Source organism: Plectropomus leopardus, chromosome 15 (assembly GCF_008729295.1).
Source record: "Plectropomus leopardus isolate mb chromosome 15, YSFRI_Pleo_2.0, whole genome shotgun sequence".
Lineage (NCBI taxonomy): Eukaryota > Metazoa > Chordata > Actinopteri > Perciformes > Serranidae > Plectropomus > Plectropomus leopardus.
Genome location: NC_056477.1, coordinates 31,239,975 through 31,815,058, shown reverse-complemented (window position 1 = coordinate 31,815,058; position 575,084 = coordinate 31,239,975). Strand labels below are relative to the sequence as shown.

Sequence of the window (575,084 nt, the reverse complement as noted above, 5' to 3'; positions counted from 1 at the left end):
GAGTGTGACATGTTGGGACCCGAGCACTGACACAAGACACAGACAAGAATTACGGTGAATCAATAGTGCAATTTATTTACAGTGATGTTTGAACAGGGTGGGGGAAGGTGCGTAAAGTCGGACCGTCCTTCGATGGTGACGTGAGGGGGAATGCTCCTTGCGATCTCCACGTGAAATAAACAAACCAATTCAGCTAAGGTGAGGATTCCTTCTGTGAGGACTTGAGTGCTTGGATGAGTGTGGGAAGCGAGGCAGGCAGGGAACACCATGATGGCTGGAGCAGAAAGCATGAGCTGTGACTACTCTGAGACAAGGGGGAAAACACAAGGGAGTAAGCTGCACAGGCAAAAAAATGGAACACTTGGATACAACAAAATACTGAGAGGCCGTGAGGAACATCTACCACTTGGCAGGAGAAGTACTCTGGCGATGAGTAGGTCTGAAGCCACAGCTTACACGGAAGACATGGTTTGGAAAAGTGATCGTCAATGATCATCAAAATGGTGCTATTACCTCTCCAGGGGGGTAGACCAGTCACAAAGTTGACAGCGATGTGCGACCATGGGTGTCCTGATACTGGGAGTGGTTGGAGGAGACCGGTAGGGGGATGATTGGAAGATTTCCCGAGGGAGTAGGTTGCGCATGCTGAGATGAACCCTCTGGTGTCTTGGGCCATGATTGGCCACCAGAAATGTCATTGGAGGTGAGTCAAAATCCTAGAAACCCCTGGATGACAAGCAAAATGGGAATCGTTCCCCCACTGGAGCACCTGGGAACGGACTGAGTCAGGGACAAAGAGACAGTTAGGAGCCCCCCCACCTGCAGCTGGTTATGTTAGTTGTGCATTTCTCACCACAGACTCAGTGGATAACTCAGCAACTGCCAACACACAGGAGGCGGGGACGATGGTGTCAGGTGTGGCTTCTCTCTCACTGTCAGTCTGGAAGCTCCGGGATAGTGCGTCGGGCTTGACATTCTTGCTTCCAGGTCGGTAGGGAAGGGTGAAGTTGAACCGCCCAAAGAATAAGGCCCACCAGCCCTGGTGAGAATTCAACTTCTTAGCGGTTTGGATGTAGGCCAGGCTCTTATGGTCAGTCCAGACATTGAAGGGTTTCTCTACTCCCTCCAACGAGTGTCCCGATGCCTCCAAAGCCAGCTTGACTGCCAACAGCTCCCAGTTACCGAATTCCTTTCTGCAGGGGACAATTTACAAGAAAAATATGCAGGATCTCTGAGACAGGACTGCCCCAACACCGATATCTGAAGCATCTACCTTGACGATGAACTGGCGAGTTGGGTCAGGCTGGATGAGGATGGGAGCAGAGGAGAACCGCTTCTTGAGTTCTTTTAACGCTGAATCAGCCTCGGTTGTCCAAACAAAAAGGAGCAGAGAGAGAGGTGAGACGAGTAGGAGGAGCTACAGCCATGCTGTAATTTCTGACAAACCTATAGAAATTAGCAAATACTACAAAACGTAGCTGTTTCCAGGAGGTGGGGACCTCCCAATCCATAACTGCCTGTACCTTAGCTGGATCCGTCTTCACCTGCCCGCTTTCCACAATGTAGCCGAGGAAGGAGACGGAAGAGGTGTGAAATTCACACCTTTTAGCCTGTAACCTCTGCAGCACCTGTCTGACATGTACCACATGTTCCGAAAGGTTACGGGAGAAGATCAGAATATTGCCGAGGTACACGAAGACCGACCTGTTTAAGAAGTCCTGGAGGACGTTGCTTACCAGTGCCTGGAAGATTGCCGGGGCGTTGGTGAACCCAAAGGGCATGACCAAGTACTCAAAATGTCCCAGCAGTGTGTTGAAAGCAGTCTTCCACTCATCCCCTTCCTTTATCCGGAAAAGATGGTAGGTGTTCCTAAAGCCCAGTTTGGAGAAGATGGTGGCAGCATGCAGAGTTTCAGAGGCAGAGCTGATGAGGGAGTGGATACTTGTTTTTGATAGTTATGGCATTCAATCCATGAAAATCATTACAGGGTCTGAGAGTCTTGTCTTTTTTCTCAATGAAGAAAAAACCTCCCCCTAGTGGTGAAGAAGAGGGGCGAATAATGCCTGAACTGAGTGATTCATTTATGTACTTTTCCATTGACTCACGTTCCGGTGCAGATAGGTTGTATAATCTACTGGTAGGCAGAGGAGCTCCTGGCAGCAGGTCAATGGAGCAGTCGTAAGGTCGGTGGGGTGGTAGTAAGAGGGCTTGTTGCTTGCTGAAGATGTCGGTTATCCACTTGAATGGCTAATGTTATCAGCTCAACTAGTGACCCAGTCTCTCCACACCCCACCAGACCATCCTTAACCGATTTCTTGAGCCCTCGAAAAAACTATGCACTGTAGTGCTTTGCCCTCCCACCCTACTTTGGCAGCCAAGGTACGGAACATGATGGAAAACACTGCCACACTATTAGCGCCCTGGCTAATGCTAAGGAGTTTATGGCTGGAGTCTTTACCACTAATGGGATGGTCAAAAACAGATTTCATGTCAGCTGAAAATTGCGACAAGGTGGCGTGAGTGGTTACAGAGTTGTTCCAAAAAGCTGTTCCCCAAGCTCTGGCTCTACCAGTTAACAACCCCAAAACATTAGCAATTTTCAACCGGTCACTAGCATAGGTTAGTGGTTGTAGCTCAAAAACCAAAGAACATTGTAACAAAATGGAGCTACACTCACTCATGTTATCGCTAAATCTTTTGGGGGCTGGAACAAATGGTTCTTAAGGAAGAGGAGAGAGAGCAGACTGGGTCGGAACCATCATTGCCATCGGAGGGGCAGTCGGTGTGGCCAGGGGCTGGTTCCCCACGCTGGAACGCTGGGCGGTGAGTTCATGCAGAGAATTTAATGAAGCGCTTGAGCACCTTGTCCCAGGAGCACACCCTGACTAGAAACAAAGTGTCTCAAAGCGTTAATCTGGGCATTAGTGTCTGTGTCAGCTGGGTCCGAGTTGGCCAGAGTATTCTGTGATGTGAAAATAATGGTGAATCAATAGTGGAATTTATTTACAGTGATGTTTGAGCAGGATGGGGGAAGGTGAGTGAAGTTGGACCGTCCTTCGATGGTGACGTGAAGGGGTATGCTCCGTGTGATCTCCACGTAAAAAAAAACGAACCAGTTCAACCAAGGTGAGGATACCTTCCGTGAGGGAAGAGTGTGAATGTGAGTGTGGGAAGCAAAGAGGCAGGCAGGCACACAGACGAGTGAACACCACGACGGCTGGAGCAGGAAGCAAGGAGCTGCGGTGACTCTGAGACAAGGGGGGAAACACAAGGGAGTAAGCCGCACAGGCAAAAAACCGGAACACTTGGAGACAACAAAATACTGAGAGGCCGTGAGGAACATCTACCACTTGGCAGTAGTAATACTCTGGCAATGAGTAGGTCTGAAGCCACAGCTTAAATACACCACCAGCTCATCAGGAGATTGCCTGCACCTGGCCCAGCCTATGGGAGAAAAAACCACGCCCACACTCACACACACACACACACACACACACACACACACACACACACACACACACACGTTAGGGCACAGAAGGGTATGCAGACAGGGAGAAACACACAAAAGGAGCAGGGGGAGGGGGGCTGCACAGCAGCCGATCACGACAAGTCATGCTGTATTTTTTCAAATTACAGAAAATAAAATAGTCATTGAGGGGCTCCATCAAGACCTTTCATAATGTATGGAATCCCTTTCCTCATCATATTCAAGAGGATATCAAGTTGCTTGCTGTTTTGTAATTTGGAAAAGTCAGTCTTCTATACTGGGTAGTTTTGGCTGGGACAAATACTGACAGTGAGCCTAAAATATTCTTTGCTAGAACAGCTACAAACAAAGTTGTTGCTGTGGAGGGAGAAAGGTGACTGAATCCTTCTGAACTGATGTGAACCATCATCTCTCTGCTCTGAATGGGAGCTGCTGATTAAAGGTTTATGTTGGCAGCATGAATGCTGCATTACATCATGATGTATCTGTGTAGTGTGTTGAGATAAGCAGGTCATAAAAGTTAAACCTAGTGGAATATGTACCTCTAATCAGGCTCAGGCTCTATTCGGTGGAGAATAACCAGCTGGACTCACCTCAGACAACCTCTTATGGAAAGCCCTTCGAGCATTTATTGCATATCCTTGATATCAGACTTTAGTTTCCTTAACTAGTTCGGTCTTTGTCAGCACTAGTTGGACATTTGGTCACACCAGTTATGCACTTTCATACTAGTTACACAAAAACTCTAACTAGTCACTCTTTTTCAGCAACGTGAAGGATAAAATAGTAAATAGAAGTTAACTGGTGAAAGGCTCTTGTAGCCTCACTAGTTAACTAGTGAGGCTCAAATGTTTTTTTCTAATTAACTAGTGATGCCCCAAATATCCAGTAGTAACACTGGCAAGACATTTTGATTTAACTAGTACAACTAGTGAGATCCAAAATGTTCACTAGTTGTACAAAAAACTAATGAGGAGGTGGGTAAAAAGTGTGCATCTAGAATTCCATTTGGCTTAACTGTTCAAATACACCAATCAGGATTCAGATTTTGTTATTTTCCCACCCTCTTCATTTGTATGTTTTCCACTGGTTAACATGTTGTCCTGAGGAATTGCAGCAAGTTTATAAGACACTGCATATTATGTGTTACATATTAACTAGTGAATGCAAAAAATGCAGACTACTTAACTAGTTACAGTGTATTTTGACCTTCCTAGTTAACTAGTGAGGCTCTAAAAGTTTACTAGTTAACTAGTAAGAGCCAAGATAGCCACTAGTTACACTAGTTGGGCTCATTTTGATGTCACTAGTTCACTAATGAAACACGTTCTGTTACTAGTAAACTAGCTGGGTCCAGAGTTAGCCACTAACCAACTAGTGAAACTAGTATTATTGTAATATGACATGCATCTGTTTCTATTATTCTGTGCCCCCCCCCCCTCCCCCCTCTCTTTCTCTTTCCTTTTTTGCCATGATTGTATTTCACTTGCTATTTACGACATCTATTGCTCGTCTGTCCGTCCTGGAAGAGGGATCCCTCACTATCCTCTACCGCTCTTCCTGAGGTTTCTTCCTCTTTTTTTTCCCCGTTACAGGGGTTCTTTTTGGGGAGTTTTTCCTTGGGTGATGTGAGGGTCTAAGGGCAGAGGGATGTCGTACACTGTAAAGCCCTCTGAGGCAAACCATGTTTTGTGATAATGGGCTATATAAATAAAACTGACTTGACTTGACTTGACTTGAAACTGATAATCATCTCACTAGTTAACTAGACAAAGGGATTTTGTCTCACTAGTCAGACTCAGTACTGAACCTATACAGACTTTGACTGAACATGTTTGACAAAGTTGCTTACTAGCGGTCATGTGCACACAACTAGTTAACTAGTAAAATGATAAATCTCGACTAGTTAACATGTTTGGCAGTTACAAAACTTCACTAGTTAACTAGTTGTGTGCACATGTAAACTAGTAAGCAGTTTTGTCAAACTAGTATGATGTAAATGTCAACTGGTATGTCAAAAACATCAACTAGTGTGACAAAAAGCCCTACATGTTAGACAAATGTTGTACTAGTTGTGCACAGTTGCTCACTAGTGGCTCACTAGGCTCAACTAGTTAAAGGAAAACCCCAACATGTCAAATAAAAAATGTCAAACATGTTCAGTCAAAGTTTGTACAAGTTCAGTACTGAGCCTGACCAGAGAGACAAAAAAGCCTTCCACTAGTTAACTAGTGACTGACTCTGGTCCCAACTAGTTTACTAATAAGAGAACATGTTTTTCACTTGTGAACTAGTGAGGTCAAAATGAATCCAACTAGTGTAACTAATGGGTGTCTTGGCTCTTACTAGTTAACCAGTAAACATTTTGAGCCTCACTAGTAAACTAGTAAAAATATCCCAACTAGTGTAACTAGTGGATATTTCATGCCTTACTAGTTAACTAGTGACTCATTTTTAACCTGACAAGTTAACCTCAAAGGTCAGAAAGACCAAAACTAGTGTAACTACGACATTTTACCCTTACTAGTTAACATTTAAACTGCAACATGTGACCATTAATGTCTCAAATGTGACTCTACATCAACATGTTCACTAGTGGACTACATGCAAATGAAGCAGGCTTGACAAATTTTTGATTGGTCAATATTCAAATTGCAAGGTGTGAAGCTTTAACCCATAAGAACCTGGAGCGTGACCAATGGGTGGCAGCAGACGTCGCATAACAACACATAAGGTTAATGGCTAGGGGTTCCTGGTGACATGAGCTGGACTTCACCAGAAGATTCCAAAGAAAGTGGTTTTAATGAGGTAATGAATCGCATCTGGAATGCTCTTGATGTTGCAAGACGGGAACTGGCAGCGCAGATGAATTAAAACAACTTACTGAGAGCCACAAGAAACACATTTTATATTTTATATTTATGTACTTAGTATCTACTTTTGATAATTCAGTTTGAAAATTTTAATCTAAATGTTGAATAATCTGAGTTTAGAAGTCATCCTTTCAATTTACACCTCAGTAAAAAACCACTGGATGTAAATAGAAGGTCTAACTCTTGTCAGCAGGACTCAAGTTTGGGTGTGGCACAGTGGCTGAATGCTGGGACCCCAGAGGTGAATACCTGTATTATGCAAAAGGTTTGGGATATTGGGATGCCTGTATGCAAATCTAACTTGCGTAATTTGATTTTTAGGACTCCTATCAATGACTTTCTCATTTATGACTCTGAGGAGTATAGGGAAGGGGACAACATCATTGCAGTTCCTTTTGACAGTGACAGTCCTCCATCAGTAAGTGTTATCTTTTTAAAACAGACTTTTCACTCAAAGTGAAAAAAAAAGGTTGATATTGATACTTTTTCAAGAAATTTCCAAGATCAGCAGTCCCACAAAGGGACCCACCGTTTTTGCCGTTTTGCCATTTTTATTTCTGATGTACTTCATTCTTTTAATAAATATTAGGCAGAAGTGGATCTTGCCACAATTTTGAGGACTTTTCATGAGGATCACCTTTCTGGCAACCTGGTATCCACCATTTGTATCAGGAGGAGTAAACTTCTGGAGAGTGCCATTAAAGCACTCTCCAAATTGATTTTCTGTTGGACCCATTCACCACACACAGAGTTTGTAGGACAAGATGCAGATGACATGGGGGGACCACAGTGTGAGTTTTTCAGGTCTGAATGCCTGTAGTAATTGCAAATATTTTTTATAAAAAATGTGGACCTATATTCTGGTGAATTGCACAGTAAAACAAATTGTTGCATCTCTCTTTCCTTTTGATTTTTTTTTCTAGACTCTTGATGATAGAGGTAAAGACCTCTCTTGGCATTTTCGAGGGAAAGGCTGGCCAGGTCTTTCTTAGTTATGACCAAGCAGCTTTCGACCAGCGAAAATATTTCAGAGGTTGCAACCTTATTGCTTAGTCAATTGCACGTGGTGGTCCATGTATCAAAGCCCTGGATCCTTGTCTCTTCCACCTGAGGTGTGGCCAGGAGCCACCACTGAGCAGTTCGACTGGCATGTACTGTACAGAGGTTGATGGTATTACCAGGACAAAAATATTAATGTTAATTTTATAAAATTACAAGGATAGAGTAGCTCCCACCTAAGTATCAATTGGGCATTTTTTTTTCTTGTTTGACAAATTACAGACAGATGTAATTAAATCTTGCAATGGTGTGAGTATATGCTTTCTCTTCTCTTTCTGTCCTGGTCATGACTGCTGAAAACAGCAAGCCATTTTAAACACATTTTATGATGTTAGAGTGATTACATACAGTAATATGAATTTTGGTCCAGTTATTGGTTCTTTATCAAAATAAACTAAATGAATATCAGTGATTCAGAACTTTAACACACTAATATACAATGCACGTTGTATCTCTGTTGGATTATAGAATAGTCAGGATGAAACACCAGTTCACAGAGGGAATTAATGCATTTGGGAAGCTGTGAGACCTGGCCAAGAAAAACTGGATTGCCTTCTTGCCTTTCGACATGCAGGAACCTCTGTCAAAGGCAGCCTTCAAAGCCATCCTCACCTAAATTACAGCAACACAGGCACCAACAATCGCAAGGCAAAGGAGGACACCATTTACAGCTGGGAAATGGCTCTGAACATCATTGAAGGTATCTTTATTAAGCATGAATTATGAAATCTTATGCCCTACACAAACAACATGGATCACTTAAAATTTACAGTACTTTAAAAGACCGCAAAGACCATTTAAGAACAATGCAAATTCCACTTAGAGAGAACAAAGAGCACTTGATTTTTGATTTGATTTGATTTAATCAAATGTAAACATCTGGTCATCTAAGGGTCATCTCCAAAGACAATGTTGAGAGCTGTTGACTCCTGCTCACTATTGGCTAGCATGCCCTCCATCCAAATTTGCGTTGGAGTACGGTTGTTTGTCATTCTAATTCTATGGTTGTTCCAGCCATTTGTAGTGCCATTTTGTGAATGTTATCTTCGGGGCTAAATATTTTTTCATCTTCAAACATATAAGAAACAAAGCATGTAAAAGTAGTGCACAACCTTCTGGAAAACATCTCTTCAAAGGTGTTCGATACGTTGGTTGTGCACAGAGTGGCCTGTAATGTGCCTTACATGTCCTTGTTCTTGCAGAAGGTTCATTAAAAGAGCAACCAGAGTGTTTTCCCCACTGTGGTCTGATCTGACTCTGGAGGGTATCTCATACAGACAAGTGTCTTGGACAAAATATTTCAACACTGTCAGAGCTGTGTTGTCTATGCTGCAGATGAGGTATGTTATTCACCTGGAGTTCCCATCAATACCAGCATGTGTCACAAACCCTCACCTGTAAACCATTAAAAAAATAGTGTTTACTTCATTAGAGAGGAAATCATTAAATACTATATTACATTTGCATCAAAAGTTTCAGAATATAAATATTTGGGATAAAATGATTAAAAAGGTGATAAGATGGAGGAGGATCATAAAAGGCAGAGCCAGGGTGGACTTGGGAGTGCCATATTATGGAAAAGACTTGACTACTGTTTTTTTGTCCTCATATTAGTGCTTTTTTGTGTGTTTGTTTGTTTGTTTCTCTTTGATGTAAAGGCCTATTGGTATATATTCTATTTCTGTGCAGACTGTAAAGCACCTAGAGTCAGCTCTGGAGTTAATGAAGCTGGCTATACAAACAAAACTGACTTTGACACAAAATGAAATTGAGTCTGCATTATCCATACAATATGGCTCTCTAATGCTGTCACGGCCCCTGATGTTGGTTAGTGGCAGTGCTCTCTCTCTTTGTTTTTTTTTTTTTCTCTCTTCCTCTTTCTCGTTTTCCGCAGGTAGGCGTGAGTTGGGTGCAGAGGGTGGAGGAGCCAACAGCTGCAGCCACTTGCAATCAGCGTTCGCGCCACACGGGTGATTGTCTGCCAGCTGCATCTGATCTGGACCTGCATTTAAGCCAGGCTCAGTCGACTCAGCGGCGTCGGACTGTTCGCTATTCCTAGTCAGTTGTCGTTCACAGTTTACGTCTGATCCATGCTTTCACCGCTGTTGCTAACCGCTTGTCTCTCTGCCTGCAGTTTTGGACAAATCTCCGATCACCGTGTGCTCCTCCGACTACCTCAGTGTCATCTTCACCTCATCGGTCTCCCTCCTTCCGTCTAAACCGCCTGGAATCACACTTCGGACCCTCTGCCCTCCCCTGTTGGACTCTCGCCTTCTGCACCCTCTATCCCCGCCTGCCTGCCTTCCCCATCCTCTCTCCTTGTTACCCAGATAAGTGGATAGCATAGCCGTTAGCTTTAGTGCTTCGCTCGTTTTTTTTTACCGGTTAGCGTTTAGTATATTTCTTGTCTTAGTCATAGTATTTTACTACATCTCGCACCCGTATGGTGTCTCCTTTTGTTATCTCCGCCCGTTGTAGTATTTGCACCCGTATGGTGTCTCCTTTTGTTATCTCCGCCTGTCGTAATATTTGCACCCGTATGGTGTCTCTTTTGGTTATCTCCACGTGTTATAGTATTTGCACCCGTATGGTGTCTCCCTTTGTTATAATAGTTATCACCACTGATCACTGAATTCTGCACCCGTGTGGTGTCTCTTTTAGTTGCCTGTCCAAGTAGTAATCATCTCGTTATTCAGTGTGTGTTTACAGAGTTTGTTAGCACTGAGTTTGGTGTCTCCCTTAGTTCCTTTAGTTGTTTATCTGTTCCAGTTTGGTTTGCTTTCCTTACTCGGTGTTACCTTGCTCGGGTTAGCATTTAGTTTTCTGTTCTGATTCTTTCTGGTAATTGTAAATAAAATCTTTTATTGTGAGTTTTGTGTGCTGAGTCTTGTTGTCCCGCAACTGAGTCTCTGAGCCGCCTGTAACAAATGCACCCACCAGTACAGAGAAATACAAGAGCTGACCCCTGATTAGCGAATGAGATGCAAATGGCCATCGATGTGCCACAAACTATGGCATTTAGTATATTCTTCTAGCCACAGTCTGGCTTCATCTCTGGGCTGCAGTAGTTGGGTCAATGCGGTTGAGGGTTTCTCGAACTCTTCTTCTTTGTACTACAATCCCATCAGCATGCAGGTATGCCCTCATCATCTGAAATAGGTTCATAATTCAGCATTATAAAGAAAGTACACTTAGGGACTATGTTGCAGTACGCTTACTTCTGAGCCTGATCTTAATTGATTGTGCAGTCTCCACTATGTGTGTGGGTATACGCACATGTATGTATACATACATACTCCATGTGTTCTTACTAGATGGCTAGATTTTTATGTTTATAGTTGCAGCAGTATAATAATTTGACCCACAATTGTCTTTTAATGAACAAGCAGCCATTTTCTTTTAAACTTTTGAATGAGAAGAATGAAATAACTAAAAGACCATGTATGTGTTGTTTCAGGGAAATTATTTACTGTTATTACTGCAAAAAAAGCTTCAAATACAAAACAAAACAAAAATACAAACATAGAATACATGTATAAGTGGGCAGTCATTGTGTTCTGTACTTAAAAGTCTAAATCTACAGAGCACAAAATTAAAGAAAGGTAAACTACTGGTATTCGGTTGTAACAAAAGATTTTTGACATGATCATTTACTGAAGGTAATTCACAGCAGGTTGTCAGACAAACCCAGGTGTAGTTAAAAGATAAAAGACAAAAAACTAGCCATTAAAAAGAATTATAACTTACTTGGATGCAAACAATGTGCAACATTAAAACGAGATGGTGCAGCACTGGGAGCTGTGGGCGCTGTGATGACAGACCTGGGATCTGTCAGACTTTGTATCAAATTTTGAATAGCCTCGGCGCTAATTTGGTCATCAACTCTTCTTAAATTAGCAATGGAGATATATAACGCACGTACTTCCCTTCCACCTGCAGACCCTTGACGATAAGCTCTCTGTATTGCTGTGCATCTTCCTCTGATACGCCTCAGGACGCTGTCCACCATGTTTGTTTTTGGAAATTGAATGGGCAGGAAAATACCAAATTCGTGAATCCTGACTGGTTGGATTTTTTTATTTTTAAAATGGACAGCCAATAGGAAACCATCGAATGCTTTTCTCCTCACCTTCATTAGCAATCAATGAAACTGATGCTACTAGTGCTACTAGTGCCACCAGTGCTACTAGTTCTACTGGTGCCACTAGTGCCACTAATACTACTGGTGATGTTTAAACGAAATTTCCTCACTAGTTCACTAGTTGAAGTCTATTTTGGCTACACTAGTAAACTAGTGAAACATCACTAGTCACACTAGTAGTGCTAGAAGTACTAGTGGCACTGGTGGCACTCGTAGTACTCGTGGTACTAGTAGTACTAGTAGAACTAGGAGAACTAGTGGACTGCGTGCAAATAAAGCAGAGAGATTAAGGTTTTTGATTGGTCAGTGTTCAAACTGGGTGTTGCAAAAACAAAAAAGCACCTGCTTTGAAATCGTGATTGGCTTTAGTAATTAGTCATATTACTATGACTAAACATTACGTTTGATTGAATATTGATTAATTAGGCTACTTTTTTAATAATTCTGGCTATAAAGAATTGTCAAAATAAAAAATAAAAGAAGGAAGGGACATCAAGAGAGAAAAAAAGATGTATCTTTTGTTAGATATTGAAAAACTTTCTCAGGATCTCGTTTTGCAAGTTATAGGTCAATATAGTTCCGGGTCATTTTGTCACTATGGAAACAATAACAATGGAGTGCACTCATCCATGGGAGAGTTTTATTCACTTTTATTTTAAAATTGGCTTCAAGTAAAGATATAAAGATATTTAATATGTGATGCCTAAAACTGATTGTTTGCTACAAACAGATCATCGTCCTCAGTAGTGCACGCAGCCTGTTAAGGCTGTATCGATCACATATGTTCATCTACAGCTTTTTTTTTCTCTCCATGTCCCTTCTGGGGCTCCCTAGACTGCAGTTGCTTCACCTTCCTTATTTGTTGTGATTTTGTAAATGGATGATTTCCTAAGACATATCAAATACCATTCTGCATGTTTATAGACTGTGTAATATCTCCCTCTTTACTATTCAAAAATACATTTTGCTGCTTGACAGCAAAATGATTGTGTCTGTCTTATGATTTGTTATTTAGCCGATAGGTTTGTCTAAAGAAGTAGGATTTGGGCAGATTCTGCAAATTCCTTTCAAGTAATCATACACAGCATGATAGAAAGAGAATTAGGAAAAATAAATAACATAAGTACGTATCACTTTAGGTACACCTTAATAAAAGTAATACAACAGGCATATATTCTCAATATTTTGTTAACTCTAATTGTTGTGTTATGGGATGAACAAATATTAAGAAGACTTCTTAATATAATCCAGTACAATACCACCACAAATTACAGCGCCCTATACAAATCAGCATCTCTTTAAAACAGATTCAACAAAAACTGAAAATTAAAATCCTCATGAACTGAGGATTTATTGCAGGACTGTTGCATTCCTTTTATTTAGTATAATACTTAAAGTGGCAAGTGAGCTGTACTATTATCCTTTACGTTCATGTAAATAATAAATAAAGCATCACCTGAAATCTATTTGCTCCTGTTTTTTAAGAGAAATGTGCACAGTTTGCAGAAAAATATACCACACACGTATACACATTTAACCAACAACTTCAGTGTGTTCTTTTTTGTGGCATCACTAATGATCTGTTTGTATTAGACTGATGAAATTGATAAAAATGAAACTGACCAAATTTATTGCTCCAGTACAGACCTACTTTTATCATGATATACTTTAGAAACAGTCAAAGGGGCTGCTTCAGTGACTTCAAAAGAAGCACATGGTGGGATGATGCAGCATGTAGTTATGTTTAGACAACATAGGCACATGGCAACCACCACCAGAATGTCAAAAAATAAATAAAAATAAAAATAAAGATGGTTATGATTAAGGGAAGAAGGCACATGGTAAGGTATAGACAAAACATCCAAACATCCAGATAGTAAGTGAATGTCAAGTGTCACAACTTAATATGATGAAATGCAGCTCCACAATACTGTCACTTCTACACAACACAGGCGAGCAGGATTATGGGATTCTTTATTGTGCAGTGCACTCCTGTAAACACAGGATTGATGAGGGCAATTAGCACTGGTCTTGGGATAACAGTCGCAGTGCATTCCTCAGCACAAATACATCAACTTGGTGATACGAAAAATAACAACAGAAACAATTGTAATCTGGTATCATACAATGTATATTTTTTGTTTATTGCAGTAATTGGGGCTATATATTCACCTTTGTATTACACAGTACTTCAATATGCCTTTGCATTGCGCTGGCAAAAAATCAAAAAACCAAAAAACTTATCAATTTTTGATATAGGAGAGGACTGAAGGAAACAGTCACCATTTAGCACAAGGTGAGCTTAAAACGGCGCACATACAAACAGATCATGTGGCTAATTAACATGATGCTACTGTCAACTATGACCTAGCCAAAACCTAGCTAGTGCTAGCCTAGCACGTCTGCTCAATAATGATGACAAGACAGCTCATACTAAAGACACCATAAAAACATAAATGTATAAAACATTACCTGTAAACAAGGTATGACAGTGGAATGATGAGGGGGATCAACATTAGTCTTGGGATCACAGTCTGGATAACACATGGAACACATATGAATAATAAAGCTAGAACAAATAGTGATTTGTTTAATCTCAGAACAAATCATCTTCAAATGAATTAGATCACAAACTGAGCTCAAGACAATCAGCTAAAATTGTTATGAGTGCATTTCACAGAAAAATACAAAGTATTAACATTTAGAGCCTAACAAAATCCCCCACCAGCCCACATACTGTACTGCTGCGCCAGTGGATGATGCTGTTGCACCACCAAAAACTGAGCTTATTCTTCTCTGTTACATAAACACAGCCCCCCGCATGTCTGCATGAAAGTCCAAGGTTTGTTGGACCCATCCACTGCCCCTCCTGCCCACCCTATAGGTGCCCTTGCACTCTTTATATTATGTTGCTACCAGCAATGTTTCAACCTGTTGCCCTTCTATCAAGTGTGTACTACTAAGTAGAGCAAGTGTGTACCACTACGTTTGTATTACCAAGTGTGTACCGCTAAGTGTGTACTATAGAGCTGTGCTTCCATCAAAGGCCTTTGGTATAGTGCTTTTGGAACCAAAAGTAACACCTACAAACATGTACCTAGACCCAAGATCTGTATAGCGTTTCCACCGCAAACAGTGCTCTTACTTGAGGGTGGGGTTGTTGTCTCTCACTGCTTCCTCCAGCAGCATTCGCTGTATTTCCTTGTTTAGCGGTGATACAGAGTGAAGTCTGCACCTCATCTACCATCTCAGCAAGTTCTCAACCCAATTTGTCACATGGTACCACTCAGTAACCTTCAGCATCTACTCATGACATTTTTCAGGTATACTTCTGTGTAAGCTGTGTATGCTCCGGGACGCCATTACTGTGAAGTCAACAAATGCACATGGTGGGTTGAAACAGCATGGTCCTTATGTTTACACAACAGCATGGACTGTTAGGATGGTTGAGATTCAACACCAAAGTCACAGGCGATTAGGTTTAGGCAAAAATATTTCTTTGTCTACAGCTACTGCTAGAGGCTGCAAACATCCTTTCATTTTATAGATATATTTATACGCATCTATTTATTTATAGCGGTTAACTATAACAGTGGTTAAAGCACACACAGCTCAGCCCTGAGCACAGACTGATGATTCTCTAGTGACCAATCAACAGACTGCAGTCTTTCTAGCTCCACCTGTAGTATTGGATCTGTGTGCTAGGTACCCCAACAGAGGGATGACCAAAAATGGAAATGGTTCCAGAAATGCTAAAGGTACTCTCCACAACCTTTCACAATGGAAATGCAAAAAACAAATGTGTACCGAAGTGAACTGTACCAACCTGCTAGTGGAAGTTTGTACTACCAAGTGTGTACTACTACTTTTTGACGAATATCTGACATTTTATACACCAAAGTGCAATCTAAATGGTCTTATTTTGTCCAACCAACAGTCCACAACCTGAATACTTTCATCTGACTGTCATAGAGGACTTAAGAAACCAGAAAATATTCACATTTAAGAAACTGGGACTGGGGAGTTTCAGCATGTTTATCTTGTAGTCTCTAGTTGCCAGTTATTTCTGGATTTGTGTATTTCTGTCTTTGGTTGTTGCTTTGGTCTCAGTGTTCAGACTTTTCCTGCTCCTGCCTATTACCAGCACACCTGCCCTTCATTACCATGTTAGCCTCCCCATAATAGATTGGTCTTATAGATTCTTAAATTCCACTGTGGTGAGCATGACTGATAAGCTTAATATCACTTCAAAATCAGCATCACATTTCTGGTGCAAAACAGAAGAGGTCAGTGTTTCAGTGTGGCCAATGCTGGACAGAACTTATAGCTGATTGATAGTTTCAGCATGTGCTCAGGGTCTGCACGGCCCTACGCATATATAGGCTTGATGCTCGTCCATTAACCCCTCAAAAGTAAAATAAAAGTTTACAGTCTGTTTTTAATGGTGGCTTCCTCAAGACACAATTTGATTCATCCTTACAAAGTCAGGGTGAACTACCCGTAATAAATCAAGGGTTTGCTGTTCTGCTGCAGCTTCACCATGAAATAATTGAATGGCCTGTCAACTCTAGATGGTCCGCCTCATGCAGTGGCTTGTCTGATTGTATTAATAAAATAAAAAGATTGGTTTTCTTTTGGTCTCCAGCCACCTTTGAAAGCCTTTTAAAAGGCTAATAGTAAATTTCTTGTCTTGTGTCTGTGTAATTGTTGTCAGACCGAGAGATGTCCCTTGGACTGTCAGCCACATCTGCAGAGGTTGATGACGACAGCTTGGTGGGCCAGAATCACTATGTAATGACTCCATGTGCTGTGAAGCCTTGTAATTACAGTGTGGCTCAGTGTAGCCAGCTGGCTTTGGGATTCTCTGAACTGAAAAACACACTTTTAAAAAAAGGAACCTCAAAAAGAAAGTTACATATGCAGTCATTGGATTCTTTCAAATTAAAAGTGACTATTCCTTCTGTTGTCACAGCTGTTATAGATATTGGAAATGTAAAGTGTCTTGAGAATGAGTTTACCACCTGTTTTCATGCAAATCTGCGTAGTTAGATGCTTCAACTCACTGCATTCATTTGATCTTCATACTGTCACTGTCAGGGCTTCTCTAAACTAGGTATTAAAATACAACACTGTATAAAAATATGTACTTCTTGGGATTGATATACATAAAGTTTCTGTGTGTATTTCAGATGTGTTGAAAAAGAAATGACAAAAGGGCAAAAAAACTGAATTTCCTAAAAGGATTGTATACCTGAGTATTTCTTTCAGCACTGAAAAGACACTTTCCTCCCCCTTTATTCTATAGTGATTCTTGTTTTCTCTATGTTGAGGATGTGTATTGTTATTTTGTGTTAATAAAGTATTTTTCTCTGTTCACCTATTAAACTTTTTCAGACTGTGATGAAGACTGCTGTTGGTCACTTTTGGTGTTATATTTTGGTTGATAATGTGGTACGTATTGATTTATGGATGGACAAAGAGTGATGAAGAGATTTTATATGAATGCACAATTGGGGATTTCTTTTAAAATAAGAATAATAAGAATCCACAGCCATGCCTGCAGCTGTATGAGGCTCTAAATAGACACAGTGGTATTTTGGGCTAAATGCTCACACGATCTTAGTTAGTCTTATCTTAGTCTTAGCTTACATGCTCAAAATTAAAATGTCACTTGATGTTAAGCAGGTAATATATTCCCTGGCTACCATCTTAATTTAGCATATTAGCATGCTTAACATTTGCTTACTACACCAAGGCAGGCCAGCACCTTGAGAGTGTGTGTGAATAGCTGAATGAAGGCAAAAGGTATAGTGCTCTGTCCTTTGAAGGAGAAAAACATTATAGAAATTCAGTCCATTCAGCTTTAAATGAGCAGGAAACACACATTATAGTTGAGGCCTAATGGGAATGGAGATTTGCATGTATCCGGTCATCAGAGTTCTGGGAGACAAGAAATGTCTGAGTCAAATTTCATGGCAATTGATAGCTGAGCATTTTGATCTAAAAAACAAACAAACAAATGAAGCAAACAAACACACACACACACACACACACACACACACACACACACACACAGCCCTTTTACATTCTGAAAAAGTCAGGGGATCTACTGTCTAACATCCCTTGAAGGAAGAGGTGATGGTTTTTTCTAATCCTTGAAAACCTCTTGGGTCTGCATAAAGTTGGTTAGGTACAACCTTAAAAAGCACGATTCTCTATATGAGCCTTCAAAAAATTAAAGGCTGGCATAATATATGCATGAATTACCTGAGAAATAGTCAAAAAGGTAACTTTTCTGATTCTGTTTGCATTGTTGCAGTGGCTGCTAATCCAACACGTTCTCACTCCAAACTCATCACTTGGGGCCGGTTGCACCAACAAGGCTTACACCTGGTCTTAAGTTAAGTTGGTCTTAACTTGGCATTCAAAGACCGACCTGACAGTTACGTCGGTTGCACCAACAGGCCTTCTCCTCGTTAAGACCGGTCGTAAATCGTATGCCTGGTCAGCAGGAGACTTAAAATCGGATTCTAGGCTGTCACTATGGCAAGAACAGAACTGTTAATGATGGTTCGCCTCATCTACGGACTTTTACCAAAGCAATCCATGGGGACATATGCAGCGACGAGGAACTGATTGAGAGGTTTCAATTCTGTAGGAGAGACCCTTTTGAACTTAGTGAAGAGCTGTCACCAGACCTGCAGTTTGTGCCGGACCGCAACACAGCACTGTCACCAACACTGCAGCTTCTGATGGCACTTCGTTTTTATGCAAACGGTGCTTTTCAAAACAATGTTGGAAATATGATCTGCATGCATAAGTCAACCGCCTGTCGGGCCATCTGCAGGGTGTCATTGGCACTGAGCCGTCGCCTTCCACAGTATGTTCCCATAATGCATGATCCCACGATGCATGTATCCTGCAGGAGAGTGTCCTGTACCAGGACTTCGAGGCTGGAAGGGTGAATGGCCTGTTTTTCTGAAATAGTGGCTACCCCCTGAAACATTGGCTGATGACACCGATAATCACTCTGAGGACTGATCAAGAACAGCGGTATAACACCTTCCACTCCACCACTTGGTCAGTTGTTGAGCGATATATTGGAGTCCTCAAGCACAGGTGAGCTATTATATTACAAAAAAACACAAACTTGCATAGAAAATGTCTTATTTATTTTGTGCCTTAAAAAAGCTGTCTGCAAATTGAATAGCTGAGGAAATGTTTAAACATGATGCCTGTAGGATAAAGCTCTTTGAGTTGAAAAATAAAGGTCATTCAATGACATTAAAATAAAGATTACGAATGAAGTAACCATTAAGTCCTAAAATTAGTGTTTATTTTGGCAAGCTCTGCCTCGGACAGAGGTCAATCTGCCAGCATCAGGGACAGCGTCAGGGGCCATGTCCTTTAACCTGGGTAGTGGGTCTGCCTGTTTTTATGCGCATTTTCGATTTGCACATAACATCTTAACTCATTGAGTGCCATTGACGTATAAATATGTCATTTAAAAGCCAAAACCTGAGTGCCATTGACATATATATACGTCAAAGTGTGTTTTCAGCGGCTGACACAAGGGGGCGCTCTCACGCTCCCTGTGTGTAATTTTGGGGCTGCTGGGATTCGTAGTTGTAGTACAAAAGATGGTAGATCAAAGCAGGAAGGGGAGTAGCCGGGATCAGAGAGCAGAGTGATCTGTACGGAGGTGATTCGAAACTAGAGCAACGAAGCTACATCAATTCAATATCGGCATAAAATGCCCCCCAAACAACGGAAAGGGTCAAGTGGCCAGTTTCTGGAAGAGACTCTCATGAATCTCGCCCGCCCCCCCCCCCCCCGCCCCTCGCGCCTCCCCACGGTACGCAAGAGAGGGTTCTATTTTGTGGGTTTTCCCTCTCTGAACTGGGGCCATGATTTTTTGCATTGTGCTGTACTTTGCACATTTATTTTACAATAAAATAACATTTGTAGTACAGTTTTCAGATGTCTTTTATGTCATTGAAGGCAAAATTATAACATTCAAATCACTGTTTTGCTTGACAGACCCCCTTTCACAAAAATGCATTTTTCTCAGCTTTCTAGAAAAAAAGTGATCTTTTTGATGAAACTAGCCTCTATTCAACTTCAGATAAATCAAGATTGGGAAAAGGTGCAAACATAGTTTTTCCATGACGAAAAAGAGAGTTTCTTCTTTCATTTGAGCTATTCGGTGTTTTCTTTGTCTTTGTACAAAATATTCTGTGGGTCTTGAAAGATGGCTCAGAATGGCCAGAAAAGCTGGCACATGCCACTTTCCATTATATAATAGAGCTGGCACTCAATGAGTCAATAAAGTCTTTTAAGTATTTCAAGTATTAAATGGAAGTTATTCAATAAATATAATTCATAGGGGATGTTAGATTTCTGCCAGACTGCACCATTAAAGCTTACAGGTGTGGCTACAGGTGTGTGTGTAATATCGGACAGCAAAAACTTGTTCACTATGTTTTCTAGGTTTCACTACCTTCACAGGGAGATGCAGATGCACCCGGAAAGAGCTGACGAATAGAGGACAGATCAGGTTTTATGGAGCTAGATGCTAGCACCAGTGCTAGCAAGTCAAAAATATATGTAATGTTACCAAAGTCATTGCAAACAACCAGTGATGGGAATAACGCCGTTCCTTGTTTCAGTAACAAGTAATCTTAAGTAGTAGACATTTCATGATCTGAAGGCCTGTATAACTCAATGTGCATTCTGTTGGCGGATAGAGGACAAATCAGGTTTTAGGGGCTTGCTGCGAATGAATGGAATTCTAATTCATTCTCAGTAAAGTGGCCCCCTTGATAACCAAGACGCACTCCAAACTGAGACGAGCCATTACTGCAAAGGAGAGACTGGTAAACCCTCTTGGCAACAGGTTTGTTATTTATTTTTAAATTAATTCTATTCAATTTGTATAGCGCTTTTAACAGAGGTCTTTCACAGAATTGATTCACAGAATCAAAAGTAATAAAGCTTTATTTTCTACAGAAAAGGAATGTCTGGACATTGCAGAAGAGTTTCTTCGGAAATGGCAGTTTCCCCACTGCCTAGGTGCTATTGACTATACAGCCACCAGCACATAGTGGAAGCACCTTTCGGAACTACAAAGGACGCTTCTCTGTGTTGCTGTTGGCTATAGTCGATGCCAAGTACCAATTCAAGTACACCAGCATGGGAGCGCAGAGCAGAGCATCTGATGCAGGAGTATTCGCAGAATCTGATTTCAAACAACACTTGACAAGAATCTCCTCAGTATTCCTGCAGCAAAATTGCTCCCAGGCTCTGACATAGAAGTCCTATTATGTTTACAGGGGATGATGCATATCCTTTGTGCTCCAATATATTCTTTTCACCAGATGACAGACACCAGAAACATCAAACCCTTCAGCAACCATTTTTGCTTGCTTGTTAATGGTATTTCCCCACTTCAACTGGGTTTGGACTTCAGAAGCTTTGAATACTGGGTTCTCAACATAGTGGTTCTCGTCTTTACTTCTTCCACTGCAATTATTGAGCAAGAAATACTGTATATATATACATATATATATATAAATACTATGTATATCTTATTGCGATTTTGTCTCTTATTCACACACACATGCACATATATAAATATACAGTAAGATTACAGTGTATGTGTGCGTGTGCGCGAATAAATGAGAAAATATTTATGTAATTTCACTGTAATTTTCTCTATTATTCTCTCTCTTTCTCTCTCTTTCACACACACACACACACACACACACACACACACACACACAAAGTAACTGAAATTAAAACGCCAAGCAATTTGATCTTTTCCAACCACTGGCATGTACAGTTGCAATTAAAAGTATTCACCTCCCAATGAAAATTAGGGTTATTGTCAAAATTTACAGACATTTAGATACTTCATAACCAGCTTGAGATGCCAAACATATATACTCCAAACTGTGACAAGTGTAAGCACTGAACAGGATGGATTTTTTAACGAACCGTTATAACAATTAATGTTAAAATAGTCATGATGATGCTAGGTAGCTGTTAGTGATTACTCACCGGGTACATACATTGCAGTAGCAATTTTGGACCAACTCTTGTCTTTGTCCATCCTGTTGTGGTAGGTTTTGGACGAAACGTTATATAATCATTCGTGCTGTTGCCACAAATCAACCAGTTGGTCTTCCATTTCAGAGGTCCAAGAGACACTAGTCCTCACCAGCGCCATGTTTTTTGTTCGTTTTCACTTCCTCTTACGTCAGTCAGCTGACTCAACCCGTGTCTTGATTGGCTTTGTTCCAGAACACATGACATTACACACTACAGAGCATCCCACACACTACAGTATTTTTAGTCACAAATATTAAACATGTTCATTATCTACAATCTCTAATTCTGAGGCCTTCCAAGTGGACCCGACCGTTCGAAATCACTCTTAACACACCCTACACCTCAGGAAAATCAGACACGATGTCGTTTGCAAACATCAGACAATCGGGCCTTTGCTGGCTGTGATTGTAAGGGGGAGATCAGGACAAAAATCAGCCCAATTATTCTGTAGTGTGTACCCGCCTTTAGCTAAAACAGACTTAGGAGTTAAGACCAGTCTTAGTTAAGCCCTGTTGGTGCAAACAACAGGGCGGCCAGCACCTTCCATGTCTACATATAACTTTTCAGGTTTCTTTCTGCGTCAGCAATTTGCGCTTTAGGATTTTGTTACAATGATGTCAACAAATACACATTGTGGGATGGCATCATGGTGAAGTGACACAGCCTGTTACTGTTTTGTCAAAAAGTGCACATGTGGTGGGATTAGGCAGCATAGTCCTTATGTTTACACAACAGCACGGACTGTCATGATGGTGAGGATCAGGCAACAAAGTCACGGATGGTTTGGTTTAGACAAAAGAGGCTCATAGTTAGGTGTAGAAAAACACACACACACGCACACGCACAAACATATCCATACAGGAAAGGAACTCAGGACTTCCGCATTAATCACTTGTTTGTAGGACCCATCCACCTCCCTACCCCTCCTGCCTTATAAGTGCACTTGGGCCCCTTATATTACGTGGTTACTTCCACCATTGTTTGTTTGTTTGTTTATTTAGATTAATTAGCTTCAGCATAGCAAAAGCTATTCTTCCTGGAGTCTATGTGATGCATCTGCATGAGGGGCCAAGCTTCTGAATTTCTGGCATTCTCTTTCCAGCTTTGGGGTCCATTCACCTTCGAACCATCTTCCATCGTAAAAAACCCCAAAACTGGCAGACGGAGCCGCCTCAGTGAACAGGTTGATGTCCTGAGGATGAGTCAGGTGGCCATCATAAAAGAAGGAGATCCTGTTCCAATCGCCAAGGAGATAGAACCAGAAGCAGTGCTCGGCATGGCTTGGCGTGTCAAGAGAGATGGAGGTCAAGAGCGACAGAAGAAGCAATGGACAACAGGTAAGAAAGAAAGGCCCGCTGCAAGGGAATGATGAGGAGAGAAAAATTGAGGTGGCCCAGGAGGGAAAGGAGCTGACGCTTAGTGCAACACGGGGCAAGGAGAAAATTCAAGATCAATTTGAGATATGCGGTTAAGCATCTCAGCTGGAAGCAAGGCTTAAAACAGTGTTGAAGGCAGACGATGCCTGCCGCAATGTAAAGTGATCAGAAAAGAGATCAGAACCCTGGAAAGGAACCACGCAGTGCACAGGATGAGAGGGAGAAGTCGGTGGCATCCTGGTGCCAACAGCCCCGGCCGAGATGGGTTGGGAGGCAAAGGCAAGAGCCCCAGTCAAGGCTGGCTGTCGCAAGTGTTGTAGATGAACATTAGGGGGCACTGACATCCCAGTGCCGGATGCCCCAGCGAGAGTGAACTGTCGAGGATGCTGCGGAATACAACTGGGGGCAACGGCAGCCTGGCACCAGATGCCCAAGCGAGAGTGAAGTGGTGTGGTTGGCGAACATGTACAGACAGGGGCAATGGCATCTCGATGCCAGATGCCCCAGCAAAAGCGAACTGCTGCAGACGTCAAGGTTGAGCAGTAGAGGGCACTGGCAGCTCAGTGCCAGATGCCCCAAAGGGATGGAGCTGCTGCGGATTGCATGGAAGAGCAGGAAGTGGCGCCGGCATCCCAGTGCCAGGCGGTCCAACATAAGCAGGCTGCTCAAATTGAGGAGGGAGGGTGCAGGCAACCCGGTGCCGAGAATCCCTGGTGAGGTGAGCTGATGGGAGTGGGAGGGTGTTGCGATGCTTCAGGCAAACCCGACTGCCACGGCCAGCAGGACCGAGTTGAAGCAGCTGGCAAACTGGCCCTTTACTTGCCCAAGGCAGCACATCCCTGCTTCCCAATCAGCACAGTTCGCTGGTCATGCAGAGGTGGTTGAAGGTGAACTGGCCCTTTAACAGAGGTGCTGACGTCATGGCACATGACAGGAGCCACCGCGATGACATCACCCAGAAGAGCGCCGACTTTGACAGAGTGGCAATGGCACTCCGATGTCAGAATGTCAAAAAGTTTAGCTTTGTCATCAGTTCAGTGAAACGGTATTCCCCAATCCCTCAATGCCCTGTGAAGGGTGGCTACTGTCCAGTTCGCGTCGTCAAAGGTAGCCGGCAATCAGGAGACCTCGCTGGAGCGAGGTGACGCTGCGACCGACAGTGAGCTGCCGAGCTGGCGGAGTCGGGACAACGGTGGGAGGTCGTCACCATTCTCTGTGGCGATGGAGTGGGAGAACCGCAGCGGCACAGGGCTGCACGGGGGTGACCCCGTCCTCTTCTTTCCACTGGATGCGATGGAGAAGTTGTTGGCGTTGGACCCTGAGGACGCCTGCACGGCCAGATGGAGACGGTGAGGGTGATCATCCCAGCATTGTCCGAGCAGGTCACCATCCAACGGGGAGAAAGAGATGGAATCCATAACACAGAACGGGTGAGTAAGCGAATCACAGTCGACAGAGAGAGGACAGCTCTGTGGTGTGTTGGTACGTGCTCATGCAGAATATGAGAACGAAAGGGGAAGAGCGGGTTAGGAGGATAATTAAGCCGGAAGAGGCATGGTTAATAGATAGCTTCATATCAATCTGTTTTTTATTTCAAACCAACAGAGACATTCGTGTAATTTAAAAATCTTTGCTCTTAACCCACAACACAGCACCACGTGTGCTTCTTTATTCTGAAGCAGTTGAGGTTTTTCATTATTACCTAAGAGAGTTGGACCAAACTACTGAACAATAGTCTAAATGAGATAAAACCAAAGCTTGAATTACTTGTTTGACTGTTTCTTGCATCAGATATTTTGTACATTTTGTAATAACAGATAAAATGTTTCCCATTTTAGTCACCACTCTCTGTATGTGTTTGTCCCATGACAATTTACTTACAATAACTCCCAGTAGTTTGACCTCTTCTACCTGATTCATTACCACATTATTTATCTTGGGATTCAGCTTTGGTTTTGAACATAAAGAGTAGTTTGTTCCTATTACAATGTTGTTTCAGATACATACAAGTTCATCCAATCTACAGCTAACTTCAGCTCCTGATCTAGATTTTATATACATCACTAAATGCTGCTCCCGCTGAATATATTGTGGAATCATCAGCATACATTGAAATTTGTGCTTTTGTCAACACTAAAGGAAGATAGTGTGAAATAGTGTACAGGAGAGGCCCAAGACAACCTCCTTGAGGCAATCCAAGTTTAACATCCTTCACCTCTGAATAGCTCCCATTAAAATACACCATTGCTTTCTTTCACTTAAAGAACTTTTCATCCATAATAATGCAGGCTGAAAAAAACCATAACATTCTAATTTTTTCAACATCAACTCATGATTAATTATGACAAAAGCAGCTGAAAAATCAAGCATAACTACTCCTATAATTTCCTTTTATCCATTTCCATTAACTAGTTAGTTAGTAGCAGCAACACTAGCAGTTCTGGGCAGAAGCTCAGCAGCAGATACCAGAGGCTGCAGTTACCACCTGTACAAGAAGAGAAAAGCATGATGTGCAGAAATGTCCATGAGGATGGGTGTAAGATATTTTCTTTATTAGAATGACAATTACAACCAAAAACATGATTTAATCAGCTCAAAATATTTAGATTTAAAAAACTCAAAGTACTATTTATTATGTGAAAAAGTCAGGAGTGTTAGAAAATGTTTTCTAAGCAGACTATGACTACTCTTCACGTTGTTGTTCTTCTCATGTAATGGATGATGCTGTCACCCCTGGGTGGTGGGTGAAGCTGTTTTCCTGCGTCAAATGCACAGTTTATGTGATCTGTCTTGAGCTTGTAAAAATTAGGGGAATGTTCCGAGGTCAGAGTAATCTTCACAGCCCACAGTCCACTTGGCAAAATATCACTAATCACCTGAGGAGCCCTGTGCTGTTAAAGTGGACACGTGTCTACATCAGGCTCTTTGTCCATTAAGAACCTTGAGAATGAAGGGGAGGGGTTACAGATCATTTATCTTTGATTGGACCACCATGAACACTTCACAATAAATTATCCACAACTTTTGTTTTTGGAACAGTTTCCCTACTGTTTGCCCACAAATAAGTTTCATTTAGTCACACATGGTAGGTTAAGTAGAATTGGAAGGCATTTTAGCTTCAAGTAAGAAATCCAAATTTTCAAATCCAAAATGATTTTTTTTGAAAAGGAATAAATATAACAAAATAAACTAAATAGAAACCAAAGCTTCAATTCAACTTTATTTATAACGCCCAAAATCATGAAGCACAATTTGCCTCAGGCAGCAAAACGATTAATTCTTTTTGTTGACATTTTACAGAAAAGGAAAAACTCAAGAAACTCAAGTTTTTAATGGGAAAAACCCCAAAACTCCATATATGAGGAACATGAACATAGAAAAAATCTCATGAAGAGTTATTGAGGAGGGATCCCTCTCTCATGATGGAGAGACTGGCAATAGATGTTGTGTTAACAGAACAGATCAACATAGAAAAATAACAGTTATGCATTCGACAAAATGATGCATAAAGGAGGAGAGAGAGATAGAGAGAGACAGAGAGAGAGAGAGAGAAAGAGAGGGAGGAAAAAAGAGTTGCACAGCAACAACAATATTAAAATAATAACTATAACAATAGTAATAGAAATATTACTAATAAAAAGGGTATAAACAGGGTTTCCCTAAGAAGGACCACCCATACCAATGCTGGGAGGCATCAAACCTCCATCACCTACCCCAGGCAGTATGGGCTACAAACTCTCAGGTGTCTGTGCCTAAAGTTTTTGCTTTTTTTAAGCCCTGGCAGTGAGTGCCACTTCTAAAACTAGAAGGCAGATTGTGGCAAAGAACTCCTCTTTTCCAACTTGTCAGTGTAATCATGTAGTGCTGCTGAACACAGCCTCAGGCCTCACTCCTCCTCCATCCACTCCACTGCTCAGGCCTGATTATCGAAGGCCCTCGCTGGCTGAACTCTGTCTCTTGGCTCCTCTCTCTTTGCTGTGGACGGTGGTTTGATACAACAGGTATGTGATTAAACTTCACATGAGCAATCAGCTGTTTAACGTTGCACACTCAGCTGCCTGCCTTTTAATCTGATGCCTGCCTACACTGAAAAAAGTGATTTTTTGGCCCTGTAATTATTACTTCAATTATGTATATAATTCTACAAAAAAAATATCATTTCAGTGCTTTTACTTTAAAATGGCAGCTTTCATGTCCTGTGTTACTTGGTGATTGTTTGTAACAATGTATCCTCAATTTTGCATATAAATTGTACCATTTATTAGTTGATATGTGCAAGTAAGATGTACTTGGCTGATATCAGTGAACCTGGCAACCTTCTTTGCACTCGGAGTGTGACATCAGAGGCCCGTTCCACAGTGTGTGTTGTTGGGCAGTTCTGCCCGCAGATATAAACAAGGATAACTGGGTCACCACATTGGGATTTTCAGCAACATGGACCCATGGAGGTAAGTCTTAAGCTTAACAAACTGTGTACATTCCGTTCTCTACGTTCCTTATTTGAGTAAGTCCGTGCTCCAGCACTGAAAACAGTGGTGCTAGCGAATTTTTTTTTTTTTTTTTTCCGCTAGCTAACAAGTTAGCTCAAGTGTCGTCCTTTTTGCCTGGAGAGGTCCCATAGAGGAGGCCATGGTTTTATCAGAGCTGAATATGTTGCTGGGTGGAACGATTGGCTTGCACACATATAATAAGTGTTTCACAGATTTAAACGAATATAGTTGTCCTGCCTGGTATGACCCACCCCACCCCCTCCCTCGCTGGTCAAATCAATAGTCGTCTTACATTCAATGTCAATGACATTTTTCAAGATATGAAAATAGTAGTTGGGTTAAGTTATGATTTGATATTTGTGCACAGAAGAATTACCACATAAATATGTTTAAAATGTTGGATAGTTGCTCTAGAGGACGAGGCCGGTTAGGCACGTGTGTTGAAGTAATCCCTGGGGGCAGTTTCAGGAGCTATGAGCCAAGTTTTTTTTCTGAAGTGAAAGGAGCATATGTCCTAGAATGCTGCACACCACTGCAATGAGGTTTATTTATTTTTTTACGTATTTATTTATTTATTTATTTATTTATTTTATTATTATTATTATTATTATTATTATTATTATTATTATTATTATTATTATTATTATTATTATTATTATTTTCGGTTAGGGGCTCAGGGACTATCTACATTTTGCAATACCAAAAACAGAATCTAAAGTATTCACAAACTACCTCTTATACATTGTAGAATCAGAAAAAATGTGCAGAAAGATGTTGCACATCTGTTGACTTCACTGTTTCCCCCTGTTTTGTTTAATTTTTTTTTTTTCAATAACTTTGTTGTAAGGAACTGAAGTGTAACAATAATGTCATGTCATATATCAGTAGTCTCCTGCTGGTTAGACTCCCAACTAGCAGAAGTCTACAAGTATGTGACATACCTTTTCTGTTTTTTTTCTGCAATTAAATTATTAGAAAATGGAATGTATGAAATATTGTAGCAGATTTTAAAGTTTCAATATGCATTCTAAGGCATGAGTTAATCAAAATTACTCTAAAAAGCACATAGATAACACTTTTTTCCCCTTTACAGAACCTAGAAGGACATTTGCTCATCCCTCTGCAACTTTGAGTCCACAGCTGATAGAAGGTAAGATCAAATTGGTAATGAATAGGAACACAGAACACAGGTTTAGTTTTAATATATTGAATTTGTATGTTTCAGGTGCCATGAGATGGGTGTGTAAGATTTGTAGATTTGAATCAGAGAAGAGGGGAGCATTGTTGAAACACTACAGACTAAAGCATGGACATGGCGGTCGAAGCCAGTCAGTTCCTTGTCTCCACACTGATTGTCCCTGCTCATTTAAAACATTCAATGCCCTTCGGACCCATTTGTCTCGGCAGCATGCACAGATGGCCACACAAAGTGGACCTCTTTTATTTTCTTGTCTACTGTGCTCCTCTGGTTTTTTTTTTGATTCAGAGAAGCAGTATTTTGAGCATCTTGGCAGCCATTTGAGAAAGTTTGAACTCGTAGCATGTGTCTTCAAAAACTGCAACTTCAGCACAAACATTAATTCAGCATTCGCTACCCATAGACACAGAAAGCACCATTCACACTCCCCTGATGATTTTAAAGCGGAAGACTTAAAACAACCCTCTGAACCCGTTTCAGCTCAGGATGAGACCTATGTGGAAGAAGGCTCAGAGCTTTTGGGTGGGGAACCACAGGAGTTGACCCAAGATATAAAAAAGAGGTTTGGTCATCTCTTTTTGAAGTTGGAGAGTACTTTCAATGTTCCAAACAAATGCATTGATGAAATAGTAGATGAACTTCAGTTTATATCCGCATGTGCGTCTGGTCCACTCTTAAAAGACGTGGTTGTATCCACTTTGAGAAACCATAAGTGTGATCTGGATCCAGCTGTTGTTTCAGATTTGGTAAAAAATCTGTATGAGTCACACCCTATAAGTACTACCTTGGGGACGGATGGGCCTTTCACAACACAGTACAAGAGGAGAGAATTCTTGAAAAAAAACATTTCTCAGTTGTCGAACCCGAAGAACACATACTTGACAAAAAGGAGGGCAAAACCTTCCAATATATTCCAATATTGCCCTCCTTGTTGCAGGTCCTAAGCAAGACTTTTCAAGAAAAGACATTTGAATGTGGAAAAAATTCTGAAAATAAGTACTAGACATTTCGTGATGGATCTCACTACCAGAAAAAATGATTTTTTTTCTGTGAAAGAGGACAGAGTCAGTCTAATACTCTACATCGATGACTTTGAGGTATGCAATCCTCTCAGGACGTCAGGAAAAAAACAAAGCCACCGCTGTATATTGGGTGTTGGGAAACATTCCAGTGCACTTGCGGTCCACATTGTTATCTATCTATCTGGCAATTCTGTGTAAGGCTGAAGACACCAAGCAGTTTGGATTCCACAGAGTTTTAGAGCCACTCTTAGCAGATATTCAAAGCTTGGAGGAAGATGGTCTCTTTATTCCAGAGTTAGGCAAAGCCATTAAAGGAACTGTGGTCAGTGTGGTGGCAGATAATTTGGGGGCCCACTCTGTGGCAGGATTTGTCGAGAGCTTCACAGGATCTTACGTCTGCCGGTTTTGTGTTGGGGAGCGAGCAACGTTTCAGTCCAGTGAAGTGAGATCCAGGTCTTTTCAACAAAGAACTAAAGATCAACATGCACTGCATGTACAGACAGCTGTGTCTACTCCAAGTCACACACCTTGCTATAGTGTGAAAACACAGTGTGCATTGTCAGAAAAACTTAAACATTTTCATGTGACATCTGGTTACCCTCCAGATGTTTTACATGACACTCTGGAGGGCATTGTTCCTGTGGAACTGGCTTTGTCATTTGATATCCTGATCAAGAAAAAATACTTTTCTCTCATAAAACTCAATAATGCCATTCGTGATTTCCCATATAAGTGGAGTGATAAAACCAATCTCATTCCTGCTAACTTTAGCACTCGAAAATCAGTGGGCAGAAATGCACATGAAAATTGGTGCTTATTGCGACTGCTGCCTCTGATAATAGGTTTAAAAGTACCTGAACATGAGCCTGTATGGCAGATGTTAATGACATTGAAAGACATTGTGGACCTTGTCATGTCTCCAGTCCACACAGAAGAAAGCATCTGCTATCTTGACAGTATGATTGCAGAACACCGAAGCAGATTCCTTGATGTTTTTCCCCAAGAGACACTCAAACCCAAGTACCATTTCCTGGAACACTATCCTCAGCTCATTCTGGAATTTGGCCCTGTTGCCGCCCTTTGGACAATGAGATTTGAGGACAAAACACAGCTTTTTTAAGAGAATCGTCAGGCACACTGGTTGTTTCAGGAATATCTTGCTCTCCCTTGCAAATAAGCACCAGCTCATGGTTGCGTACCATCAATCACATGGTGTCAAACCATCACTTGCAGTCACAAAAACTACAGAGGTCTCTTTAGATGTACTTAAGGATGATCTAAAAGACCTGGTGAAATGCAGATTCCCATCTGTTACAGCTGTGCATGTTGCGAATAATGTGTTCTTTTTAGGCACCAACTATGCAGTGGGAATGTTATTGTGTTGTGGCTCCACTGCAGGATTGCCTGATTTTTCTGAAGTGTTGCAGGTAATGGTGATTTGTGACAAACTGACTTTTTTGTGAGACAACAAAACACATGGTACAACGAACACCTCAGGAGTTACGAGCTGGAGAACACAGCCAGTGTGCAGTTACTTGAGCAAAGAGAGCTTAAAGATTTTTATCCCTTGGCTGCATATACTCTTGCTGGAAGACGGCTGACAACTTTGAAGCACCACATTTGCCTCTCCTTTTAAGTAAGACATGAGTAGAGAATGGTCTTGTACCAATTAATGTCTCTGTGTCTTTTTTTCTCAGTTTTTTGAAGCACCTTCTTCCTGTTGAGATGGCAACCCCAGTGAAGCTGCGGATCATCTTTGGTGAGGATGACATCCGCAAACTAGTTCTGCCTTCAGGCATCCCGGGCACAATTCAGGACCTCACTGATGTTATTCAAGAGACATTTTGCATTACAGGATCATTCACTGTAATGTATCAGGACAAAGATTTTGATGTTTTTTGATTTTGATTTTTGATTTTTTATTTTTCACTTGACCTCAATTGAGGAAGTACAAGATAAGGCTACCCTCAAACTTGTAATGACTGAACCAGTAGTCTTAACTCTCAATCCTGTGGACTCGTCAGACATAGAATCCCTAGTACCAGTCTTCTGATGCAAGCTCTTGCCACTCATCTGGATCTCAGGACACAATCCTGCTTTCCCACCAAGATGAAAGTGGAACATCTTACAAGTCTAAGCCATGGCCAACTAAGTTTGAAATACCACCTTTTTCTTATGACGTAGACCTTGTACTGGAAGCTGGAAACCAGGCTTATGAAAAGTAGGGCACACTGTTGATCAACCCGAGAGTAACAAGTAGCATACTTGACAAGCTATCAGAGAAAATATTTTGCTTCACAGCATACCCAACTGGTGTCCAGATTTTAGCTGTAGCTGAAGCCTTGGTAGAAAAGTACCGTGCCTCAAAGAGCCAGGGTCTTTTAATGGCTTATATGGCTGGCAACAGAGGATCAAGTATAAAATGGGCAATTACCGGGCAAAGTTAAGAGGTCGCCAGCTAGCTATTCCAGAACTGGAGGTTAACACACTGATGAGACGATGCTCCAATGAAGAGGGTTCATCTAAAGGCATCAAAAGGCCGAAAAAAGCTGAAGTCAACTACCTGCCACTACTGCCATTAGGGGTCTGCAGATACACCCTCCTCAACAATCCAGGCATTTTTAACTGTTAAATGTCATTCAACCTCCCTTTCACAAACTGTATCTGAAATCTAGTTTCAGCCACTGATTTCTAATTGTGGCTATATGTGTTTTCACAGGATGTGAGCCAAGAAGCAGTGAAAGAGGACTGCAGTCCAACACATCATGAAGATTATTGTCATCCATCCGAACGTGGCACAGGAAAATCAAGATCCCAGCTATGTGTCGGTAATCATAGAGGGCAAAGAAGTTCTGGAGGACTGCAGAAGTGTGGTAAATGCTTGCCTGCTGCCCATGGGTGTCATCTATTCAGTCAATTTAAGTTACCCACTGAAACTGAAATACACATTTGAAGTATTTCAGAAACTGTTTCTTGAGCTTGACATCCTCAAAATGTCTTCAAAAGTCCAGGCTCTCCACAAGAAACTCTTAACATGAATGTTTGCAGTGCTGCAGTGTTTTGAATCCTTGTGCTTATGTCCCACAAAGGAAAGGTTTTTTGTTTTTTTTCCGCATTTCCTGTCAGGGATCACAGCGATCCACTACCAAATAGTGTTGATAGACACTTGATACATGTGCTGTTCTCTGTTCTGATATTTAAAAGCAAACATGACCTTACATGGACTCTTTAAATCGTCAACATGTTTATGTTTGCTGTTATGATAATGCAGTCAAGTTACCCACTGAAACTGAAATACACACTTCAAGTGTTTCAGAAACTGTTTCTTGAGCTTGACATCCTTAAAATGTCTTCAAAAGTCCAGGCTCTCCACAAGAAACTCTTAGCATGAGTGTTTGCAGTGTTGCAGTGTTTTGAATCCTTGTGCTTATGTCCCACAAAGGAATGGTTTTTTTTGGGTTTTTTTCCGCATTTCCTGTCAGTGATCACAGCGATCCACTACCAAACGGTGTTGATAGACACTTGATACATGTGCTGTTCTCTGTTCTGAGATTTAAAAGCAAGCAAGACCTTACATGGACTCTTTAAATCGTCAACATGTTTATGTTGCGGTTATTATCATAACCGCAACATAAACATGTTGACGATTTAAAGCCATGCTTAGCCATGCTGTCAATTTAAGGTACCCACTGAAACTGAAATACGCAGTTGAAGTGTTCAGAAACTGTTTCTTGAGCTTCAGATCCTCAAAATGTCTTCAAAAGTCCAGGCTGTCCACAAGAAACTCTTAGCATGAGTGGTTGCAGTGTTTTGAATCCTTGTGCTTATGTCCCACAAAGGAAATGTGAATTTTTTGTTTTTATTCGCCTTTCCTGTCAGTGATCACAGCGATCCACTAACAGTGTTGATAGACAGTTTATACATCTCTGTTCTGAGATTTAAAAGCAATACATTACATGGACTCTTTAAATCATCAACATGTTTATGTCTGGGTTATGATAATGTTATGTAGATATTTTAAATATCTATGCAAATTCAAGTGGTAAATAAAGAGTGCATTTTGAAATATTGGAAAATGTTTGTTTACTCTGTTTCACAGAAATAGCAACAAATGTTTATTGTGGTAATGTCAAGTAGTAAATTATATTTAAATCAAGTAAATATTACTTAATCATTTCTTAGAATAAAACAAAGAAAAGTTTAGTTAAATAAGACTAAGAAACACCAAGAATATTTAACTGGATTTTGCAATTAGATGCAATGGTAATTGAGTAAAATTTACTATCAATAGGTGAGTACTTCTTGTGGACATTGCTTGTGAGATTTACTTGAGTATTTTTTGTAATAAAAAAAAAAGTGTTACTAGGAAGTAAATGCTACTTAAAATTAAACATTACAAGGACTTTCTGTGTGGAAAATGTTGCCTAGCTTTTTTTAAGTCACTCCAAATTTTTTTCAGTGTACCCCACTTATTCTGTATTTATGACTCATAGCAGAGGTGGTGAGCAGGGTCCCAACACAAACATGGTACCACATGGTTAGCCCTGTTAGTTTTGGTTTCCTTGTTTTAGGTCCCTCGCAATTTTATAACAATGTTTGCTCCGTGTTTTACTATTTGTTTTGTTCAGCCTCATCATGTTTTTGTTTTGCATTGTACTTTTTGCTGTTATTATTCAGAAAACTGGGTTGCTTATTCGATTAATTCTTTTTGTATTAGTTATTTTTCTGTCAGTGAAGCGACATGTCATCGCTCACTTTATGCATGTGAGTAAGAGCACTGGGACATGAGTGTAGATTGCACTATTTCTGCTGTGAGAATTTATTTGTGTGTGTGTGTGTGTGTGTGTGTGTGTGCATCCTGGCTATGTAGGTGGTAGCACCCCTGTGGACTCCTCAGTGTAGTCTGCCTCTTCTTATGAGGCCTCGGCTCACTCTCCTTAGTTTTGTTTATTTATTCAGTTTGTGACTTTAGATTTTGTATTCAGACCATTTCAGATACACTGTAATAAAGCAACATGTTAATTCCCCTTATATGTATTTGTTTTGTCTGTTGTATTTTTCCCTTTTTCTCCTCAGCAGTTTCAGTCCCTGCTCATTTATGTTCATTAATTGAATAAATATATTTGGTTTTTTTTTGCAATCATGTCTCTGTCTGCATTTTAGTTATGAGTTTGTGTGCCCTGCTACTAATTTCCTACACCATTTAAGCTCAATGAGGCAGTTTTTCGCGTGGTTTAATACCCCTAGGTGGTGTTTTGGTCCTCTTCCCTTTCTTTCCTTTTTTGCCCTCGCCACACTGGGATGCAGCTCCGTCATCACTTTCTTGACACTTTTTCATTGGTTGCAAACATTTTCACCCTTTAACACTGATCTCACTGAGAGACCCAGAGCTCTGGATCTGTGTTAAACCAAATGAAAACTTCAATTCACAGTTAACAGAAATGATTTTTAAAATTATAAATCTCTAAGGCAACTGTTTGACACGTCTATGCAGAACTCTTCAATCAGCAGTCAGTCCTCATCTATAAAAGATGTAACTCTGTGTTGCTGTTTGTAAGCACAGATCAAAGAGAAAAAGGCAAGTAGGCAGAGGAGTCAATTATTCAGTTTATAAAGTCTACAAATAAGACAAGTTCAAAACCAACAGGGTTATGTCAGGCTGAAACGAATAGCAAGGAAAAATGTGATAGTTAGCAATACTGTTGGTATTTCTGGGTTTGCATAAAAATTCTTTATTGGTTGTTTAATGGTTACAATTACAGCACAAAGTTGCATTAAAGTGAATGTTTTAATTTGTCTAGTCTGTGTGCTTCCTGTTAGTCTCGTGTATGTGTCACCAAAAGCTGATGTGCTCGGAAAAAACAGTAAACAAGGGGAGAATTTTAAAAAAGCTTTCTTAGATTGAGTGTATATCTGAGTGGATTAATATTTTGAAGCAAATAGTAAAAAAAAATTAGCTGCATCCCTGAACGCTGTTTTCTTTGTTCTGATGTAGTGTGCACTGAGCAGTGCTGCCAACTCCTTAGTAAAGAAAGTAGCTATTGGCTGTCCTAAAAGTAGCTAGAAGCTAGAAGTGGCTAGATGACATCATCAACTAATTTGCATAATTATTAGTTTGCACATAATGGACGTTATATGGTGGAAAAAGGATTAATGTCGTCAGAGAGAGACAAAAAAGTGAGTAAAAAATAGCCTAAATATGTTTAGACCTACAAATTAACTTTTTTTAGTTGATCCTTGTTTTATTTTATGTCACAAATTCATAAAAACAGTTGATAATGAAAAAAGAACCAGAAACACAAAGCAGAACTGAATGGACAGCTGCTTTGAATTTCACAGTTGAAATATTTCACTTTTAAATATAACTTCACGACTTAAATACTTTTTCTAGACCCACATTCTCTATAAACCAGTATTGTAAAATGTTAGAATTTCAAATTTGATCAAAATACAGCGTTTTGGGGGGTAGAATTGCTTACTGTACGCGCAACCCTCCTTTATCCGGGCTTGGGACCAGCAAAGTGACACTCTGGCGGAGCTCGGCTGCCTTTGACTCAAAAAGGTAACCGAGGTACAGTGTGGGACTGATGTATCCATCTACTGGCCCTTTGAGTACATCAGCATTTGCCACTGGATTCAGCACCCTGCTGCTCACAGACTTGACCAAGCTAATCAAGCTATCAAGTAGCTTGAGTGGGTCTGTCTGTTCCCCCTCAAAAGGCTCCATGGCCAACTGTACCTCACTCAGCACTGACTTCAGGCATGGGACATTTTGAGGTTCACTGTACATGGAGTACAAAACCTCAGCCATATAACAGTGCTCACTGGATTTGGTGATGCTGAAATGCAACTTCAGCTATTCCCACAGGTTTAAAATGTGTTAAACCGCCGATTCAATGGGAAGCCAACGCGTGGCACACACCTTCGTTATCTGTAAGGGTTTCTCCCCACAGTTGATGGTCATATGGCCTTGTAGGCCTCCCTGTGCTTTGGAGACCAGTTGGAAAACCAGTTGTAAGTCTCCCTTACCAAGTGTTTCACACTACGGGGAAGGGTGTCATTGGAAGCATGATTTAAGGCAAGCTACAGAGAGTGACAGAAACAATGGATGAGAACAAGAACTTTGAGGCCACACTCCTCCTTCAGCATTTTTTGTACCCCATTGTTAATCCCTATCATTACTGAGGCATTCTCAGTTACTATGCTCAGGAGTTTCTCTTTTTTGGGACAACATTTCTCGAGAAATGCTGAAACAGCACAAGCTATAGATCTGACATCTCCTGCCTCCAACTTGACAAGCCCCAGAAACGTTGACAAAATTGTTTGCTTGGTGTCACTAAAGTACCTTATTACAGCACCAAAGTACTTAGACACACTTACATCTGTGGACTTGTCGAAGAGGAGGCTGAAACGCTGGTCACCAACATCCATGACCGACTTTTTCAGAAAGTACGGTGCCAGAACACCATTAATCATTTCAGTGTACTTTGTCCTGTGCATTCAGAAATGGGTAGCAGCAGTGGAGTCTGAAAAGGCAGTTTTACATGCTTCCCCATTATGATCACATGTCAACATGGAACAGTGTTCAGCAATAGCCAATGCCATGGTGACCTCAGTTTTTTTGGCAGAATTAGTTTTTTTGTTTAGAAAAGACAATTGCTCTGGGTGGCATTGTTATAAGGCTTTGCCTTTTGAGTGTGCTTTTGAGTTAACGTGTGTTTCTTTGTGTCACTCATCTTGGCGTAGAAATCAGCCTTACAATACAAGCAGTATGCCCGCGAATCATCATAATTTGAGTTTCCAAGGGGGTCTGGAAAGTCTCCAGATCTAGCGACAAAGTCGCTAACACGGACACTAAGTGCTTAGGAGTGGTTTTATGTCGACTGTTGTGTGTATGATCTGCAAACAGTTTGATTTTTAGCACAAACAGTTTTGAGGTGACTGAATTTGCCAGAAGAGTCAGAGGCTTTTTGTTAATGTAACTTGTTTTGGGTTTACAGTTATGAGGAAAGGGTGGTTTTAGAAATGTGTCTTACAAATTCTGAAAAACTTTTTAAAAGTCACACACAGTAGAAGGCCTACAGCCTTTGTTTTTTATTTTCACATGCTGCTAGCAGCCAACTTATGATTAAAACTGGAGGATACCTTTTCATTTCCATCTGTGAATACTGGCAGGCTAACAGAGCAGGTTTCCCACAGCTCAGCAGACTGCGTTTGAATGAGATGAGTACTGAAATGGCACCAAAAGGGCATCAGTCATTCTCTTTTTCACTAATTTGCCTTTAATAGGCTTCAGTAAAACCAAATGAGATAAACAATTCAAGGACTCACAGAACACAAGGCACCTACCAGAAACATTGTGTTTTTCATATTTTCATCCGTGACCACAATATCAAGCAGTTGTGGTTTTTAAATATCAAAATTACAACCTCCTTCCCCTGCCACTGTCATTATACAGTAGAGCAGTCACAGGCTACACTTGTTCAAAGAGGCACAGAGGTCTGCATGGACTCTAATGAGGCTCTGCTGATGTTCAGGCTCTACACTACATCACTGTGCTTGTTCTTCATCTCATCGGCCTCCTCATTTTATACTCTGTTTCGTCTTCCTTCCTTCCTTTCTTTCTTTCTTTCTTTCTTTCTTTCTTTCTAACAACTAATGGATGCATTGCCTTGAAATGATGGATTTCTATGAATCTGCTATGGCCCTGTCTGTGAGGTAAAAATAAAAACAAAACAAAAAAAACGTAGAACAAATAGTAAAGCTGAGCCGCACTGATCAAATATAAAGCAGGATTCCTTTAGAGTGGCATATTTCTCACCTTAAATGTTTTCAGAAACATGTTCTAGTTCATGGTTTAAACTGTAACCCAGGATTTCCACAATTTGCCTGTGTGTTGCGATACGGCTCCGCTGCGGTTTTGCTCTGTGCTCCCTCATCTGCCAACTCCCACCGGTTGCAGTTTGAGTCTGGCACGGTGCAGCACTGCCAGATCAGCTAGAGTGGTGAGACCAAGGGGTTCCCGCTGTAATTACAGAATCACGTGCATTATATTATAATTTATAATATAATTTAAAAAAAAAAAAAACAGTGTCTGTCCCCCGACCACTTCATTTGTTTAATACTAAAATCATAAAAATTAACTCATCTCCTGTCATACAGCATCATAACAGGAGAATTAAATGCGGACTCTTGAACGTTAGATCCTTATCAACCAAGGCTCATTTAGTCACTGATTTAATATCGGATAACCATATTGATTTATTAGGTCTCAGTGAGGCATAAGCTTTGTCCTGAAGAGTACGTTAGCCTGAATGAATCCACTCCTCCTGGTCATATAAATAGTCACGTTGCGCGGGACACTGGCCGAGGAGGGGGAGTCGCTGCTATTTTTGATTCAAGCTTAGCAATTCACACTAAGGCCAAGTTAAACTATAATTCATTTGAAAGCCTTTTTCTTAGTCTTTCTCACCCATCCTGGAAAACTTTACAGCCAATTCTATTTGTCATAGTGTACCGCGCCCCCGGCCCATACTCTGAATTTCTATCTGAGTTCTCTGAGCTTATATCAAGTTTAGTGCTCAAATCAGACAAAATTATTATCGTAGGGGATTTTAACATTCACATGGATGTTAATAGTGACAGCCTTAGTTCTGCTTTCTCCACACTTTTGGATTCAATAGGCTTCAGTCAGTGTGTACATAAACCCACCCACCGCTACAATCACACCCTCGATTTAGTCCTTGCATACGGCATTGATATTGCAGATTTATTAGTCTTTCCTGAGATTCCTGCTCTGTCAGACCATTATTTGATAACTTTTAATTTTTTATTACTTGACTACAAGCCTCTCAGTAAGAGCTACTCTTCTAGATGTCTATCTGATTCAGCAGTGGCTAAATTTAAGAAACTAATTCCCTCTGCTTTGACATCATTACCATGTCTTACAACTCCTGAGCACACTACTACTAACTTAAGTCATTCCCAAATTGACTGTCTCATCGATAATGCTACTGGCTCACTGCGATCAGCTCTCGACACTGTTGCACCCTTCAAGAAGAAAATAATGAAACAAAAAAAATTAGCCCCATGGTTTAACCTCCAGATTCGCAAATTGAAACAAACATCGCGAAAATTTGAAAGACATTGGCGTTCGACCAAACTGGAAGAGTCCCGTTTAGTCTGGCTGGACAGTCTTAAAGTCTATAAGAAGGCCCTCCGCCATGCCAGGGCAAACTATTATTCATCACTAATTGAGGAAAACAAAAACAATCCCAGGTTTCTTTTCAACACTGTAGCCAGGTTGACTCAGAGTCACAGCTCTATAGAGCCCTGTATTCCTTCGGCCCTAAGCAGTGACGACTTTATGAATTTCTTTAATAATAAAATCATAACTATTCGAGATAAAATCCATCACCTCTTACCCTCAACTGACCTGACCCCCGAACTCAGATAGCCTGATTATGGCAGCAAGGCCCGAAATTTATCTAGACCATTTCTCCCCCATTGACCTTCATCAACTCTATACTTTGGTTTCTGCATCTAAGCCATCAACATGCCTGCTAGACCCCATCCCAACTAAGCTCCTTAAGGAAGTTTTACCTTTATTAGACAACTTTTTATTAGATATAATCAACGCGTCTTTATTGACAGGTTATGTACCCCAGTCTTTTAAAGTAGCTGTCATTAAACCTCTTCTAAAGAAGCCCACTCTCGATCCTGAGATTTTAGCTAACTATAGACCGATATCTAATCTCCCCTTTATTTCTAAAATCCTTGAGAGAGTGGTTGCTCATCAGCTCTGTGACTTTCTCCGAGACAACAGTTTATTCGAGGACTTTCAGTCAGGCTTTAGAGTTCATCATAGCACAGAGACGGCACTAGTAAAAATTAATAACGACTTATTTATCGCTTCTGACACAGGTCTGGTCTCTGTTTTAATCCTATTAGATCTCAGTGCTGCATTTGACACCATTGACCATCAAATCTTACTGCACAGACTTGAAACCTCAATTGGCCTTAAAGGAACGTCACTAGCCTGGTTTAAGTCATACTTATCAGATCGTTCCCAATTTGTTCACATCAATGATCAACCCTCCGCACATACAAAGGTCTGCTTTGGAGTGCCACAAGGTTCGGTGCTTGGACCAATCCTTTTCACTTTATATATGCTTCCTCTAGGCAACATAAATAGAAAACATTCCTTAAATTTCCATTGTTATGCTGATGATACGCAATTATATCTATCTATGAAACCAGATGAAAACTGATCAGCTATCTAGACTTCAAACATGTCTTAAGGATGTAAAAGCCTGGATGAGCCGTAATTTCCTGATGTTGAATTCAGACAGACAAAACTGAAGTTATTGTTTCTTGGCCCAAAACACCTCAGAAGCTCCTTTTCCAACAATTTAATTTCTCTAGATGGCATTACCTTGGCCTCTAGCACAACTGTAAGGAACCTCGGAGTTTTATTTGACCAGGATTTATCCTTTGCCTCCCATATAAAACAAACTTCAAGGACGGGCTTTCTTTCACTTGCGTAACATCGCAAAAATTAGACATATCCTATCCCAAACAGATGCTGAAAAATTAGTACATGCATTTGTCACCTCTAGGCTGGATTACTGTAATTCCCTATTATTTGGTTGCCCCCAACAAATCTCTTAGGTCTCTCAACTGGACTGGTGCAGAACGCTGCTGCTCGTGTTTTAACGGGAAGCAAGAAAAGGGATCATATTTCTCCTGTTTTAGCTTCTCTGCACTGGCTCCCTGTGAAATCCAGGATTGAATTTAAAATCCTCCTCCTTACTTACAAAGCTCTAAATGGTCAGGCTCCATCCTATCTGTCACAGCTCATAGTTCCTTACCAACCCTCAAGATCACTGCGCTCTGAAAACGCAGGGTTACTTGTGGTTCCCAAAATTTCCAAAAGTAGGTTAGGAACCAGAGCCTTCAGCTACCATGCTCCTCTCCTATGGAACATCTTCCATTTTCGGTCAGGGAGGCAGACACCGTTTCAACTTTTAAGGGTAGACTTAAGACCTTCCTCTTTGATAAAGCTTATAATTAGGGCTGGCTCAGGCTGCCTGGACCAGCCCATAGTTAGGCTGACATAGGTTTAACCTGCCGGGGGACTTCCTCTGATACGCTGAGCTCCTTTCCTTCTTCTCTCAATGCCGCCATCAGAAATCATGCATGTCTGTTTACTGCATTGCCATGTGCAAGCTTAGCTTAGCTCTGTGATAGCCATGTGGTACTCTCACTACCTGGGGCTCGCGATTACAGAGCCTGGGTCTGTTGAACTGCACTACGCTAATCCTGTTGCCTCTCGGGAGCGTTCCTGCTCCCTTGTTTCCTAGTTTCCCTGGATCCTGGCCGTAACCTTGACTGTGCCTGACCGTGGTGATAGCTGTGCTGATGCTGCGACCCTGCCTTTGGTTGTGCTCGTGCTGTGGCTGTACTGATTCTGTGCCCCCCGCTCGCCCTGATCGTGGTCTGGTCCTGGTTGCGCCGATGCTGTGATCTTGCCTTTGGACAACTCCCTTTCACATATGCATGAGACTGTTATCATCTCTATCAACATCATCATAGAGAGCAATTACTAATTTCACACCTACCATTATTGTAATATGCATGCATCTGTTTTCTGTTTTATTATTCTGTGCCCCCCCCCCCCCCCCCCCCCCCCCCCCCCCCTCTCTTTCTCTTTCCTTTTTTGCCATGATTGTATTTCATTTGCTATTTACGACATCTATTGCTCGTCTGTCCGTCCTGGAAGAGGGATCCCTCACTATCCTCTACCGCTCTTCCTGAGGTTTTTCTTCCTTTTCTTTTTTTTTCCCCGTTACAGGGGTTCTTTTTGGGGAGTTTTTCCTTGGGTGATGTGAGGGTGTAAGGGCAGAGGGATGTCGTACACTGTAAAGCCCTCTGAGGCAAACCTTGTTTTGTGATAATGGGCTATATAAATAAAACTGACTTGATTATATCAGTACAGAAGAAGAAATAATAACTACATTCACTCCCATAACTTCCACTAAGTTGTTCCACGCCATTTCCTTTCTATGGTTGTCCTTATGAAAAGGATGTGTGGTGTCATCAATAATTTTGTGGATTTTCACCTCCATAATTAGCTTCTCTTCTTCCGCGTTGTCACTAGTGACCTCTGAAAGCCTCTGACCTGTTGACTCCAGACTAGATCTGCTCATTAAGGCATTTTGTTGATGTAGTTGAAATACAATGTAATACAATGTAAATACAATCAGACATAAACACAGTGTTTTATTCTGAAAAATTAATGGATGTTTTAATTTTGTGTTGCTGTCTGACTTCCTGTCTGCTCTGTGTTTATTTCTGCTGAAGTGATGCGAAGTGCTGGAGTCGGGCAAAAATAGGAGCCTTGCGTATCTGATCCGTAAGCGTCTGTCTCTGCTGGAGCTGAGACGGAGTTGATCCGCAGCGCAGCCAGTGGAAGTTAACACATAGACTAGAGGTAATGTATAAGCTCCATCTGCTGTGACAGAGCGGAGCTGGACCGCACACAGATCTGGTGGAAATTAGGGGTTATACAAAATCATTACTTGCTATTATTTTACATGTACAAGTTTGCATAACATCACCCACCAGTAGGTGCGTTTTGTCTGGTGTAGCACAATGCATTCTGGTAGTTGAAAGTTTTCTACCCCTTGAGCAAAAGTCATCCTTGACTCTGTTTTCTCTGGTCATGTAGCACCAATTTCGAAAATATTTCCATAGCTCCACTGCAGAGATGTCCTATGTTAAAAGACCATCTTTCCAGAAGTGAAATGGACTACTTCTTTCATGTGTGTGTTTCAAGTGTTTTGGCTGCCTAACCAAAACATAAAGTCACTTCTCTTCTCTTCCCTTCTCTTCTGGACCAAGAAATGATCATCTCTTTGAGTTCAGATTACACAAACATGATATGATGTGTTAATTAGTGAGCTTTAGACATGTTGGTTTATTGTTAAGTTGACCTTTGGACAGAGTCAGGACAAATGTTTACCCCTGCTCTGGGTCTTTATGCTAAGCTAGGCTAACCCGACAGCTCTACACCTCAAACACATTAATATCTGTGTTCTCATGTCACACTCTGAAAGGAAGCAAATAATTACATTTCCAAAAAATATTAAATTATTCCTTTATTTTTGGGATTAATGGTTCCAGATAAAATGTAATGTAATGTAAAATAATCTTCCCTTCACAAGTGAATTGTTGGACTGGAGTCCTGCCGCCATGTTTCTACTTGCAGCTATAATTCCGTCTTGCTTTTTTTTGTTATACTCAGCCATATTCTCTAAAAGGTTAAAAACAGAGCCTAACACACTTAACTGTCTCCAACAGTGCAGTGAGGCTGATCCCTCCAACATACTGGCCTAAGTGCTCCGAGTGCTCACCCCAGGCCTCTGGTGGTTATGTGGTTTTCTCACTCTTCTATAATTAGTTGCTCGCTCCACCCTTCATGTTGTTTTCCTTTCGCATATTAAAGTATTGCTGACATCCTCTTCAAATAAATTATAGGCTCTCATATGCAGTTCTGGTCAGGTCATTTAGCTTCTCTGTGAACTGGACACTTGCTGCTTTCAGCTCCACATCCTGCAGATTGAGACATCTGCCAGACCAGAGCTGCACTCACACAAGCTCTCCATCTGCTCAGGATGCCCTCTGCAACAAGACAACTGTGGAAAAAGTGAGCTTCCATAGAATTTTACTATTTCTTTTGTAATTTCATTTTTCTTTTTCTAAATACCATCCTCAATAAGAGGTATAATCCGGCAATCAAAAGAATGACAGATTCTGCTGCTCAATTTAACTGCAGGTTGACTGCATCATCAGTGTTTATCTCTATGCATGCCATCCCATCTCAGTAGCCAAGTCATACATTTAAACTTGGTAATCAAATCTCAAGACTGGATTAGCTGACAGTTCTGCAGGAGAACAGTATAACGAAGTGGAACATTTCTCAAATTTTTTATGTGCCTGAAGAGCTCCTATGCACCTGTGTCGAGCTACCTCCGCTCAACACATCCCACGGATAGAGGATAAGACATCTTTCAATAAAAACAGCTGAGAGAAGCCCGTCCACTTCTGCACACCTGTGGCACTGAGCTATATCAGACACAATATAGAAAATCCACACATTTCAAGAAATATGGTGAAACATTTCCAGCCACAATGTGGTTCTGTTATATATATATATATATATATATATATATATAATAGTTGGCAAGTTGGCAAACTGCTGCTAGCAGCATGTGAAAATAAAAAAACAAAGGCAGTAGGCCTTCTACTGTGTGTGACTTTCAAAAAGTTTTTCAGAATTTCTAAGACACATTTCTAAAAATCCTCCATCCTTTCCTCATAACTGTAAACACAAAACAAGTTGTATATATATAACTAAAAAATAAAAAAGCTCTCTAATCTCAGAAGACTGGAATAACGGGATGCACCTCCATCCATTACTTTCAAAGCCAAACTGTCAAGCGATATACACAAACTACAACAAACACATGGCCTTCTAACTAAGCACTACCACATGCATAGCAAAATAAACCAAGTACTTATTAGATTCCTTTGGTGTCATTCTGACCCAAGCCACCCCTCCCCCTCCCTCTCCCACCATGTTGTTGTGCCATATGCACTTTGAGGCTGGGATGGTTGTTAGAGATGACAAATTAGAACCAGCTAGGATGAGGTATTACCATATAATGTGGGGAGCTGTTAAAGGCACATATGGCACAAAGATCTCTTTAATAAAGAAACAAAAACAAGCTGAGACGGGCACAGATAGAATTGGCACTGACTAATCACTGGAGCTACTGTTGGAACACTGTTACAAAAAGTAACGCACCAACATTTCTACATATCCCATGCCATAATGAGCAAGTAATTCAAGCATATCCATATATTTTGGAAGGCCACAATCATGACAATATAATAATCAAAGAAGCAGTGCAGAGCAGTCTGGTTAGGATTCAAGGTAGCTTGGTGGATTTGTAACAAAACACTTTCTTCAGGAGGCCAGTGTTCACAACCCTGTGAGCTCTGACTGAGGTACATCCTCACTTTGTTTTGCTTCCTAAACCTAATCTCCTAGCTTTACTCTAATTACATAACTTCAGAGTAAGGACAGATCGTCATTCTTCGAAGCTGTTGAGGTTGTGAAGCAGTGCGAGTATCTTGGCAGCGTTCTGGATGACAGCTGACCTTGAGTTTCAGGTGGACACTGTATGCAGAAAAGCTCATTAGTGCATGTATTTCTACTGCAAGCTCTGATGTTTTAATGTTAACGGTTTTATTGAATCAGTTCTCACCTTGTCTCTTATCTGCTGGTAAAGGGTACTCTTAAAGCATAGAAATAGGTCCGCTGGGGATTGTAGAGGTTTGCAGCAAGATCGCAGGCACAACCTTAAATGATGTGACTGATGTGTACCGGATCAGAATCCTGAGGAAGGCCCAGTCAATCCAGGCTGATCCCAGTCACTCTGTGTCCAGAGAGGTCTGAGTGCATCCAGCAGGCTACAGATATAAAATGCCAGCTTGTAGGACAAATAGGCCACTCATTTGTCCCAAACGCATTGGCTATTTAAATAATCTCACATGACTATTTCATCTTTTATTTTTTTAAAAAAAACTAAACCAGTGTGATTTAAAAAAAAAAAAAAAAAAGGTATTGTATATTGTATGTTCATTCATTCATTCATTTTCAATAAGCGCTTGTCCTTGCAAGAGTCGCGGGGGTGCTGGAGCCACTCCCAGCTGTCATCGGGCGGAAGGCAGGGTACACCCTGGACAGATCGCCAGAATATCGCAGTGTATATTGTATGTATTTTTGTATTTGTTTGTATATGTATATAAAATTGCCTGTCAGGGTAATTAAAAATATCCTGATCCTGATCTTGATTCATGGGGCATTTATCATTAGTATATCATTCGAACTTTCATTTGTGGATTTTGAAGGCTAAAGTGGAGTTGTACATCCCCCACATACACTTGTGTCATGCACTGTAAACCATATACTACACTACTACTACTACTACAAAAAATTGAGACATGACAGTGGCATTGATCTTCTCACCTACAACCACAACCCTTATTCTGGAAAAGTTAGGACACTGTGTAACACGCAATGTCACAGATGTGAATTCATCCATGATGCCATAGGCACTAATATCTCCCATACCTTCACAGATGCTGGTTTTGAAGTTTGAGCTGGTAACAGTCTGGACGGTCCCTCACTTCCTTTGTCCGGAGGACAAGACGTCCATGATTTCCAACAATTAGAAAGGTGGACTCATCAAACCACAGCACACTTTTCGACTTTGTGTGGGTCCATCTCGGGTGAGCTCGGGTCCAAAGAAGTTCGTGGTGTTTCTGGATGTTGTTGATATATGGTTTTCACTTTGCATAATAGTCATAACATTTGTAGTTGCAACAACAAACTGTATTGCTTGCTCATGAATGACTGAGCCTTTTGAGGATGCCCTTTTCAGACCCAGTCATGATACCATAACCTGTTTCATTTAACCTGTTTACATGTGCAAGGTGTGTGGTGGGTTTTTTTTTTTTAACCAGAATGAGTGTATCTTTACAAAAAACAATAAAGATGATCGGTCTGAACATTAAACACCTTGTCTCTCAACAGAATCTAAGTCAAAAAGGCTTTGCAGATCATTGCATTCTGTTTTTCTGCCCCAACATCTTGGGAATTGAGGTTACAAATCTTTGCAAGAAAGCAAACAAGGGTATTTCAAAATGTTTGAATAATAGATTTAACCATAACTGCAATCCTTCTCCGATCTTAACCATACTGTACTTAACGTGCACTTTTTGTGGAAGGGAAAAGAGATATTGTCCTTTGTGTTTTTTATGTAGCAGTATCAGCCAGTATCTTCATTTATATGGTCTCATTTGTTCTAGATGTTGTTTGAAGATGTCTGACACAAACCTGCAAAGGAAAATTAAACAAAAACAACCCAACCCACCTATCATATTACCACCATTAACTGCTGAAGACACTTCTGGACTCCTGCAAAGCAGGAATTGGATTTCTAAATAATCCACGGCGGCACAGTCTGATTAGGCTAACCACAATAGCGCGTGAGCTCATTGGATGGAGGTTTATTTTTGGAGATGTGATGAAAAGTGCTGCTTCAGCACCAGGTCCTGCTGACCAGGGTTTTGGAACCACTTTTGTTTGGTCATGCCTGCTGGCTGCAGACTACATGCTCAGACCTTGGTCCACAGACTGATTTAGAAGCTGGGGTTTGGCCTGCTTCAAAGTTGGGCCTGAACCATCACAACTAAGATGATCCAGCTCCAACCACACACACTCTGTGGATGGTCAAGGTGCCAGGCCCTGAAACAGCCTGAGGTCACTGCATGGGATTGCAAGTCATTTCTTTATTGAGCAAGTATTCTTGAAGACACCCTATGTTTTTTGTATAGTGATCCCACAATATTGCATGCCAGATTTTTCTTCAAGTAAGGCAGGTTAGATTTTAACCAGTAAAACTTTAACGTTCTACTGAAAATTAAAAAAAAGTAAGATGGTCAGACGCTCACTTACAAAACAAAAACAAAATTGGTTTCTAAGTTGGTGAGCTTGTTTATAGGTTTGATTGACAGCTGAGCTACCAGATATATCAAGATACAAAAACTGCCTCTAACTGTGGCTTGCAGCCAAGAACAGAGATTTGTCAGTCAGCAGCTGCATTTAAGAATAATGACCAGCATCAGGATCATACAAATGGTAAAATGGTAAATGGACTGCACTTGCAAAGTGCTTTTCTTGTCCTCCGACCACTCAAAGCACTTTAACACTACATTTCACATTCATACATGCACACACACTCACATTCATACATTGGTGGCTGAGGCTACCATACAAGGTGCAACCTGCTATTCAGTAACCATTCACATGCACTTTCTCTCCGATGATGCAGCATTTGGGGTTCAGTATCTTGTCCAAGGGTACTTTAACATGTTGACTGGAATACATAACCATGTTAGCAGCTATTTGAGGCTTGGGTACAGTTGTGTTTTAACCTAAATGCTAAAAATATCATGCTCACAATGACATGGCCAACATGTGGAAATTCTGAGGGTCAGAGCCTCTGGAAGGGAGTATGGGTCGGCGGCAGAATTTGACAACTTCTGAATGAGAACAGGCTGGCCTCACGCCTCTTTCTTACTGGACACAAACAAGCAAAAATAAGATTGTTTCAGGTTTTTCTTTCCAAATGAAGAGTTTTTCACACGCTTGCTCCACCTCCAACCTCAACATTTTATTGCAACAATAACGTGTTCCTTTGGATTTTTAGGCTGCCTGAATGTTATTATTGTTCATGGTAAAACTGGATATTTTTTGTGCTTCATCTGCCCTCGTGCTTCATCTTCGTCTGTGATTAAACCCCTGCTCACTTTATGCTAGGCTGAGGTATCAGCTGCCTAACAACTCCAAGCCTCTATTGCCTTCAATTCCTGTGTTTCTGCTGGTCAAAAAGCCAGAGTATTCACAGCCCAGAACCATGATCAAAACCAATCTGGACCCTGGATTACACCCTGTGTCATTCTTCTGACCCTGACGTCTTGTCTGATCCTGCGTCAAGGGTTCTAAGCGGATGTCCCCTCTGTTCGTGCATCTGGGGTCCTGGTCGACATACTGTCTGTAACTGTGTTGTGGGTCCAAGCCAACATCATGACAGTTCCAGAATCGAGGTAACTGGCTGACATCTTGTCTTTTCCTGAGTTTGGGAGTTTGAGCCAACATCCCATCTGTTCCTGCATCTGGGCTCTCACCCATCATCCCATCTTATCTTACGTCGGGCATCCTGGCTTTCTGTTCTAGAATCAGGGTTCTTGGTTGATGTCTTGTCTGTTCCTGAGTTTGGGGGTCCCAGCCAATCATACCTGTGCCCAAGATAACAAAACCAACCTGCCTGGATGACTACCTCCCAGTGGCACTCACCTCTGTAGTGATGAAGTGCTTTGAACAGCTGGTCAAGGATTACATCTGGCCCTCACTAACCAGCACACTGGACCCTCTACAGTTTGCCTACCACCCTCAGTGATCAATGGTAGACACCATAACACGCATCCTATCTCTCCGTGACAAGAAAGGAGCTATGGGAAATTGAAAAATTGAAAAACAAAATGTCCATGTGAATGTGAAAACCAAGTATTTTTACATAGATAGAAACAAAAAATAAATTACTAAAAGCAAAAAAATTATCAGCATAATCACAAAACAGCCATAGTGTAGGCTTATTAAATTAAATAGCCACAAACTAACAAATAGCATTGTTCCAGCAATGGAACAAGGAAACTTTTAAAGTTTGTTGTTGTTGTTGTTTCCTTGAAATGGAATACTGGTATGATGTCATCGTTATGACAATCAGACATTCCAACCAAAACTTAATAACAGCCAGAAAAACCCAAGATTCACTTTCATTAGACAATTTTTCTGGAAAAGAAACTTCAGAGACTTTAGCATCCGAACCTCGAAGATCTGTTGTCATCGACTTCAAGGATTTTCTCATGGAAGACGCTAGACGTAAACATAATTTTTGCACTCATTGTAACCCCATTATAGCAGGGAAGTGGTCTAAGTTCAAAACAAGACATTTCAGTAAAGCTATGACTAAAATTTAATTCATTCTTCATCTGACTTTTGATGTTAGACTGCTGGTTGCCCCCAGAGCTTGACAGAACGCTTTCCAGACTTGCGACGTGAACTGGGGACCCCGATCTGAAACTATATCTGCGGGTCTGCCATGGATGCGGAAGACATGGTTCATCAGAAGATCGGCCATCCCCGCCGCCGAGGGCAGCTTCGACAAGGCCACAAAATGGACAGCCTTGGAAAAACAATCCACTATCGTCAAAATGACAGTATTACCTCTCGAGGGGGGCAGACCAGTCACAAAGTCGACAGCGATGTATGACCACGGGCGTCCAGGTATAGGGAGTGGTTGAAGAAGACCAGCAGGAGGGCGGTTGGCAGATTTTCCACGAGAGCAGGTGGTGCATGCAGAGACAAATTCCCTAGTGTCCCTGGTCATGGTCGGCCACCAGAAATGTTGCTGGAGGAGAGTCAAAGTCCTAGAGATTCCAGGATGACAAGCAAAGTGGGAATCGTGCCCCCACTGGAGCACCTGGGTACGGACTGTAAATTGTGCGTTTTTCACTACTGTCTCAACGGGGAACTCTGCAATGGCCAATACACAGGAGGCAGGAATGATGATGTCAGGTGTGGCTTCCCTCTCACTGTCCGTCTGGAAGCTCCAGGATAGAGCGTTGGGCTTGATATTCTTGCTTCCAGGTCGGTAGTCAAGGGTGAAGTTGAACTGCCCAAAGAATAAGGCCCACCGAGCCTGGCGAGAGTACAGCCTTAGTGGTTTGGATGTAGGCTATGTTCTTATGGTCGGTCCAGACCATGAAGGGTCTCTTTGCTCCCTCCAACCAGTGTCTCCACTCCTCCAGAGCCAGCTTGACTGCCAACAGCTCCCAATTCCGACAACATAATTCCTCTCTGCGGGGGACAATTTTCAAGAAAAATATGCACAAGGGTGTAATTTTTCATCACCTGAGGATCTCTGAGAAAGAACAGCCCCAACATCGGTATCCGAGGCATCCACCTCGACGACGAACTGGCGAGTTGGGTATGGCTGGATGAGGACGGGAGCAGAATAGAAACGCCTCTTGAGTTCTTTAAATGCTGAATCCACCTCGGTCGTCCAAACAAAAGGAGCTGAGAGAGAGGTGAGACAAGTGAGAGGAGCCACAACCATGCTGTAATTTCTAACAAACCTCCTGCAGAAATTTGCAAACCCCAGAAAACGTAGCTGTTTCCAGGATGTGGGGACCTCCTATTCCACTTTCCACTATGTAGCCCAGGAATGAGACAGATGATGTGTAAAATTTCTCAGCCCTTTCTCTCACTTCTCAGCCTTGACAAACAGCTTATTTTCACGTAACCTCTGCAACACTGTCTGACATGCACCACATGTTCCGAGAGGTTAAGGGAAAAGATCAGGATATCATCAAGGCGCACGAAGACTGACCTGTTAAAGAAGTCACAGAGGACGTCAGTCACCAGAGCCTGAAAAACTGCCAGAGCGTTGGTGAGCCCAAAGGGCATGACCAAATACTCAAAATGTCCCAAAGCAGTGTTGAAGGCTGTCTTCCACTCATCCCCCTCCTTCATCCAAACAAGATGGTAGGCGTTCCTGAGGTCCAGTTTGGAAAAGACGGTGGCTCCATGCAGAGGTTTGAATGCATAACTGATAAGAGGAAGCAGATACTTGTTTTTGATAGTTATGGCATTTAATCCTCGGAAATCAATACAAGGTCTGAGTGTCTTATCTTTTTTCTCTACAAAGAAAAATCCGGCCCCGAGCGGAGAGGACGAGGGGCGAATAATGCCAGAACTGAGTGATTCATTTATGTATTTTTTCATTGAATCACGTTCCGGTGCAGATAGGTTGTACAACCTACTAGTAGGTAGAGGTGCTCCTGGCAGCAGGTCAATGGAACAATTATATGGTCAGTGGGGTGGTAGAGAGAGAGCTTGTTGTTTACTGAAAACGTCCGCCAGGTCGTGATATTCAGGTGGAACAAATGACAGACCAGGTGGTTCGGGTGAAGTAGAGCTGGGACTGGTTTCATACATAGGCTGGGTTGACTGCAGACAATTGGCATGACAAAATGAGCTCCAACTAATGATTTTTCCCTCTGCCCAATCAACTACTGGATTATGAATTTAGAGGTCCGGGAAAACCGAGAATGATGGGGGCAGGAGCAGAGGGCAGAACAGTAGAAAAGTTCAATCTTTTTCTGTGGGTACCTGCTGGTTGGGTTTGGTGAGTTACATGAGCCAACACCTCTCCATTGATGGCAACCACTTCCAAGAGGGCAGACAAAACCTCACAGTTAAACTGGCCATGCCATACAAGTTCCCATTCATGCTGTTAAGTTCATTGTTGCTGGAGTGATTCTGCATGCAGAGCATATCACGCCAGTAGAAGTTGGCTGCGTTGTGTTGATGTCAGTATTATAATTGGTAACTCCTGTTAGCTTATGTGGATGCAGATTGTGGAGCGGCATGCTTGCCATGTGCTTTTTATGCTAATGAGCTGCCGTCACAGCACACATACCTTGCAAAAGTTTACAGCAGCCACACTGCAGCCAAAACTACTCATATAAAGTTAATTTTATGTGCTTGCCTTTACCTGCTGCTAATACTGTTCTGTGTTTGTTGCGTTTGTAAATATAAGGGAATATGGATTTATGTAAAGTTCTGCCTTGCTAACTGTTAATTGCTGTTAATCAGAGGCTGACATGACTTCTGGCATTTTCAGAATAAAAGACTCTTAATGTTAAGTAGTAGGTGGAGGCAATGTGTATATAATGAGACAGGAAGTCATATTCTAACATAAGCAGCAACTTTCTCTAGTGGCATCAGTCTCAGACTCTTGTGTGATTAGAGTTATGTGATTTTACTGTTAAGAGAGAAATACCAGTATAAAGCCTTTGATAGATACTGCTTTCAGGTCTCTTTGGTCCTATAGTGTAACATTACATCTCTAGTTAAGTCACATCACTTCCAATCAATCCAATCAATCCAATCACTGGTCTGTATACATTGATTGTCCAATAAAGTTTTGAGTGCAATTGAATTGCCAGCCAACACTGAAATGAACGATCCCCATCCCTGGTAAAAATTGTATACGAATACATAACAATTCTCAGCTTGGACATCACAGATGTGGAGCAAGAGCCTGTTGAGGCGTCTTGGGATAGTGAGAGCAGTAGATCATTGCCTTCTTGAAATGAAGCAAGAAAGTGGCAAGCAGCAGAGTAGCCGCACCCTGCAACCACAGCACCACTCTCCACTGCCTGCTGTGCCAGCTGCCTTCTGACTGTGCCAGGGGAGCTGGGGCAAATCCCTGACTGTGGGAGATAAATGAAACCAGGCAAAGCCCCTCATCTCCTCTGACTTTTTAAATATGCTGCTCAGTAGTCCAGTAGAGATGACAGGGATGCCTCTCTGTGGAGTCAGATCTGTTCCTCGTTTTCGTCTGGACAGGCTCAGCTGTGGTGGAAGATGTTGAACGCCAGTTGTTACAGCATGCTGTAGTTTACTATAGAAAGAAGCTTTTCATTCTGAGACACACACACACACACACACACACACACACACACTCACACACAAACTGAAGCTGGAGTAAATTTAAAAAAAAAAATTTTCTTAACTTCGTATCCAAATAATTTTATAAAGTGATATAAACCAGTTTAAGATATAAGAGAGAGGGGAGGGTGGCTAGATAATGTACACTGTGGTTGCAGCATCATAAAGTAACCAACAAGTAAAACCCAGAGGCCCTGGAGTCAGATCCATGGCCTGAACATCCAGCAGAATATTTATAGATATTTAGCAGGAGAGTTTGACTTTACCAAAGACACCTGGAATCGATTTTCAGCGCAGTTCCTGAGCTTTCTCGTTTGGATATTAATCCAGGATTTGGGTTTTTACTGAACAACAGAAGACTTATTGCACTGAGACAAAACTTGACCCATACAATTTTACAGTTTTGATGGGCTGTTAATGTTTATGGAGAGTCCATAAAATGTGCATAAGAGCAATAGGATTAGATAGGATCTACATTTGATACTGATTCAGGACTCCTCTCTGTCTTAATATATATAGTCCTCATTATGTATATATCTAATGTGCATCTTTTCAGCTTGAAACAGGAAGTGCTTTGGAAACTCACACCTTGCACAGGTTGGCTGTGTCTCACAAGGATATTTTCACCCATGGATAAATTAGACTGTCCAGTTAGCTAACCTGTATGTCCAGGGATTGTGCATGTATTTTAATATGTTTGAATTTTAATAAACAAAAATAAAATAAATACCTGAAGAAAATGCAGTATTTAATAATATGAATCTAAAAAGTAAGATGGGCTGTCAGATAAATGTAACGCAAAGTCAGATATATGTGTAAAAAAAAAAAGGTCTTTGTAGCAGAGTAGAAGTCTAAACTACCATACAAAGTAATTACCCAAAAATTATATTTAAACACAGTACTTGAGTACATGTTACCTTCCAGCACTAAATAAACAAATACACTCAACAGTTTTTCTGTTTCCACTGAAAACTAAGACTAATTACTAAGAACCACTCAACATGTTCTCATCCCAACTCGTCACATGGTGCCACTCTGTCAGTTATCTCCCACATCTATGTACACATGACATTTTAGGTATCCTTCTGTGTCAGCCGTTTATGCTCTGGGATGCCTTTGCTGTTGATGTCAACAAATGCACATGGTGGAATGAGGCAGCACGTCGTTATGTTTACACAACAGCACATGAAAACCAGCACAGACTGCCACAATGGTTAGGATTCGGCAAAAAGTCACAGATGTTTAGGTTTAGGCAAAAGAGGAACATGGTAAGGTGTAGAAAAAAACAAAACACAAACATCCACAGGGGAAGCAAACTCTGGACTCCCAAACGAACATTTGTGAGACTCATCCATGTCCCAACTCTTCCACCCTATATGCGTGCTTGCGCTCCTTATATTATGCGGTTACCAGCGCTTTATTACCTGACGTTGTTCAGCATTTCATGAGCATGCCGCTGTTTTGTCATCTGATGCCATCCAACTGCATTCCAATTGGACGCAGAAGGTGGCTGTTGGTGTCATATAATGTGATTTATGGCCTTATACTGCTACCTGTTGTTAAAGGGTAGACATTACATGAGATAGCTAGTCACCAGAGGACGTATTTGTGTAATGGGAGTGATCAAACTGGCCACAACTGCACTGAGACCTGAGCCAGACTCTGTTTAGTTCCTTGTATACCTAAGTATAAGTTGAAGAAATACAAAGGAAGACACAACAAAGTAACAACGAGGATAAACAGCATCTACGTGTGTGTTTTGGACTCAGCTGGAAGAGTCTGCCTGTTTTTCCCTCTGCTGTGACTTTTGGAAGCTAACAAGTTAGCCAACTAGCTTCAGGAGGACAACATGCACATGTCGGTGTAAACGAAGGACTCATGAGTACAATTAAGCTAACTTGAGCTGCTACTAGTAAGCTATCAAAGCTAAAATGAAGGGGATAATCAGCAGCATTGGCCCGTATGATGAAAATACAAAGCAGTGGAGCTCCTACACAGAACGTTTGGATTATTTTGTCTAAGCTAACAGCACTGAAGGGGAGAAGATCGTGTCGACATTTTTGAGCATGATGTGACCTAAGACATTCAACTTGTTACATTGCCTCGTTCAGCCGGGAAAAACCTGGGACCAAAAGCTACACCAGCATTGTTGCTACATTAGCAGTCCACTTCTCACCCAAGCCCTCGGTTATTGCTGAACATTTTCACTTCCAGAGGAGAAAACAAGAAGAAGGGGAGTCTGTAACAAGGTTTGTTGTTGCACTTAAAAAGTTAGCAGAGCATTGTGGATTCAACGATGTGTTACCTGAATTGCAAAAAATGTGGAAAAAAGGGGCACATTGAATGAGCATGCAAAAGTAAAGGAACTGACAAGAACACAAAACAATACAACACAAAGCCAAAGCAAAAGTTCAAAAAGAGACATTCTGTACATAATGAACTTCTGGTGGCCTGGACATGAGGGACAGATTGAAGAGACAGCAAGAAAGTGTCCCTCATGCCTTTATTTCCCTTTGAAGAGACAATGTTTCTGGTAGCAGTAGATGCTCATAGTAAGTGGCCAGAGGTATCCATAGTGAGATCTAGTACAGCAGAGAAAATCATTGAGAATCCCGGTGAAATGTTCAGTCGACTTGGCTTTCCTGAACAACTCTTGAGTGATGACAGACCCCAGTTTGTCTCACAAGAATTTGAGAGATTCCTTGAGATCAATGGAGTACAATACATTTGTGCTGCTCCATAGCACCCATCTACTTATGGTGCAGCGGAGATATTTGTTCAGAGTATGAAAGGAGAAAGGAGAAGAAGGTCCTCAGGGACAAGGCTCCCTGCACCAGCAGCTGAACAGATTTCTGCTGTCCTACAGAAATGTTCCATACTCAATTACAAAGGTTGCTCCTGCAAAACTTCGTATTCAGAGACAGCTTCACACCAACCTCTACCATTTGAAACCACCCAAGACCAAAGATATTGTCCTATGGAGACAGCAGGCTCAATTTGAGAAGGCCAGGAAAAGAACCAAAAGACAGGATTTTCCACGCAGGTGAGCCTGTACTGGCACACAACTATAGCAACGGGCCAAAATGGGTTCCTGCTACAGTAATAGCACAGACTGGCCCAGTTTCATACGCAGGTAAGATACATTGTTTGGAGGAGACATGCAGATCAGCTACTTTCTGGAGCTACCTGTGGAAACCTCACCAGGTTGTGCTGAGCTATTAAAGCAAGTCAGTTCACACTCACCCAGGATCGGCTGCTTGCCACAGAACTTGTTTCTGCTTCTTCAACTCTTCAAGAGACTGAACTGTCACCACCACCAACAATGATGTCTGTTCCTGCTACACCTAGTGTGGCTCTGCTGGGTGTCAGAGCTGTCCGCCAATACCCTCAGAGACAACGGCAGCCGCCCAAATGCCTGAATTTGTAGGTATGATTTACCCTATAGAACAGGGCAGAATAATCCCTGGAGTAATGTCAGTGTCTGAGTAATCTACCCCATTCCCTAAAAACATTGAAAAAAGAACGCCCAAAAAACAATGATTGAATGAAGGCCTTTTATGTTGTGACATGTTGCATTGGTGTTACAAGGACTGAAAAGTTGTTTATTATTGAAAAAAACGAACTTGGAGATGAACCCAAATGCATGACACAAGAGACCAAAGTAACAAATAAAGGATTTATTAAGGACAAAGACAACCAAAACAGACTCTCGCAGAGGGAAAGCAAAAAACTAAAAATCACTCAAATGAGGCAGCAAAATCTAACGAAGTGACAAATAAAATACTTGACCTGACTATGGAGCAGGAGTGAGCAAAAATCAAAACATGACTAGACAAGATATTAAGAGCTTGGAAATGGTGCTGGTTCTCTGACTCAAAGGACATGACGAACTGGCACAGGACAAAGGGAGACTGGCAGGAACCCAAGAATGTCCCTCCCAGTCCACCAAAAACTGCCTGCCCTGGACCCTGTTGTGCACAGCCAGAAGCTGCCGCACAGAGTAAACAGGACCCCCATCAATCACCCAGGGGGGTGGAGGGGGCGCGGCAGTGGAAACCAAGGGACTCTCCTTGATTGGTTTCACCCAGCTGACATGAAAGGTGGGATGGACTCTCAGGGTCCAAGGCAGATGCAGATGAACAGAGGAGGGACCGATGACCTTGGATACAGGAAAAGGACCCACAAACCATGGAACCAATTTCCGGGAGAGTACATGGAGAGAGCCGTCGAGAGCCAGACCTTCTGGCCTGGCTGGTACGCCGGAGCAGGTCGGCGCCTCCGTTCAGCAACCCTCTTCATGCGATCTTTGCTTCACAGGAGGACCTTGCGGGCGGCTGCCCAGATGTGGCGGCATCGCCGGACCATGGGAGTAAGTGGATGGGACTGTGGCCTCCTTCTCCGTCTCTGAGAAAACCGGGGGCTGGTAACCGAAGACACACTGGAATGGTGACATGCCCATGGCCAATGTGGGAAGCGAGTTATGGGTGTATTCCACCCACACCAGATTCTCGCTCCAGCAGGCTGGACGCTGGGACACCAAACACCGAAGGCAGGTCTCAAGCTCTTGGTTGAGATGCTCAGTCTGGCCATTCGATTCTGGGTGGTACCCAGAGGTGAGACTGACAGTGGCGCCGTTGAGCTTGCAGAACTCCTTCCAGAACTGGGAAATTAACTGGGGCCCCTGGTCAGAAACAATATCCTCAGGAAACCCATGGATACGAAACACTTGAGTCATCATAACACCCGCCGTTTCTTTGGCGGATGGCAATTTAGGCAAAGCAATGAAATGTGCCATCTTAGAGAATCTGTCCACCACTGTGAGAACAGTGGTGTTACCTGCAGAGACCTGGAGCCCCTTGACGAAGTCCAGTAAAATCTCGGCCAGGACGAGTAGGAACGGGAAGCGGCTGCAACAGTCCCATCTGAGCTCTGGAGGAGGTCTTGTTGCGGGCTCAGATGGAGCATGCTTCCACATATTCCCGAGCCTCCCGCTCCATGGCGGGCCACCAAAACCTTTGGGAAATGGCTTGCACCATTCTCTTGACCCCCATATGGCAGGTGAGCAGCGAGGTGTGAGCCCAATGGATCACCTGTGGATGCATAGCAACAGAAACAAACAAGCGATTTTCTGGGCATCCACTAGGTGTTGGGTTCTCACCATTGGCTCGCTTCACCTCGGATTCTATTTACCAAGTCACTGCGCCTACCACATGATGCAGTGGTAGGTTCAGGTTTCTTGGCAGTCGGCTCGGAGTCAAACGGATGTGACAAGGCACCGGGCTTAGTGTTCTGAGACCCCGGCCTGTAAGAGAGGACAAAATTAAAACAAATTAAAAAACAGCGTCCACCTGGCCTGATGTGAGTTTAGTCTTTTAGCCCCACGAATATATTCCAGATTTTTATGATCCGTCCACACAATGAATGAATGCTAAGCACCCTACAGCCAATGTCTCCATTCCTCCAGAGCTACCTTGACTGCCAACAACTCACGGTTACCCCATCCACCTCCACCACGAACTGCTGGGCAAGATTTGGAACTGTGAGGATGGGTGCCGTCGTGAAGCATTCCTTGAAGTGCTGGAAAGCGTTCTCAGATAAACCGCCTGTAGAAGTTAGCAAATCTTAAGAATTGCTGGACCCTCTTGTGGCTATCAGGTGTGGGCCACTGAGCCACAGTGCTAACTTTAGCCAGGTCCATTTGAATCTTTCCAGGGGCTATGACGAAGCCCAGAAAAGATACGGTGTCGGCATGAAACACGCTCTTTTCAGCTTTAATATACAGATGATTCTCCAGCAGCCGCTGGAGAACCTGGTGAAAGTGGCACACATAGAAGTCTGGATCAGGGGAAAATATCAGAATATCATCTAGGTACACGTAAACAAAACGGTTCAAAAAGTCTCTGAGTACACCATTAATCATAGCTTGGAAAACAGCAGAAGCGTTAGTTAACCCAAAAGGCATAACAAGATATTCATAGTGGCCACTAGGAGTGTTGAAACCCGTCTTTCATTCGTCCCCCTCTCCGATGTGAACCAAGTCATAAGCATTCCTTAAGTCCAGTTTGGTGAAAATCTTCGCCTGTTGCAGTTGATCAAAAGCTGAGAATATGAGTGGTAGGGGGTAACAGTTTTTAATGGTAATGTCGTTTAGAGGTGAGTAGTAAATGCATGGCCTGAGGGACCCATCTTTCTTCCCACAAAGAAAAAACCTGCCCGTGTGAGAGATGAGGAAGGGCGGATAAGTCCAGCTTTCAGGGAGGAGTCAATATAGTCCGTTATAGCCTGCTTCTCAGGGCCTGAGATAGAATATAGCCTACCCTTGGGTATGGGGCCCCCTGGAATTAAGTCTATGGGGCAATCGTAAGGCCTGTGGGGGGGAAGAGACATGGCCTTATGCTTGCAAAAAACGTCACCGAGATCATGGTAGCAGCTAGGTACAGAAGTCAAGTCAGGGGTTTTGGACTCTGTGTCGGAAGTGGCAGACACAGTGTTACAAGCAATTTTCGTACTCGTCTCTTGGTTTGTCACTAAACACTGGTTTTCGTATTCTTCTGTCCAGCTCAAAAACCTCCCATTTCCCCAGTCAATGTGAGGATTATGTTCCCTTAACCATGGATAACCCAGAATGACGGGATGCAGGGAGGAACGATACAAGTAAAAACACATAGATTCACAATGATTATCAATCAACACTTCAATAGGTTCAGTCTTGTGAATCACTTTAAATATGAATCCCCCATTGATAACACCTGCATCTAAAGGCTTAGTTAACAGTTCTGTCTTCACATTGAGTTTTTCGGCCAATTCCCAGTCTATGAAGTTTTAACCAGCTCCTGAATCAATGAGTACCCCGAGTGGAATAACAGTGTCATGATGCTTTACCTTGATCTTGGTTAGTGATCGGGGAGGAAAATCCGCAGAGGAGAGATGACTCATCAGTACCCTCCCATTTGCTGGCGAATCTGCCCTTTTACTGGACATGCGGCAAGGAGATGTCCATGTTGTCCACAGTTAAAACATCTCCTTTCCTGCAAGCGCTGATGGCACTCCTTTGGGTCCACCTTGGCTCGTCCCAACTCCATGGGCTCCCCCTCTTCCTCCGGAAAAACCTTCTTCCGAAGAGCCTGTGACGGAACATGCAAGGAACTTGACCAGCTGGGTGCGGAAACCACAGAGTGGCTCCTGTGGCGATCATACTTGGAACTGCCGTTGGGGTCCAGTCTCGTTTCCGTTCCTGTAAATGGCTATCAGTTCTCATAGCAAGAGCTATCAGAGAGTGTAGATCAGTTGGCAGGTCAAGTGGCACTAACAAATCTTGAAGTTTATCTGATAATCCTTTAAGGAAATCATCATACAGGGCTGTGGCATTCCAACAGCTATCCATAGCTAGGGTGCAGAACCGGATGGCATAATCACAAACAGAGTCCATACCATTCTTGATGATGCTCAGCTCTCATGCCTTTTCCTGATCTGAGGAGAATGGGTCAAATGCCCTCCTCAGAGCGTTGATGAAGTCTTTGAGTCACTGGCAGATCGCCGAACCACGGGACCACTCCGTGGTTGCCCATGCCCTCGCACTCCCAGTGAGATGGGAAATCGTGAATGCCACTTTCGATCGTTCAGTGGGAAAAGCTGCTGGTAGATGTTCATAATGCATTTCACAGTCAACAATAAACGCTCTGCATTCCCCAGACTCACCAGAGAATTTTTCCAGTGGAGTGAGGTGAGGAGCTGGAACATGGGAACCCAGAACCGGCTGTGTTCCTACAGCCGTCGGAGGAGGCGATGCTTCCATACGAAGTGCGCGGGGGGGGGGTCCTTCGTGAGCTGTGTGAGGACTTGTTGGACCTGAGCCGATAGCAGGTTCACTTGGCTGATCATAGCGGCTTGGAAATCCTCCTGACATTTTGCCATCTCCTTGACTCCGTGACTCAGAGAGGACATCTGATCCTCCTGTTGATTGAGGTGGGTGCCTTGAGAGTGAATGGCAGCCTTCATATTCTCTGAGTCAGCTGGGTTCATGCTGGCCAGTTTGTACTAAAAAAAACGAACTTGGAGATGAACCCAAATGCACGACACAAGAGACCAAAGTAACAAACAAAGGATTTATTAAGGAAAAAGGCAACCAAATCAGACTCTCGCAGAGGGAAGGCAAAAAACTAAAAATCACTCAAACGAGGCAGCAAAAATTGACAAAACATAAATCACTCAATCGAGGCAAAACCACTAGAAAAGAAAACAAAGATCTAACAAAGTGACAAACAAAATACTTGACCTGACTATGGAGCAGGAGAGAGCAAAAATCAAAACGTGACTAGACAAGATATTAAGATATTAAGGGAAACACGTGGAGACAATTAGGGGCGGGGCCAACAATCACACTAGCGGGGAAACACACAAAGGGAGGAAGTAAGTCACCTGAAACGAGAGGAGAGTTAGAATATCAAAATAAAACAGGAAATCACGAGATAACATAAGGACAAGACAAAAAGCAAATCAATATAATTTCCTAGACATGACAATTATGGCATGGTTATATGCTTAAGATATGTTTTATGATTATATGTTACTTTCACGGAAATTTCACAGTTTTGGTTGCAGTTATACAGTAACGTGCAATTCATTTTCTACTGGTGGGACTTGGTTGTGTTTATATGCAGTGCTGTTCACTTTATTATAACTGGCATTCCTAATTTTTATAGGTGCGGCTTGTTTATTACGTAGGGAGGAGTATGTCATATATTGTGATTTATGGCCTTATGCTGCCATCTGTTGTTAAGGGGTAGACATCACACGTGATAGTCACCAGAGGACACACTTGTGTAACGGGAATGATTAAACCAGCACGACTGCACTGAGACCTGAACCCGTCTCTGTCTAGTTCCTTGTGTACTGGGGTATAAGTTGAAGAAATACATAGAAAGAGACAACAACAGTTGGTGTCACACTTAAAAGCACTGGTCGAAAGGCATTATTTGACAAATTCAGAGTGAGAACAGGCCTATGTTTAACATCACAATTCATAATAAATCTGGAAAGAAGTTAAACAACACTTTATGAGGTACACGTTTATATTTCTCAATGATTGTGACATATACTTTAAATGTAAGATTCCAGAGGCCATAAAAATAAGATACCCTACTACAGAGGACTGGGAAAAGCCCCAAAAGTCCCTGAACCCAGGAAATGCCCCTGTTCACATCAAATCTTAATTAACAGATAGGATCTAGTTTATTATCATTTTTCCTCTCTGAGCCCAGCAGATTCTTTCAGCCCTTCTCTGCCAGTAAATATTTAAGCTATTAAAACACAAAGTGGTCTGAATGCTGGCCTGCGACCTACTGTCAGCTGAGAAAACATGAAAGAGCCTGTGTTAGCATTGCAACTGAAGAGCCACTCAGCTGTGTCCAGAAACAGTTTGGCCTGGCAGGGTTCATCGAAATACCAGCCTAATGCTCCCTGTTCCGCCTCCCCCTCACTTTTACCATCTGCAGCGTCACTTCACATCCCACACTTCCTCCATCACCTCTCAACTGCACTGAACTTCCAGGTTCAAGCATGCGAATAAAGCCATGACAACCCAGCACTGAGAGCAGGGAGCAGAGTCAATCTGCATGCTTCTCTGAGCTTCCTCCAGACCAGTTATCCAGACATAATGGGAGTTGTACATAAAAATCTTATAAAAATTAAAACCGTTTCTGTAAAAGTAAAACAAAGCAGGCAATTAAACCTGAATTTAAATGCCAGTTCCACACATATGAGCTGTCAGATCGTTATTCGCCATTTCCATGCAGAACTTTCCAGCACTTACTCTTGGATTTATTCCTTGTTTCCGACTTTGCCTGTCTCCAACTCACCTGCTTTCCTGCCTGCCCAGAAACTCCTCAGCCTTCTGTCCCCGGCCACAAGCTCTGCGTCTCTGTTGAAGATAGAAGGTAGATTTATTAGTCATTTTTTAAACAAAGTGTAAAAAAACATTTAAAAAACGAAATTTCATTTGTCCTTAATCCTGCTATATCTTTGGAGTTGAAAGATGAGGTGATTAAAATCATTGGCTGCAATAAAAAAAATCCATCTGGTTACTTTGTAATTTTATTCCTGCAGTGTATTTTTTTTTTTTGCATCAAAGTCTTGTTTCCCTATGGCTCCCAACAAGGTCCAGCCATCCAGTGCAATAACTTGATCCGGGATGTTAGGGGTTAACCATTTTTCTGTGAAGATGTGACCATGTGATAAGTAGGGATGATAACATGTCCCTGGTGTCTTTTTGCACATTCTCCTCGGCACTGAGGTATGTTTCCCCAACGCCTCTGTAATGTGAGTTTGTCGGTTCATCTGCTGCTGCTCACCTGAGCTGTGTGATTCACTATGTGTCCTTACCTAAAAAGCTCTGAATGGACGTGCTCCGCCTTTCTGTTACAGCTCATAGTTCCCTGTCAACCCTCAAGAGCACTGCGCTTTGAAAACACAGAGTTACTTGTAGTTCCCAAAGTCTCCAAATGTAGGATGGGAGCCATAGCTTTCAGTTACCACGCTTCTCTTTTATGGAACCATCTTCCAGTTTCAATCAGGGAGGTGGACACCGTCTCCACTTTTAAGGGTAGACTAAAGACCTTCCTCTTTGATAATGCCTATAATTAGGGCTGGCTCAGGTTGCCTGGACCAGCCCCTATGGCTTACATAGGTTTAGTCTGCCGGGGGACTTTCTATGATACACTGAGCTCCTTTTTCTTTGTCTTGCTGCCTCTATCTGCAAACGCTCTTGTCTTTTTACTGCATTACACTAACACCGTTGCCTCCCTGAAGCATCCATGCTCCCGTGTTTCGTAGTTTTGGCTGTACCCCCTGGCTCGCCTGGATTGTGGTCTTGGTTGTGCTGTTGCTGTGGTCCTGTCTAAGGCTGCGCCTGTGTCATGGGCCTTGGGTGCGCAGATGCCATGATCCTGCTTGGGGCAACCTTCTGCTGCCATTATTATTCATCATGCACCACTATTAATATACGCATGGGCCACTTATCAACACCCACAATATTTGCACATAACATCACATGCTATCATAGAGTGCATTTAGTAATTTTAAGTCTATCACTATGATATGCCATTGTTGCCATTATTGCTGTGCATCTCTCCCCCTCTCGCTTTCTCTGTCTCTTTCTCTTTCTTTTTTGTTATTGCACGTCTGTCCATCCTGGAAGAAGGATCCCTCTTCAATTGCTCTTCCTGAGGTTTCTACCATTTTTTCCCCCCATTACAGGGTTTTTTTGGGGGAGTTTTTCCTTAGACAATGTGTGAGGGTCTAAGGGCAGAGGGATATCATATGCTGTAAAGCCCTGTGAGGCAAACTGTATTTTATGATTATGGGCTTTATAAATAAAACTGAATTGAATGTGGCAGCATACACAATCTTAGTATGTGTGTCACCAAGATTACTTACCCTAATTGCTGGCTCCTCCACTACTCACCTGGCCTGACCTTCCTTCTGCCTGCTCCTCTATGCTCTGTTCATTCCTCCTGTGTGCTTGCCAGGTGTTGGATCCGCTGTCTGCTCATTGACATTTCCTGCGTGCACTTTCACAGTACCGCAGTAGAGTACTGTCTGGTGTTTGTTTGTCTCCTGTGGACACTGTAAGCTCATCTGCCTTTTGCTTCAGAATAGCTCACCTTCCTTTGTCTTAGAGACCCATAGCTGGAGAGTTGACCTTCTCTGTTGTCTCATTTACCTGCTCTTCTGGGTTAGTAGGGTCTACCAAGGCCACATGGTTCGAGAGGTGGACGCAGACCCAGAGTGATTAAAGAAGACCCTGATGAAACGGCTAAATTGGACTTGAGCATCTTGCCTAGTATGGGGAAACAGGGCCACCCCATGAATCCAGACCTAGAAGGCTGCTAGCTGTTGAGTGTCTGGTTGCAGAACCTTGGTCCATGGGACCTTGTCAGGTCAGCCTGGAGTTACATGGAGCCAGCACCCTGCTAGCCCACCACCTAGAAGGATAGTCCTCAGGGTCGGATGCATGTGTGGTGGGCGGCAAGCAGGGGTGTAGACCCAGACGAACTGACCCCTGGCATTGCAGAATGGCTGTAGGAACACAAATTACCTCTTTGGTGGAGAGGAAGGAGCTGATGCCAGAGGTGGAGCCTTACCAATTAGTTTGGGTTGGGCTTGCCTCTCCACACAGCATTGGTTGCATATTTAAAAATTGATGCCAAGCGAAGCTGCATTCACAAGATGCACTTGTAACTGTAATGCACCTATAACAGCATCTTTCAGAGTCTTCCAAGCTCGTTCCACCATTCTGGATTAGTTTCTAAACTGCAAATTCTCATTGCTGTAAACGTATATATATTGCCATACTCTGGCAATGCAAAAAGAAAATACTGAAAAAAAAAAAAAATAATAATAAAAGAGGATAGAATAGATCGAATAGAATATTTTCACAAGATTTTATATATATGTATATATATGTGTGTAAAATAGTCTACATATAATAATAATTGATTTTCTAATGTTAAATGGCCTTGTGGTGTCATTTCAGCACATGTCTGAGAACTAAGCTGCTATTAGCTACTGTGCTTTGGAACGATCTGCCTGAGGACATACAGCCAACATAATGAGTTTTATCTTCAAATCCACACGTGTTAACCCTTTTTTTTTTTTTTAAAAGAATTACTCCTTGTGTAATGACTGGGGGGTCTTTATTTTTCCCATGTTATTCTTTTCTTTTATCATTTCTCCACACACTGTCTGTGCTCTCCCTCCGAGTTTCATTACCAGATGCTACTTAAGTCATGAATGCAGTCGCACAAAAACCTGCTGTGTCTGTTATCTGTCAGCTCAGGTGATGGAATGAAAATGAAAATTCTTGAAATCTAAACTCAACAGGTTTGCGATCACACAAGCATTTAGGATTGTCATGTAAGAGATAATAAGAATTTGATGACTTAAGCTGACTGTTAAGTCCAGGAAATCTAAGGATTTCATCATTTGTGCACACCACCGCACATTAATGGCCACTATTTGACTGTCTGCTGCCATACTTGTTGCTGTCTCATTAATGTGACCATGTAAGAAGTAAAAGTTTTAATGAACATGTTCTGTCACTATTGAGCGATCTTATAAAGATTAGGAGGACTGAAAACACGAGGCCCAGCACAGCTGTATCTCTGTGTTAATAAAGCTAGTGTGGGAACAGTTTCTCTATAAAGTCCTGGTGCCAGCAGTGACCCCCAATTAAAGGCTTAGCTGGTGTTTCTCTGGCATAAATCACAAGCTTAACCCCAGGGAGCATTGGGTCCTGCCCACCTCAGCTGTCTGTGTTTATATTTAGTGCTGCAGGCACAAAAATGGAGCTGTGGTGTAGGTTTACTGTGAAACCTAACCTGACTGGCTGTTTTATCGTTTGGCCCATATTATTGCCGCTCATATCCCTGTGCAGGTGTGTCCTCCATCAGAGACTGCCTTCCTCTGGGTTCCTAACACGAAGGCTACCATGAGCTCTGAACCCAAAAATGGCTGTTCATTTCTTAATCTCCATCTGTCAGCTCATCATTCTGGTCACACACCAGTGTCACTGGCCTGTTAGTGCCTACCAGGTTTCTGCCTGCTAAGAGAAAGGACATTAGCCAAGCTCAACTGGTGCTTCTTTACACCAGATCGGAAACACTTCTGACATCAAGTCTTTTTCTGCTGTCAGACTGAAATCAAAGCAGTGATGTTAAAACTACAAAATGTGAAATAAACAGATGTAGAAACAAAATCTGAATTTAAAAAATGTATTTCACATAATAATGAATATAATTTGTATATTGTTAAAGTAAATGTTAATTGAGTTAATGCACAATTAACTTTAAATTTATGTTGTGGTTCATTTATGTTTTTCAAAATTATTAGGGGTGCACAGAGAAGTACAGTATGAGAGTGCCTAAATGTGAACAACGTCTGGTGTTAGGTGGCTGTATATTTATTGTGGAATCTGAGTACTTCTACAACCCTTTCTTTAAATATTATATTATCAACTGATGAGTCATCACTTGGCTTGGTATAAGCACATTTTTTATTAGAAAAGAGAATGATAATAATAATAATAATATTTCAAGCTGCAAGAAGTGATGAACGGGCCCTCGCACCCCACATGCAGGTCAAAGCTACTGAGTGATGCAATCATCCATTTCAGTGAAACTTGGAAAAAGTATGTAGAGACTTTGAACCCTTGAGGGAGATATTTCACATGGTGACACAGTAGGTGGCTCAGTGAGTATCATATTAAAGGACATGTTAATGGCTGCAGCCTGACCACAACTGTGAAATCTGGGGCCAATTGCTTGATGTAAAGTGAAGTTACAACAACTTCCTTTTTGGTGGCCAACACTGGGTCTCCATGGCAACAGCGTTCATGGAAAACCTATACTTCAGAGGGAGGCATTATTAAGGTCTTAAAGGTTTAGACACCAGATTCAAAGTCAATCGTATACAATCTGTAGGAGCATTCCATCAAAGAAGAAAGCGTGTAATTTCCATGACATTTCATGTTGCCAGTAGGGGGCGCTAAAAGTAATGGTAATGGTTGTCATGTAGATGTGTTCAGGGCAAGACAGTCATCAAACATGTGAAGTTTGGTGAAGATTGAACCATGTCCCTCAGAGTTATAAACTACTTCCTGGTTAATGGTGAGTCATGGATATGATTGGCCCAGTAACAACTACACGATTTGATGAAAATTCACAAATGTAATAACTTTTGATGTCCCAGGCCTTCTGAGAGGATTTTTAAATTGTGAAGTCAATTGGATGAAATCTGTACGAGAAGATCGAAACATTGCAAGCCCTGAAAATGGCCAAAAATATGCCAAAATTGCACATTCAATTCAAAATGGCTGACTTCCTGTTGGGTTTAGGGTAAGAGGTTTTTTTGTAGGTCTTGGGCTGTTGCACATGCCTCCCAAGTTTTGTAGCTCTAGGTGAAACGTACTGCAGGGGCTGCTTTGTTGAAATCTGTAGGGGGCGCTACAGAGCCATTTTGGCACATCAGTGCAAAAAAATCATATCAAATATCACATTTTAGGACTTCTGATGTGTGTGCTAAGTTTGGTGAGTTTTGGTGCATGGCTTGCCTCACAAAAAGTGCTTACAGTTTTATGGCGAATAATGCGTAGCTTTGGCAACAGTGTTTGATGAAAACTCAAAAGTATAATTTCTGTGCATCATGAAGGTCTTTAAAGTATTATAATTGGATATGAGGTCAATTAAGTTAACCTGCTACAGGGGAAAAATCAAAGAAATACTTTACTTCCTGCTACCAATAGTTGGCGCTATGAGTAAGATTCAAAATTGCACTCTAGATGTCTTCAGGCCTGGACTCTTATCAAATCTGTGAAATTTTGAAAAGTTCTGACCATCTGGGGCGATGTTACAAGAGTTTTTGATGTCGAAACATCGAAATTGTCCATCCAACTTCGGTAACGCCTTTCAAAAAAAAACTCTCAATATTCATTTTCAAGCATCATCAATGTCCTAAAGATTTTTTGAGACCATTTTGAGATCAATCGAGTCAACCTGCTTGGAGCTGGACATCTTACTGTAAAACTTTGCTTTTCCTGTGCCAAAAGTTGGCGCTCTCATTATTGCTTAAAATTGTCATATAGATGTGTTACAGACGGGACTTCTATCAAACATGTGAAGTTTGGGTCATATTGGACCATTTATAGAAGAGTTACATAACACTTCCTGTTTACTTCCTGGTTCATGGCAGAACATGCAAATTAGATGCTTCATACAGATCACACGGTTTGATGAAAACTCATGATCTGAATAACTTTTGCTGTCAAAGCTCTTACGAAGGTAGCCATAACATTTGAAGTCAATCTGATGAAAGCTCTAGGACAAGTTCTCAAGATTACGACCTCTGAAAATGGCCAAAAATACACCAAAATTACAACTTCAAATCAAATGGCTGACTTCCTGTTGGTTTTACGGTATGGCCCCAAGAGACTTTTTTGTAGGTACTGGAGTGTTGCACAGGTGTCAAAAGTTTTACAGCTATAGGTAAAACATGTTGCAGGGGCTGCTTTGTTGAAAATCAGTAGGGGGCGCAACTGATACATTTCCTCCCACCCATGCACGAGACCATTAAAATATAAAATTTTTTCACCAGACCTGATAAGTCTGCAAAGTTTCATGACTTTTTGAATATGCTGAAGCCCTCAAAAAGGCAATTCATTTGAGAGAAAAAATAATAATAATAATAACAATAATAATAATTAAATCTGAAAGCGATGATGGGCCCTTGCACTTCCACGCACGTCGGGTCTACAAGCTTGACGCTGACTGATGTGACCGTGTCTCTCTGAGAAAAAGTGCAACACTGCGCGCAACAGTGAATTAGTACTTCCTTCATGTAGTGCTAAGGCTGGAGATGACCTAAGTCACTTTAACAGGTGTGTGTGTGTGTGCGTGTTGCGTGTGTGTGCATTGTGATCTGCCACTTACAATGTTGTTGTGGGCTAACTCACAGCAACAAACATTGGAAAAAAATGACAGTATATTTCTCCTATTTCCTGATAATCTATGTAAGTACCTAAATGTGTCTTTCGTTGTTTGCTGGAAGAAAAGGCCATTGTTTTTAACATAACAGTATGTATTTCAATGTTGCCTACTGTAAAAACATTCTGACTGACTGCACCACTGTCCACTTTTCTGCAACACTGTTCCTTGAATACTGAGAGTAGTTTTACAATGGAGTAAGAGCAAACTCTGACTCTGTCTTTCTATGACTCTCTCTCTCCCTCTCTCTCTCTCTCTCTATCTATCTCTGTGTGTGTATGTGTGTGTGAGGTAGAGTCAAAGCTGTAGCTGAAAGACCTGCTGAAGAAAAAGGGAAGCAACCAGCATGTGTGATTGTTGGTTTAGGGCATGCTCCAAGAGGCTTTTTTGTAGGTCTTGGTCTTGTACACATATTTCCCAAATTTCATTTTTTTTGTAGTTGTGAAATTTTTGTAGGGGGCGCTGGAGAGCTTTTTTGGTACATCAATTTAAAAAAATCATATCAGATATCACATTTTATTTTCTGATGGATCTAAAAAAATTCGGTGATTATTCGTGCATGCCTTGCCCCTCAAAAAGTGCTGTCTATTTTAAGGCGAATAGTGTGTTACCATGACAACAGCATGTGGTAAAATCACAAAAATATTTTTTTGTGATTTTTTTGTGGTGTATCATTAAAGTCTTTGCAGTATAATGACTAAATATGAGGTCGCTGGGGTTAACCTGCTCTAGGGGAAATGACTATGACTGTAATTCAAAATTCCACTGCAGGTGTCTTCAGGCCTGGACTCTCATCAAATGTGTGACATTTTGTTAAGATCTGACCATCTGGGGTCAAGTTATGACAGTTTTTGATGTCATGTCGAAACATCGAAATTCGCCGTGGCATCGCGCGAACGCCATTTGACAAAAACTCACAATATTCATTTTCAAGCATCACCAACATCTTAATGATTTTTTTACATAGTTTTGAGATCAATCAAGTCAACCTGCTAGGAGCTGGACCTCTTATTGTAAAGCTTTGTCTTTCCTGCGCCAAAGGTGGCGCTCTAACAATTGCATAAAAGTGTCAGGGCGGGACTCTCATCAAACGTGAAGTTTGATGCAGATTGGATCTTGTACAACTGAGTTAAAAACTACTTTATGTATCATAGCAAAACATGTAACTTCTCGGCCTCATTCCTTCAGTTTCAAGAGGGTCCTGGCACCGTTCGATACTCGGGCCCTAATAATAATTCCTTCAGTTTCAGGGGGTCCTCGTGCTGTTCAGTGCTTGGGCCCTAATAATAATAATACTACTAATAATAATTCCCTCAGTTTCAAGAAGGTCCTCGCACCATTCGTTGATCGGGCCCTAATAATAATATTTTTGCTTTGTTAACCAGGTTGGTTGATGGGGTTGTGCCATTCGCCAATATAGCAGATGCCTTTGCCAAGGTCAAGACAACATTTGTCCTTTTTTTCCCACTGATGTAGGCTATTCAGTTATTATTAGTTTTAGTACTAGTCGTAGCAGCAGCATCAAATTCATATTGAATTTTATTTGCTGTGTCACAGTTTCATGTTGGCATCTCCCGCATATAACAGACAACTGTCTGAATGTGTGTGTGTGTGTGTGTGTGTGTGTGTGTGTGTGTGTGTGCATGTTTGAGCAGCCCAATCTTATTCTGAAATCGCAATATAGTGCCGCTCTGTCACTGTTTTTGGTGTAAGACCACAACACCAAAAGGTACCTTTCATATGCGCATGGAACACTGCTGGATGCAGCGAGACAGACCCGGTCACAGTGTTATTGTACGCCAGCAGCTGCTGTGTCTCTTGTTATGCACATGGATGGCGTTACTTTAGAACATAGTGGGATGGAACTTGTTGTGTGCAAATGAAGCGCGGAAGGATGGTCAGGTTAAAACATTGCCGGTTACAACATAATGGAAGGACCACAAGTGCATCTTTAGGGCGGGCAGGAAGGATGGTGGACTGGTCCAATAAACCCAACCTTTCATGTGAGAGTCTAGTGTTGACTTCTTATTTGACTGTGATGTATTTTTTTCTACACCTTACAATGTGCCTTCTTCCCCTAATCCTAACCGGTCGTGCCGTGTGATTGTTGACGTTGTGGTGTCCCACCATGTGCATTGGTTAATATCACAGCATCCCAGAATATAAAGAGCATGCAAAAAGATACCTAAAATGTAACATTTCGACATGAAAGTCCACTGACAAAGTTGAAAAATGTGATGCCTTGGATAAGAAAGTTTCGGTTTGAGAGGGAGAGAGGGACAGAGAAGAGAAGGTGAAGATAATTTGGACTGTTGCATGCAATTTTTTTTTTTTAGAGGAGAGATCGACATAGCACGTCAGTACAGATCAGCCCAGCTTGCTTTCCATGGTTATAATAAAACTAAAAGCCTTTTGTAGCAATCCACAGCTGAGTACAGGTTTTTTATTTTGTTTTATTTTTAACTTAAAGGTCCGATATGTAGTGTTTAAGGGCATCTATTTACAGAAATTGTATATAATATATGACCCGCCAACCAGCAACAAGTCAGACCGGTTAATTAGTGATTTTCGATTTTTTGCAGAATATGCAAGTTGAAATCACAAAGAAGCCATTCCATGCTGTAAATAACTGTATTAGGGGCCTTAAAACCATAAACTTTGTATTTGAATTTGGGTTGTTTTAGAGGAAAAGCCGGTTCCTAGTTGGGGGTGTGGTTATACCGCATTAAATTAGCATACTGGCTTTCTTTGGCTTTATTTGACTTTATTCACGTGCTTGTTCTTTTTATCGGCTACACGTTAAAGAGGAACCACATGGTTACTTAAGCAGCTGCTCCTGCATTTAAAGTAGGCTAGTAACTGTTACTACTACTTTTGAAAGCCGTGTGTGTTTTCATCATTGAATGAAGATGGAGCAGAAAAAATGCATTGCAGAAGAACCAAATCACAAATCTTTGGCCTTACTTCTTCAAGATGCCAGATGCTTATGGTCATGCCAATGCCGATCTCACTTATTATTCTTAACCCGAGCTGAAAACTGAAATGAATGAAACTGAAGAAATCAATGAGAGTGACTGCATTACACTGGAGAACATCCCTAATCTACAGTTGACCTTAGCCGAAGATGAGGATGACGAAGTCCCTCGGCCTCACAGCAGAGGAGCTGGAGCGTAAGATATCAGAAACTATATCTATTATAACATTCAAAGACAATAAAGAAATAGAAATGGAGAAGATCTGTAACTTTGACTGCAAATGCTACGGAAGAAGAAAGGAGAATTCCCTCCTCGAGACAAATTCATGTAGCCGAAAACATTCTCCAGAGTTTATGTAGAACATATGGATGGATTCTTTAGCGGCGGAAAGAGAGTGGCAGGACAGAATAATTTAACACCTTGAGGCGAACAGGCGTACAGTAGTTACTTCTGAGATGACTACATCCACCAAGAAGCCTGCAACGACAAGAAAGCACCCTCAAACTTGTTACCTGATCGGAGGCAATGAAGTCTCCAGGAATATTTTTCAGTTTGTTATGGGGTGAGTTTTCATTGACGTCCAAGTTATCTATGTTACTTTAGTGTTCATTCCAAGTCACATACAGGGATTACAAACTGTTTTTCATGCAACAAGCTTTTAATAATCCACTGTGAGTTTCATTAATGTCCAAGTTATCTAGCTAACTAGCTAGCTCAGTATTGCCGTTTTAAACATACCAACCTGATAATGTGCTTGAGTGATGTGTGAATAACACACCCATGGATGAATAACATCTTTGGGTGCAAGAATAACACATCCTGTGATGCCAATGATTTAGCAACTACCTGAGGGCAGTTTGGATGCATACATCCACAGTCAGGTGACAAGATGCCTGTTAACATGAACCATGATCTGAAAGGCAATTTTCTTTGTTTGCCTTTTTCAGAATTGGCAAAGACACTCTGACATAACACTTTGATGAGAAAATGTGCCAAGACCCCAGTTAGGGAAGAAGGGCTCACTACTACAATAGTTTCTGTCCTGTGGGCTAACAGATGTCACTGATAGCTAAACCGGTAGGGGGTTGGATTTATGTAAATGTGATGCTAATGAGCAGCCACTGTTAGATGGCTCCCCAGGTAGGTGAGAATCTTTCAGAAACTTTGAGGCTGGATTTCTCACAAAACTAGTTTGAGGAATGCCTACATTTAAATGGCCACATCTTATCCCACAATATTTTCAGATTTCCATGTGTTAGACATCGTTGGCAGCAAGTACACTTTCTGAATCTGTAAAAAACTCAAATTGCCCCGGGAAGACTTGTTCCAGGTTTTTCCATGGCTGGACACATATATAACATATATATAACTATGTTTTCATTAGTTCGTTATCACACCATGTTGTTGTTCTACAGTGGTCCAGAATAGACAAATCAAGCACTGACTCTTGAATTGGCCATTACCATTTTTCGTGTTTTTACATCAACATCCGTAGTTTTCCCACATGCTTGGCATGCAGAGGAAGTTTCAGCTCTGCAACCTCAAAACTGCCACCAAATCCTACACACAGGACCTTTACTGACCCCTGTGCATAAATATCGTAATGATTTGGAGAACTTATGTATTTAGTTTTTCCTATGATGCCCCAATGGTGCCTAATGTAGTTTTGCTTCATCTTACAGTTTCCCCAATGCATACACACAGAAAATTTAACTATCCAGACAATATTGAAAACTTTATGCTCATGGACCAACAGCAAGACTCCAGACTGGTGACCTCAAAACACAGATTCAGTGTTTTCACTCAAATAGAAAAGAATTAAATAAAAAGAGTGTTACTTTTGACCACATGGACTTCAGTGTAACACAGCTGTGGGAGGTTAGTAGAATATGTCTGAACATCCTTCTTTAAATCTTCCTCTATCTGCAGATTAGCTGTCCATACCCAACTGCTGAGCCCAAACTGGATACATGACAGCGTGGGCTGCTGTGACCCACATTGTGTCTGAACAGGCGTGGAGTGCTTGTCCATGCAGGATGGTCACTCTCACTGCAAGCCAAACATAATTTGGTTATCAGCTATTGTCTGTGGGATCAGTTAACCCACAGTGTGTTCAGCCTCTGAATGTCTGGATCTATCAAAGAGTCGGTACTTGAATTATTGCACTGAAAAAATTTAACATGTCCCATTAACCTCAGAGGATTTACCTCCAGTCAGCAGCGGTGGCCTCTGACTGTGGTTCACTCATCTTGATTAAGATCACCTCCAACTTATTTTATCGCTCACACCTCATCCTGTTAGACGATTTATACAACTTGCTTATTTATCAATCTTAATTTTCTTTGTTGAGAAAGGATTTGGAGGAACTGCTAAAGTGGACTGAGCAGCTCAGTGTTTCACAACTTCTTGGTACTTTGATTTACTGAGAAAATATTTTGATACTTCTTGGTCATTTTCAGCTGTAATTTTGTGGTGGTAAAAGGTCTGTGATTGATATCATTTATCCAGTAATTTGCGTCATATCCGCTGTTTTCTGTGTGCTCTCTTTCATGAACCTAAAGCTTGCATTTGTATGTCATTTCTCTTGCAAATGGAAACATGTCATTTTGGGAAAAAAAGAAAAAAAAACGCAGATTTGTAATGCTCGCATGAGGTGGTATTTCAGGCGATTCGAAAATGCCATATTTTGCAAAACTGAAATAGAAACACTTTTTCACTTTTGTAGGTCACATGATGCTATGGCTATGTGCTTAGGAACTTGCTTCCTCGGGCATGATGCAGCAGGCTCTACAAGAGGTGTTATCGCATCATATAATGCAAAAAACACTGCATGTATGAGCAGCCTGTGATGGCAACCTTGAAAAACTGTAGCGTGTTTCACACTTGTGGTGTTCACACTGGTAGCATTGCTCTGCAGGGCTGCCTGCTGCTATGAGTTCTGTATTTACGCATTTATAAGCACAAATTCTTCTCTTTATGAAGTCGTGCAGCTCCTGCATTGTCATCAACACCCTCCTGCAAATGTTTCACAATAACATGCCTTGGGTCAACAACTGATGGGATTCTGTTGACAGAGACGTTGTCAGAGGACTTTTTAAATTGAAACTGTAAACAGTAAGGTTTGAGTTAAAGATTTATTTGTATTTCCTCATCTCTTTTCAACTTCCTGCTTCGCTGCAGTGCAGATGGTCTTCTTGCTTGCTCTCTGCTTAGCTTTTATTTTTCCTATTTTTTTTCCTTTTTGTCACAAACTCCAACACATTCAAGGAGGTTCCCTACAACGATTAAATCATTTGGAGGATAGTCTTTGACATTTTTGTATCGGGATTATCTACTTTTGTTTCGAAGAAACTATGTGTATTGACACAGAGCCATGGCAAGGGATGGCTCTGTGTCAATACACATAGTTTCTTCTGCAGTCTGAACAGACCCTGTGAGACAAGAATGTGTTGAATCCTGTAAAATTAACAATAGGCACATCATGCCAGAACTGCTGGAAATATCTCCAGGAAATCGCTGTGCTACAGACGAGGATTTTTACACATGAAGCAGAAAGACTTCATGCGACACTCCCAATAACATCCAATGGTAAGACAGCTAAGTCTACCTCAAATATTTTAAACCTGGATGACACAGTGTCTTTCATGAAACTTGCTAGAATGGGACCTGAACAGACTGATGCTGCCTGGCATACACTTGGCGCTAAGCCAAAACAGAACAGAATCAGAAAAAACAAATGCTGGTATCACAGGAAGAATTACAGCATCGCCAGGCATACAGCTAAGAAACAAATATCAACCACTGTCTGAACTAACTGTGAATGAGTCTGAGAGCGATTTTATGAATAGGAAGCAGGGAATTAAAAATGATCAGATTCACGAGAGGAAATGTGAAATTCGCTGTGGCATACAGAAGAAGATGCACAAGGCACTCAAGGACAAAGGATCTGTGCCAGAGGTAAGGGCGAGAGATATCCTGCTTGTGGGAGACGGTGCTATCAGTGCTGTAAACAATGAGAGGAGTCAGTCACATGCAGCTATCCAAGTGCTGAGGTCAGTGACATAACTGGACTTCTCTCCCAGGAGTTGTCAAACCACCCTGGAATCAAACAGGTCACTGTGCATGTGGGAGCCGTGACACCAGGAGAGGAGAATCTGAAATTTTAAAAAAGGATTTCTTAGAACTTTTTAACAGACTTGACAAGCTGAAAGCTCAGTCATTCATCAGTGGGCCTCTCCCAGCGATTGACAGAAGGATCAATAAGTTCACCTTCTTGCTTTGAATACTTCACTTTTTAGTGCCTGTGAGTCTCAAGGAAGAAACTTTATTGATAATTTCAACCTGTTTTAGGAACGGGTGGAGCTCTTCAATCGAATGGGTCCCCCACCTGAATGGACGTGGACTGATGCGACTGAAAGACAATCTCCTGCACTGTCTAAGGAACCAAAACTATACCGAGCCTCCTCTCGGTCAGACAAATTCTCCCCTGCAGAGGGAGAGCCGGTCCCAGGATGACAACACTGACACTGCTCCACCTGCCTTCCTTCATCGCCACCCCCACCTCAACCCCAGCCCCGGATCCCCCCACCTGTATCCTCACTCTCCTCTGATTCCCTAACATCCTTTCCCTCCCCTGTCTCACCTCTCAGGTTCACAAGCCAGATGGAGGACTCAGTAAAGTCTGGGATTAAAATGATCCCACTCACCCCCAGTATGGCCAGATCTCAGGCACTACCATCACCCATACAACACCCACAAACACCCGCCCATTTTACCTGCCCCCAAAAGCCCCCCAGGTGTCCTGCTTCTCCCCCCCCAACCCCCCATAGTCAGCCACCTCGGCCACTTTGGCCATCTTGGCCTGCACCTAGACTACTGGTTTCTAAGGCCGTAGGCAGCACAGGGTCATCTGCTATCACTGTGTGCAGCCACTAGGACACACTGAGCATTTACTGTTCCAGAACTGTACCTCATTATCTGTCCTTTAGCAATCTGAGGCCCGGGGAGAGAATAAACATCCCGAGTACAATCGCTCCAGTCTCAAGGCAAAGAATAGATTAGAGGGTGACAGTAAGATCCTCCAATCCTAAAAATCTGATTCAAATTCCCTGTCAACAGAGTATCTCAGGCCCTGCTCCAACAAACTTGAAACTTGCTGTACTTAATATCAGATCCTTGGGTAATAAATCACTTTTAATCAATGATTTTATAACCTCTTATAAGCTTGATTTTATATTTTTAACTGAGATTTGGTTGGAAAACAAAAATGGAAATGTTGTTCTTATTGAATCCACCCCAGCAAATTTTATATTTGAGTTTGAAGCATGACAGAACAAAAAAGGAGGTGGTGTGCCCTTTTCAGGGACAGATTTCTTTGTAAGAAACTGTCATTTGGTGAGTTTTTATCTTTTGAATATATGTCATTTAAAATGGAAGTGAAATTCTCTCCATGTATCTTATATACAGTGATTTACAGGCCACCAAAATACTCTCCAAATTTTCTTGATAAATTTACTGAGATGCTTTCAATTATTTGCACAGAATTTGATGGTGTAGTCATCATGGGTGATTTTAATATACACGTGGATAATGTCTGTGAGAAAAATGCCACACAACTTTCTGCAATACTTGAAACATTTGATTTTTGTCAACATGTGAGAGAGCCGACCCACAATAGAGGACACACTCTAGCTCTAGTCATCACTAAAGGTGTTAATATTTCAAATGTCACTGTGCTGGATGTTGCTCTGTCAGACCACTTCTGTGTATTTTTTGATCTGTCAGTAATTAAAACTGTCCACGGATAAACATGTAACGGGTGCTGTGTGGACCCAGATGCAGTACACCGGTAAACTGGAGTAGTTGGTAATGACGTTTATTAATCCCAGCACAAATCAAACACGCCGCAAGGAGAAGCAGTTCAGCACAAAGTTCGTTCTTCGGGTCGGAACCCCAAACAAAGTCTATGGAGGGCGAACGATGCGAAGAGACGAAGCTTACTGCACTCGGCGTGGGTGAGGAGGAAACCCCGTAGTCCGACGGCTTGACAGCACGTGTGGAGGTACTGTCGAGGAGATGGCGGAAGAGTGGTCGGGGACAGGCGGAGGTTTCGAAGCCAGAGGAGCAGTCCGAGAATGCAGCGGTACCAGTGGGGATTAAACAGCAGAATCGTCGGAGCCAGGCGGAGAAGTCTTTACCAGCAGAGCAGATCAGGAACGCTGAATCAGAACACGTGGTCTGGGACAGAAGGCAGGTAGGTTTTCCGGGGATCAGGCGAAGAGAGCAGGTCGGGGACAGGCAGGGTTGGCTTTGGAAGATCAGGCAGGATAACGCTGGAAAGTCTGGCATAACGCTGAAGAACAATCTGGCGATGAGTGTGTGTGTGGAGGAGGCTTATATCCTGGGTTGATTACTGATGAGCTGCAGCTGTGAGGTGAGAGAGCAGAGCAGGCAGAGTAGGTGGGTGTGGCCAGCAGGTAGAGTGAGCAGAGGGAGAGTGAGTGGAAAAATACTGGAGGGAGGAGAAGGTTGAAAAAAGATACTTCAGGGAGAATACCAGAACACTTTTCATGGAGTGCATCAAATTTAAAACTGACACAATTTCAAACCATGTTGATGATCTCTTGAACTCCTGCACTGCTGAAATTGCTAATGTAATTGATGCCATTGCTCCTGTTAAGGTGAAATTAATAAGTAAAAGGCAAAAGGTACTGTGAAGAAACACTCCCTCTGTAACAGTCCAGAAAAGGGATTGCCGGAAAGCAGAACGTCAAAGAAAGTCCAAAGCTTCACGTTCATTTTGAAATCTATAAAGAAAACGTACGCATTCATAATTTGACCTTGAGAAGTGCAAGGTAGTCATCTTTCTCAGAGATCATCAACAGAAACAGTAAGAATTCACGTGTGTTATTTGCTACCATGGACAGATTAACTAACCCTCCTGTTCCAATATCTCCAGAACTAGTTTCCGCCAGCAAATGTAACGAGTTTGTAGTTTTTTTTTAATAGCAAGGTTCAAGGCATCAGACTTGCAATTAACTCTTCAATGCCAAAGAATAATGTGCCATCACAGCAGACTTCCCAAGATAACTTACTAAGTATGGAAAAATGTAAGGCCATCAATGACAAATCACTGGAAGAAATTATCTCCAGTCCTCCACCTGCTGCCTTGATGTTTTACCCACTAGCTTCTTTAAAACTGTTCTGAGCAGTCTGGTAAAACAACTCACTCTTATAGTTAATCTGTCTCTCCAATCTGGCACTTTTCCAAATGCTTTGAAAACTGCAGTCATCAAGCCTCTCCTAAAAAAGAGCAGCCTGGATGCCACTGTACTGAACAAATATTGGGCGATTGCAAACTTACCATTTTTCAGTAAAGTTATTGAAAAAGTTGTCCATCAGCAATTTAGCAGCTTTTTAAAACTAAACAATTGCTATGATAACTTTCAGTCAGGTTTTCGGTCCCATCACAGCACTGAGACTGAACTCATAAAGGTAATAAATAGACATCTGTCTGAACACCGATTCCAGCAAAGTCTCCATTTTAGTGCTCCTGGATCTAAGTGCTGCCTTTGATCCTGGACCACACAATTTTATTAGAAAGACCAGAAAACTGGGTCGGACTCTCTGGCACTGTCCTTAAATGGTTCAAGTCATATCTTCATGACAGGAAGTAATTTGTCTCATTAGGAAACTGTAGGTCAGAGAAGATGACTATGACATGTGGGGTCCCACAGGGGTCCATTTTGGGATCCCTCTTGTTTAATCTCTATATGCTTCCATTAGGCCAGATTATGCAAAATAACAAAGTAGCCTACCACAATTATGCAGATGACACACAGATACATACATATCACTTTCACCAGGTGATTATGAACGTGTAGAACGTCTGTGTCACTGTACTGAGCAAATCAATGATTGGATGCATCAAAATTTTCTCCAACTCAATAGAGATAAGACCGACATCATTGCCTTTGGGCCACGGAAAGAAAGACAGAGTGTCCACTCTCACCTTGAATTCCTCTTTCTCATAACTCAGAGTTTAGCAAAAAAAACTCGGGGTTATCCTGGACTCTGATTTCCACAGTCACATCAAATCAGTAACTTCATCTGCCTACTTTCATTTAAAAAACATTGCCAGAGTAAGAGGAATAATGTCACAGCAAGATCTAGAAAAGGTCACCCATGCCTTTATTTCCAGTAGGTTAGATTACTGCAACAGTCTGTTTGTAGGGCTTATAAAACAAGCTTCTTCAACAACTTCAGCTTATTCAGAATGCTGCTGCGAGAGTCCTGACAAAAACTATGAAATATGACCACATTACTCCAGTCCTGAAATCCTTATACTGACTACTGTCACTCAGAAAACTGACTTTAAAGTCTCACTGCTTGTCTACAAATCAATCTGTGGCTCAGCGCCAAATATATCTCTGACATGCTTGTGACTTATGAACCCTCAAGGACCCTCAGAACATCAGGGGCCGGCCTACTGAGCATCCCAAAAGTCAGAACTAAACATGGTAAAGCAGCATTTTGTTATTATGCAGCACAAACCTGGACTAACCTCCCAGATGAGGTTTGACAAGCCCAGACTCAAAACATTCCTTTTTCACACTGCCTACTCCACCTGCTGACTACCAACTTATTTTTGAATTTGATTTTAAATCATTTTAAATTATCTTTTTATCTTTGCGCCTCTTGTCTGCACTTTTTTAAAATTCATTTAGTAATTGATTTCAACTTGTTTATCTTATCTCTTTCTCTTTTATTGTAAATCTGTATCTTTTATTATGTTTATATATTTTATTACTCTGTAAAGCACTTTGAATTGCCCTGTGTATGAAATGTGCTATACAAATAAAGCTGCCTTACCTTGCCTAAAGATAAAGACAATAAAACTGTGATAAAAGTCAATATAATTATCATCATTATCATTAGCACCAGTTAGCATCAGGATATAAGGAACTGTAATATCTTTTGATTTACTGAAACTTGGCTAAATCCTGGACAGCACCGTTCAACCCGGAGGATGTTTTTCCTTCTGGCGACAGAAGCAGAGGACTCTGGGAGAGAGAAGGGGAGGAGTGTGCTTTAAGGTGGAAATGTGAAACGGAATGACCAAAATGCAGAACCCATAGGCTACTGACAACAAGTTAGTTAATATTATAGATTTTTTGTTGTTGTTTATTTGCATTCATATGCAGATATTTGTTTGTAGAGATTAGCTTTAATGATTGGCACAGAAGAGAAAGTCTTGGCCCCCATATTGGCTGCCTGTATCTGACCAGCCAGAAATACTGGCCCTTGCCCCCGGAGGTGACCTGCCGCTGTCAGATGGAAATCTTCAGATTGAAGCTAATGGGCTCTGAGATTGATTGCCAACAGATGTGGTTCCTATGGGAGTCCCTGGAAGGGGAGTAAAATGTGTGTGTGTGTGTACTCAAACACTTTGCATTTTGGGGTCTTGGTGAGGAGGTGGAGTGTGTCCATCTGAAGAATGGCCATCTACCAAAATTCAGTTTTATACACTGATTGTTGTCTTGCCCATTTCTGATAACTGGAACACCACAGGAGTACAGTTTGTACTGCAGTAGTTTTTGTTATAATTATTAGTAACTTACAGTGCATTGTAATTTTTTCTTCAGATTGGGCAAACACAATTGACAAAAACTGGACTAAATTTGCATTAAAGGGATACTTTGCTGATTTTCAATCAGCTTAAAACTAACCACAGCCTAGATTCTTTCCTAAGATGTTTTCAGAAACATATTTTAATGCCCTGTTTAGCAAGATTTTGCGAACAGGAAGTGGGCGCCATACTGATTCCTGCAGATCAAAATATCAGTAACAGATCGAACAGAGAAAACAAGCAGTGCTGATAAAATAAAAACCAACATTATTTCACTGGCTTGCATTTCTCACCTCAGATGTTTTCAGAAACTTGTTTTAGCTCATTGTTTAACTTTAATTTGAGATCATTTGTTTCCAGTTGGCCTCCATTGTGTCACACGGAGAACTTTGCATTACATCACCCACCAGCCGCAGTATGGTAAAGTGCATTTAAGTAGTTTTTCCTTTTCTCTGTTTTCTCTGCTCATGTAGCACAAACTTCAAAAGTATTTGTGTCTTTATTCTGCAGAGACGGAGCAGTTTAATGTGATGACCCTCATTATATTGGTGAAATACTTCTTAAACATAATATTTTGGGCATTTACATAAAATAAAATACATTGAATTACTTGAGTTATCTGATTTCTTTTCAAACATCTACCTTATAACCCATCACTGTTTGCCTACTTCTGCATTTTCTACATGTCTCAGGACAGCTTTTTGGGATCATTTCCTCATTTTTCAGACCCTTCTGCAACCCCAGGATAAACACATAAACTTTTAACAGAATGTTGAATGAGGTCGTACTTTGTTGAATTAAACAAAGGTCTGTGCCGACTAATTGCATCCATGCTGGAGTGCAGCAGACGCTCTGAAAGCCTCTCATTACAGCTGAGCAGTTACTCTGTTGACTCAGGTGCTGTTCCTCTTATTAATGACCATTGCAGGAGTTTGTGGGTGGCAATTTTGGCCGAGGCGGGTCGATTCATATGTCTACTTGAGTGACAACTTAAGTGCATTTGGACAAATGTGGCTCTTTTAAAGTTAGGAGCCAAACTGAATACAAATCAAGCGATGAATACTGTCCGATACAAAGACTTCATTATTGTCTTTCCCCACTCTCTTTCAGTCACCTTGTAAATTGAATAGTAATAGCACCCTGATTAGTGTAAATGGGTTGTTTTAGTGAGAACATTTCTCTGCTGACCTCTTCCCTGCAGCACTTAGGAAGTCCTGGGACACAGAGCATCTCCGCTGCTAGGATAAGTACACAGGGAATCATTTCTTCCACTCTCATTCCTCTAGGCACGTCACAGCATGACCAGCTGCCTCTGTGCTGTGCTGTGCTGTGGCAGCTCTTAGGAGGGGTGACATTTGATGGCCACCGCCTGATGAGCCAGTAAATGATGTTAGTAGCCTCATTAGTTTGTGGATCTCCAAGAAAATATAGTACAGTGGACCACTGGTGGACTCAGCCAAAGCAAACAATGTTAAAATAACATGTACATAATTCAGTGTAGCAGAGAAGCATTTAGCTGGCCACTGATAAAATGTGTTTTGTTATTTAACAATAACAATCAAGCATGCCAGAGAGCTCGGCATGCACGGAAAATTTAAAGTAAAATTCTGGAACTATTGTACACATCACACCACATCCAATTTTTTGGAGGTGCTCATGTCTTTGTTTGGAAAAAGAGAGAAGGATTTTTGATCTTCTATTTCAAAAGTTTATTTCCAGGAGGTATGAATGAAGGCTTCTCAATCAATGAGTTTTTATAGTGGTTCCCTTTGAAGTGACTGAATTCATCATTTAACAATACGTTTCTTAACACTTTCTTGAATTCACATCTTTCAATTTTGAGTGTAAGGTTTTGTTCTGTTTTTTATGGATGTGCTTATTTGATTTTGTTTAATGTTTTTTTTTTTTTTTTTCATTTTTTCATTGAAATGTTCTTTTTATTAAAGTGTTATCAAAGGAAGTGAAATCAAAAGGGTTTTGACTGTGTGTTAAGCCAAATGGACACATTTTAGGCTTGGGCCTTCTCTGTGCAGGCTGAGTGCCACCCTTTAATGTGTACTCCTCCAGTTTGTGGAGAAAAAAAAGTACATCCTTTACCTTTGTTTTTAAGCTGCATGTCAATTGAAATATTTTTCTCAGACTGTGAAGTAAGCTGCTCAGGAAAGACATGAAGTGCGATTACTTTGTGTGTACAGCCCAGGGACAGCAGGCAAATGCATCTCAATGCAATATACATTTCTATCTATTTCTATGGTTGCACAATTATGTGAAATAATTAGTCTGACCTTAATACACAAAATACACAAAATAACTCTTTACTGCACTATATTGGGAGATTTGTGTTTGTATATTTGTGCTATTTCTGATATGTGCCATACACCCTTCCAAATTCACTTAGCTATGTGATGAATGCAGGCCCTTTACACATAATTGTTTAGTGTGTGGGACCAGAGTGTGGAGGAGGGGTCATGGTATGGGGTGCTGTCTGTAAAAATTGAATAACAGTTTTTTAACTTATATATTTTCGATATTCATTTTATTCACATTTAGCAATTTTTTTCACACAAAAGAGACGTATGTGATTAAAAATGTGTTCATATTTGAAAGAAATTTTAATTGATATCTAAATGTTAAATCTAAATCTATATGTTTAATTTATATGTAAATATTAAATCTAAATCTAAATATTTAATTTATATCTAAATGTTTAATCTAAATCTAAATGTTTATTTTACATCTAAATGTTAAATCTAAACCTAAATCTTTTTATATATATATGTGTAAACACTACATCTAAACCTAAATGTTTACTTCATATATAAATGTTAAATCTAAGTCTTAATGTTTGTTTTACATCTAAATTTTAAATCTAAACCTAAATGTTAGATGTTAAATCTAAATCTAAATGTGTCGCTGTTTGTGAAGCTAAATTTTTAGAAAATATGCAAATTATGTCAGTTTTCAACGCCTGTTCAATCTCCCCTAAGCAACCATTCTTTCGGTCCCTCTAACTCAGGGGTATCAAACTCAAATACACAGTGGGCCAAAATTTTAAAAATTGTTCCAAGTCGAGGGCCAGGCTGGTTCAATGTTTATTGAAAACTGATTAAAACGACCTTATTGCACATACTGAACCTGGAACTAACACAGCCTATAAGTTATTATCTATAAAACAACATGAATCATTAAATAAATGTAAAATCAGTTGCATTCATTTCTTAGGGCTTAAACTGCAGCTTTCCCTCATAATTTCAAATGAAAATATTTCTAACAGCCAAAAAATAATTTCCTTCAAAGAAAAACAAAACATGCCCAGTGGTAGCAAGAAAAGAGTGCAAAAAGTAAACATATATTAAACCTGAGTTTGCTGCTCTCTGATGCAGACTAATTTAAGCCAGATACTTGAACCTGAAACTAACACAGCTTATAAGACCGTTTTCATCTATAAACAACAACATTAAACATTAAACACAAAACAATCAGTTGCATTCATTTCTTATGGCTCTTTATGCAGCTTTTCCAGAGTAACTTAAAGTGAAAACATTTTCACAGCATGGAAAATGGCTCAAGTTTTCTTGCAGCATCTGCGTCTCCCACAGGCGCAGCTTGGTTTCAAAGCCCTCACTGCAGCATACAGGTCTGTAGTCACATGGTCCCGCCCCTGAAGCTACAGGTTGAGCACATTAAGATGGCTAGTGATGTCACACAGAAACGCCAACTCACACAGCAGCTTTTTATCCCGGAGCTCTGTTGTGTCTTTCCCTTTGCTTTCCATGAACTGACAGATCTCCTCATGCAACTCGAAACATTTTTTCAGCACTTTTTCTTGGCTTAGCCATCGCACCTCCGGGTGACAGGGCAAGTCACAATATTCTGATATTCTTAACTCCTCCAGAAAAGACTTGAACTGGAGGTTATTTAAAACTTTAGCTCTTATGAAGTTTACTACTCGTGTTATGGTGCTCATTACATGTTCCATTTTCAAGGCTTTGCCACACAACGATTTCTGGTATATGATGCAGTGACAGGCTGTCAGTGCAGTCCGTTTCCCTCCCGCATCTTCTCCCGGATCCTGCCAACCCTCTTTTGACCACACATCGTGGGTGCTCCATCTATGGTCAGTCCCACAAGTTTATCCCAAGGCAACCCTATTTCATTTACACGTCTGGATACCTCCTGAAAGAGAACGTTTCCAGTAGTTGTGCCATGCATTGATCGTAATCCCAAAAGTTCCTCTGTTACGCAGAGACTTGAGTCCACTCCAAAGATGAAAATTGACAGCTGGGCAATATCAGAAGTGTCGCTGCTCTCATCCACAGCGAGGGAGTATGCTAGGAAATCGTTTCCCTTTCCCACCAGTTGTCATTGCTGATCATGTAAGTCAGCTTGCTAGCAAGATCGTGTAAGTCAGCTAGCAAGCTGACTTACACGATCAGCAATGGTGTTTCTGCTCAGGCTCACATTTGAAAATGCTTGCCTTTTATACGGGCACACGACGTCACAAACTTTCATCATGCAGTTTTTGACAAATTCTCCCTAAGTAAAGGGCCAGGCTGATTTTGTGACCTCTGCTGCCACAATAGGACTAACCTTTACAGCAGCCTCGCTTTGTGATTTGGCTTTTCTGAACAGCCTGCTGTGACAACAGACTTCTCTTTTCAACTCTTCTGTCTTCTAAAGCCTTTGTTTCATGTCCAGATCCTTGTACCTGTCATGGTGTTTCATTTCATAGTGCCTTCTTATGGTATAATCTTTCATTACAGCAACACTGTCTCTGCACATAAGACAAACAGCTTTGCCCTTCATCTCCGCGAACATATACTCTGCCTCCCAACTGCCTTCAAAACTCCTGTTTTCAAAGTCCACCTTCCATTTAGCCATTTTTCAGGGAGAGGGGTAGCTGAAAGTTGACAACAGGTAACTAGCTCCATCAGGCTGCTGATGAACAAGTGGGGCAGGGACTCTCACCTGCGGGCCTTTGATTAACGTGTCAAGGCTCTAACAGTGCATTGTGGGACTTGTAGTACTAGTGGTGTGTGCAATATAACGGCAGGCCAGCTCTAATAATAATTAGATATTATCATGTGGGCCAAAGATAATTCCATCGCGTGCCAAAACCGGCCCACAGGCCATGAGTTTGACATATGCTCTAACTTGTGTCCAAGAGGGGGTGCCAGTCCGAGGGTAGTTCAAGGGGTGTGGAAATTGACACAGTTTGCATATTTTCTAAATATTTAGTTTTACAAACAGCGACACATTTAGATTTAGATTTAACATCTAACATTTAGGTTTAAATTTAACATTTATATGTAAAATAAACATTAAGATTTAGATTTAACACTTATATATAAAGTAAACATAGAGATTAGATAAGATTAGATTAGATTTATTATTTAAATATAAAATTGATTTAGGTTTAGATTTAACATTTAGATATAAAATAAAGATTTTGATTTAGATTAAAAATGTACATGTAACATATAACATTTACATTTCGATATAATATTTGATATTTAGATTTAGATTTAACATTTAGATATATATGTATATATGCATATATATGTAAAACATACATGGACATATTCACTATATACATATGTAGTTAAGATATTTTTTTCATATATTCGATTTTTTGTATGATTACAACCATCTCTAATTACTTGCCATGTAAACAAATAAATGAAATAAAGTAAAATGAAAAAGAAAACAAAAGGACAACAAAACAAAAGTGATGAAAAAAAAGTTTGATAAAAGCCTATTGAGTGCAGTTCAGACACTGCGATCCTCCTCAGTGTACATGATGACAAACACCAGCAGAGAAGGATGCAGCCTTAGAGAAACGCCTAACATAGTGTCCTTGAACTGACCATGAAAATTAATCATCTTATTGTCCTCAAACAGAGGAGCAGTTGCCGCCTTTTGTGATCACAAAAAGCATCACGTCTCCAAATTGTCACAATATCAGTAGCAGACTAATGCAGATAACTTAGTGCCAGAAAAGAATCCATGAAAAACTATGTGACGCACGGAAAGACAATCAAATCCATGCTTTTACAAAAGCAGTGTACAAACATTGAATTTCCTCAGTGCTTGTGTTGATAATAGGGATATCCTGCTGGTGTAGATAAAATGAGCACCTTTCACTTGAGGTCAGATAGTTTTCTATTTAAGTTCACTATCAGCCACCCAGAGTTTGGGTCAGCAGCTCAAAGAAATGTAATTTCCTTTCAAACTGAAAATACCTATTTATACCTATTGAGTGCTTATCCTTTTCTAGAGCACAAGTTTCTTGTGTTTTAGTTGATCTCAGGAGGGCTGTATGAGACTTTACACAAGGCTATTTACACAGTAATGTAAAAGTGATAGTATTTCAACATATGATGAATTTATTCCAAATGATGCCATTTGGCATAATGAATACTTTTAGGTTACTTTTGATACTTTAAGGAGATTTTGTTCTCTACTTGAAGTTTGGGAAATTCTCAATGCAAGACTTAAATCTTTTATTGTGGTAGAGCTACTTGTCATGATTCTGCTTTGGTTTTGGTTGTGTTGTATCTTTTATTATGTGTTTTCTTGCTCCCTCCCCTTTCTGTTCTGTTTCTCCTGCAGGGCCTGTGTGTGGCAGGAGGTGTGGCTGGCTCCTTTAGCAGTAACAGACTCAGCTCATCAGCCTGCCTATATGAGCCTGGTCTTCACTCAACTACTCTTCCAGATCATTCTATATAACTCAGTAGTGTTGTCTGTGCCCTCAGTGTTTCTTTGGTGATTTTTTTTTTTTTTTTTTGGGGGGGGGTTATTTTTTAGAATGCAGCGGGATGCCATCAGATGAGAACGTGTTTGAACAGTAAAGGTGGCAGTGTTATGATACACTGACGGATGGCCAGAGGGCAACCAGATATAACTGGTTTTGTATTCATGAAACACTAAAAGACAGCATCAGGTAATAATGCTGCTTGTAACCACATAATATAAAGAGTGTGAGTGTGTTTATAAGGCAGGTGGGTGGGGAGGTGGATGGGTCTCACAAATAACTGACTTTCATGTGGTTGTCTAGACTTTGCTTCCCATGAGGATATGTGTGGGGGCTTTTTTCTACAGCTTACCATGTGCCTCTTCTGTCTAAACCTAACCATCCATGACTTTTTTGCCCAATCCCAACCATCGTAACAGTACATGTAGGGACCATGGTGCTTCACCCCACCATGTGTGCATTTGTTGACATCACTGTTGACAGGTCACTGACAGAGTCGCACCATGTGACGAGTTGGGATATAGAATGTGTTGGACCACATTGGGACCATGTTACACCAACACACAGTCATCCCAGTTAGCTTTGTCAAATAGTATTCTTGCCTGTCTGCGGACTCTAACCAGGAGTCATATAGGGGTGTAGCAGACACATTCAGTATCTCCAAATACACAGTGTCAGCATATCTCCAACAGGTTTGTTCTGTGGTCAACACATCTGTCCCATCACATTTCACAGGATAAGCACTTCTCACACCACAGGTACAGTTTCAAACAGCCAGCTTTACAAATACAGTCTGTGCAGTGGCTGGATGTCACATTCCAGTCATCAAACCACACTGCAACAACCCTAAAGCCTATTACAACCAAAAACTATTCAATTGCGTCATCCTCACCAGCTTCTGTGACAGTCAGCCATGCTTCTGCCATGTAAGTGTAGGTCACCCTGGAAGATGGCACGACTCCAGAGCATTTAGAAACAAAGAAGTTGGACGGCTGCTAGGAGCAGATCCCCATGCCCCGGTTCCACAGGGAATGCGCATCATTGGTTACTCAGCTTACCCTCTCATGAGACATCTACAGGGAGGAAGCCCTGTATGTATAATAAACACTGAGACAGAGGTACTTTAACAGGAAACTGAATGCAGCTTGTGTGGCCATCGAGCATATATTTGGAATCCTGAAGTCCAGCTTTGGGAGGCTCAAGTGCCTGCACATGAAAACAGAGTGCATCAGTGCAACTGTGATAGCATGCTGCATCCTCCACAACATGTTTGGATTCAGGTGACCAACCCTATTGAGATGAGCAGAGTTGTCTCCATCGACACAAAGAGGAACAGCCCAGCAACCAGGACGCAGTTCATTACAAAGAAAGGATTTGTGCTCACATTTAAGGACAGGATACACCATCGTACTCAAACCGTTTTCATTACAGGTTTTTGTAAGCTGGTGTGCGGTATGCTACGGGGTGATGTGAGACATCTCAAATTAAATGGCAAGTTTAACATGGAAATCAAATACCACATATTGTAGTGTTCTAAGGAAGTTCAAAATCCTCCAGTTGGAGTCATTTCACACTTGTGAGTTTGAGCCAAACAAACATAGTTCCCTTTGTGGAGTGTCAGTGAACAAACATTTAATTTTCTGTTTCTCGACAACATATCAAAAGGACAGACATGAATATCATTTAACAATTTTATTTTGTGTTGCTTTCTTTTAGTAAACTTCAATCATTTGTTGTTGCTGCTTTCCCATCTCCTTTAATCAAGTCAGTATTTGACTCATGCATGTCGTCATGTTCTTCTCAAAGGTGCATCTTTCTTTTTCATTCAACCTCTTCCACCTTGACAGTTCTAGCCTGACCAGGGACTTCAGAGCAGTTGTCCTCTGCTCAGGATGGCACTGGGATGTTTCTTGAAAAGATGGGTTACTCTTCCTCTGGCTCTATTTCTTTCCAGATTTTGGGGTGGCAATTGATGGGCCAGGCTGCTGATAGTGTTGCTGTTGAGGAGTGGAAGACTGAGTGATGATGGGATGGGATGATGAGGTTTGACAAGAGAAGATTGGTGGGGTGATAATGGTGCCCGACCCAGGAGTGTCCAAATATTTCATCCATTAGCTGAGAATGAAGAAAATATCAAAATCAAGATCAAAAAGTGATTTTCCCTCTCGTTTCCATTCTTCACTGTTGCAACTATGAGGCACTGATGGAGTCCCAAAAACTGTGTGTGGCAAAATACTGAACAGGAAAAAAATGGAAACTTGATACACTTCATGGTAAATGGAATGGACTATACTTGTATAGCACTTTTCTAGTCTTTTTGACCACTCAAAGCGCTTTAACACTACATGTCACATTCACCCATTCACACACACATTCACACACTGGTGGACGAGGCTACCATACAAGGTGCCACCTGCTACTCAATAATCATTCACACACACTCACACTCCGATGACGCAGCGTCAGGAGCAATTTGGGGTTCAGTATCTTGCCCAAGGATACTTCGACATGTTGTCCAGAGGAGCTGGGGATCAAACCGCTGACCTTCTGATTAGAAGACGACCCACCTCTGAGCCACAGCTGCCCCACTTCAGAAAGTCCCATTAACATTTAAGATGTAGCACCACTTACCGGGTAGTATTCCCAGGTGATTTTTCCCTCTCCTGCAGCCCTAGATCTGTTCTTTGTCCTTTTGTTATTTGTTTTGTTATTGTTATTTTGTGATATGGGAAGTTGTATCTGTCTGCAGTGAAGGCTTGTTCTGTTTTTTTTTGTTTTTTTTGTAGAAGGTTATTTTTTCCGATTTTAAAGGTCAGCTGGTAAGTCCTGGCCAGCTCAAGCAGCACTAACATTGTCTTGTGAAATCTATGAAGCAATTGCTGTTGTTAAAATAAGAGTTTTATAATCCTTAGATTACAAACCATGAGTCAGTGTTCCTGTCTGGAATTAATGGCATTCTGGCTGTGAGGATGTAACTGAGACTTAGCTGTCTGAAGAGGTAGACTGCAGTAAAATATTTGTTGAAGGAGTGGGACACCGGGTGAATGTAGCTGCTGGGTTTGAATGTGACTGGGGGCAGTGGGGATGACACTGGCTGGGGAGTGTGGAATGTTGGAGGCTGGGTGACACCACTGCTTGATTGTGTTGCGAATTTGAGGGAAACCCCAGTGCATGATACAGAGTTTGTGATGGAAAGGAAATTTTTTTTAACAAGGAATGGATGATGATGGGGGGCCTGGGGTCTGAGGAGGGAGCAGAGGAGGTAAAGGTGAAGCGGGTGTGGGCAGATGATGAGGAAGCATGAGGACTGAAGCTGACAGGCAGGTAGGTGGTCAAGGAAAATACAGCTTAGTCACAAGCGAACACCATACATGTTGACATTTTATTTTATCGAGTTCGCATGTGTGGCACCTGTGTCTTCTTGTGTCAGAAGCTCTGTCTTAAATCGACTCTTTATTTAGTTTGAAGTCATTTTAAAAGTTATAACTTGCTGGTGGCTGGCTGTTTTAACAATGACTTTTTATGGACTGAGGATTTTAGCCATTTGACATCTGGATTTTAAGTTATCACTGGGATGGCCTGACCACAACAATATGCCAAGGAAATGAGCTTCACCAGCTCAAACCTACCTGCACCTGTTCATTGCAGTGGGCCCAGTTTTGGGCCCGAATCAGTAAGTTTCATCCATAAGAAGCTTCGCCTGGAATAAAACTGTCTCTCCAAGTCATTTTTACCATCAGTGACACAGTTTTCTGCTGAGTCTTGTCTCTCTCCTTTAATTCAGGCTCAGGCTCAGCGATCTCTTCTTCCTCCCGCATCACTTGATCAAATCATCTAGAGCTGCTGCCGTCAAAACTCTATATTATATCTCCGTCTTTTTAGTGAGCTGCAATTTTTTGCAGCATTTTTTTAAAACTCCTCTGCTTACTGGTCCTGGTTCAGAAAAAGGATTCAACGCCCTCCAGCTACATAGACATGGCAGCCTTGGAGTCCAAGAGGCTGCTGACTATCCACTCCGTAATTTCAGATACCTTGCTGTGGGAACCTGTGTGCCTTTAACCCTCCTCCTACTTGACCCCTAACCCTCGCAAATCTTGGACAGAGGTTGTAGTCCGGGGAGGGAAAAGCAAGGGAAGACTGTCTGGTTCTCCCCCTCCACTCCTCCTCAGTAATAACTACGTGGCGCTGCAGTCTCCAAACAATCCAGGTGTAGCTGGTGTGGCCTCGGGTTCTGTCTGCGCCCCCACTGATCCCGCTAGCTTACCCACTGAGCCTGCACATCATGCCTCAGACGCAGCGGTCGCTGCCACTGCCCCCTCTCCTCCTGTCGCCGCAGCTGCTGCTACACTCTCCTTAACAGCTGATGCTACCTCCGCCTTTTCTCCATCCGCTGCTGCTGTCTCTTCTCCATCTCCTGCTCCTGATGCTGTCTCTTCTCCACCCGCTGCTGCTGCTGTCGACCAGACGGCTGTTCAGTCCTCCGTAGGACATCAGAGCAAACAACGGGAAAGGTCCACCTCCCACTGCAGTAGGCTGCTGTTGGAAGCGGTTAACAACGCTCCTGCAGATTCCCGTGCCCGCAGCCTGCACAGGAACAGTCCCCCTCACCACAGCTCTCACCTGCCCAGACGACCCCTCCCCAGCTGGCAGGTCTGCCATATGAAATCATGCAAATGCCTACTCGAGAGTCAGGCGTCAGGTACAAGAAAACTGGGTATAACTGTCCATCTCCAAGCCTACTCAGACTTCTTCCACTTCTTTCAGTTCTCCCTTTTTTTCCCCTACTAAACTGTCTACCATTACTTCCGAAATAAAAAACTCTACCAGTACTCTTGACCCCATCCATACAAATATGTCTCCCAGCCATCTCTCCATTCATAACCAAAATTATTAACTCCTCCCTCAGCTCTGGTTCAGTTTCCCACTTGCTTAAACAGGCAGCAATCACCCCCCTTTCTGTCAAAAATTCTGGAACGTGTTGTCGCCGCAAAAATCAAATCTCACCTCAACCGTAACACCCTGTTTGAACCATTCAAATCTGGTTTCCATTCCCTTCACAGTACAGAAACAGCCCTTCTTAAAGTTACCAATGACCTTCTCCCCTCCTCAGACTCTGGCCACCTCAATATCCTCATCCCCCTCAACCTCACTGCTGCCTTCCATACCATAAACCATACCAAATCCTTCCTCACTGACAGACAACAGTTCATCCACATCAAAAGCTGCACCTCCTCCATAGCTCCTCTGACTCAAGGTGTCCCCCAAGGCTCACTGCTTGCCCCCCTCCTGTTTATCATATATTTGCTTCCCCTCAGTAACATCATCTGTCAACATGGCTTCCAGTTCCACTGCTACACTGACGACATCCAACTTTACATCTCTACCAACTGAATTACAATAAATCTGAAATAATAATCATTGGCCCCAAATCACTCACAAATTCTGTGCAAAATTTCACCCTCCAATTCGACGACTCTGCCCTATGACCTTCCCATCATATCAGCAACCTTGGTATCACTTTTGACAGTCACCTTACCTTTGAACAAAATGTCACCCAGCTCACAAAAACCGCCTTCTTTCACCTAAAAAACATAGCCCGCATACGTCTATTACTCTGCTTTTGCCTTTCTCTGCTGCTGAAATCCTCAGCCACACCTTTATCATGTCCAGACTCGACTACTGCAATTGCATCCTTTATGGTACATCCTCAAAAGTCCTCAAAAAACTGCACATTCCCTACCACATCCAATTCAAAATTCTCCTCTTCTTGCGCAAAGCCCTATCTCACTGACCTCCTTCACTGTCACACCCCTTTCCTGCACTCGCCATTCCTCCATCTCAAACCTCTTCAGACAGAGCCTTTTCCATTGCTGCCCCCTCACTCTGGAACTTACTCCCCCCACATATTTAGGACTGCACCAACACATCCATATTTAAATCCCTCCTAGAAACTTACCTTTTTAAACAAGCTTTTAATGTGTGATTGTTCAGGTGTTTGTTTGTTATCATTTTGCTTTCTGTTTATTCTGCGTGTGCTGATGTAATTTTGTTTAAATTGGTTTTTACTTCTGTACAGCGTCTCTGAGTTCCTTTTAAAAGCGCTTTATAAACAAAATGTATTATTATTATTATTATTATTATTATTATAAAACTCACGATGAAACAGATAAGAGGAGTATACTAGGCTGTGAAGTACATCTACCTCTGTAGGTTGAACAATAGTCTGGCGATGTGTGGTTGGAGAGCCAGGGTAGAAATACTGCACTTTGATGAGCAAATGAGAGGCAGGTTCGCTTGATGAGCAGATGGCAGACAGATGAGTGTGATGAGCAGGGCTGGGAATCAGAGAGACCAGGGAGGGTGGCCATGCCCACATTAGCACACAGAAAAAATTAGAAGGGGGGAGACAGGCAGACACAAACACAGAAGAAAACACAAGGAAAAACACAAGTTACAGCAGTATGATAACAGATTGTGGGTTTATTGCAGAAGGATTCAAAATACAATGAATTATCCATGTGCATTTAAATATTTATGTTTGGCCTGCATGTCAGAGACATGCTGGAGTTATCAGATCTCATTTAATAACTGCAATCTAAATTTACAAAAGGTATTAAGGTATCATACTTTTCTTTTTATTCACCAGTCTTTCAACAGTTTCTCCGCATTGATGGCACCTTCATTGTCTTTGAGGGTAACTATAACCTCATCCATTGTTGCTGGTCAAAACCATGTTCTGCTGGTGTCGTATATACCCAATCACATGACAAGAAACAATTTCACAGCTGCTTGAAATGGAGCAGGTGTGGAAACCAGTTGACAACATATTTTGTCACATCGGTTACTGCTCTGCATCTTTAAATTATCTTGCTGATGAATCAGGAATGTATTTATTATGCTCAATTTTCCAATATATGCTAACACATTTATCAGAACTGAACTCTGACTCAATGCAAATAATTATGAAAATCAGCAGTTACTTTTACATGTAATGTTACCAGAGATTAATAGCAAATGCTGCACATCAATTCTACTGTGTTAATCTGAACAGCCATATGTGATATTTAATATTCAATGTCACAATTTTCACATGTAGAAAAACAAACGACACACATTAATTGATGATACCTTTAAAGTTCAATATTTTCAGGTTATACAAAGTGGAATTTTACAAAACTACATATCTAATTTGCACCGTGGTCACAAGTTTCTTTATGATAACTTTTTAAATTTTCAGCAATGCCACTGTTAGAATTTAGGAAAGGTGAAGAGAAAGATTTGTCAGACTGTCATCCTTGAAAGTCATATTTATTGAATAGGAATAGCCATTGATGAAAAAGCACTGTCACATAAAAATAAATACAATTGAATTATCTGTTTAATTTTTTTTTTCTCTGCTTTACAACCTGTGGAATTACCGGACTAAACATATTCTACTCCTCTGGCTGACAATCATGTCATCACTGTGACGCTGATAATAATTAAGGAGAGGAAGGAAATGGGAAATGGGCAGCCAGGGGAGGGCGTGGCTCTGAGTGGCTGAGGTTTGTCCATGCAGAGGGAGAGCAAGTGGCTGGTGGTGGCTAAGAGCAAGGTTGGTCCTTGGCAAGGGAGAGCGAGTGGCTGACTAAGAGCGAGGTTGGTCCGTGGTGAGAGAGAGCGGTTGGCTGGTGGTGGCTGAGAGCGAAGTTGGTCCGTGGCAAGGGAGAGCGGATGGCTGATGTGGCTAAGAGCAAGGTTTATCCATGAAGAGGGCAAGCGTGAGGCTGGTGGTTGCTGAGTGCGAAGCAGTCCTCGAGAAAGGGAGCTAGAGGTGGCTGAGTCCGAAGGCGAGGAGCTGGGCAGCAAGGCACTGGAGCAAGGCGAGGAGAAGCACTGGAGGAAGAAAAGAGACAACATGCGTGAGCACAAAAAATCAAAAAAGTCACTAGAAGCAGGAGCAGCAAAAAGTACTGAGAGAGAGACAGCTGATCTACAACTGTAATGGTAAAAAACAATCTGGCACCCGAGAAGAGTGCAGTAGGCGTCTATATACTACACGGAGAGGTGATTGGTAATCAGGCGCAGGTGAGGAAGTGTGTGGAGAGCTCCAGTGCCCGGAGGCCACGCCCAGCCCCTGCATCACAGGTAGAGAAACAGAACAACCCACCCAGCACACAAAAAACCACACCACGAGCCCCCAAAAAAGTACCAGGCATCACAGTACCCCCCCTTCAACTGACGCCTGAGGGAGTGCAAAAGAGGGACTCATCCAAAATGAGCCCTTGTGCAACCCACAAGCTCTCCTCCGGGCTGTAACCCACCCAGTCCACGAGATATTGAAACCCCCGACCACGAGGACAGACATCCAAAATGTGGGAGACTGCGAAGGCCGGATGCCCATCAACGAGCTGGGGGGGTGGAGGGGGAACCGCTGGAGGGCTAAGGTCGCTGGAGGACACAGGCTTAAGCAAGTAGACATGAAACACAGGGTGAATGTTCATAGAGGGCAGCAGCCTCAGTTTGACAGAAGCGGGATTAACAGTCTTCATAATCGCAAAAGGACCCACGTGTCATGGCGAAAGCTTATGTTATTACGTCTGTAGAGGGAGGTCACGGGACGAAAGCCACACCTGTTGTCTCGAGTGGTAACCGGGGGCCGGGGAACAATGGAGGCCCACCAAACATTTGTTCTTGTTAGCCGAGCGTTGGAGGGCCACCCGAACTGTCTTCCACATGCTCCTAACCCGCCACAGATGATCAGCCACCGCTAGGACCACCACTGCCTCTTCCTGGTCAGGGAATAAAGGGGGTTGATAGCTGAGACAAGCCATTAAAGGTGACATACCTGTGACCGAGCAGGAAAGAAAGTTGTGGGCGTATTCTATCCAGGAGAGGAAAGAACTCCATGAAACAGGGTGGTGAGCAGCTTTCAGGTCCTGATTAGCCTGCTCCGTCTGGCCGTTGGTCTGGGGGTTATATCCCGATGAGAGGCTGGCTGCTGCACCCACTGATTTACAGAAAGCTTTCCATACCTGGGAGGAGAACTGAGGACCCCAATCTGACACTATATCTATGGGCAGTCCATGGAGCTTGAAAACATGTTCCACAAGCAATTTAGCAGTGTCTAGAGCTGATGGCAGTTTTTACAAAGGCACTGGACTGACTTAGAGAAACAGTCAACAACTGTCAATATCACTGTGTCACTATCAGAAGGGGGCAGGCTGGTGACGAAGTCCACCGCAATGTGAGACCAGGGGCGACTGGGGATGGGTTGGGGGTGCAGCAAGCCAGCAGGAGCCACAAACTCTCTTATGTCCTTCTCCATGCTCGGCCACCAGAAACGCTGACGCAGGAAGAGGAGGGTCCACTTCCTCCCGTGGTGGCAGGTGAGTCTGGATGAATGTCCCCATTGAAGAACCTGAGAGTGAACATCATCTGGAACAAACAGACAGTAAGGAGAACCCCCACCCGAATCAGGTTGATTATCTTCTTGATTAGCTTGTCTCACCAGCGCTTCATTCTCCCAGGAGGCGGAGCCAACAACACAGGCGGACGGAAGGATAGGAACCGACTCACTCGAGTCAAGGGTAGGGGAGTAGAGGGAGTAGAGAGGGAGTCCGGTTTGGTGTTTTGAGAACCAGGGTGATAGGAGAGAGTAAAACTGAATCTACTGAGAAATAGGGACCAACAAGCTTGACGAGGGTTAAGGCGTTTGGCTGAGCGGAGATAAGCAAAATTTTTGTGATCAGTCCAAATGATAGAGGGGATTTCAGTACCTTCTAGCCAGTGTCTCCATTCTTGGAGTGCCAGGACCACCGCCAACGGTTCCCTGTTTCCAGTGTCATAGTTCCACTCTGCTGGGGACAAATGATGAGAGTAATAAGTGCATGGGGGACGTTTCTGCGTACCTGGGTCACGTTGGGAGAGAACAGCTCCAACGCCAGTGTCCGATGCGCCCACCTCGACCATGAACTGCAAAGAAGGATTAGGAGGGATCAACATGAGAGCACTGGTGAACAGGGACTTCAGGAGGATGAATGCGTGGTCAGCATCCTTATCCCACTGAAATGGGATCTTAGTGGAAGTGAGGCGGGTGAGAGGAGCAGCTACTTTACTGTAGTCTCAAATGAATCTGCAGTAAAAGAGAAGAGGGGGTGGACCAAGCTGTAACTGCCTGAATCTTGGCAGGATCAGGTTGGAGTTGACCCTTGGCGATGATGTATCCCAGGAAACTCACAGAGGGAGAGTGGAACTCACATTTTTCCGGCTTTACGAACAGTTTGTTTTCCAATAGCCTCTGTAGCACCAGCCTCACGTGTTGTCTGTGCTCTTCTCAGAAACGAGAAAAAATCAAAATGTCATCCAAACAGACAAAAACAAACCAACCCAACATATCCCTCAGGACGCCGTTAATGAGGGCCTGAAACACAGCTGGAGCGTTGGTGAGACCAAATGGCATGACCAGATATTCGAGGTGGCCGAGGGGAATCTTGAATGCGGTCTTACATTCGTCTCCTTCCTTGATGTGGATGAGGTGATATGCGTTGCAGAGATCAAATTTACTGAAAATCTGGGCATGTCAAAGGGGCTCAAACGAAGGATCGATAAGGGGCAAGGGATACTTATTTTTAACAGAGATGTCATTCGGACCACGAGGGCTGAGGGTGGAGTCTTTCTTTTTAAGAAAAAAGAAACCTGTGCCTGTGTGTGTGTGTGTGTGTGTGTGTGTGTGTGGGGGGGGGGGGGGGGGGGGGGGGGGAGTGAATGGGTGAAGCAAGGGCGAGAGGAGACACTGTGAGTAACGATGGAGACTCCAACCAGCAATGTTGGACGTTTTCCAATCGATCTGGGGATTGTGAATCTTAAACCAGGGTAATCCTAAAACCAGAGGGGTTAGAAGGGCAGGAATGATGAACAACTGGATGGTTTCATGGTGGTTACCTGAGAGGTTGAGGGACAGGAGAACGGTGCGGTGAGTTACTGTGGCGATTAATCTTCCATCAAGAGCAGTAACTAGCAGGTTTCCAGGGCAAAACCAGCTTTCTCCACTAGGGACAGATCAATGACATTGTCATCAGTACCAGAATCAGTGAGTACCTGGGTTTGCAGGGAGCAATTCTCACACTGGACGACAGCAGACAGGGAGATCCAATCTATGTGATGTTAAATACTAAGCCTAATGCTAATGAACAGTAGAGTACTTATGATCTGTTATATGAATTTGACCATTAAACGTCCCCATCAGGAACAACCCGTATTCTTTACACAGAATAAACTTTTAAATCAAACACTTTCTCATCCCAACTCATCACGTCATCACTTTGTCAGTGGACTTCTGGTCTATGTCAGGCTCATAGGGAGTAGATCCACATGCATGACTCTAAGGTGGTTCAGGTAAGGGATCATCAAGGTCTTTATTCACAAGGAAAAAAAGTAAAGGTAAAGGACAAAAGCTCACTAGGACGTAAGGCTGCTGGTGTGGCAATTAGACACAGGGGCACACATCAGGGGCAGGGCAGGTAATCACAAAAGAGGGAAACTTGACAGGATATGGGGATCTGAAAAGATAAGAGAAAAAGATAACCAAAATAAAAGTAAAGAAATTTCCCATCATGCCTTGGGTCTTGCAGTTGATGGAGAGCAACTGAAACTGCTCACTCTAAAAGTGTATCTGCCTCAATCTCTGGAGATTATTGCCGTCCATCTTTGCATGATGTTAGAGGAAGTCCGGATGAAGTTGCACACAAATCTAACTGGCATGCATTGAGCTGCGATTAGCGGTGATCGAGTCTGAGCAGGTCTAGCTCTTCTCAAACGAGTGTCTGTGCAGCAGCCTCAGACTTTATGACACTATGACATCACAAGTCTGAGACAAGTCTTCCTTCTCTGGATTCTGGCTTTTAGAGAGAGTAGCTCACGTTCACTAATAATGGTTGAACTTTCATTGATTGATTGAACTAGGCCATAGAAATAACATATTTAAATTCTTGTTTGGTTTCCATACATTTATCAATTATAAAGAAGCCCATATCCTTTTCAAAGGTTATATTTTGAGCTTTGACATAAACGTTAAGTTAAAAGCTCAAATAAATATTTTAGGTGACTTGTTAATGGGTGGAAAACCGCACATAAGAATGATCATTGAATCAGTTCACATAGGACAGAGGTTTGTGGTGATGATATCTCACTGTATTATTTTAAAGGTTAACTCCCACTCAAGTTGCATGTATCAGTTTGGAGCACATGGGGAAAGCATTAGCCCTTAATGCACTGTCTAATGACTCTATAGGCCTGTGTTTCTACTTTGGTAATTCTCTTGTGTTCAAGTTCAAGTCTTCTCTGCTTCCTGAGTAATCATCTGTGGCTTTCCAGCATCAAAGCACTGTAGGCATGCCCCTGTCCCGCAAAAAACCTGTACGATTTGGAACATGGTCACCTCTGACCTTGGCATCGGTTGACATGACAACAACAGGCTATTACAAGTCTTTTGCATGCAATTACAGTTAAGAGGCTGAATCAGGAAGAATACACAAAGCGACAGAGTGAAACTGAATTTTACAGTGTGTTATGTTCAATTCTTACAGACTTGATACTTCGTTGATTTTCAACCAGCTTTGTATCAAAACAATGTGTGGAGTATGAGTATATTAACTCTGGTAAACCCCAATAAAGGCAAAAAGCCCCCAAAATAATCTTAAAACAACAAAAGTCTGAAGAAGTAGAGGAGGAGAAGAACATGGGAGGAGTCATGGCTGGCCAACAAGGCCAACAAGGCACGCCAGTTTTGCAATAAGAGCTCTACGTATTAGCATCTACTAGCATTTAGCATTTAGCAGTGTCTTGTTGATCAGTGCATCATTTCATGCTGCATTTCTATAGGTTGGTTAGTAGATGTTGGTCATGATAGTGGTGACATTGTGACAGTGGTCATGCCAAATTTCTTACACTTTTAGAATTTGATCCCTGGCTGTCTTTGATTGCACGACCGTGAGAACGGCCATCACTGAACCTCTCTCACTGTGCAACGTAGGACCACAATTTTAGAGCCACGACCAAAGATATCCCCATGTTTCCATCCTGACAGTTTGTCGTACAGCCTAAAATCATACAGTGTGTACTGGGTTTTAGTTTTTAATAGCTTTGTGGAAAAGTTCGATGTCTCTCTTTTAATTCTTCTAGCTATTTGAAGTTGGATACATTGTTTTTTTTTTTGTTTTGCTGGGTTTTTTTTCCTGCTGGAAATTCCAAGGCAAAGACTTACACTGCTGACATGACTGGAGAGGTTGAAACCTCAGATGTCTCCCCAGTGTCTCTGTCTTGGTTTGTCTTCAGAGGGTGAGAGCTGTGAAAGAGCTCCAGGATTTTGCTGTCAAATGGGGAATCTGCCCTGTGTGCCCATGGAGAGGCTCTCCAGCCTGGGCATTTTGGTGCTGCCTCCATAAAGAAACAGGTTGTCTGATTTTTTTTTTCTTTTAAAGGTATCGTGTAATGTGTAACGACCTCAAATCTGTATTGCATATGGCATATTTTATTCCTATATTTTAACTTTTGCATTACACTTTATGTTTATATCTTGGGTTCTCATTTTGTAGCATCATGATAGATAGAGTTTGTGGTAAAGTTTAATTACCTAGAAGAGTGAACGTTTTAAGAATCAGCTGATTGGAGGAAGCAGTGGGAGTGAGGAAGCATAAAAGTGAATGGAGGAAGCATAAAATAAAGTGTTCCTGATTTAACATATGCTGAGCTTCATTTTAGCTTTTCAGTTCATGTTAAAATCACATCCACTATTACAAAACTCTTTGGCTGAGTCCACTCTGCTTTCACCCCACAAATCAACTGCACCCGATTTCACTTGGAAACAGACTGTGACCGACTCTTTCCAGGCAGTTTTGGTCTGGTGGTAGTTTGCAGCAGAGTTTGACTGACAGCTTTCACAGCAGCTCTGCAAACAAGCACAGGCAACACGGTGCCTTTGAGCCACACAACACAGTTTCTGCAAACTGTGTACTTTATTGTTCTTGTCATAATATTTGTGGCTTTGAGAATGTCACAGGAGGACCAGAGTCTTCCTGCAGTAGAAATCAACTTTTACACATGTTCAGAGATTAAATCCAAGAAGAAATTGATTTAAACTAATCTGCTTCTAGAAAAATAGGTTTTATCAATTTAACTTTAATTTAAAGGATGCTCATCATGCTTAAATCTATCACTTTAAATGGATTGTCATATGTATATCATTTTACATGATAACGTTTGAAACTCGTGAAATCACTAGTACCTGAAATGTACCTGAAATTTTGTTCATTTTTGATTTTGATTGTTTTGACCCCCCCTAATTTGTCTTTTATCTGTTGGGGTAAAAAAAATAATAATAATGGGAGAGGTGTGTTCCCATAAGCAAGCAATGCTTCTCTGTGCTTGTTTTAAAAGCTTTAATCTTTTAATCTGTCTGGCACCTAGAGACTATCCAGGGAAAGAATGAATAATTTCTTATTGTTGACAATCAAGGGGGTTGTAAAAGCTCAAAACAGAGGACACAATCTGGATCTGACTCTTCAAAATAATTTCACATCCTCTGCTGTACAGTGCTTTGTAATCACTGTTAGATTAACAGCGATTCTTAAGTGGTGTGTCATGATTCTTGTTAGCTGAAGAATTTAATGAGCTGCTAAACTCATGTCCAGCCAAAGCTTCCAATAACAGTCTCTCAATACTTTTTGACTCACTGGTGCAGCTAAGGACAGTGTTGGACGCTGTCACTGTGTGGGCAAAGGAGGATGGGGGATGTCATTACATAAAGTAGTTGCAGGTCTTCACCCCTCAGATATAACTAAGTGGAAATATCTGAGCAGTTGACCCTGGCCTTCTACTTTCTTCAGGCCTTCTTAACCATAACAAATTGCTTCCTGGTCATGGTCGCAGTTCACATGATCATCACTGACACGGAGGCTGCAGTACAGCCATCAGTCATGGCCAAAATCAGATATGCATGCATTTTCTGCTTTTTAACTGAGACCTCAAGAGAGTAAAAGGATAGCATTTGAAAGGGAGAGCAGTGACTGCTTCAGACTGAAGCAACGCACACAGGAAGAGTTGGAGTGCCTCAGCCCGAGAATTAGCTGTTCATTGTGACGCAGTATGTCGGTGCTTTCTGATTGAAGCAGTCACAGATGACTTAATGCCTGGTTTTCCACCGCACGTGACTTTTAACTATTTTTACCTAGTCAACTCATCGTTCAACTCCAAAGATGTAACAGGATCAAGGACAAATGTAATTTCATTTTTAAATGACTGATAAATCTACCTTATTTTCTGGGTTATATTTCTCCCTTTTCACACATTTTACAACAACCTTATTTTCCAACAGAGTGTCATATTAAATAGAGTTAGTGCTGCAACTAATACTCATTTTCATTCTTTAAGTAGATCTTTATTTTAAATTTCAATTGCATTTCCAAGAGGATGATTAATCATCAGTTCTATAAAGTGTCAGAAATTCTGCATTATGAGACTAAGAAAACCAAATTAAAAACTCATAGAAATTCAGTGTTAAATGTGTCTGATATGATGAAAATGTCAAGCATATAACTTAAAGGGATATTTCACAGATTTTCAACCAGCTTTGTTTCAATACATGTGGTTAGTATGTGTCAATGAATTGTGGTAAACTTTTCTCCATCTAACCAGTGCCTAGATATCCCTCCTTCCATGGTGAAACATCAGCAAATGACATAATTGTTCTGCATTTGGCGATGTTTCATTGGATCTTGGGGCAGTTGCTCAAATTACAGGCTGTACTTCTGCACTGTCATATTGCCTACAAACGGCCACTTACCCTGCAGTCACCAACATAGACTCAAAAAGACTTAATTGCCCTTATTTCCCTCTCTCAAACTTTGTTGGAGGTCTGATCAAATTGTAAAACTAAGTAGTGCTGATCAAATATAAATCAAGATTATGTTACTGCAGTGCCTGTTTGTCACCTATAATGTTTTCAGAAACATATTTTAATGCCCTGTTTGGCAAGAGTTTTTGAAAATGACGTGGTTGCCATACTGCTTCCTGCACAGTGTAAACATCAGCCAAAAAACAAGGTATGAAGTACAAGGTACATTTATTAGTTTATTTTTTAAATAAAGTTTAAAAATTGGAATTCAGATTTATCCTTGGTCTTGCTACATGTTTTGGAGTTGAAGGAGGACTTCAGGAGTCTCACAGCCTGGATGAAGCTGCTCCGTAGTCTGATGGTACAGCAGTGGATACTTTGGAGACTTCGGAAACGGAGGTCAAACATCAAAAGTATACGTCATATGACCAAAACTCTTGCTGACCACCAGCTTTTTTCAGTAACACTTCTAAGTACCTCTGGTAGCCTGGTGACTGTCTAGGGACACTGAAGCTCCCTGACACAGGAAGTGCCGTTTTCCTGAAAGTAAATCATTAAATTATTCTTTGGAAAAGCCCATCCCCAGCTGACTACCACCCATGCTATTTTGATTCTGGCAGACAAATGTACTTCCTGTCCCCTTCAAAGTAATGTGGCCTTATGAGCAGGCCTATCAGTCAGTCTGACCCCCCCCCCCCCCTTCATCATCTGGCAGCTATCGAAAAAATTACAAGACCAAATGCTGCAAGTGCTTTGCTGCAGTGTGTGTGTGTGTCTGTGAGTGTGTCCGTGAGTGTCCGTGTGTGTCCGTGTGTGTGTGTGTCCACTATCCCAGAGTACCACAGAAGAAAATCTGAAGTGCAGGAACAGGAAGCTGGATTTAAAGGGGTCATAGAGACTTGTACCCTCAAGGGTTTAAATGCAACCCTACAGAGGAGGAAGGATGGGGGGGTTGGGAAAGAAAAAGCCTTCATTTATCCAACGGCCCTGTCTTTCATCCACCTTCCCCACAAGCTCTGCCTCTACACTCCTCTATGTCATCCAGGAGCACTTCTGAGAGCATGACTAAGGAAGACCTCTGTCTCTGGCTGGCTGTTTGGATGCTTAATACGCTCAATTTGAAACAAGACGCAACAAAGAGTGTTTTGGGGTATTTGCCACTCAGAGAGCATGTGGTTCAAATTAGTGCTGAGCCATTAAAGACAGAAAGAGGCTGAAAGTGACGTCAACAACCCGTTTACCTTCATGCCTCCTGGAACTCACAGATAAACATCATGACAGACGTGAGATGCAAGATTAATAGGAGAGCTTTGGACTTTTTTAGTCAAGAACTGAGCATTTTGATCAGACCATGGTGACTTATTCAGGGGACATTTACAAGTGTTCAGTCTCATACATTTCTTTCTTTCCTTGGCTTTGCCATTTTGGACTAAAAAAAACCACTGATAAAGCAAAAATGTTCTTGGGGACATTGAACATATTTAAAAATAAACAAACAAAAGAAGAAAACAATAAAAGCACAGACAGGACAGGTTAAAGGGAAATATATCTCCTTAAATGTCTCCACCGTTTTTTGACCTTCATACTGCATAGTTTTTTGTTGTTGTTGTTGTTGTTGTTTTTTAATTGAGTGTGTCCTCGTTTTGTTTTTCCTGTGTGCATGAACAAAATCACAAATGCAAGCATGCACATAATAATGGTTTTACATTAGGAGAGGATGATATGTCCTTAGAATAAAATAACTATACTTTATTGCTAATTTCAAGAACATACAGCTGCAACAACATAAGTAGTTGTATATGTCAACATACTGTAAATATGCCATCAAATATTCAGTAAATCTGACCAAAATGTGTCTGTGGTTTCTTTACAATATATAAATAGTACAACAAAATGAAATTAGCATCAAATTACACATCAGAACAGTTGCAAAATACCAAAGATATACCCTATTGATATATAGTAAGTGAGTAGGCGATTTCCCTGCTTGGAAAAACACTAAATGACTAAGTTGACTGAGCCTGGGAGGTGCCATGGAGAGAAAATGAATAAATAAATGGAAGCTATGTTTAAGTAAACTGAGCGTTTGAAATGCTATTGCGTGGCCTCAAGATTGATTAATTCATTCTCTTATTTTGGCTAATTCGTTGAGATATAATTCATTTCCTTGTTTTGGTTAATTTGTGGCCTTAGATTAAATAGGTTAATTAAATAATTTCATTCCAGCTGCCACCTAAGGTACTTGTCTTTGATTGATTTCCAGATACCTTGGTAATATGCTGACTTGATGGATGCTATCATCTTAAATTTCGCAAAAGCTACACTGTTACTGATTTGAGCATGCACACACACACATGCATGCGCACACACATCACACACACACGGTATCTAAATTAAATCTGTTCAGAATCTGTCTTTTTGACACAAATCAGAAAACAGACGTTTGCAAAATACAACACAGTGTAGTGGGGAAGTTTAGGTCTGAATAAAGTGCCTCATAAACAGAAACACATGCAGAAAGACTGAGCGCACCATAACTTGCGGTGGTGAAACAGGAATATGTAGTAGTACCAAAATATGTAGTAGTCATCATCTTAGGACCAAGTTGGTGTCTGAACAGGGGACAGACAGTGGTGGTGACTGACATTACCACCCGTAGCTCCTGTAATTGCAACACTTTCAAATGCTCCAAATGATGTCATTTCATGCGTATGGCTCATATTCTTAAACTTAAGCAATCATTAGGTTGTCTTTTACTATAACACAATTTTTCAACACAACCTACATAATCTATCTGTCCCAGTATTTGTCCCCTCCACTTTTATGTCCCCGGACTTCTGCTACAGTGTGGACTGGTATGGGTAGGCAAATGGTGGTGGGACAATCTTTGCCCTCACTCATCACCTAGGATCTTTTTCCTCAACATAAATTTGATTTTGACAGCTTTATGCATTGTGGGATTCAACACAGAGATCTACTTCCTTCAGCAGAGATAATATAAACCATACCTTCCGCCCACTACCTTTACCTCCACCCCCCACACAGACACACACAATCCCTGAATCCATCTCCAGGAGTAGGATGAAACTGATCCCTGTGGACACACTGCACAGTTACAGAATAGTAACAGGATACAGCCAAAGACATAACTCAATATAAACAAAGTATTACTAAAGACTGGAGGGGTCATGTAAGGGTCTGCCTCAGACCCGCAGCAGGAACCTCAGCATCCCATTGGTTGGCGGGTAGGTCAGTAAAAGCTTGTGTTGTGCATTATGAATTTAGAGGAAATGTCAAAATTATGCACAATCCATCAAGAATACCTCCATCTGAAGGAAAGGTGTGGCCATACAAAAACAAGCTTATACACAATATAAATGCATGCATGCACAGCTACAGCCAGTACTGCAATGAACAATGGGTGAAGAATGTGAAGTGACTGTGCGTAGATTTGATTTAAGCAGTAAATTAATTTTAATTGGCTAAAAAAACAAAACAAAAAACCCCAAAACAATATGGGCCAACACAGGAAATAAAGTGCTTCAAAGTTGTTTTTTTTAACTACAGCTACCCTTCAAAGTTTTTTTTTTTTTTTTTTTTTTTTTATGGCATCACCACCACACAGACACACGTCTTACCAACTGGTCACATACTGCCGTTTTGTCAGTGGAGTTCCATGTTTACATATTAGGCTCTTGGTATCCTCCTGTGTCTGCTGGCCATGTACCAGGATGAAGCTACTGACACTGGGATGTGAACAAAAGCCCATGGTGGGATTACGCTTAAAAAAAATGGTTATGTTTGATATTTTTAAATTATTTATTTTATACACTTTAAATAGACACACATGCACAAACAGGAGCTCTACATGCAATAAATGGAGAGGATGTCAGAGTGAGGGGGCTGCACATGGACAGTGCCCAGGAGGTTAACTGGCACCTCTCCAGCTACCAGTCCACGCTTCATAGATGGTCCTGACGGGGACTTGAACTGGCAACAAAAGCACATGGCAACCAATGCAAGGACTTCAACAAAAGCACATGTTTAGGATCAGGCATCAAGGGCACAGTTGGTTAGGTTTAGGTAATGAAGCACATGGTTAGAAAAAAAACACATTCAGATAGGAAGCAATTACTGGACTCCCGCATGATTGTCCAGGGCCCCTCCTGCCTGCCTTATAGAGACTTTTGTGCTCCTTATATAACCTTGTTACTGACAGCAACACCTTCCAGATGCATATCATGTGGATGCAACAGGTTCTGTCCAGCTGCATTCTCTATTTGGCATTTGTATAACAATAAAAGCATCTGGTGGCTCTGCTCCCTCTCTTCATCCAGCACTTTCAGTTTTGATTCTCCCCTCTGGTCTGACTGGCCACTAAGCGTTTGCCATTGGTGGGGATCCTCTCGTGGACTGCAGCATTCAATCCAAGACCCACCGATTTTCCCGATGTTGATAAGTGCTTCCCAACTGGCGCAGAGCGCTGCTGCAGGTGTACTAACGGGAACCAAGAAAAGGGATCATAGTTCTCCTGTTTTAGCTTCCTTGCACTGACTCCCTGTAAACTTTTAATTTTTTAATTTACCTACAAAGCTCTGACTGGTCAGGCTCTGTCCTATCTGTTGAAGCTTATAGTTCCCTATCCACCCCCAAGAGCACTGCGCTATGAAAATGCAGGGTTACTTCTGGTTCCCAAAGTCTCCAAATGTAGGATGGGGCCAGAGCCTTCAGTTACCACATTCCTCTTTTATGGAACCATCTTCCAGGTGCGATCAGGGAGGCAGATGCCATCTCCAATTTAAGGATAGACTTAAGACCTTCCTCTCATTAGGGCTGGCTCAGGTTGCCTGGATCAGCCCCTAGTTAGGCTGACATAGGTTTAAGCCATGTCCACACGGAGACAGAACCGATCTATTTTTTTCGTTTAAAAAAAGTTTTTCATAAACACGGAATCGTCTCAAGAAATGTGTGTCCACACCAAACCACTTAAAACGCTGGAGTATATATGCCAGGCCTGTAAGTGGCGCTGTAATGCTGCCACAGATATACACCAAAATACCAACAATGCACAAGCAAATTTGAGCGTCCATATGATATACCCTACGTTAAACTCCCATATACCACAATGAAATTTGGTCGTGTAAGAAGAAGAAGAAGAAGAGAGAGTGGCAAAATGGAAGGAGCTTTTGTTTATACATTTAAGTTATGATAAAGTATCGACATTAGAAGTGAAGCTTTTTTTTTTCTTTTTTAAACTGTTGGAATTTGGCAACATTTTTAACTATTTGCCTTTTGATGAAATATACCGTCTGTCAATTAGCATCTGTTAGCTAACACTGACGTTAAAATTGGAGAAGCTGCACAGTCCTAACTCCAGTGCAATCATATTAATTCAATTATTGACGTTTCAGCATATAATGCCTTCAGGATAAGAAAACGATATTATAAACGTTCACACTGGAGTGAACGTGTGTGTGTGTGTGTGTGTGTGTGTGTGTATTCTCCATTGTTTGAATTTCTAATGTACACTGTGAGTAGATACGTTTCTTATATCTTATATAGGTTATATAAGAGGTATATAGGTAGCGTTTTGTTTGTTTTTTCCTAATTGGCGTTGATATAAAATTACTACTCATCTCTCACTTTTTCCAAGGGACTGACGAGGATGTGCAGATTTTAATTCAGCTGCCCATCAAGCACAACGCCATTTTTCTCCAGCAGAAGGAATGCGGCGCTGCATGGATGGGAGCAAGAGCTACATATAATATCTTTGAGTGAAACCTTTTGTTCCTTTGTGAATTTGATACTTCTTTTCAAATAAGGCTAGTCTTAAACACAGAAAACCAGTGTTAGTCCATCACAATCTGTAAATCATCACAAGAGATAGGGAAATTTATGAGCCTATTATTAATAAACAATTTGTTATATAAAGAAATGTAGTAGTGACATGTATAATATTACAGCAATTTAGACAATTCATCTGTCTAATGCAAATGAGGTAATATTTGCTTGTATTACCCAGGGTTGGAATTATAGAAATGGGCCTGGAGGGAACCATTACCCCAGACAGGGCAGCTAAAAAGTGGGAAAATCTAAAAAACCTACAATGTATGATTTGTGTCAGCTCTTTTCACTATGCTTGTACTACACAAATCATACATTGTAGGTTTTTAGTCCTGTAGTGAGCATAAATAAGCTACATCACTCCAATATTTGAAAAGTCCATGCCTCTGTCATTATAAGGAACTCAAGAAACCCCCCACAGGCCAGGGGACAGAGTCAGGGGAAGACACTGCGGAGTCCTGGAAATGGTACCCCCTCATGGATGAGGCACTTGGGGGGAGGCCATCTATTCGGCCTCCTGTCCTTGGTGCCTCAGCCTGGAGGGACAATTCTGGGATAGCTTCAGTGTCTTCCCCTGATGCCCAAGGAGCATCCCCTGAGTCTGCTGCAGGGCAGGACAGCAGCACAGAGGAGACAGCGCCAGGGCCAGCCAAGAGGCAGAGGACAGATCTTGTCCTGGCGTTTCTTAAGGCTGAGACTGTGAGGGCAGAGGAGAGGGCAAGGAGAGATGAGGAGCAAGAGGAGAGGCTGCTGTCTCTTCTTGAAAAAATTGCAGATGAAATGTAAAAATATGAATAAAATTTAGCAGAGAGTAGGTCAGAGGTTTATGTGTACATAACAAACAAAAAAACATCAAGGTGAGTCTTATGGCCTTCCTTGATGATTCAGTTTTTGGCTTAAGGATTTCTTCAAACCAAACCATACTTTTATATGCATCTTTAATTTAAACACCATCCCCACTATGACAGTCAATAACAACAAGAATAATAGAATAAAATACAATAGATTTTTTTCTTTGATAGTATTAGTTTCTAGCACTTAAAGCAGATCATCATACTGGATATATTTGATGTGCAGTGGATATTAAAAAGTCCACACACTCCACAACAATGCCAGGTTTCTGAGTTTAGAATTTAACTCCACCTTGTGACCCTTTTTAAAAAATTGATTTGCACAAAAAGGTCACATTAAAGGTGGAAAAAATTCTGAAAATTCTGCATTTCTGAAATAGTAACAAGAAGATGTAATAAAATGTCAGGGAAAAGAAAAAATAAAAACAGACACAAAAAGACAAACGCAGGTAAACCAAAAAAAAAAAATAGATTAAGTGAATAGATATAAGTAATAATAATAATAGTAATAATAATGATGATAGTAGTAATCATAGTCAGAAATAAATAAATAGGTAAGTAAAATTTAACCAAAGAAATGAAAAGAAGAAGAAAAAGTGAAAAAAGTGAAGTAAATGAGTGACATTAAAAGATGTATATGCATGTACACATAAATAAGTATAAAAGAATAAGTAAATAAATAAAATAAAAAATAATAATGATAGCAATAATAATAATAATAATAATAAATATAAGAAGAAAAAGAAAAAAAAAAAATACTCAAGAGGTCTATATGAGCTATATGCAAAATGCAACAGAGACAGAAGGATACAATGTTTAACAATAAACCCGACCACCCACCCACCCACACCCACCCCCCACCCTAACCTGAGTCAGTTCCATCTGTCTGAACCATTGGGCTCCAACTTAATGTGATGGCTCCGAGAAAAAAAAGAAAAAGATGAATGAAATAAAATAAGTTTAACTAAGCACTAATTTATACTAGTTTCCCTGGAGTGTGTCAGGAACGGCTCCCAGATTTCTGAGAAAGTGTCCAAGTTGTTGTTTATCTTGTATATGAGACGCTCATAAGAAGCTGTTTCTGCCAGAGTGTTAAACCATTCTTGATAAGTTGGAGGTTCATTATCTTTCCAATGTCTCAGTATTACCCTTTTAGCGGTAGTAATGGCAACTTCTAGCCACTTCAAATGTTTGACCCTAACTTCTTTGATATTTTTAGTGACATTCAGGAGACACAAGCTTGGATTAATGGTTATCGAAGTTCCCAGGCTGTTGCTGATTTTCTCCATAATCTTTTGCCAAAAGGCGGTCAGCGAGGAGCAGCTAAAAAACATGTGCACTATGTCGCCTAGACTGGAGTTATATCTCCAGCAAGCCCCTGATGGTATCAGGGCCATCGCTTTTAACTTTGCTGGGGTACAATAGATCCTATTGAAGATTTTATATTGAGTCAGTTTCGATCTGGCGTCTCTCATAGGGAGGAGCATTTTCTCTACTAGTGTGTCCCAGTCATTATCGTTAAAGGCAGTCCCTAGATCTCTTTCCCACGTTGCTTTTAATCCTCCGGTGTTTAAACTGTACTTGCCTATCAGGTATGTGTACATTAAGCTTGCCGTGCGTGGCAGGACACTGTGTTTTGCTAACTGTTCATCTATATCTGAGTGTAAGGCGGGTTTTGACTCACATTTGTTGATTTTGAATAAGCAGTCTCTGAGTTGGAAGTATCTCCACCAATCGTTCCTCTGTAAATTAAATTGTTCCCTCAGAGTCACAAAAGACTTTAAGGTGTTTCCTTCATAGAGGCATCCGATGCTGGTAACACCCCCGTTGTGCCAATCTTTCCAGTAAAACGGCTTCCCTTCTATCCTCAATAGAGGGTTGTTCCAGGGGGATTCAGATTTACTTAGGAAGGCAGAGGATTTCTCTCTTTTGTGTACTTTATGCCATATGGTTTTGGTATGTAGCATAATCGGGTTGTCTGTCTGCCAACACTGGCTCAGGTAATTGGCTGCATTAAACAGTTTATTCAACTCCTCCTCTATCCGAACCCACAGCGGTCTGTTGTTACTTTCCAGCCTGAGTGAGCATATTTGAGTCATTAGAAATGGCTCTTGATAGAATTGCATGTTGGGGAGCTTAAGGCCCCCCTTACGCGCTGTGGCCTGTAATCTACCAAGTCTCATTCTAGCTCTTTTCCCTGCCCATATAAATTCTGAGAACATCTTATCAATAGACTTAAAAATTTCTGAAGGTATGTTCAGAGGAAGCATGGATAAAGGGTAGATTAGCTTGGGAGCGACCACCATTTTTATAACTTGGACACGGCCCCACAAGGAGATTAAAAGTTTATCCCAGCCCGTAAAGAGGAGCTGAATCTTCTGTAACAAAGGTTCAAAATTATCCTTTATCATATTGGCCAGTCCAGGATTAAGTGTAATGCCCAAATATTTCATATTTTTGTGGATCCATTGAAATCTCCATTCCCGAAAATCTTTTTTTTGACAGTGTTTAGATAGAGGCATTACCTCTGATTTACTCCAGTTTACTTTGTATCCCGATATTTCTGAGAATTTATTGACAGTATCGAGTAGCGGGGGGACAGATTCTTGGGGATGTGATATTAGGACTAATATGTCATCAGCAAAAATTAGGAGTTTGTGCTCCTGATATCCCAATCTCACTCCTTTTATGGCCTCATGACTTCTAGTTGTCTCCACCAGTGGTTCGAGGGCTATGATAAATAGTCGCGGGGAGGGGGGCAGCCCTGTTTAGTCCCCCTGCTGACCTGAAAAAGGCCTGATCTCAGTACATTAGTAGTCACCATTGACTTAGGATGTTTATATATGAGTTTGATAATGTTCCAGAACCAGGTACCGAAGCCAAATGTTTTAAGGGTGTAATTCAAATAGTCCCAGCCGACTCGGTCAAACGCCTTTTCGGCGTCGAGGGACAAGGCCGCGACCAAGACTGGAAGATTTTTGGCCTTCCACATTATATGTAGAAGGCGTCTAAGGTTATCAGATGATCTGCGACTTTTTACGAATCCTACTTGGTCTGGGTTGATGATGGGTTTTATAATGCAGTTGACTCTTGTCGCTAGTAATTTTGTGAGCAATTTTCCGTCACAGCACAAAAGTGAAATGGGGCGGTAACTCCCACATTCCTGTGGGTCTTTCCCCTTTTTCAGAATTACTGAAATGACCGCCTCAGTCATTGAAGGTGGGAGTTCATTCCCCTCAATGGCAGCTGTAAAGGTCTTGAGTAGTTCAGGGGCGAGTTGTTCAGTGAAAGTTTTATAGAATTCACAGGGAATTCCATCAATACCGGGGGATTTGCCGTTTGGTAATGTCTTAATTATATCCTGTATTTCCTTGATTTTTATTGGTCGGTCTAGCCAATGCATGTCCTCTTCAGAAATAGTAGGTAAATTTAGATGCTCAAAAAAAGCTTTTGTTTTGTCCATATCTAGTTCTTCATCTGAGGAGTACAATTCTTCGTAGAAATTTTTAAAGGTTAGGTTGATCTCCCTCTAGGAGGTGACAAGTCTGCCCTTTTTTGTCTTTGACCCCTGCAATCTGGCGAGAGGCTTCTCTGGCCTTTAGCTGGCTAGCCAAGAGTTTCCCAGCTTTATCCCCTGACTTGTACCATTTTTGCTTAAGTCTGAAGAGAGAATGTTAAGCCTTTTTAGAAAATATTTTATTGAGCTCGTATTTAGCTCTGACTAGATCTGATAGGCATGAGTCAGTGGGTTTAGTCCAAAATTGTTTCTCCAATCGTTGGATTTTTTCCTCATATCTCAGGATATTTTCCTGATCAAGCTTCTTTGAGATGCTAGATTTCTGAATCAGAACCCCCCTCATATAAGCTTTGAAGGCATCCCAAACATAAATTTGTTTAGTACTGTCTTTATTAATCTTGAAAAACATATTGATATGATTTTTTAAGTCCTCACATGTCAATTTGTCCTGTAAGATGCTAGTGTTCATTCGCCATGTTTTAGTTCTTTCAGTTTTGCTTCCCATTGTGACCACAATGTCCACAGGGGCGTGATCAGAGATGGCTATTGCTCCTACGCTACAGGCCCCTGTGTTTGTGATTAAAGAATGTGAGATTAGGAGCCATTTTGTCTACAAAGGGAGTTGATTGCATTCACGGTTTTGGAGGATCTAGACGATCCGGGTTTGGATTTATCTAAGAAAGCATCAAGAGGTTGGTTAAAATCGCCTCCTAGTATGACTGGGAAATCTCCGAAATCCAGAAGAATTTTTTTGATGTTGAGAAAGAAGTCTGGGTCATCTTTATTTGGGGCATAAATATTCCCTAATATCACCATTTGACCAGAGAGATTAACCAGGAGCACAAGAGTGCGTCCCTTGCTGTCTCTGAATTCTCTGTCCACCCTTACATCTAAACTTTTGGAAAATAGTATAGACCCCCCCCCCCCCCCTTTTCAAACCTGAACCATTCACACCTGAACCACCAATGACCCTCACCTACAATGACCCTCTGTCTGACAAAGTATTGAAAGGTAAATTTTACACCTGCCACACATGCACAAATTGAAGATGATATAAAAGAAAGATAAACAAATAAAATAAGAAATAAGTTTATGTACAAATTCAGTTTTTTTCTTTTTACAGGTAATCATGGACCTCCAGAGCTGGCACTTGACCTTCAGGAGCAGAGACAGCTGCTGCCATGTTCTCCCTGATTTGCTCCCCACTCTCTTGATCCTGGTGGTGATCAGGACTCTTGGACAAACCCTGGGTAGCCGGTGAAAATATCAATGTACATTCCCTGGTGGTCACATAATGCCTAAAGCTGGATTAATGGAAACAGTTTGTGGTTTATGTAACACTGGGCATCTACAGAGGGGGTTTTCACGCGGATTTGGTAGCCATCGATACTTCCCACTACCTTTGAGAACGCTGGGGAGCCAGCAAGCCGAGCAAATCCGTTGCCTACATCCTCCAGATCAGTGACATTTGGGAAACGAATAATTTGATTTTTGATTTTGAGCAGCTTCCTGGATAATCTGTGGACCATGTCATGGACTGTGGAATGTGGGATGTCAAAGCTCCGTGACATAACACGGTATGAGGTGGCACTGGCAATCCAAAAAACAAACACCAGCACCTCAAGATAGTGGCCCTATCCATAGTCCTGCTGGCTATGGGGTGATTCCCATCAAGTGCCATCAAGGGAGGCCCTGTTCAGACGGTAGGTTCAGGTCAGCCTCTTCGTATAAGGACTGGCATGGTGACATTAAGGTGGCTGTAGGTTTGGGGCTCCAGCTAAAATAAACATGATTTTAGGCTGGTAATTGTTCTAAATTTCATAAGTGAAGCATGGTATAATTTCAATCAGGAATACTCTTAGCACTGCCCCATCACAGTTTACTTCACACTTTCCTCTCTATTAACCCTCTGGAATCACTATGGTCATTGTTGTCCAAATCGGTCATTTTTCACATTTGTTTTTGCAATCATTTTGTTGAAAAATTTAAAATCCCAACAATGTTTAATTATTTGATAGTTTTGATTAGGACTAAAGTTGATTAAAAGATTTAAGCCAAACAATTTGGGAAAAACATTTATATATAGTATTTTTATGAAAAGTTTTGGAAGTTGACATTTTTGTCCTTAATGGCCTTAAGTGGATGTAAATTAAAGTGATGCCAGAGGGTTACAATCCTATCAGAGCAAGTCAAAAGTGAAGAGTATATACACATGATTTTTTGTCACTCTTCAACTAACAACAGTGTTTTTGTAGGCATCTCCAGCCATCATGTTTCCTGACTCCGTCCTCATCAGTATTATCATTGAGCCTTTGCCATACTGAAAGATCTTTTTTTTATCAAAAAAAATCACTGAATTTCATGCTAGTCTCTCCTGATTAAAATGTTTAGATTTATAAATGTTAGCGTCCATATTCAAGAGTATATAAATTAGGGCTGCAAAAACATTTTTTCAGTCAATTGATTTGACATTGAAAGCCACTGGCCTTCAATATATAACTTATGTTACCCTTTCATGTAAAATTCTATACACAAGATAACATAAGTATTATATCTATTACTATTATATTTCAAGTAAAGTTAGTTGTTGAATTTAGCTACCATGTTACGTAAGGTTGGTTGGTTTATTTACCATTTGACGGCGTTGGCGATTCAACAAAAAACGTCTCAGATGCCTACGGCAAGCTTGCCTTCACCTCTGTCTGTTTCTGAGAAGCAGCAGTTGTGCTAACAGCAGCCAAACAATAACAGGTACCATTTTCTAAACTCAAGGAAAAAAGTTGTTAGCCAGTAGCTCCCAAGCTAACTAGTCATTTTCTGTTACTTAGTGCTCGCAAGTAACCGTAGGTTGCTCACAAGCTAAATAGACCGAGGGCTATAGCAACTGTCATCACACTTCCACATCATCGGAATTTCAACAGTTTATTTGGGAATTAACAGAAAACCTAACATGCAGCATGGATATAATTGTCCTCCTCTGTGCTTGATTGTTTATGTGAACTGGGTGCACCTGCTGTGTCACACAAATATCCGGCGCATCCGCTGATGCAATGACATTCAGTGTGGTGTCTGAAATGTCGTTGGGTTATTCCCTATATAGCTATTTAACACACACTACATAGTGAATAGCGAGTGAGTGAATGAGGGGGTGGTTTTGAACACAGCTTAAGACTCAATTCAATCCCTGTTCATCCCAATGCACTCAACCTCCTTGTATCCAACAAGTTTTCACTCCAGACTCGTCACATGGTGCCACTCTGTCAGGACCCACGTCTATCTATGACATTATCGGTATCCTTCTGAGTCAGCTGTTTACACGTGGTTACAGTGATTTCAACAAATGCACATGGTGGGATGAAGCAGCACGTTCCCTATGTTCACTGTAATACTTTGATGTAAATTTACAGTGAAACCTAACAGTATTTTACTGTAATGTTGTCATACAGTATAATACTGTTAAATGCAATGTAACCTGGGAGAAAAAAATGCATTTTTTGCTGAATTTCAACTTTGGAGTACATTTGCCAGCCAGTCGCTGTTTCTACTGAGGCACAGCCACAGCCTCCACAGCCTTTTATCAACGAAGTCTGACAGAGCAACCTTCATTGAGTCAGGTAAGAAGCATGACCTTATAAGTTTCAAAAAAGTAAATATCTGTGAAGCTTTTTCATGATGAATTGTCTGCCATTTACAACAGTGTTGTACCAAAGCTCTTGAAACACCTCATATTATCTATGTTCTAACCTTAGCTAACATTACCCAACATTAGCTAACATTAGCTAAGATTAGGCTGATACATTAGGTTGGGGTTGTCAACAAGTTGGGTTTCTTTGCCACATAATGTATTCCATGTAAAAGAAAAGCAATTGCCCTCCAGCATATGCCGAACAAGAAAGCCCCAGGACCCAATGGTTTTCCGGCAGAATTCTACAAAGAATTCCGGCCAATGCTCGCACCAATTTTCAACAGAATTCTTGCCGAAATTAAGGAAACTTCCATACTCCCTCCTAACATGAACCGTGCAAAAATTAGCCTCCTCCTTAAACCAGATAAAGACCCATTACTCCCAACTATCGTCCAATATCACATATAAATGCAGATTTAAAAATCATTTGCAAAGCACTGGCTAGAAGAATTGAAAAAATAACACCTCACATAATACATCCTGACCAAACGGGGTTTATCAAGGGCAGACACTCTACAAATAACACACGCAGACTAATCATTTGATAGACTACTGTAATACTCAGAATAAGGAAGCCATAATAGTCTCATTAGATGCTGAAAAGGCTTTTGACCAGGTGAATTGGAAATTTCTCTTTGCTGCAATACAAAAATTTGGGTTCGGAGACAACTTTCTATTCTGGATCAAAATATTATACAGTTCACCCAGTGCTTGTGTCAGAACAAATGACCAAACTTCTCCAAGCTTCAATCTCCAAAGAGGCACCAGGCAGGGTTGCCCACTGTCTCCATCCCTTTTTGCCATATTTATCGAACCACTCGCAGCTGCAATTCGGCAAAATAATAATATCAAAGGGATTCGAACAGCAAATGTGAACCATAAGATAAGCCTTTATGCTGATAATATACTACTTTTCCTTCAAAATGCACAAGCTTCTCTCTCTGAGACAACAGCACTTATAGACAAATTTTCCTCTATTTCAGACTACTCTATTAATTGGAACAAATCAACAGTCCTACCTATAAACTCTAACTTCAAGAGTGGGTCAACTGGCCCACTACAATTGGGAAACATTAGATACTTAGGTATCAACATTTCCGCCAGGCTGTCTGACCTGACACGGCTAAATCACATTCCCCTACTTAAAACAATAGAGGATGATCTCACTCGGTGGAGGAATCTGCCCATATCGCTTATGGGAACAGTTAAAATGATGGTCCTGCCAAAAATAAATTATACCTTCTCAATGGTTCCATCTCAACCCCCCTTCACTTGGTTCAAATCATTAGACTCGAGCATTTCCAAATTTCTATGGAAAACTAAACCACCACGTATAAGTTTAAAAACTCTTCAAAAGGCGAAAGACCACGGTGGTTTGGAGCTACCAGATTTTTATAATGACTACCTTGCCAATAGACTACAATATATCTTAAAATGGATTACAAAAAGTCCACTAGATCAAGCATGGTTAGATATTGAACAGACATTTTGTAAAGAAACCCAAATCGCTGACCTGCCATTTATCAGTCCCATTATCAAAGGACATAGCTGCTTTAAGAGCATTAATATTAGCACTTCTCTGACAGCCTGGTGGGAATTTCTTAAAATAAATAGGTCTTCACCCATGCCATGCAGACATACGCCCATCTGGAACAATCCTGATATCCTGCTAAATAAAAAAAAAATATTTTTCATACCATGTTACGATAAAGGGATAAGACATCTGGAGCATATCCTCCAAGGCAGTAACTTCATTGATTGAACTTAGAGTTGCCACCAATAATAACAGATTTTCTAAAGCTCTCACCTCCAAAATTACTTTCCAAAATTAATTTATTATTATCGAAAACAGATCTAACAGTCTCTCTTCCAATCTCCAAATGGGAGAAAGATTTATCCATCAACACAGACCCAAATTTTTGGATGCAAATTTGTTCAAATACCCATATCTGGACCCCAATAATTAACTTTATTACATAGTGTCGCTGGGGGTCAGGGCTTCGCCGCCCTGACTTCTGGGCTGGTGGCGGTGGATTCCGGTTGCCGCAGGTACCCAGTGGCGGTGTCGGGGGGTGCGGGGCCTCTGCCTCCTCGGTGTGGGGGGGTGCTCTGGGGGGTTGGGGTTTGGTGGCCCCTGGGCCCTGCCTGGGCTGCCTCACTGGTGCGGGTGGGTCTGGGGCTTTGGGGCCTGGTGGCCTGGGGCCCGTGCTGTCCCCCGGTGGGGGGGCCGTGCGCATGCGGGGGGGTCCGTGCCTGCCCGGGCCCGGCCCTGGGGGGCGGGTCGGTGCCTGCTGTGGCGCCTCGGGACAGGCGTGCCCCCGGGTGCTCCGAGGGATGGGGGTGGGGGTGGGGGGGCATGTTGGGTGTCTGGGGGTGGTGGTGGGCCCCCTGCTTGGTCGGGCTGGCCGCCCAGGCGTGGGTGGGTCTATGATGCCTCTGGCTGGGGGCTTGCCGTGCACGGGGGGTCGGTGTCCTCCTGGCCTGCTCCCGCATGGGTGGTGGGCCTCCGTCTCGGGTCCTCTGGTGGCTCCCTTGGGTGTTCGGGTGCAGCCCCTGGGCCAGTAGGCCTGACTCCCTGTTGGCCAGGTGGGGACAGTGATGGGGGTAAGTTTCAGGGCCAGTCAGGAAGCTGGCCACATGGGGACAGCCCCCACTTTACCTCCTTGTCGACCCCCTATCCCATTACATCACACCTCATAAGACACTAGGGCCTTGAGGGGCGGGACCAGTGGGGCCAGTGGGTGGGGGGTGGGGCTGCATTATGGCGGCCTGGCCCTCCTCCCTGCTCTGGTCATTGCACCGCCCCTTAATTTTAATTGCACAGGAGACACTGAGGGCATGGGGGGGCGGGTGGGGCATTTTGGGAGACTCCGCCGTCTGCCAGCGGTGGGGCGCCCCATGCCCTGGCCATTCCCCCCAATTTTAAATTGCACCGTAGTCACTCACACATCTCATAACAACTATCTAAATACACACACCTTCACATGCATACACCCTGCATCCATGTCGGATGGGGGGTCGGCGGGGGCGGGGTGGGGGTCTCCCATTGTCTCTATCCTTGGCCCTGCAGGGCTGGACGGGGGGTCTGTGGTCTGGGGGAGTGGCGTCAGTTCTGCTGCGGGGGTGTCGCCGGTGGCTCTGGGTTGGTGGTCGGCCTCTCTGTGCGGGACTGGGCTGGGTGGTTGCTTGGGCCCTGCTGCTGTGTGGTGGTTGCCCTGCCGGGGGTTTGGGTAGCTCTGGGATGGTCTGGACTCTGTCTGCGCCTGTGGAGGGTTTGGCTTCTGGCTGGGCTGGGGGATTGCTCTCCCCGGTCTCCCTGGGGTTTCGCCCCTGGCTGGGGGGTGGGTGGGGGTGGGGGGCCGCTGTGGGGTATATGGGTTGGCCCGGGGGCGGTGGGCTGGGTCGTCATGGCGGGCCGTGGCCCGCCCCGTTGGTGCCGAGGGTTGGGGGGGCTCTGGCCTCTCTGGTGCGTGGCGGGCTCCCCGCCGGGGGTCAGGGCGGGTCTCGGGTTGGTGGGGCCCTGTGGCTATGGGCTCAGATCGTGCCGGGGTTGGTGGCCTTGGGTTGGGCCGAGGGGCCTCCTGTCCCTTGTCCCTCTGTGGGCTTCCCCCGGCCGGGGGGGTGTTGCCTCTGTGTTCCCTTGCTTGTTCCCCCTTGGGTGGGGCGCGTGGCTGTCTTTGGGGCACGTGGTGTTGGGTCTGTCGTGTTCTGGGGGGCTGTTGAGTGCTCTGGTGGCTTGGGTCTTGGCCTGCTTGCCCCTGGGAGTTTGGGGGGTGTTGTTACGGTCCCCCCTGTCAACTACAAACCACATCCAATGACAAACCCTCACACACACACACACACACACACACACAGCACACAACTGTTATACAATCACACACGTACAACAGTTACAAATATGGATGTTATCAATGTCAAGGTTATGTAAGTATTTATGCAGTCTGTTTTTTTTTGGGGGGGGGGGGGGGGGGGGGGGGGGGGGGGGGGGGGGGGGGGGGGGGGGGGGGGGGGGGGGGGGGGGGGGGGGGGAGGGGGGGGGGGTGGGGTTCTTTCGTTTGTTTATTTTTTTTATTTATTATTTACTTTATTCTATTTTATTTTATTTTTTTTTTTCTCTAATTACTTACTTATTTTTTTTTTTTTCTTTTCTCTTTTTTTACTCATTTCCTGCCTGCTTCCACCGTTAATACTGTTGTAAATATTTGCAGCTGTCATTATTGTAGTTAGCATTGTTGTCATCGTTTTCATTGTCGTTGTTGTTGTTGTTATTGTTGCTGTTGTTTTTGTTGTCTCTTGTGTCTTCCCCTCCCCTCTGTGTCCCCCAACCTCTCTCTTTTCTCTCTCCCTATCCACTCTAACGTTGTGCTGTCCGGTAGCCTTGCCAATAAATCTCAGTATGGACTGCAACAGGAAGAAGTATGTCAGACTCCTCCTTTGCAGAGCAAATCTGTTATGGCACCTCAAGGCATCCAGACCTCTCATACTGCATGCCTAAGCTGCCGAACAGGACAGGTTAAAAAAAAAAAAAGAAGAGCAATTGCAATTAATTTTCCTTTTTTTGTTGAATTATCCCTGCTGACGAAAACAACTCCAGCTGGTTGACCATCTTTTTTGGACCGGCTTAAGGTATGTTTTCACATCATCATTTATGATGGTTTAGCTGGTCTAGCAGCTTGTGATGGTCACTCTAGTTAGTTTATCCATTGAACTTCCTGTAAAATTTCAACAAAACCATGTCCTTGAATATGGAGAAATAATCGTGTCATGAGGAGGAATTATGAAAAGCAAAGGGCATAAATCAGTTAAGTTTTCTGTTATGTGTTATCCATCAAGATAAATGTGCACAGCTTGATAGGCTGGTTACACCAGCATGACCAGCTAAACAGGCTGGTTACACCAGCATGTTAAACCATCGAAGACCAGCAAGAACTGGGTAACCACCATCAAAGACCAGCTAAAACCAGTTTATGCTGGTACTGGCTTTACTTGGTTAAATGGTTATGGTTATTTTATTTTTTTTCAGGTCCAATGAAGCAGATAAACCAGCCATGAATGATGAGCATAGAAAAACAGGTGCCGTGTGAAGGAATGTCCTTTGTGCCTGGGCTTGCTGGGCTCCTCTTGACATGCCACATTCATAGATTGTCATCTAAAAGAATATTGTTTTATCTACTTTGTTTTTCAGAGCTTGCATTGACATCAGTACCGAGAGAGGCACAAAAGCAAGCCATGAGATGGCGCCAAGCAAGAAGAGTGGGAAGATGGTCAAAAAGAAAGGCATCATCAGTGAATCCACACATCATCACACTCATCAAGACACTCTGACTTCATGTGGGGACTTTGTCTAATCTTTTACACACGCAACCACACACACGCACTAGTAACCGAGCCGCTCATTCACTCATGCATCCAATTACTCACTCACTCACTGAGACACTCAATGACCAAGACTCCAGTGTCTTTTTTTATTTAAACTCTGTTTTGTTCACTTTACTGTAACATACTCGTGCAAATTAGTATGCTGCTGTTCTGCAGCAGGTTAATTTTAAATAGTTTTAGTCTGTTCCATTCTTATGTTGTTACCATTCATACAATGAACTAGCAAGTGTTATATGCACTGTCAATTAATAAAAAAACAAACAAAAACAAGGTGAAGAAAAATAAAGAGGCAGGGAGTTAAGGTTTGCAGGGTTTAGTTTTTCTTGTGTTGCACTGGTGACGTTTTTTTTTTTACTTTAATAAATATTCGAAAAACAAACTACTATGTTGAATTATGTCTCATTATTATTAATAATTATTGTTATTATTATGAGTAGTAGTAGTAGTAGTAGTAGTAATACAGGATACATACTGTAGAATTTTACATATTGTCAATATACACTACTTTACTACCAAAACTGTGACCAGTAATTTACTGTAAATTTAAATTTACAGGGTAAAGTTTTACACAGGGTAGACTGTCATGATGGTTGGAATTAGGCAACAAAGGCATATATGGTTAGGTATATGCAAAAGAGGCATAAGGTGAGGTGTAGAAAAAATATACACAAACACACGAACTCTGAACTCCTGCAGTTGTTCAACACTGCAGGAGCACGCAACAGGGTTTTGTCTGGCCGCATTGTCATGTGACGCTGCCCGTGCCCGTTGCATGTGGGCATACCTGGTACGTTCTGCTCAGCTATACCATGGGCTCTGTTTGACTGTGTTATCATGTGATGCCTTTTTGCATCACACTTGACACCCACACCCAACATTATGCTAAAAGCGGCGCTATGTGACAAATTCGTAATGAGAGCGGGCTGTTTCCTCCTTCTCCTTGACCCCCACCCCCATCATGCCATCATAGATGATCCCGGCAAACCTTAGGTCTTCTTCATTCCCCAACAAACAACCCCTTTTCTTCGTTTCCCTCAACCCTCATCATCCCATCAAACTCAACCATCTCCCCATTATCCCTAATGCTCCAGTCATCTTAAATAGAACTACTTTTATACTGTTGTAATCACATGGTTTTATTAGTCAGTGGGTATTAGGCTTTATTTTACCTGATGGTTGCATACAGCTGTGCTTTTCATCATTGTCCTCATTTGGCCATGATTTAACATAATTCTTTTGAGAGAAATGTTCACAGCAAAAACAAAGTTGTCTCAGTCTTGTGGGTGGTCTAAATTTGTTGGAATGACCCACGGCAGAAAACTATAAGCAATGTACCATCTTCTAAAATCTTCAGTAACTTTTCTTTCATTCTGATCCCACAACAACACTTTCAGACCTGAACAGCTGACCTGCAGCGTAATACAGTGCATGGCACAGTCAGACTTTTGCGTAAGACAACAAAAGTACTACAGTTCAGAAAATGTAGTGCCAAAGGAATGGGCATGGGAATGTCTGACAACAAGGTAAAGTAGTGAAAATACTTTCAATATTGCTCCCATTTAGACTGATATCGACTTTTTAAGGTAGTTTTTTTTTTTTAAATGGCTAATGTAGCTGCCAACCCCCATCCACAGCAGTAGACTACATAGCTTTGTACTTGGTACTCCTGACTGGTCTTCAAACATGGAACATGCCAACTGCCATCTACTGTAGGTTATACAGTGACTTGTAGATAAGTACCTTATACAGTCCCAGTCCAAAAAATTCAAAACAATACCTCTAAGGGTCTGGAAGTTGGCAAAAGGATATGCTGTTGACAGCTCTGCTGATGTCAAGCAGACACTTCTAACTTCAAAACACAAAAACACAGATCCCTGATTAGTGCGGTTTAACAGACAAGTCAGCAGCACAATGTTGCTGTGCCTTGACCTTCTGTTGAGTTATTGGTGTGAACTCACGCATCATGGCTGTTGCTTGGGTGACACCAGTAGAGGGCTGCTACTTAACGTTTTTTCTAGAATGGAGCTATGACCCTCACAACACCACAGACCTTTGACCTTCCTTGACCTCTGCTCACTAACACAAATGGCTTGACACACAGTCAGAAGTCAAAGTATTGTCATCTGTTTTTTAGATTTACCTCAGGATATACTCAGGAAGTAGGAAATACATAATCCTCTCCATGATCACATTTCACTACCTGGACCAGCACATTCTGGTTACTCTGCCTTGTCTATTACTTGTTTTCATTCATTGTGCAGTCAGTGGGTGCTACACTCCAAGCATGGATTTTCACTGCCAATCATTCTGAAGGGCAGCAGGGAGAAGTGGTATAGGAAGAAAAAGTGAGCAGGAAGAGTCACGTGGCTGAGCAGTGACAACAAACACTACACAAAATTGAGGTTCAGTATAAAAATCAGGAGAAATGGGGCACTTGATACAGTTAAATGGAGGAGGGTGGTCGGCTGAAAAAGGTGAGTTGGCAGGGGTTCTTCTACTGTCATGTTCTTTTGACCTCATAGAGCTTGAGAATAGGTCATTAATATGTATAAGCAGGGGAGAGATGCCCCTAGACCACTGAAGGGTTTCTGGTGTCATAACAGTCACTTTTTTTAGTTTGCCAGTCTACATTATAAAATATAAAATATATCTGTTATTTTTTTGACTATTGATCCTCATGCAGCCAATGTTAGTGGACTGCTGGCAGAATGTGAGTTTAGCTGCTGCTGTCTCACAGAGAACACTGTGTTTAATTGGGACCAGCTCTGCTAGAATAAGCAAGAGGCACCCACTCAGTGTCTTAGAGGTAAACACCAGCCCTCATGCCGTGTTGTTATGATGGGGATAAGCAATGGAGCGCTGCAACAGCACACTGACACAAAAAAAAAACAGACTTTGTAGTAAAAGCGAACAGTTCAGTCATTCACAGTGGACTTAGAGCGAGACCTCAGACAAAGCTTTTGTAAGGCTCACACAATAAAATGTGTTTTCACTGTAGAACTTTTGATGTTTTTCACAATATGTAAAATAAAATCTATGATTGTTTGGATTATCTACAACATATTGCCTGACAGTAAGTTCAAGGATTCAAGTGTATTCGGACAAACTAAACCAGGTTGTTTAGGTCTATTAACTGTCTTACTGTATATTGTTTGTTAATATTAACAATTTGTATGTGGAATATTTTATTTTATGGGGGAAAAAAATTAAGTCTTTTTTTTCAAGCTAAACTCCAGAGGAGTTCACTTTGCTCATTTGGAGTTTATTTGAGCACAAGAATAGGTGAAATGCCAAAATGAAATGTGTGCAACTTTGGACTTAACAAGCAAAGGAACCACACAGCTTCCTAAAAATCGTTATGGTTACTCAAATGTCTTCCAAACTTTTTATTCTCACTCTGTCCTTCATCTCTTGCTGTTGCTAACCGGGTGGTTTGTCTTCAAGGCTATACTGTGCTGTATTTTAAAATATTCACATTTCATATGTTTCAGAGCATTTTATATGAATTTTATGAGAAAGTTAAATAGCTTTTCTTTATCCCATACTGTACTGTTATTTTGAGATTGATCATCCAAATAAGGTATAGATGTCAAATTTAAAAGGACTTAAAGAGATAAACAGAGATCTTGTAATGTAACATATCATCTGAGAATGGCAATACAAAGATGACATAAATGCACAAAACAAGTATCTTATATGGAGAGTAATCCATATAATTAATATAATCTCCTGAATATGAGATCTTAATTTCTTTATCATCCAAATGGCAACGGCTTACCAAGAAAAAGGAAAATAAGAAGCCGAGCTGTACCGTCTCTGTCATGCTTGCAGCCTTTGTGGTCTTAAATAGAAGGGCAGACCAGAGGAAGGTACATGTGGCCCTTAGGGGAGAAGCACTCTGGGTGACCCGGACCTGGAGGCCAGCCTCAGATGAGGCAGACAGCTGTCTTGGATCTCCTGACTATCATCCCTCCACAGTGGAGGGCTAAAAATTACAGGGCTTTCACTCTGGTTCCTCACCCTGCCTCACTGAACACTAGAGGTCATTCTGTGGATGACTAGCTATCTTAAAGAAATGCAGGTTTTTGTATTTTATTTTTTCAGTGCATGTAAAATATTTACATTAGCTATGCATGGAGCAAACCTCCCTCTGCTGTGGGACCAGTGGGGGGAAGTCTTGACCATACACAGGAAGTAATGCATGAGGTGTCAGGATGAAAAGGATTAGGATCGTGGTGTAAAGTATTTTCTGTTTTGGCTTGTCGTGGTTGCACCGTAGGATGGTACTCCAGTCATAGGAAAGTGTGCCAAGTCATTAGTTAGCCAAAAAAAAGCCAATAAAATAAAGCATCAGAAAAAGATTTGTAGGGTTTTCGGTAAAGAGACACTAAATGACATTTACTAAATGGGATGAAGTGCCACTAAAGGTGCTGGTTTATGACCTGGCAGCATCTGTGTAGAATGGATGATGGTGGGGCACAACTTTGGCTCTTCTGATCCCACTCACAATCCGTTACATACACACTATACACCTCCTTCAACTGTGCAGTGCAACTCAGTCCCTAGGCTGCTGCTTTATTTGTCCTTTTGTGCTGCTTTTAAGCTACTGTAAACTGTGGTGTGTTCATTTATGACATCCCGGATGGTTCTGGTAATTCATGGTCTCTGGTTATGGAATGATTTAACTGTAGTTTTGGGTGCAGATGCTTATGTTGTGTTACAGATATACAGACTGAAAAATTCATTGATGTCATTGGTAAAGTCCACAGTGGTGTCTAGGACTGTGCTCCAGCATGTATCATGTATTGCAGGCTATAGGGCAGCCTTGACAGCCTGACCATATCCTGACCTCTACTGTCACTGGGGGTATTGTACTGGGGCACTGTAGTTTGATTACATATTTTGACCTCAGCAAGATGGCTGCATAGTTGCCGTTCCTGTATGCGGGCAGCAACTTCATTCTGCTGCCACCAGTGAGCATTATCTAGCAGCTAGCAGTGATCCAGCACTTCTTCTGTGGAGTAGCGTGAGCAGGACAGCATTTTAATAACAAACCCTTCCTGATATCCCAACACGTTCTTATCCCAACTCGTACATAGTGCCATTCTGTCAGTGACCTTCTGTGTCTACTTATGACATTTCAGGTATCCTCCTGCATTAGCTATGATGTCAACAAATGCACATGGTGGGATGAAGCCTTACAGTCCTTTTGTTTGCACAGCAGCACATGGCAACCAATGCAGACTGTCATGATGGATAGGATTAGGCAGATTGTAATGAGCATAACACTGGTTAAATAAAACTTGAATTATATTGTAGTAGTTAGAGCTTGTCAACGGATGTTTGGCTTTTTGTGGATTCTCCATTCACCATAGAGCCATGTGAGAAAAACACAAATTTAAGTTCACACATAGTAAAGTAATTTTTATACAAATAAGAAGAAACTACTGAATGGATTACCTTAGTGGTATCGCTATCACTTCTGACCTTTCTTCTTATGTCAACAGGTTAAATGTGTGGTCTTCTATTTTTGAAAAGATATTTTTAAGGGCTTTTGTGCCTTTATGGGATAGGACAGAGCATAAAAGGGGATGAGAGAGGGGACAACATGCAGCAAAGGGCCAAGGTCGAACTCAAACCCACAGCCTCTGCAGCAAGAACATAACCTCTGTACATGGGGTGCCTGCTCAACCAGCTGAGCTACCGGGTGCCCCTACATGTGCGATCTTGTGTTAAAAATGTGAAAATCCTTTGGATGGATTGCCATTAAATTTGGTACAGAGATTCCTTTTTACCTCTGGTTAAAATAAAACAACCTCAGTGATCAGAATTTGTAACTTGACTAAATATGCATCAGCCTCAGTTGTATTCTCTGCTCAATGCCATTAGAAATTGGGGGCATTGTAACACACCAACAAAGGTTTGTGAACAAAGTTACACCATTCATGTGATGGTGATTATTAATACTGATAAAAAAAAAAAAACACAAGCCATCACATACAGTGAATGAATTTGTCAGCACATGTAGGGACTGTGTAGAGTCATCAAACAACAACAAAAGTGTGAACTGAAGTGACACAGCATCTCAACAAACTGCTCTATCTCTGAGACTTGGAGGAAAGTGGGTGGGAAAAATTCCCACAGTGTGAAAGCAGGTGGTGGTCGTGAGAGTCTGTGAGATTTACAGTAGCCGGCTTGGCCTGCCCCAACTCTCCTGCTGATGTGTGTTATTACAAGGTGATTTATCAGGCTTCAACTTGCAAACGTTGATGGCTTTAGCAGTGAGACCCCACTCCCTGTCACATCGAGCCAGGATATCACACACACACGCACACACACACACACACACGCACGCACGCACACACGCACACACGCACGCACGCGCGCGCACACACACACACACACACACACACACACACACACACACACAAACACACACAGTTTTGCCTTTGCAGAGTAAGAAAAGTGAAAGAAAAAGTTAGCTAGTGTAAATCCAAAACTCTCTGCAGCAGCCTTAAATTACTGGGCAGTAATATGTTAGAACACGGGACTGGAGGCAGATTCAGTGTGAATCTGCCATATGTGTTCTTTGCATAGTGCAATCAGAGTAATGGAATTGTAGAAGAAATTAGTTTTGAATGTAAACCACAAAATCAAGACATTTTAATGTACTCACGAGTGACTTCAGAAAATTTCATTAGTCCACAAAATGACGCTCTAGAGTAACCTATTAAACACTCACACTGGTTACTAACTAATGACCTGTGAGTTCATATTTCTCATCAGGAGGACAGGTAATTGAAGTATAGATAATTGTTTAATACAGATATACAACAAGTAGTGCTGTCCAAACGGTCTTATTTGTCAGCAAGACCTTTAGAAAGTGCTCAAATCAGCAGAACAGCACACCGTCCTCATCACTATGAATATTACTCCATCATTTTTTGACTACATTTGCAGAAATTCTACAATTGTGATAACATTGATCAAATAGGAGACAAGGAACTTGCCAGAGCTGTATAAATGAATAGAACTTATGCAATTTAAATTGGCTCAATGCTTAAATAGATTAAGTTCAACTGATATTATGTAAATTAAAGGCAGACTCACATAAAATTATATTTGCATTTTTGGAACATATAAAAATGAACTAAACTAAAAACTAAAAACTACTCAGTCCAGATCTAGGCTTGATGGGGGAAAAATTATATTAAAAGAAGTGATTGTGAACGCAGTAAAAAAGTTGTTTTCAAATATGGACTGATTATTTTGTTGGATAACACCATGCTGTGAATTTTGGAAGATTACATTTACCTTTTTTCATTAACTTTGACTTGTGGACTTTGCCTTGCTCTTGAAAAAAGTCAAAAGAAAAAAACTGAATATTCTCTGAGGTTATAAAGTCATTATTGAAAGGAAAAAACTAACTGATATTAAAATAAAAATGTACTTATTAATTCCTTGTCTATTGTGGTTGATGTGTGTCTGGTTTCACAGCAGGGACAAGCTTCAAGTCACTCTCTGTGTCACTCAGCCGTTCATTAAAAAATGAAGACACAGACCATACTCTCTTGCATCCCACATGTATCAGTACTGCTGGTTACACTGTCTACAGGGACAATTTAAAGCCGAGTAATGTGAAGATTCACAGAGAAAATCAAGAAACACTTGTCCTGAAACTGGACATTCAACACAAACACCCTTTTCCAAAGGGGGCTCAGAGTCCAGCCCATGGTGTGTTGCAGCCATGTGATTGATGATTCCCAGGCCTTGGGCAATATTATGTTTGAGCAGAGCCCAGACCTGAGGGGGGCCCACCCACTCTGAAGAGCAATATGCTCACTGTTCCTAGTGAAGCATCCTTGAGAACAGAAAATATACATGGAGGAAACAAGGGACAGAGATGTAGCTTTGTGACTGGAGTGGAACCATCTCCACAAAAACACAATATATTTGAGCATGCATTTAGAATTTAAACAAATACCTCCCTGAACTGAGTTTTTAGGTATTTGATTGTGTGTTCAATTTCATTGACAAAAATTTAAACTAATAAGACTAAAACAAATTTGCCAATACACTTGCAAGTTGCACTGTGACAGGCACGTCCAACTGCTGAGGTTTATTTAAAGAACTTTTTAATCAACCTTAAATCCTTTTGGCTAAAACACAAATGTTCAGAAGGTGACACATTTATTTTTCAAGAAACCACAGAGACATCCACATTCTTGCCTATAAGGTGACATGATGCAAAATCATCTCTTTAATGGCTTTTTTAACATAAATATATGTCACTGGTGTGTCGAAATATTTCGGAAGTATAGGACAGAACCAGTGAGTGGCACGGTGGTGTCGCACTGTTGCCTCACAGCAAGAGGGTTCCCAGTTCAATCCCAGGTCGGAAAGGGGTTTGGTCCTTGGGCGGGGGCCCTTCTCCCTGTGTCTGTGTGGGTTCTCTCCTGGGTGTCTGGCTTCCTCCAACATTCCAAATACATGCAGCTCAGGTTGATTGGTGACTCTACATTACCCTTAGGTGTGACTGTGAGCGTGTATGGTTGTCTGTCTATATGTGTCAGCCCTGCCATAGTCTGGCAACCTGTCCAGAATGTACCCCGCCTTCCGCCCCATGACAGCAGGGATTGGCTCCAGCCCCCCCGCGACCCTTGGGAGGACAAGCGGTTACGGACAATGAATGAATGAATGAGGACAGAACCCTAAAATTTAATCATGACATCCAGTGTGATGTACTTCACAACTAAGATGTGTCCACATTAGTACCTTAAACATACTCTGTAAGTTTCATTTGAGCTAACCACTGAAGGCGCTTCAAATGCTTAAATTGGGCGTGGCAACAAATCAGACTATAGCTCAGAATTTGTCTGTTCACTGCACCAACCACATGTATAGAATTACAGTGAAATCTCTCGCCAGTTCTAAACAGGTGCACTGGCCTTGCACAAAATTTGATAAATCACTGACAGTTTGTCTAAACATCACCAAGCACAGTGGATATTTTTAATTAATCTGTTGATACATGTCACCAAAATGTCTCTGCAGTTTACCAACAGGGTGCAGCAGTGTTGCCAGTGTGGCCGGGCAGAGATTTGAATGTAACTGAATGAGCCATAAATCATAAAACTTCTTGAGTATTCATAATGCAGGTGCTGTAAACAGTCAGAGTTCTTGATCCTTTGCAGTTTTTAACTTTTCTCAGTCCATGCAGGGTCCAACCAGCTGTTGATACTCATGAACCATGAGTAACTACAATACATATTCAGGAAATCTGCCCTATAATAAAGGAAATAGAACACACCCAGTGCCCCACTGTTAGCAGAGCTAAAAACACAAGTCTCGTTCTTTTATAATAATCTCTTTTCAGTGCCTGATATTGTAGAAGTCATTGTCGTTCCTGCTTCAGACAAATAAGCAACAAATAATATCTTGTCACCCTGTCCATCTCTTTGTAAAAATACGTTCTGCTTTGGAATACTACAGATTGTATTATTGAAATTAATTTATGTGAATCCCCTCATAAGCATGCAATGATATGTGTAACATATAGCTTGCATTGCTTTTATTCCCTGTCCTCTGCAGGTTAACACACACACCATCTGCTCAAACATCCCTGCTCTGTCTCTGACTGCCTGTGAAGTGATTAAGGGACATCTGCCAAACTACTTCTAATACAAAGTTTCTCTTTTACCAACAAGCCTAGTCAACCCCTAACCACTGGCCAAGTTTAACTTGTAAACCCTTATTAGCCAGGTTTCAAAAACATACCTGAATTGTTTAAAGTCATTTGTCGTAAAACAATTAATTACCTCCCAGCGTACATAACCTTGTAAATAAATCTTGAAAGGTTTTGGGCATTGAAGGTTTTTTTTGTCAGATATCTCAGAGGTTGAAACTTCCATATTTCCTCTGGGGTTTTTTGTACATCAGAGGATAATTAATAACATCAAGTTATTTTGCAGTACTGAAGTAATGTTTCAGTTTCAGTTTCACTTAAGTTTATTTAGGAAGGGATGGTGTAAATTAAAGAATACACATGGAATAAAAATGCCAGAATTAGCCAGCAGGCTGTTTTTCATTGTGTTTAACGATGTAATGTTAAAAAAAGATGGAGAGTTGTTGTAAAAATGGCATAAAAAGTATTTTGATTTTCCAGTGATCTGATGACAGTTTTAAATCTGGAAGTATTTTATCTGCTGATGGGCCTGTTCAAACATAAATCAAAAGTCACATTAATAATTTATCATGAAAAGTGTAGAGGAACTCTTCTTGTGCTTTGTTTCAGAGAGCAATCAACAAGTAAAAAAAACAAAACAATGAAATATATAACAGTATGATTCAGTGAAATGACACAATGAACAATGTGAGTTTCAGAGGAAGTGAGATAATATAACGGGTGCACATATCATATAAGTATTGTGTGGCAAGTGGCTCAAAGAACTGGAACCCTATTGTTTTTATGTGAATTTATGTTTGTATTATTCAAACATGTATTCGCAAATGGTTGGTACATTTTAGACCCATGAAATTTTAACCAATCATTGGAAGTAGTGTGTAAATGAAATACTTCTCCAATGTCAAACCCTTCACAATATACATTTGACCAACTTAAATTTGGCACAGAAGTCCAGCTCAATGTGCTCATCAAACAGAGGCTCAGTAACCATTAATGACCACTTGGACCAAATAGTAAAAAGGAAAGCCACTTTGAATTGTTGGAAAAACACATTTTTGAGACCTCCTAAATCGAACGCCTAATTTGTACTAATAATAGTAACAGTAATATTGATATTGCGGTTCAATATTGGACAAAGCTTATCAAAAGTTATCAAAAGATTGTTTAGATCTGATTGCATTTTGAAGATATTGACCATTGAACTTTTAACGGGGCGTGTCTCAGAACATACATCCTAACTGCACAACAATTTAGCTTATTATTTAAAAATGTATAGAATGTGTCCACATTAGTACCTTAAACAAACCATACAAAAAATGTATCATGCATTATCACCTTTTTACCACACACTCATTCCACTGCTGTTTCAGTCATACTGCTTTGTGGACTGGTGCAATGAGTGAAGCTCTTACCGCCCCAGAGGCCGTGTCCCCCATGGATTTAACAGTGACTTGAGCTTCAACATTAATCTGGTGACACTTCTTCCTCCCAGACTAGACCGGGCAGCTGTCCTGCCGTGGTACAGCTTCCCTGGGATGTACACTGTGATTATGAACATATGACGGAGAAGTTAAAGGATTTGCTGGTTTTGTCTCTGTTGGTCCTTTGCACCAATAAAAAAATGGAAAGGAGCGTAAGAATAAAGTAAATGTCACAGAACCAAACAATGTGGAAGTGCCAAGTGCTCAAGTCAGCTCGCAATGTACAGCAATACTTTCTGCACCCACAAGCTGCAAACAAATCTGGCAGGAAAACAGCGGAAATGTATGATAAAGTTGAAATTCAAAATGAGAACATGATCTGATGATGATAATATGCTTTTCAAGCTTCCATATGTTTGTCAGTTGTGCCTAAACAGAGAGACACACACGGACACATACACACACATTTACAGACACACATGTACTTGGGATTAGAACAGAGCAGAGGAGCAGAGGAGCATAGTCGCTTGTCGGTGAAATGCACTGGTGGGAAATGTCAATGAATGCTGACGGGCAGGTGCACAACATTTAACAAATCAGGCTGCTTCAACATCCACTGTGAAGACGCAGTTAAGCCCATTAAAATATAGGCTAACTGCATTTCCACTTTGAAGTCATTTTATTCCATAAGCAAGAAATACTTCTGGTTTGTGGTTAAATTTTCAGTGAAAGTGATTTTGTCTGCAGTTAATGCTGCAAACAAAACAAGTGCTGTATGAGAGCAACTTGCTTAGATGACCTAAAAGAAGTGTTATAATTCCCATAAGGGTTCAAGGTGACTTCTGCAGCTGTGAAGGAAACATGTTCTGCACTCATTTCCTTCAGTCAGAACGGAAATGTTACATCCTGAGTTCATGGAGATATAATGTCTTCCTATTATCTCATGTTATTTTCCTTTATGGCCATCCACACATGATAGATTCATAGGTGGTCGAGACAATGAAATGAGAAGCAGAATTCATATGTGATGTGGAACAGAAATGATCCCATGTCTTTGATTCACAAAGGTCCTCTGATTGCCTTTCCTCACTTGATTAATGAGTGTCTTCTGTATCTGATCTTACTGTACACATCATGGACAACATAAATATTACATGCATATGATTATTAATAGGTTAAAGTTTTAATATACCAGTGAAATACAGTAGACATGAGTACGCACTGTGACGTATTTCCCAATGAAATAGAATATTTGAGTGATGTGCACTTATAAGAGGGATTTAAATTAAATCCTGTACATTTGAATCGACTGCTAAAACAGAAAGAAAGAGAGAAAAAGGGATTTCATGTAGAAATACCATACTCATGAAATGCGCTGGACAGCATCACATGAGAATGCAGCCAGACAGAATCAAATTAAACAGCATCAAGTCTGAACGCAGCTGGCAACTTCATAATATAAGGAGCCCGAAGGTACCTATAGGGCGGATTGGAGGGGTGCAACAAACCCTAGACTTTCATGCCGGAGTCTGGTGTGCGCTTCCCATCTAAATTTGATGTTTTGTACTACACCTTCCCCTAATCCAAACCATCTGTGTCAGCATATTTGTTTGTTGATATCCAGATGCTGGTTGCCATGTGCTTGTGTTGTCGACACATACCACATGCCACATCGGCCCACTATGTGCTTGTGTTGACATTAGGTAGCAGCATCCCAGAATGTAAATAGAAGACAGACAGGGATACCTAGAGTATTATAAATAGATGCGGGAGTCCACTGCAAAGCAGTAACATGTCAGTTGGGATAAGAACGTGGTGTTCCTGTCATGGTTCCTGCATCCATGTTCCCACTGGTAAAGAACTGCACCACTGCAAAAAACAAAAAACCTTGGCAAAAATAAACACACAAACAAACAAAACACACCACAGAAAACAAAACAATCTGCAATCATCATGGCAGGCACTGACATCACCAAAATGTCTAGAACATGCATATGTGCATAATATCTAGCCAGACAAAAAGGTATCCTGAATTAACATGATTGCAGGAGTGCAGTTAGACTGTGGCTGTGCTTACCTTGCCAGTTAACGAAAACTATAAATTACTCACTTATAACTTAAAAAAAAAAAAAAACTACAGTACCTCAAATTTTCAAATTGTGACCAAAGGCGTTTATCTACTTCAGAGGCAACAAGCTTTATCTGAAGCAGGCTGATATAAGAGGGCTCTCTGTCTGATTCATTCTTTTTTTCATATTTTGAAATGAAGCTTCCTTCTTTTCTAACCCGTTTTGTTACAGAAATATGCATTTCAAAATAAAAGCTCTGTAGCATTGTTAAATGTGCAGATTGTGTTTTGTGAAAATTCATTGACTTGCATGGTTCTCTAACAATACTTTAAATGTAATAACTGTAATCTTGTGGTGCTTTTGGCTGGGACATTACTGGGTTGTTTAAAATTGTATGATCATATTGTTGAATGTATTCAATTACTTTCAGTACACTTTAAAAACAAAAATTACTGGGACCACTACAGAAATTTGCAGATGAACATTTCAAGAATTGAAATTGAATTGACAAGAGACACAACTGAACGTAAAAATGTGGCCACAATTAAGTACTTTGACCATTCAAAGTCCAGCCATACCAGTTTACCACCCAGTCTTGTTGTCTTACACCTAGTTAGTACCAAGAAGTCACTTCATCTTCCTATGACACTTACAGGAAACCAATCGTGGACACGTAGCCCATACAATCTAAAAATTTCCCAACAAACAGAAGACACCGGTTCACCATAGAGTTCCTGATAAAAAAAAAAAAAAAATTAAAAAGTATGTATGAAAGCACATTAACCCAGCTGAACAAGTGAGTGGACAGCATCTGGAAGTGGACATTTTAAACCTGCTTTTCTCATCTCTTGATCTGAGAAGTTATTCACACCCTCTTCAAGGACTTGTTATCAATGCGCAGTATGTCAGACATGTAGAGTCTTCAGAGCGCTAGGGGTGGAGCTTCAACACTGTCTGCTATTAGTGGCCTATATCCTTCAGGAGAGGACGAGTCAGTGTACCTGATCTCCTGGGCTCACTTTACAACTAGTACTCCAGCAAAATGTCCCTACAGGCTCTGTATTTGGAGCTTGGGTCTAGTTTGTCCCTCTGTGCTTCCCTTATTGACCTAACTGCCACAGTGGCTTCTTTTATGCTGGATGCCATAGATTACAGTCTGACAGTCTCTACATGGCTGTACAGTCTGTACAGAGTTGTCACATTCTAACTCCAGCATCAGCATTGTTATAGATTCCTGGTCAACAGTATGTCAAATAATCCAAGTCCCCCTCCAGAGAAAAACCTTCACAAAATCTAAAAAGACTAGCAACTTGACTTAACACAAATGACTCAGTTTCACTTGGACCAAAAGCTTTTGACTTGAAATTACTTGATTCCTAAGTGTCTACATTTATTTGCCTTTCATAGTGCCATTAAGCACGAGAGCAAATTTAATTAATATACTTACTTATTTATATATTACTTACATGTTCAGCTCTAACACTGTCAAAAAATGGGTGGTAGGAAAGATAGACCTGATTAATCGTCTTTTCTGGTTCCAAGCTACCGTTATTATGTTGGCCAATATCGGTCAGCCTCTACAATATCACCAGTACAGTGAATGTTTAAAACCTGCCTGTTCACAACAGTCTGATTGCTTGGCCTGTGGTGTTGCAGCTTGCAGCTTTCTTGAGACCCACTCATCCAAAAAATGTGACACTTGACACCGTGTTTCCTTGAGTCCTGAGTAGGGATGTCATGCTTCTATAATCTCTAACTCAATACAGTTGCCCAGATAAATAAAATGAAAGACAGTCAATACCATTTCTGAAAGGCTACAAGAGGAAAAATGACAAAAAAATTTAGAAGCATAGATTTTTTTTAATTAAGAGAACAACAATACAGACAATAACATCAATGACAACAATTGTTTCAAGTTGTTTGAGGTAGTGTAAAAACAACAACAACAAATGCCTTGCATATGTACTCCACTACAGCCCTTTTTATTTTCTGTGCTTGTTGTCACTCGGCACCATATTTTGGTTGCTGATCAAAAAGAGTTTGTAGGGTAGGTCATAAAGCCCCCCATTTCTGTGACTGAAGGTAGTTCTTATCACCCTGATGTTTGTTGAAGTGTTTGTTTTAATGTGAGGTTTGGTTTTAATGAGTTATCAAATATACAAAGAGGGCAAGATGGCAACACCCATATCTTGGATGTTTTAGCCTCACTTAAACATAGCGGGGATAAGTGTGTGGGGGGGTGTTGTTCATCTTTATATACAGTCTATGGTCCTGAGCAACACCCACGGGCCCCAAAGAGCTTAGAGTTACTTTGATGTTTAGAAATGAAAAATATTGAGCAGCATGTCATCTACTCAACTCGGCAAAGCCTTGCACTCTGCTGGGAACAAAAGCGTTCCTTTTTAAAGTTACAATGCTGATGCTTGAATGTATATTATTGAACAGGTGAAATATACATGAGGGCCATGTAAACTTTCCTTCCTCAATTTGAGTTGACATTTAATCCAGGGGTGTATTCCATCAAAGTCGCTTATGAAAGTGAGATTTACAGGTTAAAGTGAGACTCAGATTAGCGCCATCCCTTATTTAAGGCGAAAGTCCTTCCACTAACGAGGTTCAGCCGCATCTAATCAAGGCTAATCCAAGCAAGACCTGCAAAGTCTCGTTTTCAGCTAAGGCCCTGGGAGTATGAAAAGCCCAATTTAATGGATGATCGAGAAGACAATCAAATGAGTAAGAAAGAGGGAAAAGTCAAAGCGCTGCTGTTTTCAGTGGCCGAACAGATGCTCCTAATGGAGCTCTATGAGTACAAAGATATTATCACCAAAAAAGGAAAACACTGCTGCAATTAATAAGGCCAGCAAGGTGGTATGGCAGAAAATCGTGGACAGACTAAATGCATAAGTGATGCGAGTGTTGCAACAGTTTCATGTTACATGTGTATTTCCCTTCATAATATTATAGGAGGAAGAAGATAGATTTATTGGTCATTTTTTAAACAAAGTTTAAAAAAGTTTAAACAAGTTTAAACAAAGTTTAAAAAAGGAAATTAGATAAGTCCTTGATCATTCATTTCCTGCAGTGCATTTTTTGCATTAGCATCAAAGTCTTGTGTCCTTATGGCCCCCACCAATGTCTGCCCATCCAGTGCAATAGCTTGATCGGGATGTTAGGGGCCAAAAATGTCTCCATGAAGATGTACGCAGAGCAGTCCCCGATCCTCCACCGCTGAACGAGGCCTAGGTGCATCTCATCCACTTTATTCTCCTGCAACCAGACACGGCGTATGCCATTTGAGAGGATCCTCTAGTTATTCTATAGACTGGCACTCGGGTTGACCCCCCGTACAGTACAGACAATGAATGGACAGTGAATTACCGTGCCCTTCCATAAAGCACATTAAGGTATCTGTATATTTTGTTGTTGCACGAATAATCTTAGGTCAGTGTATGAACCCCACTGACCAAGTAACCCCTGACTTTACCATTCATCCTTCCATGTCACATCTTAACAGAAGCAGCCAATTGCGAACCTGGCAACAAGTCAAGATAAAATATAAAAATATCTTTCACAGTGGTAAATGGCCTTCAGTAACATTTAAATGCTACTCTCACAATAACTCAGAAGAAAATAAATATGTGCATTTGTAGCCACAAAAAAGGCCTAGGCCACAGCTACAGGTGGGGGGCCTCCACCTGAGGAGCTCACCACCGCAGAGGAGCTGGCACTGAGCCTCAATCAAGGACAACCCCAGGTTGAAGGGATAGAGGGGGGGACATCAACAGAAAGTATCCCTCCTCGGACTCTAGGGGAAGCAATGAGCAGATAGGAAGTGTCTCAGGATAGCTCACATAGATTTCGATTTAAAACTTCATTTATAACAAAGTGAGGACACTTTTATTTCAGTATTTATAAAACCTGACGTCTGAAGTGTTTCGGAAAGTATAGCACTTAGAGAATCAAGAATGCCAAACTCAAAAAAGGGAATTAAACCGAAAAGCAATGTTGCTGAGGGAGAGGTCGCCGAGGTGAACCCATGTGACCTGAACGAGAATGTCGTGTTAGCAGCAATAGCATCCTTATGCTCCGAGTTGCACACAATAAAAACTGACATTTGTGAGAAGATAGACGAAAGGATTGCAGACATGCCAGTTACATTGAGGGCCGAAATTGCCGCCCTAAAAACTGAAGCTGATGCTAGCATCACAACGCTAAAAGCCCAGGCTGAGCTACAGGCTGAGACGCTGCACGAACTGGAGCAGTCAGAATCACACACAGCGGACATCGTAGCGAAGCTGGAGTTGTGGGTGAAACGTCTGACCAGGCAAGTTGACCGACTTAATGGGAAATGCCTGAACTTGGAGGGACGCTCAAAGAGGCAGAATCTCAGGATTACAAGCCTGAAAGAGGGGGCAGAGCATGGACAGATCACCAGGGAATTTGCAGCGAATCTTCTTAAAGAAGTTCTGGAGTTGGAGGAAAGCCTGTTATTGATCAGGCCCCCAGAGCACTGAGGAAACGTCCAGGAGATAATGAACGTCCAAGGCACCTGATCCTAAAGATTCACCATGGCCATGTTTTTGACGAATCTTCTGCAAGATTACCAGCAAGAGAGAACTATCTTTTCAAGGGCAGCAGCTTCAGATATTTAGAGATCTCCCCCAAGAAGTTGCTAGAGCCCAAGCAGCTTTCACCCCAGCCAGGAGACTGCTTCGGGATAAGCCCGGAGTCAGGTTTGGGATCATATATCCAGCTAAGCTACGGGTGACACACAATGGCACAAAACTACTGTTTACCAATCCGAAGGAAGCCCTTGCTTATGCTGAACGTAATTTTGGACAGGAGTAGACAGCAGAACGGTAAAGTAGCAATACTTAATGTCCAGTTGATAATCCAAATAAAGGTCACAGATAATGCCATGCCAGCTGGACTGCTGTATTAATCTTCAGTGTTGTTACTGGCGTGTTCACGTCATACGATAAGTATACGGCATTTCAGCGGACTACGCTCAGTATACTTGTCAATGTTGTTGTTTCAAGCTCCAACATTTTCCACTTGAAATATTTAAGTGTTTGGATTTTCTTGATGCTGTTATAGAAAATATGCGCTTGGACTATATGTCCTGTTTTGTAGTTAACTCCTTAATTATTGCTAGAGAGCTACGAGTTGTTCTTTAAAATAACCACACTCAGAGTCTTAGGGATTAGATAAAGAGGTGACTTAAGTTAAATAGTCTTAGCTGTATACATTTTTATTTATTTATTTTCTGGTATTTCCTGGTGGATGGAAAACTACTTATGGTAAGTAAGTACTCTGGTAATGCTAAGTACCATAATATTATTATTTCTGACCACTGCCCAGTCACATTTTCTTCCAGACTATGTGACACACCTCGGCAACAGGGTAGTTGGAGTTTTAACCCACAACTCCTTACTGATTCCGTGTTTTGTGAATACATCAAAACGCATGTTAATATATTTCTCGAGACAAACAGCAAACCAGACACTGCCCCCTCTTTGTTGTGGGAGACGCTAAAGGCCTACTTGAGAGGATGCATTATTTCATTTCAAGCCTCAAATGGTAAAAATAGAAAAGAGGAACAATTAAAATTGGAAGATAAAATACAAAAGCTTGATGCAGAAATTGCACAATACCCTTCTAAAGATAAATTTAATCAGATTTTAACACTCAAATACCAACTTAATAAAATACTCTCAGAAAGAACTAGTAAAGTCTTTATGTTTACAAAACAGAAACATTTCAAGTTTGGTGACGAACCGCATAAGCTGCTTGCTAGACAATTACGCAAACTAGAGAATGAGCGTTCAATTCATAGGATTATATCAGATATTGGAGAACTCCAAATTTCACACAAAGATATAAGCAAACAGTTTCAACAGTTTTATGAGAGGTTATACACATCTCAAATGCAGGCAACAGCAGGAGATATGCAAGCTTTCCTGGATGAGGGTCAGCTCCCGACTTTAAACCAAACTAAGCGTGACTATTTAGGAGCTGAGATTACATGTGAAGAAATTACAGAATTCATAAAAAAAGATGGATTTGGCAATGAATTTTATAAAAAAATTAGTGACCTATTGGTTCCCCATTTAAATAAAATGTTTGGGCAGGCATTTGATAATGGAGAGCTTCCCCACACCCTCAATGAGGCAATTATTACTTTGATTCCCAAAACAGGAAAAGATCTGGAGTAGGTGGGCTCCTACAGACCTATATCTTTGTTAAACACGGATCAAAAAATTCTTACAAAAACTTTAGCCAAAAGGCTGAGCTTCTTGATAGAAAGACTGGTACACCTTGACCAGACCAGGTTTATTCCCAAAGATACTCATACTTTAATTTGCAATTTTTATTTAATGTTATGTATTCCTCACAGCATTTCAAAGAGGACCTTTTGATACTATCTTTAGATGCCGAAAAGGCATTTGACCAGGTTGAATGGCCCTACTTATTTGCAGTCCTCAATAAATTTGGAAGTGGTGATAGGTTTATTTCATGGATTAAACTATTATATAATAACCCCTGTGCCAAAATATTGACCAATCATACACTCTCTTTTAATTTCAAGTTGTGCCGGGGAACTAGGCAGGGCTGTACTTTAAGCCCTTTGCTGTTCGCGCTGGTGCTAGAGCCCCTTGCAGAGAGAATCCGATCACACCCAGGAATTTATGGATATAATACAAAGTACACTACTAGCAAAATAGCTCTTTATGCGGATTATAATCTCCTCTTCATATCTCAGCCTCAAACTTCAATACCACCAAACCTGTCCTTGATCAATCAGTTTGGATCCTTTGCAGTTTACAGGGTCAACTGGAGCGAGCTCATGCCAATTCGTATTATAGATCATGAATGACTCCATCAACTTCTCTTTAGGATAGCCAGACAAAAGTTTAAGCACCTGGGAATAAGGGAGGCACGGACATGCCAACAGCAGGTGTCCCATGATGAGGAGGACCCCAGCCGATATTGATGTTGAATGGATGGTCTGGAAGCTGATGGTGGAAATCCCGGATGAGCTGGGGGTCCAGGATGTGGCGAGCAGGAACCCAGGACCTCTCCTCCGGACCTTAGCCCTCACAATCGACTAGGTACTGGAGGCCTCTGCCATGGCGGGAGTGAATGATGCGGCACACAGCATAGGTAACCCTTCCATCTATAAAGCGAGGAGGTGGCGGTGGAGACGCAGCAGGCACCAGAGGCCTCTCCTGAACCGACTTGACCCTGGAGACATGGAAGGTTGGGTGCACCCTCATGGACTGGGGAAGCTTGAGGCGGACCGCCACCAGACTGATGACCTTCTCAATGGCAAAGGGTCCGATGAATCTTAGGGCGTCGCTCCAAGCTCTGGAATACCAAGCTCTGGAATACCAGGTGGGCCAGAAGGTTTGGCTCTCCACCCGTGACCTTCCTCTGTGCGTCCTCTAGAACTTGGAGCGACGTCGATTGGCTGCCGTGGAGTACTTGTCCGCCGCCTTCAGGAGGGAGGTCCTGGCTTCGGCCCAGGTTTGGTGGCAGTGGTGGATGAAAGTCTGGACTGAGGGGCAGGAAGCTTCCCCTTCCAGGGCTGGGAAGAGGGTTGACTGGTACCCATAGTCGCACTGGAAGGGAGACAGGCCGGTAGCAGAGCTGGTCAGGGTGTTGTGGGCGTTTTCCTCCTACAACAGTTGTTGGGTACAGGAGAACGGGTTCTGGCATACCATGCATTGGAGTGCTGTCTCCATCTCTTGGTTCATCCTCTCGGTCTGGCCAACTTCACAGCCAGCAGCTCCCTGTTGCCAATGTCATAATTTCTCTCGGCCGGGGAGAGACAGTGAGAGAAGAAGGCACATGGATGAAGCCTCTGGTCACTGGTGGCTCGCTGGGACAGGACAGCCCCCACTCCCACGACAGAGGTGTTCACTTCCGAGATGAACTGTCGCTCAGGATCAGGGACTTGAACTAGGGGCAGAGGTGAAGTGGTCCTTGAGGGATTGGAAGGCCACTTCAGCGGACTTGGACCATCGGAAGGGGGTCTAACAGACTAAAAGATTAACTATGCTGGGCCTGCTGCACCGGTATCTCTCCCACAGATACTCATCAGGGAATGTGAGTGGATTGGTCCTGTCTCTGAAGACCCTTCTTCAGGCCACCTTCTCCACAGGGTCTTCAACAAACAAGAGGTTGGAAAGTCCAACATGAATTTTGTGAAACAGTGGGGAGAAATCCTTAACAAATTTGTGTTAAGGATCCTTAACAAACAATTTCCTAACCACCTATGTTTTTACTGGTCCTACTCACAGCCATAAGATATGCACTGCATCTAACAACCATATTGTTACATCCTCTCAGATATTTGACAATCTTAACCCAAGCAGTTGTGGGAAGGAGATTAATTTTTCCTTCCCAAATAACAGCACTGTAGCAAGCCAATCCTTTACTTTATTCCCAATCTGCAGTTTAAAGGTAGCTAATGCTTTACACAGTATTGGTATACAGAAATCAACAGGTGATGGCAAACTGGATCCATTTGCTCTGAAATTTGCTCAGATTTGCTCATTTAATTTCTGATTACAGTATATAGCTTATATTGTCATTTTTATCATTACCTCAAGTATCATTCCCTTAGCCTGAAAAACTGCTTATGTTTTTCCCTCTCCATGAGGGTGGTAGTAAATCCGTTTTGAACAATTACCATCCAATGTCAAAATTAACTTGTCTTGCAAAAATACACAGAGCACATTGAAATCTGTCCTGCTGAATATTATAAATACCTTGTATTTTAATTGATAAGAAAATTAATTTTAAATTCCACGTTGACATGCTTCAATCAAAGTTGAAGGCAAAATTAGACTTTCTTTTTAGGAACAAATCCTGGCTCTCCATTATACACCAGAAAAACAACCATTGATGCTGTTTTTTCTCTCCATTTGGTCTTTGGTGACGTTATTTATGGGCGGGCATCCAGTTCTCTCACTCTCCAACTGTTAAATGCAGTTTATCATTCAGCCTTAAGATTCTTTACTGGTGATACCTATGGGACGTACTACTGTCTTCTTTATCAAAAAAAATTAGCCTGCTTGTTCTTTCTGTGAGGAGGGACCAGCATTTATTCTTCTTTATTTACAAACTGTTCTGCAAAAGCTCCCCTCCTATCTTTCAACCATGCTGTCATGGACTGTTGGTGGCCTTTGTACCCGTGCACAGTTGTTTCTCACCCTGCAGTTGCCAAAAAATCACACTGAACTAGGAAAACAGCCTTTTCCGACTATGCCCCACATAAATACACTTCATCAAATTTTTTAGCTGTCCTCATTGATTCCAAGGTTTAATTTGTGATCTCACTGATTGTGACTGTCATTGTTTTTAGATTTGTTTTTTGGGGTTTATATATATATATATATATATATTTATATATATATATATATATATATATTGTGATAGCCTTGTATTGTTCTGCTTCAATAATTGTTTTTTTTTTTCATTTGTTTTTATTGCCTTAAATTGATAGGGCAGAGTGAGCGTGAAAGGGGAAGAGAAAGGGGGTGAGCAAAGGGGGCTGAGGCTGGACCCGAACCCACGGCTGCTGCGGCGAGGACACAGCAACAAGTGTTTTCCAAGGCTTTAAATAAAATAAATGAATGAATGAATGAAATATGTTTTGTAGAATTATACAGCAAGAAGAAGGTAGAAGGTAGATTTATTAGTTATTTCTTAAACAAAGTTTGAAAGTTGAAGTTGAAAAACCATTAATTTAACTATTCAAGCCTGTACTCAACTTTAAGTGCAACTATTGGACAGTCCGAGCTGCTCCTGACCTCTGTGGGGCCCTAAGCAATATTCTGGTAAGGGGCCCTCCCACATGACCTGTGAACCATGCAAACCATTTGCTACTGCCACACACAATATGTGACACTCCACTGCTCCCACTGCAATCCTCCTTTACCTCCATTCAAACAATTTGCTCCATCTGTTGGTCTAAGAATAAGTACACCTATACAGAACACAACAAGGTAAATAGGTAAGGTAATTTTTTTTTCTATAGAAACTTGGAAAGTTTAGTATTTTTGAACTTAGACTGCCTTTCCCCTATTTTTGTGTCTAAGTAACTAATGGAGACAATTATTTTTTAAAAACTGTCCGGTATTAAAAGACTTGCTGCTTCTCTGGCCGCAACAGCAAAAACAACTTTAATGTAATCCCTATTAATGCCTCAGTTTATGTCCATTTAAAGTGCTTGTTTTGGCAACTGTCAGGCACAGGTTGTTACTGGAAAACACAGAAAGGACTGTGCACCCTTAGGTTTTCTGTTTATTATGACCAAGTCTCACTCAGGGAGTCTTGTTCTGAAATCTCACGAGTGACTTGTTGCAGCAAAATAACAATGGTTGTACTGGAGTACAGAAAGCCTTACTTAGTGCTGTCAAAAAGTTTTCAGTATCATGAATGAATATTGTTTGTTTTAAGTCTGTTGCTTGTCTGTTGCTTGTCTCTTGTAATTTGTTTTCAGTTTTTAATGTAGTGTTTTTAGTTTGTTGAAACTCATTATGGTGCTGTATAAGCCAGGACTCCCTTGCAGAAGAGATTTTAATTCTTTGTTTTTTTAAAGATTATTTTGGGGGGATTTTTCCCATTATTGATAGGGCAGCTGTAGAATGACAGGAAATGTGGGAAAGAGAGGGGAAAGACACACAGCAAAGGGCCACAGGCTGGCATTGAACCTGGGCTGCTGCAAAGGCCTTGGCATATGGGGTGCACACTCTAGCAGGTGAGCTAAAGGCCTTTTCTAAGAGATTTCAATTCTTAATGAAATAAATAAAACATATGGTGCTCCTAACCATTGCACTGGCAGATGATCTGAAGTTGGTCTCCGAGCACTGCACATGGCCACACACAGCTCCGAGGCTGGGTTAAATGCAGAATTTTGCTGTACAATGTACATGTGACAATTAATAATTCTTCCTCTTTTTCTATGGGAATATTCCTAGTAAAAGTAAAGGTACACTTAAATAAATAATTAATAAATGACCAAAGTAAGAGAGCATACTGTTACTTTTCCATGGCTGAACATTTTCTTTCGATTAAGTAAGTAAGACACACATTTATTTGACTGGATCCATCCCTGCCCATGGAATACTTCATACACCGCTCTGAAACAATGGCCAATATTATGCAAGGTTATTTGAAGAAATCTAAAAAAAATAAAATTTGCAAGATGTCCAACAATGTTTAAATTAGCTCTCACAGAAGACAGAAAGTCACTGAGACTGGAGGCCAAGAAGATCCCGCTGTACAGGCAAGTCAGCCTGCCTCTTAGCTCAGTCCTGACTCAATGTCTCCAGTGAAGAGGAAGCCATTTCTTGGCTTCTGACTTTCATCCCCCTCTTTAGTCAGAAGTGCCACAACACCGCTCATATTTCATTTTAAAAAGAGGAGTGAGTCTTTCAACAAGAAAACATCCCTTGAAAAGTCAGCACAACATAATTACAGTGTCGAGGTACAGCAGAGTGGGTTGGAGATCGGAAGCGGATCACTTTTGTGGTTGAGATGTTTGGGACTCTTGGCAGTCAAGGAAGGCAGCATAAAAAATAAAGCTTGCAGAAATGAGGAGAAGACAGGATACAACTTCTTATTTTATCTATTTTGGGTCAACTTCAACTCCTGGGTGACACAATAAGGTTTAGTGCACAGTTTAATTAGGGTGCTGGATTGATGGCAGAAGCTGTCAGATTAGCATGATGACAAAAAACCTGAAGTTAGCCTGCAAAAGAACTTAATTCTGTTCTGCAGTTCTCTTAAAATAGTGGCACAAAATAGTCATCTGCAAGCGTACATGTACAACCCCTTTAACATCTGTGACTGCTGAGTTGTTTTCTCAGTAGCATAAAGGGTTCTAAAGCCCATGTGTCTGGTGGAGTCATTTCAGAATGATGAACACATCAAATGAGGCTAATAACGTTAAAAGTGATCCAGATTGTCAAAGTCAAAGTGGCAATTACAAGAGTGCAGTTAAACCCATTAGGATATATATATATATATATATATATATTTTTTTTTTTTTTTTTTTTTTGCATTAAGACCTTTTTTTTGAACAAAATTTACGGCACCTGTTGTAGAAAATGACAAGTCTTTAAATATTAAAGCTTCTGTATGGGACACTGAGCATTAATATGGTTATTATTATGTTAGTTATTATGAGTATTATTGTGCGTAATGGAAACCAGGTCAGCTTCACTGCACCCTGGCTGAGGATGTGTTGATACACTCTAACGGTTTATATTCCAATAGGTAATGTTAGGCTCAGATCCCAGTAGCTGTCAAACACCAGATACCTGCTGAGAGGGACTGAATCTATGACCTGAGGAATGTCAATAGCTTTACCATGAAGGAGTCTAGCCAGACTGCATGCATGCTGAGGGCTACTGAGGCACACTCAGGGCACTAGATGCTCCTTGTGATGCTACTCTGTCTGGGAAGGGCGTAGGTAATGTACGTCTTCAGAAGAGCTAAACATTCCTTAGCTCAACAATTTCAAACATACAGGACTTGAAGATCTTTGTTTTAGAGATATGAAGGTAATGGAATAGGTGTACAGGAAACCACTTTGATCTTAGACAACACAAAGCAGAGCTAAAAACAGTTCAACTCTGATCACAGCAAAGGCAGAAATGATATAAAATTTGAGGAAAAGGTGCACATTTTGCATGAGAAGCACACTTTTTTAGACAGATCTAGGGTGTTAGCTTACATGTTTAGTTGTCTCCTAGCTAGCTATATAAAATAAGTGAAGCTGCTAGCCTAGCTGCATCAGACACTTACAAATTGCAAACAGTCTCCAAATAGTCTGACAAACAACTTGATCAGACAATCTAAACTATTTCATTGGTAGGTATGTATACCTATAGTAAGAATAGCTGGTCAAAGCTGAAGTTTCTTCCCTGGAGTTTTGTTTAAAACCTGATCATTTGACCTCTTGTGTTTCTTGCCCAGTTGGAGATTTTTTTGTGATGTCAAATCTCAGCTCACTTAAACTTTGAAAATACAACACAGGTTGCAGGACACCATAGTTTTTAACAGTTCAAAACTTTCCACCAACACCAAGATCTTGATGCCCATGAGCCCAGATGCATCTGCCTCACAATAAAGTTATTCCTAATATTACTTTTGACCCATGCTAGTAAGTCAAAGTCTTGAAGACCTTTTTGCATACGACATAATATAAGGTAAAATAAATTTAAAACTTCTGTAACTTCTATCTGAAACAGGGAGCAATGACAGTGAAATCACTGAATGAAATGTTAATTGACCTGATGATTTTCAAATACTTTGACACCTAAGGCAAACAAGAACTCACAGTTAAAATTCTCCTGCTGTAAAGATTAACAGTACAATACTTTATTACAGCATTTCAGTGTTTGACTTTTCCAAGTTGATGAGCAATCTAATCTGATTATTGAGTGAAAATAACTAAGTCACTAATTTACAAAGAAATTAGGAAATTAGGTTTCATCTTGTTAAAAAAATCAAAAGATCAATTTCTGATTTCTGTTTTTTGCATTGAAGTGTTACGATATTATTACGTGACACTTACGTGACACTTACAAGGTACTTTTGAGGAAGATGTTGAAAGTAATCCCTTAAGTGTTTTATAAGTAGCTGGTACCTACGGAAGAGTACTTTACAGGAAAGATGTAGGAAGTTAGCCGCTAAGTATTTTGTAATTACTGACTACCTACAGGGTAATTTAGAGGAAAGATGCCTAAAGTTATCTCCTAAGTTTTTCTGTAAGTACAGGGTACTGTCCGCCCGTGAAGAGGGATCCCTCCTCAGTCACTTTTCCCGAGGTTTCTACCATTTTTTCCTCCGTTACAGGTTTTTTTGGGGGGGGGGTTTTCCTTAGACGATGTAAGGGTCTGAAGGCAGAGAGATCAAGCATGCTGTAAAGCCCTCTGAGGCAAACTGTGTTTTGTGATAATGGGCTTTATGAATGAAATTGAAAAATGAATCACGGTAGTGGTATCCCAGAACATAAACAGCAGACTCGCAAGATTACATAACTCCTAATATGCTGACACAGAAGTCCACGGACCAATCGGCAACAGCTGGGATAAGAATGTATTGATAAAGCTCAGCATGCTTTTTTTCCAATTAGAATTCTCACCCTGCTTTTCATAGCATAGCTATGTTTGATCCACCTTCATATTTGACATTGACATTGTTAGATTACTGTATTTTGTTACTTACACAAGCTGAGAAAAGTTAAGTTTGTTTTCACTCCAGCCTGCTCCTTGTGCGTTGCTGCAGAATTGGATGACTGAGGGGTCCATTCCATGTCCACCAGTTGAATGCCTGTATAATTTGTATGTTCAATAAAGAGGAAAAAAACCTTGGTGTGTTGTTTTGTTCAAACAATATACCCTATGATGCCAAAGACAAGTAATAAAAACTAGAGAAAAAACTAAAATGTATAATAAGTCCTAATAATTATCAGTATAACAGACAATTGCATTATTAGCAGGATCCTATTTTTGTAAATCATTTAGATCTATAAACCTGTACCATACCCTGTAGGTATTCAGTAGTAAGAAAATATTTAGAGGATAAGTTAATTTATTTTCCTCTAAAGTACTTAGAGGATAACCTCAAACATCTTTCCCCTACAGTTCCCTGTACTTACAAAAAACTTGGAGATAACTTCAGACATCTTTCCTCTAAATTACCTTAGGTGGCCAGTATTTACTAAATACTTAGCGGGTAACTTGTTACATCTTTCCTGTGAAGTACCCTTCTATAGTACCCCGTAGGAACCAGGTACTTACAAAACACTTAAGGGATAACTTTTAGGATCTTTCCTCAAAAGTACCTTGTAAGTGTCACGTAAGTGTCATATAATTACATCATAAGTGCCAAGTAATTACAAAGTAAGTCGCGTACTGTATTTTAAAGTGCTACTGAAAAAAACTAAAAAAAATGATGAAAAGCAGGGTGAGAATTCTAATAGGAAAAAAAGCATGCTGGGCTTTATCAATACGTTCTCATCCCAGCTGTTGTCAATTTCATTCATAAAGCCCATTTTCACAAAACACCATTTGCCTCAGAGGGCTTTACAGCATATTTGATCTCCGCCTTTAGACCCTTACATCGTCTAAGGAAAAACTCCCCCCAAAAAAAACCTGAAATGGGGGAAAAAAAATGGTAGAAACCTCAGGAAGAGCGATTGAGGACGGATCCCTCTTCACGGACGGACAGACTTGCAATGGATGTCAACAAAAAAGATTGTTGTCTCCCTTGTTGATGACAAACTCAACTCAACTCAACTCAACTCAACTGAACCCTCTGCAGTTTGCCTATCAGGCTGGCAGAGGAGTGGAGGATGCAAAATTTTTCATTTATTTCATTTTTTATTTCATCAGCTTTTATCTTTTATCGGGTCCTTTAACTCTTCTTTTAATTTTAGCTTCTAATTTATTTTTTTTATTTTCTCTGCCCTGATCCTGCTCATTATTACTATCATTACTGTTATTTGTACTATTAATAATTATTGTTATCATTGTAACTTTTATTATTATTGTTACTGTATTTTTCTAATATGTCCCTGCCTCGAACCTCTACTTAATTCTGCCCTCACTTTTGTCTGCACTTTCTCGGCATTATTGCATTACTTAAATTGTTTTAATTTCTGGGGCTTACAGCCTTGGCTTTGCCTTGTTTGTCAAAGCACTTTGTAAACTGTGTTTTTAAAGGTGCTATATAAATAAAGTTATTATTATTATTATTATTATTATTATTTGCTGACTTTTCTTTAACTTTAAACAAAATGCAACCTCACATTTTTATCAGTCATCTTGTTTTTTATTTCAACTAGCCAGATCAGCTTTATTGTTGCTTCTTTTTTGACAGGCAGAACCCAACAGTTTTTTGTCAATGGAATGATGTCTACCACCTTGGCTTCAAATACAGGCTCACCCCAGGAATGCGTTCTTTTCCCCTTGCTTTTCATTTTGTATACAGACAGCTGCAGGTCTTCTAAAGAGGACAGCTTCCTGGTAAAATTTCCAGTGATACTGCACTTCTGTCACTCCTGAAGAGCTCAGAGACAGACCATGGTTGTGCTCTTCCTGTTTTTTTGACTGGTGTGATGCTAATTTCCTTGACTTGAATGTGTCAAAAACTAAGGAACTTATCATTGATTGATTTTAGGAAAAATAATGATAAGCTCAAAGCTAGCAGTATACATAGTAAAGATGTTGAGATTGTTGACACTTATAAGTACCGGTGACCCTGTTTGTTTCCCAACTTAAGGGTGACGCAACAGGAACAGTCTGAACAGTATCGTTAAAGTCTGCTCCAGGATTATAGGAGTCCAGCAGAGAGACCTTGGCTCCCTCTAGGAGAAATATGTAGCCAAGAAAGCAAAAGGAATTCTAAGTAAACCTGATCATGTTTTATCAAGTCAATTAACTTTAATGCCCTCAGGCCGGCGCTACAAAGCAGCTCTTACAAAAACAGACCAGTACTCCAAGCCCTATATTCCTTCTGCTATCAGGCTGCTAAATGTTGACAGTAATCTTTTTAAATGACTGTTTTATTCTCTACTTGCATAACTGGTTTTTGATTGGGCCTCTCTCTTCACATGGCTGTCAAGTCCAAACATACATTCTATGAATTTTTTACTTTTTTTTTTTATTATTATTTATTCTGCCCTGTTCTCGCATGGGTCAGTATGCTGCCGGTGTGTATCTTATCCATGTGCTGATTTCTCTTATGTATTGCTACTGCATGAGTGTTGCATGTTGTTGTCTGTCGGTTGCGTATGGTCTAGGTAGATTGTGAAACTGATTTGCCCTGATAAATAAAGTTGTTTGAAGCTGAAGTTGAAGTTGAAGTTGAACACAAACATTCCATTCCATTCCATTCCATTCCGTTCCGTTCAATTCATTTCAGTTCAGTTCAATTCAATTCAATTCAATTCAATTCAATTCAATTCAATTCAATTCAATTCAGCTTTCTTTTTTAAGCTCATCATCACAAATCACAATTCGCCTCAGAGGGCTTTATAGCATACGACATCCCTCTCTCCTTAGAGCCTCACATCGACTCCCCCCAGAATAACCCTGTAACAGGATGAATTAGAAGAAGCTGAGTTAATGTTACTCAGTAAAAGGCCATGAGTGTTTGCAGATGAAAAGAGTCAGAGAAGGAGAGCGGAGATTAGTGTATCACAAATAGTCCCCTGGCAGACTAGACCTTTATCAGCCTAACTAGGGGCTGGTCCAAGGCAAGCTTTATCAAAGAGGAAAGTCTTAAGTCTACTCTTAAATGTGGAGATGGTGTCTGCCTCCTGGACGGTTCTGGCTCCCATCCTACTTTTTGGAGACTTTTGAAGACATAGAGCTGTCCAAATGTGATCTGATCACCCAAGACACATGTTTATACCAGGTCTGACAGGGTCATTGTCACACTGTCAATAAAACTGTGACCTCTTGACCGAAGGTACATTCCAGCCCAGATTAGCACAAAGGGTCTTCAGTTTGGGAAGGAAGTGCTGATGGAGCAGAGGACAGGTGTCTTTGGTGACAACATTCAGCTGTATCCATAAATCAAGAGGTACTAAGGCCCCTAGCAACCACAAGTGAGGCAGAGGGACTGTTTTTAGAGCAACACCAAAGGGTGAACGTCTCTAATGCCGTGGTTTAAGCGTATGGATTACAACACATGTGTCATGCCACATTATGCAAACCGCAATACCTGTACTTCATCGCAGCTGTGGAGAGAGTGGAACATGATGGAGCTGAGGACAGGGGTGCTTTGATTAAACCAGGCAGAAACCCACTTCATGTCAGCTCTTATTGTTGTTTTTATCTGTGCCAAGCATTTTGTTAACATCCTGGATTGCCAAGGTGCTGTGTTGTGGTTGAACTATTGTGCTACAATTTATGCAAATATCATCAGTCCTAACAGAACAATACTGTGGTGAATGCTCTACCTTCACTATGGAGTTGTGAAAACCTTTGACCAGCTGCATGTTTCCAATTATGCAAGCTTCCCATCCACATAGGCTTCTTTATGAAAGAATTGTCAGGTTTCCTACATACAATGTTTTTTAATGAGGACAGAAAATTCCAGGTGGCCCCGCTGATGGACTCAGAAACTTTTCTCAATGAGCACTAGATAGGAAAGCTGGTGCTGTGCTGTTGAAGCAGCCACCTCAGAGCCTACAGTTTATGTTCATGTATGGAACGGTGCCTTCTGTACAGGCAGCCCATTCTTATTCAGCGTCACTTGTGATTGTGGCTGGACAGAGCCTGTCATGAAATGTTGTGGGACAGGGTCAGGTTGAAACGCTGCCAGTAACATTGTAATATAAAGAGTGTAAGGGTGTGTATAGGGCGATGGATAGGTCCCACAAACAATGGTCATTCACCCAGGATCTGACTGTTTGCTTCCTGTCCGAATGTTGAGCTAAACCATGATGTTTTTTTCTCAACCTAACCATGTGCTTTTGTTGACGTGTGGTTGTGGCATAATGGAACGTCACCAGCAGATGCAGGAGGATATGTAGGGGATGGCATGTTGATGTGGGGGTCCACTGACAAAGTGGTGAGGTGTGACAACTTGGGATGAGAATGTGCTGCAACTTTTGACAATGTGTCATTTGTGAAACCATCAACGGGTATTTTGTGCAGCACCTCATGGTGCTTTTAATTCCAGCTTCATGTCAAGCTAGCGAACAGCTTGTTTGTTAACAATTGTGTAAATAAGTAACCTACCAAGTTTTTCCAGCAATGTCACTTTGCTGATGTCAGATATAGCATGAATAGTGTCACTAATCATTTTCTGCTCCACAGACATTTATTCACATCAGGTAAAGACTGACTTCTCAGTCCCTCTCTGATTATTGTCACAAACAGCAGGAGGCCTTACTGAAGGTAAAAGTTCCACCATCTGCATTACATCAGTCAGCATGTTAGCCAACCAGTCAGTGACATAACATCACGGGTAGTGTCCGAAATTAAATTTTTGACTCACTGGCTAATGTGGCTGGGAGATGAAACAGAAGTAGTAGTGCCTGAGAAGATGAGGTTTCACCACACTGGTGCAGGTGCAGTGTGTGTGTGTGTGTGTGTGTGTGTGTGTGTGTGTGTGTGTGTGTGCGCATGTGCGTGCATGTACGTCTGTGTGTGACACAAACAGCATAGAGACAGTACAGAAGCAGTTTAGGAACAAGAGGCTCTCAGCATAGTTACATGACTATTTTGGTACAAACATTTACCTGCCAGTGTGGTGGATAGCCTCCCATGAAAAATCCATCCTTGGCGAGGTGTAATTTTGGACTCTTATCATGGGTATATTTGATTTGGGTCATTTAGTGTACTCGGTAGATTGTGCATTAAACCTTTTTTACTGATGCTGAGGACACAAAAAACAAATATGTTACAGTATGTTACAGGCCAAAAAACACCACCGCCAAATGTCATGCATCAAAACAGACGCCCAATTGTTGAACTTTCTATGTGCAACCCCCACACTAGTGCTGGTGCTTGTGGACGTGCCACCTGCAAAACGTCATGCCACTATCCTATTTCCTGCCTCACCAGCCCTGTTTAAAAAGCATTTTTTCCATGTGTACATTGCTTGTACATCCCAGCTCCTGTAGCAGCTCTTCTCTGCTCAAAACAATAAAACACCACACACAACACGGGACAAAGAAAGGCTTGCCCCCCTACTCATTAATATTGATAACGGTCTAGAGACAATGACATAATTTTAGGTGAGTTGCTGATTGTAGCTGTAAATTTTTTGTGTTTACTTTTAAGAAAGTAAATGTAATTTGTTACTTCCCCCCTGCATTAAGCAGCACCAGTGTTTGCTTCTCAAGCAGATACAAAGAGATATCCCTTGAGCATAGCACTTTTTAATACAGAAACCCTGGGTAGAAGTTAACCCTTTGAAACGTGGGCAATTTGGCTTGATTTTTTTCAAAACATGGAAAAGGTAATGAGCAACTTAAGAAAAAAATTACCAAAATCACCAAAAAATTACCATACCATTAGCAAGAAATGTATTAATTGTCATGTAATTTTCTTTTACTTTCAACAAACAAAACCAAAAACAAACAAAAAAACCTAAGTGAAAAAGAAAAACAAACAAAAACAAAAAACAGGGAAGTGACCCGAAAATACTGCTATAAACTTGAAAACTGCTTTATCTATATTCTGTAAAATGATTTTACAAATGTAATTATGATTACTGGAAAATTACTTCTCTGGATTTTTTCCCCCTAGCTTTTCAAAAATAATTTTATAAATCTACTAATTTCTTGCAATTTTCAGGAAATGTATTCCCAAATTGGTCACTGCATTTTTTCCATGTTCTTAAAAGAAATCAGATAAATTTGTTGAGGGTTCAAAGGTGTAAATACTTGTGAAAGGCGTCCAAATGCAGAACAAGAAAGGCGATGTCAATCCAAGTTTCAAAGGGTTAATTCACCCTTCATGTTTGAAGAGTAAAAGAATGTCTTGTTATCATGGATCACTTTGTTACAACTTATGTCCTGTTACAGAGTGAACACAAGTGAAATCAAAGACTAAAATGTTTTTCCCAGGTAATCATTAAAAAGGCTTTTTGACAGCTAAATAAAAATATTCCAGAAGTTTCTTCAAAAGCCCTGACAGATTCTGATACAACACACAGTATGCTGGTGTCAAATACCTGCTGCACAGCCTCTATATTTACCTGGTATTGTTTTGATATCCAACACACTAAATATACGGGCTTCAAAGGGATGCCCACAGAGTCGGACGTGCTTCCGCAGCCTTTGAAACCCAACACTGCTATGTGATGTTGTTGGGGCAACTGTCCATTATTGTGTCATGCTCACAAACAAGCACCCCCAAACAACAGAAAAAAAAATATGACTCTGTAACTCACTCGCAGTACACTGTTTTAAAAAAAGTATGGAATCAGAGAAGTTTGAAGTGGGTTATTAGAGTGAATGGACTATACTTGTACTACTTGACATGTTGCCCGGAGGAGCTGGGGATCAAACCACTGACCTTCCTATTAGAGGATAACCCGCTCTACCTCTGAGCCACAGCCGCCCCAGACTAACTTTGTAGCCACCTGCTGTTGGATGAATACTCTGCATCTGCTTTTAATCCCTGTAAATATCCACTTGAGGCCAGGTTGGCATTAGAAAGACAGTGAAGGCAGGAGTGTGTGTTCGCTGCTCACACACTCATGTAAAGACACATGCCTTTTATTTGCAAACTACTACTTAGATACTTCATATCATTTTATCTCTATTCAGTATGCAAATAATCCTTATGAACATGGCTTTACACAGAACAGTGTGTGTGTGTGTGCGTGCGTGTGTGTGTGTGTGTGAGAGAGAGAGAGACAGCGCTTCTGTGTCTATTTATGTGAAAACAAATTTTAGAATGAGTTTTAGACCTTGACAGTGATGACATTTTTGAAAAGGGACATTATGAGAAAGTGACATTTTATTACCTTTCTTTTGCACTGAGAGCCTACATTTATCTACCAGTTGATATTATCTCCTACAGAGATAAATGTAGCATATGACCAATATTGCCCACAAATTCCCTCATGTTTGATAAATCAATATTAAATTTGTCAGATTTTAGTATATACCACAAATACTGAATACTTCTTAAGACAAATGTTTAATTAAGTTAAGTAGTGATTGTTTGACAAATTATATTTCTTATTTAAATGCTGACTTTTTGAACTGTTCTTTTGAAATTCTATGCCATAAACTTTTTTGAGATGCTTTATCATGTTTTCAAGTTTTTTGGCATCTGGAAAAATGTCTTTTTTGACCATTTTTACTGTATGCTATAGTATAGCATTTTGCGACATAGTATAGTATGACTTTTTTATGACTTTTTTCATTTTAAATGTTGACTTTTTGGATTGTTCTTTTGAAATTCTACACCCCAAACTTCTTCAAAACTCTCCTATGACTTTTTTTGACATTTAGAATGATGAATTCCTAGCCCTAACCCTAACCAATTTATAAAAAAAAGACAACATGGTTGCACCAGCGAGACGCTAATTTCATTACACTTAACAGACTGACAATTACAATACAGAACACACAAAAAGCAGAAGTCCCACACAACACAACATGATATAGACTATAACGACATCTTTATAGTGACCAAGTTACAAGTGCAAAAGTCGGCATGAAACACACAACAATCACAGCTAAAGTGACCAGTGCAGATTTCCCTATGATAAATTCAATATGACATGCACAATAACTAGATTTAAAATTTGATCAAGCTGTCAGTGTAGATTCCTTACACTATGAAAATGGTGCAGCACATTGTACAACAAAGATTACAATATGAAATACCACAAATTAAATATATTTTAGCCTCTTACAGAGATGCCTTACACAATAAAAACACAAGTACACACTGCATAATACAAACTGCAATACAAGATACACAGTTAACTACACTATAAGATGTCAATGTAAGAAACGCAAGTACCTACAAGGGTAGCAACTAACATCCATACCCACTAAGGCAATATCCAATGCCTCTCTAACATAAGTGCTGACATGACTGATTGCTCAAAATCCACTTTCTTACGTCACGAGAAAAACTGATCATTTGCAAAAAAAAATTATTTTGTCAGAGAGCTTGTTCCATTCTTTTATGGTCTCGTATGAGAAGGCTGATAGAGTGAAAGTAGAGCTTCATTTTGTAGTGAAATTATACAAAATGTAATGTAACTACATGTTACTTTTGTGTTTTTTGTCACCTGAAATGAAGTGTCACTTGATTAAAAGTTTTTGTAACAATGTTAAACCTTTAATATGTGTACATATCAGTACACAACAAGGACGAGGAGATTAAGATTGCTGTAGTTTTTCAAATGTTAAAAGAGACTGGCCTGCGTAACACTGCAAAGTACAAACAATTATTGCCTCAAAATAATTTATAAGTACAGATACAAGGGGAGTATTCTCAGCCCAAAAATGATAAGCAAAAGTGACTTGCTTCTCATGTCTGATAACCGACACAATAACCACTAAAGCATCAAAAAACTTCCGAGACTTACTTCCTAAACAGACTTTTGATAGAGCATATTGCCTAAGAATTAAATTAAATGTTTTAATATAATCTGTGAAAACAGACATGTCATCAGGTTATGCCAGCCCTTTCTCATTCTGAACTCATAAAATCTGCCACCTCTTAAATCGTTTTGACAGTGCTTTTGACACTTTCAAATCGACACCTTTCATGTGCATATGATATGCCCCTGGATGTGACAGGTAAGAATGTGGCAGATGACAGCACTTGTTGAGTCCACATGATGGACAGAAATCCACATCAGCAGATGTTTCTAGTCAGCATGCTCCACTTGTGTTTCTTCTTCTCTGTTTAATGGTGACCCACAAACCAAGTGTACACCCACTGTATCTGGGTGTGTAGATGCTGCCCTTCAATATCTTCACTTTTTATCTGACACAATTGTACTATCAGAACAACACATGGCATATATTACCTTTATATATTGTGCATCCCCAATAAATAGGCCTAAATAAAATAATGTACTGCAAAACCTTAATTAATATTAGGCTTTTATTTGCTTTAATCACTAACCTCAACTGGTCTATTTTGGATAGGCATCTGGTTGGGATGGCACTTTAAGTCCTTTCACTCTTATTTCACACTTAAAAATGCTTTGTCCCCCAATATGTACTGAAGACATTGACTAAGAAATTTGAAACTTCAGCAAATCATTTCTAAGATAAGACCAATTCAGTGTTGACCTACCACGGTTTAACTTTTATTTTTTTTTAAGATGGCACCGCACGAAGGGCAGCCTGTTACAGCTGCTCCCGCTCACTTTTGAGCTTGTTTTCTTTCTTAAGAAAGGAGGAGGGCTGGCTGTGTTTGTTAATGATAGATGGTGTAACTCTGGGAACACTACTATCGAGGAACAACTTTGCTATAAGGACATCGAGCTGTTAGCCCTTACCTATCTCCTGAGGAAATTGTCACATGCAATCACAATAGCTGCGTTTACGTGTGTGTCCTTCTCTCAGCTATAAGCAGGCTACAGACACAGTATCCTCATGCCCTCCTTCTCATCCTTGGGGACTTTAATCATGCCTCTCTGTCCCCCACTCTGTCCACCTTCACCCAGTATGAAACCTGCCACACCAGAGACAATAAAATACTAGACTTATCCTATGCCAGCACCAAGGAGGCATATAACTCCCCCCCCCCGCAACACATCCCCTCGCCCACTTCCACCTCTGCCCCCCTCCCCGCGACCTTCAGCTCAAAGTCACCCCCTGCAGCCCCTCCTGCAAAAAGCCTCAATCCCCCAGCCACACCCCTCACCACCCAGCCCCTGTCTGTCCCTCTCAACGATCCAGGTCAGAAGTGAGCTCAGAAAGATCAAGACGAGGAAGATGGCATCAGCTCCAGGCTCCTGAAGTCCTGTGCAGACTAGCTGGGCAGGATAGTTGAGCACATCTTCAACCAGAGCCTGAAGCTAGGGAGAGTGCCGCTGCTGTTGAAGAATTGACTTGACCTGATGAAGACCCTGGAGAGGCTGGTCCTTGTCCATCTCCGCCCCTGGGTCAGCTCATCGATGGACCCACTCCAGTTTGTCTATCAACCTGGCATCAGAGTGGATGATGCAATCATCTTCCTCCTTGATAAAGCTCTCTCTCACCTGGAAAAGCCTGGGAGCACTGCGAGAATCATGTCACTCTGACTGCACTGGAAAGCTCCTTCAGTGACAGACTGCACCATCCAAAGTGTGTGAAAGAGCGGTACCACAGGTCCTTCCTTCCTGCTGCTTTTAGACTGTACAATCAGCACTGCTCCCAGTAGACCATACACACACACCCACCAAGTAGACTTACACAAAAAGTGCAATTTTTACACAAGTTCAATTATCCTCCATGTGCATGTTTTTTTCTAGACTGTGAGTTGTTGGCACCTTATAACTTTATGTTACTGTTTTGCACCTTGTTTTCTTATTTACTTAGTACCTTGTTTTTTATTATTCAATATTTTTTTTATATTTGTAAAAAAAAATTTTTACTATTATATTGTTCTTTTTATCCTGTACCTCATAGCTGCTGTAACGCTTCAAATTCCCCCACTGAAGGATTAATAAAGGATTATCTTATTTTTTTATTTGTACCTTTTTTTAACTAATCCTGCTTATTTTTAGGGATGTGTATCTCAGAACCACAATGCAAATAAACACACATACTATACATAATATGCTAGCTTCTAGCTATGTTAGAAGGGGGCTCAGTAATGCTCCAAAGTTTAAACAAGTTCAAATATTGCTGATGGCAAAATAGCATGGTTATTTAACAGGGCCCCCTTGACCTCTAATGTGATTAACTATTAAATTCTATTATAAATAGAGATTTAAAAACTAATCATTTAAGAGCCCTACAAAAAATCCATCATGACAAACCTCCACTGTCCAAGAGGCCCTTTTGTTGAGCACACTGAGCTGCTTATGTTTCCCAAATTTTAAATCAGTGGAACTTATGGAGTGATGGGCAAGATACTGTTTGGGTCAGTTACACCATTTCTTTCTGTGCAACTGTGAAACATAAGGTACTTTCTACTCCCATTAGGGGGGATAGTAACAGGTTACATATAGTGCACATGAGTAAAAATGTTATTTATTAAAAGTAGAAGTACAGGAGCATGATGCATACTACTCGTCCCTCAACTCGATTATTATTTTTAACCTAGTAATTTACATTTTACTTAGCTACATTGGCGAATTATCCCTTTGTTACAACTAGTCTGCTTTAAACTTGGTGACTGAAGGGGGGAAGAGCACACCCTGCTAACGTAACAATGAACAGTGATGAAAATGAAACTGACTGACGATTATTGGGTGACAGTAGCTATACATTTTGTAAATGTAGTATTGATGACGATGTTGATAATAGAGTGAGGGTACATATGTTACTTCCTAGAAGTACTAATGATGATGATGACAGGGTGACAGTAACAGTACATATTGTACTCACAGTATTGCTGACATTGATGTTGATGACGCTGATTGGGTAACAGTAGCTATAAATATTGTATTGTAGTTGTAGTATTGATGATGATGATGATGATGATGATGTTGATGTGAGAGTGACAGTAACAGTGTATATTGTGCTTGTGTGTTAGAATGCAGCATCTGCCTTATGGTGCCAGTCCTGATGCTGCGTTATTTCAGCTGCCATGTTGATAGTGACGTATACCACAATAGAGATGGTTACATTATTAGGAGATGTTTGTCATATTTAATGCTCACTGAATTATTTTGGCTCTATGGAATTATGGTGGACACTTGGACAGCTTGAATGTGCACAGTCAAGTCACTCTGTGAACAGATTAATGTCATCTGTTGTATGTCTCTGTGTCATTTAATTTGTGCTTCTATGTGTTTTTCTTGTTCTCATATTTATTGCAACACACACTGCCCTCTGGGACGAGAGATGAAATTGAATTGAACGGAATTGAATTGAATACTGTTAATGATTAGAACAGGCAAATTTGGAACAGACCCTGCACTAGTTATGTAAATAGAAAACATAATCCACATTACGTTTAACTAAAAGCAACATCTGCTGTTTCACATGAGTTGTATATAAATGTAATTTGTGGGGAAGCAGGCTGCCAGTATCCAGGTCAGTGCCATACACAGCAGTAGCTTAATTAGGTAACAGAGTAAGTGCTTTCACAGAAGGCCTCTCTCTGCACTGCTACTGGGAACATGAAGCTGGCTCCTCAACAAACATCTGTATTTGTATGAGGGCAATTCTGTATGTTGCAGCAGTAAATTCTCTCTTTTTATTTTTTATACACACATTTACTGTGGTAAGAATACTTTGCCAACCCACGGTGCTGCACATTTTGATTTATGAGCATGACTTCTTTTCCAGATGGATGCTTGACTGCTGCAGGATCTTACCTGCTGCAGCTCTAGCCACAACTCAGATTGTTGGAGCCTGTACAAAACCACTCCGTCATAGCGTGTGTGAGTGTGTGAGTGTGTGTGTGTGTGTGTGTGTTTTGCCGTCGCGTACCAAGGAGCAACAGGTTGGTAGATAACTTATGGCGCTTTTCCACTACATAGTACCGACTGTACTCGACTCTACTTAGGTATCAGGTACTTTTCTGGGGTCGTTTTCCAATAGCTGGTCGTCATAGGTCGTCAAGCCACTGAACGTCTCAGGGGAGCCAGCTCCCCTTAGCTCACCCATAATTCAAACTATGCATAAACACAGACTGGCACTTGCTGGGTACGTTCATTGGCCAGCAAGGTGAGGAACATTTGCACCTCCTCGAGCAACCAGGATGTGATCTTTCTGATTGCTATTTTAGGGGAAAAAAAAAGACACAAAACTGTGGCCACTACAATAGCTTTGATGTTTCCACTGTTCAGAGTGCTGCCCACTGATGACACAGTTATGTTTCTCTCTGACCAATCAGTGGTCCACATAACATTTTAGTACCTCTTAGTATCTGGTTTTTGTTTGTTTTTGGAACCCCAGGAGAGCCAGTACTAAAAAGGTAGTACCAGGTACCAGGTACTTTTTCCTAATAGAAAATTTAAAAAAAAGGCGAGTAGATTAGAGCAGGTACCATGTAGTGGAAAAGCGCCGTTATAGTGCTGCTTGTGAGCCTGGATGGTGGGAGGTGTTTGATGTACTGCCTTTTTATAAAAAGCAGATGGTTGAACAAGCAGAAACATTTCAGTACTTGAGGATTAATGACAACTAAATCATTTGGGCTGCAAAATGTAACAGTATTGTATTTTGAAGTATCACAGCAGCTTTATATCATAACTCACAAGTTACATTCCATTTTAATCAGCTGCGGTAATAAATTCAATGAATTGCAAATGCAGACACAGCCTGAAAACAGCACATTAAAATAAAGTTATATATGCACCTTCAAGATGAATTTGCTTTACTGTATGTTAAATTGCATATATGTAAATCTTTTAGTACAGCACAGAGGAAGTGTGTTACTTATATTTATTGCTTTACTTTAACAAAGAATGCAACGCTACGCTTTATAGAGGTAAAAATAACATGTTGGCAAGAAAGAGGCTCAGCTCATAAAATCAAATTAAACCATGCCAGCATACTGTTGAGCCTATCATAATTATTCATTCAGTGTCATGGAATATCAGATGTCTTTAGGAAACATGCTGTCAACACCGTGGGTGCTGCCTGACAGACAGAAAACCAGGCTCTTATTCAAATATCTGTGACAGTCAGGGAGTGTTGTTTGAGAACCACCTCTCATTAAATCATTTTACATGCCAAACAGGCAGTTTGCCTTTCCAAGCAGCTCTGAAGTCTGCTCCAGCAATGAATTTGCACTTTGCAGTAAGTGTGAAAAAAAGCTTTGTTTGGGGATCTGTGGAATGGAAACAAACATCCCATGCTCCCAAATGGACTCACTACAGAGGGAGCAGAGTGGAAACTCCATGGCATCATCCTGTGAGCTCGATTCTAAATTAATGTGACTGAAGAGGATTATCAGTGTTGCCATAAACATCACAGAGAAAATAGTTGCCGTATAGCTCTGACCATGATGAATCGGACAACGTCAACAGGAATATTCAACAACATGAATATGGAACTTGAAAACACCTGGTATTATACAGGGTCACTGCAACATTTCTAGAAAACAGACACCACCAGTAGCCATATGGGAGGTGTGTGTGTTATATAAAACTAGGCCAACTTAACAAAATCACTAACAGCTGGTAAATATTTGCACTGGTTTTGACCGGGAACTGATTCTTTGCTCAATTCCACATATGAGTCATTATGTGTTCAGACAATTTTTTATTAGTGCTTTAACAGAAAAAGAAGTGGAAGGAAACATTATATTAAGCAAAAAGTATAAAACAGTGGAGAGGAATCAACAAGACACATTTTGAAAAATCACCTCTTGCCCTTACCTGACTTGGCCCCGGACACAGATAGCCTGGATATGGCAGCAAGGCCTTAAATTTATTTGGACCGTTTCTCTCCCATTGACCTTCATCGACTCTACACTTTGATTTGATCAACATGCCTGCTAGACCCCATCCCAACTAAGCTCCTTAAGGAAGTTTTGCCCTTATTAGACAACTTTTTATTAGATATAATCAATGCGTCTTTATTAACAGGCTATGTACCACAGTCTTCTAAAGTAGCTGTCATTAAACCTCTTCTGAAGAAGCCCACTCTCAATCCTGAGATTTTATCTAACTATAGACCGATATCTAATCTCCCCTTTATTTCTAAAATCCTTGAGAGAGTGGTTGCTCATCAACTGATGAACTCAATCTCCAAGATAATAGTTTATTCGACGACTTTCAGTCAGGCTTCAGAGTTCATCATAGTACAGAGGAGGCACTTGCAAAAATTAATAACGACTTATTTATCGCTTCTGACACGGGTCTGGTCTCTGTTTTAATCCTATTAGATCTCATTGCCGCATTTGACACCATTGACCATCAAATCTTACTGCACAGACTAGAAAACTTAATTGGCCTTAAAGGAACGTCACTAGCCTGGTTTAAGTCATACTTATCAGATCGTTCCCAGTTTGTTCACATCAACGATCAACCCTCCACACATACAAAGGTCTGCTTTGGAGTGCCACAAGGTTCGGTGCTTGGACCAATCCTTTTTACTTTATATATGTGTGGCAGGATGACGTCTCATCCCTGCGCCTAATGGGCATGCTGTATTGCCATCAGCTGTGCTAGTAAGCCTATGGCCGCCTGAGCGCGCTCTTTATAAAGGTGCGGTGTTCATCTTGGCGTCTCAGGCTCTTTGGTTCCGAGACTGCCCACTTCCTGTCATCTTGCTTCCGTGTTCTCCGTGCCGGTACAGGTAACATAGCCTTAGCTGCTTTGGTGTCGGCGTTTACCTCGCTGACGTTATCAGTCATTGTTCCTTGTTCTTTTGTTGTAGCCGCGTGTGTTTGTGGACCCCGTGTCAGTTTGCTCGGCCCGCGGCTGGCGTGACATAGCATTCTTTGCTGCCGCCGCTATGCTAGCATGTGCTCTTCACCTCTCCCTCCCATGACAACTGAATGAAAGGTAAGCCATACGCGATCTGTAGTCTTAGCCATCTTTTATCCTTCGCGTATTGATAGACGTTTACTTAACAGAGGCTGTACTGGAGTGTGGCTCTGTGGTGGAACCTCTGCTGCTTTGCTGGCTTCGCTCTGCTGCCTTGCTCTGACTGACTTTGCTGCTCTGGCTGGCTTTGCTGCTCAGACTGGCTTTGCGCTGCTCCACTTCGCCCCGCTTTGCCTCGCTTTGACTAACAGCAGCTTTCTGGGATTATTTCATTGCATGCATTTCTAGTTGCTGTGCTGCATGCGTTTAATTTTGTTATTCTGCATGCATTTGATCTTGCTGTGCTGCATGCATTTAATTTTGCCTGCTTTGCATTGCTTAGTTTGTTTTACGTTTTCTGTGTTTTTGTTTGATTTAGCCCTGCCTTATTTGGTTTTTGGTTTGCATTGATTTTTGCCTTGCTTTGACATGCTTTTCATTGAGTTTGTTTTCTTTATTTTATATGTGTTTGGCAGAAGTTTGTTTGCTTTTTGAATTGTTTATTTGTTTCATTTGTTTCGCATGACTTCATTTATTTGATGATTAGTTTGCATGTTTTGGCTCTGCTTGGGGGGATTTTTGTGAGTATATTTTAAATCTATTGTCTTTTAATTGTTCTCAAAATAAATATCAATTTTAACTCTGTAAACCACGTCTCTATTCAGGTGTGTTGCGAACCTGTGTGTCCTTGCTATGAGTAACAGAGTGAACTCTTAATGTCCTGGGGGTGAAATTCCCCCAGGTGGCGTTGTCGGTAACCTTTATTACTCTTTTTCCAAATTGTTTAGGTATAACTCTACAAGCCCCTCGCCACATATGCTTCCTCTAGGCAACACAATTAGAAAACACAAACACAAAAATTTCCATTGTTATACTGATGATACGTAATTATATCTATCTATGAAACCAGATGAAAATGAAATGATCAGCTATCTAGACTTCAAACATGTCTTAAGGATGTAAAAGCCAGGATGAGCCGTAATTTCCTGATGTTGACTTCAGACAAAACTGAAGTTATTGTTCTTGGCCCCAAACACCTCAGAAGCTCCTTTTCCAACAATGTAATTTCTCTAAATGGCATTACCTTGGCCTCTAGCACTACTGTACGGAACCTCAGAGTTTTATTAGGTCAAGATTTATCTTTTGCCTCCCATATAAAACAAACTTCAAGGACGGCTTTCTTTCACTTGCGTAACACCGCAAAAATTAGACATATCCTGTTCCAAACAGATACTGAAAAATTAGTACATGCATTTTGTCACCTCTAGGCTGGATTACTGTAACTCCCTATTTGTCACGTCTGCTCCTCTGCAGCCTCTCCTAACACCTGCCTGCCCGCCTGCCTGTCTGTCTGTCCGTCCCTGACTAACCTGCTCTGTCTCTGCCCCGGTAATCCGACCTTCTGATTCTCGACACCGAGTTTGATCTGCGCCTTGCGCCTTCCACCTTCCTGCTCCCTGAGAAGAAAAGGTACTCAGTGAGCCTGCTCTCCAGAGAGTTCCGCCATTGCTGAAGTAAATTCTTCTGTGCGGATTGACTCACCCGCTCTGCTCTCCCGGTGGGTCCCCTGCCCGAACCGTGTCATGGGTTCGGCCCATTCTGAGGATCGGCTCGGAGAATCTCAGAAGTGGACATTCTTCTGTTTGGACATTGTTGAGACTGTGATTCTGGTTGCTTTTGTGAATAAAGTCTCTGAAAGACTCTGTTCAGCTTGTGTGTTGCTTTTGGGTCCAGTCACCGGTTCTGACACTATTATTTGATTGCCCCAACAAATCTCTTAGGCCTCTCCACTTGGTGCAGAACGCTGCTGCTCGTGTTCTAACGGGAAGCAAGAAAAGGGATAATATTTCTCCTGTTTTAGCTTCTCTGCACTGGCTCCCTGTGAAATCCAGGATTGAATTTAAAATCCTCCTCCTCACTTACAAAGCTCTAAATGGTCAGGCTCCATCCTATGTCTCACAGCTCATAGTTCCTTACCAAACCTCAAGATCACTGTGCTCTGAAAATGCAGGGTTACTTAAATAAAATAAATAAAATAAATAAAATTGACTTGACTTGACTATTTATAGAGCCCATTATCACAAAACATGGTTTGCCTCAGTGGGCTGTACAGTTTACGACATCCCTCTGCCCTTAGGAAAAACTCCCGAAAAAGAACCCCTGTAACGGGGGGGGATCTTCAGGAAGAGCAGCAGAGGATGATGAGGGATCCCTCTTTCAGGATGGACGGACGTGCAATAGATGTAAATAATAAATGAAATACAATCGTGGCAAAGGGGAAAGGGAGAGAGGGGAGGAGAGGGGGAGGGAGGGGAGAGAGGCACAGCAATAATGGAAACAGACGCATGTCATATTACAATAACAATAGGTGTGAAATTATTAAATGAACTCTATGAAGATATTGTGGGTGTTGATAAGAGTCTCATGGGTATATTGATAGGGAGGTGTCCAAAGGCATGATCACAGCATCGGCGCAACCAGGACCAAGACCACAATCAGGGCGAGCAGGGAGTATAGTATCAGTGCAGCCACAGCACGATCACAACCAAAGGCAGGGTCACAGCGCCAGCACAGATATCACAACGATCAGTCACAGCCAAGGTTGCGGCCAGGATCAGGGAAAACTAGGAAACAAGGGAGCAGGAATGCTCCGGAGAGGCAACGGGATTAGTGTGGTGCAGTTCAACAGAAGGAAGGAAATGTAATGTGGTGTATTACAAATAGTTATTGGCTCCAGGACCTCTGACTGACGAATAGCCAGTGCCAAGGGCTCAACGAAAGAGCAAACAATAATTGAGCTAGATGGCAGCCCTGACGAGAGGATCTGGAAATTGAGAATCTGGAAGAACAAATATTGCTTATAATCACTACTGCTGAGGGGTTATTGTACAGTAGCTTGATCATAGACACAAAGTCTGAAATAAAGCCCATATGTTGGAAAATCGCCCATAGATAGCTCCACTCCAGACAATCGAAAGCCTCTCAGCATTGCAATGGCAGCTACCTATTAAGGTAGATTAGGTAGACTATGCAAGATTGTCTATTACTGTTGGTAAAGTAAAATCCAACCCCAGATTCACCGGGTTTGGCATTTTCAACATGTTCTCATCTCAAGTCGTCACATGTTGCCGCTATGCGCTGGACTTCCACGTCTAAATATTACAGTTTAGGCATTCTTCTACATCTGCTCTTTACGTTCCGGGATGCCTCTAGCCTGATGTCAACACAAGCACATGGTGGGATGATGCAGCAGTGGTTGTGTTTGGGCCACGCCAGGATGTAAACAAACATACGTGCTGGCCCAGATGATTGGGATTAGGAGAGGGAGGCTCATTGTAAGGTGTAGAAAAAAAACATCACATTGAGAAAGGACGTGAACACCAGACTCCTGCATGAAAGTCTGTTTTTCTTTGGCTCAATCCACCAACCCCTTCTCATATTACCTGACGCTGTCCTGCTGTGTTTCATGTGGATGTGGCAGGTGCCATCTGGCCATCTGGCCACTTGGCAGCATGTAATAACACACGGACCAGTTCTGTCCAGCTGCATTCTCACCTGATGCCATCCAGTGTTGCTTCATACGGACACGAAAGGTGGCTTTTGTGTCGCAGTCTTATCCCAAAAGTGCTGTCTAAGCCGCTGTATTTTACAAGTTCGGAATGAGAATGGTCTGGTTTCAAACCTGATATGGCATTTCACCCCGCTATATTTGCGTTTTTTTCAGTGCTGTGTGTCTTGGATGTCTGCCTGTTATGGCCTAGCACCTGCTTGATCTCAATTGAACATTGTTGAGGTCCATGTCTACCCATGTCTCAAACACAGAAAAAAAAGGAAGAATGAAAGGAAGAAGAAGGAAAAATTAACAAAATAACTGATAAATAACTCTCACGCACTGAGAGTGGGTCAGAAGTGATGACTGAAAGGGATAATTTCTGTATGAAAAAACAATGCATAGACATTGTTTTTTAGGGAAAATCCTGCAGAGTATATGGTTGTACAATTGAGGCTATCAGGGCACTATTTGAGTCATGTCTAGAAGTTTTCCAGAGTATAATGTGGTAGAAAGCTGTCAAGGGTATAGTGAGACTTTAGAATTTAAAATCCGATAAAAACAGATAAAATCTACTGGTGAGTTGTGCTGACCCAAAACAGCAAGCAGACAGTGGGGTAAGTTACAAATAAAACAAGAAAAAAAAAATGAGCTCAGGTACTCAGACCAAATAAAATTCCCCAGTATAGAGTCCAGTGTTCCCCGAACAGAGAATAGGCATGTCAGCCTTGTAATGTAAGCACAGGGATAGTCCTTAGTTCCTCTAACACGTGGTGTCTTCAGATAGTCAGTACAGTGTAAAACCCAAATCAGTGACTTGTGTGTTTCTGCCTCCTCTTTACATCAGGTGTTCACATATTATAACATGAACTTTAATGAAACAGAGTGAGCCAAAAAAATTATATATTAATAATAAAATAATTTGTTTACTAAATTCAAACAAAACGAAACAAATATTCACACCAATAAAGTAAATCTAGCTAAGGGAAGTATTTCAGTCGAATACTGATGAAGTAAAGGAAAGAAAGAGTAATCTAACAACTAAACACTGCAACCAAACAAATCAGATAATCATGCAAATAAATCAATACCAAACCAATGTAAACTGGAAAAAAAACACACGCAAAAAAGGAGACTCTTTCCTTAATTAGTAATTTTTTTTAGTTTTTGTCAATCTCTGATGGCGTCAATAGCACTGGGCCGCTCCTAACATTTTTTCAACCATCAAAATATAAGAGAGGGACTAACTGAAGGAGGGGTAAAGCGTGCATTTACCCCTCTGCTTTCCCACAAAGCATGTCCCTCTCATACAACAGCCTGCTTTGACGGCATCCATGTGCGTTGAGCCTGTATACGCAAGCTGTCCACCGTCCTGACCCACTGTAGGCTGGCGTCCTCTCTTTCCCCCTGTCAGTGTCATTGATACAGACCAAGTCTGTGCTGCTTCAGTCTACTACAGCATCTTTTTTTATTTTTATTTAGCCTTTATTTAACCAGGTCGGTCCCTTTGAGATACAATGACCTCTTTTTCAAGGGAAGCCTGACCAAGACAGCAGCCTAAGGAATATAAAAGTTGCAACAATTAAAGATAAACAACACCAAGTGACACAACAAAACAAATAAGATACTTACTAGTTAAGACTCAGAATACATTAAAACAAGAACGAGCGCGATATGTAGCTGCTTCAAAGTCTCTCATACAGTTTTTAAAAGTTCCAAGGGTGATGAGTTCCTTTAAATTCAACGTTTTCTGCAGTAAGTTTCAGGCATCAGGTGCAGAGTGCTTAAAAGAGTGCTTCCCACTTCTTTGTTTTCCTCTCAGCACGTGCACCCCACACACCTGTGCTGCATCTCTTGATTGCTGTGAGGAGGGAGGCAGAGGACGCCATTGTGGAGCCCAGTGCACCAATCAGCATCCGCTGCACCCAGGTGTCTTTTAAGGTCAAATAATAAACTTTCTTTATCTGCTTTGAGGGTCCAAGGAGAGAGAGGGATGTTGTATGCTGTAAATTGTGATTTGTGATAATGAGCTTTATAAATAAAACTTAATTGAACTGAATAGAAATGAAATTATACGATAGCAGCTTTAACAAAAAGTTCCAAATGAGCTCAAGTCATCTTGGTTGTCTTTATGGTCTTTGCCTTAAACATGACCCATATTAGATAAATACTTGTGGCCCAGCAGATCTCAAGTTTCTTGAAATGTGTCCAAAGTGGAGGGGACCAGACACACCTGGAGAGCAAGTAAAAGGTCTGGTTTCCAGGCAACAGAATCTCCAGAACTGAAGAACGTTTTTCGTTTGTTTTTTTATGTTTGTTTGTTTGTTTGTTTGTTTGTTTGAGATCTTTTTGTCATTTTGTTTGATAGGTTGTTCAATATGAGACTATTTCCTGTATTTATGTAGTTATTTAATCCTAAAGTCAAATACTTACTTAACTTAGAAAAGAAGTCTTTTTTGAGCAGGAGCAACAGAAAGCATACTGACTGGAAACATCACAAACTGACATGGTTTGTGCACGGCCCAGGACAGGAAGACTCTAAAGCGTTTGATTAAAACTGTCCGAAACATCAGTGGTTCCCATTTACAGAGCATCAGTGACCTCCGTGAAGTTAGGTGTGTATCTACTGCAGAACCACCAGACTACGGAGCAGCTTCTTTCCCCAGGCTGTGAGTGTACTCAGCCCTTCCTTTGATGCCTAAAAGATGTAGCAGGATTAAGGATCAACTTTAATTTAATTTCTTCTTAAACCACGTTTAAAAAAATGACAGTAAATCTATCTTGTACCTTGTACTCCAAGATTAATAAAACTGCTGTCACCAGTTTTAAATGGCAAGTTATGTACAGGGAATTAAATTCATTACAATTAATTAAAGCATGAATTTGCTTTCTCCAAGACTGAGTTTATACCATACATGACAAAAGGAGGTGAAAGGGTGTTATTATACACTGGTGGATGGCCAGATGGTACCTGCTGCACTCGCATGAAATGCATCAGGAAAGCATCTGTTAGTATGTATTTTTAGGATTATGCATCCTCCATAGTTAGTTCGAGACTCTATGTCTACCTCAAGTAAAGACCTACCCATATATAGTAAAGTCTTAGTGCCTGCAAGTTGACCATGGATACCTGAGCTGGACCAGTGCCAGCAAATATAGCACCACAAATACATGCCTCATTCCTCAGAAGAAGTCTAGTACCTGACATATTAGTCATTGATACCTACCATCTACATCACAATATTGTATAAATCCTACTGCCTTTTTAAGTGATCTGTGTCAGCCAGCTTTCTATGTTCTGTCAGTTAGTCTGCGTTTAGTCTTGTCTCTGTCTGAGCTGACCCGAGCGCTTGTCTTCGTTGTGCTTGTCCTCATTTGTAGTCTTTGTTTTAGTTTGTCTTTGTACTCATCTTCATTTATGTTGTACTTGTTTATTATACTTGTGTTCGTTGTAATTGTAATCATAATTGTATACTTATACTTTTACTCATATTAAACGTGTGCTGATTAAAGCTTTGACAGGTGTCTCCATCCTTCAGAAGTCATGACAGAAAACTCATACTATCAGCGTCTGACTGAAATGCTGCACGTAACAATGTAACATAAGAAACAAAAGGGCACCTATAGGGCACGCGGGAGGGGCCGTGAAAATGGGTCCAACATACCCTGGACTTTTATGCGTTACTTTGATGTTTGCTTTCCGTCTAAACATGTTTTTTCTTTCTTTCCTACACCTGTGTTGACTAATCCTAGCATGTGTTTTTGTTGACATCCCAGCATCGAATGCCATGTGCTGTTGTTTCCTAAACATGACAACGTGCAGCATCATCCCATCACATGCTTGTCTTGGCGTCATGGTAGCAGCATCCTGGAACATTAATATCAGATGCAGAAGGATACCTAGAACGTAATATGTCGACACCAAAATCCACTGCAAAGCGGCAAAATTGCCGGGTAGGAGCAAATTGCTATTGCAAGGGGATCTATAGTGAGGGCTAATAACAGCACTTAAAGGACGCCCCTGTCCTATGGAACATTACAGTAGGAAACATCCCAACTGAGTGTTATTAGCCCTTACAGAGGCATGAGAGTATAACTATTGAAATCTTATCCAAGTAATGAATTTGGAGCCAAAGGCAAATTTATGTAGTGTTTTGTATTTCCACTCCAACTGTTTTTCATTTATCGCCTTTTAAACTTGTAATTTTCATATAATTTATTTCTTGAGGTTATGAATAAGATTCCAAGTTTGTATGTGGCAAATGAACTGGCTGATTTGTTGAATTTGTTGAAGTGTTGATAGTGTAATCGTCGTTGGAATTTTAATCTGACTAGGTGTTTGTTTTGCTGATGCAGCTTGTGGCTCTTGGAGCGGCTGTGGCTCAGAGGTAGAGTGGTTCGTTCTCTAATCGGAAGGTTGGCAATTTGATCCCCAGCTCCTCCAGTCAATATGTCGATGTGTCCTTTTGCAATATACTGAACCCCACATTGCTCCTGATGGCTGTTTCATCAGTGTACAAGTGTAAATGGTTATAAAACTGAGTAGCAGGTGGCACCTTGCCGTGTACCCTGTGCTTTGCTTTGGCCACCAGTGTGTGAATGTGTGTGTGAATGGGTGAATGTGACTAGTGTGAAAGTGCTTTGAGTGGTCAAAAATGACTAGAAAAAGCTATACAAGTGTTTGTCTAAAGATATTTCATATTGTGAGTGTGATACCTGACAAAGCTCTTTGGCATATTCTATAAAACTTACTGTTGACATTGTTCAACAGTGAAATTCAATACTTGATCCTATGTTTGTAGGGTAAAATAACTTTTACAGAGTACACATATGCGTATTTTTAGCTGTGCATTTTATAATGGGAGGTGATGTGTGCTTCTAAACGTTCAGGAACAGGAAACAGTCTAGATGGTACGGGTATGTAATGTGTTGCCAAGTTAAAATGCCAGCACTAAAAATACCCTGCTGGAATGCAGGACTTGGCAGCAGGGATAGGTTGGTGGCCCGGGCTTTGTCACAACTCTCAGGACCGATTCCAACACAAGACGATCATCAGGCTGAAACCTGAAGCCAGTTACATGGTTCAGCACTGCTTTCATCTTCCATCTTCTATTTTGCTTTGGGAGAGTTTTTGGGGGATACTTGAAGAGGCTCCAAGAGCAGATGAGAGGGGGATTTGGGTGTACTATTCCTGGGGTCCTTGGGAAGTCTTCTGAAGTTTTTTTTTGTTAGTTTGTTTTTTGTATGCCAGACAGCATTGCTCAGCCTGGTGGCTATAAATACCTGATATACAGTATGTGTCCAGGCCTAGACCACATGGTAGATCAGTTTGTACAAACTTCCCTTCCTGCTCTATATCTTCCCCTCTGAGATGGCCTCTGTCATTTCAGTGAGATGGCAAGACAGTCCCTACAATGAGAACAACAGCATTAAACACTTAAGTTAAACAAGTGCTCCCTTATATATGTTCATTTTTAACTGGAAAAGCCCTTTTGCGACCATAGGAAATATGACGGGGGCATAGACGGATGTTTTACAGAGCTTAGTCTGCACAGGGAGGCAGTTGTGTTGGATGGCTGGCTCAGTAACAAAAAAATCAGACTTTGATGCAGCTGTTCATTTTCTCATAACTGACAGTCAACATAGTTTGTTGGTATAGCATGACCATGATACTTCCATGACCTGAATAATAGATCTGTCATTGTGATCATAATGTCAACAAAATAGTCAATTTAATCCAAACCACAATTTTCCCTAATTTAACAAGGTACTTATTTCATTTTATTTTATTTTATTTCTTAATAACGTTGTTGGAGATCAAAGCGATGACACAGTTCTGTTTACAGAAAGTACAGCAGGTAACTCAAAACACAGCCCTGGGGTGCTCCTGTGCCATCACTACAAAGGTGAGTGCCATTGAGCGGTAGTTATTTAGGCAGGTTGGTTTTGTTTTCCTGGGCCCAGAAATGATGGTTGGCATTCTTAAATCTCATGAGTATGACAGATGAACCAGTGACAGGTTTAATGTCATTGTGAACCCCAACATCTAGTTGGTCAGCACATAGTATGAAGAACTGCACAATTATACAGTTTGGTCGTGCTGCTTTTGTTGGCGTTCACACAATTAAAAGGCGTCTTGACCTACGAAAGGTAAATGAACTTGCATTATCACTTTTCTAGACGTTCTACCACTCAAAGAACTGTCACACCACATATCATATTTCACCCCTTCACACAAACATTTGCCAATTGGTGGCCGAAAGCCATTGTACAAGGTGTCACCTGTTACTCACTTTTGAAACATTCACACACATTAACACACTGATGGAAGAGCCATCAGGAGCAATTTGGGGCTCAGTATGTTGCCCAAGGACACTTAAACATGTTGACTGGAGGAGCCGGGGATCACATTGCCAGTCCTCCAATTGGCGGCCAACCTGCTCTACCACCTGAGTCACTTAGGTATACCCATCTGGGGCTGGGCAATATGGCCTACAAAAAATAATGTGATATTTTTATATGTGACATTTTTTATATGTTAATTATTATTCATAAATTTCGATATTTTGAAATCTCCTCTTAATCACTGTTTAAATGTTAAAATCAACCCTGTGAGTCATAAAATGACATCAATATGATGGTTCGAGTAGTCTCTTCTATTGTACCTTTTAAAACCTGCAAACAAAAAGGTGAACATCACATCAACTTTGTATTTTGAACTAGGCAGTTACTTAAAATAAGCTTTTGACAAATCAAAACAACTAATGGCATGGAAGGCCTACCTACTGTGGCCTAGTTCTCAAAAACCCTGAAGAACCCCTGAAAAACCCAGAGCTCAAAGTGTCATGGTTCCTGCATTCTCCTCCTCCCCTTCACTGCCAGTATTTTTCCATTCACCTCACTCTGACCTGCTCTACCTGCCAGCCACGCCCACTGCTGCAGCCTGCTCTCTCCCACAGCTGCAGCTCATCATCAATCAGTCCAGTATTTAAGACACTCCAACACGTTCACTCACTGCCAGATTGTTCCTCTGCTATGCATGACTCTCCAGCGTTCTATTGCCAGACCTCCTGTTGCCGACCCAGCCTGTTCCCGACCAGCTCTCTGTGCCTGCCACCCCGTGTACCTACCTGCCTTCTGTCCCCGACCACGTGCTTCGCTTCGGCGTTCAGGAAACCTGACGACTCCACTGGCAAAGACCTCCCCGCTCGACCACGACGATCCTCCTGCCTGCTCCTCGACGGTACCGTTGCATTCTCGGACTGTTCTCTCGGCTACGGATCCTCTGCCTGTCCCCGACTGCGGCCCAGCGCTATTCCCGACAACGTTTCCACACGTGTTGTCGGCTCATCGAGCTACGGGGTTTCCTGCTCTCCAGCCACGGTTGGTTCCAGCTTCGTGTCTTCACTTCGTTGGATTCCCAGAGACATTGTTTGGGTTATTCACCCGAAGAACGAATTGACTATCTGTGAGCTGAGCTTCTATTGTGTTGGTTTTAATAAAGGTTATTACCAACTGTTTCTAAGTGTTGGCGTACTGCATCTGGGTTCATACACACCCCGTTTCACAAAGCAACAAAAAAGTGCATTCAACAAGAATCCTTGAACTTAAAGTGCACTTTTACTGCACAGTCATATTTGTAACAACAGATCATTTTATAAATGGTAAAATAAAAATAGCATAGTGTGCGAACCACAGAAGCAGAAGTCCAGGCTGTGAATGTGAAACCACTGTGCAAAGCAATAACAGTCGCATCACAGGAGGAGTGGGAGCATGTGTGTATTTATGATTTGTGTGTAGGTATTTGTCTTCATGTGTGTAATCATTCAATACCAATAGTTGTCCTGAGGTTTTGTGCCGAAAACACAAGTCTGTCAACAGCCTCTGGCTTGAGTTATGCCTGGTGACATGCAGCCACATTCCTGCTGATACTAAACACCTATTCTGATGGTGAACTGGTTGCAAGCACATAATTTTTTTTTCAATATTTTTTTGGAAACATTTCCTTGTGGTCCTTCCACCACTGTAGTGGGTCTGATTCACTATTAGCACCAACACACTGCAAGCAGGCAGAAAAAAATGTTTTCATCCACTCTTAGTGATGGCTGCTGTGGTAGAGGATGTTATTGACTTATGAAAGTCACTACAAGGGTTTTCTTTTTTGGTGGCAGTGGCCCTGCCTCTGATACTCTTGGTGCTGTGTGAGGCTGTGAAGTCGCTGACCCTGCTGTGCCCTGGTCAGGCACCATCTCCTCAGGCTCCATCTCCAATATGGCTCTGCAATGGATTTCCTCCACCTTCTCTGCAGAAATGTATGTTATCTTGAACCTGGAATCCACTAATGATGCCAGGGCGACAGTAGCAGGGTCAGCATATTTCTTTTTCTTTCTTTTTTTTGTCTGAGGCCAAAACCTGAGACATGGCTTGGCTCCTGCTCCAGAAACTGCTCGATCATCTTCTGGCAAGATGCCTACCTGGAGACTTGCTGATTGGCTGGTGTGCAGGGGTATTTAGATCTTTCTGTGCTGTGGCTAGGTATCTCCTCTGAATGAGAAGCTGCTCACAATCTTCTTGCAAACAATAACAAGACACATTTAAAATACTATAATAATTGTAAAGGAATCCAACAATTCATTCAACCTAACACTGAAAATAAATTTGGAAATTATATATATATATATCAAAGACAAAAGTCTTAAGTCTTCTCTTAAATGAGCAACTAAAACAGGCAAAATATAATCTCTCTTCTTGGTTCCTGTTGGTACATGTTCCGCAGCATTCTTCAGACTTTTCAACAGTGGAAAGGCCTCCTACAGTTCAAAGGTATGAAGACAGATGCAGAGGTTGCTCTATGTGTGTCAGACAGGTGGGTCACATTAAATTATCAGTTTCACAGAATTACCTGTAGATCAACTGTGAATGTCTGAAGCTGCTGTGCAGTTCTGGGAACTGTCTTGTCCTGTCTGCATGGTAGCTTCACTTCAGCAACTGTAGTTGCGATGCAAATGCTAACACTAACCCACAGCCTAACTAACTTTAGTTATCACTTGCTATGTCACTGTTCAGTCTATATCCTGCACAACAGTTGCAAAGGATTTTAAAGACCATAAACATGTTTGCTAGCACAGTGGAATTATTTAGATTGATGCAGGTTACCCTATCCTTATTAGCTGCGCTCATAGACTGTGTATAAAGATGGACAACATGCCCCCACTTTCCCCCGCTATGCTGAAGTGATGTTACAATATTTGAGAAACAGGCATGGCCACCCTATGAGGGTGATGTCATTGAGAGCCAGAGTCTGCACAGTAGCGCTATCCGAGGTGAGGGAGTTCCCTATATACAGTATATATATACTGTATAGCAATACAAATTACCTTGGTGTGACTGCACACACTATTGACGTTACTGACAAGGAATGGCATCTTGAGACTTTCACCCTAACTGTGCAGAAGACGACCACCAGGCACTATGCTGAAAACTTCGCAGAGCAGTTTCTCTCTGTGGCAGAGGCCTGTTCAACAAAAGATCACCACAATAGGAACAGACAGGGCCCGAACCATGATCACTGCAGCTAGACAGCTCCCATTCGTGCATATGCCGTGTGTTGCTCACATTTTGCAAAGAGTCATCACTGTTATATATATATATACATACATTTAGGCGAAAAAGAGTTGAGAGAAAATGAACCCAGCAACTGAGTGTACAGTCGTAACCTTATGGCATCAGCCCCAGCAGGGGGCCATAAAGTCAAGATGCAGGAGAGCCCGACTGCATCGCAACATTGTCAACTACCAATTACTAGATTACTTGAAAGATCTTATTACGCGGAAATCTTTTTATTCAATATTGGAATATTAAAATGCTCTGAATGAGTAAACAAAACTGACAAAGTCAGCGGTTATAAGTCCTATACCTACAGAATAAAATAATACCTGCACAAATAATAGTGATCATAATAGCTACATGCACAGTCTACTCTATACATTAACTGTTTCATGCCTATGCGGAAACAGACTACAATCCTACATTCCTCCCTTTTTTAAGCTGAATATCCTCTCACTAGGTTCATGCTCTACATGCCCATCCTGAGGGTGTACTTCAATGGGGAGAGCGAACTACTTTCCGACTACCGCCTCACCCAAGCCTCCATGGAGGCAGTAATGAGGCTGATTCCACTTGAGGGGGGCCGTGGCTGGGGACACCACATGACAATCCTGGTGACAGTCTACTTGCTGGCACATGTGTTGTCATACAGTGTGGTGCCAGCCTTTGAAGTCCCCCTCTCCAACTTTTACAGGTATGCAGTAAATCCAAGATGGCCGCAGCACGCCTTTCTCTGTCCGTTTTGTCTGCATGATTGTTTCAGTGTTGTGAGTGTTCGGACGTTCTATGACAAATTACTGCTGTTTTGTGAGTCACTCTGGCAATACTATCACTTCGCATCGGTTTTAGCTGTGATCACTGTGCCGATCTGTAAATCCAACTGTAGTCAGCCTGATACCGGCTAAGTGTTGGCTGTCAGTTCCATACACAAGATACGTGCTGGACCTGGTGGCGTCTCCTGTAAGCACCCTTTACGACACGGGTCGTTAAATGCATTTGCATATGTAACGTGGCTTACATTCTCACTGATTCCGGAGGACTGGACAACGTTGGGATCGCTCTGTCTGTCCAGACCATGGAGCCTGTTCACCTTGCTGAGCTGGGATGTCCTGTTTACATGTGTCCTCACGCAACATCATTATTCCAACTCAGGGGGATGTGAAACCCGGATCAGATTCTTTCTGCACTGGCTTGGACTTCACTTCATCCATATTCCTAGCATGCCGTTCAGCATGTCTCTTTCTTCACATCTTCTGCTTTTATTTAACTGTACTCTGTCAGCACAAGGTGCATTGAAGGTGTGAAGACCAAAATGTGCCTCTTTTTTATTTTTCCAGAAGGACAAAAACTGGAATTTAATATTTTTTAGGAGTCTCCAAAACGAGCCCACACAAATGTTTGTGGATCCCATGACTGTTCCCCATCTTGTTAAAATGTTTAATCCTTATGACTGGCTGTCCTCAATCCACCTGTATAGTTCAAGTAAATCAGGTGCTAGAAATACTTATGTATTTTCTGGAAACCCAAACCTCAGCTAGAAGAAAATGTGTGATTGTCTTATTGCTTCTTCTCTAAGGGAATATGCAACCCAATCCGGGTCCCAGTTTTAATAGTTTTAACTGCTTGAAAACCCCTGTTAATTTAAAACTAGGTCTGGTCTTAGTTTTATTCATCTAAATGTCAGAAGTCTGCTTCCCAAATTGGATTTATTGAAAATCTGGGTAAAATCTTCTGACACTGATATTCTTATTCTGTCTGAAACATAGCTAAACAAATCCATCACAGATAAAGACAATGCAATTCGGGGTTACAATACCTTTCATTGTGACCGTTCCCGATAAGGCGGGGGTGTTGCTATTTATATGAAAAATAAATTTCATGCTTCTACCCTTTTATCAGTGTCTCTCAGCAGGCAATTTGAACTTTTTTCCCTTAAGCTAGAACTTAATAAAGGCCATTATATTACAGTTGTAGGGTGTTGTAGATCCCCGCAGCAAGCCGTGAGGCCCTATCATCTTTAAGTAATCATTTATTAACTTTAGATTTCAATGAGATTCTCCTTGCTGGAGATTTTAACTTGGATTGGTTGTCCCCTGTCTCGGAAAAATTTAAATCTCTCTGCAACTCTTTTAATCCCACACAATTAATTAATAGCTCTACCCGTCCAAATAATAAAAACCTAGAGAAGTCCTCTTTTCTTGATTTATTTTTGACAAATGCTGCCCACAAATTCTTTGACATTGGAATTTTTGCCAACAATTTGAGTGATCACTTGGTTATAGCAACGGTCAGATGAAGTAGGCTCCCAAAAACAAAATCACGAATAATTTTTAAATGTGATTTTAAACATTTCTATGAGCAAGCGTTCCTCCATGATGTGTGGAATTTCGACTGGAACAAAATCTATCATATTAATGAAGTGGAATTAGCCTGGAAATATTTTCATAATGTCCTTACTGATATGATAAATAAACATGCCCCATTTTGCAAATTCAGAGTTAAAGGTTGGGACAATCCCTAGTTTTCCCCTCAGCTGTCCAATTTGTTAAAAGACAGGGATGTTGCTTGGGCTAAGGCAAGACAATCAAAATCCCAGACTGACTGGATGATGTTTAGACAGCTACGTAATCTTTTTGCCTCCATCGTTAAAAAGGTGAAATCAGAATTTTATCGCTCTAAAACTACTACAAATTTGAATGACCCCAAGAAATTCCGGAAAACAATAAAAACCTCTTTTGTAAATGTGGTTACTAATGAGTTACCAGCCTGCATTGTGAAAGACTCACATACTATAACTGATAAATCTGCTATTCCTAATTGTTTTAATGAACATTTTGTTTCATCTGGCTCCCTGTTTGAGTCCTCCCATTAACATGTAACTCAGCCTAATGAGCAGAGGCCTCCTTCCTCACCACCCCAAACTATCATGGTTCAAGGTTTTAATTTTACTCTATTTCTTCTATCAGAGATTTACAGAGTCCTGAAACAACTGGACTTAAACAAATCTGCAGGTCCTGACTTGGCTTGATCTCTACTTCTTAAAGTTGGCTGTTATATTTATTGCGGAACCTCTGACTCATATTTATTATCTTTCCATTTTTCAAAACGTGATTCCTGAAGTGTGGAAATCTGCATATGTTCTTCCTTTTTTATAGGGAGGAGATCCCACCGTCATTAATAACTACAGGCCAATCTCTAAGTTGTGTGTTTTAACAAAAGTACTTGAGAAGCTTGTTAGTGAACAATTGAAAGATTTTTCAGACACAAATAATACTGTGTCACTGCATCAGTCCGGCTTTAGGAAAAAACACAGCACAACAACTGCTGCTGTTAAAGTGGTGAATAATATTATTGATGCACTAGACTGCAAAAAATATTGTGTTGTTCTTTTTCTTGACCTGTCAAGAATCATGTCATCCTGGTAGGGCCCACGTCATCCTGGTAGCCAATAGTCCCACTATGATGAGCAGAAACAATCTGGCAGCATGAAGTGAGAGAGCAGGTTTTTAAGCCGCAGCTGATGAGTGTGGAATGAGCAGCAGGTGTGCATTCGGAGCTGCAGCAGCAGGAAGCTACAGCCAACCTCTGACAGGACAGAAACACAGCAGCAGAAAACACAGCAAAAAATCCAGGAAATATATATATTTATATAAGAAAAAAAATACACACACAAGCCATTTGCAACAACAACAAAGGATTACCTTATTCAATTCAATTTTATTCATAAAAAAAAATCAAAAATCACAATTTGCCTCAGAGGGCATCACAGCATATGACATCCCTCTCTTCTTGGACCCTCGTAGCAACTAAGAAACCCAGGAACCTCAGGAAGAGCAACTAAGGAGGGAGACAGAAATAGGCCTACCAAACCAATCAAAACTATTCATAAATTGAAGTTTTAGGCTATTGTAATGCTAGTACTGCATTTAAACGTAAACCACTGATCCAACTCAATTAGTTAGGTTAGTGTTCAGCTGGTCTCAGGTCGTCTCAACAGTGCTACATGTTGTTCAACATCAATTCAGCATCCCGGAATAAACTGATGCAACAGTGAGAACAGTGATTTACATCACATCCAATCTGACTGATTCAACTCTACTAAAGTGATCACTGAGGGGTCCAGTTTAGTGCAAACGTTGGCTGTACGCTGTGTATGCAACGTGTGGCTATTATGCCCAGGAGTCAGTGTAGCAGACTACACTAAAAATCAGTCACCCAGCAGTGATGACATAAAGTACTGCAGCTGTGATGGTGGTGACTTAATTGCAATCATAGCTAGTCTAACAGAAAATTTCATTTAAATGTATATTGTTCATATGGTCATATAGCACTAATCTCCTTTGGCCCTAGCCTGTATAATGTTGAAACTCAGTTGTCCTATTTTGTACGTGCCCCTCTAAAAGGCTTTGCTATTGGTTAACTCCATTGTGGCTCCACCTCAGCACTCTGAGACAGAGAAGGGCTTGTCGATAGTGGACATACACCTAGCCACCACAGACTGTACATGAAGCTGGACCACATGACAGCTCCCCCAAAGTGTTTCAATTCATTTCAATCTGGATCACCCCCTGGTGTCTAACTGCCGACTGTATAGGTGGTAAAGCCTGCACTTCCATGTCAGTGAATGGGACATAGGTCAAACTAAAAACACGCTAAATATATTTTTTTACACTAAATATATTTTTACCAAAGTTTCGGACACTGAAGGTAGTTCTCATCACTGTGATGTTTGTTCAAGTGATTGTTTTTAAGATACGTTTGGTGTTAATGAGTTATTCAGTTCTAGAAAAAGGGGGATTTTCCACCATATCTGACAGATGTGACAGACAAGGGACGGCCCACGACGTCCCAAACCCAAAGTCACAGGAGCCGGGCGGGCGGCGGGGGCCCGGAAGGAGGGTCAAAACTCCTCGGACATGGCCGAAGCCCCGTCATCGACGTCATCGTCATCGTCGTCATCGTCACCGTCACCGTCGTCATCACCGTCACCGTCGTCATCACCGTCACCGTCGTCATCGTCAGCAGGAGGATCCCTCCCCGGCGGCGGCACGGAACCCTTGGAACAGGTCCCCAAACCAGAAGGGCCAGGGGAAGGAAACGGAGAACGGGCAGGAACGGACGACCCACGACCAACAGCAGCACGGGACGGCTCATCCGGATGACGCCTATGGAAGTCCTCGATGAGGCGGCGATCCAGGACCTGTCGAGCCGGAACCCAGGACCGTTCCTCCGGACCGTACCCCTCCCAGTCGACGAGGTACTGGAGACCCCTGCCGCGGCGCCTGGACCGAAGGAGGCGACGGACCGTGTAAGCCGGTGCCCCGTCAATGATCCGAGGTGGAGGAGGCGGCTGGGCGGCAGGCTGCAGAGGACTCTCCCGGACCGGTTTGATCCTGGAGACGTGGAACGTGGGATGAATTCTCATGGCACGGGGTAGCGTCAGACGGACAGCCACCGGGTTGATGACCTTTTCAATGGGGAACGGACCGATGAACTTAGGAGCCAGCTTGCGGGAGTCCACCCTCAGCGGAAGGTCCTTGGTGGCCAACCAAACCCGTTGACCCACCTGGTAGGGGGGAGCCTGGGATCGGCGTTGATTAGCCGCCAAGGAGTAGCGACCCGCGGCCCGCAACAACGTGGTCCGGGCTCGGTTCCAGGTCTGGCGGCAACGACGAATAAAGTCCTCCACCGAGGGGTAGGCCGTCTCCCTCTCTTGGGCAGGAAACAGAGGAGGCTGGTACCCATACGCACACTGGAAGGGGGAGAGCCCCGTGGCAGAGCTCTGAAGGGTGTTGTGGGCAAATTCCACCCACAAGAGCTGCGATGACCAGGAGGCGGGGTGAGACGAGGCCATGCAGCGCAGCGCCGTCTCCATCTCCTGGTTCATCCGCTCAGTCTGTCCGTTGGATTGGGGGTGGTACCCGGAGGACAGGCTGGCGGATGCCCCCAAAAGACGGCAGAACTCCTTCCAGAATGCAGAGGCGAACTGGGGCCCTCGATCGGAGACCACATCAGAAGGGATGCCGTGCAGTCGGATGACATGCTGGAGGAGCAATCCCGCTGTCTCCTTGGCAGAGGGAAGCTTGGGTAAGGGCACCAGGTGCGCCATTTTGCTGAACCGATCCACCACTGTCAGGATCGTGGTGTTACCTCCTGACAGTGGCAGACCGGTGACGAAGTCCAGGGCGATGTGGGACCATGGGCGATGAGGAACGGGAAGCGGGTGCAGATGACCAGCAGGAGACTGGCGAGAGGTCTTACATTGTGTACAGACCGGACAAGAGTTCACAAAGTCTCTGGTGTCGGGGATCAATGTGGGCCACCAGAACCGTCGTTGCAGGACCTCTCTCGTTCGGTTGATACCAGGATGACAGGTGAGGCGAGATGAATGGGCCCACTGAAGCACCTCCGACCTGAACCCCTCTGGGACGAACAACCGGTTCTGGGGGCAGGAACTGGGACCCGGCTGTTGTTCCAAGGCCGACAGGATACGTTCCTCAATGTCCCATGTGAGGGATCCCAGGAGTTGGGAGGCAGGAAGGATGCTGTCAGGGGGAGAGGACTCCTCCTCCTCCTTCAGGAACTGGCGGGAAAGGGCGTCAGGCTTGACGTTACAGGAGCCCGGGCGGTATGAGAGGGTGAAGGTGAAGCGGGCGAAGAACAGGGCCCAGCGGGCCTGGCGAGAATTGAGTCTCTTGGCCGTGCGAATGTATTCCAGGTTCTTATGATCGGTCCAAACGAGAAATGGAACCCTGGCACCCTCCAACCAGTGTCGCCACTCCTCCAGCGCCAACTTCACCGCCAGGAGTTCACGGTTGCCGATGTCGTAGTTGCGCTCCGCTGGGACCAGTCGCCGTGAGAAGAAAGCGCATGGGTGCAACTTCCCATCCTCACCAGAGCGTTGCGAGAGGATTGCTCCCACTCCCACATCCGAGGCGTCGACCTCCACCACGAACTGCCCATCTGGATCGGGGATGAGGAGAATGGGAGCAGAGCTGAAGCGCCCCTTGAGGTGTTCGAAGGCTTTGTCAGCTTCAGAGGACCAGCGGAACCGGACCTTGGAGGAGGTAAGGGCTGTGAGAGGTGCCGCCATCGTGCTGTAACCCCGGATGAATCTCCTGTAGAAATTGGCGAACCCAAGGAACCGCTGCAGCTGCTTACGGGAATCAGGTAATGGCCATGATGTAACGGCGGAGACCTTGGCGGGATCCATCCTCAAACTGTTGTGACCGATGATGTATCCCAGGAAGGAGACTGAGGATGCGTGGAAAACACACTTCTCCGCCTTTACATACAGGGAGTTCTTGAGGAGGAGCTGTAACACAGTCTGAACATGATGGACGTGTTCCTGTCTGGACCGGGAGAAAATCAGGATGTCGTCCAGATAGACAAACACGAATTTGTTTAGATGGTCTCTCAGAACGTCATTAATCAGGGCCTGGAAGACTGCAGGAGCATTGGTGAGTCCAAAAGGCATCACCAGATACTCGTAGTGTCCAGTAGGGGTGTTGAAGGCCGTTTTCCATTCATCCCCCTCACGGATGCGCACCAAGTGGTAGGCGTTACGTAGATCGAGCTTCGTGAATATGGTCGCCCCCTGTAGTAGCTCGAATGCAGATGCCATGAGAGGGAGGGGGTAACGATTCTTAACAGTAATTTCGTTCAACCCCCTATAATCAATACAGGGCCGCAGGGATCCGTCCTTCTTCCCCACAAAGAAGAACCCAGCCCCAGCAGGAGATGAGGACGGCCGGATAAGACCACTGGCCAGGGAGTCTCTGATGTATGTGTCCATGGCCTCCCTCTCTGGTGCGGAGAGGGAGTAGAGTCGACCCTTGGGAGGGGCCGCTCCAGGAAGAAGGTCAATGGCACAGTCGAAGGAGCGGTGAGGCGGAAGGGAGGTGGCCCTGGCCTTGTTGAACACCTCCCCGTAGTCGCGGTACTCAGCGGGAACCCCTGAGAGGTCTGAAGTGATGCATGAGCGGGTGACCCCCTTAGACGAATCTTGCCACTGTAGACAGGTCTGCTGGCAAGACGGACTCCATGCCACGATCGAACCGGTGGACCAGTCAATGTGGGGATTGTGTCGACGCAGCCAGGGGTATCCGAGGATCAAAGGGAGTTCTGGGGACCTCAGGACGTGGAATTGGATGGTCTCAAGATGGGTGCCGGACAGGAGCATGGAGACGGGAGTAGTCTGATGGGTCACGGTTCCCAGAAGATGACCATCCAGGGCGTTAGCCGGAACAGGACGTGACAGGGAGACCAGGGTTACTCCCAGCTGACGAGCCAGATCCTCGTCGATCAGGTTCACGTCGGCACCAGAGTCAATAAACGTGGCCAGGGTGTGAGTCTTTTCACCCAACCGAAGCTGCACGTGTAACAAGGGGCGAAGACTGGAAGCAGAGTTCTGGGATCGGCTCAGCAGTATGCCCCTTTCTACTGCTGAGCCCCCCCTTTTACTGGACAGCCGGAAACGACATGTCCAGCCTGTCCACAGTACAGGCAGAGTCTCCCCCGACGCCGTCTCTCACGCTCCTCAGCAGTTAATCTGGTGCGGCTAACCTGCATAGGCTCCGTCCCTCCCAGATTCGAGTCCGCTTGGAGCGTAGCCGGGGGTGGTGAAGCCCGCTGGTGACCTGGGAACCGGTGGGACCCTCCCTCCAGACGCTGCTCCTTCCTCCTCGCCTGAATCCGCCTGTCCAATCTTGTGGTCAATTCGATGAGACCATCGAGGGAATGAGGGAGCTCAAAAGAGACCAGTTCGTCCTTGATGTAAGGTGCTAGCCCGTTGAGGAAGGCATCGCACTGGGCGGCCGAGTTCCAGTTACTCTGCCGGGCCTGAGTCCTGAAATCAATGGCGAAGTCGGCGACCGACCGACTTCCTTGGCGTTGACTCAGTAGGCTCCCGGAGGCGTCAGGACCCAAGGACACGGGACCAAACACTTTCCGTAGTTCATCGGCGAAGGCTTGAAATGAACCGCAGGCTGGTGTACCTCTCTCCCATTCCGCTGTTCCCCATAATCGTGCTCGGCCAGTGAGATGATTGATAGCGAAGGCTACTTTGGCTCCCTCGGTGGCGAAGGTACGTGGCTGAAGAGCGAACAGGATGGAGCAGTTCGTCAAAAACGGATTGCAGCCCTCTGGGTCTCCAGCGTAGCGTTCCGGTGTCCCCACCCGGGGTTCGGGTGCGGAACTGGGAGGTGGCGCCGAGTTGGGGGCCGTCGCAGCAGGGTTCGAACCAGGAACAGCGTGTTGAGTCAACGAGGTGGCCATCTGTTGAACCTGGTTAGCCAGCAGTGTCAAGGCTCTCTCCAACGCCGAGGCGGAATGGCGAGCCTCAGCCGCGTTAGAGGAGAGCTGAGCCTCGTGTTGCTGGAGCATTCCCTCAACACGGGCTAAGCGAGACTGCAGAGTGCTAGGGTCTGCTGGGTCCATTGTTGGCCAGATTGTACTGAAACGGGGTGTGTATGAACCCAGAAGCAGTACGCCAACACTCAAAGTCAGTTGGTAATAAGCTTTATTATCGCCAACACAAATAAAGATCAGCTCACAAATGTTCAGTCCGTTCTTCGGGTGAATTACCCAATTAATGTCTCTGGTAATCCCACGAGGTGAAGACACGAAGCTGGAACTCACTGTGGCTGGAGAGTAGGAAACCCCGTAGCTCGAGGAACCGACAACACGTGTGGAAACGTCGTCGGGGAAAACGCTGGGTCGTGGTCGGGGACAGGCAGGGGATCCGTAGCCGAGGAAACAGTCCGAGGATGCAACGGTACCGTCGAGGAGCAGGCTGAAGGATCGTCATGGTCGAGCGGGGAGGTCTTTGCCAGTGAAGCCGTCAGAGATGCGGAACGCCGAAGCGAAGCACGTGGTCAGGGACAGAAGGCAGGTAGGTACACCGGGTGGCAGGCACGGAGGGTTGGTCGGGAACAGGCTGAGTCGGCAACAGGAAATCTGGCAAAGGAACGCTGGAAAGTCATGCATGGCAGAGGAACAATCTGGCAAAGAGTGAGTGAACTGGAGAGTCTTAAATACTGCACTGATTGGAGATGAGCTGCAGCTGAGGGGAGAGCAGGCTGCAGCAGTGGGCGTGGTTAGCAGGTAGAGCAGAGCAGAGTGAGGTGAGTGGAAAAGTACTGGCAGTGAAGGAAAGGAGGAGAATGCAGGAATCATGACACAATCCACTCGTTGCTTGGTCGGACAGGTGTTTTGGCAGGAACTCCCCTACTGTGGATATTGTTAGAGCATAGACTCTGGTTCTGAATGACATTACCAGCGCAAGATGGCAGCGGCCATATCCAGGATATTTTTGCTTCATTTTAGGTCAGAGGGGACGCGTCATCAATCTTTCAAATATAGTCTGTGCTGACAACCTTCCTACCTCTTGGACCACACAAACCCATAGAGCCAGACTTAAACCCAGAAACAACTCCGTTTGCCTCTGAAAGCTAAGAACACAAGTTTCTGTGAATGTTCAAATCCACTACTTCACTGAACTTCAAAAGGGGAAAAAAATAAATGTGAGTAGAATTTCCTGCTGAAGTGATGGGATGGAAATACATACAGTAGTAAAGAGTTGGACCTGGGGGTGCACCACTGCTTTTTAGGACACCTCAGAACTTTTGACCCCAGGCTGAAAAAGTGCTTTGATGGCTTTCATAAGTGAACCAAAATAAGGTATGATCATTACCTAGCATGAGTCATGAATGCATGGGAAAAGACAGCCAAACAGACAGAAAGTAAACACTCAGATAGCTTTTCCAGCTGCCTCCTAACTGTGCCACCTGAGTGTGGTTTGGGAAATGACATTTCAAGGGGCTCCTCTTCTGGGAAACCGCTCAGAGCCCATCCCACATGCTGCTGCTGATGGCTTTGTCACACAGGCTGGATCACGAAATGGGTTCCACCTGACATTAATTATGGTGAATATCACAAAGCCACAGGATGTTGGGAAGATCAAACATACTGAATTGGCTTATGGGACTGCTGACACACTTTAATATGTGTAGACACTTTCAGTCATGTAAAAGGTACAACTGAAGAGGAATTGAAATTGTGCAGGAATTAATGTAAGTGGATATGGGCTATTTTACATCAATAAATGTCAGCACATGACATTTCAGACATTACAGTAGAGCTGGCCAGATGTTGTAACTTTCACATTGTCATTTCAGAAGTGACTTCACTCTTGGTTTGTATACACAGATATTACAGTTGTGCAGTACGGCTTAAAGTGATCATGGAGGAAGTAAAGGCATATCTGTAAGTTAGGAGAGTGAAGGAGACCTGAAGATTGCATACCCTCAGAGAAGGGGTGAGGAAAGACAATGGGCCTCATTTTTTTTATTACCCATTGATTTCTGCATTTTTTTTATTGTTGCTCTTCTCTTAGGCAAGAGAAAATTTTATGACTGGTCAAGAGCACTCTTACTAAGACAGGAGATTGTACATCAAGTCCTGGCTGGATTATGCTGTTTGGTGTGCCTCTGTGTACACCATCCAACTGGTAGAAATTTGTGGTGTGAAAATCCACCAAGATAAACATAGGAAGGGGCGTCACCAGGAATTCTGGGCCCCATGAAAACATATCTCATTGGGCCCCATCACCACGGCCCAAGCCAACCCTGCACCATTGTTATAACCACATTAGCAAATACTAAAATGAACTGCCTTCACTTTCTTCACCTGTCCTCTCTTAATCATTCTTACTACCCTCATACTCTTCACTTCCTTCATCCTCTAGCACGTCCTGTTGCTCCCTATCTGCTAGGACTGAACCCTCTACAAACAAGAAAGCAAACAGGATGAATATTCAGCTTTATTCCTGCTTTATTTATTCCTGAATATTCCTGCTTTTAGCCTAACATACAGTAAAAACAGGATAATTGTTGTTCCTGTTTCAAATTTCTTTTCAGTCAAAAGAAAATGATTGCTACAAATGATTGCCTGGAAATTACTTTTAGTTGCCACAATATGAGCTCATCTTGTCTCACATCCTCAGAAACATGAGCAGATGTTTAGGGGCCTGCCACTTCTTCACTTTCTGTTTCTGAAACTGATGATCATGTGATTCATAATGTTATGTTATGCTAGCCAAAATTGTGGATGTAACATAACATTGTTGTTGCTATAATACCAGTTTATTTGGATTATACAAAAATAGATGCTTAAAGCTATTTTGGTTAACTGCCTCCAATCTAAGCTATACATCAATATTAGTTTTACAATTTCTAAACTGTAACTGGAAGTGTTTCATTCAGGATGAGCATATGCTTTTTACCTGCCTACCATGCACAACATTGCCCTTCAGACTGCCCACCTCTTTAAACAAGACTATTTGAAGCCAAGTGACTTGTTGAATAACAAGGGCTTATTTGGTATAATATAACCTCTCAAAGTGAAAAAACTCCAAAAACTAGAGTTTACTTTCAATCAGATTCAGCCAGACTTGATGCTATGACCCTAAAATTGGAATTATTCCCCTCAGTTCTTAGTTTACTTCTTTAACACTAATGGAAATTATCTTACTTGAAATTAAATACACTGTGTTTGAAGGGCATTAGCAGGCTTTTAAAGCTTGTGCAAAGTCAGTAATATCATATGAATTTTAGAGATTGTAATGAATTCGTTGAAATATGTTAAGCTAGCTCACTGGGAACTTAGCTAAATATCACTCCAAAGTTGACTGACTATATAACACACAAATATAGACTCCTGCTGGCTGACTGCCTTGAATCAAAATTGCTGGTATTAGCTTAAACCATTCTTAAACTGTGTAAATCTTGCCCACCTTTCTTTTGAAAGAAAGTCGTTAAAAGTTGTTTTCCCTCAGCTTGTTTCCTTTGTTTCTCCTTTCTTTCTTTCCTTTTTTGATACTCTGACTTCGTTTTTTGGGGGGGAGACATGGTGCTGCAACCTGCAAGATCACTCACTCTCAGGCTTGACTGACTGCTGACAGATCAGTCCAGCGTGGACTTTTGCGCATTTAGTAGGGATGAGAGAGGCCTCTGAGAGAGACTTAACATTTTTTCCAGAAAGGAATTCTGAATGTTTGTTTCTTTATTCAGACAATTTTATTTAACTTATTGCACTTATAACTTAGAGAGAAAAAAGATGAAAATAAAAAATCATATTTATTTCAGGCCTATTAAGGGCCCCCTCCCCAGTGGGGCCCTGGGTAGTCAGTCCCAATTTTTCCCCCACTATGATGCCACTAAACAACAGTAACCCCACCCCCACCCCAAAAAAAAGAAAGGGGAAGCCATGTGTGAGGACACAATACAATAACTGATGCAAAACCTGAGGGTTAGCAACAAATTAGCTCCAACCATGACAGGAAATAGCAAGTGTCAGGTAGGTTGTCACATGTCACAGTTCCCTGTTCTAATCTGGGCTGAGGGTTCTTTGCTGTACAAAGTGCCTAAATCCTCCAATTACAGAAGCTCTCAGATAGGAGACAAACACTTTGTCACATTCATACACAGTAAAGCACAAACACACTGAAATAAACACTGTGACCCCTCAAACTATCATGTTATTTGTCCATAAACAGACAGGAGAGGAAAGGCAGCGTTTTCCTTTTGTGTCACGTGTGGAGATGTCAAGCTGGTGTGGGAAAAAGGACAGTAGGAAGTCCAGCCCAGCAGGCCAACAGGGTCACTTTCCCAGGGTGAGATAAGCAAGGGTGTGTTGAATTGTACAGGAAATTAAATTTAAGTTCTGTGACATATTTTACGAAGGAATCCAGCAAGAACAGCAATAAAGTAAAGTAAGGTACAGCCCTCCTTTAATGTTGAATTGTTTCAGGTTAATATCACGGAAGGACCTAATGAACACTGCGTCACTTATGAATTACTCCTTGAGTCCCCCTGATGTTAACCCAGCAAATTTGTTCATATGAACAATCGAGTCTATCTGCCCTGCACTGCTGACCATCATAAATAGCTCTCCGTCCTCAGGAGTTGTTAAAATCTCCTGAGGTTAAAATCAGTATAAAAACCCGGATGAGCTGCAGTTTCCCGATGTTAAATTCAGACAAAACTTGAGTTATTGTACTTGGCTCTAAACACCTCAGAAGCTCTGTCTAAAGATATAGATTCCCTAGATAGCATTGCCCTGGCATCCAGCACCACCGTAAGGAACCTCGGAGTAATATCTGGTCAAGATTTGTCCTTTAACTTTCATATAAAACAAACTTCAAGGACTGCATTCTTTCACCTGCATATTGCAAAAATTCTCTCTCAAAAAGATGCAGAAAAACAAATCCAATTTTTTTTTTTTTACTCCTAGGCTGGATTGTTGTAATACCTTATCATCAGGCTGGCCCAAAAGTCTCTAAAGACTCTCCAGCTGGTCCAGAATGCTACAACACATGTACTGATGGGAACCGAGAAAAAATTTCTCCTGCTCTAGCTTCTCTGCAATGACTCCCTGTAAGATCCAGAATTGAATTTAAAACTCTTCTCCTTACTTACAAAGCTCTGAATGGTCAGGCTCTGTCAGATCTTTTAGAGCCCAACGCTCCCTATTATCCTCCCAGAGCACTAAGAATGCAGGATTTCCTTTTGCTTCCTGAAGTATCCCAAAGTTGGACGCAAGCCAGAGCCTTCAGCTATCAGGCTCCTCTTGTGGAACCATCCTACAGTTTTGGTCCGGGATGCAGACATCGTCTCCACATTTAAGAAAAGACGCAAGACTTTCCTCTTTGATAAAGCTTATAGTTAGAGCTGGCTTAGGCTTGCTTGGACCAGCCCCTAGTTAGGCTGATATAGGCCTGGTCTGCAGGGGGACTTCCTACAATACATTGAGCTTCTCGCTGCTTCTCTCTCTCTCCTCATCTGCAAACGCTCATGTCCTATTACTGCATATCACTAACTCAGCTTCTCCTCTGGAGCATTTGTACTCCCTTGTCTTGTAAGTTTCTTAGATCGTGGCTGCACTGATGCTGTGGTCCTGCCTGCTACTACTCACATTATTATTAGTCACACTTTTGCTATTATTACTGATATATTTAAAATTGTCACACATATATGTACTGTAATATATGCATGTAACATATGTACTATCATAAACTTCTCTTATAAATATTCAGATTTCTAGTAGTAGTAGTAGTCATTGTTTTTATTGATGTGAGATGTTGTGACATCTAAACAATGATGTATGCTTTATAGCATACATCATTGTTGGTGATGTATGCTATAAGCTAAGACAAAAGTGATAATAGGCTTTCAAAAGTAAAACTGACTTTACTTGATAGTATTAGACAAGGTAGTGCCGGACCAACTATTACAAATACTCAACATCAAAAATATTCTTGAGAAATCCCATCTGGCTTTCGCAAGCTACATAGCACAGAAACTGCTCTCCTTGGAGTCAAAAATGACTTATTGATGGTTCCAGACTCTGGTGCACGTTCTGTGCTCCTGTTGCTTGACCTCAGTGTTGCCATCAGAGGAGATATATAGAATTTGCCTTTGACATGCTCGGGCGACACATGGTGCAACCTTCATATTTTGTTTGAAGCATGAGGCCTTTAGAGCTACCTTTATAGTTCAACCATCTTCTTCATATTGTTTAGTACAAAGTGAAAACAGGGATGAAACAGATTCCTTCCTTTTTACTTTGAAGGAATATCTGTATTTAATTTCTCTTTTGGTCTTTATGATACCAAAATGCTGAATGATAGATGTTTTAAGGAGTCTGCATCTGTCATTATTTGGTCATAAAACTCATTTTATCTGTTGTCAGAGGCCAGATACACATTAGTGTGTACCACTTGGAATAAAGGACCTGAAGCTAAGTAAATAGCACATCCTCTACAATAACACTCTACAGCAGGATGTTGCACTAATAAATATCATCCTTCAAAACGATCATATTCTTCGTGTACTCATGTGCCTGTTGCTTGGATACAGACTTAAACGAACACAAGGTTGGAGTTTATTTTCATGCTAAATGATTAGCCAGATATCCAAGGCATCCCCTGAGCCAGTAGATAAACCTGTACAGACTCACTGTAGCTGTCTTGTTCTGTTTTATCACTGGCTGCATTATACATGCAGATAATCAGGGGAGATAGGATCACATTATTTGTCAAGTGTTGGACTTGAAGAGAAAACAATTCGCCCCACATGACACCTTTTCTGTTATTCTATCTGTATCATGTTGCAATCCACTTTGCCTACAGAAAAGTGTACTATATGGTCAAAAGTATGTGGAAAACATACCATTCAGCCATATCTGAACATAGCATTCTGTGACCACTGCCATTAATCTACTGTCATAACATCCTCTACCAACACGTTCTCACCCCAACTCTACACATGGCGCTGCTCTGTCAGGACCTTCTGTGTATACTTATGACATTTTAGATATTCTTTTGCATCAGCTTTTTATGCTCCGTGATGCCGTTAACGTGATGTCAACAAATGCACAATGTGGGAAGAAGCAGCATGATCCTTATGTTTACACAACAGCGCAGACTGTAACGATGGTAAGGATTAGGCAAAAAGTCGCAAGTGGTTAGGTTTAGGGAAACAGGCACGTGGTAATGTGTAGAAAAAAAACACACACAGGAGGCAAACCTATCCATTGTGGGACCCATCCGCCCTCCTATAATTGCAGTCGCGCTACATGTCTTACATGGTTACCGGCAGCATTATTATGCTGTCTTTTAGCGTTTCAGGCGCACGCGACCTGTTCCATCCAGCCGCGTTCACAAGTGACGCTGTCTGTGTGTGTTGCATGTGGATGTACCAGGTGTTGTGGAAATTCTCAGTTGCTGGTGAAGAATGAAATAGAGACTTCTGCTGGCCGACAAGGTTTTTATTTTCTTTGCAAAGAAAAGGTCAATCAACACATGAGCAGTCAGAGTGAAAAAAGACCACAAGCCTAGAAATATCTAAACATTTAAACTTGAGGAACACCCCCCATAGGGGTGTTTTCCTGCTGCAGGGACTAGCACCGACTCCCTAGGGTGTGTTTCACACCTGGGGGATCCAGCTGGTTTGTGTATTCTGGTGGGGGGCTAAGAGGTCTCGATATCTTTATTCAAAACACAAAAGGGTCTGGTATCTTGATGAAAATGCAGGAGGTGGAGCGTCTCATGCAGCAGAAAACAAAGAGACTGAAATTACAATTATTGTATCACAATAATGCTGCTGGTTCTATCCAAACGGGTTCTCATGTGAAGCCGTCCAGCCATATTACGGTTGGACAGGGAAGGATGCTTTTGGCGTCACACTTGTACACCAAAAGCACTGAGGAGTGGCTCTATTTGACAAGAATGAGAACAGGCTGCCTCTATATTACTAAATTGTTTTCATTAAGTGAGTGAATGAAATGCTACATATTTGGACTGTACTCAAGCTGTATTTTCCACTATACTTTATCATGTTCTTGTTCACGTCAGTCTGCCAAGCCCTGATAGTTTTTGGGTTTTTTTTATGAATATGAGAATAATTGTATCGTCTGTGGTCTCCCTGATGCTCAGAGTGAGTCAGTGAGAACACACATTGTATACAGTAAGCTACTGCTCGAATGGCCGGCTCCTGTCAATCCTGAGTCACTGTCTAAAACATATTGCTGTATCAAAATTCAAACCAAATGAAACAGCCACCTGCACACACTCACTACAACACACACGACTTGTGCTGCTGCAGCAGGAGCAGGAGAACGTGGTCCAGTCTTTTCAACACAAGGCACAGGGTTTGTTTGGTCTGCGTCTGTATCCAGGTGTTTTCTCTATCCACATGCATGTTGACTAAGAGTGTCCATGTCCCCTCAGCTGTGGGACTCTGGGGCCTCCTCCCTCCCTGAAGCAGCAGTGAGGCTGGGGAAGCCATTTGAAGGAGGATACTGAAGCATGCAAAAGCTGCTCCAGCAGTCTGACTCACCGATCACATCCTGTAGGTTAAGGTCATTGAAGTGGATCCAGCATCCTGCAGAAATCTCATCAGTGACTGAACCTGCATGTTGGAACATAAGCGCTGGATCATCATGACACACAAGACATAGCTGAGTATCCTATGCTATATTTACAGCACTGTGCTTTACAAGAGTTATACCTCATTCACTGCAGCATTTTCATCAGTGTGGCAATCTGCGGTGAGCTGCTGGAAGATCATCTGGATGATATTTTTAAGTCGGAAGGAACAGCAGTGCTGATTGAGCTCCCAAAAAGTCAAAAAATAAAGAGGAATAGTATGTAATTTAAGGATGCACATCTGTTTCTGCCGTTGCCTAGGGGAAGCCGATCGGGGTGGGGGCGGGGGGGTAAATGGAACAAAGAAGAACTTTGGAATGTTTGAAGCTTCACAGTCAGGAGATTTATAATGTAGTTCTGCTGCTGTTTTATATATTTTTTAGCTCTTTCTCAAAAGAGTTGAAATTTAATTATTAAATTTGTGTTTTACTTACTTTACATTAAACTTGGTATCAATTTTATTTTAAACAAAAAATGCTACATAAAGACATTTATTGTGAAATAAGACCAAGCCCCAATATAAGGCTCATTAAATCAATATTTACATGCCAAAAACTGCAGTTCCTCTCATTGTAACTTGAGGCTGCTTCTGTAAGCAAGACAACAAAAATTAAAATGTTTTCAGCCTCGTTAAAAAAAAAAACAAACAAAAATAAAACCTTTTGGCCTCTACGGCTAATTTAGTCATTCATGATAACTGTACAGGAGGTGGTTTTTATATAACTCACTTATTTATTTTACCGTTAGGAATCAGACTCAGGGTAAACATATTTTGAAAATGAAATAATTTATTGTAAAAGAACAAATGAAAAAAAAACATTATTTGCTGTCTCTCAGTTACTTTTCATGTTGTTTCAGTTACTTTTCTTTTCTTCTTCTTGGCCCATTATCAGGCCCATTTCAATAAAAATCAAAGCATATTAAAATCACAGTATCGTATAAATAAAAAAATAAATCACATAATCATACAAAAATCCAAATCTTATAATTACAAAATAATGTATTTATTCCAATACATCAAAGGGTCTAAAATTCTGATGATTAGTACATTTATAGAAAACTAATTAAAAATTAAAGCTGCAAGCAGCGATGAATGGGACCTCGCACCCCCACGCAAGTCAAGGCTACTGTAGGGACTCTGAGTGATGCAATCATCCATTTCAGTGAAACTTGGAAAAAGTATGTAAAGACTTTGGACCCTTGAGGGAGATATTTTACAGGGTGAATTACTTTCTTTGGACACACAAAATCTGTGGCATCTTGGTCTACATCATTTGTCAAACAAAACATGTAAACCTCATGAAAATCAAAGGATAGCTGTGGTGTGAGTCATCCTTCCTGTTGACAGTAGGTGGCTCAGTGAGTATCATATTAAAAGACATGCTGATGCATTAAGGGCTGCAGTCTGACCACAACTGTAAAATCTGGGGCCAATTGGTCGATATAAAGTGAAGTTACAACAACTTCTTCTGGTCTGAACAGCATTCATGGAAAACCTATAGTTCAGAGGGAGGCATCATTAAGGTCTTAAAGGTTTTGTCACCAGATTTGAAGTCAGTCGTATACAATCTGTAGGAGCATTCCATCAAAGAAGAAAGCGTGTAATTTCCATGACATTTCATGTTGCCAGTAGGGGGCGCTAAAAGTAATGGTAATTGTTGTCATGTAGATGTGTTCAGGGCAAGACAGTCATCAAACTTGAAGTTTGGTGAAGATTGGACCATGTCCCTCAGAGTTATAAAGTGCTTCCTGGTTAATGGTGAGACATGGAAATGATTGGCCTAGTAACAACCACACGATGTGACGAAAATTCACAAATGTAATAACTTTTGATTTCCCAGGCCTTCTGAGAGGATTTCTAAATTCTGAAGTCAATTGGAAGAAATCTGTAGGAGAAGATCGAAAAATTGCAAGCCCTGAAAATGGCCAAAAATATGCCAAAATTGCACATTCAATACAAAATGGCCAATTTCCTGTTGGGTTTAGGGCATGGGTCCAAGAGGCTTTTTTTGTAGGTCTTGGGCTGTTACACATGCCTCCCAAGTTTTGTAGCTCTAGGTGAAATGTACTGCAGGGGCTGCTTCATTGAAATCTCTAGCGGGCGCTACAAAGCCATTTTCGCACATCAGTGCAAAAAAAATATATCAAATATCACATTTTAGGACTTCCGATGTGTGTGCTAAGTTTGGTGAGTTTTGGTGCATGGCTTGCCTTTCAAAAAGTGCTTCCAGTTTTACGGCGAATAATGCGTAACTTTGGCAATGGCGTTTGATGAAAACTCAAAAGTGTATTTTCTGTGCATCATGAAGGTCTTTACAGTACTCTAATTGAATATGAGGTCAATTAGGTTAACCTGCTACAGGGAAAAAAGAGTTAAAAAAGTAACTTCCTGCTACCAACAGGTGGCGCTATGAGTAAGATTCAAAATTGCACTGCAGATGTCTTCAGGCCTGGACTCTTATCAAATCTGTGAAATTTTGTAAAGATCTGAACATCTGGAGCGATGTTACAACAGTTTTTGATGTCATGTCGAAACATCCAAATTGTCCACCCGACTTTGGTAACTCCTTTCAATGAAAAATCTTAATATTCAATTTCAAGCATCCTCAACATCTTAAAGATTTTTTGAGACCATTTTGAGATCAATCGAGTCAACCTGCTAGGAGCTGGACATCTTACTGTAGAACTTAAGACTTTCTTGTGCCAATAGGTGGCGCTCTCATTATTGCTTAAAATTGTCATATAGATGTGTTACAGACGGGACTTCTATCAAACATGTTAAGTTTGGGTCATATCAGACCATTTACAGCAGAGTTACATACCACTTCCTGTTTACTTCCTGGTTCATGGCAGAACATGCAAATTAGATGCCTCATACAGATCACACGGTGTGATGAAAACTCATGATTTGAACAACTTTTGCTGTCAAAGGTCTTATGAAGGTAGACATAGCATTTGAAGTCAATCTGATGAAAGCTCTAGGACAAGTTCTCAAGATTACAACCCCTGAAAATGGCCAAAAATACACCAAATTACAACTTCAAATCAAAATGGCTGACTTCCTGTTGGTTTTACGGTATGGCCCCAAGAGACTTTTTTGTAGGTACTGGGGTGTTGCACAGGCCTCCAAAGTTACACAGCCCTAGTTAAAGCATGCTGCGGTGGCTGCTTCGTTGAAAATCTTTAGGGGGCGCAACTGATACATTTCCTCCCACCCATGCGCGAGACCATTAAAATGTCAAATTTTTCACCAGACCTGATAAGTCTGCAAAGTTGAGAGAAAAATAATGAGAAGAAGAAGAAGAATTCCTTCATGTTCAAGAGGGTCCTCGCACCGTTCAGTGCTTGGGCCCTAATAATAATAATAATAATAATAATAATAATGATAATAATAATAATAATATTAATAATTCCTTCAGTTTCAAGAGATTCATCGCACCATTCGGTGCTCGGGCCCTAATCATAATTCCTTCAGTTTCAAGAGGGTCCTTGCATCGTTCGGTGCTCGAGCCCTAATAATTCAAAGAGTAAACTGTACATGTCACAAAGTAAAACTATGTGCTATTTATACCCTATTATTGCACTAAATACAATGTAACTAATTTATATTTACAAAGTAACTGGTTCCCCTCTCCCTGAGCTACCACCTTATCGTGGTGGAGGGGTTTTGCGTGTCCCAGTGATCCTAGGAGCTCAGTTGTCGGGGGCTTCATGCCCCTGGTAGGGTCACCCATGGCAAACAGGTCCTAGGGGAGGGACCAGACAAAGCGTAGCTCACAAGACCCCTATGATGACATCAACCGATGGTCCAGAGTTCCCCTCGCCCGGACGCGGGTCACCGGGGCCCCCCCCCCCTGGAGCCAGGCCTGGGGGTGGGGCTCGATGGCGAGCGCCTGGTGGCCGGGCCTTTACCCATGGGGCCCGGCCGGGCACAGCCCGAAGAGGTGACATGGGACCTCCTTCCCGTGGGCTCACCACCCATAGGAGGGGCCGTAGGGGTCGGGTGCAATGTGAGCTGGGGGCGGCAGCCGAAGGCGGGGACCTTGGCGGTCCGATCCTCGGCTGCAGAAGCTAGCTCTGGGGACGTGGAATGTCACCTCTCTGGTGGGGAAGGAGCCTGAGCTGGTGCGCGAGGTTGAGAAGTTCCGACTAGATATAGTCGGCCTCACCTCGACGCATGGCTTGGGCTCCGGAACCAGTCTTCTTGAGAGGGGATGGACTCTCTTCCACTCTGGAGTTGCCACTGGTGAGAGGCGCCGGGCAGGGGTGGCAATACTTATTGCCCCCCGGCTCGGTGCCTGCACGTTGGAGTTTACGCCGGTGAATGAGAGAGGGTAGCCTCCCTCCGCCTTCGGGTTGGGGGACGGATCCTGACTGTTGTTTGTGCCTATGGTCCAAACAGCAGTTCAGAGTATCCACCCTTTTTGGAGTCCTTAGAGGGGGTGCTGGAGAGTGCTCCTTCTGGGGACTCCCTCGTTCTGCTGGGGGACTTCAACGCTCACGTTGGCAACGACAGTGAGACCTGGAGGGGCGTGATCGGGAGGAATGGCCCCCCCGATCTGAACCTGAGTGGTGTTTTGTTATTGGACTTCTGTGCTCGCCACAGATTGTCCATAACGAACACCATGTTCAAGCATAAGGGTGTCCATATGCGCACTTGGCATCAGGACACCCTAGGCCGCAGTTCAATGATCGACTTTGTAGTCGTATCGTTGGACTTGCGGCCGTATGTCTTGGACACTCGGGTGAAGAGAGGGGCGGAGCTGTCAACCGATCACCATCTGGTGGTGAGTTGGCTCCGATGGTGGGGGAGGAGGACGCCGGTCAGACCTGGCAGACCCAAACGCATAGTGAGGGTCTGCTGGGAACGTCTGGCAGAGTCTCCCGTCAGAAGGAGCTTCAACTCCCACCTCCGGAAGAGCTTCGACCATGTCCCGGGGGAGGCTGGGGACATTGAGTCCGAGTGGGCCGTGTTCCGTGCCTCCATTGCTGAGGCGGACGACCGGTGCTGTGGCCGTAAGGTGGTTGGTGCCTGTCGGGGCGGCAACACCCGAACCCGCTGGTGGACACCGGCGGTAAGGGGTGCCGTCAAGCTGAAGAAGGAGTCCTATCGGGCCTTCTTGGCCTGTGGGACTCCGGAGGCAGCAGACAGGTACCGACAGGCCAAGCGGAGTGCGGCGGCGGCGGTCGCCGAGGCGAAAACCCGGGCATGGGAGGAGTTCGGCGAGGCCATGGAAAACGACTTCCGGACGGCTTCGAAGAGGTTCTGGACCACCATCCGGCGTCTCAGGAGGGGGAAGCAGTGCTCCGTCAACACTGTGTATGGTGGCGACGGGGCACTGCTGACCTCGACTCGGGACGTTGTGGATCGGTGGAAGGAAATACTTCGAAGACCTCCTCAATCCCACCGACACGCCTTCCGTTGGGGAAGCAGGGCCTGGGGACCCGGGGGTGGGCTCCTCTATCTCTGGGGGCTGAGGTTACCGAGGTGGTCAAAAAGCTCCTCGGTGGCAGGGCCCCGGGGGTGGACGAGGTCCGCCCAGAGTTCCTCAAGGCCCTGGATGTTGTGGGGCTGTCGTGGCTGACACGACTCTGCAACATTGCGTGGACATCGGGGGCAGTGCCCTTGGACTGGCAGACTGGGGTGGTGGTCCCTCTTTTCAAGAAGGGGGACCGGAGGGTGTGTTCCAACTACAGGGGGATCACACTCCTCAGCCTCCCTGGTAAGGTCTATTCGGGGGTACTAGAGAGGAGGGTCCGCCGGATAGTCGAACCCCGGATTCAGGAGGAGCAATGTGGTTTTCGCCCCGGTCGTGGAACTGTGGACCAGCTCTGGACCCTTGGCAGGATCCTTGAGGGTGCTTGGGAGTTTGCCCAACCAGTCCACATGTGCTTTGTGGACTTGGAGAAGGCATTCGACCGTGTCCCTCGGGGAGTCCTGTGGGGGGTTCTCCGGGAATATGGGGTTTCGGACTCCCTGATACGGGCTGTCCGTTCCCTGTATGACCGGTGCCGGAGCTTGGTCCGCATTGCCGGCAGTAAGTAAGTCGAACTCGTTTCCGGTGAGGGTTGGACTCCGCCAGGGCTGCCCTTTGTCACCGATTCTGTTCATAACTTTTATGGACAGAATTTCTAGGCGCAGCCAGGGTGTTGAGGGGGTCCGGTTTGGTGACCTCAGGATTAGGTCTCTGCTCTTTGCAGATGATGTGGTCCTGTTGGCTTCATCGGGCCGCGACCTTCAGCTCTCACTGGATCGGTTCGCAGCCGAGTGTGAAGCGGCTGGAATGAAAATCAGCACCTCCAAATCCGAGACCATGGTTCTCAGCCGGAAAAGGGTGGCGTGCCCCCTCCGGATCGGGGATGAAGTCCTGCCCCAAGTGGAGGAGTTTAAGTACCTCGGGGTCTTCTTCACGAGTGAGGGAAGGATGGAACGGGAGATCGACAGGCGGATCGGTGCGGCGTCTGCAGTAATGCGGACTCTGCACCGGTCTGTCTTGGTGAAGAGGGAGCTGAGCCGAAAGGCAAAGCTCTCGATTTACCAGTCGATCTTCGTTCCTACCCTCACCTATGGTCACGAGCTTTGGGTAGTGACCGAAAGAACTAGATCGCGGGTACAAGCGGCCGAAATGAGTTTCCTCCGTAGGGTGGCTGGGCTCTCCCTTAGAGATAGGGTGAGAAGCTCGGTCATCCGGGAGGAGCTCGGAGTAGAGCCGCTGCTCCTCCGCATTGAGAAGAGCCAGATGAGGTGGCTCGGGCATCTAATTAGGATGCCCCCAGGACGCCTCCCTGGTGAGGTGTTCAGGGCACGTCCCACCGGTAGGAGGCCCCGGGGAAGACCCAGGACACGCTGGAGAGACTACGTCTCTCAGCTGGCCTGGGAACGCCTCGGGTCTGGAGCTGGATGAAGTGGCCGGGGAGAGGGAAGTCTGGGTTTCCCTGCTTAGGCTGCTGCCCCCGCGACCCGACCCCGGATAAGCGGAAGAAAATGGATGGATGGATGGATGGAAGTAACTGGTTCCTGCCCCCTCTTCATATGCCTCAGTCCCTACCCAGCTGTTACTTGTTGCTATGGCAGCAGGTCTTGGCTGCTGCTAGCATCCACAAGCTAATTTTCACCAAACACTAAACTATCAGCCATAAAATTATTATTAGGCACTATTCTGGCATTATTTGACGGTGACCAAACTTGAGGCTTGGTCATGATAGCTGTGTCCATTATTTTATACAGTCTGTGAATGAGGTAGTTACTTGTGTCCCCATTTCATCAAACTTATTTTGTTTCTTATATTTTAGGAAAACTCCATGGAAATAAAAATGATGCTTGGTTTTTTCATTAAGTTCACTACAGTTTACCATCCACAGCAACATGACAGGGTTTTCTCCTGTTCCTAATATTGTTTGCCAATGATGAAACTCCCTCTACTTTCGTCAAAGCTACATCTAAACTGTTAATATGCCTCTGTGTAGGCGATGGCTGAGGCCAGAGGCATTCTGTTTTTGTACGTACGTACGGCCCATTCTTGTGAACTGGATATCTCAAGAGCCCTTGGAGAAAATGTCTTTAAATTAAGCACAAACATCCACTTGGACTCAAGGACGAACTAATTAGATTTTGGTCAAAGGTGAAGGTCTCTGTGACCTCGTCTGTGTCATTCTTGTGAAGGCAATAATTGAAGAACACATAAAGAACACAAAAATCAAATTTGGCACTCTTGTTCAATTGGACTCAAGGATGAACTGATTAGATCAAGGTGGTCAAGGGTCAAGGTCATAGTGACCTCCATTTGTCTCATTCTTGTTAAAGCAGTATCTCATTAAGACCTGAAGGGAATTATTTCAAATCTGACAAAAACATCCACTTGGACTCAACAATGATCTTTTCAGAATTAAGTATTTAAAGGTCAAGGTCATTGTGCCCTTGCATCTGTCTCATTCTTGTAAATGTATATCTAAAGCTGACCTTAAGGGAATTTCCTCAAATTTGGCACAAAAGTCCACTTGGACTCAATAATAAACTGATTACAATCTGGTGGTCAAAGCTCAAAGTGATGGTGACCTCATAAAACATGTTTTTTGCCACAATCCAAGAATTTATATATAATATATCATTTTGGTCCTAATTGTTATCTCAGCGTTTTAAGTATGTACCTTTGCTCTTTATGGGTCTTTTTTTACTATCAGTAATGTAATATAATATGAGGTTTGTGAGAAAAATTTCCTCTGTACTCTATCACAGTCAACAAGTCCTTCAAATCAAAAAACAAATTGTGTTGTCCAAAATAACACTTATGAGCATTTGGTAGTTTTGATGGTGTACAGCTGATAGTAATGTCAGTTTTAAATATAAACCTGTTTTCCAATATTTCACTGGTATGATGAAGGTTTGGTTAGGTTTAGGCATTAAGACCAGGTTAAGGCATTTTCTACACCTTACTATTTGCCTCTTTTGCCTTAAGCTAATCATCCATGACTCTGATACCACTGTGACAGTCCGTGTTGTTGTGTAAACATAATGACCATGTTGCTTCATCCCACCACACATGCATTTGTTGACATCACAGTACATCATCCGAATCTAAACAGACGACACACAAGGATACCTTACACGTCACAGGTTGACATGGAATGTCCTAACAGAGCAGCACCATGTGACGAGTTCGGGGTGAAAGTGTGTTGGCATAAAACACTGGTGGATGGTGTCAGGTGAAAACGCAACGGGACAGAGCCGTTCGCAGTGTTATCATACAGCACCAGACTAAACCTTTCAACGCAGATGAATGACAGAACAGCACCATGTGATGAAATGCGAATGTATTGATAAATCCAGGAAATTCTGGCAGAGAAGGGGGCAGGGCTGAGAGTGTGTGACAGGCTTTGCGGTGTCTCCAATGTGTTCTGTGCATCTGACGGCACAGCTGACTTCCCAGCAGCAATTTCACACAAACTCTATCTGATACCTACTTATACTAGGTGATATATGTGCACAGTATCAGGAGATGCGTATTACTGAAAACTGTTGATGCTGTTGACTGTGATTTCTTCATGTTTTTTGATGTTGTCTTGGATTTCTACAACCAATGATGATGACTTCATCAGTAAATGTGATCGAGGTTAAAAGTACTCTGTAAATTCATGCTTAATACTGGAAAAAGGTGAGCCCAAATTTTCCTGAATCCTGCCACCTGCCACAGTCTGCCAACATCCAGCTGCACACAGTGCGCTCCACAGCTGAGCACGAGTGTCAGCAGTATACAGTCCGGCCCTCTGCTCTGCAGTTCCAGGGGATGTGATGGTGAGACAGCACTGATAAAATACTGAGCAGTGTTTGATTTGAGATTTGAGTTCACTTCTATCTTTTATAATCAAAGGTGCTCATAGAAAAGTTATGGCTCAGAGACATCATGGTGTGTGTATTGATTATTTTCACATTTAATTTCTATACTCTGGCTTCAGTTCATCAGTTGCCAGTTTCCCAAAATGTCTCCAAATTGTGCATACGCAGGGGTCAGTTTACATAAATTTCAGCATATTTCCACATCCACATTTTCAGTAGGTTTTTGTTTGTTTGTTTTAATAAATCCCAATTTATTCTTTGAAGGTGGCGTATGCACAAGCTCTTTTTTGTGCATACAGTTGTTATAAATGGGGACCCTGGCCCTCAGCAGACTGAACCCAGTTTTAAGTCTTGCCTGCTGTAGTAGAATGATCAACACAGTCTTTCAGTTAGTCCTGTGCTGACCTCTGCTGCTGAAAATGAATACAGCAGCAGTAAAGAATCAGGACTACATAAAGTACTAAAACAGCCGTATCCATGTGCAGTGTTAATCATCTGAAATGTTTTAACTACACTCCACTGTCCACAACAACCAACTTCATATGTACAGTCCTCTGTGATTACTGATCTTTGTGATGGATGTCTACAGATTTCCTTTGATTTTACCTTTTGTAATGCATAAATCATTGTCATTAGTTTCAAAATTAAATTCAGTATTGTTGAATTGATTTTAGAGTATGGTTTATCACATGTTTAGGTGCTGATGGGTCATCAGCACAGAAAATGTGGCAGGTACTCACACAGCACTGTCTATAATCACTTCTAGTCAGCATAATTTTACAAAAGGTCTCACATTAGTGACGTTCCTTTTCAATGTTTTCAATTTTTCTTGTAATTTTTGATAATATATTGATTCACTTTTAAAGGCAAAGAGATGTCAGGTTTTAGGAGCAGGTTAAACAGTCACTTGCCCACTTCATGTGAAAATGCTGCTTCAGAGGTTTTCCACCCTGACTAGAATATACTTCTCTGACAAAACATTAAATATTTATATGTGAAAAAGAGAGGCAGCTGGAGTGCCTTTAATCTTAAAAATGTGAAAAATACCTGAATGAATGAATGAATGAATGAATGAACTTAAGAATTGAAAGTAAAAGTTTAAGTAAATGCTGGTAATAAAAAGCAAGGAGTCAGAAAATTTTGCTAAAAAAAGTTTATTTCATTGTAACACATGCCACCTGAAAAATGGCGGGTACATTACACTTGGCAGCTAGGCCGTATTTATAATATATATAGATGTAAATATATTCATTGATTTCAAGCTATTGAAATCACAACCTTGAAATGTGTGTATTTAAGGCAAGAGGTCACTGATAATAATGTTGAGGGATTTTTTTACAGTTTTGAACATTGTGATGGAATACTACAAACAAATGATACATCGTTTTTGTTGTCAATTTATTCATAAATGAGCACACTATTGAAGTCACAGCCTTAAAATGTGTGTACATGGTTTGTACACAGGGGCAAGTCTAATTCAGGGCCTCTCAAATACTTTCTTAAGCACTCCTTTTAACTTTTAAGTATGAGTATGAGTATGAATTGTGCAAATTTGTAAATGGAGCAACTATGCTACCAGAGCCTAAAATCAGTTTACTATTAATTAACTTCTGCTTACTTATTGCCAAAATACAGCATTATCAAATAACTGCAGTCATGGCCGTTCTTTGCTTCTTGCTATAAACCTTATTCTAATACATTTCATAAAATAATTAATCATGTGAATTATATTCAAAAACTTTTTCAAGGACCAAGATAAATAAACGTCTAATTTTCAAGGTATTTCACTAGCAAGGACCACACCCTAACAGGAAATCATTTTGACAATTTATTGACATAAATGTATATTTGGTAGAAATATTGATGTTGAATTATTGTGGGATGGATGGTTGAGTGCGGTGTGGGGAAGCTTCGGTGGGAATCCACCGTGGCTCCCGGGCACGACAGACCCCCAAAAGCGTGCATTATATGAGAGAGGACAAAGCCGATTTGAGATCTCTTAGGTTGGACCGGATGTAACGGTGATAAGCTTGGGAGGACCATCTGCCCATGATCTGAATAAAGTGTTCCAGTATACCACTGCAGGAAGCCGAGGTGGCGACTCCGATTCTGAAAGAATATCTGGAGTTATGCATGGGAGAGATGCCTGACAATGATAGAACCTGACGGAACTGTTGGTGGAACCAGAAGCGGGTAACCACCTGGCCGGATTCAGATGCAAACAGAGGGTCATCTTGGGATTTGTTTTGTGACATCCGGAAATGTAACTAGTTGGAGAGAATAAGGAAGGGGTTTAGAACTAATTGAATGTTGAAGTAGAAGATGGGAGTGGGTTGGCTAGATTGGTTGGTATTGGTTCTTTTCAAATAATAAACTATGGTGTCGTTGGACAAAAAAAAAGGTCCGAAAGGCAGGCGTGCCGACGTGGATCATATTGAAGGGTCGAAGCAGTGAATTCTGAGCATCTGAGGAAACCAAAGAAGGCGAGAATGAACATTGCCTCTAGAGTTTGGTTGACGAGAGGTATGCTCTATCCGGAGCGGATGGTTTGGATGCAGCGTGACAGCAGATATGTGGTTAATGAGAGTCTACGAGGATTTTGAGCTGGTTCTTGGCGTGAGAGGCCTCTGAGCAGTGAGGTGATCTGGGGGTGACCATGAGCTGGCCAGGACTACCAGTTAGGAGTTTTGAGATAAACGAAATGCCGCTGAGGTAGACTTTGCGGTGCCGTAGCCGAGGTCGTACAGCTGGGGGCACCGGCATCTCGGTGCCAGAAGCCCCAAGGAGAGCGAACTGTCGAGGTTGCTGCGGGTGTACAACTGGGGGCTGAAGTGGTGCGGTTGCTGAGAGTGGATGGGATCGGCATCCCACTGGCCAGATGGAGACGGTGAGGGCAATCATCCCAGCTTTGTCCGAACAGGTCGTCATCCGACGGGGACAGAGAGATGGAATCCATAATATGGAACAGGTGAGTGGGCCAATCGCAGTCGACAGCTCTGTGGCGTGTCGGTACGCGCTTGTGCAGAATAACGAGAACGAAAGTGGAAGATTGGGTTAGGAGGATATTTAAGCTGGAAGAGGTGGTGCGATTGAGGTGTGGTCCTGCTCCTGAAATTCTGCTATATAGCTTCACTTCTGGGACTTAAATTTCTGAGTGGTGAATTTAAGTACTTCAAGCACCTCAAGCACTTTGTACGAACCCTGTAAGCATTTATGGTAATAGGCCACTAAAACAGCTTTTCTCGATTGCTTTGGCTCATTTCTCAAGTAGGAATGAAAACTCTCAACACAACACTTGCAAACCTCCAAACCAATGGGCACTTTTCCACAGCAGATTTGGATTTCTCATTCCTTCCAACAAATTGCAAATCCCTGAGCACATCTTTGCAAATTTATGGAGTGCTGTGCATATGATCACATACACAATGAAACTATGTCTACATGTTTTGGAGGGTACAACTATTCTACTGAAAAGCAACAATCAGTTTTGATCAGCAAGACATCATCATTTGGTTATTGTGCAAACTGTTGACAATTGTACTTATTCATCTGTCAAAATATATACCATGAATAACATCACAGTAATATGGATCCCTTGGAACCTCTGCCAAATTGTTAAATTGTCTGTCAGGTGAAACTAATTACAATAAATAATGGTAATAATATAATTGTGAATTCTAATATTTTGGATTGCAAGACAACCCTAATGCAGGTGCAGGAGATCTGCACCTGCGTGGTAGAAAATAAAGCTATCACACTGAGTACAACCTTAGAGGACAATGGCATCTTCCAACATATCTATGCTGTCAGCATTACTACAATAGTTAGGGTGTTGAACAGACATCAGATGACCATGGAGCAACTCCAAAAGGTACCATTCGAGGGAAACTCTGACAGAGTGAAGGAGCTGTGGTACCAGTATGAACAGGTGAAGCAGTGGTGTGCACTACACCTAGTATATTGTACAGTGTTATGGACTGTGCATCATTATGACCAGTTTACAGTGAAGGTGGATTTTGATCTTGCAAAGACAAACACAAAACATTTCTATGTGATTTGCTGTGACTGTTAATTCTACAGGAAAACAAAATTGATTGTTGAGAATAAAGGAGCTGGGAGGAAGTGAGATCCTTCACATCTTTGTGTCTGTGGATGAGACTGGTGAGGGAGATGTGGCTGTTACGGAGGATGTGCCAGGACAACATGGGGGCAATGTTACTATGTACAGTACAATATCAGATAATGGTGTGAGCACACATTCCAGTATTTGCCCGTATTACACCCAGAAACTCTTGACATACTTGGACAGCCTCACTGGAGATCGTATCCCTGAGCATGAGGGAGGTTTGGTAAGGCTGGAATTGCTAAAGTTTATGGTTGTGTGGGATAATGTGAGTTCCCACTGCAGCGTGCTCATCAGGGAATAGTTTTTTACCCAACAAAGGATGCTGATGGCGTTCCTTCCACCATATTCTCCATTCCTTCATACAATTGCTGGATTCTATTCTGTATAGAGGTGGAAGGTATATGAGCATCAGGCTCAGAATCAAAGGTCTCCGCTTGCTGCCATGGATGCTGCTTGTGACAATATCACAGCAGATCATTGAAGGGGATGGTAGCAGTATGCAAGACAATTTTTCCCCCATTGCACCACAAGGGAGAATATCAGGTGTGATATTGATGAAAATATGTGGCCAGACAGACAGGAGCAAGAAGTAGAGTTTCTACTGTGGAAGTTCAGCTTTATTTTGAAGACTTTTCATTATTTTCCTTGTTTTTGTATTGGTGTATTTTTGTATTACAGTGCTGCATACGTTTCTGTTTACTGTGATGTACGGCAGTTAATTTACTGTTAATTTTTTGTATTTAATAAAAACACAGTAACAATTTCCATTGCAGTGTGTATGCGATGCGCGATGTGAAACCCTGTGTTGTTGAAATTGTCATATCAGTTTAATACACAATGGTACTTAGTAAGCTAGACAAAAATATTCTAGTACAGTAACCATTCTGTGTCACGAAAGAAATGGGCCAAGAGTGAAATGTGGATGTCAGGGATATTTCCAGGATCTACTGCCATACTGACAAAAAATCTTAACATTTTGACCAGCATTGTTGACAGTGCAAAAGAAATTTGTCATTTATGAATCATCAAAATAATCTTCAGAATCCTCAGAGAACAGGGTAGGTCGGTCACATTAAATGAATGCTGCAGCATCAAATCCATAGAGACCACATACTATAGAAACTGCGGTTACATTTGGTAGGCTTTCACTAGGCAGGTTTCCATTAACCCTCAAATTGAAATTGTGAATGTTAAAATGCCTGATGGAAAAACGACAGTTTCTAAAAAAACTCTCATTTTCATAAAAATGTTTTTACGCTTACATGAGGTGGTATTTCAAAAAATCCACAATTACTTTGTGAAATCATGAACTATCACCTCCCAGAAATCCCTTATACGTGGTCGCTCACACATATAACGGGCTTGCTTTCCATTATGGCTTCCTAATTGGCTGTGTTTGTTCATTTTGAACATCCATCACAATGCTTCTTGGAATGTTATCTCGAGAGGAGAAGTCGCAGAACATCACTCAATAGAAATGCGGTCATATCACAACTGTGTTTTATTGACATTTCGAAAATATCACTTCATTTTTGCACAAATCTGTAATGAAAACCTGCCTACTGGTGAAGCAGACTTACCCTATCAAAAGGTTCAAACAATGTTTTTACCATCTACACAATGTGCCTTTGGATGTGTTTTCCAATGTACAGCTTCAGATCCTCATTGTGACTAACAATCTCCATTTCATAGTTCCTGTCAAACCTGTTCATCTCCTATTTGGCTCTGAGAGGGCACCTGGAGTACTGACCACTAGAATTGCTGGGCACTCAGAGGGCCTACATTCCTGTCTGGACCAGAGGACACACCATAGTGTCTATTCATCTCTACAACTAGCCCCTATACTGAGCTACAGTGTGTACATTGAGGCAAGTAGATATCATTTGCTATAAAAATTAGAAGTCGATGCCTAGATGAAAGTTGGATTAAGAAGCTATGGAACTATGTAGAAAAGGACCATTGCGGTAAGTGTGGATAAATAGATCGAGATAGACAGATAGATAGACAGACAAATAGACAGACAAATAGACAGATAGCCCATTCATCTCCCGTTTGGCTCTAAGAGGCCAACCTACTGACTTATGTCCCAACTTCATGGGGCTGAACAGCAGTTGCAAAAAAACCTGCCATTTACAATGAGGAAGCAGATAAGACAATCAAAGCATACAACATTGCCAAACACAGTACTGACCAAATTTCTCAGAAATTTCTCAGAATCTTGCTATTTACCTCACCACCTCGTAGAACATAACAACACTGTTACACTGTATTGTCTCTAATTACTGCTTTTCCTAACAAGGTCAAGCACTTAACAACCAGCTTTTCCCTGGCCCTACTCTAGTTCCTCTTTTATTGCTGTGCTCCTGCACTTCAGCCAGCATGGCAGGCTGTAAGTGGTGACATAAAATCTATGTTTAACCAATTGAGATTATATGACCTGAAGACAGAACTCTCCTCGAGTTTTTATTGGTCAACCTGAATGTAAAGAGGCACCAGAGGTGTATGAATAGCAAGCGCTTCCATTCGGAAAAACTAAAGTTCATGATGGGCCTCATATGCAAACAAAGGCATATCCAGGATTCTAATTAGCAGAATGAAAATGTTAAAAAACTACCAAGTCATTCTATTTTTTCACAACTGTATTCAGTCACTCCAATCCTCAGAGGAAGCCATACTGTGCTGTATATTGCTATATTAGGCCCAGTTTCCTCACACTTCTGTTTACGATTCTCTCAGAATAATTAGCAAATTTTTGTTTCGATCACATTTTTATTTCAATGAAGGCACATTCTTGGTAACCCATTGTGACTGACAGGACCCACCCACTACAACTTTCCGCCTGACACGCCCCCTTACAATCCCACTGACACACCCCTTAAAAACCCACTGAAAAGCCCCCTTACAAACCCACTGACACGCCACCTTACAAACCAACTGACACACCCCCTTACAAACCCACTGACATTACCATAAGTTTTATCCTGTGACAATGCCACTTGTAGTGACTAAATATGAAGCCAAACTTATCAACTTAACCATTTACTTTATTCGTAAGACATGGTGACGTGATTTACATTAAAAGTAACAAGATGTTACGTTATAAACCCTTGCCCTTATCCTAATCCTAACCTCACTTTAACCCTCCTCTCTTTCAACCTAACATTACTAGCATTTTTGTGCTTGTAAAAGGTCTCCAAGTAATACAGCCCAAAGTCCAAGCCAAAGGCAGCTCTCTCTCCCTCAGGAGAAACTGCTCCTGAAACAGCTTGTTTGAGTTTTAATAATTACTTCTGTAACAATGTGACATCACAAGGTAACAAATAGAATAGAACATAAGCTCAGACAGACTGTTTCAGACAGAGGTGCTGCAGCAGAGGGCAGAATGAGAAACTTGATGTGTTTTTTGAGCATGTAAATCTATTCTAGTAAACCCCCAAAATACAAATATGATCCCGAAAATGAGTACAATAGGGCCCCTTTAAAATGTTTTGGTGATTTTAAAAAACTTTTGTAATTTTTGTTTCTTACTCATTTATCATGCATTAATTATGAAGTCGCTTCTGATTTGTTAATTTCCTAATTAATTTGTTAATCTTAATTTGTTTAATTCCTCATTTCTCAATTAATAATAATTTTCTAATCATTAGCTACTCTAAATAACTTGAAGAGTAATTAACAAATGGTTCACTGGCAGTTAATTCCTCTTTTGTTCCTCATTTGTTCCTGTCTAACTACTTAAACTTCTGTGTCTCTTTGGAACTGTACTTTACTTATCAGAGTAAGGGGGCGTGCTGGGTTGTGACTTAGTTTTTGTTTGTGTGATTTCAAATCATGACCCTCCCTGGAGCTACAAGAAATTTCACTGAGGCTTCCTAGGGTAGTGGGAGAAAATGCATAACTCCCTTAATAAGGAAAGGTCATTTTTGGATACAACTGCGAATCTATTGGAAAGTTTAGGGGAGATTTGAGATGGTTACAACATGGTAAAGTTGCAACAGCTGTTATTTCTCCAATCAGAAACATGCTAGAGTGATGATATTCGTACTGTGCGTGCTCAGTCAGAACCTCTCCCCCACCTATAAAACAGAAGACATAGGCTACTCAACACTTGAAGCTGCATTTATTTAAAAACATATTCTGGAGGTATTAAAGTAATTTTTTCAGGGGCAGTATTTTTTTCATACTGTCCTGATTTTTTCTATCATTGTTTTGTTGACTTGTAAGCGGCATGGTTAGCATGTATGTCCAGATCAGTGTGTCTAGCTAGCACATGAAGTTCTGTCATGTCTGTTAGGGTGGGGTCCCCAAGCTGAGCTGCCATCTAAAATAGACCACACAACAGTGTTTTCCAACATGCACAAGTCATTGTGATCGCATAAAAGGATAATTCATCTAAAAATATAAAATTGTCAGCTGGTGTCTTTTATGTTAAATAAGATAACATTACAGTGTAGGCTACATTTATACATGCACATGTCACTGTAAGTTATATAATCATTGGAATTAATACAATAATTAATTATTTCATTATTTTGCATAAACATAACTTTGTTATTGTAATAGTCCATTATCAAATAGTAAGCCATTATTAGTTATCATATTCTGAGTAAATAATCTAAAAAAATAAAAAAATAAAAGTAGAAATGTAACTGTTTGTTTTCATTATTCAAAGACTGAGGAAGGGGTCACTAACAGAGGGATTCCCCACAAACAAAACTCAATAACTGTTATTTATTACTAAACAAATAAATAATATGATGATATTTTTGTATAAATACATTATCAGAATTTGGGCTGTCAGCTTTAATGCATTAATCACGATGTGATAAAGGTCTGTACATATCACGTTTCTTTTTTAAAAAAATCATGTAAATCATAGGCTGACATCCCTGTTTTCAAAAGGCTTGATACTAGTATCACCTGAAACAAGACCTAAAAGATCCACTGACACCAACCGTCATGTTAGCTTCTAAGTGAGGGGCGGAACAATTAACTGTTGAAATTCTGCGATTAAATGCAATTTTCAAAAAACAGCTCTATATTACAATATCATTGTACAGCAGTGCATATTTTCAGCATACCATGCTTGTTGAGACAAATGCAGTTAATGTGTGAAATTTAATTTATATTTAATGTGTTGCCACCTGTGTGATGTTGCAGCCGTCCCCAGGGTTGGGGTCAGTTACAATATCTGACTTCTTTCATTCAAATACACATTGTGAACAATATGTGATCATGTTTAACTGGTTGGCAGACAGATGCAGGTTTAATGTATAAAAATTTGGTTGGTGTAGTTCAAATCTTTGAGTTGCTGAGAGAATTGCAAAGGTGTTGCAACCATCCCCTGTCTCCCCGATTGTTTTCATTTAGGTTATATTAAGATTTGCCTTGCCTTAAATAACAGTGCTTTATATCTAAGCACTATTATTTAAGGCGAAGGAAATCTCCTTCCTTTACGCTGTCCCTCTTGAAGTCATGTTCAGGGGGGCGTCTTCTCTCTACTGAATTTTTCCCCTTTGCAGCATCAGTAGCACAGAGCCAGCCTCCAACCAGTCTACACTGATCCTGCCTGCTCTGTGTTTTTTTTTTCTAAGCTTGGAAGATAGATTACGCACAAGGACAGCAAATAAACAGAACCAAAACAAAGCGCGTCGTCTTTCACCGGGGGGATCAGTCTGATCCGTGCAGGAGCATCTCTGACTCGCGTTTATTCGCGTGAAACGCGGACTAAACAGGTAGAAACTTGGAGGGTTTTTCATTTTCCTGCCTCGGCGCATATCCGGATTGACGGGGACGCTTTCCTTTCCATGTCTGATGAGATTACACACATGCACGGTGTCGGAGGCTACATGAAAGGGAAGGGGCGGGCGGGGGGTTGTTAGGGGTTGTTGGTAGAAACGGGTCATTGTGGTTAATGTCCCTATTATCAAATAACACGCCGAAATGCCTCGCGGAGTGTGTGCTGAATAATTTGGTTTAGCTAAACGAAGCCAACCTGGCGTAGCTAACATTAACCGCTAGCTTATTTTTTTCCACGGCTGAATCAGTGTTAAATAATAAAAACACCTCTCCTTTAAGGCTTGTGTTGCCGTGTCGGGCTTTTCTGCAATTTAAATAACCGAAAAGTCAATGTTAACGTCTGCGTAGCTACGTAGAAGGGGTGTTGCTTGTTTGACTGTAACGGTGGGGTCGGTACAGTAACGTTAGCCGACATGCCCCGGTCACATTCCCGTCTTTTTCCATTCGGCTCTTTGGCCGAACAACGCCGGCACACAACATATCCCTCCACCTCTAAGGCCAACGGTGAGCTCCGGTGTTATTTAGTGCATGTGTGGATGATGTGTGAGCTCGAAGCTGCAGGCCGCAGCCCGACACACCGCTCACTGCCGGGAATAGTTTGCATGGAAAGCTCGTGTTGGACGGTAACATTTCCTCCGTTAACACCCTTGGTCAATATATGGTGTGTAGGAAAAAGAACGGGTGGCCTACATTACGGCAGCTCGGATACAGAAAGTGGACGTGACGTATGTTTTTTTCTCAGCTCTGTAGAGTTCCACTGTTCACATTCCCCCGCGCGCTCTGCCAGCTGTGTGACAGTGTGAGCTGGAGGATGTCTGCCTACCACCACAGCTCATACCTGACTCACTTTATCATGTCTGACACTCAGTATTTCTAACTTATTTGTCTACATTTGGATATAGTAAATAAAGGTTTAAAAACGAAATCTGATTGATCTAATTCGTTAGATTTCTTTCAAAAACATGTAGAGAAGGCAATGAGCTACTTAACAAAACATTACCCCCGATTAGCAAGAAATTGGTATAAAGTTGAAAAGGTGTTGAAAAATAAAAAGGAATTTTTTTTAAAGGGGGGGGGGGGGGGACTAGAAAACAAGAAATACATAGGAAGTTGGCTCAAAAAAGTGCATTTTTTTCTGTAACAACATTTTGATTATATAATTATAATGATTATAAATATATTTTTCTAGACATCTTTCCCTAGATTTGATAATTTTCTAATAACCCCCCTCTCAAAACTAATTTTAGAATTATTTTCATTCCCACCCTTAAGCTTGTGAGAGGTGTCTGAAGGCAGCACAAGAAAAATGATGTTTATCCAGGTTTTTAAAGGTTACAACAGTTATGTATGTACTACCTTCTGTTCTGTAGTCACTTTACATGCTTATATCCACCCTCAAATCATTTGTAAAGGCAAAGGCCTAGGCTATGTATGCACACTTAACTGCTATTTATCATTAATTATTTATTTTTATTCATTTATCAATTGTTGAGGCGGATGAGTTAATGGAAAAGTAGTTAAATTTCTTTCATTGTTGACAAACTCTAGAGCTTGCGCTCTCACTGCTGTACAGTTGTATTTACTGAGATATCACAATTATAAAAGGGTCAGGGGACTTTAATTACCAAAATGATAGCTAGAAAATTTGCAAAATGAACTATGCTGATGTGCTGTTAATGTTTTATTTGTCTCAGATTTTAAAAGCTGGAATTAAATTTAAAAAGGCATCTAAAGTTTTCAGTTGTACTACTTCTAAAAAGAAATAAGGAAGAAATAATCCCTGTGAAAAGGTCTTTAGTGTGGTCTGTAGGTTATCCAGAAATAACAGAGACACTGTTCCTGGAAAGAGATCCCCCTGATACATTGTGATTCAATATGTATGATTCTTGTTTTATTTTCTAAAACTGTGTTATTGACTGGCTGTGGTTGTTGTCTGTGTCCAGAGCAAAATGTCCGCCAGAGGAGGAAAGAAGAAGGCCACCAAGCTGTCCCGTTCAGCCCGGGCAGGGGTCATCTTCCCCGTGGGAAGGATGATGAGGTACCTGCGCACCGGCACACACAAATACCGCATTGGCATGGGGGCGCCTGTCTACATGGCAGCAGTCATCGAGTACCTGGCAGGTAGGGAAATCACATGATTCAAGCCACATACATACTGTAGCTTCAGTGTCTGAAACAGCAAATAACCTATGCATATGATTCTAGCTGTAAACAGGGTCATCATTCAGAGTCCTTGTGTCCTCAGGGTAGAAGCTCTTCCTGAGCTCCTCAGTGCTGGCCTGGTGTGTCCCGTACCTTCTTCCAAACCTCATTTTATGCCCCGGGGGACCATGTATGTCCATAGCACTGCTGGTTGCAGAGTTTTGTCTTTTCTGTACTGTTGTATTCTTACTCCTGATGGGCAGGGAGTCACACAGTAGAAAGTAAATAATAACAGAACACACACTGTAAAGCCTGATTCCCACTACACAAAAAAATGCTAACATCTGTCTTTTTAATGCAATGAGAATGTGTACAATCGGCATTCACACCCAGGTCAAATGCAATAGACACAGGTTTTTATCACCACCCCCCGCTCCGATCGGCATTGATGGGAACACAACAACCAGGTGAATGCGGTAATTTCAGCTCTTTAACCAGCAAGATTTAATGATGTGGTATCATTAATTACTGTCCTTGTCCTTGAGCAGCTAAAACATTGATCGAAATACATCTACACTGACTTTGAAAGAGTGACGGAATAAGTAAGAGATATGGAAAGAGAAGAAACCACTGAACTTTTCACAGACCTCTGTTCCTGCTGCTGTCTACTGTTGACCTGTTCTCCTGCCTGTCTGTGACATCACGCTGACACACCAGTAAAACAACAAATACATACACACACACACCAGCTGACAGAAAGGCCGACTCGCTCTCCAGTGTGAGTTCAGTGGCAGTGGGAATAGAGCCAGTTGCTTATATTTAGCGGGTTTACCCATGTTTAAAAAACATATGTGCACACGCTAATTTTGGTGGGAAAGGGGTATATGTCTGATGGTGACCCTCCACACTGTGTTCTCTCTCCTCTAAGCTGAGATCTTGGAGCTGGCAGGAAATGCAGCACGGGACAACAAGAAGGGCAGAATAACTCCTAGGCACATCAAGCTGGCTGTGGCCAATGATGAGGAGCTCAACCAGGTAACAGTTATGGTTTGATAGAATTATACTTTCTGTCATGTGCAAGTAAACATCATGATAAAGTAAACTATTTATGTGTGACACCTGCAGTATTATAGAAGGCTTCTTCAAAGTTAGTGTGGGCAAATGGACCAGAGAACACTACATACACATTCAGAAGTTCAGTGAGGACAATAACCTCATGATATAAAACAGCACAAACACACCGTCAGTTGTAAATAAAATCATGTTGTTGATGAGTACAGTGTGAAATAGTTTGTTCACTCACTGATGGAACAGTGACAATTAAATTAGTGACTCTACCCAGTCTGATCTCCAAGTAAAGAAGACAGATGTTAGTGTGCATTTGAGGCTGCCAGTGGATCAGGTCACCTGATGCACCTTTAACCCCGTCTCCTCTGCCTGATGCACCAGTGGCTCCATCACTAGACACACACACTCACACGTTGTAGAGATGAGCTATGATCACACACTCCGAATGTTAAACTACAGCACAGTTTCGAAGTATATCAGATAGGTCCAGATATTTTTGAACTACATGAAAAAAATGGATAAGACATTAACAATTTTGTAGCGAATGCAACAATGCATAACAAGTGATGTTTGGGTTTGAATTAGGGATGCATGATTGTACCAGCATGTCATCGGTACCAGCCAATATCAGCTTTAAAATGAACTAAATCACTAAATGGTGATCAGAATCTGCCACTGTACTTTTTCTTATTTTGCACAATGAATGAATATTACATACAGTGAAAAGCATTGTATTTAATGTCTCCACCTGCTGATGGGCCATCATAATAAGAGTATGCAGAAAATGATGTTAATGTCAATATGGAGGAGTCTTGATGATCACTAAAATTATGTGGGAAAAAAGTGGATATATTGATATTGGTTATTGCTCACATTAGTTGTTGTACATCGGCATATCGGCAACAAACCAAGTATTGTGGATCCCTATTTTAAATTATTATAATTCAGTAATTATTGTTACATGAGGAACAAGGTGCTGTCCTCAAATAATGATGTGCTTGAAAGTCTTCTCCCTGCAGTGTTTCAGGCTGCAGCTGATAGCAGCTGGTGTGTGTAGCAGCAAACATTTAAGCAGCATCCCAACACTGGTTCACCTCAGTTAGGAAAAACCACAGTCATTCCACATCTGTTTGCATAAGAGCAGACACTGGTTGTTGAAGAGAATGTGACTTAAGTTGTAAGTTGTGTTATGTTTCTTTGTAGGACAGTATGTAGTCAATCTCTATTTTGGAAATGTTTTCTCCAACAGCTCCTACGGGGGGTCACCATATCAAATGGAGGAGTTCTGCCTCGGATCCACCCAGAGCTGCTCTCTAAGAAGAGGGGAGGCCGAGTGAAAGCAGATAGCCAAGCATCCATCCCCGAGAAACAGGAAGAACGCTCAAAGAGCAAGAAACCCATCAAAACCCTGAAAAAGGTTAAAGGCAAACGAGGTCGCAAGCCAAAGGTCAGTCAACTTCTCAGAGTGGACACATACAGTCCCTGCAGGATTTCACAGGCTGTTTTTGTGATTGTTGGGCCTGAAATGCCTGACTTCATGGCAGCTTTTGATAAAAATTGTGGGTGTTTTTTTTGCAATGAAAATGAAGGGGCAAGTGTAAAGTGCAAAAATAGTCATGATGCTGTCTCAGATTCCGAGCTTATTATCAAGAGAATTCAGTGATTCCCACAGAGAGTTAGACTCCATCTGTGATGGTGGGGGGTGGATTGGTGGGGAGATAACGGTGGATTGCTGATGATCAGTTCTTGTTGCTGCTTAATGCAGTGCTGAAGGAAGCTGCTCTCCTCCTGCTCTCTCTGTCCGACATGAGTCAACACAACAGCGACGAACATCGGACACCGTGCTATTAAGCAGTCCCAACACTGCACATCGACAGCAAAACAGCTGGACTCTGTCATTAAACCTGTTGATAAATGTTGGGTAACGGTAGCCGTGTGATACTAACAGTGATACCTGTCAGTGTGTGTGACTGTGTCCCAGGCACAGTATAGCAGTCTCGTGATAAACAGAGAGAGGGGGGCGTAGCCAATCAATAAGCTGTGTGCAGCTCAACATTGAAATGAGATTTGACCTGTTGTAAACAGTCAAAGTTGCGGTAAAGTTGCAGTGATTGGACAAATTTACAAGGTTGCATAAAATTCACAGGTACATTTTTTTTGCGTGAAATCCTGGGAGAATGATAATACTGCTGGCTGGCTGTGGCCAAGAAGATAAAGTGGGTCGTCCACTCTTCAGAAGATTGGCAGTTTGATCTGCAGCTCACCCAGGCCTTTTGTGGAATCTGTAAAAAATCGGAAGCTGGCATGTATTAAACTTGCTCAAACCATTATCAATACCAGGTAAAAAATATACTAAAATGATAACATGTTTTAGCGCCCGTGTTTTGGAAATATAAACATTTTTAGTGTGACAAAATCATCTTTGATCAAGGCAAGGCAGCTATATTTGTGGAGCATATTTTAAGAATATAATAAAGGAAACACATTTAAACTAAAAGAGAAAAGATATAAGTAAAATTAATTACTAAATGATTAACAATTTTTTAAAATAAAAATCACTGTTAAAGTAGCAAAAGTGCAGATGAGGAGAAAAGATAAAATTATTATTTAAATTGATTGAAAATCCAGTTTAAACATAAGTTTGCCGTCATTAGCGGGTGAAGAAGGCAGAGTAATTTTTAGCTTTGACTTGTAAGTGTTCAGAGTCGGGGTTTGTATTCATCTGGGAGGTTATTCCAGGTTTGTGCTGCATGATAACAAAACTAGGGCTGGGGCGACGCGTCCACGTAATCGATAACGCAATTCACGTAATGTGCGTTGACGCGTCGCACCGTTTCACTTTGCGCGCGTCATGAGAGCTTGAGCAGTGCCGAGCGTGTTGTTTTTTGCTTCGGCCCTCGTGTATCAAGTAAGAGCGTGCACACTGCTCGCCCGAGCAGCGCTTGTCAGGCGCGTCTGAGCTGCGTGTCAGCTGCAGCACATCTAGAGAAACGGTGGCTCGCCGTTTTTTTACTCGTGACGGTCGCGTTTGCTGACTCTATACCACTTTATACTGTAGTTAAAGTCTCTGTCACAGAGATGAGGAAATACAAAGATAATTGTTTCACCTCAACTTCCTTGCTTCCCTTTGAAAACAAAAGCCCTCTGACTTTGTGTCTCTGGACACAATGCCATCAGTTGCTGATACAATGCATTTTATTTTGAAACATTTACAGGACGGGGTTGTCAGCTGTGCAGGAGCTTGTATAACTTCATAAATGAGTGGAATATGTCCTTATAAATATGAAAATACAGCACTCATATCAGGTGGCAGCAATATGACTTATGGCCCAGTTAAGGCTGGACTATTAATCGAGTAATAAAAAATAATAGTTAAATCAATTTAAAAAAATAATCCATAGATTAATCTATTAATCGAAAAAATAATCAATAAATTAATCGCTAAAAAAATAATCGTTAGGGGCAGCCCTAAACAAAACAACATTCATCAGATGTCCTGAGGGTCCTAGAATTTTCATATGTTGCAAGTATGTTGGAGCTATATTTTGTAGACACTGAAAATCATTTTAATACTCTAAAATCAATTCTCTGGCAGGCAGCCAATGTAAGGATTTTAGAACTGGATTAATTTGGTCATATTTCCTAACTTTTGCCAGGACCTTCGCGGCAGCATTCTGAATAAGCTGAAGTTGTTGAACAGCTTGTTTTGAAAGTCCTGCAAATAGACTGTCACAGTAATCTAACCTGCAGGAATTAAGGTATGCAGAGTGAGCCTGTTCAGGATTGCTTTGCATTTCCTTGTGTTTTTAATGGTAGTATGCAGATAAGGTTATTGATTTGATGGGACTTTGGAAATTTAAAACAGAGTCCAGGATAAGCCCGAGGTTTCTTGCTTGAGTCTGAGCTATGAGAGAGAGGGATTCAAGGTGAGAGCTGATGCTCTGTCTTTCTCTCTGCTGCTCAAAGACAATGACATCAGTCTTCTCTCATACTCCTCATGGCAGGACTAAAGTCACTGTAGGTCATGTCCAACACAAGTCCAAGTCTGAGCAGCTACAAGGGTCATTTGTGTCCACGAGTTGAGCTCTGTCAGAAACATTTGCATTAGAAAACCATAAGATATGGTTCAATGCTCCAGACAGAGGTAGAAAGTGGACCTTGAGTTCAGATTATTTATCAAACAGATGTGTCCACAGTCAAGAATGAACTCGATGTGTTTCAACCTTCATTTAACAAAATATGCATAACACACTGCTCAATGCAGGTGTGTTCAATCAAGACTTCTGCCAAAATAAAAAGAGCTTGAAACATTCAGACTCCCGAAATCTCAGATCAAAGAATAAGCAAACAAACCAAAGAGTCTGATGAAGCACTGGATCATATCTCGATTCTCAGTGTCAACAAGTGGTGTGTTTTTGATCCTCAACTGGGTGATTATGTCTTTAACCTTTTGAAACATGAGTAAATTGGTTTGATTCCTTTTTAAAAACATGGGAAAAGGCAATGAGCTACTTAATGGGAAATGGACCATTTAATAGCAAGGTGTTGGTAAAAAGTTACAAAAACAAAAGTGAAAATTAGCACAAAAAACGAAAAGAAAGGTTTTTTCTTTAAAAAGGAAATTACCTTAGAAAAAGTGCTAAAATTAAAAATGCAACAATAATAATACTAATAAATATATATAATATGTATATATAATTATATGCTATCTGTAGCATAATTTCCTAAATAATTATAATAATTCTGACTTTGGACATTTTCCCATTGTTTTATGATATTTTTAAAAAATAATTCTCTCTAAATTATTAGGTAATTTTTTTCCTGTAACCTTTTAATTATTTATCGTAATTTGCAGGACATTACACTTGAGGACAAAATTATTAGCCCTCCTATGAAATTTTAAGTTTTTTTTAAATTTTTGCAAGTGTTGTTAACCAGATCAAGGAGTCTTTAACACAGCTTTTCCTAACATCCTAGTTTTATTTTGTATGCTTGCATTATTTTACTTTGCACACAGAAACAAAATTATTTCACAAAAACCAAAAACTACCAGGGGTCAAAATTATTAGCCCTCCTGATGCTAATAGTCAATTGTTCATCCTTTTTGCTGGATAACAGCATGCAGTCGTTTGTTGTAGTTTGTAACACGTCTCTGACACATCTCCTGAGGAGTCCCAGCCCATTCTTTTTTGGCAAATCTCTCAAGCTCCTCCAGATTTGATGGTCTTCTGGCATGGACCCTGGTCTTCAGTCCACCCCACAGATTTTTGATGGGATTCAAGTCAGGGCTTTGTGCAGTCAATAATGTTCACTTTGGTCTTCTGGAGGTAGTTCTTCACCAGGAGCGACGTATGTTTCAGGTTGTTGTCATGTTGGAAGACAAAGCGACGACCCAGAGCCAGTTTTGCTGCTGACTGCTTGAGGTTTTCTTTCAAAATCTTCACATATCCTTCTTCCTTAATGATTCCTTCAACCTTGACGAGATTCCCAGTTCTGAAGCATCCCCACAGTATAATACTCCCACCACCATGTTTAACTGTGGGGACGGTGTTCTTTGGGTTTATGCCTCTCCCTTCTTTCTCTCCAAACATAAGCAACGTCTCTATGGCCAAAGAGCTTTAGTTTGGTCTCATCTGACCAAAGGACACATTTCCAGTATGCATAATCTTTCTACAGATTGTCCTTTGCATATTTCAGTCTGGCTTGAAGGCGTCTTCATCTGCATCTTCGCAGTCCATTTCTGTGCAGGGCTCTAGTGACTGTCTTCTTTGACACTACTATTCCTGACTTGGCTAGGTCATTAACTACTGTTTTGGTAGTTGTTCTAGGGTTATTAGACACATCTCTCACTAGTTTTCTTTCCAGAGTCTTTGAAATCTTTTGCTTCCTACCTCTGCCAGACTTGTTTTGTACTTTGTGGCTCTCTTTGAATTTCTTGATGATACTTCTCACTCCACTTCTTGACACTTGGAAACGCTGTGATAACTTTGTATATCCTTCTCCTGCTTTGTAAGCATCAACAATTCTTTTTCTCAAGTCTAAAGTGATTTCTGCTGTTTTTGGCATGATGCTTTCTCAAGTGACAGGTCAAATCCTTACTAAAGTTTTTATACTGTGTGTAAAGTGTTGGACAACCCTCAGTTTGAACTTGACTGATTGATTACAAGCTATAAGCATTGCAAAGTCAAAGCACATGATTGCACAACAATGGCTTGTGCTTTGGCTCAATGAAAAGGTCCATTCTTAGGGGGCTGATAATATTGTCACTTGTAATTTGTATTTTTTTCTAAAACTATTCAGTTATTGTGTGCAAATAAAATGAATTTATGCTTTCTAAAGAAAGCTAGTATGTTTAGTAGTGCTATGTTGAAAATCCCCTGCTCTGTTAAAAACGCACTTGGGAAAATTTTGAAAAAAACTTAAAATTTCATAGGGGGGCTAATAATTTTGTCCTCAACTGTATATGCCAAGCTGCTGACTGCCTTTTTTTTCCAAAGGGTTAAGCTGTAGTTATAATTTCAATTTGGTTCTAATGTGGCATTTTTCCCTCTAAAGAGCACAGACGAGTCTGTACCAAACTCCACAGTGGAAGACGGTCCTGGAGATGGATTCACCATCCTGTCAGCAAAGAGCCTGTTCCTTGGACAGAAGGTAATCCTTGCATGTCACGCTTAGAGCCAGCGCTGATATTTAGAGACATGAAGCAGCTCATCAGCTTTTAGACCGAAGTCATGTTCAAATCTTTTTAGTGACAGCCAGTGTAAATATGTCAGTATACGTGTACATTTAGCATGAAGACAAAGCCAGAGCAGGACAGCAGCAGTTCCCTCACACTGTGTTGATGCCTGTTCCTCCACAGCTTTCACTTACAGAGAGCGAAATCAGCAAAATCGGATCAATCAAAGTGGAGGGGATAATTAACCCGACAAACGCAGAGATGGACCTCAAAGATGGCGTGGGTGAGGACATTGTCATGTGTACTTCATGTCTCACTAACAAGCTCTTAGTCTTCCTTCTGAGTTCACCTGCTGCTCTGATGTTTTCAGGCAACGCCCTGGAGAAAGCTGGAGGCCGAGAGTTCCTGGAGGGAGTCAAGGAGCTGCGGAAAGCACAAGGGCCTCTGGAGGTGGCATCAGGTACAGAACTGAGATGCTGCTCCAGGCTGTTTCTAACAGAGAGCTGTGCTGCATGAGGCTAAAGCTGTTTCAGGCTCCAAGGAGGCCGATCCTCTGCTGTGACTGATGGCAGAGAAATGTTGTGGGCCCCATGAAAAAGAAATTACTTTGGGCCCCTCCACCACATGCCATGCAAATCCTGTGCAAATCCTGTAACGTCTCCAGAACCCAGTCCACCCTTTCACAGCTTTCAGTGACTCCACCTTTGTAATACTGAACTTTTTACTCCACTACATTAGTTTGACTAACCTACTCAGTCATATACATAGTATCTAAAATTGGCTCCACATTGACAAATTACAACATTAACATTAAAACAGATTATACAACAGTTAGCTCCGACCAAGCAATTTGATTGGTCGAGAGGCATTCCATGAGTGCTGTTATAGGAGTACAACATCACTGGGACTGTTAACTTTTAACTCTACATGTATCACTCCGCTTCACGGCCGTTCAAATTCTGTTAATTAGTGTAAGAGTGAATGTGGGATATGTTTTGAGAGTGGGATATGTTTATAGTACGGTGTAAGCATAGGTTCAAACAGCTAGTTGGCGCTGTTCACGTAGTTGTCAGTTGGTCAGGTTGAGGGAGGAGAGAAGAGGAGAGAGAGAGAGAACAGAGAGAGACTGAAACCTCATATGATCAATATGGTCTTAATCAGATTCTTGGAGGTATTTCTCATTTTAATACTGAATGTGAATTTTTGAATTCTTAATGTAAATTGAATCTAAATCATTTATAATTTCATGCTGGAATATTCAGGGTCTGAGGTCCTCTGCCTTTGGCCCTCAAAGCAGGACCCCAGACTTCACCAGAGAGTTAGGAGATGCAGATGTGTTTGTTTTGCAGGAGACTTGGAGTAGAGGAGACATTTCCACTGGTTGTCCCGTGGGCTACAGAGAGATAGTGTTCCCATCCACCAAACTGAAGGGAGTAACCCAAGGCAGGGATTCAGGAGGAATGCTGATTTGATTAAGACCTTGTACTCTCAATAGAATTCATCTAAAAAAGTGAATTTTCAATTTGGCTAAAAATAAAAACAGAAGTTGTTGCCACAGACAGAGACATCTTTATATGTGCAGCATATATCCCCCTGTCAGAATCCCCTTATTATAATGAAAATTGTTTCTCCATTTTCAAAGACAAGATCAGTCAATACCAGGCCCAAGGAAACTTAATGCCAGGACTGCTATAGAAGCAGATTCTGTTAACCCACAGGGAGACAAACATATAACTGACCAGATCAGCATCCCCCTGCCTTCACATCCCCACAGGAACAACTTTGACAAAACTGTGAACAAAAGTGGGCACCAACTATTGCAGCTCTGTCGAGCGCTGGGTCTGTATATAGTTAATGGTTGGCTTTGAGGGGACTCCTTTGGTCATTACACACACAGCTCTCCTCTTGGCAATAGCACAGTAGATTATAGCATTAAAGACCTAGACCCTTCTATCTGAGCGCATTCACAGTCAGCCTCCTAACACCCCCATCTGATCATAGTAAATGTACACTCTACACTACACAGAACAACCTTACAGATGGACAAATAATAGCACAGAGAAGTACCAGAAAGCAATCAGGCATCAAACAATTCAATCTCAATTAGACTATTTTCTTTCCACATCATATCCCCACAGTAACAACGGCCTGAATCAGGCTGTATGGGATGTTCACAACATGTTAGACAAGACTGCACATTTATCTGAAAAGTCTGAAAAAGTCTCAGCATCACAAATCCAAAAAGTCAGTCAGTGAATGGTTTGTCACAGACTAAGACATCTGAGAAAAACACTCAGAAATTTATCAAATCAAAAACAAAGAGAACTGAACAATTCTGAGCTTTGGCAAACACTGATTAGAATGATAATTATACAGGAGAACACTCAGAACTGAAAGGGAGCAGCATGAGCAACATCAACTTGCTGCAATTAAAGAGTATATTAACTTAATTTCTGGAAAAACTGGCACTCTTTCAACACACCACACAAAGAAAAATTGGCTATTCATGATATATAGCACAACATCACTCCCTCTCGTGATATTGCTTGAATAATCTGATATTACAAAAACCAAAGGAGCTCATGTTGTGATCATAGAAATGATATTTGTATGTTTATGATACTTTGAAAGGAGCAATTTGTCATGAGTACTTTTTAAGTACATTTTGCTGGTAATATTTTTCTACTTAAGTAAAATTTTGAATATAGGACTTGTTCTAGTAATGAAGTAATGAATGCATAACTAAACGTTTTTAGTAATACATTCATTTTACTAATGAATGTATTAAACTGGTCTATTACAGAGTCCACTCTCTGAAGAGCCAGGGTGTGTGATAAGGGGTTAAACTGTCATCCTGAGTGTGTGGCTCTTGTCCCCCTGCAGTGGCAGTGAGCCAGGCCAGTGGAATGGCAGCCCGCTTCATCATCCACTGTAACGTCCCTCAGTGGGGCTCAGAGAAGTGCGAGGACCAGCTGGAGAAGACGGTGAAGAATTGCCTCTCAGCAGCAGAGGAGAAGAAGCTCAAGTCTGTGGCGTTCCCTTCACTTCCAGCTGGACGGTGAGCTCCTCTCTGACATAGCGCTCACTGCTGACTGTATCCACTGCCAGGTGATCAGCAGCTCTGTGCCACACCTCTTCCTCACTGACATGATGGCTCTGTATCACCACTGTCTCTGATGCCTCTGAACTCTCAGTGTCTGTGTGTTTGTTTCAGTCTCTCAGCACACAGAGGAAGAGTTTTGCTGCTTATTTGACCTGCTAATATTTCTGTGTGACTGTCAACACAGCAGAGTCAGATTGATGTGAAGAGGCCAAACATGCAAAGCTTGGTAACAAATGGATCAAACGTGTTATGTCCAATGCATGTTGAGATTTTTCTCAGACCAGCTCAGGCTGAAGTGAAGTGTCACTTCAGTCATCCTCTTAGTTTAGATGAAGAAATTTAAATCCAGCAAGCGTGAAGCAGGTGGCCTCATTGACCAACTTAAGAAGAAATTTCCTCTTCAAAGCCACTAATGCCATTTTTACGAAGATTCTGACATTCACCAGTGTTTTCTTACATGGGATTTGTTTACATTAACAAAATCCACGTACACAAAAGAGCACTCTTACACACAGTTTGTGGCTGTTTTCTTCAATGCTGCAGTTATATAATATTATAGGATTTATATTGCATTAATAAAGGCATTTAAAGGAATTTATATTGCATTAATAAAGGCATTTAAAGGAATTTGGCCTTTTAAAACAAACACTACATTAAGACTTCAGTTCACATCAGTTATGTTAGTTGGAACCATGCCATCTGACAATTAGTGACTGATGGGGTGAGAAAATGTTACGGGCGGTTCTGGAGGGCAGAACAAAAAGTGACAAAGCTGCATTCAAAGTCAGTTATTAATATCCAATCCAACTTAACCTTCTCTCCCCCTCGCTGTCTTCCTCTGAACACACACGCACAAACGTGCGCGCACACACTCCTTGGACAGCACCACAGAACTCTCCTCAGTCCTGACAGTATGATTTTTTTAACTGAAGCTTAAACAGGATCATTATTTGCACAAGGCTGACAGTTTCAGTACTTTGATTTTAAAATGTCCTTTTATTTTACACAGCAATAATAATAGTCATACAACTGTATATTCCTATAATATTTCACAGTGTTACTGTCTGTTGTGTTGCTGTTAGCTGCAGCTTATATCCATGAGTCTCCATTAGTGTTTAATGTCGCTGCTGTGAGATTGATTTCACATCCTGACTCTCTCACAGGAACGGATTCCCCAAACAGACGGCTGCTCAGCTCATTCTCAAGGCCATCTCCAACCATTTTGTGTCGTCCACCAGCTCCTCTCTGAAAAACATTTACTTTGTTCTGTTTGACAGTGAGAGCATCGGGATCTACCTGCAGGAAATGGCCAAGCTGGACACAAAGTGAGGGTCTTTGTTTGGGGGCATTGTTTTTCTAACTGTTGTTTGTTGCCGCTGGTGTAGGTAGCTGGTCTGACAGTAGGGGGTTGATGTGGAGTCTGTCTTGGTTAAAAAAGAAAAAAAACATTATGTGTGAGTGGAGTGCTGTTCACATTTCTGTTCACTGTCTCTTCAACAGATTGCATTCTTTAAAGATGAGATTGTTTAAAGTCGTACAGTTTGCCATGATGGTTCCTTGTTTCAATGATGTTTTTACATTCCATGTACAAATAGAACCGTTTTCCTGGCCTCTGTAGTTTCTGATACACTTAGTTTACTAAAAACTGTGGTTCTCATTCTGCTTTGAAATAAAAACTCGGATGTTTTACACCACAGACTCGCTTCGACTTTCAACACTCCTCATTTTTCCTGTCTCATCTGAGGATATTGATTAAAAGGACCGCTTTAATCTCACACACACACTCACATCACTTTGTGCACAAAATGTGCATTTCAAAATCAAGCTTAAAAAATATTATACATTATTATTATTTTGACTTTTATATGTAGTGCAGTGTCAAATACTCACACTCATACCGCTCTGCATGCTAAATGTGCTTTTCAAAGTCAGGCTATGGATATATATTATACATTAATATGATTTTCTACTTTTATTGAGTTAATTTTTTCAAACAAACAGTCCTAATCATTAATATCAATTATTCATCAATTTATAGAATTTTAACACTTTTAATGCCAGTTTTTTTGTCATGATGCAATTATCTTTTTAGAGGAAAAAAAACATAAAATGAAATTAATACACTACATGCAAAATAGTTTGTTTTTCTTTGCTGATGACAGTCTGAGAGGAGAGGAGAAGCGCCGTCTGATCCAGGATGAGATACAAGCAGAGGTGGAGGAAGAACGCTGCAGTAAAACCGCCGGCATGTCCAAACAAGGAGCATGGACCAGGTGGGAGCAGGCAGATTCCCGCAGAGTCACCTGGGCAGAGCTCTGGAAAGCAGAACCACTTTGCAAATGGTCTATGATGTCCTCTCAAGCCTGGCCAACCTACATACCTGGGGACTGGTGGACACTGCCAAGTGCAAGCTGTGCCAGAAGAGGGGCACCCTGAAACACATCTTGAGCTGCTGCTCAAGAGCGCTAGGGGAGAGGCGGTACCGCTGGCGCCACGACCAAGTGATAAAAGCTTTGGCAGAATCCATCTGCACAGCGATCCAGTACAGCAAGACCCAGGCAGCCCCTAAACGGTCTTCACCTTCATTAGAGCGGGACAGAAGGCACAATATCACCAGCCTAACTCTACTGGGGGGCTCCTCACCACCGCTCATGACTGGCAGCTTCAGGTCGACCTCGGAAGACAGCTCAAGTTCCCAGCCAACATCACAACCACTTCTCTCTGCCCAGACGTGGTACTAACATCGGAGTCCACCAGACAAGTGGTTATCCTGGAACTGACTGTCCCCCTTGGAAGACTGGATTGAAGAGGCACATGAGCGTAAGAGGGCCAAGTACACAGAGCTCAGCACAGAGTGCCGGAACAACGGCTGGAAAGCCCGCTGTGAGCCAGTCGAGGTCGGGTGCCGAGGCTTCGCTGGCCATTCACTTCTGTGAACCCTCAAACTCCTTGGAGTGAAAAGGACTGCATTTGAAGAGAGCCATCAGAAAAATCCTAGAGGCCGCACAGAGGGCCTCGTGGTGGCTGTGGATCCATAGGGGGGATCCGTGGAACATCACGCCACTTGGACACAAGCCGGGGACTAATCACCCCCGGCTGGGTCGCCCGGGCGAGAGTGTATGAAGATTAAAGACCCGAAACACCCTATGATCCCGGGTATTTCACTGATGACGTGTCCAAGTAGCACCAGAAGGTGTATTCAAACTCAAAATCTGGGATATGTCAATGATTAGCAGCAACATTGATTGTGACAGTGCACCTAGTGGAAATAGCTTGTATTTTTTTTTTTCCGTATGGCAAATATGGTCAAAATGATGTCATCAGGTGGAAATAGAAAAAAAAAAAGATAAATTCTAAGGCAAAAGCCCAGAATGACACCCAGAAATAATACAATGCATGTTTTTATGCTTTGATGGCTGTGGGATCAAAAATGTAAGTTTGAATGGGTTTCAATGGAGCATTTTTTGACCTTAACAGTCTGACTATAACCATTTTGTTTACACAGTGTATTTTAGATTTAGTGTAGGAGCTGAGCTGGAAATTTCATGATCAAATAAAAATATATAATCTATCCAAAATGTATGCCGACATATGCATGAGCACAGCGGAAATTATCAATAATAATAATGATAATAATAATAATAATAATAATAATAATAATAATAATAATAATAATAATAATAATAATAACAATTATTATTATTATTATTATTATTATTATTATTATTATTATTATTATTATTATTATTATTATTATTATTATTATTATTATTGGGCGGCACGGTGGCTTTGTGGTTAGCACTGTTGCCTCACAGCAAGAGGGTCCCTGGTTCAAATCCTGGTTGGAATGGGGTTCGGTCTGGGCGGGGCCCTTCTGTGCGGAGTTTGCATGTTCTCCCCGTGTCTGCGTGGGTTCTCTCCGGGGTCTCCAGCTTCCTCCCACAGTCCAAAGACATGCAGGTCAGGTTGACTCTAAATTGCCTTGGCCCTGAGATGGTTAAAGTCAATGAGGGTTGCAACAGTATGAGATTGTCATGGTACAATTAACATCTCTGAAAATATCACATTTTTATCGTATATGATATAACACAATTACTTGAGAGTTTTAAGCATTTAACGCAGTTAATGACCTATGACCTGTCCACAGTCAGTCAACTGCTGCAGGTTATAGAGTGCTCTTGGGATGATGTTTTTCTGTAGGCCAGCCCGAAGGCTAGTGTCGCTGTGGTTTCCTCGTCTAAAAGCCTATGGGATTTTTCCATTGGATTTTGGATCATCAAAAAGCTAATGCTAGACTAAAAAAAAACCACAGCACGGTCACGTCAGCACTGTACAAGACTGTAAAGCTGTATTAGTCACTGTTCAGTGTCTGTTGTGTGATGATGTCCTCTTCAGCCATTTGTTAGCAACCACACTTAAAAGCTTCAAAGTTCGAGGTGGGGTATTTATCATGTATTTGATGTTGTAGAACAAAACATGAAAGTCTCTTCAGCTTGTGTTAACCACAGACTTTATTTTAGGCTTCTAACCAAAAACACATTCAAAAAACATTGACGTTGAGACGAGTAGCTAGATCATTTCTGTGTTTTTGGACTCATGAGCTGTTGCACCAGGGTTTATTAAAAATATACAGTAATATTATTTTAGAATCATATTGTGATAGAGCTCATCAGTGTACCTATTAATCAAAAATATCAATCACTGAATAACTAACCCATCAGAGAATAACCTATTTGTTTAGTCAACCCAGACATTAATAATATTATAATATTAATAATAACACTAGAGTTTGCCCAACACATATAACAGGCAGATGAGGTAGTTGGTACCTGCAACACAGGCAAAAGTAGAGCCAGAGATTTTCAGCAAAACTAAATGAAAGTGAACCAAAAAGAATAAACAGAACACTAATGAACACAACTTATGAAAGCTACCTCATCCTTCCTCTCTCCTCCTTTACTGAAGGCATTTCACCTCCTCAGCCTCTCCTGACTGAACCTCCCACCTGCCAGAGGTCTCAACTATTGCCCCACTTCACCTTACCAGGGTACTATTTGGTTATTGGTTTCACTAGTCCTAATGATCGCTGTTAAAAGAACAGTAAGGAAGCTGGTTATCAACTAGTTCAGTCAGCTTTGGGCCGAACGAGCCTCCCTCTTCATGGATGCAGAATAAATGTTTGTTTGGATGGTGATCTGAGGTGAAGCAGAGAGATGAGTCAGGTGCAGGCTGGTTAGCAGCATCACTTCGGATAGCTAATCCCAGAAAAGGCAGGACACTTCAGCTCCACAGTCAGCACCATGGAGTCATCTACACACAACACAGTTCGGCTGCTGAGATTTTGGGAATATTGTGGTATTATGGTGATATGATATAAATCTCCCGCTGATCAGATGTTTTTATTAATCAGTGTTCATATAAAAACATATCTGGCATATCTTTCAGCTGAACTTCTGAACTGATTCTCTGTTAAAATCTGAATGAGAAGGAGCTTCGAAAGAGCTGTTTCCAAACACCTCTCAGCTGATTTTGACAGAGAATCTTTAAAATCCTCCCTAGTGTCACCTACAATACACACACTTATCAAAATATCACTCTTTACTTAATAACAGCAAAATCTCACCATGTCTCAACCCAGGCATCCATAAGAACTACTGTACCCGACATTTTTTTTTTTTTTTCAAAGTAAAGTTTTAAAAGTTTGTATGGCCCAGTGGGACATTTTGTGGGACATTCTGTGGGACATTCTGGAGGACATTCTGTGCGACAGCGACATTACTGTTAAAAAGTAAACAAGCTAATGGCTTTTTTGTTTTTTGCTGACACTGGATATCAAACAAAAGTCAGTGTGTTGTATTAAGTTGCTGTTAGTGTAAATTTGCCATTTCTAAACAGAAGGTCTCTCTTCTCTCCTCCTCTATGCCACTGTCTGTTTGTCCGCAGCTCTCTGCACCAAAGAGTAGCGTGCAAGTGCACTCAATCTGCAGCAAAATCTGGGAACCCAAATGCACAAGAAAAAAAAACAACCAGAAAACCTGACGACTCAACTTGAAGAAATTTCAGTCAACTGAGGGTCTCCAACTGCTGATTTGAGTCTCTGACTTTCAAAATAAAATTAAGTAAATGAAAGTAAATGAGTCATATTCCTTACTTTATCCCCCCTTCACTGTTCCTTCATTGAAACATGAGCTTCTCATAAAAACAATAAGTAATCACTTTATAATGTGAAAGATTTTATTTTAAAACAACTAAGTATCATGTTTTAACATGAAATATTTTTCGTTGTAACAACATAAAACGTATGTTGACATAACAAGAAAAGATTCCTGTTAAAATGTGACGAGTGTGTATGATGTAATATGACACAAGCATCTTGGTTTAATAAGAAACTTCATGTTATTACGTGACACAAATCCTTTTTTTTCTACATAAAAACCATTTACTGCAACATTTGACTGTTATTATGTGTGTTTGTGAAAATATCTCAAACTTTTCTCATCATTCTCACTTTGTTCCTTGTTGCACTCTGGTTTATTGACACTGATGATCCAATCACTGTTCAGTCATGAAACCTGATGTGAAACAGATGCACCATCTCTTTTCTTTGACCGTCAGAAACAGTTGCTCTCAGCAGCTTTTCATAAAAGTTTAATAAGTGTTAGCTGAAACAGTGTCATTCAGGACGACTCGTGGTCAGATGGGATACTCTGCATGTGTGATCTGTATCTCAAGGTGTAATACTGAAAAAAAAACAACACCCAAACACCAGCATGAGCACTTTCTTTACAGTTGATTTATTACATAGTAAAAAGGACATTACCTTTATATATATTTACACATTATAATCATTTCTTGTTTGAGCAGGACTCTCAGAGTCCCCTACAACAAATCAACACACAGCTGAGGAAATGTAGCATCATGTTGGTGGCCCTGTAAGGCTGTAGTATTACCTGACTGACACAAACACACACACACACACACACACACACACACACACACACACACACACACACACACACACACACACACACACACACACACACACACACATTGGATCTGTGCCAAACCTACTGCAGTGGAAGAGTCCATCTCTACTTTCCCAACACAGTTTGTAAATGTGTAAATGTGTTTCTCTGCACACACTCAGTGTGAGCTGTTGTGTATCTCTGCACACACTTTGCCCTCGGCCTAGAATTTCTCTTTTTCTAATTTTCTGTGTTTGGGCTGTGTGTGGGCGTGTCCTCCCACAGCGCTCAGATGAGAGCAGGGCTAAAAAAGTAATGAGCAGGCGTCAGACTGTAAGCAGCAGATACCCACAAAACAATGCAAACAGGGCTTGATATTAACCTTTTTGCTTACAAGCCACTGTGGCGAGTGGTTTTCCAAAGTTATAAGTCACTCAGCATTTTTGTTGTTGGGAAATTACTTTTTATATGATTAAAGTTAACTATGGAGTGCTAAAATTAACTTGAACTAGATTTACAACCCTTTTAAATGTAAAGTACTGTTCTGGAGTATAAGGTGACCAGATTTCAGAAATGAACACCAAGAAATTTCCAGTTCTGCCATCAATATTTCATCAAATTATCTAATGTTATTGTTACAAAATTAAAAGGATGACATTTACAGTTTCATTTGAGCATGGTATGTTGCACTGTAATAAACATAAGATGCATCATTATTTATTAAACCATTCAGTATTATAAAATAATTGAAAGCTCCATCTTAAACAAACTTAAGTCAATTTAAGCACATTGTCAAAGTCATTCACTGTCTGCATCGCATGATTGCTCAACACTTCTGCTGTTGCAATGTTTTGGTGTGACATTTGGCAACCTTGATTAAACAATGTCACACCTTGAATGCAAATACATCAATATGAAATTCCAAACAACAGTGAATCTGGATGATACTTTTGCTGGCGAGTGTGTACAAATAGTAACCGACAATCCTGCCGAATCCTTTAGTTCTCTGTTAAGAGGAAAAATTACAGATGTCAGATGCATAAAATACTCCCAAATCGGCTCTGACCAGGTGTGCTGAGTGATCATAAGTCACCTATTAGCACAGGTAACAACCCCTAAACACTATACAAGGGCAGGTGTGGTGACGTGTGCAAAGACTTTGACACAAGTCCAAGAATTGGAGAGATGAGACCAAAAAAGGCTGCAAGAAGAACTCCTGCAGGGGTGTAATCGACCTTCGTTAAATAAATTTTAAAGCGATTTTCCATAGTGTCAGTCTTGGTTTTACAGGAAAATTAAAATGCTGTGTGAGCAGATCCTTGACTTCAGTAAAAGTTCACATATAGCACTGTAAAGATAGTCTATTACTAGTGAACTCCTGCAGTAACAATGTTACCTCAGTAACAGTATGTACCTACAATCAGGACCATGTACTTAAGTATTTAAAGTGAAGTATTCAATGTAAAAAATGTTAAATAAATTCAATAAAACATAATAATGAAAAGGAAAAGCAGAAAATACTTTTAAAAAACTGGAACCATGACGTCACCATGTTTTTGCATGAAAATTGACTGAATTAAATAATGAATTATCAACATTATTGCCATTATCTGTTCTAATCGATCCACTAACTGTTTCAACTGCACTTTTTCTGTTTCATATTTTTGGATTGTGTGTAAAAATCTTACTTTGTGTCATAACTACAGTTATTTAATTATATTAGTGGAGTAAAAAGTCCAGTCTAAAGTGGTGTGGAGGAGAAGTAAAAGTCGCATGATATTTAAATACTCAGGTTAAGTACCTCAAATTTGTAGTTAAGTACAACACTTGAATGTACTTAGTTACATTACACCACTGGTCAGCAGAGGGACGCACAGGAACTGAAATAAACAGAGGATGGTTTAAAAAAACAGAAGGCTCAGCAGCCATTCATCTGTCTCATCACTTAGATGTGTGTGAGCACGCTGTGTGTGGGCCTGAAGGGCCAAAGCATCTAAAGGCAGTATGAAGCCATGCAGAAGCTGAATGCACCCAATATCATCCAAGAATCACAGTCTAACTGGGATAACTGGACCAGTACTGTTTCTGTAGCCTGTAATACTAATAATTCAATAATTTAGACCTGGCAGTATCTATTTTTTCACACCTTCACACCTCACACATTTCACAGCGTATAAAGGTATCAGTGTACGGACACTGTGCCTGGGCTGTATCACAGTATCACAGTATAGCAGGGTACTTAGAAATCCTGATGTTATGTGTTTCAATACTGTTATAAATACATGTGTTCCTCTTTCTATTAAACTCATTGTATGCAGTGCACAGCACGCACCACCAGAGCTCAGTCTCCGGTCTCTACTGGTGGAACAGCCAGCTGAGCTAAAAGACACAGCGACACTTAGTTTCAAGAAGGTATGAGGTATGAAATATTACATACCGCCTGAGCCTAGTGGACATAATATGTTACTTATTCATTTTTTTATGTTCCCCAAATTTAAAACTATTTTTTCTGAGTTGGACAACATTTGTGAAAATTAGACATTTTTATTTTATTTTGTGAACAATATTAACAACATTTTTCTCTTACTTATGAGAAGAACAAAAATAAGAAAACATTGATGAATCCCCAAAACCACTTGGTCCTAATAAAACAAGAACATTCTGTGGATCTGAACAAAAATAAGAGAAAAGATGTGTTTGTGTATCACTTCCTGCATAAGGCCCATTGAGAGAATCCCAGAGCTAAACTGAGGGAATATTCACTCTACCTCACAAAACTGGGCGTGATAAAGGTGAATGAGTCTCCATCAGGACTTAAATGAGGCACAATCAGCATGCAATATTTTCAACTGATTTCTACCAGTGTGTGGTAGGTTCTACAAGTGTTTAAGCCTACTAACTCGGCCAAGATTTGGCCAAAATACTGGTCTAATTTTAATGAAACTTTCTGGGAGAGTGTACCATAAGCTAATATAAATATTGGTACATTTTGGAGCAGATCTGAATCACGGGGCAATTACACAAATTATTTTTCATTCATTAACATTGAACCATGGGCATTTGACCTTGGTGGGGGTCTATGCCCTCTGTAACCACAACTAAATACATACTGTGGAAATGTCAATACCACTAAATTTATAGCAATAAAATATCTTACTTGAAAACTGCCTAAAGAAGGTGAATCAAAGTGACGCCCCATCAGATACTGGATTATAACTTTAATATTTTGTATCCAAGTTGCTGATATGTAGATATTTTCAAATTCTGATGAAAAAAATTCAAGTCAGGTGAAAAAAATCTGCATCATAATGAATTCATAAATGGCGACAACCAGGTAGAGAGGTACTTATTCAAATTTCTACAAGTCAGACTAACAAATCTAGATAATGCGGTTAGGGGTTGATTTACTCTTTCAATTATACGTCTAAATCGGACCTGAACTGGACATATTTTCACCCTTTGATATGCAACCTATTTGCCGCTTGCTAATTTGTTTGGTTTGTGATGTAATAGGTCAACCAGAAGAAGGTCCAATAGCAGCTAGCTGAGAGAGGGCATATCAGCACCTACTGTGAAGGGGTTGGATATATTTCCATCAATAAATGGACTATCCCACGCTGCTTGTATACTGGGACAAAGACAGTTGCCCAATTTAATGTTCCCATCAAGTTATAAGCATAGCACCTCTTAACTATGCAACGTAAACATACTGAGTGAAGCTGAATAAAGTTGATCAGACCTCCATCTGTCTGTTCACTTGGACTCAGTTCATCTGTCTTATCTGCCTGAAATACAAGAGCATCCTCAGCAGCCTCAATATTCCAGTCTGGATTTTTACCAGCAACAACAGTGGGGCTGGTTTTGTTTGTCATAATGGCAAACTGTTGTGCTGGAGACAGCTTTTGTAGCAGGAACTACCACAGAAGTATTTTGCCAAGTGTCTGTCATTCTGTCTGTAAACAGGCTGTCACAGTGAGAGCATCACAACGTGCAGGATGCATCACTAAACGTCACACGTATGTAGTTGCCAGTGAAGACAGAGTTCGAAGATGGGAGAGGTCTGAGCATGGAGGCCAGCAGTTTTTTTTTTAAAACAAGAATCGTTTTTGGATGCCTTCAGTTTTTATCTGACTTCATTGCTTCTGTTACTATGCACTTTGCACATTTCAGTAGGTAAAGAAGGTTATTGTCAATTTGTCCTCTGTGCTCTGTAGAGATTTGTGTATCCTCTACTTTGTGTACTTTTAAATGCGGATGAAGCATGTTAACGAATTGAACTTTTTAAAGTTTTTACACCGATTCAAATAACCTGCAGAAAAATTACAACTCCATGAATGGAGATGGATGCTGGTCACAGTAAAAAATAAATTCAGTGGTTTCCAGTCATTTGAAGTTATGCTCAGGTAACACTGCCTGCATGAGCAGCGTGTGTGTGACACAGAACCTGTTGTTTATTTTGGCAGCCCTGTTAACAGGTTAGAGCAGCTCAGCTGCAGCACATCTAGAGAAACAACAGACTGTTGCTGATTCTTATCCGTGTGATGCACGCTGTGTTCAGCAAAAACAGACAGTAAAAATAGTCTTTTGCTATTTATACTGACTCTATACAACCTTTTACTGCAGTTTCAATGTCAATATCTGTCACAGTGATGAGGAAATACAAGTGCATCTGTTTTACCTAGCCTGTTCTGTTTCTGTTTCAAAATGAAACCCTCTGACAACCTTTCTGTTGACAGAATACCTTTAGTTGTTGACACAAGGCATTTTATTGTGAAATATTTGTAGGACCGTGCTGCTGACGATGCAGTGGCTGCACAGCTCCATACATGCTTGCAGTATGTGCTTTTAATCATGAAAAAACTGTAGTTACTGCAACAGGCAGCACTGCAGCAACAACACTGTCTGTGTTAACACAGCAAGTGTGCAAGCTGCAGAACTTTGGTGAGGTTGTTGTCAGGTGTTGCTCATGCAGGCAGTGTGTTGCAGGCGTTTCTGCTAGTTTTAGATTCCTTAGATTTCCATGTGATATGATGGGTCTTGTTACATGCAGAGCTTGTGAGGCCCTGGGCATTGATCACATGTTGCAGCAAGCTACACAAACAAGATTGGATGACATTAATATTAAACTCTTTTATTATCTGTTAGACTTATCATAAACTCTAAAAGTCATCATTTGGATCTCAAACTGTCCGTACAGTGGACAGAGCTCATTGTACACTCAAGTATCTACATTGTGGAATGTTGCAGATGTAATGTCTCCAGGCCATCTGAGGTGGCTTCCTGTGGACACAGTCCCTCAGAGGGTGCCTGAAAGCGAAGCTTGTTTTTTGTTGTTGGGGAGAAAGAGCTCATGCACAGCTGAAGGAAACAAACAGAGAAGGCCAGAGTGTCTGTCTGTAGCTGCTACAGGACATCACAACACCATTTGGCCTCTAAGAAACAAAAAGTGCCTGGTACATAAATAAAGCCATTTCTTGCTACAGTTTTCCATCAGACACTGATCCCTGGCTGATGAGATAACAGTGGCTGATAGAACAGCTCTGTTAAGACCCCCAAAAACATTCAGCTAAAGTCAAAGCACTGATTAAATCAAAAACATGCAGCATCTAAAACCAATAAATGACCTCTGTGGATCCTTACTGTCCCTGCCTGAAATCTCCACTTTGCAATGAAGCACGGGTGTGGGAGCAAAGCCATGAGGTCAGCCAGCAGGCCTAATCCAGTTACAATTCATTAGGGGGGCGGGGGTCTCCCTCTAGAGAACACCTCCAAAATGATTTCCAGCAGGTTCATGATGAGGCATGGGAGGGTGGATAATAATTCTAGATGAAACCCCAATTTTGATATTCCAATCTTCAATACCACATTTCTCATTATGTCCAGTGTGTTTGGTACCATAAACACATCAATCATAATCATGTTAGGAGCAACTCCACATTCACATTTGAAAACTGATTTTAGAGGAATTTTTAAGAGAAAGTGGTAAAATCAGGGCCGCTGGCAGCTCAGAAACAGAGGTCATGACACAATGGCCTCCAATGCTGCTGAGATTAATATTTTTCACACTACCAACAAAGCCCATGTCCTGCTACTCACTACAGCAACAAATGTGAATTAATCTGCCGCTGAAAATAGTCCAACAAATTCATAGTTTCCACCTCTTTGAGGAACATTTGCTAAAAAATACAGTGAGCGGCTGTCTTAAGGAAATTATTGACAACTGCTTTTTATACTGAAATGATACATTTCTCTTACAAATCTTGAATATGAACCGATGATGTTGGAGCTGAGAGCCACAGACAGGGCAGGGAAGTCAGACAGTACTGACAGACAGACTAACTCATTGTTAGGGTTTTTTATGAGACAATAAACACCTGCCTTTTCCTTTAAGCCCTCCTTACACTCCCAAGAAGAAGACTGTGGTGGAGGAATCCTGAATCAAAGTTTTTATTTTCTTGTTTTGGCCTAAAATACATATAATGCTCTCAGTTTAAAAATAAAGAGCCAATAAAATGCTCACCATTTGCAGTACAATAGAAACTCTTCCTCGGTTGCCAAAACACCCAAATTATCCCCCCAAAACAGTGAGGACAGGACCTCAGTCTTTTCCCCTGCAGCTCTGATCGTGATCTACATTTTTGGTGATGCTGCTTTACGTCAATCAGATTTTTACTTTCAGCATTTTTCACAACATGCCTCTCATCCTGCATTTTTTGTTTCTAAATATCCACGTATGATGTCCCACTGTCTCCATTAGTCCTCCATCCACAGGGACAATGACATACCAAACACAAAAGTAGAACAGAGAATGCTATGTGCACCAGCCACCGTTTTTTTTCGTTTTTGAAACAATCTCAGATGTTTAGGGCCGTCTCTCCTTTAAAGGATGTGTGGTGTAACTGACGTGTGACAAGCTGTTCAAGCAGCGGTGTAAGTCTGTTGGCTCCAGGTGTCTGAGGGGTGGTGGTCAGGAAAGATGAAGAGTGTGTGTAGCTTAAGTTCTCTTACTTGACCTCATCAGAGGGACTGGTCGGTCTGGGGCCAGGAAGCAGCGGGACAGGGGATGTGGCCTCAATGAGGGCAGGGTTCAGGATGATTGGCAGGGACATGGGCGGGACTCCCACCTGCAGCGGGGAGGCGAGGGGTTGCAGGATGAGGGGTGACTGGCTCAGAGGCGAGGGAGCTTGGGCAGGGGACGTTGTTAGCGGCACTGGCACGGTGGGAACCGAGGGAGGGACTGGAAAGGAGCGGTCTGATCCTAAAAAACAGAGAAGAGAAATTTCAGCACGGCACAGTAACTGTTCCACAGCTCAGTGTTACCTTGGGACATGACATTAGCATACAGCTGTAAAGCAGGGCTGCACTTAGTTATCAGTCTGTCTGAGGGCCCTGTCTCTCTTTTTTACTGCTCTTCTTACATTGTAGGCTGCTGCTGTGAAACTGTCCATGTCTGCAGTGGTACTTTGTAAGCTGCAGTGTGTGTGTGTTTATGGCGTCCCAGATGGTTCTGATCAAACATATTTTCTGACTGTGGAATGATTTATCTGTAGTTTTTGGTTCAGTTGCTTCTGTAGTTTTACAGTTGTAGTTGTAGTTTGAAATCCACCAGACACTGAATACTGACCCAGTACCAGCTATGTGCAGCATGCCCCAAAACATCATGCCATTGTCATGTATGTGGTGCATGCTGATCACAGAGTACGTGATAAGATATGCTGAAACAAGAAACATCAGGGTTTTACCGTTGGCACTGGCTGTGAGGGGCTCCTGGGGTGATGCTGGCCTGCTGGGGGTCTGAGTCTCTGCAGCCCTAACTGGGACTGGGGAGGGCGGCTGAGACACATGTGGAGATGGAGGCTGGTCTGCTGAGGGTGTCGGCTGCACAGGCTCTGCTGGAGGACTGGGTACAGGATCTAAAAGTGAAGATGATTGATTAGGAGACTCTGCCACTGAGCCACTGGTACCACAACAAACGAAAACGCACCTTTTACAAGCATCAAGCTGATCACCTTCTCACAACATTGTTTTGTCTAAGACATACAATGGTGTGAAGCTAAAAAACACAATCTATATTCCGCCATCTCTGTATGTCTGCTGCGTACCTGGTATGACAGTCTGTTTGAAGAGCTCCTCCCTCAGGTGAGGCAGGAAGCAGACAATTCGTTCCCAGGTAATTTCCCACAGGTCTGAATATCCTGTCCTGGAGTCAGCACTGTGGAAGATCCCTGCTGTGTCCATCACCAGCAGCATGTTCTTCAGAGACTCGGGGATGGCCTCCAACTACACATACAAATACAGAGGCAACACATCAGCAAGGTCACACAGTCACTCTGCCATTTACTACCAGACCTTATCATTCTGGCAAATATAATCTTTTTTGTTCCACGTAATTTTGACATTTTTGGAGAACTTGAGGGATTATTTGCGTCTTCATTTCTTGAGAAAATTCTTCTAATCCACAGCGTATATACACATCACAGCACATATCAGAGGTGGGGGGAGAGGGGAATTACTGACTGATCTCCACATGTGGACAAAGGCATCAGCTATCAGTCCAATCTGTCATTACTGTATTTTAGTATTAACACTGTGTGTCCCATCACTATCCTCACCAGTAGATCACTGGATCCTGCATGCATATACTTGTCCATGAAATCTAGAATTGTGAGCCAGAGGGCAGCAAAGGTAGGCAGGGACAGCAGAGGAGATAGGTGCTGGAGGAAGACCTGGAAGAACGGAAAACAACAGTCACATGAGCAACAGCTGTTGCCTCAACAGTGAGCTCAGTTAACACAGATACACAACCAACAGCAAATCATCCATTATTTTGTCCCAGGTTAAAAGTTTTAGTTATTATACTTGTTGGCTGCAGTTAAGTTTTGTTTAACATCTTGAGTGCTAAGATATAAGGTTTGCTGAACTTCACTGGATACGGTGTTTTAATAAGGGACGAGGACAGTATGTGGTGCAGGGTCACACTTGAAACATGTCCACTTTATCAAATGATACGTCCTGTAGGGTTAGGCAGGTTTCCTGTTTTGCTGGTCCGGTCTGGTGTACGAGCTGAAACCAGGTAAATTTATGCAAACCGGCTCAACCGGCATTAGACTGTATGTCACCTGCCTAAGTCACAGCGTTAAATCAGACTAAAACTGCATTAATAACACGCAATATGACAGCATGATTAATACAATTTCATGTTAGCAAGCTTAATACTGGAGCAACTAGTGTCATACAGTCCGTGTGTAATTTACTGCGGTGTCAAACATGAGAGAGATCAAATTTCAACAAAGAGGCGTTGATACAGGTCGTTTTTTAAAAATACAAAATTTTTGCCAATATGACAAAGTTTTGTATGCAAAGAAGAGGACAGCCCTGTCCTTTCTGGCTGCAGAGACTTTTGTAAGCTGAACATTTGTAGGATGCTGTGTTCTTATTTATACCTGATGCTCACTTTGAAAGTGCTGCAGTGGACAAGGACTGGCTGATTCATGAAGTTAAAATGAGGACATACTTTTATGCAACCTATTTTTTCACTACAAAAACTTAAACACAGTGTGAGCTGGCTGGAGGGAGATTGCCAGGAAGATGACATTTTCTGCTGAGGTAAATGACCATCGCTACAAACAAGCTTGGCTAACGGTTCTTGCTGTTGGCTATATTGTATGTAATTTCCAGTGAACATCAAAAAATACAACATGTTTTCTGATCTAGAAGGAGACATTACAAACGTAGGAAGATGAAAAGTTGGTTACTCATCCATCTTTTAATTGTTTTTGTCTCAGGTCTGATCTCAAGCACACAGCTGATAGCTACGAGGTTTGTTTACATGAAGTAACAGAGGTGCATATTTCGTGGATTGAGTGCGGACAGAGAGCTACAGTGTGTCGCGAAGCTATGTGATAGTTAGACACTGGCTTTCTGTTGGGACACGGTGTCATGACGTTCCAGTGTGGTGTTTCAAACCGCTTTGAAAATGTTCACAGTTGCATATAACAACCAGTTATTAGGGATGAGCATATACACCATTTATTTGGATCCATAAATGTACTGGGATGGACTTGGTACCAATATTGGTATCAGTTATCAGCCAAATGATTTCTTACATATTATATACATCTTACAAATCGAATATCATGCATCCCTTGTCCAAATCATCTGCTCATGTGAAAGCATTTGCTAGTGTGTGTGTGTGTGTTGCTTTGTACCTTTGATAGGAGTGTACAGGCTCTCATTCTAGTCTCCTCCATACCACCCACATCTGCTGGGCTGATGTTGTCGAGCAGCTTAGTCAGCAGGGGGAAAAGCACCTGTTAACACACACACACACACACACACACACACACACACACACACACACACACTACATTAGGTACATCAGCGTACATCAAGTACACATGAACAGTGTAAGGCAAAGGGCTGCTGTGGATTAATAATACCAGGGCAGATAGAGCATGTGATGATAAGAGCAGACATGTAACCCCTGCTTCCGCTTTCTTACCTTATTGAAGCAGGACTCCCACTCTGTTGCATCGAGTGTCTGCAGATCATGGACCAGCAGCGCTCTCTGGAGGTAGGTGAGGGCCTGCATACGAACCTGACGTCTGGCATCACAACACAGCCAAGCAATGCCTGCAGTAGGCAACAATATAACACACAATAAGCCGTGGTGGAGTTTCAAACTGACTGGAAGCCTGTGAATGCACTAGGATAAACTGTGTTGGTCTCCTCAAAATCAGTGACATGGAGATTCAAGCTACAAAAATACTGTCAAAGATATATTTACGAAGAAGAAACTCCACCGAGGAGCACTGACAGTTCATTCTTAAATAATGCTTGCTCAGTACATCAAGTATATAGGGTACCCGGGAATGTGTCCTTAAACCAGGAGATTAGTTAAAAAATTGAATAAATGTATACAATAATTTTGTGTTTATTTAGTTTCAATTTCAATTCAATTTTATTTATAAAGCCCATTATCACAAAACACAGTTTGCCCCAGAGGGCTTTACTGCATATACTGCACAGTTATATTACTTTATGTAATTATTGTAACAATTTACATAGCCATAAAAGGAAGCTTTCTCTTTATATTCTATTGCAGACTTAAAATGACCATTAAATTCCCCCCAAAACGTCAAGAATATTAAATGATGCAGTATTGGGTGCAGTATAGGGTGCAGTATAGGGTGCAGAATAGGGTGCAGTATAGGGTACAGTAGGCTACAGTATAGGGTGTATAATGACATCTATTTTCCATCACAGAGGGGCAGGGCTTAACATAGGATTGATTCCTGAGCAAATGAAGGAACTGAAGGAATAACTTTCAAAATATGTTCGTTCATGTTGTGAATAAACATCAGCCAATAAATCATTTTCTCGTCCCACTGCACCACAATTGGCCCCGTCGCTATCTGTTATTCGTCATACTTATTTTTATTCTTATTCTTCTGCCAAAACTTTGCACCGCTACAGCTTTGCTGCGGGACATACCAAACATACGTCAAAATGTGCGGCTTGATTGGGAATCCATTGCTATGACTTTTTGTGGATATTTGCAAAGCTTTTTTTCCTGAAAATTGCAAAAAACTGCCAAAAATTTCCCATTCAAAGTAAATGGAGAGCCTCCAGAAATCGACATAAAAAGAGCTCAAGTTCATGACTCTTTGAGACCATAGAACATGGCCATACGCTGACGTAGAGAAATGATTCAAACTTTAAGCGGTTCACCAGGTCATGGACTGTGTTGACCTACATGGAAATTTTGATAACTTTTATGTTTTTTACGAATTTGTAGTTAATGTATTGTGATGTTTTTCAGAAGTTTTCAGATTTTACAATGGTTTCTTATGGGCGGAACTCTCGTCACAGATCAAAGCCATTCTGTTGTTAGAGTGCAGAGGAGCTGAAAAATAATCTCAAAATTTTCAGAATAAATTGGAGCTACTCCCATAGCTAGCCGTCAATACACACAATTTCTACATAACAACGTAGGAAAACTTGTAGTGGTTGGATTAAAGTAGGTTTGAAAGCTGACAACCCAACACAGCTGGCTCACGGAGCCTCCAAGGAAGGGAGAGCCAAAAAATTCCCCATTTACTCCAATACAATACAGTTGAGAAATTTCTGGAAATTGGCTGCTGCAAACTTTTGGCTGTAAAAAGGACGAGTTTGACAGGGACATTTCCATTAAATTCAACTGCCTTAGTGCAGTTGGGCCATTAATTACCATAGCAACATGCAGATGGACCATTAATTACCATAGCAACGGACAATTTTACACACACACACACACACACACACACACACACACACACACACACACAGAGCCATCCTGGTGTGTGCGTGACCTTTCCACTTGTCCACTAGTAATTAATGGTTAACTGACCCTTTATATTGCTATCATTGGCCCTTGTGGCCCCTCAGGTGTAGGGGGCCCTTTAATGGCCCTTGTGGCCACTTAAAGATGCCGGTGAATAATTAATGAGCCATTGATTGGCTCTTGTAGCCCCTCAGGTAGAGAGGGCCCTTAATTGTCCCTTGTGGCCGATTGAAGATGCCAGTTAGTGATCAATGTTCACTCTCCAAGGTCCACTTTAGGCCAATCAGTGCATTGATTGATTAAAGTCGACTCTTGCTACAACAGTAAGTAATACGTTGAATTCGGGAGAGCAGACAGATGTGTGGAGCAGCAGGATTCAGGGATTACAGTTTTTCAGTCTGACTTCTGTAGCAGACCCTTCAGCCATATTTGTGTCATTACTTTTGAACACTCAAATGGAGTTTGTCATCAAGACAAATCATGTTTATTCATATTCTAAAAGATACATTTTTTAGCATCCTTTCAAACAGGTGCGGCTATGTTAATGACTTGAAAAATTAGAAAGTTCTCATGCTCAGTTTTCATATTAGCAGTTATCGGTTCTGTCATAATGCAAATGCATCTCAACTGTTCTACTAGTGAACCTGCATCATTCTGTTATCATTAATTATAAACCAGATTTATCATTATTATTTCCATTTGATTTTTGCTGTTTTATCCAAATAAACTCCAGTTAAACACCATAATAAAGTACGGCTTCAAAACTCACCATGTCCGAACAAAAATAACATTATAAGCTTTACAGAAGTGCTATATAAAAGAGCTGTAGTACTGGCCAGCATAAGATATCGTATGTGGTGTACATTGTGCTAAGGGCCTACCTTGCAGCAGTGGGCACCAGCAGCTTGTCCACAGAGTCTGGGAGTCGGCCTCAATCTTCCTGCCTGCAGCCTCCAGATGGCGCTGCTCCTCTGCCCAGGAGCTGTATATGCTGGCAGCGCGCGTGTGCAGAGTGTGCATCAGGTCTAAGAGCTGCACCAACATACACACATAAACACATGCGTTATCAACAGCAGGATGTAATGACTTATTTCTACAGTATAAGTGTGGGATGATGATACAGTCAAGTGAAGCTGAGTGAATACTGGGTATGAACAAATATATATCCAGATTTTAAGGTTTAATCTTTTACTTTTAGCAACAAGCATGGCCAAATACTTATGCCCTAAATTAGGGATGGTACAAATAGAAATAGATGGTACATCTTCTATTTCAATACCGCCTTTCACAGAGCCCTTGCTTCGGCTTATTTACGTTGGTGAGCTGTCTCTAGTCTTGGCCATGACGTAGGACATTGAACACGTAGTGATGTGGCAGGTCGTGCAAGTAACGTCAAAAGTAGATTATGCCCCCTGCTGTTCAAAAAGAGTATCGCGGTTCATTTTTCATTTCACCGATTTGAATCTCACATATTTTGTATCGATTTTTAACTGCCTTGTGATGTATTGTTACATCCCTACCGTAAATACATTTATTTCTTTAAATGATTCGATGAAATCAGCTAACACTATCTTACTGTACATTACAGACAATACATGATGTCTCTGTAACTTTTGACTAGTTTGAGTTAGTTAGAAGTCCACCAGCTAGAAGTGAGTTTCAAATCCATCAGGTTTGCTATTTAGTAAAGATTTCTAATAAAGACTGAGGCTCATTATTATACGCCCTTCAGGATGGTCACTGACATGTAAAGTGTGTTTTGAAATAATTTTTTTAAGGTATTAAGTTATGAAATATTGTAATTGCCCAAGCCTATTAACAATACATTGTTATTATCCTTTAGCAATATATTCCCACCTAAGCCAACACCAGACCAGAAACAGAGGACAGTTGGAATACTTTCAGGGCAGATTTCATGTTCTGCTCAATGACTATATAGGCTACTTTGTTGACAGCTGTGAGGAATGCTTCATAATATTTTCTTTTTGGCCATCATATGAAGTTACATCTACTCTGAATATCTATTTAGAAGCCAAAGCCATGTTTCCCACCTACATCTTGATGCCACAATCACCCAGCCACTGTAAAGAATTATTTAGTGCTGTATGGACTAAAATTGACACTACACACTACACTGAATAAGAAACACATGTGAGTGAAACAGGATGCTGAGCTCAACTCGACAGAAGGTAGAAGGGTAAAGGGTGCTGCTGTACTTACATCCTGACTAACCTGTAATGACACCGTGTGGTAACTGGCTGGTACACCCTCCTCCTCCTCCTCGTCGCTGTGGGAACGTGACAGACGCTGACTGGCTGCCCGGCTGCCTCCCCGCCTCGTACCACCGCCACCCTCCTTGTCCTTTCCCCCTGCCTTCTTCCTCATCCGGGACTTGGAGGAGTCGTACTTGTGGCTCTTCTTTTTGTCGTGGTTGCGGTAACCTGAGGGGAGAAAATTACAAAAACAGCATGCATTTGTTATCCCACTGTTATTTTGTAAATATGAAGTAAATATGAGTATTTTGAAACAACTCTAATTCACTGATTGTGGGTTATACTAGGCAGCTCCCTGAATATGAAGATGTTCTCCTAATGCTGTTGGGGATGTGACACAGAGCCAGGCAGCTGAGTATTTCACCTGTATTGTATACAAACTGCAGTGCCATTGAGATTGAAAACAATGAATGCACCTCTGTTTTTCTGCCTTTTTCTTTTTATAGCTCGCACAGGCGAAGCCCATGATCGACCTACCTGCAATGCTGCTGCCATTCTCCTACACCTTACTTACATTCTCACTATCAGATCAGAGGAAAAACTTCTGGTCCATTATCATGAACAAATCACATCCCATATGGCCGGATCCTCAAAACAACCATTAAGCTATGGGCCATTTGCAAAACCTTCCATTTATTTTAAAACCACAATTTAAAATTAAACCTGCATGCAGCATGAACGAACCCTCTCACTTCCACCTATGTCAGGTTACTGGTGGGACTCAAGCTAAAGATGTTGTTCATTTCAGTGAAAGTCAGATAATATACGCAAAGAGTTTGGACCCTGGAGTGAGCTATTTCACATGGTGTAGTACTTCAAGTGGTCATTAGGTGGCAGCGGAGGAGAGAGAAATTCCATGTCTTTGTGTACATCATTTGTTGACCAAACCATGTAAGTCTCATGTAAATCCAATGATAATTGTCCCTCAAGGGTTACTACCTGTTACCAGTAGGAGGCGCTATTATGACTAGTAAATATTGTCATACAGATTCATTTAGGGCGGGACCCTTATGAAACCTATAAGGTTTCAGGCAGATCGGACGATGTACACCAAAGTTACAACAATGTCCTGTTGTACGGCAAGACATCAAAATTGTACGCCACATAACGGGAAAACTGTAAAAGTTTTGCACAGACCTCTGATAACTTTTTATCACCAAGGCATTGAGAATGGATACACCAATTCTGAAGTCAATCCGATGAATCCTGTAGGACAAGATGGCAAAAGCACGAGGCCCGAAATCGCCAAAAATTAGCACAAAATTCAAAATGGCTGACTTCCTGTTGGGTTTGGGGGGTGGGTCCAAGAGGCTTTTTTGTGCATCTGGGCATGATACATTTTTGTAATTGTAGATGAAAGCAGGCCATTGGGGCTACAAGTTAAGGGGCACTGTGGAGCCATTTTGCCACGCCTGTTTGCGAAACCACAAAGTACAAACTACAAATTTTTTGTGGTCTGGCCCTAATAATAATAATTCCTTGCATTCCAAGAGGGTCCTCGCACCATTTGCTGCTCGGGCCCTAATAATTCCAACAATTTCAATAGGGTCCTTGCACCATTCGCTGCTCAGGCACTAATAATTCCTTGCATTCCAACAGGGTCCTCGCACTAGTCAGTGCTCAGGCCCTAAAAAGAAAAAAAAGAAGTGAGACTACAGAAGCTGAACAGGGTAACAGCAGGTTTTGCACTTTCCATTAGTATCTCCTGCAGATTAGTGCCGTGCCTCAGCTCAGTGCTTTGATCGACCCATGTCTTTTGTCTGTGTACAGCTCAGTTGACAGCATGTGTCCAATGGCCTAGAGCACTTGGAGAAAATGAATAGGCCATCAGCTATGTTTAAGCATAAGAGCACCTCTACTATTTCTTAACCTTAATCATTGTCATCAGTAGATCACAAACAGCACAGGGAGGGCTGAATGGAAAAAAGGAGGGAAGAGGCTGGAGGTGAAAGGGTGGAGAAAGGAAGAGGGAGAAGAATACAGGGCTGGACACTGCATTGGAAGAGGGGCAGAACACAAAGCAGACTGCAGGCAGAGGGTGGCTGCTGTAAACCTGTCAGGCTGTCTAAAAGTTAAAAGTGCAAGAAAATTAACAAAAAAATCAGGTTAAAAACAAAATAGCAAACAAACAACAAAAAGAAAAAATGAAAAAATAAAAAACAAACAATGCAAAAATGACTAGGAAAAGGTGCTTAAGATTTTATTATAATATAATATATGATATGATATATCATATGTACTTATGATAAATCTAATTTTTCCCTAGCTTTGTCTTTTTTTCTTCAGACATTTTCCCCTAGCTTTTAATATAGATTTTTTTCTCAATCTGCAAATTTCTTGCAATGGATTATTTCTCGCCAAGTTGCTGTTTGCCTGTTTTGCCGTGGTTTTTTTTGAAAGAATCTGCTCAGGGTTCAAAGGTTTAATTAATTGTGAAAGGCATCTAAAAAGCAAAAAGTGATGTAGCTTCAGGTTTCAAAGGGTTAAATATCTCACTTCAAACATTTATGCGCATAGATTCTAAAAAAACAGACTTCAGGTGTAAAAAGATGTTTTTAGTTGCAGCTGTGCATGTACAGCATGTCTAAAAAGTGAACTATTACACGTGACACAGCAACTGTTGAACAGAGGAAGAAACACTTTATAAATGGGTGGCATGATGAATGAAAATAAAGAGATCCACTGCATAAAAACAGAAGTAACAGTTAGGCCGTTTGTAACATGTTAAGCATCATCAGAATCTCCCAAATAAGTGGAAGATATAAAGGTGTGAACAGAACACAGAGGGTCTGACCTCTGCAACATGTAAATGCAATAAGTGAAAAAGTGCAAAAGCGCTTGTCATTTGTCACCATGTGCAACAATGGTATAATAGATAGTATTAATTTCACCCCCAGAATATATATATAGTTTTGGGGACGTGGAACGTCACCTCTCTGGCGGGAAGGAGCCGGAGCTTGTGAGGGAAGTGGAGCGGTACCATCTAGATATAGTTGGGCTCACCTCCAGGCACATCTCTGGCTCTGGAACTGTACCCCTGGGGAGGGGCTGAACTCTCTCCTTTTCCGGAGTTGCCCAGGGTGAGAGGTGCCGGGCGGGTGTGGGGATACTCACAAGTCCCCGGCTGAGCACCGCTATGTTGGTGTTCTCCCTGAAGAATGAGAGGGTCACCTTGATGTGGCTGCAAGTCGCTGAGAGGAGGTCTCTGACCGTTGTTTGTGCTTATGAAACAGACAGCAGTTTTGTGCTAGTCATGGATTGTCCATAACAAACACCATATTCAAGCATAGGGACGTTCATAAGTGTACCAGAGCTCCCTAGGCCAAAGATCAATGATTGACTTTGTGGTCGTATCATCTGATCTGCGACAATTTGTCTTGGACACTCAGGTGTAGAGAGGAGCAGAGCTGTCAACTGATCACCACCTGGTGGTGAGTTGGATCAGGTAGCGGGGAGGCTGCCGGACAGGCCCTGTAAACTCAAACATGTAGTGAGAATGAACTGGGAACGTCTGGCAGAGGCCCTTGTCCACCAGGTTTTCAACTCACACCTCCGGAAGAACTTTTCGTGCATTTCGGGGGAGGTTGGGGACGTGGAATCCGAGTGGTCCTTGTACAAAACCTTCACTGTGGAGGCAGCTGCTAGAAGCTGTGGTCAGAAGGTCGTCTATCGAGGCGGCAACTAGAGTACCCGCTGGTGGACACCAGCGGTGAAGAAGGCCGTCAGGCTGAAGAAGGAGGCCTTTCGGGCTTTATTGGCCCAGGAGTCTCCTGAAGCAGCAGACAGGTACCAGTTGGCCAGAAGGGCTGCAGCTGAGGCGGTCGCCAAAGCTAAAACTCGGGTGTGGGAGGAGTTTGGGGAGGCCATGGAGAAGGACTTTCAGTCGGCCTCAGAGAAGTTCTAATAAACTGTGAGACGTCTCTGGGAGAGAAAGCAGGGCTTGTCTCAGGCTGTGCTCAACAGGGGAGGAGAACTGGACTGGAGACATTGTTGAGCAGTGAAAGGAACACTTTGAGGAACTCCTGAGCCCTGCTGTTGCGTCTTCCATGGAGGAGGCAGAGTCTCAAGACACAGGGGATTCTCCATCCATAGCTCTGGCAGAGGTCGCTGGGGTAGTCAAAAAGCTTCTCGGCAGCAAGGCGCCTGGTGTGGATGAGATTTGCCCTGAGATGCTGAAGGCTCTAGACATTGTTGGGCTGTCTTGGCTGACATGCCTTTTCCCTGTCGCGTGGAGGTCGGGTACAGTGCTTGTGGAGTGGGAGACCAGGGTGATGGTTCCCATTTTTAAAAAAGGGGACAGGAGAGTGTGCTCCAATTATCAGTGTATCACACTACTCAGCCTTCCTGGGAAAGTTTACTCCAGGGTGCTGGAAAGGAGTCTGTAACCAATTGTCAAACCTTGGATTCAGGAGGAACAATGCGGATTCCGTCCCGGTCGTGGAACAATGGATCAGCTCTTTACCCCTGCGAGACTGCTGGAGAGGACATGGGAGTGGGTGTTTGCCTACATTTGTTTTGTGGATTTGGAGAAGGCTTATGACCCTGTCCCTGGGGAGTCCTATGGGGGATACTGAGGTAATATGGGGTACCAGGCTCACTGCTGCGTGCCATACGGTCCCTGTTTAACCAAAGTGAGAGCTGTTTCCACATACTTGGCATGAAGTCAAACACGTTCCCAGTGAGTGCTGGCCACCACCAGCGCTGCCCCTTGTCTCTGATCCCATTTGTGATACTCATGTACAGGATCTCAAGGCGCAGCCGGGAGGAGGAAGGGGTCTGGTTCGGGGACCTCAGAATTGCATCTCTGCTTTATGCAGATGATGGGGTTCTGTTGGCTCCCTCACACCATGACTTTCAGCATGCATGGGGGCGGTTTGCGGCCGAATGTGAAGCGGTCGGGATGAGAGTCAGCACCTCCAAATCTGAGGCCATGGTTCTCTGCAAGAAATCGGTGGATCGTCCCCTCTGGGTAGGGGGACAGTTGTTGCCCCATGCGAAGTATTTCGAGGTCTTGTTCATGAGTGAGGGTAGAATGTAGCGTCAACTGGACAGGCGATTTAGTGCAACATCTGCAGTCATGCGGGCGCTACACCGGACCGTTGTGGTGAAGAAGGAGTTGAGCTGGAGGGCGAAGCTCTCAACTTACCAGTCCATCTATGTTTCAACCCTCACCTATCGTCAATGAGCTCTGGGTAGTGACTGATAGAATGAGATTGTGGATACAAGCGGCCGAAATGATTTTCCTCCGCAGGGTGGCTGGGCTCAGGCTTAAGAATAGGGTGGGGAGCTCGGACATCCAGAAGGAGCTCAGAGTGGAGCTGCTGCTCCTTCGCGTCAAAAGGGGCCAGTTGAGGTGATTCGGGCATCTGATCAAGATGCCTCCTGGGCACCTTCTGCTGGAGGTGTTCCGGGCACGTCCTACTGGTAGGAGGCCCCAGGGCAGACCCAGAACACACTGGAGGGATTACATACCTCGTCTGGCCTGGGAACCCTTGGGGTCCCCCAGGATGAAGCTGGAAACCGCTGCTGGGAAGAGGGATGTCTAGAATGTTCTGCTCCGCCTGCTCCGCCTGCTGCCCCCGCGACCCGGCCTCGGATAAGCGGAAGAAAATGGATGGATGGATGGATTGATGTGTATATATATATATATATATATATATATTATATATATATATATATATAATGTGTGTATGTATATGTATAAATTTACTGAAGTTGCTGAATGTGTGTGTGTGTACTTGTGTGTGTAAGCAATCACTAAAATGTGGTCCAGGTGACACCATAATAGCAAGAACAAACAGGGAAGACATTTTGAGTATTTCTTCAGGTACTAATATGTCTGTTGTCTGTCTGACAACAGATTTTGTTAATATGCAATAAAGTCTAAACTGTGCAAGATAAAAACTTTTATAAAAACTTTACAGGTGTGTAGTTGAGATCAAGATGGAAATGGGTGTGGTTTAAGGAAAGAAAGCTGAGGGGAGTGGAAAGGAAGTCGGGAGGGGGGCATTGTTTTGCTGTTACGTTTTTTGTTGTTCAAACTTTGTAAGTTTTATTTTAGTCCCTGAGGTGTTTTAAGCAGCTCCCATGGAATTAAAAAGTCTCACCTCCGTTGAGGCTGGCCTCCACAAACACTCGAATGGCTCTGACGCAAAGCTCAAAGTTGTCAGGGGTGACGTGGGCAGCATCACGGACGATGAACGAGAGCGTTTCCACACACTTGATGAGAGACTTGGTGTCGTGCTGGCCCAGGTCCTGACCCAGTGTCAGACTGTACTGGTTGACCAGTGGGTGATTCAGCTGGGCTTTAGAGTTTGCTGCAGGGGTCTTTGTCGTCTCCAGGTCATCTTTCCCAACCTGGAAAAAAATACAAATTACAGGAATACAAACACTGACGTTTATTTTATTTATTTTTTACTTATGTTAGAGCACCAGACAGTGCTGTAGTCAAGTCACCTGAACCAAGACCAAATCATGCTAAATATCTACTCCACCATTCAATGTTCTCTATACTAAATGCCAAATCCAGACACAAATTCATACATTGCTGGCCAAGTTTACTTGCTTACACACCCACAGCATAGCCATCAAGAGCAAACTGGGGCTCAGTGTCTTTCCCAAGGTGCTGTGACATGTGGACTGAAGGAGCCAGAGATTGAACCCCAGATCTGCGGATTAATGGACTAACTGCTCTGCTTCCTTAGCCAATGCTGCCCCATGGTAATGACCATGACCAAAGTGTAAAGTCTCACACTGAATGGCACACAACAAAATGTGGAACATGCAAACCATCAGCACTCCTCAAACTGAGCTGAAAGATTCACATTCTCATTAAAAGACCTAAGAAAACAAATGAAGATTCTTCTTAATCCACCTCTTTTATCACCACACTTTGTAAGAAGTGTGTGTCTGTATAAAGAAGTGTGTGTATCAATGTAATGTGAAAAATGCCCTCATATAATTGAAAACAGTGAATTTTATGTGTGGGGAATTTTCCAACACTCTGCACAGGCAGTTAGTGATGTTTCCATGGATGTGATCTTGACCAGTACTGAAATCAAATTTTGGGTCCTCTTTGTCTTAAACAGATTCAAGATAGGGGAAAAATGTTGTTGAGTCTGAGTCCAGACCTTCAAAAAGTGGTCTTGAGACAGTACTCCAATACTGGTACTAGACTGGCTTTCATGTGACTGAGGTATTCAAATGACTGCGCATTAACAGTATACAGTGTGTCTCACTGTTATCATATAGGTATGCTGTACATATGTGATAATTTATGTGTTTGTGTGTGAGAGTGCATTCTCACCACAAGCCATCCACTGCTTGCTACATCCACATCTGTTGCGGAACGAGGGATCCTGGTCTTGCTGTGCTCGGTGTAGACTCCTGAGTCAGACGTGTAGCCTCGGTCTGAGCTCACTTCACTGAGATGATGAGACTGCAGCTCGCTATCCGATTGGGCTCCTGGAGACATACAGTAAAAAAGATTTTTTCAATGTCTGGACTGCAAGACAAAAATTTGGGTCAAAATATGTTTTTCACAAATGCTCCTAATTTTTATTATATTATAATCAACATTTTTTGTACATTCAACAACAGCACCTTTTGGCACAGGCACTTTAAAACAATCTGCTAATTTTCAAGGAATTTTCAAAAACTCAATTTAAAGAAAAACTAAATGGATGAGCCTTTTGCAAACATACTGTCTTACACCTAATTGTTAACTCAAACAGTCCAAAGGAAATATCTGCAACAAAAAAACAAACCCTGTAAAAATATTAACAGCATTGTCTTAAACTTGTGGGAATGAGTACGGACAACAACCTGTATATATTTCCTCATTTCAATAATAAGAATTCTTTACCACCATCAACAATGACATGGAGTTTCCTACAGATGCTAGAGCCAGCCAAACACAACCTCCCTCCACCTCAGACTTTTAACATACACCAAAAGGAAAGTCTCCTGGAATTTATGGATTTTCATAATTAAGTATTTTCAACTGCTTAATTGTATGTTTTGTGAACTTTATTATCTTACAGATAATGTAAAGAATACTATTCTGGTGTGGAAATAGTGAATCCTTTGTGTTTTTTATTTGTTGACTTATAACTAGTACAAAATTAGTCATGTAAACTTCCCACAAGTTGCTTAAGAAAGAAAAAATACAGTCAATGTCAATGGTTACTTCTCCAGAAAAATCTCAGTTATCTAATCTGGAAGATTTCAGTCCTGGTTGATTTGGTGACGCCTGTAGTTACTGACAGTCAATGCTGTTTAGCCCAAAAAAAGGAAAAAAGTATTTCTTTTTTAATACTTTCTTGAGGTCTTGTAACTTTTTAATAATTTCTTGTTCTTTCTTGGCTATTTCTAGTTGTTTTTTTGAAGAAATCAAGCCAATTTGCTTAAGTATCAAAGAGTTAATACTACTGCTCAGAGAGTACTAGATGCAGCAAAACAAACTGTTGTTTTTTTCAATCAAGGCGTTTGTAAGAATTGGCCTTTTTCTGTGAGCAACCATGATCTGATTTCACTCTGCACATGGCCTGGGTCTGCAGACAGCAGGGCACAGTGAAATGGAGAGTTGGAGGTGTGCAGCCCTGTTACCTGCGCCATTTGTAACTTAAAAAATGATGAAAATGATCATTGTCTTGTTAAGTCTATGCATGGATGATGAAGGATCACATTAAGTGCTAAGCTCACTGACAAACACATTTCATTTTCTGTGACTACAATAATAACAGTCTAATGTTTCACCAGTGAAATGCTTTTAATGTGAAGCTGCTGTAACTTGACACTGCATTTTTTCCTCATGTCTTGACATACAGCTAATAATGCTGCCATAGATATGACTTGACTGACATTTATGAAATAAAAATCCTTAAAATAATTACTTTAAGACTTAACATTGTATAAGCATCCCTACTTGGGTTTAACATGTGATCATCAGTAACATCCCCGTCAGACACAAAGTGATGATGTGAAGGGAAATACTGAACCTGTGTCATTGTCAGCGGTGCTGGAGGTGAGTTGGAAAGAGGCAGGAGGTTTCACTCCGGCTCCGATGCACTCCAACAGGGAGAAGAGCGTGTACCAGTCATTCGTACAGTGAATGTTGGCTGCATTAGTTTTCAGCAGCTCATGAAGGCCATAGGCCACCTCCCTGCTGACCCGGGACAACACATGAGGTTTCATCATCAGCAGGAGACGCAGGGAGTGGAGAACCTATAGGTGCACATGGAGAGAGAAGATCATCATTGGATGCAAGTATGGTGATCTTACTGTGCTTTTAAAGTACAGTGTACATTCTCTAATTCTACCCTCAAGCAGCTACAGGGACAACTGAACTGGCTATAACATCATCTCAATGTGATACTGATGCTTCTAGATGACCCACAGAAGCAAATTAGACCAGCAGCTAGAAGATTAGCTATTTTTACAGTTATTCTTAATGCCTGTCCCCAGGTCTGAATTGCCACCAAAGTAGACCAAACAATTTTGTTAGCCAGTCAAAAGTGAGCAGGACAACAAGTTTAGAGACTTTTTTTTTGATGTAGTGAAGTAGTGAAGTACCTGGTTTCAACATCAGCTCAGTTCAAACCCAAACAATTCAATACTTTTGTACAGAGGCCCTATTGTAAATGCCACTGATATTCTGTGATTTTTTCAGAAATAAATAGCCAATTCAAACATATTTATTTAAATATTTATACTTAATAAATATATATACTCTCTTTTACATTTTTTCTTCATTACCCAGCGTATTTCCACACCCACAATCGTGGTCACAACAGTACAAATCCTCTGCTTTGTGAAATGTTATTTTAAAAATTAAATTTGACATTCAGACACATGGATCTTCCTTTGTGTCCACTGGTCATACCATTTGCATAAATGAGCAAGTGCGATTTTAAATAGCATGTGACTATATGGAAAAGGTAGATCCCCACCTTCTAAGTCATAAGAAGTTAAATGATAACCATTTTAATGCACTCAATAAACTGGATTTTCTGTTGTATTAAGAGTTCAAACTGTGTTTTTCTTTTTTTTAACTCTAAGCACAAACCAAATACCAAAACAATGTTGAGATACAAATCTGATTTTGAAGTTTCAGATCACAAGGTTTAAATGTAGGTCACCTTACTGACATGAGGTCAGGTCAGCATTAAATGATGAGCTTATCTGTACACATCTCACTAAGTCTGTTTGGACACAATGGAGGCTTTTTATGATATTAGGGTTCAGACTGCTCTCATTGGTAAATATCAACACCTCATCCATCTAGTGCAGTGCTCTAAGTATCACCTTTGAAAGCCTTAGCATATTATACTATGGATCAACGTTATCATGAAAACATGACACAGGTCTATTGTCAGTAACCCCCTGACTTTAATGACTGAGTGTAAGATTAGCTTAGTGACCCTGATGATCACAGCAGAATACCACCTCAACAGTTTGAAGTGTCCCATTTACATTATTGTTCCATTAAAGGATTCCTGTTAGGAGAAAAGGCCTTATTGTGGATTTGTCTCACTTTCAACAAATCCCATCAAAAGTCCAAAACCAAAACTCTCTCAGTACTCCTCTCTTTCATGTGCAAACTGAAATTGCAAATATAAAATATGCTTAATGGAACTACCTCAATTTTGATAAAAAAGTTTTTATGTTTGCATTAGGTTGTATTACAGGTGATCTGAAAAAGCCATATTTTGCAAAACAATGGAAAGACTTTTTTTGCTTTTCCAGGTCACATGATGCTATGGTTATGTGCTTGTCAGTAGGAACTGGCTGCATGATGCAGCAGGAGCTACAAGATGTGTTATTGCATCACATAACTCTTCAAAAGTTGAGCGGATCATCGGGAAGTTTTGAATCCACAATTCCTTTGTGAAATCATGGACTATCACGATTCCAGAAATCCCTCATACATGGTCGCTCCCATGTATAAGGGGCTTGCCTTTCCATTATCGCTCTGTAACACGCCCACGTGGCCTTGGATTGGAAATAATGGTAAATGGACTGTACTTGTATAGCAGCTTCTAGTTTTATTGACCACTCAAAGCGCTTTAACACTACATGTCACATTCACCCATTCACTCACACATTCACACACTGGTGGCTGAGGCTACCGTACAAGGTGCCACCTGCTACTCAGTAATCATTCACACACACTCACAATCCAATGGTGCAGTGTCAAGAGCAATTTGAGGTTCAGTATCTTGCCCAAGGATACTTCGACATGTTGCCTGGTGGAGCAGGGGATCGATCCGCTGACCTTCCAATTTGAGGACGACCCACTTAACCCCTAAGCTGAGCAACCAGATGGAATCTTAACAGCAGCTACTGTTAAGATTCCATCTGGTTGCTCAGGCATGTTGCTGCTGATGGCATCATTCAATTCCTGCAGTACATTTTTTGAATTTCCATTAGAGTCTTGAGTCCTTATGGCTCTGAACAAGCTCCACCCATCCAGTGCAACGGCTTGATGCGGGATGTTAGGGGTTAACCATGTCTCTGTAAAGATGTGTGCAGAACAGTTGCTTATCTCCCGTTTTTGAGTGAGCCTCAACCAAATCTCATCCACTCCACTCTCCTGTGACCGGACATTAGTCAGAAGAAGGCTTGGCAGAGGAGCAGCTCTCGGTCTAAGTTGGGTCGGACTTGACTCGCCCTGATGCCAGCTCTCCTCTCCCTCCTTATCCAGCGCTTTCGGTTTCGTTTCTCTCCTCTAGTCCCAATGTTGATAAGTGCTTCTCTATCATAGAAAAGTCGTGCTTCAGCAGAAGGGGCAATGGAGTCAAAAAAATAGAAAAATATAGCTAAAAAGTAGCAAGGAAGGAGCTACAGGCTGCTGCATCTGCATGTGCTGCCGTCATCATAGCCATATGCGGGACTGAGTCTAAAAAACTGCGTGTGTTCATGGTGATGAAGGGACATGTGCATCAGAGTGGCTCATTGATCAAATCCTCATGTAGATTCTGACAGATAATGCTGTTTGTACTGTACAGCAGGCAGCAGCCACTCCTTCTGCAGAACCAACTCTTCCACTCTCCATCTGAATGCTGAGCACATCCGTCATACATCCTCAAGCTTGGAGGTACATGCAGGCTTGGATTTGTTTGTGCTCACTGGGTTACACATGTACCAATCTGCTCCATCCTTATATTGTCTCATTAGCCGGCATACTGAACATCCTGCTCCAAAATTTTGGACAGAAGTGTAACAATTTTTAAACAAATTCTTATGATGTGTTTACACTACTAGCAACGCAGCAACAGCGTGACCAGCTATTGAAAGCCATTTTGACAGCCAAAGAATGTATGTGTGTGTGTGTGTGCGCGCGCGTGTGCGCGCGCGTGCCTGCGTGCGTTTAGTGTACCTGAGAGCTAATGTCTTCTCGCCGTAACAGCCGGATTGCGAGTCGAAGGAGTCCAACCACAGCCCTCTCCACCAGGAAGCAGCTCTCGTTGGAGTGGACGCAAAGATGGCAGAGATGGTCTCGCACTGTCTGCCACACACATGACACACGGTCTCTACACACACACACACACACACACACACACACACACACACACACACACAGAGGTAATCATTGGGGTTAAAAATGACAACCCATATGTCTGTGCTGTGAACATATAATTGACAGATTCTTTTTTTCACCGGTTCTCCAAAACGATCCGCAGCAACATCTCCAAGCAGAAGGCAGCATCCTCTTCATCATATGTCTCTTCATCTGGGGTGACTGAGATCAGAGCCTGGAGAGGAAAGTCTGCTTTGTTTTTGTTGTCTTTATGACTGAACTATGATGTGATTGACATTTATTGCACATATTTATCTAAACTAGCTAACAAGCACCTCCAGCAAATACTTCTGCCCTAGCAAGACAATTATGAGCTACATCTGTTCAAATGTTGGTAGGAAATAATGAAAACCTTCATGAGCTCCTGTAGAGACTCCAGTTGCAGGAATTTACTCTCTGTGATCAGCTTCTCTGGGTCACATTGCTGGAAAGAAAGAAACAGAAAACTCTGTGACACTGACACATTTTACACACTGAGAACTTTCTGAGTGGCTGACATCATTGTACAAATATTGCAGCCATTTAAACAAAAACAGAAGTCTTTACAATCCATTCTTTAATGTGCACAAAATACTTAAAAAATAAAAATAATAACATGGGGAAAAAGGCAAATTTGGAAAATAGTTTTTTGGAAAAGCTAGATAAACATTTCTAAAATTTCTAAACCATATTCATAATAATAATAGTTAGGAGGCAGAAGGCATAAAAGAATGCTGTGGACTCAGGTACTCTTTGGATGTGCTCCTTTTAGCCTCTTTAAGTGCTGAAGTGACTGAAATCAATGGCATCACAAATAACCATATTGAAGGAAACCATGGATGAAATTCACAGTTTGGGAAGAATAACACAGAGGATAAGTGACGTCTTTGTGTCAAGATGTGACAGGATTATAGAAACTGATGTGATCATATGAAATAATGCAAAACAGAATATTGTTTGTTGGTATGTGCATGCATGTGTTTCTATGGATGGAAGCAGTTATGGGTTGGTGTGGGTAAATTTTATGGAAAGGGTGATGGATTAACAAAAAGGCATGACACCAAATTTAGGTCAGGACCAACAGTGAAGAACATAAATATGGTCGAATCTACTGGACACGTACATGATAGAATCTGAAGAGGATAAATAACCTCTAAAGTACATAAAAATGTCAGAACAAACCAAATTTCAGGCCCAAACCTAATTTTCCTTTTTTTGGTCTCTGTAGTTTGCATATGTTGTCCCAGGGACCTTAAAGGATCTGGGAAAGTTGATGAGTGTTAGGGGGCCCTCTAAGATCAGGGAACTGGAGTGCTGAAACCCAAATTCTGGGCTTTTAGGCCATGTTTAGACAAGAATGGCCCTACTAAAGTCTTTCTGTGCGTTTTTAAAAATAATACACGTTCATAATATAACATTATGAAAACGATCCTCGCGTACACAGATCCACAAAAACAACCAATAATGTTGTAGTATGCATGCCAGGTCAGTAGCTGGCGCTGTAAATTTGGAAATGACACACCGCAGCAGAACACCACGCGCCTGCAAAAAGTGCAGCAGTGACGTCAACATTCTCACAGGATCAATACATTGCCAGTTTACACGGTGACAGAGGGGGGTTGCATTTTCAAAAGATTACACTATGGAACCCGGTTTGCAAAGGTTTGCATTTTCAAGCCCTAAACTGCTGTTGTCGCGTAAGTGAAAGGCCAAACCGCAACAAAAGTTTAATGTTTCATGTAAACAGCCCCTTAGTTAGGTTGGGGCACAATACCGTCTTTTCTTTTTTGTCCTCTATCTTTTTCTTTCTCGTTTCTTACAGCTATATTATTCATGGTTAAACGCCTGATGTGTAACAGAAAAAGTGTGGTTCACAAAGTCTTAGACCAGCATGCACAAATCTCTGTGCAAGTATTGTGCAGGTTTACATATATTTCTGTATACCTTATTCAGGCCAATTTGCTCAGGTTTGAAAGGGTTAACCTGAGCCAGGCCACATAGCAATCGTTCCATATCCATACAGGATTAATATAATACAGCAATTTCTTTTAAACCACATACAAATATGTTTATGTTTCTCAAAAAACACTAGATAAGTGCACACTGCCTGATAGAACTTTTGAATACACTCAAACTGATGGTGGACAACATTCAACAGAACATTTGCATATAGAAAACGTGTGTTGTACCCCCTTGATTTGAAGTGAAATGGTGCTGTGACTTCTTTTTATAACCTCCTTGAAGAATATGAGGAAGTACAGTCTGTAGTTGTAGCAGCAGCTTTAGTGCCAGCAAAAATCCAGCGGATGATTTGGATTTGAGCTGAGAGATGAGCATGGAGATCTGGGTGGTGGTACGATGGAGGGTAGTTTACCAAAGTTCATCCATACATACCACCCACATTATTCTGATACAAAGCTGATTGAAAATCAGTAAACTATCCCTTTAAGAGTTTACTTAGCACACAGTGTAAGATGTTAGTACCTTTATGCAGAGGATGGCAGCCTGCTTGGCCTCCTGGTTTTCCGTGGACGGCCCTCTGAGTCCTGACTGCTCGGCTCCACTCAGTGTCAACCAGTTAACAAAACTCAGCACTGCAGACTCACCTCTGACATGCAACAAAGGAGACATATAGGTTATATTTTGAGCCCTCTGGGTCAGGACTGTTTCATGAAATATGTTTTTCCTTAGTGTGAGAGGCTGGTCTCTTCTTCTAGGAATCAAGGCATACTTAATGAAAACAACAGAAAGGAACATGGCTGGGAAGATGATACTAGCGTACAGGCCTGCAGCTGTATCTGTAAAAGTATTACACTATGATACCTGTGTAACTTTGTTCTTTTAGCTTCTACTGTAAGTAGATCAGCAGGTGGCAGAGAGAGCAGTGCATACCGATTTGAAGGTGTTTCCTCTCTTTGAAGAGAAATTTTCCCATTTGGCTCCACAAAATCCTCCACCTGAGGCAGCAAGCACAATGTGTGAGCAGAGAGCAGCAGATGGCAGCAGAGCATGCAGGACAGAGTCTGCAGTATTATCACAGAGCACGCAATCACTGACAGAATGGAATGTTGTGTTTAGAGTGTAGAGTTCTGACCTCCACCATGGCTTTGGGCAGGAGCTCAGCTCTGAACAGCTGGAGCATGGACTCCATGATGTTCTTCCAGCCCTCCCTCAGGATGTTGCCGTGCCGATGGGCGAGGTCAAACACTGTCTTGGCTGCTGTCTGGGCCTTATTATTGCTGCCAAACACTGTAGGAAGGTTTTCCACAGACTGCACAGGGAAAGGACACAACAACATTAAGACACAGTTACTGTATAAAACTAATATGATTTCAGCTGTAGTTATTGGAGAGGGTTTAGTTTACATACGTCACATCATTACTGTCACTCACTGACAGTAGGTGTTAGATAAAGAGATGCTCTATTGTCCCATGAAGAGCCTGCACATGATCATATCTAGAAATGGCTCTCACACAAAAAGTCTTTGCAGCCATTATCAGCTTGCATGTGTCATGCTCTGTAAATTACCATTTCAACAGCAGCACTTGGCTTCCACAGCTGAAAGGTTTTTTGTTGCATCAGCACTATCAAATGGCCAACCATATAAAAAGGCAACAAGCATTGATTCTTTATTACAAGCAACATTTTATAAAATAATGATACAATCGTTAAAATCTAACAATAGTCACTTGCCATTTGAGAACACATTTCTGTTTTCCTAAAAAAAATAAAAAAATAAATAAAGGACCATAGGGTGGGTACTATTAAAGAAGAATGGTTACTTTTTTTCTGTTAGAAAATTCATAAATGCTCCTAGAACATGTGGATCTATGTTTTGTTGATTCTTTTTCTCCTTGTTTATTGTTTTTGCTGTGTTGTATGTTTGCAGGTAGTGTGATAACTGTGTGATTCACCTTGGGAAGAGGTATAATGATGCACTTAATTATTGAAAATAAATAAATAGAATTAAATATATACAAAAAAAGAGCAAGTAATCCTGTGTCTTATTTTTTTGCTTTTTAAAAGTCTAATCTGTGCTTCTAAGCCACATTAAACAAGTGCAGCATTGATAAATATCAACAAACTGAAACAATATAACTAACATATCAGAGGAGGATATTTCCATTTGTATTTTTCTCAATTCATTATTCTAACCCAAGCTGCAAACAATGTTAACTAATGTGTCTTTTTGTGGTTCTCCGTAAGATCCTGTCCTTTAGTTTGTGTAGAAATTGTCCCATGTTTAAACATGAAAAACATGAACTCTGATGTCCGCACTCTACTGGTGAAACAAACTGGAGCACATTAGAACAACAGGATGCTGTGGAGTGCTTTTTGTGAAAGTGCCTTACCTCGCTGCTCAGAGTGGTGAACTTGCACAGGGAGATGATCAAATTGTCGAAAACATCACTGAAGCCATAGTGAGCTGCTATCATTGCACATTTCCTACAACGACACAAAAACGTGAATATACACCTTAAACAAAGAAAAGGTCTGATCCAGTGTTGAATATGGGGAAATGTATTTCATTCCTTTAAAACCAACTGCTGTCACAGAAGCTCACTTCTAAGAACAATCAGTGAACTGGAGAGGGTGGTGAGGCTGGCACCATGTCAGATTCTCACTCAGAGATTACTGAGGCCATTAGAGTTCACAATATCAATATTATAACAATATTTATGGTAATTGTGAGGGAAAGATAGGGAAAGATATCCTTTAAATCCTTCTTTAATTTGTCTCTTTTTTGTGCAAATGAATTACACAAAAAATATGAGTGTTGGGAGGTGGAGAGACAGTCTATAGCTGTAATTCTACAAAATCACACAAAAACAGCAGTTACACTAAATGGTAGTGAAAAGGCATCTGGATGAGAGATAGAGAAACAAATTTCTCTGGGATAGAGAAACAAATTATTTAAAGAGGTGCTGGATTATTTACACAATATAATTTTAAGTGTATTATTAAGATGATATCAATATTTTACTTTTAAATATCATGGCTACTGTCAACATCAGTTTATAACAGCACCTCTAAAGAGTGGTTTTACTTATGACACAACTAGCTCACTTAAGAAAGTCCTTAACTAAACAAAAATTATGCACATTTTAACAGCTGCAGCTGTTTCTGAGGTTCCCTGGGTAGAAATGTGTCAATGGTAGAGCCAAAGCATTTTTGACTTTCAAATTAGAGGCAAAGACCGATGAAACAGTTAAATCCTCATTCAGAGTGTCTCACTGTTCTGACCACTGTAGCTGCTAACTCTTTTGAACCAGTATACCTGAAGCCGGTGATGGCCTTCTGGATGATGTTGTCGTCCAGGCTCTTGTCAAAGACGTATGAGAGGGCAGCAATGGTGGGACCCCAGGTCATGGTGAACAAGTCATGGTCGTAGCTGCCGGGTGGCAGGTGGAGGAAGATACCTTCGGGCGTGGCGCCACGGTGTAGCAACACACTCCATACGTAGTTCTCCTTCACTAACCCTGTCTGCTCATCTGGCATCACAATCTCCTCATTCCTACACAGGAGGAGAAAAAGCAACAAGTCACTCAGGGCAGTTTGTCAATGGCTATAGTGTGTATGTATGTGTGTACATGTACGTACAGACAGAAAGACAGACACACAGAGAGACAGATAGATGGATAGGTGATAGCAGCTTACTTAATAGCATTGTAGATATCTTCCAACATGTCCTGGTCAAAGTCTTTGTTTCCATTCACTCCTTTCAGGTTTTTCTTGAATTGCTGTTAAATGAAAACACTGCAGTTAGCTGTGGAATCATCAGCTGTTTTCCTGGTCAGACATTCAAACACCTCTCATGCTTCTGGGAAAAAAATTGAATGTAATAGTTCCACCATCAATGTGTCAGTCAATGCTTCATATCACAGGAGCTTAACTCAGACAAGTAAGCCTCTGGCATTCAGTCTTCATCAACCCTGCATCCTGCAACCAACAATTAGATGGGCTGTTTTGTGGAAACACATTCGCTATGTGTTATATAATATGCTTTAGCTGCAGCGTTAGGAAAACAGGGATTAGAGCCAAGAGCCTCCTGTAAATAAACAGCACTACCCTGCGATGACTGACGACCTCAAGGCTGGGTTTGATGCCTCGACTAGAGAGAGTCTGTACTACTGGCAGGTAAGAGGAAGGGAAACATTAGCTTCTCTGCAGGGACACACAAAGAAATAAACACTGACAGAGAGAGCCAGAGGCTTTATCTTTATCTGTCACACCCACATCAGGGACTCCTACTGTCTTCCACTCACACTTACAGTCAGTCACTATCAGAGAGAAGCGTTTAGAGCGAACACACAGGCCACTAAATCAGGCAGGAGGCTGTGTTTCAATGACACAATGAAGATTAAACAGCTGAGCTTACCTGTACTGTACCTCAGTGAACACAAGGCCTCTCACTGTCGCATCCTTGGGAAGAGGATCTGATTTATACTCTGTGATGCTGGGCATAGTTTCCCCATTTCAAAAATAACCAACACATGCTGCAGTGAATACTACACATTACAAGCTGCTCAGTAACCCATGTGCGAGGCGCCACTTTTATTGGCCCTCTCCAAACTATTGAGTGGGAGCCTCTGCCTGTTGTCTGAGTCCGGAGGTCAACGAGCCTCCTACACCAAACCACAACTGACCTTTAGGGAATGTGTCGGGATCATTTAAACTACATACAGCACCAGCTGAATGATGAGGTATGATTCGAGTCTTTTGACAAAGTATGTGTAGATAAAAGAGAGTGAGACAGAGAGTGAGACAGCACGTGCTGGCTAGCGTTTGTCAGTGAGAGTGGCCCACCCACAAACTGCTCGCAGGCCGCCCCAGAGGCTCTGTTTAGTCTTTAGCCGCTGTCAATCACAGACAGCAACAACAGACAAAGAGACGGCAGATGAACAGAGAGCGTGTTTAGAATTTGTTCACCTCTCAGGCGGACCACCACTGCCTACAGCTGCTGGCCATGGGCTTTTGGAGCCACCAAGCTGCACAGCCGTCACACAGGAATGTCATGTCATCAGACACAGTGACATCGCCCGGTGAGTGACACATATACCAATCCAGTACAGCTTTTGCCCTTTTCTGAAGGAAACCTGCAAACTAGCATTTGCTAAAAACAAATGTGCATTTTTTTTGTTCTGCATCTTAGTCTCTTTCAAGTTTGGATTCTGATGCAGCTTTGACAGGAACAAGAAATCCTGCTGGACAGAACCACATCCAACAGTCTAGTCTGGCCTCTGGCTCACAGCAGAGGCTTGCATCATTTCTCAAAGTTCATACTATATTTCTAATGACTTAACCCTTCGAAACTGCCTTGATATTTTCAAAAACATGGGAAGAAGGCAATAAGCAATCAAAAAAGGAATAAACCCCTTCAAAAAAGCAAGAAGTTAGCAAAAAGTAAAAGAAAAATTACGTGAAAATTAGCAAAAAAAAACAATGATGGAAAGGTAAACAAACAAACAAAAAAACCAGACAATTATGTGTAAAAATGTGCTTAAAAAACATAATTCTGTAAAATTATCACACCATTACCATAATTATGGTAATGATAAACATACTTTTGTCGGCATTTTTGCTTGAAAATCATTTTCCAAATCTACTATTTTTTGTTAAATTTGAGGGACATTTCTTGTCAAGTTGCTCTTTGCCTTTTTTCACATTTTGAAGGAAATCAAACCAGTTTGCTTATGGTTTAAACACTTGTGAAAAGCTTCTGAATGTAGCACAAACACAGTGATTTTTTATCCAGATTTCAAAGGGTTAACAAGGTTAAGGCCTTTGCACACCAAATCTGTATTGTTTGTAAGGGCTTTTTTAATGGAATAATCCAATCATGATCAGTAAGCACAGAAACCTTAAACAATGAGTCAATGAGTTTTATTGTTCTGTTGGTTGCAAAAATTTGCAATTTGAGAAAAAATGCTGTCACTCTGTCTTTTGCTCCCTCTCTCTCATCGGTTCCCTAGTTTCTCTTCACTTCAGCTACTTCCCTGGCTGTCTCCACTCTCTGCCCTCGCTGAGCTGTCCTGCCTCTCTTTCTCCACACTGTCGCACTCTCCCCCAGTCTGTGTGCAATTCTCTGTCACACCCTCCTCCTCATCATCCAGCTGAATGTGACTATCTGACCTATAGAAAGTAGCAATCTGAGTTATGAAATGGTACTTTGTGCCGTGCTCCTCTGTCTGCTTGCAGATGCATATGTCCTGCAGTTTAGGCCACATTTCTTCACTACTTCTTGGTCAAACAGCTCTCTAAGGTTTCGACAGTCAAGAAAAAAAATAAAGCCCAAACAAACCCAATAAAAATCAGCCCTGTTCTGAAAACTTGAATAAAGTTTCAAGGTCAGTTTGTTAGAGTGAATGACACAATGAGATATTGTATTTATTTTTTAAAATACTGACTTAGTGTGTAGAGGCTTTGAGCATGTTTGAAGTGGTAATTTAAGTCCTTCACCACTACCACATTCTAACATCCCTGTGCCTTCATCCTAGTGTGAGCAGGTCAAAGAAATGGAAATATGAAAGGGTCGGCTTCCCAAATTACACACAAACCTTGCCTCACTTCTCTCTGTGGGGATTGAGATAGATAGTTCTGTTTCTGTTTGGACCAAGGTTTTGCAAGAGGCACCTCTGTAAGTTGGGCCGCAACAAAATACAATGGAGGTGAATATCATTTCATTCATGTAGCTCAAAGCACAAAAAGCAAGACATTTGAAATACTCAAACCCAATTACAAGAAGGATTATCATGGTTGTGTTTGGACAAGCCACAGATCTAGTTTAATGTTTCAGTGGAGCTGCTTCCACAGAAAACTGTGAGTGTGTGAATGTGTGCAGGACAGAGAGCTCACTTACCTCTATCGTCATGGGGATGTTCTGCTTGCGGACATTGTGGTTATGCTGGTCAGTGTTCAGCATTATGACAGCGTAGGCCAGGGCAAAGCCGGCGTCATTAGTCATGAAAGGAGAGCCGTTCACTTTCTACAAACACAGACACATACAGTACGCAAAATCAAACACACATCATCACATGTTTTGTGCCAAACCCCGACACAGGGACTGTTTTAAGAACAGCTAACTTTGTCCCTTGACTGAATCTCACCTTGCATATCCTGCTGATGTTCCAGTGAGCACATAGAGTGGAAAACTCATTTATATTGTCACTGCCTAAAATTACTCATCAGCTCATTCAAGGCCTCTATTTGTGTCTCTGTGGTGAGCCAAAGAAAAGGACATTACTAGAAATAGTTTCCAGGTCACATGCTCCTTCTGCTATTCTGAGAAGTTAAATGTTCCCCTTGTGGAGTTTACTCATCATTGTGTATATGTGTGCGTCTGTAGTAACACTTGTGTCATCCTTTTACTATAACCTGCATCATGTGACAGTGTTTGATTCACATTTTATCCCTTTACAACAGCTGGAAATATCTGATGATGGACAAGTCCACTTGAATTCTGTGTGTGTGTGCGTGTGTGATGAAGGCAGTAGGAAACTAATTTACCCACATGAATTGGAGAAATAGTTTTGTTCTAGGATGTTTTGTATATAAATGACAAGTTTGCAGAGATGGAACAAAGGAGTCATTGTTCAAAGGCCACAGGTAAGTCTTAAGACTTGGCTATAAAGTCACGAGTCAAGGCCATGTCATAAAGTGTTAGGTGTCCTAAAAAGGTGATAATGGAATTGGGACCAGCGGCAAAGTGAGGCTCACTTCAATGCCGGCCATCTGTCGAAGACAGATCATGTCTAACAGGTAACACATGAATTTCTGTTGTTTAGAAGAACATGAAGGCAACCAGATATTGAACATAAAGATTTCATTCTCATGCTGTCAGTGTTGAGGGTTCCTTGTTTTTCAGTTTGCACAAGCTAACTATTAAACGCCACATCCTAGCTAATGCTAAAGCCATAACTTGGACAGGAACATTCATGCTACATGCAAATTCCTGTTTTTCTAGGAAGCGTAAAAAGCTAAAATAATTCACTGCACACGTTTGAGTTAGGTCATTCCATGTCAAAGTCCACGTGACGTCACAAATCATTGGTGTAAAAGTCAAGATAGTGTCTTTTTATAATTTTGTCACTGGGTTTGTGCATCCAGTCTGACTCACATCCAAGGTCTGTAACTTGAGTCCACATCTCTGCATGTACACATTCTCAGTGGTGGAAGGCTGAATCTGAATCTGAAGGTGAAGGTGGTTGTTGTTTCACTTGAAGCGTAATCTCTCATTCTGATTGGCTGCTGGATATTACTCAGTATGTTTACATGCACAAAAAATCATTCTGCCCTACTCTCGTTTACTTGCAGCTCTGCAGAGTCCAACTAACCTGTCATTACATGTCATTTATCACATCAAAATATGGAAAAAGAAAAAAGCTACAGCTGTTGGTCATTCAAAACAGGATTTTCGACAGTTTCCCCCACTGGTAGACTTGTTTGACCATGTGAGTCCAGCCTCCTCTTTCATTCCTTCAACCACCTTCTTCAAAGGTTAGTGCTGTGATATTTGTGCATTTCCAAAAATCTGTTGATATCCAAATCTTTCATAAAGTTTAAATGCAGGAGTGTTTCTTCTTCTGACCAAAAATGTTGTATTTTTTTTTTGCATGCATGCATCTCTACCACAGCATTGCAAACTGTTGGTGAGTTGGTTTGTGTGCAACTTATCCATGACAGAGCAGACTGTAAACAGACCAGCTGCCGTATGTTGCAAACTGTAGTAAAAAACCAAAATTGAGATAAATATTCTGATCTGACTGTATACACATACAAATAATGCTACATGTTACATCCTACATATAGCATATCCAACATGTCACAGTCAGAAAATGATAAATTCTGAAAATAGCCTGATTCGGAGTATTTAAAGGGAATATGTTGTTCATATGACCTGCATCAAACTCAGAATAGTGTCATATCTGGAATAAACAGGAAATATTGATGTGCATGTAACTGTAGTAAGTGATCATGTTCTGATTTTGTTGCTGACAGTCAAGATAATTCTGCTTTGGGTTTTGAAAGGCTGTCAAAACTTTTTAGTTCATTGAGTTTAAGACTTTTAAATAAGTGAAGTCTGCAATAATCTAATCCATGAATCAAAAAGTTTCACAGTCTGCTCTAATGCTCAGGAATATTGTGCTACTAACCTTCTTCTCTTAACCTGAATGTCAAAACGCTGCTGATACATAGTAATAGAAACAAATTCAGACAGTTTTGGGAAGTTGAGAAAATGAGCCTTACATGCCAGTTGTCTGTGAAGGTTTCCAAGAGTCTCTGGATGACTGGAGCCTCTCCAGGTAGTCTAAAGGCCTCGAGGTAGAGTCGCAGGGCCTCATCAATACGAAGGCCCTGAAAAGTGAATGTGCTGCAAAAAAAAAAGAAGAAAAAAAGAATACATATATTTATCATTGTTAGAACAAGCTAAAATTTTTGAACAGTATTAATATCAAACATACACAATACATCTAATGGGAACAAAAACCTTTACACCCTTAAAGAAGTATTTATGCTACATGTGCAGAGAAAACAGATAAAAAGGACACTTTTGCACAAGACAACTACCAGAATGTTATACGCCTTATCAGACCAATAGACCCTCTCGCTGGTGGGTGATGTAATCTAGAATGGTCCATTAGAAACAATGATGGCTGGCGATCTGGTATTTCAGTTAAACAGTAAACTGAAACATGTTTCTGAAAACATTCATGGTGAGAAATATGACACTCAATAACAATCTTGGGTTATATTCAATCAGCGCTGCTTAGTTTAACTGTTTGGTCTCCGTTTTTTTGCTCTCAGTTCTCACTGAGCAGGAAGCGGTATAGTAACCACTTCCTGTTCACAAATTCTCGCTATTACAGCTAACACGGCGTTAAAATGTGTTTTTTAAAACAGTTTAGGAGACAACCTAGGCAGTAACATATTCTTGATTTGCAAACGATGAGCACTGCTTAGTTTTAGCTTTTAATTGTTTTGTTTTGTTTTGTTGTTGTTGTTTCCGTTTTTGAGGGGGGGGGGAAAAATCTCTTGATCCAGCTCTATACTCTTAAAGCCAGCGATGGCAGCAGGGTTAGCAGGCTGGCACTACGAAAATGCCAAGGGAAGCCTGAAGTTTGAGCAACAGCCTAAGAGCCAGTGAAACTCCATCACTATGACGTAGATTACGTTAATTATGTTTTGCCAGTGAAGAAAGAGGGAAATCCTGGCACTGGTTAGATGGAGGGACGTTTACAACAGTTCATCTACACATACGACCCACATGTTTTGATATGAAGTTCATTGAAAATTGGATAAGTACCCTTTTAAAGATCAGACTTTAAAATGACATGTTTCATGTCCTGGAATTTCACCCTACTTGACAAAGCTGTCCAGGAGCTCCATGTTCTTGCGATCGCTGATGTACTCTCCTATCATCTTTTTGTCCAGACGGGGGTTTTCTCGGAGCCACTGGGCCACCTGGTTGTTGTCTATGGGGTTACTGAGGAGGCCTTTTTCCTGCAGGAACTGGATTCCCTTCTTAGGCTTCTGGTTGAACTGCTCAGTGCCTGTGATCAGCAGCTGGGAACATGACAAAAAAAGCAGTATGACAGCGTGGCAGTAGATTTTATTATAGGTTGTGGATGTGTAATGTTACAGCAAATCTACATCAATCCATAACACTCACCTTTTTCTTTGTTCTAATTTCTAGTAACTCTTGGGAATCAGGTAAACATGACGAGAAACGTTGAGGCTTTTTAGGGACTCTCTTCTCAGCTGGGAGAAGAGAATAACATTTATATCAGCTTCCATCTGAATGATTTGGGAGAACTTTACAGTCAGACTATATAAAAGATCACAGTCTCACCAGTGTCACTGTCTCCTTGATCCTGTCTTCCCAGTCTCATCTTCTCTGCCATCAAATGGCCACTGGTTGGTGGACACACTGGAGCGTTCTCAGCTGGTGGAAGACTCAGACTGTTGGTGCTGCCCAGTCTGTTAAGATCTGAAGACAAATGGAATGAAAATAGTTCATTTAATAAAAAAACAAAAACTAAAAGGCTTTCATGGCCAGCACTGGCATTTTTTTCGCCAATGAAGCTATTATATGAGTTATTTATCATCTGTAGTTATATCGAATCTATAGATTCGATTATAGAAAAATTTGATTTATTTTGAAAATGTAAAAAGGAAAATAGATAAATGATTATACAACAACCAAACAGACAAAAAATGTAACATTTACAGAAAATGAAAATACCGTTTTTATACATTATTTTATACTGGTTTATGTTTTTGAGATTGTTTTAGCTCCACAACGAAACTGTTCCATAGCTTCACTCCACAGATTGATATACAAAAACTTTTCCTGTTGGTGCAAACGCTGTAAGTTTTTAAAATTAATTTTCCCCCTATAATCGAAACCCCTTTTTCCAATTGAAATATTTCCTGGTAGTAGGTTATATTAAGCCTTAAACATTATTGTGCCATTTGAAATTCCACAATATCTGTAAATTTGAATAATTTTGACTGTAAGAATAATGAGTGAGGGTGATCAAGATATTCCACATTGTGAATGATCTGTATTGCTTTTTTTTCGAGAATAGAAAGTGAACGAAATGAACTTTTGTAGCTGTTTTACTCAAAGGCATCTTGACAGTTTAAAGAGTGGAAGACTGCCAGTAAATACTAGTAAGAAACAATACAAAGATCCATAAAGTGGCAGTGTGGTTTGTACCAGCTGTAGTGTCTGCTCCGTTGCTGGCTGTAGCCTCTCCGTCGGCCAGCAGTGTTTCTGACTGCTCCTGCTGAGCGGAGCTGTTGAGCACCTTGGCCTGGCAGTGGGCCTCAGTGCTGTCGATGACAGTGAGCAGAGCATCCAGTGACAGGAGGTGGGTGGTGTACAGCTGCCCTGACACTGGGAACGCATTCTGTAGCAAGAGGTGAAAAGAAAAATGCTGTTTTTCCAACAGAATATTGGGATTTATTTGACATAAAACGACCATTAGAGGCATTTTCTAACATCCTGTAAATGTACTGAGATTTAAGACATTGAATAGAAACCTCAATAAAAAAAACTCATGAAAAGATTAAAGGCAATTTAACATTTTTTTTTTAAGAGGACACTACGGTGACTTGTCTGATTCCCATTGGAAGGTTAATCCACATCGTGAATAAATCTACCCTCTGTATGTAGCTCAGCTCTGCAGATCTGACAGTACAAGCAGGGAGGTAAAGGGTGAGACCATTGATAATGTGAAAAAAGGGCAAAAAAATATAAAACACTGTTGCAAAAAAATGTCCACCAACACAATATTTGTATTATTTATTGTACTGCAAAGGTGTAATAGGTGTGGTAGAATATATTTGAGGGTTCGTTTATAAAGATTTGTGGAAAAAAGCATTTAATTGAAATATGTTGGTGGAGACTCACAGTCATCCAGGTCATGATAATTCTGAATGACAGAGAATCTTTGCCAACATACAGTATTCCTTAACACTTTGGAAAGAAAGCCCTTTGACTGGTATGAGAGTATGACAGAATCCCTTGACTGAAGTTTGGTCTATCCAAAAAGGACTCCCACAGTTTCATGTACCACAAAGACTTCATGATATATTTTGATACCTCGAATCTTGAAGTGTTAGCATGCTTACAGAGAGCCAGTGGGGGGGTGTTACCTTGGACAGCAGCTTGGTGAGGTCCTCAAACTGATTGGAGCAGTAGAAGTCACAGTCATAGTTGATGTAGAGTTCAGTGACAAAGCTGGGAATCCTCCACAGCTGGACCAGTGCCTCCAGAGCCATCTCTTTCATCTCATAGGGCATCTTAATGTTCTCTGAAGTGATGATTTCCATCAGCTTCTTCAGGTACATCTGTCAGTTCAGTACACAGGTGATTATTATCAGGTCCACAGGATCACTTTGACCATATTTGGGTTTCACACGAGCCCCTTTAGAAAACATTCCACTGACAGAACATAAAGATCATCTGATTTATAAAAAACAAGAAATTGTTCCATAGTTACCTCAAGCTGAAACTTCAGATGTTCTCTCATGCTTTCAAAAAGCAAGAAGCAAACTCGTATGGAGGAAGCATAAAGGTTCATCCGGTCCACACTCAGCAGCTACAAAAACAGACAGACATCAGACGAAAAACAAAAGAAAATAAAAGACATTCAAACATCAGCATAGGAAATCAGTCCAAATGTCTTTAAATGGCCTAGTCTGTTTGTTTTTGAGAGACGGCGAACTTTGTGAATAATTCAAGTCTTGACAAAAACCTCCCGAACATCTGTATGTTAAGCTATTATTAAGTTATACATTAGCATGCGTTGAACTGGTGGCCTGCAGCGACATGCCTGAGTGCGTCAGAAATACATGGAGTTTTAAGCTGAAACTGCTTAATTTGGTTTTTGATCAGTTTAAATTACGAGGTCTGTTTTCTTTTGGAAAGGTAGAGATCTCTAAGGATAATTCAGCTCATGGTAAAAGAAATGAGCATGTTGTGGGCGAGCAGCCTATCCCCCTATTTGGTCTGCAGTGACAGCACAACCAACAACAACTACAAACAATAAATAAACATTGACACAAAAACAACATCGCAATGTACAGCACAACCAAACTTGACAAGAGCAACCCCAATGAAAAAAAACAGAGGTATAAAAGAGTATAAAAGAAGTGAGGAAGTGAGTGAAGACCTGTCGTCAATTAAAATATTTAAAAAAGGGATTTAAATAGGTCGTGCCACTGGGACAGTGCAATTTAAGGATTATGCAAGTTGACTGCATTGATTGCACATGGCACAAAGGAAAATTTGTACCTATTTGTATGTGCCCTAGGTACCTTATATCTCTGTCCAGATGGGAGAGAAATTAATTCCTCCAACAGTGGGTGATCAGATGACCATTTCGTTACAATGTAAGGTTCTGCCTCGGCCTTGACATTCATGTGGGGCCACCTGACAGGCTCCACCCAACTAAACAATGTTGCAGACTGAGTACCACAAAAACTGCTCAGGAATGACCCGAGGACCAGGACATAGAGGTCAAGGTGTAGACTGGGCCTAAAAAAATCCCTAGGTACAAATCTGATCAAGTTTTCATGGATCTGCTGGGAATGCTCCAGTACAAGACACCACAGGACACCCTGGGGGTCCAGAGCCCATGTCTTGACTGGTCAGAGCCAAGTCTGATCCGAGGAGGCTGCAACATGGATTGGGGGTTCCTCTGAGGTACTGGAAAGTCCCACAGATGCTCCATCAGATGGGGATCTGTGGACTTCACAGGCCCGGTTGATGCCTTGAGCTCTTTGTCACGTTTGTCTGTCTAGTCTGGAGCATTTTTTTTTGGTGTTACATTGCACACTGACGTGCTGGGCGGCCACTGCTGACATCCACATGAATGGCAGGAACTAAGGTTTCCCAGCGGAACATCACATTATAACAAGATGCCCAATGTAATACACTACCAGCCAGTGCTTTTTATTTTTCAGCTGTTGGGTACTCAGAGCATTCACCTCTACATTCTTCTTTACCTGGAAGAGATGTCTGCAGAGTTCATCTTTGACCAGTCCCAGTAAAGACTGATAGTTGGTGATGTGTGCTGACTCCAGTGCTACAGTCAGCAGCTGCAGGCCCATGTGCATCATGGCGTCAGTGTTGTGGCGGTCATGTGGGTTGGTCAGTGAGATCAGAAATCGAAAAAGCTCCCTTAGACATGGCAGGCCATAAGGGATGAGGGACGCTCCTAAAGGGGAGACAAGAGGTACAAAAATAAATTCAGAACTTGACGACAGGATTTTAATCCAACAAGGACAGAAAATGTTCTCAGTGTGAAAGGGAAACATTACTGTACAATGTCGAGCTCAAAGTCAGGCTAGATGCACTCATTTTTGAGCTGAGTTAAAATCAAAGGTACCTACTGCTTGGGAGCTGTGTATCAAGATTAACAAAACACTATGACTGGGCAATACGAGCTAAAAATTATATTGCAAGGCTATATCTCAATAATTGATATATATCTCAATATATTTAAAACTCCTCAGAAGCCCTTAGTTAATGCTAGAACTGGGAGACAAAAACGAACAGGACAGTCTTTTTTAACCAAATTCTCTCTTTGATTTGACAGTATTATAGTAATGATTATTGGTACTTTGAAAAAATATTAACACAATTCCATTTTTGATCAATAATCATTGGTAATGTAGATATAATGACTAGATGGGTAAAGACAGGTATTAAGTGGAACTGTCTGGTAAGTTGTGAAAAGTACATCAATGTACTGTACTGCAACCTTTAAAATCAGAAAAAAACAGAGTTTATTCCATATCACAACATAACAATATCCAATATCTAAGACGATATACAGTCTCATACATCGATACAATAAAATATCTTTATATTACTCAGCCCTAAAAAACACGTTAATGCCATTTTTTCACGTGGGAGAACAGTGGCACAAAGCAGCATAAAACCAAAGCTGAGGTCAGAAAGTAGAAAGAAATCAGAGGTTTTAACCCCTTGAAACCTGGATCGACATCAAATTTTCTTGTGCTGGGTTCAGATGCCTCTCACAAGTAGGCTATTTAAACCTTTAAACTCTGAGCATACCGGTGCAATTTCTTTCCAAAACCTAAGAAAAAAGGCAATGAGCTACTTGGTAAGAAATGATCTGCAAATAGCAAGAAATTAGTGGATTTAGAAAACTATTCTTTTTAAAAAGGTACGGGAAAATGTCCATGAAACTCTATTCATAATTATGTTTTTAAAAATTCTGTTATAAAATCATTATAATTACTAAGTGCTTTTTTCATGTCATTTCCTTGTTTGTTTCCCTTTTTACTTTTCTTTATTTCTTTAAATTTTCAAGTTACTTGCATGTAGTTTGGTGTCATGTTCTTGACAGAAATCCAGCCAATTTGCTGAGGTCTCAGAAGGTTTTATTCTTACCGTCTCTTTGTGTTGACTGTGTGAAACGTACTCCTCTGGGATTGACATAGTCCATGTCATGGACAGAGGTGCTGTCTGACTGCTCTGTGATGGAGTCTTTGTCCTCCAGGACCTCGGGGATGGACTCCACTGAGGCTGACTGAGCTTGTTCAACCTGTCTGTCCTCAGTCTGGGCACAAACAGAAACACAACACACATCACTAGTCACAATGGAAGTTTAAGTCACACAGCAGCTCCACAGAAGAGATGGAGTGTCTCACACACACAGATAGACCACCAACAACCGACACAGTTTCAGATCATGAACATTGAGATGGGGAATATCTGAATAGAATATTGATTTGAAAAACAGAATGTTTGTGTTACAAGGACTGATTATCATGTTTGTCTCTCGATTGCTATTTCGATCAGCCCTACCTGTGCATCTGGAGAGCCAAGCTCAGTGTCAGGAGGCATGGCAGCAGCGCTCAGGGTGGCTGCAGAAGAGTAACATTGTTCCAGGTCGGAGAGGTCCTCCCTGGAGGTGGCTTTGGAGCACGTGTCCAGACCACTGTCTGTGGTTGTAGGGCTGGAGACAGATGAACTGGCACTGTCCGAAGCCGGTAGGCTGGAGGTGGATACACCTGGCTCAATGAATGGGACGCCAACTAACGAGAGAGAGAAGTTACACAAGAGAACAACACCATGTGCTTTTACAGTTCACCTGTACACACACATTTTTACTTCCTCCTCACCTGTCCGCTAAAATCAGCGGCAATATGGAAAGCAGGGATGCTCAACTTGCTTTGCTTGGGGGGCACTTTTGCAAAATGACAGGAGGCCAGGGGCCAGTCTCAGCAGCCCCATACATGTTTCTAAGATTACAGGACGTTTCTAGGATTTGAGGATGTGTCGATGACTTTAGGATATTTGTAGGATTTTGGGACATTTCCAGGACAAGGGAATTTCTAGAATTTTAGGACCTGTATAGGATTTTGGGACATTTCTATCATTTTAAGACATTTCTAGGATGTTGGGAAGTTTCTATGATTTTAGGATGTTTTCAGGTTTTTTGACATGGTTGGGGGCCAGATTTTTCCCACGGGCTGTAACCTCAGTACCTGCTGAAAGGTCCACAACAGTTTCTTTATGCATTTGTTTGCCAAAAATGGGGTCAATATGAGAAAATTCTTCATTAAACAGGGAATGATATCTCTTTCTACTGTTGACACTAACAGGATTTTTCGAAGAACACAACATGCAGCTGCAGAATTTGAGGTATTTTTAATAGGTTCTATAGGAGGTTCTGACAGCTGAGGATGGGTCACTGATGACTGATCACAATATGTATTATCACAATAGTTTGTCTCTGACCTGAAAGGTTGTTGTTGCTGAGAGTACTGGACTGGGTTGAGTCCATCTGACCAGAAGGACTTCGGACCATGTGGCGTGGTGGCCTTGGCGAGCGTTTCTGCTTCTTCCATTTGGATGACTCGCTCATCCCACCTGCGCGCATCTTCAGCTGGAGGAAACAGAGCAGATCAATGAGTGAAGCATCTCCACACACACTGTACTGCTGGACGAGCATCACTCATTAAGGCCATGATCAGATTAGATGCTTCACTTCACAGATGGACAACTTTTTTTTCATTTGAACCTTTAGCATAAAGATAAAGGGGATGAGGGGTTACTTTTCTGAAAGGAGAACTCTGATGATATTATCCATCAGGGTGTGTTGCCATGTGTTTTGGAGTACTACTACATATATAAAGAAAGTTGTATAATGTCTTTTGTGGTTCCAGATGAAGAAGTGCTAAGTCATTTGAGTCAGCGTCAGTTAGGATTACAGACTACAATGAACAGTCCATGTTTTAGGAGTGCAATGCTAAATCAGCTAAGCACTGTTTGAAATGGACTGTCTTAAATAAAACACATTTCAGCATTTTTTTCCTCCAACAGCACATACTGAACTGTCCCAGGGCAGCTCTACAGAAGTTATTTGTGTGTTCTATTCTTATTACTTCAAACTTCAATATCAATAGTCAACACAATTTTTCACACCATATTGAAAAATTCACATTTAGGGCATCCAAGTAAAAAAAATGTATTTAAAGATTAATATAACAAGTAGGGATGTCTCAATTGAATCACTAAGTGAAATTGAGACAAGAGCCAAATAAAAGTATTTTTGGTTTGTTTAGAATTGAATAGAAAATATCTTTATTGTCCACCAGGGTGGAAATTTGTACTTTGGTATTTTTGTAAAAAAAAAAAAAAAAAAACAAACTTCATAAACTAAGCAGTGTTGTATCCATACCGTGGGAAATAAAGACTGAAACTGTTTCAAACTTTTAGAACTGATATGTATTGAAAAAAAGATTTTTTGACAACACTACAACAGTATAGTTACTTATGGTCAAGCTCATTTCAATATCTGGAACAAACAAATACCTGACCTGATTATCCTGTACGAAAAGGGCCAATGAACATAAAAACATCAACTAAAAAGATGCCCTTCTGGTTACCAGGGTTACTCTGATTCTCTGAGAAATGAGTGGTGTGCCTCCTTCTGGGAGGTTACAGAGAGAAAACTCAATCTGATCATGGCCTATAGGGACCACAGCTTCAACTGTGGATTAACCAACAGGTCCATTTAGAAGAAAATGCACAGAAAAACAGCACTGAATTTACATGCACACAAATACTGCACACTAGGAAGAGCCATGGTCTCCTCTGCTTTCATGTGGGCTGCTGTCAATTTAAAAGCTTCTGTAAAGGTACTGCTTCAGTGCAGGGGATTTTTTTTTTTTTTTAATTAACACAAAAACAAGCAAAAAAGCTATCCTGCCACAGCTCACAAACTACATGAGCGGCATGATGTATAGCAGTGAGACAGATGCATGAGGCTGTGAACCCAAAACAAAATTCAAAACAAAACTCAACAACATTTTACATGTAATATGAACATTCACAAGCACAGACATGACAGAGTGAACTGTGGTTAACTGGATAAAGACTGTCCAGAATGATCTACATCAGCTGATCTGTTTCTCAATCACAGATGATCATTTCTTTAATAAAGCACGTCAAGTTCCTCCTTCTAGCCACGTCTAAAGAGGTGGGAGGTTAGTGAGGGCTCTAAAAAAGAACAAGAGGAAGGTTACGGGGAGGGATTGTCCAGCCTAAATACTGAAAGTCATCTTTCTTACCTGCACTCGTTTGTTTTTCCACAAGATATTGTAAGCCTCAAAGAGAAGGGGAGCGGGCAGGTGCCCGTGATTAGTGATGGGTAACATGTCAGCAGTGGGACCATCACAAAACACACTGCAACATACATGTATGTGCATCGTGGGAGGGGAGGGGAGACACAGACACAGCCAGTGTAGGCTCTAACCACAGCTAGCTAGTGAGCAGGCAGTGTGAGTGGATGGGCAGACAGAACATGCAAAAAGCAAAAACTGCTGCAACAACTTGTTCCAGCTCAATATTCAGCTCTCACAGAAATACTGCATAGAGAACAGCAATATGACAGCCATTTAAACAAAATGCCAAAATGGGGAAAGTTGAGTCAGGGTGTATTTACACAGTGAGCAGCCTGTTTTCATCATCAACCACAGGACAAACAATAGTGAAAGAGTTGAAAGAAATGAAATGAAAACCCAATTTTCGCCTAGCCCTTCTTGGGACTGTCCAAATTCTCCTCAACCTGCCTCATCAGCTTCTCTTTCAATTCCTCATGTAAGGAGTTGACATGTCTGAGAAGGTGGTCCTTAAAATAATAGTGTCAACTTTGGGTGGGGAGATTGGTACGTAGCTACCTCGTAAAGGAAATGTATTTAAACAGCAGCATTTGATAATTGCTGTATTTTATTTGTATATATCGCTGCTCAAACTACACTTTTTCTCCTCGATGTTCTTATTTTTATTCTTTAGAACAACTAGAAAGTGTAATAGTAGTAAAACAAAAAAGCTGCTTGATCTAAAAAGGAATTAATTCAGTTATTTCTTTATAAATTGAAGTGATGAGCATTTTTTTTGAAACCCTAAAAACCACAACAGTTTAATAGCCACCAAATGCATCCTCATGTACTCCTACCTACAGGCAATATTAATCCTCTGATGTCAGTGCATTGTGCCTGTGGGCCTATAGAGGGCTCTCACTCTATGCTGCCCTGCACAAAAGTATCCTGAGTGTGTCGACTACAGCATCAAGTCAACGGTAATAAAAACAGGCAGAATCTAGGGTGGGTTTCCATTAACACTCAAATTGCGCAAATATTGTGAATACAAAATACGCCTAATGGAAACATGTCAATTTAAAAAAAAAACTCCTAAAAGTCTTTTGCTTTCTCAAGGTGGTATTTCAGGCAATCCGGAAAGGCCACATTTCCATATTTGGAAAAAAACTGCAGTGGTATCACCTTCCAGAAATCGCTCATATGTGGCCGCTCCCACAAATAAGGGGCTTGCCTTTCCATTATGGCTCCATAACACACCTACATGACCTTGGATTGGAAATAATAACAGCTAATGTGGTGACTGCAATAGAAATAAAGCTGCTAATGTTTTGAACATCCATCACCGTGCTTTTTGTAATGTCATTGTCAGAGGAGATGTCTCAGAACATCACCCAGTGGAAAAGCAGTCATCTCACAAGTGTGTTTTAACGACATTTCGAAAATATCGCTCAAGTTTTACACAAATATGTAATGTAAACCCGCCTACTGAGAGATGGGTAACTCAAACTGAAAACTTAAAGCTCCTAAAACCAAAAGTAAAGTGAAAGGCCAGGGATGAGATTAGCAAGGGCTGCATTGTTGGGAACAGGTGACAGGAGTAGGACAACCAGAAATATTGAGTAAAATGCTTATCCAGATTTAATTCCTAAATATGTTGTGCATCATGGTCATTTTACCAAAGATAATGTCAATTAAACAGACTATTACAGATGTCAATATGCAGAATAATGTGGCCAATCTTGATCCTGAAATTTCTCAGTCAGTGAAGTGATGCTATTCCATCGATAAGTGGATTTCACAGACAAAACTTTGAGACAGAAACCTCATGAGTGAACAATGATGGGAAAACCAAGGCAGGACAGATAGAGAAAAAGACCACAATTACAGCTAGTACATGAAATAAGCATTCAACATTTCAGTCTTTTTACCTTTTTCATGTTGGCAGCCACATAACTCTTAGCCTCTTCTTTGAACTGTGGTAGTCTGTGAGAAAGAAAGAAAAAAACATATAATCAAGTTATGAAAATGTTTATGAATTGTTGGATCTCACTTCTCTACCTAGCTGGCACCTAAAAGAACAATAGAACAAAACACTGCCCACCCGCATAGGCTTTAAGACTTAATATATTCCAATTTATCTCCCAAACAATCAAAAACTATGTTTGGCAGCATTATAACTGAGCTTAACTCAGTCTGGCAATGTGCAAATAAACTGTGCAAAACTACAACAAATTGGGTCCTTCATTTTCCATAACTATGCCCAACAACTAGGAGGGCATCTAAAATCATTCCCCGCTTGGAGCAATAACGGCGTACACACCCTTTCTAATATATTTGGGACAGGGGGCCTTCGCTTATTCCAAGATATTCAGAAACTCTTTAATTAGTGTGGAAGCTTATGCATTCACACTATTGTTCTTCTTTTCTTTATTCTTATCCCACCTTCCGTACGTTTTTTGGACCGCTACTCCTTCTGCATACTTTGTGCTATTTAAACCATTCAACTATCAGAACGTTCAGCTCGTTATGGACAATATTGAAATTACTTTTCTCATTTCTGCTCTTCATACTTTCTAAAATATTATTAAAAATTACTTTTTTTTTAAAACTTTTTTTCCCATTTGAATGAATGGGGAAATTTTTCAAATTCTCTTCAACCCACTCCACTTTCAAAGTCTACTGCTTCCGCATACTTTCAGGTAGAGACTCCATTTAAACTTTAAACGGGTTCCAATCCCTTTATCTCCTTTGGTATGATTCAGCTTTTTTGTATCTTTTACGGTTTTTGAGTTTTGGCGATTTAAGTTTTATGCTTTTTTCAGACGATTTCTGTGTTTATAATGGACACAACGTAGGTATTTTTGTCTTCTTTCACCTCATATACTCCTTTAAGCCAGGTGTAATATTTGTATGCCTTTTTCTTCCTCAGAGCAACAAGAGATCCCCTCCAGCTCCCATTTGCTGCAATGTAAATTTCTCTCAAGTTTGAGCCAAACCCAGATGGAGGGACATTTTGCAACTGGATTTTCTCAGTAATTTTTCACTTTAGCTACACATTTGACACATCACTTTCTTCAGTAACATCTTGTGGTGCTCATTGTCCACTCATTTTGACAGCATAACTTAAAGTTATGTCTGTAGGGTGTCTTTTTTAAGCACTTCTTTTTTGTCTTTTATCAGTTGTGACTATGACTTGTGACTGTTAGTTACTCTTAATTGGCATTTGATTTGGCAAAACACCCTTTTATCCAGAAATCTGAAGCACTCGGTTATTCACTTAAACTTCATCCATCGCACTTACTATACACCTCACACACTACATAAAATTAAAGCCATACCATCTCCTAACTGTAGTTTAAGCCCAAATAAATCTATGGGCACTTTCGTTCATATGGTCTAGGGGTGCCCAGGGGTTCACAGATTTTTGGTGGAAAGTCTCTAATATATTATCTAACATATTGGCCAAACCAATTCCGTTCTCCCCAAATGTTCCCCTGCTTAAAAACAGCTCTAACTTAGAGCTTTCCCTCTTTCTGGCTGGCCTCATCACTGCCAAAAGACTTGATGACTCATAGATGGAAGCCTCCTCATTCACTATCTGTACAGAACTGGCTGTTGGACTTTGTTGATGTTGCTAGCATGGAATGCTGAGCGGCAGAAATGCACCATGCCAAAAACAGATAATGTGACTTGTTGACCGACACCATCAATACTCTTAAGTCGTTGCTATGATTTTTTTTTTTTTCTTTTTGCCAATTTACAGGGTCCCGGGGGTGGGGAGGGTGGGCTCTTGGGGAGGGCTGGAAGGAAGGGGTCAAGGGTATATAAGAAGATATCTATTCTCTGTTCCCTTCACTGCCATTTCTTGCCAAAAGGGAGACCAATTAACTTAATGTTTTCCCCCGCTTCCATTACTTCATTTTCTTTCAATGTGTGTTATATGTATGTATATGTATGTATGTATGTATGGGCAGTATGTATGTACATATGTGTATGTGTATATAGGCGTACATATATTTACTTTATTTTATCTATTATTATTATTATTTTCATTAGTCTTTTTTGGGGGGGGTGTAACTGTACTCATGATGGCACATATTTGAGTCTCTCCTATTTTTGACTGGATGTTTGTATCACCACATCTATCTTTTTTGTATAACAATGATAAATAATTCATAAAAACTTGATCAAAAAAAAAAAAAAGAAAATGTTTGGGAAATCATCTTCTGATAGTTATATATCCGTGAGTAGCAAAATGTTTTCCAAGACTCATCTTTACACATACCGGAAACTCCAAACTCAGTGCAAGAGTTTGCAGTGCAAACTTCAGCCTGAACTAGATACAAAACGAACTGAGCTGGAAAGCTATGTAGTGCAGGAAGAGGTGTAGCTCTGAACGCTTGCAGAATTTCATTTGAAACTTATTGTTGCCCGCATGTTAAACCACTGCAACTATGGCTTGGGAACTGTATGTGATGGTTGACAGCTTGTTAGCATCTTTAAATGAACTTGAATGCTGCAAATCCAGTGCAGCCAGGGAAAAACAGGTTTCCCTTCTTTATAAATTTATTGTAGGTAATTCTAAAGAATCCTCTAACAATAAGAGGTTGGCTTGGTCTGCAGACTTAGATGAAGAAAATATTTAGGATGACTGGAAGATAGTCTGCCTAAATGCACAAAGTCAGACTATCAATATCGGGTTTAAGTTGATGCAATTCAAATGTACAAATATACACTGAACAAAAATATCAACGCAACACTCTTGTTTTTGCTCCCATTTTTCATGAGCTGAACTCAAATATCTATAACATCTTCTACATACACAAAAGACACATTTCTCTCAAATATTGTTCACAAATATGTCTAAATCTGTGTTGGTGAGCACTTCTCCTTTGCCGAGATAATCCATCCCACCTCACAGGTGTGCCTTTGGCTGGCCACAATAAAAGGCCATTCTGAAATGTGCAGTTTTGCTTTACTGGGGGGTCTGGGGGATCAGAAAACCAGTCAGAATCTGGTGTGACCACCATTTGCCTCACACAGTGCAACACATCTCATTCGCATAGAGTTGATCAGGTTGTTGATTGTGGCCTGTGGAATGTTGGATTTTATTATCTGTCTTTCTGCCATTTTCTTCCCTGTTTAAGAAACTCTAGAGTCTCTTAACTCATAGAGTGCCATTGAAATATATATATATCATTCAAAAGCAAATGCTTGAGTGCCATTGACGTGTACATACGTCAAAGTGTGTTTTCGGCGGCTGGCATCAGGGGGCGTGCTCAAGGTCCCTGTATGTAATTTTGGGGCTGCTGGGATTCGTAGTTGTAGCACAAAAGACGGTAGATCAAAGCTACCGTCATTGTGCTGTACTTTGCATATTTATTTTACAATAAAATAACATTTGTAATACAATTTTCAGATGTCTTTTATGTCACTGAAGGCAAAATTATAACATTCAAACAAACGTTTTTTTCCATGATGAAAAAGAGAGTTTGTTCTTTCATTTGAGCTATTCCATGTTTTCAGAGTCTGAAAGATGACTCAAAATGGCCAGAAAAGCTGGCACAAGCCACTTTCCATTATATAAAAGGGGTGGCACTCAATGAGTTAAAAATCCTCCTCCCTACAAACAGTTTTTCACCTTAGGAGCTCTTTTAAGGGCTGAGATGCTTTGTGAATACCTTTCAATCGGATTTAGAAATACTTGATTATAGACTATTGATCCCAGGGGGAAACTGCGGACCGTTACAGTCACTCTGACGCCCACAGAGAGAATTACAGCAGTAGAAATAAGTACCAGCACTCATAAATAAGAATATAAAATATAAAATAGAAAGACAGTAAGAGCAAACAATTGGCACAGTGTGTTCATATTTAAATCTTTAAAAACCTTTTAGGATCTACTCTTAACTTCAAGGGGAAATTCTTAGAAAACACAGAATTCTAAGAATTTTCTTAGAATTTCGTCAGCTGGAGCAACTCTTTGTGAAGCTTTGTGAATAAGGCCCCAAATGTTCACTTGTGAGATGGTTAAACAAAAGCAGCTTTTAAAAACTTATGATTGATGAATCAACCAATCCATTCACTTCTAAATGTCAGTACTTATCTCATCCTCTACTGCTTTGATCTGAACTTTTTTTTTTTTAAATCAAATCTGTCTATAGTCCCCCAATGCAATGGAAAAGCAATACTTCATTCCCCAATTCATGACCCCTGTCATGTATTTGCTTAACCCGAAACAGATGAAACAATGAATACAAAGGAATGTAGAATACATTCTAAGCTATGAGGCTGCAGAGGAGCCAATATCACAGTGGGAATCTCAACGTTGTAAACCTGAGCCATAAATAAACGTTTGCAGCGTCTGATGAGCAATCCTGAGTGCTGTTCTCAAGGCATCACAAAAAGAGACAGAGAATGTGTGTGTGTGTGTGTGTGTGTGTGTGTGTGTGTGTGTGTGTGTCCTTCTAGGTTTCTGTGGACTTTAAAGCTTTGCTGGAAAATGAGATGTCACCAGCAGCCACACACACATACACACCAAAGTGGGAATCTCAACGTTGTAAACCTGAGCCATAAATAAACGTTTGCAGCGTCTGATGAGCAATCCTGAGCACGATTATTGGATGATCTGTGGGTCCAACAGATTAGCATGCCTAATACTTTCAGCAGGCAATCTAAGATTCCTTCTGAGGGGCTGAGAGAGCTGCTGTTCATCATTCTCTGATGAGGGCTGGGGGGGGTTGGGGCAGCCCAGACCCTCTCACATCTCTATTATCCTGGCTGTGTGGACAAATGGGGGGCTGGGGGCTGAACATGAGCAAATTGAGATGTGGGCTGTGTGTGTATGTGTGTGAGCAGTCTCAGAAGATGTCATAAAAAGCCACAACAGATGTATTTCTGCTGTTCCTGTGCAGGGACGCCTCTGCTTATGACTGGCCACCATGCTTCTCTACTTCGAATGTAAAAGGACATGATAACAAAGTGCCACACAAGAGTCCTGCCAATAAAGAAACACAGGCTAAGAACGCTTGGCAAAAACCAACACTTGACTTCACTGGAGGGAAGATAACCCTCAAATCCTGCATCAAATAGTGGTGGAGGAAACACAGATGCCTGCAGAGAGCAGGTGAATAACAGCTTTATTTTGAGCTCTGTTTGTTCTTCAGGTGTGCTCCTTCACATTCAGATGAGCACAACACTTCTTATGGAGCTCATTTTCCTCATTGTTTCTGTCTGGAATCGCTGGCAATGCTAATCCTGTGTGTGTGTGTGTGTGTGTGTGTGTGTGTGTGTGTGTGTGTGTGTGTGTGTGTGTGTGTGTGTGTGTGTGTTTTTGTAGATATGCTTCTTAGTATTTATGGGGTTGGGAGCTGTGCTATTGAAGCAGAGACCAGCTTCATCTATATGCAGATCATGCAGTGTGCAGCTCAATTGGCTCATCCCCTTGTCTGTGACTGAATGTGACTGGCACTCTGATACATCGGGATGAGGGAGGGCTGTGTGGGGGGTTATGGGAAGAGAGGAGCTCTTATGCTAAATGCCAAAGGAGAAATCATGTTATGGTATTAGTGAATCAGTGGCCCATTGACCCTGTGCACAGTGCAAAATGAAATGCATGAGCTTCAAGGGGAATAATGAGGCCTGAGAGACAAATATATGCAGAAAAACTGACAATCTCTAATCCAGAGGTGATGAAGGAGTGCAGCAGCAGGCTGGCCTGCTCTTCCCTTGTGAGAGACAACTTGAAACTACCCCTTACTTTGCTGTTCCTTAAGATAAAAAAAACACTTTGAAGCAGCACCCAAGATTAATTTCTAGACCTAGAAAAAGTATTTTTGATTGCTGTAAAAACGTCAATACCTGTTTTCAACTTGAGAAAATTATGCAATGCTGAAGATTGGCACACTTGGGACCCCGCCCCCACCTGCCACCCAGCACACAAGGCACCCAACCATGATCCCTTTCCCTGCAGGTGGTGGGCCCACAGGGTGGCGGCTACATGTGATTTCTTCGGGCTGAGCCTGACCAGGCCCATGGGCAAAGGCCTGGCCAACAGATGCTCGCCGGCAAGCTCTTTCCCAGGTCTGGCTCCGGGGGGGACCCCAGTGACCCCATACCAGGCGAAGTACCCACATCCCGAGAACGCTGTTTCATCATAATCTTTTTTGAACTGTTCTTAGTCTGGCCCCCGAGAACACTTTGCCGTGGGAGACCCTACCAGGGGCTAGCAGCCCCAGACAATACAGCTCCCAGAATCACAGGGGCACGCAAACCCCTCCATCACGGTAAGCTGGCGATTCACGGAGAAATTTATTTTAAAAAAAATGTATTTAAAAAAAAAAAAAAACATGGGAAGAAGACTAAGAGCAACTAAAGAAAAAATGACACAAATATAAGAACAAAATAGTATTTTTGAAAAAACGAAAGAACATTACCTGAAAATGAACAGAAATGTTAAAAATGAAAAGTAAAAAAAAACTAAAACAAAACACAAAAAAATAATTAATAAAATAATAATTCTGTAATATCATTTTAAATATATAATTATTATTTTTATAAATGTAGTTTAATGGACATTTTCTCTTGCTTTAAAATGAAAGTGAAAAATACACACCCACAACAACATATATATATATATATATATATATATATATATATATTATATATATATATATATATATATATATATATATATAGCAATGGATTTAACAAAAAAAATGTTGTCAACCTGATTTAATTTTTTATGAAAATGTGTTTTTGATCAGTGGACTGCTTAAGTGGTCGGGGGTCACCACTTTTTTACCGCTCTTGTTAACAATGCCACTAAACTACTTATACCCTGGTGCTCAAGATTTTCTGTAAATGAACTCAACAACTGAATTGTGAAGCAGAAGGTTTGACTAGGTTTCATACATCTATCGTTTTTTTTTGGTCAAAGATTATTTGTTTGGCATTTTGCCTACAGAGACAGACCTGTCAGGGTGGAGAGAGAGAGAGGGGAAGTTAGGCAGCCAAGACCTTGAGTTGGACTGGAATCCGGGCTGCCTTTGAGGTGCCCACATGCCTACTTGAGGTGTGTACGCCAACGACCGACCTACCAGAGTGCCCCCATTCTAAGAACCTCTATTAAAATTAAGTGCTTTGTAGCAGCAACCGGACTCTGCATCTAATTGAGACCTGTGTTTATTGCCACACACGGCTACTCAACGGGACTCTGTCTTTCACTGAAGTTTAGGGTAGATTAGATGAGATGAGATTAGACAGTTAATTTGACAGAACAGTACTTAAATAAGCACTATTTTTTATGTATACGAAAAAATGTTGTGTTAGTGTACTGGGTCCTAACCTCTCAAGGAGAGGAAAGTCCTTTTTTTTAAATTAAGTGTAGCTGAACACAAACGTCTAACTTTAAACTGCACCCAGGTCAATCCACCACTGCTCCATTCACTTACCTTGAGAACAGTAGCTGCACCATGTCGACCAGTGTATGTTCAGCTGACTTTCTGAGGAGCTCTGCAAACATACAGGTCACACAGACATTAGAACCAATACAATGAAATACAGAAGCAAGTACGACAGAGACATTGAGACAAACATCCAGGGGAGTCTAAAGAAGCACGAGCTATGAGAGCTGAATGCAGAGGAGTGTCACCTCTGACAGCTTAACTCGACGCAGGCTTCTGCAGGATGTTTCTGATGTTTCTGAATTTAAGGCTGGCTCCCTTTGCCTTCTTTTACCATTTTTTCCAAATAAAAACACCCACTTAGCTCTTATCAGAAATCAGTGGGATGTGTTAGAGCTGCTACTGTTGATATCAAAAATACTAAAGGGGTAGTTTGGATTTGTTGAAGTTGGGCTATATATAGTGAGCGTAACATGTTAACCACTTCACCTTGCCATCAGACAGCCCTTTCCAGCAGGGATCACTGTCTTAAAAGCCACCTGACTCCTTGGACAAGAGCTGTCATTTCATCTGGCAGAACACTAGAGTTGCTAGACTACTGCTGCCTCGATTGGTTCTATTGTTTGTGTTTTTAAAAATTATTATTTCCCCAAGGGGGAGAGAGAAAAAAGCCAAACAAAGCCATAGCTACAGCATATAGCATACTCACTTCAGATTGGGCTGCAACAGTTTCTGTCCATCTCTGACACTGCAAGATCCCCAGTCTTTGTGAAATCTAATTCTGTAGCTAAAAACTCTGACACATTGTCAGAATTCAGTCATCAAAATGCATTTTCAAAGTATTTTAGTGAATGCTATGCATTAATCACTTATGACGCGGTATACATTCTTATAAATGCATGAAAATGATTGCACTTTAGTTAACACCTACAATAAAACATTATGATGATGCATAAATTATTATAAATGCATCAATATGTACCCCACTTTACTTCACACATAACAATCATAATAACTTATGATACAGCATGGACTGTATATTACACTACGAGTCCTTACTACAGTTGGTTGATTCACTTTGAATGCCGTCATAATGCATTATAGATGTGGTCTTCATAGACAGTGTTGCCAAAAAGATCAATAAATAATGAACGCACTGTTACAGTGGCTGCCGTTGCAGCTGCATTTAGTTGTCCCTTTTTCCCTGTTTTCCCCCTTCACGTTCTCCCCCCTCCTTTTCCCTCACTTGATCCTTCTGTGTGTCCTGTGTGTGTGTGTAAGCTGGTGGGCGTTACCCTGGTTGGCGGCTGAGATGCACCTGCTTCAAATCAGCTCATCACCAGCAGTATATAAGCCTGGACTCTCCACCACTACAGTGCCAGATTGTTCCGTCTCTACCGGTGATTCTCGGGCCTCCTAAACTTTTGATCTCTAGCGTTTTTTGACCTCATGTTGTTGTCTTGCCTTGTGCTCACTATTGTCTTCTGTTGTTTGCTCAGTTCTCCTGCGTCTCACTGCCTGCCAACCACGCCACCGCTACCACAAACCTCCATGCCAATCATCTGCTTCAGGAAGCCTCCAATCCACCTTACTCAGCCTGTCCTCGTCTCCAGACCGCCTGCCTGCTTCCTTCCTTGAACTACCTTCATTTCTTACTCCAATAAATCCTGTCTTTACACCACCACTAACTCACGTATCTGTTTTTGGGTCCACCGGAAAACAAACTCTAACAGAACAATCTGGTCACAATGGACTGAGCAGAAAACGAGCGACTACTCCAAGCCCTCTCGACACAAGTCATCATGGACGGACGCAATGAACAGGCGTTCCAGGACATAATGGAGGCGCTCCAGGTTCTAACCTCCAGTGTGGTACAGCTTGGCGGCCGCATGGATCAAGTCGCCATTCTGCTCTCCTTAATCTCACCCAGTGTTAACGCTCCTCCGTCTGCCTCGTCACCAACATCTGCTACGGCTGCCCCTCACCCCCAGCCTAGAGAACCTTTCATCCCCATACCAGCAAAGTATTCAGCTGATTTGGGTAGGTGTGGCTAGTTTATTCACCAGTGTAATTTAGGCCTGTCCTTTATGCGTTAGATGAGTCCAAGATTGCTTTCAGAATGAGTCTGCTCACTGATAGAGCTGCCATGTGGTAAGTTGCTATCACTAAACTTAACTCACCTGTTTGTCAGACCAACAGTGCTTTTGTGGCAGAGTTGCTTAAGGTTTCTGAACATCCCGTTGAGGGCAAAGAGACATCACAACGTCTATTGCAGTTAAAACAGGGAAGTAATTCTGTGGCTAATTACGCTATTGATCTTCGTATTTTGGCTGCTGAAAGTGGGTGGGATGACAAGGCCTTGCAGGAAGTTTTTGCCAAGGGATTATCATAGTGTGTTAAGGACGAGTTAGTTGCCAGGGATGAAACCATTTCCCTTGAAACACTTTTTTCTCTCACCATCCACCAAGATAATAGGTTATGAGAGTGATGTACGGAGAAGGATAGCTCAGGGACCTGACGAGCCCCTGCAGCTGGGCCGGATGAAATTAACTCTACAAGAGAGACAAAGACGCTTCCAGCAAGGACTCTGTATTTACAGTGGGGAGTCTGGCCACTCCCACTGCCCCGAACTGCCAAAAGGGCAGGCTCATCACGTTTGGGGAGGACTCTGATGAGCCAAACCACCATCCCATCTCCCACTGGCTTCAGGCTTCAACTCCAGGGCTCCCTCCACTGGCCTCAACATTCACTCTCCCCTCAAGTACTCATAGACTTGGGTGCAGATGACAACTTCATTGCCTCTGACTTAGTTATGCAAGTGATCACAACCGAGACTCTTTCCGCTCCTAAGGACTTTTTTGCACTCGACGGTAGACAGCCCACGTGACCCATCGCACTGTCTCTCTGATGCTTCACATTTCCGGTAATCATAGTGAGCCCATTTCTTTGTACGTCATTGCCTCTTCGTTAGCTCCAGTAGTCCTTGGTTTACCTTGTTTAAAGCTGCATAACCTAGACTGGACTGTTTTCAAGATAGTTAGTTGGAGTGTTTTTTGCCATTCAAACTGCCTACGCTCAGCTAATTCTGTTGACTCTCCCATGACTTCCCCTAAACCAGAAGGCATCGACCTCTCCTCTGTTCCTCCCAACTACCATGACTTATGCGAGGTGTTTAGTAAAGACCGGGCTCTCTAGCGACTCTCTAGCTGTTGGTCTCATCATCCCGTCCTCCTCGCCAGTGGCGGCATGTTTTTTCTTCGTGGCCAAGAAAGACACCTCCCTCTGCCCTTGTATTGACTACTGTGGGTTAAATGAGATCACGGTGAAGAATAAATATTCCCTACCACTCAATGACATTTGGTTCCCTGCAACAAGCTGCCGTCTTCTCCAAATTGGATCTGCGGAACACCTACCATCTCATCCGGATCCAAGAAGAAGATGAATGGAAGACCGCAACAACCCCCTGGGTCATTTTGAATACCAGTTTTCCAAGCCCTCATTGATGACGTACTCTGTGACATGCTCAATCATTTTGTGTTTGTGTACTTGGACAATCAAGAAGAGCATGTTCAACATGTACAGCTGGTACTCCAGAGGCTGCTCGAGAACAAACTCTTTGTCAAGAGGTGTGAGTTTCACATCGCCTTAGTGAGCTTCCTGGGATTTGTCATCGGGCAGGGACAGATGAAGACGAACCCAGTCAAAGTGCAGGCGGTCGCTGACTGGCCGGTTCCCACTACCAGAAAGCAGCTTCAGAGGTTCCTCAGGTTTGCTAATTTCTATTGCAGATTTATACGCGACTACAGTCATGTGGCTGCACCCGTCACCCGACTCACCTCCACCAAAACCCTTTTCTCCTGGCCCCCCGATGTAGACTCGGCTTTCTCCCGCCTTAAGAGATTACTTAAGAGAAACACTGTGTGACAGGATGGCCAAAGACCGTATGATAACTCCATGCAGAAAAGCCAAAAGATGTATTCGAATACGAGTTGATATAGACAAATTGACAATGTAAAAAATAGAGGTTGCTGAGTGTTTGTTGCAACTCACCACTGAGGCGCATCTCAAAACAGATCCTGAAGCAGGACTGCATGATCTCGCACACAGACTCGTTGGTCAGATGAGCTCCGACTGGTGTCAGCAGCAGAGTCCTCAGCACCTGAAACACAGGTCACATCAGTCCAAGGTCACATCCATCAAGTTCATCTAACAAGTCATTAGGATGAAGAATTCAAGCTATTAACATACTGGAACTGTCAAATGAAATCATACTGCAACTACTGCAACTACTGCTGCCTTTCCACCTCAGACAGATCCTGTTTAATACCACACGATCACTCAAAGAATTGTGTCCCTGTCTCTCTGTTCCTGCTTGCTTGTGTGTCTCTGGCTGTATCTGCTTCTCTCTCTCTCTCTCTCTCTCTCTCTCTCTATTTAGCCATAACTGACAAGCATTGTTGAAGCACTGGATGCATATTTTATCATTTGTCATGATCAGATCATTTATATCATATCTAATCGATCAGATTCGTTCGCAGCTCGTGGAAAAAAAATAGACCAGATGCTGAAACTATCAAGTCAAGTCAAGTCAATTTTATTTATAAAGCCCATTATCACAAAACACAGTTCACAGCAGAGGGCTTTACAGCATATGACATCCCTCTGTCCTTAGACCCTCACATCCTATAATGAAAAACTCCCCCAAAAAACCCCTATAACAGGGGAAAAAAATGGTAGAAACAGGAAAGAGGAGCGACTGGGGAGGGATCCCATTTCTAGGACAGACAGACGTGCAATAGAAGATGACAAACTGACATATAGAAAAAAGAAATAGAGAGAATCACTGCATATCATGACGCAGGGTTCATACAGGATGTGAAATGAGTGTGTAGCGCAAAGATTTTTCATGGAGCGCCAGCAGCATGCTTTCAGTGCCTGTGTTGAGTAATCAGATCAGATCACTATCAGAGTAATCAATCAGCATCCATTCTATTTTTTGTGCAAGTAGCTAGCAAAAAAACGGATTAAACACTGATTCATTTGTACAGGGATTGACACAACCTGAATGAACCTCATTTGTTCAGACCATCAGGTTAGACCATTGTAGTTAGTAGTGAACATTTTGTACCTGTAGAATTTTCATCAGGACGACTTCATCGCTGGCAGGGTCTGTTCCCACAAATCTAGCGTGTGTGACTGCATCGGCCATGTTCTCAATGGCTTCTGCTGCTGCTTCATGGTTGGCATCTGCAAACACACCAGAAAATCACAGTTTTCTCAGGAGGCTGACTCAGAAAATTCAAACTTGATTAGCTTGATATTGACAGCTTTTGAAAGGAAAGAACACTTAGAGGAAGCCATGTTACTGGAAGCAGCTGCACTCTCAGGTGAGAATTATTGTGCGAATGGAAAATCTGACAAATGATCTCACGTTTGAAGCCAACTCAAATTGTTTTTACGATTACCCTGCAGCTGAGGCAGTGCCAGTGTAAGCGTGGATTACATTCAGTGGCCACCTCTGGTTTGTATACCTCCACAATCCAAAACAACTGCTCCGTGTTAAAACATGATAAACCAGAAAACATGATAAACCAGAAAACCTTTTAGTGGAAGGTGCTTCCAATGCCCATATACATACTGCATGAGGAAAGTCAAATCGTTGTGTTAGTCCGACTAAAATTTGACTTTTTAAGTGCATGTAACATATGTTTGTCCCCCTGAAATCGTACTCAGTCAAATTTCTCAAAGCCAGACTAACACACCTAGATAATCCTGCTGGGCATGGATTTACTTTTTCATGTGAATGCCTCAACTGGACTTCAAGTGGTCTAGGCGTTCTGCACATGCGTCACAGTCCCTGTGCCAGGTTTGACCTAGAACTCAGACAGCATAAATTCATAGAAGAAAGCCAAAAAAACAAAAGAAAAAGAAGAAGCAAAGAGAAAAAAAAGCAAGACATAAAGTATGTATAAAATGTACAGCGCTGACAAGTCATTCATGTTTTCAGCGTTCAACATGCAATCTGTTTGCTAACTTGTTTGGTATGAGACATAATAGGAAGAAGGTCTAATAGCAACTAGCTGTAGGGAGCATATCTCCGCCTGCCATGGTGGACTCGGACATACTTCCATCAATAAATGGTTTCTCTCCCGATGCTGGTATACTGGGACAAGGACAGTACTCCAACTAAATGGCCTGAAACGTACCGACTATAATGCAGTTCTGTGCAACTTTAAAACTAACTACCAACTGCAACCGCTCTGGGTCCTGCAACCGCTCTGGGTCTGACACACACTGAACATTATAGGCTTCAGAAATGATAGAATTTTGAGCTGACACGTTTGGTCTGTTCATCGGTCAACCAATACATCAAGACATTGCCTGAGAACTTGTCGTGGGCTCTGGCAATTTGTGATGGTCATGGTCAAACCACTCTGGGCCAGATATGACAAAATATCAGATTGCATCACCATTCCAACAGTAATGTAAATGCAGTTTGAGGGGGCATTTACATAGCAACAGTTCCTGCATGACACTTAAACTTTTGTTGCGGTTTGGCACAAACACAAACTTTTGAAAGTGGCTTTCATAGCGTAATCTTTTGCAGAATGCTGCCCCTTCTGTCGCTGTGTAAACTGGCCTTGTGCAGATCCTGTGAGAACGGTGATGTTACAGCCCCGCTTTGCACATATATGTGGTTTTCTTCTATGGTGTGTCGTTACAAAGTTACACCACCAACCACTAGCCTAGCATGCATACTACAGTGTTTTTTGTAGATCCATGTACACAAGGATCATTCTAATAATGTAATCATATGAACCCAGATTTTTTTTAAACCGCAAAGGAAAGACTTTTCCATTTTTAGTAGAGCCATTCTCATCTAAACATGGCCTGAGATTGTTGGTAAACTCAGGAACCAAGAACTCAACACATAATAAAAACTGGACAAATCTGGTACAGTCCATCCACACTGTCTGTCAAACCCTGGGATCTACTGGCCAGATGTGGCCTTTTGTTGGGGGCAGGCTGGGACAAAGTGGCTGTCAGAGCAACAGGAGCCAGTGTTTTTGAAACCTGAGAGGCTGGCCAGCTCTCTGCCTGGAGCCAGCCTGTTTTCCTTTCCCATCGCCCTCAGGAGCAACAATTCATTAACTAATAAGCACGGGGGGTGAGAGAGGGGAGCAGAAGCCTGGAGGAACAGACTGGGAAAAGGAGGTGCAGAAGAGGATTTTCCAAGTAAAACAACAATGAAGCCTGTCAGCATGAAGACTGAGAATTGTGGAATAGATGGGTAGCCCAGTGACACTGACCCTTTCTATATAGAACATGTGCTTTTAGGTAGATAATAACTGATGTTACTTCTTAAACTGCCCACATAGCAAATGTTTGGGTCATTTATGTAATTGGCAGTTGTTGTGAAGACCTGGAGTGCAGACAGTATATCAGTCAAAAGTTGGTTAATGGCTGAGAGCTGCTGTATGCGTGGCTGAGGCCTTTGAGACAAAGCAATGCCAACATCCCTCCAGAGGCAAGATTGACAATGAGCAGGGAAGTTGTACTGAAATCATCCAGTGTTCACACACAGAGACTGAAACCACACGGGAATTTAGCAGAATGTCAGAAGTGATATAAAACACTAATCCTTCTCTTGGCACACAGTCTACACAAGCAGTGTCCAAAGGAAAGGGGGAGGGGGGGCATTGTTAAAATAACACTGAGAGAAGGAGAGGCTCAATATGAATGTGTGTGTGCCTGAGGGGATGTGAGCAAAGTCATAAGGGGTTTGAACCAGCTGCCACATGAAGCAGTTTAAGTAATATCAAACTGTGGCCACAGAAATCAAAGAGGTGGCGTGAGTGAGAGCCAGCAAAAAGGCCAGAGTGGCAATGCACAAAAAGCTATCAAGCTGCACTCTGCATGAGGGCCAATACTTCTTTAGAAACCAAACAAAGGGACCGCTGCTTTTTCCATTGTCACAGAAGAAAATGAGTTTGTTCACCTGTTCATCTTCTGAATAGAACAAGATCTCCTTTCAGCCCGGCTGCCCTGCTCTCATCTTCAGCTACACAATCAGCATGCACAACAGGAAATCCATGGAATGCATGTATTTATTAGATATGGGGCACTTTGTGCCTTTTTATTGAATTTATTTTGAGAATCAAAATTGGCCACATACAATACTGGCAACAAACAGTTTCCAGGAAAGACAAGGGAGAATACAGCTAAAAAAAAAAAAAGGCAACGTGGCTAATGCAACTATATGACACATAACATAAAACATAACTGTTATGTACATACAGCATCTGTGTACAAGTCAAACTGTAAACAAGAATATAACTGCAATGACTGCTGGAATGAATGATGACTGGCTAATGTACTCAGTTTCTTTATAAACATGAAGTATGCTGATATGCATACATGTTATTACCACCCAATTCATGTATATAAAGTCATTCAATACGTTTCTCATTTTTTAATTTTCAACTAATAACCCAACGTACAAAAAACCAAAGTGCACATGTTTTCAAACCAAACCAGAACTAGGAACCCAAAAGAAGCTACAGATCACAATCGAGTCAGTTTCCGGTTTTGCCGGTCTGGTCCTTTGCACAAGCTTAAACCGGTTTGATTTATTCAAACCGGCTGAACTGACATTTGTAATAATGACACATCCAGCAATTTTAAAAGTAGCCTACCACAGCACTAAATCAAAGTCAAATTGCATTAGTAATAAGCAATATGACAATGTGATAAATATAATATCATGTTTGTAAGTTTACTAATCGCGCAACTAGTGTCATACTAAAAACGCAGGGTTACTTGTGGATCCTTAAGTCTCCAGATGTAGGATGGGAGCCAGAGCCTTCAGTTACCACGCTCCTCTTTTATGGAACCATCTTCGAGGTTCAATCAGGGAGACACTGTCTCCACTTTTAAGGGTAGACTTAAGACCTTCCTCTTTGATAAAGCTTTTAATTAGGGTTGGCTCAGGTTGCCTGGGCCAGCCCCTAGTTAGGCTGACATAGGTTTAATCTGCTGGGGGACTTTCTAGGATACACTGAGCTCCTTTTTCCTTCTCTTGCTCTCTCCATCTGCAAATGTTCATGTCTTTTTATTGCATTACATTAACTCGGTTGCCTCTCTGGAGCATTCGTGCTGCCTTGTAGTCATAGATCTTGGCAGAAATCTTGGCTGCGCCTGGATCGTGGTGATGGCTGTGCTGATGCTGTGACCCTGCCTTTGGCCGTGCTCATGCTGTGGCTGCACCTCTGGCTCTCCTTGATCGTGGACCTTGGTTGCACAGATGCCGTGATCCTGCTCAATGCCACCTTCTATTGCCATTATTATGCGTAATGCCTTGACTATTAATATACGCAACTTATCAACACCTTCGATATTTGCTATCATAGAGTGCATTTAGTTATTTTACGTCTATCACTTCTGTATTATGATATGCTATTGTTACCATTATTGCTGTGCTTCTCTCCCCCATTCTCTTTCGCTCTCTCTTTCTCTTTCCTCTTTGTCATTACTGCAATTTAATTGTTATTTACAACATCTAATGCAAGTCTGTCCATCCTGGAAGAGGAATCCCTCCTCAGTGGCTCTTCCTGAGGTTTCTACCATTTTTTCCCCTCATTACAGGGTTTTTTGGGGGGAGTTTTTCCTTAGACGATGTGAGGTTCCAAGGGCAGCGCGATGTCGCATGCTGCTAAGCCCCCCAAGGTAAACTGTGTTTTGTGATAATGGGACTTGACTTGACTTGACTTGACTTGACTTGACTTGACTTGACTTGACTTGACTTGACTTGAATTGAATGCGGCACAGTGGTGTCATGGTTAGCAATGCTGCCTCACAGCAAGAGGGTTACTGGTTCGATCCGGGGTGGGAACAAAGTCTGGTCCTTCTGTGTGGAGTTTGCATGTTCTTCTGTCCACTCACACTCCAAAAACATGCAGGTCAGATTGATTGGTGACTCTAAAATGCCCTCTGACTGTGAGCGTGAAAGGTTGTCTGTCTATATGTGTCGGCCCCGTGATAGTCTGGTGACCTGTCCAGGGTGTACCCAGCCTTCCGCCCAATGACAGCTGGGATTGGCTCCAGCCCCCACCCCCACCCCTGTGAGGACAAGTGGTTACGGACAATAAAAAAAATGAATGAATGAATGAATACAGGTCCTGTGTAATTTACTGCCAAGCTGAGGCTCCCTCTGCAACATGAGAGAGATCAAATTTCAGCAGAGGGGGAAGGGGGACGAGCGGCTGCACTGTGTTTGGTTAGCTTTTGGGGTGATAACAGGAGACATGACAGGATTAGTCTATTAAAAAAACTAAAACTGCACCAATATGACAACGTTTTAGATTCGAAGCCGATGAAAGAGCTGTCCTTACTGGCTTGGACGCTGTGTTACTATTTATTCCTCTTGCTTGCTTTGAAAGCGCTGCAGTCAAAAGGACTGGCTGATTTCTGATTCTAGCAAGTGTTTGGCTTAATATCAAACCAGTTGGGAAATTTTAACACCAGCCCAGCCCTACTGCAAACAAACACTTCCATTCAGTTTGCTGGTTTTAAGCAGGTTATTCATCATTTTGCAAAACTTCAAGTCTTCAAGTCAAATGTTGCGTGTAGACAAACTAAAAGTAATGTTACTGCATTGTTGAAATCCCTTCAAATGGAAACCTAGTTTTGTCATGTCATTTTTTTCAGACCCTGTGTTTGGAGCTTCTCTTTGTCTCTAGAGGCTTATCAATGTCAACCCTGTGGATTACTATCCTCCTCCCCTGCAATTTTGTTTTATTTTATATAAAGGGGACCTCTAGCTATTAAGTGCTGTATTTTTGGATTTGTATCACTTTCAGGGACCAGTGTGTAGGATTAAGGATGATATATTGTCAGAAATGGAATATGATATAATAAAGATGTTTTCTGTGGTATATAATGACCTGAAAATAAAAAATGTTGTGTTTTCATTACCTTAGAATGAGCCGTATCGACGTAGGGAGCGGGTCCTCATCTACAGAGATCACCATGTTGCACCATGTTTCTTCAATAGCCCAGAACGGACAAACCAAACACTGGCTCTAGATAGGGACTTATGCTTTTCTCATTGGCCAGTAGATGTGCAGCGATTCATTGACTAATCATTTAGACAATTCTCTGAGTAATCTTTCATGCAAAAATGTCAGAAAAAGCCTACTTCAGCCTCTGAAATATATAGAGATTTCCTTCCCTTGTTCTGCTTTAGATCACATTGAAATGAAAATCATTGGGGTATAGACTGACAAAACAAGACAATACCGTGGGACATTTTATAGACAAAACCATAAATCAAGAAAATTAACCAGATCAATGGATAATGAAATGATGAATGAATAGCTTTAGTTGCCGCCTTACTGGCAACTGTAGTTTTATACGCTTGGCACATAGGAGTTTTGCTTTGTGACAGCAACACTAGATGCAACTAAATCCTATACACTGGCCTTTTAAGGGACCTACAGGAATGAAATTTTATATATTCTATGATAAGATTCAGACGGCATTCTTGGATTTGTTTGTCAAACTCAGACTTTATCATTTTAATCAATTAAATTTTTATCTGTCTTTCTCCTTTAAAATGTTTATTATTATTTGGTTTTTTTTTACTGTGATGCCATTCTCTTTGTGTTTTTAGCAATGGAGTTTGGAAAGTTTTTTTTTTTTTTTTGTCCTTTGTTGAAAAATATGGAATGTTTCTGCTCATGCTAATTATGTACTTTTTTTAACAGCCATTTTATTCAAGAATAGCAATGTATTGAAGCCTAAAATCACATGCAGGCTACAGCTGTACTCTAAGCTCATCTCTTCTGGCAGTGGCTGCAGTTTAAGCCTCAGCTGAGCCTCGCTTTGAGCCCTGTGTGGACCAGTGACTACGCCGCTGCTAGCAGCACACTGCGGGGCTTTGCTGACTCCGCTGGGCAGGAGAAACAGGGGGAGAATGAAGGAGAAACAAGGGAGGAGAAATGAGCAGTGGGAAAAGAGAGGATGGAGCAGGGATGTGGATATCTGTCAGCACCGAGGCTTAGTTTACTCCTCCCTCCATGCCAGTAGACCTCAGGCCACAGATTGAGAGGAATTACCTCAAATTAAATGAAATGGGGGAGTGAAATTAGTAGCTGTGTGTGTGTGTGTGTGTGTGTGTGTGTGTGTGTGTGTGTGTGTGTGAATATGTGTGCGAGACAATTTCCTTTTCTTTCCTCTTGGGCCAAGACAAGTAAAAAAGAAATGTAAAGTGCATGGGACATATTGGAGACAAGAGGAGAAAAAGGTTGATAGCTTACAAGACAATACAAGACATACAAGACATTAAAAGGTCATGAATCATTCAACAAGTATCACAGTAAAATAGAGATATGTTGTCATCTTACAGAAGCACAACAAACAGCATCTGTCTGACTGCAGCAACATAACACAAAGACACACATGCAAACCTAATGCTGAGCAAACTTGTTAAAGAAAATCTCAATCCAGGAGACTTTTTTTCTGTTTTCCTTCCAGCCAGGAGATGGCAGTACTTGACAAGAGCAGTGTTGTCGTACTTTCTGCTCTTTCACCACCCAGAGCTACTCAGTCTGTGATATATATTCCAACTTCACTTCACTGAGGATTTTAGCTAACACAATGTGCTGATGAAAGAGTCAGTACATTCTAGCTAACACAATGCACAAGAATAAAGTCAGTGCATTCTTCTTAGAGCACCAACAGATATGGTTATACTGTCAACGTCTTTATTTATCTTATTATTAATAGACAATTAGCAAAGTATTTTCATGATTTGCTCTGAACTTGAATTTTGGCATTTATTTGTTCATTATCACTTTTTACAGCACTATTTTCCTACTGTATGGGTTATGTTTTTCATTAGGTAGCCTGAATGGCTGTTAAATCCCCATGTTGACTTGCACTACCAAGGTAGTATATTATAAAGCACTATCATTGTACAGTTTAGGATCAATACATATATAGTGAGTTAGCTAGGTTTAACCCTTTGAGACCTGAGCAATTTTGCAGGATTTCTGTCAAAATTAAGGTAAGAAGTTACAAGCAATTAGTTACCAGAAAATTACATGCTATGTAGCACAAAAAATGTAAAAGCAAATATATATATGAGTTAATAATTATTATTATAATAATTATTGTAAATATAGTTAAAAAATCCCTCTCTTTTTAAAACTAATTTTCAGATTATTTTCTTGTCACCTTGTCCATCAATCAAACCAATTCACTCAGGTAAAGATCTAAATTTATTATGTATTATATAACTATATAACTGATGTTGTTCCAGGTTGCAAAGCTAAAGCACATTGCTCCTGGTTTTAGTTTCATTTATTCATTCATTCATTTTCCGTAACCGCTTGTCCTCGCAAGGGTCGCAGGGGGGCTGGAGCCAATCCCAGCTGTCATCGGGTGGAAGATGGAGTACACCCTGGACAGGTCACCAGACTATCTCAGGTCTCCTATAGACAGACAACCTTTCACGCTCACAGTCCCACCTAAGGGCAATATAGAGTCACCAATCAACCTGAGCTGCATGTCTTGGACTGTGGGAGGAAGCAGGAGAGAACCCACGCAGACATGGAGAGAACATGCAAACTCGCCGCCCGCGGACCGAACCCCATTCCAACCCAGGTTCAAACCAGGTGCTGTGAGGCTACAGTGCTAACCACGACGCCACTGTGCCGCCCGGTTTTAGTTTTAGTTTCATTTAGCTACTCTAATACTGTGCTACTGTAACTTTAAAGTTTTCCATTAGGACTAAATAATCAAATTATCAATTAATAAAATCAATTAATAAATCAAGCAAGCAATCTAAACACTACTGCATCTTTCTCATCCACCAACCTGCCTGACCTTGATTTGGGAAATGTAGAGGGAAAAATAGATGTAACAAATGTCATGTGTGTTTGACATTCTGTAAGAACAAAATGTCACATTACCGGTTACCTAAAACAAAACAGGAATACCTAAAACAAAACACAAATTAAAAATAAAAAGGGAGGATTATTTAAGGAGAATGACATATTAAAAACTTATTGTAAAACTATGTTGTATTTTACAGTTATACAGATGACTAATAATTACTGCTGTGTCTCAACTATCTTAGACACAGTCAGTGGCTTTCATAAAAAATGATGTCTTAAATCTCCTCGGCGAGCCTTGGACACATTCTTCGCTTCAGATCAGGTTTCAATACTCTTTGAACTGGCATTCAATATCACATGCTCATAGCCCTTCCCCTGCCACACTAGCAGAAAAAAGGATGCATGGCAAAGTAAAATAAAAGCAGAGGCCAATGTGTTAACAGGCTGCTGGAGACTCGGTTCTGTCTGAGGAGTACAAGTCAGGATGCGGCAGGGTTCAAAAAGCTGTCCAAACACTGTCATATTTCTTCATCTTTACAACAACTGGCAAATGAGAGACGTTGCCTTGTGAGCAAGTGTGCTTCATCGGCAGCCCTTAGAACAATGCCGATGATATGCTGCTGGTGGCACAGTGGCGTCAGGGTGGGGGGATGGGGGTGGTCGGGCTTAAGGCAGCGGGTGTCAGGTCTGGAGTGACAGACAGAGGCTCTGAGACTCAGGGGGCAATTTGTGAGCCGGTCTTTCAGCAGAAATGGAGTGTACATCTGTGTGAGCCTCAGCATTCACATCCTCATGTATTCAACTCAATGTTTTACACAGACATGCATGACATATTGTTTTTAACAAATGTCAGTTCCAATATGAAATCATTGCATCTATGGCTGCTAACTTTAACAAAGGAAAACATTTCAGACTATTTTAAGGAGCCAAAGAAGCAAGGTACATTCCCAGAAGCTTCTTTTATATGGTGTAAGATAGCTGTCAAAAAGATGCATACATAATTAATCATTCTTATTTGTAATTTTAATCATTTCTATGTCAAAAAAGTTGTTTTACACAAAATTCTGCTGTCATATACTTGAGTCTGTGAAATTGGGTTCAAGTTTGGATTGTTTTTATATGAGCATGAGTGTAAAATCTGTGAGTGCAAAATCTTATGAATACAACTCACGTTTCTACTACTATGTCTTCACTGTGAGCACGAATCCAAGTTTAGGGGTGCAAATCGAAAAGTGCTGAAATGACATCACTGAGGTCACAGTCAGGTCACAGGGAGAGTAATCGATCCACAATTCCTCCAACTGCGCATGCGCATACCCCAGAGGCAAACATGGAGGGCAACAGCGTACCAAGTAGTAGCAGCTCCGGAGAAACATCACAGGTGATGTCAATCATAATGTGCATTACATAGCCATTATTTATTTCATAAAATCGAACCATTATGTATAATATACATTTCTTGGAGTCACAAACTTATTGCTTTAACTTGCAAACTAAAGACATTTACATGCCGATGATGATATCTTAGTGCTATCGTTACTGGGATTAAAAGTTATTTTAGTTATTTTAGTTAGCACTGAACTGCATGATATGAAACATATAACATTACCCAAAACATAATGCACTAACCCTATATGTTCATCACCACAGCATTAACAATCATGCCACATTTGGGATAAGTTTACATGAACCAATAGCTTTGTGATAATACGGAAGGAGTGAGAAGGTTGATATGGAGAAATAAACCGCGACATGGTGAATTATCCCACCTATTACACACTTTACATTTAGTGAAATTATCAATTTGAGACATAATGTTGATCAAAATACAAATTTTATTGAATTATTTTTGCGTTATTTGGCGTATAAATCTGCCCATTGTATCTCTAAAATTCAACTTCAATACCTCAGCCTATGAAACTAATCACTCTACTGATCATTGTATTCATTGTAAACATGATTGTTAAGCGCTTTGAGCTACATTTATTTGTATGAAAGGCGCTATAGAAATAAAGCAAATAATAATAATAGAAAATAATAATTATAAAGCATTGTAATCAAAGGTGGCAAACCTTTCTGGAATACTCATCTATCGCTCATCTATAACTCATCTATTATCTTACACCATACTTTTACAGTGTGCAATGTTCCTGTAAGCTGCGACTCTTATTAAGCCAAGCACTGGCTGCAGCTGTTTTGACAGCAATGTAACATTGACTCAAGCCCTGATATTTAGACCAGCATCTGGTGATGCATGCTCATTTCACACTTAACAAAACAACTGGCAGACACTGGGCCATACTTCCATGATGAGGCTGATGAGGACTGTACTTAGAGCTACAAGTCAGCTTCTGCCATGATGAGAATAGATAATTCCTGGAATTCTTAGACTGGTCTGACCATGAGTAACACAACTGACTAAAACCAGGTTTCCAACAGCAAACTCTTTCACGCTGTCGAGAGCACCAAGATGATACACACACATTCTCAACTGATTTCAGTTAGTTGAAAAAAGCTCAAAACATCCAGAGCAGCGTGCCTGTCTAGTCCGGTGTACCAGCTAAAATCTGTTGGACTTCATGGAAACCAGCTGAGCCGGCATTTGTCATTATGGCACCCTGTGACAAATCTCAAAGTAACCTACATCAGCAACCTGCGCCAACTGCATCGTGGCACTTAGTCCAACTTGTATAGCACTTGTAATAACCTAAATTACTGTGATTGAAATAATATTATATTTATTTATAAATGAGCTAAGAGAGCCTCTGGTGGCTGACAGGCCAAGTGCAATTTAAAGCCAAGCCGAGGTCAGCAACAAGAAGGAGATCAATATACTGTAAAGGTGGGAGGGGGGAGGAGTGGCGCACAATGTGTGTGTTTACCAAAGAGTTCATGTTTTTTGGGGTGATGAGATGGGACATGACAGAGTTAGTCTCTCAAGTTGTGTTACCACAATGCAATGTGGTAACAGTAAAATGAAACTGAATATTACCCTAAACATCAGCTGTTCTGAAGGAAGGGCAAACAGTCATTCTTTGTAATAATCATGTGTGGGAGATTGACGGGGCTCTTTCAGTGTCTCTGTAACAACACATATCTCAGGTGGCGATTAGTCAGAGAGGCTAGAGACTCATCTGGTTTAAAAATGGGCCCAGCTCATGTTGTTTCAGCAGCTGCAACCCAGTGTGGTCTCTTTAACACTTCCTCTGTGAGAATGACATCACCGGCTGTGTGGAGTTCATGAGACTCTGGTTCTGTATTACCAAGATATTTGGACCTTCATGGATTATTGAAGGGTAGAGCTAACAGAAACAGGAACCAGGCACCTGACTCTGAACCATGTTCATTCTAATATGGGGCCATGCTGGTTCTCATCACTTGTAGTTCCAGTGTGGAGGATTTAGTGGCATGTAGCAGTGAGGCTGCAGAACTGAAACTTCAGTGGCTGTTGGGAAAATGCATTTGGCTTTTCTAAAGCCAGTGTTTAATTTGTGTGTTGCGGGCTACTGTAGAACAAGGTGGACTCCACTGAAGAATGCCTGCATAGTATGTAGATAGCAACGGCTCATTCTAAGGTAACGGAAATACGCCAGCTCTTATTTTCAGGTGATTACATACTGATAAAAACATACTTATGAATTTTATATAACTTCTCTGCCAACAGATGCCCTTACATTCCACAAACTGAAGCTTTGACATGTTTAGGAAGTGCCTCAAGCATTTGACATTTGACATAGTACCGCAGGTACATATCCACTAACATTACAGTCAAAACTAAAAAGTTTTCTACCTATAAAGAAAGGTGTGGGGCCATGTGCTATGTAAAACATAGATGCTGGTATACTCTAACAGTTAACTTACCTTAAAAATATCAGTGACATTGTTAATGTTCGGATGTCTTACCTATCAGGCCATAGGAAAGGAACTTGTTGACAGAAGTAAGGGCGAGGCCTGTGATTGGTCCAGTGGTGTCCTCGGAGCGGACCACTTCTAGGAAGGGCCTCAGAAAGACGTTGGGTTCAACATCTGACAGCTCTGAAGAAGACAGACACACACAGAGTCAGTCATGTACACACAACTTGAGATCATGGAAACGTAACTGTTAGCTAACTCTGGACTAATAGTTTCAGTTTGTACTATAAATGATCATTCAAATATACCATGTGAATGATCAGCTACACTGACCCTTCAGTGTAAAGAAAAAGATTGAGACAAAACTGTTTATCTTTTAAAAGACTTGACGCAAAAACCAGACAATTCTACTTTAAGATATCTCCACTGCTCCTCTGCATCTCCTGTGTCTGGACATCTCAGGGCAAAGACACACCATGTGGGCTTCCTCTGTCAGGGAGGGCTCAGCCTCACACACTGCTGCTCACACAAACAAGCCTCAACAGAGTGGTCAACAGCACTGTGCCTACTTTAATGTATCTTCCCCTGCACTCTATATGACAGTCTATGTAAACAGCACTGCTGCCCTGACAGGGACACAGCAATGACGAATTCACCTCACAGGGGGCTGAAAGCTCACCACTGAGAGAGAGAGACAGAGTGAGAGACACAAGGAGAAAGAGAGTTATTCATAATTCTAGTTACTCACAATTCAAATAACATTAATGCCAATAAAGCAATTTGAAATTGAAATTGATTGAGAAAGAGAGATAGACAGACAGATGGAGAGAGATAGATTGATGGGAAGGTGGGAGAACATAGAGGAGTGATAGCTGAAAGTTACAGAGAGTGGGACAAAGGAAGAGGAACAAGTCAGCTTGAGGAAGTTGATTCAATAAAAAGTTTCAAAAAAAAAGTGAGAATGCTTACTCACTTTGTTAATTCAAGATTCAAACTATTTTGTATATTTTCAATATAGACATGAGTGGACTGTTAAGAGTAGAAGCAGAGGGAACAGCTGACCTGGATCTGTCCAAAGTTAAAGAGGTGTTTCACCAACAGAAAATGAGTCCTCACATTAATCTAGGCCGTCCCTGCAGCTCAATAGGTAAAAAACCTACAACTACCAGAATGCACCGGGCCATACGAGATACCAATCAACACTCTCAATGGTAGGTAACATAATGTGGACTGGCAAATATGGAACAATGGTGGCCTGCTGGTACCAAACAATCTCGTATTCCACTTAAACAGTCACTTAAAACACGTTTCTGTCTCAGTCTCAGATTCTTGGTTTTTATTTGATCAGCACTAAGCCCTAAGAAATATCTTTAATATATATATATACACACACACACACAAGGATATTTTGACAGCTTTCAACCAGTTTCTATTCTAAAATGTTTTCAGAAACACACACACACGCACACACACATATATATGTGTGTGTTTCTGAAAACATTTTAGAATATAATAATTAGTTTCAATTTGTTTGTGATATCACAATATTCTGTCTATATAGACAGAATATACATTGAGTATATTCAATACATTGTCAATCCCTTATCATCAGTATTGATGTCAATGAGCCACACCACCTGATTCCTACAGTTTATTAAATCCAGCTGCGGTTCAAGATGCAATAGATCGTCCTGTGTAACCAGTTCCCAGATCATGGAGCTTCTCTGGGCATTCCACTGTGGGAAATCACCTTTGGCCAACCCACCCTGACTTCAAAAGTCTCTTTCTTTCTCTGGAGAATTCACAGAGAAAGGGGGTCAGGAGGGGGAAGCAAAAATAAAAAACAGGTAAAACAACATTTGGGAAAATTAGTGGAGTCACGCATGGCGCTGTGAAATGTTGTGCCAGAAGAGTGCTTGCCACAGCAATACCATGAGGATTATGGCTTTCTTAAGAGCAGCTCCACTGCAGACCAGAAAAAACAACTTGGACATCAAAAGCGACTCGGAGAGTGTCCATCCACTTTCCAAAGTGCATGTGACCGCCATGCACTGGCGTGTGAAATCTAACACCCCTGCAGCTTGTTTAGAAATTAAATATGAAATTATTTGGAAATTTACACAGCCCCTTCATGGGCCGCCAGATCAAGTTTAGGCTTTGCTTTCAAAGGCAAGTGTACTGCTTACTGCTTTAGTGAATATTTTTTCATGTCATGCTTTTATTGTTTAATCTTAAGCAAGTGTTAATTTAGCAACAACGGCAAAAGAAAATAAACACATTTTCCTCTGAAGGAAATGACAAAACATAACCTTGTAAATGAAGTCAAATGAAATGTGTGTTAACTTAAGCGAGTGAGATGGCTCTGCTGTCTCGACCTGTCCATCAGCTGCCAGAAAACTTTTTAGAGAGGGTTTTTGTGTCCCATTACTTTACAGTGTAGTGAGGGAGGAAGGACGGTGCTCAAATGAATCTGTCAATAGATCCTGATGAAGACTTCATCACAGGCGATCACCCTGTAAGTGCTATGGCTGCGTTCCCAAAGACCACAGATTGGAAAGCTCAATTGTGTTGTATTGATCCAGCTGGCCATCGGTGAACACAGGGCTGACTGGAGCTGTCTGTCGGTGGCCACCACCAATCTTCTTAAATAAAGTCTAAATACAGGCTCTGTACTTCAGCTCAATCTCCGGGGCTTGTGGAGTGGAGTGAAATAAATAATGACGGCTGCAGCCGTGGTGAGGCAATCATTCTATAACCAGGTTAACCTCTGGCTGACATTGACCGAAACAAAAAAATAAAAACGCAGGATTAAAGTAGCTCACCCAGGCGTGCATGTTGCCATCTAAGGGCTGGGTTTGCTGGGTACAAGTCCTGATATGAGAGTGCATACAAGTCCAACTCCAGTTCAGCTTAATTGGTTAAAAAAAAAAAAAAAAGGAGAGGTTTGTGAAATGAGCCCCTCACAATTCACACAAGCCTAATCCTATCTACCTTTACCATGCTGGAGCTCCATCTCTCTGCTTGGAGCTATAGTGAGAGGATCCAGCCATGTGTGGATTACCTCTCCAAATGACCCCAGCAACGAGAGAGGAGAGGCAAGATGGACCTTTGCCCCCAGGAGAGCACCTCGGGATGAGGCCGCTCACCACAAAACAGAAGCCATCTTTAACACATGCACATCTATTGGCAGTGGAGCAGAAAAGGCTTAGAACACAGGGAACAACAGCAGCAGATGAATCTGAGCTGCAGATGCATCTTATTGTCCAGACAACAGGAGAAAAAGATACTGCACAGTAAGGATCGAGAAATGAAACACAAACAATGTCTACATCCATCAGGCCACTTTAATTGAAAACATACCTATATTTCAATGTGGAAGCTCCAAAGACCTTTGCAGGGCTAAGCAGAGTTAAGAGCTGTACAAACAGACTGTCGTCTCACGGACTCTCCCAATAGTCCCGAGTGTGGAGCTCACAGTCCCACAGCAGCAGCTAACGTTACAACCCACACAGTCTGAAGTGTGGTGAAGTCGGGCCTGAAGTCAGTGTATTTGGCAGAGATGGCAGTTCAGTGTGCAGAGATGCCGTGACATGTAAAAGTATAAATCTATCACATGCCGCTCCATTCACATTGTAGATATCAAATAATGTATTACACATTTTAGGCTTGGGTATCACTTGGGTTTTGGATGCCAAACAATATTTAATTACTTAATTAATTATTCATCTAATTCATAAATAATACTTTTGATTGCACACAGGTGGACTTTGACAAATTCGATGTCTTTTGAAGGTGATTGGTGGCTCCCGGTCTTATTAAGGGGGGGTCACAGTTAAGGGGGTGAATACATATGCACGTACCATTTTTCATAATTTGATTTTCCAGATTCTTTTTCTTACAAAAAAATCCCAATAAAAATCCATTTAGATTACAGGTTACAGGTTGTAATACAACAAAACAGGAAAAACTCCAAGAGGGGTAAATACTACTGCAAGGCACTGTAGGTCCAATAAAGTGCTGCAGGACCTGTGGTCCTCACCAAAATTTTATTTTCCCACGGGGGTCCATGTAGTTCTGACATCTCCCAGCTTCCAGTGAATAAGTTACCTGACTTCATGGTTACACTTTCAGAATTGTCTGGGGGTTGTTCATTCTGAAGACGACAACTAATAGGCAACATGGATGTTTTTTCTTAGTCGGAAACAAGTGAAAAAAAAACAACCGATAAGATTTGATTGTATGATTCATATATCATTAAAGTCAAGGCTTAAAACTCATGGTGACCATGCCTTTGCTGTTGGAATGAGGAGATGAGGTTTAAAGAATCAGTGACTTCTTTTAAATCTCTTATTAAAACCAATGTTTATAGACTCTTTTATGGGATGTCATCTTTTCAATTTTTTTACCTCTATAATTTATGTTTAATTTATTTCACTTTCTTTTATTTGTGGTTTCATTGCTTTTATTGCTTCTGTTGTTATTTATGGTCTAATGCTGTGCATTATTTTATACTGACCTTTGACATCCTGCATCTTGCATTATTTGTCTTCTGGTTTCTATGGTGTGTCTTTGCCATGAGATATTTGTCTTCTAATTCTATCCTAACTCTACCGTAGTTTTGTCTCACTTGTGTTCATAGGACTGGTTGGCTTTCCATTGTTGTATTGCCATCCATGTATCCCATTTCTGCTTTGCTTTGTTTGTCAAAGCACGTTGTAAACTCTGTTTGAAAAAGGTGCTGTATAAATAATGTTATTGTAAAAATATCCTTCACTTGTTCCTGGTCTTTTGCTAATAATAAAAGGAGGCACAGAGAGAAAGCATATGATTTATGGACAAACATTTAATAGCGTTTCTGACAGGTATAACAGCAGCTGAAGAAAGAAGAATTGTATAATTAGCAGCCTTTTCCAGTTGTTACATCTGAGACATCACTGCAGCACGTGCCTCTGCACGGCACATACACACAAATCTCAACTCTGACACTGACCCCCAGTTGACAAGCTTTCAGAGAAAATGAACCAAACTAAATGACACCTTCTGTAAAGGTGCACCAGAGGCAGACGGACGGACGGACGGGGGGGGGGTCCCCCCCTCTGACCGACGCAGCGGCCCAAAACCAAACACTGATGGTTATTGATCTGGACCTCTTCAGCTACTGAAATTAAGAGTCGGGGTCCTCGGTTGCAATGCTGAGGAGAGAGGCAATGCTTTAACAAGAGCAGCAAGGCTAATTGAAATCCAGGGAGAATTGTGCTGTTCATCTGCTGAACGAAGTGTTGCACGACAATATTCTTATCTATCTGTCGGGAGAGGTTTGATGAATGTCAGCTCTCCTTAGCCCTCGGCCCCCATGCTTCATTCATTCTTCCCTGCCCTCTGTCCCTGACACTTGTAGAAGGAGGCAATTAGGATGAAACAATGCTATGGAGCTCCATATGGTCATCTCATTGGACCACAGAGGTATTTTATAGATGCTGTGTAACCTAAACAGGCAATTTGAAAGCCCCAGAGAAATTAAAAGTTTTCTAAAATGCTTGGGAGGACGGCTGTGATGGCGACTGCAGGGAGGCATTTCCTACAGGGCTACATGGAATATAGTTTGCATTTGTATTTACAAGAATACTGTTACTGGATTTCCCAAGGAGGGAGAAGCTGCGAAGCAATGCAGCCTTGCAAGCACTTATAAGCCCTTAAAGCCTAATCAGTCACTAAGTCAATCAAAACATTCCTTCACATGGCTTCCTCAGGTAAGTAACAAATGTACAGTTGTTAGTAGAGCTGTTCCCAATGCCATGCTTTTAACGTTCAAAGATCCCATTGTAACAACGTTTGTGAATGCAGTTTCAAATGTCTGTCATCTTATGAACAAAATCCTCAATTGAAATAAAGTGATACACCAGATTAAGTGTATTAAAAAAACATGAATTCAACTTTCCTTAACGAATAAACTGAGTTGATGATGCTGTACTGGTGCTAGACATAACCTGCTGCAAATGGATTTGTTGCTAGCACGATGCTGGTTGTTTTTAGCATAGGGCCCAACTTGCCAACTTAACCCTAATATCGGCATAATATCGGCTAATAGAATACCCCAGGGATGACATTTTTCTGTAGGTCATTGCTGGGGTTCTCTATGGCCCCTTCCCTATTCCTTCTTTTCACCTTGCTCAGACCATGCCCATCTTGCGCCAGCGGTTTGCAAGCTTAGCTTAACCTCAGTAGTTTAGCTCAGAAAATGGTGAAATTCACAAAAGGCGACAAATAAAAAGTCTACAATCCTTCAATGCTGAACAACAGGAAATAGCAGCAGGTTGAAGCAACAAATTGGGAAAATTATACCTACAACTCAGCCTTTACAACCCCTGTTTAAACACATTTTTTTATGATTTGATTTAAAAAAACAAGTCATGTCTTAAGGTAAAGCTTTACTGAATAGCATTGTGAAAAACTAACTGTGTTGTCATTGTGAGTACGTGTGTATGTGTGTTCCTCCTTCCCATCATCTTTCACTGAAATCCCCCCCCTATCTTCCATGCTTTGTTTGCTGCCACTGAGGCTCTGCTATTAATGATGACACCGCTGAAGAGCAAACAAACACACAGGCTCGGGGCGACCTCTGACCCAAAGGGCTCTGTTCAAATAACCCTTTAGACTTCATACTGATCATTAAGACAAACGGAGCTCCTGCCACTGTCAAGACACATGGATCCCCTTTTTTATGAGGCGTGAGAGAGGATGAGTGTATGTGTGGAGGGTAGGCTTGGGTAAAGTTCATTTTGACCCAGTACTGGAGCACCACTCTGCTCCTCTGCTCGAATGCTGCAGCGACAGTTTCGAATTGCTGGGAAGGCACAGAGCTTCGCGGCCAACTCCTTGAATTTTATTCAGAGTCAGCAGGTTTTATTAAAGCTGAACCAGATTGCTGTTATTGTGTCACAGATTGAAAGGCAATTAATCAATGACCTCTGTGGCTCTGGAGAAGTTTCATCAAGTCTGAGAAAATGACCCTGATGATGTCGTCATGGCTGGGCTTCAAGACTAAAACATTCTCACAGAAAGCTTGTTAAGTTTTTAAGATATTTACATGGCCAAATAAAAAAAAAACATGCTGTTACTATTGAACAATGTGATGAGTCTGTTTTAAATCTCTCTTTTGTGAGCTAGCAATTTTGTGGAGCCTTAAATTACTTAAATTTTTACCACTTAGATTAATTCATACTTTGTTTTTGCACAATATGTTAAATGTCAAACATTGTAAAAATCAAATTACATTCGGCAGTAAAGCACGGGAGATGATAGCAGACCTTTCCTCTAATCATAAGTTATTATTTGTACTTCTTCTTACTTACCACTGGTTAAAGCTACTGCATCTCCCAACAGAACAGCAGGGTTGAACTCCAGCCTGCATGCACATTTTTTTAGCCGAACATTGCTAATATTGATAGCTAATGTTGCTGTGAAGTTAGCAGAGTGAGATGCCCAACATGTACATTATGTTTCCAAAGTACGGCTTTTGATTACATATGACATGCACTGCCTGTTGACACGTAGTTCCACCGAAAACAAAATACTTCCACACTGCTGCTAGTAAATAACGTTCTCCTCATCTCTTGGCAGCTTGCCATCATCTGCTTGCTGCTGTTTGACATTGACACAGAATTTCAAAATAAAGGCACGTCTGAAGAGGATGATTTGGATCAATGTTTTCACTTTGCATTTATGATACTGGATCATTGCTCATTGAATCAATTTATCAGTGCAGATCGATGAATTGTTACACCCCTTGTATTATATACAGTAGATGGCGGTCAACCCCTATTTGGAGATGCATCAGGAGAACTGCACAGAGACCTCAGCAGTGTACTGCTGTGGACAGGCGCCGAAAAACAAACACACAAACAATATCAGTTAAAGTGTACAGTATATTTAGAATATTTTCCTGCTTTGCCTTGCTGTCAGACAGCTGCTCTATCTAACTCCCTTCAAAAGCACCACACTATTTTGACATTAACAGTCATTTTACCTTGTAGGACATGGGAGCTGCCTCTACCACTGAGTTTCTGTTACTGTGTGACTTTGGTGTTTTAAATGATAAGTTTAATTTCACCAAAGTCAGACAATAACACAGACAAACTCTGCAAGGCAGCATTACAGTAACTGTCAAAGGAGTGTGGTGGCTTTGAAAGGAGCAGAGATAGAAAAGCTTCAGTACCCCATCAGAGAGGGCTGTCTGACAGCAAGGCAAAGCAGTGAAAATATTCTAAATATAGCGTGCCCTTGAAACTGATGCTGATTTTTTTAAGTGGCTAGAAAATATTATGGTGCTGCCCGCATCCACAGCAGTACACTGCTAAGCTTCCATGGCTGTACTCCTGTCTGCTTCTCCAAATCAGGCGTTGGTTGCCATCTACTGTAGGCTATACACTGTGTATGGATATGTGCCACATACTACCCCACTTCAAAAACTCTGAACTATCCCTTTAAACTGCTCGTTTTTCCCTTTCTGTCAGGAGAGCAAGCCTCTGGAACAGCCTGCAGACGTTAAATCTCTAAAAGTGTGAGCTAAAATGGGCATTTTGACCAAAAAGCTTTATTAGGAGCAAGGACAATTTCAACAGCATTGTGTTTCACTTCAAAAACGCAGAGCCAGTAAAAATACAGTAGGTGCATTCAAACAGCATGACTTCATCACCAAACCTTGCCTGGGCCAGAGCCTGTCAGCCACTGTTCTGCTGCGCACCTGTTATCCTGTACATAAAATGTATTTTCTATGCTGCATGCTTTGCACAGAGGCCACATTATTCCGGCAGGGAGCTGGCCGAGCCCCAACGTCCATTTAATGTGTTCCACAGCCTGCTGCCCCCTCTGTGATACATGAACATACTTTATGCTTAGTCTACTTTCAAATAATGGATGTTTTATCATGCTGGATTCAAACCTGAGGGAGTGCACATCAACATTTCTGTAGAAATGTGTGCTGTATAGGAGAGGATTCATTTGTAGCACTGTGACCTCAAACAAGCCATTCAGCAGGATATCACTGCTATAAAAGAACAGTCCTCACGAGTTTATCTTTCATTGTTAAATATCTTTGTCCTTCATCAAAGCTAACAAAACATAAACTCTTCAAACATTTCATCAAATGACCTTCCTTGCCACAAATGCAGCCATCTAATCCAAATCATTCCATTTCATATGATGCATAAGTGTTTGCTTGTAGTGTCACAGCGACGTGCCCTTCAGATGAGGCGGGCTCGTATTATCACCTCTATTTCCAGAAAAACAAACAGTGGAGAGCAAGACGCACAATTTCCATCCCATGCTTTAACCATGTCCCCTTGCCAATGTCAGCATGTGTCTTGGTTAAGATGTAAGGTGGAAGAGAAGAAGGGGGATGAGGATGAGATCGGGAAGGCAGGAGGAGGGGGAGCACAGATGGGGTAATGAGGTTTGGAGGGCTTGAGGTTGGGTACAGTAAAGGGTTAAGCTGCAGATGGCATCCATTTGGCAGGATAAACCAGCACACATGCTCGGGCTCGGACTGGATTACACACCCCTCTTGATGAGTACCGCCATCCACAATTGCGGAGAAAGAATAAGGGATGGAGCGCCAGAGAAGTAGGCTATGGTGAGGAAGTAAAGCAACAACAGTAACTCACACAAATGCACACAATGTATTGATTTAGGCCGATGTGACTGCCAGATATGAGCATATGGCTCTATGCACATGAACTGGACAAACTGACAAGCAGTTTTTGCCCCAAATGTTAATTTTATTTTTTTTACAACATTTGTTGGCACTTTAAAAAAAATAGTAATTCATGCATAAAGCTGCTGTAACGATGCAAAACGAGTCATCACTAACCTGCCGCGGACCTCCGCTGGCGGATGGGCCAGGAGCTCTAGGCACTAACAATATGAGGAGAGGCCAGACAAGGCCAGACATAGTTTATCTGCCACACTGCCATGACACAGAACTGTCTAAAAATCCAAGCGTGCACAGAAAGGAGGGCAGTTCACAGACTTGTTCATCCAGCCTACCTGGACGGCCCAAGGAGAGCCAATAGCTGCGTTTACACTGCCTGTTCAATAATATCACACCATAATGCTGCCTCGCCATTCTGTATATAATGTCCGATTGAGGACAGAGGGGACAGAGTGGTCTTGCCTCTGATCTGGGACTGGAAGTAGTAACAGCCCCAGAACCAGTTCTGTGTAAAACATAAAGCTGGAAAGGCGTGACCACGGATGGCACAGGTGTGAGGTTTTGAAGATGCATTTATGTGTGCGACCAACCGTGGGAGATTTAAAAAGCAGCTGTTAGCATAGCAGCTAAGAAGAAGAGAAGAACTGAGGCCGTAAAATGTCTGCAAACTGGGAAAACAATGAGGTTAAAGAGCTCCATCCCCCGAGCAGAGGATGAGATCAGCCGGCATATAACAGAGATGGTGAACGATTGTGATTGACATGTTATGCTTTTGTTATTGTTTAGAAAGTGCTGCCAACTTATATGTTATTTGGCATGCTAGAGGTGGATGCTTGCATGTTAAACATCACGCCGGCCATGCCTACTTTACTTGTGGGATGCCATGATGCAGTGTATAATCCTTAGACTGTATATAAAGACGGATGACATGACAGCTACCCCAAAGTGAGGTTATTCAATCTCGATCGCCCCCTGGTCTCTGACTACAGTACAGGTCCGAAGACCATGTTAGTGAATGGTCATAGGCTGAACTAAAAACTCAAAGTACACGCCAAATAAATTTTTCCCAAAGATGGTTTCTGACACTGAAGGTAATTCTCATGACCCTGATGTTTGTTCAAGTGTTTGTTTTCATGATAAGTTTGGATTTATTTGAGAATTGTCTTATTCACCTCTTCAACACCAAACCAGTTTATGTATTTATTTGGGGTGAGGGTCTGAGGACAGAAGTTGTTGTATTTTGCGCAGATTGAACATTTAAACATCTGACAGGTAAAATGACTAAAATGTATCATTTATTTGACCTTTTCTTAACCTGATAAGTCTACTGTGAACTTTTTTACAATAATGACTTGGTCAGGAGGCATCCAAAGGAGGCAAATTGGCACAAGACATTAAAACAGCTGCCGCAATAAAACAGGCTCAAAGAAGGGCTCAGGGTATTGACCTGGTTCCCAAATTTGCCAGATCCAAATGTGACCGAGGATTCCTGGGATGTGCCAGACAGCCAAAAGTCCGATCCATGGTGAGGCCTCCTTGTGAGTAAGGTTCAGGTAGGGCTGAGTGATTTCAGTTAAAAATAATATTGTGATAGTTTTTAAGCTAAGATATGTCTTGATGTTTTGAAATCTCCTCTGAGCTACTGTAGACTACTGAAACACAAAGTTACTAAATGATCTACAGTTATGATAAAGTTAAATAAAGAAGCTACTGTCATAAAGTCAAATAAAATGTTGTTACAATTAGGTTAAAGCAATTATAAAATTTTAAAAAATTCTTGTTATAATTAAATGAATCAAAGCAGGCTTGTGTCAGGAGAAGTGTTGGTGTTTTTTCTATGAGCTTGAGGCTTCTAGTCAACAGTTAGCAGAGAGATAAAATGTTGCCGCTTTTAACATGAGGACTTATTCACTGTCAGCTGGAAACAAACTAACAGCTCTGAAGTTCATATATTATAAACCGACATCCTTAATTAGAATACATTTGCTTCACGAAATACTTGACTCATATACTTATATAGCAGATGCGCATGAATAGATATGTTTACATTTAATTATAGTTCTTCCTGAGCACTGAGGAGCTGTATTGCAGAGCAGGCAGCCATGTTTGGTCTGTGGCATTTTAGGTATTTTATAGTGCACTATATAGTGGATGAATTTAACCACTGAGAATTCAAACACTACTACAAAATGGCAAATACACTATTTAGTGCACTGTTTCCATGATAGGGAACAGTTTTGAACACAGCTCTTGACTTCTTACTTTTTCACAGAATGTTTTGTTTCAAAGAATAACACACTAAAATGCCTCTGTGTGCATTCACAGCTCACCACCACAGTCAGTGCATTTACATGCACAGTTATGTGGAGCTACAGTCATAGCTTGATTAGGCCATTTATTTGTACTACTGTCCTTGTCCCAGTATATAAGCATTGGGAGAGAGTCCATTTATTGACCAAAGTATGTCCGACTCCACCACAGCAGGTGGAGATATGTCCCCCTTCAGCTAATTGCCACTGACCCTTTATTATTTATACAGTCTATGATATAGGCCACATCACACATCACAGGACTTTATTTAAAATAAATGTATTTTAAATAAAAGCAGTGCATATAAAATAAAAATAAAATGCTACCTTTTAAAGTTGTATATCCCTTACCTAAGCCAAAATTAAAAACACAAGTCCCTCCTTTGAACTCACATGGTTTTTAATGCCTGACCTGTGTTGCAGCACCCTTTACCCCATCATCAGTAACGAAATGTCCTATCCCTAACCAACGAGGGAGGCCAGTGGGGTGACTAGGAGCACAAACAGAACACAGAGTGCATGACGGAATAGCTCAACTTCCAATTCTATTATCTGGGTGTGTAAGTCCGATAGAGAAATTTGATTTAGTCCAATTTTACATGTATTTTAAAGTCCAGTTTTAGTCGCACTGACACAATAATTCAACTGTTTCAACGTACTGACTATGTCATGTGAGCATAAGCAAATATTGATTGAGCACTGTTTGTGGCAGTACATTTTCAAAGAGCAAGCAAGTGAGGAAACTCCAACACTCAACCAGCCAATGGGGTCACTTCATCACTCAGACAGGAAGTCAGAGAAAGACTTTCACAGACACCTTTACTGCCGTCAAGCCAATAATTTCCACAGAAAAGACACTAAGTGGTATTGGGGAAAAACAGAATATGGACTAGCTGATAAGAGAAAGAAGGTGAGGATATCTCAGATGTGGAGGGAGAAAAAGACTGTGGCAAAATAACGAACAAAGAGACGAAGCTGTGGTGTGAGGGTGTGTGTGGAGAAGTGGGGAGTTATCGTTATTTGTTTCACCTGCTGCACTCCTTCAGCTCCCCACTAATGGCATTCCCATGGGGCAGGAGAGATTCCAGAAACCACGTACTGTACAGAACTATACTGTGCTCACACAGGACATAGTTGCACCACTGCCACAGAGGCTCACACAGCAACTTTACTCTGTAATGGTATCACACATGGCCACTAACAACAAAGACATGTAGTGTTAGAACAACTGTGTTTAAATGAAGAGTCTTCACAGTAAACACTCCAATACTACAAAGCAGTGTTTACAATTCCCTGGGTTTTAGAGTCATCACGACTTTTTTTGGATGTCAGAACATTCAATAGAAACTGGGCTGAAATCACTGAAGTGATTTTACATGCTGATACTGTTGATATTCTTGATATTTTAGCCAATATTACAGTGATTTTAATAGGTTTTCAAATGCGTGAGTCCCCGAGACACAGTACTGGTCATTTGAGTGGGCCCTCAATAAAATGTGTTTGTTTGTAGTTTTAAACTTGTGATTTATGTTATTTGATTAGTTTTATGGTTATATTCATGTGTTTATTTTTTATATTGTTATATTCATGCTATCAGAAGCTTTCTAGCTGATGAAAAGTGTTCCACCATTAAAATGAGTTAATGTTAAAGTTTAATGTTTATTTCCGGACTTCTTAACTCCATAGCTACCTATTCAAGTTCCTCACACCATTTACCAAATATTTCCTGATATCAATATACCTGCTAAGTAGGGACAGCAGGGATTATTGGGTTAATAGCTGTTAAGTCAATGAGTGCCATTGACGTATATATACGTCATTCAAAAGCCAACGCTTGAGTGCCAATGACATATATATACGTCAAAGTGTGTTTTCAGCGGCTGGCACGGGGGGGGGGGGTTCTCTCACTCCCTGTGTGTAATTTTGGGGCTGCTGGGATTCGTAGTTGTAGTACAAAAGACGGTAGATCAAAGCATGGTGATTCGAAACTAGAGCAACGAAGCTACATCAATTCAATATCGGCATAAAATGCCCCCCAAAAAATGGAGAGGGTCAAGTGGCCAGTGTCGCCAGCAGACGCTGGAAGACTGCCTTAAGCAAAACTCGAGAGACATGTGGTGAGAAAACTGATTTGCTGCAGTATGCTGTTGTACTACTAGGTGGAGCCTCTCATTTTTTAAAGAGGTTATTAGGGATGTCCCGATCCGATTACGTGATCGGAAATCGGGGCCAATTACGTGGTTTCAGACTTGATCAGAATCGGACATTACGTCCTGATTAGCGATCAGATACATGTTTATTTATTCTCATTATTTTTTATCAGATCTATAATATTTCAAAACAAATGGGAAAAATAACAGCTTAGTAATTACTACCGTTATGTGGTAGTACACAGAGTCAGATGTCTCAACTCTACACAGAAACAACACATGCGGCATGACATCACTTTACTGCAGTGACACTATTGGTTGAATGCCGTTAAGCGAAAAAGAAGGGCAGCAGTTTGAAGCTGGGAGCATGAATATGTCTGCGGTGTGGAGGTATTTTAAAGTGGATGACTGAAACATTGCGATTGCAAACTGTGAGATATGCAAACTTGGGATTTCAAGTGGTAGCAAGGAAAAGGCTGCATTCAACACAACAAACATGATACGGCACCTCAAAAACAAACACCCGACACAGTACACCGAGTTTACCCAGTCAAAGACAGTCAGCCCACGCTTTAAGATACTTTGAAGAGGAGAGAAAAAATGCCCCGCGACTGCGAGAAGGCGCAGGCAATCACAGCCAAGATAGCACAAATGATTGCAATGAGTGACCAGCCGTTTACCCTTGTAGAAGACCCGGGATTTCGTATGCTTATGGAGTACTTAGAACCCCGATTTGACATGCCCTCTCGTCACTATTTCACCAAGAAAGCTCTGCCAGCGCTTCAAAAGAAGATTTGTGACTAACTACTTCTTGTCCTGTTATCACTTGCCCCATATTTAGTTTACCACAGACATCTGGAGTTTGTATGTGGCTCCGATGTCACTAATAAGCCTCACCGCGCAATGGATCGACTCCAGTTTTGTTTTACGCCATGCAACTCTGCATGCCCAGGAATTTCGCGGATCCCACACAGCAGAGAGCATCCAACATGTGATTGAAAAGATGCTGAACAACTGGGGAATCGACAAGCAACGGGTCCACATAATTTTGTTGTGAGCGACAACGCTGCAAATATGAAGAAAGCCATGGGACATATGGGAGTGCGAAGTGTGGGCTGTGTCACGCATTCTTGCCAACTCTGCGTGCATGGGCCTGCTTTCCCAGCGCAGCGTGACAGACACTCTGGCCAACGCAAGGAAGATTGTAGGCCATTTTAAACACTCCCCGCTGGCCTACTCTCGCCTTGAAGATATCCAGATGGACCTGAATATGGATATTAAGCACCTACAACAAGATGTGCAGGTGAGATTCCTCTCATAACATTCTTTGATTTATTTCCATTCCATTATTTGTTCCCATGCACTTTATTTAGTAGGCCCTATTACAGTATTACTTAAGTTGCTCTGCACCTGGCTATGCCAACAAAATTCCATTGTCGTAGTACTCCATAATTTGCACAAAAATAAATGAATCTTGTTCTCTTCTTGTGCAGACGAGATGGAAAAGCAGCCTCTACATGCTGCAGAGCCTACTGGAACAAAAACGGGCTCTCAGTGTCTTTGCAGCTGAGCACATTCTACCAGCAACACTGACAGCCAGCCAGTGGGAGCTGATGAAGGAGACAGCTGATGTGCTAGCCCCCTTTGAAGAGCTGACCAGGGACGTGAGCAGGGAGACTGCAACTGCAGCTGATGTGATCCCTGCCGTAACAGGTCATTTGTATTTTTATTTATTATTTTTTATTGTAACAATTATTGATTTTGTTTGAAACAAACCATCATCTCATTCATTCATTAGTCCTTAAACGTGTTCCGTCTCGGGAGGACGATGACCAAGGAATCAAGATCATGAAGAGGACTCTCCTGGAGGCAGTGAAGAAGCGCTTTGCTGATGTTGAAACTGAGCCACTCTTCTACATCGCCAATCTACTAGATGCCAGATACAAAGATGGGCAAGTATAGTGAAATTAAAATGCACCTTTTGTACATCATGTTCATATAAAGTCGAGTCATCACCAAACACCAGTATTAAGCCGATATACTTTTTGTTTCCCTTTTAATTTAGATTTATTTCTATGGTTAGATTTTTAATTGTTTTTTAATTGAGTACATGTGTAAGGCAGTTGCCTATCTGAAGAGCTGTGCTATGTGGTGTCTCTTATCTTATGTTGTTGTTTTGAATTGTGTGTTACATTTATCTATTTTTAGCTTCTTAACAAAGTCAGCCAACGTGACGCTTGTAAAGGAGCACCTCATCCAGGAGGTGGCGAAGATAGAGGGGAGGAGGGCTGCCAATGCAGTGCCAAAGGAAGGAGCAGGGGCTGCAGCAGAGCCAGTGAACAAGGCACCACAGCGTGAAGCATGCAGCAGACTGGACAGCACCTTTGAGGATATCTTACAAGAGGTGTAATTTCAGGTGTAATAGTGACAGCCTCACAGTTATGGTAAAACAAACGCAGCTACCTGCTCTCTGAGGGAGGTCAAAGTGGCAGTGTGCCTCGCTCTGCTCTCTGAGGCAGTCCTACTGATGAACTCAAGTAGAAAGCTGAGAAAATTATTGTAAATTGTTGTTTGGTGGCTGTTCAGTTTAGCTACCTAAGGCTCATGCTAGGGTTGGCCAATTTGAACATTTTCTAACCGATTTGTTATTCAGCCAAACACCGGACTGGACTGGTACACCAAAGTTTACCAGCTGTCATACTTGACTCAGCAGCTACTCAGCCACTTATGAGTGGAACAAAAAGACACCATGTCCTAACAGAAAATTTGAGTCTATCACGTGGCAGTACTTAACATCAGAGCTCTTTGTCCACATTGCAACCATTAAATATGCTCTGAAGACGTAACCACTTCAAAGATGCCTGAGTCGCGTACTTGCCGTCTTATTACAGTTTTAATGTACATTTTAAAAGATAAAACAGGTTTTATATTGTGATGTTCAGTGGAAATGGAGTACAATAGGCCACAGCCAACAGCAAGAAGCCTAGCTTGTTATGAGTGATGGTTACTTAGCTAATCAGATACTTCCAGTTCCCTGTTTCTCTCCCTCCAGTCAGCTTTCACTATGTGTTGGGTTTTGTGGTAAAACAAAAGACTCCATGAGCTCTTTTTTCCCCTCTGCAGTGCTTTGTGACTCACAGAGAGGGCATTATGTGTCGATCTGTTCAGAGCGGTTCAGATCAGACGGATGGAGAGGAACAGCTGCTACAGAGGCAGAGACAGTTTAGGCCCAGCAGAATAAATGGTTAATTTTCCCTTTTGATTATCTCGGGATTCTGTTGCTCCATCTCTGCCCAAAGTACGCTTGCTGCTTCGAGAGTGCTGTGAATTAATTTTTTTACTAACCTGTTTTCCAGCCCAGTGGTGACATCGAATGTGACACCCCAGAAGAAAAAACAACACTCAGAGAGGCTTACTCATCTGCTGCAGAGGCATGTACACGGCTCTGCTTGACTGGCAATGGGGAAGGAGTCTATCTGCTATTCAAAGCTGTTGTTCCATGTTTAAAAAGTCTGTGCACATGTGCTACTTTTGGTAGAAAAGGGGGTATTATTGACAAATAAGTGAGGTCCTTGTAGAATGGGCTGACAACATGCAGGAGAGCAGGATTCAGTGGAGACCACAGACATCTCATTTCACCCCTGCCTCAGTGTGCAAACCCCTCATTTGAATGTAGCCACAGCACATCTCATCAGTAGTAATAGGCTGATAGCACTGTATTTAGACATGATGCTCCCTTTATACCCACCCAGCACTGACAGCAAATCCTCTGTATGCGTTTAATACATCACAGCAGTTAGGTAGGATGGCTTAGTCTCAAGTCACCTAATGACTATATTATGAGCCCCAGCATTAAGAGGGATTAATACTAATCTTGGCTGTTTCAGTTTACTCTGGGCTGCGGGGACAACGCAGCAGTGTGTGTTCCTCTGACCAGCAGCTAGTCAGCCAGCTCCCAAACAAAGTAAATGAACATTACTATGTTGGTTTTACATGCTGATCACTGCCAAAGAAAAAGCCTGCTGATGATCAATCAACAGGACCACAGGCTGTGGTGTGGCTTGTACAGAGCTCCTCACCCTGTGCTCTCTACAGCTGGGATAAACACCCCAACAAACTGAATCTAAGACTGGCTGAGTGTGTGTGTGTGTATCAGTCTGTCTATCTGTCTGCAGACAGATTATGTCAACATGACAATTTCATAACTTTGCAAGATGCAGTCATTAAACTTTACAGGTGTGTAGTTGAAATAAAAAATAAAGGCCAAGTTTATAGATGGGCTTAGTCCAGGTAAGGTGGTAGGAAACAGGTGAAAGAAAGAGCCATTGGCCCTCTGCTTTACTCCCCTTGCTCATAAAGTTAAAATTACAGTAAAGGTCGAGTTCAAAGACGGGTGTGGTCTGAGCAAAGGCGCCAGAAGTAAAGGGGCGGGAAACTGGGAAGGCATCAGCCATTCGGCGATTACCATTAGTAACGCTGTCCCCAACCCAGAGGCATTGCTGTGAGATCAATACCACAGTTCTTGTTTTTCTGTTAATTCAAGGACATTTCAAGCTGAGCTGACATGTTTGACCTCAGTTCACAGTGCTGAAGACACAGCTGAGAGGGAGCAATGGTCAAGGGCTGCTGACAGGCTTGGCTCCAGTCAGATGCTGGCCTGCACTCTCACAGCAGACGTCTGGGAGAGCTGCAACACTGTGTACTGTAATATAACATACTGTTAGTATGATTGTATTTCAGAAGTTGATGTGGACTCAGGACTGCCTCATTTTGAACCAGTAAAAATGTGTATTTGGTTCAAATGAAGTCCATAAGGACACAGTGAATATAACTGTCTTCATTTCAAGGTACAGAAGTCTTAATATGCCGCAAAAGACAAGCTAAGGTGTGTCTTCTGATCACATCTAAAGGCAAAGGCAAGAGTTTATACCTGATCCAAAGGCCAATAAAAAGTCAGGGCAAAAAGCCTAACTTTACTGACTTCAGTTACATGCATACCAATATTCCACTATTATTTTACATATGACAATATTTTGAATTTGATGTGGGTCATATAAAAAGCATATTGTGTTTAAATATGTGGAATTAGAATGTTTTCCAAATTTAGCATTTTCCGATTAGGACGTGGAATATGCAAGGATCATTGGGGTTTTGGGAGCATTATTTGGGCATGTATACAGCCAGTTCGGAATATACATCTTTACTGGGGTCACCTCAGTGACACATGGCCTCTCATTCATTTCGACTCTGTGTGATTTCACGGACACATAGTACAAAAACTGACTCACCAACGGTTTGTAAAGCTGTGGTGGAGATGCATGCAAAAGAAAATCCCACATCTCTTGCCAAAGGAGAAACACTCCTGCTTTTTAAATTTCTGACAGACTTGGATGTCAACAGGTTTTTGGATTCATACAAATACCCCTGCGCTGACCTTTTCAAGAAAGTGAAGGAAGGAAAAAGAGAGTCCAACAGGTCTGCCACCAGTAAGAAACTGTGAAAAAGTCCCATTTTGATGCAAAGAAGTAAAATGACAATCAGATCCAGCTTCTATTTCTTCATATTTTAACATGATAAGTGACATGTAAAGGCACGTTAATCAGAGAATGCACGGATGCACGTAAACAGGAGTGTTAGTGGAATATTAATTTTCATTAGACATGTGAACAGCTTAGTAGGAATATTGTCTTTTTTCGAATAAAAACAAAAACCAGACTGTTATGTGTATGTAAAACTACTCAGAGAGAGGGGTGAACGTGATGAATTGGGAAACAAGATGAAAGTATCTCTTCAAAGCTGTTCATGGTAGGGATGTCTTGATCCTGACCTGAGTCCAATCCAATACTAAGATTTCCATAACAGTGTAACATATGGAGTGTTGATTAAATATGTGAATGAATGAAATAAAGGGTGTAGTCTACTAAATTTGGCACACCTTGTTTTTCACATACTACTTAATCCAAATACCAAAGGTTCTAGTTCAAAACTATTCAACTACTGAAATAATCTTAAATGATCAATAATCTCAACTCAGCACACCTGACTGACAAATGAGTTAAGTGGGCATGGGTGTGCCATCAAAAAGGATGTGATGTGAGAAGCACTGCACTCAGCTCCACGGGGTGAACAATGTGACACCAGTCACTACATAAAATGAAGTCACAGTGCAGGGCCAGTGCACTGGATTGTTTTCTGTCACTTGTATTTCATAACAGCTCTTTCCACAAAGGATGCGCATGCGCAAGCCTTAGTGTCATGTAAGCTCTCCATATACAACAGGTTGCCCTCTCCATGGCAACACATGGTGACTTTCGAACAACAGAGGCTTACAGGGGACATTTCTAACGACTGATGCCACACAGGCTCCATGGCGGGGCAACATTAAAGCCTATCAGGTTTATCCCCACTGGGGCGCTGAATTGCCCTGCTCAGAGTGGTTGGAGATGTCCCTGGCTGGCTTAGCAGACCAAGGCGACAAATGTCATAAATTACTCCCCTGTGGGCTGCATGTCTGCCATACTAGAAACAGCTTTAGGGAAACTCATTGGCAACGGGCCTGGATTCAACAGAGCACAGCGCCAGTCAAAGTGCTGCAATACCTCACCACCTATAGATGAAGGAGCCCTCAGCAAGAAAAGGGAAAACAATTGATTCACTTAGAGTTGCCCTCTGAAAGTTGAAAATTCAAATAATCAGTCGGAGACCCTTCATTCGAGATTGCGTCAAGTGTAGGGCTGGGACGAAGCGTCGACGTCATTGATGACATCGGCGCAAAAAATACGTCGACGCAAGAACTGCACGTCAATGCGTCGTCACTCAGAATCAAAAAGTGGCTGCTACTCGATGCCGCGGCCGCCGCCATTTTTTGATTCTGAGTGACGACGCATCGACGTGCAGTTCTTGCGTCGGCGTATTTTTTGCGTTGACGTCATCGATGACGTCGATGCGTCGTCCCAGCCCTAGTCAAGTGGAGCATTTTTTTATTTTGTTAACTGTTTGTCAGTGCGCTGTGCAGTGTACTTCTGGGAATGTTATGGTCCCCAGATTTTGGAGCGGAGTGAGTGCTCTTGACTGTCATGCTACTCTTTGGTACAGGCTGCTAAGTAGACACAGGCAGCAATACAGAGGAAGTAAGACATTGCACCATAAGGCTCTGGGACAACATTACCTTCTCTCCTCCGCTGAGAAGTGTTGAATTTACAGCTCACAGCAACCTAATACGATACAGTCTCTGGCTTTTTTTCAGTCTCTTGGCAAAAAATGTTGTTGCACACTGAAGATCTGCCATTAGCTTGTTTACTATATCAGCCTACGTGAATGCTGCTGTTACTCTTAATGTCTCACGATGCCCCGTTCAAACTTTAAAATTTTATACGAAAGAAAAAAAAAATCTTCAAATATTTGTATTGAATAGTCAAAGCTGATTCAACTGGCATAATTCTGGGTCTGGTACAGCCCTACACTTCATTATTTTTCTTGTACTATTTTTGAATCTATTTTTAATGCCTAAATTGATCAATTCAAACACTGTGGTGGAGAGAAGTTATTGTGGTAATCTATGAGTAACATGACGACATAAACATATTTATTCCAAAAAGAAAAAGCCAAAGCAAGATAGCAGAAAATTAGGGACGGTCTAAGGACGGACCTTCAGCTGCTCGAACAGCAACTCGAATGCTGCAGTAACATAGACAAGACTCAGTCCCCTGAGAACCCTGGTGCAAAGTTGTCGAATAGTTACAGCCGCTACTGTGAACTGTTAAAAACAAGACAATAAAAATGTTAGTAGTTTATTTACCACCTTTCTATATTTTTTCATTTCTACATTGTACGATGCTGCTGACACAAAAGTGACTGACATTGACTGTGAATTGTTTTTGGAAGTATATATTCACTAGAATTGTATGATTTCACTGTTTTTCATGGTCTGCTGTTACAAAAAATTAAAATAGCAATAAATCATAATTTGTAATCACAACATGTAAATTGCAATACCTATAAAATGAGCATCCAAGCATTATCATGGTATCAAAATGAGAGATAAGTTTATTGTCGCAGCCCTATTGAAGAGGCATTTGGGGTTTATTTTGGTTAAATGTGATATTTTTAATAATAAAACAATTCTAATAAAAGCTGTAAATCACTTTAAACACTAACACTACAGCCTTCTCTTCTGCGATAACCAAGTTTCCTTGTTTTACTCAGTGTGTCAACTCGAGGAGGGGGCTGAGTAGTTGGAGAGGGAAAAAAATGAGGCCACTTCACTGCTGTTCAGATGGCAGCTCACTTTCACTGATGTATGAAGTGTGCTTCCCTGGGGCTTGCTGTTTGTCATAAAACATCTCTCAACACATAATTTAACCAAACTTGAGAGGCAAAAAGAGAAAAAAATGTAATACAAACATAATTTACTAAAGGGGTGTTGGAGTCTAGTACTGAGGCTGTTTGCCAGGAGTGCAGTAATTCTAAACCATGCTGCAGTAAGTGGCTCCTCAAAAGATACTGTGGGCTAATGTCAGACAGCTGAGCAAATGGGATGGGGTCCAGGGAGTGCATTATCTTTATGAATTCATGACTAAATTTTGTGCTGAAAGTGACAGAGGCGTAGGTGTTTGTAAACACTTTGTCTTGTGGTCAGCTCTCACAAAAAATGTTAAAGAGCAGAAATGTACTGTGTTCAGCAGGCTGACATGTGCCTTCTTTGTCTCATTTCACTTCAGCCTGCAATATCAACCAAGTGAAAAGAGAAACCTAGTGCCAGGGACAAGATACTCAACGGGATACGCTTCCAGTTATCTTGGCTTACACTACAAACTTTACAAGGATTAGTTTTAGACCACAAAATGGTGGGACTTACACCTTCACTGTCCTACACTACAAAGAGTGAAAAGGTGCCAGTGTCAACGTAACTGTTTAAGAATTACACTGTACTGGGAGACGGACTCACATGCAAATTTCAAACCAATGTAAAAGCCATATCTGACTCAAAAAAAGCTTAAAATACTCCTGATGTTTTTGTTTGCTGTTAGCTCTTTAAAACATGTAGACAAATTCTTTCCCATAAAGTTGGTTTCTGCAGTGCAATGTGTCTCCCTCACACCAAGCTCGTTCTGCACACGCAAGGCTGCGCCTATCCAATCCGACTGGCATCACGGCCATGGAATGCTGAAGTCCACATTTTTCCCATTCAGCAAGAAAAAACGGCCTTTCAAAGCCAATCAGCTAGAAATGTTGCTTTGTTTTTATTTTCGACTGAACTTCCTGGAACCTATTATGGAGCTGTCAGGGATGTATATTTAGCTATGGCAACACAGGGCCTCCTCGCCCCCTTGCGCCACTGGTCATGTCACCTCTGATAAACAGAAAAACAATTGGTTATCCCTTTTGTCACCTTTAAAGAAAATGGCACGGGTAGTGTGTCTGTGGGTGTAAGTGACAGATACCGTTGGTGTGGTTAAACACAACTTGTCTGCAAACAATAGTCAAGAGATATAGCAGGCCTGGGTGCTACGGAGAAATTCAAATATCACAATACTTTTAACCAAATACCTTGATATTGATAGGGTTGACTATTTGTGCTTTCACAAAATATTTACCGATTAGATTTTTGATAAATAATCATCAGATCTCTGGATATACTGACTAAGTGGGTAGAGGTAAATAACACAACAGCTACAGTCTGGTAAATTCAGAAAATTACATCACTTTACTGTCTTGCAGACTTTAAAACCAGGAACTATCATATCATAACATCCAAAATCTAAGTCAATGTCTAGACTCAAATCACCACATAGACAAATACTGATCTATTGCCCAGCTCTAGGATGTAGGATAAAAGTATTCCATTGACAAACTATAGTCACGCATGTACCTAATCCACTCAATTCTTCAGAAATGACCAGCAAGAGCAATCCTACTAAATAACAGATACTGTGATCAAAAGATACCAAAACTAAAACTAACTAACAAACAGACAGATTCTTATCAGCACTTGTTTTGTACTTGTTTATATTTTCACTGACTGTCGCTTTCACTGGTTACAATGTTGCCAGAGGCAGGTCACATCAACAGTCACAAATAATATTAATATTAAGGTTAATTCTTTAGAAGACAGACCAATATAACACTGTTTTGGGGTTTTAAGCGCTCTGCAAGCCTGTATCTGCGCTCATCGAAGATTATTTGTGAAAAATGAAACACTGCTGCATCCGTCTCCACTATAACACACTGATAAATTCTCTCTCTTGTAAATCACATCATTGAATTTTTTAGAACTTCCCTTATGTAAATAATTCATGCTTACCAGAACCTTCATTGTTTGGATTGAGTTAGTGGTAAAACTGAGTAAAACTGTGGTAAAAATTCAGAAGTCTACTGCTGTTACTTCAGCGTGACCCATAGATACTCAATCAACACTTAAATAAAAAGTGAAAAATTTGAGTACTGGATGGAACTTGGTATTAGTAGATACCCAATATTAAAGAACTGACATCTGAATGAGGTCTTTAAAAAAAAAAAAACTTTTCGGGACATCCCTGATACTTTTTTTTAATTTATTTAATATTTTAAAAAAAAACTAAACACTCTTTGCATCATTACAATTTAATCCATTCGGTCCTATATAAATGCAAAAGTCTCAAGGAACTGCACCAGTAACTGTTTTAATACCCCCATCGGCAGAGGGGTTCATGAATTTCTGTGCCAAATTATTTTTAGTTATTTGACTGTAGACAGAAAGAGTGGACAGACTGGCTATGGCATTCCTATTTCAAAACCTGACAAAATCAGCCAAGATGAATTATATTCAATTTTTTATTCTAGCTTTGGTTCTCCTGCTGCAGGGTACTATCATTAATCTGTCTTTGGAATTGTTTATGACACACCGGACTCTGCATTTATGTTTGTTCTCCCTAGGAAATCACTTAATGTACAATGCTTCCCTGTAGGGCTAAGTAATATGGCTATGGTAATGTTTTTAGAATATATCACAATACATAACAATGAGTCTCCACATTTTGAAATCTCCTAAAAGCAACTGTAGACAACTAACACACAAATTTATTGAATTAACTTAAGTTACAGTACAGTTAAATAAAGAAACAATTGCCATAATTAAGTTAAATAAAGCACTATTTTAATTAAAGTTAAATAAAGTACTGTCATAATAAAGTTAATGAAGTACTGTTATAATAAAGTTAAATAAAGTACTATCATAATAAAGTTAAATAAAGTAAGGTTATTATAAAGTTAAATTAATTGTTACAATTAAATAAATCAATGCAGAGCCACTAGTGTTTTTACTTTGAAGCACCCAGCTGGTCTTAGGCTGGAAGTGTTGATGTTTTTGCTGTGGACTCGAAGCTTCTGGTCAACAGCTGTTAGCAGACAGTTAAACTGTTGCCATGGCACTTTCAAGCATGAGGATTTATTCACTGTGAGCTGCAAAACAAACAGCTCTTAAGTTCATATATTAATAGTATATGCAAATCTTGCTGGTGCTCCATGTTTGTAAAATGCACTCATCACAGTCTGGAGCACTGCAGATACATATAGAACACACATCGCCTGCTCAGACACTATCGCTCAGGAGAGTATGGTCTGGATGGGCTAACTGTTCTCACTACTCTGACTATGCAACACCCAGTAAAATACTAAATGACTGGTTGTACATTTTAGCATCGGAGTCATGCAGATGCAGTGGTATCTTTTTCTCAAAATACTTTGGCCCCTGTAAGAAAAGGTACAAAAGCTGCACTTGTGTTTTCTCAGAGCACACTCCGTATAAAGCTCAGACTAATACATCTGTGGTGTTGAGTTTAGAGGAATCTGTGCTTTGAGCCCTGGATTAGTTTGACCTATACTTGACTTCAACATTGATGCCCACTAGTTCACAAGTTCATTGTCCCTTGACCTCTGCGTCTGACCCCTTCCACCCCCCAACACCTACCCCAACTCTGTCGACCGACCCAGCCAGGACATGCCCCAGCGACCGCACACCACAAGTCTCTCCAGGTCATAAATTTAGCAACATTTCACCACTCATAACCTACTCAGCTCCTGCCAGTTTAGCAGGAATTTTTACAGTTAAAAACCAACATAGACATGTCTGCATAGCTGGGATGGCTGCTAGCTGCCTTGTGCACACAGGCGCTGGTCAGACTGGGAGGAGGCAGAGCCCAGAGCTGCTCGTCTCACACAGGGATTATGAAGTACAATGGACAAATCTAGGGATAAATATCTCAACTTCTATTCACTACATTATTACCACCTGTGAGGAAAACATTAAAAGTATATATTCAAACTGTGCAGGGAAAAAAGAATGCATCTCTTCCCATGTAAGCTTGCTGTACCTCTCATGTCCTACTTAAACATGATTTAGTTTTGATTTTTGAATTTGAATCTTATTTTTAAATAAAATCATGTTAGTATTTAAATAAATGTAAGGTGATCAGGTCATTTACAATATTTTTTTATTTCTGTAGGTTAGGTTTCACAACATAGTTGCAATGTGCACAAGCCAAACTAAGTTATCAAATCATTACTTTTAAGGCCTTGACACACAAATCGAGCAGTCAGCTGTCGGTTAAAACGAGGCCATTGTTGAGGGTTCTTGGCCCTCGTTGCTGCAGTGTGTCCTGCACCATTGGCCCTTATCGGCTTTTTTTCCCCAGCGATTCAGCATGTCGAATGAAATCACTTTGATTGGCAATTCAGCTCAGTGCACAAGAAGAGAAACAGTTGTGAGAGATGTAAACAAACAGCTTAAGTCAGGAGGCAAGTATGAAACAAACTTGTCATTTAAAGTAAGATTGTTTTCCGTTAGTCATTCAGCTCTTAAGCAGAAACTTTTCCTGACTGTTTGTGTTGTTGGTAAATACGCTTTGTTCTTTCAACATTAGATTGTAATTGTAGAATGTGTTCACTGGATAACTAGCTATCTCTTTTTTAATGACGAATTCGGACGACCAGCATCTTCTGGCTTGGAGGGGCATTTCCTCTCACACAGGTGCAGAATGTACGGGCTTGTTGGTAGTCAGGTTGGTGTGTCATGAGGCATGAGGCGACACATCAGGGGGCTTTCGTCACCGCAAGTTCTGTGATGTCGGTTTGGTGTGTCTGAGCCTTCAAATACAAAATGTTGTCCTTAGGTACACTCCAAATCACATGCTCTGTCCTCATAATTCATCCACATCATATTAGCACAGAGTTCATGCTAAAAGTGACATTCTCAGCCACTCCTGAGCAGATAGTGGAGAGTGTCTGTATACTGAGTCTCTCCCCAGTTATTGAGGTCAGTACAGATCCCAAATCAAAATTTATTTTGCTGTTTATAGTCCTGTCACTGTTATTTAGTGTTAAATTATTGCAGTTAAGTTTGGTTTTATTGACGAGGTGAATTTGTTAATTATTATATATTAATTAACGATTTGTATTTATTCAATATTTATATATTTAAATATACAGTAATAATTTCAAGTTTATATTTTCCCTTGCCATAAAAAAGTCATTCTTCAGTGTCATTAACCATTTTGTGCTTTTTTTCCTTTCTTCTTTTAAAGTATTAGTTCAGTCACCGTTTGGTCACTGGTACCGTTTTAAAAGTATCCTTTTAGCACCGTTATTGTTAAAGACCCAAAAAGATGGTTTCATGTTGTAAGCTACATGAAATTTGTACCCAAAGTTAGGAATATAGGATGTTATGTACAATGTTTTGTATATTGTGAATATTGAGCCAAAGCAATCATAAAAAACTGTAATTGCTCTTCATGAACTACCTGCCCGATAAATACCATGTTACTAGAGCCCAACTGATATATTGGTTTACCGATATTATCAGCCAACATTAGCCTTTCACGGACATATCTGAGGATATCAGTATCGGCGTGTATTTTTACCGATATGCACTGAAGAAGAAGAAAACTGTTTCTTATAGACCATATAACGCAGGAAACGATGCTTGGGTGGTTTAGAAATGGTTTCATTATATAGTTAGTCCAGCAGAGTGCACTCTGACTTCATTCTTTAGACTATTCTCAGCACTCTGACAGTGGAGCAGTCAGTCAAGATAGTTTTCACGGTAAGCCACATTGAAATATCTGTTCAGTTAATAAACAATGCCCTTTAAGGTAAAAAACAATGCAATTTTGCAAACGAACAAGACGGTCTAAGGTCCCAGGGTGACGGGAAGAGAGGACTACTACAACATAACAACTTATTTAGATAATCAAGGAACAAGGAGGAAATATACTGTCATTTATTCCCATGCACGATGCACTCAGTAACTGCAGAACACTGCTGTAAGCGGTCAACAGGCCACCGTCCCCCCCCCCTCTGTCCTCCTGAGCTGTACACGGGTGCGCGTGTGCATACGTGTGGGTGCGCGTGAGCATACGTGTGTGTGTGTGTGTGTGTGAGAGAGAGAGAGAGAGAGAGAGAGAGAGAGAGAGAGAGAGAGACGGTGACAGGCGGACGAGAGGAGATGCTGCTCGCAATCGAATTCAGGTGTAGTGAGTTTTCAGCATGGTTATGTTTAAAGAATAAACTGATGTCTGATGTTTGATTCTTTCCAACTCCCAACAAGCAGAAAAACATGTTAATATGCAGAGATCACAACAAAGCATTTTTATGGTCAGCAAAGACCATACAGTACTGATGTGTATTTTATTTTTACATTTTTCATTTGAATGGTCAGCGAAGACTAATGCTGAACACATACAGTACTGATTGTCTTATTTTTATTTATTCTTTTTTTTTGTTTCTGTGTAATGTTCAGTTAAGTTGTTTGTTAAAGAAAGCTGCCTTCCTAGTACTTTTGCATTGTCATCAGTGCAAAATCAGTGCATAATCCACAAAGAAATGATCTATTTCATTACAACGCAAAAACTCACTATATCTGATGCCATATCACCAATCAGTGAATTTTTCCACTATAAAATCAGCATCGATCTCAAAAATCCCATATCAGTTGGGCTCTACATGTTACACTAACAGATATGTGATGAGGGGGGCATCTGGTCATTTTGTTTTTTGTGGACATAAAGCTCACTGCTGTTTAGGCAAAACTTTATCTTCACTCCTATCCATGTGATTAGTATCTTTCTGTGGACAAAGCTTTCTACTGGTGTTCATATTCAGTGGCAGTGAAAGTCAAAGATGAGGGTGATTACTGAAACTCTGTTATTTAGGCTAATAAATTGTTCCATAACATCTTACTTAGTGCCAAAATTAGTTCCCTGCATGTAATAACAACAAACTGATTTGTTAATTAAACAGCCATAATCCTCTGCAATGTGAACACACACAAAGCAAAAACAATTCATATTTCAACCAGAAATCCCTCAACCTCAGTTTTCTACAACTCAGATGAATAAATCCCAGTCTAAGCCACCTCTCTGCAGTCCAAAGCTGTGAAACAAACTGTGGGCCAGAGAGCAGGGAGTGAACATGGTTATACATATCGGCAGGTCTATTTTGCTTTCAGAGCAATCAACACCTTCTTTTTGTCTCAGGTTGTTAGCATGTCCCGTCGTCAGCTGCACTGGGCCACACAGGCCTGCCCACCTCCCTCCCCTGGAGGCCGGCGCTGATTCTACTCTATATAAGAGGGGGTGCGTCAACAGGTTTAAAGCTCTCCTGCTGAATGTGTCACCTCTTTTTCATTCAATATTTGTGCTATGAAATATGGCCAGTTGTTTAATCACCCCCCAAACATGCCCACCAGCACGATTGTCCCCCTGTACCCAGCAGTCACCCCCCTACCATCTCTTGACAAGAAATGTTTGACCCATGTCACCTTTACAGCACACACTCATTTCAAAGGCCCAGCTGCAGCCCAGAAATAGGACAGCTTTTTTTAATGCTGGGTGTCCACTCAAGAGGCGAGGGCCTTGTGCCAGTGTCCTGTTCCAAGTTCAAACAGGAGGGGGATGACAACCATATGGATGGTGTCAAGAGTTTGTCAAGAGATTTCACTTGAATCAGCCTTTCCTTTTTCACTGAAATAGCGTGCATACCCTCAGTATTCATTTCATCAACAATAGTGACAAAAAGTATCTTTCCACAAGGAAACTAGATGTCTTCACAGGTATAACCAGACCTTAGGACCCCACCTTAGACCCTACTCAGGACCTGCACAGTTTCGGGTCCACCTTATAATGATAAATCAAGTGCAGATCGGGTCCTGTTCTATTTCCGCAGGTCCCAGGTCTGTCAATCAGTATGAGTAATACCTGAGTGGATCAGTTAAGACCAATCACAAAGCAGCACTGTGCTTCTAACTTGTCTGACGCTGACTTAGGATAAGTTTTTACTTTAAGGTAAAAAAAAATGGTGTGACAGTGGGAATATTGAAATGTTCTTGCTCACCTGATCTGGGGTTTTTGTCCAGCAGATGCAGACCACACTTTTAACTGAGGGAATTAACATCGGTCATTATCACAGCAGTCTACAGTCCGCCACAAGAGAGCACAGAGGCTGCCCTGTCAGATCTCTGCAAAGACCTGATCTACTCACAGGACAGTATTGTTGGAAAGGCGCTGATCCTTACTGGAGACCTCAGTCAGGCAAACATTAGGAAGAAGATGTTTGACTTCCATCAACATGGATGGACTTGCCACAAGGAGAGTAAGGGTTCTGGATCACTGCTTTACACGATTTAGAGGCAGCTACAGAGTGGAATCTGCACCCCTGTTGGCTAAGTGTGACCATGGGACCATCTCATTGAGATCAAAGTATGTAAACAGTCCGCACTACATGATTCAGTCTACCATCAACGTCACTGATGTCACCAGTGATCTGTGGGGATTAAAACTGTTAAACTGCCTACAGTTGTGTCACTGATGTCGAGAGAGATGAAATGTTTTGTTTTCTGAGAAACTGTGAGTCAACAAACATCGCACATCATATCAAAACAAAAACAACAAACGCATCAAAAGCCTTACTGAGGAAACACGACGTACCTGCCGGGCCACTTCACTGACTTCTTGCTATCGTGATGTTAGCAGCTCTGTTTCAACAATGTTGACTGAAAAAACCTGCATGTAGACTGAGTCTAATTTATGCAATCTAAATCATTAGCATGTTGTGAATGGGGGGGGATGTGACCTACAAAAGACAGTTGTTTTGTCATTGATCCTTGACAGTTAGTATTGAGTTTTATACTGTAGTGAAGAGATCTTGTTGTTATCCAGGTTTTGAGGATGTCGGGAGAAGTTTGTTTTCAAGTTAGACAGCCCTGAAGTTTTCAAACAGAATGAACCAGTTTTAATTATTTCCAACTGTGCAAATGCTGTTTTTATCTTTTCTGGCCAAAAGCAAAGAAAGGGGTGGCAGCTTCTCCTGTAACTGACTGTGTTAAATGAGCATATAATATCAGCCCATATCGATCCCAGGCCCCTAAATCGAATCAAATAGTATCGTGGTAGACTTTGTCATATCGGCAAATATCCAAAGTATCGATATAATATTGTACCCTGATGAAACAGTGATTTACACCCCTATCAACAGGGACCAGAAAATGTGTCAGCAGGAAGTAACCAAGGTTTGGCCTACTTACGGGAGTAGCAAACTATAGGTTTCATTAAGTGACTGTTTTGCCAGTTATAAGTCAGAGAAAATGTATTTCCATAGAAACAGAGACAGCAGTCGCAAAAACGTTTTTTGTTTTGAGAGCTAATTGTCCCTCAACATGAATATATTTTGATTATATATTTTATTTTGTCGGTAATTGTACTATTGCATTCGAAGGTGTGCTTTGACGTCATTTGTGGCACAACAGTCATGCGGTCAGGACAGAGGCGCTTGCCTAAGCATCACCCTCGAGCATAATGCTGCTTGATCATCATCGCTCATTGGTCATCGGGTTCCAACCTGTTACTGCTGTCTACTTGTAGAGCTAGTTTATCATTGTCTCAATAAATTGGAGCACCCTCGTCAAGTCCCTTGCATCATTCATGTGTCAGCTCCCGTGTCCAGTCCTTACATCGGCCCATCCAGATGTTCTCCACACTGTTTTATATCCACACTGCTTACAAGTGACACAAAAACACAACAGAACTGTACCTAAGATGGAAAATGGCAGAGCCATCCCTGTGCTCAAAAGGCCAAAGCTAAAAGAGCTTAGACTAAGGAGCCATTAACATCAAAAGTGATCATTTTAAATGTGGTCACCTCAGTTCTGGTCTTTATAATGCTGATCTGGAATACGTGCTTTATCGCACCATAAAAAAATGTGCTACAGTCTACCAACATATCTTCATCCTAAACAGCTCAGAAGGATATTGGTAGGATCCACTTAGACACTGACTTTTGAACCTTGACATCAAACTGCAAAGAGTACAAACAATATAAAAAAATACAGTTAGCAAATTAACTTTATAAACACTATGTTCTGTGAGGATAAATGATTCAACTTTATGTTCTTTGTGAGTGAAATCCTGCTTGAAATAAAAAGCTCTTCTCTGTGATAAGAGACTGACAAGAAAATAAATTCTACATGGAGTACATGAGAGCATGCATGTATCCGGGGGAGACCAAACTTGAGACCAATGTGCGATGCAATGCTTAGCTAATTGGATATGTGTATTACAATGTCTGTGGTCACAGCACCCTTATGGGGCATGAAATAACAAGCAGCTGTGTGTGTCAAGAGACTTCACGTGTGTGCTCATTTTGTCTGCCTGTGTGTGTGTGTGTGTGTGTGTGTGTGTGTGTGTGTGTGTGTGTGTGTGTGTGGGAGGGATGGTTGCTGAGAGGTTTATTAACCCAGTCCATCAAGGCAGTGTGGGATTCACAGTGAGACACCAAAGGCTTAAGGATGTGAGCACCACACAAGCAAGGCAGTAAGACGGTGCCTCTCCGAAATACTAATATGGGCCCTTATTTTCTACCACAACAACCCCCCACATACCTCCCACCCCACTACACAGCCAACAACTCCACACCAGTTCTGCTTCTACAGCTATTGGACTGTGTACATTGATTTGACCAGCTTTGCTGTCCGACTCAGGAGATTGTCAAAACAATCCTCAATTCTTTACCATTTACTTTCCATTGCATTTTACCCTGCAGAGCATTATAGGTTTACAATGATAATCAACAGGATGGTGTCAATCTCACTTTTAAGAAATTTAACCTACTTAACCTTCAATATGGAATTACAGGGCTCTATCAAAAGTGCAGCCAATTTAAAGCCCTGTTTTATTCTGCATTTTAGTCTGTACATTTTACAACCACCAGCATAACACAAAAGCTATGGATGGACTTTGTAAATGGGCTTGCTCTTGTAAAGCGCTTTTCTAGTCTTCCGACCACTCAAAGCGCTTTTACACGCTGGTGACTGAGACTACCATGCAAGGTATCACCTGCTGATCAGTCATGCACCGACAGCATAGCCATCGGGAGCAATTTGGGGTTCAGTATCTTGAGGGTAAAACATGGCATCAATGTTCAATTGTTTCTGCTGTGGAAACAATGTACAACATTTCTGACAAACTGAGGAAAAAATAAGACACCAATCAACTAATCAATACACTATCAAAATTCTTTGGACAGACATGCCTGGACAGGCAGACAGATATTGGAAGTATAGGCTAACATTACAAAACTCACCATTGACAGTAGGGGTGTCACAATTCTCCAAAACCATTAGATTGGTAGATCTTTTTCTTAAGCCCTAACAACTGTCATTGAGGAAAAAAAGTATCACTTGAAAACTTACTCTGTGCCACACAAACTAAATCAAGAAAACATCTGGATCCTACTTGGACCTTCGGCTGGTCAATATGTTTGAAAACTTGAAACCAAACCAATATTTATACATAATGCAGAGGCTGACAGGCTCTGTTGTGGCATTTGTGTGGTTACCAATCTAAACCACTCAGGGTGATAAAACAATTAATACTGACAATATTTCACTAACTGCTAAACAAAAAATGCAGGAAACTTCTGACTGTAATTTTTGTAACAGATGTACAACCCATCAGTTAGCTGATGTGTGATGACTGGCTATATGCATTATATGACTTTCAAATAACAAGGTGTTAAAGATAACACACCAAAAATATACAAAGACATGAACTACAGGTCATCTAAAAAAATCCATTGCTCAGTAACTCTGCTTTGCATGGGGGCTAAACTTGGAGGCACACTCATTTACACAGTGAAACCTACACTGGACATCTTCAGGAATTAGTAACACCAGCTTTGATAGACAATCTTGACAATGCTGTTGGGCCAATCAACATGTCAGCATGTGCAGATCATGAGTCTGTTTTTAGAACAGACCTCCAGTGAAGAGTGGGGACTTAGGTGTTGAAGCATCACAAACCCTACCTCAATACCCATGTCACAAACACTCAGAGCTCAGTGAGGAGTAATTAAAGCGCACTGAACTCAGAGCCCATTAGCTCTGGGCTAAACTAAAGCAAGGTGGGTGTGGGTGGGGGTATCTGTCTCATACTGAAACCCAATTACCACCTCATAAGAATATGCTTAACAGAACATTAAAACAGAATCCAGGTTGCAGGGAGGAAAACACTAAATCCTCACCACTGAGTCACAGCTGAAAACACAGAGAAGGTCTAGGCCTTAACTGATCCATCTGACTCAGTGGGCCAGACACGGAAAAGAAAATGGCTAGCATTAAATCTAAAGGGCTAACAAAGGTCAAAAAATTTTGCCAATACTAGCTTCAGTGGAACCGCGGTATTACAATAAACCTGGGTATTACCAAAAATCCAGACGGTATGATGTTTAATACCTCAAAAATACAAACGCCTCTCGCTCTATTAAATTAGTACAGAAATGTATTAAGGTGATGTCTTATAGTTCACAAGCCAACATAGATGGTCTTGCCGTCTACTGGTGTGACAGGCAGCTGTGCTAAGAAACAAAGCAAGTGTTGGCTGTGGGGATAATATTAGAGGATGGTAAATGTTCGGCTGGAAAACCCCCCAGGAAAAAATTCATGTTTTAACATCTACCACTCTGAATAAGGCCTTTATCAAGACCAAATTGAAGCTGGTGATGGAAATGTGGAAAGGCTAACCAAGAAAGCTCTAATGAGTTTTATTTTGATTCTGTCGAGTGAATGAAATGTGTTTTGTTATTTTAGTTATTATAATTACTGGCCACACTGGCAAATGGTTGCTGATGGAGAAGAGAATTGAAAGCTGGTTAAAATCATAACATTTAAAGTAGTGTATTGTAGCCTCTTAGGGTGGTGACAAAAAGCACTGATGATTATTGTGCACCTTAGGGCTGTGCCTAGCCCAGATTTATGTCAGGGATATCTGATTTTGCACTTCATTACCCATATTCAATTACATGTTCCTCTTTGTCCATACAGACTGAGTCTGAAGACAGTTCAGCAGTACGATCACAGCGACAGAGGTGTTTACACTATATCGTAAACAAGCCAACTCATCCTTCTGAGCTTATGCATATTAACTACACTAATGCTGAATCGTAAATGTGCAACAATATTTTCTTCTATCAACTGACATTGAATAAATGCCAGAGACTGTATCATATTAAGTTGCTGTGAGCTGGAAATTCTCTATTTCTATGCAGGAGGCAAAAGACAATGTTATCTCAGAGTCTGTCGCCGGATTCACATTGGACGCAGAAGCAGTACGTGAGCCTCGCCGAACCTATTGGGTTTTTTTCGGCGCCCATTTTAACAGTATCCACACTGCCTGCATGAGCAGCACAGTCAGGCACATGTCAGCTGCGTGTTAGCCGCAGCAGATGTAGAGAAACACTGGCTTGCAGATTTTTTCCACGTGCCACACGCAGTTGTCAGCAAAAATAGTGAAAGTGGTGTTTTGATAATTATATTGGCTCTATACCACCTTTTACTGCAGTTTAAGTCTCTCTGTCTAAGAGATAAGGAAATACAAAGATGTCTGTTTTACTCAACATTTCCTGCTCCCGTTTCAAAATAAACGCCCTCTGACAGCGTCTCTGTTGACAGAATCCCATCATTTGTTGAATTAAGGCATATTATTTTGAAATATTTGTAGGACTGTGTTGTTGTTAATGCAGGAACTTGCATGACTTCATACATTAGTGGACTTTGTGCTTATAAATGTGGAAATACCGAACTGACAGCAGCAGGCAGCCCTGCTGTACCATTGCAGCCACTATGCTGCCAGTGTGAACACCACGTGCATGAAACACGCTGCAGTTTGGTGAGGTTGCTGTCACACAGTGCTTCCGTGTCCAATGTGAATCTGGCCTGACCGGGCAGTGTAAGAGACAACACCCGGCTTGTTCGCACAGAACCAAACGACATCAGTCCCCTGCAGAGTGTGATCATACACTGTATCACAGCAGCCATTGACCAAATAGGCATGAGTGGCGTGACGTTTAACACACAAGCATCCACCTTTAGCATGACATATAATATATGCGTCAGCAGCACTTTCTAAACAATTACAAAGGCATAACATGTCAACACTGACATTTACCCTCCCTGTTATATGGCGGCTGATATCATCCTATGTTTGGAGAGTAAGGAGCTCCTGAAATCTCTTTGTCTGCGGACATTTACGGGTGCTGTTCCTCTGCCTTGAATTAGCCACTATGCTAACAGCTGTTTTTTAAATCTCCTGCGATGGGTTGCACATATAAACACATTGTCAAAATGTCATATCCGTACTGTCCATGGTCATGTCTTTCCAGCTTTACGTTGTAGACGGACCTTGTTTGGGCACTGTTACTACCTCTGGTCCCAGCTCAGAGACGAGACCACTCTGTCACCCCTTTCCGCATTCAGACGTTGTATACAGAGCGGCGAGGCATTAAGGCATGATATTCCTGCCTTGAACAGGCAGTATAAGTGCAGCTATTTTCAGGGTGCAAACCTTGTGCAAAAAAGTGGACTTTCTGTATTACCAAACTGGTTTGTGTGTTGAATGATCTAAATCAGATTCTAAACAATTCTTAATTTTGTGAAAGCCCTGTGTGAATGCTGGAGGCTTTAGCATGAATATAAAGCACATTTGTTGTGTCTAAGCCCTAGTTCAGCCTGCCCGTCTCCTCCTCTTCCTCTCTTTGGGAGCTCATGGGGGCTAGTTTGTTTTGCTCACATCTTGCCCACTGTTCCTGTCAGCACACCCATATCCTCCACGGCACCCCGGACCCTCTCCTCCATCTAATCATCAGCTCTGTCCATGCCTGAGCTCGAGCCCCCTCCCACCAAACAGACAGCCCAGCCGGCATGATTAATAGCCCTCTGGTGGGACGCTCCATCCACTCAGCACATTGTTGAGAGTCTCTGAAACAGTACAACAGTTGCATCCCCTCTTCACACTGGGCCTAAGCCCTGGCTGTCAGTCCCCGGTTAGGGCACCGTTAACTGGCCAGATTTACAGCTACTAACCAGTACTAGGTGGCAGTGTGTCTGGGGAGGAGGAGGTACTCCTATTAATCATAGAGCTTTTGATGAGGACTTTTACAACTGTTGGGCCAAAGGCTTGCCACTGTATAACACCTGTATAATCCATGGCGCCTCCCATCAACCATCCATCACAGCTACACACCAATACAGCTATTATTTATATTTTTTGTAATACCATGGCATTTAGTTTGATTTATTTAAGAGGAACAGGTGACCTGAATCTTCTTCTCAGCAGTGAGGCAACACAATGGCATCAACTACAAACAAGAAGGAGTTGCTTGCCACAAGCCATAGGGTAATAAAGTCAGAACAGCGTGCACACTAAATTGTTGTGGGGAGATTATCCCTGCTGGTGTCTTTTGCACACACATTTGCACATATTTGCATATAGGTTTATTTAAATTATGTAGGTTTTACTGATAGGTTTTACTACATATTTCTCTGTATTGGTTCTTTTTATTTTTTACTGTGTATTTATTAAAATTTAAATAGTTTTTATCTGTAGAGTTGTTGGGTCCAGGAGACTAAATTTAACTGTAGTGTTTGCTGCATGTGACAAGAAACAGAGGTTTAAATTTTTAATAATCCCTATCTCAGTTTAGATTAGACATTATTCAAAAATGTTTTCTCATTTCAAAATAATATTTAAATGTTTTGTTATTATGAATCGTTCAGGTAATCTATCAAGCAACAATACCAAACATTTGCTGGTTCCACTTCAAATGTAAAGCTTTGCTGCTGTTGCAACCTAAAAATCTTTGTTTCTAGACTCAGGTCATCACCTTGGGATTTAAGAATTTTACATGTCTTTTTTTTTTTTACAATTTTCAAACATTTCATGGATTAAACAATACATGAAAAAAAATGTCTGTTAGATTAATTAATCGCCATCATAATTAGTTAAGACCTTCTGCACAACAGCAGCAAAAATGTGGCCCATCACTGGAGCAAAAGTTAAAGACAGTCTTAGCAGGTGATTAGCTGTCAGATGACATTTTATATTACTATATTGCCATAAAAACAATGATTTAATTTAGCTGTGAGTTGAGTGGCTTATTCAGCATTTGAATGGTTTGCTTCTATAGTTCTATTTGTTAAGTCAATCAACAACAGAGTCATTTGAGCAGGAGTAACATGAAATAACTGCACTGGGATGTCTTGAAATCAGGGTGTCCATCCATCTTTTCTTTATGTTGTCTTATCTGGTATCAACACTATAATCATCATCTCATTATCTTTAGCTAGTTACAGGGGCTAGAATCACCTAAAACCTCCTACCCAAGCCCACACACCACATTACCAAACTTTGTTCAACAACTTTTTTAAACCTACATTTGACGAATCATCAAAATTTGAGTGCAGCAAATACATTTCAGTATGTACATTGTACTGAAAGTGTTTATATTATGTTTATATATTTACACAACTCTGAAAGTGTTTATATTATGGCTTTTTGCCGGGATCACATATAGTTTAAATGTTAAAAATGTCCAGTAGGAAATATGTCTAATAAATCAATAAATCAATGGCCTACTAAATAGCCTAATATTGTGTGACCTATAAGGAACGTTGCCAAGATCACTTAAATAGCTTTAATACCAAAGATTTATCCCACTGGCTTTTCCTACATTCATTCATCCACTTCGCTTCATGGGCCTACTCCACATGCTGCATCCCCACCTCGTGGTGATTCCTCCCCTCCTGTTGCTGGAGCTGCAATGCCTGCTGAAACCCCCAATTTCAAGGAGGAGCTGCTTTCCTCACTCCGTAACAAGATGGCGGCTATGTTCAAAAGCAAACTCCAGGCGGCCCCGACTAAAAATTTAGCATTCATCAAGACAGAACTACAGTCCATAAAATCAGAACTGACTGTCAGCATTACAAACATCCAGTCCGAGGTGACCGCCCTGAAAAGTACCGTCAGTGAAATGGAAACTTCACTCTCTGCTTGCAGTGACGACATAACTACACTCCAGGCTAAAATGGAGTACCTGTCTGCTGTCTCCTGTATTATTAGTTAATATTTACGCCCCCAACTTTGACGACCCACAATTCATGAATAAACTTTTTGTATCTCTTCCTTCATTGCATAATCACCTCCTTATATTTGGGGGAGACATGAATTGCGTTGATGATCCTAGTTTAGACCGCTTTACACCCAAAACTCTGACCCCATCATTGATGTTGAGGACGCTTTCTGATTTCATGTCCAAGAATGGTTGCATTGATCCATGGAGATTCAATAACCCCGGTGTTAAGGAATATTTCTTATTTTCACAGATGCAGAAATCTTTTTCTTGGATTGATTATTTCTTAATTGATTCCAAACTCATTTCTAAAGTACAAACAATTAAAAATCATCCTATTGTTATCTCTGACCATGCCCCTATCTCTTTGGATTTTCAGCTTTCCCCACAACCCCAGTACTCCTCGCTATGGCGGTTTAGTACTTTGCTTTTGTCAGACAATAAATTCAATACATATGTGGCAGCTTCAATTGATGATTTTATTGCAATCAATCAGAATGAGACTGAACCACTAAGCCTGCTTTCAAAAAAAGACAAAGATCCAAATCTCTGCAACTCTTACAGACCCCTCTCTTTGATAAATGTAGATGCTAAGATTCTTGCTAAAGCACTGGCTTGTCACTTGGAAAGTATTCTCCCAACTGTAATTTCAGGTGAACAAACTGGATTTATAAAGGGGCGGCAGCTATTTTATAATATTTCATTCTCTTTTGAATATCATCTCTTCCAAAAATAGCACAACAATCCCGGAAGTAGTGATCTCAGTCAATGCTGAAAAAGCTTTTGACAGGGTTGAATGGGACTACCTGTTTGCCGTACTAAGTAAATTTGGGCTGGGTAGTGTATTTATTTCATGGATTCGCCTTCTTTATACATCCCCACAGGCTAGTATCTTCACCAATGGCATTCATTCCATTTATTTTAATTTATTCCGTGGCTCCCGCCAGGGATGTCCCTTATCTCCCTAACTCTTTGTGTTAGCTATAGAGCCTTTTTCAATATATCTGAGGTCCTCCCAAACTTTCACTCAGATATCTTGATTGGGCACGGAATTTAAGCTGTCCCTTTACGCGGATGATTTATTACCGTATGTTTCCGACCCCAGTCGCTCTATACAAGCAATTCTGTCTTTTCTTCATAACTTTGGCCATTTTCTGGTTACAGAGTTAATATTTCGAAAAGTGAATGCTATCCTGTTAATGCTTCGGCATCACAACTAAGTCAGACAATTATCCCGTTTAAGTTGAGCCCCACTGGCTTTAAGTATTTAGGAATCAATGTAACCAGAACACTGCCCTCCCTTTTCTCTGCCAGTTTTTCTGTCTCAAATTAGTTCTAACCTTCAAAGATGGATTCGCTTATAGGACAAATTAATACAATGAAAATGAACATCCTGCCCAAGTTCCTGTTGTTATTCCAATGTCTCTCTCTATTTCTACCAAAAACTTTTTTGGAGACTATTGATCAGGATATTTCTAGCTTTTTGTAGTGTGGAAAAGCACCCAGAATAAGCAAGTCTATCCTTCAGAGATGTAATCACAATGCAGGACTCTCTCTCCCAAATTTCCAATTACTGGGCGTCACACATTCAGAAAATTTCATTTTGATTTAAATCAATGCATCCCCCATGGTGTAAATTGGAAGTACGTTCATGTGTCTCATCTTCTTCAATGGCTCTAATTACCTCTTCTGTTCCTACCAACTCCTCTGGCTTTTCAGATAGCCCAGTGGTGAGTTCCACTCTTAAAATCTGGTACCAATTTAGGAGGCATTTTGAGTTTATTTCCACTTCAACTTTAGCTCCCATACTAAAAAAACATTTATTTCAACCTGCAATATCTGACCCCATTTTTTCTGTTTGGCATGACAAAGGCCTGAAAACTTTTAATGATCTCTATAGAGATGGTACTTTCCATACCTTTTTCGTCATTTCCAAATTAGACACTGCGCCAAATCCTTGTTCTCAACTTTTCCCTCTTTACCCCTGAATCAATTATGGGATGAGTTTCTCTGCTTTGACCCTCATCAGAAGCCTCTCATCTCTCATCTTGAATTTATAATAAACTTCGATCCTATTCTATCCTAGTTCACCTATCACAAAAGTCAAGGCTGCATGGGAGGGTGAACTGGGGTTGACCTTACATGAAACCTAGTGGGATGTTGCTCTCAACAAGATTCACACAAGTTCAACTTGTGCTTGTCTCATGCTCATACAGTTCAAGGTACTGTACCAGATTCCTTTTTTCAAAGGCACGCCTGTCTCAAATTTCTCCCACTATCTCCGACAGTTGTGACAAATGTCATGCCTCTTCCTGCAATTTAACCTACATGTTCTACTCTTGCCCATTGTTTTTTTTTTCCTTTTGGCAGAAGTACTTTGATATCATCTCAAAAGTACTTTCAACAACTGTGAAAATCTCTCCCCACATCCCGATATTTGGGTGCCCAGAAGATTACAATAGATACAACTTGAGCCAATTAAATAGTTTTGCCTTTACTTCCTTATTGGCAAGACGACATTTTCTCCTCCATTGGAAATCCACAAAGCTCCTTCCTGCACTCAATGGCTCAGATATGTTATGTAATTCCTAAAACTAGAAAAAATGTGATACTCTTTGAAAACTAACTCCAATAAGTTTTACACAAAGTGGCAGCCTTTCTTAACTTTCTTCAGATCTCTCCCATTTTTGCCTAGTGACTGAAGTACTACCCCTCTATCTTTTATTTCTCCTTTTTTTTCCTTTTGTTACTTTTTCTTTTTTTAAATGTATTTATACATATATATTTCTTGTACACAAAAAACACTGCTAAGTGTGGGTTGCTTTTTATTATTTTTTTCAACCTACTGAGATGCACAGCGCAGAGGTTAGTATATGTATGTATATATGTGCATATGTATATCTGAGTATATGTCTGTGTTTTGGGTTTTTTTTGTTTTTTTTTACTGTGGCTCTCACTGCTGTACTGTAACGACATCTTTTGTAATGTGCCATATTTTTCAAGAAAAATATTAAACAAGAAAAGTACTCTGCTCTCTTTTTTTGGAATATCTCCGAAGACAGCAAGTACATCTTTAGCCACAATGATGGGGTGGGGTGCAGGTTGCTGCCATAAACATGCAACATGGTTTCTGGGGGAGTTGCTGGAGCCACCAGGGTAGAATTACATTTCAATGTATCACTTTTTAAAATGTTGTTATTTGACTAAGCTATATTTTAGAGGCCATCGTAGTTCTCCTATATACTTGGTACACAGGAGATGTTTCAGTTCTGCAGCTTCACCGCTACATACCACTAAATCTTTCACACTGGACCTTTAATTGGTGAGGCAAAACTTCCAATAATCCATTGACTACTCAAGCAAAAACACCCCAAAAAGTCACTAGTTCAAGGTCCTTAAATTTGAAGAATTCTGTCATTTTATAAACCAAATCAATATTTAAGAAAGCAAAATTAAATGGCTTAGTCTATATTGGAAATTATCATTAATTAGATATGTCCTCTGTGCTTGCACAAAAATTAAGGAAATCATTAATCTACTGCAGGTATGTGCCATTCCCACTCCAAGTCCCACTAAGTAAATCTGACAAGGCATTAATGTAGGTGACAACTTTGCCCACTCAGTTTATTGTCTTCTGACCGAGTCATAAAAATAACACTGACAGCAGGACTGAGAATTTAACCCGTGATCTCATGCTTAAAGCTACGGGACACCAGGGCCGCGCGGCAGACATGTAAAGAATTGCCGTGAGGCAGATTCTCCTTGCTCAGAATGCCTTCATGAGTAAACATATTTGCATAAGTGGCTGAGCGACATGAATTATGGTTCCTCTTACTCGGCATTTGCCAGCTGCCTTCTGCCGGTTCAATTGGGAATGATATATGTGTGAAGATCAGATGGCAGGGAAGAGGAAGGGAGGGCTGAGAGGGTGTAAGGGGGGTAAAAGGCCACAACCTGATCCCAAGTGCTTGGGCCGCAAGCCCGGGGGCCCACCAGCGCCTGCCTGACCACAGCTGGGGACCAAGACAACACACACACTCATGCTTGACCTTGAAATAACAGAGAGAGACGGCATGTGTGCATTTTCTCTTGATGATTGACATGATGGTAAAATGTGATGAATTAGTGAGGTTGGCAGAGATGCATGGATTAGGCTGCGTAAGAACAAAAGGAAACATTTTCTAATAACAGTATCACAGTGGTCCCACTGAACACATTTATCTTATTGCAACAGATAAAAGAAATAAATGAGTGCATACAATAGTGCATACAAGCATTACATTTGGTGATTAAAAATGTATTATTTTTGTCATAATTCTACGATTCCATAACAAATTATCTCTGCTTTGTGCTTTGCTTTGGGGAAAGCAGGTTAATTACTGTAAAGGTCAGCTGGAGAGTAATCAAATCATCCAGCACGATGTTCACTCTGCAAATTCACTGCCATGCCCCCTGATATCTACCTCTGGTGCTACGCTAGTGATTCGAGTCAATTAGAGGTGTGCTTGTGAATTTCGTTAGTGTTTGGATGAAAAGGAGAAAGCTGTCAGTCAAAAGGCCACTCTAGCTTTGTATCTGGGGGGCTGCAAGGGGCTCTAAACCTGTATATGTATGAATAAAAATGAAGGGATTTAGGAGCAGACTATTTCTTCTGCAGACTTGTCAAAAATCTGACCTTCGCTGCAGCAGGGTGGGGGTTGGTTGATGGGAGAGGAGGTGGGGAAGGAAAGAATCGAAGATTTGTGGAGCTGAAGCTCAGTGACTTCTGGATAAAAAAGGTGCAGCTGAAAAAAAAAAAAAAGATGAGCAGGAGAGATAAAATGTAAGTCAGACTGAAAGGATGTTCTCCGCACTCTCTTACTCTCTGAGGTACAGTCCAGCAATAAAATAAATCCACAGAATTATTCAACAAGAGATTGAGCCAGATTTGTCTGTGTGATGACAATCCTATACAGGAGAGACCCTGTCAATGTCAGGGAAGAGACAAAGACTCACTCTGCAGCTATAAACAATATTTCACATGTTCAAACACCAAACATAACAATACCTTCTGTATTTCTGTATTCTTACATTTGGTATTAGATAATGGGAGTTCATGCTAATATGCAACAACAAGTCAAATCTTCAGACAGCTTTCACTTGCTTGTTGTTAATTCAAATGTAGTGCCTGGATTAGACATAAACAGAGCGCTTTAAGAGAGAGTCGCGTCATCTCCGTTCGCTCCAATGGACTGTTTTTTCACAGCAATGGCGGAACGTGGAGCATCTCAATAGTTCCCGGAAGTAGCATTAATTGCTAGCGGCGCAATGGAGTTGCAGCAGAGAAGACCATTTGTGATGGGCTTGAACAGGGTAAGACGTCTAAAGAGTCGTTTTTTTGTATTATCACGATATCTTAGCTGAATTAACATATGCATTAAAGCATGATATTGGATTATCTGCTGCTAAATTGGAAGCAATAACAGATATGCTAACAGAGTAAGCTCATGTTAGTACACTGTACTGTATATACTGAACACATTTCGTTAGCCGCTAACAGCCTGTTAATTCAAAATGTCCTGCTCTTAAATAATTTCATCTAACATTAAGGAGTTAAAAGTAGAAAAGACTTGTGTAATTTATTTTACAGCTCAGCTTTGTTAAAGATAACATGGTGCTTGACAGCAGAGTGCTATTTTATGATATATTAGTATCGATATGGATTAAGAGTGCATATTTGAGACATCTAAACAGAATGTAAAAAAACATTACTGTAAACAGAAATATAATTTAAGGATGAGTGTTTTTAGCTTTGTGATTCTGTTGACTCCATTTGTCTTTATTATGTTTCAGCTCAGCTGATTTTCCATTGATGGCAAAGGGAGGGAAGCTGAAAGACCTGAATGAGATCACAGGGTAAATCTTTTAGAAAATGAAACACACTAGGCTTAATGGGGAATTATTCTTAATACTGAAATTGTTACACTACTGTATTGTATTATTTTTTATTATGTTGTTATATATGTAATCTTGTTATTGTATATTGGTAACTTACAATAGGAGCACTGGGTGCTGGAGGAACTATTTCGACGCGCGTTATAAAAATGCAGAATGCTCTAGTTTAATGCAGTTTATTAATGTATAAATCCCGTAGAGGGCAATAATACACAGCCTAATGAATGGCTCTCCTCTGGAGCACAGATCTGACTAATACATGCATTCACATGCAGTGGTTTACACTTTGCATTAAAATCACTCTCTTATATTAATGGTAGTGCGACGACATAGAACATTGAAGTAGCCTAGACCTTTTTAAACAAAGGAAAAAGCTTGGACACACAGACGGGCAGGTTGACAAAGGATCAAAGTCTGATAAATTATTAAAAAAGGACCAATAATTGTAGGCCTATCATATGGAACACTATAGACAAATGCTGAGGTTAGCACAACAAAAGCTAATTTCCAAGTGAGTAATTCACTATGATAACACACCTAACAAAGTTCCATAACTGAAGTTGGGGGAACAAACATGCCTCATCTCCCAAAGCGGTTTACCACCCAGGCCTATAAAGGTATGTCTGACCGTCTCCTGTCCTTTTCTCCCTCTTTCAGCAAAAGAGCTACACAGGATTCAATGGAGCCTGGAGACTCCCTGCACTGCAGACAGCACCCTCATCCTGAGTATCAGCTCCCTGTCTTCTGCAAGCCTTTCCCTGTTCCTTATTTTTATTAAACCATATACAAGGCTTCCCAATGTGTGCTATTTGTTTGGGTAAATGTTCTAATGAAGGTTTTGAAAATGATAACCTCACACATTTTTTGTTGTTGTAATCTGTGGTGAGTGTAAGACTACTTCTGCTGGCTTTACTCAACAACATTTTCCTCATCTGCGTGTCAGCGTGCCTTTCTTTACACACCTGGATCGTCCCCATGCAGCACAGCAAAGCATGGTGGAGACTATCTCAGAGGACACCACAAAAGAAGGACATATACCAACTGCTTGATGTGCTATTTTATGTTTCTGGGTTTATTATATATTAATTAATTTAATTAATTGCAGTAAGTCAGTAGAAAGACAAGGATAAATAAAATACACATTTATATATTTAAGCAATAAACAGCAACCTGCTCCTTTACCATGGTAAGTCTAAAATAAAAATAAAAATATCTGGTGTTCAATTACTTAACACCAGATATGTTCTGCCTGGGTAGCAGATATGGTCACAGCAAAGAAGCATCAAGTCTGCAGCCAGGGCAGCAGCATTCAGGAGCGGTGGTAAGTTGAATACTTTGTCACATAAAGATAAACACTTGTCTCATTTTTAATTTTATTTTTTATTTTTTGTATAACCTGTATGATGCAACAAGCAGGTATCTTAATTTGCCCACTAGTCAGACCAACTTTTTCATTTTCTCAGTTTCAGTAATATTAACACAGTTACCCCAAAACAAATAACTCATTACATCCTTACTTTTGATGTCAACCCTCACTGATTTAAAATCCATCAATCAATCACATCCTCAGAATCGTTTTTCGAATTGCCCCACATGCACGTCTCAAAGTAGCAAGCTAGCTTGGGAGATGGAAATGCTTCACTTCACTAGCTGAAAATATTCCCATTAATTGTATTTTGTGTGGAAGGAAGATGACAAGAATGCCATTGCAGGTAGTGGTACTAAGACCTGAAACACTGTCTTCAACCAGCAGCACAACAACATGAAACTTGAGGAAATACCAAAGGTGACTGCAGAGGATGGCTGCAGCCCGACTATGACTAAACAACCCAAACTGGATTTTAATAGTGGACAGCTGCAAGCTATGCTAGAGACACAGCACTGAGGAAACTTGTGAATAGATATGTACTGGATGAAACTGATTCTCCATCTTTCAGACAGATCTTATACGAGAAAATACCAGTCACAGGAAAAAGAAGACCCCCAGATAAAAAAAAAAAAAAAAATTAACAAACTATTTAGCTTTTGCTGTGTTTACTGGAGATGACCCTGACACTCACACAATTTGTGTGGTGTAACGAAAGGTGATGAAAATAGGAGTAGTGTAATGAATTACTTTTGGCAGGGAGTAATATGTAATATTACTTTCCAAAAGTGTAACAAATAATGAGCAGTAAATGAAATTTTTTAGGTACAAGCCCAACGCTGATCATGACATAAACTCGTATGCCCCTAGATTTTACTCCAGAACTGAACTTGTGGTTTTACCTCGGCAAGTGCGCTACTTACTTTCAGCTTTTCAGACTGATAAATACAAATCGTCTTGGTTATTCTTGCTAGTAATCTAGTCAGTAAGTCCACTGTTCCAACAATCACCAGCGCCGTTTTAGTTGAAATAAATCCTTAATTCACCAAGTTAGATGCTAAAATTTCTAAATACCCTGGTATACTGTAATACGAAGATACTGTCCAAACCTAATATATAGCATGTACCACTGTGTACGTTGTAAGTTTAAAATAAAACAACATTTGGAGGACAGAAAACACTATTATTGCTTGCAAGTCAGTGCATATTTAAAGACAGATGCTTGCCACAAAGCTGTGGAAAGCACTCAATGATCTGGCTCTAATAAGGTTAGGGATGGGGCATTAGATATCAGGCTCAATCCAAACGAATCCCACTTGAATCAGAGGAAAGACCCCTGCTTCCTGGGACTGATTTGCCTGGCTTGACTGAGCAAGGTAGAGCTGAAGCATCACAACACATGGTCCATCATTGGCCTAGCTTTTTCAACTGTGCTCTCATTGTTCAGGAGTTGAGAGGGGACCTTACATTTTCCAGGAGGAGAAGGAAACTTTTTTTTTTCCTGCTTTCGGAAAAGAGAGACAAGACTTCCTTTCCCAGAACAATTTATCTCTCTGCTTGACAAGACTCCCTGCTATATTTACCCAACTAAAATTGCAGATGATATACTTCCAGCTGCACTACTCTCCAACTCTGTGGCACATGGCCCTGTCAATCACACTAGTTACAACAGAACAGGACCGCCAGAGCAGCGAAACCTTCAGCCAGACAGAGAGAGCAACAGAGAAACACGCAAAGAAAGAAAATAAGAGAAGACAGACAGAGGGGCTGAGAAACCTTGTGGGGACTCATTCATATTTCCTTTGCTGGTTGGCTTTAGTTGTTAGAGGGAGCGGAGATACACACCCGAGTGAATGGAATTACTGGGCTTTCATTAAGCAGACAGCTGGGCCACTGCGAAGCCTCAAAGCAGCAGCAGAACATAGCCTACCCACAAGATCCCCTTCCAAAATGTTGCTATGTTTCTGTATGAGAAATCTATTAGGTTGTTATGCTGCTGAAAAACAAAACAAATTGATCAGTCTGTCAAGCACAGAATTGAGCTCTACTGTGGTTATTTGATCTCCATTTTGTCTCTCATCAGGGCATGGATGTACCATTTCACAAACTGGCTGCACAGGGGATTTGGGCTTGAGGATGCAACAAGGCTTTCAAACATCCTTGACATGGACTCATTACTTCATGCAAATACCTGAAAAAAAGCTGTTTTTGTTTTGTTTTGTTTTTTTGTATTTTCAACTTCCATTTTAGTCAAATACAATATCTGTGATAGAATCAGTTTAAGTGGGGGTGACAGAGGAAAACAGGCTTTTGGTTATTTGAGGGCTGAAAGGAAAGGGTTATAGGGGGAGGAAAAGGAAAGAGGAGGGTTAACCAGTGTGGTGATTCTTCCTCAACCAGCAGTGCCTGTCCATCTCACAGCAGCACAGACATTCCCTGGAGGCAGGCAGCAGCAGTGGGGGCTCAGACTGTGCAGCTCCATGTGTTGCATCTTTCCCAGTGCTCACAACTACAACAACTGGAGCTGTAGGACTGTGGGAGCTGCCAAGACTCTCATTGCAAAGGCATGACAACATGCAGGATTGTCCTCAGAGCCAGCTTGGGTCTCTCAGAAGAAAGGGTGCTGTCACACACCACCACTGCATTTACACACACTTGGACTCACAGATGATCAGTCACACTTAGGGCCTGAATAAACCTAGTTTTTACATGTGTCTGGGTGATCGGATCATACGTGGACGGCTCTTTGTACAGATGTGAATGCACCCTAATGCAGAGCAGAAAATGCCACATGCATTCGCACAGAAGTGCATGAAAAATTAGAGCTGTGCATGTGATTCTCAGTTCTACATGCACTGGTGCATGTAACTTGGTACAGCTGCCAACTATTGACCATAGAACTCATAAAACTGACTTTTCTCACGCTCATACACCTCAGTTTGTGCATGCAACACGTCCATTTTCTCATGCAGTAAAAAACACATTCATAAGTGATAACATCACAGAGTGAGAAGAGGACACTGACAGCGCTCCATCAGGCAAAAAAAAGATGCAACAGCAGACAATCACTGTGGTCGAACCGGCCGCCACTCTGCAGTGATATTAGTTTTAAGTTGGATATTCTACACACATTTACTCTGAACACAGCTGCGTCTTACCAAGTTTCACCAAATCTTGATATTAGGAGGACGGATAACTCACCTACCAGCCCTCTTAGTCCTCTGTTTAAATTTCTGCTAACTGAAAATAGGCTAAGCATTCAAACAAGTTGAGGTGAATGACAAAAACAATAAAAAAAAACAAAACATAGATTTTCCCCATGCAAGCAGTTAATCTGAAATCAACAGCAATATACAATCATCATCTGTTAAACAACTGAAAATATCTTCCTGTAGTCAAATTAGTTTTGAAGGCTCAGCCAAGGAAGCAAGCTCATACGCAACTTGAGTGATGTAAACTATTTAATACAATCTAGTCTATATTTGAAACATAAAAGCCCTCCCCTTAGCTTGAAACCAAAGGCTGTATATAAAGATGGACGACATGACAGCTCCCCAGAAGTGATGCCACAACATCTTGGTGTCTGACTGCAGTATAGATCATAAAGCCCGCCCCCCTCTATTTAAGTGAATGGGACATGGGCCAAACTAAAAACTCTATTCTGTTATATCACCCTGCTGTTTGTTCAAGTGTTTGTGGAATGTGTTGGAATGACATGCAAGAGGCTGCAAAAAGAACAAACTGCAGTAGCTCTGACAATACTCACTGTCTGTACTGCTGCTGGTGGGGTTAGCCATTATGCCATGCATGCATGTAAATCTGATCAGCACAGGAGTGACTGTATCTGAGACTGACCGGCCGATGACCTGTCATGGCCAAACAAACTGAAAATCCTGCAATTCTGGTCACCAGCCAATCAGTGGGTGAATCTCCACAATTTACCATTGTCTCCTCATAAGAAGGAAACAAGGAAGAACAAAAAACTTAATCAGAAAACACTGCAAAGCTCACTGACACTGTAAGATGTTGTGAGATAATATTGATAAATGTGAAAGGCCGAGGCATTTATTGTGAAAATTAATGAAATATCTCCTCCAAAAACGGGAAAAGTCACTTTGTGAAAGCAATGAGTGTGCTGAAATTCACAGTTGCTTTTATTAAACAAGGAAAATTAAAAGCCAAAACAATAACAGCAAGTTTCCACTGTACTGTCTTTGATTAGCAGTGACTGAATGAGACTGACAGTGTTTTGCAGTTTTGCAGATTCAGAGTCCTTTTACACCTGATGTACTTTGTGCAGTTCAGACTGAATGTGGTACCGGTTTGGTGTGGTTCATCTAGGCTGGTGAAAGCTTTAAGTTTAACAGCTTGGTAGTGATACCATCACCTTACACCCCACCTACAACAGCCCCATTCACCTTTTATGTTGTTGAGTATTTCCTTGACGTGGCCAAAGCTGTTAAGTAACGGGTCCTGTTCTTCATCCTGGGCAGAGAAAAAAACAGGATAAGAACATGATGGAAGGACAGATGCTGTTTGCCATTCAGAGTAGTTGAATCAATCTCAGGATGTATTAAACTGAATGTGTGCAATAAAACCAATAATTTCTGGTAATGAGGATGGCACTAAGAGTATTTTATATAAAACAGAAATGGCTGATTCAAAATGTATCCAAAGGACTAATTATGAAGATTTGGACACTGAGGAAGTGCCCAAGGTTTTGATTCCTGAAAGGCTTAAGACTTTGTTGCACTATAGTCTAACTCTGTGGGGCAGTACTTCTATGTCCCAATTCTGAAAGACAAGACTACAACCATGTTTTTTTTTTTGCAATTAGCATGTTACTTTTCCATTTATGGTGTAGAACCCAAAATCCTTTAACACTTCAGAAGCTAAGGACAGCTTTGCTCAAAGGTGTCCTCCCCAGAATTCCATTTTAATACAATTTCTCTTTTATTTTCCTTGTTTATGCTTCATTTACCAACCTGTGAGCAGCCTGGGTGCTCAAATATCTGCTGCCTGTTCTTGTGTCTACATTTAAGATGTGAGGTGGTTGTAGGTTTGCTGTCAGGGCAGCTGAGCTCAGTTAGATGTTTTCTTTTAAATCACTTCTTAAAACATATTGATATTGTTTAGCCTACAACTAATTTTGACTGTTGTATAATCTGCACATTTGTTTTCCTAAACTACCCTTACACCTATAGTGGGTAAGAGGAAGAAGTAAGCTTGTAGGTGTAGAAGAAGTTGATAATACCTACACGACAGCTATACATGACTGATATAGTTCCAACAATATTTAAAACACTCAGAGTCATTTTTAGCATGACTGTCTTGACCACCTTATAGCACTGGGCTTCCCCATGAATTAATTCACTACATAGCATTCGCTAGAGTTGCTGTTTGAGCAGTTAGTCATCTAAAGCTAATGGTAAATTAGCAAGTTAACCTGACTTTTTCATTAGAATAAAATCACATAATACTCGCCCATGAACATTTCTTTTCTTTTCTTCATTTCAGCTTTGTGAAATGTTCTACGTTTTGCCAAATGCTTGTTATGTTCTGACAATAAATAATAGTTTAAACCAAAATTAGCTGTGTGGTTTCTCAGACTTACTCAGGAGCAAAAATCAGCCTTAAAACTTTAAGAAAATAATGATTTGACATTTATCATTATAATTATCCATATCGATATTTTTATCGTGATAATATTTTTAGCCACATCGAGCCCTATTCTGCCATTTGAATTTTTTTTCTTTATCTTTGTTTAGATTTTTGTCTGTTGTGTGGAAAACACTTTAAACAATTGCTATACAGATAAACTTTATTATGTTGTATATGATTGTGATTGTTAGAATTATTGTTGTTGTTATTGTTGTATATATTTATTACCACTACCAAGGAGGCACTGCTTGCATTTTTTTTGTTTTGGTTTCTTAATGTGTATTTCTAATACTTGCAAACATATTTTAGATTTTGTTCAGAGCTTATATCATTTGGTAACTATGTAGGAAAAAACATTTTCTGTTCAATTGTGACACCTAAAATTAACATAGAGTCGGTGTGCGAGTACGCAAAGACGATGTCGGACACCATAATTTTCTCTGGACCCCTCCCCAATGTGACCAGTGATTACATGTTTAGCCACATGTCATCACTCAACCGCTGGTTGTCGAAGGACGAGTATATGGCCAAAAGCCATGATATCACAGAGTTTGGACCAGGGTGCAGAGTTGCACGCTTCTCTGACCTTCCTCTAGCACAGTCACACACCCATAATGTAAATGTTATAAAAACGGTGTCTGTCCCCCGACCACTTTATTTGTTTAATTCTAAAATAAACAAAAGGGGAGTTGTACAAAAAAATCTCATAAAAATGAATACATCTCCTGTCATACAGCATCATAACAGGAGAATTAAAAGCGGACTCTTAAACATTAGATCCCTATCAACAAAGGCTGTTTTAGTCACTGATTTAATATTGGGTAATCATATTGATTTATTATGCCTCACTGAGACCTGGCTTTGTCCTGATAAGTACGTTAGCCTGAATGAATCCACTCCTCCTGGTCATATAAATAGTCACGTTGCGTGCGACACCCGCCAAGGAGGGGGAGTTACTGCTATTTTTGATTCAAGCTTAGCAATTTACCCTAAAGCTAAGTCTAAGTCTAAGACTAAGAAAAGGCTTTTAAATTAAAAAAAAACTATAGTTTAGAGTTTATTTTAATTTAAAAGCCTTTTCTCACCCATCCTGGAAAACTCTACAGCCAATTCTGTTTCTTATAGTGTACCCATACTGTGAATTTCTGTCTGAATTCTCTGAGCTTATATCAAGTTTAGTGCTTATATCAGACAAAGTAATTATCGCAGGGGATTTTAAAATTCACATGGATGTTAATCGTGATAACCTTAGTTCTGCTTTCTCCACGCTTTTGGATTCAATTGGCTTCAGTCAGTGTGTACATAAACCCACTCATCGCTACAACCACACTCTATTGAAGATTTATTAGTCTTCCCCGAGAATCCCGCTCTGTCAGACCATTATTTAATAACTTAAATTTTTTTATTACTCAACTACAAGCTTCTCAGCAAGAGTTACTATTCTAGATGTCTATCTGATTCAGCAGTAGCTGAATTTAAGAAACTGATTCCTTCTGCACTGACATCATTACCATGTCTTACAATGACTGAGAATACTCTACTAACTTAAGTTATTCTCAAATTGACAGTCTTGTCAATAATGCTACTGGCTCACTGCAATTAGCTCTCGATTCTGTTGCACTTTTCAAGAAGAAAATAATGAAACAAAGAAAATTAGCCCCACAGTTTAACCCCCAGATCCGCAAACTGAAACAAATATCGCAAAAATTTGAAAGAAATTGGCGTTCAACCAACCTCGGAGAGTCCCATTTAGTTTGGCTGGGTAGTCTAAAAATGTATAAGAAGGCTCTCAGCCATGCCAGACCAAACTATTACTCATCATTAATTGAGGAAAATAAAAACAATCCCAGGTTTCTTTTCAACACTGTAGCCAGGCTGACTCAGAGTCACAGCTCCATAGAGCCTTGTATTCCTTTGGCCCTGAGCAGTGACCACTTTATGACTTTCTTTAATGATAAAATTATAACTATTCGAGATAGAATACATCACCTCTTGCCCTCAACTGACCTGACCCCGGACTCAGGTAGCTTGGATATGGCAGCAAGGCCTGGAATTTATTTGGACCGTTTTTCCCCCATTGACCTTCGCCGACTGTTTACTCACCCATCCCCAGGAAGCTTTACCCTTATTAGACAATTCTTTATTAGATATAATCAATACGTCTTTATTAACGGGCTATGTACCACAGTCCTTTAAAATAGCTGTCATTAAACCTCTTCTAAAGAAGCCCACTCTCGATCCTGAGATTTTAGCTAACTATAGACCGATATCTAATCTCCCCTTTATTTCTAAAATTCTTGAGAAAGTGGTTGCTCATCAACTCTGTGACTTTCTCCAAGATAATAGTTTATTCGAGGACTTTCAGTCAGGCTTTAGACTTCATCATAGTACAGAGATGGCACTAGTAAAAATTAATAACAACTTATTGATTGCTTCTGATTCAGGTCTGGTCTCTGTTTTAATCCTTTTAGATCTCAGTGCTGCTTTTAACACCATTGACCATCACACCTTGCTGCACAAAATGGAACAGTTAATTGGCCTTAAAGGAACAGCACTAACCTGGTTTAAATCTTACTTATGAGATTGTTCCCAATTTGTTCACATCAATGACCAATCGTCCACGCATACAAAGGTCTGCTTCGGAGTGCCACAGGGTTCTGTGCTTGGACCTATCCTTTTTACTTTATATATGCTTCCTCTAGGTAACATTATTAGAAAACACTATAAATTGTCATTGTTATGCTGACGACACACAATTGTAACTATTTATGAAACCAGATGAAGTAGTTGAATCAATCTCAGGATGTATTAAACTGAATGTGTGCAATAAAACCAATAATTTCTGGTAATGAGAATGGCACTAAGAGTATTTTATATAAAACAGAAATGGCTGATTCAAAATGTATCCAAAGGACTAATTATGAAGATTTGGACACTGAGGAAGTGCCCAAGGTTTTGATTCCTGAAAGGCTTAAGACTTTGTTGCACTATAGTCTAACTCTGTGGGGCAGTACTTCTATGTCCCAATTCTGAAAGACAAGACTACAACCATGTTCCTGAGGTTTCTTCCTTTTTTTTCTCCCCGTTACAGGGGTCCTTTTTCAGGATTTTTTCCTTGGGTGATGTGAGGGTCTAAGGGCAGAGGGATGTCGTACACTGTAAAGCCCTCTGAGGCAAACAATGTTTTGTGATAATGGGCTCTATAAATAAAATTGACTTGACGTAATTGACTTAATTGAAGGAAATAAATGGAGCAAACAAATCCAATCTGGCTTATGTATCCCATTCGACTTTTTTTGGTGTTTGTTTTTGTTTGTTTGTTTGTTTTGCAGACCCAAAACAACATGTTAAGAGAATTGTGCTGCCCTTGCAGGAGTGTGTATTTTCTCTCAGTGCTTTCAGAGACAGCAGAGTGGAGGTTGTTGCCTGGGAGATCACTTCCTGTGTATTTACTCAATGACAAGAGGTTCGCGCTAAAAATGCAATCATTAATGGTGTCCTGCTCAGATGAGTTGTAAAGTTAGTGAGCTCAAGTTAGACAGCTAACCAACAATTATTTAGAATATTTATGTTTTCTCTCATCCATGGGGATATGCTCTCATTCTGCATGGTGATGCGGTTGGCAGGTGTAGTTTGATTGAAAGAAAATAGTTCTTCATGAAACCTGTAAGGCCTTTGGATTATTTTGAGTAACCAGGTCATGATTTCTGGGAAGAGACCTTGCCGTTGAGACCCAAAAGCCAAGTGCCATTTAGTTTCATTATATTGGAGAGAAGGCAGACATCTCAACGGCAGACAAAGTCCTACAATCAACAACTCGACAACCCATCTAGATTGATAAATAACACTACAGATAAGTGGAAAAAGAAGGATTTTTGATTTTCAGTTTTCATATCTTACGTAAATCTTACCTTAACTTCGTCAAAATTAGTAAATGTAATCATTATGTTAAACTTCAAACAGACAGACAGAGAGTGTTTATTGGATAGCCTTTACCAGTGGAGTATGGGTATTCCATCTGGAGTTCCTCTTGATAGCACCAACAACAGTACTGACTTCACCCTGGACGATGTAGATATTCTTGTCCACCATATTGCTCTTCTGAAATAAAAACACAAGAGGGGACAGTTGGTTTTGACAAAATCTAAGCCAGTGTTTACAGATAATTACTATAATATCACTTACTATAGTTCCTCTATATAACTTCATTGTTACCCAATTCTAATATCAAGATACCACTGTTGTCAGGTCTAGATAAATTATGACTTAATTAGATTTTTGTAAAATTTGTCACAGCAAAACCCCTGGAGTAATGAAAATGTTTTTCAATGTATAGTTGTTGTTTGGATTTTTTTCCTTCCATTCACGAAACAGATACACTAACATTCATTGAAACTAAATCATTAAAACACCAGCAGTCCATATTTTGTAACCTCATAAACTGCATCTATACTGACGGATTAAGTCCCTCTGTTTTAATATGGGTATTAAAATCTACAGTGGGCAGAGGGAATAAAAAAATATTTCATAAATAAAAACAATGCCATTTTCTATGACTGAAAAAATATTTTTGCAGATTGAATTTCTGGTGAAGACAGTCTGTCCCCATGCTGTCTTTTCAGCTCCTCAGGAGATGTGCTCCGGACAGGACAATTGGACAGTTTAAAAAGGACTGATGCTTCATGAGCATTTGCACACAACTGCTGTCTGATGTAAAACTGAGGTTAAAAAAAAAGGAACTAAATATCTTTGACTGAAAGAACATGAGCTTATCTTTTTATGTGATTTGAAATACTAAAGTAAATATTGTTAACATATCACCATCGATAATGTTGTTTATTATCTGAAAATTATTTTTTTAAAACTTGAATTATCCATTACAGTAATCAAAATTCACTATCGGGCTAAAATCACAATAGGACAGACAACCTTAAACTTAGGTGAGTGGATCAATTCATTTACCAATCAATGAACTAGAAAAGTTCACTCAACCGAGGGCAGGTTTTCCACTAGGCAAACCAGCACTCACACAGGTTTATTGGACACATTTCTTATAATTCAAGCAAATGCGCCAAAGCACATTTCAGACGCATCCCAAAAATACATGCCTCATCTACTTTTGATGGAGCTGCAGAGAGTTGCACAAGGCAGATTGTTTTTCCATCATTCACTGCATGTTAAATATAAACACAATATAGTTATGGGGATAAATTTAATCTAATAACTAAAACACAGCCTCAAATCTTTGATCCTTGTCATTAATAACTGGACTTCACTGGTATTAACTGTGTGTGTAGGCTACCACAAAGCAAAGTAGAATATAACACATATCAAACAGACAAAGAAAGAAACCTGTAAACTGCCGTTTTACTTACATACTTAGGACAGAAGCACAAATATCGAGAAAAATCAACAAATTCACAAATTCTGTAAGTCTACAAAATTGAGCATACAAAACGCTCAACTTCTGTTAGCTCCTGGTGTGGTTTGATGCAGTGCAAAGAACAGAACAAAACCGCATCGCAGCCATGCGTCAGTATGGCACAGCTGGGCCCGGTGGAATTATCCCTCCCAGTTCCCTTACATTCAAGAAGGTGGTGAAGATAATAAAATGGTGATTTAATTATCTCATATTGTGACTGTCTTTGGCTGATCATAACACATCAGGAATGGAAATAATCTGCAGATGCTCTGGTTCAAATTGAGACCAAACTTTTTTTTGGATGCCAGTTTTTAGCCACACCGAAGGCCAAAATGTGGTCTTCTTGTTTTCTGCCCATTTCTGAAAATCATGCAGTCCCTACCAGGAGTCAGCAGTTAATGATGCCATAAAACAGTCAGTAGACAGGTTTTTAAACAACTGTGAACAATACAAGGTCCTTGAGCACAGTAATAAATATGCACACTAAATATGAAACTGACTAGTCCAGTAGTTTGCAAGATTAGCAGATGGATACACACATGCACACACACAGAACCACGTTTCTCATGGCAAACATATTTTGTCTACAATTCTTGTACGTGCACTGAAATTCATTTTAAGCTCTGGATAAACAATAATTTACACTGAATATATCCAATATGAAAATCTGAAATGCTGCGAGAAGTATATAAAAATTAGGTCACCAAGCTTAAAGTCAAACTAAGAACTCTCACCTTCAAATGAATAAAGAATCTAAGAACCAAACAGCAAATTTCCATGTGTACCTTGACAATGCCTAAACCAATAAGGATAACCAAACAAAATCCAAATGACATGCTGCTCATATTTGACAAGTAGTAACGCTCAAAATGGCTGGATTAACCTTTTTTCTTGTGTCATGAAAGCCATGGCAGATAATACTCTTACTTTGAAGGAAGATTTATGGATGCAGAGAATAGGTGGCATAGGCCATATTCTTTTAAATTCATGGTAAGCAGCCTATACAAAATAATAAGAGGATGAAAAGGATATGACAGATAGAGTTCAGGATGGAGAGACACAGTGATAGGCTTATAGTTGAAATCACTGTCCTATAAATAAGTCTTCACTTGGAATTCAGTTTTTCAAACCACCAGCTCCAATATAAACCAGTGGTGTTGAGGTTGGCATATGTTCTGACAAAATACAGTTGCACAGTACACACAGCAGGTACAGTAAAAAAAAAAAAAAGTGTATATGTGTGTGTTGTGTGGGTGTGTATATAATTATATATAAATATACATACACTGTGCACAAAGAAAAACCCGAATAGCCACACCGAAGGCCAAAATGTGGTCTTCTTGTTTTCTGCCCATTTCTGAAAATCATGCAGTCCCTACCAGGAGTCATCAGCAGTTAATGATGCCATTAAAATAAAACAGTCAGTAGACAGGTTTTTAAACAACTGTGAACAATACAAGGTCCTTGAGCACAGTAATAAATATGCACACTAAATATGAAACTGACTAGTCCAGTAGTTTGCAAGATTAGCAGATGGATACACACATGCACACACACAGAACCAACCACGTTTCTCATGGCAAACATATTTTGTCTACAATTCTTGTACGTGCACTGAAATTCATTTTAAGCTCTGGATAAACAATAATTTTACACTGAATATATCCAATATGAAAATCTGAAATGCTGCGAGAAAGTATATAAAAATTAGGTCACCAAGCTTAAAGTCAAACTAAGAACTCTCACCTTAATGAATAAAGAATCTAAGAACCAAACAGCAAATTTCCATGTGTACCTGACAATGCCTAAACCAATAAGGATAACCAAAAACAAAATCCAAATGACATGCTGCTCATATTTTGAACAAGTAGTAACGCTCAAAATGGCTGGATTAACCTTTTTTTCTTGTGTCATGAAAGCCATGGCAGATAACTATAATACTCTAGGCCAACTTTTAATTTTGAAGGCCTATAAAAAAAGATTGAAAATGGATGCAGAGAATAAGGTGGCATAGGCCCCATATTCTTTTAAATTCATGGTAAGCAGCCTATACATGGTTTTGAAAATTATAAGAGGATGAAAAGGTATGACAGATAGAAGTTCAGGATGGAGAGACAAGTGATAGGCTTATAGTTGAAATCACTGTCCTATAAATAAGTCTTCACTTGGAATTCAGTTTTTCAAACCACCAGCTCCAATATAAACCAGTGGTGTTGAGGTTGGCATATGTTCTGACAAAATACAGTTGCACAGTACACACAGCAGGTACAGTAAAAAAAAAAAAAAGTGTATATGTGTGTGTGTGTGTGTGTATATATATTTAATGCACAGAGATACCGTGACGAGATCCTGAGGCCCATTGTTGTGTCATTCATCCACGACCATCACCTCATGTTGCAGCATGATAATGCACGGCCCCATGTTGCAAGGATCTGTACACAATTCCTGGAAGCTGAAAACATCCCAGTTCTTGCATGGCCAGCATACTCACCAGACATGTCACCCACTGAGCATGTTTGGGATGCTCTGGATCGGCGTATACGACAGCGTGTTCCAGTTCCTGCCAATATCCAGCAACTTCACACAGCCATTGAAGAGGAGTGGACCAACATTCCACAGGCCACAATCAACAACCTGATCAACTGTATGCGAATGAGATGTGTTGCACTGCGTGAGGCAAATGGTGGTCACACCAGATACTGACTGGTTTTCTGACCCCCCCAGACCCCCCAGTAAAGCAAAACTGCACATTTCAGAGTGGCCTTTTATTGTGGCCAGCCAAAGGCACACCTGTGCAATAATCATGCTGTCTAATCAGCATCTTGATATGCCACACCTGTGAGGTGGGATGGATTATCTCGGCAAAGAAGTGCTCACGAACACAGATTTAGACAGATTTGTGAATAATATTTGAGAGAAATGATCTTTTGAGTTCAGCTCATGAAAAATGGGAGCAAAAACAAAAGTGTTGCGTTTTATTTTTGTTCAGTGTATGTATGTATGTATGTATGTGTGTATAATATATATATATATATATATATATATATATATATATATATATAGATAGAAAGAAAGATAGATAGATAGATAGATAGATAGATAGATAGATAGATATAAGAAATGGCTTTTTTTTTTTCAAGCTTCAAGCCTGAAATATCACCTCAAAGCAAAGCAAAGCATGCTAACACTAGCAGCCAGCCTTGTCAAGCTACACTGAACCAGGCGTTCACATGCAAACTGAGTAAGTCTACCTGTGAACGACTACCTCACTACAAAATGGGTTGCAATGGACTGCAGAGCAATTTATTTTGTTGTTTATTCATTTTTATTTATAAGTTCTTACAAGCAGACAGTAACACATCCCTCTAACTCAATGAAGATAAATGGAAATAATCATTTTTGGGCCATTAAACACATTAGTATTCAATGACACATTTCCCATCTTAGTTCCCTCTGTTCAGTCCATTGCTAGAAATCTGAGAGTCATCTCTGATTCCAAACTTTCAACAATGATGTCAATAATGTTGCTCAGTCCTTTTTTTTCTTTTTCTTGTGATAAGACTTCTGTAATTCACTCTTTACCTGCCTGGACAGTAAAGCATACACCTTCAGATTGTACCAAATGCTGCAGTGAGACTGTTAACTGGTTCAGACAAAGGATGTCACTTAAACCCCATTTTAGCAGCCCTGAACTGGCTCCCTGTTAACTTCAGAATTGATTTCAAGGTTTTACTCATTACTTTAAAGCACTACATGGTCTCCCACCTGCATACATCTGCAAATTTGATGCCCCAATGTACCTGCACGCAATTACAGATCATCTGCCAAAAACCTATCAGTCCCTCAATTGAGACTTTCAACTAAAGGACACTGTGCTTCTGCTGTCAGGTGCCCAAAACTTTGGAACAGTCTCCCTGTTGAAACCCATCTTGCAGCCTCCCTAACTTATTTTAAATCACTACCAGTGTTTCCCATACCATTATACTATTATTTTATTATTTAAGTTTTCTTTATTGGTTGGTAAAAGGAGCCGAAGGGAGGGGTCCCACGGGAGACCATCCTCCTCCTGTCCAGGTGCTATAGAAATAAAAAGGTGTTATATAAATAAAGTCATTCCTATATTTAGCAAACATTTGATAATACGGTATTAATTTTAGCTCCTGGTAAAGTGAATACATCTCATGCTCACCTGCCTTAATTCATTCTATATATGAAAGAAGTACTGCAAATCAGTTACACATTCTCACACTAGATGAATACCATTCATGCATAATTCAACGTATGCTGCAGGGATTACTTCCTACAGTAGGCTGAGAATGTGGTCAGACAGGGACCGACAGGGATATCGTGCTGATGTTGAGTGACAGACCCATCATAGGTGTCATTCTCTTCAACAAATTATGAATTCATACTTCTCAGCTCTTAATAATTTTTTGTTCTTTTTTATTTTCTTGTGTTATCTCTGGTGACAACCTATTAATTTATGTAGGTAGATGATGGAAACTGTACTGTTGGTTACACAAAGTTTTTCTTTATTTCTGTGTGTATGTTCAACACACTGTTGTTTAAGCCATTTAACTTAGCCTGGTTTTTAGTAACATTACAAACACTGACAGCACTATAGGTACCAGAGCTCTGCAGAGACATTTCAAAAAAAAAAAAAAAAAAAAGCAGGATGGGCTATATTAAAGGCAAATTAGTTTAGCCACCATAATCACCCACTTGGACTAACCATAGACAGTCGATGCAATTAACTATCAGACTGTTACTTATGCTAAGTAGGGAGTGTATGTGCAAATAAACCTGTACATCACTTCCATTTGCAAAAAGAATAAATGCATTGTTGTTTTTAAGTACCGGCAGGTTTGTCATGCTATATGCACACTTACAACTGTTGGTATTTAAAATGTGTAAAATCTTATTTTATTTTAGAGCTGTGTACAGCACACTGCATGGCTAAGCCCCTTCCTGTGTCTCCCTGTCTCTGTGTGTCTCTTAAGGCCCTGACATACCAAACCAACATCAGAGAACTAGCAGCTACGAAAGCCCTCTGCTTTGTCGTCTCACATTGCCTTGTCTCTGCCAAAAGTTGCACATGAACACACCAAACCGAGAGCCAACCAACATGTACGTTCTGCATCTGCATGAGAGTAAAAACTCCTTCATCCCAGCAAACAGGTCATCTATATTCGTCATTCAAAGAGGGAGACTTGAGGACCATCTTGACACTAGTTAGTCAGTTAGTACATTAACAACATAATACAATGTTGAAAGAAAAAAGAATATTTACCAACAACACAAACCATCAGGAAAAAAATCTGCTAAGCTCAGCAGCTTTTATTCACCAACGGGCAGATGAGGGCCAACAGTGCTGGACACACCACAATAACAATGGCCATGGATGCTCACCAACGGCACAGATGTGACGTTTTGACAATGTGTTATTTGAGTGATCCACCTCTGGAGATATAAAAAGCAGCTGTTTGCAAAAAGCAGCTAATTCAAAAAGAACAGCGGCCGTGAATGTCCGCAAATTGAGGAAAACAATGACATTTGGGAGCTCCTTACCCTCCGAGCAGAGAATAAGATCAGCTGCCAAATAACAGTGAAGGTAAATGATTGTGATTGACATGTTATGCCTTAATTAATGTTCAGAAGCGCTGCCAATGCATGTTATATGTCACACTAAAGGCTGATGCCTCTTTTGGTCCCACAATGGCGGAACCAATTTAAAATCACACAATGGAGCATAATGTTGTCACCATTGTTTGGTTCTGTGTAAAAATGCAAAAGAGCCATTAAGAAGGGACTTAATAAGAGCCCTGAGGTGCTATCTCTGTGTAAAAAGAGTTAGAAGATGTAAAGTTGACATTACGCTGGGTTAATGTTTTTTTTGGATGGGAGTGCAATCTCATGAGGATGGTGCTGTGTTGTCTGTGCAACATAACAAGGAGAAACTAATTACAATAATCAATCATCATCATCGGAGGCTGGATTACAGACCCATATGCACCACCTCCAGTGACACCCAGACATTATAAACTAACTTGTTCTCAGACTAAGTGCATTTTTTGGTAGTCGCTATAACACAGAGCGTGTACCTCAAAAGATGACAGTGCCACTGACCACATGGTGTGGTGTACCTTGTCTTTCTCTGAACCAGGTGTAGACAGGGCCTTTGTTGAGCAGGACAAAATAACCAGGTTCTGCAGGGTTCCTTTGTATGCCTGGGTACCAGACATAGAAACAAGAAAGTTTGCATTCTCAATTCAGATATTATCCCAATTAATGCTTAATCTACTCATTTAGAACGCAGAAAAAAATCTTAAATTAATGCATGTATTCCTTCCAGATCTGTACTTTGTATTACAACAGAACAACAGCTCAGAGACCAGAGAGGCTCCCTGCTTTTAAGGATATAGCGATCCACATTAAAAGGGTTCACAGAACTTCTTTGGCGGGTGATGATTTTTACACCTCCCTTAACATGACAAGAGATTCCTAAGTGACACTGTCGGCCAGAAGAGCAATGAAGCACATGAATCACTGCTCAACAAACTTGCTCTTGTACACCGGTGCTAACAGGCAGCCGGATGTCAGCTGGATAGCACAACATCTCTGCCTGGAACTTCTCAAAAACACAAACAGTCAGCTAAAGCCAGGGCTCCAGACACTCCCAACTTGAATCTGACATAGTTTTAGTAAAACTCTCATGGGATGTTATATGTGCAAGATAATACAGTCATACAACAAAAGCAGATGATAAAAGGCAGCTATCGTTTGTTAGCTGTCAGGTAAGCTGGGAGGGTGACTGCTAGCAAATTAGATTAGCTTGCTAAACCAGACGCGTCTAGTCAAAGGCAAAGCTAACATGCTAGCTCTCCACCAAACTCAAGACTGTTGACAGCCCTCTAAGACAGCACAAATACACAACGAGAGGAATCGTGGCTAACGTTACCGTTAAAACAATGTTCGTCGAATAGATGAAGAGTTTATAAATGTGTTGCCTATCGTTATATTACCTGCCCAAACCTCACAGCTAACTAACGTTGCTAAGCTAACGTGCCAACTGGCTAAGGTGTCTTCAGTGTTTGTCCTCTCGGACAACAGGAAATTACATCCTTGACTTTATAAAGTAAAATGCCGGTGGGTAGACACCGTAACATGCTTTTGCCGGCTGTCGGAAATAATGATATTACCTGTGTGTGGCTGCTATTTCAAAGATGGAGTCCAGCTGTAACTAGTGCTAGCCTAGCTTCGGCAAGCTAGCAGGCTAGCCGGCCAACAGTGAATGAAAAAGTCCAAAGTTCAGTTCTCTACGACAGCAGGATACACGGAAAATTTTGGACATTCCACTGCGTGATAACGTAATATTTCCAAACACCAGTTATTCATTCACTCTTCAAAAAAATCCTCCATAAGTGAATAAATTGCAGCCCTTCCTGCAGCTGTCAGTCTGCTCCTGGTAAACACACTGACGTGGAAAAGCTCTGTGCTCTCAACCGAGCATGATGACAGCGTTTTGATTGACAGGCGAACAAACTGGTCATTCTAAGCGCGATTTGGGTCTTTAAAATAACAAGATATCGGAGAATTAAAGTGTAAGGTTTATTCGCTTTTGTGAAAATGTTGTAATCATATAGAATGACAGGGATCCCCCAAAAGAAAATGTCACTTGTGTTACAGAGAAATAGGGGGCGGGACAAAGGGAGTGAGAGTGGAGTAGTGGTTGGTTGCGCCGAGTTGATGACGAAAGCACGGTCTGTAGTTTAAATTGAAGAGCGCAGTCTCAGAAAAAAAAGAGTCTCACACTGTCAACTGGACTATGTGGACATCTTTTCATGTCAGGCTCAGGCTTCTCATAGGCTCACCGTGTCCCACTGAGGTACTTCTACAACAAAAAAGAGTGACTCTTTTTGTGAGGTAAAATGATGTGAAAAATGTTCCCTTTACCAAAGCCCCAGTCCATATCTTGACGAAAACATGGTCTATACAAATCAAAGCTGGATTATTAATAAAAATGTATGTGTCTCCTCTAATATCCTTACAGGGCCTGTGAGACAAAAGAGGGGTGGTTAGACGAAGGCAGTGCTGCAATGGAGGGAAAGGTGGAGAAACTTAAAGGGCCTAAAGCTTGAATACTCAGCTTTTTATTTTTAAAAGTGGATTTGAAGAATGTTTTTTTATTTTTGATCACTATTTTTTATTGTAAAATCAACAGATAAACAAGGATAAAACAACTGATTTACTGATTACACTTTAATTATTTGACACTTTAAAACATTGGTATGTTGTTGTTTTTTGGTTGTTGTTGGGTTTTGGTTTTTTTTTCAAAAACAGTGGATGAGGGCACTGAGCAACGAAAGAAGGAATGACCCAAGAATTACCAGGAAATCTGTGTAAAATAAAAAACAAAACAAAACAAAAGTGCAAGAAAATACATATATATGTAAGTGGAATTATAGTATATATGGGGTTCCCATTTTTTTCTCTGGACATTTTTCACTAGCTTTTTTCAAATAATTTTCTAAATGTACTAATTTCTTGCAATTTGTAATATATTAATTATCAACTTGCCCATTGCCTTTTTCCCATGAAGATATATATATTAAAAAAAGATAACATACAAGAGGATCCACAATCAAGAAAAATAATAAAATAAAATAAATTTGAATTAAAAGAAATAAAAAATAAACTAAATTATTGTGGGGTAAGATGTTCATTTTGATTACCAATACATGTGCTGGGACTTTCTTTTTTTAACAGATAGAGTTTTGATTCAACCATAGACACTAGGGAAGTTAATAACCTTTAATACCTATGTAAGGGACCTAATTTGTGACATTAATCTGTGGAGGGAGAGACATCTTAGTTTTGTCTATATTTATCAGCAAAATTATTGTTTACCATACGGAGCTGATGAAGACAGTAAAACTGTACTGATTTATACTATCTCTGTACAGGTTACTATTGACAATCTGAATGCGATGTTTTAGTAACATGACCATACCTCATTAGATTTTTGAGCATAGAAATTAATTTTTGACATTTGGGGATAAGGCAGAAAAGGTGAATTAATCATAACTATTTTTCTCAGAATTACATTTTGGTTCTCTAGCTGAATCAACTATTTATTTTTATTTTTTATTTTTTTATGTCACTTTCAAGTAAAAATGCAAAGCTTTCTTTATCTTTTCAAATGGAAGGATTTGCTGCTTTCTTGCTCTTGTGTAATGCAGAAGTAAAATTAATATATTTGTGATTTTGAACTTTTGTATGAATAAAACCTGCAAATTTATGGCATCCCCACAGATTTAAGGACATGTTTATCAACTTTTCTGTTACTATATTTAGATATTCTGCAGATTGAACAATTAATTGAGAAACTAACTAAAAAATTAACAATTATCAGTAGATAAAATCATCATCAGTTGCAGACCTATTTATGTCTGAGCTAATTATACTCACAAATCTTTAAACATAGTTACAGAAAGCTACAGTGCCATACAAACAGCATTTTTTTTGTGCTCAGCCACTTGTTACATGGATTTTCAGAACATTTTTGGTCATCTCTTTCATGTTTTGTTCTTCTAAAGCCATTGCTCCACTGTAATCTGTGTGCATGCTATCACAATGAAAAGCTAACATAGAAAATGTATTCACACTTTTGTATAGAACTTAAGAGTTAATTTAATTCATGTTACAACAGAAAAAGAAAAGCCCACAGGTTAACAGGGATAAAACACACAAAACATCTTAACATACCTTATCTTGTGATGCACCTGTAGAGATTTGGCTTTAACATGGGGCAACCCTTTCTGTGATTAGGCCTCATGCAAGGGTCACCAATTGTTAAAATATGTAAATAATCAGAAATAATTAATGATTATAAAGATAAATAATTAATTATGTTACATAATGTGACTTCATTTATGTTAAATCACCTCGTGGGGCACCATTCCCGGAAAGGGAAAATGAAAGCCAATCAATAAAACAAACAGTCTCATAAAATACACTAAATTATCAATTTGGAACTCTTATCAATAATTAAATGAATGGGCATTCGCACCACCATGTATGTAAACCCTATGAGGTTTCAGGCAGATCCGTCAATGTTCACCAAAGTTGAACAATTTCCTGATGTATGGCGAGACATCAAAATTGTACGCCACATAACGGGAAAACTGCAAAGGTTTTGCGCGGACCATTGATCAATTTCAATCGGGGAAGTCTTAAAATCATACAGAGAGAATTTCAACTGGATCCAACTAATTGTGTAGGCCAAGATTATAAAAATATTAAAAAAAAAACCTTAATCCCTGTTGCCACTAGGTGCGCTATCACGACTACTGAATATTGTTATACAGATTTGTTCAGGACGGGACCCTAATCAGACCTATAAAGTTTCAGGCAGATCGGACAATGTACACCAAAGTTGTACACCAATGTACACAACAATTTCCTGTTTTATGGCGAGACATCAAAATTGTACACCATGTAATGGGAAAGCAGTAAAAGTTTTGCACGGACCTGTGATAACTTTTCATCACCAAGGGGTTGAGACTGGACTCACCTATTCTGAAGTCAATCTGATGAATCCTGTAGGACAAGATGGCAAAAGTAAGAGGCCTGAAATCGCCAAAAATCAGAATAGAATTCAAAATGGCCGACTTCCTGTTTGGTTTGGGGGGTGGGTCCAAGAGATGTTTTTTGTGCATCTGGGCATGATACATATGTGTGCCGAAATTTCGTATTTGTAGATGAGACCAGCCATTAAGGCTACAAGTTAGGGGGCGCTGTGGAGCCATGTTGCCACGCCCTTTAGTGAAACCACAAAAATATGACAATTTTCGCCAGGGCAGACCTGCGTATCAACTTTCATGAGTTTTTGAGCATGTTCAGACCTCCAAAAATGCAAATCTAGGGAAGGAAAAATAATAATACTTGAAGCTGCAAGCAGCGATGAACGGGCCCTCGCACCCCCTCCCAAGTCAAGGCTACTATAGGGACTCTGAGTGATGCAATCATCCATTTCAGTGAAACTTGGAAAAAGTATGTAGAGCCTTTGGATCCTTGAGGGAGATATTTCACATGGTGAATTACTTCCTTTGGACACAAAAAATCTGTGGCATCTTGGTCTACATCATTTGTTGAAAAAAACATGTAAACTTCATGAAAATCAAAGGATAGTTGTGGTACAAGTTGACAGGAGGTGGCTCAGTGAGTATTATATTAAATGGCATGTTGATGTGTTCAGGGCTGCAGCCTGACCACAACTGTGAAATCTGGGGTCAATTGGTAGATGACATTAAATCTTTTTAATGATGATTATGTCACCAGATTCGAAGTCAATCGTATACAATCTGTAGGAGCATTCCATCAAAGACGAAAGCGTGTAATTTCCATGACATTTCATGTTGCCAGTAGGGGGTGCTAAAAGTAATGGTAATAGTTGTTATGTAGATGTGTTCAGGGCAAGACAGTCATCAAACATGTGAAGTTTGGTGCAGATTGGACCATGTCCCTCAGAGTTATAAACTGCTTCCTGGTTAATGGTGAGACATGGATATGATTGGCCCAGTAACAATTACACGATGTGACGAAAACTCACAAATGTAATAACTTTTGATGTCCCAGGCCTTCTGACAGGATTTTTAGATTTTGAAGTCAATCGGATGAAATCTGTAGAAGATCAAAACATTGCAAGCCCTGAAAATGGCCAAAAATACGCCAAAATTGCACATTCAATTCAAAATGGCCAACTTCCTGTTGGGTTTAGGGTATGGGTCCAAGAGGCTTTTTTGTAGGTCTTGGGCTGTTACACATGCCTCCCAAGTTTTGTAGCTCTAGGTGAAATGTACTGCAGGGGCTGCTTCATTGAAATCCCTAGGGGCCGCTATAAAGCCATTTTGGCACATCAGTGAAAAACAAATCATGTCAAATATCACATTATAGGGCTTCTGATGTGTGTGCTAAGTTTGGGAAGTTTTGGTACATGCCTTGTCTCTCAAAAAGTGCTTCCAGTTTTATGGCGAATAATGCGTAACTTTGGCAACAGTGTTTGATGAAAACTTAAAAGTGTATTTTTTGTGCGTCATGAAGGTCTTTACAGTACTTTTATTGGATATGAGGTCAATTAAGTTAACCTGCTACAGGGGAAAAACCAAAGAGTAAAAAAAGTAACTTCCAGCTACCAACAGGTCGCGCTATGAGTAAGATTCAAAATTGCACTGCAGATGTCTTCAGGCCTGGACTCTTATCAAATCTGTGAAATTTTGTAAAGATCTGACCAGCTGGGGAGAAGTTACAACAGTTTTTGATGTCATGTCGAAACATCGAAATTGTCCACCTGACTTTGGTAAGGCCTCTCAACGAAAACTCTCAATATTCATTTTCAAGCATCCTCAACATCTTAAAGATTTTTTTAGACCATTTTGAGATCAATTGTGTCAACCTGCTAGGAGCTGGACATCTTACTGTAAAACTTTGCCTTTCCTGTGCCAATAGGTGGCACTCTCATTATTGCTTTAAATTGTCATATAGATGTGTTCAGGGCGGGACTCTTATCAAACATGTGAAGTTTGTGTCATATTGGACCATTTACAGCAGAGTTACATACCACTTCCTGTTTACACAAGACGGTGCTCGCACCGTTCGGTGTTCGGATCCTAATAATGAGAATTACTTTGGTTTCAAGAGGGTCCCTGCACCATTTGGTGCTCGGGCCCTAATAATAAGAATTCCTTTAGTTTCAAGAGGGTCCAAGAGAAAGAATATGTTGGATCAGTAAGTGAATCCCTGCTCCAACTGTCTGGGTGTCAAAGTTTGCTTGTGCAAGATAATGGACCCCAACTTGCTCTTGGTGGCTGGGTGAAGGCTGGGTGTCTGAATGTGTCCAGGTGGCACCCTGTTCAGAAGCCTTAGCCAACAGTGTATGAATGTATGTGTGAATGGGTGAATGTGACTTGTGATGTGAAAGTGCTTTGAGTGGTCAGATGACTAGAAAAGTGCTATACAAGTGCGTAATACCAATTACCTGTATCATTTCCCATACCTATTATTCCATAATAGATATGGGAAATGTTTTTGTCTAATTTGTGTTTGCATGCTAACGTAGAGATAAATATATGCTGAGGATTTTGAGCTTTAAATTTGATGTTATATATGCACGTGTATACACACACACACACACACACACACACACACACACACACATATATACTGTATCATATTGTCGTTTGGGAGAATAAACATGCATATATATATATTGTCTCTGAGCATGATCTTATGATGATGATCTGTTATTAATATTATGATTATCTTTCATGTAAGTGTATCAAAGGATTTCAGGGAATATGCAACCAATACAGTGACACAACAATCAGTCATAAAACAATGTATGTATATGTGTTTGCTTTATACTTCTTGAGAGGTCCATGCAAGGATTGCACAGCTACAATATCTCAATCTCTTATCTCTCTCTCCCCCTCTCTCTCTCTCTCAGAATCAGCCATACATCTGCACCACTGACGCAATAACAACTTTCTTTTTTTAATCATGCCCTTGCATATACATTTGCAATGTTCTCATGAGTAGCATAGAAAATCAATCCAAATGTGGTACACATGTTGTCACAGATTGATTGAATCTTCATTGCAAGCAGTCAGTCAATTAGAAATCGCCTTCAATAACCATGAAGTTATGTTGCATATCCTCATTTGATCCACCACCTATCCGTTTTCAATCCCTGCTCAGCTGCATATGAAACAGCTGGATTTCTCTTGATTACATTTCCTTCGTCCAAACTGAAAATATTTATGTAAGCTAGTGCCTTTGACGTGAGTCTGGTCATTATTAATTACAGATATGAGAATAAGAGCAGTGAAATTCCCTTCATTTTGACCATGCCCTTTATATAAAATCCCTAAAACAAAATACTAAAATAAAACATTTACCAAACTTCGTCAGGCTCCAGGTGAGGGTTCTAGTCTTCAGGGAGCAAAGTCTGTGGGATGGTTCTGCTTTGCCTTTTTGTGTAAGTGTAAAATCTGGCCTTTTGCCTGCTAAGAAGACAAAGAATCAGCATTTTGGCTTTAAGGAACATACAAACATAAACCCAGACAATGTAATATGCTTTGTGTTGCAAACATGTTTTGTCATTTTTGGCGAGTATATTCTTGTTTGAAAGATGTAGAAGTGATAAATTGAGAATTGTTTATCACAAGTTCCTTCAACATTCTTGGAGATATATTTCAACCGTTGCTTGAGGCCTGAGGGAATATCCATGGCTATGAAAATTCTTTGTTGTCACCGTAATTGTTAAATTCATCCACGAGACTCTGAAATCAAAAGTGTATTAAGATACACAGTGTTTTTAGTTTTCTCAGCTTTGTAAACCTTAGCTTCCAGCTGCTGTCAATAGTGCACATAAAATCTGAAGATCTGTAATTGGATGGATTTTGCAGAAAGGTACATTGGAAGGCTAGCTGACTTCTTTTTTTAAAATAATTAATCTTTTTAAAATTTACATTGAGAGGCTCGTACACTTCAATTTGCAGTGCAAAGTGCGGTCGTTCGTCTTTTGCAGTGATGATTCAGCTGAGTTTCATACTGCAGAAGTGCTCCAGCTGGGAGTCATTTAACATCATCTATACTAATTAACTGGACTTTTACTTCTGAAGCCTGGAGCACGCGAAATGGATCTTTCCACTGTGAAACTCTGTTGGTCTTGCAATACATCAGTCCATTACAATATTATGATGATGGTTATAGGCAGTACAACTTTTATACAATAAAATCTAATAGGTCTACTCCCATTCCTCACATGTTCACTGTTTTCATTTGAATCTTTCAGTATCACCTGACCTGCAGAAAGCTGAAAAGCAGTTTATCAGTGCTGGCATGCAGCGTGGGCTCCTACACATGCCAGGTGTTACAGAAAAACAAATACACCTGCACTGGAGTTTTGGTCATTTGCACTGGTGGTTGATATTGAAAGCTTCAGAGTTCCAGCATCACCAGCAAAGGTCACTGAAAGAAGACAAATGTAAGTGTTTTGTCCACCAACATCATATCTCAAAGCCCACAGCTGTGTTAAGAATGTGTTAACACTATTCAAATAAATGTGTTTCATGGCTTTGTTTGAAGCAGTGTAACTGCAGGACGATTTCTCTCTCCCTAACGTTCTGCCATACACTTCCACTGCCCTTATAATAAAAGTACAAAATGAGTTTTACTTTTTGGGAAAATAATGGCAAAATAGGAGTCAAGCACAGTTTTGTTCATGTTTTGCCATGTAATGGCAAATGTAAAACCTTATTTTTGTGGAGTGTTTTTTTGCACCTTGGTGAGAATAGTGACACTGCAGTTATTCAGCCACTGACACCCATTCCTATGCTGTGCTGAAATCTGGATCCCACTGTGTGCTTTGACTGGCTAGTACTCTTCACGCTGACAGGTCAAGTTTGGAAGCAATAGCCAGTCTCTAAGAATAAAGTAGTTAATTTGCAAAAAAAAATCATACATTTACTGCCAGAAAGTCAGCTGAGGTAGTATAGAGAGCAACACAGTCCATGGACCGTTGGCCCTCAGGATTCTGATCAGCTTTGTATCCACTTATTCGGCATGTTAAAAGGGCATCAGTGATGGCAAAGCTCATTGGTGAATGAAATCACTCTGATTGGCAATTCCTCAGAGCTGCTCAGAGGAGCATGAAGCAAAAAAAATGCTCTATTTCCATGGTATAAAAGTAGAGACAGCTGCTGAGTGTGCCCGAGTGCGCAACTGCTGCTGGCAGCGCGGTTGACTTCTGGTTTAGCGCACCGCTAGCTAGAATGGTGACCAAACCATTTAATTGGGCAGTTGGACGGGTTATAGTAGGTAACAAAGAGGCTGAGTGGACTGGCTATAGCAGGACAGAGAGGCTGAGTGGACTGGTTATAGTGGGACAGAGAGGCTGAATGGACTGGTTATAGTAGGACAAAGAGGCTGAGTGGACTGGCTATAGCAGGACAGAGAGGCTGAGTGGACTGGTTATAGCGGGACAGAGACACTGACTGGACTGGTTATAGCGGGACAGAGACTGAGTGAACTGGTTATAGTGGGACAGAGACACTGAGTGGACTGGTTATAGTGGGACTGGCTATAGTGGGGCAGAGACACTGAGTGGATGGGTTATATAGGGACAGAGACACTGAGGGGACTGGTTATATTGGGACAGAGACACTGAGTGGACTTGTTAGTGTGGGACAGAGAGGTTGAATGGACTGGTTATAGTGGGACAGAGAGGCTGAGTGGGCTGGTTATAGGGGGACAGACAAGCTTAATTGACTAGTTATAAGGGAACAAGAGAGGCTGAATGGACTGGTTATAATGGGACCGAGAGGCTGAATTGATTGGTTATAGGGGAACAAGAGAGGCTGAATGGACTGGTTATAGTGGGACAGACAGGCTGAATTGACTGGTTATAAGGGAACAAGAGAGGCAGAATGAACTGGTTATAGTGGGACAGAGAGGCTGAATGGACTGGTTATAGTGGAACAAGAGAGCCGTACTGGTGCTTTGAGAAAGAACAAGTAAAGAAGTTGAATGTAGAGCAGGTTGAGGAGGACCAGCCCATTCTCATTAAGAAGTCATCAAATACTGCCACTTTGACAGTGCTTTCAGGGAACAATCACAACACCAAAAGCAATCTTTCATATTTGTATGATATGACCCTGGATGGCATCAGCTGAGAACACAACTAGATGAGACCTGTCGTGTCTGCATAGCATGCCACAGAACGGTGTCAAGCTGATACGCTGCCAGTAAAGATATAATATAAGGAGTGCGAGGCTGCTTATAGGGCAGATGTGAGAGGTGGTTGATGGGCCCAACAAACCCCAGACTTTCATGCAAGAGACCAGTTTTAGCTTACTGTGTGAATGTGACATTTCTTTTCTACACCTTACCATGTGCCTCCTTCCCCTAATCCTAACCTTCTATGGCAGCATGTGCATTTGTTGACATCCTGGTGTTGGTTGCCATGTGCTTGTGTTGCCTAAACATAACCATGTACTGTGTAATCCCATTATGTGTTTGTGTTGACATCGCGGTTGCAGCATTCTGGAACGTAGGAAGCAGACACAGAAGGATACATAGAGTGAAACATGTAAACATGGAAGTCCTCTGCAAAGTGGCAATATGTGAAGATTTGGGATGAGAACATGCCACAATTGAAACACTGGTCACCAAAAATAGAGTTTCTCTGTTTTGAGCCACCTCACTCTCTTCCTCTCTCACAAACACACAACAACAGGCCAGTCTGTGAAGAGCATGATGTTACACAGTTAAGTTGTGGCATGCAACCTGAATGTTAGTTTGTAGTCCATCAGTAAAATTAAAGAGGAAAAAGAGCCGCTGTTTATGGTTGCTGGCTTTTCCTAATTTTTTTGTCTTCCTTTGCCAGAAGACAGCTAGTCGAATCAATCTGGACATCACCAATGGTAAGTATTATAAATCTGTCCAAATGTTACACATCCAAGTTACCCCACAAGGTATTTTATATGTTCATAGCACAATCTTGGAGACCTAAGTAAGTCATTAGCCAGCATGCAGAGCTGGAGCAGACCACCCATTATAACAGAGAGGCAACAGAGTAGAGACTTCTGAAAACACACAGGAAAGTTAGCAATATAAAAATTTAAGTTGTTTCCAGACTTCAACCCATACTGCAGTAGCAACTGATGCAGCAAGAGAGGGTCAGGAAGGCATAGCTATAGATAATCAGGAAAGGATAGCCTGTTCTAATCCTAAATCATCAACTACCATCACTTTTGCAGCGCTTTTGGCGAAAGATCCTGACACCAAAAGCTACCGTTAGCATCCACATGATACACCGCTGGACAGCATCACATGAGAATGCCGCTGGACAGAACCGTATCTAGTGTTATGATGCATCAGTGGACGGCTCCTGCCGTGGCAGCATGATATGTGTACGGCCAGCATTAGTTGAGAACACTGGTGGATGGAGACTGTCACGTCCGCATGAAACCTCAGACTTTCATGCGGGAGTCTGGTGTTTGCTTCTGGGGGAGAACCAGAGAGAAGCTAAAGGTGAGGTTAACAGCAAACACAGAGGTAGAAGCAGGGCAGGTCAGAAAAGATATTTCTAGGAAAGAGGCCTCACGTATATTAATCTGTACCTTGTGGAAAGGACTGCATTAGCGAGCAACAAGCATCAGGGTAGTGGATTGGATCCAGAGTGGCTGAATATGCCTCTATTAAAAATTTAGCTGCACAAAAACACTGTAAATTTTAGTATCTGTATAACTGGTGCTATCATGAAGATTTTTTTATTTCTCCCCTATCTGTGTCATTATTTCTTCATATATGTTATATTACTGTGTTATAGAATGTCCTGTTTATATAATTTAAAGGATGAAAAAAAATCAATATTAAAAGTAATTGAGTATTGATAATATTGGTTCTACTTTTTACGGGATGTTTGTTGAATGTGCAGGCACTTCAGGCCTGTACCTTTTGCTGACTTTGTTGTAATTATCTATAGAAGAGATTTCCTACGCCTGGTACAAACTGTATGTGTGAGCAGTGTGTGTGTGTGTGTGTGTGTGTGTCGCGGAACCTGTTGGGTTTTTCTCTCTTTCAGCACCCATGCTAACAGGTTAGAGCAGCCTCACTGCCAGCATGAGCAGTGCTGCTCAGGCACGGCACAGCTGCTGCTCAACTGTGGCACATCTAAAGAAACAGAAGCTCACCATTGTTTCCAGCATGACACGTGCAGTTTAAAGTAAAAATAGACATTGAAAATGATCTTTTGATAATCACATTAAAGTTATACAACCTTACAGTTTCAATATCTAGATCGCTTACTAACATTAAGAAATATAAATATTTCTGTTTTATTCAACCTTTAGTGTTTGTTTTTCAAAATAAAAAGCACTCTGATAACACATGGGATTTTTTTATTGTGAAATATTTTGTTGTCTATGTTATTGATAATGCAGTGGCTGCATGGCTCCATGAATGAGTGGAGTATGGGCTTTGAAATGTGGAAATACAATGGATACAGCAGCACACAGCTCTGCAGCAGCTCTGCAGCAACAATGCAGCAACAATGCTTTCAGTATATGCCATACGAGTTTGAGCCACAGTAATTCATTGAAGTTGTTGTCACGCGCTACTCACACATGTAGTGTGTTTCAGGCCTTAGATTGAAACATCAGTGTATGTATTGTGATATGTGTTTTGTGCCATATGTTGTGATGTATTGTGGTATATGTGTTTTGCTGTATTTTCCATGTTTATAGTGTATTATGGGCTTCCGATTGGAGGACGACCCACTTTACCCCCACTGCCCCCAGCTCAGCATCACTCCTCAAGAGTCTTGTGGAGAGGCACTGACAAATGTAGTTGAATGTAATCCTTGCCATCACATCACGCTCCCACCACTCCTGGCTCCAACTCCACAACCACACATCCCTCTGTCACACATCCCTCCTTCACCTGGTTGCTTGGGCATGTTGCCTATGGTGGCATCATTCAATTCCTACAGTGCATTTTTTGAATTTGCATCGGAGTCTTGAGTCCTTATGCAGGGCTGGCTCTACCCAATTTGGTGCCCTAGGCGCCCTAACCCTAACCCGCACCTCCGCACCCAATAACGACACATCACGTGCTCACACATAATTTAGGAACATGTCACTGTTTATTTATTTGTAATGTTTATATATATATTTTTCTAGACAGAAAACACTAAGTGAGTGCGCCAGTGGGCATAGAAAATTATTATTTTATTATTATTTTCCCTCGAGGCCAAGGGGGACTGGCGGTGTGGCGGCGCCCCTCCAGCAGATGGCGCCCTAGGTGACCGCTTTATTGCCTATGCCAAGAGCCGGCCCTGTCCTTATGGCTGCCAACAAGGTCCGCCCATCCAGTGCAACAGCTTGATCCGGGATGTTAGGGGTTAACCATGTCTCTGTAAAGATGTGTACAGAGCAGTCTGTGATTTCCCGTTCCTGAGTGAGCAAAAATCACATCTAATTCACTTCATTCTCCTGCAACTGGACATTAACCATAAGAAGGTTTGGTAGAGGAACAGCTCTTGGTCTAAGTCGGGTCAGCCTTGCCCTGATACCGACTGTCCTCCCTCTCTTCGTACAGCACTTTCAGTTTCATGTGTCCCCTCTGGTCTGACTGGCTGCTTGGCGTATGCCCTTGGTGGGGATCCTCTCGCAGTCTGCTGCATCCAGTCCAAAACCCACACAACTTTTTCCAATGTAGACAAGTGGTTCTCCATTGTAGAAAAGTTGTGCTTCAGCAGAAGGGACCATGGTGTCGAAAAAATAAAAAAATACAGCGAAAAAGTAGCAAGGATTTGAAGAGCTACTGGCTGCTGCACTGCCATCGTCGTAGCAACGAGATGATCTAGACGACCATCTAGAGTGACGTAAAAGTCACATTAAATTCTGATATGGGTTGTGTGGCTGTTCACATTTCAGAAAATTAAATCTGTATCTGATTTAGAACCACATACGAAAGTGGCCCAATTCTGATTTGAAGAGATCTGAAGAGGTCAGATTCCATGTGATTTAAGCTGTTCATACTGTCATTTAACAATCACATCTGGGTCACATGGGGGCCAGGGAGATCAGATTCAGGCCACTTGGGCCCGCAGTGTGAACAGTGTCTGTTACTCTTATGCCAGGACACACAAAATGCAAGATGTGTCAGAGAGGCTCCCCATAACTACCCAATCACAGTACATTACAAAATATCACAGTGTCTGTCACATAACAAAATTGTTATTGTTGAGTATGCGTCATGAAAGTAAAGCGTCTGGCAAGACAACTTATATCATTCCTGTTGAGCAACACCTATCGTGCTTTGCTCTCCAGCTGACATTTAGGAGTCAGGTAGAGAGTAATCAATTAAATTAAAGGGTACTCTAATTGTCTTTTCCAGATTATAACATTGATTATTATTATTTGTCTTTTATCATTAAAAAAAAACAGAATTTATAGCCTAATAGAAGATTTGATTACACTGGACATAAATTAGTAATAAAGACATTTCTCTATGTGCTGTATGGCAAAAAGTGATAAACTGATAACAGGAAACTTTGTTTGCCGTTTCTTCTTCAGGTGTTTTATTTTTAAATGATTGTTGCTGAAATTTATCTTGAAATTTAAAGTAAAGAGATAAGAGTAGCTACACTGTTCAAAGGAATAAATGGTCATGTTTTGTATTGATGTTTGCTGAAGATTTATTTGCTCTCCTTCTTTGTTTCCTCAGACACCTCAAACACCATCGAACACTATGAAAATTACAACAAAAATTAAAAACAGTAAAGTTTAAAAAGCATGAATTTTCCACTCACTTTTAGTCTAATGTCCATTGTTAAGCAGTCCCATTAGTATGACAAAACAAAAAAATAAAACAAAATGACCAACATGCACCGCCAGTGTCCATGTAAGGCAAAATTAACATTAAACATAAAAATGAAACAAAATAAAGAACAATTGCCATGTGCGCCTCGTGCAGAATATGGTTACTCTGGAGTCTTTCGTTCGTCATCTGCAGCCATGTTGTTCACACCCACAATGCTGCTGACCTTTGACCTCATCAGGACATCACAATTCCCACAATGCTATCAACTACCCTGGGGTAGTATTACTTTGCATTAAGTAAAGACCTTACACAGAGAGCAATATACTTTTAAGAAAATATTTTAAAGTATCTTTGAGACACATTTTTGTTATACTTTTATAAACTCCTTTTAACACCTAATTAGTTACCTTTTTAATTACCCTTTAACGTCTTTGTGAGCTTAAATCATCATGAATTTAAAACTGAAGAATTTACAATACCAAATTGATTAAACTGTCTCTGAGGCAGTTACAATGAGTAATAAAACACAAACCATTACATTTGGACCTAAAAGCTTCCATATGTCAAGTCTGCAGCCCTTTGCAGCTCTGACCTCCAACAGATCAGGTAAATAAAAGCAGCTCTGTGGAGGCTACAGGGACACAGAGATGGAGAGAGGAGAGGGTTAGTAGACAGAGAGCCAATGGGAGAGAGAGGTGGAGGAGTGTGTGTTTGCACTCTGTGTGTATGCGTGCTTGTGTGCCCCATGTGCGTGCAGAGAGAGAGAGAGAGAGAGAGAGAGAGAGAGAGAGTAGGGGCCGTCCTATCTACACTGAATCTGTCACGCACAATATTTAGCATGAAGTCAACCCCTCCCCCCCCACCCCAACCCCCCACCCCCACTATACTCTGTGCTGGGATCAAGCCTCACTACTCCACAGCCTTCATGTCTGACAGCACAGAGGGAAGAAGAAGAAAAAGAAGTAGGAAACTGACTGACGCCTTTTCTGACTTTTGGACGCACCGGGGAACTTTTTGTCCATGTCACCAGCAAAACTGAGGCCAGGACAGCCATCAGCCCGCAGCAAAGCTCTTTGCCTTTTCAACGGATTAATTTAACCAGACCGGGACTCCATGTAAGTGCAAATAGCCGCACTTTTCTCTCTTTCTCTTTGAATCTATTCGTGCGTCTTGAATCCATCCACCGTTTTTTTTTTTTATTTTATTTTTGCGTAAAAGTTGAAACTCTAGCTGACGTAAAGCAAAGGCTTCGTTAACTCTTTTAAGGTTCAATAAGCAGGTTTCCATGATATCAACAGCGAAAAACTCTTCGTTTAAGTAGCAAAAATAAGCTCTTTTTATTTCAAGATGGCCTGAAACAAAAAGAAAAAGCAAATTCAGAATTGAAGTAGTTTTCTTTTAGATGTACTTCCACGGAGCAGATGATTATTGTTAATGAGAGGCAACACGCAGGCAGTGGGACTGATGGAAAAGTGTGTGTTGCATCCTCCATTCACCAAGTGATCACCGTGATTGCAGATGACTCAATGAAAATATTTCAAACTCTTGCGTAAAGGCTCCATGTCATCTGGCGAAATTGTATGATTTAACATCAACATTACCATGAGAGCGTTTAAGTGACTGTCATTTCTGAAGTCATCTTACAGCCCGAAATTCTACGTCTCTGTGTGTGTGTGTGTGTGTGTGTGTGTGTGTGTGTGTGTGTGTGTTTGTGTGTGTGTGTGTGTGTGTGCGTGTGTGTGTGTGTGTGTATGTGTGCGAGTGAGTGTAAAGCGGAGCGTTCCTCCTGTGGAATTACAGCCCACTGAATGATCATGTTTATAGCTTGGCATGTTTTCTCCAAAATTCTAAGACTTCACAGAGGCGGACGTTGTGAAAATATTTGGGAGGTCAAAAATATTTGGGGATGTGGAGGAAATTGATAGGTGGCAGGTGGTTGCCGGGGCCGCGAGAGACCGCGGACAGAAAAACAAAGCTGTGAACCCCCCACCACACAGACACACACACACTCACACACGCACGTGAGCGCGCGCCACAAATGGGCCTACACTCCACAACTTCTATCTTCTGCTTATAATATTTGCATCCGTATTACAAAGATTCAAATGCAATTCAACATTTCAGGTTTTTAACTTTTTAATATCTACGAGTAAAACAACAACAACAACAACGACAACAACAATAATAGTACATCAACAACAACAACAATAATAATAACAGATTAAATTAAACTGAGGTCCACTTACTAGCTTTTTCTGGCTCTTTCAGCAGCATCTCACGGTCTTCGTCAGCGGGCGGATATTTGAAAAATAAGTAAGCCTTTATTTCGGCCAGTATGCATTTTAAAAATAGTTCTTTGTTGCACACGGCCCGTTGTTGATCCGAGGCTAACACAGTGTGAAACCTGGAACCTAGTCTGTATTGCTCGTTCAAAATGAATATATTTCCTTAATGAAAATATTATCATTGTAATTAGAAATCCAAAAGGAATCGTTAAATAAATAGTGGAGCTCCCAGCGTCCTAGCAGTAACCCAGAATTTTATTTTATGGCCTATTGTTCAGTATAAAAAGTTACACCTACTAATTCCTATGTTATAGTTTATGCCATAGTTCATTTTACTAAACATTTTATTTTTGTTTTTACGATCGCGCTCTTGATATTCTTTCTTTCTTTCTTTCTTAAAAAAAAGTCAATGACACGGCTTGGTCGCGTTAATCTAGACTATATTTATATAAATCAATTCATTTGAATTTTTGGCGGACAGTGTGCATCGGACCTTGCATTTGATTTTTTTTATTTTCAGTGGAGATTGTTGCGATCTACTTGATCGCACTGAGCCCGTCATGAGCTGCAATAAGCAGAGCAGACTGAGATCTCTGCAGCAGGCCTTCAGTTAGTGGCCTCTTTTGCATCTCTTGCCTTCTCAGGACTTATGGAAATAACATTTGTTTAATCGAAGTTCACGTTTGGCCTCAGGGCAGAATGTAAATATTTCTTTTAGTGGTTATCGACAACCGTGTGCAACACAGGCAAGTCTGAGGGCCCCGCGAGGCCCTGCACGGCCCCCCACGGGCCCGCTGTACATCACAGTGCATCTGCAGAAAGAAATTGAATCACATTAAAATAAGTTTAACATACCTCAAACAGACAGAATGCGCTACTAAAAATATGCATGTATACATATATTAAAAGTCCTCATATTTAATTTCTTTCGTTAATTTTCTTGTAAACTAGGCTATTAACTGCCAAATAATAGTTAATAATAACTTCAGTTTCTCATTCTTATAACAATATCACCTAAATCTTAACGACAATCATCATATCATTTATTCTTGGCTAAAAAGATGAGCTCTGGACTCTTTTCTCTCACTGAATTAAGTCATCGTGTCTCCGTCAGACACCTTGTTATCCTCTCATAGACAGAGTCAAAGCCAGAGCAATATCTTTCCTGCTCCACCGTAATAAATTGTTGATCTAGAGAGGCTGTGTGTTAATCACTGTTGTGGACTTGTGTTGGCTCGCACAGCCAATTATTTCCCGTGTGTGTGCGCACGGAGCCGCTGATTGTGCAGCAGGACTGCCTCGGCCTCTCTCCCTCTATCATATGCAAATGTGTGTTATAGGAGGGCAAAAATTAACATGTACAAACACTGGACTGAAATTCCATCTGCCGCCTCTTCGAGGAGGCCCTTAATAAGTTCTCAGACAGCAAAGTGACACACATCTTAATCAACTCTTAATCCCGGGAATTAATTCTCGACGCGTTTATGAATAATTCCCGGGCTAATGCTTGCAGTCCGTGGAATTGCAGCAGACTGTCGCGCGCACCGCCAGATGGACCCGGGAATCTCCCGAAAAATGAGAGGATTCTGCCCTCTTTTATTATAATCTTTGTAATAATAATAATAATTATTACGCTGCAAAATCTGGCAAGTTGATATTACTTAAAATAATCAACTGATTGCCTCGAAAAAGGAAGGTAAATATAACTAATAATCTTCATTTATTTTTACATTGGTAAGCTGCGAAGTTGGTGCAACTTAAAAAACACAAGTGAGATGACCTTGTTTTTTTAGCAACTTCAAAAACGTGGGAAGAAGGCAACAAGCCACTAGGGAGGAAATGACCAAGGAATGTGCAATAAATTAAAAGAAAGTACAAGGAAATTACCTTAAAATTAGTAAAACATTCAAACAATACACAAAAATTAAAACAAACAAACAAACAAAAGATGAGGAATTAACTTAGGGGGAAATGCTTAAAAATTATAATAATTAGCCCTATGTAAAATACTTTTGAATATAAAAATAAATAAATTGTAAATATAGTTCTTTAGACATTTTCCCCTAGCTTTTCCAAAAATATATTTTTGAATATAGTAATTTTGTACAATTTGGGGGACATTTCTTGCCAAGTAGCTTATTGCCTTTTTTTCCTGAAAAAAATCAAACCAATCACCAAAGACTGAAATACTTTAAAGACAGGTCATGTCGATCTGTCTTCAACGGATTAACTTGATCATCACAAAGAGGATTTAGCTAATGATTAATTTAAATAATAAGTTTTGTTCTGTTAACATGTTTAAGAAAGTACAAGTGTAATTGACTATTTTGCAGCCATCAGAATGCAGATATATAGCACAGTAAACTTGGTTTACTGAAGTTGCTAAAGATTGATTTAATAAAACTTATCATTTTTAAGTTGCAACAACTTTACAAAATCAAGTAAAAACAACTACATTTTAAGTAAACTTAATAATTAGATGTTAAGTAAACATAAATTACGATTAATAGTTATATTCACTAACGTCTTTTAAAGCTATTGGTTTCCGAGAATTCTTAAAGTAAAATGAATTGCTGAGATTTCACAGTGAGATATTTGAATGCAATCGGTGTCAGCGAGTGACTGCTTATGCAAATCTCTGCTGCTCATGCATAGCGAGGCTCATCATAATGTTGCTTTGTGTCCATTAGTGAAAGGAGGCTCCCAGCGTTAAACACATCCAGCAGGGGGTCTTCAGCCTGGAGGCAGTGCAGCAGGTCAGGTGGATGTGGAGGTAGAGGTGTCTGCTCCAGGAAATAGCCGGGGCTCTCTGATATCCTCTGTGGTGAGACTATATGAGGAGGAGGGGAACCAGCTTAGGTTGTTTTTTGATTTCACTCAGGAATTAGCTCTGCTGGGGGGACGTCAGCAGAGGCACAGCCAGCAGTGAGGCCCTACAGTGTCTTGGTGATCCATCTGACTGTCAGCTACTGAGCGCCGCGGCCTGCTTGTTAGCTCAGTGATAGCTTGTTGGCCATATTGAGCTCAGAGGAAGGGGGAGATGGGCTCTTGATTTAGGAAATATAATCATGTGGCGCCCCTGATGTGTGTGTGGGAGTGTGTGTGTGTGTGTGGCTGGGTGGGGAACAGGAAGGGGGTGGAGGTGAAGGGTACTAACACCTTGTTCTGGACAAAATGACTGGCTTGCATCACCTGCACACCCCTCACTGCCAAGCCAGCCGCCTCTCTGCACCACACTGACACCAGACCAACCGACCACCCATCACTGTCACGGCACATTAAGCCTCCTCGGGACTGGCTTTATAATTCTGACCAAAATACAGCACCTTGCTGATACTAGACCTGGACTCTGTGCTCACAAAGGGACAGCTGTTGCTGTGTCGGGAGGTACCTGACTGAAGTGTGCCGCTGGGACCTGTTTTTAAGTCTTTGAAACCTGGGTAAATTGGTTTTATTTTTTTCAAAAACATGGAAAGAATGCAATGAGCAGTGAAAGGGAAATGACCCAAAAGTTAGCAGAAATAATTTTTTTGTGTTTTCTTTTTTTTAAAGTACGAGAAAATAACCTGAAAATAAATTAAACATCAAGAAGAAAAAGAAAAGAAAAGAAAGAAAAAGTTCAAAATAAAAACATTGCAATGACCTGGAAAAGTGCTTTTAAAAAAGTATTAACATAATTTTAGATATGTAAGTACCATTATTATGAGTAATATAATAGTTTTAATAGTAGAATAGTTTTTTTCCCTCGACATTTTCCCTATCTTTTTTTACTTTTTCAAATAATTTTCTAATTTTACTAATTTCTTGCAGTTTGTAATGTATTTATTATCATGTTGCTCTTGGCCTTTATCCCATGATTTTGAAAGAAATCACACCAATTTGCTCAGAGTTCAAGGTTTAAATACATGTTGAAGGTTATTTGAAAGCAGTACAAGAAAAGTGATGTCGCTCCAGGTTTCAAAAGGTTAAAACACTGTATAATCTGTCAAGTGAATTTTACTTTAAAAAATCTAGGAAACCAACTGCCTTGAACAATTTGACTAAATCTTATTATTAGTCTTAAAATATGTTAACTTTATATCTAATTGATAAGTTCATTTAAAATTGAGCTATATTTACTTGAAGTTGTTACAACATGAAAATGACAAGTTTTAGTAACTTTATATCTGTATTCTGCTGGTTGCAACAGGTTCACAAAATTAAGTAAATACAGCAACACTTTAAGTAAACATAACACTAAGATACAAAGTAAACATAAATTAAGATTTACAGTTAAATTTACTTACATTTTTTAAGGCAATCAGCTTCAAATATTATATTAAGTAAGATCAACTTGTCAGATTTGACAGAGAAATGGCTCAACACGCAGCTTATGTAATGCTGGATCAAACAAAAAATACATGTTCTACTTTCATTTGACGGAGGTAATAATAACATATCAGCAGCGTGCATATTGGCCTAATCTCTTGTTGGTTTTTGCTGAACACTGCTGCTGAGTTCAACAAAGGGAAAGCTCAGCTTCAGCTTGTTCAAAAGGAAACAAAACGTTTGACCTTTCTTGAAAGAAGTTGAAAGAATCCTCCAGCAAAGATGACAGTGTGATGGTTGGTTCTGTTTGCCAGATCAGTCATCAGCCTGTAACATCTGACGTGGCAGGTTATGCACATGGTGCTACAGCACGACCGCATGAGGCTCGCTGAAATGTCAGATCAGGGCTGTTTAAAAAAAACCAAAAAACAAACACAAAACCTAAGATCAGCCATTTTCCTTCGACTACACATTAACGTTAATTCAGTTAGTTGGTCACATTGTTTTAAAATCCAAAAACAAACAGATAATTTGCTGTTATTGAGTCTTTCACAAAAGAAAAAAACGGAACATGAACTACAGGAAAAGTGATCGTTTTGACCTACAAATCCATATGAGAGGCTCATTAATCCAAAGCCACAACATAGAGGCACTGTCTCACTGAGCTGATCTGTCTACTGTGGGGCTTGCCTTATCCTCCGTCTCCATATTTTTTTCCCAGAGATGCAGAGAATGGCCTCTGGCCCACACCAGAATAGCGCTTTTCGTGTCTCCTAATCTTTTGTGAAATGCTCCAATAATTCTCAGGGATGCTAACAAAAAACAGATGCAAGTCTTTCTTTAAAGTCTCTGCAAAGTGTTCCTCGTGTCAGCAGTGACAAATCTCAAATGTACATTCGGCAGCATTTTTTCAGGGCTGAGCTGTTGTTGGTGTGGTGTGTCTGATGGAGGAAAACGTTGACTGACCTCTCAGATGTCACAGATATTCAGCCCTAATCAGGTGCTAAACCTTTCATCAGAAGATGCAGGTTGGCTTTATGGCAGCATCCTGTTGTTTTGCTGGAGTGACACACACAATGTGAAGTGACGGTGAGGAAACTAATGACTATATAATATGAATCATATCAAATCATTGTGAAAGCAGGAGAACGTGGACCTCTTTGGGAACAAAATGCATCTGTTTGATAAGTTTCTCTGCTCACTGTAAAAAGAAACTATTTGTTTTCGCTTTAAAAAGCTAAGACAAGTTGGGCTAGTTTTGTAATGATTCAACTTGTCTTCTCATATTCAGTCAACTATGTAGGGCAGCATAAATGAAAGGCAACATGGACCAGCTTTTTTTATGTTGAAACAAATAGTTTATTTTTACTGTGTGACTTTGCAAAGGCAGTTTAACAAGACGGTACATTTGGAACAATCCCTGCATGTCTGACTTTCCTTTAAAACTGTATAGGATTGTTGAAAAATGGCACTTTAATGATTTTGGTATCAAATTGATCCCAGTTAAGTTTTATGATCCTCATGTGTCTTTGGTGTGTGAACACAGAGCTTGTGTCCTTCGTGCCTGGTAATTGTGGTTCTTTTAATGACCTGAGGAAGAATTTTTATTCTACAGCTGTACACAAAGAGACGGTGACACATTTTGGACCAAAAGCTTGTATTTAGACATCAGAAGGAAATCAGCTTAAAATATAATAGAAAATGTACAACAGAGAGAGTATGTACTCTGTGAAAAGAAAGTATTTGTTTTAACTGAAAAGTTAGTGTCTGTGCTGCCTTACATTTTTAGTTGACTGAATTTGAGAAGACAAGTTGAGATAATTTTGTAATGCTTCAACTTATCTTCTCAAATTCAGTCAACTTAATTTTTTTTAAGGCAGCCCAGAAACTAACCTTTTAAAGTTCACCCTTTGAAACCTAAAACAACTGTCTTGATCTCTTTCAAAAACATTGGAAGACAGTAAAGAATAATTTAAGAAATGAAATTAGCAAGAAATTTGTGAGAAAAAAATACAAGAAACTTAAATGAAAATTAGAATAATAATAACAGAAACACTAAATGTAGAAAATAAATATATAACATAATAATATAATAAATATATAACACCCATAATTATACGGAGTTTTTCCTGACCATTTAAAAAAATATTTTTCGAAGTTGCTCTGTGATTTTTTTCCCCAATATTTTTAAAATAAAGCAAACCAATGTGCTGAGGGTTTGAAGATTTAAATGTGTGGGAAATGCATCTGAATACACAAGAAAAGGGATGTTGATCCAGATTTCAAAGGGTTAAAACAAATATTTTCTTTTTACAGTATATTTCTCCAGACTGATAACTAAATAAAATGACACTACGTGATGTTGAGAAGGAAGACTGAGTCGTGTCAGCTCTAAAAGTCGAGCAGCTGATAGAAAGTGTGTTCTGATGATCAAAGAGCATGGAGGGAAATAATGTCATTTCAACAACTTCACATGGTGACAGCGGTCTGGTTCAAGAGTTCAACCAAGTCATACAATGTGTTGTTGTTGAGGGGGTGGGGGGGCATGCCATGCTCTGCCTTTTGAAATCTTCGATGACATGATTCATTGTGGTCGAGAGCAGATTTAACACTTTCCTCTAAACCTGTAAACTTTAGGTTTTACTCTGCAGCGTCCTGGAAAATGCAAGGTAAACAGCCTGTTTCATCGCGCTGATTCCTCATGTGGTCTGATGTTTGAGTGTCTTTGATTTGTCTGCTCCTGCCAGTTGATCAGAATGTGACCTCACAGGTACAGGCCTAATCATCAAGTCACATGAGGTCATGATGAGGACATGATGAGGACAGTGGTATTTTTCAGAGCAACACTTTGCATTTTTTATTGAACACATATGAAGTGATAGGCTTATTTCTGACTTGACTTAAAAGTTTAGTAGTCATAAATTATCCTAAACCTCCTTCAGCTTGAACAGACCCCCCCCTCAACACACACATATTCAAGGTGTTAACTGCTGGCAGATAAATAAACGACCACCTATTTTTGATCTCTATTGAGCAACACTTCTACCTCAGCAGCTAGAATTTGGCTCGGAAATGTCATCATGTATTTGACAGCAATAACTCCATTGCTCTCGCCATGTGGCTCTAAATAGAGTGAGTTCAGGGCAGGTCCTGTTATAGCTGCTTGTGTCAGGCTCATATAAAGGGATCAGGATTACAACCACAACCAGGGGGGAGCGGAAAGATGAGAGAGAAAATAGAAACAGGATGCTCTGCCAGACTCCACAAATTTTCACAAAAAACACACATCCAATGATGTCTATGTAGATTTTAATCAATATTTTCCCCAAAATTGGAAGCTGAATCAAAATTGAGTCTTTTTGTCTTGGATCCCTGTTAGAACAAAATAATAAAACAGAATAAACATAAATCATTGTCTGACTGACCCTGAATCCTATATTATGCATCCTGTACTTTGAGTTTCAAGAAAATATAATAGAATAAAATAAAGTAAAATAGACCACATGTCATTATCCACTGAGGGGGTTTCTACTTTTACCGGATATGTATTTAATTCTTACAGCGTCTTCATAATATCAGTATCTGTGTTAAAATACTCCAAAAAAACAAACAAAAACAAAAAAAATCCAAACAAAAAACAAAAACACATTAACACCAGCTTAGCAGTTCACACACAATAATGAAACGGTGGTTAAGGAAAACAAAAGAAATAGAAATGCGATATAAATAACCCATATATTGATAATACAATAACCCTGACATGACTTCACCTGCAGGCAAAACTCGGGGCAAATGCCACTTGTCTCTTTTCATAAAAATGGGGCTGTGTTCGATGAGGTATCAGTATTTACATGCTCTCTTCGCTCACCTGGATCATGGCAGACGGGGATCGTAGTGAGGATCTCAAGGTGAAACTGTGCACGTGTGGGAGAACAAACCAGGAATGTGAAAGGTGCGCTGCATGTTGATGACGCTCGGAAATGATCCCAGTTATTTGTAGCCTCCTTTTTAGAAAGATGCTAAGGTCAATAATGTATTCAGAATATCACAGAAACATAATCACACAGTAAAGCCACCGAAAAGTAGTGATTAGTCACGGTTTTCCTGATTATGTTACAGAAATATTAAGCGAGTAAATCACAATGAACTGAAATATTAGAAAACATAACATAATCATATAAAATACGACCGGTGACAGAAGGAGGTTAATATAAGGCTATAGGATGCTGTGAGTCCATCATATAATTATGGTATCGATACAGAATGAACATGACGGCCCGACATGAGCCGCAGCTCCGTGGATAAAGCCGGTGATAAAGGGCGTGCGGCTGCACTCAGCTGTGAGTGTCAGTGTTTGGATGAAGCCTGACATGTCCCTGTGTGTGTGTGTGTGTGTGTGTGTGTGTGTGTGTGTGTGTGTGTGCAGAGCCTGGTTATGGATTTTAACCTGCTGACGGAAAGTGAAGCCCGCAGCCCGGCGCTGTCGCTCTCAGACTCCGGGACCCCGCAGCACGACCAGGGATGTAAAGGCCAGGACAACAGCGGTCAGTACACACATGTGCATGCATCTGGATTTCTGTCTGCGCTCATCTATCTCTCCCAGTGCACCACTGAATCTAACTCAGACTACCTTGCTGTGTTGTGAACACACGGCATCTCCTGGCCGTCTGTCCGGCTTGCAGGGAGTCCTCCTCAGCTGTTTGTCTTCAGCACGGAGGGATGTTGTAATGCCCGCTGAGGCAAACTGTGTATTGGACCCCCGGACAATGTCTTGTTATTTTAGCAACAATAGCCAACGACATACACCGGTGAGCAGTAGCCTAGTATATATATATATTATATATATATATATATATATATATATTATATATATATATATATATATACACAGACACAAAAACAGACAAAGAAAAAATGAAAATAAAACACGGGATATCTAAACAAAATCTCACTCACACTGACGATTTGACACGTGTGTAATGTGTATAAATAGTGAATAAATAGGCTACGAATGATAAATAAATAAATACATTTTAAAACAGGGAATTAAATGAAATTACATACAAAACTGTGGGTGGAGGAGCATGTTCGAGGGAAACATTTCAGTTGATTTTGTATTAAGACGGATATTGGGCTTTATACATTAAAGTTGAAATTGAAAAAGAAAGAAAATGCTCAAAAAGAATGGTTATGGGATAATTCCGTGCACGCATAAGACGACAATTAAACATTAAATAATAATAGACTAATAATAACAATAACAACAACAACAACAACAACAACAACAACAATAATAATAACAATAATAAGCCTGCGCGTTTCTGCACAACATCTTTAGTAAATGATGGATGCAAATTGGCTCCAAAGTAAACTAATTATTTGCTGCTCTCTCAGCAGACTTTGCGGTGTGTTCTGTCCTCAGTGTTCCAGATGCTGGATCGTAACGAGCTATCTAAAGACAGTCGCTCCCGCAATCCTCCGACTAGCCTACTGCTCATTTTACGTCAAGTAAAGTTTAATGAGAGTGAAAAAATAAAAGAAGTTATAAGCAGCGCAGTATGCAGCTTGTAAACGGCTCTGAAAGGAATTCATCCATCAGTCTGCAGAGACTCTGATTCTGCAGTCACAGCCTGTTTAAATGTGACGCAGTTGATGAGCTGCAGCCTAATAACACACACTCATTTGTCTGTGAATAATAAGATAAATTGCAAAAGAAGGAAATCATTTCCCCCTGAGAGCTGCAGGCACAGAGCAGCGGTATGATTGCATTCAGCACACTCTCAAATCCAGAATTCCTCATGTTTGAACCATCAGAGCAAAGTATGATCAGTGGCTGACTGTCTAACCAGGAAGACTGAGAGACAGACACACTCACTCTGTGTCTGGAAATCATCGTGACTTTAACTAAAGTCCACTTACTGGCTTTTCTTTGGCCCTATTGACCGCATCTCAAGGCCTTCATGAATGCTTTTTGCTTTGTTGTAATAGGTGGTTCAGTTTTCGTTAGGTCAGGTGATAACGGCATGTGTATCATGTAATCACGGAAATGCTGAGTGTTGATTGGTGGAATGTTAGTTATAGTAAAGGCCTGCCTGAGGAGACTATCAGTGACTTCTTTTAAATCACCTCTGAAAAGCCATTTTTACAGACCTGCTTTTATGTAATGTCGTCTGTTTTATTTCTTCTGTTTTAATTGGTCTTCTCATTTATCTTTTGGTTTATTCTTTTATTCTTTCTTGATTGTATTTATTTCTATTATTAGTACTATAACTGTGTGTACTGCTTATATCCTTTGAATTGTATTTACTCTTATTGGTATGGGCTGTTGTGGTTATTTTTGTTCAGTAACTGTTTCTCTCTTCTGTCTGACCTCAGTTAAGCATTATGGTTTGGCTCTAGTTATGTTTCCTCTACAAGAATCCCTTCTTACTTTGCTTTGCCTTGTTTGTCAAAGAACTTTATAAATTCTGTTTTTGAAGCTTCTATATAAATATTATTATTATTATTATTACTACTATTGTTATCATTGTTGTCTTTGTTGTTATTATAGTTGACTTCCTGTGTGCAGTAAGCTTTACTCTCAGCTTCCATAAACGGACACTTTAGCTGCTTCCAGCTTTGCTTGTTCTATAATCACCTGGATTAATTCTTTTCTGAGCTCTAACTTCTCGGTGTAGTGCAGTGTGTGTGTGTGTGTGTATGTGTTTATGTTTGTTTATGTGTGTGTAACCTAACCTAAATGCTAAACTGTGTGTGGTTAGAAACCCAGTCCCAACACACTGTCAAACACAAACTATTTTGGACAGAAACGGAGTGTAAAATGCTGCGGTGTGTCTCCTGCTGCAGGCTTATTAAAGACGACTCATGAGCTCATTTAACCCTGTAAGAATTTAGTCCAAGTTAAACTCATTTGCTGTCTGTAAACACTGTCTTTCTTTGGAGTTGATTCTGTTTTATGGGGCCTAAGTGTCAAATTGATGGAATGAAAAAAGGCTAAGATGGTGTGTGTTAGCACACAGAAACAGACAGTGACAGATACAGTGGCTCAGTTCTATTTCTTTTGCTTTGACCAAAGGAATTAAAAATCTGGCGATGATGTAAATTTATTTAAATTATGTAATTATTATTTTCTTTGCTTCAGTGTATACCCTAATCTAATTTATGCATTGTATTACTTCAATCTATATTCCCACAATAAAAGCCTCAAATATTGTTCAATTATTCAATGCAACATAGACATAATTTAAATAAAGAAATGTTCCTTTTTTTGCAAAAAAAAAGAATAAAAATGATGATGTAGAAATCGAATAACGTGATTAACCCTTTGAAACCTGAGCAAATTGGCTTGATTTCTGTTAAAAGCATTTCAAGAGGGCAATGAAGAAAAAATGACCCAAAAACAAATAAAAAAATTGGCCTGAGATGAATGCTCAAAAATGAAATAATCCTGCAACGGAATTTTTTAAAATACAAAATTATGATAATTATAAGTATAGTTTTCTGGAATTTTTTCCATAGATTTTTAAAAATACATTTCTTAATTTACTAATTCCTTGCAGTTTGTGGAACATTTTTTTTGCCAAGTTGCTTATTGGCTTTTTGCCATGTTTTTGAAAAAAAGAAAATTAAACCAATTTGCTCAGGGTTAAAATATTTGTGAAAGGCGCCTGAGTACCCTCCAAAAGTGATGTCAATCCAGGCTTCGAAGGGTTAAATTGTAATTATAAATCTACACATGCTGAGTATTTTCAGCTAATTTTAGTATGTTGAAGCTCATTATGTTTAAACTTGATTACTTTTAGTCCAACAAAATAAAGAATAATAAAATGGTTCAACATTTCTCCCCCAAAATCTAATGCTGGCAGCGTTAGAAATATTGTGCAAATTTAAATGTATTTGTAGAGTTACACAGACCTTTATTTTGACAATGAATCAAAATGACTCATGACTATATGAGTAGATTTCTCTTGTATTTTTTCCTCTGAAATGAGCGGAACAATATTGAGGGAACACGAGTCCTGAATTATCCAGGATGGATTTATTGTAAAGATTAGCATCAGAAATATTGTTCTTGCAGTTCATTGTTGGCTTTTGTGCTCTTTTCTAATGAACAAAAATACAACCCTAAATGTAGACTGGGTTATAGTGAAGTAAACATTGCTGCCACGCCTTATCACACAGCGCTGCCGCCCATGCCACAGGCATGGACAAGTGTGTCTCACACCCATGTGTGAATGTGTGTCTCTTTCTGAGGAGCGTTCCCTGTGAATAAAAGGTGCATCTCATATAAAAACTGACTTTGATTTTCCCTCCTGAGAGTGAGATTGGCATACTGTTTTTTAAAAGCTCTGACTTGAAACATATGTGCGTGATAGTCATGACAGCTTTTCCTTTCTGTGAATATTCTGGGAATTTGGCTGTTTTTGCACATGTAGAGAAGTGATTTCGTTAAAAGCCTGTCGGCGTTGTTTTCCAGATAAAGCTCAATGAGAAGCTGACCTGGAACGGCTCTGTCATGTCGGCACATTATTAGTCAGATTGCACCTATTGTTAGTCAGCATGCTGCTCTAAAAAGGGCTGCCCTTTCCTTAGATTGTGTTATAGACTTTGGCCTTAAGTGACAGCTTACCCAGTGTCAGTTTACTGCCAGATAACAGCCTCGGCCTGGCCCTTATTGGTTTTGCCGGCAGCCCTGTGGAGCCTCTTTTTAAACCCCGCTGATCATTTCAAACTGCTCCGAGAGCTAAGCCCTCGCCAAACAGAGCCCAACTTGCCCCAGTCACAAAAGCCTGATCCGCAGGATTAGCTGGCCAACTAATTTCACTTCTTTCTGTGAGGTCCTCAAATTGCGGGAGTCAGAACTGGCAGAGAAAAGCCCTGGCAGACATAACATGGATGTGTGGTCCTTTAAACTCACTGCGCTGGGGGCCAAATGCAATCACTCACTGCTCCTGCACATCTCTGAACCTAATGCAGTGTTTGAAATCATTCTCTCTCGGCAGTGTCACACCCATGCTTGTTTTTTCCCAGCCTGTGGGATGGAGGGATTTCACATGATGTTTGATCTGACCAGAATATCCAGTCACTCGCAGCAGGGCTGGCATCGTGCTGATGCAGTCCAGGGTGAAAGGTGTCAGAGTAATGTACTGATACACAGTGTGGAAGCTCAGTCCTGCTTCTCTATGCACAATTCAGCCAGTTAGACTATAATGTTGTGCAGATGAACTCCGCTGTCAGCTGTTTCTTGGCTTAGTTTAAGCAATTCTCTGAGTGTGTGTATTTGCTATTTGCTATTTGCTATTGCAATTCATTAAATGCTTTCAATCTTTCAGTATCTTAATTATTCTCCAACTGATATGTAACTGTAATTTCTTAGATCCTTTGATAGATCTTTAAAATTTGGAAGTAACTAAAAGGACAGTGGACACAATTTTAGAACATGCTGTGATGTGGTTATTCACTCCAGTTCATTTGAAAGCCAGGTGAATACAGTTTCCACTTCAAAGGGAATATCCATTATTGTTAATTATTATATATTTGGTTTAATAATATTACCTTGCCTGCAGTAAAAGAGAAACCACTGTATGTTGACGATATAGGTGTTTACCTGTGGTGTAACCTATTTAGCATTAAGGGGGCTCCAATGACTCTCAAATTGCACAAATTGAAATTGCGAATATATAATGGAACGATGTAAAAAAACCCTCCCATTTATTGCAAAAATGTTTTTACGCTCGCATGAGATGGTATTTCAGGTCATTCAAAAAAGCCATATTTTGTAAAACTGCAATGGAAACACTTTTTTGGTTTTTCTAGGTCACATGATGCTATGGCCATGTGCTTTCTCAGTAGGAACTGGCTCCCTCATGATGCAGCAGCAGCTACAAGAGGTGTTATTGCATCACATAACTCTTCAAAAGTTTAATGGATCATCTGGAAGTTTTGAATCTACAATTCCTCTGTAACATCAATTCCTACTGATGTTACTGCAAAGATGCTACAAATTTTAAAACGTGGATGCTTCACACACATTTTCAACCCAACAGCACAGAAGATCTACACAACCAACACAGTTTCAAAATTAGTGTCACCAATTAGTGTTTGACTAAGTGTCTCCCCTTCTGTTCCTGACTTAAAGATGTTGAGTAATGGTTTTGGCAGAACATTATGATGTCACAGTAAATTTGACCTTGTGGATATAAAATGTTATCAAGTCATCATTTTATTCTATAGACATTTGAGTAAAATTTTCTCAGGATTTCTGTATGAATTTTGAGCTATGGCATAAAAACATGTTTTGGACAGACAGATGGACAGACAGATGGATAGACTGATTTATGGATGGACAACCCAAAAACATAATGCCCCTGGCCCCAGCTGTTGGTGGTGGAAACTCGAGATGAGCGTTCATCTTTGCACATTTTTTTCAGGAATGCTCAAGTTAGTAATCATAATCTGATACAATTATTGAAATTTTTTTTCAGAATATGTAGGAATATGCTTAGGATTTTGGACATAATAAGAAAACTGAGATTTTGAGTTAACGCATGGACATCATACCACAGTGGATATGATGTGTTCAGCTGAAAGCTGGTTCTGGGGGGAAAAGCACCTGTCACGTTAAATGTGAATGTTATCAATGGGTTTAAAGGTGGCACAGTGACACAGAGGTATTTAAGATGATGACATGTTTCCTAAAAAGGTGTATATTTTGTTTGATGATAATCAAGTTGGTGCACAGAGGAGGAAAATGTGCATTTGCCTCAAGCCCTTTAGTAAGCTCTGCACCTGTTGTTCCTGCAGAGGAGAGGGTGACTACAGAAGGTGGATTGTGTTGCTCTTGATAAAGCTGTGGACAGGCATATAGCATCAAGACATGTTACAAGTTTATCAGGATTTCTTATTCAAGACCGTGATAACAATAATAGGGCCATCTGATGTGAAGATAAAGCTGGACATTTTGGATGGGGGTGCTGTGTGGCTGCAAGTCACTTTTGATTCAGCAGTCTTTCAACTCTCTTGACTTCTGCTATCTAGCCAGGACAAAAACCAGTGATCTTCTAATATTCAAATATTCAAATATTCAAATATATTGTATTTTTTTGTTGTTTTATTTTACCCTCCACCATAAATTAGTTGTTTGATTTTATCCCTGATCTTGATCCTGATCCCATGATGTTTGCAACATAAAAGCTGAAAAAAAAAGCCTGCTGGTTAGTTCATGAAAACAGTTTATTTTGGCCAAATTTTAAATGAGATGTAGAAAAAGTGTTTTTGATGACAGGTCACTTTTTTAAGCTCAGATTTGGTGGTTTTTCTGACAGTAGCGTTTGCTGGTGGTATGGATGGTAAAATACAACATACAACCAATAAAAGTTGTATGACCCTCCCCTTAAGCAACATAAAACACAAGTCCCCCTGCTTTAAAAGATATTTATATGTTATTAAGTTACATATAGTAACATTAATGAAGTGCTGTCCTGTTGACTGCTACATGCCCTCGACAGCCAGTTTGGGAGGAGTGACCATGAAACTATGGATCTCTAAAACCACTAAAACCATCCGGAAACATGGACAATTATAAAGCAGCATATATATGTATGTGTATATATACACACACACACACACACACACACACACATATATATTTACTTACTAGGAACTGCAGTTTTTGGGACTTCCACACTGACTTTGTTTTTCAGGGCTGAAGGTTGCAGCTTGGCATCAAACTGCCTCAGGACTCCGTTTCACTGAGTGGCAGTCAGTGTTAATTTCATTTTAAAGGTCCAGTGTGTAGGATTTAGTGGCCTATCGTGGTGAGGTCGTAGAAATTAAACTAACCCGTGTCCCAGGCACAAAGGAGAACTATGGTGGCCAATGTGAAAACACAATAATGCAAAATATCAGTAGGCGCTATCTGGAGTCAGAGTGTTTGATTTGTCTGCTCTGGGGCTACTGTAAAAACAAAATGGCGGACTCCATAGAGGATCCACTCTGTATATTGGTGACTCATTCCAAGGTAACAAAACACAGGCAGGCAGGCAGTCTGGAGACGAGGACAGGCTGAGTGAGCAGGACCAGAGGTTTCTTGCAGAAGATGATTGGCATGGAGGGTTGTGGTAGCAGTTGCATGGTCGGCTGGCAGTGAGACGCAGGAGAACTGAGCGAACACATGAAGAAGCAAAAACATGAGGTCAAAAACATGAGTGATCAAAAATATTTAGGAGGGTCTAGAGTCACCGGTAGAGACGGAACAATCTGGCATCAAAGCGGTGGAGAGTCCAGAGTTATATGCAGCAGGTGATGAGACGATTAGAAGCAGGTGCGTCTCAGCCGCTGACCAGGTTGATGCCCACCAGTGCGCGCTCACACACACACACACACACCCACACACACACACACACACACACACACACGACACACAGGGAAGGATCAAGTGAGGGAAAAGGAGGGGGGAGAGCAAGAAGGGAGAAAACAGGGAAAAAAGCACAACTATATGCGGCTGCAACGGCAGCCATTGTAACAGCTTCATTTTCAATTTCTGCAAATAAATGCCCCTAAATCCCACACACTGGACCTTTAATACGATATGCATCACTTAAGCACATTACACAGTAAAATAACTCCTGCTTTATTTCCTAATCTTGAGTAGGGGCCCTGAGTTAAAATCATCTTTTAGTGCCTTTTTGTAAGTCTGTATATACTGTGCATACCTGCTCATACTAATCAATAGATTTGTGCTTGAAGTTACACACAGATATGTGTGGTCAACAGGCATCCACAGCTGCTTTTCTTCCCCGAGGGTGTAGTACAACATGACAGTGTGTCAGCCTGTAGTTACGTTTTTCCTCCTTTGTTTAATAATGACTCTCACCTTAAACCCAATGACACAGAAATATCACACGATTGTTCTACAATCTTTAAGTACAGTTATCTTGAAATGACCCACTGATGCATTATTTTGTTCTCATCGATGTATCTTGTTGTTCTGCATTCTCTCATCTGTCTTCCTGCGCAGCTGCACCTCCCAGTGTCCTTATCAAATCCTTAGTCTTTCTGTGTGTGTGTGTGTGTGTGTGTGTGCGTAGACACAGAGAAATCCCACCAGAACCAGCTGGATGAGTCCAGTGCTGAGGATGGCTCTCTGAAGAAGAAGCAGCGACGGCAGAGGACTCACTTCACCAGCCAGCAGCTCCAGGAGCTGGAGGCCACCTTCCAAAGAAACCGCTACCCTGACATGAGCACCAGAGAGGAAATCGCAGTGTGGACCAACCTCACTGAGGCACGGGTCAGGGTATGTACACACTCTCTGCCACGGTCCCTCTGGAGCCCACAACCCTGATCACATTTAAATTTCTATTTCAGTGATGAGCTCCTCCTCTCTGGTTGAAGGTTTGCTAATCAGTGCAGCACACTGTTGCATCTGCTTCATTCAGAGGTCTTACTGTTGTGTTTAGGGCTTGTTTCCCTAAAGTCTTGGCCCTGAAGTGGACAAAAAAAACGTGTAGATGCTTCAACTCGTTGAAATCTGGGTCAGCATCACTTTTCTTGAGGTGCATTCAGATGCATTTCACAAGCATTTAAATATTCAAACCCTGAGCAAAGTGGTTTGCTTTCTTTTGAAAACATGGGAAAAAAACTGTAAATTTCAGAAAATTATTAGATTTGGAAAATTATTTTTTATAAAGCTAGGTGAACAAGTTAAGAAAAACTACATATATAATTAGCATTATTGTATATTTCCAAATATTTTACAGGATCATTGTCATTTTTAAGCACGTTTTCTCAGGCCACTCTCTTGTTTGTTTATTTTCTACCTGATGTGTTTTTTCTTTCTTCTAATTGTCAGGTAATTTTCTTGTACTTTTTTTTTTTTTACAGATCTTTTGCTAATTTTGGGGTCATTTCGTCTTAAATTACTCTTTTTCCAATGTTTTTGAAAGAAATCAAGCCAGTTTGCTCACTTTCAAAGGGTTAAAGATAGTAAGGATTTTACATTTTTGTCAAACAGATTCAATCTGTCGATAACCAAAACTTTAAGCAATTTTATTTTAAATCTTGAAATCTGTCTATTGCCTCACAAGCCTATGAATAAATATAACATTGAATGAGTATATATAAAGGTCACAGTCTGCCCACAGAGAGCAGTGGAATCACTGTTGTTCACACTTCACAAGAGTTCAAAGTTCAGCTCACTCAGCTTTAAATGAACCAGTTTCATGTTCTTAGTTCACAATATTGACCAAAGTTTTCAGTCCCCAAAAATCAATGAGGTTACATCTATTTCTTCTATGTTTAATATGAGCTGTTGGAAATGTTCTTTTTAGAACCTCCTCCTACCATCCATCCCCAGCCTCCATCACTGCCTCAGTCCACTTCCCAAACTACATGAATTACTAAACTACAGAATCACAGACAGAGATTACTTTTAAAAGCCAAGAAAAAACAATGTAAGAATGTGTTTTACCACTTAAACAATGTGTCTTATTATGCAGAGAGTACAAATATGTGAGCTGCTGTAGATGCTGTGGAAATTTGATGTAGTCTGTATGGACCGGATTATACAGCAGTTAAAAAAAAGTTAATATGCTTTCAAACAAGCTGGCACAGGCTCCACCACTGGCTTCATTACAGCCACTATAAGTAAAAGATGTGTTATGATTTCAGCATTTGATTTAGAGACAGCAGCTCTGGAAAAAAACAGGCCTTTGCAGCTGTGGTCTAAACCTTTGAAAAATGATTTCATGTGATCACATTCACCCTCAGACTGGTTGGATGCTTCAGTTTGACATGCTGTTTTAAATTCATGCCTAATGTGACTAAAGTTTGAACTTGTTTTTTCAGACAAATTGTATTTAATTTTTTTCTGATGGAATCTGTACTGATTTGCTTATAAAAGTCCCTCCAATTACTGGTCTCAGCAGTCCCAGTAGGTGTGCAGTCTGATGTGCCGTTAGCACTGGCCATGCGGGTGTTGTGTTGTGTCAGTATGCTGCCTGCTGTGAAGCTATAACCATTAATGGGCACCATAGTGAACTCTGTTCACATGCAGTTTTGTTAGTTACTGTTCAGTTAGCTATTCACCAAAACTATGAGCACCTTCAATGAATGCTCTCTTTTAGTGTATTCATGCACACTGCAACACTGAGTGCAACTGTCACATATATTCCAGTGACCATCTGCTTACTTTCTAGTTTTATTATACTTTTGATTTTCCATTATTATTGCCAAAGCCAGCCTCAGTCAAATTATAAAAATCAGTTTCCAGAGATGTTACTCCAGGGAGGAAATATAAAGAGTGGTACTTAAATGGTTAGAAAGTACAAGAAAAGAAGCCTTTCATGCACTCAATAAGATGTTTTATTTGCTCCAAAGCCTGAGCTGACACACTAAAGCTAAATGTCAGAGGTGCAGCAGAGTGAGTCCACACCCAGTGTGGTTTGGTCATTGTGGCTATATGGAGCAGGAGGACACACATTCTGATGGATGACAATACAATCGCTGGCCTGCCTTAGTAATGGATCAAATTAATGTTGGCTGGATGAAAGGTCACATAGCACACACTCTTGGTTGTTATTTTGAAAGGACAACAGACTACACACGGTCTCGTCCCTAATGTCTCTCTGTGGCCTTTCTAACCCCGACATGCAGGCAGATTCCTGCATGCCCAAAATACTTCACCTGTCAGCTTGATTCATGTGATTTGTCACAGAGCTGCTGTTAATCATCAAACTGCAGCCTGGTGGAACATGGTGAGAACATCCACGGTGCTACAGTGGTGTCTGCTATACAGAATGCAAAGCCCAACCAAGCAAATGTGTGATTTGTGATTTCAGATAAAATTCACTTGACTTGACTTGACTTGACTTCAACCCTGACTTTAACCCTTTCAGACTGAAAACATGAGCTCTGTTAATAATAACCCTTTAACAGGCAATGTAATTACACAGTTGACATTTTTGCAATCAAATTGCTGGACTAAAAATTAGGCAAAAGCCATTTTTGGCTGTCTGTCCTGATTCCCTGAATTATAATGTTTTGGTTGAATGGCACAAATGTGACAAAAGGATGTATCCGTATTTTACTGGGCAAAAAGTGTGTGACCGCTCGTGTAGTGACTGGATGAAACAAACCTAAAGTCGCTGAGTGGCTGAGGCTGGGCTCGCTCTATTGTGTCACACACCAACAAAAAGATTTGCTGAGATCCAAAAAAACACATTCAGTAAATTTACTAACAAAGAGGATTCAGCTTATTGTAGCCTGCACAAACTTATGCTTAAGATACTCACAGCAATCAAAGAGAAGTTCTGTCAACAAAATATACAGCGACTCATTCCCCTTCAATCCTATTAACCCGACTCAAGTGAAAAACAGATACTAAGATAGTTTATACACATCATGCACATTATACACGTCCATGTGACCCAACGCTCTCATTAACTCTTATCAGGAAACTAATAAATGATAATATTCCAAAACACTAACAAAAAACATGTAACAATACCAAAATATAACTTCCTAAATCATATTAATATAAAACAATTCTCTCCTTTGCTGATGTTATGTTGACTTATATGTGTTTTATTATACAATTGGCATTCATATAAAGCCATACACTTAAAGGGATGGATTGGTTTTATATAGCACAGTGAACTTGATTTATATTGACTATTTGCTCTTTTTACCACACATTTGGTACAGATCTTGTTTGCCGTTTGTTTTAGATGTATTGATTTATTTATTTTACAAGTTACATATTTTTTTTAGATTTGTATTATATTACAATAACTACTGCAAATTTAAGAAGTCATTATACCAGGATTATGATTTTTTTTCCTTAATAAATTGATGCATTTTGTCAGTGTACTCGACACTCTACAATGTTTTTATATGAAAAACATGCAACTTTGGTTACACAAATTACAAAAATCCATTGATACCCAGCACATGTTAATGCATGCTTGAATTACCCTAACTGGGCAAGTCAACATGCGTACCTGGTGCCTGAATGGGTCATCTAGAAAAAGAAACAAAAAAAATCTTAAAAGTTTCTAAATGTGTATGTGTATTTTACGATAAAAATTGTGATGATAACTGTTTTGCAAATGTTTTAACAATTTACATCTTATTTTTTTGTCCAGCAAAATGCAAATTACAAAATACTCCAAAGGATTTAAATAAGTATTAAATATATTCAATAAAAATAATGATAAATTCTGGCTAAGCTGAGGCACAACAGTGCTATTAGCAAAGTGCTAAGTTCTGCATGCTAATACACTTACAATTGTTAAGCAGGTAACGTCCCTCTGTGTGATTTTCCTGTGTTTTCAGCATCACCTGAACTTAACTTCAAAGGTTGGTAAAAATGAAGCAATACAGATGATCATTTCCCATCTATTCAAGCTATACTAACAAGTCATCATCTGGAAACATTATTGTAGGAGTAGAAGTAGCCTAGTATGGTATATTAAGCAATGTATTCAGTTGCAATTTTTTTGCATTTCTTTTAGTGTAAACTTTTAAAAAAAATTTTTTTATTCCTACATCTGGACAACATATTAAGAAGCACAGTTCAGATATGGGAGAAGGGGATCCTTGGAAATGGAGTTTTGGGGCCTTGTTGTTAGTGCAGGTTAGCTTTGCCAGCAGGTGAGCTGTAAGCTTGTCCTGAGCCTGTATGGTGGCTGTTTTGAAGTGAGAGTAAACACACTCGACTTGACTCAGTCTCCTTGTCTTGTCTTTCCTGCACTCCCACAAGACAGCCACTAACACTCCCTAACATCCGCTAACATCTGGCTTTTTTAATACAATGGGAAAGTGTACAATTGGCATTCACACTCGCATGAAATGACTCTGCAGCAGACAGGGGGTATTTATCACCTCTAACTCCAATGAGCAGTGATGGACACACAACAACTGTGTCCACCAGCGAGACACAATGATGCACTACTACTAATTACCGTCTGTCTCCTCCTAAGCAGCGCTAAAACATCGCTCCAAATTAGTCTCCACCCCCCCCAAACACACACACATCTGCTACAGAGCCGTGCACACAGCTCTGTGCTACTTTTTCTCTTAGGGACTTGTAACTCTAAATGTTCAAACATTATCGTTCAGAATACAGTGGGTCATTTTCAGAGCCACAGACAGTTATTATCCTTCAGATGAACAATCAATTGAAGTCTTGATTGCTTGACAGCAAATATACATCAAATACATAGAAATGCATTTGGTTTCAGTCATTTGACCATTTCACAGTTGGATGTATAAATGTGGCTGCAGTGGAGCCTTTGAATAACCTTGACATTCAGCCCTTTGCACAAAGCTTCAAACAGCATTGCCTCCGAGTCACACTAAAGATTGGGTAGCTTCTGTCCTCTGGCCTGGGGTTTCCCCTGCTGTCACTGAGTGGGATGGAAAACTCAGAGTCATGCACTTTATACTCATATTAATGGTCAACAGCATTCTGTTACTATAATAACAGAGGATTGGATGATACACAGCGTGTATGCCAAGGGAGCTGAGCGACGGCTGAGAATCAACACAGAAAAGGCGTCTGCTGAAGACATGAAACATTTGAGAGCAAATGATTTGACTGTAAAACAAAAGCTAACAGATGACCAGGAGACTTATGTCACACTGTATTTACTTATTTTTGTGCCTGTCCATCTAATTCAGAGCAAAAGTTTGTCCACAACTTGAAGAGGAACTCGTTTCACATTTCATTTCTAAAAACCCTCAATTTACATTTTCCACTAAAGCTTTAATCTCATTCCTCTCCTCCAAATATAGGACCATAAAATGACAAATGTGAAGATTGCCCTTCCCTGACATTTCTTTCATTGGGAGCTCACTATTCAAATAAGTCAATGATTAGTTTTAATAAGCCTTGCCTAATATGACTGTTTGATGATACACTTCAACTTACTTTTGGGATCATTATGTCTTTCAAAAATTCTGGATACATATGCACACAATATTACTGAGAGTGTTTGAGAGGGGAAAGCATACTCTGACTGGATGAGACTTTATTGTCTCCAGGCACTTTCTGACATTTGACAATAACTTCTTACTCACTCCATTTTTCCTTGTGTGAAAAAATAACATTAGTCCATATTACAGGTGAAGATCTGACAACATTTCTCATCCCTGACAAATCACTTTCCTGCTGAAGCAGTGCAGACTGGCTGAGGGCCACTCACTGATTTTACCCTCGGTTCCATTTGTCTAATCTTGAACTCATCTTCCCTGCAGCTTTTTTTTAATAGTGTGTGTGTGTGTGTGTGTGTGTGTGTGTGTGTGTGTTAACTGAGTAAGTCCCCACAATTACAACTGAACCCCTTCTACTGTGACAGATGCACTGCTTGATTAGTTTTATTGTATTTGTGTTATTTATGTTGCCATAAATAATATTTATGGGCGAGAGTCCAGTTCCACTCTCCAACATTTAGATGGAGGTTATGACTGTATGAGCTGTAAGATTTATAGCTATGGGATGCACCAGTGTCTACTTTTCTTTTCTTTTACTTATTTTTTCTTGGGAAAAAGAGTTCAACTTCAAAGTTATCAAGTCTACAAAATATTTGTATATCAGCCTTTGAAAAAAATCACACCATTTGTAACTTTAGGTAAAATATATCTGTATCTTTATCAATATATCTAATCTCTCTCTCTCTCTTTCTCTCTATAAATATATATAAATGCTCTCTGAATGCTCCTTGATGCTTTCAGTCTTCTCTACAAATAGATGTTACTTGCTATGAAGGTTTGTTTTGTACATTGAGAACAAAACACTGTACGATAGTTCAACCTCACTGACAGCTGAGAGAGCCAAAGATCCCTCTGAGCTCCAGCTGAATCCCAACACAAGAAATCAGCAGAGGAAAAAGAAAGTGGAAGCTGTGATTTAAACAGGGGCAACTTCCTGTTTCACTGTCACGTTCACAGTCATGCCTCTAACCAGGGATGGAGAGAAACTAGTTACATAAAACAGAGTTATGTCATTAAATCACACAATAAATGTAATTATAATCCCCTACAGTAACAGAGAAACAATCTTTGATTAAAGCACAGTTGATCATCAAAACATTGGTGATTACAAAGGGCTTACATCACAATCTATTCTTCAACAGTATGTTGAATAAAACATTGATTCAGTCACTTTGCATCTTTTCAGCCTGCAGGAATGACTTCTTTTGGTATATTTCAGGAAAAAGTGGGTCAGGGATGTTTTTGACGTTTATTAGAAAATTAATTAACAAGTTATAGAATGTAATAAGTTACATTACTTTAATGAAGTTGTTTAAATAGTTAAATTACTTATTACATTTTAACAGGTTAACTAGTAATGTGTTATCTATTACATTTCAAAATTAACTTCTCAACACCGCCTTTAATGAAGGAAATTAAAAACAAAGATGAATCCTGCATCTGTAGCCCCTTTTACACAAAGATGGCGCTACAGAGCCGTTACTAAATCCCCCATTATAGCACCCCTGTAATTTTACACAGAACCGAATGATGGCGGCATGATTCTGCTCCAGTGTCTGATTATGCACTGCATCGCAGCTTTGTGGAATCAAAAGAGGTGTGTCAGGCGTGACGTGTAACACAACACCGTCAGCGACGCTTTCTAAACAGAAACAATGGCATTAAAGTGTCAATAACAATCATTTACCTTCTCTGTTATATGCGGACTGATCTCTTCCTCTGTTCAGAGGGAAGGAGCTCCCGGACGTCATTGCTTACCCAGTTTGCAGACATTTACAGCCGCTGTTCTTAAATTGTGTTTAAGAAAGGTCAGACTCACCCCATCCCAAGTATGCTATATACAGAACTACGAGGTGGCATAACAGCACATCATTTGCGCCTTGAACAGACAGTATAAAAGCGGGCAGTGACAGCATTCGAGGAACCAGACTTTGGTGTTAGTTTCATTGGAGACAATGCATGAACAAAAAAATCACACTAAAACCTGTCATATAAGATGCGGCTGCTGGACTGAACCATGATTTGGTTAGAGACCAAAAACAACAAAAACAAACTTAGATATATTTAGATAAAAACACAAGGAAGATTCACATTATGTGTGTTATTTAATCTGCTGGGGAAAAAAAATCAGTCAAAGATGAACAAAGATATGGTGGGTTATAGTGCGATTTGCCTGTCCTGTTGACCCCTGCAGAACTGACAGCACAGTCGGGCTCCTGGAATGCTGTCACAGACTCATGACCTGTCCTTCTTTTGTAGTTTCCTCACCCATAACAAGCTGGAACTTTAGAAAAGCTCTTGTCAAACGTGATCAACAAATCAAAAGCAGCTTTTACACTGATCTCCTGTGGTGGGTCGCACATATGAACACATTTTCAAATCATCACACTATGCCGCAAACAGTCACTTTTTCCAGCTGTATGTTTTACACAGAGCTTGTTACGGCGCTGTTACTACCTCCACTCCCTGCTCAGAGATGAGACCGCTCTGTCTCCCCTTTCTGTGACTGGACGTGATATACAGAATGGGCAGCTGTAGGATGTCATCTAATTGGAAGGTCAGCGGTTCGATCCCGCGCTCCTTCAGTCAACATGTCAAAGTATCTGAACCATAATTCCCAAATTGCTCCCTTTGCTGTTCCATCGCAGTGTGAGGGAATGATTACTTTGTAGCAGGTGGCACCTTGTGCGGTAGCCTCGGCCACCAGTGTGTGAATGTGTGTGTGAATAGGTGAATGTGACATGTGGTGTAAAAGCACTTTGAGTAGTCAGAAGACGAGAAAAGCGCTATACAAGTCCATACAGAACAGCGAGGCGGCATAACAGCATGATATTCCCGCCTTGAACAGGAAGTCTAAATGTGGCTAATGTTTCAACGTCTTTGGTTGAAGAAAGAAGCAGGAAAACACAACAAGTCAATATTCATCTGCTCCACTGTGGTTCAATAGTGATAATGATGAAGGTCACTGAAAACAAATTTAGTGTATCCTCTCCTGTCAGGCAACAATGTGGGAACATTATTCTTCCTTTGAAAAAAAATCAATACATTTGGTGTCTCAATTATACTGTTGGTGTTATCAGAACTGCTTTTTTTCCAAATAGTATTTGTGACTGTTATTTATCTGGTCATGCATATTTCATAAGGAAAAACTTGTTTTAAGGCTTTAAGGGAAGCACAGAGATTCAAAGAAGGTTCAACAAATACACTGTAGACTGAAATTACTTTTTCTCTTTTATGGCCTCTACAGGTATGGTTCAAGAACCGCCGCGCTAAGTGGAGAAAGCGGGAGAGGAACCAGCAGGCAGAGTTATGCAAGAATGGCTTTGGTGCCCAGTTTAATGGACTCATGCAGCCCTACGACGACATGTACACAGGCTACTCCTACAACAACTGGGCCACCAAGAGCCTAGCGAGTAGCCCGCTCTCCGCCAAGAGCTTCCCATTCTTTAACTCCATGAATGTAAGCCCCCTGTCATCCCAGCCCATGTTCTCTCCCCCCAGCTCCATCCCCTCCATGAACATGGCCTCTAGCATGGTACCCTCAGCAGTGGCCGGGGTTCCCACCACGGGGCTCAACAACCTGGGCAACCTCAACAACCTCAACAGCCCCACTGCGCTCAACTCGGTGGCAGTGACTGCAGCCACGTGCCCCTACGCCACCACAGCCAGCCCCTACATGTACAGAGACACCTGCAACTCCAGCCTGGCCAGCCTGCGGCTCAAGGCCAAGCAGCACACCAACTTTGCTTATCCGGCAGTGCAGAACCCCGTGTCCAACCTGAGCCCCTGCCAATACGCTGTGGACCGGCCAGTATGAAGAAGAAGCTCTGACGACGACCCCTGACCCAACTGACCAGCTGCAAGTCACCATCAGCCCGCCTCACATCACCTCGGTTCCATGCGTAAACTGCCAGATGTGCTGCAGACTGACAGATCGTGCTTCGATGGTACACAATGAGAATAATCTTCAAAACGGACACAACAAATAGACATGCTCAGATGGACCACCGCGCTTCAAAGCAATTCTTTCCAGTTTGTGAGACTTTGTCGCTGAACTGACCAACTGCTTCAAAGGATTTCGAAAGATTATATCCATTATCATTTTTTCCTTCTTTTGAATTGCATGATTAGTGTAAATGTAGAAACCAGAGTAAATAAAACATGGAAGCTTCAACTGGACTGATGGTCAACATCTTGGCCCAAAAACATCAAATGCGATCTCTGCTACTGTTGCAGGGAAAAGAACCTGTGGTTACATGCAGGAGAAATGGAGGATGTATATAATGGACTTTTTTTGTTTTGTATGTGACAAAAAAATATATGAAAACATACTTTAAAGATGAGAAAAGCATGTTCATCAAAAAGAACCTAGGTTTATGTACTATGAGCGCATATTTTACACTGAAAAATCAGACAAGTTGATACTTGAAATCATCTTGGAAACCAATTGCCTTAAAAAAGGAAAGTAAATATAACTATATAAATTAGTTTCTGTTTATTTTCTGTCTAATTGTTAAGTTTACTTGAAATTTAGCTTTATTTACTTAATTTTGTGAAGTTGTTGCAGCTAAGAAATGACGAATAAAATGACCTTGTTCTTTTGTAAGTTATAGCAACTTCAGTAAATCAAGTTAATTTGACCGAACTTGATCATCACAAAGAGGAATTTTCCAATGATGAAGTTAGGAGATCTGCCAGTTCTGTTTCTTTAACATGTTTAAGAAAATACAAAAATGACTGACAAGTTCGCAGCTACCGAGAAAGATAGAAAGACTGATTTAATTAGGGCCCGAGCACCAAATGGTGTGCGGACCCTCTTGGAATGCAAGGAATTATTGTTATTTTTCTCTCCAATGAATCGCATTTTTGGAGGTCTAAACATACTCAAAAACTCATGATTCTTGGTAGGCTTGTCCGGACTGGCGGAAAATTTCATATTTTGGTGGTTTCGGAAATGGGTATGGCAAAATGGCTCCAGAGCGCCCCCTAACGTCTAGCCCCAATTTCCTCTTTCACCTACAATTACAAAATTCGGTACACTTAGTATCATGCCAAGACGCACAAAAAAGCCTCTTGGACCCACCCCCCAAACCCAACAGGAAGTCAGCCATTTTGAATTTTGTGCTAAATTTTGGAGATTTTGGGCCTCCTACTTTTGCCATCTTGTCCTACAGGATTAGTCCGATTGACTTCAGAATTGGTGAGTCCATTCTCAATCCCTTGGTGATGGAAAGTTATCACAGGTGTGCGCAAAACTTTTACGATTTTCCCATTATGTGGCATACAATTTTGATGTCTCGTCATAAAACAGGAAATTGTTGTAACTTTGGTGTACATTGTCCGATCTGCCTGAAACTTCATAGATTTGATGGGGGTCCCGCCCTGAACACATCTGTATAACAACATTCAATAATCATGATAGTGCCACCTAGTGGCCACAGGAAATAATGCTTTTTTATACTTTTATCAACTTGGCCTACACAATTAATGGGATCCAGTTGAAATTCTGTCTGTATGATCTTAAGACCTCCTCAATTGAAAGTTATCAATGGTCTGTGCAAAACTTATACGGATTTTCCATTATGTGGTGTACAATTTTGATGTTTTACAAGAAAACAGGACATTGTTCTAACTTTGGTGTACGTTGTCCGATCTGCCTGAAACCTCATAGATTTTATTAGGGTCCCGCCCTGAACACATCTGTATGACAATATTCACTAGTCATAATAGCGCCACCTACTGGCAACAGAAAGTAAGCCTTGAGGGTCAATTATCATTGGATTTACATGATATTTACATGGTTTGTACAACAAATGATGTACACAAAGATGACATGGAATTTGTCTCTTCTCCACTGCCACCATTGGCCGCTGGAAGTACTACATCATGTGAAATAGCTTACTCCAGGTTCAAACTCTTTGCATATATTATGCAACTTTCAGTGAAATGAACAACCTCTTTAGCTGGAGTCCCACCAGTACCCCGACATACGTGGGGGTGTGAGGGCCTGTTCAGTCCTGTTTGCACCTTTACTTAAACTTGTCATTTTTAAATTGCAGCAATTTCACAAAATTTTGTAAACGTAAGAACATTTTAAGTAAATTTAGCAATTAGACATAACATAGACATATATTAAGAGTAATAGTTATATTTACCTCTATTTTTCAAGGCAATGGGTTTGCTAGACTTTTTTAAAGAAAAATAAACTTGTCAGATTTTACAGCGTAGGAACTTTAAACTGTGTTGTGAATTCTTCTCTCCTTGGAAGGTCATAGGTCAAAGGTCAGCTCGGTGGGCAAGAGAGCAGTCCTGGAAAGTGAACACAACCTGAAACGGTTCAACATCAAAACAACAATTTACTCACACATACCAGAATATCAGCAAGATTTTTCAAGTCAAACTCTAAAAAGCCATTAAGTATATAGATTTGTGTGGTGTTATTCCAAGGGAGTCCATGACTGTAAAAATGTATGTAAGAGTGCAGTTGTCATAACAAAAAAAAAACAAGCTTTTTTTCCCTGGTGTAGCCTGCTTTGTCTCATTAAAGAACCAATTAAAGGATCTGTTTTGATGAACTACAAATGAACTTTGACACTGAAAAGAAAAGTACATATCCTTTCATATCTGTAATCTAGAGTACATGGCTTCAGCTAAATGACAGAGGCCAAAACACAGTGTTCTCACAACAATGAGCACAACACCATGGAAACCCCAACTCACTTCCATGGCAACACTTACGCAAGACTGAAAGAAAGTAGTAGGCAGGAGGGAGAGAGACGGGAGATATAGATGTTCTTGATGGCCGCTCACTGATATGTTTGACCTACAGTCCGAGCGCTAACTGCAGGCTATCCAGTATCACAGCAGGAATTCACAGAGGCCGCTGATGAAGCAGGGCCAGGATTACACAAGAGCCTCAAGGAGCGAGGTGTCCCAATGGAGCCACAAACAAGGGGTTAGCAGCCCATCAATCCCCATCAGCCCCTGCAACTGTTTATTGCTCTGACATTTCCCCATGTTGTTGTTTTTTTCTTAAAGTGATTTCTAGGAAAATTTTACAAAGTCATATTTTAAATCACTTTACCTTCTCCAAAATGTCTCCTCATGAGGGAAACATGTATCAATATTTAGACTGCTCAACACTGAAATTCTGCTGCTAATATTTTCACACAGATTCTACTATTGCTGCTTATTCTAGAACTATTGCACATAAAATATCTTTAAACAATTGTTATTAACCCTTTGAAAGCTGACCAAATTAACTTGATTTCGTTTAAAACCATGGGAAGAAGGTAATAAGCAACTTAAAGAAAATGATCTGAAAATGAGCACAAAAAAGTTAAGTAAACAACAAACACGGAAATTACCTGAAAAAATGTGCTTAAACTGATAATAATTCTGTAACATAATTTTTAATATATAGTTAGAAGATATTAGAATATTATATAATTACAATACTATAATTTTAAATGTAGTTTTCTGGACGTTTTTCCCTAGCTTTCATGAAACAAGTTGACAAATTTCTTGACATGTTGCTCACTGTGTTTTCCCCTGTTTCTGAAAGAATTCAAACCAATTCGCTGAGTTCTTGTAGTAAACTAGAGATGTGCTTTTAATGTATACATGTCATGGCTTCAGGAAGTTGAAAAAAGAGGAGAAAACAAAACACTATGTAGTTTAACCTTTTGAAAGCAAATTGCTCTGGTTTCTTTAAAAAAAAATGAGCTTGAACAAGGCATGGCTAAAAAATGAGCAAGAAACTAGTAAAAAGTTACAAGAAAATTGCTGAAAATAAGTAAATAAAAAGCATCTGAATGCAGCACAAATAAACTGATATTCATCCAGGTATCAAGGGATTAAAGAGTACAATGTGTTTTGGCATATCAAATTTCAAAACAAACACTAGATTGACTGCTAATATTCGTTTTCAACCCAGCAATTAGTAGTTTGACATAATATATGCAGTCAGGGTTCACTTACTAGCCTAATCGTAAGCCATAAGACTGTATTGTGTAAACTTTGACTGCGAAAAAGCCTCTGAGGTGAAGTTTCCATCAAGTGACCGTAAAACTGTAGAAATTTACCTTCCAATTACATTATCTGCATGAAATACAACATAATGGCCCTTACTTAAAATCCACCCAGAGGCTATTTTCCAGAGCTTTCAGATACATTTCACAGTTTTTACCTGTGATTGTAAATTGCACAGCTAAATTCAGTGAGAGGATCTAAAGTCAAAATAACAGGCAATGTGCAAAAATAATAGAATGAGATGATGAAGCATTTTCATGAACAAATATGGAAATTAAACTGATTCAAAAGATTTTAAAACATTTTAGATTAAAATAAAAAGCTAATAACTGTCTCTCTTTTCTGTTAATATTATTTCATAATAACACAGTTCACAGGAGACTCTTAAAGAAATTATTATTAAATTCCTGGCCCATAAAATAGAGAATTCCCTAACATAAAAGTGTGAATGCTGTCTCTTTGACTTCTCCGTTTTGCCTCTGGCTGAGGATTAAAAAATAATGTGGGACAAATACTGAGTCTGCACATACTAAAATCTACCTCAAAAGATGTTCCACATTTTAACCTCAGAACGACATTTTTAGGAAATCTCAGTGTCATCAGCAGCTGGTCCTGCTGACATACAAACAAAAAATAAACCCAGAAAAGACTGACTCTGAGAGCAGAGCGATGAATCCCAAAGACGTTATATAGATCTTATGCTTATAATACAGTACAGGTAATCTGCGGGGAAACCTGCAGTGTTCTAAATGTATACAGAAACATTATGTCTGTCTGTATAAATAATATGTTTTTAATTCCAACCAAACGTTAGTGTGTGCACGTCAGTTTTTCAAAACACGGGTAAACCTGCTATATAAAGGCAATTGGCTGCACTCCTACTGCCAATGAACACATCACTGCGGCACACGAGTCTGCCTTTCTGTCAGCTTTTGTGTGTGTGTGTGTGTGTGTGTGGATTGTTTTGTTTGTGTGTCCATATGACATCACAGACAGGCGAACAGGTAAACAGTAAATAGCAGCAGGAACACAGGTCCTTTTTAGTGGTTTCTTCTCTTTATATATGTCTTACTTATTCAGTCTCGCCTTCAAGGTCAGTGCAGACTAATGAATAATGTTTGAGCTGCTTATGAGGAGATGGATGGTAATTAGCGATGGCATGCATTGCATTTCTCACGTTAAGGAGCTGAAATCAATGTGCTCACTCGAGTGTTGTATTTCCATCAATGCCGACCGGAGCCAGAGGCGATAAAAACCTGTGTTTACTGCAGTCATTTGACCTGGATGTGAATGCCCATTGTACGCATTCTCATTGCATTAATAAGCCTGATGTTAGCGGGTGTTGGTGGTTTTTTTGTGCAGTGGGAATGAAGCTTGTGTCTCATCTCAGGTCATCATCTTGCTGCTTTGCAGTTAGATAATGCTCCATGTTGTTATGTTTAGGCAACAAAAGCACACAGCAACCAGCACCAAGACGTCTACAAACACAATCAAGCACATGCTGGCAAGGATGGTTACGATTAAGGGAAGGAGGCACATAATAAGGTGTAGAAATTAAACATCACCTTCAGGGTGCCCATGTGCTCCTTTTCTATGCTTGTTGAGTGACAGATAAAATGTCTTTTTCAATTTTCAGTTAAGGGCATTCAAGAACATCGTTGCCTGTATGATTCATTTCATACCCAAAATAGACAAATGCATAACAAATGCTAAAACAAATACAATGCAGTACACAGAGACCCATTACACTGCAAGACACTCACACAAACACACACTTACACGCACACACACACACACACACACACACACACATCGATTGTAGATAATATGGCACCAAAAAAACATGTGGGAGAGGAGCAGGGAAGGAATGGCATAGAAGTTGGATAATCGTTTTTAAATGAATAACCACAGTCACATTAATGATTTAAAAAAATGACTGAACTGATAAATGGATTTAACCATTTAAAAACAAACACACATACATGACTGTCCCATTTTGCCTGAACATGTCATTGGGTGTCGTTCCGACATGCTTGAAGGGCCAAAGTTTCTAAATTATTTTACTTAACAACATATTTTCTTCATAGAAATATAGCAGAAAGCTTACCATTTTTATTAAAGAATCACTTGAGGTACTTTGCAGAGTTTTAGGTGATTTTCCTGGTAATCTACCTAAAAGTGTCCCGAAGTATATGACTTCAACCTATATTGGCAAACTGATATATGAACCAAGAAACAGTTTACATGTTTTCTTTACATGACATGTAATGTGGAGTTCTTGTGTGCTATTGTATCAAATAAACACTCCGAGAGGGAGAGAGAGAGTGAGAGAGAGAGAGAGAGAGAGAGAGAGAGAGAGAGACAGACAGAGAGAGACCATTTTCAAACTGAAAAACAGGCAGCGAGACCTTTACAAATCAACTTGCTGATCCAACAGCAGCTTCTCCTGGAGGACCAGACACAGACCTATTCTGTGGAGTGAGGTGAAGCGGTCACAGTATGTGCTCCTCACCGCCACACCACAAAGAATCAATATTCCACCGGAGGGGAGATGTGTGTTGGTCCCTGATGTTCACTCACAGAGCAAAACTACAGTAGGCGAAGAGAGAGCACAGGCTGTAGTCTGGAAAAAATACAGAGGCATAGGAAGTTCTAACGATTACCTCAGAGAATAGATAGGAGACAATAACACAAGGAGGAAATAGAAGTGGAAATATTTTGAGAAGCATACATGGCTCTATGAGACAAAGGTGTGTACAAACTGCTTTTATTTGAAACCAATATTTCAGGAATTATTGCTTGCCTACTCCTTTCCTTCTTTTCTTGTTTTTCTTTACAAAAAAGAATGCAAACATCTCCCAGATATGTTAAATATTGGTTGATACAGAATAATAAGTACATGTGACCTTTGGATTATTAAAATGGGATGTCATGTAATTTTATTTGAGAAATTAACCAATATAATTTGAGTTAATATAACTATGGTTTTTCATCAAATACAGCTGAAATAAAATAATTACATTATCTAAATGTGATACATGCAAAACAAACACGAGAATGATAATAATTAATTGCATTATGTTACACATTATGCAATTTTCACACAGCTTTCTTATAGATAGATCGATAGACAGTTAGACAGATAGATAGATAGATAGATAGATAGATAGATAGATAGATAGATAGATAGATAGGTCCATTTACCATTCTTGGAGAATAAGTGTTTTTTTCTATGATCTATATTATAGTACCGTAGCGGAATTACAAGAGGCAACAGTCCTGACACAAATTGTTTTAGGATTAACATCACCAAAAATCCTGTAACAAGCATTTTTTTCATGTCTTACTGCAACATCAATTAGTATTTCATGTCAACGTGATGGTCAAATATTCTTTAACTGAAATTAAGCTACAAAAGGGAGTTTTGCTTGTTAAATCTAACATGTACATGCTGATGTATGTTTCCTATCCACAGGGGTCAGCTCAGCTGATCTGTGTCCATAAATCAGATAGTTGCAGAAGGTACCTGGTTATAATTTGAGGAAGTACAGTGTATTTGCATTTCATTATTGCTCACTGATATGGTAGTTCATTGTCTCAGAGGAGGTCGACTAAATGAAAGTGAGGAATGTGATAAATATAATTAGGACTGAAGCAGAAAACATCTTCATGGTAATTACTGTTGAAAATACAGAGTGGCAGAGTTTGTTCCTGGTAGAGGATTAATAAAAATTAGAACTGGCTGATACAAGCTTTTCAAAGTTATTAACTAAACAAAGTGACTTTTGGTGATACTTTTTATGAGTTATTTGCACGACCCTATTAAAGTGGGATGCATCTCAAGAGTTAATTGCGAGCACTGATTTAGGTTCCATAGATGTGAAGATAAGATTAAAAGAAATACATCTTTTTGCCTCATTGATGCTGGTGTTTTCATGCAGCCATGGTCAAGAAGAAAACTCCTTGAAGGTCAAAACAGTAAGGTTTGCCAGGGAACATGTGTGACAGGTTGTTGTGTGACAGAACAGAGTAATTCATCTCAGAATAATTCATCTCTAGGTGAAATTTTGGATTTAAACGAGGTTCAGTTTATCCTTCTTTATTACAGTTAATACCTCCTGTTCATTAGTCACCTCTTAGTCACCGTAAGTCACCTGTAATATTAGTTATCTTTAAGATATACAGCTAACAAAACACATAGACGAACACAGATAAGAGAGTGGTTTGATAGCTCTGTGATCTGTTGGTAATGCCTCGGAGCTCCTGTAGAGGGAATCGCGCTCTACTTCCTCATTCAATACAGAAGAGTGAGCGCAAGACCTGCATCGTGTGGTTTTCCTCATTTCTCTCTTACTATTGTCCCCCTTATGTAAGGTAATTACCGTACACAAAGCACTGTAAACTCGAGAACATACGTTATCAACGCTTTTATATGTGTTATTGTGATGCTGTCTGTAAGAAAAGTTATGTTTTATAGAGTTACTGTTAACAGAGTTTCCTGCTAATTTTCGTCAAATGTAAGCTAGATCCTGGAGGCCACATGGCGGCGCAGCCGTATTAGACTGTCGACTTCAACAACTTCACCGTTTAAGCTACTTACTGTTATGTGTTTACTTGCTCTGCTGTAATGTAATAGAGTTTATAAGATTTGATATAACATTTGATAAGTTAGTGGGTTAAAAACACATTTCATAAGTCACTTAATTTGATGATTTAAATAATTAAGAATAAGTTAAAAACATTTCATGGTACATTGGCTATATAATAATTTAGTTAAAAAGACATTTTGAATAATTTAAAGAATGTTAAAAAGTGTTAAAGGGATGTGTTTGCAAGAATATATGCCGTCCTGATATTGAGTGTGTTGAATGTGATTTCCTGAAGATAAATGAGTTTTGTTTTAATAATATGAAACAACAATTCAATCCAGAAGAGTGAGCGCAAGAGCTGCATCGTGTGGTTTTCCTCATTTCTCTCTTACTATTATCCCCCTTATTTAAGGGCACAACACATGCAGAACACCCCAAAAGCTGAAATATTTCACAAAGCTGTGCTCCGTCTCTCACTCATGACAAACTGTCACATTTTTGTTTTCCTGTGATCTCCAGGCCAGCTCGGCCAAATTTACAGGACAAGGTTTATGTTTGCTCAGTGGTGGAAGAACAATTTGGATACCTTGATTAAGTAAAAGTAAAATTACCAATACATCTATGTAAAAAGTCAGTAGCTTTGAACTGCTGACTGGAGGAGCTGGGGATCAAACCACCAACCCTCCAATGACTGGACAATCTGCTCTACCTCTGAGCCACAGACACCCCATTTCAATCCAATCTTTGTTTTTTTGGTGGATAATATTGGATTTGACCCTTTTAGGTCTAAACATGACAAGGACCCCAAATACACACTGCTTTGGTGAGGGGTCATTACCAAAAATGTTGGGAAACACATGAATTCACATGTTTATGATAAGTTTTGATGTTAAATCTGTACTTCAGTATCTTGTTACCATAGCTATTGGGTATATTTAATGCAGTAAAAAGTACAATATTCCCCTCTGACTCTTAAATGTAGTGGAGTAAAAGTATCAAAAGATATATGCATATGGAATTATACATATGGATATACTCAACACTATTCAAGTACCCAACATTACTTGAGTAACTGTACTTCCTGCTGTTGTTTTATTTTATTATTGCCTTGCAAATATCCATGGTCAGTTCACAGAGACACTTAGTATGTTTCCATGCGCAGTAAAGTGGACCTACGGTTACAGTTTGATAAGGCCATTTAACTGGACTACTGTCTTTGCCCCAGTATACAAGCACTGGAGGAGAAGTATTTCTGACTCCTCCACGGTAGGTGAATATATGCCCCCTTTCAGCTTTGCTATTGGACTTTCTTCTGGTTGACCTATTACGTCACATACCAAACAAGTTAGCAAGCAGAAAACAGGTTGCATGTCCAACGATGAAAACATGGATAACTTCGTTGTGGTACATTTCGTCATGTGTGGTCCTTGCTCTTGTATTGTTTTCTTATCTTCTTTTTCTTTCGTTTTTCCTGGCTTTCTTCTACAAATTTATGCTGTTTGACTTCCAGCTTAAAGCCCACCAAGAGGAGTATGGCACATGTGCAGAATGCCTAGGCCAGTTCAGGTCCAGTTGAGGCTTATACATGAAAGAGTAAATTGACCCTCAACCATATTATCAAGTTTTGTTAGTCCGACTTTGAGAAATTGGACTCAGTACGATTTCAGTCCAACTAACATGTTTACATGTATTTTAAAGGTCCAGTTTTAGTCGGACTAACACAACAATTTGACTTTTTCTAACATCATGTAAACGTACTGAGTAATGGTAGGAAACAGGAAAACAGGAAACAAACAGTGGTCTCTTGTTGCAGAGTCACACACAATCTGTTGATCAGACTACTTTGGCTCCTGACAGTTATTCACACTTGAACTTTGTTAAGGGTTCCGGTTCTCAAAGAAAGAACTGCAGTAAACTGATCTCTAACAATAAAAACTTAATGACAGATTTCACAGAGTTAACAGTGTTTCTCTACATTAGTCCAGTAGTAACCGTCATTCACACCATGACCTTCAACTCCCAGCAGGTGTGAGCAGCGACACAATGAAGCGTTCCCTGCAGCCAACAGCCAGAGGTGACACACCTGTTCACAGCATCAGGAGCACACCTTGTTTGGTTTGATCCAGAACAAAGCCTGCTTTTTATCAGCAGCAGTAATAGTTAACTTCCCCTAAACCACAAATTGCCATCTTTATATGTGTCTTTTGTCCGCTTAAACAATAGTGATACAACACAAGTTCATGGCAATCTTAAATTTGATGGTTGTTGGCCGGTTTTGAACTATGGACAGAGCCAGACTAATTGTTCCTGCCTGCCTACACTCTTTATGCTAAGCTAGGCTTTAGCTTTGTAGTGAAGTTAATTGAGTATCCCAGATTTTCCCCAATTTCACAAAATGTTTAATTTTTCCTGATATTACGAGCACCACAAACTCCATCCAAATTATATTAGGATGGAGGCAACTACCAGTTTGGATAGGTAGTAGTGGGGGTATGTAAGAAAATATATTTTGTGGATTGGTTAAGCACACCTGATTATAAATTTATGGTAATCATGGAATTGATGATGTTGGCTACAGTAGGTTCAGTTAAGTTTGCATTTCTTATACCACTATATGAGGCACCAGAAGCTGGACATTTCAGGATTTTTCCCATGACTTTTAACTATCCATCTTAAATTTTTGTTCTCCCTCTAGTGCAGGAGCATTGAAGTGACAGGAACAGTCCAACTAAATAATACTATGGATGCATTGGTTTGATTGTCAGTTTATATAACCTTCATTTAACCAGATAAAAACCCATTGGGATCATGATCTCTTTCACAAGGGTGACCTGGCCAAGAGGTCGGCAGCACATGTCATAAACAGTAATATACAAGAGACAGTACAGTTATTTTCAGGGCAGATGTTTTAAAAGGTGAAGGGGCCCGCTGAGATTCTTACGCACATGGGCCAGATAGTTATGCTACACCCTTGCTCAAATGTTACTCCTGACTTTGGTTGATGGGAGGTTTTTACTGCAGTTGGCTTTTTATAGCATGCAGTTTATGAGTTTATGTATCCATAGTAAAAATCTACCTCCCACCAATTCTTACTCTTATTTGCAGTATTTTTTTATTTTATTTTATTACTATTATTTTTTAAAAACCAAGTCAAGAAATGTCTACTTAATCAAACGAGCTGAGCTTCTCCAATCTTTTTATGTTTCCACTGGCAAATGAAAATATGTTCCTCCCTTGGCACAAGTTACCTGAATGGAATCAGGTGCCAAAAATAGTCCTCAACTAATACTTTCTTTGTCCTCTCCTGTTTGAGTAATGTTTTCCTAAAACTACAGTATCAGGCAATTCATGGACTTTTTGGTTTCCCACATGTAAAAATAGAAAGCAGTTAGTGTGTCTGCCTGTGTACCTGCAGGACAGACTCACTAATAGAACTACAATGTGTGTACGTGGCTTGCATGTTGGAGTCCATTGTAAGGATGATGGGGAGTTCTAAGGCAAACGGGAAATTACATGCAAGACAGTACAAGCTGGAGGGGCTGGGGAAGAGGACAGAAAAGCTCAGTAGGTTGGGTCTGCGCTGCGGCGGCTTACTGTAGGAATGTTAATCCTCCTAATGTATTACAGTTGGAGGAAGAGCAGGACAACAGGCTGAACTGGGCCCTCAGGGCACCGAGAGGAGGAGGAGGAGGAGGAGGAGGACAGAAAAATTTTTTTTAGGACATGGCAGGAGTGAAGGTGAATAGGAGAGAGATGGAGAAAAGAAGAAGTACACAATCAAAACAATAGAGAGTGTGGTTGTTGATTGTTGTTTGTCTGTGTGTGTGTGTGTGTGTGTGTGTGTGTGTTTGGTTGTGTGTTTTCAGCCTCCTGGCATATGGATCATACATTTCTCCAATTCCCTCTGACAGCACTGAGCTTAAGAACCTTTTGGAGGACAGTAGGTCCTGTTTCAGTGGAGTCTACATGAGTCCTTCAGGTTCACAGCCACACACATCAAACACTGTCTCACGCTGACTCTGCATTAGCTTCAAACAGAGGCATCCATTGGTTTTGTTGGTATCATACTAATGCAAGGTATTTAATCATTTCTGGACAAAAATGGATAAAAATGATACACCGGCCTTAAATAAACACACTACCCAGTAAGCAATTTTTGGTTTTAAAAACGTTCTAAGAATGGTTTCTTTTATTTCCCAGAATGCTTTTAGAGTGAGGTTCACATTCTCTCTAAACATCAAAAATTGTTAACAATGTTGTTGTTTTTTTATTTACTTATGTACTTTTTTACACATCACATTACATTTTCATTTAAAAAAAGCTCTGTAGTATCAAGTCAAGTCAAGTCTGCTCCAATATTATCAGTGTCCAGCTGACTGTCTTGAGCTCCCTCTGGAAGAGACGACTTGTCCAGAAGGATAAGGGAATTATTAGTTAGTCTGACCATGTTCTCTCTTGTGAATTCTCTTTGATGCCCTCTGGATGGCACAATCTTGCCCCTCTAAGGAAAATTAACAGATATTTGAAATTTTTTTATTCCCTCCGCCATCAGATTTTTAAATGCTGCTGACAGCAGTAACTGATGGTCATAAGGGTCAGTGTGGGGAATCTGGTGAGCAGCACGGTTTATGTATTTATTTATTTATTTATTTTATTCTTGTCACTGTATGTGTAGAGTCGTTTTATGGCTGGGTATTTTGGCCCATGTAGTGATCTTTGTGTTGCTGCGATGTTCAGTTTGTCCATCTGTTAATCTGTCGCACCGACATGGCTATGTTTGACTGCTGCTGTTGACTGTGTGTGTTTATACTGTCTTCACTGTTTTATGCAATGGTCGACTGTAAACAGATTTTCCCCTCTGGAATAAATAAAGTTGTCTCTATCTCTGTCTAAGTCAAGTCAATTTTATTTATAATGCCCATTATCACAAATCACAGTTTGCCTCAGAGGGTTTTATAGCATACAACATCCCTCTGTCCTTAGACTCTCACATCGACTAAGGAAAAACCCCCAAAAAACCCTATAACAGGGGAAAAAAATGGTAGAAACCTCAGGAAGAGCAACTGAGGAGGGATCCCTCTTCCCTCTATCCATCCGATAGACATGCAATAGATGTTGTAAAAAACAATTAAATTACAGTAATGACATAAAGGAAAGAGAAAGAGAGAGAGAGAGAGAGTCCTCAATAATATGTTCTGAATGTTGCTTTGAACATGTTCTGTCTTTGTTCTCATGTAACATTCTGGGAATGTTTCATAAAAGAACACTGCATGTTGCATTTCAAACATTAGATCTTAGTCAGCATTTAACGTTACAGGAACATTATTTGAAATAGTAAACATCCTTAAAATGAAAATTGGATTAAAAAATTACATTATTACAACTTGTAGATAATGTTTGCCAATGCTGTGGGAATGTTCCCCGCTAGCTTGTAATAAGATACTGTTTTGTAGGTAGGATTTGATGCTAAGTATTGGAATATAGAATATTGCCAGCTCTATCCTTTAATTTTTCATTGCATCTTGTTAAATCTAAATTAGTTAACAACAGTTTGTCTCTCTCTTTGTCATCTTCATTGAACGTTATTAATCCCACAAATTAAATCTGTTTGCATACACCATAGCATATTCTAATTTAGGTGATCTGAAATCAAAATGGTATGAAAAAGGACAGAGCTGAAACACGCAGGCACACACGCAGGCACACGTGCTTGCGCACGCGCGCGCGCGCGCACACACACACACACACACACACAGAGTGAGCATGCCACCAGCTGTAGCTGCAGCTCTTGTCTGAAACCTCTCCCAGACACCTCTAATTGGCCGATATTTATCCAGGAGCCCAGGAGAGCAGAGTGCACGCAGGGCTGTTTTCACATGGGATTAACCCGGGTCCAAATCCCAACACACTTCACAGAGAAAACCTCAACACTCTCACTGCATCATCTGGCAAAGATCGACCCCCGCCGGCCTGTTTACACAATTTGACTACTGTGATTCTGCTCTTGGTTTCTGAGCTGCAGCTCTGATGACATGATGCACAAGTTACTTTAAAAATAAATGATAGCACATTACCTTCACTACAAATATCATGATGGGCTTTTGTCCTTCAAAAGACTCCCTAAAATAGACACACAGACTAAAAGTTGAAACATTTATTGGGAAAGTATTTAAAAAATGATCTGAATGTACCGGCAATCTGAAAACAGATTTACTACTACTACTACTACTACTACTACACAATTTAAAGCTATAACTATAATACACTGACTTTGACAAAATTATGTTGACTCAAGGTATATTTCCTAGCTTATTCCAAGGCTTTCAGCATGAAACCCTTCATATAGAAAATGTAGATATTGTTGGAATAACATACATATGCCTTGTATTTCTAAATTTACACTATCTGTTGCCCGAGAATGGAAACAAAAGTTCCAACAATACACAGAAAATTCTAAAATGTCAACATGGAACATGAACAGTCAAGGTTTTGTACTTGAAAAATCCATCAACATGCAATATTAACATGTACTTGTGTCAACCAATAACTCACTCAAAACTGTAGTGTTTTCTTACATATGTTTTGTATCCTTTTGTCATACTCTCACCACATTTAAAACTAGTTTGCAGTTGGGACACAGTTGTGTGAACGCTGGTCTCCATATTAGATAACAGCACAGTCCACAACATCAGCATTCATTCTGTGCTTGCTCAAAGAAATCCTTTCAAAAAATATTTTGAGCATTTGAAAAAATACTAAACGTAACACTCTGCAGTAACGTGTTGAACATACAGTATATTAGGCACTTTTAGTGAAAGTAGTGTGATGCTGACAAACTGAAGGATTCTGCTACATGATGAATAAGTCACTATTCTTAAGTGGTGATGCTGTAAAAAAGCGCAATACGAGATAACATTCTGCATGGGTTGTCATCATGAATAAAGACTAATGAAGTCTACACTTTAAACATGACAGAGGGAGCAGGAAGCTGGGCTATTAAACTGAGCAGCAGGGTCCAGTGAGAAAAGGGGAGACAGCGCTACTTTTACTTGCTCTATAATGCCATCTATTGGACATATACAGAATGTCCAAAAAACAGCAGAGAAACAAATTCTTGACTCTTGATTCAATACAACCATTTAGTGAAACACTGAAGTACCTATATCTGGCATTAATACGCAATAAAAGAACATGGCTTATGTATAAATATATATATATATATATATACACATACATATATATACATACACACACACACACATACATATATATATATATATATATATATATATTATATATATATATATATATATATATGATCAAACTAGAACACACACACACACACACACACACACACACACACACACACACCACCAACAAAGTCAAACTAACAAAAGCAGCCTACCTGTTTCCCTCTGTTCTACCATCTCATAACCCTTCAATGTATTGTTTACAAAAACATGTTTGATTTGACTGTAATACAATGATATTTTACATTAGCCCTCACTGTTTCTTAAACATTTGTTCTCAAATTATGTCAACTTTCTTTCATTTGAAACAACTTTTGGATATTATCAAGTGGTAGATGATTTGCAGCTCTGTTCATGATTTGAAACTGTTTTGAAACCAGCCAGATCTTTGAATTTAAGTGCTTAGAAATTGATAAAGAGTGGGTCTGTTGGTTCCCTGTAAATGGTTTTGTTTTCAGTTCTCATGGCTCTTCTTGAGTAGTAGGTGAGTAGAAGTGAATGCTGGTGATATCAGGTACAGGTTAACCTGAGGCTCACAGTGTGCTGTGTTAAACACATTATTCCAGCAGCTGCTCATACAGAGTGGACCTGTGATTATGAAATCCTGTTGACTAAAGTTATCTAAATGGGGCAATGCGTTTCTCAAGATCAACACATATTCAAACACATCTGTTCAAATTCTCTTCTGCATCAAGTTTGTATGAAGTACACATTGGACTATGAGGTTACCTGTTCTTGACCTCTTGCATACAGGTCTGTCTTTCACCTGTGCGTTTCCCACCCCTACGTGTGTAAAAAGCCTTCAGGCTGGTGTATTTAAACCAGAGCACAGTTGGTTCACTGCCTTCGTGTCTGGTCTCAAGGTAAGTTTAAAACATGATCCTGTTTATTTCTGTGTTTCTCTAAAACTAACATTTCCCATGGGACTTTGTCCGCAGATGTCACAGATATGGAGTCTGCTCTGCCTCCTCATTGGCACATCATATGGTGGGTTGACTTGAATTCTCACTTTGACTGAAAAGGCATATTAAGTAAGCAGTAGAGTTAACGTGATACGTTGTGGTTGTTGTTTGATTTCAAGCTGCTCGTGATTTTCTGCATTTAAAACGTAGAACAGGTTTCCTCTTTGTTTTTCTTTAAGTAGCTTTAACTCTTTAACACCTGAATCAACATCAGTTTTCTTCATTAGCATTTAAACCTCTGAAACCCGAGAAAAATGTAGTTTAATTTATTTCATAAACATGGGGATAAAAATAATGAGTAACTTGGCAAGAAAAGTCACACAAAACTGTCCAAAAAATGGTTAAGGGGGATTATATGTATATATCTATATCTATATCTATATCTATCTATCTATCTATCTATCTATCTATCTATCTATCTATCTATCTCTCTCTCTCTCTCTCTCTCTCTCTCTCTCTCTCTCTCTCTCTCTATATATATATATATATATATATTATATATATATATAATATATAAAATAGAAAAATTAATAAAGAAAAGTAATATATGTTTTTTTTATCGCTGTCTTAAGTTTATTTTATTTTATTTTCTAATGCATTTTTTTTTTTTTTGGTTGTTAGTTTGATCGTATTTTGCTCATGTTTAGGTAACTTTGCTTGAAAATTTGTTGTCTATGTTTTTGAAAGAAATCAAAACAATTTGCTGACCTAAAAAGAGTCCATGCCCTTTATGGCAAATACTCTAAAACTGTCTTTTGCATTTTTAGTACATTTCTTGTAGAAAGCTTCAGATATGGACAGAATAGATATTTTTGGGGAGCTGGCTTCACTCTTGGCAGTACAAACCATATTGACCCCTCTCTCTGAGATAAGCCATTTGTAGCCTCTAGTTTAAGTTCAGAATTAATTCATCACCAAAAGGTCTGTACATAGTCAAATTCCAGTCTAGAAAGCTTGAACATGTTACAGATTGAAAAGATTAATACATGGTTTGATTTCAGGTTCCACTCTTTTCAAAGTATAAAGGAACATTTAACCCACAAAATGACCATTTGTAAAACCATGAGTTATGCCGTGTTATCTGGAATTCGTGAAGAAAACTTTATCTATCGTGCATGCCTCCAAAGAAAGCTGTTCACTTCTGCCTCTCTGAGAACTATTTTTCTCGGCTTTTCACACTTTTTTTACTATCCTTTTTTTAATCATATATTTTCAAGTACTTTGTGAAGCACTTTGTAACCTTTAGTGGTAAAAAATATGTTGTTATGATTATAATTATGATACATTTACAAACTTGCATTTCTCCAGCAGAGTTTTTGACATGTGTATGATGACTTGAGGGGAACACTTCTGGATAATCCTTTGAAAAGCTCAAAAACCATAAAGAACTCTTTTGAGACAAAGAGACAGCTAAGATTTTGTCCCCCGGTTCGCTGTAAACACTAACTTATCAATTACACTGTTTAGAGGAAGAAAAATTATTTTACCTCAGCTTGAACTGTTTGCATACAGCACAGCTCTCTCATAGATAACTGAGGCTCCTACCTGCCTGTCAGAAACCTTAGACAGTCCGGATCAGAGTTGAGTCCTACAGAGATCAAAAGATGTGAAGGGAGGCCGGTGGCTGCCACCGCTGCAACTAACAAATTTCACAAATCCATCAAAAACATCAGACACACACAGCTGCTCATTCACTTTTGAGTTAAACCTCATGGCTCATTCTAACCACTGATGCTGTTTGGATGTATGTGTTTATCAGGCTAGTGAAATATCCCAGCATCTATTTTATTTACTTGCATTTAGCAAACTGCCGATGGTCCGATCTCATACCGCCCATCGAGAAAACTTTGCAAAAATTGTAAGTGCGACCATTCTGGGCTTCTTCGTTCACAACATTTTTCTGATACAGATCATAAAAAAAAATGAGCATTGTTCTTCTCTTGACTCCTTCTCTGGTCCCATCTCGTCTCATCAACAACAACAAAACATACTTTTGTTTTTATTATTTAAAAGTAGATTTTTAGCTCATCAACTTCTCTGACATCTTTGATACCAAAAAGGTTGTTGACAAACCTTTTTGTTATAGTTTTCATTGTTGAAATTAGTAAACCGCTGTGGTCCCGAACCCATCAGTAAGTCAATATGTTTGCTGTTTTCTGTGGTGGCATGTGTGAAATGCAAAGCTTTCTTCACAAATTTAAGGCACAGCATGAATAATTGATAGTGAGTAAAATATCTTTGTGAAGTTTCCCTTAAAAGTGTATCTACAATTTCTTTTGAAAAGGGCCAAAATGAAAATTGTATCAAGAAAAAAATTAACTAAGCAACTAACTAACTAACTAAGTAAAATTACACACACACACACACACACACACACACACACACATATATGTGCTCTATATGTAAGACTGAGGGTTAATCTCATTGGTGTATTTTTTTATATTCACAGCGGCTGAGATCTGTTTTGATGAGCTGGGCTGCTACAATAACCTTCCTCCCTGGGGGGGCACTAATCAGAGACCAGCCACCACCCTGCCCTGGCACCCTGACGAGATGGGCACCCGCTTCCTCCTCTTCACCCAGAAAACCGTTACTACCAGGCAAGGAAAGGGCTTAGTTTTACATTTTGCTCGTTGTGCTTTATTCCAGATGTGAAAATGTGTGTATCCACTGAAAGGATACAAGAACAGCAATTTAAAGGTTTACATTTGTTCGGGTCTATCTTAAAATATGAATCACATGCCCATATGTACATTAACCCATTAATGTCCACAGTGGAAGTTCAAAATTTCCTTCACATCATTTGAAGTACTAGCTGACCTTAGAACATATCAGTTGGGATCTTTCAAAACGGTCAAAGTATGAGGCTACAGTGCCCGTTTTTTGTAACATACTTTTTTTAGTATTTAGTCACAAGGGGTTTCTCGTTTTTTGATTTTCCATGAAAACACACCCAAAAGAATAGGTTAGGAGTATCAGATTAATTTTTCTTGCTCCAATGTGACATTGTGCACGGTATAGAGGCATTTTATAATGTATTTCTAGGGGGTTATAAATGGGAATAAAATATCTGTGTAGACTCTCAATCTTGCACCTATACTTCATATCACTCACTCACAAACACACAAACACACACACACACACACACACACACACACACACACACACACACACACACACACTAAGAATGAAACACAAAGTTGGACCCTTGTTGACAAACATCTTTGGTCTTTGAAATGCAGCAGCAGGTGCATCAAACAAATCAGGTTTGTTCCAGTTCTGTTGGCCTCGGTCAGTCTTGACGAGAGGCACATGCAGAAAGGTTCTGTAAGATACATTAGATATGACAAATTTTCCAAAAAGATTCAGTTTTTGAGCTGATTAACATGTTCACAGTTGTTAACAGTGTTAACAGTTAATGCAGCTGCATTTCAAATATCAAAGATGTTTGTCAACAAGTGTCTGACTTTGGGTTTCATTCTTTTTATGTGTCTGTGTGTGTGTGTGTGTGTGTGTGTGTGTGTGTGTGTGTGTGTGAGAGAGAGAGAGAGAGAGAGAAAGAGAGAGTGAGTGAATGGCGTTAAGTAAGGGTGGAAGATTAAACAAATATTTTATTCCCATTTAAAACCCCATACAAATACAATATAAGATGCCTCTATACTGTGCACAATGTCAGACTGAACTATCATTAATTCATTTTCATTTTTCTTTTTAAATCTGTATTATAACAGTCTGGACAATGTGTGTATGAGATTTTTTTAAGATCTGATACTCCTAACCTATTGTTTTGGATGTGTTTTCAAACAAAGGTCAGTAGTTCCCATGTACTGTATTCTTATGGGGTAGTAAACCCCAGAGGAATACATGGAAATCCATGGTCATAGAACCATATTTCTCATGATTTCTCCCTAACAACACATTGGAAAATCTATTTTTTAATTTATTCTTACTTCAGTCTATCTGGTTATTAAGTGCACAATTTTTTTTTGAACAAGCGAACCTTTATTTCCACCAGGGTTTATAGGAAAAGTGATAAAACAACTAACCCTATGTGACTAACTACTAAAAACAGTTTTTTTACAGAAATGTCTGTATCTTAAAACCTATAAGGACTTGTATCACATTTTTGGTACAATTGGACTCAGAACAACTTGAATTTCAATGATTTGCTATTTGGTCCTGTGTATGTATAAAACAAAGCATATAAAATTAGAGCTGTATTTATTTTTATGATTTTTCATTAATTAAGGCATGATAAATTTCAGATTGAAAATTTTGATTTTGACATGTGTAGCCACTTGTCTTGACACTTCAAACAGAAAAATTCATGTTTCTATCTCTAACAGAAAAATATCTATAGGGCTTTTACTTAATATACTAAATATAGTAGTATAAGGACATTCATGGGTTAAAGTGTTATTGGTTGCTGAAATTTGTCCATATTGGCTGCAAAGACTTCCCTACTAAAGTGATGTCAACACAAGTGATGGGAAACAAAATTAGTCCACATTCTGTACAAAAATGCATTCCTATCAAAAAGTCAATATGAGAGCAGTCTGAGTTAGAACAGTCAAGTAGGTTTCATTCACAAGTATAATCCTTTCAGAAGTAAATGTCTTCTTGGTGCAGTGTGTCCTTGATGAGCTGTAGCAGGGGGACAGTGACAAAAAGAGGGACTTCTAAAAACATCCCAATTTAGGAAGACTTAAGCCTGCTCGGGCTTCAGATCAACTATAGATTTTTTTTTGTTCAAATCAAAGCTCTGCATTTTCAGTTTGTTACCATTGTGGACATAAGGAACAATTTCAACAACAGATAATGCTTTAAATATAAACAAATGTGCAGCTGTGGCTCAGAGGTAGAGCAGGTCGTCCTCTAATCAGAAGATCAACAGGGCAAAATACTGAACCCCAAAATGCTCCTGATGGCTGTTTCATTGGTGTGGAAATGTATATGACTGGTTATTGCAGATGGCACCTTGTACAGTAGCCTTGGCCATCAGTGTGTGAATGTGTGTGTGAATGGATGATTGTAACATGCAGTGTGCTTTGAATGGACAGAAATCTAGAAAGACACAATACAAGTACAGTCCATTTACCATCCATTTTAATGTACATATGGGCATGTGATTATTGTTTTAAGACAGAAAAAAAATGTAAAACTATCATTTGAACTCTCCGTATTCATCATGGTTCTTCTTTTAAAACTGTCAGGATATCAAGATGGACAAAACCATCCAGGCATCAAACTATAGTGGGAGGAGAAAGACTCGATTCATTATTCCTGGCTATCTGAAGAAAGGAGATGAGGACTGGCCACAGGAGATGTGTCGGGTAAGAAGGCATAAGTTGAAAAATGTCTTTATCAATGTTCTCTGAAAAAACACTCAACGTGAAGAAGTCATCTTATGACAGTTTGAGGCTTCATAAAAAAATGAGCTGTGTGTTACTGAAAGTTGTAACTCTGAGTTGGGCTCTGGCCTTCAGAGCCAAAATAAAAAATTGAAACAAGCAACCCAATTACCAAAACAAATACATTGTATGTTTCTGCCAACCAGGATAATGTGACATTTGTAGCATAATGTAACGGGTGTATGGAGGACCCAGATGCAGTACAGTACGCTTCACTGGCAGTTGGTAATAACTTTTATTTAAACCAACACTAATGGAAAACAGGACACAGACTGAGAGTTCGTTCTTCGGGCTGTGAGCCCAAGCAATGTCTCTGGGAATCACACGAAGCGAAGACACGAAGCTCGTACCCACTGTGGCTGGTGTCGAGGAAACCCCGTAGCTCCGTGAGCCGACAACACGTGTGTGAGCGTTGTCGGGGATCGAGCGGAGGAGTGGTCGAGGGCAGGCAGGGGTTCGGTTACCGGGAAGTCCGTCCACGTAAACAACAGCACCAGCAGGGATCAGGCAGGAGAATCGTCGAAGCAGAGCAGAAAGGTCTTTACCAGGGAATCCCTCAGATTTCCGGAATGCCGAAACTGAGCACGTGGTCGGGGACAGAAGGCAGGTAGGTTCACGAGGAGTCAGGCGAGGAGAGCAGGTCGGGGACAGGCAGAGTCGGCAATGGAGACGGGTCAACCCTCATCGGTGAGATGGGACCCCCCGTGCAGGACCCCAAACCAGACGGACCGGGAACTGGAGAAGGAGGAGGAGCAGAGACAGAAGACCCACCTTCAGGAGCGGCACGGGAGGGCTGATCAGGATGGTGACGGTGGAAGTCCCTAATCAGCTGGTTGTCCAGGATCTGCCGAGCCGGGACCCAGGACCGCTCCTCCGGGCCGTATCCCTCCCAGTCCACCAGGTATTGCAGACCTCGTCCCCGGCGACGAGAGCGAAGGAGGCGCCGAACGGTGTAAGCTGGGGCGCCCTCGATGAGACGAGGAGGAGGAGGAGGCCGGGTGGCGGGCTGCAGAGGGCTCTCCCTGACAGGCTTGAGCTTGGAGACGTGGAAGGTCGGTGGATGCGCATGGAGCGGGGCAGCTTGAGACGGACCGCGACCTCATTCACCACCTTCTCGACCGGGAAGGGACCAACAAACTTTGGAGCCAGCTTCTGGGACTCCACCCTCAGGGGAAGATCCTTGGTGGAGAGCCACACTTTCTGTCCCACCTGGTATGGAGGGGCCTGGGAGCGGCGACGGTTGGCTGAGGAGGTGTAACGGGCGGCAGTTTTCAGGAGTGCAGACCGGGCTTGAGACCAGGTTCGGCGGCAGTGGCGGATGAAGTTCTCCACTGACGGGTAAGCAGTCTCTATTTCTTGGGCCGGGAACAGGGGAGGCTGGAAGCCGTACGCACACTGGAAAGGTGTGAGTCCGGTGGCAGAACTGACCAACGAGTTGTGGGCGTATTCCACCCAAAGGAGCTGGGAGGACCAGGAAGTGGGTTGGCTGGATGCCTGCAGCGAAGAGTGGTCTCCATATGCTGGTTCATCCGCTCTGTCTGGCCGTTGGACTGGGGGTGGTATCCTGATGACAGGCTGGTGGACGCCCCCCAGTAGGCGGCAGAACTCCTTCCAGAATGCAGACGTAAACTGAGGTCCTCGATCCGACACCACGTCAGTAGGCAGGCCGTGCAGACGGAAGACGTGGAGCAGCATCAGTTCTGCAGTCTCCTTGGCGGAGGGGAGCTTGGGCAGAGCGATGAAGTGGGCCATCTTGCTGAACCGGTCCACCACCGTCAGGATGGCAGTGTTGCCGTCTGACAGTGGCAGACCAGTGACAAAGTCCAAGGAGAGGTGTGACCAGGGGCGATGAGGGACCGGGAGGGGTTTCAGGAGGCCCGCAGGAGCTTGGTGAGGCGTTTTACTCTGGTTGCAGACCGGGCAGGCATTAACAAAGTCTTTGGTGTCTTGGTCCAGAGTTGCCCACCAAAAGCGTCGCTGCAGGACCTCCCTGGTCCAAGCGACCCCTGGGTGACAGGTCAGACGGGATGCGTGGGCCCACTGCAGAACCTCAGACCTGAATTCTTGTGGCACAAACAGCCGGTTCTGTGGACAGGAACTGGGACCCGGCTGTTCCTCCAGCGCTGTCTTGATCCGCTCCCTCCAATTCCCAGGTAAGGGCGGCCAGGAGACGGGAAGTTGGGAGAATGCTGTCAGAACGGGAAACCTCCTCATCCTCCCCCACCAGGAACTGCCGGGACAGCGCATCCGGTTTAATGTTCCGGGAACCAGGTCTGTAGGAGAGCGTGAAGAGGAACCGGGCAAAGAACAGGGCCCACCGGGCCTGGCGGGAATTCAGTCTTTTGGCTGACTTGATGTATTCAAGGTTCTTGTGGTCAGTCCAAACCAAGAACGGAACCTGGGTACCCTCCAGCCAGTGATGCCACTCCTCCAACGCCAGCTTCACCGCCAGCAACTCCCGATTCCCAATGTCATAGTTCCGCTCGGCGCCGGGGATAGATGTCTTGAGAAGAAGGCACAGGGATGCAACTTCCCGTCGTCGGCCGAGCGTTGAGAAAGGACGGCCCCCACACCAACGTCTGAGGCGTCGACCTCCACCACCAACTGCTTCTCGGGGTCAGGGATGAGGAGGATAGGTGCCGAGCTGAAGCGTTTTTTCAGATGCAGGAAAGCTTCGTTTGCGGCCGGGGACCAGCGAAACGGGATCTTGGGTGAGGTGAGTGCAGAGAGAGGAGCTGCCACAGTGCTGTAGCCCCGGATGAATCTGCGATAGAAGTTCGCGAAGCCCAGGAAGCGCTGGAGTTGTTTACGTGAGTCAGGAACTGGCCAGGCGGAGACGGCAGAGACTTCTGCCGTCTCCGACAACAGATGACCATCCAAGGCGCTGGCGGGCACAGGACGAGGAAGGGGGACAATGAATGTGGCGAGGGTGTGGAGCCCCTCCTTGAGCTGGAGCTGGACATGGAACAGGGGACGAGGATTGGAGGCAGAGTTCCGGGATCGGCTCAGCAGAATGCCCCCTCTTACTGCTGAGCCCGCCCTTTTACCGAGCAACTGGAGACGAAGTGTCCGGCTTGACCACAGTACAGACATAAGTTGCCCCGACGCCGTCTCTCCCGCTCCTCAGCTGTCAGCCGGGTGCGACCCACCTGCATGGGCTCAGTCCCCTGTACGGGGTTCGAGGGAGGACCGGAGGAAGGACCAGGCTGAACGGAGAGAGTCCGACGAGTCTCCCCCTCCCGGAGCCGTTCTCTTCTCCTCGCCAGGATTTGTCTGTCCAAATGAGTGGTGAGTTTGATCAAGCCATCTAATGAATGCGGAAGATCAAACGAAACCAGTTCATCTTTAATGTATGGGGCGAGACCGTTCAGGTAAGCGTCACACTGGGCAGCTGGGTTCCAATCACTCAGGCGAGCCGTCGTTCGGAAACTCAATGGCGAAGTCCATGACGGATCGATTACCCTGCCGTTGATTCAGGAGCCCCCCAGTGGCGTCTGGACCCACAGGAATCGGACCAAAAACCTTGCGTAATTCCTCAGCGAAGGCATGGAACGACAAGCAGGCTGGCGTGCCCCTCTCCCACTCTGCTGTCCCCCATAGGCGAGCTCGACCCGTGAGGTGGTTAATGGCGAAGGCAACTCTAGCTGCTTCTGAGGCGAAGGTGTGGGGTTGCAATGCAAACAGGATTGAACAGTTAGTTAGGAACGGATTGCAACCCTCAGGATCTCCAGCGTAGTGTTCAGGAGCCCCCACCCGGGTTTCGGGAGCGGCGATGGATGATGACGTAGGAGCTTGAGCGGGCTGGGCAGGAACCGGAGCTGGAGCGGCGTGCTGAGTCAGCGTGGTTGCCATCTGTTGTACCTGCGTGGCTAGCTGAGTTAGCGCCCGTTCCAACGCTGAAGCAGACTGGCGAGCCTCCGCCGCGTTCGAGGTGAGTTGAGCCTCATGCTGTTGAAGCATTCCCTCAACCCGGGCTAGGCGGGACTGAAGAGCACTGGAGTCTGCTGGGTCCATTTCTGGCCAGATCGTACTGTAATGGGTGTATGGAGGACCCAGATGCAGTACAGTACGCTTCACTGGCAGTTGGTAATAACTTTTATTTAAACCAACACGAATGGAAAACAGGACACAGACTGAGAGTTCGTTCTTCGGGCTGTGAGCCCAAGCAATGTCTCTGGGAATCACACGAAGTGAAGACACGAAGCTCGTACCCACTGTGGCTGGTGTCGAGGAAACCCCGTAGCTCCGTGAGCCGACAACACGTGTGTGAGCGTTCTCGGGGATCGAGCGGAGGAGTGGTCGAGGGCAGGCAGGGGTTCGGTTACCGGGAAGTCCGTCCATGGAAACAACAGCACCAGCAGGGGTCAGGCAGGAGAATCGTCGAAGCAGAGCAGAAAGGTCTTTACCAGGGAATCCGTCAGATTTCCGGAATGCCGAAACTGAGCATGTGGTCGGGGACAGAAGGCAGGTAGGTTCACGAGGAGTCAGGCGAGGAGAGCAGGTCGGGGACAGGCAGAGTCGGCAACGGAGAATCTGTTTGGCGAGTGCTGGAAAGACATGCATACTGCAGAGGACGATCTGGCAATGTGTGTGTGAACAGGAGTGTCTTAAATACCGGGTTGATTGGTGATGAGCTGCAGCTGTGGGGAGAGCAGGCTGCAGCAGTGGGCGTGGCTAGGAGGTAGAGTAGGTAGGTAGAGCAGTGGAAAGTTACTGGCAGGGAGGGGGAGGATGCAGGAACCATGACACACAATAGACAGTGGATATGTTCAAACTTTACATTTCAGCATTTGGTTAATGTGTAGTTAGGTTAAGGCACAAAACCCATGGTTAGGAAAAGATTATGTTTTGACTTAAAATACTTGGTGCAATAATCACATCTGGAAATTGTGCGATGACTGGCTTAAAAAACCTCTAGTTTTGTCGTTAGTTGGTCTCAAACCACTGTCACCATCCACCATCCCCTCCACTTCCTGATTACAAAGTCAACTCATAAACATATACTGTGGTGACTGCAGCTATAATCACTCTCTTTGTCTCGATACACGATGGTGTATTTTTAATGTTTGTAGCCCTATGAATTAAAGGCCTTCTATGCTTTACAAACCATCTTGAGTGCCTGGACCTGGATCTTTTACAACATAGTTTTTTGGTCATAAGTTCCTACCTTTTATTGAAATATTCCTTTCCATGAGCACTGGTGGTTTGAGGGACACCAGAAGCGCTCCTGCTGCCTTCCTTTTTTACAACGTAAATTGAGCTTTAGTAATAATTGCTGAGAATCAATTTTGCATTTTTCAAATCAACTTACCACAAACTGGTTGCCACACAGTGAGGGTATGGGGCTCAGAGGCAGGTGTCCATACTGCCTGTTTGGTCATTGCTGGGGGTCAAAATTAGCGCCTCACAGTAATTTATTATGTTTTAGTGGTTACAACATAATATACAAGTTACCAACAGGTTTTGGGGTAATATTACAATTTCACACAATGCATTACTACCCTAAATAAATAGTTTCTTGTTTTATTTTTCATTCATCCACACCACACCACCATGTTACTATGGGCCATGTCATAAAGGGTGTCAGTGATCAGCACATCAGGGTGATGCATTGCTGTGTGTTATCATGTTCAGTGTATTTACACTTAATATACCTGCAACATCTGCAACATATCCTGTTTTGCTCTTGCATCTAAAGGCTGCTTGAAAGTGGCAGGGATAAGGGGACAGACTTCAGTAATTTTCCCCTTATACTGGTGATCTGCACTCTTGTGTGATGCCGCTGAATATCTGTTCATTCACATTTCCTACAACAGTGAAGCAATGCCGACACAGCGTCCCCTTTTTTTCTACACAACTCTTTCTCCAATGCTGTTGTAGCTTCCTGGCATACCTGGAACCGGCAGGTGGGTCTACCTGCTCCAGTGTAATAATTTGCTGGTCAAAGTAGCCAACTTGCACACCAATCCACTTGTTGTGCTAAATTGCTTTTTGCTTGCATTTGCTTATTATGTTTCATATGATAGGACTACAAATACTGTTCCCTGTCTTATTAGTTATCAGACACTAGGTGGGTTTCCATTGCAGATTTGTGCAAAACTTGTAAGAGTTAAGAAGATCCCAGTCTCTTCCTCCATCCACACATACCTAGTCATGTTTTTGAGAATGTCATGTGACTTTGTTGTACTATCTCTTCTCTCTACTTTTACTTTCTTCTCTGCCACCCGGTGTTGCACATCATATCAGCTATAAAAGCGGAAAAAAAAGTTTCCATTGCAGTTTTGCGAGATATAGCTTTTTCAAATCGCCTGAAACACCACCTCATATGAGCATACAAACTTTTTTGCAATAAACACTTTTTTTTTTAAATTGACATGTTTCCATTAGGCGTGTTTTGTATGCACAATTTTAATTTGCGCAATTTGAGGGTTAATGGAAACCCGCCTTATGCCCCTTTGTCCACCTGCCTGTACCTGTGTCCAAGGCCTTGAGGGTTTTTTGAAAGGTCTGGGCAATTTAACTGTTCTATATCATCACACTGAGGTTCATATAAGTTAGTGGTTTTCATACAGAGTAGTAATCACTGCAAATTGTGAATAAAACAGTAACAGTCAAAGGTGCTCATAAGACCCTACAGCAGTCTGTGGGATACCAATCCATATAATTAGTCATTCATTTCCTGTCACATTTCATTTGTCTATGGACCTTTCCATTCATATAGTGCAATTATTTTTTTCACCATTAAAAAATATTTCTAAGATCTGATATATAGTATTTTGTCATTTAAAAGTCTTGAGAAATTACCTGCGTCTTCACAACTACTGTATGATGAACACCCTGAGTACATTTCTGAATGATAGTGCACATACAGTTAAGTTTACCAGCTAGGCTAAACGTTGTTTACTGGATGAAGGGAACCAAGTATTGCCTGTCTTTGCCCATTTGCAATAGTTCCCCAGTCACTATTAGATCTTTCCATTCAAGTGACAACTGATAATACTTCTCAAGAGTGATTGGGTGGCTGTGGCTCAGAGGTAGAGTGGGTTGTCCACTAATTGGAGGACAACCCACCAAATTGCTCCTAATGGTGTGTGATTGGTTTTTCATTAGCAGGTTGCACCTTATACGTGTAAAAGCACTTTGAGTAGTCAGAAGACTAGAAAAGTACTGTATAATTACAGTTTATCTACCATTAGTTTCTTGCTTTAGTCACCTGCTTTTGCTCTTTTGTTGATGTTTTTTTTTTTTTTTTTATCTTTCTTGGGTTTTCCTGTTTGAGATTTCATTCTAAATGCTCTGATTGTGAAAGCCCTTGTAGCCTTTATTTGGAAAATGGATACATGAATAAATCATTCTCATTTTCATATAAGGAGTAAGTATAAAATGATGATAAGCTTTAGGATATTGGATGAATTGACCGTTTAACCCTAAAGGTCATAACCTCTGTGTTGACCAACTTGTGGTTGTTTTTTAGGTTGTGCTGAAGCGGGAGAATGTGAACTGCATTGCTGTAGAGTGGAAGAAGGGTGTGAAGACTCTGTATGCCCAGGCTGCCAATAATGGCAGGGTGGTTGCTGCCCAGGTGGCGTCCATGATCAGTTTCCTCATGGTAAATACAGCACCCCATTACTATCACTGGCATACTATAGGCATGCTAATACCATGAATATTCCTTTTCAAAGGAAGTGACATAAGTGTAAATACCCATTGTTTCTGTCTGGTTCCTAATAAAGGGATAGCTTTTTTAATTAACTTTTTATAAAGCTAATTTAGTTGTGTCCCCCTGCTTCCACTCTTTGTCTTGAGCTCTGTTCCATCTTGCTCCAAGTGAGACAGCATATAAGGATGTGTTTGTAAATCTAATCTGAAGCTCTACTGTAAAATGAGGGAGCTACTGTTCTATGTCTACATGAAATAACAAATGATGTTAATCACACATTCCCTCCATTTGGTGCTCTGTGGCCCCATCTCCCCATCGCCCACAGTGCACACTGCCTACATTCAAACTGCACTCCAAATTTAAGAACAGTCCAGCCTGTGCCAGAGTGTGCTTCGGCACTCAAAGTGAGGGTTTCTGAACACACCCTAAACATACTTCCCCAGCTGCTGGTTAGGATCTGTAGAGTAAATATTCCAACAGTTTAGTAATGTCCTCCCATAAAGTTGGGGGCACTTTTTAAAAAAGGTGACTCAGAGTAGAAGGAGTGCAGGGTGTATACATAGTTCATACACAGAATGTATGCTTCATCATGAGTGACACTTTTTCATGACTCTAAACAGCTGAGAATCAGTGTAATGACAGAAGCCTAAAAAAAAAAAAAAAAATTAAAATGACACAACAGTTTTGAGAGGCGAGGACAAAGCTGAGAGGATATTCTCTCACACAGACTGGTTGAAGAACATGCTGTATATGTTGTATGTATGACAGTTTGGTAGACACAGTATCTCTAAAGTTAACATACATTTTCCTTGATGCAGAGCACTTACAAGCATCAGGCTGATAAGTTCCATGTTATCGGACACAGCCTTGGAGCTCATGTTGCAGGAGATGTTGGTAACAGGACCGTTGGCCTTGCACGTATCACAGGTAAACCTGCTGCAGCACTCCCACTTCATGTCAGTGTTTGCTGAAGTCACTCACTGTGTAGAAACAAGAGTCTGTTACTGTACATTCTTTTAGACTCTAGTTTATATGACAACCCACCTAAACTGTAATTTGTGTTGGTATTTATTTTGTGTGATGTTTATCTATTACCACTGGCTGTGAACCAAATTGCCCCCCTGTGGATAACAAAGATACCTTAAACCTCATCCACTTATCTGGGGCTGGGTCATGCAGGGAGCAGGCTGAGCAATGTACTCCACACATCCTTCTCCCCAGGAACACTTTCCAGCATGGGTATCTAAAGGCATTACCAGGCCAGATGAGATATATAATCCCTCCAGTGTGTTCTGGGTCTGCCCCAGGGCCTCCTACCAGTTGGAGGTGCCAGGAACCTTCACCTTTTAACAGGTGATTGATGCTTCAACATATAGGACATTCTAATGTGTTTACCGTGGGTGTTGTCGCCATGCTTCCCTGAAAAATACACCAGTTGAAATGGAAAAAGTAAGAACAATCATCATGTCATTGTAAAGTAAATAATGACAGAATTCAACGCACCATCTCTGCTGTGACTGATCAGTCTAAATATGTTTATGTTTTTTCTTAATCACGTGTTTTTAAATATCTCATAGTTTTTTTCAGTGGACAGATAAAAGAGTGTAAATTATAAGGTTTCTGTTAAAAAAATGTACCATAAAATCTTGTGAAGATATTAATGTAAATACATGACATATTTATTATAGTCTGGCTCAGCTCCGCCGGCGGAGCTCACATTCCCGGAAGGTAAGTTGAAGTTAATGACATTAATTACCAGTGTTGAAATCACTGGACTCCACAGATGACTTGCTCAATTGTGTATGCTGACATTTGTGTCCAGCCCTGGAAAAAAACAGGAACAAGTCGCCCAGGGGCATTTTGAGTTATTTACAGATTGTGAAAGTGTAGTTTCTAAGCTTTCCAATATTGTCAAACACATGGAAATCTGAAAATATCTGAAGAATATGTGGCCATTTGAATGTAGGCATTCCTCACACTAGTTTTGGGAGAAATCCAGCCTCAAAGTTTCTGAAAGATTCTCACCTACCTGGGGAGCCAGGTAACAGTGGCTGCTCATTTGCATTATATTTACATAAATCCAACCCCCTACCGGTCTAGCTATCAGTGACATCTGTTAACCCACAGGACAGTCAATAATTTATTCATGTACCCATGGATGTGTTATTCTTGCATCCAAAGGTGTTATTCACCCATGGGTGTGTATTCACACATTATTCAAGCATTTCACTCTCGTCGTTTCTTCAGTTTCATTTCTAGTTTCTAGTTCGGGTTCAGAATCAGAAGTGAGATTGGAGTTGGCATGACCAGAAGCATCTGGCTTCTTGAAGAAGTACTGCCAAAGATTTGCGCTGTAACAGCCCCAATTTAGTTCTTCTGCAATGTGTTTTTTCTGCTCCATCTTCAGTCAATGATGAAAACACACACAGCTTCCAGAAGTAACAGTGACAGTTACTAGCCTACTTTAAATGCAGGAGCGTCTGCTTAAGTAGCCATGTGGTTCCTCTTTAACATGCAGCTGATGGGCTGAAAAAAGGAACAAAAGTATGTGAATAGCCAAAGAAAGCCAATATGCTAATTTACTGCGGTATAACCACACCCCCAAAAAGGAACCGGCTTTTCCCCTAAAACAACCCAAATTCAGATACAAAGTTTATGTTTTTAAGGCCCCCAATACTGTTATGTGAAGCATGGAATGGCTTCTTCGTGATTTCAACCTGCATATTCTGCAAAAAAATGAAAATCACTAATCCAAAAAAAAAGAAAAAAAAAAGAAGATTTTTCTTTGTTTACACGACTTGTGCCGGGCCGACTTGTTGCTGGCTTTCTGGTGGCGGGTCACATTTCAAATAAGATCATTCCACATAAAATGGAAAGTGAAGCCCTTTTGTTCTGCAGACAAAAGTCAGCTTGAGGGAACTCAGATTCCCATAATACCCTATTTTTCAAACCTATCCGTTAAAGCCCTGCATATTAAAAACACAGCTCCCATTTTGTTCGCTCTCTTTCTCCTCTTTCAACACTCTTCTCAACTGTAAAAAAGACTAGGCAAGTTAATGCTTGCAGCAGACTCTACATTTGAAAGATAACTCCACAAACAGCAACAGCAACAAAGTTGAGTTAGAGCCAAACTCCTTACTCTGCAAGGACAAAGAAAAACCATCCTCTTTTTGGCTGTACCTTTGGAATACAGCACAGCAAAGACTGCCCTGGAACCACAAATCTTTCACACCACGTTCATCCACAATGAATAACTGCAGAGTAACAAAAGAAGTGCACTACAGCATCTCTTTTTTACCCTCCATTCATGGACTAGTAACAGAAGAACTGGACCTGTTTAACCTCAACAACCTGTTTAACCTTAACACCGTAACAGTGCCAACTAAGCAAAATTGTATAACTTTTGTCAATGTACGTGTAACATTACTTAGTATATTTTATTGATTTCATCTCTTTTCAGGTTATTGGGTAACTGGCTTTGCAAAAACTACATTGATGTTATTAAGCTAATTCCTCTCATAGACCCAGGGTCTTGCATGCAACTTAACATCCTTTTTTACAAACCCGACACTATTATATGACATAGGTCACACGTAAACTCCAATTTCGCAAACATAACTTCACTCAGAGAGGGAACTCTAAGCTCCCATTTCACTTTGTTGTTCCTCTGATCAGCTACATGTGCTCAGAAGATTCATTTAACTCCAATTCAGTTTTATTCAGTATTATTTTTGGAAATCACTTTGCTCACTACCATTGTTCTACAGTAGCCCAGAACGGACAAACAAGGCTCTAGATAAGACCATTTGCGTTTTCACATCAGCCACTACAGTTAAAAGCCCACCTGCCACTGGCAGTGCAAGAAAAATAACTGACTTGTAACGTGAAACTGCTTTATTCAGTGTTTTTAGTGGTTTAAATTACCACTGGAAAGGATAATTCTAATTCTAACCGAGAGAAATCTCAGCTGGTAGAATGTGCAATCCGCACTGCTTGATGCCACTAAATCCCCCTAAATCTTACACACTGAAACTTAGAGGGGCAAAAGGAATTCCTGTTTGACACAACATTTCATCTTGGCAACCATTTTATCCAAAGGCTGTTCTTCTTTGTTGCAGTCCATTATATTATTTAGGGTGCTGTGACAGTTGAGTTTCTACAATTCTGTTTGTCCTTGTACGTGTTTGATTGTTTGACAGTAATGTCTTACAAAATCATCTGCAGAAATGTTGTAAGATAGAATCCAGGCCCTTCCATGAATCCCTCTGTTATTCAATATCTTTCTTTCTCTGCTCAGGACTAGACCCAGCTGAACCTTACTTCCAGGACACTGATGTCTCTGTACGCCTGGACACCAGCGACGCCACCTTTGTGGATGTTATACACACTGATGGTCTTCCTTTCAACTCCAAACTTGGTACATATCATTCAGTACATTAACATGATGTCAGGAAAAGTGGAATTATTGTTTTAGTCCGTCTTAAACTGGACTAGTCCATCTGTAATGATAGTAAGTCAAACTTCTTGAAGTTGGACTAACACAGCAGTCCAGTTAAATGGCCTGATCGAGCTGTAACCGTAGCTCCACTTAAGCATTCAAATGCATTGACTGTTGATTACACTGAATGAGATCAAAGAGGGCATTTTTTGGTCAGTGTCTATACTTCTTCTACTTTCTAAAATTCCAGTCTAGTCTAGTCAAGTTGTAATAGATAAATACTGTGACAATGCATAAAAAATACCTAGGGACTTCAAAACAAAAATCCCTCAAATTACCACCCTAATGCTATTTTAAAAGTTGTATAATGAAGCTGAAAATAATGTAACTGAGGCATTAACATTTTCATCAAATTTAAGTAAAATCTGAAAAAATCTTCATCATCCTCTCAGGTCTGGGGATGTCACAGCCTGTGGGACACATTGATTTCTACCCCAATGGAGGAGAACTAATGCCTGGCTGCTCTGCCAACAAAGGCAGGCCCACTGACCTGGATGCCATCTGGCAGGGTGAGAGAAATCAGCACATCGACACATTTGATTTGACAAAATGGACACACAATTATCACTGTTATGATTTTAGTAGTTACATTTAGCCACATTTTTCTGCCACCCAGATATAGCAGTCAGATATAGATGTGTTGTCTATTTGGCTTTGGTTCCATTGTTGTGTCTAGGTGTTAATGTTGGTTTAACAGGACCTGCATAGCCTACTACCAGACATTGATTTTACCATTTCCCATGTCCATGTGGTCTGTCTGAACTAAAAAACTGTAACTAAGAGCAGCTTTTCAGTTCCCTGACAGTGAGTTTCTGATTAAATTGATCACTTAGTCTGAAAGTCAGAGCTCTCCAGTGACCCCCCTGTTCTGTAAAAATCACAAAGAAGATTAACATTTTTCACTTTTGCAAAAATACAATTCCTGTGACTAGGGCGCTTTTTGTCAAAACTCCACACAAAAAAACAACAATCAGACACACAAAATACAAAATACCTTACATCTCTTGCAAAAGTAAACACTACATTCAAAACTATATAAACTCTTCTAAAAATTATACTTTTGCATCAAAACTTTACACACAAAAACCAGTAATTAGATACTTCCACCACCAACTGCACACTGCTGTGTTTAATCTAAAACACGTTGAAGACTTCTACTTTTTTAATGATATCTGCTAAGTATAAAAACACTACTGCTATATGTCAGTTTCATTTATAGCATGCTGTAAAAATGAACACAAATGCAACTGGAAAACAAAACCAGTTTATTTTCAATACTCAACTGAAGAAGACATGAACAACTAAAACAAACAAAATACATTTACTGTCCATCCTGTCTCTGATGTGCATCTGGCACAGCACCTCATCAACATCACAAGCAACATGTTTTCTCTGGCCAAACATCAGGGGAAGTGTCATCTTGAGTGACGGATCTTTCTCCTCTTACTCGAACACCTCTTCCTCGAACTCTTTCTCCAAAATTTTCCTCCATTGTGCGCACCAAAGAGCAAACCTGACTCCTATTTATGGAGTTCAAGTTCTGATTTCTGTTTGAGCGGATCCATGTGTCCTCATGTGTGCATTCTGAGTGCAGGTGATTGCTAATTGAGTATGGCGTGTTTAGCAATTAACACACACAATCTTTCAGTGTTGGTGTTTCTAATGTAGAGAAGTCTGTTTGGTGTTTTTCAAATCACTGTGTGTAGTGTTTTGCAAAACAGTATGAGGCTGAGAATGTGCTTATAGCTGTGCAAATCACAGCTGAGGTTTTGCTCCTTGTGTGGCGATTTTCAATAATTGTATAATTGTTTTTAATTTAGATGTGTAGACAACTGTAAAAAACTGTAATACTGATTTCAGTCCAGGCCATCAAGTGCAACCTAATGCATTACAACTGTACTATCAGTTTTACAAAATAGGGTCAAATAAAGAATAGACTCTTCAGATCAAACTGAGAATCAAATGAAAATCAGATCTGACTATAACATATGTCCACGCACTGAACTGTTGTTAAATCTTAAGCTTTTTATCTTTTCTTGAAGTATATTATTTTGGTTTATACTGTTTTTAAAGTAAACATGACATGTTATATAACACATACGTGTAAAAAAAATCATGTGAAACATTTAGACAAAAATGATACAAAATATACATGAAATGACCTTTAAATCATGACTTAAGTCAGTAATATGAGTTGATATATGATATGACAAAGTAATCTCACATTTTTTTGTTGAAAAAAAGTCTGCTGAGACCATTTGTTATCATTTTTACAAATGGGTGGTTTCTGCGATATGATTCTTCATCAATTGAAATAAAAGAAAAAACAATAATAGAAAAAAAATTGCTAATGACTCATGAGTGTATTTAGAGTAGAAATCCACCATTACAATATGTTTTTGTTAGGAACATAATTAGGTTCTGAGTGGTTTACGTTCAGTACACTGACATTTTTAAGGCACCAGTTTACAGAAATTGCTGTTATTGTTGTTGTGGTGTGTGTGTGTGTGTGAAATGAAATAAATGAAAATAAATAAATGAAATATAATAACCTACAATTCAAATTACAATTACAATCCAGCTCCACACCCTCCATGAGTAAATTAACAGGTCTCATTTCACACTTTCAACAAAAACTGAAAATTGGAGCCTTGATGAGGGGAGGATTTAATACTGTTGTATTAGGCTGTTGCATTGGGACTTCTGATAGACTGTTTTATGCTCCACACTTCACTTCACAGTGCTCTCAAGTCTACCAACTTTGTCACAGGCACATTCCCTATACACAACACAGTCACTCATACATTATATTTTATCAGCTGTGTAACTTACAATGCAGAGCCCCCTGTGGAATATTGGAGTTGTCCCAATGGAAAGACTGTAAAGAAATCCCAGGCAGAGTTATTCTTGTTGGACCTATCTGAGCAATTTTTTTCTTATATGGATGGCAGCGGCCTTCTTTTGAAATGTGCCGCTGAGTAGTAAGGCTCAAGTAGCAGCATTGGTGCCATGCCTGGGTCTGGGTCTGGATGAGGGAGAGGGGGAGGAGGGGGGGGGGGGGGGGTTGGCACAGCTGAATCTGCCACTTTTGATCCTATAGATGAGAGAGAGAGAGAGAGAGAGAGAGAGAGAGCGAGAGGGAGCCAGGGCCACATAGCTGGAGGTCTTGGAGTTTGCCCGTACTGGAAGAGAAAACAACAGGCGCAGTGACGTCTTTCTCTGTCTGTATCTCCCTGACCCTGTCTCTCTGTCACACACACTAACTCTGATTCTAATGATGTTTGATTGTATTACTGGTGGTGACTTTCAAAACTGCAACTTCTGCCAAAACTTTTCTGTGCTGACATTTCATATATATATATATCTGTTATAAATGAGCAAAAAGCAAAGAAAAGAAAATGATTTAACAAAAGTGCTAAAAATGATATATATGATATATATATATATACACACACACACACACACACACACACACACACACATATACATATATATATATATATATATATATATATATATATATATACATATACATATACATATACATATATATTACATAATGTTAAAATTCCCCACCTATTTAACCCTTTAAAACTTTTTGGACATTTTTCCTTATTTTTTAAATTTTCTAAAAATGCTTTTTAAAACTAACTTCCAGGTCATTTTCTTGTCACCTTTTAATGTCATTTCTTGCAGTATGTGGGATATTTCTTGCCACGTTAGTCATTGCCTTTTTATTCTCATTTATTTGAAAGAAATCAAACCAATTTGCTCAGTTTTAAAGGGTTAAATAGCTTGTGAAAATCGTCAGAACCCACCTCAAGAAGACCAGTGGTAAGGTTTTAAAGGGTTAAAGTAATGTTCTCTTTCAGCTGACAGCTTCTCAATCGTCCGAATACCCAAGTCTTCCTCGTTCTCAGTGATGCATTATGACCCTGGTCAGAGGATCATGTGTTCATACTTAGCCTCTTGAAATTTAAGACTCAAATCTACATTCACAACTCTTCACTTCTTACCTTGTCCTCTTTTATGCCTCTCTCTGCTCCTCTTCCCTGTCATCACCTCTTTTTCTTTTCAAATCTTTTCCAGGTACCAAGAGGTTTGATGCCTGCAACCATGTCCGAGCCTACGAGTACTACAGTGAGAGCATGGTTAAACCTAACGGCTTTGTCGGATATGCCTGCTCTGACAAGGACAGCTTTGCTGCTGTAAGTCTTTTGTTCAACTTAAAGAGTTTAAGTTCCACTCCTATCCTGTGTTTACATTAAATTGTCATTACCAAAATGTACAAATACTCCATTGAAATTAAGCTGGAAAGTATAATCGGCAAAATACACTTCTTAAAAGTAATTATGCAGATTTCCCCCATTAGATTGTGAAATTACTGTTTACTCACGATCTTGTATTATTTAATTGTTATTAAATTGACACAAGTAGCTTTGTGATACTGTAACTGGTTGAGTTGGGACTAAGTTGGGACTTTCTGTCTTGGCCTATGACAACTCTTTATCTGCAAAGTAGCTGGTAGGCTGACTCCTGTAAGATAAATGTGGTGAAGCAAAAAGTACAATATTTCCTAAAATATAGTGTAGAGATATACACAGAAGGAGAGCACAAATACCTCTAACTTGTACATCATTTGAGTTAAATTAGCTTACATTCTGCACCTCATGACATGTTACTTTAAAAGCAAGGCAATGTGGTTAGCAGAGGCAGGAGGGCATCATTTTTTAACTATTCAGAGTTAGTCTTAGTGCCTGGTCAGAGCAGAAAGGGTTCCAGAGAAACTCATTTTGTGTCATTGTGAAATAAATTGGGCTGTAGACATGGTGACTACATGCAAGGCTACTTGGAGAGGTGGGTTAGTTTAAATAACAGATGTATTTGTTGCTTCACCTCGTGTCTCATTAATGATGGCAACTCATCGTACTCCCACATAATCTGGTGATATAAATTGGATAGTGCAACACAGCTGATTGGAAAGCTTCCCTTTGGACTCTGCTGTTCAAAGATCAGCAATGTGGAGATGGTTTGCTGTTTGTCAAAACCATGTCAAAGTTCCTAAAAAGTTGAAGTCTATGAAAGATCTGCAATGACATGCCAACACATTCTTATCCCAAGTTGCCACATTTGCCACTTTATCAGTGGACTTCTATGTCTACGTATCACATGCCTGGCATCCTCTTGCGTCTGCTGTTGACATTCTGGGATGCCACAACCAGCGCCACACACTAACAAAAGCACGTGGTTAAGATTAGAAAAAAAACATCATTCTTGGAACACCACGCTTATGGTTGAAAGTCCAGGGTTTGTTGGACCCATCCACTACCACTCCCTCCTGCCCTATATGGACCTTCGATCCCCTTTGTATAATGTCATTAGCAGCAACGATACAACCTGATGCAATCCAGTGGCCTAATTTACAGAGTACACCAGATTATGATCTGATGATGCCAGTCAGCATATCAAGCCCATTCTCTTTCTCCAGTTGTGACATACCACTACAAAAGCAACAGTTTTGGCATAAGATCCTGATGCTAAAAACCATCTTTCGCAGCTGTATAATAAACCCAACACAGCTGGACAGAACCATTCATAGTGTTATGATACGCTGCCGGACAGTGTTATGTTGAAACGCTGGTGGTAATGACGTAATATAAGGAGCATGAAGGTCCCTATACAGCGGGGGGGGGGGGTCTGGACCTTCATGAGGGAGTCCTGTGTCCGCCTTCATCTGAATGTGATGGGTTTTTTTCACACATACCATGTGCCTCTTTGTCCCAAACAAAACCATCTGTGCCAGCATGTGCTTTTGTTGAACTCCCAGCATTTGTTGAAATGTGCCTTTGTTGCCAAAACATGACCACGTGAAGCATCATCCCACCATGTGCTTTTGTAGATAGGGTAGGGGCATCCTGGAAACATCAACAGAACAACAGAAGAATATCTAGAGCGAAATACATAGACGCAGAAGTCTACTGCAAAACGGCATGTTACAACCTGGGATAAGAACGTGCCATGCCAGGTGCTGCCTGGCTGACCGGTTGCGTATCATAACATCGTGAAAGGCAGGGTATCATTCTGCTGTGACAGGTGGGTTTTGGTGTCTGTGTCTATTGTGAAAATCATTGACAAAGCGGTGGTATTTGATGACGGGCTGAACATACACCTCACCTTGTAAATCCAATGATTGCACTGAAATGATCATTTATTAACTGTTGCAAATGCTGTTGTCACATACAAAACTCCTGACATGAATTTGGATCAGTGGACTCAGAGAGTTAATGTAGAATAAGACATTTGTCTGTTTTACAGATGCATCAAAAGTTGTATGACAAGTTATCTGGATTTGTATGTAAAAATAGTGTGACAGACGAGGGGTCTGGGAGGCATCTGATGTCCTCGATTTAAACAGTGACTCAGAGGCAAAAGGGGCCCATATCCCCACCATCCCAGCAAGTGTATGGGCCTGCCACCTGTCGCTGTATGACACTGATATGGCTGTGAACCATTTCTTTGGTTTTAGAAGTTGATTCGGGAAGATTGGATTTTTGTTGCAGCTGAGGGCCGATGTAAATGGGCTTCCCTCATGTCCTCCATGGGGAGGGCTTGTATCTGCAGCTGTTGGTGTTAATGACAGTTTATCCCTGCTTTGGACACATGTCCTGATCAAAGGAGGCCGGGAAGCGCCGAGCATGACCTCATATGACTATGTCCCTGTTGAGAGATGACAGCACCTCCTTGTCGTTCACCTCGTAAACGCGCTCTGGTGTTATTCCTGCAGCCATAGCTGACAGCCACAAAGTCAGGCTGTTCCCACACAGTCCCTTATTGTAAAACCACTGCCATTCTCCACCTTCTTATTTATAAGGTGGAAATCTGCAACATTTTTAAGGAGTATAGGGGAAACATCTTTTAGGGTTGTCACTTTTCCACGACTATTTATTGACAGGAAAAGACTCTTACACTCCATCACAGAATGAGTTCATTCTTCACACCTCACCATGTCCTTGACTCCACAGGGAAAGTGTTTCCCATATGCAGACAGCAAATGTCCTCTGATGGGCTACTATGCTGACAGGTTCACTATGACTGATGGTATTTCAAAGACGAAGTACTTCCTCAACACGGGCAGTTCAAAGCCCTTTGGCCGTAAGTATCCCGCCCTTCCTTGGAAGTGTGACTTAAATACAGGCTCTAAGAGCTCGCTGTTCAGATTTCACTGTGAAGAACCACTTAGTGCGTTTCCATGCACAGTCAAGTGGAGCTATGTTCATAGTTTGAGTAGACTATTTAACTGGATTACTGTCCTTGTCTCAGAATACAGTACTGCAAGAGAGTTTATTTATTGATGAAAGTATGTAAGACTCCACCACAGCAGGTGGAGAAATGGCCCCTTTCAGGTAGTTGCTATAAAACTATATTTTTATACGGTCTATGATATAGGCGGAAGTACAATCACAGCTATTTATTTACAAAGAACAGTTGTGACTGTAAACTCTGCCTTCATTGATTAGTTTTAAGTAACCTAAAAAAAATCAGTTTAAGTGTAGTCTAAACCACTGTCTTTCAAAGTGGGGAGCTGCGACCCCTCGGCTGTCAGGGGGCGTCAGGGGGCCGCGGAAACTGTGGAAAAAGGGAGAATATTGAAGGAAAAAAAAATCAACTAAAAACATTATTTGTGACAATGATTTTTTAATCAGCGTTACCCATTGATAACCGAGACTATGGTAGGCCACAATAGTCTAATTTGTCCCGCTATAGTCTCAATGAATGGAACTGGACTGTTAATTAGGAGCGGTATTAAAATACACTGTTGGGCTATTTGTAGCGCAGAAGAGGAGAAAACAGAGCAGCAGACCGTCAGGTGCATTAAAAGTGAAAGTAAACCATATTCTGCTGGGCCTAAAACTCTCTTTCTCTGACAAAAATCAGCAAATATCTTCTCTCATCAATTGATCTGATCAGCTGTGAATGTATCAACAGATCATTTATCCACCCCACGAGTGATATTCAGCTGCCAAGAAGATAAAAAGAACTGTCTGCTGCGCTGTGTTCACAGACCCACAAAAAGCATCAAATATTAGTGTGACACCACCATCACATCAAAAATATTTTTGAGATTTTTTTCAGGAGGTTAAAATATGTTTTGCTGCATCCACAGCAGTACATTAGCTTCTGTGCCGGTGTTGTGGGACTGTACTTTATTTATATGATGAGGGGGTGGCTGAGGTGTACCTTTTTTATTTAAAATAAATATAAAATACTAAAGTTTTACACTGCTCACCTAGTCCAAAATCAAAAACACAAGTCCCTCCTCAGTGCTCAGATTTTTAGAAATGCCTCACCAATTTTGCAGAACCTCTTCCCCCCTCATAAGTAACGAACAGTCCTTACCAAAATACCGAGGGAGGCTGGTGCAGTGACGAGTTAAAGTCCAACTGAGGTGTTTATATGACAGACTAGCTCGACTCCCAATCCCATTATCTGGGTGTGTTAGTCCAAAACAAAAACGTTTTTCTAGCACCCTTAAAAGTTTTCATTTCAGGGTAGTGTTTGAAAGTTTGAGTTTAATTTTGTCTCTGCCTGGACCTCTCAGTATATCGAACTTTACAGTTTTTAAGTACGGGCATTATTAATTTTTAATCACCAAGACTGCAGGGCACACTCACAGGATGTGCCACAGCATTAGGTGAAAGTAATCCATGTTACATTATCCTTCCAAAGTTGTAGGCTACCATTATTGTTAGTTTTTGCCAGTACTATGCTGTAGGTTTTCAAGGTTTTTACTCCAGCGTTCTTTGATAATCCCTCCCAATGGAGAGTGATGCATCAAGATGTGTATGACACTATCGTGAAATAATGTGACTGCTTACTGTTTCTTTCTGTTTCTAGGTTACAGCTACAGAGTGAAACTGACCCTGGATAGTGCCAGCGGGTCTAACCTGGGCTACATGTATGTGGCACTAGCTGGAGCCAGTGCCAGCACCAAGGAGCACCAGATTCATTCGTAAGAACATTACAACACAATTCTGTGGAAAACACCAAGAGCTTATAATCCATGTGACATCACTGATTGAGGAATTGCTGAGGTAAACCTGCCTCCTTTGTCTAGTATTTTGTGTTTGTCTTTGTTGACCAGAGGGTTATTCCAAAGGAAATTTGAGCGTAATTGAAAAAAGCCTAATTTGATTTAACATCAACTTCCATTTAAAACCCAAGCCTTTCCACCAACACAGCTTAGCCTCGTCTTATCAGCATTAACTCGAGCCAGGCTGGAATACATTTTAGCTCAGCGTGCACACGGAGTACATAAGCAGCCTCGAACAGTCAATGGTCAACAATAGAACATTTTGTGGCAAAAAGAAAGATGAGAGCCGTGCTCTTCTCAGCAACAGAACAAACAAAGATGATAATAAGCGACATTAACCACAATGTTCTGAACAGACACTTTCATGAATACTAACAAAAACTGACCTTTGCATTTTGGAACATAAAATGAAAAACTTAACTACAAACCACAATTTGCTCAGTAGGCATCAATAGGCATGATGGAAAATGGGTGTTTCTACAATGTAGCCTACAGTCTACAAACTCTAAAATGATGATGATCATGAATAAAATGGGAATCTGACAAGACCGAACTTGGACAAGAACCCAAATGCATGACTCAAGAGACAAAAGTATCAAACAAAACAATTTTCTGCAGTGTTTGAGAAAGAGACATTAGAGACTCTAGCTATCAACTGGAAGCTTTAAGAATTGAGGACTGACAACCCAGAGATGGCACTGGCCATGTATTATGTGGGAAGCAGCAGCTGATTAAAAGAAAGCTCTGATGCGATGGCTTCTCTTATGAGTAAAGTACTCTCAAGTATATTTTGAACTTCCCATATGTGCAAAACTCTATGTCCAGTTCCATGAGTGGCCTTTTCACTTGTGGCCTTCTGTTGGCTTAGATCACATTTCACAGTAAGAGAAACACATAAACTAGCTGAAACCAATAAAAACATGTTTTATATGACACCGAAATCTGGTCTGCTGGAGTGGCTGATCACAAAGGAAAAAAACTGGTTTGACTGGTACTCTACAGTATGCTCACATACTAAACTGATGACATAGTAACCACAATGAAGGTCTGAAGCCTTTAAAGTACTTTAAATACATAACATATTGTAGTATTGCAACATGTTGAATGAGTTTTATGTAATGAGTGAACAACACATCACCACCCACTCTGTGGGAGTCATGCTGCTCAGATTTCACTGTCAGAGCCATCTGAGGAGGAAGATGGTTTTCTCAAGTGCCCTCTATCTGATCTATTGTGACGTCTTTCTAGGGGTTCACTGAAGCCTGGGACGATCTATGAGGCACTGATCGACGCTGAGGTGGACGTTGGTCATGTGAAAGAAGTGAAGTTCCGGTGGAACAACCACATCATTAACCCAATGAAACCCACGTATGGTGCATCCAAGGTGGAGCTGCAGAGTGGAAAAGACAAAAAGATGTAAGTTTTTATGTAAACAGGTGGCACTCCTCACACTTTAATGTGAACTGACAAAGAGCTAAAATCAATTCAATTAAATTTTAAACTTTATTTATGATTTCATTGTCAAATATCACAATTTGCCTCAGGGATTTACAGCATACAACATGTCTTTGTCCTTGGACACTCAGTAGATAAGGAAAACTCCGCCAAAAAACCCTTAATTAGGAAAAAATGGTAGAAACTTCAGGAAGAGCAGCAAAGGAGGGATCCTTCTTTCAGGAAGGACAGACGTGCAATAGATGTTAACATAATAAATGTACAGTAATTCATATGACGAAATGACACAAAGAGGAAGAGAGAGAGAGAGAGAGAGAGAGAGAGAGATGGCGAGATTTATGGCAGTGACAACAATCATAACATGAATTTGAATATGAATATTAATAAAAGTACTTTATAATAGGATGTATGTTAGATATGTTTCAATATAAATAGATATGAGTATAAGAGTACATGTATGTGGCAATAATAATTACTGTCATGAAACTATTTGATTGCAGCTCTTCACAATAGCTTCTGTCTTTCACCTGCTGTTTATTTTGCATGTTTCTTTGACCTGTTGTGTATGAATATCAGCTGTCTCCAAACATTAAACTGATGTTAGTAATTCACCTCCTAGTGGTAAAAGGAAGAGTCAAAGGATGGGGATGGGATGATGTTTGCAATTAACCCTATTGTTTTATTGACCTTTTCCTGCTTGGGATCCTACAGCCACTATTGCTCTATCTATATATAATGATAATGCAGTGATTTCAATATTAAAAACAATATTATGAAAATATATATTTTTTCCTTTTTCTCTGACCTTTAAAACACAATATGTGGAAATTTATTGAAATGATAACTCTTCCCTTTACCACCAGACATGCAGATGTAATGACGGTGACAAAGTACAAAAATGACCATAGATCATTGTAATCGCAGTAAATAGGGGTATATTTTTATATTTCATGTGTTAATTTCTTTGATATGTTACACAAGAACAAATATTGTCTCTGTGGCTGCTGTATTAGGTAAACCTGCTTGTACAATCTAATCCAGCCCAATACAAAATAACAGTCCTGCCATACTTTTGAAATGCCCATAATGTTCAGTTTTTAACACTGTCAGAGCAGTGTTCATTCAGCTCTACAGTATGCTTCAGCATTGTGCTCATAGTAGTGGTGTTATATGCTGTACTGCATTATATTTAGAGGTGTTCATAATATCCTGATAAGAATGACAAAAAAAGGAACCCCTCTGAATACAATGTAATCCAGTCAGGGGTGAAGAACCAAAACCAGCTTCAGCCACTAGAGGGCAGCAACAGACTGTGGTCTGTGTACTGTGCTGGGTGATGCTGAGGGCAGCTGCATGGTGGGGTGAGATGGTAAAGTGGAGAACATCTTGAGGATTTGTTATTATGGTATTCACCTTCATATCATGACAATACATCTATCAGTAGGAAAAGAATATACAGTGATTTTGCTCATGATGGATCAAAAACTGAATGTAATTGTATGAAAACAATTTGAATTCCAATATGCAAACTAGGATGTGTTGCTCAGTAATAAGGGAGTAACAAAACACTGCCGTGTAGACATCTTTGTATGCAGTAAATTTAAATGGATACTGAGGACAAAATATTCATCTATAATGTGCCTTTTTCTCTCATGTTCTTCCTTCATAGCTTCTTCTTCTGTGGAACAGAGAATGTGAAGGAGAACGCCATCCAGTCTGTGTTTCCATGCCCAGTTTAACTCGTCACCATCACCATGTTATTCAGAGTCTGTCAATAAACAGTCTGCATTCACACCTCTTCAGTTATTTCATCTGATTCTTTGTTCTGTTATGCAGAATGTAGTCTAATAGAGTGTTATGAAAATCTGACAATGAAGAGAGTACAATGAGCGCAGAGGACTGAAGAAGATCAGCTCACTGATAGAAACAGATTAGAGGGGAGATAGAAAAGGAGGTGGAGAAGAACTGACGTGAAACCCAAACTGAACTAACTTTCCTACAGCATGTTTGTATTGACCTGAGAGATCAGGAATAACAAGAGAAGGAAATATTTAAAGCCACAAGTTGTGGCCTCAATGCAGGCAATTTACTGAATATGAAGAATAAAAAGTATGGTGTTAGTCCTGCCTTCCCTCCAACAGCCTCAACACATAGCTGAGCTGCAGTGCATGTAAGTCAACCACCAAACACCACCTACTTTGCCCTTTCAAAATAAAAGGTCATTTGCCTTTATTAGAGCTCTTTAAAGTAGCATTAGGGCTGGAACAAAAGGAGGAAACTCAAAAAAAAGTGGGGTTTTGCCTGGGGGTGTTCAGTGTGCTTGATACGCATTCCCATCATCTGACGTTTAGAGCCTCTCCTCACTTGTTGGTTAAACTCACAAGCCATAACCTAAAAGTTGTTTGTGAATTCAGTATTTATCATAACCTCATTAATAAACTTAAAGGAGATCTCATGCCCAACAGTACATCAAACAGAGATGATTTTGTAAAAGAGACACTCAGTTTTTAGAAGGTCCTCTACAAGGTAGGCTACTGTAACCATGCTAACAAACCAGAATCACTCTCAACTTCCATACACTCAATTGTAAATTAAATATCGATTGATATGGTGAGGTTCACTTCAAATCTGTGACAAACTGATGTTGGGCTTAAGGTTAAGCAAATTAACATAAATGCTGCCAAGCCTTTATTTCCAAATGAAACCTGTCAGTGTAAAGTTAGCCTCTTAACAGTTAGCTAATGTTAGGGAATAAGCCTGGTCATGAAGATTTTATAAATATTACACGAAAGAAGCGTTTGCAAATTACATTACTGGGTAACTAATTCAATAACATTAGCTAATGGAGGATATTTTGGTGAGCAAGAAGGCTGGTGAATACATGAATAATCATAATATCAATAATGTTAATACATTAATCAATAAAAGTCTTATGATAAAATAAAAAATAAATAAATAAATAATGGACACTGACAGAAGCAAGCAAACAAACAAAAAAATCACACTCATATCACATCAGTGTGATATCACCAGATAAAATTTTCCTTGTCTAAAAATCTGTTGCTTTTTTTTTATTTGTAAAAGCAAGAGAGTAAAGTGGTGAGTTTAAATCCATCCAGTATAGATTGAAACAGGGGTGTGAACCCAAGCTTTTTTGTTTTTTAGGGTTTTTTTTTTTTAAATATTTTTTTAGTTAATATTCCTTTTTTGTTTTTGTGTTCAGCTGACGCGGCAGGGGGATACATAAAAGTTTTTTTGTTATTGTACATGGTTTTAAATAGACACATTTTGTTTGTTATATCAGTAATTACTTCTTGTTGTCTCATTTTGAGAGAAAAAACAACAACCTCATTATCAACCATGAATTTATGATTATACATTTACTGTGTTACAAATTTCGTATTATATTGTCAGTAAATATGGGTATAACCCTTTCATGCATGAATTATTAAAAACCAGAGCAATACTTTTTTTGTATATTATTTTTCACTTCTGAGGACATGAAGAGTGATGGTAAAAATAATAATAATAATAATACTCATAAGTTTGGGCAAGTTACAGAAGTGTCCACTAAAGTGGACATCATGCAATCATGTCACGGGTAAATTATGACAAAATAAATCATATTTTTATGTGTTTAATTTGTATCTATGCATAAACTACAAAAAAAATGCTTTCATTTCTTTTAACAGACTTTTGTTACCACCCTCCCTGCAACCCTCATTAAGTTTTTTCTCCTTAGTCCCACCCCTATCATCCCCTGTTGAACTGTTGTTTTTTGCCAATGAACATTTTCAAACATAACACACACACACAAAAAATGCAAATAAAATGTACAAAAAAAAAGTCCATGCAGAACATCCTTCTTTTTCAAATCCAGACATTCTGTAGAGGGGTCAGGCATTTACAGTGGTCACATCCAAGAAGTGAAAGAACACTCGGATGTACCACGGTTTGTTTTTGTGTCTGTGGGTATGCATGGTGACAAGTTGATCCATAAGATCTACTACTCCCATGTGCTGATTCACAAAAAATGGTCTTTGGATGTTCAGTCCTAGAAATGTCTTAATTTTTTCTTCTTTTGTCAAGGCCAGATTTTCTTCTCCTTTTTAGAGTGCATACAGATTAATATTAACAATTTCATTTATCAGTTCTTCAGGTAATGCATAAAGAAATCTATTGGTTCCGTTCCCTCAACAGTCGGTTTCCATTCTACTAAAGAAGGAGGCAAGTCTCCCGCAAACTGGTTGTCTTTGGTTTTCCAAACATTTCTGCTCTTTTTCTGTCCCTGAGCTCTATCAGGTGAAACCCCCTCAGCATCCTCAGCTTGCTTATCCTGTGCGAATGCACTCCATGAAACACAGATGTGGAAACACATGCTGAATGCTATTGTTGACATTAACTTTACCTTATGTTGGGTTCACTCTGACCGACCCCATAGATTGGGGGCTTTCGATTAAGATGCTGGAGTAGGAATAGAACAGAAATGATCATCCGTGTTAAAACACAGTACGCTGTGTAGTCCCCCTGGATTAAACGAAACCTCGATTTTCATTAATCAAATTATTCGATTTTCTCGAGTAATTGTTTCAGCCCTAAATTGTGATGATGTCAGAGAGATGGAGCTGCTACATAGTGAGTGCTTCAAGCAATTAGGGCTTCATTTCTTTTTGGTTTTCACCATAAGCTGTCTGTGTGTTCCAATACCCATATTACATTACAGTACATTCATGTTCTTTATGATACAACTGCTGTTGATGTACTGTCAAAGGGTCATAGTTTGTCCATAAGATATGATCATGTACCTTTTCTAGGATGAAAGGGTACATATCAGTACCAAACTGAGAAAAGGTACATGTCTGGACCATTTTTCCAACATTTAGGGGTGGAGATGTCAGTCTGTGACCAAAATGTTGTTGGGAGATGGGATGAGAGTTAAAGGATCTTTGATTACTTAGCATCTTGAAGAAAATGGGTTCAGTATATTTGAATGTCCTGAACGGAGAGAGGTGATATTGTCTAACAAGTTTTTGAAGACACTTCAGCAGCTGTTAGATCATCGTACATGTTAAAGGAACACTGTAAATCTAAACTAAAGTTGTTGAACCTCTTTATCAAATAGATCAGAAAGTCGTAACAAAACAGGTAAATGCTTTTATGTGTAGTGTTGCACGGTATACCGATACTAGAACAGTATCGCAGTACCCAGCTGTTCTAATCGATACAATACCACCTTTTATTAATAGAGATGCTTTATGAATGACAGCATTTTTAAAAAAGCTGCATTTCTCCGCTTGTTACAGTGTGTGAGTGCGCGCTGGTCAGACTCTGCTTTCACTCCCTGCAGTTGGAGGGTGTGTGTATGTGTGTGCTGTTCTGACCTGTGCTGTGCTACTGTACTCCCACCATTGTGGGTGTGCCAAACATGTGTTTGCTGTCTTGGTGGAATGCAAGAGTGAGGGTGAGAGTCGTGGCTGCTGAAGTTTCTGCATTGTCACAGCTTGCTGACAAAGCAGACACGCAGAGCAAAATGATATTCGCTTACACCGATGACAGTCAGGGTGACCCCACGGACACCGCAAAGCACTTCTCTAAAAGATCAAAACATCTCGCCGACAGACACGCCGACTTCATTAATGGATTCAAAGCGCGACAGGTTTGTTAGCGAATGTGATAAATAACATGATTACATGCCCCCGTGCATACATACAGAGCAGAGACCTGGGGGGTATTCTGGAAAGGAGGTTCAAAAAAATCTGAGTCTAACCCTGAACTCTGAGTTGATTTACTCTGAGATGGGAAACTCTGAGTATTCAGTTCCAGAACAGCTGATCTGAATAAGTTCAATCAACTCTGAGTACGTTCACCCTGAATTAAGCGTGTGCTCGACTTCAATAAAAAGCCATCATGAATGGAGCCCGATACCTCGATTCACCATGGCAACCGCTGAGAAACAGAAACCAAGCTACTCTACCCCATTGGACCTGGAGGTCCTCGTGCTGCCTAGGGAGAACAGAGCCCATATTTAGAAAGAAAAGTAACACAGTTGCAGCAACTAAGGAGAGAAAAGCGGCATGGGAGAAAATCGCTGCCCGTGTCATTTGTGTCAATGCACGTGTCCATTGACTTAACGTTAACCGCTTTATTAAAATTGTGGCATACAGGTGAAAAAGTGGTGGACTGAATAGCCTAAATTTTGATTTTTATTTAGGTGCAGTCCCACAGGGAAAAATGCACTTTGAAGCAGGTAAAAATGAAATATATGAAAAAAAACATCAGCCAGAAAGGTAAGACATACATATCACTCAGCCATGATTGTGGGCCGACCTCACGTTTTATTACGTCATATTTGGCGTTAAACAAAGTAAATATTCATTCAGTGGCTATTTCAACATGTAGTCATTTAAACCACCAACAGAACGCTGTTTTAACACATACATGTATATGTCCTCTCTATATCCTAATACCCTAATACCATAATATCCTGCTGAGTAAATTATCATTTAATATTGATATAAAGCGCACACAGTGAACACAATATTAACTTTCTTCACGGGACTGAGAATTACTATGATGATTGTGTATTAGATTATGGTGCATACAAATGTGGGGATGGTACTTTAACCCACTGATATTTGATTATTGATTTTGTTTACTTTCTGTTATTGTATGGTAGTATTTTAGCTTTTTGGATGCCTTATAGATTTTTCTTATTAGAGATTTGTTTTACTTTATTGTTTTTAATAAATTAATTTTATATTTTATTTTTTATTTAATTTATCCATGCTGGGATCATTGATTTGTACTCTAAAATCCTGGTTATGTGTACATGAAAATTCAATTAAATTAATTCTAAACATTTGAGTTTTACTCAGTCAACAGAGAAGAATGTTATTAAGATTATTAAGATGAATGATTGAGTGTAATGAAAAACTGTGCCATTATAACAAATATTCATCAGAGAATGACAGCACATCCAATTGAGATCTGAAAATCCTCTCCCGACGTAAGACACTGCGTAATAATTCTGCTTCGATATCAATCGGATTGCAAAAATATGGACAATCCCTGTCTGACAGTTTGCTTTAGACGGGAGGAGACAGGTAGAAATTCTGTTTCTTACAGAAAACCTGCCAGCGAGCAGGTTATGTTCACAGAGTCAGCTACCTATTTTGTAGTTTGTCTTGAGTCTACTTTTAGATCCTGATCACAAAGTGACAGATTTAGCCTACACTTACTGTCATTTGTGTGTATTGTTTTTATAGGCTATCAAACTGAATTATTAAACTATTAAAACTAACATTACCATAATGTTTATATCTCTCCCACCCCAACTGACACACAAACACATGCCAGCAAAATCTGCAACAACCCAGTTGAGGCAGCATTATCTTCCAGCTGTGTTTGAAAACAACACAGAGTGTGAAAAATACTGTAGAAAATGCAAAAATATTAAACAAAGCAGGAGCTGAGTTAATGTTTTTTGATTAGGTGCCCATAATTCATTCAATAAATCCCCACAGTAATTACATTATAGCACCCTCTTGTGTGCAGTTTAAATATAACACTTTGAAAGACAAGAAAAAACTGAAGTCTTAAGCTAGATTTTGCTTATAGTTAATTTATACAATAATACTGTTGATTAATTGTTATCAAAAAAGCTCAAATGTAGTGTAAATACCTATCCTCTGCTGTCCCCTTTTAAAGCCCTTCATTTCTGTTCTGTCATGACTGTCATCTTATACATTATTTCATGACTTTTCCTGTTGTTAGGTGTAGCAGGAGGTCGTCTCCCTCCCTGCCACTGTATGCCACTGTGCCAGCCTTATCGGCACCCTGATTACTGAGCTGAGCTGTGCGTGCTCATATATACAGGTGTGTGGCCACGCCTCAGCCTCTCCTTCCATTTCCACTCATCTTTCATGGTGGCTGCAGCCTGGCGTGGCAAAGCCTTTTGTTTGACATGGCAGGTGTCAATGCACTCAACAGTAGAGATGGCAAATTCGAAATTTTGAAACGTTTCATTACTTCAATGAAACCATTGCTTTGAAATGTTTTGAAATGTTTCAAAACCTGTTCGCTCTACATTGGCATCTACTGGTAGAATCTTGCATTGCACCCATTTATCATTGTTTTTGTTGTAAGCTCCCTTTTCCCCAGCCCAAAAAGTAGATTACACTGTAGGATATTTTATGTGTATTTCACAGATGGGTATCCTGATTCCAGATTTTTCAGGCTCCAATTTTGTCAGTTTATGGAGATATGTCAAGAAAGGATCCATCAAAGATGCAATGTTCATTTTTGTGGATATTGTCCGCATGTCTGACAAATACAGTGGCGGTCCTGGCTAGTTTTGCGCCCTGGGCGAACCACCCTGTCCGCCCCCCCCCCCGCCCCCCGCCCCCACCAATACAAACAACAGAATATATCATTTATGTTACTTTATTAACACTATTATTGAATACAAAAGTTTACAAGAATATAGATAACACAATAACGTAAATAAATGAAAGAGTATGTAAAACAAATGTCATTTGCACAAATCCTACATCACAAAAAAAGATAAATGAAAGAAATATAGTATGTACACACCAATCTGAATTGCACACATCCTTCATCACACAAAAAAATAAGATAAATGAATGAAACGGAGTATATCAACACCAATGTAAATTGCTCAAATCCTTCATCACACAAAAAATAAGATAAATAAAAGAAATATAGTAAACACCAATGTAAATTGCACAAATCCTTCATCACACAAAAAATAAGATAAATAAAAGAAATATAGTAAACACCAATGTAAATTGCACAAATCCTTCATCACACAAAAAATAAGATAAATAAAAGAAATATAGTAAATACCAATGTAAATTGCACAAATCCTTCATCACACAAAAAATAAGATAAATGAATGAAATGGAGTATATCAACACCAATATAAATTGCACAAATCCTTCATCACAAAAAAATAAGATAAATTAATGAAATGGAGTATATCAACACCAATGTAAATTGCACAAATCCTTTACCACACACAAATGCAAATAAATAAATAAAAAATAGTAATAATAATTAACATAATTTGAATTCAGTGCTCAGACTGTAGCAGATTTTTCAACCTGGGTCTTTCACCCTGTTTACACTTGGCATTAAAATATGTTCTGGGTGACTGGATTACTATCAGCTAGTGCTTCACCACATGAAAGTGCAGGTGTATAGTGCAATCTAAAACCTGACTTTTCTGGCCTTCTTTGATGCAAAATCATCAATTACATCATCATATGAAATCTGTTGTGCAATTATATGATTGATGCTGATGATGGCAAGTCCAGAGAGACGCTCCTGTGACATAGTGGACCTCCAGTATGTTTTTATGAGCTTCAGCTTGGAAAAGCTCCTCTCTGCTTCAGCATTTTAACATTTAAGTTAGCATAGACCCACCTATAGCATGAAAAATTCCTCAGTCACGACGCACTATTGTTTACCAAATTCCCAGACTAATAGGCCCAGGTGTACTCGCACTTGTGTTGCAAACACAAACTAGCCTATTGGTGAAATTAATTGCATGACTTCGTGCCTCAAATTTCAAAGCTAAAAACCAAATACAGTCGTCTTCTATGGCTAAGTAGCAGCATATTAGCAAGAGGATAATAAATAGCATATAGGCTACTGTTTCATTACATGCACAATTAACGTCACTCATAGAGACCTGCATACCTTTATCTTTTGCCCGTTTCTCCTCTTCTTCTTTCTTCTCTTTCTAAACTGTGCACCTGATGGTTTCTTCGGTCTTTTGTCCATGTCCCCTTGACTCGACTTAACATTATCAACTTCTCCGTCCGTCAAACCCCGAGAGTCAAGATTGACGTGATGTAAACAAATTCACGTTGATGCAAGCACAGATTCGTGCCGGCTTTTTTTTTTTTTTTTTTAACATTTTCACAAAAACCAATAAATTTAATAATATCTATGTTAATTTTATGAATGAAATACAATGTATTTGGGAGCAGAAGTTTGTGTTGTGTGGCCTGGGATCATAACAGGTCAGTCTATCCCTCGCCCCCTCCTTGCTTTTCCTGTGAGAGTGAGACTCAACCTGTTCTCAACCTCTGCAGCTGCGAGTTGATCCCCCTCCGTCTCCCCCCTTTTCTTCTGACACACACAACCTGTATACATGACTCTCAGCAGCAAGTCGACATGATAGTAGGGCGCCCCAGCACCTACTCCACTAACGTGATGTGGAAATGCGCGTTATTAGTCTAGAAAACTGGCGATTTTTATTATTATTATTATTATTTTTATTTATTTATTTATTTTTTTTTTTTTCGAGGGCGCTCGTGCGCCCCCAAATAGATTGCGCCCTGGGCGGTCGCCCACACATTGCCCATAGCAAAAACCGTCCCTGGACAAATACAAACCTATCCGACCTTGGATAGCTTTGTCGTCGTCTGTCCAGTGCAACAATATCAATGACGAGCACTATGTTGCTATTGTAGTGGATGATGAGGACAACTCTTGATGAGAAGATATTCAAACGCCTACCCAAAACTGAAACTTCTTTTGGAGATTCCTTAGATGAACCTCAGGGTCAGCTAATGGACCTAACTGCCTTGTTGAACTTATGACTCTTGTAAGCAGAACTAAATTACAACAGATTTAATTGCCCGACCGACAGTTTGAGTTAACTTACGACTCATTTGGGGCAAGGACCTGTCAACTGAGCTCCTGCAAAGACTCAAGGAGACATCAGGAGATCTCTACATCATAGAAACCGACAATTTATGTCTTTGTTGCACAACCAACACGTGACATACCCGCATATCTACAGACTGTAAGAAAGGATCACATTAACTGATTTTTGTATTCAAAGTAAAACGTACTTTAAAATGCTGTGTGGAGGTCTCATACCTACAGAAATGGAACTTTGCTTACCTGCCGATTTTGAGGCCAAATTCACAAACAAAAGCTGTGCCTGTGTGTGTGTGGAGGGGTGTGACACTTAACCCCCTGCCAGCAGCGTGCTACACACTGAATGGAAAGACTCTTAGTACAGACTTGCATTTTGATATGCATCTCCTCTATCTGTATCTTAATTATCCTTCCTTTACACTGTTGTGTACAGATGCTATATTGTTTTGTCATCATGCAATTTGTGATTTTCTAATTATAGGTTTTTTTAATAGACCTTCGGTCATATTAAGTACTTTCATTGTTATAGTTTGATGCCAGTACTTGTATACCTTTACTCAAATAGGATCTTTAACAACCTTTAATTATATCAGAGTGTTTTGACACCGTGGTATTATACTTACTCATTTTCACACATATTCGTTATGTTTGGTATATGTGGTTAATACTGTTTTACTTAGTTAATGATCTGCCAAATAATTATTTGGTGTTTGGTATCGATCAGCAGAGGAGAGCATCATGGTTTCAAATATCGAAGATTTGAACGCCTGTAGTGAACATTATCAACACTTTAGGAAGAAATTAGATCTAGACAGTTAAAACGGTAGAAGTGATAGAAGGGAGGAGTGTATTTTTCCCACTTTGACGGTCAAGCACCACACCCCTTTTTTTCACAGGAGATATAACCCAAGTTTAGTCGAAGGACTGGGATCTTTTGGGGTCTTTTGGCTCTTTTTTGGCTCTTTGGGGCTTTTGCCTCTCCCCCCTCCTCCTCCTTTGAGGAGAGGGGGATACCTGCTTATGCTGCAGCCCTGAGATGCTGTGAGCTGCCGTTCATCTACCTTGAAAGAGAGAACTTTGGAAACAGCCTGTGCTACACATGTTCTAAATGATGATTTAGAACCAGAGGACTTTGCACGAGAGAGACTGTGAGACAAAGAGAGACTTTGAATGAGACGAAGCCTGATAAGCTGTCATCGTGATCTCATCTCAGCCACATGAGGTGTCAGAAGATGATCCAGCTGTTTATGGACAGAGAGACATGCAGGAATCAAACTCAAGCCAAGTTTGCAACGTTCAAACCAACCGAGGCCAGCCACTGGAACCGCACAAGTGTAACTGAGCTGCCTGTCCAGTGTCCTCACAAAGGCCACACTGCGACTTTCCAGAGCGAACCGTTTCGCTGGCATCGAGACTTCTGAGGAAAGTGTAACGATCTTTCCTGTGCCTTTATGGGGTTGATGCTCTTAAATGCTAGGGACACATAGGAAGTGTTAGACCTAGGTTAGGATCTCCCATTAATACAATTATGGTCAGGCCTCTTCTTTATCTTTTCCTTCTATGTTTTATGCGATAGGTTGTCTCTCTGCTGTTGATCGATGCGTGACATTGACTTTTCTTTAAGCTTAACTTTTCATCTGCTTGATCATCTTGCACTATTTCAGTGCACCTGATTAAGTCCAGATATCACACCTAATTCAGTTCCGTACTGGTTTTCATCCCCTGATTTTTACTGTTGCTCCATTTATTAGTTTGTTGTTCATTTAGTCATTTTATTCACTTGGTGTCTTTGCTGATAACTGTTTCATCACTTATCCATACTTATTTTCAAACTCATTAATTTGTAGTTTTAGGAGTAGTTTTGCTGTTTAGTGAATAGTTTAATAAACCTTTCATTTATAAAGACACTTGATCTTGTGATGTGTGTGTGTATGATGTCAGGTCCCTGTACACCCAGAAAAAGAACTCTGTAGCAAACTTCAAATTATGAGACTAGATTAATTTATAAGGCAACATGGTCTATCAACCTTTCTATTTTAATGAGTGGTGCTCCGAGGTTTTAAACTCTAATTTTTAATGTAAACTTATTGTTCCTGATAGCCGAAGTTAAGTCCCATTACTCCACTTCATCTTTATACCAATTCATGTTTCTGAGTCGTAATTTGCATTATGAGTTATAGCTACGTATTTTGGTATTGATTTAATAATTAATTAATAATTTTTAATTAATACATCTTCTATTTAAACCGCTACACTATAGAGGCTATTCTAACAGCATACCTTCTCAATATTGCCTACCTTTACTCTGCTTCACTCTTTCAAACCAAGCAAAACAGTCATGTTGGCCTGGGTACACATTGGTATGGAAAAATATGTTGGATTTAGGCAGATATGTTGGTCTATAGTGATGGGGGTGGGGGGTGCTTAGGGGACCCAAAAATCCCCTGTGACCTTTGCATCCACCCCAAAATCTATGCCAATTTTATTTTTTTATTTTCAAAACATCTGTGAGCTGGGACCAGAATCATGGACAGGGGGACAACATTTTCCAGAATGGGCCCCTCACCCACACCCACTCAAGCACCACAAAATCAGGGATGGGAGTGCATGTTTTTCAGTGTAAGCTTACAGTCTCCATCATTTATTAGTCTTTCACATGAATTCACATAAAACCATCCCTGACAACTTTATTGCTATTTATAGTCCCCCATTACTGCAGTTATCACTGTCACTTTAATAGGCTCAACAAGAGCAGCAGGACAATGGATTTTTCAAATGTCCAACTGTTAGCGTCCCCCGTCTTTCTTTTTTCACAAAGCTAACTGTTTCTCAGTGCCAAGGAGGGGGTAAATATTACCCTTATTAATGGTGAAAGACATTAAGCTCCATTTGTGCAAACACAAATCAACAGTAAATTATATGTTGAGATCACTGCTTTTTCCTGCTCATTTGGATACAGAATGGTACTGGACAAAATCTTGTCCAATGTGTCACATATATCTGTAATTCTAAAAGGCCTCTGCCTGTATATGTGTGTGTGTGTGTGTGTGTGTGTGTGTGTGTGTGTGTGTGTGTGTGTGTGCACGCGTGCACGCTCTCAAAGCAAAGCGCTTATTAATCTGTCCATGGCCTTTTGCTGGCTTATGAAGTCCTGATTGTGTGTCATTGTTTCGGCTTCATTTATTTGAACACACATCCCATAATCATGCTCGCAAATACAAGGCTTTAAAAAGGCAAGCTGCCATTTTCATCATGGAACTAACAAAGTGCATTTGAAATCGCTCTGACTTCCCCTGAGCTGAGCCATCAGTGCTCACACAATACCAATCAGCAGAGAAAACTCTCAGCTTCAAATCTTCAAGCTTGACTACATTAATAATATTAATAAAACAGCAAATTGAACATGTGGGCTAAGAGGTAGGGGGAGAAAGTGTCTTGAAATCCTCTAAAGACATCTGTCTTTGTCTCTGTCTCTTGTTTCTCTTTTCATTATTGGCTCATTGAAAGTGAAGGCTAATGACAAAATAGCAGGCTAATTCCTGTAATTATGTGTGTTTGTCAAAGGAAATTTGCAAATGACAGCGCTTCTTTTTCTGATCTTTAAGCCAGTAGCTTCGGGGGTGGCATTGTTACTAACAAAGCATTTATAGACAGGTCATGAATTAGTGAGGTATAGATGTAGGTGGCAGAGAAAAATAGCTCCCCTGGGGAAAGCTTGCACAACAAACTTAACCCCTGGCCGTTAGTTACATTGTACTGTTGTCAACAGCAGCTCTGCATGAACAGAGAAGTAAAGAATTTGACATGCACGCTGTTGCAAAGTTGAGGCAAAAGCAAGAAAAGAATGTCCAACAACTTGGACGTAACACAAATGTTCCATTATTTTCTAAAAGACAATGCTGAAAGGAGCAGAAAGGAACAGTGAACTGCCAAAGGGTTTTGAGGATTTCAATTGTTCAGTGTCTTCCTGAAGCTGTTGCACAAAGAGAGCTTAAATCTATTTGACGTCCATAGTAGAACTGTTTTTGAATACCACAATAATTTTTGACCTTCATAATAAATTGATGCAGCAGTAATATGAGAGTATACAAAGGGATTTATTTTTTGAACAGGAGGGAGGCTGAATAGAGGCTGATAGCTGAGAGTTCAGTACAGTCTTTTAAAAGCAGAAGCCAACTTCCCTCTGCAGTTTCATACTGATACTCAACTGTTGAGTATCATCTCTTGAGATAACTCAAGAGATGTTTTGCAGTGTATTCACACATGGTACTCCGTTTTATTCCATAAATTCTTTGAGTGTTAGACTTTGTGAGAGTTTAAGTAATCCAGCTATTGAAGCCTTGTCTTGTTTTGTCTTTTTGTTTGGTCAGCACGGTGGCTAAGGCTGATACCACCAGCTACGCAATGTCTTTCCCATTTTTAAATTTTTACCTTTAAGTATGGCTGGGTGATAAATCGAAGTTATTGACTAATTCGATTAATTTGTGGTTCAGGTCGATTTTTTAAAAATGAAAATCTCGATTTTCACCTCTGCCATACACCCCCCCCCCACCCCACAAAAAAAAAAAAAAAACAGTCAGGTCATTTATTTAGAACTGGTTTAGGTTTTGTGGCGTCAGATCAGGAGCAAACCACAGTCCTGCAAAGTTTATTTAAAGGCTGTTGCAACTAAAGGCAGCAGCACGACCACCTTGTTTCAACATCTTAAACAGTGGCAGCAGCTGAGGGGGGAAATGTGTCTCACTCTGAGATGCACAAGGCTGCGTCAGCCCCCAAACAGCCGGTAAAAAGCAGCCGACATTAGTGGAAATATTTTCCCGCTGTGTCCCGTATGACAGGACAGCGACCCGCTGCAAATTTGCAGTTGTTCCCTACAATGATATCGAGACTAGAGACTCCCCGCCAGGCCTAAACGTTAGTGTTAACCCCTCCTGATTTTCCCCGGACATGCCCATTTTTCCCTGCCCTCTCCTGGTGTCCTCCCGGTGTGCCATCTCGCCTGCATTTCACCCGATTTAGAGCCCCTGACCACACACGTGATGTCCACGGAGGCCCAGTAGTCATGTCCGCCCAAATATATACGAAAGAGGGAAATTTGAAGGAACATCCAACAGCGGCTAGTTAGAGAGTAAATACTGAAATTGCTGTAGAATCATTCAATATGAACAGGAGTCCTATGGATACTGGGCCTAGCTGGCATCAGGTTCTGTATCCAATTCAGTTTTTGCATACGTTGATTATTAATACCATGATTTTCTTTTCAGCATTGCTTTTGACTTTTGTGTTGTATCCCTTACTGTAACAGGTAAGTGTGGATGTGACTCTGTGATTGATTCAAAAGTCAATACATTTGATAGTATTCATGATCATAATTTGAGTCAATATTTGCATTACCTAACAACCTAAGTGTGCATCTTGAGTGGGATAAAGTAATTGAGTATTGGCATTTTCTGTGCATAGATATTAAAATTCTTGAAATTCTTCAGGGCTGAAACATGCTTCAGAGAAAAAGAAACATTTGGTTACCCAGATAACATTGGTGATCCGAGTGAAGTATCTGGCTATTGGAAGCACCCTCTGATGCTTCCCACAACCAATCATCTGTTAGGGGACAGACCATTGATTTTAATTGCACAGACTGGTCCCTTCCCCTTTATAATCACATATATGTAAACCCACAAACAGCATTCTAAAGCATATTTCTTTCCCCAACCCCAACACATGCAAGCAGGACAGTGATGTGAGATGATACACTTGGTTCTCAAAGAACTGAGGTTACCCTGATAACTAAATGTTATCAAACCTGGCTTGGTGTCTCACTATGGAAGATGTGGCCCTCCCTTAAATCGCCTGCTTCTAGTCCAGACTATGAAGCCACACTTAAGATTGTGTGCATCCAGGCACCTGGTAGCTCACTTGGTAGAGCGGGCACCCCATGTACAGAGGTTGTGTCCTCACCACAGCGGCTGCAGGTGTGACTCAAATCTGCAGCCCTTTGCTGCATGTCATCCCTTCTCTCCTCCTTTTACGCTGAAGCTGCCCTATATAGTGAAAAGAAAGGCAACAAAATAATCTTTAAATAAAAGGTGTGCCAACAAAGGCATTGTTGAAGCAGGTGAAATTAATGGCAAGAACCAATGGGATGTGTCACATACATGTATGTAGGGATGGCCAGTTCACAGTGGCACAGGTATAATTCACAGATATGCCCCTAAAAGGGCCCATGATATGGCCATGCTACTGTTGGAATGAGGCTCCTCCAAAATGATGGACTCCACAACCCAGTATGACAAATGCTATGAGAAGAGGCCCAATATACAAATAGGTAAAGATTCTTCCTAAATCCCTCAGTCCAGTCAAAAGTGATGCATATAGAATGCACCAGACATAGTAAATTTTTCTGCCTGTCACTCTCCTTGGGAACAGGCAGGGGGTGAAAGGGTAGCTGCTCCAGTGTGGGCAGCTGTAAGGAGATTACAACCTTAGGCACAAACACAGGGTTAGAAAATAACATCACTCTCTCACTTTCAAGATAAAATTGCAAACTGAGTGCATGAAATGTTTCAGGTTATAATTAGATAAGTAATATCTTGTTAAAAAGTGAAAAACAACTTGCTATAATACGAAACTGTTCATTTTATTACCTCAATGCACACGATTCAGAATGCAAGATTAAGAAAAATGTATTGTCTATCCAGAAATTTGTCATCACATATATTGTTAGAGGACTTCTGGGTCTACATATTATGCTTAAAGTATCATTCTGCTTCTGCGTCTGCTGTTGACATTGTTGGATGCTGCTACCCACACCAGAATGTCAACAAAAGCACATGGTGGGATTATGCTACAAAAGCATGTGGTTATGTTTAGACAACAAAAGCACATGCTTACAATTAGGCAACAAAGGCACAGATGGTTACGTTTATGCAAAAAAGGCACACGCTTAGGTCTAGAAAAAAATATCACAACCACATGGAAAGCGAATGTGTTCATGTTTCATGCTTCCGTAGCAGGTGCCGTCTGCTGGCATTGGGATCTTATGCTGAAATCACTGCATAAGCAGCTGTATTTGATGACTTCGGAATGAGAATGAGTTGGTCTATCAAGCAGTGACAGAAGTTGTTGAAGTCGGGGCTAATGAACAATATATAAAAACATACACCCATTGGATTACATGAAAACAAAAACAATTCCATCAATAAATGGAGGTGTGCAAAGCTGCATTAAGAAGTAATCAGCCCACATGGCCTTGTTCAGAATGTATTCTGTTTTTACAAGTTCTCTTTTGGCCTGAGGTGCTCAGAAGCTGCTGCCATATGGGAAAAGTTGGAGGGAGAGATGAGGGAGGTGTGAGGGGTCCTGACTAACATGCCTTTCTTTTTACTGCACGTTTGTAAAATTTAGAAAGTTTGATTGCATACTTGATAAACATTGTGATTTTTTACGTGGCTTTTCTTTGTGAGTAAGTCGTACCACTAGTGCTGTTGGGCCTTTTTATAGACCTCGTCTACAAAAGTAGTTTCTGTAGTTTGTGTGAAAGAAAGTTGCTGGTTAATCTCAGTGCCCAGGTACTTTTTCCACCTCCTGCCTCTCCAGCCTGAGCGGTCCAGAGAAGGAGTGTGGTGTCACAGGCTCAGTGCCCCCCACAACACAGCATTTGGGTTATACTGATTTTAAGTCCCAGGGAGCTGTGTTGGAGGCAGAGGACCATGGTGTCCACATTCTGCCTGTATGTGATACAAAAACAATTCATACTGATAATAACTTTATTTTTATTGAGAATTTAAAAAATGGTTGGGGGGCCACCCAGCACCCTATTGGGGTCAGATTTGGCCCACGGCAGTATCACTGACATAGCCTCTGTGGTGCTCTCGTTTTACTAGGTAAGCTCATGGCCCGTCTGAGCTGCTTTCTTAACCTCTGCCAATCACCGTGTTGAGAGCAGACTCTCTTTCATTCCCCTGGTGGTCCTCTCCTCCTGCTCACATGTGCAGCAGAGCTCGGTCAGCTTAGTTTTGTGCTTCAGCTTTGTTTTCAGGTAGTTCAGGTCAAAGGTTGTGTATGTTCACTTTTTACAGACATGTTTGGTTGCTGTATAATATAATATTGACAGTTTCATTGCTGGGGCAACAGCTTTGGTCCTTGTTTACTTCCTGTCAGCTGCTGCTTTAATAAACGGGAAAGACATGTTGTCAAGTTAGGAACAGTCTATAGGCTTATGTTCTGGCCTGTTCTCCCTCCAAACATCTGAGGAACCCGGATGTCATGTCTGTTTTCACTGTGACACACAAGCCTTGGTGACAGGCATTACCACTATTAAATACATTTAAATACATGTGGAGTTGCAGTGTGTGTGTGTGTGTGTGTGTGTGTGTGTGTGTGTGTGTGTGTGTGTGTGTGTGCCACATTCAACAGTGTGAGAACACACCAAAGTTTGTTTGGAGAGTACTTCTACCCTCAGTCTGCCTCATTCAGACAACACTAACCTCAATGCGTGTGTTTGTGTGTGTGTGTGTGTTGGTGGTTGGGTGGCTGAGGGTGTGAGTGTGTGTGCGTGTTAAGTGTTCAGGCGTACCTTTACACCTGAACACTTGAGAAGGTTACACAAATATTCAATTCAAACAAACAAATTCTGGTGAACTTACATTCTGTCTGTTTTCAACCAAGTGAAGCTTTAACAAGCACAAAGTGTGTCAAGCCCCCTGTTATCGTCCCATGATTTCATTGGTTAGTCATGTAGCTCTGAACCCTGCCATTAACTGGGAGAGGGTGTGCATGTGGGAGGGCAGCCGAGCTGGCAACTAAAGGGCCACTTGGAGAGTTTGGGTCCCTCCAGATTGCCGTAGCAACTACTCTACTTCATAGCTATTTGAGGGAAAACGGCCACACCTATTCAACCCTCTCACCCTGTCTCCACAGTCCCCTTCCCCTAACACACACACGCACACACACACACACACACACACGCACACACACACACACGCACCACATCCAAGCTAAAAACAACCTTGCCCTGTAAAAGGTTGAGTGGCTCTCTACTGCCACTTCTGTAAGAATAATACACTCACTGTGTAAATGTATTCTGGTTACTGAATAAGTGGCTGTGTTTAGTTTCATATTCCACTGGGTGAATCACTGGTGGGGGTGTTTTAGGAGAACTAAAAGAAAAAAAATGGGTTTAATGGAAAAGTGTTCCTGTATCAGATTTTTTTGTAATTTATGAAGCACAGTAGAATTAACAAAGGGAGCTGTTTTTTTCCTTAGGGGCTTTGCAGTTAAGTCACAAATCTACTCTCAGCCATGTCTGGCACCATCAAGACAAACTGCAGCAATAGAGAACAGGCTGTGTGCTGCAAATTATTTGTAATTCAACAACCAGACAGGAAAAACAGAGGACCAGAGGAGCTGTAAACCTACACAATAAAATATCTAGTTTGGAATAATCAACAGCTTAACTTGATTGTTAATAGAACACACAGCATGTTTTGAGCTTTGCTAAGATAGTAACACATGACTAAAATCCTGTAGATAATGTTAACACACTGCTGGTCATTACTAACACTAGATTGGTATTATAGTATACCAGGGTATATAAAAATCCCAAAGGTACTGTATGTGTTTCAATACTGTCAAAAATACAGGCACTACTTTTTTCTGTTAAACTCATTGTATGTTGTGTACAGCATGCACCATCAGAGCTCAGTCCCAACTGGTGGAACAGACAACTGACCTGAAAGACACCACCACATCTAGCAGTGGTGGGAGAAGCTGCAGGACTGTAAACAGCCAGCGGCCAACAGGCACAGAGAGACCCTGGGGTATAATGGCATGTTTTTTACATATAACTTGGTTAATTAAGGATTTATTTGGAGCAAACTAGAGCTGGTGATTGTTGGAACAGTGGACTTACAAACTAGATTACTAGCAAGGGTAACCAAGATGGGTTGGGTGCATTTGATTTTGTTTCTTTCAAGTTTGAATGAAATGTGTTTTATGATGAGTTCACAAGACAAATAAGCCTCGTCAGTCTTCCGAATTCAAAAGGTGCACAGTTATATTTCTCTGTTTAATGAGGATATTAGCTCTGGGAATATTAGGATGTTATAAAGATATTAAAAATAAGACACCGTCCAAGCCTAGTGGTTAGTTCTGATAAGATGTTGCACAGATAAATTCAGCAATGCAGCCACTTGTATTTATAATGTTGCTCTGTTTATCTGTTGTCTAAAAAGGTGAGAGTTTCTGTATGTCCACTGAAAGGACAAGGAAAGATCTTTTTAAATGTTTTTCATTCACAATGGAGTCTGGAAATTCATTACAAGCAGAAAAATCATAGGCTTTGTTTACTATATGACGGGCTTCATGTCAAAAATAAAATGTTTCTAGCTAGCAAGCTCCCACATCAAGCTCAAAAGTAAGAGCAATGACATGAGTTGTAATGAAAACATAATGCATTATGGATCACTCTTTGTGAGACTTTGGTTGTAGTAATAGACGGGGTAGACTCACTTTGTCATATTGAAGCCCACTTTTAGATTTTCATAAATTACAAAAGTCCTTGACATTTTTGTGCTCCTCTGTGAATCCTCACTGAATCCACTTGGTGGCAGTGTTGCCTCACACAGACTTGGGTCTATAACAGTTTTCCTCTAAGAGAGCTGATGTTGTGAAATCTATGATGTCACATGGAAGCTGTTCACCTTTCCCTTTAGTTATCCAATCCAATCCATGACTGGATAGCTAGAACTGATGCACTAATTTTAATTATTGTTATTATTATTATTAGAATTATTATTATTATAAAAATTATTATTATTGTTTCTTAATGACCAACTATCTCAACAAAAATGGACCACCATCTTTTTATTTTGTAATGTAGTAATGATTCATGTCAGCAGTGCTGCAACTTCCACCACTGACACAGAGGTCATGTCATCTGTATTTTTGGAGGTTTTAGGTACTTGGAGAGAGTGAGAAACAAGAATGAAATGATTTCATAATAATGGTCTCAAAACCAAGTTTCTTTAAAAAATTGCTTTGTTTTTTTAACCATCAAATCATAAAATGTCTATAATACAATAACTGAGTACTTAGTTGGGTTAGAATATGATTTAATTAAAAACAATTTACATGCAGCCTATTAAAACTTCATTTTTTCAAGTAAATTTTTCTGGGGATTTAGAGTCATGATGAAGTCCTGACTGGGTCCGTGCATGAAAGGATCATTAAACGGTTCTTGTTGCATAACTTTATCAATACTTTGCTTCAGGCCTTTGCATTGCAATCCAAGCCATATGAAATGAGCAGAAAATTCTACACGAAGGAATGTTGTTTGAAATACACATACATTTTATTGGTGACAGTCTGAGAGTGAATACCTGGCATTGATCAAAAATACATCCATTACTTTGTGAAAATTGCAGAAGAACAATACATTTAAGTAACTCAAAATAAAATAAAAAAAGAACTCCTTTGCATCATCAGTGAATAACTAAAAGAACAAAGAAGTGTACATTGTGTTGCGTTTCAGAGTGGCTGAAATGTTCCTAAATATAAGCTTAATCATTCTAGCAGTAATATTTTCTGAATTATTGTATATTTAATATAGTGTTAAGCAGATACTTGTACATGATGCAAGCTGGCTACACTGCTACCTCAAATCACATCCACTTCGGACTGAATGACTGAAAATATGACATTTCAGCCAAATGTTAAATGCTGCCTGACAAGCTGAGAATAGAAGGCTAATGTCAGCAAAACATGTCTTCACACAATTTTATCATAGCTTTAAGTAAAAAGCTGCTACATAACAGTATCCTGTGCACCACATAATACTCAAGGTTTCACATAATACATTGTAATTCTCTAACCAAAGAAACAATAGAAACATGGTGTTGTTAATCCTTCCACTTGATATCCATCCTTTGTGAGTACAGAGACATGTAGAAGGATGAGAAGGTTAATAGGTTAGTAATCAGTTAAGTATGTGAAATGCTGCTCTGCTGTGAGAGTTATGAGCTGCCATCAGTTAGGAGCATCAACATCAACTACATCAGCTCAGGAAGCAGCAAGGTACTGAACACAGACCAGCCAGTCCGCAGCACTGTGATAGGCTGAGGAGCACACGCGTTATTCCAGAAAACATCATCATCATCATCATCACCTGTGGTGAACCTTGGTTCTGTGTATTAGTCATAGCACTCAACTTATTGTTTGTTGCTTGTTGTTCAGTCATTCCTATGTGGCGCATGCAAAACATGCACTGCAGAAAAGGTGCCAAGAACAGAATCATGTGCGACTGTGTACTTTGAAAAGCGAGACAAGCCTTGATTCACAGTCCAAATAAAGAATCAAAGAAAATGGCTTTAAAAACTGGCTATTAGATCTTATTATGAACATATCAAGATCCTGAAAACATTTGAGCAGAAAAGTTCTTATAGACCTGTGGGGATGTTGGTCAATGCCAATGACCCAATCATTACTTGGCCTGTGTTCTTTAGCCAAACATGAGAACCATCCACAACAGCTTTATTAATCTTCCAGTATTTGTCAGGTGATATGTTGCCACTTCACGAATGTTTCCTGTCAATCAGCTAGCAACGACTTGCACAAGTCTTGTGAACCACATCTGCCTCCTTGCTTTAGGTTAGGATATGGTGATAGCCATGGTCAGGTATACGCCTTGAAGTGGACAAATCCAAGTGGAACAGCCACTGAAGGAAGTAAGCAGTACCAAATAAATTCAGCTTTGCTAAATAACATGCTGTAGCAGGTGTAAGGGCTGTTTCACATCAGCATGTCTAACAACACATTTTCAAACCAAAATCCTTTCATTTCAATAAAATCGATGTTATTGATGAATTCACTCATGGTGGCAAAGAACATGTGGTGTTGAAGGTCTCGTTATGCTTTTAGTATTGTCCAAATGCAATCTTTTTAACTTTCCTAAACAGACAATCATGCCCACATAGGCTGGGGCGGTATCACAGTATTACGGTATACCAGGGAGTTTAAAAAGCCCTAAGGGTATGTTTTTTGGTGCCGTCCTGAATACAGGCGCTGCTCTTTCTATTAAACTCATTGCATGTAGTGCACAGCACGCATCACAGGAGCTCAGTCTCTGGTTTCTACTGGTGGAACAGCTGAGCTGAAAGACACAGCGACAGCCTGTGGTGGAAGGAGAAGTTACAGGACTGTAGACAGATCTTTGGAACAGTGGTCTTACTAACGAGATTACTAGCAAGAGGAACCAAGATGGTTTGAATTTGTTTTATTTTGTTTACATCGAATTGAAAGTGTGTTTTGTGATGAGAAAACGAGGCCATTAAGTCTCGTAAGTCTTCACTGACCGAGAGAAAGCTGAATTCAAAAGGTGTGCAGTTGTATTGCTCTGTTTAATGGTTGCAATGCTTTAAGGGAAATAGGTGTGAGAATAAGACTTTTCTTAACATTTTGTGGGTTTCTATTCTGTATTTATTTGTTTCAAAGCTCAAAGTAAACAGCATTTGCTGTCGGGTAGGTTGGCGCCGCACACATATCATCATATACCGTATATACTGAAGGTCTGAAAGTATGAAATATTACAGACCACCTAACCCTAATGCCTACCGTATGCAGCAATTAGTAGTGCTGGAACTACTTAGGTCCCACCGGGACGGACTTCAGGGACAGAATATCAGCCAAGACTGTCTCCTAAAAGTATAAATGACTGTACTGTACTGAGACTACAAAAACCAACCAAAGACTTATTGGACAGTGCCAGGAGGCACTGGCCTACTGTAGTTACTCTGAAGCATACTGCGACCTTCACACATGAAATTGCACCGATAACATGAACAAACTGTTTTGACAGTGTTGACAAAAATGGAGGAAGGCATCATATTTATTGTTGCACCTTCCGTTTTTTTAGCACTGCTGTCAGTGCCAGCAGGGTTGCCGTATGATGTGGTCACTACATCACCAAGCTTGACAGAGGACAAAGAGAATTTTTACTGGCTACCAGAAGAGGTCGATAAACATAAGAGATAATGCACAGCAATGCCCCTTTAGTTCCGCCTGTGAGGCAATGTCACGAGGATGTTAGGATATCATGTTGAACATTTCAATATGACGACAGTGTTTGATGAATTTACAATCAGTGCTTAGTGATTACGCATACTGAAGACAAGTATATTGTTAGGAGAGCGAGGGAATGCAGTGTATGCTCTGATTGGGCGAATGAATCTTGACATCACATTTTATTCATACTAGGCACTCTTAATTAAAATTTTAAACTTAAACTTTCATAATCTTCTGGAAATGTGGCTTTTCACTTGATTATTGCTGACTATGCCTCAGTCTTTAACAGAGACACTACAACTTCTAAATTCAATGGTTTGATTTCTTCGCAGTAAGATGGAAACATATTGTCTTCCTATTTATTGAGTGAATATGTCATAAATCATTATGAAGTAACTACAGCAGGTATGACCTGACAGTACTGCAGGTGGGATGGAAAGGACTGGACACATTTAAGTGCTGCTACCATTTCAAAGTTGAAAAGCCTTTTAAGGACGGAGGTATTCAAGTTTCTTTTGTGACAATGAAACGGAGACCGACAGAGGACACATCTATCGCTCACTTTGTATGAACGCAGCAATCAACACTGCCGCTGCCTTTCATGCTATGGCTGGTGAGAACAAAATGTTGAGATGTCCATGTGAAAGCACTTGCACGCACACACGCACGCGCGCACACACACAAGCACGCATGCACACACGCACGCATGCACGCGCACACACACACACACACACACACACACACACACACACACACACACACACACACACACACTCTTGGTTCTAAAGCTGCAAAAACAATGCTAAAAATCTGTACAATATTTAAATACTGTATTTACAGAAATAAACATACTTCATTGTTTGTCTCAACTGGGCTGCACCTCTGTGCAGAGTCACATCTGCATAAAAATATAAAAGTGGGCAAAGTGGCATTTTGTCCAAGGCTAATAGTCAGAAGCATAAACAAATAAAGGCAACATTTAAGCACATTTGATGGCTCTTCTTGCTTTTCAGATGGAGCTTGCAGCACGGTTCACATTCTTGGATTCAGATTTAACTGTGGATGTTCTTAGAAGAACATATAGGTGGGTTTGCAAGATTTCACCTATTGATTAAAAATCTGTTAAATCTGTTATTGACAGTGATACTCCAAATCCTGCCATTACTTCTTACACTGATTTCCTAGGTAGGGTCAATGATTATGTTTTAGTACTTCAGAGTACTGCAGAATGGGCTGTCATTTGGTAACATGTATCCATTCTTAAGTAGGCCCAGTAAAGTTGTCCAACTAAACCTGGCCCTGAATGGAGACTAAAAAGCCATATATTAAAGGCAGGCTCTCTTATTGTCTGTAATGCCAACAAGGGAAGCAGTGCAAGCTATTAATCTGTTGAACAGCCATGAGTTAATTTTCTCAGAAACGTCACGTTTTCAAATCTCTGACTTATCTTCATCCACAGCTGGTGTGCTTTAAACAGACACACGTAGCCAGTTAGACTACTTCGTTCGAAGTTCTTTATTGAGCTAAAAATGGAAGCTGACTATGTATTAACCCTTTAGCATAACAGCTGACAGCAGCACCACCATGAAATGACTGCAGTGGATTGCTATTATTAATTTACTGTTTTATTTACCAACATGCTGATAATATCGGTATTAGCCAACATGCTTTTTCTTATTTTGCACAATGAATGAATATTACATACAGTGAAAAGCATTGTATTTCATGTCTCCATCTGTTGGTGGGCCATCATGCTAAGAGTATGCTAAATATGATGTTAATTAACAGAAGAGACTTGATGATCACTGAAATTAGGTTGGGAAAAAAAAGCAGATATATTGATATCAATATCAGTCAGTCATGTATGCATATAGGCAAAAAAATCCAATATCGTGCATTCCTAATTTTTTTTTTTATAATAAATAATTTTCCCTGATTTCTTGAATGAGGAAAATCAATGTAAAAGAAAATAGTTTGGTCTGGAAAATGGCCGTCAGCAATGGCACATATTAACAGTTTTCACCATGTTTTAAGGGTTGAACCTTGCAAAGACCACCTGTATGACCTCCAGAGCTGGACTGAAGTGGAGCTGATGTAATTTTTGGAGCACATCCAAGCTCAATAACTTGTTATAATGACCTTCCTATACACAAAATGATTTGTAGTGCACAGATACACAGTGATATGCTGTAATCTGACAGAAAGAAATTAAAGTATGTAAAGATGCATTCTGAATGTGGATCCAGCATGTTGGTGTTGGTGATATTATGGATGTATGAGCACACAGAGAGATTTGCAAAGCTGTCCTGTGATGGTGAAGAGGAAGTAAGGAAGCCTTTATCTTTCCTGTCAGGAGCTCTTCAACCTGACTCACACAGCCTCGGCCTCGGCCTCAGCGTGGGGTGTATGGGTTGTTATGAGTATGTGACCACAATGGACCTCCTCAGCAAACACACTGCAGGGTCAGATTGAGGTGACCAACCGAAAACACACTGATGCTGATCAGCCCAGGTTTAAGGTGAAGCTTTACACTTTGATACAAACTGTCCACTGCCAAAACTGAAACTGAGAGTGACTGAGCCTAGAGATTCATTAGCATTACCACTTTTCAGTAAATATCCACAGCTTGTAGTGTTTGTGTATGTGTGTGTGTGTGTGTCTGTGTGTGTGTGTGTTTAAGGTGTATGTTTCCATTTTTATGGCTCCAACAATTTTTAACTCTCTCGTTCCCTTCTTAATGGCTCAGGAAGTCAATGCTAGCTTTAACGGTGCGTCCAGTGGACACATCCACCGCCATGGCCCGGATCTCTGTGTCACCAAACTGCATGAGCGTCTGGATCTCACGGCGTGGTGCCGTGCTTTCCGTTCCACTCACATCCAAGCGAAGTGTCCCGCACTTCCTGACGCCAGACTCGCTGATGAATCCCACTTTCTCCTTCTCAGAGCAGTACACGTGGATGACGATGACCTGCTGCGAGGGCTTGGCTGGCGTGTAGCTCCGCTTCACCATCTCGCCCAGAGCCACGGACTGGTCGGCCGCAATGAAGGTGTCAAAGACATCAGTGCACCAGCGGGTGCCGTCCTTCACCAGCAGCTTCTCCGGCGGGTGCTTGCCCTCCACGAAGCGATTGAGGACGCCCACCCCGTATGTGAGGGGGGAGCGGCGGACTTTAATGATGCTGGGGTCCAGGCCGAACAGCACTGCACCTTTCAGAATGGTGAGTCCGACGTCATGCGGTATGATGATGCGGCTGCGGCCCTGGAGCATGTCCTGGACAGCTTGCTGCAGCAGGGGAGACTCAGCAAAACCTCCAACTAAGAACAGGAACTTAATGTCGCTGACCTCGGGCTTCTCAAACAGCTCAGCTGGAGGACACAGACAGGAGAAAACAACTGACTGATACAGACAGGAGCACCCAAACTATGAGTCTGTAATCAAGATGCATTCATGTTTCTGTTGTTGACTGATGTGCAGTGATGATAGCTTTATGTGTAACAGTTGTGTAGGATACTGTCTTGGTTTAACCCTTTAAAACCTGAGTAAGTTGTCTTGATTTCTTTGAAAAAGAAGGCATTGAGCAACTTAACAGAAAATGGCCCAAAAATCACCAGGAAATCAGTACAGATTTCAAGAGAAATACTCAAAAATAAGAAAAAAAAAAAAAAAAAAAAGCAAATCAGGCCACTGATGGAAAACCCCCACAGAAGTCTCTCTGACTTCCAGGTAATATGTAAACAATGGTGTGCAGATACTGTAAGCTCCCATTGGTCTCGCGTGAGCAAGCATACATGCGTGTGGCTCCCAATTTAGGAGCTACAGGCCTCAACAAGGCAAAAACATGACGCCAGTGATGGTTTTCAAAAAAACTTAGCATGTTGGGGGTTCAGGACACTTGGATTACTTTGGACGAGCATTATGGAGACATTTTGTGGTTTTATCATTGACTGTATATAAAGATGGATGACATGACAGCTCCTCAAAGTGAGGCTATTCAATCTCGATCACCCCCTGGTGTCTGACTGCAGTATAGGTCCTGAGGCCCTCCCCTCCATGTTAGTGAATGAACCTTAAAACTCACAGTATATGCCAAATAAAATTCTCCAAAAACAGTTTCTGTCAATGAAGGTAGTTCTTGTCACCCTGATGATTGTTCAAGTGTTCATTTTTATAAGTTCAGTTTTAAAAAGTTATTAAATTTTACAAAAGGAGGCTTTTCCACCATGACTGACAGCTGTGACAGCCAATCTGTGTGCTCCCCCACCGTGGATATCGTTTGTGCAGATGTGGGCTCTCAATGACATCACTCTCACAAGATGGCGATGCCCAAATCTCAATATTTTAAGCTCACTTCAGCATAGGGAGTGTAACTGAGGGCATGTTGTCCATCTTTATTTACAGTCTATGGGTTTTATTATGTTTTTTTTTACATTTGAATCCTGGTCCCCATTTACTTCAATTGACTGGGAGGGGAGTGCAAAGCCTTTTTCCCGCTTTTTCTCCTCAGTATTTTGCATTTTACTAACCAGTCATAAACCTATTCAGCATTAGTGGCATGTGCATGTAAATCCTGTTTGCATGTCTTTCACATTCCTACATAGTTTTCCATTAGTTACTTACACAACTCCAGAGTGAAGACATGAATGAAGAATGACTGCTTCATTTATCTTAAAATTAGATGAAAAACACCATTGCTACAAGACTTATCTGACCACAGAGGTCAGAGACACTGTGTGTTTCTGTATAGGTGTGTTGAGGTGTTGAGAGGCTTACTGAGATGTTGGATGATGTGGTCAATGGTGGGCTTGAAGAGGGAATTCATAGCATCTGGACTCATCCTCAGCATCCCCTGAGACGACCACTTCACAAAATCCACACTAGGAAAGGAGAGCACATGACGAAATAAATGAGTATGAAGACATTCGTCTGCAGTTAGAGCTGAGTAATATGATCAAAATTACAATATTGATGAAAATTACAATATTGACATAACATCACAGTTTAGCAAGGGTTTACCAAATTAGATCAAAGATCAAATAAAAATCTGATGTTCAGTGTAATTAACTGTGTTTCTATGTTTTTATGACATCAGACAAATCTATTGATACACAGTTTTCAAGTCCAATCTGCTATGAAATTTTAACATAATGTTGCAAAGTAAAAGCTAAATGTTCATATGATCAAGGTTCTATTCCACGGAGAATCACTAAACAACACTATTATACAACAAGTAGTTCTGACCAAGCCATCCGATTGGTCAGAACTACTGACCAGTCATTTAGAATGTCCTCAAATTTGCATGACAGCACACCTTCTCCATTATTACAAGAATTACTCAATTTCTTAATCACTGCTATTGAAGAAATCATATGATTATCTACCATTTCAGGCAGGGGACAAGGAGCATTTTAGAACAGTATCATTTACCACAAATTTCACTACATCATAGAGTGGACATTTCCTGAAAAAAAAAAAGCAACAACAAAAAAAACCCCCACAGCTAAACAAATGTAATGATGTAAAACATAAACTAACACAAAGATGAAAAAAAAAGCATAAACCACTGCGTCTGAACACATATATTACAAACACTGAAAAAAGGTGACATTTGCATTTATGTACATAAAACAGTAAAACAATAAAAACTACTCAGTCAAGGTCTAGGCATGATGGGAAATATAGGCTAAGTGATTGTGACCGCAGTGAAAAGGTTTTTGAAAGGCTAAATGCTATCAAATATGGATTGTAGCAGAATAGTTAGTTAACATGTTTTGAATGCACACCCTCGCATGTAATATTGCTTAACTGAATTATGGCTCAAGCACCATCTGCTTTACTGTTCTACTCCAGACACAGTTTGTTACAAATAAGATACAAATGATGTACATGTAGATGTAGATGTGATGAAAAGGTCTCTTGAACCATTGTATCACGTTTTACGTATTAATGTAATTAGAAATGGAATGAAAATTGAAAGCTGTACCAGCTGGGGGATCAGAAAATGAGAGCAAAACATACACTTAACATGTGGTGGAACTGCTTTTCATTGTGACCTTTGTTCATTCACCTGAATTGATCAGCTTTTTTCCACATTCATCAAAAAGCAAGACAAAGAGCTGTGAGCCACAGCTTCTGGCAGCTCTGTCAAACTGTATTTAGGTGCATTTAGGTACAGAAGTACTTTGAGCTAAATGCCAACATCAGCATGCTTACATGCCCCTAATGACAGAGTTTGTTTTTTTTATAATTATTTTTTGGTCTTTTTTGCCTTTATTTGATAGGGCAGTGATCAAGTGAAAGGGAGAGATAGAGGGGATGACATGCAGCAAAGTTCCATGGGGTGGAATCGAACCTGCGACCACTGTACAAGTACACAGCTGTCGTACATTGGGTGGCCCCTTTACCAGGTGAACTACTGGGTGCCCTGTGACAACAGGCAAACATCCATTACAGATTTGCACAAAACTTAAGTGATATTTTTAAAATGTTGATAAAACTCTATTGTGAGATGACTATGTGTCCACTGAGTGATGTTCTGCGACTTCTTCTCTGGTGATAACATTAAAAGAAGCATGGTGATGGATGTTCAAACATTAGCAGCTTTATTTCTGTTGCAGCCACTACACTAGCCGTCATTATTTCCAATCCAAGGCCACGTTGGCGTGTTATGGAGTGATAATAGAAAAGCAAACCCCTTATACGTGGGAGTGGCCATGTATGAGGGATTTTTGGAAGGTGATATTATGATTTCACAGAGGAATTGTGGATTCAAAACTTCCGGATGATCCGCTCAACTTTTGAAGAGTTACGTGACGTAATAACAGCTCTTGTAGCTCCTGCTGCATCATGAGGGAGCCAGTTCCTACTGACAAGCACACAGCATCATGTAACCTAGAAAAACCAAAAAAGTGTTTCCATTGCAGTTTTTCAAAATATAAATCCTTTATCATATGCTATTGAACTTGCTTAAGTTTCTGGAAAACATTTCATATCTCACTAGACACTAACCAGTGTGCTGATGGAAGTAATTAAGCAAGGCACCACAATTTTCCCCGAGACTGTCTCTTGGAGTCACGTGTTTAGAACTGTGTGAACTTTGAGTGAAATTTTTATCATTTTGTTTCTTTCCTGAAATTAACCACAGTAACTTTTATTGCCTAAACCGTACCTCTGTAACTGCATGCTCATTATGTTACTGCACCACAGGCTGTTTATAAAGATGGACATCATGCCTCCACATCCACCCACTACGCTTAAAAAATAAGCGTAAGCGTAAAGCTAAAATATCCCAGATACGCCTACTGCCATCTTGCACTGGGGACGTCATTCGGAGCCGCAGTCTGCATAGTAGCTATCTCCGTGATGGAGTGTTTCTGCCAAAACACCCGTCTGACCAATCACAAGCAGCCTTATTGAATGCGGGAAATGGATTGGCTGTCACAGCTGTCAATCAAGGTGGAAAATCCTCTTTTTGTTGAATCAAATAACTAACTGAAAATCATCATAAAAACAAAGACTTGAACAAACATCAGGGTGATGAGAATTACCTTCAGTGACAGAAACCATCTTTGGGAAATGTATTTGGAATTTGGCATGTCCAGTCATGATCATGGAGGGGTGGCCTTAATGACCTATCATGCATTTAGACACCAGGGGGCGATCAGACTGAAAAGCTTCAGCTTAGGGTAGCTGTTATGCTGTCTATCTTTATATACAGTCTGTACTGTATGATAAGGACATAAAGTCATTTGTATGATATCATATGCACATATACAGTTTTCTAGGATATCATACGAATCAGGCTATGACAACACGTGACCATTTCTTTCTTATTTACAGGGGTTAATGAAGCCGCCTCCTCTCCTTTGTACTGCTCATGCTATATATACATTCACTGCAATGATCATAGCTCTTGGACATGTGTGTGGAATAGCCTCACACAGCCAGACTGCTGTTAAAGCTTGGACACTGCCACCTTAGGATCTGCAGCTTTTTAATGAAGCACATATTGGTGAGTTGTTTCTCTCAAGGCCTACAAGCTCATCTCTCTTTGCATAATGCGGTCTGTCTGTCAAATGTTGAAGCCTACAAGAGTCCATTGCATCCATCTGCATAATCCCATGTGTGTTCATGTGGGCCCCGCCCAAGACTTTCCAGCACAATGAGACAGACTGAGTACTTCCAGTTAGGCGTCAGAAGAGCCTGGGGGGCCCTGAGGGCTCCAGTTTCAGCTGTATTAATATCTTTTAATGTCCCTCAATGTGGTATTATAAAAATCCACACAGACATGAGACAGAGCCATTAAAATCCAGACTCCATGCTGGTCCCAGAGGTCAGTCGTTACAGTGCTGTAATGGCTGAGAGTGAACAGTTATATCACCATTTATATCTTTGCCCAACAGTGTGTTCTAATGCTGAGTCCTTCAATTGAGTCAGGAGGTTCAAAAAAACTCTAAATGTTTCACAAAAGACTTCTTATAAATTATTTGGAAACCATCAACAAATACTTAATACATAAAATGTGCAAAGTGTAAATTACTATATTAAATATATAATAATATACATATTATATATATAACATGAAATTTTTCATGTTTTAACATGTTTCTCACCTTTTAACAAGATATTTGGAGAGTGAAGGAAGATAAATTGAGGAATAACATTCATTTACACAATTGGATTTAAATAGAATAGGGATCAATAGATAAAATATCCGAAAGCAAGTTCCAGCGGCTTATCATTTATTATGATCAGACCATCATTTTAATTTAATAATTCTATTCTGAGGGATATCAATTTAATTTCTGTCATTGTCCACACAGAATATTCCTTGTTTAAAGTAAAAACGAGAGAGAGAGAGAGAGAGAGAGAGAGAGAGAGAGAGAGAGAGAGAGAGAGAGAGAGAGATTCAGTCAGATCTATTGATCTCTCTCATTGGCTTTAGAAGCTTCTCACATTTCATGGACACATCAAATTGTGTAAATGAGTGACTGATAAGTTTCAAAGCACAGACAGACTGTGATTCGAACTGATTTCATGTGTTAAGTGTTCCAATGATGTGTTTATGTGTTTGTTTTACTAACTGCTTGTCTGCTTGTTTTTGTGGTGTATTCTGTGTTTGGTGGGCCAAAGACAAATGTCTACCCTAGTAGTAAGGCTGGGTATAGCTTTAAATGATTATAATGATATTTTTAAGGCTATAGTGTGATACACAATATATATTGCTAATGTTAACTACTTAAGTAAAAAAAAAAAGAATGAACTGCAGGTGCAATAAAGTTAGATAAAGTAGCTACTGCCATATAATAAAGTTGAATACACTACTGTTATGATAACATTTGAGAAAATATGGTTACAAGAAAGTAGCATTTCAAAGCATTGTTATAATTAAATAAATTGAGTGAGACCCATATTGCATTAATTTTGAAGTACCTGACTTGTCTAAGGGAGAAAGTGTCACTGTATTTGTTGTGGACTTGAAGCTTACAGCCAAAAGCTGGATGTTAACCAAGTCATTTATACATCGCTAATGGAACAAGCTGCGATACATCAAGGATATTCCATATGTCGCCCTCCCCTATCTGACAAAAAAAACTATTCTATTCTATATTCCTCAAATTATCCTTGTCCTCATCCCGTTTCCTCATTTCAACATGAGGTCTCACCAAAACAATAAGTGAAGTTACCATGCTATAACCTGAAATGTTTCATATTATAATGTAATATGTGATGATGTTATGATCCAGACAAAACCACTGTATTAAAAGTAAAATGCAACTTTGAAAGATCATCTCCAATCTTCTACCTCTTTCTTCCTGTTGATTCAGACACTGACTCCAGTCTGTCAGGGACTGGCCCCTGGTTTCTGGATGGACTCACTTGCTTTTGCGCAGGGCGTGCTCCACACTGTGGCCCCTGAACTTCTTGTAGTAATCAATGAAGGAGAAGGGCAGGTTGATATTGAGGGGGTTGGTTCTGTCAGGGGCTGCGGCCCTCTTTCGAGACTCGAACGCAATCATCAGGTCCACCCAGGCGGCTGGCCTCTTCACCTTAAACTGGTCAATGAAATCCTGGCCAAAGATCTTACACAGCAGCTTCTCAAATTCATAGTCAATCCCGATAGAGCCGTAGGGACCACCTGGAAGGAGACAGGATTCAGACTGTCAGTCAGATAAAAACAAGATTAAACCTCAGCTGCATCCAGCAGGAGGACACAATGTTATAGACGTTGTTACCTGAGGCCTTATAGAGCTCCTTTAGATGTCCCTCTGGAAGACGGATCTGATGGACAGTCAGGTCCACTGTTCCTCCACCGCAATCCACCACCACGTAACGGTCACCTGCACAGAGACCACACACAGATGGAACACAGTGTGCAGTAAGCTCAGGCTCCAAGCATCAAAAACACTCATTATTAAACAGCATCCTTCCTGACAGGACTCATTGGTCTCAAGGCCCAGACACACCAAACCAACAGCACTGAGCTGGCGCCGACGAAAACCCTGCTGCATCGCCTCATGTCAGTGTCATTCTGCCAAAAAGTTTCACATGAACACACCAAACCGATGGCCAACCAGCAAGTATGTTCTGCACTTGCATGAGAGGAGATACCCCCCCACCAGCAGGGGGTGGTCGTCTATAGTCATCATTAGCCAGTTAGCTTTTAGTTAACTTTTCTCACTTCTGTTTCTCTTCTCATGTGCTAAGCTGAACGGTCAATCAGAGGCAGCTTTCCCACTGCCTGTTCAAGGTGGGAATAATATATTTTCTGCCTCGCTGTTCGGTGTATAACGTACAATCGCGGAAAAGGAGGACAACGTGGTCTCTCCTCTGAGCCAGAATGAGGTTGGTAATAGTCCCAAAACCATGAATGTATTAAGAAAGTCTGAATACAGCCGGGGAGCTGGGGCCTTGTTTATTCCTATGAGCTGCTCATTGGCACATTAAGCAAAAAAGCTCTTTTTCCAGGTACAAAAAACTCAGATCTACAGCTTGCGCACTACAGACTTACAGCAGCCGAGCATGGCTGAGCGTGCCTGAGCGGGTAACTTCTGCCAGCGGAGCAAATGACTTTCAGTTTGGCACTTCGCTACCTTGAGTGGCTTTCTGAGATATTTAATCTTGCTGCTTGAACTGGTTGGCTTGAATCTAGATAGAGAAATTAGTCTTTTTGCAGGGGATTTGACGCTTGCAAAAAATTGTTTACTGATTTACAGATGTCTCTTTCCCAATTTAAGTCAATGGGGAAAGTCTTTCTGGGCCAGTGTGCATCACATGACTGACCAAGACTGTGTAACTCCACCTTGACTGCGTAATTCCACTTTTGGCTGCTATGCAAAATTTGTGCATTTTCTGGGGGCTTGTCCAAAATGAGAGGAGAGCCGGTATCAGAGTGAGGCTGACCTGACTTGGACCAAGAGCTGTTCCTCTACCAAGCCTTCTTCTGTCTAAAGTCCGCTCACGGGAGAAAAAAGTGGACGAGATGCAATTAAGGCTCATTGAGCAACGGTTTTTCAACTCCAAGGCTCCTTCTGCTGTAGCACAACTCTAATAAGCCTTCTTCTGTCTAGTGTCTGATCGCAGTAGAGTGACGTGGATGAGATGTGGTTTGGGTTCACTCAGCAACGGGAGATCTGGGACTGCTCTGCACACATCTTCACAGAGACATGGTTAACACCTGACATCCTGGATCAAGCTGTTGCACTGGTTGGACTGACCTTGTGGGGACCATTTGGACACAAGACTCTGATGTAAGTTAAAAAAATGCACTGCAGGAATTGAATGATGCCATCAGCAGCAACATCACCTAGCAACCGGATGAAATCTTAGTAGCTGAAGGTTTTAATCAACTCAACCTTCAACTACAAAGATGTAGCAGGATGAAGGATAATTATAATTTCTTTTCTATCTAAATTTTTTTTTAAACTTTGTTTAAAAAATGACCAATAAATCTTCCTTCTACCCTCTTCTATGTTCTTCAGCTTCTGTAAGCCGGCCGGAGAGAACACAGCTGCTGTGTGTGTGTGTGTGTGTGTGTGTGTGTTGTCAGCAGCTCAGTGGAAAGGCGATGAAAGAAAAACAGGATGAGGTGAAGCGTCGGACTCAGGATTGACTTTGGCGAAGACAAGATTGTGGGCAGCTGACACTTGGGACATCAGATGATTTACACACACAGTGAAACACATCTATGGTGACATTTGAAGCTTTTGTTAATAACACCATGCGTCTGTGTGAAGTGCGGCCATGACATCACCGTTCTAACAGGATTCTTACAATACCCATTTACATGGTGACAGAAGGGGTGGCATTTTCAAAAGATGACACTCTGGAACCTGGTTTCAAAAGTTGTTGTTGTCATATGAACAAAAGCCCAAACCACAACAAAAGTTCAATGTTTCATGCAAGAGCTGTTGCTTTGTAAATGGGCCCTGAGAGTACAAGTCAAATACATTTTTCCCTACAGATGGTGTCTGTCAGTTTAGGTCATTCTCATCATCCTGATGTTTGTTCATGTGATCATTTTTCTGACAAATTTGGGTTTTAATTAGTAATTTAGTGTTTAAAAAAGGGGAATAGTGGTCATGATTGAAAGCTATGTGTGTCCAGAATATTTGAGCTTCAGTTTTGCTCAGTGGGAGGAAGTGGGGACCTGTTGTCCATCTCTATATACAGTCTTTGCACTGAACGAGTTTGATCGAGAGCTGACTCAACAGGCTTTGGCATAGAGAGGCTGAGTAAACTAGGCCGAGCCAGTAACTATGGTTTTTAAGTCCAATGATAGTGTGAAGATTTAGGACCTCATCATTCAACAGACTGATGTTGACAAGCAGGTGTTAAAGCAGTTCACTGAGCTACAGCTGCTGTACTGTCTGTATTTCTGTGATGCTTCTCAGCACAATCTTTAAATCTGAAAATACTGTATATGAATGCTGCATGATGTTTACTTTCATCTGGATCTTAAGTTTGCCTTCTTAAAAAGATGAATTCATGTGTTCATCAGGGTTACATTTCAATTTAAATTTTACAGTCGTTTATAAACCATGTTATTGCTGCCTTCCGGAGACTGTATATTAAGGTGGATAATGCGCCCTCACTTACCCCCACTATGCTTAAGTGAATCTAAAATATCTTGGATACTTGTGCAGATGACCTCATTCGGAGCAGGAGTCTGCACAGTAGTAATCTCCGCAGTTGGGGCGTTCCACTCATTCAAACAATCGCAAACAGCCCCATTGAACATGAGCACACACATTGGCTGTCACAGCTGTCAGTTGTGGCGGAAAATCCCCCTTTTGTAGAACTGAATAAGTCATTAAAACCAAACTGATCTCAGAGAAATGATCGCTTGAACAAACATCAGGGTGACGAGGACTACCTTCAGAGACATAAACCATCTTTGGTAAAGGTTTATTTGACGTGTACTTTGAGTTTTTAGTTTGGCCTATGTCCCATCCAATATCATGGAGGGGTGGGCTTAATGACCTAGCCTGCAGTCAGACACCAGGGGGCGATCCAGACGGAAAAGCTTCACTTGGGGGAGCTGTCATGTTGTCCATCTTTATATACAGTCTGTATATTTGATTGATACATGTTAACGGGCTAACTCAAGTGACTCAACTGAATGCATCTTCAGTCTGGCCGTTATTTCTGTGAGTTAAATTAACACTGAATGTTGTACAAGTAAACTACTGAGATCTGGGAACATCACTGTAGTGATGTCACAGAGGGCAACAAAGCAGTCTGACGGTCAGGATCATTGTAAACAAACTGTTGGTTAACAGTTAGAGGTGAGACTGAAATTGAGGGCACATGAGATGTAATGTTATGTGTGTCCTATGACCGAAACAACTGTGTTTGCAAGTATAAAACATGTAGTAAGAACAAAGTAAAGTAGGACACCAGCCTGTAAACTGGGATGGATTTACAGAAAATTTGTGTGATAATTTGGTAAATAAATTTGACAAAGCATCAAGCATGTTTATAATCTGTGTGAATATTTACCTGCTGACCTGTTTTTTGCAATGTTGCCATGTTCCCAGATCTCAGCAGTTACTTGAGTACTATGTTATCACAACATACGAAACCAGTGGCTAGTGCTATGAAAATAAAACCGTAATTTATCTTCCAGGATTTAGGTCTAAACTAAAGAAGTGGGGGTTTAACATGAGACATGCATGATCACTATATATTACATTTTGTACAACCAAAATGGTTATCAAATAATGAAAGAAAGTATGAAAAATGTGATAACAAAAAGGATAAAATAAGTTATTCAAAATCATAACCTTCGTTTTCCACAGATATCCAGATTGTTACAGCTCCCAAAATCCTGCATGCTCTATTTCTACCAAACTCTACTGTCTAAAGCTGATAACTAATATAACAACTAACAGATTGGCAGCATACAAAAAAACAAAAGCATTTACCCAAGAGGAAAAGGAAATCATATCAGATGAGTAAAAGAAGAGCAAACTCTACCTTCTTCCAGCTCCGACCAAAGCTCCCCTATGACATTTTCCACCAAAAAGGTGCGGCTCTGCCGGTTGCGCCGCACATGCTCCTTTGCTGGTTGTTAACAGAGAGAAAATGTTTTGGTGAGTGTGATGAAGCCGTGAAGCTCTGCTGTGTGAAGCTGTGGGGCTCATATACAGTGGGGTGTGAGGCAAGCTGCAAGCTGAGATGCACATGTATCCACACTGTAAGCAACAGGGTTCAGCTGAAAAACGCGTAGAAAATGCGTATCTGGTAATGTTCGTATTATGATCACAAGTTTAATCTGAGTAAAATGTGTCAATAGCCATAATTGTGATGAATGAAAATCCTCATTTGGATTGCTGTGTTCACAGTTTTATGATCAAAAATGATCTGACGCTTAATCCTGAGGCTCTTACAGAAGCCCTGTTTTATAGTAGTGTTGTATCTTTAACGTTACGTAAAACAAAACAAAAAAACCCAAAAAATCAATCTCTTCTTCTCTTGGCTCACTGAGCAGGCTGTCGTGTGAGAACCTAGACATTGTGGGTGGGCAATTTTTGTCATTAGGTAATAGAGAAGGTAAAGCCTTTTGTTAATGCTGCATTTTGCTGAACTTTCAATGCCTTTTGTGTTGTGCAATAAGTGCGTCATTTTGCGCAGCTTTCTCACTCTCAGAACAGCCTCATTAAACCTAAAAGTTAATCTGGCATGTAGGAGATAAACTTTTTTTAATCAAATGTTTTCACTTTGCCTCCGGTTTTCATAGTGTGCTCTGTAAATGGTTTACTACTAAATATTAAACAAAGCAACTTATCATCAACAAATTTAAATGCACATTAAAAGTGTTACAGCCTGGATCAACATCACTTCCCTTGTGCAGCTTTTAGATGCCTTTGACAAGTATTAAACCTTTGAAGCCTGAGCACATTGGTTTCTTTCAACAACAAAAAAAAGAGTAAAAAAGGCAATGTGCAAAATAGTGAGAGATGTTCCACAAATTGTGAGAAAATATTTATATAAAAGATTTTAAAAATGATTTTAAATAAGGTAGGGAAAAATTTCTAGGGAAAAAGAAAGAATGAAAAAAAAAATTATAATTATGATAATTACACATTTAAAATTATGCTACAAAATTATTATAACTTTTTAAGCACCTTTCCAGGTCTTTTTTTTCTCCTTTCCTTTAAAAGGGAATTCTAAATAGGTAAATTTATTGTATTTGTATCTGTTTATATAGTTTATTGTTAATTTTGGGGTGTATTTTGAAGAGAAATCAAGTTTGCTCAGGTTTCAAAGGGTTAAACTGCACTTGGAAGAATTTCGCTTTCTGCCACAGAGCTCTTCTTGACGAAAAATCTTTTTATTTGAACCAAACCACATCTTATTCCTGTACCTCACCAAGAAAGGCAGACTTTTCGCTCATCCTTAGTAAGCAAGTCTGTTTCATAAAGAAGAGATACGAAGAGGTATAATAAATTCTTCAATCTGTCATGTTTATTATCAGGAACAGCTTAAGCGAATGTGGAATAAATAATTTGCCTGTTGAACACATGCTGTTAGTGTGGAGTATGTTCCAATGTGGAGGAGCAGTGGAAGCCTCTGGGACTATCTGTCACACCAGTCATGTTGCTCACAGTGTTAACATGCAATCAAAGTGTGTGAACCTGCTACAAAACCAATGACATAAAAATCTCTATTAAACTGATACTGTCCTCTCTATATGTGATCCAAAGGTAGTTAGTTAGTTAGTTAGTTAGAGTTTATTGGTCCAGTGTGGTGCAGTGCATTCAGGTAGTTGTAGGTTTCTTCCTCTTGAGCAAAAGCAAATGTCACAATCTGTTCCTCTGTTTTCTCTGATTATGTAGCTCATCCTTCTACTGCAGAGACAGAGTGGTTTATGAAAAGACCATCTTTCCAACAGTGAAATGCAATCATGAAACAGTTATTGAACAGACATGTTTTCCACACAAGATCAATACATCTTACCAAAGTCATTCAAACAGAGGTGTCAAGACTTTTTGACTGGGGGACCAGTTTAGATCTTTAGACAAAACCTATGGGGCTAGCTATGTCTTCCATCATATGGGTTATTTAAAAAATGAAGAAAAAAGGTAAAATCTGTACACTTAATCCATGAGCTGTTTTTTGATAGCCGTGCACCTATGTGATGTGCCTATTTCTACCCTCTTTCAACTTATTTTCAAAAAATCACAAACAAATGACTTAAACACAACATTTTTATCTTTCAGTGAAAAGGTATTCAGCTTTTAACAACTCCTGAAAGCAGTGGCCCTCCCTGTTGACTTTTTGCTTCTTCGCTGTGTCCATGTCTACACTGTGCATGTCTACATGTTTCTAAATGGAAACAAATGAAAAGTGATCTTGTCTGATTACCTAATACTCTGTTTAGTGTATTTTGAGAGACAAGCTGCGTGCCGTTGAAAAAAGGTTTGTGGGCCATGATTGGCCCCCGGGCCACACTTTTGACATGCCTGCATTAACACATTAAAATGATTAAATGTAAATGTTTCTCTTATTGACTTTGTGAGTTCATATATGTCCCTAAGATTCAAATAGAAGTGCCTATCTCTGAAATACTTTCCAACACATTTATATCTAATGAAAGAAAAAAGGAACAATTAACTACTGGACTTTTTAAATGGCTGTCTACTTTGGATATAAAAAACAAACATACTGAACCTGGGTAGAGTGCATGCAGGTTTTTGCACTGTATTTGCATGCAAGTGTATGATATAATGTGACTGTCTTTACAGGGAAGATAAGAGGTTAGATTCAAAGCAATGTTATAAATTCTCATGTTTGATAGTGGTGATGAACAAAATTTAAGTTAAAGTGAAGGACTTGTGAAAAAGGGGAGGGGAGGCAGGTGTTTGCTGTTGCTGCTTCACATTGGCAAAACTGCACTGTACATTAAATATAACTTATATTGTCAATGGCCCATACTGACCAAAACTAGTGGTCTAATGGACTAATGGTAATATGTTATGACCGGAAAGAAATTAATTCCCTCAATGTAAAATAGTTTACTAATAATCAGGTGATATGCTGGACCATGTTAAGGTCATACATTTCCAGTTTCTGTGTTATTTGTTACCTACAAATGATATAGTGTCCTAGGGATGATGTTTGTCTGTTGGCAGACATGCAATCACAATGGTTCCCTCATCAAAAAGCCTATGGGATTTTTCCACTGGTTTTTAGTTCCATGGGATTTGTCCATATGATTTTTGAAGGCTAAATACAATTGGCAGAAGTAAAGAGCAAATGTTAGGCTATAAAAAAAACTCCCCCACAGTTGCGTCGCCACCACTACAAGGCTGTGAATCCAAGTTCAGTGCAGCTCAGCATGATGATGTTTTGTTGTCTCCATTAGTCACTTGTTTGCAACCACCTTTTTCAAAGCACATAAAAGCTTCAGAGTTCAAAGTGGTGTATTTACTGACACATATCATGTCGCAGGACAAAATGTCTCTTCAGCTTGTGTGACCTTTATTAAGGCTTCTTAACAAAAACCCATTAAAAAAAACATTTTGAGACAAGGAAACCAGAGGTACTGAAAGCTAAGGGATTTCTGGGTTCAAGGGCTCATTCCTGGGGTTCTCTATACTCAGCTAAGTAGCAGTGTATTTTTAGATAAATTGGTAGGTACTGCATTTGACAGTGTGACAGCTGACAACTGATGCACACTTCAATTTTGTTGCAGAACCCACATTTCCTCCCAGCTTTAAAACTTAACAATTAACCTGTGAGACATTTGGGGCCTATAAAGCCAGAGATGTGAAAAATTTGTTCACAGACCTCCCATTATAAACGGAGATAAGTTTTCCTGTATTGGATGGATTCTTGGAAAAGAAGCAAAAGCAAGTTTGGGCATGATGGATGGAAAGAAATAAAAAGTCATGCATTTCCTGTGTGAATTGAAAAAGGAAACATGTTTACCATGACCTGGAGAAACTATGGAGGAAACAACATTCAACAAGAGAGGACACAGTGGGTTACAATGCCAGTACTAAAGCTGCCACATATTCAGAAAGATTGACTCAGCAGTGCAGAGGTGTGCATGATTAATGATGGCTGAAGCTTAGAGTCAGCAGCGATGAATACTGTGTGAAAGCATCATGGTATCAGGACATCCAGCCCCTCCTGATGTCAGTGCTGATGGCACATACCTTGGGTCATTGCGCTGCCCATGTTGTCAGTGGGGCTGCAGCCATTCTGGATGGTCTGGGTGCCCAGGTCCACCATCTGGTGGAGGCGGAGCTTCCGGCAATAGATTGATGCTGCCTCAGGTTCTAAGGCGATGATCAGCTGATCTGGGTTTTCACGGGACACCAGACCAGACTGCACAAGGACAGAATACAGACAGGAAGACACAACTTTAACTTCCACACAGACTTATGTTGTTTTGAATTTCTTTCCCACACATTAGAAGAAATGGTGACATGTTTAAAATGTCCACAATATTGTAGAAGTCTGCCTGAAGCATTGCAGTTTGTTTTGGACTTCTCTCTGCTGGTTGTGTGGTAACAGCTGCTGCTTTTTTGCCTGCCAATGTCTAAACTCCAAACAACTACACAACAGGTCATCTGTTTACTTGTGAAATATGTTCCTGTTTTTTGGGACATTACTTTCAGAGTTGTGTGGTATTAAGACTGATGGGCTTTGAAGAAGACAGTAGGACCTGTGTCTGTTGTGCTGATTCTACTGGGTAAGCTACTGAAGTCCTGCAGACACAGCCTTCTAACAGCTGATACACACTGTTTCCACTCCTGTAAAGCATGAATACTAGGGCTGTCAGTGTATGAATCGCGATGAGATTTAGTTCCATACATAATGTGTTTTTTAAAATGTGTTAATCACCTGCTGACATTCCTGTTATTTAAGAGGCTGTACCAGGCTGATTTTTTAAGCTACAGTGATGCCTTATGGTATGCTATGAAACAAGAGGAATCCAATGGTACCACGCTAGCCTCTCAGGAAGGGGGCTCCAAAGTTACCCTAAATTTTGGCGATGGAAAAATGACATGGCCATTTAATAGGAGTTCCTTGACCTCTGACCTCAAGATATCTGAATCCCAATAAATCATCTGGTTTCTTCAGCTTTTACTCAGGAGCAAAATATATCAAACGTTTTATTGTGTTAACATTTTTAGCCATATGGCCCAGCCCTCAGTGACACTGTCAGTGGCACAGAAAGACTTTTCCCCATTGTCTACATCGAGAAAGAGACATCTGTAAATCAGCAAATAATTTTTTGTGAGTGTCAAAAGCCCAGCAAAACAACTCCTACCACTATCTAGATGTAAACCAATCTGTTCGACAGCATTTAGAAAGTCTAAAAAGCTGCAAAGTTTCCTTTTTCTGGAATGCCATTCAAGCTAGCAAGGTGGTAATCTGGAAGTTGGTTGCTCTGCCAGCAGAAGTTACCCGCTCAGGCACATTTGGCCATGTTTAGCTGCCGTTTATCTATACAAATGCTATATGGGCCAATAGATCCGGGTATTTTACACAAAAGAGATTTGAGTGCTTCATGCACCATGAGCAGCTCTCATAGAAATGAACAAGGCCCCGTCCCCATGGCTGTATCCAGACTTCCCTATAATACATCCATGCATATAAACTCAATACAGCATGAGTGTCTGACCCTACTGTCACATATAATATTACCTGGAATAAGTCTCATATCTTTGATTATTATATTATATTGTAACTACAGAATTTAATGTGGTAACTCATGCAGTACTGATGACATCTTATTAACATGTTCATTCATGTAAAAGTCAGTAGGAAGACTGTATAGTGGTATAGTTGTTTAGTTTAAAAGCTATGACATAACTCATGAGCCATGAATGTGTCATAAAGAGCAGTGTCAGTATGTGGTTACAGATTCCTTCAAGATTTGCAAACCGATTGTGTTCTGACTAGAGATGCAAGACTGGAAACAAATGTCAGTGGAGCCTCTCAGCCTACCTTATAAGCAGCCTCTCTCATGAACTGCTTAGCAGGCATTTTCCAGATGGCAGGGACAGTGATCACCCATCTCACATCATTGTTGTCGAACTCACCACCTGTCTGATCACTCAGCTCCTGCACCAGGATAAGTCAAACACAACCAACTGTCAGATTTCTACCGTTGCAGGATTCTTTTGTGAAGGAAATACAGAATTCAAAACCCGTAAATGGACTGATTGATGTAATGATGCAGACATACAGCAGGACAAGATTCAAGGTTATTTCAGTTCTTTACTAGAATCTAAGGAACTGTGATGCAAGTTAAAAGACATGGAGGTAGACTGAATTGACAGACTTAACCCGCTACTTCATAACACTTCAAATAAAAAGTGAACAAACTGGTTCATAACAATCAGTTACACCAGTTCTGGGAAGGTGTGAATGCTACAATTAAAGACATTCTGTATAAGCAATACCTATGGAATGCAGAGGTGTGTACTTTGTAAATATAAATGACTGTGTTATGGACGGGCAGCTCGGTGGTGTAGTGGTTGCACTGACGCCACGCAGCAAGAGGGTCCCCGGTTCCAATCCAGGTTGGGGCAAAGTTCGGACCTTGAGGTGCCGTTCTGTGTTGAGTTTGCATGTTCTCCCCGTGTCTGCGAGGGTTCTCTCCGGGGTCTCCAGCTTCCTCCCACAGTCCAAAGACATGCATGTCAAGTTAATTGGTGACTCTAACGCCAAGTGTGACTGGTTGTCTGTCTATATGTGTCAGTCTGGCGACCTGTCCAGGGTGTACCCCTGGTCAAGCGATTATGGATGAAAGAATGTGTTATGGACTATGATAGATATTTGACCAAGATGTTCTTGATCAAAAGAAGGAACTGGTACAAGACTAAACCCCTACTGCAGAAAACTGGTTAGAAATTTTAAGAGAGATTTATACTATGAAAAAAATGACCTCTCAGCTTAGACTGAGAAAAATTTTTTGATAGCAAGCGGAGGAGACAGATGTTGTGCGACAAAGGGGAAAAAACTTTTGGCTTTTGGATGTATAAACATATATATATACCTTTCTTTGAAAACTGTACAATCTGTGACCATGACTGTTGGGCTTTTACTTTTTTATGCTTGTTTACGTTTTAGACAGTAAGACAGTACGTTTCGTTTTTCTTTCTCTCAACGTGGAACGAAAGTCATTAGTTAATGCTTTGAAACCTATACAAATTCATATAATCTCTTTCAAAAATATAGTGGGGGGGAAATGAGCAACTTTACAAGAAACTAACCAAAAGAGGCAATGAATTGGTAAAAAGTTACAAGAAAATTACCTAGAAATTAGCAAACAAAAAAGGAAAAAAAATGTTTAAAAAGGGAAATGGCTTGACAAAGGTGATGCAATGTAAATGTAAGTAACTTTAAACAAATAATTATAATTAGTTAATTTTTATCATTATTTATCAACTTTTCTCTTTCAGTCTTTCTCTCTTATTTATTTTCACTTTTTTACTAAATCTTGGTTCATTTTCTTGTTGCCTTGTCCTAATTTCTTGTAATTTGCAGGACATTTGTTGCAAAGTTACTCATTGTCTTTCTCGCCATGTTTTCAAATGAAATAAACTTATGTCAAAGGACTAAACTTTTGTGAAAGGCATCCAAATGTAGAAATGAAGAAACTGATGTCGATCCAGGTTTTCAAAGGGTTGGTATGAATGAAACTTGTGGTTTATATACAAACTACAACACAATAAACATTAAAGTTTTTAAAAAAGTTTTATTCCTGATGCGTTTACGTTGCTCTTCATCCTTTCTGAGCTGTTAATGATGTTCCAAAGTTCCACCTACACTACTCAGAGAAGGTAATTCTGAATACTCGTATATTTAAAATAAGTCATGGGAACAAACTGAACTTTGGCTTCAGGGTTCATGCTGGAATTAAGCCAAACTTCTACCCAGTGTAGATACAAAATGTACAAAATGAAACATGCGCTGTGTGTGTGATACAACAGAAGATCCGTGACAAAGGGGATGTTACCTTCAGTGCCTGCTCCTTAAAGAAGGCCAATGCATATGCAAAGATGTCCAGAGCTTTCACTCGTTTCCCATTGGCTGCGTGGAGGTCTGTGTCGATGGACAGATTCTGATCAAAGATAAGATGTCAAAGTTAGAGTTGAATGAAGGATATAAAATCAAAACACTGCAGAAGAAGAGTAGGACTCATTTTTCATGAATACAGGGGATATGAGGTCTGCAGGTCTTTGTACCTGGTTCATTTCTGCATTGCTGCTGTGACTTGCAAATTTTCCCCAGGGGATAATATGAGGTAAGAATCTACTGTATGTATTAAAACACCACAGCAGACAGAGAGGGATACTGCTGATGGTAACACCATCCTCCACATCATGTCCTGCTGAAAATTATGGGCAGTAAAGGACCTGAGCCAACAGCCTCTGGCAGACATGCCTCCCATATGAAAGCAGACAGTCAGCAGTGTGCTGCAGTATCAGCTCAGCCTCAACAAACTGCACCACAATTAAGCTTGGGTGGTATCACAGTATTACGGTATACCAGGGTGTTTAGAAATCCTGACGGTATGTTTTCACTGCCCTCATAAATACAGGCACTCCTGTTTCTATTAAACTTATTGTATGCAGTGCACAGCATGAACCACCAGAACTCATTCTGCAGTCTCTACTGGTAGAGCAGGCAGCTGAGCTGAAGGACACAGCAACACCTAGTGGTGGAGGGAAAAGTTACAGGACTGTAAACAGCCAGCAGGCAGAGAGACTGTGGGGAATAACAGCATGTTTTTTACATCTAACTTGGTGAATTAAGGATTTAATAGGACCAAACCAGAGCTGGTAATTGTTGGAACAGTGGACATACTAACTAGATTACTTACAAGAGTAACCAAGATGGTTTGGAAGAGTTTGATTTACTTTCTGTCGAGTTTGAATGAAGTGTTTCTTACGATGAGTTAACGAAGTATACACCGTACACCCCAGTGAAATTCCTGGAAGGTATGAAGGTATGAAATATTACATGCTGCACAAGCCCAATCACAATACATGACATCAGGCAAGGTGAGAGGTTGAGTGATGAAGATGGAGTGTCCTTGTGTTGCTGTAACCTGGAGAACTGCTGTGCGTGCACTCACTGTGTGTGTACACTCTGTTTGTATACGTACTGCAGTGGTGTGGAGCTTCATTTTGAATTTTTCTAAATAGAGCCAGTGTTTGGACTCGCTGGGGTCCAGGTCATGGTAGAAGTCACGTGCCGCGTAGCCAAAACTGTGGAACTTCCTGTCTGGAGTCAGCAGGATGGTGGTTGGAGTCTTCTGATTGGACACACCAGGGTCTCCACCTTCCCAACGCCTGGGAGGACATCAGTTATCAGTACATGTTCCATAGAACTATTTCATCCAATATAGACCTATGGCATCCCATCGGGATCATTTTGTAGGTGAAACAGTTGACTTTTCACACTTTTCATCAGTTGAACATGCACTTAGGCGTCTATTATGAGCCATATGCATAATGAAGAGTCAATCTATATCATTTTTTTAACATTCACAATTTACCTGTAAACAGTCATTTCAGGCTTAAATCAGCCAGTATATTGTGTCAGAAAAGTCACATTAACTTCTCGTGCAAGCTAATTAAGCTGCCACAGTATTTCTGTACAAATGGAGGTCAGCTATTATTAGCGGTATCTCTGTTCCTTGGGAGAAATGTATGATGGGATTATGGAGGACACTAAGAGTGCCTGATGTGAAGAGGACCTAATTTAGGGATCTGAAAAAAATAAACGGAACAGAATAAGAAAAAAAGGGTTGATGGAGTATTTCTTACATCTGAAATAACAATTATTGTTATTTGCTGTTGCTCCTGTTTTGTCCCGTGGCATTTCTGTTCACTAGAAGTCACTGCTAAAGAAAAACATACTGATATTGAGCATGAATGACTAAAAAAAGCTACAATTAAAGTTAAACCACAGTTTATGGTATTCAGTTCTGCTTCATAAAGACTGTGAGGTTTTGGTTTGATGAGGTTTATTTGACAGAGACCAAAGACACTAGCTAACATCAGACAATGCGTTTCCATGCACAGTTTAGTGGAGCTACAGTTATAGCTCGATTAGGCTTAACTGTATATTTATAGTAACTTTGGGGTAGAAAACCGCCGCATCATGAACATATAATCGAACAGCGCTGAGCAAAATCTGCCTTCATTGGTTAGTTTTAAGCCATTTAAAAAAAATTTGTGTCAGTTTAAGTGTAGCCTACACTAAATTTACAATATTTTCCCTGCTTTACCTTGCTGTAAGACAGGACTTGAAGTTTTCTATCAAAAACACCTGACTCCACTAAGAAAAATTTTACTCATTTTACTCCACTGAAGAGCGAAGCTGTTGCTCTTCTGCTGCCTTCATGAGCTGCTGTGGAAGCTAAAGAGGAGCAGATGTTCAAATATAGTGTACACTTTAAGTGATGATTTTTTAGTGGATAAATATGTTTATACTTTATTTATCAGAGGAGGTGGCTGGCTGGGGTGTGACTTTTTAATATAAAATAAATACAAAATACCACCTTTTCACATTGTATGTCCCTCACCTGAGCCAAAATTACAAACACAAGTCCCTCCTCAGTGCTGACATTTAAAAGAAAATGGCTTGTCTGCTTTGTAGAAAACTTTCCCCCTCGGAGAGAGGCCTGTGTTGCAACTAGGAGCACATGCAGAACGCCAGGTCCAGTTACTATCCAGGTGTTTACATGACATAATAGCTTCCATCAAATAATCTGTGTGTTTTGGTCTCATTTTGAGAAATTAACACAATGATTTGACCTTTTTCTAACATCATGTCAACTTATTGAGTTTTTTATTTAAATGTTGCTCCATCTTGATTGAGCCCCAGATGCATGACACCAGATTTTCCAAACCAAGACCCACCCACAGAGAAATGAAAGTGTACAGTTATCTCTCAAATTACACACAAAAAAACCCAAAACAAAACAAAGCTGTTCTAATTTTGGCAGAAAATAAAATTTTCATGTCAGACCTCTCAAATTAAACAAAAAAGCCCAAAAACAAAGATGTTCTAATTTTGGCAGAAAATAAAATATTCATGTCAGACCCCTCACTGTGCAGTGATGGTGAAAGCACATTTTCATCCATTTAAAAACAAATCTGTTGTCTTTTGATTTGACCAATTCATTAAAACATAGCCATTTTGATTGCACTGCCTTTTTTAACTGTCTTAAGAGAGGGTATGCCACGTACACGTGTTGATGTGGCTTCAGCCCACCCCCACACCTCTCAACTGTGAGTGCCTACATTGCAGTGCTGTCCTACCTCATGGTGTGAATACACTCTGGCTCCTTCGTGAAGGCATAAGCATAACCGCTGGATGTGGTGCCAAAGTCAATAGCAACCACAACTACGAAGGACGGCCCTGACGGTACCTGGTCTGTGTCGTTCTGCTGTACAGAGAGAGCACACAGTTTGACAGGGTTAGGCTGTAAGAGATGCATTCACAGTCCAACAGTCATCAACAGCAACAATTCACAAGCCATCAGTGGAGGATAACATGGATCCAATGTAATGTCATGGTGTGACTATGGTTTTTGTTGTATCGTTGGAGACATTATCTTTGCAGCACTGAATCCAAGATAAATTTCCCCTATGGCAACAATAAAGTGTATTGTACCGTACCGTATCCTATCCTATCCTATCGTATCATAACATCAATCATTTCAAAAAAGCAAGTAGTATCATAAACACACACAACATCACTGAAATATGTACAACTTCTTCCTGCATGCCTATCTAGAGATCTGCAGAGGGGCGGAGGCATGGCTGGGTCATAGAGGATGTTCCTCCTGCATTTTGTTGTGTCCTGTCACTGTGTGGTGCTGCAGTGACCCAGTCTGATCCTCCCGCTGTGCTCCTCTAACATTGTTATGCAGGAAACATAGTGAAGACAGGAAACAATGAATAGCTAGCGGAAAGAGCAGACAGGCCATACACTTTCTTTGGGCTAGCATAGAAGGTAAGCAAGTGCTTCTGCTGTTTTGCTATTCTGCTAATTTATTGTCCCAACATATATTGTGCATCCGTTGCTAATGTGCATTCAGTAGCACCACACTGATGTGCAGATCATGGACGGGAAAAATAAAAAAAGATTTCTATTTCAAAGCAGAAAAAAAACCCCACATTTTTCTGTTATACAGCCTTTTGGAAAACTGCTTATTCATATACAGTGTAATCCAGAGTATTTATTTAATAATGAAAACAGTTTGCCAAAGTTGCCAAAGAGCTACATCAGTCCCCTGCAGGAAGATTTTGTCTGTCTTTGACGCTTGCACTGTCTCTCTGTCTGTACAAAATAAATAAAAAGAAACACACCCTTTTAAATTGTTTTTATCCTGTTGCACCAAAGTACTATCCGAACGGTGATGTCTGTGTACTGTTACATCCATAACGGACTCTAGTATGTGGCTCAGATGTAGAGCGGGTTGTCCTCTAATCGGAAGGTCAGTGGTTTGATCCCCAGCTCCTCTGGACAACATGTCAAAGTATCCTTGGGCAAGATACTGAACTCCAAATTGTTCCCGATGCCGTGTCATCGGAGTGTGAGTGGGTGTGAATTTTTGAGTAGCAGGTGGTAACTTGTACGTTAGCCTCAGCCATCAGTGTGTGAATGTGTGTGTGAACAGGCGAATGTTTCAATTTAGTGTGAAAGTGCTTTGAGCAGTCAATAAGACTAGAAAAGCACTATACAAGTACAGTCAATATACAGTCCATTAGTTAGCATAATGGGTACAGAGTTACAATACTCAGAGAAATGAGCACATGTGCAGAGATTATACACACCTGAGTGTGTGAGGGAGACAGCGGGGTGATTCCAGGGTCTCCCATACTCTTTGCAGGAGAGGGATTAGCCATTGCATCTGTAGAGGAAGACAGAAACATATTCATGCATTCATTCATTCTGCATGACAATGTCTTTTTCTGGAAATGATGTTTGACAAAGTCCAGGGTGTATTATGTCAATGACTAGTCAATTATTTGTTCACAAAATTATTTGTTGTTTTTGAACGGAATAAACATTGGTGTGACAGCAGTTCCTCCGGGTATAACAATAACTGCAGAGATATGAAAAATAATAAAATTAGTTTCTGATAGTATATTTATTATATGTCAGGCTGTTTTCACAAACTGTTGATACGTTTTTCTGTGAAAAGCAATACTAAATGTATACATAATCCACATATTTTGTCAGGCTGCAGTCACATGACCAATGTGCTGACGGGAGTAATGACACTAGCAGTCCTGAGTGGTCTTGTCGGGAGGCAGGTTGGGGTGGTGGATGGGTCACAAATATTCAGACTTTCCCCTGGAGACACATGTTCAGAACCCTGTGAACTGTGAGTGAATTTATAGTCATTTATGGTACATCCTAACTGTGTTTCTCTTCCTAACCCTAACCATAGAAATAACTGTACATTAAGGATGTAACATCATTAGCGGGATGCTAATTCGTATGATATAAGCAATGTTGTGTGTGCGTTTTTGAAGGATATTCTATATATTAATATCAATATCAAACTATTCTATAAGATTATGTTACATATGTATAACATATATAAATACACATGAAATGTTAACTGAGGAGGACAGGAATGCTGTCATGACCCTGTGGGCAGATGTCATCGTGCCCTACACCATCACCTATGAGTTGGCTGATCAAGAGTTTAACATCCTCAGCGCTTTCAAGATGATATTATATAATTGATGCAGATTGAGCCGCTAATGTGAAGACCAGTGGCTCAATCTGCATCAATTCAAATAAAAATACATTTTTTAAAAATGCAAGTTTTGAGTCTTGCATTGTACTGTTTTGTCTCAACCACAGATTCTAAATGTTCTTCTGTGCTGTATTTTTTTATAACATTTTTTATATAAATTAACTTATCATTATTATTATTATTATTATTGATCTGTTGCTCCCTGTAGGACTACACTCTGATTCAGACTGTGTGTAGAGAAAGTTTATGGTCTGATGGTGTTTAACAGGCATGTAGGAGCCTCTGTTATCTGTGAGAGGAGCAGTGCTGTATGTGAGCAGCCTGAACTTTTCTCTGATAGCTGAAAATTTAGTTTTTCGTTTTTTTTATAATTTTATTTATTGATGTTGATGTTCTGCTAGCAATTGCACATGTTCACATTCCCATGTGTGAACTTTAGACGACCTTAACAGAACACAAACAAAAGACAGCAGGAGTTATATCTCATGCACATAAGACAAACAAAACACAACAAAAACAAAACAAGTAGATTAAAAGTAGATTAAAAACCAAAAAAAGAAACCCAACAAAAAAACACAAATCCACCAAATTGGTATGGTTACATTCATATTGTTGGAATATGCTGTGGTGAGTTCCCATGTAGGTCAAGCAAAGTCCAGTCCAGCGGGGTCTTGCTCCCATATTTTAATGAAACCCTCAAAATTGCCCCGAAGGGTAGAGGTTAGCCTTTCCAAGGAAAGTATCCTAAAAAGTACCAAGTCTGTGTAGTATATTAAATTGGGTCTCTCTATCACTTTTACAGCTCAGGATAACAGGAGGACAATTAAGTTATTTTGAACCTCCAGTTTCACCTTCTTGTAGTTTACAAAGGGACATTCCTTTAGTGTCAGTAGGCCTCAGTTATTGGAGGCCTACCCAGATGTTACAAATACATGGATTGATATGGAATCAATCCATGTATTTGTAACATCTGGGTTCACCCATTCATATAGGTATCGTATTTGGGTAGCCCAACAATAAAGCCGCATATTTGGGACTCCTAGCCCCCCTTGGTCTTTACTTCTCTGCAGTTTACTTATTTTCATTCTAACCCTTTTACCCTGCCAAATAAACTGTGTAAACATTTTGTCTTGATTCATGAAAAAAACTGTTGGGAATTGAGTTTGGCAGCATTTGTAGGGGGTACAACAGCCTAGGTAATATATTCATTTTGAGCACACTTATCCTCCCTAGCCAGGAGACAGGTATGGTTCCCCACCTATAAAGGTCTTCCTTAATGTGTGTTACAATTGGCTTGAGATTGAGCCTAACAATTTTTTTAAGAAAGGGACCAATTCTTATTCCTAGGTATATTATTTTCTTAGGTGAGCAGTGGAAGGGAAAGCCACAAGGCAGAGAAAAGCCTGCCATAGCCCCAATGGCCATGGCTTCTGTTTTGGATAAGTTCACCTTAAAACTTGAAACTTCCAAATTCTTGTGAACACTCCAGTAGACATGGAATGGAAGTATCTATCTCAGCTAAGTATAGCAGGATGTCGTCTGCGTAAAGAGAAATATGTGAAGTGTCTCCAACGTCAAAGCCCCTGATTGCTACCTTGGTTCTGATGAGCTCTGCTAGGGGCTCAATATCCAGTGCGAACAAAAGGGGGCTCAGCGGACATCCCTGGCGGGTTCCACGTTTCAGTGGAAAAGAATCTGAGCAGTAGTAGTTAGTGATGACGGCTGGTTTAAGGGACCGACACAATAATTTCACCCAAACAATAAAGTCGCCACCTACATTAAATCTCTCCATAGTGTAAAAAAGGAAGGGACATTCAACCCTATCAAAGGCTTTTAATTAATTGAGAGATACTACCAAGCCCTGTATATCTTTATCACTAGCTTGCTGTATTACGTTTAAAAGCCTCCTAATATTGTTAAAGGAGTTCTTCCCTTAATGAAGCCTGTTTGATCAGGTTTTACCAGTATTGTGATCAGCGGTTCACGTCTCAAAGTTAAAACCTCAGCCAAGATTTTTGCATCTTCATTTATGAGTGATACAGGCCTGTAAGACGCAGAGTCTTCAGTATCCTTGTTTTTTTTTTTTTTTAATCAAGCATATGTTGGCTAGTGACATTGTGTCCGGCAAGCTATGGGCAGTGTTAAAGCTGTAATCAAAGGTCCTAGCTAGGTAAGAGGGGAGCCTATTCTTAAACGCCTTAAACCATTCCACTGGAAACCCGTCTGGGCCCGGAGCTTTCCCACTGTGCATTAAGGCAATTGCCTCTAATATTTCTCTCTCCTGAACTGGTTTCCCTTATGTATTCTTCTGATCTACTGTCAATGTTGGTAATTTAATTTTTGAAAAGAATTTGTCAAGTTCCTCTTTGGTGCTTTTTTTTCCCGATTTATATAGGGACAAAATGTATCTTCCCTTCAGCGTCCCTAACACCTGCTATGGTGTTGGAGTTTTGTTTCTGGTTAAGTAGGCGTGCCAAATACTTACTAGGTTTTTTCCCATGTTCATACAGTCTTTGCTGTTGATAAAATAATGTGTGTTAGCCTAACTGGATTCATAAAAATAGAAAAAAAAAACATCTTAATAAAAAGTCATGACTAAAAGTTGACTAGAATGTGAATTTAAGTTTGAGTTTTGGTTGAGTACAACTAGATGAAAGCTATGAAGGATGAAAATTACTAAAATGTGACTAAAACTGTGTTTTTGTCTCAAGACTAAGACTAAAGTCATTTTTATAGATAATAGTTTGGGGACTCGGTTCAATTGGTGGGGGTGAAACTGAAACATTGTTGCAATTCAAGTTGGTTTGGTTTAGGCTTCACTTTGTCAAATAAACCGAGAGGAGCAAACATGGGGTTCTACTGACAGGTGACTGTTGATAAGACAGTTTTTGTGATTGACAGAAGTTCATGCAGCACTTTAATGCTTATAGAGAGTTTATATTTATGTTCTTTGGTTTCGCGAGCTCTTGAAGAAATTATGAAACTGACTGCAAGCATTATTAGGCGGCTTTATTATACCTCATTCCCACCACAATTAGTGGGTGCACGTAGGTTTTTTAAACATGGTTAAGCCTGCTGAATGTCTGTATTCCCACTGCCACATTTATCGCTTGAGAGCTAGTTGGACTTTCTGTCAGCTGGCGTGTGTGTGTGTGTGTGCGTGTGCAGGTTGTCTTGTTGGGGAGTTGGTGTGACGTCACAAACAGGCAGGAGAACAGGTAAACAGTAGACAGCAGCAGAAGCAGAAGTCTTTGAAAAGTATTCAGTGGTTTCTTCACATTATTTATTTCTTACTTTTTAAGTCCCCCTTGAAATTACCACGTTCACTTGGGTGTTGAGTGCTCATCAATGCTGATCGGAGCCGGAGGCGATAAAAACGCGTGTCTACTGCAGAGTCTTTTTACCCAAGTGTGAATGCAGATTGTGCACATTCCCATTACATTAAAAAGCCTGATGTTAGCGGGTGTTAGTGGGTTCTTTGTGCAGTGGGAATGAGGCTTTAGACTGCACATCGATCACATTATCAGGGCCACTTTGGGTGCGAAATCATAATTGCATCGTTGTTATGCTCACACATTATAGAAGACAAATCACATCATCATATGACGAAACTCGACCAGATTCCTAGAGAGGAAAGCGGTCACAACAGGGCTGACGGAGTGAGCCCTGCAGTGACACTGATGACAAAAATATTTCATGATCAGCAGGTGGATTTATTATTGGTTCAGCTGTAGAAATCCTACTAAAATCACATTTCTCCTATCATAAAGTCCTGTGGTAGCTTAATTTTCATTCACACCACAAATGATCCGCACCAGGGTTCACTTGGAAGCAGACAGAGACCTATGTTTAACGGAACAGAGTTTGCTTGTTTTGTCCGCACCAAGTTTGATTGAGCTTTTACACCACCCCAAATAAACCAGACTATCCTTAGAAACGAACTCTGCTCTGTTCAAAGCGGACCAAACAGCTCAGGTGTGAATGCGACCTAAATCTAAAAATAGCTGTCAAAATTAACACTGCCAGGAGACAGGTGTTGAATTTTGAGTCATTTTAAGGTACCTCCTTACCATGTTTCTTTTCCTTAAAACTAACCGAAGTAACTTCACTTGCCTAAACATAGCCTAAGTTTTGTTATGTATGTAACTTCATTGGTGGAGTGCAAATTTGTTTGACAATACAAAATAATACCGCTGCATGTGCATTTCTGTAAAATATCATATGACTGTTGAATGAGGATACTTATAAAATATTGTTCCATAGTAGATACTTGGGTGATTACATTTGTATCCTACTCTACGATCCAAACATCCAAAATATTCCATTTACTAGCAGATATTATAAGGAAAGCAGTGAATCATCTTAATCAAGGGACGAACCCAGTGAATATTTGACATTTTAATTTTTAAAATAAAAAAAAAAAAAAAAAAATCACACATAGTTGTCGGTCAGCAGCACAAGTGTGGAAAGTCTCAGGCTGCAAATGCCCGAGAATGAAAAGATGACCCCTTTCCTGGTGCAGAGCTGCACACCTTTACAATATTGCCACGATTCAAACAGCAAACGTCTGTTGCACCTGTCTTTAAAACACAATGACATTTCAATTGAATTGGAGATTATCTCTCCAAATGCTACCATCATTTTCATTAGTCTGCCTTAATGGCCTTCGCAGAAAGTGTTCTTTGAACGCACACAATAATAATACTCCATTGACGTACTGTAAGTGTCTGGCAGAATTGTCTCACGGCAGGACATCATGTTACCCATCCTATTTTCCACCTCGCTCAGCCTTTTCTCTTGTCCACCCCTACGGAGTGGATGAGTGGTCTGAAGACCCATAATACACTTTGCCAGGCAATTATGGTGCAGAATTACGGACCACCTGTGGCTAGACTCCATCAGGCACCATCCAGCCCATCTCTCCACGGTCCCAGCAGCCCACTCCCAAAACCACCTTTAGAACCTTGAGTTTTTATTCCCAACAATTGCTATACAAATCAAATTAGGATTAGAGAAGTAAAGTGATTGCTCTTGTAGTAAATACTATCTCAAGTGCTGTGTTGCTGAGGCGTTCTTTCTTATTGAAGTAGCTCAGTTTGTTTACCTCCATACAATAAGGAATTTCATTAGCAAGTTTTGAAACAGGCAGCTGTGCGTAGAGAGGCAACTGTTTATCTACAACTTCAATCCTTCAATATGACTGTTAATTCAATAAAAACATAATAAGAGATAAAGTCAAACCAATCAAAAGCGTGTACAGTCAAGGCCTTGAATTCTTGAACAATCCACAAAAACAAATATACGTGGACCCTGCTTTGTATTACTGTAATTTGTACAGGGACAGTCCTTGCTTTTTTTGGTTGAGAAACTTAGCTTGTTAACCTAACCATGACCCATTTGTTACTAATTTCTTGTTTCCACTGCACAAGAAACCCACGAACACCCACTAACATCTGGCTTTTTAATGCAATGATAAAGTGTAAAATCTATATTTACACCTAGGTCAGATGAGTCTGCAGCAGATGCAGGTTTTTATCGCTTCCAGCTCCAGTCAGTATTGATGGATACACAATACCCAGGTGAACACGCTCCTTATAGCTCCTTAATTGCAATGACACACTACCAATTAACGTCCATCTCCACCTAAGCAGCACTAAAACACTGATCTAAATGAGTCTGCATGGTTTGAAAGAGAAACTGAATTAGTGAGAGATACAGCAAAAGACGGAACCACTGTAAAGTTTTCATAGACCTCTGTCAATACAGCTTTCTCGGGGTCGAACAACTTGGTTTTTCAGGGCTGATAATGATTATTAGTAGTTTATAAGACCGATAAACAATTTTTGGAAGCGATATTCATTTACAATAAAAATGAAAATCTTTCTGTCAATATTTAGAATTTGGAGTATCACAAACTCCAACACAAAACAATTGTAAAGCTGCATGCAGCACATTCCCTCAGCCTCTGCTTGCCACTCTCTTTAGCATCTTTAACACTGCACAAAAACCCTGTTAACCTGTTAATGCAATCAGAATGCGTATATTCGGCATTCACACCTGGGTCAAATGACTCTGCAGTAGACACAGGTTTCTGGGCCAACTGATGTGCTGACGTACTGCTGTAAACGTGTTACCAATCATTCCCAGCTAATCCTCTAACTTGCTCCTTACTCCGGCTGCTTATTACCTGCCTGTGGTAAACTCACTCAAGTTTTACACAAACACTCACTCGCTGTCTTCTCCTCGCAGGGGTTTTTCCTTTTTAATCACATAGACATTCACTCACTGTTAGCTCGTTAGCTACTTTAGCTCTGGTTAGCAATGGCTTCTCCCTTCTCTTCTCCCTCTTCTGCTCTCTTCTGCTTGGTGTGTCAGATGTTTCATTACCCCTCTGCCTCCTTTAGCAATATGTTACTTGTGTAAGTGTAGTTTATTTGCTGCATTGGAGGCGAGGCTTAGCGTTCTGGAAGCACGCCTCCGCACCGTGAAACACCCACTGTAGCTGCGGTAGTTAGCAAGCCCCCTGTAGCCAGTGCGGACCAACATAGCGAAGCCTGTGCTAGCCGTCCTCCGGCAACCCCTGTGCAGTCAATAGGCTGGGTGACTGTCAGAGCAAAGCATAGTAACAACCAAACCCCACTGTTCACCGGGCCCCCCCCCCCCCCCCCCCTTCATGTTTCAAATAAGTTCTTCCCCGCTCAGCGACACATCCGCTGAGGACACAACTTTGGTATTTGGTAGCTCTGTTTTTTGAAACGTGAAGTTACTGACCCCAGCGGCCACAGTCAAATGCATCCCTGTGGCCAGAGCAGGCGACTTCGAGTCAAATTTAAAGCTGCTGGCTAAGGCTAAGCGTAGATTTGGTAAGATTGTTATTCACGTCAGCAGTAATGACACCCGACTACGCCAATCGGAGATAGCTACACAAATATGAACATAGAGTCAGTGTGTGTGTTTGCAAAAACGACGTCAGACACTAATTCTCTGGACCCCTCCCCAATCTGAGCAATGATGACATGGTTAGCCGCAGGTCATCATTCATCCGCTGGCTGTCAAGGTGGTGTACAGTAAATTGATGTGGGCTTCGTAGATAATTGGCATTCTTTCTGGGGAAAAGCTGGTATTATAAAGAGGGATGGCATCCATCCCACTTTGAATGGAGCCGCTTTCCTCTCTAGGAATCTGGTTGAGTTTATTAGAGGCTCAAAGCCATGACAATCCAGAGTTGGGACCAGGGGGCAGAGTTGCAGTCTGACACGCTTCTCTGGGACCTTCTCTAGCACAGTCACACACCCATTGTGTAATAAAAATGGTGTCTGTCCCCCGACCACTTAAATTGTTTAAATCAAAAATAAACAAGAGGGGAGTTGCACCAGAAAATCTACTGAAAAATAACACTACTGGAATTAAATGCAGACTTTTGAACATCAGATCCTTATCATCTAAAGCTAGTTTAGTCAGTGATTTAATGTCAGATAATCACATCGATTTATTCTGTCTCACTGAGACATGGCTGTGTCCTAATGATTATGTTAGCCTGAATGGGTCCACTCCCCCTGGTCATATACGTAAATACTCACATTGCTCGAGCCACTAGCCGAGGAGGAAGTTTCTTAGTCTTTCTCACCCATTCTGGAAAACTCTCCAGCCCATTCTATTTGTTATAGTTTACTGCAGCCCTGGCCCATACTCCGAATTTTTATCCGAATTCTCAGAGTTTAGGTCAAGTTTTCTGCTTAAATCAGACAAGTTATTATCGTTGGTAATTTTTAACATTCACGTGGATATTAATAATAATAGTCTCAGTGTTGCATTTTTCCACGGTTTTGGATTCAGCTGACTTCAGTCAGTGTGTACGTAAACCCACCCAATGCTTCAACAACACCCTAGATCTTGTCCTTGCATACAGCATCGTAATTGAAGACTTAATAGTCTTCCCTGAGAATCCCGCTCTGTCAGACCATTAATTAATAACTTTCGATTTGTTGCTACTTGATTACACACCTCTCAGCAAGAGTTACTATACTAGATGTCTGTCCGATGGTGCCGTAGCTACATAGGAATTGATTCCTTCTGCACTGAACTCATTACCATGTCTCAATGTGACTGAGAATGCTTTTACTAATTTAAGTCACTCTCACATTGATTGTCTTGTTGATAGTGCTACTGGCTCACTGCGATCAACTCTCGACTCTGTTGCACCTTTTAAGAAGAAATAATGAAACAGAGAAAATTAGCTCCATGGTTAAACCCTTATATCACGAAAATTTGAAAGAAATTGGCATTCAACCAACCTGGAAGAGCACTGTTTAATCTGGCAGGACAGTCTTAAAATGTATAGAGAGCCCTTCGCCATGCCAGTGCAAACTATTACTCATCATTAATTGAGGAAAATAAAAACAATGCCAGGTTTCTTTTCAACACTGTGGCCGGGCTGACTCAGAGTCTGATTTCTGATGGATCTAAAAAAATTCGGTGCGTTTTTGTGCATGCCTTGCCCCTCATAAAGTGCTTTCTATTTTATGGCAAATAGTGTGTTACCATGGCAACAGCATGTGACGAAATCACAAAAGTATTTTTCCAGTATATCATGAAAGTCTTTGCAGTATTATGATAAAATATGAGGTCGCTGGGGTTAACCTGGTCTAGGGGAAACATCAAAGTGTAAAAAAAGCAACTTCCTGTGACCACTAGGTGGCGCTATGACTGTGATTTAAAATTCCACTGCAGGTGTCTTCAGGCCTGGACTCTCATCAAATGTGTGAAATTTTGTTAAGATCTGACCATCTGGGGTCAAGTTATGACAGTTTTTGTTGTCATGTTGCAACATCAAAATTCGCGGAACGGAAATGCCATTCAACAAAACTGCTAAATATTCATTTTCCATCATCACTAGCATGTTAATGATTTTTTGACACCATTTTAAAATCAATCAAGTCAACCTGCTAGGAGCAGGACCTCTTAGTGTAAAACTTTGTCTTTCCTGCGCCAATAGGTCTCACAATCGCATACAGCTGTCATATAGATGTGTTCAGAGCGGGACTCTCATCAAACATGTGAAGTTTGATGCAGATTGGATCATGTACAACTGAGATAAGAAACTACTTCCTGTTTGGTGGTGAGACATAAACTTCTGGGCCCCATAACTTCCACATTGTTATACAAAATCAAAAACAGGTCGCAACTAACCTTGCCCCCTCCTAAAGATATGATTTATAAATTTTGAAGTCAATCCAATAAAAACTGTGGGACTAGTTGGATCTGGAAAACATCAGAAAATTGCTGACAAATTGTTTTTTTAATTTAAAATGGCTTATTTCCTGTTGGGTTTAGAGGATGGCTCCAACTGACTTTTTTGTGTGTCTTGTGATGCTACATAACTCTACCAATTTTCATAACTCTAGGTGAAACAGTCTAGGGGCTGCTCTGTTGAAATTTTATAGGTGGCGCTACTGAGTCATTTTTTCACACCCAACCAGGAAACCACTAAAATATTAAATTTTTGCAACTTTGCAAATATTTATGACTTTTTGAGTATGATAAAGCCCTTAAAAACCAATTCATTTGCTGTAATAATAATATTAATAATAATAATAATAATAATAATAATAATAATAATAATAATAATAATAATAATAATAATAATTGGCTGTACATGCTCTATTGTGCTGCTCTGCAGTGCATGAGATTTACAGTGCTCAGAGTAGTGTCAACAATGGAGTAAGCATTCTGCTGGAAAAACTATAGAATGCAACCATTTTAAAACTACCCCCCAACTCTAACCCCCACTGTCATTTACTGCTTTATCTAGTCTGTGAACAGAGTTTTCCTATCAGTGCATTTGGGAAAAAATATGTGCAGAGGCTAATTTTGCTCTATTATGTCTGTAAAAGGCTGAAACAGGTGATAATATAGGTATCTTGAAGAATCAGTTGGGCTCTAACAGAAATGGCAAAAAAATTGCCCAATAATTTAATACAAATTAAAAATGGTGGACTTTCTCTTGGGTTTAGGGCATGGCTCCAAGAAGCTCTTTTGTAGGTCTTGGGCTTTTACACAAGTTTCTTAAGTTTCGTAGCTCTAGGTTAAACGACTCTCGGGGGCCGCTTCATTGAAAATTAGTAGGTGGCGCTACAGAGCACATTTTGGCACATCACAGCAAAAATAACACATCATAGGACTATTGATGTGTATGCCACGTTTCATAATTTTTTAAGTATCCTAAGCCCGATTAACACAACTTCCTATTTTTATGGTGAAGAACGCGGCAGAATGGCAACAGCATTTGATGAAATCAAAAACGGCTCGCAATTTAACATCACCAAATTTAGGAAATACTGGTGTCCAGATTTGATGTCGATGTGTTTAAGTGTTTAACGAAACAGACACTAAAATTACAAAAAAAATGAAAAATTCAAATTAAAATGGCACACTTCCTGTTGGGTTAAGGGCATGGCTCCATAGGCTTTTTTGTAGGTCTTCGGCTTTTGAACATGTTTCTCAAGTTTCGTAGCTCTAGGTTAAATGGTCTACGGGGGCTGCTTTGTTGAAATTTTCTCAAGAGCCATTTTTGCACATGAATTCCAAAAAAATCCAATAAGATATCACAATTTAAGATTTCTGATGGATCTAGACATATTTGATGCATTTTGTGCATGCCTTGCCCCTCAAAGTGCTTTCTGATTTCTGACGAATAATCTGTTACCATGGCAACAGCATATGATGAAAACTCAAAAGTTGTTTTTCTTTGTATCATGAAAGTCTTTGTAGTATTATGATAAAATATATGTTGCTCAGGTTAACCTGCTACAGGGGAAACATTGATATGTAAAAAAGTAACTTTCTGTTACCACTAGAAGGCACTATGACTATGATTCAGAATTGCACTGCATGTGTCTTCAGGCCTGGATTCTCAACAAATGTATGAAATTTTGTTAAGATCTGACCATCTGTCAAGTTATGACAGTTTGTGATATCATGTCACAACATCGAAATTCACCGTAGCGTCACGGGAACACCATTCAACAAAAACGGACAATATTCGTTTTACATTATCACCAACATCTTAATGATTTTTTGACACAATTTTGAGATCACTCAAGTCAACCTGCTAGGAGCTGGATCTCTTAGTGTAAAACTTTGTCTTTCCTGTTCAATAGGTGGCGGTCTCAGTATCAATGAAAATTGTCACATAGATGTGCTCAGGGCGGGGCTGTCACTTGCATTTTGGATCATGTACAATAGATTTAAAAACTACTTTCTGTTTGGTATAGAGCCATGTATTTCTTTGGCCCCAAGTAAGGATGACTTTATGAGTTTCTTTAATGATAAAATTCTAACTATAGATATATAGATATAGACTGAGATAAATTCAATCACCTCTTGCCCTTAACTGACCTGACCTCAGACGCAGGTAATTTGGATATGGCAATATCGCCTGAAATTTATTTAGATTGTTTTTCGCCCATTTACCTTCACCAGTTTTCTTCATTGATTTCCGCATCCAAGCCACCAACATGCCTGTTAGACCCCATCCCAGCTAGGCTACTTAAGGAAGTTTTACCCTTAATTGACAGCTCTTTGTTAGATATAATTAATGTGTCTCTATTAACAGGCTATGTACCACACTCCTTTAAAGCAGCTGTCATTTAACCGTTTCTAAAGAAGCCCACTCTCGATAGACCTATAGACCAATATCTAATCTCCCCTTTATTTCTAAAATCCTTGAGAAAGTAGTCGCTTATCAGTTTTGTGACTTTCTCTAAGATAGTAGTTTATTCGAGACTATGATTCAGAGTTCATCATAGTACAAAGACGGCCATAGTAAAAATGACTAATGACTTATTGATTGCTTCTGATAAAGGACTGGTTTCTGTATTAATCCTATTAGATCTCAGTGCCGCATTTGGCACCACTGACCATCAATCAATTACGTATTCCACAGACTGAAACACTTAATTGGCCTTAAAGGAACGGCACTAAGCTGGTTTAAATCATACTTATCAGATCGTTCCCAGTTTGTTCATATTAATGATCAATCTTCCATGCATACTAAGGTGCTTCAGAGTACCACAAGGTTCTGTGCTTGGACCAATCCTTTTCACTTTATATATGCTTCCCCTAGGCAACATCATTAGAAATCACTCTGTAAATTTCCATTGTTATGCTGACGATACGCAACTGTATGTATCTATGAAGCCAGATAAAACTGATCAGCTGTCTAGACTACAAGTATGCCTTCAGAACATAAAAACCTGGATGAGCTGCAATTTCCTGATGTTAAATTCAGACAAAACTGAGGTTATTGTTCTTGACCACAAACACCTCAGAAACTCTAAGGATATAATTTCTTTCTTTAGATGGCATTGTCTTGGCCTCTAGCACAACTATAAGGAACCTCAGAGTTATATTCGATCAAGGTCTATCTTTGGCCTCCCATATAAAACAAACAGAAATTAAACACATCCTGTCTCGAACAGGTGCCGAAAAATTTGTGCATGCATTTGTTACTGCTAGGCTTGATTACAGTAACTCCCTATTATCCGGTTGTCCCAACAAGTCTCTGAAGTCTGTTTTAGCTTCTTTGCACTGGCTCCCTGTAAAATCCAGAACTGAATTTAAAATCCTCCTCCTTACCTACAAAGGTCTGAATGGATCTGGATGGATCTGTCGCAGCTCATAGTTCCCTATCAACCCTCAAGAGCACTGCGTTCTGAAAAACGCAGGGTTACTTGTGGTTCCCAAAGTCTCCAGATGTAGGATGGGAGCCAGAGCCTTCAGTAACCACACTCCTCTTTTATGGAACCATCTTCCAGTTTCAGTCAGGGAGGCAGACACTGTCTCCACTTTTAAGGGTAGACTTAAGACCTTCCTCTTTGATAAAGCCTATAATTAGGGCTGGCTCAGGTTACCTGGATCAGCCCCTAGTAAGGCTGACATAGGTTTAGTTTGCCAGGAGACTTTTTATGATACACTGAACTCCTTTTCCCTTCTCTTGCTCCCTCTATCTGCAAATGCTCTTGTCATTTTACTGCATTACACTAACTCGATTGACTCTCCAGAGCATTCGTGCTCCTTTGTTTCAGAGTTTTCCCTGATCTTGGCTGGATCGTCATGATGGCTGTGCTCGGTTGTGACCCTGCCTTTGGTCGTGCTCGTACTGTGGCTGCATTGATGCTGTACCTCCGGCTCACCTTGATGGTGGTCTTGCTGTGGTCCTGTCTGAAGCTGCGCCTGTGTCATGGGGCCTGGTTGCGCAGATGTCGTGATCCTGCTCGGCGCCACCTTCTACTGCCATTATTATGCATCATGGCTCCACTATTACACATGGGACTCTTATCAACACCTACGATATTTGCACATAACATCACATGCTATCATAGAGTGCATTTAGTAATTTTATGTCTATAACTATTGTTATATGATATGCTATTGTTACCATTATTGCTGTGCATCTCTCCCCCCTTACCTGTGTTTGAAAAACCCCCATGCACATGCTATTTTGATGGGAAAGGACTATTTGCTTACAACAAATGAGACAAGGAATTAGCTGCTAGCAACCCCACATTCCCACTGCCTCAATTCCCATCACTGTAAACTGCTTCTCCAGGGTGAGAGTGGGCATCTGCTCCACCACCCTATAGGTACCTTCGTGCTCCTCACATTATGTTGTTACATGCAGCTCTTCATCCTTACACAATCCAGCAGCGTATAACGTGGATGGGTCAGGTTAGATCTGGCCTTGTTATCAACTAAAGGTACATGTCCATGTATCATGCTGCCACAGCAGGTGCTGTCTGGGGGCATATCATAACACCATGACCTGTCCAGCAGCTTTCTCTGCTGATGCCACCTGACGGCACATCATACAGCCACAAAAGGTGGTGTTTTGATCTTACACTGAAATCACTGCAAAAGCAGCAGCATTTGACAACTTCAGAGTGAGAATAGACTGAATTGAACCACCCTCTACCTTCTGAACCACAACCGCCCACAATTAAGTCAAGGTAAAAATGTATTAAAGTGGTCTTGTCCTCAACATCTGACACTTAAAGTCAATGGCAAAAAGCACTGCATGACCTTACTAATTTATAACAGCATAGATGAGGGCACCCAGGGTCTAGTGGAGAGATATGAGTAAAATGAAAGAGGTAATTTCGTATTCCTCTGACAGTCTGCTGAACTCAGGTTGATATTGTAGCACTGACTGTACAGCTGAAAAGGATGTGAAGACTCTCTGCTCTCAGCAGGAGCAGTGACTTCCTGTTGGCCTCGTTTTCCATCTATTCCCCAAACAATGGTTACTCAGAGGCCAGAGCCATGAAGGCATGCTAGTGAAATGATCTGGCGCTTCTGCTTGACTTTAAAAAATCGATTTGTCTAATTACAACTGAAACCAGCTTCCTTGGAGTTTAAAAGGCTCACATCAATAATGTCAGTCTTCAATTTTCTGATGGCATTGTGGTGTCCTCTGATCTACTAAGGTCACTTTCACCAAGGGTCTGCCTGATGAAAACAGCAGCTAATCCAATACATGCTTTTAGCCTGCACTCAAGGAAGAGAATACGTCACCGACCACTCCTCAGTAACCATGACCCAGACAGCCGCTCTCACGCCATTAGATCACAAAGCAGTCTGGTAAAAATTGCACAATAAGATCTGATTTCAGAGGGCCAGTTATACACCTCTCAGCATTCAATCTGACCATAGTTACTGTATGTTTATATTTCAGCTAAACAATGTCCATATCTTGTTTTGTACATCCACTTTTATTTGAAAATAGCACTGCTATTACAGCTTGGCAATACATTTAGTGCATGTCCTTTAACCGCTTCACAAAAAAGCCTCGTGCTGGGCCACTGGCAGAAAGTTCATGAGACATGTATAAATCCTCCACCCATTTACTTTACAGCTTCAACACATTCAACTGCTACAACAGCTACATGATGTTTTTTGGCTGAACCACAGCTGAGACCGACCCTATCTTCACAAAAGCCTGTCACTGAGTGAGTGAGTTACACCATTTGGGGTAATGTTTTATAAAATAAGGCATTACAATAATTTATTCATATTTCACAGTGATGTAGTCATGTAACACATTTCCAACACAGTTTTGGGTAATATTATTACATTTACAAAGTCACAGAACCACCCAAAATGAAGTTAGGATATCACCATATACAATCCATAATATCATCAAAAGATCAGAGAATCTGGAGAATTCTCAGCATATAAAGGGCAACACAGAAAACCAGCGCTGAATGCCTGTGACCTTTGACCTAAGGCAGCACTGCATTAAATTCTAACTCGATTGTATAAAGGATATTACTACATGGACCCAGGAAAATTTTGGAAAACCATTGTCAGTCAACACAGCTCAGTTCTGCATCTACGAATGCACGTTCAGACTCTAACATGCAAAGTGAAAGCCAGATATCAACAACATCCAGAAACAACGCAGACTTCTCTGGATCCAAGCTCATCTGACTGACTGACACAAAGTGAAAAAGTGTGCTCTGGTCTAACGAGTCCACAAATTGTTTTTGGACACCGTGTCCTCCAGGGTAAAGAGAAGGATCATCCAGAACCATCCAGCAGTAATGGTTCTCGGTGGGAACCATTACTGCTGAAAGGTTCATACAGGTTTAGGAGCAACGTATGCTGCCATCCGGACAATTGCTTTTTCGGGCACGTCCCTGGATTTTCTAGCAAGACAATGAGACATATTTTCCACGTTTCAACAGCATGAACATGTATGGAGCATTATGAAGTACAATATGACAACAGAGACCCTGGACTGTTGAACAACTGAAGACGTATATTAAGCAAGAATAGAAAACATTTCCACTTTCAAAACTCAAATAATTAGTGTCCTCAGTTCCCAAATGCATACTGAGAAAAGGTAATGTCACGCAGTGATAAACATGCTCCTGACCCAACTTTTTGGGATCTTTTTGCAAGCATCACATTCACAATGAGTCTTTATTTACAAAAAAAAAAGTTTATTAGTTTGCGCAATAACTATCTTATCTGTTCAACTCAATATAGGTCGAAAGAGACTTGCAAATCTTTGCATTCTGTTTTTGCTTACATTTTATACAGCACCCCAACTTTTTGGAAATTAGGGCTGTATATTTGCATTTTTGATGCAACTATTTTGTTCTATATCATTTACTTTTACTACTCTGTGTTTTAACATGTAGTGTTTCAATCCTATGTTTGTTGGGTGTTGACACAGTTAGAAGCTGTTGTCACATGAGTAGTGTAATGTGAGTGTATGTTCCACAGAGTGATGGTGCATGCCCCAAGAGCAGACAGCTGTTGGTGATCTGAGCAGAGGTAAAATTTGCAGCAAATGTAAAGTGGTAGTAATATAGTGTAGGTTTCAATTACCACAGGGTATCTGTGTAACAATTCAGCCACAGTTTAGCCCACTGGTCATACACAGTTCAGCCATTAACTAGGTTTCCAGTTAGACTGTTTCCTGTGAGACTCATGCTTTAATGCCTTTATTCATCATCTGTGATCAGATCTCCACAGTCAAAGTGTGCGTCCTAGTCAAATGAGATATCGGAATCGGCCTATGTGCTGATTTCTGCAAAAACCAATATATATATATATATATATATATATATATATATATATATATTTCTTTATTCTTATTTAGTTTTGGATTTTTTTACAATTAACATTGGACCAATGTTTTTCCAATATTTTTCCAATATTTTTCCCATTTTTGGTAGCATGTCTAAGAGAAAACGTCATTTGTTTCATATCATAGATTTCCTGAACTATTTCCTTCCATTCTATGATTGTTGGGGGTTCCTTATTCAGCCATTTGTGTGTTATTGCTTTCTTACTCCCAGCTAATAATATATGCAATAAATATCTATCCTGTTTATTAAGCCCAGTTGGTACACTTCCTAAATAGACAACACTGAAGGTAAAATCAAGTTCTGAGCTAATTATTGATCTGATAGCAGTCATAACATTCACCCAATAAGAACAGATATTCAGACATTCCCAAAAGATATGAAAATCTCCAGCTGACATTTGACCACACAGTCTCCACTGACCAAACTCTGGTTTGTTACTCTGCAGTTCTTTAATTCTAGTAGTAACCTTAAAATGTTTTTCTAGGCGAATTCCCTCCATAGATCAGAGCTGGAAGTGGTGGACTGTGTCTTACATTTAACTATTACTCTTGAGTTAATTCTATGTTGGCATCTTTCTCCCATCTACATTTGTCATAAAGAGTAGAAAGTCCCCTCTCAGACTGCAAGGAAGAGTAAATTTTCGAAATCATTTTTTTATAAAATTTTGCTTTAAGTATATCTACAATAATGTTAGTCAGAATATCTTCTCCCTCTTCAGTGTTTTTAATACTTTTATCAAAATAGGTTCTTAGCTGTAGATATCTGAAGAAATCTTCTTTATCCAAATTATATGTTCTTGTAAGTTGTTCAAAAGTATTTCAACCATTTTTAGATGAAATGATACCATATGCGGTGATCTCTCTGCTTGTCCATAGTTTAAATCTGCAGTCTAGTTTGCTGGTATGAAATCAAATTCATAAGATACCAAGCGTAATATTCTTGTAGATCTTTAAAATTTCAGATCCTTACATTTCTTGCGCCTGATGTTGAGAGGGACGACACTCCATTTTTAAAGCCTGTCTTTGTATGTATTTTGAAGAGTTTTGTCTCCCAATATAAATTGAAAAGGTATGTTAATTAAATTTTGCTCAATATCCTACTTTGCATCAAAGTTAGGATCACATCAACAAACCAACAGGCGCAGTTGCACTGCTCTGTAATAATCTTCCAAACATGACAGAGCCCTTCCACCTCTAACCTTTGGCAGCTGTAGTGTCTGAAACCTAATCCTCTATCTTTTCTTTTCCCAAATAAAATTTTAAATCATTCTATCCCACTGAGTAAATTGTTTCCGGGGTATTTCAACAGGTAAGGTCTGAAAGAGGAAGAGCAGAAGTATATTCATCTTAATAACATCAATTCAATTATACATATTCATTGGGAGTAATGACCAGCGGTTTCAATCTATTTTCATTTCTGCTGTTTTAGGAGAAAAATTTTGATCATATAACTTTGATAGATCTCCGGGTAGATTTATCCTAAGTATTTGATAACAGTACCTTTCCATTTAAATGTACTCATTTTAGAAACATTTTCTGGTGGTATATAATTATATGTGAGTGTTTGGGTTTTATGTTGGTTTAATATATATATATTGGTCTATAAGAATCACATTCTGTCTTATCTTTACCTGGTTTGGGATTTACATAAATTATTGCTTGTCTCCAGGACAATGGGGTCTCTCCACCCGAAGTATATACTTAAAACAATTTTTAAGTGTTGGTATAATGCTCACTCTAAAGGTTTTATACCATTCCAATGGGTAGCCATCGGTACCTGGCATTTTGTTTGCTTTCAACCCTGATATTGCTTTATTTATTTTATCTTCTGTTATCTCTTTTAACGTTAACGTTTTATTTTGCTCTGTCCCAATGGACGGTGGATCCAAACTTATTAAAAAGTTAAAAGTTTTGGATCAGCTGCGTGGGGTTTACTAAATAATTTTGTGTAGAACTTTTCAAACAAGTTTTCTATGTCTTCTAATTCAATACATAATTTATTTGTGTCTGTGTTTGTCTTAACTTCTGCTATCAGACCAGACCCTGATCGTGGTCTGGTCCTGGTTGCGCTGATGCTGTGATCTTGCCTTTGGACACCTCCCTATCAACATATGCATGAGACTGTTATCATCACCCTCAATATCATAGTAGAGTGCAATTAATAATTTCACACCTATCATTATTGTAATATGACATTCATCTGTTTCTATTATTGCCGTGCCTCTCTCCCCCTCTCTCCCCCTCTCTCCTCCTCTCCTTCCCTCTCTCTTTCTCTTTCCTTTTTGCCATGATTGTATTTCATTTGTTATTTACGACATCTTTTGCACGTCTGTCCGTCCTGGAAGAGGGATCCCTCATCATCCTCTGCTGCTCTTCCTGAGGTTTCTTCCTATTTTTCCCCCATTACAGGGGTTTTTCCTTGGGTGATGTGAGGGTGTAAGGGCAGAGGGATGTCGTACACTGTAAAGCCCTCTGAGGCAAACCATGTTTTGTGATAATGGGCTCTATAAATAAAATTGACTTGACTTGACTTTCAGCCTGTTGTTTTCGAATTCTCCATGACAGTAAATTCTTAGATTTTGGACTGTTATCATAGAAACTCTGTTTAACATATTTAGCTTTCTTCTCTAACTGTTTTTCATTGATGTTGTTCAGAGTTTGTTTAATTTTTTGGATCTTGGTTAGGATTGTAGTGTCATTATTCTTCATATGTTTTCTCTCCAGACATTTTAACATATCGGTTAAATCTCTAATTTGTTTCTCTTTTTCCTTTTTCTTCCGAGCTGACCAGGCTAAAAGGATGGTGTTGAGTCTCCATATTGTCGCTTTTGGTTTATTATTTAGGTTTAGTGACAAATACACCTCTGCATGGTCAGAAATATCATTTACAACTATTTCACATCTTATAGCCCTGTGTGTATCTATAATGAACATAAAAACATGACCAATTCTTGAATACACATTGCGCGGAGAAAAAAAAAAGTAAAGCACTTATCATGATGATGTAAATCTCTCCATATATCAATCCTGCCTATTTCTTTTAACATTTTCTTAACATAAAGTGCTTCTGACTGTATCCTTTTTGTTCTGTTCAAGGAATCTAAAGAGAGATTCAAACAAACATTAGTCTCCTCCACATATGAACACACCTGATGCTTCCACTGATATAAGTTAAAAATCTTATTTATTAATTCTTTATACCCTAGTGGTCTGTAAATATTCAGGAGTGTCACTTCTTTGTTGACAATAAAACCTTTCAGTAGTAGATACCACCCCTCCATGTCATTAATTTGAGAGGAGAGCTGGATGTTTACTCTATTTGATATCAAAATTGCAACCTCTCTTGAATTTCCTTTTTCAAAAGATGAGTAGAACGTGATTTTAAACCCAGATTTTATCAGTTTTTTATGTCCAGTGTTTGAAAGATGTGTTTCTTGCGAAAAAAAATGATATCTTGCTTTTCTCTTTTCATATAAGTTATTGCTTTACCTCTTTTAGGATTATGTAACCCGTTAACATTGAGGGTAACTATTTCATATCCTTCAAGTTGCATACTATTGAGTTACAGTAAGATTAGAAAGGTTACCAGTGTATCTGTACATCCAATAATGACCTAAACAAAAGAACATCTGTCGGTAAAACGACATTAAACTTAATGAACAAGCACACACATTTTTCCCAAGGGGTCCATCTCTGGTGATATCAGAGAGTAGTCCTCATTTCTTCAGGTCATCTGCTGCCTCTGATGCACTATTATAGATAGCTGCCTTTTCTTTTAACGCTTTTTTGATGGAGGAGTAAGCCTTTCTCTTCAACATTATTTCGGTCAGGTAATCCTGCTCAAAAAGTACTCGTTATAACACGTTAAAATACTGTTATAATACTTGCCATCGTAGCGAACATCACACCTTTTCCAAGCAGTATGAAGAGCAAGCTCCTTGGTGTTATACTCCATAAAGTTGACGAGGATCAACCTTGGGTTTGCGCTGGGTGGGGGTTTGACTCCGAGGGACCTGTGGCAGCATTGAATGTGGAAGGGAGTGTCTAGCAGCTGCAGCTCGTTTTTAAGAAAGTTTTCAATAAAATCCTGCATGTTTCCTCCCTCGGCTTCTTTGGGTATTCCGTGGATCTTTAAATTGTTTCTGCGTGAACGCCCCTCCTGGTCCATGAGTTTAGCTTTAAATTCTTCATGAAGTTCTATGGTGGTTGAGTAATTCTTTAGCATCAGAGCTCCACTCTTCTACTTCAGCCATTCTCTGCTCTGCCTGCTCAACTCGATCTGTTACCTCTTTTAAGTCATTAACCACAACATTTAACTTCTGATTAACTTCACTTATAAAGTCGGTCAGTTCACTCTTCATTGCCCAATGGTTTCGGTCAGAAATTTTTCACCTCGGAGTGGACTGACTGTATTTCGGCAATGACGTTAGCTTGTATCGCCTCCATGTCCTCATGCTCAGCTTGGCTACTAACCAGTCTCCCCACCTTCACTCAGCAAACAGTGGCTGGTCTTCTTGTTTCGCTGCAGTTTTCTTCTACTTTCACGTTTATTCCCCCATCATGCTACATTAAACAAAAATTGTGTCTAAAAACAGCTGCTTGGAGAGGGGGACATACGACCGCTTGGGAGCGTGAGGTTTATGCTGCCACTTGCCTCTGCGCCATACTGGAAGTCTATAAATATATTTCTTAATCAATAAAGTGAACCTGTACAAAACATCAACCCTATATTTGAGTATTTTTCTTATTTTCACAGTGATTAAATTTTAAATACAGTGAAAAACACTGTATTTGATGTCACCATCTGCTGGTAGGCCATCATAAGAATATGTATAATATGATGTTAATTCTACAACAGAAGAGACTTAATGATCACTAAAATTAGGTGGAAAGAAAGTGGACATATCAATATTAGTATTGGCTATCGTCAAAATTAATTGTTATATCTTGGGATTTGGCATATCAGATATCAGCAAAAAATCAGATCTCGTGCAGCCCTAGTTTGTTTGTAGCAGCTGGAGAGGCTGGTGTCGAGGATTCATATCCTTTACCACAAAATTTCATTTAGTTTCACTGTAATTATTAACCTTAATTTCATTAAATGTATTAAATTAAATGTCATTACATTTTGTTAAATTAAATTTCTAAGACTGGAGCAGTACACAACAGAGTGTACATAACAGAGTTATGCTGCTCTGCTTTGCAGTGCCCTCTGCTTCCATCACCCTTCTCTCTTTCCATCACAGTTCATTTAGTGGTTTGTGACAACTCACCATGCTGTTATACTGTGATTCACTGTGTACAATGCAATGCAGTTAAGATGAAAACTGGATTCATTCAACTGACAAAAAAAAATACAATTGATTATTTCAAATATGGACATTTAAGGGGCTGCCCTAGTGTAGTTCTGCATTGTGATTCACAGAACTTTTAACTCCTACATAACCAACTCTGAAATGATACAACCATTTAGAGTTATCCAAAGACATGTCATAAACATGGGAATCTTTCCCATCTGTGCCATCCACCAATGTGATGTGAACAAATGACAGCAGCCTTTTATACAAGCTTGGAAGTCTTGGCTGCTAGCAATCTAACTTCAACATGAAGTGTGTGTCAGTTAGGATTTTTTAATTAAGCATTTTGTCTGAATGTATAACTCATTTTTGTGGATAAGCTGTCAAATAGTTGTACAAACTCTATTCAAAAAGACATTCTACAGGTTGCCCTTATTTTGCCTTGAGGCCTGACAGCTACCAAGTGCAGTTCTGCTATGATCCATCTACTTCACATATTTTTAAATGTTCATAAAGCTGTTAGTGAAGGCACAGAGAATAGTGGGAGATCTTAATGGACAAAGGGAGCCTGTTTGAGAAGGCAGTGGTGTCTAAGATTGTAATGAAACACTGACAGATACAAAGCAAAGCCCTGACTGTTACCTACAATAGCAGAAGAGAAGCCTCATTAAATTCACTGCAGCAAACTGAGAGGAACAAACACAAAAAATAGACTATCAAAGAGCCACATTCATTAGAGCGACAGCGAAATGAGTTTTGAGAGAGAATGTGCTTTCTTCTTCCCATGTGAGGTCCCATTCATTCACGCCACGCAGAGAGAGAGACAGACTACCCCAGCAGCCCCCCTCTCCCCGGCTGACTGCATCCACTTGGCCATCAGCCCAGACACACAGTGCAGAGAAACAGCCTGACAACAGCTGCAGCCACTACACACACTCACACACACATGCAAATCCACACACACTGTGTCACATCTAAACTACACACAGATCTGCACAAACACGCTATAATTTGCAACAATATGGGCTTTCCAGGATGAATGGCAACATGTTTCTAGCATGAAGCTGCTAAGAGCTTGCAGATACTCAGTGCCTTATATTTAATCATTTTCACAGTAATCATTCCTTATTGTTGTCATGGTGGAGAAATCCTCTGAAACACCTGGGGATACTTTACATCTATACTGATGCTACTGTGCCATACTAATGAAACTGTTCCAGATAGCTAACCAGCTACTTAGAGCTTGCATGGGCAGTTTTAATTATTACTATCCTTGAATGATTTCTACAGCCAGACGCCTGTTATGAAGAGGTCACAACTCTGCAACACATGTAGTGTTAACAAGGCTTGGGCAGTATCACTATGTGACAGTATACCAGGCTATTTAAAAAGGCCCTCCTCTTTCTAATAAACTCATTGTATGTAATGCACAGCACACACCAAGAGAGCTCAGTGGACTAGCAGGAGTAACCAAGACGGTTTGGGTGAGTTTGATTTTGTTTCTGTCGAATTTGAGTGAAGTGCGTTTTATAATGAGTTATCGCAATTAAGCCTCGTCAGTCTACCTTGACTAAGTGAGAGTTAAATTCAAAAGGTCTATTTCTCTTAATATGGGAAATAGCTGTAAGAATATTACTTTTCTTAGTATTTTATTGAGACCTCCTCCATAAAAGCTTGAGTATCCCTTCTTAGATGTCCCCCGTGTCCAGTAGGCCTTGTTCAGTTCAGACTGTCACCCCAAAGCTCAGCACTGCATCGCTGTGGAGAGGGGTTTACAGTAACATATTTTAGCATGGCCAGTGGATTTTTTTTCATGTACCAGCTACCTTAGCCAGTGAAATTTGGACACTGTTTGGGACTTTTGATTCTCTGCCCAAACCCGATTGGGCCTGAACCTGGCAGGTCAGCATTATTTCAACTCCCACTTGAGGCCCTTTGCTGCATGTCATCACCACTCTCTATCCCCCTTTCACGCTGATCTGTCCTTTCCACTAAAAGGCTAAAATGCCCAAAAAAAAATCTTTAAAAAAAAAATTCCAGCAGGCTTGAATCAGGTAGGGCTCTCAAAAACTATTGTTTAGTGAATGCTAATTATAGCTAGTTTCAACATTCAAGACAACTGCCCAGGGGTAAAGTTTTATATAACTCACCTGATTAAATTTTGTTAAGGCTTATAGTTTTGCATATTTAAGGGAAGAGTTACTTCAGTGACAGGCTGTCTTGCTAGGGCTACAGTCTGTGAGTAAGATCCAGCCCTCGCTCCTCTATAGCTCCACCCTCTGGCTCCAAAAAAACGAGATGGCAACAATCCAAATGTCAAACGCGAGGCTTATAAATATCAGTCTACAAACCAGACGTAACGGCTTCTACATCTATTGTTTGTTGGTTCAGACAGACCAATAGTAGACCACTAGCTCCTACCAGACCATTCATTTCCTCATACCAACTACCTTCAAATTTGCTTCACCCAGATAGTGCATCATTCATCTGAGCTGAGACATTTCTATCAAACAATGAACAGAGACATGTGACAGAAAGACAGAGTGAGATCGTGAAGAGGGCAGAGTGTTTTGGTCACACTAAGGAAATGCTTTAAAACTCTCTGGTGCTGAACAATGGCTTTCCTTCCTGCCTGTCTGAAATGGAGATGCTGATAATAGCAAAAGCTCTGCTCACACACTCCCTGATTACTGAAGAGAGTTCTCTCAAACCAGACGAGAGAAAAATACATGACTATTGTGCTGACATCCACATCAACACATAATAGTAGTAGTGATTTCTGAGACCACTATGTCTGGTATTTATGTGTCTAGTGTCTCTCATTGTATCACAGTCCTTCACATTTCAGACCTGATTCTGCAGCCATGCTTTTCTCAGGGTGTGTGCATATTTAACCAGCCTATCAATTATTCAGCAGTGAGGAAGTATTCCAAGCCTAGTAGTGCAGCTTCACATTTTAAAGATACATAATCTGTCCAAACCGACTTGCAGTTAACCAAAATTCATTTGCTTCATATTCGCTGATAACTCATCGAGAGGCTGCTGCTCTTTGCTGTGCTGTGATCAGTTCATCAGCAGATTCCAACTACAGGTTCTACAGAGGTATCATACTGATAGGGCTGCTGTCACGGCACATATTACATTGTAACGCTGAAATTTCTGTGGTAGTATCCTACACATTGGTGAACCCTAATGCATTTTAAGAACCTAAAAATATCCCTAAGTCCGTGGGACGTCCCTGCCAGCCCACCAACACTGCTGCCACAGAGCTTCAGACAGGCGGGATAACAGTGGGAAGATGTCAGATCTGTGTGCAGCCCAAGAACAAAAACAGGGACATATCACTGACAGTATGATATCATCCAAGTTTCACTCTCAGTGGTTTCTGAGACATGAGACAGTGATCTCACGTGTTCAAATTGTGGCAGTAATGATAGGATGCGTCCTGGGGTATATTACATATGGTAGTATTTGTGTACGGCACACACACAGAGAAACAGGATTTCTAAATACACTGGTAATGCTGTGATACTGTTAGTGATACTGTTTGCTGCATCCTCTTAGATAAGAATGCGTCAGGGACAAAAGATATGTACCAAGCAAAATCCCTGTTACTAAACTGTTTTCATGAAAATGTTGTGAAGTGAACATATCACTGCTTGGAGTGAAGAGACAATGTTTCTTTGCGCTAATCAAACACTACATTTATGTAGTGCACTGGTTTAGCAGAATCATAGTTGAAGGTGGATGGTGGGCATATAGAGTGCAGAGTCACTCCTATGTGGCTCCTTACAGATGCATTTGCAGTTTACAATGAGTTGTATATATAGTACATTATTTGTAGGAGACAGGGTTGCCCAGCAGGGCCAGAATGTTGCCTTTCCCAGTCTCATTAAACCTTTATAGAAGCAAAATTCCAGTATGTGCACTCTGCTTTGTTCCTAACTTTACTGATGCTAAATGGGACTTTAGGAACTAAAGACTGTCCAAATCAGTGCAGAAGAAATGACACATCATGAGAAGACATGCAGTTTAAACACACACACACACACACACATATATATGAATTTACATACTTGGAATTCCACAGTAACATATGAAACCATTTACCTTCCCACTGCAGATGTGGCATATTGCTTTGTACTCATGGTGAGCATTTAAGATCCAGACTGAAATAGTCTGTAGTAAAAAAAAATGTTTAAATGTGTCCACAGAAACACAATTGTAGAAATGTGTCACAGTTCAGACTTTTTTACATTGTTTTGGTTTTCCAAATAAGTGCCGTTTCCTCCCTCCTTCCTTCCCTCCCTCTCTAACAGCTCCTATCTGATGGCCTGCAAGTAGCACCTCCCCCACCCTGTAACTCCCACTGCTCCACAGATCACCACCTCCACCTCCACATGTCTGAGGCATGACACAATACCAAAAACAACCTCCTGTTCCCATTTCCCCTTCACACTCTGAGCCATGACACATTATCATCCTGTTAAAGTTTGTTTAGGTCACATGGAGGCAATGATGAGGTCAGTCATATGGTCTTTAGCATCAGTATGTTTTTTATGTAAATGTAAGATTACGCTTATTCCCAGGAAGTTACCAAAAGCTTTTCATAGCTCATTACACATTTTCCTGACACAATGCACTGTGTGTGAGCAATATGTGGCTTGGCAGTAATTTAGGTGAAGCGATCAACTCTATGAAGACCTGAATATACTTGAAAATGGATGCAGACCTGGACAGAAGGGATGGGACATATTACTGCGATACATCACAAGACCTCCTCATGCAACACATTATTGATACCCTAGCGGCAAATGTCCATATTGTCACTAAAACATACAGGTGCTCTGAACATCACCCACATTAGAAAGAAATTTTGCAGGTGAGGGTTTACATATCACAATTTTAACAGGACACAATATTGAAAGGATTTCAGAGTACAAATACCTGGGCATCTGGTTAGATTAGAAACTTAAATTTAAATTTCGTATTGACATATGCTTGCAAGTAAATTAAAAGAAAAAAAACTGGATATCTAAATAGAAACAAATCAAATTTTCCTTTGTTTTGTAGTAACAGATAGTCTGGATCAGCTCTGGATTGTGGTGATATGCCTCAACATCATTACTCGCAACAGTTACTCCACCCATCTTTGTATTTTATATGATAAGGTGGGCTGGGCACCTTTATCAGTCAGAAGAGATATGCATTGGTTCTTTTCATTTATAAAGTCTTAATCGGTAACATGATAGATAACTGGTCACAAAGTCACTATTCTACATGTTCAGCTGCTTAATGCTCAATGTGCCCCAGACAAATGCTGAATTTGGAAAAACTGCTTTTAGTTTTTCTGAAGCATCTACCTGGAACATCTTGCAACATACATTCAAACATAACACGTTGGTCACTAAAGGCCAGTTTAAAACCCTGATTACCAATTACTCTGCTTACAAAAGTAACCATTTTTAATTGTGTTTGGCCTGTTGTTTTTTGTGTTTTCTGTACTCTTTGTGTGTTGTTTGTTTTTGTGCTCTCGACATCATCAAAAATGAGGACTTGCCCTCAATGATTCCTCGTCTTATAAATAAAGGTTGACTGAAAATTAACCCTTTATCATTTTAAATCAATACGTCATGGTTCCGCTTGAGGGCGCTTAACAAATGAATGAAGGTAATGGTGAACAGAAGAGGAAGATGTGGAAGAAGAAGTCAGAGAACAGAAAAATGGCGGACAGCATCAAAAAACAAATCTGTGGCTGTATCCAAAGTCCCCACCCTTGCCACACTGTCTGCAGGAGCAGTGTGAGTACGTCGTGGAACCTGTGTTTTATTTCGGTGCCCGTGTTAACAGATTAGAGCAGCCACACTCTCTGCGTGAGCAGCGCTGCTCAGGCGCTCATCTGCGGCACATCTACAAAAACAAAGTCTCGCTAATTTTTACTGCATGATGCACACGGTCTTCAGCAAAAATGGACAGTGAACATGGAGTTTTAAGGGTCATACCAACTTTATACCTCTTTTCACTACATTTTCAATGTAGTTACATATTCATCTGTTTTACTCAACCTTTCCTGTCTCTGTTTCAAAATAAAAGCCTGATGACAACGTTTTTGTTGACTGAATTCCCTCTTTATTGTGAAATATTTGCAGGACCATGTTGTTGACAGTGCGGTGTCTTGCAGGGCATCCCAGTTCGTATCATTTTTCACGTTTTACAACGCAAGACCTTTAAGTCTTTGCACTATGTTTATTGTGTCTTAACAAACAGAATCGGTTATTTTCAGTGATATTAAAAGTGTGTAATGCATTTATTTTCAACTCTAATATCTTCACAACAACACTTTTCCTGAGATACAGTGGCTACCTTTTTTTTCCTTTATTGTACTTCTAATCACCCTATTAATAACATCTTAAGGTGCCAGACTTGACCTGTTAAGATGCCTTACCTTGGAATGAAAAGATGTTAAGATCTTGTGACAACATGCATTTTTGGGTGTCATGTTAACATATGAATTCAGTGAATACAGTCTGTAGGTAGTCAGTGGTTGTGGACAGTTGCTTGTTGGACATTCCAACCAGTAACCTTTTATACAATTAGACAAATCATCAGGAAATCATTACTTTTTACTATAAAACATTACTTTTCTTTCATGACTCAATAAAAATGACTTGGTTATAGATTGTAGATAAATCCTCCATGTGTACAGAGATGGCTTTTTCTTTGTTGGCCTCTTGACACAGTGAAAAAGATGCACTGTTGAGCTCCCAGTGCCACACAGGGTTAGTGAGTGAAAGTGGTATGAGCTGATGTCTGAGACATTAACAGCCAGGGTGTTAAATCACCCAACCCCCTCAACACCCAGCACCAAACAAACCCGTCTGACACCTGCTGCCTCCCCCAAACAATTCACACTCACATGTAAACATGCAGGAGCCTCATTTACTCAACAGTCATGGAAATGAAGTACCTTTTGGTTTTCTACCCAACTCACTGAGAGCGTCAACTCTTTCAGTTGCAGCAGACAGCAATCAAGATTGTTTCAACTGAGAAAGTCAGTTTCAGTGATAAAAGTAGAGTCATGACTAGGGATGCACGATACTGGCTTTTTTGCCGATATCTGATATAGTGACTCATCTCAACTCATTTGAGCGATAGCTGATACCAATATATGCACTTTTCCCCCCACCAAATTTTATTGATCATTAAGTCTCCTCTGTAGTGGAATTAACATCATACTCTGCATACTCTTATCATGATGGCCCACCAGCAGATGGAGACATGAAATACAGTGCTTCTCAGTGTGTGTAATATTCATTCATTAAGCATTTGGGACGATTCCATTCATTTAAACCCAATATAGCAAGGCTGCGTGATAGTTAGACACTTGCTTTCTGTTGGGACATGGAGCAGCTGCTGAAACATGTGGGACAACTGGTAATATTAAATCCCAATTCGCAAAAAAAACAAAGGTGGTGTAAAGAGGGATCTATAGCGCAGTCTCTGTAAAACAGACTACAGGCTGAAGCAATTTTTACTTAAAGATGGCACTTTGGGGCTGCTATGAAATCCCTTTGTAAAGCCGCCTTTGCTTTTTCACGCAGAATCAAACAACAATGACATCACCTCTAGAAGTGAGCTGTTCCTGTCAGGCCTGATGCTGACGTCTGCCTTCTGCCTTCATTTGGAATGAGAGTATTAACAGTATTAACAATGTGCAGCTGCTATAGTGTGTGTGTGTGTGTGTGTGTGTGTGTGTGTGTGTGTGTGTAATAATTTTTGACTGGCCTGAAACATTGAACCACCACATGCAATAAAACGCTAAATTAGCTGTTAATTATTTCTCATGTTGAGAAAGATTCTTTATGGTTGAAGTAATCAGCTAATTGATGTTCCACTTGATGTCATTGTACTGCGTTTACTCCCTGTACTGCTCGGTACCGCAGTCCCCAGGGGCACCAAAGACCTATCAATAATCAGGACTGGTGACTAAAGGGAAAATGCTCTCTTAGCTCAGAGCCACACCCTGCATTGAACTGAGACCAGAAATGAAATAAGAAACCTTTGGAAACTAATGAAATGAGGAGCTTTCCCAGGCTGGGATGGCTGTTATCTAAAGCAAAATGTTTGCTTAGTCACTGGACATTCTGGACAGTTGTCTAAAAGCAGATGATGCAATATGACACCACCCTTACTGAATTTTGTAGAAAGACAAAGACCTGATACAGTAAAGTCACATCTGACTCTGACCTCTCTCTCAGGAAGAATCATAACATTGGCTTCTACAATTTTATATATCTATACATATTTTCTCTTTCTGTCAGCTTCTATTAATAATGTGAATGGATAATGAAGTTTCACCAGGCTGTACAGTATATGATGGTTTAAATGTGTGGCGCTAACATCCCTCCACCTGAATCCCAACTGTGAGTGAACTTCTTACTTTTAGCTTTTCACATAATAAATACACAATAGAAATCAAAAAAATGTTCAAGAAAATTCTCACACCCCAATTTACTTATTAAACACAGAAATACAACTGTACACCTTTTGAATTCAATTTTCTCTCAGTCATGGAAGACTGACGAGGCTTTATTGCCACATTAACTCAACATAAAACACACTTTTTTCAAATTTTTCAGAAACAAAATAAAATTCACCCAAACCGTCTTGGTTACTCTTGCTAGTAATCGTGTATTAGGAGGTCCACTGTTCCAACAATCACCAGCTCCAAACGTGCTGTTATTCCCCATGGTCTCTCTCTGCCTGCTGGCTGCCGGCTGTTTACAGTCCTGTAACTTCCCTCTCCACCAGCAGGTGTCACTGTGTCTTTAAGCTTAGCTGCCAGAGACAGAGCTCCGGTGGTGTGTGCTGTGCGCTACAAGCAATGCATTTAATAGAAAGAGGAGCACCTGTATTCATGAGGGTTTGGATTTCTTAATACCCTGATACTACCCAAGTATATGTCAAAGTTATATTACTATGGCAACAAGCACGAAGCAACTGTCCTTACACACAAAATGTCTCAATTCTACATGACATTGAAATCTACAGTACTAAATATTTTATTTTGCTGAAGTTATCAACATCATTTCTATCAAGAGAGCACTGCAGAAAGTGTTCAGTTTTAGTTTCCAACAACAACAAGAGCAGTCTTTTACTTGCTCTGAATAGAAGAGCCCAGTGAAGGGAGAGAAATAGGACAGTTTAAGTCCCTTACACCCACCTCTCCTGCACAGAGAGAGGGGAGTGGAGTCCAGCAACCACAGACTGTATGTAAAGGTAGAAGATCTATCTTCACCTACTCTCACTGTTCAAAATTATCGCTCTTTGAGCCTCCTCTTGGAACATAACTCGAATAAGAAAGCACATCAAGATATTTAAGCCCATTCTCACTCAAAAGTCGTTAAATACCACCACCTTTGCAGCCTTGTTGGCGTAAGATCCAGAAACCAAATGCTACCTTTTGTGTGCACATGATATGCCACTAGACAACATCAGCTAAGAATGCAGCCAGACTGAACCATTTGCTGTGTTATCATATACTGACAGCCAGCCGGGCATCACCTCCCATGGCAGCATGATATGCCCTAGACCAGGGGTCGGCAACCTACTATCAAAAGAGCCATTTCTGGCCGAAAACAAAAAAAAAAATCTGTCTGGAGCCGCAGGTAACACAACACATATAGTCTATAGTCAAACTAGCCTATCCATATCATTAATGGGTCTACATAAGAATTCCATAATATGTTTTACCACTATTTATTATTTTTTGTTACATTTTTTGTTTTAATTTTTACCACCAACACTGCAAAGTTCAAGATCTATCCATGCACTGTTATTATTATCTCTATGCACTAATAACTTCTCCATTTTCCTCTGAGACTTCTCCTATCTTGGATTGGGAATCCATAGCTAGTCAGGCCTTTTTGATCCAGGACCGCCCACCATTTTTGAAATTTGGCAAAATTTAGCAGAAAAGACACCAAGGTCACAGAAATATGATGCATATTTTAGTTAATGAAATACATTTTCATATTCTGTTTACAGGCTACATATTTTTGCAAATTTTGCAAAAATTGAATGAAAAATTTAAAAAAAATAATCGCAATTCATTTCCATATAATTTCTAGTCAGAGACACAGGAGCCACTGGAGAGGGGCAAAAGAGCCGCATGTGGCTCTAGAGCCTCACGTTGCCTACCCCTGCCCTGGACAATGTAGGGTTGAAACACTGCATGTACAGGTCCCTATAGGGCTAGCTGGAGGGGCGGCGGATGGATCTAATAAGCCCTACACTCTCTCTCCCATGTGGGAGTCCAGTGTTCACTTCCCATTTGAATGTGATGTTTTTTTTCTACACCTTACCATGTGCCCCATTCCCTTACCCTAACCATCCATGCCAGCATGTGCGTTTGTTGATGCCAAGGTGTTGGTTGCCATGTGCTTGTGTTGTCTAAACATAACCACGTACAGCCTAACCGCACCATGTGCACTTGCTTACAGAATGTCAACAGCAGACACAGAAGAATAGCAAAATATTTAGATGCAGAAGTCCACTGAATCAGCAATATGTGACAACTTAAGATCACTCCCCTGATCTACACAGATACGGGAGTGAAATGGGGGTTGTTCGGATGTTTTTGTTGTAGTCATGCTTTATTTTAATGTGGTGACACATCTGCTTGACCAGTCACAATGCATAGAACTGCTAGCAACCAAGATCTGGATGCTGCAGGCATCCTGTTTAATCGACGTGTGGACAGTGAGATAACAAATACAATAAAAAACACCCTTTGAATGTTAGCTATCTAAGAACATACTTGCTTTACCAAATGTCTCACATGGCCCCACTTAGAGTTAAGTCAGCATATCAATGTGAGAAAACCATGAACTCAGTGCCTCTTTTATCCTCCAAGTGTTGCTGCATACAACATCTGACTGTGAGTGTTGTCATTTATCTGATTGTGCAACACCCTGCTGCAACTTCATGCAGTTTGATTTCCCTGCAGGGGAGATGAGCCACTATGGGGGGTCAGCACAGTGACTCTCTATAAAAGAGAGTGTCAACTATTTTCATTCTCAACCTTGGCTCTCCTTCTGTGCTTAAACAAATATAGTGTTGCATCATAAAAAAAAGGTGGGTAAGACACAAAGAGCCCTGAAGAAGCAGGAGAAAAACCATCATGTTCTGAAAAGGCTTCATTTATAGTTTAGACTAAAAAGTTACTGAGCAACATACAGATATCTTCAGACTATATGGGTGGCACATGCAACTTCATTTATCACACACACCTACATGGTACCTGTGCAGTGTGATAATCTCTCATGTTGCACCATTTATGAAGCTCTGCCCTCACAATTAAGTGACAATAACAGTTTGTCCTTTGGCTGACAACACAACACAGCACTGGCATCTGCAATCTCTCCAGTACCATTTTATAACTCATGATTTATGTTTTTAAAGTTTCTGGCTATGATAACTTTTGTAATTTTAGCATGTTTCCTTTACCAAAAATTTAAAAAAAAAAATTAAAAAGGCAAACATTTTTAGAGTAAAGAATCACACAAAAAATTATGGAAAGAAAAAGGCTGAAAGTGTTAAAAAAAAAAAAAAAAAAAAAAACACCCAAAGATTAAAGAAATAAATGCTGTTTTTAAGGGGAAAAGGAAATTCTTGAACTTTTTGAAGGAAAAACAAAGCAAACATTTTCAAAGAAGAAAAAAGAAAAAAAAACTCACCAAAAAGTGTTAAAGAAAAACAAAATTGCCAACAGTTTTTTATATATTTACTAAAAAGTCACCAAAAAGTATTAAGGACAACAAATCAACAAATGCCTTGCAATGATTTCTTTTTTTTTTTTTTTTTTTTTTTTTTTTTTGCAAGATTTTTCTTTCCTACAGAGGTCCAGGCCAAGCCCCCAATCTCAATCTCAAATCCTATAAATGCTCCTGGGGTGCAGTCTCCATGGCACTCAGTTACATTACATAACACTGAGCCTTCCCAAGCCCCCTGAAATGTTAGTCCTGGTATCTCTGAGGAGGAACAAACTCCGAACATGTTTTGCCCAATTCTTTAAGGCCTGTACAGATTACTAACTGTTATGATGCCATACTCATTAGTAAAAGCTACTTAAAGTATCGTTATATAAAAGTGAATCATCTGGCAGTCTTTAATATTGAATACTTGATAGGAATGGCGCAAAGTGCTCACTGTCGCCCTCCACGGTGGATACTTATGTCAAATCATGGAGAAACCGCATATTTGAAACATGATTTAAAAAGCATAAACGCTGTCTGGTGTATCAGGTAAATGCCGAGTGGTCCAGCAGGAGTATTGGCAAAGAATCTTGCATCATGATTAGGATTTGTTATGTGCGCCTGCTTTCGATCAAGCGAGCAACCAAAAACGAGAGATATTCCACTGGAGTTCGCCTGATGTCATCACGGTATGGCATGTAGGCAGGAGAATGTGATAATTTTAATCTCCCATCTACCCATCGAGCCGACTAAACATACTGGGCTTCTTTAAGCGTGAATCTCACTGCCTGTGGCCGCAGCTCGGTGCCCTGCCCCGGGCAGACAGCAGCGGCAGCAGGCAGTAGTCTGGGCAGAGGATGCACACTGCGATACCTGAGGACATGGTGCAGACTTTTGCTGCATTGAGTCACAACTCCGGTGGGACGGGTCATGTGACCAAACTCTGCACCGTTATGGAGGAGCAAACTGAGGCGCGTCTGTGCTCCGGTGATGATCACGAAACCCCGAGAAAGAGAGAAAACACGAGAAAGAGTCATAAAGTTGAGGTATCGCCATGTTTTTGTGGGGAGCCCTGCTCGGTGCAGGCCGGTAGGCGAGGTCCTGGCAGCTCCACTGCGGCTGTCCTTGGAGAGCTCACCCTGCCTGCACAGCGGTTCCGCTGTCCTAGTCTTTGTGAATAACACCTTAATTACAAAATACCCCCCCGGGGGGCCCACAGACACACACCGAAACACACGCCAGAGATGGCCAATGCTAAAAACTAACCTGATATTATCTTCTCAGCCGCCGTCTCTTTCTCAGTCATCATATCCCGCAGTTTCACCTCCTCCCGAGCCTTCTCGCCGATGCAGCTACACCAAGCAATCTTCCTGCCGGACTGGGAAACCCACCGGGCCGAAAAACGACAAAAACTTCAACACAAACAGCCTCCGCGCCGCTAATTCGATGTCTCCTTCAGTTCACTTCGCCCTGCCGCTTCCTGTGTTGGGAGAAGGGCGTCAGAGAGCACATGGAAAAGATTTTTTTAGGCGGGGGGGGTGGTGAACCTTCGCTGAGAGGATGTTGGAGCCCAGACTGCTGCTGCTCTGTCCGCCCCTCCCTCCAAATTCACGGCTGTCCTGGCCAAGAGTCCCTCTGCTGTTGCTGCTGCTGGCCGCTCTGCAGTCTGCAGCTTTACTCAGCACCGCCGACAGGGATGCTGCCCCCCCCCCCCCACACACACACACACAGACACACACACACAGTACTGAGTCAGGCCGGCACTGAGATCTGAAGGACAAACTTCATGGATAAATAGGCACAAGTTGGATGTCAAGATTTAAACCTTTGAAACCTAAGCAAGCTGGTTTGAGTTTTTTCAAAAACATGGGAAGAAGGCAATGAGCAACGTAACATATGGCCCCGAAAAATAGCTAGAAATTAGTAAAAACTTAAAAGAATATTACCTGAAAACTGAACAAACTGCTGTCTGACACGAACAATCCATCCCATCTTCTAGGCGTTTTGTTTGTTTGTTCTCTGTACATATTGTACATATCTTATTATTATTAGGGCCCCAGCACCGAACGGTGTGAGGACGCTCTTGGAATCCTTGGAATTATTAGGGCCCGAGCACCAAACGTTGCAAGGACCCTCTTGAAACTGAAGGAATTATTATTATAATTATTATTATTAATACTCACTGTGGTCCAACCTCTCTGCATACTTTTTTCTGACTTTCACTGATGAATGATTGCATCACTCAGAGTCCCACCAGTAGCCTCGACATGCGTGGAAGTGCGAGCACCCGTTCATCGCTCCTTGCAGCTTTAATTATTATTATTATTTTTCTCTCAAATGATTTGCCTTTTTGAGGGCTTTAACATATTCAAAAAGTCATGAAACTTTGCAGACTTATCAGGTCTGGTGAAAAAAATGATATTTTAATGGTCTCGTGCATGGGTGGGAGGAAATCAGTTGGGATCAGTTGCGCCCCCTACTGATTTTCAACGAAACAGCCCCTGCAGTACATTTTACCTAGAGCTCTGAAACTTTGGAGGCCTGTGCAACACCCCAGTACCTACAATAAAGTCTCTTGGGGCCATACCGTAAAACCAACAGGAAGTCAGCCATTTTGATTTGAAGTTGTAATTTTGGTGTATTTTTGGCTATGTTCAGGGGTTGTAATCTTGAGAACTTGTCCTAGAGATTTCATCAGATTGACTTCAAGTATTATGGCTACCTTCATAAGACCTTTGACAGCAAAAGTTATTCAAATCATGAGTTTTCATCACACCCTGTGATCTGTATGAGGCATCTGATTTGCATGTTCTGCCATGAACCAGGAAGTAAACAGGAAGTGGTATGTAACTCTGCTGTAAATGGTCCAGTATGACCCAGACTTCACGTGTTTGACAGGAGTCCCATCCTGAACACATTTATATAACAATTTTAAGTGATAATGAGAGCGCCACCTATTGGCACAACAAAGGCAACGTTTTACAGTAAGATGTCCAGCTCCAAGCAGGTAGACTTGATTGATCTCAAAATGGTCTCAAAAAAGACGTTGATGATGCTTGAAAATGAATATTGAGAGTTTTCGTTGAAAGGCGTTACTGAAGTCGGGTGGACAATTTGGATGTTTCGACATGACATCAAAAACTGTTGTAACTTCGCTCCAGATGTTCAGATCTTTACAAAATTTCACAGATTTGATAAGAGTCCAGGCCTGAAGACATCTGCAGTGCAATTTTGAATCTTACTCATTGTGTTGTAACTGCAGGATAGTTAAGCCCCCCTTGTGGTGCATTTAAGTAGTGCAGACTGTAGATTTTATACTTCCTGTAAGATCCACAGAAGAAGAAGCTAGACAGGAAGTGTGTTTTCTCTTGTTAGTTCTAGGTCGAACATGTTGCTGTCATGAGGCCTGCTCAATTCACTGCCATCCCTTTGTGTACCTTCCTTTAAATGGCACCATCTGTAAGTTTTGCAATACTGGAGTGTTTTAGGTTTGTTGTCAAGTGATTATTTAATGATTTTTTAAGTATAGAAGAGCATTTTTGGCTAATTGTGACATGTCTGTTGAATGTATTACAACTAATACCTCTGTTTACTTGATGCATAGTAGCTAATTATAGACCTGTAGTGCTTATTTGTTCACATTAGATGATAGATTACCATACTTACCTTTGTTTAACTGTAAAGTGAAAATTGTATTGTCATACTTACCTTGATGATACTGTAGGGGAAAATTCTGTGTTAAAACATTTTGAATTAGTTTTTACTTACCTTTTATGTACCTATATGTTATATATTTAAGCATATTTAAGTCGTACTTACCACTTTTGTTAATTACTTTATTGTTTACCTGTAATTCACCTCATATCTAATGTGAATTCGTATTTGTATTTTCAGTTTCACACTTTGCTATATAAAAGCCTGCCAACTACAACACTGGCCTGTTCCTTGGAGGAAATAGTATAGTTAAGAGTTTAGCTGCCTGTTGATCTCAACACATGCTCGTAGAGAGCACACTGAGGAAGAACAGAACACTCATAGCGACACCTATTGGTAGCAGGAAGTTACTTTTTTTACTCTTTGATTTTTCCCCTGTAGCAGGTTAACTTAATTGACCTCATATCCAATTAGAGTACTGTAAAGACCTTCATGATGCACAGGAATTACACTTGCGCTTTATTCCCCATAAAACTGGAAGCACTTTTTGAGAGGCAAGGCATGCACCAAAACTCACCAAACTTAGCACACACATCAGAAGTCCTAAAATGTGATATGTTTTTTTTTTTTTTTTTTTGCACTGATGTGCCAAAATGGCTCTGTAGTGCCCTCTACAGATTTCAACAAAGCAGCCCCTGCAATACATTTCACCTAGAGCTACAAACCTTGGTAAGCATGTGTAACAGTCCAAGACCTACAAAAAAGCCTCTTACCCTAAACCCAACAGGAAGTCGGCCATTTTGAATTGAATGTGCAATATTGGCGTATTTTCAGGGCTTGCAATTTTTCAGTCTTCTCCTATAGATTTCATCCGATTGACTGCAAAATTTAAAAATCCTCTCAGAAGGCCTGGAACATCAAAAGTTATTACATTTGTGAGTTTTCGTCACATCGTGTGGTTGTTACCGGGCCAATCATTTCCATGTCTCACTATTAACCAGTAAGCAGTTTATAACTCTAAGGGACATGGTCCAATCTTCACCAAACTTCACATGTTTGATGACTGTCTTGCCCTGAACACATCTACATGACAACCATTACCATTACTTTTAGCGCCCCCTACTGGCAACATGAAATGTCATGGAAATTACACGCTTTCTTCTTTGATGGAATGCTCCTACAGATTGTATACGACTGACTTCAAATCTGGTGACAAAACCTTTAAGACCTTAATGATGCCTCCCTCTGAACTATAGGTTTTCCATGAACGCTGTTGCCATGGAGACCCAGTGGTGGTCTCAGGAATATTTACACTAATGAAACTAGGGTCACTAATAAGCTACTTTGGCTTAAATATAAAGGTCAGAGAGCAGTGTTAGTCCCCACTGCTCTCTGACCCCTATAGAAAGCCCCTCGGCAGGTTAAACCTATGTCAGCCTAACTATGGGCAGGTCCGGGCAACCTGGGTCAGCCGTAATTATAAACTTTATCAAAGAGGAAGGTCATAAAAGTGGAAACAGCGTCTGCCTCCCAAACGAAACTGGAAGAAGTTTCCATGAGAGAGGAGCATGAAAGCTGAAGGCCCTGGTTCCGACGAAGCTAAAACAGGAGAAATATGGTCCCTTTTCATGGTTCCCGTTAGAAAACGTGCAGCAGCGTTCTGCACCAGTTGGAGAGACCGAAGTGATTTGTTGGGGCAACCGAATAATAGGGAATTACAGTAATCCATCTTAGAGGTGACAAATGCATGTACTAATTTTTCAGCATCTACCTGGGATAGGACATGTCTAATTTTTGCGATGTTACGCAAGTGAAAGAAAGCAGTCCTTAAAGTTTGTTTTATATAGGAGGCAAAAGATAAATCTTGATCAAATAAACCTCCGAAGTTCCTTACAGATGTGCTAGAGGCCAAGGTAATGCCATCTAGAGAAATTACATTGTTAGGGAGTTTCTGAGGTGTTAGGGGCCAAGAACAATAACTTTAGTTTTGTCTGAATTCCACATCAAGAAATTACAGCTCATCCAGGTTTTTACGTCCTAAAGACATGTTTGAAGTCTAGATAGCTGATCAGTTTCGTCTGGTTTCGTAGATAGATACATTTGCGTTTTGACAGCATAACAATGAAAATTTATAGAGGGGTTTCTAATAATGTTGCCTAGAGGAAGCACATATAAAGTAAAAAGGATTGGTCCAAGCACAGAACCTTGTGGCACTCCAAAGCAGACCTTAGTATGCACGGAGGATTGATCATTGACGTGAACAAATTGGGAACGATCTGATAAGTAAGATTTAAACGAGGTTAGTGCTGTTCCTTTAAGTCCGATTAACTGTTCCATTCTATGCAGCAAGATTTGATGGTCAATGGTGTCAAAAGTGGCACTGAGATTTAAAAGGATTAAATCAGAGACCAGACCTGAATCAGAAGCAATCAGTAAGTCGTTATTAATTTTTACTAGTGCCATCTCTGTACTATGATGAAGTCTAAAGCCTGACTGAAAGTCCTCGAATAAACTATTATCTTGGAGAAAGTCACAGAGTTGATGAGCAACCACTTTCTCAAGAATTTTAGAAATAAAGGGGAGATTAGATATCGGTCTCTCGTTAGCTAAAATCTCTTTCTTTAGAAGAGGTTTAATGACAGTTACTTTAAAGGACTGTGGTACACAGCCCATTAATAAAGATGCATTGATTATATCTAATAAAGAATTGTCTAATAAGGGTAAAGCTTCCTGGGGATGGGTGAGTAGAGAGTTGGCGAAGGTCAATGGGGGAAAAACGGTCCAAATAAATTCTAGGCCTTGCTGCCATATCCAAGCTACCTGAGTTCAGGGTCAGGTCATTTAAGGGCAAGAAGTGATGGATTTTATCTTGAATAGTTATAGTTTTATCATGAAAGAAACTCATAAAGTCATCACTGCTTAGGACCGAAGGAATACAAGGCTCTATGGAGCCATGATTCTGAGTCTGCCTGGCTGAAAAGAAACCTGGGAGTGTTTTTATTTTTCTCAATTAATGATGAGTAATAGTTTGCTCTGGCATAGCGGAGGGCCTTCTTATACATTTTTAGACTATCCGGCCAGACTGAGCGGGACTCTACGAGGTTAGTTGAACGCCAATTTCTTTCAAATTTTCACAATGCTTGTTTCAATTTGCAGATCTAGGGGTTAAACCATGGGGCTAATTTTCTTTGTTTCATTATTTTCTTCTTGAAAGATGCAACGGAGTCGAGAGCTGATCACAGTGAGCCAGTAGCATTTTCGACGAGACAGTCAATTTGAGAATGACTTAAGTTAGTAGAGTATTCTCAGTCACTGTGAGACATGGTAATGATCTCAGTGCAAAAGGAATCAATTTCTTAAATTTAGCCACTGCTGAATCAGATTGACAGTTAGAAAGGTAACTTTTGCTGCGAGGCTTGTAGTCGAGTAATAAAAAAATTAGAGTTATTCAGTTAAAGTTATTCAATAATGGTCTGACAGAGCGGGATTCTCCCGGAAGACTAATAAATCTTTAATATCAATGCCATATGCTAAGACCAGATCTAGGGTGTGATTGTAGCGGTGGGTGGGTTCATGTACACACTGACTGAAGCCAACTGAATCCAAAAGTGTGGAGAAAGCAGAACTGAGGCTATCACTATTAATATCCATGTGAATGTTAAAATCCCCTACGATAATTACTTTGTCTGATTAAAGCATCGTCTTTGCATACTCACACACCGACTCTATGTTAATTTAAGTGACTTCTGATTGGCGTAACTGGGTGTCATTGCCGCTGATGTGAATAGCAATCTTACTGTATTTACACTTAGCCTTAGCCAGCAGCTTTAAATTTGACTCAACGTTGCCCGCTCTGGCCCCAGGGATACATTTGACTATGGCCGCTGGTGTCACTAACTTCACGTTTCGCAAAGCAGAGCTACCAATGACCAGGGTTGTGTCCTCAGCCGGTGTGTCGCTGAGCAGGGAATACTTATTTGAAACGTGAAGGGGCAGTGGGAGGTGTACTGTGGGCTTCGGCTTACTATGCTTTCTATGCTTCGCTCACCCATGCCGGGGGACGGCTAGCAGAGGCTACGCTATGTCGGTCAACACGGGCTACAGGGGGCTTGCTAACTATCGCAGCTAAAGAGGGATTTTCCATGGTGCAGAGCTGCGCTTCCAGATAGCTAAGCCTCGCCTCCAGCAAAGCAAATAAACTACACTTGTTACAGGTACCACTATCACTATCAAAGGAGGCAGAGGATTAACTAAACATCTGACACACTGAGCAGGAGAGAGCAGCAGAAGAGGGAGAAGAGCAGGGAGAAGCCATCGCTAACCAAAGCTAAAGCTAAAGTAGCTAATGAGCTAACAGTGAGTGAGCGGCTGTGTGATTAAACAGAATACAAAAACCGCAGAGAGGAGAAGACAACTGTGAGTGTTTTGTAAAACTTATGTAGGTTTTCAGTCACAGACAAGTAAGAAGCAGCTGAAGCCAGTCAGAATGCTTTTCTTATGGTTTCAGTGGTTGCATGAAACACAAGTGCCTGTCATCATCCTCTGCAATTTGCTCGCTGCATATAGGGCACTTTTTACGTGTGCGCTTGAGTGCAGCCTCCTCGAGTGTGATAGGCTTGTAATATGTCAATTTACACTTCAGACACTTTTTACTGGTATCACATTAACTGAGCAAATTATTGGCTTTAGGGTGATATTTAGGTGATTTGTGTGCATTAAAGCAGTGAGTAGAAAAGCAGGTCTTATTACAGTCGCTGCACATGATTGTGTTTTTGTCTTTTTGTTTTTACGCAGTTGGATGTACAACACACAAAGCAATGACCTGCGCAGTGGTGCCTCATGTGGAGGTCATAACATGTGTAACAATATTCACACACGACTTGTAGGAATGCTTTCAGATAAATTATGCCATAGAAGTGGATTTTGAGAGAAAAACTGTTTTAGCGTGTTTCCCACTAGATGTTTGAAATTTGGAAAGCGCTCTCTCACCCTCTGCTCTATAAAACACTACTATTTTACAGTCAAGGGTCTGCTCAAATTTAGTAATTTAGCCAAAGGACACAGGAATATGGGGAGATAATCCAATTTGATTCTGTATTTTGCAGGCCTCATCCAGGTTTAAATTGAGATACAGCAAAAGTGCTAGGATAATGGCAAATATCAGCATTGCTGACTATATGCAGACAGCACATTTTATTCTTAACAATATTGCTGTCTAAAATATGTTCAAGTTTTCTTTTTGTGCTGCCGCGAGGACTATGCACCAACTGCACAACTAGCTCTAAAGTGGTCATAATGGCCAAGTTAGATTGTGCTGACCTGTCAAGAAGATTTATGAAATTCGTTTAGCGTCACGTCTCTGTCGTGATTAACGATAACAGAGACATTATTTTGAAGACTTTCTCCCCTTAATTCTAGCTGCACCACATCCCCCTGCCTTGCGTGCGATAAGGCTCTATGTACCGACTCTTGTGCAGAGCCCATAACATTATTGTAAAACCGCATAATGTGGCACGAACTGTCTAATTTCAATGTTGTTAAAATTATTTCTGTGAATGATTCTAGGCGTTGGTAGGGCATTTCCTCCACCCATCATACCCATGTTTGATGGCCCAGGTTGTTGATCATTTAAGTCTATATTGACTAAGAGACTATTTTGATTGAAAAAGGGTTGCACCAAGACATTTAGAGCCTCTTCCAAATTTTCTAGATGCTGAAGATCGGAAAGAGGGGGGTTATTGAGAGTTGAGTTTGTTTCACTTTGACTTTGTAATTTGTCGGAGTCTGGATCATTTTGTCTAACAATATCATGCGTCAGAGCATCAATTTCTGATTGAAGGAACTGAACACAAGCCTGACTGGTAAAAGGCTGTGCCAGGACATTTAAAGCCTCTTCCAAATTTTCGAGATGTTGAAGATCAGAGAGTGGAGCCCTTTTGTTATTTTCACCCATGATTAACAATAGTAATAAAACCCTGTGACAAAGCTGCTTTTCAAATGCCCATCTGACTTTTTATTATTTTATTTTGCATGAAATATTTTGCTGTAGCTACAGTATATTGCACAAGGAATTCAGGTAACTCCTCACTTACAATAAGCCAAAGGCTGGCAAAGAGTTGTCCTTTTCTCCTCCTTCTTCTTCTTCTCCCTCCAACAAGGGGTCTTCTGCGCCCTACAGCAGTCCGTGGTGTTCTTGTTGCTGCGCTTGATTGAGCTGCCCCTGCTGCTGCTGCTGTTGCTGCTGGGGTGCCCCTGCTGGTGGTGCCCCTGCTTCTTCTGATGAAACTTTTGTATTTTTTAAAATAATGATAATCGAATTCAAATAATCAAATTAAAACACAAACAAAACTCAAATAAAGTAAAGATTCTCACCAGCGATTACAACCTGATCTGAATCCTCCACCACAATTGTCTCTGTCTCTGTCACAATTGACTCTCCCTCTGTTTCTGCCCCTGCCCCCAGTTCCGCTGGAGCATCTTGAAAAATAATTTTAGAAATCATTAAGAAAAGGTCAGATTTCAATCTATACATCTTAGATATGGAATAAATATATACAATTGCAAAATTAAGAAATAAAAATATTAAAGGTCACCTGCTGTTTCATCTGCTGTTTCAACTGGTGCTAAATTCACAATTTCCTCTGAGTCCGAATCTTCCACCACAATTGTCTCTGCCTCTGTCACAATTTACTCTACCACTGCCACTGCCTCTGCTCATATCTGCGGTTCCACTGGAGCCTCTTGAAAAATAACTTTTTACAAATCATGAAGAAAAGGTCACATTTTAAAGTATACATCCTAGGCATGTAATAAATATATACTATTACAAAATTAAGAAGTAAAATTAAAAAAGCTCACCTGCTGCAAAATGCAGTTTCTTGAGTCAGAACTCAATGTAATATATTCTATTACTTCAGCTTCTTCCAAGCCTAAATAAAACAAACTAAAGCAGTTTCACATCAAATCAAATGTAACATTGAAAACATTAAGACATTAATCACTTTTCAAGTGATCAAGCACTTTTCACCTCATTGTATCATCAATGACCAGACCAAGACTCTTGTGTATGGGCCTACTGCAGTCTGTGAACTGAGACTGTTTCTTATATACCTCAGCCACTAAGATCAGGACACTAAGATCTCGCAGGGTCTTGCTTGGTAAAAGAAGTCTTGCACGCTTGAAAGACTGTAAAAAATGTAGAATGTAGTTTACCTTCAAATTCCCACTCTTGACTTCACTCAAAAGTCTCTTGAGATCCTTTAGACACATAAAAAGACAGAATGTCAATACAGCGGATAAAAGGTGGTACGTGAGAGTAAAGGAACACGATGAAAACATATTGGTTTAATAACAAATATTTAGACTAACAGTATTCAACCAGCTGACTGGGGCTCACAACTGGTGTGCCTGCAATGCAATAAAAGTGGGATATTATCGCAGCATATACAATCTGAAGCAGTGAAGTATATCATAATATAAATTACATTTAAATTCTTAAATAAATACATTTGCAGAGACTTAATACTCACTCAGCATGAGTTGTGATGATCCATCTTGAAGGAAGTATTTATGGTTGTTTAAAACAAAAATAAGTGTAAAACAAAGTAAAGCAAAGTATTTGGGAAAAAATATTAAAGTATGAAAGAAAAAACATACTGGATGACATCTTCAGAACTGCAGCTCTAGCAAGTCCTCTTCCACTGAGATTGAGGCTGCTCCTCAAGAGTGAGCATTTTTAAAGGAGAGGTGTGGAGGCTTCGGATCAATAACTACATTGATACCCCCAGGTTAAGACAAATTTGAGTCGCTTTGTCCAAGTCACACGAGCAGAGTCTTCTGCATACAAGCCTTCTCATATTTTGCAGTCCAGCACTTCCTTCTTCTTCCTCCTAAATTACTTTTACAATTATGGCCTCTCTGCAGACGAAATAAATGGATCATCCGTCTTTGTGTGTGACACCCCGGCAGAGTCATCTGCATACAAGCCTAAGTATTTTGTCCATCTCGTCCCGCCACTTCCTAATTACTACTTTTAAACAATAAGCGCCCTCTACAAGCATCATAAATAAATGAGCATCTCTGTACACGTCACACACACACACTTCCTCAATTACTACTGGTCCATTCAGCCTACAGGTCATCCACCGGACATTCAACCCACAGACACACACACACAGCTATTACAACTGTCTTATTAAACAACCGGATACAGTTTTTCCAGACTAGAGTGAGAACCTGACACTTGTGAGTAAAAGGGGTTGGGCCTATGTGTTTGCGCCAGGCCAGTACCAGGTACCAGGAAGTGTACCAAGCTCTGAAGCAAAATTTACATAGTGCCCGAAAGTGGAATTACAGCGTCACGTGATGCAAACTGGCCCAGAAAGACTTTTCCCCATTTGCTTAACATTGGGAAAGAGGTCTCCTTAAATCACTGGATAATTTTTTGGGGGAGATGTTGACTTTTCAGAATACATTTTTTAATATCCATTATTAAAAAAATGAAGTCCTAAAGACGAACAATGTGCCATTTTCCAAATAAAGATTTGGAATTCGGTATTTCTCCAGACATAAAATGAACGCGCATAAGACCTGCGGGACTAGCGTGAACACACATGTAACTCTTGAATCATAATTCATCATTTTTACCATTTTACAATACATCCATACGCTGTTGGCTGTAAAGCCTGTAATATGGACGTCTTACCTTGTCTGTATCAGAGGCCATATATACAGTCTACGGTCTGTATTCAAACAACCGGTTATCAGTGAGCAGCGCGGAGCTCTGGTGACAGTTACTGAAAGGTACTGAACATAGTATTTACTTAAAGTTGAGCTGTGTAATAATACACGGGGCAATATTACAAAACAACACCTTTTATTATATTTTTGTGGGCACAACACATTTTGATTCTGTTAATGTAATTTCTACGGTCGTGATTATGATATGATTCCCTGATAAGTTGTATGTATATGTTGTGTGTGTGTATGTGTGTGGAGAGAGATAAAAATACCATCTGATTATCATGTAAATATTAAAACAGCGCAGTGCTGTCATACAAAAGGCGCCAAGCGGGAGTGACCAAAGGTCAAAGGTCAACTACCAAATTTATCCTTCAAATTAAGCCTTTGATGTGACAGAAAGTATGTTCTTTACTTTTTTTTTATTATCACTGGATTTGCAATACCTGGACTTTAACAAGCCCATTTCAGCCAGATCATTATTACTGCTTTGTACAAATCACAAAAGCCAAAATTATTTTAGTTTTAATACATTTAATATTTTTTAAAACAATTGTATGTCTCTGAAATTTCTACTTTTTGTCTCAAACAGATGCCCAAAAATTAATGCACTCATTACTTACTTCTAGGCTGGATTACTGCAACTCCCTATTATCCGGTTGCCCCATCAAGTCCCTAAAGTCTCTCCAACTGGTCCAGAACACTGCTGCACATGCTCTAACGGGAACCAAGAAAAGGGATCATATTTCTCTTGTTTTAGCTTCTTTACACTGACTCCCTGTAAAAGCTCCGTCCTATCTGTCACAGCTCATAGTTCCCTATCAGCCCTCAAGAGCACTGCGCTCTGAAAATGCACTTGTGGTTCCTAAAGTCTCCAAAAGTATGATGGGAGCCAGAGCTTTCAGTTACCATGTTCCTCGTTTATGGAGCCATCTTCCAGTTTCAGACAGGGAGGCAGCCTCCAATTTTAAGGGTAGCCTTAAGGCTTTCCTCTTTGATAAAGTTTACAATTAGGGCTGGCTCGGGTTGCCTGGACCAGCCCCTAGTTAGGCTGACACAGGTTTAGTCTGGCGGGGGACTGTCTATGATACACTGAGCTCCTCTTTCCTTCTCTTGTTCCCTCCATCTGCAAACTCTCTTGTCTTTTTACTGCATTACACTATATTGGCTTCTTCTCCGGAGCATTTGAGCTCCCTTGTTTTGTAGTTTTCCGGATCTTGGCTGCAATCTTGCCTGTGCCTGGATTGTGGCAATGGCTATGCTGAAGCTGTGTTCTCGCCTTTGGCTGTGCTCATGCTGTGTTCTGGGTTTTGGTTATGCTGTTGCTATGGTCCTGTCTGAGGCTGTGCCTGTGTCATGGGCCTAGACTGTGCAGATGCTGTGATCCAGCTCGATGTGACCTTATACTGCCATTATTATGAGTCATGCTCCACTATAAATATATACACGGGACCCTTATCAACACCTGCAATACTTGCATGTAACATCACATGCATCATGTATTGCATTTATTAATTTTATGTCTATCACTATTGTTATATGATATGTTATTGTTACCATTATTGCTGTGCATCTGTCTTCCTCTCCCTCTTTTTCTCTCTTTCTCTTTCTCTTTCCTTTATGACATTACTGTAATTTAATTGTTATTTACAACATCTATTGCACGTCTGTCCATCCTGGAAGAGGAATCCTTCCTCAGTCACTCTTCCTGAGGTTTCTACCATTTTTTCCCCCCGTTACAGTTTTTTTGGGGGGGAGTTTTTCCTTAGTCGATATGAGGGTCTAAGGTCAGAGGGATGTCATCTGTGGTAAAGCCCTCTAAGGCAACTATTAGCTCATGATTGCTGCCTACAGCTAGATTTTTCTCATAATTTTGCTGTATTTCAGATTGTTGCTGGGCACAGTGTGTGGGTGAGGTGGGGACTTAATAAAAAAGCAACTACCAGCAAGCATCTGACAGAAGAGAAGCTATAAAAATCATACAGAGCGGCAAAAGGTGATTGTTGCATGTATCTGATTACGCATTTCTTTCTGTCAGTACCCAAAGCTTATGGCCTCATGTGAAGCTCCTGGAACACATTCCAAGTTATACCATGCTTCCACATACTTGCCAGTTGTGTGAGAGAAAGAAACTGACAACACAGACATGCACACACAAAGACACAGAGGCCAGCAGAGATAGAGCCCCAAATGTGATTAGAGCAGAGTAAAGGAGTAGCATCGCTTGCTGACCGGCGCAAAGAATGTGCTTCTAGCCAACTGCACCACTAGATAAACATTCACACACACTCACACACCAATGGCATAGCCATTCAGGGTTAAATATCTTGTCCTACTTCACTTTGACATGTAGACTGAAAGAGAACGGATCGAACAACATGTCCTAGTCCCAAGTTGTCACATATTGCTGCTTTACAGTGGACTTTAGCGTCTAGGTTTTGTATTATTCTGCAGGTATCCCTCTGCATCTGCTATTTATGTTCCAGGCTACCGTGATATCCAGAAAAGAATATGGTGGAATGATGCTGCATGTGGTTATATTTAGGCAACAAAAGCACACGGCAACCAACACTGCAACATCAACAAATGCACATTGGCAAGGATGGTTAAGATTATGGAAAAGAGGGACATGGTAAGGTGTAGAAAAAAACCCTGTCACATTCAGATGGGAAGCGAACACCAGACCCCTGCTAGGAAGTCCAGGGTTAGTTGCAAACCAGGCTGCATGGCGGGTGCTGTCCAGCTGTCCACTGGCATATAATAACATTATGACCAGTTCTATCTGGCTGCATTCTTAGCTAATGCTGTCTAGTGGTGTTTCATGTAGATACAAAAGATTGCTTTGACATCGGAATCTTACACCATACATGCCACAACAAACACAATGTATACATTACTACCAATACTGTAGCAATCTCCCTCTCAGCCTCACAATAACCCAAAGTATTTGAATGTCTCCACTTCTTGCCGACATGAAGAGGGCAATCCCCTGTTTTCCAGTAAAGTACCAAAGGTCTCAGACTTGTACAGGCTGACTCTCCCAAAAGCTGATTTACTCTCCTTAGTGTGTGCTGAGGGTCACATGTTGATGATGCTTCATACCTTATCGGGAAAAAGTAGATATATGCACCAGTAAGGTCATCAAACTGGATGCTCACGCCTCCTGACTCTGTCCATGACAATCACAAACAGAATTCAGGAGACCAGCGGCATATGTCAAGGACACTGAATGTGTCTTTTTCCTACTGCAGTCTACTCCAGTGCTGCACTGCTCAACGTCTTTTTCTCTAACAGCACAAGACCAGCACAAGACTTACACTTTCATCAAAACAAGCAGAAAAACCCTTGATAGAAAAGCATTGAAATAAACAGAAAATACATGCAGAGCATGTCACATTACCATTCATTGTTGCTGCCCATGGTGGATTGTATTTCATGAGATTGATACCTAGAGATGTACTGAGTTACCTCTCTAAAGTATGCACATTATTTAAAAATGATGGTGAATTAACTCATGTCAGTTAAACAGGTTTAACCCTGTGTGCATCCCCTGAGAAAAACTACTGTCTATCTGATAAGATCACTGCACTGTGTTTTCAGCCTTTAAAATCTTTCACTGCCACTCCGCATTACTACTGTTGCTGTTGTTAGTGTGTGTGCGTGTGTGTGTTGTGGCATGCTAATGCATATTGGGCAGAAGGATGTGTTGATGTCAATGTTCTGAGCCCATGACAAATGGAGGGAGGTTTACCTTTAACGACCACATGAGGGCCTCAGAGGATCAGTAGTCACACAGCTCAGCTGAGAACCGAACACCTCACCACCATTGAGTATATATTTCGAGGCACCACAGCCTTCTATGTAATGGCCCTTGGCACAGGAAGCCTGCCTTCGTGTGCAAATGTGTGACTGACAGCTAGCCCAGCATCATAATTTAGAGTGGTGAATTGGCCTTTTTGATTATGGGCTGGAAGAATAGCCAATCAGAGCATGATTACATATAAATCAAACATGTTTGGTCATCCATTGTAGATATGGGAAATTAGGTGGAGTAACAAAGTTCCAGGTTTTTGTTTCAGGTGAGTAAATATCATAACTATTATAATGTAATTTATGTTATAACTATAACAAGATAGTGTCCAAGTGTCTGAGTCTGCTGGACAGTGTTATATACGTTGTTGACACATGTTGAGTTGTATCTGGGAATTTTGGGACTATAATTACCTGAAGAGGCTGATTTTAATATTTTCTTCAGACAGCATATCTCAAAATATTATTTTGTTCAGAAATGAATACATAACATAACGATATAGTATTTCTCCTCCCAGAATCATATCCAGTCATTTACAGTTACATTTATGAATAAAATTGAAATAAAACAGCAAAAACTGACCAAGGTTTTTTTTCTTCTGGCTAGGTGAAAATGTCATGTGCAGGGTGTACGGTGGTGCTGAGGTGATTTGCATTCATTTAACTTTTTTTCTGGCTACTGAATGCACATGTACGACAGATAAGGTGAATGTTAGTTAATAGCCTATTGTTTTGGAGGTCAGGCTACAATTCATTATCATTACTGATTGAAAATTGAGAAAACTGTCTTGATTTCTTTCAAAACAATCAGAAGAAGGCAATGAGCAACGGAATATAATGAATGACCCAAAGAAGTAGTAAAGCGTACAAAGAAAAAAAACCTAAATGAAAATGTAGTTTAAAAAAAAGAAAGACAGAAAAAGTCATTAAAAATTATAAGAATTTTGTAACATCATTTTAAATATGTAATTATGATAGTTATAAATGAAGTTCTTGACTAGCTTTTATTATTATTTTTTCCTTATCATATTTAAAAAAATAATCTACTTATTTCTTGTAGTTAGTGAAGAGCAATTCTTACCATGTTGCCCACTGCCTTTTTTCCCATGTTTCTGAAAGAAATTGCACCAATATGTTTAGGGTTTAGAGGTTGGAATACTTATGAAAGGCATCTGAAGGCAGCACAAGAAAAGTCATCCAAAAAGAAAAGCGACATCATCACAGGTTTCAGAGGGTTAATCTATGTTTTGTTTTTTTTGTTCCTGCCTGGTTTCTGATCAACACTTCCTAATGCAAAAATATTCCATTTACAGTGACATAAAATCAGTGAATCCTCAAATTGGAGGAGCTTGTAACAAAAATGTGGTAATTTAATCCATCACTATCATGAATCGATTATAAAAAAATGCTGCTGATTACTTTTTTGTCCATCGACTAATCGATTAATTGACAAATCAGTTGTATTTGCAATGTTGTGCCTCCCTTAAGAAAACATTCATGGTCCAGTAGCAGCCTGTCTGAGCACACTGCACCATGCTGGATATTTACAGGTATGAACTGAACATGTCTTCACACCAGTTTAGTCTAATGGAGGTACTTAAGCCTTACACAAACTTCACACCTGAAAAAAAAACCAGATTTTTTTTTTTAAATACTGAAAGTTAATGAGGCGCCAAGGACATCTTTTCTACGGCAGGAGTGGAATAAAAAGGATGTTTTGATTAGATGAGACATTACCAGACTGAATCACTTCCCTTTGTTTAGGGTGTATGAGAATATGTGAACACTTTTACTTTTAGGTAAATGATGCACGGGTATAAAAATGATAAATGTTTCAGTCTCACAGTTAAAGTCAGTAACAAGCATTGAGTGTGACTACTTCTCCCTATTCTTCAAGTGTGATTCCTTTTCAGCTCTCGGAAAGACTCTTATTTTTTAGTTCTTCAAAGTCTTGCTAATTGATGAAAACCAACTTAGAATACACTGCAGCTGAAAAATACAGACCAGGAGAGATAAAAAGCTAAATTTTTCTCATTCCTCATATATTTATGTTGGTATTCATTGCTGCTTGTGACTGCTCGGTTTAGTTCCGGGACAGCATGCTGCTGCGCATCGTTATTGATCCTCCTGCTGTGATGTTGAGCATCTATAGAAAATGATTGACCACAAGTGAGAGCTACTGTATGACACTCAGAATCATGTTTTCATGCACTTGTCTCAGGTCTGTTGTGTTTGTGCAGCCCCATATACAGCACACTGAGAGATGAGAGGTATCATCTTACCCAAATGTTTCAACACATCAGAGTAAAATGTGTCCTTCCAGACACGGGGGAGACAGTGTGGGTTTCCATCTGTCTGCATGTGTCTTTGTCTAAATCATATCATCACTAGAGGGCTGTTATTTTTTGGATTTGCCTCTTCCTTAAGAATTGCTGTGTAGCTGCGTTTGCTGAAGTCATACATCACTCCTCTGCGTAAAAAAGATCAGTCCTTCAGGAGATGGAGACAGACGGCCTGATTTCAATGAACAGCAGAGGGCTCCCAAAAAAATGTTGATGGTTCTTCCAAACATCTATGATGTGGGTCCCTCCAACGTTTGCTCTGTCTCTGCTCCGCACTGCTCTCTCATTATGTGCTGTGCATCTGAATGCTTCACCATGTGCTGGGCCTCTCTTTTTCTTGCTGGGCTTTGCCTCGTTGTGTGTCCAATCTGTCCCTGTCCACAGCTCTGTGCTACAGAGAGACTTTTTGGGTCTGGCTCTTTCCTGCTCGGTGGCACCTGGAAGTCTGCATCTTGTCTGATATTCTTCATACACTTTGTACATGAAATATCTGCTACTGACATTGTCTTTCTCCACTGCATAATGAAAGGAAATAGTCCATGGGCCAATTATAGCCCAATAAAAGGTGCTAAGTGCCCCCCTCCCTGCAACTGGCCCCTGGCCTCCTGTCATTTTGCAAAAGTGGCCCCAGAGCAAGGAAAGTTGAGTATCCCAACTGTTTAGATAGTAAGTTTGCCCTTTAGTATAAGTCAATTGTGGTTTTATTTAATAAGCCACAAGAGGCTGTGGTTTACAGTGTTGAAGCTAATGGCTGTTTTTAGGCACAACACAGAGCAGAGAAAGAAAAAAAGTTCTCATTATGTTGCTGTTTAATTACACCAACATATGTATCTATCATCTGCAACTATGCTGCAGTTGTCACCTGCCAGCGGGATCATTTTAGTGGTTACCCACTGTGTACAACCACACTGTAACAAAAATAATATTGCTGCCAATTGCAAGAGAAAAGTGAGCATAATAGGCAACACATGAAAAGATGCAAGCTTACATCATGAACTGGCTTTGGGTGCTTGGAGTAGTTTATTTCTTTGGATGGAGATAAAAGGTCACTGGATTGGATGACAGATATTTCAGCTCAGCAACATGACACAGAGTGTCCCCTGCTGCTCAAACAAAAAGCTCTGTAGGCTCTCTTTGTTTCTTTATCACCATCGTAGTGGTTTTTTATCACATTGATTGAATGACAGTGTTGCGAATGTCTGACCGTTCTCATGCTGGCTGATGAAAAATGATTGGAGCTTCAGTCGGCAGTTGCCCTCTTCAGCTGTGCGTCCCATATGACAATAGATTAGTCACCTATTGTGACTAACCTATTATTAGGTACTAAATATTACACAGCACAATTTAAATTGTAATCAAAGACTGGAACAATCCGTTTCTAAAAATAAAATTAACCTAATGTCAAACTTTGCCTTTTGTGACCATAGGTGGTCATAGCACTTAGCAACAGTGGCTGCAAAAACTTTTGACTTTTCAAATATTTTAATGGATATGGTTCATTTGGTGTTAATCATTTCCTGAGAGCTGATGATTTTATTTCTGGTAATAATGCTATTACATCCTGTTATAAATATTTAGGCCTTGTCCACATGGTTGAGATTTTTTTGAATTTGAATGTTTTTTTTGTTTTTCTCTCCTTCCTTTCTCGAAAAAATTCCCAACCACAGAAGAACTGTTTTTAAAAAATCTAAGTGCAAATGAAAGTGCAACCACAACAACGCAAAGAAGTGCTCTTATCAAAAGGCCACATGGAGCAATGACCTTCGTAGCGCATTGTGACACCTCTGTTTCTCAG

At 40.8% G+C, this 575,084-nt stretch overlaps 5 protein-coding genes across 10 annotated transcripts; 3 read left to right on the top strand and 2 right to left on the bottom strand.

The window, feature by feature from the left end:
- The first annotated feature begins 218,473 nt into the window (after positions 1-218,473).
- Positions 218,474-233,414, top strand: LOC121954466 (core histone macro-H2A.2). 2 transcript variants are annotated; one of them, XM_042501970.1, is made up of 9 exons: positions 218,474-218,665; positions 220,673-220,850; positions 221,800-221,906; positions 223,189-223,386; positions 228,495-228,590; positions 228,799-228,898; positions 228,986-229,075; positions 231,499-231,673; positions 232,882-233,414. In XM_042501970.1, exons 2-9 carry the CDS (start codon positions 220,679-220,681, stop codon positions 233,045-233,047), a joined length of 1,104 nt encoding a protein of 367 aa, XP_042357904.1. In that variant the 5' UTR covers positions 218,474-218,665; positions 220,673-220,678; the 3' UTR covers positions 233,048-233,414. The 2 variants fall into 2 exon arrangements, with proteins under 2 accessions (XP_042357904.1, XP_042357905.1); XM_042501971.1 differs by lacking the exon at positions 218,474-218,665 and adding an exon at positions 219,043-219,233.
- A 10,384-nt stretch (positions 233,415-243,798) lies between these two features.
- On the bottom strand, positions 243,799-379,590 carry gbf1 (golgi brefeldin A resistant guanine nucleotide exchange factor 1). 4 transcript variants are annotated; one of them, XM_042501786.1, is made up of 41 exons: positions 379,317-379,590; positions 378,261-378,344; positions 370,692-370,796; positions 365,453-365,519; positions 314,190-314,321; positions 301,517-301,635; positions 300,439-300,547; positions 296,437-296,497; positions 288,913-288,967; positions 285,120-285,267; positions 284,184-284,413; positions 283,767-283,935; positions 282,353-282,564; positions 280,846-280,944; positions 280,499-280,693; positions 279,558-279,750; positions 278,688-278,825; positions 278,508-278,596; positions 278,199-278,401; positions 277,085-277,208; positions 274,698-274,823; positions 271,496-271,578; positions 271,116-271,352; positions 270,190-270,283; positions 268,932-269,108; positions 268,730-268,794; positions 268,322-268,445; positions 266,211-266,282; positions 265,939-266,033; positions 265,658-265,811; positions 262,278-262,503; positions 260,585-260,742; positions 259,386-259,635; positions 253,226-253,446; positions 251,887-252,037; positions 249,185-249,315; positions 248,892-248,993; positions 247,296-247,409; positions 246,786-246,963; positions 246,426-246,596; positions 243,799-245,941 (listed from the first exon to the last, which is right to left on the bottom strand). In XM_042501786.1, the coding sequence occupies exons 3-41, from the start codon at positions 370,785-370,787 to the stop codon at positions 245,688-245,690; spliced, it is 5,622 nt and encodes a 1,873-aa protein (XP_042357720.1). In that variant the 5' UTR covers positions 370,788-370,796; positions 378,261-378,344; positions 379,317-379,590; the 3' UTR covers positions 243,799-245,687. The 4 variants fall into 4 exon arrangements, with proteins under 4 accessions (XP_042357720.1, XP_042357719.1, XP_042357717.1 ...); XM_042501785.1 differs by lacking the exon at positions 378,261-378,344; XM_042501783.1 differs by lacking the exons at positions 378,261-378,344; positions 379,317-379,590 and adding an exon at positions 378,219-378,256.
- A 14,883-nt stretch (positions 379,591-394,473) lies between these two features.
- pitx3 (paired-like homeodomain 3) lies at positions 394,474-423,473 on the top strand. Its single transcript, XM_042502353.1, has 4 exons — positions 394,474-394,619; positions 404,524-404,641; positions 413,186-413,391; positions 422,335-423,473. The coding sequence occupies exons 2-4, from the start codon at positions 404,533-404,535 to the stop codon at positions 422,902-422,904; spliced, it is 885 nt and encodes a 294-aa protein (XP_042358287.1). The 5' UTR covers positions 394,474-394,619; positions 404,524-404,532; the 3' UTR covers positions 422,905-423,473.
- A 16,304-nt stretch (positions 423,474-439,777) lies between these two features.
- On the top strand, positions 439,778-469,828 carry LOC121954536 (inactive pancreatic lipase-related protein 1-like). The gene is given in 14 exon segments (XM_042502094.1): positions 439,778-439,820; positions 439,896-439,944; positions 442,369-442,494; positions 442,497-442,519; positions 445,133-445,252; positions 452,805-452,939; positions 453,809-453,917; positions 457,288-457,407; positions 457,881-457,997; positions 461,578-461,696; positions 464,511-464,640; positions 466,384-466,498; positions 467,828-467,995; positions 469,704-469,828. Coding segments are annotated over 13 exon segments (1,401 nt in total). The 5' UTR covers positions 439,778-439,820; the 3' UTR covers positions 469,774-469,828.
- Positions 469,829-493,581: 23,753 nt separating this feature from the next.
- hspa12a (heat shock protein 12A) lies at positions 493,582-556,381 on the bottom strand. Of its 2 annotated transcripts, none has more exons than XM_042502091.1 (12): positions 556,011-556,381; positions 520,103-520,179; positions 518,582-518,709; positions 516,418-516,604; positions 515,266-515,370; positions 513,249-513,365; positions 511,448-511,619; positions 507,261-507,347; positions 503,018-503,122; positions 502,662-502,920; positions 497,556-497,659; positions 493,582-496,150 (listed from the first exon to the last, which is right to left on the bottom strand). In XM_042502091.1, the coding sequence occupies exons 1-12, from the start codon at positions 556,051-556,053 to the stop codon at positions 495,519-495,521; spliced, it is 2,016 nt and encodes a 671-aa protein (XP_042358025.1). In that variant the 5' UTR covers positions 556,054-556,381; the 3' UTR covers positions 493,582-495,518. The 2 variants fall into 2 exon arrangements, with proteins under 2 accessions (XP_042358025.1, XP_042358026.1); XM_042502092.1 differs by having other exon boundaries at positions 518,582-518,706.
- Between the last annotated feature and the right edge of the window lie 18,703 nt (positions 556,382-575,084).

Coding starts and splice junctions, on each gene's coding strand:
- LOC121954466 (XM_042501970.1), top strand. CDS start 220,679: ATGTCCGCCAGAGGAGGAAAGAAGAAGGCCACCAAGCTGTCCCGTTCA. Junction 220,851..221,799: donor AGTCATCGAGTACCTGGCAG/GTAGGGAAATCA, acceptor CTCTCCTCTAAG/CTGAGATCTTGGAGCTGGCA. Junction 221,907..223,188: donor ATGATGAGGAGCTCAACCAG/GTAACAGTTATG, acceptor TTTCTCCAACAG/CTCCTACGGGGGGTCACCAT.
- gbf1 (XM_042501783.1), bottom strand. CDS start 378,248: ATGTGGTCAGTGGCACTGTCATCTTTTGAG. Junction 274,824..277,084: donor CCTTCACAGACAACTGGCAT/GTAAGGCTCATT, acceptor CTGTGTTTGTAG/AAAGTGAACGGCTCTCCTTT. Junction 245,942..246,425: donor CCTCACAGCCAGTGCCAACG/GTAAAACCCTGA, acceptor TCTGTTTTTTAG/GATCAGACCGCTCCTTTCCA.
- pitx3 (XM_042502353.1), top strand. CDS start 404,533: ATGGATTTTAACCTGCTGACGGAAAGTGAAGCCCGCAGCCCGGCGCTG. Junction 404,642..413,185: donor TAAAGGCCAGGACAACAGCG/GTCAGTACACAC, acceptor GTGTGTGCGTAG/ACACAGAGAAATCCCACCAG. Junction 413,392..422,334: donor TCACTGAGGCACGGGTCAGG/GTATGTACACAC, acceptor TGGCCTCTACAG/GTATGGTTCAAGAACCGCCG.
- hspa12a (XM_042502091.1), bottom strand. CDS start 556,053: ATGATGACTGAGAAAGAGACGGCGGCTGAGAAGATAATATCAG. Junction 520,180..556,010: donor GGCTGAGAAGATAATATCAG/GTTAGTTTTTAG, acceptor CTTCCTCTACAG/ATGCAATGGCTAATCCCTCT. Junction 516,605..518,581: donor GAGTGTATTCACACCATGAG/GTAGGACAGCAC, acceptor ATGTCCTCCCAG/GCGTTGGGAAGGTGGAGACC.